Genomic DNA, 541,142 nt, shown 5'->3' with positions numbered 1-541,142 from the left:
AAAAAGTGTTTTTTTTTTCTTTGTCAGAAATTTATTTATTTTTTTATATGCAATAAATTTCAATTGAATTTACTGAGTGATTTTACTAAGTACAAGAGAGAGAAATAGCAGATAAGTGCAAGATACTTTTATTTTATTTTTCAACTTAACAGATGCAAAAGATAAACTTCAAATTTTCCACTCATCATAGTTTGCTGATATTCTCTCTCTCTACACTCCTCCTTTCATTTATGTAGATATTCCTCATTTATTTTGATTGGTTTCTAGAAAATAGGATGTTAACTTGCGAGTTATTAAAGAGATCTAATTTGTGCCATCAACAACCAGACTAATACTACTAAATATGTGAAATTGAACAATGATACTTTGCTATTTTTCTTTAATTTAATTAAATAGAGAAATACCTGAAAATATGAGACAAATGACTGATAAATATAATCTCATTTATTACAGTTATTAGTTATACTAGATGATGAAACAAGTGTAAAATATAAATGTCTTATATATAATAGCCATTTTCTGTCAGTTGGGTTGTTTTGAACTAACAAGTGTAAAATATACATGTCTTACATATAATAACCAGTTTCTGTTAGTTGGGTTGTTTTGAACTGCAGCCACAGCAACTAAAGCTTTGAGGCTAGTGTGCTATATCTGTTAATTGCATGTGTTCTTCTGACTGGAAGACGCTCACATTTCCCGAAGGGAAAACTCTACCAACTCGCCCTCAGTATGAAGGTTCTTCACATCCTAGATGAATTCAAAACCAGGTTTTTCTACCAAAAAGCATTGTCAATACTAACTGAACTATTGAGGCTCTGTTGCTTTAATTATTGGGAGAGAGAAAAAAAGTGAATAACACTTACAAGCAAATAAGTATTGCATCTTCCCTTTGAATGTTTAGTACTTGTGTGCCTAAGCAAATAGTTCTGTTCTGATAACTTTAGTTTTTTAGGCCTGCCACTTAACGTGAAATGAAACATCAACTCAGATTTAAAAGTTTAAAACACATTTTACTTAATTTTTAAAACTTATATACAATCAATGCCTAACATTGATAATCATAATCTCATTAAATGACACCCTACATAAATAAGAATACACAACTTTCAGCTGAAGTCATTTAATTACAACATCTAAACAGTATAAATATGCAAAAATAATAAGTAGAGTGACTAGTCACTTGCAAGAAATCCTTTTGCTGTCAACATGTGCCCAATTGTAGTTGACCATTAGATTTATTTTCTTATAAGTAAAAAAAACAAATTGTTTAACCAAAACAAGTGGTTTAAACACAAAATGTTGTAGCACAAAATTTGATCTTAAATTATCACAACTACAGTCTGAGGAGTGTGATTTTGATAATATTTTAAAATATACAGTTTATCTGCAAGTTCATTTTTTCATGAACATAACATTTCGTAAATATCGATGAAAGCATTTTGAAGATGGTTGCATTTTTAATTTTGAAGTAAAAGCTAATTTACTTTCCAAAGAACTTTTCTACCTACATTTTTCAAAAATAAAAAATAATGAAATATATATTATTATTATTCAACACAAACAAATATAATTAAACAGCCATTTCAAAATGCATAAACAGCTTCTACAAATAACTAGCTGGTCAGGAATTCAGTTTATTCTATTTTAGTGACTTCGATATCTAAATGTTTCAAGAGCCAGCAATTTTGTATCAGCAAAATTTACAACAAATAATCTTCAAGAAATTTCTGTCATGTGACACCTCCAGGGGGGGTCCAAAGACTCATCAAAGACCTACTCTACAATCTCTACCAACTACAACGACATCTACTGCCCACCACCACTAGCATGTCCACAGACAATCACAAACATCCATGCCCACGGCGGGATTCGAACCGCAGCCTTTTGGCTGGGGAGCTGATATGCTAAACACTCAACCAACCAGGCCAGCCTTTATAAGAAGTAATAACCTTATTTTCAAATGCTGACATGATTTCACTGTTGTACCTTCTGCTTAAGTTATTTGATCATTAGTTTAAACCTTATAACTATCAGAGGTGCACACATTCCCAGAGAAGTATCGAGTGGTGGAGACGGAAGAGTTGTAGAGTAGGTACCTACCCTCGACGAGTCTTTGGAGGTGTTACGTAATAATAATGAAGTCTTGGCTCTGTTCAACACTCCTTCTCTCCAAAAAAAAACTCCTGTATAAACTGTAACATTTCAAGCAAATAAGCATTAGCAGTTAAAGTAAAAATTGGAAAATGTTATCTTTCTATTATACATTTGTCCAGTTAATTGAATAAGCATTATTTGCATATAATGCTTTTTAGTATCCCAAAACTGAGTCTTTTGTTTTTTCTAATGGTTATTTTTTTTAAATATAAAAATACATTTTTCTTTTTCACTCGCAATGATTTACATTCAACATTCATCTTATATTTTTCAGTCAAATACACAAGGTACTAAATGAAAGAATAGTTTTTTCAGTTTGCTAGTTCTTGAAGATCTTTCTTACACAGATCTACATGGACTTCTGAATAAACAGGGTTATTCAAAAGTCCATGAAATGGCCACTAATAAATTACACAACAGATACTATATTTTATTACAATGAAATAAAGATAAACTGCATCCCCCCATATGCTCAATGTGTCTACTTTTGCTTATTTCCTGATGCAGCAGACATCGAGGCGTTAATCCATTTCTTCCCACATGCATGTGAGTATGTCATGGTCCATCAGTGCCACAGTGATATGGTTGTGAAATTTCATGAGATTAGCAGGGAGTGGAGGCACAAAGAAGTGTCCTTCATGAATCCCCACAAGAAAAAAGCCACATGGGATTTAACCTGATGTCTGGGATTGCCACTGCAGTGGGTACCTTCACACTTCAATGTGGTAATGAGCCAGATAGCTGCCTGGTTGATAGATGTAATCATCACTGTCTTCAAGCTGTGGCATCAGCCAGTTCTCGAACATGTCCATGTGCCTCATCCCTGTGACAGTACACTGGGCTCTGCAAAGAAAAATCACCCATACACTTTCACCTTCGAAATTGTGCAAAAGACCTTTGATGAGTCTCGCACATGCTCAATAACTGTGCTGGGATTTTTGTTCCTCTAGATTCGCACATGGAGCCAATTCACCTTCCCACATGCATGAAAAGTTGCTTTGTCACAAAAGATGAGCAACTTTGCAAAACCATCAATTTCAACCCCCTCCTATAAGTCCTTGTAGAAATTAAGATGCACTTCTTTGTCATTAACGCTGAGAGCCTGATGCAACTAAAGCTTAAAGGGTTTAACCTTCAGTCTCTTATGGAGAATTCACCACACGATTGTAAGACACTAATTTATAAACTTGCACATGTAGTGGACTTCCATGGACTGTGTGCATAGGCTTCTCTAACGTGATGCACAGTTTCTTCAGTTAGTCCTGGACATCCCAGCTGAGGAGCAGTACACAGGCAGCCTTCATCCCAGAATTTCTCATACCACTTCTTGATATTGATGTACACAGGTGGTTCCTTCTGGAATTCTGCTCAAAATCGTCGCACTGTCCCAACACCCATGGTTCTTGCATATTCTAACACAAAATGACTTCTCATGCTTACTCAAAGCGATCTGGTCTACTATTGCCTCCTTGTGACAAACCACACCAACTATGCATGGGAGGTTTCCTGAAACATACTCAGCCTAAAACTTACCACTATCAGTGGAGAATGTTTAAAATGTTTCACAGACTTCTAAATAACCCTGTATATGTGTGTGTGTATATATATATATATATAGGGTAATATGTATTAGTATTCCAATGTTGTAGCAAGTTCTTTGGCGACTTTAGAAATGACATAACAGTAGAAATATGCAAAAACCACTAAGTGAAAAGCTGATGTTTTTTTGTTTTTTTTTTAAGTACATGAGACCAGTGATTTTTGATTTCAGTGTTACACAAGTTTATTATTGTGAAATTGCATGTCAATTAAAAATATATTGCTTGTCATTTAGACACTGTGGTTGCATTTTTTTTTTTTTTTTTTTTTTAGTAAATGAAAATATATGAAACACTTCGTTATAAATTTATTAATGTATCATCACATAAAAAAAAGTACTATATACATGCATATAGTACTGGGCTCTGCAAAGAAAAATGGCCCATACACTTTCACCTTCGAAATTGTGCAAAAGACCTTTGGTGAGTTTCGCACATGCTCAATAACTGTGTTGGGATTTTCGTTTCTCTAGATCAGCGCTTCCCAAACTGTGAGCCGCGGCCCCCTTGGGGGCCGTAGGTTTTGCTGAGGGGGGCCGTGAAATAATGAAAACAAATTTAAAATGTTTTAAGACTAAGTAGATTTTTCTTATATTAAACAAAACGTATTTAACTTTTATTTTTATTTTTTATGTTTTAATGGAAAAATTCACACATTGGTGTTGGTTCACAAACTTTGCTTCCTGCGTATTTCAGCGCTTTAGGAATATTAGTAAATGTATGCTTATTCATATAAGTTTCATTTCAAAGCAGTGGTTAATTGTATTTACTTTGAATGCTCTCCGGGGAAGCTCCAAATCTTCCTGTCCCTTTCATCACGCGCTCGGAATCAGGGACTGTTGATATTGACTTTATATACATATCAAAACTCGTTTTATATTATCACTGTCATCCGAGCTAGTTTTCTGTTACCAATAAAAGTTTCGCATATACTTCACACATGAAAAAAGCTTAAACAAGTTCATGTGGGGGGAGATAGTAACTCGCTTGCAGTAGTAAACAACACGCCTTCCCTAACAGCCACTATACTGCAGAGGCAATAAAACAAGTACTTTTATTATGCCAGTGAATAAGGCATGAGCAGTCTGTGTAATATATTTCTCAGCAAATTGTGCAATTAGAGACAACTGGGATAAAAACACACTAATTAATGAATCACGTGTCCCCTCATACAGAAACTATACTATATAGACTGAAACAAAACCATATGCTGTATGGGCAAACACACTAACTAAAAACTATTGTTATTAATTAGATGTGTGTGAGTTCGATTTCCCAAGGCAGCAATAAAATTCAACCGAACGTGATAAAATTCGTAAAAATGTTAAAACTAAGTAATATACTGTATATATATAATGAATGTTATGGCAGTTTCACATGTGGAATTCGGTTGAAGAAAGTTAGCATTTCAACTCAATTTCGCGCGATGGAAAGATAAAAGCTATGCTTTTATCTTTCGGTCGCGCGATCTTTTGTTAATACCGCACCAATCATATCCACATTTTAATAACCTGCCTTTGCTGTCTGTTTCGCGTTAGGCTTAATTACTGTAAAGGGAGAAAAGTCAAAAAAGAGAAAAATGTTCCTGGTCCGGGGATTCCCTTATTCAGGTGATATTCACTCATTTCATGTTGTTAGTCTGTGGTGTGGTGTGCCAGTATCGGTAAGTGGTGTTATTATTATTTGATCTATTCTACGTTAAAAATTTAACCCTGAGATGGATAAGTGGCTGATAAAAAAAAAAAAAAAAATCCAGCAAACAATCAGAAGAAGCAGAAACAGACTAAAAAAAAAAAGGACAGTATTTCATATTTTACCAGAACAGTCCGCGTCGTCTTCAGCATCAAAGGTAAGATGCAAAAAATGTCGCCTGAAAAAATTCGAAAATACGATCCTTCTTATTTGAAATATGGGTTTGTACCATCATATAATAATCCAAACAAACCTATGTGTGTAATCTGCTGTAAACAGTTATCAAATGATTGCATGCGACCCGGAAAACTTTGTCGCAATTTAGATACTGTCCATGGGGAATATAAGAGTAAGACAATTGAGTTTTTTCAAAGAAAGGCTGAAGAATTTAAACGACAAACTAAATGTTTTTCAAAGCATGCTAAACTGAATGACAAATTAGTAAAAGTATCTTTCGAAATTGCTTTGTTAATTGCAAAAACAAAGAAACCTCACAATTGGTGAAGACCTCGTCTTACCAGCAGCAATAAAAATTTGCGAAACTATTATCTATGGTTCCGAAATATCAGAACCTTTAAAAAAAATTCCGGTGTCTAATAACACAATTAAAAGAAGAATAGATTGCATTGCCGATAATATCATGTCTACATTAATTTCAAGAATCAAACAAAGTAATGCATTTGCCATTCAGCTTGATGAATCTACGGATAATACAAGGGACGCTAATTTAATGGTTTTTGTTAGATACCTCTATAATTTTCAAATTCATGAAGATCTACTGTTTTGTAGAAATCTTTCCGGTACAACCAAATTAAAAGATATATTTGAAAAAGTGAATAATTTTTTTAAAGAATATGAACTTGATTTGCACTGATGGTGCCTCAGCTATGACGGGGAGAATTTCAGGTTTTGTAGCAAAAGTAAAAAAGTTTATCCGAATGCAAGACATGTTCATTGCCTTATCCATAGAGAAAACTTAGTATTTCGACAAATGGAAGAATCGCTGAGTAAAGTGTTATCAGAAGTTTCTACTGTAGTTAATTATATAAAAAGTAATGCTACTAATTCAAGACTGTTTCGTATTTTATGCCAAGAGATGGATTCTAATTACGACACGCTTTTATATCACACAGAAGTAAGGTGGTTGTCCCGCGGAAAAGTTCTAAAACGAGTTTTAATATTGAAAGATGAACTACGAATTTTTCTTCTTGATAAGAATCCCATGTTAGCATCTCATTTTTGTGATTAAAATTGGTTGTGTTTCATTTCTTATCTGTCGGATTTTTTCCAAAAAGTTAATGAATTGAATCTTTCTCTGCAAGGAAAAAGCACCAATATATTAACACTAAACATTAAATTGCAAGCATTTCAAAGTAAACTTTCTGCGTGGTTAAAAAGTTTTAAGGATAATAAAAGGGAAATGTTTACTTCTCTTCATAAATATGTTAAAGAAAATAATATTTTACTATCAACAGAAAATAAAAGGATAATAATTAACCACCTCACAAATTCTATGTTTTTTTTTTTTTTTGAAAAATATTTTCCTAATTTGAATGAAGATAAAGAATATGATTGGATAAGAACACCATTTGCTCCTTCTCTACAATTTAGCAATCTTCCATGGTCATCCCAAGAAGAACTAATTGATATGAGAGCAGATTCAACCCTCGAATCAGAATTTCTTAACAGTGATTTATCCGAATTTTGGATTCGACGACAAAAAGAATGTTCTTCATTAGCAAAAGCAGCCTTAAATATGTTAATTCCTTTCGCATCTACATACCTTTGTGAAACAGCATTTTCATCGTTATTGGTAATTAAAAATAAACATAGATCCTGCTTATCAATGGAAGAATTGGAAAGAAATCTAAGAACAGCCATTTCAAATATTTCACCTGATATTGGTGTAGCATTATTGAAACACATCCATCACATTAAATTGTTATTAAACTTCTTTTATGTTTTTAATTCTTTCTTTATTACTAATCGTGTTACGTTTCATGTGCTTGTGTACAATATGCAAATATACAATCTATCTATATAAAAATCTGAGATAATGTGCCATGTCAAATGTGTATGCAAGATGCTAAAAATGTAATATTTGCATTTGATTTTTGCAATATTCGCTGCATATATTTTTGGATATAAATTATAAATTAGTATTGAATATAAATATAATATATGTCTCAATTACGATTTTTTTTTCGATGGGGGGGGGCGTGAAATATTTTAATTTTTATAAAGGGGGCCCTGACATCCAGAAGTTTGGGAAGCACTGCTCTAGATCAGTGATTCTCAACCACTGCGCCGCGAGATTTTTTAAGTGTGCCGCCACTGCGAATACCCATAGATAAGCGGCGTCAGACAAGTGGTTCAATCAGTTCAACCTTCCTAGCGGGGACTGTCTGAACCAATGCGCATGGCTATTATAGTTCTGGCTACTGACTAACAAAGCTACATATTAGTTTAGTCTACTAGTCGCCCGCTTGATGTGTGCATATGGTTAGTTACAACTTATATATTTGTTTTCGTACGTGCAATACCACAATATTGTGTAGTCAAACTTAATTAAAACTGATTCAATGGCATACAATATGTCGTTTTTAATAATTTTTTGACAAAATTATTTTTATTTTCAATAAACCCCCTAAAATGGATTAAAAAAAAAAAAAAAAGCTTATCGACGATAATGATGATGCTAGCGATCATGCTAACGAGCCCAGTACAAGTAAAGATGTTTCCTCCGCCAAAAAATGTAATGTTCATCGTAAGTATAATGATGACTTCTTAAAATTTGGATTTACATCTACAATGGAAAATGATAAAACTGTTCCCGAGTGTGTGGTATGTGGTTGTAAATTATCAAACAGTGCTATCTGATATGGTTCCGAGCAAGCTTCAACGTCATCTGCTCACTAATCATCCTTCGCTAGCATCAAAAGACAAAGCCTACTTTCAAAATTCATTATCTGCAAGATCCAAACAATTAAAGATTTTTAAAAAGCAAATTAGTGTGTCTGAAAAAGCTCAGATAGCTTCTTATGAAGTGGCTGAATTAATTGCTCTCAAATTAAAATCTCATAATTTGGCTGAAGAAATTATTATTATTATTATTCCTGATACCTCCAAGGAGTCCGAAGATATATTACTTTCTATAATAAAATAACAGTGGAGTTGGATAAAGGAAATCCTTACTCAGTGATACTGCTTGACTTTGCAAAGGCTTTTGACAGGATTCCATATGGAACTCTGTTACATAAATTAGAGCAAATGGGTATGGATCCGAAGATGGTAATTTGGATTAAAGGATGGCTAGTGGACAGATATCAAAGAGTGGTTTACGGAGGAGCTGAGTCCAGGAAAAGGCAAGTGACTAGTAGTGTACCTCAGGGCTCAGTTCTTGGTCCTCTATTGTTTAATTTGTACATCAATGATATTGGAAAGACCTTGAATGGAAATATCCACTTGTTTGCTGATGCAAAATTGGGAAGAGCGATAATCAATTCAAATGATGTGGATATTTTACAGGATGACTTAAATAGGCTGATGGTATGGACTGAGGTAAATGGCTGTCAGTTCAACGTGGCTAAGTGTAAGGTGATGCACTTCGGGAGGATGACATCGCATGCTGTTTACTATATTAACGGAACTGAACTGCAGGAAGTTGAGACAAGAGACTTGGGAGTTATTGTGGACAGAGAACTTAAGTTTAAAGGGCATATTGCAAAGATTGCCAAAACATCACATCAAATTACATGGTTGTTGAGGAACGCACTAACAAGCAGGGATAGGGAAGTTATTGTTCCACTCAATAAGGCATTAATAAGGCCGCATTTGGACTATTGTGCACAGATTTGGTCGCCAGGATTTCTTGGTGATGCGGAAGTGGTAGAGAGGATTCAGAGGCGGGTTACAAAGATTGTTGCAGGTCTGTGGGCTCCAAAAACTAGCTGATAGACGTAGGAGAAGAGATATGATATAGAGGTATTTAAATTGTTAAAGGGATTTTACAGGATTGATTCTGATGATACTCTTAAGACCAGTGCAGGATGTGAGAGAACGAGGGGCCATCCCTGGAGATGGTGTAAGAGTGTGGTTAACAAGGGTGTTAGGACTAGATTTTTTACCTGAGGGTTGTGAATGCTTCAACTGTGAATGAATTTAAGGAGAGGTATTGTGTAAATAATGGTTAGTGTGTCAATGTCGGGTCTCCCGCGATGAGTCTTTTGATTCCATGGAGACACCGTTAAAATAATAATATTAGTTACCCATTGTTTTTTGCATCGGGAACCACTCATTACCAAACAATTACCATCAGAATTGAAAGTAGTGCTGGAACAGTGTGTTAAAATGTTGTAATAGGTTTCAGTATGATAAGAACACAGATGGTTAAGAAAATAACTATTAACTTAAAAGCTAATATTTCGCTGGTATTATATCCAGCATCTTCAGAGCACACAACACAAAGTTTGTTACAAATGCCAGACAACGCGTATAAATGTGTTAAAATGATTAATTATATAAAATCAAGACCATTAAAAAGTCGCCTTTTTAGTCAATTATGCCAGGCTACGGAGTCTAAATACGAATCATTGTTACTACACACGGAAGTCAGGTGGTTATCCAGAGGGAAAGTTTTGTCTCGCGTGCTTGAATTAAAAAACGAGATAAAGATATTTTTTGAACAAGATAATAATTTTGTTGGATGACAAAATGTGGTGTGCTAAGCTGGCTTACTTATCTGATATTTTTGTTATTTTTAATAACATAAATACGAGTTTGCAAGAACCGAAAGAAAATATTTTAAACTCAACCGATAAATTGTTGGGATTTCAAAAAAAAAATTACTTTATGGAAGAATAAAGCACAAGAAGGTAGTTCAGAAAAGTTTGAGTCAGTTCCAAAAGATTGTTATGAAATAATTCATAAAATAGTTATTGATCATTTGACAATACTAGAGCAAAAAATTGTTCATTACTTGCCAAATTTAGAAATAAAAAAAATTTGATTGGATTCGGAATCCATTTGTGATAAACGACACATCGGTGTATGAACTAACTTTGAAAGAAGAACTGATTTCTGTGTGTAATAACCGAGATTTAATTTCAAAACATTCAGAAGAATCAATTCGTTCTGGATTAATCTTAGATACGATTATCCAACAATATTACAAAAAGCTTTAAGTGTGTTATTACAATTTTCCACATCTTATTTGTGCGAATTCGGATTTTCGGCTTTGACCGATATAAAAACGAAAAAAAATCCAGACTTTTAAATATGGATCACGAAATGAGAGTAGCATTATCATTTATACGCCCAAATATAAATGAAGCTATCGAAAAAAAAAAAAAACATGCTCAAATTTCGCATTAAATGTAATTTATCATTAAATAAACATTTTGTTTACTTTGTAATGCAATTCCATTTTATGTTTTATTGCAAATTATTATTGTATGCTATTTTTACAAAATATATTATAGGTACATGAATTAATTAACCAAGTAAAATTCTTTTAAATTTATCTTATTGTTAGTGTGCCGCCAAATTTTAAAATTATTAAAAGTGTACCGTGACGGGGAAAAAAAGGTTGAGAATCACTGCTCTAGATGAATAACCTTAATGGAAGGTTATTCATCAATATATATATCTTGGGCATCACAGGAACGCTCAGATCGTGATCCTTTAAGGACTCTCCTGATAACCGCATATTTTACTTTGAAAAATTTGCTCTTCAGTTAATATGATTGACATTTTAATGCACTGGATTAAAAATATTCTCTTTAAATTTTCTAAGTAATCCCTCCTTCATTGAGATAAGACAGTAGAACCTTAAAAAATAAACTGTTCGAAAGACTTTCCCATAAAATTTCTTTTACATTTATTCAGTGTCGTATGGAAAAAGAAAATTATGGCTGGGAAGTAGCAATAATAATCCCTATATTTAAGAAAGGAGATAACCATAAATGTGAAAACCATAGAGGGATTTCACTTTTAAGCATTCCAGGAAAATTGTATGCCTGTATTTAGAAGAGAAGCTTAGGAACTAAAAAGAGGATACACTAGAAGAAATGCAATATGGCTTTCGGAAAAACAGAAGCACACAGGATCTTATCTTCAGTGTTAGACAAATATCAGAGAAAACATTGGAATATGGAAAAGAACTACATGCATATTTTATAGATTTCAAAAAGGCCTTTGACCGAGTTCCCAGACACTTAATATGGCAAACATTAAAGAAAAACAAGATAACTTAATAGCAGCAATACAAAGCCTCTACAAAAGTAATAGAAATTATGTAAGAACCTGTAATAACAAATCAAAAGAATTTGAAAGAAATGTAGAAGTGAGGCAAGGCTGTATCCTCAGCCCTCTTCTTTTCATTATAGTAATGGATGAAATTTTAAAGGCATGCCAAACAAAAACAAAAAGTTCCACCTAGTATACAGGAAACTGAAAGATACCAGGATTTCACACATGGCTTTTGCAGATGATGTAGTGATTCTAGCAAATACAGCTGAAGATTTGCAGTACAACATGAACATTTGGTATGAAGAAACAAAGAAAAGGAATATGGCCATGAATAAAACTAAAACAATGATCATATCTAGAAATCAATCAAAACACGCAATAAAAATAGAGAATCATCAACTGGAACAAGTTCATCCCTTTAAATACTTGGGATCATATATACAAGATGGTAGACTAGACACAGAAATTAACAACAGGTTAACTGGGGGAACAAAGCTATTCTATGCAATGAAATGCCCATAGGTAAGAAAGAAGTTACCCTAAATACCAAAATGGGTGTACCGTTCAGTGTATGTACCACCATTAACACATAGTTGCAAGTCTTGGTGTTTAACAACAGGAAACACAAATAAACTACAAACAATTGAAATGAAATATCTTAGAGAAGTGGCACAAAAAACAAGACTAGACCAAATAAGAAATCAAACTATAAGAAACAGCCCCCAAGTTGCACCTCTGAACCAATTCATAACACAAACCCAAATGAGGTGGTTTGGACCTTTTAATCAAATGGAAGGAAGAATAGCAAAAACTGTATATTAAAGCCAGAAATTGGAAAAAAAGAAATATAGGCAGTCCCAGGAAAGGTTGCCAAAAGAAGAGAATTGGAAAGAAGCAAAAGAACTAGCTTTGGACAGGATGGCATGGAAATCTCTTTGGCAAAATCTCAACACTTAAAAGCACAAGAGATCATAGACAAAGAAGAAGAAAGAATTCCAAAAGTGACAACAGGCATAGATGAAATATTTAAATGCTTGCTGGTATTCTCTATTCTTATTTAGATTAACTTTGTTTACCTTGCATCTTTATCCTTGAAAATTCTTCTTTATTAACATGTATTTTTAAGGTGGATCCCACCCACAAAAGGTTGTAAATCTATGTTACATTAGTGCCATGAGTGGGGTAAGATTTTTTTTTTTTTTTTGTGTGTGTGTGTATAAACAAAACAAAAATAATATAAATTAAGTTACTGATTTCAAAAACTATCACCATAAGAAGTAATAGCAACCCTATAAATATCCATCACCTCTTTGATATTGGACAACTGGAAGCTCCACAAATATTAAAATTATTCCCCAAGTTTCAGCCAATAAAAAAAAATTACTAGTGATGCAACATAGCATACATATTAGAGAATTCTGCCATAGTTTTCACTTTTCATCTCATTTCCTTTCCTCAGGAGAGTTCTTTTCTTAGTGCTGAAGATTTTAGATTGAAATGGCTCACATACCATAATTGTAAGATATCATTTTTATTTTTCATCCTTTTCTAATGTTTTAAATTATTTCTTCATGTATTCTTAACCTTTATATTTGAATATTTTAAAGCTTATCATTTTTAATTCATTTCTAACTTTTATGGTTGTTCAGTTCCCTTCAGTGTTTATAATATCTTTTTGATATACTGTCTCGGTTAAATTATCAGGTTTACGAAGTATTGTGGTTCCACCCTAAGTATAATTTCAAGGTATCTGTTGTTGATTTATTGTAACTTAATACAATTTTCATAGTTTTAATCACTAAATTACAGATATTAGCTGGCGAGTTCAAAACTTAGAGGCATTCCTAATGTTATTATTATTATTGTTCCGGGAAACTCCAAGGAGTCGACAGACTCATCGAGGGAGGCCCTAACATCATGTCAAGAACAACTATTCAACATTCACACAGTATCTATCATACCTTGCCTTGAACTCATTCATGGTCGTAGCACCCACAACAGACTCTGGAAGCTTATTCCACTCATTTACCACTCTCCAAGTAAAGAACCTAGCTCTAACACCCTTGTCAACCACGCTCTTGCCCAGCTTCCATGCATGGCCCCTAGTCCTCCCACCACCAGTCATATTTTCAAAAATATCTTCTGGATCAATCTTATAAAAACCCTTCAGTAATTTGAATGTCTCAATCATATCACCCCTCCTTCGCCTATCGTCCAATTTCTGCAACCCACAAATCTTCAACCTATTCTCATAAGGTTCATTCCACAGACCTGCTATCATCTTGGTCACTCGTCTCTGGACCCTCTCCACTTCCTCCCCATCACGAAGAAACCCTGGTGCCCATAGCTGGGCACAGAAGTCCAGATGGGGTCTTATCAAGGCTCGATACAGAGGAACAACAACTTGTTCGTCTCTGCATGTTAAAGTATTTTTCAGAAGCCAAGTGATTTGGTGAGCTGTTTTAGTTACTTTTGCAATGTGCCCCCTAAACTTCAACTCCCTATCCACCAACACTCCCAAATCCCTGGCCTCATCAATCTCCTGGAGTATGATTCCACCAATGCGATATACTGCTGCTATTCTTTTCACCCCAAAGTGCATAACCTTACACTTTGCCACATTAAATTGACATCCATTTTTCCTAGCCCAGTCCTCCAAACTATCCAAATCATCCTGTAAAATTTTGACATCTTGTGCACTCACAATTGCTCTACCCAACTTTGCATCATCAGCAAACAAGTGAACACTTCCTCTCAGATCCTTTCCAATATCATTGATGAACAAATTGAAAAGCAGTGGTCCAAGAACAGAGCCCTGTGGCACTCCACTAGTCACAAGACGTCTTTTAGACTCCACTCCTGAATAAACCACTCTTTGATATCTCTCCTTCAACCACCCTCTTATCCATCTCACCAACCCTATATCTATACCCATCTGCTCCAGTTTACTGATTAGGGTTCCATGTGGTATCCTATCAAAGGCCTTGGCAAGGTCCAGTAGTATCACTGTAAACCCATTACCCCTATCCTTCATAGTAGCTTGTGAACACCCTCAAGGGGTGTTCACAAGCTACTATGAAGGCACTACATGATTAAGATTACATAATTAATAATCTCCTGTCAACAATTTTCCTCCAAATTAGTCTATTACTGGTCAGCACTATTATTGTTGTATTTAACATTTCATTCTTGTGAATCAATCCACCTAGTGTTCTTCTGGATCTTTTTACTGCCATCTTGGCATCAAACATCTGTTTTTCTAACCTTTCATCTCCCATTCTATTTAAGTGACCATACCACCTTAGATTAGCCCTATTCACACATTCTTGAATGCAAACAATGTCAGGTTCCTTCCTAATGTCATTTTTAATTTAATGATTCTGTCACTGATGCATCTGTTCAGGCCCCTAATTTTTCTAAGAACTCTCATGCCTGTGGGCTCTAATCTTTGATCAAGTGCTTTATTTCTAACCCAACTCTCATATCCATAACTGCTAGTTTAGTGCTTTGGCTAATTTCTCTCTTATTCCATATAAATTTATTTAACTGGCTCCCCATCATACAGTTTTGCTTATTCTGTTGTCTATTTCCAGATTTAATTTGTTATCTTCACTAAAAACTATGTCTAAATAGCTGAAAAGTTTTAATTATTCTATATATATATATACAGGGTGTTCGGGATAAATTTGACATATTTATAATTAATTATATTTTTCCGTAAGTTACATGTATTAACACACACTTCTCTTCATTTAAAAGTTTGGACCCTTCTTCATTCATATACAAGATGTCAGAAAGGATGGATAGCTGGAACCCACCTGAATCATGGAAGAGAATAACTTGTATCATGATGATTCGTGCCCGCCATCAAAATAAGGATATTACGACTGCTGCCCAATGCTCCCTGAATACAGTAAAAACAATCAGGCATGAACTAGAGACTTGCAATGGTGACTACGAGGATGTAGCAAGAAGAAAGATCCCTAGCAGACGATCTGATTGCGTTCGTACAGCAGAATTCCTCGCAAATCTGCAGGAACAGGTGTTGAAGAACCCTGGCATTGGAATTCGGGCTTTGTTCGTAGAGTTGCTAACTGTAGTCAAGCCCTGGATAACAAGGGTAGCCAATGGTAGGCCGTATGTATGGCAGCAGGATTCGGCCCCTTGCCACACCTCTGGGAAAAGTCAAAAATGGTTGTCTGAAAATTTCTACGACTTCACCAGTCCAAATGTTTGGCCTCCAAACTCCCCAGACCTTAACCCCATGGATTATTTTGTATGGGGCGCAGTTGAAAAAGACACCAATCGCACTTCCAGTAATACAAAAGCCCAGTTAATGGATAAAATTAAAACAGTTTTTGCGGCCCTTCCCAGGGAGACTGTAGCATCAGCTTGTTCGAGGTTCCGAAGCAGAATTGAAGCTGTGATCGATGCTAATGGTGGTTATTTTGAGTAAATCTTGTTGATAGTATTGTAATTAACTCTGCCTGTAATGTTTTTTTGTCAATTCATTAAATTTAATAGATACAAAGAAGATTTTCTTTTTCCTTACGAAACTGTCAAATTTATCCCGAACACCCTGTATATAGGCTCTCCATTCAGAATTCAGCTGAAGTTTTCTATATTCCTGCTTATTTTCATAGTTTGATCATTTCATAGCTGATTTTAATGTCAGATTTGTTATAGTTCTATTCAATTTAGTTAGAGAATCCTGGAGACTTGCACTGGATGTGTTTAGGAGTATAGCAACATCTGTATCCTTGTCTTGCATCAAACCATCTTCCTGTATTCCTTTCAATTCTAACTGCTGACTTACAACTTATATATAGACTACATTGCCCTGAATGTTCCATTTACCCCATATAACTGTAATACTGTATTTTGAAAAGCTTTCCCTAGGCACCTTGTCATATGCCTTTTCCAGATCTACAAAACTTAAGCACATATCCTTGTCATATTACCATTATTTCTCAACTATTTGTTGTAAAGTGAAAATCTGATCTTGACAATCTTTATTTGGTCTTATTCCAGCTTCCACAATTTTTCTCTGCTTCTTGAAGCACTTGCATAAATCTTATCTGGAACACTTAATAGAGAAATTCCTTCTCACATTCAGCTTTATTCCATTTTCTCTAGATGGGAATGATGAGAGTTCTAATCTCATCATCTGGAATTTGACCTTCTAACCAGGTCCTCTGAATGCAGTGTAACACTGCAAAACTTTTATATCTCTACATTTAAGCATTTCTGGTTGAATATCATCTACTCCAGCTGCCTTTCCTACATTTTAAGTTTTTGATGGTTTTTCTACCTTGAGTATTGATATGAGCTTCTCAACTTTTTTATGCATACTCTTCTTTTCAATGTGATATTCACTCGTCTTACTTAAAACTGATGGCCATTTCCAATTAAAAATCCTCTGTACACTCTTGTATCCTGAACCAGCATGAAGATATCGCTATCAACAATAACAATCAGTGAGGCTTTTCTTATTCCTTGTGTCTTCCCTCCACATGAACTTGTGCACATCTTTTTGTTGGAACAGTGTGTAAGTAACGACTACTCCATATCCTGAGCAGAAATCCAGCAGATACTTACCATTATTATTAGTCTTTCCCCTTTTCTCCAATTTTCCTAAAACATGTCTGTCTGTTGGGATTTACTTCCTGGTCTGCTTTTTAGATCTCCAACAAGTACCCACTTTTTACATTTTCTTTGTTAGCTGCCTGTTCTAGTAACTCGAAAAATTCCTCCTCTTCTTCCTTAGGAGACCCTTGTCTGGGACCATAGATACAAATAAGTTTCATTGTCCATTTTCCCCATTTCGAAGTTTGTCCACATAACTTGAAATTGCATTCTAATCATTATTACCAAATATAACATCCTATATGTAGTAAGATCTCACCTGTTTTTGTCTTCTTTGTTCCAGTGTTGCCAATTATGTGCTATTTTGTCTTGATTAGTAAATAGAGGAGCTTCACGAAAAAACTTCAGTAATAATATCATTTAAAACAACTAAGTTACATAACTGTAGCATTGCCACAATACCAGTTAAACAATTTATGAACACACACAAATTGTTTAAAACATTGATTAAAAGTACAGTGGTATCTCGCTAATCCGAACTAATAAAAACTGTGCTCGTTCGGACTAGCAGATTTCCCCCCAAAGAGACAACAATAACTAGCGTCTAAGACAAAAATAATGAGATTCTAATGGTACATCAACTTAATTCTGTAAATAAATGAAGTATCTGATAGAAAAAAAGCTACTAAAACTTAAAAAATAATTTAGTACACAAGCTTATTTTAGTAAAAAATTTACGAGAGCTGTTCAATAAGTAATAAAACTAATTTTACTGTCGCGAAACCACTCATCACAATATTAATTTCTGTGGAATAAAGAAACGTTGCTGTCTGTATCAAAAGAGGTTGATAGATGCCGTATATGGGCTGATGTGCCCATATACGGCATTGTGTTTAGTCACGTGCCAGAGTGTCATGTGGCTAAACGCAAGCTTGTTTCGGTGCGCCTACAAGCCGCGACCAGTCGTCGAAATGGAAGCGTCCTTGGAACAGCATTATGCCATTAAATTTTGTGCGCGTTTGCAAAAATCGGCATCGGACACTTTTAACATGATACACAAAGCTTTCCACGATGAAGCAATGTCGAGGGCAAGTGTTTTTCGCTGGCATAAAACTTTTAAGGAAGGAAGGCAAAATGTGGAAGATCTTCAACGTCCATCACAGAGACAATGATCAACACAGCAGCGATTATCATCAAGGAGGATCGCAGAATTACAGTACGCCAGCTGCATGTTGTCCTGAATATTTCTGTGAGAAGTGTTCACTCAATCATGGCTGAACATTTGGGACTGAAACGTATTTGCACCCGATGGATTCCCAAACTCTTGACACCGGAGCAAATGCAGCATCGAGTGGATGTGTGCACAGAATGGAAAGAAAGAAAGACTGGAACAAGAAGGCGACAACTTCTTAAAGCGCATCATTACAGCAGATGAAGCTTGGTTGTATCACTATGACCCTACAATGAAACAACAATGCAGTGAATGGAAGCATCTGTCTTTGCATACCCCCGAAGAAAGCAAAAACTGTAAAATTGGCTGGTAAAGTTATGACCATAATGTTTTTTGACTACGAAGGCATTGTTTACCGACACGCTGTAGAACCCGGGAATACCGTAAACGGCTCATACTATGCAGATGTTTTACGGACAATGGTACAGCACGTCAAAAGGAAGCATCCATTGCTGAAGAATGGCTTCTTATTGCACCACGATAATGCAAGGCACATATTGCTGTTGTGTAGTGGACATTTTGCAGAAGAACAACACAGATATCCTACCACACCTTCCATACAGACCTGATCTCGGAAACAGCTCAAGAAACAACTAAGAGGCCACCATTTCGAAAGCAACAAAGCATGTGTAAAAGCTGCGGAGGCGGTTTTGAAAGAACTATCAAAAAAAGGACTTTCACACGTGTTTAAGAAGTGGATGCAACGTTGGGATAAATGCATCGCGTCTCACGGTAGTTACTTCGAAAAAGACCGTGTAAATGATAACGATTAAAGGTAATCTATTTTCTGTATAAATATAGTCATAACTTATTAACAGCCTACATAGTTTGTATGTACCTCTATTGTTGAGGATTCTGATTTAATAAAATTGCATAGTTCAGTACATAATTGGGGTAAAAAATGTCACTTCCTTGTACACAACACAAAAAAATTTCACAGAATAACACAAAAAAAGTTTTTTATTTCTTTGCAAAAAAAGTCACTGATTTTCTTTAGCTTCTTGGAAGCTAAACTTTTCAAATGCGTCTTCTCGGAGCTGCATTAGTTAATTATCACCAAATTATGCACGTTTTGAATTTCCTCTTTTTGTGTATCACCGTAGTTATACTGTATTGTAATAATAAGAAATAAATAATAGTTAAAATAATACTTTTTAAATAAAAATAATAGCACACAAAATAATATGTAATAAAACTTTTTTTTCTTTCAAAACATAGTTCGAATTACTGGAGGGTTCGGACTAAGGAGGTTTGGATTAGCGAGATACCACTGTAACTCTATTTTGGAGTCTGTATACAGTCATCGCAGTATTTAATTTGCACTTTTATTATTGTTATCTCTTTGAGAATGCCTGAGCTTCCTTGAACTATAATCTTCCTTGCCCCCCCCCCCTCAGACAAGTTTGATTTCGAATTTGTCTCTGTTTCAAAATTTATAGAGTTCATTTTTTCCCCCTTTTACTTCTTAATTAATTGCTAGTTTATATATATATATATATATATTTTTTTTTTCTCTCTCTCTCTCTCGGAAATATTGATGTCCTATTCTGAACTACAAAAATATCTGTACAAAATGTTAATTGAATGATGTGAAACAGAATGAAGTGAGACAGGTTCTTGATTATTGCAGCTGCTTTTTTCTGAAGAGTTGAGAGCTGTATTTTGTGGTCATAAGTATTTGCAGTTGGTGTAAAGGTAATAGATGTTCAAGAAGTATTGAACACCCATAGCAAACCTTTCTGTTTTTCTATGGGTGTTCAGTACTTCTTGAACATCTATTACCCTCACACCAACTGTAAAACATTTGTTCTTTGAATAATAAGGTTATACAACTAATATTTACACAAAGAAAAGCTACAGGTTAAAATTCTCTATGAGAAATGCCTTATCCATAAATCTGAGTATCATTGAAAGCGAGAGAAAAGAAATTCAATATCTATAATTATTTTATACCAAGTAGACAACAAAAGTTTTCTTTTTCATCAGAAAAAAAAAAAGCTTTCCAAGTAATCAAGAACGTATGAAAATACAAATCTTTTGTACTGCATTTCCAAGGGCTCATATATTAATGTTATTAAAAATTTCATGGAAGTCAAACATCCATGAAATTATGTACAGACTTCCAAGTTTGTCTTTCAAGTAGTGCAATACCAGGACAGCTCATGCTGAAATTTTGCATTTTCATAAGCTCTATCACTTTCAGAACTTGCAAAAATTTACAAAGGAAAGTTTCTTGCTAGTTTGGTATAGAATAACGGTAATAAATATTTTAATTCTTCCTTACTTGAAGCTTTTTAGTCACCTTTTGCTTCATTTGTACAAGAGAAAATAGTTTTTTGCAAGAAATCAGACAGAATGAAGTTTTACTAGAGCTAAAGTTAATATGGATATACCTCTACCAAACTTTGTCACTCAGTATTTAATACTGAAGAGGAAGATGTTCTATAAGTTATTTGCCTAAGAAAGAAGTGCAGCGTATAGTCCACAGCAAAACTGTGGATTGATATGTGATAGGAGAGTAAGTGACAAACAGAACCTTGTTTTACTTTATTTACTGCAAAGTTTACATCCATCCACTATCTCATACAGTACAAAATAAAAAATTGGCAGCATGGTTGCCAAAAGCACTTAAGATTTGTTTGCTAAGCCAAATCTCAAATGCTTTTGAAATATGAAGTGATTGCGGTGGAACAGGAGAGGTATGAAAAAAAGTTGGTAGTCTGTGCAATCTGTGCAATACAGATTCTTAAATATGTAGTTGACTTACTACAATAAACATCATTTATATAGCACTCATTTTTACTGAAAAACTCCTGTTCAAAGCCATATTGGCATAATGTTATTCTAAAGAAAACTATTTACTGCTCCTCTTTCAATTAACAGCATCTCACTTTCTGTAATAGTGAATTTTAATCTTCTGAACATAAATTATTTCATCTAAAATTTTATTAAGAAAAAGTTATTACCACCCAAAGAAATGACCTTTTTTACATGCAAAATGCAGCCGAATAACAACACAAAAAAATTTAGGGTGATCATGTTGATCACCCTAACTCTTATTCACCCTAACAACTAATTCTTATTTTTTCCCTATGCACTTGGTTTAATCCTTTATCCAAGTGTAAGCAAACAAAGTTTGCACCTGAAGGACTGGGGCAACTCGTAAAGGTGGTATGACTTCACATAACTTGCTTTAGTATTCCATAATGCAAAGCACATCTCCTTATGGATGTGTATAATGCTATGCATTATGGGAAGGGTCACTACCCAGACCAGTTTCGACCTTTATTGAGGTCTCATCATTTGGAGCCAGAGGTGATACCAAGGTTCAAGTAATGCAGAAGTTGTGTTTATATACGAGTTGCCAAAAGGTATCTCACCTTATTATTATAATACTCTGGAGAGAGAGAGAGAGTAAGTTGTTGCAAGTTTTTCCACTTGGTTATACTATAAATTAAAGATACCAAGAAATTATATATTTGGTTTAATCCTTTATTCAAGTGTAAGCAAACTTTTCCTCTGAATTATTTATAGTCAATGGGATAAAGGGCAAGCAAGTGGATTCAGAAGAGAAAAAAATACTGTAGAGACCAAATATTTTCACTGAGTTTAGTTGACCTCGGAAAGGGTTTTGCTTCAGTCGACAGGCATAATTTGTGGAAGACACTAAGAGTAATAACGAGGCTTGTGTTAAAGTTGATAAAGCATATAATGAATGGTTTAAAATAATGAGAATAAGATAGGGTGTGTCTTGTTACCTTTTCTATTTAGTATTGTAATTAATTTATCATGAGTAAAAAATACAAGAAATGAATGAACAAATCTGTATACAGATTGACAGTTCAGTTAACCAATCAATGGCATTATTTGGGAGTAAGTGCAAGTTCCTAAGGCCACCAGGAAAGTAGTGACTGTGAAACTCCCCACAGATATAGTAATTGGACACAGCAAACTTGTGTGGTATAAATCTGTTTAGCTGGCTCCAGAGATGCCAAGGTAGATTAAATCCAGTCAGTTTGACAGCTTGATCTGTGATCAGGTACTTGTTTATAGCTCATTCCAGAGCTACAAACTGGATGGTCTCTAGGACCGGGTCCTCTCACTAGTCCTGGGGACCATCATCTGGAATTTCCACAAGCCAGATGGAAGATAAAATGGCAAGCTGGAAGTAGATATCTTGATTTATAGGAAGGTTGATGTTATTTCTGATTTATTTTTTGATGGTAGCTTCTTCTCTTCTGAAGCATGGAGAAGTGATGTGAGAAAGAATAGGCAACCATGGGAGAGAAGTATACCTTAAGATACCAGAGATGGTTCTCATTTTTATGTTAAGCCGTATGTGTGTGTGTCTACAAGAGTTGTGTGGTGCCTTTGGCTCTGAACTGACAAGCAGTACTCTGCTACTAGGAAGACCAGAGCCAGGGCTGCTGTTCTAAGAGTCAAAGTATTACAACCCCAAGTTATGCCTGTGAGCTTGTTTATGTTGTTGTTGTTCCTGGCAGATATCTTTTAATTTAGTTTTTTTCCAAATGTTGCCAGTGTGTGAGATTGCGATGAAATATGACAAGAAGGTAGCAGGGAGCTTTCATGTATTAAAGTCCTGATGCAGAATTTTATTTGTAGTGTTCTATGAGCCTTGTGATTATTTAGGTCACCATCGAAGCCAGGGATCTTCAACCTTTCAGCCAGTGTAGGACACATTAAAAATTTCAATGAAGCCCGCAGGTCACTAAGCTATACTGCAGTATTTAGAATTGTAAGATGCTTTCCAGATTCACAAGGAATGCTGTGCATTTGATACTTTACATAAAATCCTATAAAAATAAACAAACTCAGCTTTAAGAACGTAGGTAGGAGTTGGGTTCATGATAAGTAAATACAATCAATACTTGAAAAAAGATAATGTAATGAAGAAAACATTCATTTTTTAAAATGTCAATGGGAAACTTGGCAATGCTTTCCTCGACCAGCTTGTCGATGTTGGCATCAATGTTGGAATGATAAATGCACGTAAACACGAGAAAGATATTTAATTAACCAAATATTTCGGTCTGGAAATAGCAGACCATCTTCAGTGGTATTACAAGAACAGTTTTAAAAAATACTAGCTAGAATACTAACAATAGATCGTTAAAAATAGAACACGCTGTGTGATGTTATATCACTAAGTATTAAGTATAAAACGGAACATTTTGAAGTAGAGACATGATTGAAAAAAAAAAAAAAAATTAATGAGTAATCTTGATTAGACTTTCCCAGATTTTTGATATAGATATACAGTCATTACGATTCAGGATGGGACGATGGGGTAAGGCCTCCACGCTTTCCTTGAACAAACGTTCGAACCTATAACGGGATCTATGTAAGAGGCGAGTCCTGGACCAGATGCTGTGGTCAGTTTCAATCCTGTGTTGAGCCAATCCAGACTTTTCGGGTTTGTTGTGAAAAATGGAGGATTGATGTTCTTGGATTCTTTTTTCAAGAGAATGTCCAGTCTGTCTAAAATAGGAAAGATCACAGTTGCAAGGAATTTGATAAACTCCAGGAAGAGATAAAGTTGAGCATTTGTCTTTAGGAGAAGGAAAATGAGAAGACAATTTGTTAATAGGTGAATATGTAGTTGTTAAATCATATTTCTTTAAAATTCTTGCGATAGGTTCTGAAATACCGGAGATATAAGGAATAAGCACTCGACGTATTGAAACTTTGTTTTGTGGAGGATTATAAGAATTGAGAAGATGTTGAGTACTTTTTTCAGAAAAGCCATTGAGTTTCATGTGTTGTTGGATAGTACAAAGTTCTTTCTGTAGATAATCAAAAGTAGAACAATTAGTTTTGGCTCTTCTGATGAGGCATTTTATAATTCCTGTTTTTTGACAAGGATGATGGGCTGATTCTTTAAGAATATAACGACCTGTGAACTGTTCTTGTAATACCACTGAAGATGGTCTGCTATTTCCAGACCAAAATATTTGGTTAATTAAATATCTTTCTTGTGTATCTTTCTTGTGTTTATGTGCATTTATCATTCAGTCTTATGTCACAAGTATCCTTAAAACAGCAAAATCAATGTTGGAAGTCGCTATGCGCAGAGTATTCTCGAGGTGTTGGTCTGTAATCTGAGTTCTTGTCTTGGACTTCGCATGCTTCATTCTGGAGAAGAACTGTTCACATAAGTATGTGCTTCCTAACAAAGTGCACATCTTCAAAGCATGCCGGTGAAGATTAGGGAATGCATCCTCAGAAATGTAGTCTTTGTAAAATGTAAGCAAGGGCACATTGAATAATTTTTCTCTCAAAGAAGAATTGTTTTGGAGTTCAAGCAGCTCCATTTGTACTGAGCCTGGCATTTTTGCAGCATTGACACTGAATGGCACTGAAAATAAATCTAAAGAAGACTGTTGGTTAGGAAAATCATTAAATCTCTCTTCAAACTCACTTCACAACATGGCTAATTTTGTAGCGTATTCATCAAGAGACGAACAGTTGGACTCAGTGAGAAGCTGAAAATGAGAAGTCTTTTTTTGCAAGTTGTGCCCAAAGTTTGAGCTTGGCCACAAAAGCTTTGATTATCAAACAGAGTGTGCATCAATTGAGCTTTGGATTGTAGCCACATATTTAGGTCATTCATATACAACGTCTGTCGTCCACTTCGGATCACTGAATTCCGCAATCGGCTTCCCCTTTGTTTGCATGGACTGCTGTACTTCGCTCCTTAAGTCAAAGACTCTTTTAAGAACCTTCCCTCTGCTCAACCAACGGACATCGCTATAATAAACCACATCGCAGTAATCCGCTTCACACTCTTGGAATTGACGATGATTCAATCCTCTTGCCCTAATAATGTTAACTACAGTCACAATAACTTTCATGGCATTCTCAAATCCAATAGTTTTCACGCACAAATTCTCCTGGCGGATTAAACAGTGGTAATGGATGCAATCTTTTCCTTCTAGTTCCGGTTCTTTCCATAGCAGTGCAACAAACCCTTCATTCTTTCCCACCATTGCAGGGGCACCATCAGTTACCACACCCTCGAGGTTGGTTAAGCTGAGGTCAAAATGCTGGATTGTTTTCTTGGCAGCTTCAAGAATATTGGTGCCTTTCATCATTCATTTCATAGGTACGAGTGCCAGCAGTTCTGTCCAGTGAATTGTTGATCAATGCCACTGACAAAGATAGCCAGTTGTGCTGTATCCTTCACGTTTGTGCTCTCATCTAAAGCAGTGCTTCTCAAACTTCTGAATCCCAAGGCCCCCTTTGGAAAAATTAAAATATTTCACCCCCCCCCCTTGAAAAATAATCGTAGTATAGACATTATAATATTTATTGTATTTATATTCAATCAAAATATACACAACAAATATTGCAAAAATCAAATGCAAATATTAGATTTTTAGCATCTTACATATACATTTGACATGGCACATTATCTCATATTTTTATAAAAATAGATATATTGTTTTGCACATTTGCAGTACAAGCACATGAAACGTAAAACGATTAGTAATAAAGAAAGAATTAAAAACATAAAAGGTTTAATAACAATTTAATGTGATGGATGTGTTTCAATACTGCTACACAAAAAGTCAATATCAGGTGAAATATTTGAAACTGCAATTCTTAGATTTCTGCTTTGAAATGAAACTTATATGAATAAGCATATATTTACTAATATTCATTAAGCGCCAAAATACGCAGGAAGCAAAATTTGTGAACCAACACCAATGTGTAATTTTTTTTCCATTAAAATATAAAAAATAACAAAAAAGAAATAAAAATTAAATAAGTTTCTTTTAAGATAATAAAAAAAATCTACTTAGTCTTAAAACATTTTAAATTTGTTTTCATTATTTTACAGGGGCCCCTCAACAAAACCTATGGCCCCGAGTTTGGGAAGCGCTGATCTAAAACAAGTGAATATGACGTAAACTCAGATGACCGTTTTTTTTTTTAAAGTTCCTTCAATGCAAGTTCTTCGACACGTCATGCTAATTACCCCAGACAAACTCGATTTTTTAAACACTCCCTTATTATTTGGGCACAGAATTTCCCAAGCAGTGATGAGACACTCTTTCACAAACTTGCTGTCCAAGAAGGCTTTTGATTTTTAGCAAGTTTTTCAGCTATTACATAACTTACTTTGACCCACGCTTCGCTCTCTTCCCTCTGCCTTTTAAACGTACCCTGCTGGCATTTTAAATCAATTTGGAGACGGTTCACTTTGTCCGTACGAAACTGCCCTTGAAGGTGATCGAAATTGGAAACATGCTTTGTATCATAGTATCAATTTATATTGTATTCTTTTGATACTGACTCATGACAAATTAAACACACTGGCTTATTGTCGATCAGCACAAAAAAAAGTACAAATTGGTCCACTTTTCATTAAAAACCTGACAAGAATCACTTGATTTATGCTTTTTACTCGTAGATGCCATAGTGATGGAAGGTGAACCCAAAAAATGATCCAAAATGGCCGTGTAATGGTTATTATTCACTGAATATGTCTCACACTAATGAAAAGTCTGGCAATATAAAACCACAATAGGCTATGGCTGACACGACGAATCTGCGTGCGCTTATGAATATCACTGTTCACAACTGGCTGACTGTGGATGAGATCCTCTTGTATTTATATGAAAATAACAAAGTATCGAGAACCTTCGAGATGTATCTGGAAGACACTAGCCAGCGCACTCGAACGAACTACTGCTTCAGCCATCTACCTGCAACGTTAATACTAGTACTTAAGTACCACTTGGCACTGGTAGATGGCTGAAGAAGCATGTCTATTTAATATTTATTTTTATAGGATTTTATGTAAAGTATCAAATCGACAGCGTTCCTTGCGAATCTGGAAAGCATCTTACAATTCTAAATACCGCAGTATAGCTTAGTGGCCCACGGGCTTCATTGAAATTTAATTTAATCGCATTTTAATGTTAAGTAGTTATTTTTTCAAAATAGTCGGCAGGCCATGGCAAAGAGCTCCGCAGGCCATGCGTTGAAGACCCCTGATCTAAGCCATACCTTAGAAGGTATTGGCTTGGGTGGCAATTGCTATGTAGTCAGCATAAACAAACTTTTGACTGGTTGTTGAAGGAATGTCACTTGTGTATAAGTTGAATAGAGCTGGGATGAGGACAGATCCATGGCAGTCCATCCTGTAAGATATATGCTTATATGTTCTGCAACATTTGCCAGGTCAGTGCAAATGTTAGGATCAGTTCCAAAAACAATAATTCAGCTAAGGATGAATTATTGTTTTCAGTCTTGATCCTAATACACTGAATACATAACCAAAACAGTTCTTACAGCATGAAAACTGGTATTCAATTCTGCTTTAAATTCCCTTATCTTATCCACGGTTCATCAAGAAATACTAAAATAATAATAATAATTTAGAGCTTTCTCCACCTTTGCAACAAGTTGCCTGGTGTTGTACTTCCTTACCCCAGTGCTGAAGATACTTTCAGGTACAAACTTTGTTTGCTCACACTTGGATAAAGGATTAAACTAAACTTATTATAGTCTAACCAAGTGAAAAATAAACTCTCACCTCTCAAGAAATACTAAGTTGGTATAATCATAACTGGCTTTCATCAAAATCACCTTTCTTTTCTGTTTTATGCTAAAGTTCAAAACATTTTCAAATAAATTATCACCACATTCAAAACCGACTTTGAAAGGACAACCATGCTTCATAGTCTTTTGCTTGACCCTGCTTCCTCTTTTAAACCTGGGTGGTTCTGTTTATTTTTACTCATGTGTGTGTGTGTGGTGGGGAGAGGAGAATACCCTGACTTTTTACTTTACTCCAGTTTCTTATAGTGATAATCTTGGTTCTCAATGTGCAATGTTCAATTGATACCTTTGATTTTTCAATAGTGAGAGATGAGAAGAATCTTATCTAAACTAGATGTCAAAGTCTACTGGTCCTGATAACATTTCCCCAATTGCTCTCCTGTCCTATTCTTCCTTTTTTTTTTTTTTCTTGTTCCATTTGTATCTATCCTTTATCTCAAAAACCAGCTCAACCCACTGCCAGCTGTCCTTCAGCTCAAATAAATGCAGTTCAACTGCAGTTTAAGAAGGAAGACAAATTTGTACCATCCAGTTTCTCTCATTTCAATTCTTTCCTGTAGTAACTGAGAAAACCATTAACATTTAAAACTTCTATACCACCTGGAAACCTCTAAACAAATAAATTATCTCCAATATGGATTTGGTCACTGTGTCAATCAACAGAGATCTTGCTTATTTCACCCACTGTTTGTTCAACGGTGGGTGAAATAATAAATGTCATGGAAAAGTTTATAGACTCAAGTGTTTACTCTCCTCATATCTAAAACATCTGCCTGTATGATAAGAACCTACTTAATAGTAGTGGTTTGGTATCCACAAATTCAATATACAATTTTGCTGATGACAGGCTTTCTGATTTCATAAACCTTGCAGTATACAAATCCAAACTACCAAAATATCTTTCTACATCTCTAAATATGGGATTATCATTACAAAATTTTAGGAAATAAACTATTTTTTAAGCTAGCTTGTATCTTGATTAACTTTTCCTTATGACTATGTAAAGATTTTATGTTATATATTATAAAACTTCCTGCATTTACTTTTCTCATTTTAAGCCACTGTAGGACTATCATATTCTTTCATTCTTTGAGGGTTTTGTTCCTGAGAATAAAGCTTTTTTTTTTTTTTTAACAAACATGTAATATCTTGTCTGCAGGATAGTGAAAAGAGCACATTTGAGGCTATTTAGTGTGATATTGAGACTAGCAGAACAAAATATACAGTTGGGTGCTGCTATAGACCAGGTGATGGAATATATGGTGGAGATAATATGCATAAGCAAATAGACACAATGAGTGGAAGGAGGGTAATTATGTGGATTTCAACTATGATTGGAAGGAGGAGAGGACACATAAGAGGAAGAAATTGGATTTTATGCAGTTATTAACAGATAACTACCTGAGACAGCATGTAATGGAATATAGCTAGGGGGTTCGAGAGTGCTTGACCTAGTAATTGCATCTGAGAATTTGACTGTATTTAATATGACCACATTGCCACCAACTGGTGAGAGTGATCATAAGGTCTTGACCTGGGAGGTGGCTAAATGTGTGGAATTTTTAATCAAGACACAGTACATGTGGAATTACTGGGCCGGTAAGTATGACAAGCTTACGAGATTGCTTGGTTCAGTGCCATGGCATGTAAAACTGCAAGGGCTGGAGGTTGATAGTGCATGGGAAGTGGTAAAGGAGTGTTTGAAGGAGGTAATGGCTGATTGTATACCTAGAGTCCGAACAGTAAATCAAGTAGGGATTAAATGGATGAATAACACCATTAAGCTTGAGCTGCAAAAAAAAAAAAGAAACAACTGTGGAGGAAATTTAAGGAGAAAGGTGACCTGCAGGCAGATGAACAGTATAAAGCATAGGCCAGAAGGGTAACAAGTGTGGTAAAAAAAGCAAAAGCAAATTATAAAAGGAAATTAGCCAATCAAGCTAAAGAGAATCTCGAACAGTTTTTTCAATATGCTGCAAGTAAAAGAAAAAATGTATACAGCAGAATGATTTTAAGGAATGCTAATGATAGGGGGATAACTGAATCAGTTGATATAGTGGAATTACTGAGTGAGCACTTTGCAAGAGTATATCATCCAGGTGGCGATATTGCAGGAACCAATAGCTTATACGGGAATTGAGGTGAATAGTATATTACAAAACCTTAATGAATACATCTGTGGGATTGGATGGTATACCAGCTTGGGTCTTACGTGAAGCGGCTAAAGAATTGTCAGTGCCCTTGACCATCTTTAATTTGAGTCTCGGGTCTGGGTTAGTCCCGAGGGGGTGGAAAAAGGGGAAAATAGTGCCACTGTATAAAGGAGGTTCCAAGACTGCTGTTGAAAATTATAGACCGATCAGCATATCAGGAGTCATTGTCAAGGTTTTGGAGAAAGTAGTCAAGAGAAAAATACAGACATGGACAGATAAAAATGGGATACTGTATGGGGGACAGCATGGTTTTGTGAAGGGTAGATCATGCCTCAGTAACTTGCTCACGTTTTATAACACAGTGACGGATGAACTGGATAAGGGTAATGGTTTACAGTGATACTGCTGGACCTTGCTAAGGCCTTTGACAGGCTACCACATGGAATTCTAATCAGCAAACTGCAGCATATGGGATGGATATAGGGTTGGTGAGATGGATAGGAGGGTGGTTGATGGAGAGATATCAGAGAGTAGTTTATTCAGGAGTAGAGTCCAAAAGATGGCCTTGCGACTAGTGGTGTGACACAGGGTTCTGTTCTTGGACCACTACTTTTTAATTTGTTCATTTGTTTGCTGATGATGCAAAGTTGGGTAGAGCAATAGTGAATGCACATGATATCAAAATTTTGCAGGATTTGGATAGATTGGAGGACTGGGCTAAGGAGAATGGATGTCAATTTAATGTGGCAAAGTGTAAGGTTTTGCATTTTGGGGTGAAAAGATTAGCAGCAGTATACCACATTGGTAGAACTGTACTCCAGGAGATTGACAAGGCCACGGATTTGGGAGTGTTGGTGGATAGGGAGTTGAAGTTTAGGAGGCACATTACAAAAGTGGCTAAATCAGCTCATCAAATCACTTGGTTACTGAAGAATACTTTGACAAGCAAGTTATTGTTCCCCCCTGTATCGAGTCTTGATAAGACCCCCATCTTGACTACTGTGCCCAGATCTGGGCACCAGGGTTTCTTCTTCATGGGGAGGAGGTGGAGAGGATCCAGAGGCGAGTGACAAAGATGATAGCAGGTCTATGGAATGAACCTTATGAGAACAGGTTGAAGATTTGTGGGTTGCAGAAATTGGTTGATAGGTGGGAAAAGGGGTGATATGATTGAGACATTCAAATTATTGAAGGGTTTCTATAAGATTAATTCAGGGGATATTTTTCATGACAGGACTGGTGGTGGGAGGACTAGGGGGCCATCCATGGAAACTGGGCAAGAGTGTGGTTAGCAAAGGTGTTAGATTTAGGTTTTTTATTTGGAGAGTGGTGAATGAGTGGAATAAGCTGCCAGAGTCTGTCGTGGGTGCCGTGACTGTGAATGAGTTCAAGGTAAAGTATGATAGATACTGTGTGGATGTTGAATAGTTGTTCTTGACATGATGTTTAGGGCCTCCTTCGATGAGTCTAAGGACTCCTTGGAGTTGCCCATAATAATAATAAGCAACTCAGCTGATGCGTTTTATTCTCTTACAGGGAAAAAAAATGAATTCCCTTACAGGGAATGTAATGTTGTATGCCATTACAAGAAGTGTGAAATTATCAATGTGTTCATGTTATGGAAATTATTAAGTGAACTTACTTTTAGCATTTAAAGGGTAAGTCCATTTTAGCCCCATCTAGCTTTTGGAGACTGAGTTTGCAGTTCAATCTCCACTGACTTGAAGGCATAGAATTGTTTCTAACTGAATGCTGGCCAAGAACAAATAACTCCAGAGTTGCAAATTTCAATCTAGAAGTTAGAATCCCAAGATAATGGAAATTACTCTGAAAATCTTATATACACTAAAATATTATTTTAACCCAGAAATTTTTAATAAATCAGAGTGAGATTTTATTTAATAATAAAAATCAAAGGGAGATTCTTATAATAGCTTTTGTAACTCCTCACTATATTTCAAATATATTTTGCAGAGTTCTTGGTTCATAGAAAATCTTATTCATATAGGTTTCTTGAAATAAGATGTACAACTTTCTGAAACAACAACAATAAAAATAAATCAATCAAATTTTACTGTGTGTTAGAAAGGAGAAAGAAGTCATAATTCTCAAAATGACTTCATTTGTTACATGATACTGTTGGCCAAAAACTTAAATTAATTCTGACTATAAACATAATCTCAAATATACCTGTATGTTGTTTGTAATTAGCACAGACATGATAGTAATTCTGTGCATTAAAGAGTTTTCAAACAGGACTGTGGTGAAGCTGCAGCATCTAACTTAAAAAAAAAACACTTAGTTTTAATAGCATGATTGTTTACTTTTATATTATATTCATGTTTAGTTTTTTACAAAGATATAAATCTGAAATGTTGTATACATCATTTCTCATGGTTGAAGATTATTCTATACACATTGAATATGTGTATGGAATACTGAATAACTTGAATGTGTGAAAATTCAGTTTCAATTAGCTTTTCCTTCTTGTAGAAAAAGAAACACAGAAGAAAAGTCCTTAGTTGCATATCCATTGTTAACCATCATACGAAACAGCTGGTGAGCAATAGATCCTAAAGGTGTTGGAGAGGTAGTACGAGTAGCAGCTGTCTGGGCTAGTCCTAAATCCTGAAAATTTTATATATAAAAAAAAAAAAATGAGCTATATGCAATTACATAAAATGTCTGGATAAGCTACTATTCATATTAACCATGAACAACAGAACAATTACCTAATTAACTCACTATCTTCAAAGAGAAAGAAGCATACAATGAGAATAGATGTTAAAGTACAGCTTTTTTTTCTTTCTTTTTTTTTGGGGGGGGGGGTTCCAATCAACTCAACAAAATAGATGGTAGCTTTAACTACAGCTGGGAAAACAAAGACCATTACATTTCATAAATAAATTATATTCTTCTTATCTTTTACCCAAGTGTGATGAAATATCTTCACAATTCAGTTATCTCTACACAGAGGCAGCTGAATAAAACATTGTTACTTAAAATATCGTTTTCTTATAGATCAGGAGTCAGGTCGTGACTATTAAATACTATAGTCAAATGATTATTACTCTTGTAATTAGGGCTAAAATATGATCTGCAGTAACTCTAGTCCTGAATTCAGTTTCAATTAGCTTAACAAATCTGAATTACTAAATCAGTCAACCAAAAAAAAAATGACAGCTTTAATGGAAAATGTTCAGAAGATACCCCCCCCCCTCTCGAGAGCAGAAGATGTCTCTATAGACTGCATCATTCAATTTTGACCAAACTTGGAATATGATTTTTGCTAAATTTTCAGGGAAACTTCAGCAATAATGAAATGGAGAGGGTAAGAACATTATCTCTGTCAATATCCCTCTAACCAATTCTAAGCACTAAGAAGCTTACCATATTTGCCAGCCTGGTTTACAAAGTGGATAGCATCTGACTTTACAGAGGTACTCGTAGTTGTAGAGTGTAGTGATGTAGTTCACTTGTCATAGGCTGAATTCCTCCTGTGGTATGGGTATTTGTGAACATATTTGGGTGGGTGTATTACCATCATCTAGTGGTTAGACAACCATCTTGTTTATGTGAAGGCCTGGACTGGCTTGAAAGTTTAGTCTCTTTGAGAACAGTTTCCAGTTATCTATGCTCTTAGCACCTACAGTATAACAGTTTTATAAGTTTAAAACCTACTACATATGCAACTGTCAAAATATAAAGAATGTGTAAAGATACTTCTTCAAGGCATGGAAAGTGCATTTTAATTTTATGGTATTATACATGCACTACACTAGAAGTCATCGATATAAACAAAATGTCAAATCAACACTGTTCTTTCCTTGATAATAACTGCTTTAATGTATACTGGAAGACTTTTTGCTAATTAGTGGGTGTTTCACGCAACAAGTAGCTTCAACTAATGAAGCATGGGTATCTTAACCATACCTTAATACTGAAAAGTAACCCCACAGAACTTATTAAATATGCTCGAAAATATATTGCCCACAGTCTTGACTGCAGCAATAAATAAGCTAATGACATTTTTCTTGAAAGCAAATGATAGAAAACAGACACACATAATTTAGAGTTTGATTAATGAAGAAAACTAGAACTACTCTCAAAACCAATTAAAACCAATGAACTGACCAAGTTCATTGGTTTTAACTTTGCAATGAAAGTAGCAAAAATTATAACATTTCTTCATTTTACAAAATTTAAATGCTAAAAGTAAATTCACTTAATAATTTCCATAACATGAACACATTGATAATTTGACATTTCTGCTTTCCAAGTCATGGGTTAGAATCCCACAATGGTCATGCATATTTTTGAATGTCTTTGAGTGAGAGATGAACACTTTCTCTATAAATAATATAATAACTGTCACTATCATCCAAGCAAATGCATTGCTAAGAATAAGTATTTAGGACATTTGTATTAAAATTCAGATATCTTTTTAAAAAGAAATGTAGCACATTGTATTCACATGATTCTTAATGTTGTATGCCATTACAAGAAGTGTCAAATTATCAATGTGTTCATGTTATGGAAATTATTAAGTGAATTTACTTTTAGCATTTAAATTTTGTAAAATGAAGAAATGTTATAATTTTTGCTACTTTCATTGCAAAGTTAAAACCAATGAACTTGGTCAGTTCCTCCTGTAATAGTCCTGTCTCCTGAAACTGTGTTTATAGTACTGAGACAACACTTTGTGACACATTAATTCAATATGCTATCTTTTCCTGCAACTGCCCTGCCTCAAATCATCTAAACAATAATGACTTGCCATCCTGAAAGTACTGGAAATATGGTTAACCAATAGAGCAAGCCAAAAAATAGAGTGAAATGATGTAGTTGCAATCTGTGCTTTTATAGCATGAGTAATTTGCAATGTGTGCAGTCCTATGGAGTGGTAGATAAATTTCTACTAGTATTGCTGCTTGTATAGTTAAGTCATATTGATTTTATTTTATACAGTAATACTCTGCCTTTACTAAGATCTGCTTGTATGACACTTTTCATTTATGACCCACACTAACTCATTCAATGGGTTTAGTGACATGATGCTGTTGTGAATGAAACGAATCGACGTGTAGCATTGTTACTCACTAAAACATCTGTGTTCTGGTGTTTGCTGTAAATTACTAACTGTTTATAACTATTATTTTATTTTATTGTTAACAATGGCAGATAAAATTTAAAGCAAGAGTGTTGTTGTTTCCAGTGAAAACGAGAAAAGTAAACATGTTACATTAGATGCTAAGAATTAAATTATTAATAAATTTAGTGGCCATGATGTATTGAACATAGAGGCTGCAGGCTACTGCTGTTACAGTTGTTAAAAACAAAGATAAAGTTCTAAGTGAAGTGAAAAGTGCTACGTTAGTTAAAAACTACAATTATCCATAAATTAAATCTGACAAAATTATTACTGAAATAGGAAAGTTTTTAATAATGCAGACTGATGACAAAACTGGTTGGTATGTTTCCTTAAGCCAAGCTATTCAAAATAACTTTTTTATTTGCATATGGATGTAAAAATTTTTTTTAGCAACTTGGATTTAAAGGGAGTAATTACAGATAATGTACCTGACAGGATTACAAGCACAAAAAGAAAGTATTAAAAATAAATAAATGAATTAAAAACTAACGATTAACACACTGACTCCATCAATAACTGGGAAAGAGCAAGAAAAGCAGAATATACATAGGAATTTACTTTATCTAAAAATTGAAGCAATTCTGTTTTGGAGCTAGGCTATATTGCCAACACAAGCATCATAAGCAAGAACACCATAACCAGGGCTTGAAAAAGGTGCTTGTCTGCTCATTAATTTTTTTTTTTTCTATTGTTTCATTTAATCTGTATTAAGATGTGCATGAAATGATGATCAAAACTTTTATTAATGAAGTAAAATTATTTATGTGAGTAATTCATTTAAAAATATATGTGAGTAATTCATTTAAAAATATATGTGAGTAATTAATTTAAAAATATTTTGAAAATAAAATTTCACATGACTGTATCCAAAACAGCATTGCATTAGTCATGGGGTTGTTTGTGATGCTCAAAATAACGATTACAACTCACATTATGTAATGCTGTAATTTTAATTAATTTTTTTTAAATAATTTCTGTTCTTATAAGTGAAACTGATGATACTCTTTTATCCATCTCTTTTTAAATATAGTTATATCTAATTGCATATAAAAGAATGATTTCATTTTTTATTTTCTTTTGGTACTCAAAACATTCACCACTGGATTTGTGATTTTTCTTTCATTATTATTTGTCATCAATGTTAGTTTCACATTAGATAATCTTCATTTCTTTATCATTTTAATTTTTCTTCCCACTGTATCATACATGATTTCTTCTAAATCATAGGTGGTAGATTTTCATCAACAGTGCAAAGACCATCACTCTGCTTATTAGAGACGACATGATTTGCAAAATATTGTGCAGGTAATCCTCGTACAATGCGGGCTACAAATTGTAGTAACCCTTTATCTTTTCATATATTTTTCAACACTTGACTTTAAAATCAAATTTTATCTTTGTTAAATTTGTGTCTACCCATATCGCGCATGTAGTTATAAGCAACAATTTTATATTAGGGAAATTTAGCACGCATGTATGTCAACTGTTTACCATATAAAGTGTTTATTGTTGAAAATCGTCTTCGTTTTCTGCCAGGAAAGCGCATTAAAAATCATAAGTGTATTAATCTCAAGCTGAGCACTTTATTTTTTGGTGCGTTACATACAATACGTAATGCTTTTTTTTTTATGCAAAAAAAATTATTTTTAGAGTAATGGCCACTTAGTGTGCCTTTGCGATATATGCGTTTGTTAATAGGGATAAACCCTCCACTGTAAACTGCGAAGGTAACAATTGAACAAAACTGAACACACATTTGGTTTCGATCAGCACATGAGACTCAACCTTCACGAACTTCTTCGTGAAGTTTGAGTTCCAGTCTCTTCAATAGTGAATTAATTGATGGGGAAATAGATTTAAATGAGGAGGAAGTGGTACAATTAATAGATGACGTTGAACCAAATGGCGGGGAAAGTTCTGCCGAAGATTCTGATTGTGATGAATCCATTAAAGAATTCAGTTTAAGAAATTAGCAGGATTGAACTTGGCAAGAAAGTTATTTTATGGATAATGATCTCTCAATGGAGTGCTCCGGAAAATTCACAAGACAATTGGATATTTGTTTAGCTCCGTATTATGAACTTAATAAAAAAAATTGCAGCACAGTGGTAAGCAAGGTCTTATTACTGACTTCTTGATAACTAAACCAGCTGAAGTATGCAATGAGAATTATACTAATGATTCCAAGAGATTTCAAGTGATGACAACGTCCGGCCACTCGTAAATAAAGAACATCTATATTTACGTTATTGCCTAAAACATTTATGTATTATGTGCAATTTATAATTTTATTCTATGTATTTGTTATATAATTTATATGTTTTCTTAACTTACATGAATTACCTGAATTAAATAAAAATATATTTTTGCTGGAAATGTCATTGTTTATATAATCTTAAAAAAAAATGATTTCAGAACCTAACTTTTCTATGTGATATAAGTCTCGCATAATGTGATTTATATAACACGCCATTTTTGTGGAACCTAACATCCACGTTATATGAGGGTTACCTGTATTTGTTTTGCATTTGTTTTCTAGAGTAGAGAACTGGATAATCTAATCCAGTTCTCTACTCTAGAAAGAGAACTGGATTATCTAATCCAGTTCTCTTAGCTCCCCTGCAGATTAAATGTACAACAGGATTACAGCTGTTCATGTCTCGCATAACGTGATTTATATAACACGCCATTTATGTGGAACCTAACATCCACGTTACATGAGGGTTACCTGTATTTGTTTTCTAGAGTAGAGAACTGGATAATCTAATCCAGTTCTCTTAGCTCACCTGCAGATTAAATGTACAACAGGAATACAGCTTTTCATGGATGGGATTCACATATAAAATGAATGGCAATATGTAAAAAAGAAATACATTATGTGTGTCTCTCATTTATGTCAGTAACATTAAGCATTTCATCTGTAGCAATCTTATGCAGCTATCAAAGTCATTTAGTCTTCTTTAAATTCATACATGTAAAAATGACTACTTTGATCACCTGCTCTAAGAATGAATCTCACCACGTTTCCTTGATTATATTATAAATAAAAAAATAAATCAGCTAACACCTTTTATTCCCTAATAGGGAGTAGGCGAGGCATTTATACCCTATCTAGTTTTGGAGACTGAGTGGGCAGTTCAATCTCTACCAGTAGCCAATCAGAGATAGCTGGCCCATGTCTATCACTAATTATAGGTGGCTACTGAGACCAGCAAACAAGTGCTGCCATCTCTTGGTGCCTAACCCTAACAGGATATGTTATTGTCTAAAATAATGTGGGTGCTATGATCGATTTTCTTGAGTTCTGGGAGGAAAAACCCGCTTGTCTGTGCCAGAGATTGACTAACTCGGGAACCGGTCGAAGATAGGCTTAGAAAAAGTTCCTCCAGTCAGTGACTAGACTAGAACCTAGGTCTAACTTCGAGCAGCCAAGCACAGAGGACACAAGCGCCACTTCCACTGAGCTACACAGGCCCTATATTATATATTACAATTATGAAAATATTTCTTGGCAAAAACTCACTTATCATTAAAACATTATTTATAAAATTATAAGGTTGCAAAGTTATGAATATCGTTTCCACACAGGCAACCTACTTTTTCAATGGAAATGTAGCCTATACTGCTGTTTCTCCAAACACACTGCAGAGCTGTCAGTATATGCCACTGAAGAAAAGCATATATAGAAGCTATAACTACTGGAAAATTGTTAATCTAGAACAGTGTCCAACATTATACATAAAAGGGGAAAAAAAAAAAATATATATATATATATATATACACAGTAATACCCCAATTAATCTCAGGATGTATTCCTAGAAGACAAAGTGGTAAACGGGGTCATTTTAACACATAGTAAATAGGGATAGGGGAACACGCAACCAAGAATAAACAAGTTTTACATACGTGCACAGAAATACAAAGTTTATTTTTATGCTGTCAAAGGTTCTAGGCTCTTCTGAAATTCTTGATTTTTTTTAGTGATGAAGTTGTCTAGTGTCATTTGTCGTTTTTTTTTCTCTCATTAAGCAATTATCGGTAGCAAGAGATCACATCCAAAACACCTAGTCTTGCTTTTGTACTTCTTTCAAAATCTGGATCATTCACTACAAACTGATAAACAATTTCGGTTATCGTCACCAAATTTTTATTGAGGAAATCTGTAACAAGTTCTTTGGATTCTTCGTTCTGCCTGTTCTTGAAGGTCGTTGTTGGTAAGGTCAATAAAAACTACACAATGTACGGAGAAAACAAATGCATGGGACAAACATAGATTTAGGGGAATTACAGCACTACGATGAATCGTCACCTTTCGCTGGTTGTTTTGGAATAATCGTATTATATACGAATCAAGGGAAATACAGTGATAAATTGAATCAGCATAAATTTAGCATATTTTTAGGCTTCGAGTAAAACCGCATTATATCGAATCATGAAATATTTAGCACTTTTTTTTTTAGAGCTCGAAAAAAAAACGCGTTATATCGAATCAGGGTAGCTTTAAACGGAGTCTTACCATATACATACACTATGTTGCCAAAAGTGTCTGGACAGCAAATGTTTGTATTTCCCATCACTACTATAATGATGTCAACACAATGTTGGGCCTCCTTTCGCTGCTGTTACAGCCATTATTCTTTGGAATAGGCTCCCACTAAGTTCTGGTAAACCGCTTCTGGAATTTGTTTCCATTCCACCTGTAGTGTGGCGAACAGCTGATAAGCGTTAGTTGGGAGAATGGGTCTGGCATGCAACCTTTGCTGCAGTTCATCCCAAAAATGTTTGATAGGGTTGAGCTTAGGCTGGTCAGTTTAGTTCTTCCACCTCCATGTCTTCACACTATGGAGGTAGGGGCTCTTGCTTTGTGAGCAGGTGCATTATCGTGCTGATACAATTCGAAACCGTTGCCGCAGTGCAGGAAGAATAGAACTGTCCAAAATGTCATGGTAGGCATCAGCATTTAATAATCCAGACAAAGAAAGCAATGGGTTCAGTCCAAACCAGGAAAAACAGCCATGGACCATTACGGTACTGCCTCCAAATTTCACTGTGAATACAAGACATTCTTATATCATTCACTAGGTATTGCCAAGTCCCAACACATCCATCAGATTGCCAGATCACGTACTGTGATTCATCGCTCCACAGGACCCTCTACCATAATCCACAGTCTAATGGTAGTGGTGCTTGCACTATTCAGAATTACACCAAGCAATGGTAAGTGTAATGAAGGGCTTGTGAGCATAACCATGAAACCCAAGAGCACCTCCTGGCAGATAGTTCTGTTACTGGCATCCATTCCAGAGCTCATGCAGGTCATTTAGAGTGGCTGACTGATATATTTACTATGACAACACGCTTGAGGATTTTGCCAGTTCTGATTTGTCAGTTTCTTGGGCCTACTAGTTTTTTTTTTTTGGGGGGGGGGGGGATTTGGTGGTTCCATCACATTTCCATTTCATGATAACCTCATTGACAAGAAACCAGGGCATATGCAGGTAGAAATCTCTCTAACCAAATGACCGAACTTGTGGGCTACGACTATCATACCACATACCATGTTCAAACAGACAACTCTTTTCATCACTCATCCTGACATCAAAGAATATCTACACTGCTAATGTCCATTTGCCTATGCTTATAGAGTTGCAGATGTATATCTGTGTCATATGGGCAAGGAAGCATATAGCTATGGGTGTCTAAACACGTTTCATAACATAGTATATGTGACATCTAAAGTAATAATAATATCTCATCTCATCATCTCCCCTTCCTTTTATCCTCTTTTACCTTGTGGTGTCGAGGGTTCGTTAATCATTGGACTACAAACCGTTAACAGGATAAGGTGGTCAGCCCTACGCCCTAATAATAATAATATTATTATGTGACACCTCCAAGAAGTCCAAAGACTCATCGAGGGAGGGCACCTACTCTACAACTCTGTCTCCCCAAGTACAGTAAACCGCATCATCTACACCGATGCCATCTACTGCCCACCACCATCACCAGTTTCAGCAGACAATCACAGACATCTGGGCCAAGATTCGAACTCACAGACTTTTGGCTAGAGAGCAGATATGCTAACCACTTGGCCAACCAGGCCACAAGCATTGTGGGCAATGCTGTTGGGGCATGGTCTTTTATGTCATTATCATTGTGTCAAGTGTTGTGTCCTAAATACAATACACAAATACAATTTTAACCATACATAAAACTTAATCACTAACTATCAACTCACATAGAACAGACTAACTGGATACTGGTTGTCTACCTACTTACTATGCTCCAAACAGCAAAGGGTTGGTATCAGCATCTTCTTCTTCTTCTTCCTTTCCAGTAATAGCATGTGTTATGATCCAAGCTTCTAAACTATATGTCAGGATAGGTCTTGCTATTGAATTATGGATTCTTATTCTTGTTTTCTTGCTTATTAAATTTGGATTAAATAGCTGATTAATAGTTTTGTTATTCCTAAGTAATTGGTTAATTTATGCTGCATATCTTTATGGTATCAGCATTAAATACAAATACTGATAAGTACTTTTTTTTAATTTAAATTTCATCATCATGTGTATCAAGGATATAGGCCTAGCATGGCCTGTTCCGGCCTTAGAAGTTATCGTTGAATCGTTTAAGAGGATGTCCTGGTTTTCTTTTTCCTAGTGGCTTGTTTTGGTAATCTTTCTGTTTTCATTCTTTGAACGTGTTCCATCCATTTATGTTTATATTTTTAATTTTTTTCTATTACTGGTTCTTGGTTTAATTCTTTCATAATTACTTTATTTCTTTTGTGATCAAATAGGGTATACTTTGCAGTTTTTCTCATAAACATAATTTCTGCTGTTATTAATCTTTGTTTGTTTTTTTGTTTCTGTCCAGATTTCGCTTCCATACATTAAGACTGGTAGGGCTAATGTATTGTATACTTTTAGCCTGGTTTGTTTTTGAACTAGGTTTGGTTTAAATATAGAGTTAATTATACCTGTTATTTTTAAAGATTTTGCAATTTTTATGTTTATATCTTTTTCATTTTCATATGTGATCATACATCCTAGATAGTTAAATGAATTCACCTGTTCTAAGATTTTGTTATCTATTACTATTTTAGTTCTTGCTGGATCTTGTCCTTCAAAGGCCTTACTTTTTGATTTTTGTGTTGATATTATCATACAATAATCTTTGGCTATCTCATTTAGATCTAAAATAGCTTTCTGTAAGTTATCTTCAGAATTTGTAATTATTATTTGGTCGTCGGCAAAGAGGAGAGTGTTTAAGTTTACTGTAGGAGAAAGTTTAATTTCTTGATGTAAATTTTTATTCCATTTTATTATTATTTCATTTAAGTAGATATTAAAAAGAGTTGCTGAGAGGGGACATCCCTGTGGGACCCCTTGGTTTCTCTCTCTCATATATGATAGCTCGTGATTTAATCTTATTTGTATTTGATTATTTTCATATATACTTGTGATAGCTTTTAGGATATTATTTGTTATTTGTCTTTCTTTTAATATGTTAAATAATATGTTTCTTTTAACTTTGTCAAATGCTTTTTCAAAGTCAATAAATGCAATATGTGTTTTAGGCAAAAGGCTGGGTCTATACATGATCGTCCTTTTCTAAATCCATTCTGTACTTCTAAAATAAAGTTTTTGGAATATTTCATTAGTTTGCTATTTAAGATTCTGCTATATATTTTGTAACAGGAATTTAGTATATTGATACCTCTATAGTTTTAGGGTCATCTCTATTACTTTTTTTTTTTAAAGATAGATATCACAATTGCTTTTTTCCATTCTATTGGGGGTGGGGGTACCAGTTGAATAAATTTTATTTAAAAATAATAAGAGTCTTTCTTTGAATCTTGTTCCTGCATATTTATATAGTTCTGAACTAGCTTATCTTCTCTAGGTGATTTTCCGTTTCTTGTTTCTTTCAGGCTGATTTCTAATTTTCTTTAGTTATTTCTGTTTCATTTTCGTTAATTGTTTGCCGGTTGTCTTTTTTAAAATATTTGTCTGTCCACAATTCTGTGTAGTAATTTAGAAATTCTTCTAATTTCAATTCGGTGTTTAATTTTATGTTTTCTTTTTTATCTGCATTTAAGTGTTTCAAAATCTTATATACATTGGGTCTTATTTTATATAAATCATGTTCTAAATTAGAAACAAATTTGTTCCATGATTCTCTATGTCTTTTTCTGACTTCTCTTTTAGCTATGGCTCTTATTCTTTTATATTCTATTTCATCTTCTAATCTTTTACTGCTTAATCATTTGTGATAGGCTTCTTTTTTCTTTTTGATTATTCAAAATTTGTATTTAAATTTATGAATAAAATTTATATTTTACTGGTGGGCTGCAAAAATGTTTCATTCCATATAAAAGTCTGCATGTTTCAGTTAATCTGGACATTATTCTATATATGAATACTGTCTCACGAGGAAAGTTATGTTATATATTTGTGCCAGGAATGACCAGACGTAAACATCAGTCTGAGAAGAGAAATATCTAATCTTGTCTGATGATTTCTAAATTATCAAGAGTGAAGGTAAGGTGAATTAAGATTCTTCTTGCATGAAAAAAAAAAAAAGGGAGGGGGGGTAGGACTGTGTTTTGGTAGCACTGAAGGTGACAAGGTTATCCTCACTCCACCAGAGAATAGCATGAAGATCAGTGTTTAGGGTAGTCATAAAAGTTCTTGAAGCTTGGACTGGATTATTACTCACTAAGAGAAGTTAATAAATTATGTACAGCAGAAAGTGAGCAAGTGACAGAGTTCTGGTGTACCCCTGTATTGGTGGAAAAAAATCAGGGGGGAGGTAGAGACATCCAATTCTGAAAAAGTCAAGGGCAACCAACTGCATAGGTTCACCAAAAACCTTTCCATGTACCAGCTATGCAACATACAAACATCCATCCACCCACACCACAAAAACAATAACTTATAATGCACTCATACATGAAATTAATCCGTTAACATACAAAGACGTCTGTGACACTTCTTTTGTTTGCTGCACCAAAATTGATTTTGACATATCGCAGACGTTATGAAGTTCGCATCAATTTCAAACGAATTTAGGGTGTTAGGCAGTGAATATATATGCATATAAACTCTATTCACTAGTTAGTTTGTTTTGCAATTTATTATCATCCCTGATATGTCTGCAAATATTTATAATATGTTAGCCGAAAGTGATATTGAAAGCAGAGAGGACAGTTTGGATAAAAACAGCGAGACAAATTTATACCATCAAAGTGTTGGCATTTTTGCTTGTCAAGTGACAATAGCGACAGTAGCAGTGAAAGTTCGGTTTGAGGCAATGTTCGTAAACGTTTGAGACCGATATCGTCTAGTAGTGATGATTCCGATGTAACAGAAAATGAATGGAATTGGCAAGAAAAGGAAAATATTCCTATTATAAAACCATTTACGGAAATTCCCGGCATCAATGCAATTGCTTTGCTAAGATTTGGTGCAAATCCGACACCTCTTTCTGTTTTGAAACAAATACTTTGTGATGATGATTTCTTTGACATGATAGTTGCAGAAACTAAAAGATATGCGGCTCAAGCAATAAACGAGGAAATTACTAAAAAGATTGAAGAATGGTATCCAATAACAAGTGACAAATTGCAGGCATATTTTGCATTATGTATAATTATGTCACAGGTAAAAAAATCTAATATAGACATATATTGGTCAAAGAGAGCTGTGGTCGAGACACCCATATATTCAAAAATTATGCCTCGTAAACACTTCTTAGTTATATCTCATTTTCTCCATTTCGTGGATAATGAAACAATAAAGAAAGACGACAAAATATGTAAAGTGCAAAATATAGTCGACTACCTGAATAATAAGTTTCAGCAATTATATACACCAGATAAAAATGTAGTAATTGACGAATCCCTTATGAAATATAGAGGTCGACTAAATTATGTACAGTTCATTACTAGTAAATGAGCACGATTTGGGATAAAATTTTACAAGCTATGTGAATCAGACTCTGGATATTGCTCAAAGTTCAAAATTTATACAGGAAAGGATAAAATTCCAAGAAGCAATACACCTGCATCTCAAAATGTCATTATGGAGTTGGCCGAACCTTATTTTAGGAAAAGGATATATGTTATTCTTAGATAACTGGTATTCATCACCAGAATTATTTTATTTCTTGAGAAAAAATAGTACAAATGTTGTGGGGACAGTTAGAAAAAATTGCAAGAATATGCCTAAGAAATTGACGACATATAAAATAAAAAAGGCGAATCAAAAACTTTATCTTGTCGAGGAATTCTGTCATTACGTTGCCACGATAAGAAGGATGTTTACATGATAAGCACAAAGCATTCAAAAAAAGAAATGGTAGATACAGGAAAAGTAATAAAACCTAAATGTGTTCTTGAACACAACTGCGGAATGGGCGGTGTCGATAGGCAAGACCAACTACTTGCTTGTTTTTGAATTATGCGAAAATGCATCAAAAGTTACAAGAAAATATTTCTCTATTTGATGGATATCGCTATTTACAATGCTTATGATTTTTTTATTCCAAACTACTCAATACATCAAAACTAACAATAGTCAATTTCTGTTTAAACGTAGCAGAAGATATGTTGTCAAATATATCTTTACCTAATTATAGTACCCATGGATACCCATCGCAAAAGGACTGCCAATTAGACTGCAGACAAAAAATTGGGCACATTTCCCTGAACATATACCCCCTACTGATAAAAAGCAACATCCAGCAAAGAGATGCCATGTACATGTCAAGCATAATGTAAGAAGTGAGACTACATGGCAATGTAAAAAATGTTTGATACCGTTACATTTACCTAAGTGCTTCGAAAAGTATCATACCTTGCAAAATTATTAATATTCTTTATAAGGTAACAATTAACGAAATAAACCACATGAATTAAATAAATAGTAGTTTTATCTGTTCCAACTTTAAAAATAATTTATATGTCAAAGGGTTAACAACATAGACTAGCTGATGTTTATCTCTAGCACATCCCTGGCACAAATACATAACATAATTTCCTCCTTCCCACCTGCCACAATGAAATAAACAGCTAAAGATTATTTTCATTGTAGCAAGTTGGAAGTAATGATATGTGCATGAAGATGCCTAGAAGTTTGTAATAAAGGCATTCCAGTGCTGGAAGATTAATATGGAGAAGGGAAATATTCCAGCACTCTATAAATCTGCCTAGGGTATATGAATACACAGTTGTCAGTGATTTGTATAACTAGGGACAACTATATTCATTTATAAAATCAAGCTCAAATTTTAGAACTATCAAGAATTATATATATATAAAAAACAAACTAACCTTAGTCATTAGTGCTGTTCCAAAACCGCCTTGATAATTATTGCTAGCTGGTACGTTTTCAAGTACTCCAGGAACAGGATTATATACTTCACTAGACCAGCAACGACCCGAGCTACTATTCAAGATTTTGTTTAGTAGTTTGGGTTCTAGGCCAAGCCTTTAAAATTAAACATAAGTTATATCAAGTCTTGCTAACATTAAAGTAAGAAACTATCAATTTAACATGTTTCAAAATACCATCACACAGAATTTTTTAATATATATATATATTAAAATGGTTACTATTTAAAAAATATCAACAAACAATTATCCCACCATCAACGTAGAGACACAGGACGACTCCAAAGGTTATATCTCCTTGCCACATATCAGCACACTATCTAAAAAACTGAGTAGAACTTAAAAGAAATTTAACATACAAACGTGCTTCTCGACTCTTCCAAAAATAAGATCAAGTTTCAGCAACCACAAACAATCTCACAACTTTCTACAATTCCCATGTGTATACAAAGTCACATGTGAGTGCGGAAAACCTTACTATGGCCAAACGGAGAAATCTATCCTCCTACATCTCGAGGAACACCAGAGAGACATTGCTTACAAGAGAACCAGAGCTACTGCCCTATCAGGCCATGTCCTGTTTTCAATAAACATGAACAACGAAAGCCACCAACACGAAGTAAATTGGACAACAACTTCAAACCTACACATTTGCCATGATGAGGTAGAACGCCGCATTGTCGAGTCAAAAGAAATCACCTTGGATACTTTTCATATGAACAATAATCTCAGCTATAATTGGCCTGACTCTTTCAGCTCTACTATCAGATACTGGAGATCGCATAGTTCCACACACGCACAAGTGTACAACAATAGAACTTTAACACGGACTATAGCTCAAGTTCATAATAACTGTAATTTACAGTCGAATATTATAGCTTTAGAGTATCTCAATGTTTTTTTCAGTGTCTTTTAATAGCTTTCTATGTTCTTAACGCCTGATGAAGTCAATCCCAATGAAACATGTTGCGTTTTCAAATAAATCTCAATTTGTTATAATTCTCGGATTTTTAGTCAGTTTATATAAAAATGAACATATCCAACCTCCAAGTTAATAGTAGTAGTCATATATATATATATATAAATAAAAGCATACATGTATGGCAATCTAACTTTTGATTCTGTTAATTACAGATGATAGAAAGAAGCATATAAGCCATGTGTGTTGTGTCGAAAACTATTCAGAATACTTCAGCACCTGAGTAAAATAGGCAAACATTGCAAAATTAATTAATTTTACTAGTTGCACTTTACTAAGTAATATCCAAAAAAAAATAAACCTACTTTATTAAATAAGAAACAAACTGAAGTTTTATTAATGGCCTGCCAAATAAAGAATCAGATGCAAAAATATCTGAACTCGTCAGCAAGGAAGGTTTTAGCAGGATACCATATTTCAAATGTATTACATAATAACCAAGGATTTATTAATGGAGATACTGATCAAAGGATTTTGATATATCAATTTATTGCATCAAAGACAGAAAAAAATAGGATATAATAAAATATTCAGAAAAAATCTGTTGTGTGATATAGGCTCAATGTACTGAAGCTGCTAACAGTAAAGTTGCTACGATACTAATTTGAACCCATGTTTGCCACTGATTTGTATTACATGCTGTAAGGATATATCTATTACATGTTATATTCATCTGACACACTGTCTAGGGAAAGGTGACTGACTAATCCAAAAAGTTGAATTAAAAAGAAATAAAATTTCTTACCAACTCAGACTTAATTTATGAGTAGTTAATTACAAGAAGTTATAGTATTAACTATTATTATCATGAGGTACTGAATTGTCCTGAAATACTTTGTGGTGCAAGCTGGGCAATGCCTTCGGCAGTTAAATTTTCACGACTAATAGGAACCGAAAATCATCTTTTTTTTTACCTCCCAGCTAATAAGTGGAAAATGAAAGGAAAGTATAACAAGAAGAAACGAAGTAGACCTTTTCGAAAAAGTTCCAAAACTGACCAAATAATAAAGGAAACCAAATTCACCTTACAGATCCTGCAAATTAATGCAGAGTGTGCCTCCTGAGCCAAAAGTGAACTACTTGGAAAAATCTGCAGGACAAATAACATCAATGTAATTTCTGCCCAGGAACTACATATCAACAAAGATGATGAGATTACCACAAGAGCTAATATCACTGGCTACAGCCTGTCATCAATATATGGTTCTGCCATATCTACGTGTGAGAAAACATAGTATTTTGTAGTTTTTCTATCTTCTTCTAATCATAATAACATCAAGGATCATCACAATAAAGGTAGCTGGCACAACCATAGTGTCAGTTTATAAACCACCAAAACAAATTTGATCTATCCCAGCTCTTCCTGCTCACCATCATTCAGCAGTCTACATAGATTTTAACAGTCAGCATCACTCCTGGGGCTATGGTAGAAATGATATCAATGGCAGAATGGGCCATAAGCTTCAGGCTATCACTGGCATTTGATGCAAAAGATTCTGGGACTTTTAAATCAGGTAAAAAAGACTCAAATCCTGACCTCTGCTTTGTCATTTGCAACACCGAGGATGATCCCTTACCCACTGATAGGAAATTACTTGAAAACTTTCCACAATCTCAACATAGACCTGTTATAGTCACTATAGGAACACAAATACTGATTATACAATCTGTGGAAAAACCAAGATGGAATTTTTGCAAAGCTAACTGGAAACAGTACTCTAAACAAATTGAAAATTTGAATCTAACATCCATTGAGTTCAACTTGGCATTGAAAATTACAAACTTTTGTAGGAGTACTGATAGGTACTGCAAAACAATGTATACCAAGAGGTTTCAAGAGACAGAACACCCCATGCTGGTCTCCTGAAACTGAGGAACTATTCAAAAAATATAAATATCCAGATCCTGAAATTGGAAAAAGAATTTTAGAAATGCTTAATGAACAACAATGGCAATGCTGGAAAACCACAACCAAAAATTTAGACTTCACCCACTCTAGCTGCAAATTCGAAAATTCAGAACTGCATCAGCAAAAAGTCATGCAGATCACTCCTATAGCCATAGCAACTAGAATCCAGCAAACAAACATCTAACAAAGTAAAGATTAGGGCAGCCTATTCTAAAGAAATTAGAACCAAATATATCCATGTTTATAGAAGTGTCAAACAAAATAACTAACTCTCAATGCCATTCTACCTCTACCATGGGATCCTTAGGGTCTCATGGCAGTCCCCAAGCCTGGATAAAGGAGGAGAGTAGGTCAGATGAATGTCAATGCCCTGACTATAAAGAAAAAACACGATTGTTATCTGATGCCTATACAATTAACAGTTAAAACATGCCAGCTTAGATGTCACCCGGATGAACAAGGCTCACAATACCAATCGAGCGATCGGAGTTGGATCAAAAGTCGGATACTGAAAGGAAACAAACTGAAACCAACAGAACTATTACCAATAAGGACATGGAATGTGGGGACACTATGAATGTCAGGAAACTAGAATTACTTCACAAGAAAATAAAGAGATATCGATGTGATATACTAGGACTGGCGGAGATGCAATGGACATCATCAGGAGAGATAAATGGATGCAAAGTCATATGGTCAGGGCATGACACCAAGCAAGAAGCAGGAGTTGGCTTCCTTTTAACAAAAAAGCTAGAGGAACTGTTAGGCTACAAACCAGTCAGTGAACGAATCATGGTAGCAAGATTTCAAGCAAAACCATTTAACATATCAATAGTGTGGATATATGCACCTACATTTTGACAGAACAGATGAGGATATTGATTTATTTTACTATGATCTGACAGAGACAATAGAAACAATACCAAAGAAAGATGTACTAATTATTAAAGGAGACCGGAATGCCCAAGTTGGAATAGAAAATGATGGTTGGTAAAGTGTCATGGGAAAATATGGTTTTTGCAGAAAGACACAAACGAGGTGAGAAAATTTTGCTGTGGACCACAAGATGGTCTGTAACACAAGATTCCAGCAAAACGAATGGACGTGGCAATCAAATGATGGGAAAAAACCAAGAACATGATTGACATGATTACAATTAAAAGAAGATGGATAACATCGGTACAGCAGTGTCAAACTGAATCTATATCCACTAGGAGTGGATATAGATTCAGATCATAGCTTAGTGATTGCAAACATCAAGTTGAAATTAAAAAGAAAATATAAATCCCATCATCAGAAACGAAGAGATATAGCAAGGATAAGTGAAGCAGAAATAGGAAGAAGGTACAGAACAGTGCTAGAGGAGAAACTAAAAAGTATGGATTAAGAAAAAATTTTAAATCTAACCTTGAAAGGAGTAATTAAGGTAATAGAAGATGCAGTTGAAGAAACAGTACCAGAAAAAGAGAAGATCAAGAAGTGGATTAGACAGGAAACACTATAGTTAGTACAGGAGAAGAGAATGTTGAAGATAAGAAGGGATACATCAGAACATAGAGAAGCAATATAGAAGTAAATGTAATGAGGTGAAAAAAGAAGTCAGAATGGATAAGATGAAATGGTTAGAAGTTCAGTGCAATAATACAGAACAGCACTATAGAGAACACAAAACTAGGGATGTGTACAAAATGATTAGAACCATTAATAGAAGGTGGCAACCAAAACAGATCACAGTTAAAAATGAAAAAGGCAAAGTACTGATGAAAAAAGATAAAATTGTACAATGATGGACAAGATACTGTAGTGAGCTATATAAAGAAAAACTAGATTTAGATGGAGTTGAGAAACAGATGAAGAATTGAAGCAGATATCACCACCAGGTAATGAGTATGACATGAACATGTAAAGAGGAGAGGTAGATAAAAAGAAATAAGACGGCTAAAACACAAGAGTTCTGGTACTGATAACATCACTGGAAAAATTATTAAATATGATGGAAAAAGTATGGTTACAGAAATGCACCAACTATGTAATATAGTATGGAAGGAAGGGAAAATACCAGAGGAGTGGGTGAAATTGATATTAGTGACATTATACAAGAAAGGAAATAAGCTAGAATGTAAAAATTATAGAACAATTGCTTTGACAAAGTCACCTTGACAAGGTGATGATGATATTGACAGAAAGATTGAGAACACAATTGAAAGCATACCTTGCAGATGAGCAAGCAGTATTTAGGAAAGATAGAAGTGCAATTCAACAGATTTTGACAAATGCAGTTAATAGCAGAGAAAGCTAGGAGAAAAAGTAAAAACATATATACTTGCTTTGTTGATTTTCAGAAGGCATTTGACAGTATCGACCAAAAAGGGACATTAGCAATGACAGAATCCTATGGAATTGACAGAAAACTAATATCTATATTAAAAGATGTTTATAAGAATGCAGTGGCAGCAGTTAAAATAGGTGAGGATTTGGGGAAATGGTTTAGAACAACCAGAGGTACTAGACAGGGAGACCCAATATCACCAAGCATTTTCATCACACATTTAGAAAGAGCAATGGACAAAATGAAGGAAGATGCAAAAGGAATATCAGCACACAGGATGAGAATTAACAATCTGAGATTTGCAGATGACATTTTCATTATTGAAGAAGATGAAAGAGAACTACAAAAAAACATTGAAACCGTTAAATGAGGAAGGGAAGAGATTTGGACTTATGAACTTGGAAAAAACAAAGACAATAGTATTTGGTGAGAAGAACATGAAACAAATGATACAAGTGGATGGAAATGAAGTAGAAAATGGAGAACAGTTCATATATTTGGAAAGTAAAATGACATGTGACTTGGACTGTAAAAAAGAAATAAAAATCAGGATTGTAAAGGGAAGAACAAATCTGAAGGCCATGGATAACATCTAGAAAAGAAAAGTGATCAGCCTGCAAATGAAATTAAGGGTAATAGAAACATACGTCTTTAGCAGTGTACTATATGGATCTGAAACGTGGGTAAGAAATAAGGAAAGAATTTTGGCATTTGAAAGAACTTGTTACAGGAAGATTCTAAGAATAGGATGGGTACAGAAAAAAATCACAAATGAAGAGCTCTTTTGGAAGATACAACCAAAGGAGAATTTAATGCAGATTATATAATAGAGGCTACAATTATTTGGACACATCTGCAGAACGAGCAAGGATCAGAAGATAAAGACATTCATGTTTGGTATTATGGATTGGTACTGTGCTCAATTCCGACCTTGAAGTTCTGTACATCTATTACACCAAATAGAGTCTTTGCCCAAATCCCCTCTAAGAGTGAAGTTTGCACATTTCACTTGAGCAATTGTCAAGCTGATAAGCAGTTGAAGGTTTCATTTAGATGGGAAACTTTGAAGCACAACCCCAACCCAAAATATCTCGGAGTCACCTTAGATCACCTTAGATGAAGTTAAAGAAGATACTGGAGTGTGCCTGTAAATTCTGAAAGACATATGATCAGGGAAAGATCTGAACGGAGAGTGTATGTTCGTGGGATCATCAGGAGTCGAAAACGACTCGTTGGAACATAACACACACACGGTCACTTTAAACAGAATAGGAGAGGAAAGATTAGCAAAACAAGTGTTCTTTGCCTGGCAGGACTCAGAGGAAGATCTAGGTGGACTGATACAGTAAAAAAACTGCCTTAGAAAAGACAGAAATATAAGATTGGATAATATTGGAGCCCTGATGACAGATAACAGATTGTGATGAAAACTGTTGACAAGAAGTTGGTAATGATGGAACTTTTTCATGCAGTACTGTCATAATGTCCTGTATACCTCCCCCCCCCCCCCCCCCAGAACATGACAGGAATTTGATGATCGTGATTTAAAAAAAAAAAATTATGCTGCATAAAAGTTTCAGAATAATATATTCATGCTATACTGACCTCATTCCAAGATTCATAGTTTCAGCAATTCCAATCATAGATATAGCCAAGGCCATGTTATTGCATATTTTGGCTGCTTGACCTGTTCCAACATCACCACAATGAATCACATTTTGACCTAAGCACAGTAATAATTCTCTAGCTGCCTGAAATTCTTGTTGTTTTCCTCCTACCATAAATGTTAGTGTACCAGCTTTGGCAGCAGCAACACCTATTTAAGAAATGTGGATACCTATTAAGAAAAGAGAACACTACACCAAATCATAAAATATACAGAATTAACATTATATTATGAAAAAAAATGAATTATAAAATGTAAAATAAAAAATAAATTAACTCACCAGTAAGATATTAAAATATTTAGGCAATTGTTTTATAGAAAATATTATCAAAAATTTAGTATTTGAAAATGTACACTGTATGGAATTATACAGGAAATTATTTCTTATAAATGCATACTTTAGATACAATAATTCATTACTTAATATGATAAATGCATTTCAGCTACATAATGCAAAAATTTGCAAATATGCAATTTCTTCCTAAGAAGAAGTCTTGACTATGCATAATGAAAGGATGCATACAAGGCCATTGCTGCTAGAGGGTGGAAGGTGCTACACATAGTGATTTTTGTTTTATTGTGTGTTGCACTGCAAGTTATGGAACCAGTGAGTAAAACAATAGCAGGTGATATCAACATGCATGATTTTGTTCACCGCAGCATGTGCAAAATATATGTACTCCACAGAACAAAAGATTTATGGAAGGAGAACAAAACAAAACTGGTGAACAGGTTTGTTACATGTGTGAAGAGAGTGAATGCCAGCACTGTGAGGAGAGTAAGAAGAATGATGGCAGTGAGATGAAAGACGAAATGTGCAAAAATTCACTGGTGAGGTTGATATTACAAGTGGTATGAGTGACTCCAAGAATGAAATGGTGAAAATGAGTAAATGACCAAATTATAATGGAAAAGATGGTGCACTTATGTGGAGTTTTTCTGAGAACAACACGCGAGATTCTGTGGTTGGAGAAACAACAGTCACAGACTGTTGAGAATAAGGATCAAATTTTGTATGATGATTCACTAACAAGATGAGTGCTTGAGGAGACTGTGACAAAATCATGTTTTCCTAGTGCCAAAATTAAGGATGTCAGTGATACTGTAAGGATGCAGAGAGTGAAAGTGAAAAGAGATGTTTATTTTGGCTGTTAAAAATGATTTAGTAGGTGACAAGTATGGTATGCAAGAAGATATGAAAGAGTTGCTAGTACATGTGAAAAAGAAGAGTGAGAAAGTAAAAGTTGTGAGTGTCTGTTGCCACAGTATGATAGAGGCAAGCTGTGATGGGGAAGCTATGATTGTGAATGAGTCAGTGAGCGGATTATGCAGGAGGAATGGTGTGGAGTAAGTTTGATGGGAGGAAGGATTTATATTATAAGGCTTGCATTTTAATGGATTTGGGATCAGGAGTCTTGAGAAAGTGTTTTTCAGTGAGAGTTTGGTAGTGCAGAGTCAGGGAAATTAGAATGTTTGGTGGTGGGGGATGCAAGTGAGAGTGGGTCCAGGCAACCTAGAGGTTAGTAAGTGGGAGAGTGATCACATGATGCTGAATGTGGCTCCCCAGGTTCTTTACTTTAGTGGGCTATGCAAAATAAGGTGCAAGGGAGGATGTAGGATGAAAGGAGTATTAAAATTTATACATACTAATATCAGAAGTATTCAGAATTAGGGCAAGGAGTTTTTGGCATTAGTGAAACTTAGTTGACTGAGGACGATAATAGTCATAGGAATAGAATGCACAGGATATAGTATTTTCAGAGAGGACAGAAGGAACAGGATAGAGAGAGAGAGAGAGAGAGAGAGAGAGAGAGGGGTTTTGTTAATGATAGCAGAAGAATTGCAGCCATAAAGAAGTAGGGGTACATCAGAAGGATCGGGATACAAAGGGCAGTTCACTTGAAGCTATCTCGTGTGAGATGGAGGCCAACAGGACAAAATATGTAATTAGTTGCTGCTATAATGAAGAATGTAGATGAATGCATTGACAAATTAGCACAATGAGTGCAGGTCAAGTAATTATTGTGAGTGATTCCCACTATGGGAATAGTGTAACCAAGTGAAAAATAAACTTTCAACATCTTTCTCCAAATCCAGAGTAATTTAATAAAAAGGTGGCACACCTTTTGGCAACTCCTATTGGTAAAGATGACCTCGCCATTGCTTCTGCCTGGTATCTCCACTTCTGGGCCTGTCTCCCACTGAAGAGACCTCAATAAAGGTCGAAACTAGTCTGGGTAGTGGCCCTTCCCTTAATGCATAACATTATACATATCCGCAAGGAGATGTGTTTTGCATTATGGGAGATACTGAGATAGGAGTGATGTTAGCTTGGTCCACCTTTGCTACGAGTTGCCTGGTGTTGTACTACCTTACCCCAGTCCTGTAGATATTTTCAGGTGCAAACTTTGTTTGCTCACACTTGGATCAAGGATTAAACTAAATTTATTATGGGGACATAGTTGGAAGGAGAAATGGTCACAGGGGGAGAAAATGGAATTTATACAGCTGCTGAGAGATAATTCACAAGCTATTTATTGACCTCAACCAGCCCTTTTTCTGTTCGCTGTGCCTTCCTTCTGTAAAACAGCTCCTGAACTTATAAACTAGTCGAAACCCTCAGACACCTCGATACTATGTATGAAAATTTTTCCTAATCCAAATGCTGGAAGCTAAGCTAGAACTAAGTGACAATCAGCACTGCAATGCAAGTGCACCTTGCCTGCTAATGAATGATGCAATCTAATCGCATCAATGGTACATGACTCGATCAAGGCCGAAAACAAAAAATTCAATACCGTTATTTTGAACTTATCGCAGAAAATGGTAAATCACTAAAAGAACACATCAGTTACTAGCAGAATGCAACCTTGAGTCTAGAAATATCGTCAGGTGCCCATCATTTCCAGCCCATAAAAAAAGAAAGGAACAAATTTTCCATGCCTCGTAAAAGTGACTTGTGACACACCAACGAGCAGCTTTAAATTAATAACAGCAATTAACAAATTCAAGGACACTTGCCCCCAATCATGCATATGTGCTTGATCTGACCTAACATTCGCCAAAAGAGAATAAGAACGTCATCTTCAAAAACAACTCAAAGAAAAGTGGCATAATGGAGAAAACAATTGGATCACAGACTATAAACAAGTTAAATTAGTGCTAAAATCAAGTGATGCCACGTAGCTACCATGGAGAGAAGTATGCAGCCACTGCATAGGAAATGTGCAAGACTTGCAGTCAAATATATGCCCCACACAACCTTGCATATCCACTTCACTAATATTCATGGCCTCAACTCCAACCTTAATAGTGTCCACTACCATCTTCAGTCTACCAAACCTCACCTACTCTTTATTGGCAGAAACTCAAATCTCGCTCCCCCCCATTTCCCAGCACTGTTCATTTCAACCTTCCAAACTACACACTAACTCCTTTCGACCCAAGGGTGGCATCTATGCATATATATGCTCTGACATACCTTGCAAGAATGTACCCAACCTAGAATTGCCCAACTTTGACCTTTTTTGGTTGAAAATATCCCTTCCTGACTCAAATTCATTTGCTGTCTCTATTGCTCTCCTAATGTCATCAACCACTATGAACTCTTTAATATCCTCTCCTTAAAAACTGATTTTCTCCCATTTTCCCAACAGTGAAATTATCCTTCTAGGAGATTTTAATGTCCACAACACCAACTGGTTTTCCTCCTCCAGTTGTACAGATCTTGCAAGCAGAGATGCTGAAACATTTGCCATCACTAACCTCGTCCTCACCAACGACCCCTCCAAATATACAGTGAATGTAGTGGGGACCCTAGGTAATTCTGACTACAATTTAGTACTCATCTCCTCCCCGCACGCAACAACGCTTTTACAGCCACTCCCATACAAGAGTAGTTTGGTATTATAATAATGCCAAGTGGGACAGCCTCTGTGACTTCTATGCCTTATTCCCATGGTTGGACTATTCAACCCAACTCAAACATGCACCAAACATATCACCAAAGTAATCTTCACTGGTATGGAAACATACATACCCCACACTATTCTGAACTGCCGTCCCATAACTAAACCCTGGTTCTCCAAAAGATGTGCCAAGGCTGTACAAATGAAAAATCAAGCATACCATAACTAGTGCACATCAAGAACTCTATCCTCCTTTAGTGCTTATACTCAAGCCCAACACAGACGCAAGAAAACTCTAAATGGAATGCTTTCAAAACAGAGTTTGAAAGAGCATAAAGCAGGAAACGTGCAGCCTGTCCAAATGGCAGCAGAACCTTCTGGTCTCTTGCCAAAGCAATTGGTCATAACTTTTGCCCAACACTATTCCCACCCCTATCATACTCAGATGGCTCTATTGCATCATCACCCACAAAAAAAGCCAATCTTCTGGCTTCACACTTTGCTTCCAATGCATGCATAATTGATGGTAAATGTCCCCCAACCATTCTAGATGCCCAACATACAATGCACACTTTATATCGTTTTGAAAGAAAGAGATCAGAAAAATATTATCCAAATTAAACACGAAGAAAGTCTTCTGTCCCCGATGACATTCCTTCAATTGTCCTGAAGGCTTGTGCACCAGAAATGACTCTGGTAACTCTGCCTGTATACTCTCTTACTCCACTGGTTTGTATCCCACAACCTGGAAATTGGCCTATATTCAACCCATTCCCAAGAAGGGTGACAAATCACTGTCATCTAACTATCACCCTATCTCACTCACCTCAGTCCTGTCTAAAGTAATGGAGAAAATCATTAATTCCTAACTCCTACACTACCCTGAAGGCACCCAGCTAATAAACAACAACTAGTATGGATTCTGTTGCTGCTGATCAACAGGAGATCTATTCACGTATATCACCCATCTCTGGACAAATGCCATGGAGAAGTTTGGTGAATCTCAGGTGGTTGCACTTGCTATCTCCAAAGCTTTTGACTGGGTCTGGTGCAAAGGCTTACTAAGCAAACTACCATCATTCAATCTGTCTCAGGACTTCTGCAGTTGAACATCCATACAGCTTTCTGTCTGGATGCACACTATGGGTGATGGTGGATGGTTCCTTATCCTCTCACCATTCAACTAATACCAGGGTTCCACAAGGTTCTGTTCTCTCACCAACTCTCTTCCTTCTATATATCAATGACCTATAACCCTTGGGTTGACCTCCAACCCAATACACAGTTTTGCAGATGAGAGCACATTGCACTCCTCCCTTTCATTTGATGAACCTTCCTCTATACAACTCACCTCAACCTACACAACATCAACCACCACTGCCCTCAATTCTGATCTCCAAACCATCCTCCAATGGGTTCAGATAACCTCATCAATTTCAATGCTAGTAAAACCCAGTTTTGTATTTCTCACTAAAAAGAACCATGTTCTCCCAGTATTATTTTTGACACTCAAAGTTTCAGACAAGATGAAATTTCTCTTCTTAGAATTGCCCTGATATCAAGCCTCTCTCACAACCATTGCATTCTCAACTTCTAAAACACTAAGATTTTCTTTCGCTCAAGATGTTACTGATGTTAACCTTATGCAAATCACAAATCTGCCTAGCTATTGAATACTGCTTTCACATTTGGAGTGGTATCTCTCTAAGAGCTCCCTCAATATGCATGACTCAATACAAAGGAGAGCAATTAGATTGATTACTGATCCATCTCTTACCAACTAGCTCCTCTCACTTTCACACAGACATTTGGGTTCTGCAATATGTGTATTCTATAAATATTTCCATGGCAAATGTTAATTTGAAATAGCACCAATAATTTCCCAACTTAGTACTAAGCCCATTGGAATACATGTAGCTGCTACTCAGCAATCCGTTCAACAATGCACCGTGAAACCCACAGAACAAAGTTTCTTTTCCTCCTCCTTCATCCCTACTACTGTTGTATTGTGGAACATTCTTCCCCCTGATGAGTTTCCCAAGAAATACAATATGTAGGCTTTTAAATCAAATATAAACAAGTTCCTCCTTTTCCAACCCATTACTCATATACGGTACTAATGTACTATAGGTTGATCAATCAACCTCTTGTGTATGGACTCAACATAAAAAAAATTATCTGAGATAGCATGTAATGGAGAGACATGAGGTTTGAGAGTGCTGGATGTGATCATGTAGTCTTCACTTAAGAGATTGAAAGACATGCAACATTTTCTGTTAAGAAGGATATATGTGGAACTACAAAGCTGTGATTATGACAAGCTGAGGAGTCAACTTTCAGTAGTGCTATGGCATAAGAATTTGGAGAAGAAGTCATAGGAGGTGGTCAAGAAGCATTTGAAGAAAGCAGTATCACACCGTATACCTAGTCAGGAGAATAAATCAGGTATAATATGCCCACAGATACGAGACCCTTCGACACTTCTGCGCATGTCAAAAGAAGGAGAATCCATTCAGATAATAGGGTAATCAATCTGTATTGTGGGATGAATGTTTATTATTACACGTCGGAAAATTAACTTCTCTTTTATGATTATTGTAGTTTTTAAAGTGGTAACTATTTTGCTTGTATAACAATTGGCAAATTTTACGTATAAAGCACGTGATTTCACATGTTGGTGACCAATTCATATACATCGCCAACGAGAGTTCTCGCTTCTGTGGTCGGACTATAGGAGTTAGATGGATGAATAATATCATTAAGAAGTTGCAGACAAGGAAAAAGTTGTGGAGGAAATACAAAGAAAAAGGTGATCAGCATGGCCACGAGCAGTACAAGGTACAGGCAAGAAGGGTATGTATGACCTGTATGGTAAGGAAGACCAAAGCTAATTATGAGAGAAAGCTAGCTGATGAGGCCAAAAGAAATCCTAAAGAATTCTTTTGCTATGTGGCATGTACAAAAAGAAATGACTATGGAAGAATAACTTTAAAAAGTGCTGATGGTGGAGAGGTAACAGAAGCAAATCAAATCAAATCAAATGGGGCAAAAAAAATGATACAGGTGAGGTGCGAGTTCAACTGGCTGAATCTGTGACAGCCTGACTTGGCATTAGCAGGGTGCTTGACTCCATCGTTAATCCTATGGCTGAAATTACTAGAGGTCATAACTGGCTAGAGCATAGCCAAGTACATCTCCAACTGAATGCCTTTAGGGTTGAGATGTGGAATGATGATTGAATGCCTCTAAGTCAGAATCCTGTCTAGCCATTGCAACAATAGCATTCATGTCTCGTGCAATGAAAGGCAGAGCTAGTCAGAGTTGCATTCGTACTGTTATGGTGTGATATCACTCTGGTGATGCTACTAGAATGGAAGCATCAAGGCAGCCGCTGAGACTACGTGGCTGCTGCTTCCTACCCCACACCATTCAGGTGTGGAGTGCAGGCACCAAATCATCCGTAGATGACTATGTACTGAGTGTAGTACTTAGAAGAGTAGTCACCATACTGCGATCTATTTTCAGATTTTCAAGGAAGGTAAATGAGTCGTGTCACTTGCTATTCAAAGGTTTTCTAGGAACACTGGCAAATTTGATTTTCAAACCAAAACTTTGCCATGCTAAAAACAGGCAGGAACATTTTTTGGGGTATATACCTCCTATGTAAGCAATATTTTGCCACCTCTCAAAGTTTCGTGAGTTGTGAATGCCAAGAAATGTATTCCCACAAGCTCTCTGGTTAACTCATGAAACTTTCATAGTTTCTACGTTCAGTTTTGAAATAATGATGGATCTAATATCCACTTCACTTATGTAATTCAGAATAATAGAAAATCCTATTTGATCTGCAACATGTTTACATGAACAGGCCATCTAATTAAGTGTACATCATTACTTAGCTTTTTATCAACAGATTAATTGTTGATAGGTAGCCAGGTAGTACTCAATATTGTGTGATTTTACATTTCAGTCTTCTACAGATGAATAACAATGTATGCAATATACCTGAAGATATACATGTAAAATCAAGATTTTACACATGCAAGACAGGGATGCATGTTACTGTCTTGTTATTCATAGCTCCATTGTCAATCATCCATACAGATGATTAATAATGGAGATAATGAATACCAGTAGAGATAATGCATCCTTGTCTTACATGTGATTTTACGGCAATATACTGTTCTGTATAATGTCCATTTACTATATATTTTGAAAAGAAATTTTCAGTACCAAAAGAAAAGCTTTTCTTTTGGTACTGATATGCCTTTTCCATTAAAATCCATTACAAATAAATACAGGTCTGTGTTATATTCCCATGATTTCTTGACTGACCTAATCTCTTCTGGTCTTGACAATCCCTATTCAGCTGGTTCTACCCCAAGTTTCTCTTCCATAATTTTTCTCAGCTTCTTGTCAAATATACTTGTATTAGTGTACCAAGAACACTGCAGAAAAATTCCTTTGTAATTCTCATTGTTTTATTTCCCTTTTTTTACTAATTATATGAAGAGCCAAAGGCTTCAATTCGGCAATATAACTTATTTAAGTTAAGGGATATTACATTACATCCCATATTGTTTCTTAGCTGAATAAGAAACTCAAAGAGTTTCTTATTCAGCTAAAAAACTCAAAACTAAGTTTGTAGTGAACAGAACTTGCATCCCTTCTATGAGAATTGCCAAGAGGTGTCTTAATAAATTACTAATTATATGAAGAGCCAAAGGCTTCAATTCAGCGACATAACTTATTTAAGTTAAGGGATATTACATCCCATATTGTTTCTTAGCCAAATAAGAAACTCAAAGAGTTTCATGCTGAATATAGAAACTATATAAAGTTCGGCAATTCCAAGCGTAAGCAAATACCTGGATACTGCAGCAACTGACCCTTTAGGTAGTGCAAGCTGAGGCAACTCATATCAAAGGTGGAGCAAGCTCTGATCACTATTCTTGATATTTACCCATAATGTGAACTTAGAAGTTCACATTATGGGTAAATATCAATACTCAGAAATTACTTATAAATTACAAATACTTAGAAGTTCACATTATGGGTAACTTAGAAATTCACATTATGGGTAAATATCAAGAATAGTGATCAGAGCTTTCTCCACCTTTGATATGAGTTGCCTCAGCTTGCACTACCCTAAAGGGTCAGTTGCTGCAGCATCCAGGTATTTGCTTACGCTTGGAATCGCCGAACTTTATATAGTTTCTATATTCGGCATTAAACTCTTTGAGTTTCTTATTCGGCTAAGAAACAATATGGGATGTAATATCCCTTAACTTTAATAAGTTATGTCGCTGAATTGAAGCCTTTGGCTTTTCATATAATTAGTAATTTATTAAGACACCTCTTGGCAATTCTCATAGAAGGGATGTAAGTTCTGTTCACTACAAACTTAGTATTATTATTATTAACTAGGTCTACCTACTCACTGATGAGACCTCAATAAAGGTTGAAATGGGTCTGGGTAGTAACCTTCTCTCATAATGTAGAACAGTAATATAGCTCCTAGGAGCTAAGTTCACATTATGGGTAAATATCAAGAATAGTGACTGGATCTTGCTCCACCTTTGATAGAGTTGCCTCAGCTTGCACTACCTAAAGGGTCAGTTGCTGCAGTATCCAGGTATTTGTTTACCCTTGGAATCGCCGAAACTTTATATAGTTTCTATATTCGGCATGAAACTCTTTGAGTTTCTTATTCGGCTAAGAAACAATATGGGATGTAATTTCCCTTTTTTTTTTTTTTTTTTTATAGATGAGTACAATGAGAGCTCTACTCCAATCACTTGAAATCCTGGCCTTCTAAATTATGCAGTGTAGCAACTATAAAATTTTTATACATCCGATCTCCTGCAGCTGCTTTTTCATTTCAGGTTTGCGATGGCTTTCTCAACTGAATATTCAATTCTATTTTCTATAAAATAATGATATGTACTATTGATTGCATTTCTCTTTAACATTTTTTACCACTGTTCTGTCACTGCTTATTTCATTTAACCATTCCATTTCTACGATGTTTTTTTTTAAATTCTATTGTAAACCTATTATACATTTGTGCCATGAATGGGCTAAGGATTTTTTTTTTTTTTTCAGTTTTATATATTTTTAGTATTTTTATTTCTTTTTTACACAGTCCAGAAACTGCTCTAGAAACCAGTTTTAACTTTTTTAAACCACTTCAGGACTCCAATAAGCAGGATGGTAGTTCCACACTTATGATGATATTCATGTTTGCCACAATAAAGCTGGTGCTACACTAAAGAAATATTAGTTGTAAAATTATTAACATATTTATAGAAATTAAAGATGGAAACTCAAATTTATGTGGAAGTAATTTTAATAGATTTTCACCTAAGTACCAAAGGCATCCAGCACATTAAAAATGAACATAAAATAAAATGCAATAAAAGAATTAATTTTAAAAGTACCACTATAGCACATAAGTAAGACAGCCGATATCAGTAAATTCCTAATTAAAAATAAAATAAATAAAACTAAACATGAACATTAAAGTAGATTAGTTGTAGAGTGGTTATACAAAGAGTGCTGTGAGGCCTTTCTACACTAACTGAACAGAACAGATCTGATGGCTTTCTAATTATCCCCTTTATGGGAAATATTATGTATCAATCATAAGATTGATACATAATATTCATTTCTGATTATTATCTTATTAATTTTATTTATTTTTTTAAATTAAGAATTTAAAAATCACAGAATGTATAGTAATCATAATCATAGTCTAGAAGAAACACATTTCATATGCACCAAATTCTTTATTTCGAAGAAACTCAGCATTGTCTTGACATTTGTGAAACAAGATTATCTATTCATATATCTTGGATTAATTCAATGGTGTTTCTCTGAATGCTTGTTGTAACATTCCTGTGGCTGCCTCCCTTAGTTTTGCAGCAGTACTAAATGCATAATTCTTCTTTAACACAGCAATTTCACAACATGATGGAGAGGAATAATATATTTACACTTTAGATTAGCTCACTCACTCATGAGTCAAGATTGCACCCTTTTTCAGTAGGCAGAATCAGGATATGTTGCCAAATAGCTTATATAGTTGTCACTTTCATACTTTTAATAGTTTCTTTATGAAGCATAATACTTGGGATCTTTTTGATAGACCCTGTATACAAAGCAGGACAGAACAAATTTTATCAACCTTTAAGCTCATCTCTCTCTCTCTCTCTCATACACTCACACATTTATTACAAGCAAAGTTAGTAATTGGTGATTTTTTATTTTTTATTTTGTAGCAGGTTCAGCTGTTCCACTAACTTTCATCAAAACACCATTAACTTTCATCAGAACGTTTGCAAGATGTTTTTCATCAAAAAACATCTTGCAAACATTCACATGCACCTTATTAGCTCCCATAATAAATTGCATATTACCAGTTTATAAAACTTTTGTAATGTTGAAATGTAATGCGGCATTTGTGTTATCCTTGCAATATAATGCACGTGAACTATAACACAGGTTTTTTTTTTGTTATTATTGAGTATAATAACAAAAAAATTATAATGTATTATAATGTATCACAAAAAATATGCAAGATTTCTAAGAAAAGTTTGCATTTCTCTCGTTAACTTGAATAGGAATCACTCTTATTACAATATAAGTTGTTTTTTATCACAAAATGCATATGAAGAACTATGTTTCTTAATAAATACCATGTAAGCAACTATATATCCAATTCACAGCAGTAATTCCACTAATGTGCTTTGACAAAGTGGAAGTCAGTAAAATATGAAACAGTTGTTTCCTCTAAACAAAAAATAGTAAATTGGGGTAATTGTTAAACACAAAATGTTTGTTTCTCAATTTAAATGTAAATGGTTATCCCAAATAAATGAAGGCAAATAAGTTTACCTTCAGTAATGTAAACCTTTCAAAAAACTTAACACGATAGATATATATACACGCTGTATTTTTCTGTGTAAAACGATACTTTTTTCTAAAATTTTTAGACCAAAAATTGGGGGTTGTCTTATACACGGAGGGGACCAGTTGAGAGACCCGTGGTTGCTGTGGAGAAACTGCCAGTACCTTGTCTCCATGAACAGGCTCCCGCCAATCACTAGCCTTTGTTAACTCTGTCGATTGACATCATTAGTGGCTGGTTCTGAATAAACCAATCAGAACTCTGAAAGCAGTTGTATGTCTATGCTTTCAGACATATCAGACATAAAATAAAAAAACAAAGAAAATGATATGCCCGGAACTGAGAGTGATGCAATATTTCTTAGTATGTATCTTAAAAATATTACCTAATTACTAAATATACTATGAATATTTAAAAAAATATCAAATGTGTTCTGTTTTATGTTTAAAATATTGATTTCTTAATTTTGGGTTCGAAAAAGTAGGGTTCATCTTATACACGAAAAAATACAATGATATGCATATATATGCATATATATATATGCATATCATTGCATATATCAAATGTGTTCTGTTTTATGTTTAAAATATTGATTTCTTAATTTTGGGTTCGAAAAAGTAGGGTTCATCTTATACACGAAAAAATACAATGATATGCATATATATGCATATATATATATGCATATCATTGCATATAGCCTATGCAATAATATGCACAGTTGGTGTGTATGTACTGCAAGATCAAAATTATTTAATAGTAATGGAATAGAGCCTACCTCCAGAAACTGGTGCATCAAGAAAAACTGCTCCTTTTTCATCTGCCAAAGCAGCCATATCTTTTGAAACAGCAGGATCAATGGTACTGCTGTCTATCAGCAATGTTCCAGGTTTGACCTTCCTGAATATTGAAATATAAAGCATTAAAATGTTCCATTTAAAATTATAGATAAAAGCAAACAATTTAATACTGCTTCAGGATTTACTATTTTAAAAACATAATGTGAAAAGAATTTTGCAAAAAATCATTTGTTCATTATGCAATAAATTATTAGTAACAAATCTTGAAAATTAAGGCCTATTATTTTTGAAGAAATTATAATATATACTGAATATTAATTACAAAAGCTTTAATTAATACTTCTGATATTTTGACAAAATCAAATTACCATCATCGAGGAACACAGAATAATGATATGTGCATGCAGGAACTAACACTGGGTAAATGTCCCAATGAAAGTTCTCTTAGACCTTATCCAAGTTATATTTCCTCCTAATATCTCAGTCCTATTTCAGTTCACCATGAACTCTGGCTATTTTTTGGCAAGGGATATTCTATAAACAAAAAGAGGGGACAGCCATGGGTTCCCTGCTTCCCCCCCCCTCCCTTCAGCCAACTACTTCATGGCCAAGACCACATTAAGCCTAATGGGGGGGGGGTGCCATTTAGGACTCTTGGCCCAACTGCCCTTCCTCAGCTTCATTTACCTAGTGTTAGTATCTGCATGCACATATCATTGTTTTATGTTCCCGGAAACCCAAACTATCCACACAATCTCTATCATATCTCTCCTTTAACCCAGGAATAAAGGGATTATTGTTCCCCTATATGAGGCTTTAATAAGGCCACATCTGGACTGCTCTGCACACAGATCTGGACTCCCAGATTCCATGGGGATGAAGTGGTGGAGAGGATACAAAGGCAAGTGACAAAAATTGTGACAGATCTGTGGAATGCTCCTATGAGAATATACTGATGGCCTGTAGGCGTCAAAAATTAGCTGATAGGCAAAAAAAAAGAGGAGACATGCTAGAAGCATTTAAGTTATTAAAAGCATTTTGTAGGGTTGACAGTGAAGACTTTTTTTCAGTACATGGAAAGAAGGGAGAGAACATGGGTCACCAGTTGTGTAAGAGTGTGGTTAGCAAAGGTGTTAGGACTAGATTTTTCACTTGGAGGGTAATGAATAGGTGGAATGGGTTGCCAGAGGCGGTGTGGGTGCTTCATCAATGCATGATTTTAGGCAGAGATATGAATTGTGTGAATGATGGCTAGTGTGTGAATAATGGATCTCCCACGATGAATCTTCAGACTCCATGGAGATACCTGTATAACAATAATATAACAGAGGCGAGAAGTGGCTTGAAAAAGCCACTTCAAGCCTCCACTAAGCAGAATGGTTTATGCACAGATAGACTTCATCTCCCACATAAAAACAATCACAAACATCCATGGCCCGTGGTAGGACTCAAAGAGAATCAGGCTAGCAATAAAATTAACAAAAACATAATAATATATTATTGGATACTTATATATGAGAAATATGACTTACTATCAAGCCAGCTCCAGTATAGGCTTACCTTCCCACTGATAAATAATCATAAGCTGAGAAATTGACTTTTTGGTAATGTAGGGTAATGTATATATATGCTAATATGTGCAAAATCACAAACCAATCATTACCTCAGGAATGGTAGTTAAAATACTTCAAGAAGTTAGTCATATGAGTATGACTAACTGGAATGAGTAGATGGGAATATGATACTCTATGGAAGTAGGTGTTGGCATAGTAATTTACTCACGTGTTTATAATAAAGTGACTGTGAAGTTAGACAAAGGAAATGACTATACCATGATACCACAGACTTGGTCAAGGCATTTGACAGAATACGACACAAATTCTATTATATAAAATGAAGAAATGAGGATGGATAAGAAGCTGGTGGCACAAATAATAGAATGTCTGATGGATAGACATCAAAGAATAGCACATGACAGAGGCAAACTCAAGAGAAGGTGGGTGTTTAACAGTATGTCATAAGGCAATGACATTTAACTTGTACATTACTGACACAGGAAATGATTTGAAGGGAAGTATTCAGTTGTTTGCTGACGATGCAAAACTGAGCAACAGTTAATAAAAGTAATGCAGCAATCATGGAGGATGATTTAAATAGACTGACAATATGGGCAAGGATAACTGTTGCCAGTTTAAAATAACAATGAGTAGTGTTATGTGCTTTGGGATGAAAAGATTATAAGGCATGTACTAAACTGATGGAAATAGACTGCAGGAAACAAAGCTAGAGATCTGGTAATCACTACCAGATCTCTAGACAATAAGTTAAAGTTCAGAGTGCACACTGCAAAAGTGGTCAATAATTAAACTTGCCATAATTTTCATGAGCTAATCCTGGGTGCTTGTCAAGCATGGCAAGTAGAGGGAGCCAGCATTTTTATAAATGCCAAATAATGAGTATAAAACAACACAAAAGTATAAATGAAACCAAGCTGTATTTTCTGGTGTGTAATTAAACAAAACAAAAAGGGATAAAGTGACAAAAATTGTTATGAATTTGGTTTTACAATCCATGAAGTGATAGGCAGAAGTTTTTTTTCTTAGCAGGCACAGAGCAAATGAAGCTGATTTATTATGTCACAACTTAATGATAGAAGTGGTGGAGAGAACCCAGAGGTAGATAAGTGCCTAACGATGAGAAATCTACAGAATGATCCTTATGAGGACAGACTAAAGGTTATGAACTACAAAAAAAATTGGTTGACAGGCAGAAAAGAGGAGTATGATTCATTTAAGTTACTGAATGGATTTTATAGGACTGATGCAGACAAGAGAGCAAGCATGGATGTGAGGAATATATTTATTGCTTGGAAGGCAAATGAATAAAATTGGTTGCCAGATCAGTATCATTTGGCAAGGATTAAAATAACATGCAATACTAGATGACTGAGATGAATTCAATGTCTATTTCAATGTCATACAGCCATACTGTAGTCATACAGTCATATTGTGTTTCTTACTATAAACATCATGTTCAATATTCCCTCATATAATCTATTAATATTATTACTCTGGCACCATTACAAATTACAAATAGGACTTTCACACATGGACTTTTGTTTCACCTTGATTTTTCAAATATTATAAGTTTATTTGTAGTAGATCTGTAACTTTATTTTCTTTTTCCTATGTTATAGGTAAACCATAATTTTTTATTTAAAAAATACAACTAAAAAGATAAAATGATTATTTATTATAGAATATATGAAATCAAACAGAAGAAACAAGTTTGCTCTTGTAGCCAAGAGAAAACTAAACTATATTTAATCAAGCACATTCTTGCATAGGAACTGATTTCAATTGGCCATACTAAACAAAATGAAATGTAATTACTTTTGTGAAGAAAATTTGGGATCTTGGGTGTTTTAAAACCAGACCAGTCTAGGATATATAACAAATCTATCAGAAAAGATCAGATTACCTGATTGTTGAAGAACAAACTGACAAATAAAGATAAGGAATTATATTTTCTCATAAAGCTTGGATACAGTCGTATATGGACTAGACTAAACTACTGTGCACAGATTTGTTTGACTGGTTTCCCAGGTGATAAAGAAGTGGTGGAGAGAACCCAGAGGTAGATAAGTGACTAACGATGAGAAATCTACAGAATGATCTGTATGAGGACACACTAAGGGTTATGAATTACAAAAAAATCTGTTGACAGGCAGAAAAGAGGAGCTATGATAGGAACATATAAGTTACTGAATGGGTTTTATAGGATTGATGCAGACGAGGGAGCGAGCATGGATGTGAGGAATACATTTATCGCTTGGAAGGCAAATGAGTAAAATTGGTTGTCAGAGTTGATCATGAGCTATGTCAGTGAATGAGTTCATGGAGAACCATAATAGGCTGTGTGTGAATATTCTGTGAATATAATACCTATCACGGGTATTGTGTGAATAATAGTGTATGGGGCACGATGAATGTACCAGAGTAATAATATTAATAATAATAATAAATATGATACTAGAGTACAAGGGTGGTCTAAAAAGTTCTTGGCCTAACAATCATAAAAACAAATTTATAATTTCAAAATTATCTTTATTTTTCAACATAATCTCCCTTAAGACTAATACATTTATTCCAGCGATGTTCCAGTGCCATTATCCCATACCTGTAGTGGTTCTCAGTAAGATCTGAAAAATACCCCTCTACAGCTGCAACCACCTCTTGATTCTAAGAAAAACGCTGACCAGCGAGGAAGAGTTTTAATTTTGGGAAGAGATAGAAGTCAGTGGAAGCCAAATCTGGAGAATAGTAGGGTGGATGTTCCAACAATTCATAGTGCAGATCCCTTAATTTTCCCATTGCCAAAACACCTTTGTGGACAGGTGCATTGTCCTGATGAAAGATGATTTTTTTCTTCTGCAAACCAGGTCTTTTCTCACGAATTTTTTTCATCTAGTCTGTTAAAAGATCGGAATAATATTCCCCATTATTATTTTACCCTTTTCAAGATAATTAATAAACAAAATGCCTTTAGCATTGTCTCTGTCTTCTTTGGCGTTAAACAACTGGCTTCCGTCCACTGTTTGGATTCTGATTGTTGAAGAACAAATGTAATAGTGAATCCAAGTCTCATCCATAGTAATAAATCGAAGCACAAAATCAGTTATATTCTTGTTAAAACGCTCCAAACACTGTTCAGAGATTTTCCGTTTTTGATCTGCTGTGAGCAAGTGTGGCACCCATCTTGTGCAAAGCTTTTCCATTTGCAATTCTTCATGCAAAATATATCACGTTTTTTTCAAATGCCTATAGTCTCAGCAATTTCATGCACTTTGACTTGCCTGTCATCCAATAACATATCGTGCACTTGATCAATGATTACTATTGTTGTTACACTTTTTGGACATCCTTCACATGGATCATCTTCAAAGCTTGTACAGCTACATTTAAACTCGACAGCCCATTTCTTAATTGTCGAAAACAAAGGAGAAGGGTGTCCATAAACTTTTATGAACTTAGAATGAATTTCTTTTGCATTAAACCTTCTTTTACAAAGAATTTTATAACCACACGATACTCAATTTTAACCATTTCAAGGGATACAGACAACACTTTCGCTTCAGACAGCTGTATAAAAAAATTACTTGATAGAATGACTTGCAATTCCTGAATTTCTGATTAATAGCAGGCCAAATACTATAAAATGGCTCTGTGAATTCTTTTTTGATATATTATTGACTGACCTACTACCTGGCCAGTTTAAGAAGTCAAAACTAGTTGCTATTCTTAAACCTGAAAAACCACCCCAGGAGGCAAAAAGTTACAGATCTATTGCTTTATTGAGTTGCACCTATAAAATGTTAGAATGCCTTCTGTACAACAGATTGTCCATACTAATCATGTAACATGTCCCGATTGAACAAGCTGGTTTTAGAGAAAAACGTAGTTGCTGTGATCCAGTGCTCACTTTAATATCATACATAGAAGCTGGATTTCAGAAGCAAGAAAAAACATCAGCTGTCTTCTTGGACCTAACAGCAGCCTATGATACAGTATGGTGTGAAGGTCTTATATACAAATTTCTTAGCATTGTCCCATGTAAACGAACCGCACACTTAATTTCCTCCATGCTCACTGAACGTTTCTTTCAAGTTATATTAGGAAATAAAATGTCCCGACAACAAAAACTTAATAATGGTCTTCCACAAGGGTCAGTATTGGCACCCTTACTTTATAACCTATACACATGACTTGTCTGCTACCATCTCACGCAAGTTCTGTTATGCTGATGACACTGTAACTGCCATTCGACAAGAACATTAGTCAGGCTAAAGAGGTACTTACAAAAGATCTCAAAACAATAGGTGAATATTACAAAAAATGGAGGCTCCAGCTCAATCCAGAGAAAACAGAAGTATCACGCTTTCACCTTAATAATCACATGGCAGATGTCACTTTACATATCTTCTTTAAAGGATGTTTACTACGACACAATAAGTTTCCAAAGTACTTGAGCATGACCATGGACTGCACGCTCTCTTACAAGCAACACCTAACAAACGTTTCTGCTACATTAAGAACCCATAACAACATTATACAAAAACTAATAGGCATGACATGGGGAACGACAGCCGATAATCTGCGGATTACAGCTCTTGGTCTAGTTTTCTCTGTTGCCAAATATTGCTCACCAGTGTGGTTAAATAGCACACATGTTAAACTTATTGATAACCAACTAAATAATACAATGAGACTGATTTCTGGAACAATTAAATCAACGCCCACACACTGGCTTCCAGCTCTTAGCAACATTGTTCCACCGAATCTGCGCAGGACTAAGGCTCTCTTATGGGAATATAAGAAAATCTTGGAGAATAGAGCCCTACCAATACACTTAGATCTCCCAGACTTAAGTCTGGGAGATTGAGATCAAGACATCCACCACTACAATTAGCCCAACTACTACTACAATCTAACTTTGACCTGAAGCAAAAGTGGCAAGAACAGTGGGAGAACCAGACAGATGACATCACAAAATTTTCTGTCAAAGAATTACAAGAAGGTTCTGATGCTTGCTCACACCTCCCACGAAAATTCTGGACTCAGCTTAATAGAATACGAACTGGTCATGGTGTATGTGTGGACTTGCTTTTTAAATGGGGTAAATGACCATCCCCGCATTGTGATTGTGGAGCTCAAAGACAAACTGTGGACCATATTGTGACTCAGTGTTATCTCGGAGCATATTCAGGAGACAAATTGAACTTTTTTAAGTGCTACCCCTCCCATTGAGTGAGTCCCTTGGTGGCAGAACGGGGAATGCTCATCATAGTTTACTATGAAGGGTAGGAGGGAAATAAAATCCTCCCGCAGACCAACAGGATAGCACTTCACTCATAGGCCAGTCTGGGGGCCTTAAAGGTGGCAGACTCGGGTGCTGAAAGTTAATCCCCTACACACCTTAAAATTTCTCCCATTAAAAGAAATAACAAAGAGATAGCCAAACTGCCTAAATGGTTAATGACAAAGCAAGATATGAAAAAAGATACGGAACATGGAACATTAAAAGTCTACAAGAAAAATAAAACGAATTAATAGATGAATTTAAAAAATCAAGATTGGATCTGCTAGCAGTCACAGAAACAAAAAAGAAAGGTCAAGGTTGCCAGAAAATGAAAGATGGACATATACTTTTCTATTCAGGGGTAAATCCAAGAGAATGGGGAAAACAAGGGGTAGCTTGCATAATTAAACCAGATCTCAAAGAATATATTACTAAATGGCAACTAATAAATGAAAGGTTGTTGACAATCACTATAGATTTTAAATCAGATAATCAAGTATTCACTGTGATTGTTGCATATTGTTGTGTACTGAATAAACCAGGAAAAAAGAATTACTATTTAATTTATTCAGGAACAACTCTCTCTGAAAATAGGCAGAGAATGTGGTGTGTTGGCTATAAACTGGAAATGTATATATATGTATATAACACTAAGATAGGAGTAAGAAATTATATAACAAATGAAAGAAAATTGTAAGACCTAACCTGTTATGTATAAGGGTCTGATAGTGAAATTATTTAATGTATTGAATTAATTTAAGAACCCCATTTTATGTGTCATGAGATACCAAAATCTGTAAGTCAGAGTCCAAGGGTCACCTTTTGACCATCCAGTGTTACGTGTACTGGGGGGAGAATTATGAAAAAGAGAAACTAGAGCGCTTTCTAAGAAAACACACCAAAAACAGGTGCGATGTAGTGGAAGGAGCTGGACGCTGTGACGAAAAACCCACGTGACCGTGTTGGTGGGCATCGCGAGATATGAGAAACGCCAGGAAGAGCATGAAAACAAAAAGGTCGAGCAAACCCCAATCGAGGCTTTTTTTTTTTGGTTCCTGTTTCCTGACCTCTCGGACGTTGGTCCAGTCCGCACCTACGGAGAAGTTCCGGGCTGGCCGTGGAAGGTATGAGTCGTCTGCCGCAGCATATGGAATAGGGCTAGCTATTTCCTTGGACTAGGATAGCTATGCCACATCATGCGACGGAAAAACCAAGTAGATGCCTGGCTAGGCTCCTGAGCCATATCGCCCTTCCAGCTGAGAATCTGGCCGTACAGTTGTCGAAGGTGACCAGACGAGCAGCAGACTGAGAAGAAGCCTTGATGCACAGACAAGGCAGAAGAAAGGAACGAGTATCATTTCAAAGATGGTAATGTAGACTCTTGTATTATATATTCACGGTTAAGGAATTGTGTGTTTTCCAAAGAACATTTTGTGTAGTGGACTTATTATATGGAACTTTAGGAACTGCCTCCAACTTGTCATAGACCCATCTTTGTTTGAGAACTGTCTGCCTAGAAGGGCTCTATTTAATTTGTATGAATTAATTGTGTTGTGTTAAGTGATATAACTGGGGACCACGTGAGTGTAGAATGTGTGATAACTTGTGATGAGATAATGTTAGGTTACAGAGGTGGTTCAAGTAAATTTGTTCATGTATTTCATTAGTAGTAATGAACCAGAGATCTTACTAAAATTTGATTCAGATTACCTAGAAATAAGACTTTCATGTATCATTTCTTTAATTAATAAATGTGTTTCTTAGTACCTGCCTGATCTGGTTTAGTATGTGAATTCAAACAGCCACTCATAAAATTATTATCGAACTTAGCGGGAAGAACCCACGTGTATAATTTAACAAAGCGGACCACGACTGCATGCAAGAATATGGTGAACAGAAGTTAGAAATTTACTATAGTTTAGTTACTGTGTATCACTCTGAGAGAGCCATCCTGGATAAGAGTCTCATCTATCCTTGGTATTGGCTGGCGTAGTTAAAAAATAAATTTGTCAATGCTTATCAGGTGGACTGTCTCATAAGATATGTTTAATGGCCACCTCTCATTCTAGGACAAAGCCCTAATCATTAATTATCCTACACGTGATTAAACTTAAGAGCGGCCAAAGATTTTGTTTGTTTAGAAAGGGGAAAGGTTTAAGAGAACGAGTTAAATGTAGACTAACCTTAAAGGCTAAAAGGGACAAAATATAGAAATAGAGGATATAACAATATGGCCCAAATGATAATGCTAATAAAGAAATTAAAGATGAATTCTTTGAACTCTCACAAAAAAACAATTGAAGAAGTTCAACGGCATATTATACTACTAGGAGACCTTAATGGCTGGGTAAGGAATCAAGTAGATGAGGAAACGAAACAAGTGTTGGGACCACAAGGAGAAATAACCCGGAATAATAACGGAGAAAGAATAATAAATCTTTGCCTTACAAATAATTTAGTAATAGCGAATACTATGCTCAAGCATAAAGAAATCCATAAGTTTACCAGGGAAGAGCCCAGTAGAAACGGAATATTTATAATTGACTATGGCATCATAAGCAGATCGTACTGGAAGTATACGAAAAATGCAAGAGTCTATAGAGCTCCTGAAATAGACAGTGACCACTACTTATTAGTATTGGAAACAATCCATAAAATAAAAGTTGAAAAATGTAGAAAAAGTAGCAAGGAAATAAATGTTAAGATAAAGAACTACAAACTAAGGAAAGAAGAAACAGCCATTGAGTATAAAAGTAAAATAGAAGAGAAGATGAAAGAAATAGAAAAAGAGATATATGAAGACCAAGATGTAGAAAGCGTATGGTACAGGTTCTTCTAGAAACAAGCAAAGAAATTTGTGGTGTATCCTTAAATAATAAACAGAAGAAACATAAAACACCCTGGTGGACTGAAGAACTAAAAGAAGAAATTAAAAAGAAAAAGCAATTGTGGAAGAGATATATAAAATCAAAGCCACAGGTTGATATAGAAGCATACAACAACCAAAGAAATAAAGTTAAAACCTTAGTGAAAGAAGAGAAAAGAAAATGCTGGGAAGACTTCTGACATACTTTAGAAAAATATTTTAAAGGAAACCAAAAACTCTTCTATAATGTTTTAAGAAGAATGAGGTCAGAGAAAGAATGCCCCATAAAGTTTATCAAAAATAAGGATGGAAAGTTATTCAGAATTCCGAAGACATTATGGAAAGATGGAAACAGTACTTCCAAGAATTGTTGGAAGATGCAGGACATGGAAAAAATAGAACCCTAAGAGCAGGACATGCAAGCAAAACAGAAGATCAAAGTGAGGAAATTCATGCAAATGAACTATTAGCAGCAATAAATAAAATAAAACTGGCCAAATCAGCAGGTCATGACCAAATAACACCAGAAATGGTAAACAATTTAGGAACGAAAGCCATTAAATTTCTTTTACACCTATTCAATATCCTATGGAAAAAGAAAATCATTCCCAAAGACTGGAAAATAGCAATAATAATCCCTACATTTAAGAAAGGAGACAACCATAAATGTGAAAACCACAGAGGAATTTCGCTTTAAGACGTTCCAGGAAAATTGTATGCCCATAGAAGAGAGGCTCAGGAACCAAATAGAGGATACGCTGTACGAAATGCAATATGGCTTTTGAAAAAATAGAAGCATGCAGGATCTTATCTTCAGTGTTAGACAAATATCAGAGAAAACATTGGAATATGGAAAAGAACTACATGCATGTTTTATAGATTTCGAAAAGGCCTTTGACCGAGTTCCCAGACACTTAATATGGCAAACATTAAAGAAAAACAAGATAACTTAATAGCAGCCATACAAAGTCTCTACAAAAGTAACAGAAATTATATAAGAACCTGTAATAATAGATCAAAAGAATTTGAAACAAATGTAGAAGTGAGACAAGGCTGTATCCTCAGCCCTCCTCTCTTCATCATAGTAATGGATGAAATTTTAAAGGCATGCCAAACAAAAACAAAAAAATTCCACCTAGGATACAGGAAACTGAAAGAAATCAGGATTTCACACATGGCTTTTGCAGATGATGTGATTCTAGCAAATAGAGCTGAAGATCTGCAGTACAACATCAACATTTGGTATGAAGAAACAAAGAAAAGGAATATGACCATAAATATAAATAAACCTAAAACAATGATGATATCTAGAAACCAACCAAAACACACAATAAAAATAGAGAACCATCAACTGTAACAAGTCCACTCCTTTAAATACTTGGGATTATATATATACAAGAAGATGGTAGACTAGACACAGAAATTAACAGCAGGATAACCAGGGTAACAAAGCTATTCTATGCAACGAAAGGCCCACTCCTAGATAAGAAAGAAGTCACCCAGAATACCAAAATGGCAGTATACCATTCGGTGTTTCTACCAACATTAACATACAATTGCGAATCTTGGTGTTTAACAACAGGAAACACAAACTACAAACAACTGAAATGAAATATCTTAGGAAAGTGGCACAAAAAACAAGACTAGACCAAATAAGTAATCAAACTATAAGAGACAGCCTTCAAGTTGCACCTCTGAACCAATTCATAATACAAGCACAAAATGAGGTGGTTTGGGCATCTTAATTGAATGGAAGAAGGAAGAATAGCAAAAACTGTATACAAAAGCCAGAAAATAGGAAAAAGAAACATAGGCAGACTCAGAAAAGGTTGGCAAAAGGAAATTAAAGAAAAATTGAAAAGAAGGGAATTGACTGGAAAGAAGCAAAAAAACAAGCCTTGGACAGGACGGCATAGAAATCTCTTTGGCAAAATCTCGACGCTTAAAAGCACAAGAGATCATAGACAAAGAAGAAGTGCTACACCCGAAGCTATGAACTATTTGACCAATATTGATGTAACCTTTTAATTTTATTGGTTTTTTTTAAAATGACTTTTAATTTTATATGTTTTTAAAGTGACGGTGTATTGTACTGCATGTTTTGTTATTCATGCCATATCAATAAATAAATAAATAGATAAAAAGAATATCTTATCAAGATACTGCCAGCCTTTTTTTCCAGGCTTATTTGCTCTCCAACCTGTGAGCATGAATGTTTGTGAATGTCTTTAGGTGGCAGATTAATTTCATTCTCTAGTGTGAAGTCAATACTAAAGCCTATAGTGGCTTTTATTTTTAAAAATAAAATAACTCTAAAAATAAAAAACTACTTTTTGAAACAATTCGAAGATGCTATATTTTCATCCATTCATCCTCAACCATCTCTTTGGTATCGTTATGTCGATGATGTTTTTGCTATTTGGTCACATACTGAAGATGAGCTTTCAACTTTTCTACAACAGATAAATAGCCTTCACCCACATATTCAATTCACGATGGAAAAAGAAAATTCTGGTACTTTGCCATTTTTGGACATCCTCCTTACTCGAACTTCTTCTGGTACACATCTCAAAAATTTGGCATTCTTAAATCTCTAATTAATAGAGCACAAACTTTGCTCTTCTCCAGTAATCTTACAACAAGAACTTTCCATCATTAAAAAGTTAATGGAATCGAATAATTACCACCCTAATCAAATCCAACAGATAATTGAATCTTATGTTCCAATACCTAAGGTTTCTTCAACAGTCCGCAGAGTTCCAATCCCTTACATTCCAGGAATCTCAGAACCTATAGGTAGAATTTTGAAAAAGTACCAATTGATTCCGACATATGTTCCTATCAACAAAATTTCCTCCTTATGGCCTTCTACAAAAGATAAACTGTTATCTTTATCTTTGGCTGATGTTTACCAAATACCATGTGAATGCGATGTTTCTTATTTTGGACAAACTGGCCGTTCTGTGGAAAAAAGAATTAAAGAACATCAATATTATATTGAATACAACAAACCTCAGAGGTCTTGTCTAGCACAACACAGTATTAACACTACTCATAATATCCAGTGGGATAAAGCTATTCTCCTCCATAAATGCAGGTTCAAATATGAACGCCTTTTTAAAGAAAGTTGTGAAGCTATTTTACACCAACCGAATTTAAATTGAAATGATTGTCTCTCTCTATCGAAGATCTGGGAGACTTTTATTTTATGTAATCAATAAAGAAATCAATTATCTTAAATATTAATTAATTATTATTTTCTATCATGTTCTAGCACGTGGCAACAACTGTATTTTAATAGGTGATCCACCGAATGTTCGTTACTTGTATTCCATTCCTATAAATGTTTCTGCGACATTAAGATGTACTATGAGTTTTAGATGAAATATTTGTACCTTATTAATTAAAAAGTTATTACTGTGATCTTACGTGTTCTTTTAATAACTATAGTGGTTTGAAAAGTTCTATGTTTGGTCTCTAGAGCTCTTTCCAGATTATATTAATTCATTCATGGTGCTAACATGCATACAGCCTTATACAGGTGGGATTCAGATTTTAAAAAAAGTATAGCATATTATCTATCTGAGAAGAAAACTTTCCAAATTGCTAAGGCTAAAAAAGCAAAAAGTCTGGTCAGATTTGACATATGACCATGCCACTCGAAAATCATAAGATTCATATATGTGATATGCATAAATAATGCCATACACCTTTTTTTGCATCTTGTAATCTAATTGATTTCAGTGCTGTTCTAACAAACAGTTAGGACAATGAGTTAGAATAAGTGGGATTTATTGTCTTGCAATTTAATATAAATAAGATTCTTATATATTAATGATTTTATTATGACTTCAGTTTTTATAAGCAGTTGTTTCTACTTCTCACATTGCTTGTGATTATGAGTTCTGTGGTAATACAGATATGATTACAGTTGTCCACACGTCATAAAAAATTAAGTCTCAATTCATATGCAAAATCCCCTGTGAGTGGAGATCTTTTGAAATGACATAAGATTTTTTTTTTCAAAGATAAGGCATTTTAACAGTGAACAAGTCCATGGAATGGTCGACTGATGTGATGTATAGTTAAACTGAATTTCTTTTCTCTTATAAACTAAGTTGCTATAGCGCTTACCCATAGGTACAATGTATTTTTCGGTCTTTATTCATCCTTTTCAAATGGAAGAGTCACATTTGCAATAAAGTCTAGCAATGTACTTATCATTATTTGCACCTGTTGCAAATCCTTATGAGGATATCTGAGGAAACAACATTATCTTGGCCAATCTACCTTCTGTCTGGTGATATCCTGATGTGTTCATCATTTAAAAATGTAGTCAATGAGAACAGAATTTTCTCCTCTTCAACACATCACCAAAAGATCAACTTTAACATCAATGCTGAGATCTGTGATCCTGTTGATCCAGAGGTCCTTATTCAATGCATTCAAACCATCCAACTATATCTGGTAAGATCCCACATCTGCCACCTGGAGGGGGGGGGACACCCTCTAATGGTTTCAGGGTGCTATGAGATATGAATTTTTTCTGATAGTTTTTTGTACATTTGTCCTGAAGATAGCAAAATAAACATACAGCAAAAATGCATCAACCTGCATTAATTTGTTACTTATGAGGATAAATACTCCAAATATTAAAAATTTTAATGAATTAGGAAATTAAATTAATTTAATCATTAATCTTCTTTGCATTACCTCAAGGGCTCACTTTAGTGAGTACGGGCATGGCAAACCCGAGGTACCAGATGCTGGACCATGCCTTACTTCATGTAATATACATCTGTTATATTATTCTGTAGACTGGTCCCTCCGCTTGCTTTCTCCTCTCCTTCCCCCGATGCTATTAGAGTATTCGAGGGCTAGGGGGTGAGTCTTTCCTATCTTGCTAAGTCATTTCGTCTTATGCAGCCACCGAAGGAGGCAAGCTAGCCTCAATAGGTGCCGGTCCCAAGCCCGGATAAATGGTAAGGGTTGATGTCAGGAAGGGCATCCGGTCGTAAAACTTCAATGCCAGCTCAAACTATGATATGAGTCAAAGAGAAAATGATATAAGGGCTAGGGCGTACCCCTTAAGCGATGCACAGTCACATCGCCCTACAGCTGCGAGAAGTGGACAAGGGCTACCGCATCAAGGGCGGGTGCGGTTAAAGAAGCGAGCCCAGCAGATGGAGAGAATGTTGGAAGCATGACTGGAAGGGGAAGAGAGGTGGCAGACATGATGAGGAAGAGGAAGTTGAACATTTTATATGTGCAGGAGACAAGGTGGAAGGGGGAAAGGCAAAGGAACTGGGAGATGGATATAAATTGTTCTACTCTGGAGCGAATAACGAGGGAAGAAATGGTGTAGGAATTGTGGTGTGTGGCAGAATGAAGAGCGAAGTGCTGGAAGTGGGTAGAAGGAACGACAGGATCATGCGAATGAAATTGGGTCTTGGAGAAGAGCGGGTGGTCGTATTATGTGTATATGCCGCACAAATTGGTTGTACTGCAGAGGAGAAAGATGAGTTCTGGAACGCGTTAGATGAAGAAATGAGGGAACTGGAAGAAAATGAGATGGTGATTGTCGGAGGAGACTCGAACAGACACATAGAATAGAGACTGTGAAAGGGTGCATGGTGACCATGGAGTGGGAATGATGAATCAGGAAGGAGAGAGGGTTGTGGACTTTGCAAGTAGCGTTTGATCTGGCAATTGTGAACTTGTTTTTCTACAAGAGGGAAGAACATTTGATAACATTTAGGAGTGGTAACAACAGTTCACAAATTGACTACATTTTGACTAGAAGAAAACATCTTAAGGTTGTGACAAATTGTAAAGTAATTCCAACAGATCAAGTAGCACAGCAACACCGACTGCTGTGCGCAGACTTTGAAATAAGATCGAAGATAAAAACCTCTGGATGCCATGGGATGAAGACAATTAAGTCTTCATCCCATGGCAAAGGGGAGAGCGTGAGGAATCGTTTTAGGGAGAGGGTGTTAGAGAGGATTCTGAATGGACTGGAAAGTGTACAAGATTGGTGGAAACATAATTCAAAAGTAATCCTGAGCTGTGTAATTGAGGTGCTTGATGAGACATCTGGAAAGATTAGAGAGCAGAAGGAGGGTTGGTGGTGGAATAATAATGTACAAGTGGCAGTGACAGCTAAAAGGAAGGCAAAGCAGAAGTGGGATGAGTCAAGAGTGGAAGAGGACAGAGAGGTGTACAGACAGAGAAAGCAAGAAGCCAAGGGAGTTGCGGCACAGGCAAAGGCCATGGCATATCAAGATCTGTATGATCAATTAGAAACAAAGGAAGGACAGAGGAAAAATTTACCAACTAGTGAAATGTAGAAATAAAGCAGCAAAGGACATCTTACATGTGAGGAAGATCAAAGACGCTGAAGGAAGAGAGGGATGTGAACATAAGAAACAGATGGAAAATATACTTCGAGGGACTTTTGAATGAGGAAAATGCAAGGACTCACAGAGAAGATGAGCAGGCTTCTGAGGGGAGGGTGCAGAACATCAGTAGAGCAGAAGTGACGGAGGCCATGAAGAGGATGAGGAATGGAAAATCAGTGGGCCCCTGCAGAATTCCAGTGGAGGCATGGAAGGCACTGGGGGAAGAGGGAATTGACCTGCTGTGGGACCTGTTCATGAAAGTTTGCCAACAGGAAAATATACCCGAGGAATGGAGGGAGAGTACTCTTGTCCCCATCTACAAGGGTAAAGGGGATGCACAAGACTGTAAAAATTACAGAGGAATAAAGCTGATGTCCCACACAATGAAAATCCTAGAAAGGGTTCTTGATGGTAGATTGAGGAAGGAGGTGGAGATTGCAAAGGAACAATTTGGCTTCATGCCTGGTAGATCAACAACAGATGCTATCTTTGGGTTACGGCAGATGATGGAAAAGTATTGAGAGAAATAAAGGGAGCTACATCTGGCATTTATTGATCTGGAGAAAGCATACAATAGAGTGCCAAAGCAAGAAGTCTGGAGGTGTCTGAGGGAGAAGAAGGTTCCGAGAAATACATCAGGTTGGTGCGGGAAATGTACAGAAATGTGAAGACAAGTGTTCGGACCTGTCTGGGACAGACAGAAAGTTTTCAAGTAACAGTTGGCTTGCATCGAGGGTCAGCATTAAGTCCGTTTCTGTTTAATATTGTGATGGAGGTGGTAACAGAGGAGGTGAGAGAAGATGCGCCTTGGACAATGTTGTATGCAGATGACATCTTGCTGTGTGCAGATTCAAGAGAGAAGCGGGAACTAAACTGGAAAGATGGAAAAAAGTACTGGAAGAGAGAGGTATGAGACTGAGCAGAAGTAAGACAGAGTATATGTGTTGCACAGTGGGTGGCGGACAGGAGACAGATCTGGAGCTGGAAGGAAATGTCATCAGGAAGGTGAGACTTTAGATACTTAGGTTCAACAGTGGAAGAAGATGGAGGAGCTGAGAAGGAAGTGGAATGCAACATACAAGCGGGTTGGAGGAACTGGAGGGAGATGGCTGAAGTGTTATTGCAATTTTAAGTTGCATTGATTTATTAATACTTTAGTTGTGAAAATAAAATGAAAAAATATATGAAAATGTTCCACAGATGGGGGATGTCAAAAATGTTCCTAAAGTGGAGACAAATCTACATGAAATTTGGAAATGACTGCAACATTTCAGCATTGGGAGTTTGGATGTTGTTTTTTTTTGACCAAACATTTCTTAATTTTTAACTAATTCTCTTGAATTGGTATAACTAGAAACTGAAATGGGGACTAAAAGAGAGGTAATTTAGTAACAGAGATCCCCATAAACATGAACATGCTCTTCAATCCCTTTTGCATTTTGAAGCTTTAAAATAATCTCTATAAATTAAATAAATTAAAAATTGATGGAAATGTAAAAAGGACAGAAAATATCATTTGAAAGGTGGTAATTTTTATGCCAATTTTACTTCAGGAGTACCCTTTGTATAATATCATTGGAAAAGCCAATGACATCATACAAGGGGTACTAAAGAAAAACAGGCAAAATAGCCATAAAAATTAATATTAAATTTAAAAGAGTAGCATGGAAAATTTTCCAGAAATAGCATTTATTAAAGATCATTTTTATCTGTTCTAGTTTATCAATATAAAATCTTTTAATTATACTTTGTTTGACATTGTTATACACAAAATGAAAGAAAAAAGTTTTACAATTATCACAATAATTATTTATAAAAAATAATTATATAAATACAAACATACTCTAAAATGCCATTTTTTCCAGCATAAACTTCTGTTACATGGGGACTTGATGGTAACATTGTGATTATCCTATCACATTTTTCTGCTACTTCTGCTGGATGCATAGCAGGTAATGCTCCTCTGTCAGAGAGTGCTGCCATTGCTTCTGGATAGACATCATATACAATTAAGCAGTAGCCATTATCTGCAAGATTCTTGGCCATATGGGAACCCATATTGCCTAAACCAATAAATCCAACAGGAACTTGTGATGTTTTTCTTCCAGTTGATACTAAAGAAAAATAAAATACATTAAAAGAATATGGGAAAAATCTGCCAAATATACAAATTTAAAGCTAAGATTGCTTTGACCTAAAATCACTGACTCAAAATATGCACCTCTGTTTATTTAACTTTATAATTTGTTGTCACAAAGGTTATACTTTGGAGATTTCAGATTAAAAAAAAAAAAAGCATTTGTAAAAATTAATTATTTTTTATTATTATTATTATGCTACTCCCATGGAGTCAAACTGATCAAGGGAGGACCAAAACATCATGCCAAGCACTATCCAACATTTGCAGAGTATCTATCATGCTTTGTTCTGAACTCTCACAGTCATGGCACCCACAATGGAATTTGGCAACACATTTTCCACTCATTCACCATTCTCCAAGCAAAAAATCTAGTCCTTACACCCCTTAACTACATTTTTGCTCAGTTTACAAGGATGGTCCCTAGTTCTTCCACCACCACCAGGTGTTTTCTGAAAAATTTTCTCTGTATTAATCCTGTAAAAATCCTACAGTAATTTGTATGTCTCAATATATCACCCCTCTTCCACCTGTCAACCAACTTGTATAACCCACAAATTGTCAACCTGTCCTCATAAGGTTGTTCATTCCATAGAACTGCTACCATTTTGGTCACTCACCTCTGGATCCTCCTCCTCTTCTTCACCAAGAAACCCAGGCAATCAGATCTGCATACAGTAATCAAGATGAGGTCTGACAAGGCTTTATAACAACCTGCTTGTCAGGTTATTCTTCAGTAACCACGTAACTCAATGAACTGCTTTAGCCACTTTTGCAATATGCCCTATGAACTTTAACTCCTTATCCACTACTATCTCCTAATTGCTGGCTTCATCAATTTCCTGGAGTACAGCTCCATCAATGTAGTACACACAAGAGGTAACTTTTCACCCCACTTAATTAATTAATAAATTACACTTTGCCACATTAAACTGGCATCCATTCTCCTTTGCTCAAACTGCCAGCCTATCCAAATCTTCCTGCAGAATTTTAACATCATATTTATTCATTATTGCTCTACTCAATTTTACATTGACAGACAATCGAATAGTTCCTCTCAGATCCTTTTCTTTATTGTTAATATAGAAATTAAATTGGCCCAAGAACGGAGTCCTGTGGCATACCACTAGTCACAGGCCTTCTACTAGACTCTACACCTGAATAAACTACTCTCTGATGTCTCTCCATCAACCACCCACTTATCCACTTCAATATTATGTTCATCCCCATGTGCTGCAATTTATTGATTAGAATTCCATGTGGAATCCTGTCAAAAGCCTTTGCAAAGTCCAGCAGTATCACAGTAAACCTTTATCCAACTCAGCTGTCACTGCATTATAAAACGTAAGCAAGTTACTGAGGCACAACCTACCCTTCACAAAACCATATTTCACCCCCTATATAGTATCCCATTTCTTTCTATCCATTCCTGTATTTTGCTCATGACCAACTTCTCCAGTACTTTGACTACAACTCCTGATATGCTGATCAGCCAGTAATTTGGTACATCAGTCTTGAAGCCTCCATTATGCAGTGAAATTATTCTCCCCTCTTTCCATCCCCTTGGGAATAACCCAGAGCCGAGACTCAGATTAAATAATGTGGTCAAAGGTACTGGCCAATTCCCTAGCACCTTCTTGTAAAACCCAGCTGTATTCACATCAAGGTTCTGTAATATGCTATGCACCTCCAGTTCATTTACCTTAGTTTCAATATAAACCTTTTCTCTATCAACCACTCTCTTATCTATTTCACCAACTTTACGTCCATCCCCATGTGCTTGAGGGGAGGATATGGTATATCCCTCCTGCAATATCTCCACCTGGTTGATATACTCTCAAAGTGTTCACTTAGAAATTTTACTATTTCACCTGATTCAGTTACCTCCTTACCATCAGCATTCATTAAAATCATTCTGCCACAAACATTCTTCCTTTTACTTGCCACATACAAAAAGAAATCTTTAGGATTATCTTTGGCCTATACTGTTAATTTTCTTTCATGCTCTACTTTTGCTTTTCTTACCCTTTCATTCCATAGAAACTGCTACCATTTTGGAGGTAACAAGCCAGAAGGGTAACCACACTGGTTACCCTTCTGGCTTGTGCTTTGTGCTGTTTGTGTACCTGCTGGTCACCTTTCTCCTTGAATTTGCTCCACAAATTTATCTTTTTTTGTAGCTCCAGCTTAATGATGGTATTCATCCACATAACTCCTACTTGATTTATTCTCCTGACTCTAGGTATGTTGTCTACTATTACATCTCTCAAACACTCCTTTACGACTTCCCATGCACAATCAACATACATCCAGCCCTTGCAGTTTCACATGCTATAGAACTGAGCCAAGCAATCTCCTTACCAGCACTAATTCCACAACCACCCCCCCCTCTCCCACCTCTTAACTGAAAATTCCACACAGTCAGCCACTTTCCAGATCATACTGCTTATGGATAAATTCTCTGATGCAATTACTAAATCGAGCACTCTTAAGCCCCTAGTATATTCCAACACATGCTGCCTCAGATAATCATACCTTAGTAACTGCATAAATTCTGTTTCCTTCTTTCCATGTATCCTTTCCTCCTTTCTATCTATGTTCTCATAGCTGAAGTTCCACAAAATAATTAATTACCTGTCCTCCACTCATTGGGCTTATTTGCTGATGCATACTATCCCCATCATCCTTTACATCTCTTTGTCTATAGAAGCAACCAATTGTATATTTTGTTCTGCAGGCCACTATCTCACACCAAATGGCTTTGCATGTGCTATTTTCACTGGCCTGCAGTTGGACTACTCTCCTTGATTGGAGTTCATTGGCAATGAACACTAATACTCCTCTCCAAATTCTTTTCTCTCTATCTCCTTGAACACACTATACCCTTCACATTCTATCCCACTAATTATATCATCTTTTGTCAGCCATGTATGTCTCACCAATGCCAGTAACTTTTGGCCAGGATGAACCAACCAATGCCAAAAACTCCTAGTATTAATGTACATAATGTGCAATAGCCCCTTAGGCCTACTGCTGTTCTTTGGAACATTCTGAAAATCAACTGCCTCACTGGTGTCTGTTTACTCGCTCAACAGCTTCCTATAAAATGAAGGGAATTTTTAATGATTTCTTTTGGCCTAAAAGCTCTGGTTGCTCTGATTTTGCACATCCACTTTCAATTCATTCAACAACATTTTTTCCAGACTCTGGACACCAAATCCATTCAGATGCAAACCATCCTTCTGACGCCATGGTTTTGTTTGAAAGGCAAAGTCCTTTTGCCTAACACATTCCACATCACTCTTCCTGCACAACCAACGACTCATTTGCCATTATAGCTTTCCTTCTCAGCCTCTACTCTGTCATTAAGGAAACATACATAACGCAGTATGTGAGGATACCAAGCTTTCAGGCCAAAGTAAATATAAGTTTCCTTCATTGTGTGGTGAAGAAAAATTACAGAAGGATATAATGATTGATGGTAATGGCAATAAACTGACCACTTTAGAGGATGCAGTGAAATTATTTAATGAAAACTTTGTCAGGATATTTTAATAATGATAATATTGATGTGGCAAGTCCAGAAGAGGAACTAAATGAACTAAAAACAGATGAACAAGAGATGCAACATTTTCATTAAACTACTACTTGATTTATGAGAACCATGCAAAAGCAAAAGTCCAAAAAAGGAGTGTAAAGAAGATCAAATGCTGTTGTTACAAGTTAGAGGATAAAGATCTCCTATTATAGATCAGCCTGTATTTTTTCAGTGGTGGGCAATGCATTTTTTTTTTTTTATGCGATTCTGACCCACGCGAAATGTTGTAACCCTATGGTACATTAGTACCGTGGGTGGGCTAAAGACTTCTCTATTTTGTATTAATTTTATATTTTTTGTATTTTTACTTTATTTTTTACATAATCTGGAAATCCTAATCTAGAGACCAAACATGGAACTTTTTTCATGCTACTTCAAAGTAAGGCAGTGATCTCACACCAAACAATGATGGTTCAAGAGCAGATACACTAACCATCTGAGCCAACCAGGCTGGTTAATGTAATAAAGATGGTCAGGACAAGAATATGAGTCAAGGCCTGCTATAGAAAAGGTCTTGCTTTACCAATTTGCTTCCATTTTATGATAGGAACAAATGCACTGGATAAGAAAAATCATATACAGTATTTATAGGCCTTGTGAAAGCATTTGACAAATTGCAATGCAATGAGTTAAGAAAAATGGGGATAGATAATAGATCAGTGAAATGAATGATTGGCTGTCTAATAGTTATTACCCAATAAATTTAGTTTAATCCTTTATCCAAGTGTGAGCAAACAAAGTTTGCACCTGAAAGTATCTTCAGGACTGGGGTAAGGTGGTACAACACCAGGGCAACTCGTTGCAAAGGTGGAGCAAGCTACCAACACTCCTGTCTCAGTATCTCCTATAATGCGAAACATCTCCTTGCGGATATGTCTAATGTTATGCATTAAGGGAAGGGCCACTACCCAGACTAGTTTCGACCTTTATTGAGGTCTCTTCAGTGGGAGCCAGGTCCAAGCTGAGATAGGTAGAGATGACCTGCAAATGCTTCTGCCCAGTATCTCAGCTTGGGCCTGGCTCCCACTGAAGAGACCTCAATAAAGGTCGAAACTAGTCTGGGTAGTGGCCCTTCCCTTAATGCATGACATTAGACATATCCGCAAGGAGATGTTTCGCATTATAGGAGATACTGAGACAGGAGTGTTGGTATCTTGCTCCACCTTTGCAACGAGTTGCCCTGGTGTTGTACCACCTTACCCCAGTCCTGAAGATACTTTCAGGTGCAAACTTTGTTTGCTCACACTTGGATAAAGGATTAAACTAAATTTATTATACTCTAACCAAGTGAAAAATAAACTTTCAGTTATTACCCAAGTTATGTTTAAGGAGTAGTTTCCCAGAAAATAAGGCAACAAGTGGTGCTATAGGGCTCTTAGTTATTACTGTCTAATTCACTTGCTAATGTTATTACTGTTTGAAGGGAATTCAGTGGTTTGTTGATAACAGAAAATTAAATTATACAAATGAATGGAGTTACTGTTTTAATGTTGTTAATACATTCTACATTTGGATGTGCAGAAGTGTAATGTGTTCTAAGTAATGACATGAGAATGACAACTAGTAGAAACCTACAGTTCAGGGGACATATTACAAGAATCAAACATCCCACATATGCATCACGGTCACAACATCAAAAATGCATTGTAACCATGATGAGAACACACTGAAAAACAGAGACAAGAATGCTGTTGTCCATTGTATAAGATCTTGATCAGACTACACTTGGATGAATGTTCATAAATATGGTCACCTGGTTTCTAATGATGAACAACCTCTAGAAAGGGTTCAAAGAAAAGTAACAAAGCCAGAATCAGTATTGGGGATAGATAATTGGTTGAGATGATGATTTAAGAGAATATAAATGGCAGAACTTGGCAGAAAAATGGCAGAAAAAAAAACATCCCAAACTGAGCAAAGTGCCAATCAATGTAATTATACATCAATAATTGTCAGTTTGACAATAAGAAAGACTCACTAATCACCTGCACTTTGATTCTGGATGTAGCTGTTTTTCCAACAACAACTTATGGATGAGAGACTTGGAACCTAAAGAAGTCTGATAGGAAAATAATAGCTGCTTTTGAAATGTGGTGTTACAGATGGCTGTTAAGGACATCATATACTGAAAGGCAGACAAATGGATGGGTGCTAGAAAGGATTGGAAGAACTTTAAGGCTTCTGTAGAAATGGAAAAAATGGTATAGACAGACATCCGATGAAATGAATTGGGCAGTTAGAAGAGAGACATTAGAGTGGTTAGAGGAACAGTGCAAGGATATCAATAAATACTGTGAGGTAATATAGAACAAGAGAAGTATACAAGATGATCAGAAACATCAACAAGAAATGGAGTCCAAAAAAGCAAAGAACTATAAAAGATGAAAGGGTGAAATCTCAATGAAAAGAGCAGAAACAGGAGAGGACTATTACTCAGAGCTATATGAGACACAGGGAAATGTCCCTGTGTCTCAAATGGACAAGACTATTACTCAGAGCTATATGAGACACAGGGAAATGTCCAGCAATCTAGTCACCGGACATCATCTAATGCTGCATGGTCACTCAGTTGCTTGGTGATGTGATACACCAGTCCTCACCAGGTGGTCCTGTTGTATGCTTTTTTGGAGGCTACAACTCTCTGAACATCCGTCACTCCAGACACCATCCATCTTATTGATGGTCTATCCCTTCCTCTTTTTCTAGGAACTTTACCTTCTATTACTGTTTTGAGAGGTCCTCCCCTTCAATCCTTTCCATGTGTTCAAATGTGTTAACAATTTTCAGAACAGATAGGTCTCTTTCAAACTCCATCAGTTCCCTCCTCGCAACCATTTCACCCAGACACAGTTGCACTGACATAAGTCCAATTTATACCTGCTGCAAACACGTGACTCATTACATGACACAGTGCACCTTGTCCATGGAGGGTGTTCGTTGACTTCTTTCCAAAGAGTGTACAGGTATCTTTATCGAGTGTCATTGTGGGAGATCCATTATTCACAAAATATATATCATACCGCTCCTTAAATTCATTCACTGACAAAGCGCTCACGACCTCATCTGATGACCTATTTCACTTACTCACCACCCTCCAAGCAAAAAATCTTGGCCTAACACCCTTGCTAACCCTGTTCTTGCACAATTTCCATGGGTGACCCTTTGTTCTCTCCCTTCCTGCCATGTAGTAGAAAAAAATAGTCTTCAGTGTCAATCTTATAAAACCCATTTAATAACTTATATGCTTCTATCATGTCTCCTATTTTTTTTTATCACCTCACACTTGGCAACATTAAACTGGCAGTCATTTACCTTTGCTCATACTGGCTAGTCAATTTAAGTCTTTCTAGAGGACCTCTGCATCATCTTCATTTATCATTGCTCTTCCTAGTTCAGCATCATCAGCAAACAACTGAATAGACCTATAACAATCTTTGTCACTCGTCTCTGGATTCTCTCCAACATTTCTCTCTCTAAAGAATCTGGATGTTGAGATCTGGTTCTTTCACATGATAACATTTTCAGACCAGTGGTGAAACGAATAAAAAAGACTGGCTCATGTGTTCTTGCTGTTGAAGATAGGCATGTGGGTTCAAAAACACCAAAAAATAAAAGCAACTATTTTTTATACAATTTGGGGGAGTATTCTGATCATTTAGTTTTGAGGTGTTGGAATTTCATTTGTGAAGTATCTGAGATAGGGGAAATTATGAAGCCTGATGTTTAGACTGTTTGGGCAGAAACTGCTTGGCTGAGGTTTCCATGGAAAGTTCAAGTGCATGATAAGTCCATGTCCTAATAACAATCAATTTTTGAAATATGATTTTTCTTGATTGGCATAGGTCAATAGTTCAGAGGGGCGTTTTGCTTTTATTTTTTGATGTTTTTGTTTGCTATTGTGATGACTGGGGAATTATGCATTTGAAATAGTGTTTGGGAGCAAACACACAAAAAAGGCCCTTTGTTGTGAAGTCAACACAAGTGGTGTCACATCCATCATGAAAAACAGTTCATAGATTGTATGGTTATAATAGTAGCGAGATTCAGGTAGGATTAGGAGGGGAAAAAACTGTTCATTATGCAGTTCTCCATAAACATCAAGTTATGTTTATGGAGAAGATTTGAATAATCAGTATTTATAATAAATGTGTTTAAGGTTTTGATTTTTGTTATGTATTTTTTTAAATAGAGTCGACACCAAATGCAATTTATTTGTGTAGCCAATATTTCATTATGGTGACAGACAAAATAAAAATTTGTTCCACTGTAAGGAAGCTATGATGATTCACTGCAGGAGTGAGATGATATACAGAGTTGGTTAGTGATTTACATACATCATTGGGCATGTTTCCCTGCAATTTGTACAACTTTATGAATTCAATACAAAGTTGTACAAATTGCAGGGATTAGTGATTAGTGAGTCACTGTCAAACTGACAATTGTTGATGTATGAGTCAGCAACAGTTGCAATGATTAGCACTTTGCTTGATTTGGAATGGTTCTTGTTTTCTGTCCCTCTTTCCATATACTCTGAATAATCCCTTCTGTATTAACGTGGTAAAATAATTTCATACCCTGGAGAAAATCCTGAAGTTATATTCCACTCTTGACAATGAAATTCAAGCAGTTTAGATTTCTTGCTTCGATAGTCAAATCTCAAATAGGACCATTTAAATCCTCCTCATCAAGCTGATGATGTTTCTGATATTCATCTGATAATGCCAGATTTGATTTTTGATTAGTCTTAACATTCATCTTGTGTAACTTTTAATGTAGAATAATTATGAATTCTTATAAAGTAATCAAATTCCTGATTTGTACCCTCAAGGGGGGGGGGCTACAGGATATTATGATAGTATTACATGAAAGAGTTACACAATTACTAACTTCCGATCAACAATTTCCTCTAAATTAATCTGTTATCTGTCAGGATTATCAGATCTTATATTTCTGTCTTCTAAGGAACTTTTTACTGTATCAATACACCTACATCTTGGTCTTCCTCTGAGTCTTTTTCCCTCCAACCTGGCAAAGAACACTTCCTTTGCTCATGTTTCCTCTCCCATTCTATTTAAGTGATCATACCATCTGAGATTAGCTCTGTTAACACATTCCTGAATGCTAACAACAGCAAGTTCTTTCCTAATATCCTCATTTCAAATACAATACTCTCATTGATGCCATCTATTCACTCCCCAGCTGATTTACAACTCTCATATATGCAGTATCCAGTCTTTGATCGTTTTATTTTTAACCTAGCTATCATATCCATAATTTATTTGAACACTGTCTTATATACAGACAATTTAGTGTTTTCACTCATTTCTTTCTTATTCCATATAAATTTATACAGTTGACTTCCTACCATACCAGCTTTATTAGTTCTGTTGTCTATTTCCATTAATTTACCATCTTCACTAAAAATTGTGCCTAAATAGCTGAAATGTTTTACTGTTCTATAGGTTCACCATTCAGGATACAGTCGATGTTTTCAATGTTTCTGCCTATTTTCATACCAAATTTATTACAGCAGATATTCAATTTAGTCAAGGAATCTTGCAGACCAGTACTGGATTTATTCAGAAGCATAGCATCTGCATAAAGTAAAGAGCTAAGATTAACATCTCCAATTTTGAAATAATATTTAATACCACTTTCCTTCATAATGTTATCCATATAGATAATGAATAACAGCAGAGATAATGTGCAGCCTTGATGCACATCTGATTTAACATCAAACCATCTTCCTGTAACTCTTTCAACTCTAACAGCTGATTTACAGCGCTCAAATATTGATATAACATCCCATTTACACCATATAACTGAACTGCAGTGTTTTGAAAGCGGATCTACAAAACTTAAAAATACAAATCCTTGTTATATTCCCAAAATTTCCAGCTATTTGTTTTAAAGTGAAAATCTGATCCTGACAACCTATACTTGGTCTGAATCCAACTTGTTCTTTACCAAGCTTTCTTTCCACAAATTTACTTAGCCATTTCTCAAGTGTAGTTATATAAATCTTACTAAGTACACTAAGTAAAGAAATACCTCCATAATTCTCATATTCAATTTATTTCCCTTTTTATAGATGGGTACTATGAGCTCTACTCCAATCATCTGGAACTTGATCCTCTGACCAGTCTTCTGAATTATGTGGTGAAGTCACTGTAAAACTTTTATGCCTCCATATTTGAGTATTTCTGGTTGAATTTCATCTATTCCAGCTGGTTTCCACATTTTAGGTTTCTGATGGCTTTCTCCACTTCTAGTACTGTTATGTGTTCCTGATTACATTCCTAATGAATGTTTTCTACCAGTGTTTGTTTCATTCAGCAATAGTTCAAAGTAATTACTCCAGACATATAGAATATCTTTATCTTCACTTTTTATGTTACCTTTATCACATCTGATTTCTTTTACAGTACTTTCTCCATTTCTAAGCTTTTTCAATAGCATCCAGAATATTTTGCCACCTTCCTGATATTTATTTTTCATGTTCTTACTAAAGTCATCCCATAACTTCATTTAGCTAGTTTTACCCAGTGCTTTGCGTTCTTATATTTTTCTCTGTATTCTCTAAGAGCACAAGCTGACTTAGGAACTTTTGATATGCTTTCTTCATTTTCCTGACTGCCCATTTAACTTCCTGAATCCATCAGTTCTGATTTTTCAGTCCTTACAAACAAGACTCTCTGGCTGAATCAAGTGTTTTCTTCAGTGCTTGTCTAAATCTAAGGTTTGGTTCTTGTGTTCAACCTCTTTCATCTTTTCTTGAATAATGTTGGTGTATATGAGTCTGTTGTTCACCTCTGAAAGCTGCTCAGCTTTGAATGGTTTTAAAACTTTTAAAATACTCTTCTTCTCAATATGTGGTTTAATTTTTATCTTGCACAAAACTAAATGGTGATCACTTCCTATTTCAAATCCTTTGTATATTTTGTGTCCTGAACCAGTGAGGAAACATCAACAATAACATAGTCAATGATACTTTTTTTATTTCTTTCATCTTCTCTTCATGTGAATTTGAGCACATTTTTATGTTGGAACATAGTGTTAATAAAACCAATCCAAGTCCTGAATAGAAATCCAGTAAGTACTTACCATTATTATCAGCTTTGCTCTTTTCTCTGTATTTTCCTAGAGCATTTCTATATGGTAATTATTTCCTACTCTGCTGTATAGATTTCCAACAAGAACCAAGTTTGTTTTTTTTTTCATTGTGTCAGTTGCCTTATGTAATGCCTCAAAAAATGCCTCCATTTCTTCCTTATTAGAACCTTTTGTGGACCATAGGAACAAATATGTCTCATTGTCTGGTTCCCGATTCTGATATTTGTCCGCATCAATCTACTTGATATTACCTGCCATTCGAGGAGATGATCCTAATATTTGGCATTGAATACTATAGCTGCTCCTTCTGTTTTCTGATTGTTATTGCCAGAATATAACATTTTGTATTTGTTGTTTGGAAGCGCTCACCCGTTTTTTGTCTTCTTTGTTGTGGTCATTCCTATTATGTTGATCTGGTACTAATCCAATGGAACTGCTAGTTCCATTTCTTTCCATTGATGCTTTTCATGCTGATAGTACCAATCCAGAACTCTGATGTTGAGTTTGGATGTGTTGCAGAATTTGTATCATGTTTACATTTACAAAAAGGTACCAGTGCTCCTTCTGTTTTCTGATTGTTATTGCTGGAATATAACATTTTGTATTTGTTGCTTGGAAGAGCTCACCTGTTTTTTGTCTTCTTTGTTGTGGTCATTCCTATTATGTTGATCTGGTACTAATCCAATGGAACTGCTAGTTCTATTTCTTTCCATTGATGCTTTTCATGCTGATAGTACCAATCCAGAACTCTGATGTTGAGTTTGGATGTGTTGCAGGATTTGTATCATGTTTACATTTACAAAAAGGTACCAGTGCAAAAATAATCATAAATAATTATTATTATTTATGATTATTTTTATTATTATTTGATATGTCAAATAATAATAATAATAATTATTATTATTATTATTATTTGAGGCCTCCAAGGAGTCCAAGGACTCATCGAGGGAGGACACCTGCTCTACAACTCCATTTCCACCACTAACCGACTGCAACTACACCAATGCCATCTATCGCCAACCACCACTGGTATTTCCACAGACAATCACAAACATCCATGCCCACAGCGGGATTCAAACCCGCAGCCTTTTGGCTGGAGAGCAGATACGCTAACCACTCGGCCAACCAGGCCAGAAAATAATAATAATAATATAATATAATAATGTTGTATAATGAAAAACTATTTGCCTTCATAACAATTTAGCACTGATGTTTTTGGCATATGTGTAACAGAAAATTTTGGTTTTCCTAATGGTATTCGGAGAAAATAATATTCAGTGAGAGAATGGAAATGCAAAATAATCGAAACTAGGTGTAATAGGAGCAGGGGAGAAATACAAGTGAGCAAGTGAAGTCATCATTGAGATGAGCATGAAAAATGGAAGGATCAAAGAATTCTGAATGCTGTTATTCTCAGGTCTCATATCTGAATGGAAGAGTTTGACTTCAACAAAAATTATATGCATTAGTGAGACTTGGTAGACAGAGAAGGACAGAGAGAGAGAGAGAAAGACTATGTGAGAAGCATGCTGATGTTGAGTGAAGATTGCAACCAACCTTTCAGAAGGAAGGCAGTGTAATGGGAGGCAGCATATTTAAAGCTATCTGGTGTACAACAGAAGCTAACAGGATAAAATATATGGTCCCTTTTGGACACATGCTATGGCAATATTTGGTGAAATTCAGGTAGTTGCTTTGGTTATTTCCAAGGCATTTGATTGTGTCTGGAATTGAAGCCTTCTCAACAAGCTACCATCGGATAATCTCCCTCCAGTGTGAATGGACTGCCAACTCCTCTGGTTGTTCAATGTCCATACTCTTCCTTCAATATATCAATGACATCTTTTCCCTAACTTCAAACTCTATTCATAGTTTTGCTGATGACAATACTCTACTTCTCTTCATTTGAAAAACCTGGTAGTACTCCGATGATTCAAGCTTTAAGATATTCCATAACCAAGGTCTTAAAAGACTCCTAACTCTTCTCAAGCATGATGAACATAATCTAGTGAATTTCAAAGCCATCAAAACATGGTACAGTCTTATTACCCACAAGAAACCTACTTCGCTTCTTACTTTTGATAATGTACAGATTTCCAATCAAGATCACTTTTTCCTTCTTGGGCTGGCTTTCCAATCCCCGGTATAAAGATTTTATATTCACAGCCTTCTCAGAGCTCAAAGCTTAGTATCTTTTTTTTTTTTGTTGTTCAAAGCATTACTTCTTTCCTACTCAACTCTTAACACTATAAATCCCAAATCTAGCTCACTTTTGAATATTGTTATGATATCTGGGTGGTGCCTAAAACCTCAGTAAGAAATAAAAATTCAATACAATAAAACTGCAAATATATTGAAGCCTTCACCAATGAGTATAACCTCCAGTTTTTCAAGAAACTCATCAGCTGATTCCTTCTGTCATGTTAACCACTTGCTCATACATGACACTGTTACTACTGGTCTTGTGATCTCTTGTGCGTGAGATCAATATATGTAAATATATTTTCAAGAATAATTTCAGCTTTTCAAGAAACTTGTTAAAAGAATATTTCTTTCTCTTTGATCACTTGTCCACACATGACACTGCTGTTGGGATGTAGGTCTTGTGCTCTTTGCAGAGTTAACAGGAAAAAAAATATACATTTATATATTTATTCATAGAGCAATACCTCAAATAATGTGGTTAATGCATGTCAAAAATATTCAGTACTAACTGAAACTGCACCAAATAGAACATCATTCATATACAGGTTTCAGTGTAATGCATTCTGAACAGACAATTACTGTACTGGTGCAAAAAAACATTTAGACAGATCCTTAAGGGGTATTATTTGTTATAGCGAACAATTTATGCTTTTTAACCTTTATTTGGAATATATGATATACTTAGCCTTGGAAAACAGTTGTATTGGAATTACAGTTGGTGCAAAAAAAATAAAAATTATCTCAAATTCACTGATGACATTGACCTAATGACAGAGAATGAAAACATCAGTTACAAGAATTAGCAGGCAGTTTCTAAGGGACATTTAGTGATTACGGATTAAAGATCAGCAGTCACAAATCAAAAACGATATCTTCAGGCAATAAACCTATGAAAATTTCAGTTAATGATGGAAGTGGAATGATTCACCTACTTAGAAAGCATACAACAAAGAGATAGCTGGTCTAAACACAACATTAAAGCATGCATTGCTAAAGCAAATTTTTCCCTTCAGAGGTTAGAGCCACTTTGGAAGGACAATAAAATACAGCTAACTATAAGACTCGATCTCATTGATCCACTTGTTAACTCTGTCTTACTATATGGATGTGAGCATTGGACTTTGATAAAAGAAAATGAGAAAAGCTACTGGCCTTCCAGATAAAGAACTACAGAAAACTTTTTAAAATATTATACACAGTATACATAACAAATGAATAGGTTAGAAGAGAAATCCCCCTCCATTGCTAGAACCAAGAAAACATCATTGCTAACATATATCAGAAACAGCTCCAGTGGCTGGGCGATGCAGCTAGATAAGATAGCTTACCTAAAATAGCAGTAGAAGGCTTAACTTCTGGTAAAAAGCACCAGGACTATCTAGAATCACCTGGATAGATAATATTAGAAAATGGAATAATTCTTCATTCTCCACCTTGTTAAAAAGATCCCAAGATAGAAAGGTCTGGAGAGAGTATGTTAGGACTGTCACCTTTATAGTGCCCCAAAGGTCTACTGACTATGACAATTTTGTTTTTGTTCTATTATTAGCCATTTGTTTCTTAAATCCTTCCAACTTTTATTTTATTTCCTTTTATCCCTCATAATTGCATATAAAGGGGGTAATAAGTTGTACATAAAAAAGTTTGTAAAGTGGCCACATCTTTGCTGCTTAAATCCTGTACTGCAGCTAAATATGTGAATGCAATAAATATTATTATTATTATCCAAGCCCCCATGGAGTCACACTCATCTAGGAGGTCCTTTTGTCATACACATATCTCATCATATTGTGCCTTAAACTTAAAAACATTCAAATTCTCTGCAGACACCATGCTCTCAGGCAATGCATTCTAATCATTCACAACTCTCCATGCAAAAAAAATTGCTTCTTACTCCCTTGCTCCCACCCTCCATAAGGAGGGTAGAATCCGTATAAACAGATTCCAGGGTTGACCTCTTTCTCCCCACCCCAATCTCCCACCATTTTATGAAAAATCTCTTGAACGTTAATCCCCTAACAATCCCTTACCAACTTGTACATCTCCCTATGATATCACCCCTCTCTTCCTATCCACCAGACTATGCAAATTGCACTGTCACAACCTTTCTTCATATTCAACATCCCAGAGATCAGAAACTATTTTGGTCAATCACCTCTGGACCTTCTCCACATCTTTTCATCCTTTTGAAAAACAGGTGACCAAATCTGTGCACAGTAGTTCATACGTGGCTAATCAGAGTCTTATTCAATGGAACCAGAATCTCCTTATTTATACAAGTCAGTGTCCTCTGCATCATTGCCAGAATTTGTTGTCTTCACAATTTTGGCAGTATGTCCTCTAAATTTTAGATCTTTATGCACCATCACCCCAAGATCTCTTATTTACTCCACTTCCAACAATATATTTTCACTAAGAGTAAATTCTACAACCTATCTTTGTTTCCCAAATTTTAAAACCTTACATTTTGCAGCATTGAACTGGCATCACCCACTCATATAACCATTCACTCAATCTATTCCAGTCCTTTTGTAAGGCCATATACTCTACTCCTCATAGTTCATCCCAACTTTGCATCATCTGCAAACAACTGCATATCCCCATTCAAATCTTCCCCAATATCATTAGCATACAGGTTAAACAGCAATGACCATAAAACAGACCCCTGAGGCACACCACTAGTGACGTTCCTCTTCTGGGATACTGCTCCCTCGTACACAACTTGTTGATACCTATCGGACAGCCAATCTCCAAATCCAATGCACTAGTCTAATATCCAACCCTATTCGATCTAGTTTGACTATAAACTTATCATACAGTAATCTATCAAAAGCCTTTGCAAAGTCACTACTGTGTATCCATCTCCCATGTCCAATGATGCTGTCACCTTATTGTAATAAGTAAGTAAATTACTAAAACATGACCTCCCTTTAGCAAATCCGTGCTGTCAATCAAAGATAATATGATTGTTGTCAATCCGATTCTGGATCCTGATTCTCACCAGCCTTTTCAACAGATTGGCCTATAATTTGATGTTTGAATTCTCTCATCTCCTTTATGAAGTGGTACAATCTTACCTTCCTTCCACTCCTTTGGAACTTGACCAAATGTAAGACTCATATTAAACAAATATGTCAAGGCAGGTGTCAACTCCCTGGTACATTCCTTCATAGCCATATACTATCAAGTTCCACAGCCTTATTAATATCAAGTTTGCTTAATCCCCCCCCCATATACCTCTTCCTCCTCATCATCCAGTGCTCGCAAACTCTGCATGATGTCACATTCACAAGGATGAAAGACCTTTATGAACTGCTAATTAAAAATCTCAACTATATCCTCTTCGGCAGTTATATTATTTATACAATTTTCTACAATCTATGCCATCTTTTTTTTGGTGCTACATATCGAAAGAACTTCCTAGGATTTTTTTATTATTATTTTTTTTTTTTTGCTTCATTAGCTAACTGCTGCTCATACTGAACTTTTGCTACCTTTACCAACCGAGTCACCCTCCTTGCCTATATTTCTTTGTATTCCTCATGGAAGTGATTATTACCACTCCACTTATGTTGCCTCCATAATGCCTTTTTTCTCTGTAATGCATGCTTAATCTCTTCATTCATCCATTTCACACCTACCTTATTTAACCTTCTGACCTTTGGAATACATTTAGACATTGCCTCTACTAGATTGTTCTTGAATATCACTCAAGCAGCAATGATCTTCTTTCCACCCAACTCCTCTTCAAGGCTACATTTGCAAACTGTTTCCTGAGCTTCTCATAATCACCAGCCTTGTAGTATCATATATACCCTGCATATACATAAATATGATTAAGAAAATTTGAGAACTATTTGTAACACTGAGAAACTGAACATATTTTTTTTTGTAACACTTGAAGATGTGTTCCACCATTTTGTAATCAATATAATTACCAATGAAATTATAGTAAGTATACTGAAAATCAATTTATACTAATTACAAACCACATGATAATGAAATTGCCCTGTTTGAAACTGCATTTTTTTTTATATTTATTTATATTATATTATGCAAGATACTGCTGTATTTATGTGTGTAAAATGTATATTTAAGATAGAACGATGCATACTATCAATATCATGTTGATGGTTTAGCTCAGGACAAATAATTATTATTATGGGGCATTTTAAGTATTGTGACAGATTTGGTTTCATTCCTATACAAGGAGGATGGAAATAGAATATAGGAACTACCGAGCGATAGTTAACAGCAGCAAAATGTAACAGATGAAACCCAAAGTTTGAAGATGCTGGATCTAGTGATATCAGAGGATTTGCCCATAGTCGAGGTATTCTCTTCTCCAAATGCAGGAAAGTGATTGTGCACTCCTGACTTGGAATAACTAAGCCTGTGGAATTTTTAGTGAAGAAGGAACAGCCCCAGTGGCATGCTATTATAAACTGCAAGGGCAAGATCTTAGCAGTACACAGGAAATGGTTAAGAGGTATTTGGAGAAAAAAGTATCATCCTACACACCCAGTCAGGAGGATAAATTAAATGGATGCATAGTATCATTAAAGACCATTAATAGCAAGTAAAGTGCAATACACAATTTCTACCTGTCAAATATCAACCCCAATAAGCATGAGGTGATTTCACTTAATTCCCATGAAACCTGAAGAAGCCAATGCCATTTCTGGCTTCCAGTAAACAGGGAGGTTGTGTTTCACTGATTCATGAAAGACACTGACCACCTAGTGGAGCTAGTTAACATCTCCTTGAAGATATCCTTTTAAAACAGAAATATTTATGGAATTGTCTAGCGATCCTTTTGTGGAAAAACACTATGAGAAGGGAGGGTTGAACATTCCACAGGGGGGAGGGTGTAGTGCACCTCACCTGCCTACCAAAAGTGTCTGCCAAATTCAACAATTATTCCTACTATAAAAGGATATTTTTCATGTTGGAGATACCAATTAGATCTACTAGGTGATCAGTGACCTTCATGAAGTGAAACACCATCTCCCTGTTTAGTGGAGGCCTGAAGTGGCCAATGCCATGTTTAGTCTCTAGAGTAGGAGGTTCCAGATTTATTTTTCCCTCATTATTATATTGGTATCTCCAGAGTCAGAAGAATCATCACATGATTATTATACAATTCATTACACACACCTATCATACATTTCCTTTAACTTATTCACTGTCAAGGTATTATTATTAATATTATTATCGACACCCGATTTCCACGGAGTCAGAAACTCATCGTGGGAGGTACTCACTATTGCATACAATGCTCATCCAATCGCATCTTAAACTGATTCAATGTGTCCACATCCACAACACACTCAGGCAATGCATTCCACTCATTAACCACCCTCCATGCAAAGAACCTGCTTCTCACTCCTTGCTTTACAGTTTCCAGCAATTGTTCTACTTCCCTCTCCAATTCTATGAAAAATCTCTTCCATGTCTAACTGATAACAACCCCTGACCAGTTTATATATCTCAATCATATCCCCCCCCCTCTTCCTCCTATTCACGAGGCTCTGCAACTTACATTCTCTTAATCTGTCCTTGTACTCCACATTCCAAAGACTACTGACTACCTTTTGAATCTTCTCTGTACCCTTTCCAACATATCCTCGTCACCATGAAAACCTCTACTTTCTCATCTCCTCTACTTCTGTAGAGGAGATGAGAAAGTTTCCCCACCAAGTGTATACTTGGCATCCCATCGTTGCTTACCAAGTGTCAAAACCTTACACTTGGCAACATTGAACTGACAGTTCTACTTACCTGCCCATTCATGCAATCTATTCAAGTCCTCTTGTAAGGCATTAACATCAGCCTGACTGTACATTGCTCTCCCCAGTTTTGCATCATCTGCAAACAGCTGGATATCACTAGTTAAACCCAATCCAATATCATTAACATACAAGTTGAACAACAATGGTCCCAAAACTGACCACTGGTGACCTTTCTATTTTGAGATACTGCACCCCCATATAAATCTTTCTGGTACTTATCTGACAGCCAGTCACTGATCCAATACAGAAGTCTGTTATCCAATCCCATCTCTTTCAATTTAATAAGAGCTTGTCATGTGGCAGTCTATCAAAGCCTTTGCAAAATCCAAGTACACCACTGTATATGCATTGCCTCTGTCCAAGGTATTTGTCACCTTGTTATAGTACATAAGTTAGTGAAACATGATCTCCCCTTAACAAATCCATGCCAATAACCACAGAGAATACTGCTGTTATCAACCCATTTCTGTATCCTACTCCTCAACAATCTCTCCAGGACCTTCACCACAACTCCAGATATACAGACCGGTCTATAATGTGAAGCTACAGCCTTATCACCACTTTTATGTAGTGGAACAATTTTTCCCTCCTTCCACTCCCTTGGAACCTGTGCTGTTACAAAACTCTTGTTAAACAGGCATGCCAATGCTACTGCTAGTTCCCTGGAACATTCTCTTAAGATGCATGGTGATATTTCATCAAATCTTATCGCCTTTTTGACATCAAGATTATTTATTTCCTCAAATACGTCCTGCTCACTCACAATTAAGCTATACTCTCCTATGTCCTCTACACTTAAGTTCCTCATGATTCCACCCTGATCAGGATGAAACACACTTATAAATTGATCACTGAATACCTCAACAATGTCTTCTGCAGCAGTTACCATTCTACCACTTTCATCCCTTAACTTCATCTTTCCATGATCATTCTTCCTTCTACTTGCCACATATCTAAAAAAACTCTCTAGGGTTTTTCTTAGTCTGATTTGCCAATTTCTGCTCATGCTCTACTTTTGTTTTCCTTACTAACTAAGTCACTCTCCTGGCTTGTTCTTTATATTCTTCATGTATTTGAAATATGCAAATACATCAGGTATTTGCAATTACTTCTGACAATCCATTCTTCTCATTCACTACTCTACAAGAAAAAATCATCTGCACACCCTTACACTTATACCACTTCCAGAGAGACCCCCCCCCCTCTCTATTCATCATGCTTTGAAAAATTAATTTTGTCAATCTTATAGTATCCTTTCAATAATTTATAAGATTCTATCACATCCCATTTTCTGCATATCAACTGAACTTTGCAACCCATATGCTTTCAACTATCCTCATAGAAAGCAATCCATAGACCTGTCACCAGTTTGGTCACCCATCTCTGAATCCTCATGATCCCAGAGAAAGAGGTGACCAAATCTATGCAGAGTAGTCACAGCCTTATAAAGAGGAGTAATAACTTCCCCAACAAGTAAAGATTTTTCAACAGTCAAATAACCCTTTGCAAACTTTTGCAATGTGCTCTCTGAACTTCAACTCTCTGTCCGCCATTATCCTCAAGTCTCTGAGAAGACTTGGGAGGGGGAAAATGGTGGACTTATCAATTTCCAACCATTCAGTACCATCAATGTCATACACAATATGTAATCTCTTCAACCAGACGTGCATAACCTTACATTTTGCAACATTAAATTGACAACCAATATCGTTCACCACCAATTTATTTAAATCATCCTGAAGGATATGAACATCACCTTTATCAACTATTGTCTTTCCCAGTTTTGCATCATCAGCAAACAATTGAATATTTCCCCACTTTTAAATCATTCTCTATATCATTAACATAAAAATTAAAGAACAGTAGCCCTAGTGCCCTGAAGCACTCCACTAGTCATCCTCATTTTCCTAGATTCCACTTCACCATATACTGCTGTGTGTCAGCCACCCTCTGTCCCCCATCAATGCCACCAAATTCATTTCATTCCCATTTGCTCCAACTTTTGTAATAGTTTTCCAGGCAGTATTCTGTCAAATGCCTTTGTTAATGATAATGGCTATACCATGTCAAATGGCTATACCATTTGACATGGTATAGCCATTATCATTATCTAATTCTGCTGTTATTCTTATAAAATGTGAGTAAATTACTAAGGCAGGAATTTCCTTTTAAAAAGCCATACTGCCAACCATAGAGTATCATATTTTCATCTGCCTATTGTTGGATTTTACCTTTAACCAACACTCTTCAGATATTAATTGGTCTGTAATTTGCTACTTTTGTCTTGGAGCCACCTTTATGTAATGGAATTATCATACCCCTCTTTCCACTCCCTTGGAATCTTGCCAGGGCAAAGACTGAGATTACACAACTTCATTGGAGTCACTGGCAATTCTCTTGCACATTTGCATAGCACATGGCCTGACATGCCATATAGCTATGGGACTCAACATACCGAGTATCTCATGTTTCTCTACCTCGATTCTATCATCAGTTTCTGTCACATTATTAACTGATCTCCACCTGAATAATACACTCTTGAGAGGTCATCACTCAGCAACTTAACTATTTCTTCTGCTTCTGTCACCCTTCCTGCCATCAACACTGATCAAAGTTATCTGTCCATAATCTTGCTTCCTCTTACTTGCTACATAGCAAAAAAAAAATCTTTTGGATTTACTTTGGCCTGCTTAGTTGGTTTTCTCTCAATCTGATTTGGCTTTTCTTACCATACTAGTAACCCTTTCTGCTTGCACTCTATACTGCTTGTATGTTGATCACCTTTTATTTATATTCCTTCCATTTTTTTTTTTTTTGAAGTTCTTGCTTTATATCACTGCTCATTCACTTAATCTCCACTTTGTTTAACCTCCTAACCATGGGTATGCAGTCTGATATTGCTGCTCTCAAACAATCTCTGATCACTTCCTGTGCACTACTGGCATTGTTTCTTTGTAGCTTCTTAAGCTATAGCACTGCTCCAAGCTGCCTCCCAAGGTCATAAATACTATAGAAGTTCAAGTAGTAAGGGAAGCTTTATAGTCCAATATAAACCTTTTCTTGACAGAGAATTTCAAATTCCACATATCTAGCAACTGCCCAGAAAAAGACAATATGGGTCATTTTCCCTGATTAGAATTCGTGTGTAGAGGCTTAAGTGCTGTGAGGAGATCATGTTGGAGGCTTACTGGATTTTTTACAACAATCAAAAAGAATTAAAATAGAATTTAATACTTCCTATATTTCGTCCTAGTCATTAGGACATCTATGGGAATTACAAAAACAATTAACGTAACATGCACACACAAATCTTACAATACTAAGCCCAACCACGTGGGTGACACTAAAGTCCTATCTAGGTGGAGCGCCCTCTAAGGGCAGTAGTAGGTGGCCTGGAATGTAAGATGGGACCTCTGGTGATGAGTGTTTCCCAAATCTTCCGAAGCTTAATGCAACCGTATTTATTAAGATTTGGTTGGTTTCTGAGAGCTGCTGCTGCTTCTAAGAAAAGTCTCTCTTTCTTGAATTTGCTGTGGTGGAGCATGGTGGTTTTCTTCCATGATACTCTGTGGGTGGTGTTCAAAACATGGTCAGCCAAGCCTGAATGGCCATAGTTGTGTTTGGACACCACCCACAGAGTATCATGGAAGAAAACCACCATGCTCCACCACAGCAAATTCAAGAAAGAGAGACTTTTCTTAGAAGCAGCAGCAGCAGCTCTCAGAAACCAACCAAATCTTAATAAATACGGTTGCATTAAGCTTCTGAAGATTTAGGAAACACTCATCACCAGAGGTCCCACTTTACATTCCAGGCCACCTACTACCGCCCTTAGAGGGCGCTCCACCTAGATAGGACTTTAGTGTCACCCACGTGGTTGGGCTTAGTATTGTAAGATTTGTGTGTGCATGTTACGTTAAATGTTTTTGTAATCCCTGTAGATGTCCTAGTGACTAGGACGAAATATAGGAAGTATTAAATTCTATTTTAATTCTTTTTGAGTGTTGTAAAAAATCCATTAAGCCTCCAACATAATTCCCTGATTAGAGCAGAGTGTCCACCTTAGGTATGGATAGATCTAGTGTAAGACAGAATATTTTTGTGTTTACTTTTCATGTGTCTATTTAGGTTGATGAATTTTTTTTTTCTGAAGGGGGCCACAAGCTAGAGATGACAGTGCATGCTTTTGCACATGTTTTCAATTAATGACTTTTTTTGGTTGATAGCTGCTTTTGTTTCCATAAGGATGGTCATGTGTTAGTTTCATTCATTTTAAAGATCATATTAGTTTTTGATAGATGCAAGCCAGAGGTATTTGTTTTTGGTATGCGTTTTTATACTTCTTGCTATTAATGTTCATGTTAAGATTCCTCTTGATGTCAAGGGTACTGCTGGTATTTCTCAGTTGGAAGTTTTCCTTACTCTTTGGCTATTTCTGTTATGTTTACACTCTGAATTCTCTTGACACTTGACATGTCTCAGAACCAAAAAAAGTATCTTGAAGTGTTTTCTGCATTAGTTATTTTTTCTGTCTTTCAGTGAGATGTTACAGGTGTCATTTGCTCATTTGTGTTTGATTTGCATTATTATTATGTATTTTGTTTTATTATGTGACACCTCCAAGTGTCACATAATAATAATAACCCAAGGAGTCTAGGGATTGAGTGCTGAAGGGCACTCCATTCTATATAACCCACTGTCTACACTACTCATTCCTCTATCCATGACATCTACCCCCCCATGAAGATATATGGAGGATCTACAATCCTCCATTCTCCATTAATTGTTTCTGTATCTATAAATTTTGTGTGTGTACTCTGACCAATCTATCTGTACACATGGTGCTAAAACAAGTCTCCAGGAGAGAAAGCCCAATCTCAGTATGAGATCAACTAATTCACCTTCAACTGGAACAGCCCACAAGGATTTCTCTTATACCAATGAGAATCAAACTCGGGTTTTTCATCATTATTCAAACTGCACTACAGTAGTACTATTATTGTTATGTATTTTGTATGATGTGTTGTGTGGCATTTTTGATGTCATAATTTGTTTTAAGCTTGATACCATTTTCTTATCTGCATCGGGTTTCCCGTGCTCCACAATGCACTACCATGCAAGTAATGCCATCGTTAGTTATCAGAAAGCAGTGCATTTTGTATACCTATACCAATAATCCCATCTAGAACACAAAGAGCCTTCATCATAGCTTTTCAACTGCAGGCAAGTTAGCCACTCATAAAAGTAGCATGATTCCCCCCCCCCCCCCGCCACACACACACACACCAGGAAACTTGTGTTTTTCATCCATGAAACAGGCAAGGAGATCAGAAGAACACAGACAACTGACAGTCATAATACACCAGGAATGTTAATTCTCTGACAGGATTAACATTCCTGTCAGAGAATCACATAAGTTTCGAAGATACTTGGTTGTGACAAGGAATTTAAACTATCATGCAAGGAGAAAATGAAAAGTTTTTCTATAGCTGATTTTCTATATAATTTCTCCTAGGACGGTAGTATGCAGAGGTCGTGCTCCAAGAGTAATACACGACTAATATAACTATGGGAAACAGAAACGCTGATATACGTAAATACAGACAGATAATAATTATTATTTTAATAATAATTATTATCTGTCTGTATTATTATTATTATTCATGACACCTCCAAGGAGTCTGAAGATCATCGTGGGAGGACACCTACTGTACAACTCTCTGTCTCCACTGCTACACAGAACCTCTACTACCAATCACCTACATCAATGCCATCTACTGCCCACAACCACCACCACCCACAGCTAGTATTTTTTTGTCTGTAAATTGCGTGTGTTCTGAAGGGCTGATTTGTCTGTATGCGGGATGAAAAACCATGCTACCTCCATATGAGATCGGCTAACTCGCCTTCAACTGAAAAAGTCCATATAAAGATTCCTCCCATCATGACGAGAATTGAACTTGGGCCTTTTCTAATCGAAGGGCACAACGTACTGTCGTCGTTGTGAGCATAAAGTGAATATACTAAGTAAAATATGAAAAAATATATAGGTATTTTTCTGGGAAAACTCCCATGTTATTCCTCTTAAAAACTATTATTTTTACTATTTTGCCTGCTTTTGTTTAGGAGTGCCCCTTTTTTTAATGTCATTAGCTTTTTACTCAAGAATTCTTAGGGCATTGCAGGTGTATTTTAGAGACAAATATATGTAGCACATACATATACCTTTTCTTAGTATGCACATACCTTTTCTTAGATGTTGTTGCCTGTCTTCTTTCTGCGGTGTGCATACTTCTGCTGTTATGGTGTTGAAGGGGGGGGGTAGGCAATGTGGGAGAATTAATTTCAAGAAACCCGGGTTTTTTATATAATATATACATGAAATGTGGAACTATTATTCATTAAGTACCATGGGTAAACTGGGTTGGATAACCTGGAAATCCTGCCATAAAGACCAACCACCTAAAGATATTCAGACATTCATGCACATTGAAATTTAAACAATAGCCTATTAGTTGAAAAATTGAGACTCTGTCCACTTAACTCAGTCTATGAATGAGGAGGGAAGGAAGTGAATGATTTCTACAAGAATTTGGCAGTAACAGTATCCAAAAGGGAGACGCAAAACTGTTTAAGAATGATTAAAAACTAATCTTATCTTATTCAATCATGATTCAAAGATTATGCTAAATATAGTGAAGCATAGAACCAAATAAAAAACAATGTTATTTAGATGAATGTCAGTTTAGATACCATCTAAACTGACTTCTTTCAGGGTTGGAAGAGAACTGGAGAAGCAGTTCTAGCCTTAAGCACTATAATAGATGGAAGGGAAGTAAATAAATCTACATACATTGTCTTTATAATTTTGGAGAAAAACGGCATTTGATAACATATAATGAAACAAGCTTTTTTCTTTACTGAAAAAATAATGTAATTAACTGTAGGGAGAGAAAACTAATAAATAAATTGTATGCCAATCAGAAAATGAAGCACCTGCAGAAATAAAGGAAGGTGTTAAGACACAGCTGTACACTATCACCCTTTCTGCTTTTGTCTGTAGATAGAGAATGGAAGTAAAAGAAAGGAAGAGGGAGTAAATGTATGTTGAGTACATATACATATGATATGTATATTTATTTATTATGTATATTATTATTATATGTATAATACATTTTGCTGGTGACATAGCTTTATTAGCTGAGAATGAGTAGGATGAAAACAGGTAATACTGAGGATGAAAAATGTATTACTTGAATATGGACTCAGTATGAATTGCAGCATAAATCAAAATAATTGTGAAAAGATCAGAACCAAAGATGTAAGGTCTAAGTTAGAAATATAAAGAATTGCTATGGTAGAAAGAAATATTAAAGAAAGTATGCATTGATTAGTACAGAGATATAAGGAAATTATTTGTGTGGAGTGTATTCTTATATGGTTGTGAGATTTGAACTGTTACAGCAGAAGACCGGAAAAAAATTGAAGCATTTGAAATGTGCTATTGGCGGGTATTACACTAGGAGTAAATTGAAGAGGAAAAATAAATAAAGAAATCTTGCATGAAATAAAAGAGCCAAGTATTGAAGAAAATAATTATATGAAAGAAAATGAAATTCCTAAAGACATATGGAGACACAGGTAAACGGTAGTAAATATAGCAGAAGGGAATATAACAGGGGAAAAATATTTTCTTTCTTTCTTCTTTTTTTTTAAATAACTTCTTTCAGTTTATTAAAGTTTATTAAGGAAAAGGGAAAAAGGGAAGATAGGCCTGGTGGACTGGACTTGCTATAGCAACAAGGACTCTCCTTTCAAACGATGATGATGATCAATTATGAGAACGTGCAATTTGTTGTACCAATTAAATATATAAATTCTCTTCAATTATTAGTTTTTTTTTTCTTTTTATGAACAGATCTCTTTATAACCTTCCTTTTCCACCTCCATAAATGTGCAATAATGCATGTTTGTATACTACAGGATCACATTAATTCACTTCATTCAAATGTAATGTAATCATACAAACATATAAATTGTTTTATTTATTGATTATTTATATATTCTTAAATGTAATGAAATGGCTGTCAGTTTAATGTTAGTAAGTGTAAAGTTATGCACTTTGGCGTGATTAGAGTTCCAGCAGCATATCATATTAGCAGGGTTATACTACGAGAAACTGAAGAGGCAAGGGATCTTGGTGTATTGGTGGATAAGAATTTAAAGTTCAAAGGTCACATAGCAAAAGTTTCAAATACACCTCAGAGGATAATTGCTATGTTGAAGCGAACCTTGACATGTAAGTATAATGAAGTAATTTTGCCTCTTTATAAGGCTTTGATAAGACCACACCTGGATTATCGTGCACAGATTTGGTCTCCCAGGTTCCAAGGGGATAAAGAAGCTGTGGAAAGGGTGCAAAGAAGAGTTACAAAGATTATATTCGGATTATGGGATTTAGATTATGAGGGCAAATTGTGAGTATGTGGATTGCAGACTCTGGTTAACAGAAGAAAGAGGGATGATATGATAGAGGTCTATAAACTTTTGAATGGGTGTTATAGCATTTCAAATGATGAAATTTTTCATTATATGGAAGGCAAGGAGAGAACATAGGGGCATCCATGGAAGTTAAGGTTGTTTTCAGTCAAGAAAGGAGTAAGAGCTAGGTTTTTCTCCCAGAGAGCAGTGAGTGAGTGGAATAATTTACCCTTAGGAGTAGTGAGTGATAATTTACCCAGAGAGCAGTGAGTGAGTGGAATAATTTACCCTTAGGAATAGTGAGTGCATCTAGTGTAAATGAATTTATGGGAAAGTATGATAGCTGGGTTAGGTAATTTACGGCCTCCTAAGGCTCATCGAGGTCTCAGATAATAATATATTATTTTCGAGGGTGGGAGGAGCGTTTTTTTTGTAGGGTGGGAAAAAGATGAAAAAGGGGGATGAAAATATAATCTGTTTTTTAGGGGAAGGGTTTATGAGAAAAGGGGGATGCGGATAAAATAGAACATCTGGTGTAAAAGTATATGATATGCCGTATTTTTGTGCTTACTTTCCTTTTTTTTTTTCTTTCGTATACAGTACTTATACTTCTCCTCCTAGCATAAAAGATTATGAAAAATCAGGGCTACAGAAAAACTTTTCATTTTCCATGTTAGGTTCAAAACTATATGAATGAACATACAAACTAAACGATTATGAAATAAAATATAAAACTACTGCGTGTGACATTAAGCATACTAGTCACATGGCTTCATAGACTATACACGCTTTACTAACGGTACTGAAACTGCAAACTAATATTAACTACCCCTTAATACCACATTTTTACAGAACTTATTCTCTACTTATTTCATACCTGAAAAGCATTTTGAAGATGCAAACTGTACAAAAAGCTGCTTACAACTTTTTCGGAAACAATTTGAAATCGACGGCACCGTTTTCGCTAAACTCGCCATATTGATAAGAGCGCCCCCTCACACATTGTGTAAAAAATGCAAATATTTTAAACGTAACATTTCAAATTAGTATTATAAAAACAAAGATATAAAAAGAAAGAAAGAAAGAAACATGAGTGTGGAAAAAAGTACCATACATAAGTTATCCAAACTCATATTTCGTTTTTATTCTGCTATAACAACACATTTTTCGTCAGATAAGATACTACAAATGAATACACAAAGTCTGGACAATCGCGTCCCAAAGTAAAATGTAATATAGTAGTAAATAATTAAATAAACAAAATCCCTTAACGCATTTTATCTGGGAAAAAAAGGAACAAGAAAGCTCCTTTAATCTAAACTATACCCTCCGTAGCTCGGTCCGTTGACACGAAACTCTTGGTTGGAAAGCCCGAGTTCGAATCCCGTCTGGTAGGTGAAGAACCTTTATCACGACTTTTCAACTGAATGCGAGTTAGTCGATCTCATGCAGCAGTAGAAGGGTTTCCCCTCCAGGAAACTCGAGTTTCTCATACAGCTAAAGGTAGAACAGCTAGGAGAACAACACAATTTACCCAAAAAAAAATATAAATTTAGGAATAAGACTTCTCCCTTGTACTAAAATTATTATTATTATTCCTGATACCTCCAAGGAGTCCGAAGACTCATCGCGGGAGGACATCTTCAACTGTCTCACACCTTACCTCTACTACGAATCAACGCCATCTACCGCCCACCTCCAACACCACCACAACTAGTAATTTTTGTCTGTAAATTGCGTGTGTTCTGAAGGGCCGATTTGTATGTATGCGGGATGAAAAACCCGAGTTTCCGGGAGAAAAAACCCTGCTACCTCCGTATGAGATCGGCTAACTCACCATCGATTGAAATCGACCAAATAAAGATTCCTCCCGTCGCGACGAGAATCGAACTTAGGCCTATTCCAATCGAAGGGCGCAATGTACCGTCGTTCTTCCAATTGCGCTACGGAGGAATAAAATTATCGTTACAAAAGTCAGTCTGGAAGATTTTGGGCCATAAGGGCCTGAAGGAACCATGTATTACTATTAGTCCTAACTTTTGGACACTGATAGGCTGTAGGTCTAGTCCCAACTGTTATTACTTACAGGTAGTTTGGTTCGTGGATACCGATGATGTTTTAAGTTACGATAGTATGGCAGACAGCTGCTGCTGTAATGTTATGATCCTACCCGAAACTATGACTGTAGTATCTGAATTAGCATCATCTGAATTGATATAGTCAATTTTTCTAAGTTACGATGTTTAAAAGCAGGAGTTTCAGGCAGAAAAACATTATACTTGCCAGCAAAACCGGTTGAAAAAAAATATATAATATATGTAGCTATTCTATATATATATATATATATATATAAAGATAAGTCGAAATTTTAAACGTTTTTATGTCACGTTTTTTGTCTTCATTGTTTCGAAACGTCAAACAATGTGTTTGCCTTCATGAGACAAACACATTGTCGTCACATTGTTCTTTCACGTCTCGAGTCATCAGAATTGAAGGAGAAGAACCGGCTTACCAGCCCAGAACTCGGGGGTTTGGGCGCGGTAGGCGCCAGGGGGAAAGAGTCTTCCTGTGTATATATATACTGCATATCAGTGGCGGCCCGTACATAAGCACTGCGACACTCAGCACCCCCAAGGAAAAAATGAAAAAAATAAATTTTGTTTGTGTTTATAAATAATAACAATGCTTACAACACTATATAAATGCAATACAACATGTTAAAGGTTATACCTTATGTTTCGACATTGATTGAATAGTTAATAATTGGAATTGTTCGATTAACGCTTTAGATTACGAAACAAATACAAAGCGATCTAACGCAGCGTTCATATTATCACATTGAACTAATTACAGCCAGACTGGCCGATATTCGTTTGCGCTTCTCATTGCACGTAACTAGTGAATCGGATACTGCTCTTTGGGCAGAGTACAGTGTATAGTATGCTTGTGTGCGTTATTTCTGTGAGATACGAAAGGGTGAACTATTTTTTGCAAATCATATTTTATTTTGTTAAAATAACATATAATTATAAAATAACATATAATTATTTATTTGTGATAGATACAAGACTGAATAATGACGAGTGTGAATGTTGAAAATATGAAAAGAATTATATTTTTTCAATTATGAAAAAATATAACTTCGGGTGGTTCAATTCAATTTCGGGTGGTTACACGAAACAAATACACTGCGATCTAACGCAGTGCGAGAATGATCGCGCCAATTGCAGGTAGACTCGCGATATTCGTTTACACTTGACACTGCTTTTTGGGCAGTGTATCGTATGCTTGCGCTCGTTATTTCTGTGAGATACGAAACTTTTATTATTGGTGTTTGTTCGTGGTGATGGCGAAATATTTTTAATAAAATATTTCACCCGTTTCATGTAATGTTATATAAAATATTTAACATTGCATGTTAAATATTTCAATAAAATATTTAATATGTAAATTTATTTATTACTAAATTGGTTACTGATTAGGGAAAAAAAGAATTTTTTTTATTTTATTTTGTATATGCAGCACCTCCACTTAAAATTTTCACCGGCCGCCACTGCTGTATATATGCAGGGTGTCTCAAAAAATATATACACACTTTGAATGATCACAAAGTTGGTATTTATTATAATACAGTTAACTTTCACATTATAAAGTACACTACATAAATATACTTTTCATCCCTCAATGTCTGTATTCAAAACTGATGACCGTCCTGGTCCAGGCAACGCTAATAACGTGCAGCAATGGAATTGCAAAACACTGAGAATCATTTCGTCTTGTAGCTGGGCGCATGCTCTTTCGATTGCTGCTTTAAAGTCGTCGACTATTGCCAGTTTTGAAGTGTAAACTTTATCCTTGATAAATCCCATAAGAAGAAGTCTATTGGCGTGAGGTCTGATGAACAAAGGGGTATTCTACAGAACCTCTTCTTCCAATCCATCTGTTGGGTAGAGTTTCATCAAGATAGGTCCTCACATCTCGATGGTAGTGTGAGGGTGCCCCATCTTGTTGAAAATAAAAGTCCTCATACCAAAGTCCTCTTGAATATGGCAAGACAGCTTCATGAAACAAATTCAAGTACTGTAATTGGCACCAGTTATAATACCACTGAAAAAGAATGGTCCAATTAATCCGTAAGTTGAATAGGCAGCACTACACCATCACTCCATAAATTTACATGATGTTCTTCCATAACATGCGGATTCTCAGGTGCCCAGTAAGTGCAACTGTGCCGGTTAATTGACCCATTTAATTTAAATGTGGCTTCATCACTCTACACAAATCGTCTTGGAAATTGTGCGTCCTCTTCACACTTTTCAAAGTAGTACCACTCATAAAACTGCATCCTCCTATCCGGATCATCTTCGTTGAGAGCATGTACTTTTCTTGGAATGTAACTTTTCCAATAACTGCGCTTCAACATACGATGGACACATGATTTAGATACTCCTATCTCACGAGACGCTTGTCGCACAGATTTTCTTGAACTTTGACAATACATATCAATCAACCTTTCTTCTGTTGCGGGCCTCGTAGCTGTTTGTGGTCTTCCTGAACGTTGCTTATATGGACATTTTGAACAGTTCTATCTTCTTCAAATATATCTCTAATTCGAGTGATAGTAAGTCTCGTAGGTGGATCTCGTTGAAATTCTCTTCTAAACTGTCTTTGCACTTCCACTACGTTCAGTAGCATTTTAGGATAAATTTTCTTTCCTCAAAGCTTAGTCTGGTTTCAGCCATTATTTCAAATCCGTTAAACCTGCAAAATAACGAAAATTAAGTGAGTTATCAGCTGTTGAAGTGTGTATATATTTTTTTGAGACACCCTATATATGTTAGTTAAAGATTATAAAGATTACAAGTCATTTCATAAGCTAGGTTTTAATCCTTTTTTCCAAGTAAGCAAACAGACAAGTAAGTCAAGTTTGCGCATGAACATAATTCAAGTCTGAGGCAACTCGTGGTAAAGGTGGTGTAAGCGCCGATCACTTTCCTTAGTATTTTCCCCTAATGCAAAGCATATCCCCTTGCGGAGATGTATGATGCTATGCATTAAAGGCAAAAACTTTCTACATACAAAAACTTTCTACATACTTTCTACATAAAACTGAAGATCTGGGATGATACAATCAAAGAAATAATTAAAAAGAAAAAAGAAGCCTATCACAAATGGTTAAGCAGTAAAAGATTAGAAGATGAAATATAATATAAAAGAATAAGAGCCATAGCTAAAAGAGAAGTCAGAAAAAGACATAGAGAATCATGGAATAAATTTGTTTCTAATTTAGAACATGATTTATATAAAATAAGACCCAATGTATATAAGATTTTGAAACATCTAAATGCAGATACCAAAGAAAACATAAAATTAAACACCGAATTGAAATTAGAAGAATTTCTAAATTACTACACAGAACTGCAGACAGACAAATATTTTAAAAAAGACAACTGGCAAACAATTAACGAAAATGAAAAGGAAATAACTGAAGAAGAATTAGAAATCAGCCTGAAAGAAACAAGAAACGGAAAATCACCTGGAGAAGATAAGCTAGGTTCAGAACTATATAAATACGCAGGAACAAGATTCAAAGGAAGACTCTTATTATTTTTAAATAAAATTTACTCAACTGGTATCCCCCCCAAATAGAATGTAAAAAAAAGCAATTTTGATTCCTATCTTTAAGAAAGGTAATAGAGATGACCCTAAAAACTATAGAGGTATCAGTATAGTAAATTCCTGTTACAAAATATATGGCAGAATCTTAAATAACAAACTAATGAAGTATTCCGAAAACTTTATTCTAGAGGTACAGAATGGATTTAGAAAAGGACGATCATGTATAGACCCAGCCTTTTGCCTAAAATTAATAGTAGAGAAAAGAAGAGAATATAATTTGGAAACACATATTGCATTTATTGACTTTGAAAAAGCATTTGACAAAGTTAAAAGAAACATATTATTTAACATATTAAAAGAAAGACAAATACCAAATAATATCCTAAAAGCTATCACAAGTATATATGAAAATAATCAAATACAAATAAGATTAAATCACGAGCTATCATATACGAGAGAGATAAACCAAGGGGTCCGACAGGGATGTCCCCTCTCAGCAACTCATTTTAATATCTACTTAAATGAAATAATAATAAAATGGAATAAAAATTTACATCAAGGAATTAAACTTTCTCCTACAGTAAACTTAAACACTCTCCTCTTTGCCGACGACCAAATAATAATTACAAATTCTGAAGATAACTTACAGAAAGCTATTTTAAATCTAAATGAGATATCCAAAGATTATGGTATGATAATATCAACAGAAAAATCAAAAACTATGGCCTTTAAAGGACAAGATCCAGCAAGAACTAAAATAGTAATAAATAACAAGATCTTAGAACAGGTGAATTCATTTAACTACCTAGGATGTATGATCACATATGAAAATGAAAAAGATATAAAGTTAAAAATTGCAAAATATTTAAAAATAAGGTGTAATTAACTCTATATTTAAACCAAACCTAGTTCAAAAACAAACCAGGCTAAAAGTACACACTACATTAGCCTTACCGGTCTTAGTGTATGGGAGCGAAATCTGGACAATAAAACAAAAAGACAAACAAAGATTAACAACAGCAGAAATGAAGTTTATGAGAAAAACTGCAAAGTATACCCTATTTGATCACAAAAGAAACGAAGATATTATGAAAGAATTAAACCAAGAACCAGTAATAGAAAAAATTAAAAAATATAAACATAAATGGATGGAACACGTTCAAAGAATGAAAACAGAAAGATTACCAAAACAAGCCTTAAAGTACAAGCCATTAGGAAAAAGAAAACCAGGACGTCCTCTTAAACGATTCAACGATGACTTCTAAGGCCGGAACAGGCCATGCTAGGCCTAAATCCTTGATACGTATGATAATGATGATATCATCGTTGAATATATATATTTTTTTAAATAGATTTAATGACTTAAATAAACCGAGATAACTTATAAAGATTTTAATGAGAATAATACAACTAGTTTCGGCTTATAACAGCCTTCATCAGGTATTCATAAAGGAAGACACAATTGAGACCTTTGCTAAGAATATTTTGAATATTAAAGCGCCTCCGTAGCGCAATTGGAAGAACGACGGTACATTGCGCCCTTCGATTGGAATAGGCCTAAGTTCGATTCTCGTCGCGACGGGAGGAATCTTTATCTGGTCGATTTCAATCGAAGGTGAGTTAGCCGATCTCATACGGAGGTAGCAGGGTTTTTTCTCCCGGAAACTCGGGTTTTTCATCCCGCATACATACAAATCGGCCCTTCAGAACACACGCAATTTACAGACAAAAATTACTAGTTGTGGTGGTGTTGGAGGTGGGCGGCAGATGGCGTTGATAGAGATGATTCGTAGTAGAGGTTAGGTGCAGAGACAGTTGTAGATGTCCTCCCACGATGAGTCTTCGGACTCCTTGGAGGTATCAGGAATAATAATAATAATAATAATAATAATAATAATATCCGTTTCCGCATCCCGCATTTAAAGGAATTTTAAAAAAACATTGAAGAAAACAGGACTGAAAATAAACAGGTTATTATTCCTCAAACGTTGTAACTTCCATACAATTTTCCTAATTTCATCTCTTTTCAAGAAAAGATAACAACGGAACGCGCTAAAAGAATTTATCGTAAAGCTAAGATGAATCTCCTCAGCGAAAGAATTTCAGACGCAAAACGTTGTTTAGCTTTTTTGTTCAGCACTAAAAGATCTTTAACTGAAAAACTTGAAGAAATTATGGATAATGATAACTTACATGATTTTATCATTAACAGTGAAGCACAAGCCACGCGAATACAAAACAATAATAAGTACTGTATACTCTTATCAGGAAATTTAATAATCTAAAAAGGATACAAAACAGATCTGGTCGTATTAATTCTGAAAAAGTTGTAGTGAACCTTCTCATATTTTAACTGATGCGAAAACGGATATTCTTAGCAAAGGTCTCAATTTCATTCCCACACCAAAATTTATCCCTAAAGAATCTCTTCTTACAAAAATAGAAAAGGCAAGTTCACTCATTCCTAATAATTTGACGAAATTTCTTCGTATTGAATCGATTTTCATTATCAATAATGCTAAACCTCCAACAGATAATATTTCTCTGGTTGAAAGACAAGCCCTAAAAATCTTAAAAAGAACAGTAACATTATTATTATTTTACCTGCAGATAAAGGTAATTCCACGGTCATCCTCAACTCTGAAGATTACCACAACAAAATGCTTCAATTACTTGAAGATAATTCGACATATTCAATTCTTCAGGAAGATCCTACAAGAGAATTACAAAACCACACAAACAACTTGTTAAAGACTACGAGTGAACTTTCTCATAATGTTCGCCTCTCTTTACGCTCTCTACATCCTCTTATCCCACACATCTATGGAGCTCCCAAGATACATAAAGAAAACATCCCTCTTCGCCCAATTGTGGAAGGAATTGATTCACCTACGTATAAACTTTCCAAATATCTAGCAAAGTACCTCAAGTGTTTCTCCAATAAATCTTCATCTTTCATCAAAAACACCACAGATTTTGCTTCTCATCTAAAAGATATTCCCATTAATGAAAATGACATTCTAGCAAGTTTTGACATTATATCTTTATTTACTAACGTTCCTACAGACGAGGTACTTACATTACTAAAGGACAAATTATCCAAAAAAATGTTTGCTTTATTAAAACATTGCATTCATTCTGGTTACTTCAGATATCAGGACTCCATTTACCAACAAAAACAAGGCCTGGCAATGGGCAATCCTTTGTCCCCAGTTCTAGCTAACATCTTCCTTGAAGATTTTGAAACGAAAGCCATATCTTCCTTCTCATTTAAACCAAAAGTTTGGAAACGATATGTTGATGATATTTTTATTATTTGGAATCACGGGCATACCTCTCTCATAGATTTTCTTCATCATCTTAACGTCCAACATCCTAATATAAAATTTACTGCTGATCTAGAAAATAATAACTCTTTACCTTTCCTGGATGTCATGCTTACACGATGCTCTGAAAGATTAAAAATCTCTATATCCAGAAAACCTACTCATACCAATAGATATCTGCATTATCTTTTTCATCATTTTCCACCACAAAAACTTGGAACTATATCTACCTTAGGACACAGAGCACGCTCTCTCTTGAATGAACCAGATGAACTACAAAAAGAAATAAATCATCTCTCTCTTGTCTTTAAACAAAATGGATACTCTGAAAAAACTATTAAGAAATTTCTTCTGGATCCTCCTAGGCAGTGCACAACAGAAACTATTAATTTTAAAGGTAGCATCTCCATCCCATAGATTAGCACAGTCTCTAACAAATTAGCTAAAGTCCTTAAAAAATACGACATCAGGACGTTCTTCACCACACTTCCTAAAATCCGTTCTCTAATCAGCCATCCAAAGCCTACTCATCTCAACCTAAAATATCCAGGTGTATATAAATTATGGTGCGATTGCAATATCCCTTATTTTGGACAAACTAACAAATCTATTGAACAACGTATAGAAGAGCATAATAGAGACATCTCTTACAAAAGATCACATGCAGCTGTGTTATCCAGTCATGTTCTTTTTTCATACAATCCTAATGATGATCAACAAAGCCACTCCGTTTGCTGGGATAGATCAGAAAATATTTTTCGCTGTGATGATGAGTTTGAGAGAAAAATTGTAGAATCAAGGGAAATCCTGCTGAATCCTGTCCACTTAAACAACAATTTGAGTTATAACATCCCAGATAGCCATGCTGCAGTTATTCAATATTGGCGTTCACGTGAGCCTGCACGCACACTTTCAATAAACAATGGCACGCCTGTTATAACAACTTGAAAAAATACAACGTTTTTTATGTATCAATTATGTGTGGCAATTTTTACCTGTAATTTCCAGTTTTTTAGATACTTCAATGTTTATTACTATTCTCTTCCTTTATGAATACCTGATGAAGGCTGTTATAAGCCTAAACTAGTTGTATTATTCTCATTAAAATCTTTATAAGTTATCTCGGTTTTTAAAATCATTAAATCTATATATATATATATATATATATATATATATATATATATATATATACCTTCAGAGATGCTATGCATTTCAGAATTCTTTGAATTTTATGTCAAAGCAGTTTTTTTTTCTGTGAACGACATTTCTTCTTTCTGCTATACTAAAGGATGACTTTCGTTGGTTGTATGAGCTTATTCGCAATTTGTTTTTTCTCTTCTTTTCCACTTTTTTAATGTGCTCTGACACGCAACATTCTGACATGTTGACATGTTGGACATGACGGGATGATCTCTGCAGATCATCCTATTTGCCCAACATACCATATGCCGCTCGCACAATGCATTTTATAAACGATGTTAATAAAATGCTGGGGGACAGAGGGGGAGGGAAGTCCGCCTCGGGAGGCACTTTGAACCTTTTTGAACTTTTGCAGATAATTCTAAAATACAGTCGCGAGAACTCATTTCCAAATATTGTAATACTACTGCGAGTTTTCCTCACAACTGCTGTAAGTGTTGTTAGTTGTGAGAGGAGTTTTTCTAAATAAAATTAAGAATTACCTACATTGGCTAAACGGCCTCGCCTACTCCCTCTACGGGAATAAAAAGGTGTTAGCTGAATTTTTTTTTTTTTTACTGTGAAATATACTTCGCCAATGTCATCGACGATTTTGCTAACAGAAAAGCAAGAAAAATAACATTTTAGAATCTTGAAATTAAAGTTTTACTTCAAAAACAAACATAGTGTTTTAATTTATTTCCCTATACGTCGTTTTGACTTTTTGTAGTAATTTTGGTGTGTATTGAGAGGGGCGGCAAACTCAGTGATCGTCCCTGGCGGCAAAAGTCCTAGCTACACCACTGCGCCGATATGAAATATTAAAATCTAAAATTGTTATAAAATCACCTAATCCATCTCTTAAAAGTTTTTTAAGGAGTGGATGAGGTGGATTAGAAGGATGTAAAATTCTTGAGAACTTGAATGGGTTGGGATGAAAGCTACTTTTATATCATGTTATCGATGTATTATTTTTAGAAATTTTATTTGTTACCTGCTGAAATATGGAAGGATACCACATATGTGTACTTTTGCATATGTGCCGTTACCTTGGAGTGAGGAAGAGGTACGAGATATTGTTTGCTGCTTTATACATATATCCATTTTTAGATAAGACTTTTAAGTTCTTGATTTCTCTGCTCTATATTTGATGGAGATGTACTATGCTCTGTCGCTCGGCGTTTTTATTATACCCTTCTTTTGTGCGGGGTAGTGGTTGTAGTCAGAAGTAGCAAGGTGGTATTTTTTCTGTAGACTAAATGAATGAGACTGTTCTCTTCTGAGACCTTTAGGAATGAAAATTATTGAGTTCTCTTATTTTCAAGTGCAGGAGTGAAATTTATGCGTTGATATGACTTTTCGAGTTGTATATGAATTCTTCTATTTGTTTCACTGAACCTGGCAAGATGATGAATATGTTATACGTGTTATAAGTGTATAACGTGTTATACACTTTGTTTTCGTTGGTCTATTTTCAAATGACTTCATAAATGGCTAAGTTTGTCCTCTTCTTAGCTATAGTTCTCAAAAGAAACAAGCTCATTCATTCGCTACACACAGAAAGCCAACCCATAGTAGGGTTTTTTCCATCAATTTGATTGTTTTAATTTTTGTTTCACTTTTAATAACAGTAATTTCTCTAGATATTCTATAATAACATAGAAACACAAAATTCTTAAGCTATTATTACATTATTGATAATTATATCAAATTATTATATAAATAAATGAATTTATATCTACTTATATCAGTTCATAAGCTTATAGTTGGCATGGTAATTAAGATGCCACAGTTTTGTTTTCAATGAAGAAATATAGAATTTTTCTTTGTCACAGACACAGATATGCAATAGACTTTTTTCATCTCCTTCCTCCATGCTGTGTCATAACTTAAAAATAAATAAATAAAAATAAAAAAAACTCTTGTGCACTACATGACATTTTTAATTAAAACTTTCAGGAAATAAATTTATTTATATTTTCATTAATTTTATTGTGTTTAGAAGTTTTTTTTTTTTTAAAGATTACTAATTTTAAAAACTTCCTACTTTATTATGATATATCATTTTAGGTATAAACCCCTCCCATATCATAAGTATATCCACTTCCTCATCTCCCTCCATTCAATGTGTTTAACATCATTTATGCGTCAGAACAGAATAGAATCGAATTAGTAATTCTATCATATTCTGCTATATTTAATTTTAGGAAATAAAATTAAGCGTTAATTAGGATTCAATAAGAACTGGGTCCCTATCTCCTTTGTACTAATCTCGTGTGAACAAGGCCTTGAGTGTATTTACGAGAAGAGCAGAGACATCGTTTTAATCTTTGACAACGTGGAGATGCCATCTAAAATAACTCTACCCATTGAGAAGGACACTTTTAAATATTGCTAGTTACAAAGCAATCAAAAGACATGGCATGATCTCAGTCAATATATTGCAATGAGTCACTGACTTCTCTAATTACAATAATCATTTGGGTCAAATGACTCTGTTTCCTTTGTATTTGTATTTGGCCAAATCATTTTGTTTATTATGCAGTTTATGCTCCCTAAGGATTTCATCCTAAGTATAGTATTTCATCCTAAGGATCGTATAAGGAACAGCTTCATTCACAAATATCTGTGCAAGTGGCATAACCAACCGTTTTCTAACAAATTTGGAATTCTTTCTTATTTTACTTAAGGGACCCTTGTCGATTTTCGCACATTCGAACCAAAGTGGACATTGAGTGAATGAAGTGGAAGAAAGCAAAATAAAATGGCACAGAAACCCTTCAGGTTAACATTCAGCCGATTTTAACCCGAAATATATTCCTGGACTTTTTTTTTTTTTACTATTATTTATTTTTTATGTGATTACCACACACGATAGGTTTCTATAGTACATTCATCTAACAGTGGATGGATTAAGAATTTTTTCTATTTATTTATTTATTTTTAAATAGTCCAACAACTCTTCTCTAGAGACCAAACATTGAACCTTTCAAGCTCCAATAAACGGTGTGGTAGTCTCTCACCAGGCGATGAAATTCATCTCCCACCTAAAGACATTCACAAACATCCATGCCCACGGAGGGATTCGAACCAGCAGCTTATTGAATGGAAAGCTAACCACTCGGCCAAATTTTTATAACAACAATAACAACAACAATAATAATAATGGACTTCTTCTTCTACTACGCGTTATTCCCGCTTCCCATGCAGGGTCCGCGTGTTACTTTTAGATGCGACTTCTTGTTAGTACTACTCCCAACCGACCCGTCGCCTGGTCTGCCGCTGGGGGATATATTTTTGACTGTAGAGGCGTATGTTCATGGGGCCGGTTTGCCTGTTTGCCGGATGAAAAACGCCAAAAACGGAAAAAACCCTACTGACTGCGCCCAAAACCGGCTAACTTGGCTATGCCTGAGGAAGATCCTCAAATTCCTCACGTCTACAACGGGAATCGAACCTGGGACACTCCTTCCCCAGGCATATGGTTGCGAAGCGCAAAGCCACTAGGCTAACCGCGCGGGTAACAATAATAATAATGGACGATATCTCATTAAAAAAAATCATATATATATATAAAAAAAAAGAGCTACATACTGAGTACCATGAAGTTGACTGTAATTCAGAAGTGGGTTGGCTTCTTAGCTCATATTACTCTTTTACTTGTTAAACATGTCAATTCTCATTTGGAACTGAAATAATGCCATAAAAACAACACAACATGCCACCACCAATAGAAATAATGTCGGCAAAGTAACAACTTCTAAATGACAGCCAACCTCTTACTTTTTCAATATTTTGTTCACGTTTTTATTATACAGTAGTAGATTTTTTTTAATGAGATTACACTGTTACAGCAGATGTGTTTGCCAAATAAAGAATAGGCATTTTATTTAGCACCATAGTTCCACAACAGTTTGTAATCTATGAAGAAAACGAATGAACAAAATGTGGTCTTGTTCGTACTGAAAGAATGCAGAGGCAACTTTCTATGACCGCTTGGCAACAAGACATAAAAATAAGGGTTAGAAAGCAGGTCTGTTTGTTTCAAAATAGCGTCCATTACTTAATGATTTCATGTTGTAATTTATGAAGCATGCATAAAAAACACGAAATTCATAGCCCGTTATGAGTTAGGAGAATGCAGCATTGTTTCCATGATTACAATAAGTAGGCTTACTAATTTAAAATAACGAACAGTACATTTATTTATTTTAACAAAAATGGAACCATGCTATTGAAATCTGTATTATTTTGTGTTATTATTTCATTCTTGAAAATCCTGTCAAAGTGGAGCAATGACGAGTAATTTCTTTCTCAATGTCGGACTGTCTAATTAAATATTGTGTACAGTGATAATTTATTACACAATTAACAATTGTTGATAAGAAAAGTTAAGAATATGAAGTCAGAGATTGTATTCAGTAAGTGTAAAACTTTGCCAAAATTCAAGAATAATTCCTTTCCACATGCATCACTGGTGCAGTGAAAAGCGCAGACTGGTATTCATGTAAAGTGGTAATTATTAATGTCCTTTTTAAAACAAAACTCAAAACTGTGTAATAAATTTCCCTTAAAATCTTAAATATTAACTTTTATCAGAGTAATTCATTTGTTCTTGGTTCGTCTACTCTTCCACGTAGATGGAACGAACAGCACAGATATGACCGAACTCTTCGCTGCTATCAGATAGAAGTTATGATACGCGCCCAGATGGACAGAACAGAAAAGAGTCATTAAAAAAATGAATCTAAGAGGTGCTTATACATTTGGAAAAATACGCCTAAACGAGAAAATGAACTAATTACATATTCCTGAAAAATTATTCTTCATTAAATATTTTTAAAATTTGTCAATATTCTAGGTATACTGTGATTTTCACAGTATACCTAGAATATCGAACAGTATACCTCCAGAATATATTTACAAAAGCGTTCACCACTAAACAGTTTCTCATTTTTAATGAGTAAATATATTAATTTTATTTTATATTCAGTTCTCTAAAGAAGGTTGTGGATGGCCTTTAGCCGCCTCGGTAGATTTTTCCACAGTTGTTATTTAGTATGCGGAGATTACATCCAATTGAAAGTACTGAAAGCTTCTTAGCCAATAGGAAGAGAGAAGAGGCGGAAACACAAGTGAACACGAAACTTTCTGTTGGACGCTGATGACAGTATTATCTTGCAGTGCTGTGGTGTCTAACTTTTCAGGATGGAGGTTGGATTTAGTAAAAAGTGACCTTAGGCGATGTCATCTATTATCCAAAAGTGGAGGAAATGAGCAGTATCTGGATAAGACTAGGAGGGAAAATGCCCACACGAATTATAGACGAAAAATATATGCTTGGATTCATTGCAACGTATTTCAATAATATATATCTAAATTTAGCCATCAGTAAATAGAAATGTGTAATTTTTAAACAAGCACTTTGGTCTTCATTGTCGTCATCTTTGCTATTCAGGCGATGTAGTCCATTTTTGTAAATTTTGGTTCATTAAGTTCTATACAGTACTACTGTGTTTCGAAAAATACACATATCTATACAATGCTTAGGGTACTGCATTTTGTCAACATTTTTTACACAGTTGTTATTTAGTATGCGGAGATTTTGTATCCATTTGAGAAAAACTTTGTTTTCGAATATATTTCGATGTAAATTAGAACTAAAAACTAAAATAATTTAATCCACTCACATAAAAACATAATTTTAATTTTTTAACTTTTTGATTACTTTGTGATAGTTAATTATTTTATTCGTTGTATACAACTGCTAATATTGTAACCTAAATAATTTATAAAGTGTTGACGATTTCAATTATTTTCTTTTTTGATTATCTCAAATCATAGTTTATCACAGGGGTCGGAGGCCTTTTCAGACACGCAAGGTCACCTTCAACTTTTATTTTTAATAATCGGGCCTCAAGCGTTTAATTAAGCGAAAATAGTGAGTAAAAAAAAAAAAAAAACTTGTTATCAATTTTTATTATTTCAATCTTATCCCCACTCATGTTGGATGTTATCCTTGTTTGATGTTATCCCCACTCATAATGACTCGCACTAAGTTTCCCGGCGATATCACGAAGTATAGGTATAAAATTATTTTTAATTTATTATTCATATTATAGCACGTATTATTTAAATAATTCAACATACGGGCCACATGCCATATAAGTATGGTCAACCTTTTATGGGTCGCCAAAAATGCATGTTTGGGCCGAGTGCGGGCCGCCAGTTGCCGACTCCTGGTTTATCAGATCAAAAATAAGAACAACATAATCATAATGATTATGTTGTTCTTATTTTTAAAATTAAACTTCTTTAGTTTAAACCCGATAAATTATTATAGCAAAGTAAGTCAACAGAAACTACATTTGCGGGATTTGCTCATAGCTTTATTATACTAAATCCCACAAATGTAGCTTCTGTTAACCGCAATTTGATTTCAATAAGCAAAGTAAATCATTTTATAAATCTTAAAATAAACAAATCTGCCAGAAAAAGAAAAAAAAATCATTTTGAGGATGAGAGATAGATTGTAGAAAGTTTTTACCTTGGGTATAATATATGTTAAAGATACCAAGCTATTTTAAACCTGGTTTCACTCCATTTCCCAAGTAAGCAAACAGACAAATAAGTCAAGTTTGCGCCTGCACGTAATACAAGTCTAAGTGACCCGTAAAGTAGCAAGTCGAGGTAATTCGTGGTCAAGTCGGAATAAGCTCTGATCACTATTCTTAACCCCTTAACGTACCAATTAAAAATCGGAAAGCGGTCGTTTTTCTGCCAGTTTTTTGGGCGAGGGTGATTTGCTGGATCAAATTCATCATTATTTGAAAAACAATGATGAATTAGTGCAAACGCAAACGAAATAGCCGATACACGCCGTTGGCAACTTTTCTCGGCTGAAAGGAAATAGGCACAAGATTGTCTAGCGTCTATATTCGATTGTATTTATATGTGAAACCAAAATTCAAAATCAGTTTTGGTGCAACATACAAAGACGTGTCACAGACGTCTTTGTATGTTGCATCTTTTGTTTGTATGCGTCTTTGTATAAGCACTATTAAGAATAATGATCAGAGCTTATTTCGACTTTACCACGAGTTGCCTCGATTTGTACTACTTTACGGGTCACTTAGACTTGCATTACGTGCAGGCGCAAACTTGACTTATTTGTCTGTTTGCTTACTTGGGAAATGGAGTAAAAACCAGGTTTAAAAGAGCTTGGTATCTTTAACAAAAATCATTTTATTACTGCAGACACAGATGGAATGAAACCAAGTCTATAAACCTAAATTTTATAATAATATGGAGTTAATCCTATCTTCATAGAATTATATAACACTGGTCAATTCCTCTTCGGATGCAAAACGAGTATAAACTTCCTGGAATCGAAATCCTACTTGATTTTCTGCTGTGCTGAAATTTGATTGAACTGAAGTATCAATCCAATTGCTGTGCAAGTCGATCGATATTTCAGTTCATTAGAGATTTTGGATTGTCAACTTTTTTAACTGGTTTGGTTTCACTAGTTGAATTATAATTACTCCTAAGGCAATCAAGGCTAGGATATTATGTGTTAACTGTGTGTTCTTCGGCTGTTTTTGAATAGAAGAAAAGCACGCCAGCCGCTGAAAAAGTCTCCCTTTAGTGGTTACTCAAATCTTAAGCAGATTCTTCGAATCTAGGGCTTTTCTAATGTGGAGCAAATGTGATTTTTTTTTTATTTTGCCTATCACCAGAGTTGTTTACAGATCAGTTTGGGATAGAAATCACTCCCCGCGGCTCATGAATGTAATGATGATTAAAATACGTGCACTGAAGTTGTCTGGTGTGTTCCATATAAGGCACGGAGTTTATCCTATTCAATATTATTATTATTATTATTACATGACACCTCCAGGGAGTCCAAAGACTCATCGAGGGAGGTGCCCCTACTCCACAACTCTCTGTCTCCATCACTCAATCCAACTACAACGAACAGCTCTACTTTCATCATCTACACCAACACCATCTACCACCGGCCACCACGACGAGTATTTCCACAGACAATCACAAACATGCATGGCCACGGGGGGATTCGAACCCGCAGCCTTTTGGCTGGAAAGCGGATACGCTAACCACTCGGTCAACCAAGCCGGCGGTGAGTATCGGTGAGTATATTGCGGTGAGCAAACTTAACAGAAACCAGGGAATGATTTTATATGATATTTGGAAGTCACTTATTAGATCTTTCCACACATCAGACTAACTTTTCTGCCAACTGAACAATGAATGCCTCGTGCCAGCTTCCACTCTCCACGTGTTTGTTTGTATGTTTTTTCAACTTTTAGCATAAACTTTAGAATGCATAAATTGCACTTTTTTTTTTTTTATCTTTATACTGAATACTGTGATATAACCAGACTAAATTCCAGTAACAGTTAGAGAGAGAGAGAGAGAGAGAGATGTCCTCTATAGCCATTGCCTCCTCCCCCTCCTACAATGGGTTAGTCTCTTTATGTCAGAAGGATGCGAGTTCGAATTCTATCTACGACGCGAGGAACTTTATCCAGTTTAACACTTTCATTGCCAAGCTGAAAATTGGAATTTCGTGTGGTGGCCAAATTTTTTTTATTTTTATTTTTATTTAGTTAGCGACGTCCACGTGATAACGCGTGATCGGCCACTCGGTGAGAACTCTCATCGCGCGATATCGCGTGATTGGCAATGAACGTGTTAACACTTTCATTGCCAAGCTGAAAATTAGAATTTCGTGTGGTAGCCAAATTTTTTTTAATTTTTTATTTAGTTAGCGACGGCCACGCGATAACGCGTGATCGACCGCCCTGTGAGAGCTCGCATCACGCGATATCGCGTGCTTGGCAATGAACATGTTAAAGAAAGTTGGCAAGTCTCGTATGGAGTTGACAGGATTTTCCCTTCCTCCGGAAACTCAGATTTTTCATCCCGAAAAACATGCAAGAGTGACTGAAAATCTATACTCAACAGACGTGATACTTGATAGCTTTTATTGCGTCACCCATGATGCCAAACTACTAACACAACCCCCACCCCAACACACACACACACACACACACACAAAACAACACAAGCCAGGTAGTGAATACGCAGTCTACAGTCATAATTACTTACTGGAGGTACAACATGACACGTACGTAGCCTCAATACCGACTGTAATAGTTATTCTTTATATCGAAATAATTATGGCAAAATTATAATAGCACGGTATAAATATACCCCCGTGTACTCTACAGTCACGCATGCAACAAACCGTTGCTGATGATATTTCCATTTTGCGAATCAGTTCAGTTCTAGCCGCATTATAGTATTTGAGTTTCCTGTGTATGCGTTTTAAGACATTAACATTTAATAATAGTAGTCTGTCTATTTTTTCTTTTTCTTATTTTATGTATTATATAAAATAAAAATTAACTACACATTTATTATTCCCACCCCCGCTCTGATTTTTGCTTTCCTCCCCTTCTTATGAATGTGAACTGAGCTTTGTTTATGCCTAACGATTGTTTATGGAACAGGTTTGAAAGAAGCGAAGCTTTGTGTAACGTCGATTTGTTTTCTTTTTTACAGTCAGTAATTAAACTTATGTGAAAGCCTGATATTTGGTGTAGAATTTTGTGTTTCGTTAGGCTGTGGATTTACCAATTCATCAAGCGTCTACTGATGTCAGATTTGAAAATAATAAATTATCAGGTATTTAAATATTGGTTTCTGTAATAGTTTTGAAATGCCCTATAAACATGCTGTGAGGAATATATCAGTAATAATTAAGGGATGAGATATATTTCATGGATAGTTACGTTTTATAAATACTATTAAACCAGAAAAAGTACAATGCTTAGGATTATATAACCTCTCGGATATTTCACGGAGTTTAAAAATGAACGCGAGTAAATTAAACATCACGAATGATCTAAACAAACTAGCTTGTTTAGATTATTTGTGATATGTAATAATTCCTTATTTTATACTAAAATCTCATCATTCCATCCTACCATAGGTCTAGCTCGTCTCCGATATCCGGTTCTGGGTGTTCATTCTGTTGTTGTTCATCATTTGTCAACACATTCTCATCACATGTCCTACCCAGCGCTATTTATTTTCTTTTATTATTATTTCAATATCCATTACCTTGTTTTATTTCTTTATCCAGTTATTATTCTTAATATCGAAACGTTACTTCCAGACTGGCTCTTTCCATGTTTCGTTGTGTCAGTATTATTGACACGTCAGGCTTAAGATGGTTACATTTCATGGATAGTTAAGGTTTTATAAATACTATTAAACTACAGAAAACGTATGACGTTCGAGTAAACGCTAAATAAATACCTTTTTAAAATTATATTACTGTATTTTCTTACAAGGCTTCATTGCATTCCATTCGAACGTTCAATCGCGCTTGAATCTCACTGTAGACAAGGATTTGATTGGAATTTTCATTCAAGTCCGAGTTAACCAATTTTGAACGCAGGGAACGAAGATCTGTCTTTCGCAAACTCAGCTTTCTTTTTTCCTGCAAGAAGCCACAACGTTCCAAAATGTAGGTTGAAAAGCATTGTTGAATGAGGTGACAAGTTTGGTGAGTCTCTGTGAAAGTGGCGATGATAATTATAGGTGCTATTGATAATAATTATTAGTTACAGTAGTCAGTGCCGTAACGAGGTCAGTGGCGAAAGAGGCGCCCGCCACGGGCGCAAAACGTAAAAAATAAAAATAAATAAATAGATATAAAAGTCTGCTATTTTATATTGTATTTTTAAATTTCGGCAATACGCCGCTTTAGAGACACAAATTCTGCAGCACACTGCAACTCATTTTGATGGGGTTAATAGTAAGTATTTAACATATTGCATTTAGTAAATTGTAACTTGTTACATTTAATTTTTCAAAATTTTTGTCATTTTTGGGTTAGGGGGGGTGCAAGTTAGACACTTGCCACAGGCGCTTCATACCTCGTTACTGTACTGACAGTAGTATCCAAAACTCAGATCCCTGGCGTTTGCAACTAACTTTTATTTATTTATTTTATTTTATTTTTTTCAGACATAATATTTCGTTGTTTTACAGGGTAGTTCAAAAAGTCTTCATACATAGAGGAATAATGTTTTTTTTTAAAGGTAAAATGTCTTTGTCTTTTAAGCGTATAAAGATCATTCTCATGTCGTATCAGGAAGCTGTCCCAAGGTTCCAATCGAATTTAACAGCTGACATGACAAGCACATCACCCACGACACCTTGCCAAAGTTATTGAGAAGTTCAGAAAGACAGCGTTTGCTGTTTGCAAACTGGCAGCGTGTGCAAAGAAAAAGCACACGACGGTTGTCTGCAGAAAGCAGTGTCAACCAGTCGAATATCGTCCGCATCACCAAAAGTATAAGTGGCATCCATACAAAATATTGCAGCATATCGGTGAAGACGACCCGAATAGGCGAATGGGCAGCATATAAATTGGACGGTGGCGCAAACTTCTCATCTGGGATCTTGCTTACTGATGAAGCCAATTTGTGCGTTAATGGAGAAGTTAATTGCCAAAACCTGCTTTATTGGACTTGATACCATCTCACACGGGATCAATCCCTCAAAGATGTAGGGTTCGAGAAAACTGATGGTGTGGCGCTGTACATTAGAAAACAAAATTGTCGCACCTGTTTTCTTGACTCAAATCTGAATGCTGCAAGACACGATCATGGCTTCCCTGCTAAACGAGGACGAAGAATTTACAGCAAGAGCGTCACCACTCTATTACTGCATCTGCGTGCACCGATGGTTAGAACAGGAGTTTCTTGGTTCCTGGATTGGTCGCTGTAGTTCCATGGAGTGGCCATCAATGTCTCCAGATCTAATATAAACCTTTTATTGAACTCAGAAAGGTAGTTGCCTAGAACACGTGGTGACGCACGTGACCAAGTATTTTGCATATACGCTGCCAAGTGACGTTTACATATATCTGCATAAAGATTTCTAATTCAGTGGCCGGTATGTGTATCTGCCCAGTAATTTTCAAAATTTGAAGATTTAAAAAAGATTTCTACCTTCTTGAGAATGAAAAGGCGTTAGAGATTTTCGTTATTTATTTATTTATTATTTTGCCTGCCTGATTGGTCAGATGGACAACCTCTCTGCTTCCCAGCATACAAACTGCTGGGCAGATGTTTGCGAATGTCTTCAGGTGGTAGATAAATTTCAATACTTAGTAGATGAATTTTATTGACCACCGGCCGAAAAAAAACTCAGGCTATGAGATCAGTGTATTATGTCCGTAAATTGTATGTAATATTCTGGCCGGTTTGCCTGTTTAGCAAGATGAATAACAAACGTGTTACAGGTCATGGATGATGACGTCAATCTTCCGGTAGCGAAAACTGAAATTACCAAAAATTATGAACTTTTCATCCAAAAAAATTAGTATCGTCATGAGAAAAAAAACTACCTGACATTTCTCTACTAAAGAGAAATAAACCTCATATAATTCCGGAAAAGTTTCAAGATATAACGATTCGGGGAAACATTTAAAATATCAGAGCATATGTAAGCCTCGTTCGTACAAAATTTAATAGCTGGTCAGACTTTCCATCAGCACATTTTAATTATCTTGTTAAAGTTAATTTAACATGAAGTGTTAAATTAACTTTTTTTTTTTTTTTTTGCATGAAGTGCTTACTGGATTTACTGCATGAAGTGCTGATAAAATACGTGGATTACTCGTTGTTTAGTATCGAAGGGAGACAGTTGGTAGTGCAGTGGAAAGTGATACTTGTTCAAATGTATAAAAATGCAATTCTTGATTTATTTATTTATTTATTTTCGAATTTTACAGGATCATTGATTAAGGTCAATTAGAGAGGAATGTCGATGATGGCATGCATTCGTGAAAATAAAATAAAATTATATATTTTCTGCTTATAAAAGTTCTGGCGATGCAAAAGAATTTAACAAACAATGAAGACTGGGGGGGGGGGTATTAGAAATGTGTGGCTACATGAATGTAGCAATATTTTCGAGGAATATATTGAAATAATATTTTTCCTTAAACCTTCGAGGATGCGCAGGTCGAGTTTGAGGAGAAATATTACTCGAAATCAGTGGGTCTAAAGCTTTTTTGGTCATTCTCCAAAATTTGATTCCAACCAGCTTTATAACATAATATTAAAGTAAACCAAAGTATGAAAAAGACGACTAAAAGCTTTCTGTTGTATAAGGAAGTTGACGTTCAAGTGCTTACGATCTTCTTCTACGCGTTATTCCCGCTTCCTATGCAGGGTCCGCGTGTTACTTTAGATGCGACTTCTTGTTAGTACTACTCCCAACCGACCCGTCGCCTGGTGCTGGGGGGATATATTTTTGACTGTAGAGGCGTATGTTCACGGGGCCGGTTTGCCGGATGAAAAACGCCAGATAAACTGGCGGAAAAAACCCTACTGACCGCGCCCAAAAACGGCTAACTTGGCTATGCCTGAGGAAGATCCTCAAATTCCTCACGTCTACAACGGGAATCGAACCTGGGACACTCCTTCCCCAGGCATATGGTTGCGAAGCGCAAAGCCACTAGGCTAACTGCGCGGTCGTTCAAGTGCTTACAATAATTTTTAAAAATGCCGTATCGATGGTCACACGTTGCTATAGCAACGATTACTTCATCGAATAGCTTTTAATGCTACATAGATAATACTTGCTGTATATTATCCAAATTGACGACATCCAAGATGACAAGTCGTGCGGGAAAAAAAAAAACAGTGAGACTGAATTCAAATAAGTTTACATATCGACAAGGAAAATATTTTCTTACTAATTTCTTTCAAAATAATTTCCGTGGAACCTAATATATTTTAGCGTACTCCTACAATCTTTCCAAAGATTGTAAATTCATCTGCTGTGAAGGTATTTAGTTCTGCCATCACATTCTTCTGAATGTTATAAACAATGGGGGTGAATAAGAAGGCTAGTTAAGCACTGCAACCTGCTTGTGAACCAGAAATGTCTACACATTGACCGCAGTGTGAGCCGGCGCATTGTCATGCAACAGCCTCCAAATAAACTACAATATCCGCCAAATCTGGCCACACTTTCTTGATTCTCGCCATCAAATGTTTCAGTATCTCGGAGTGATAATTGCTGCGGGTAATAGTTCTTTCTTTTGGAAAGAATTTCTTATAGATTAGAATTAGGATTATAGATTAAAATATAATTCCTTCGAGAATCATATGTTACAGCCTCCCTGCCATGTTTAAATTTCTGATGGATGAATTATAATTATTCTTGTTGTTTATTATATTCACTTAACGCGATTTCGCTTAGCACGCATTAATTGATGGATTAATACGAGGCTTTTCTGTATTATTCTGGCTGGTCTGCCTGTTTTGCAAGATGAATAACAAACGTGGTACGTGGTATATGGATGATGACCATCATCTTGTGTGACCATTCCATTCTATCACTTATGATAGAATCTCATATTATAAGTTGTTTGTAACATTTCATTTGTTTTAGTGGGATCTTTCCACAGCTTGATATTCATGTATTGTTGCATTGTAGAGTTTCTGACAGTGATTAGATACGACGCAGAAAGAACGTCCATTAATAAATAAATAAACAGCAACTTAGCCAACTAGTTTGAGTTGACGGGATTACCCAGATCGCATTTCTCTATCGCCTGTCTTGAATCGATACTCGAGTTATATATATATAAACATACCAGCCACTGAATTAGTAAATTTTATTTCATACCGTGTTAGTCCTAATTACAGCACATTTTGCGGTTTGTCACAGATCCTACAAGATGTTGGATTGCATCTACGTCTACAAGATACCAGGCGTCCACCAGGTAGTCCTTTAACTGACTCCGATTTCACGGGAGAGGACTTTGCTCCCTGATCTGATTTTCTAACATATCCCAGATTCAGATCCAGGCTTTGTGGTGGCCAAGGAAGATGGTGGAAATCGCTGTCATGCTCGCAAAAGAATGAAACAACGGTCACCTGCTGGATAAAAAGTCAAAAATGCAGGATGTACTCGATCGTCAGCAATGTTCAGATATTCTTTGTAGGACACCCGACCTTCCAACAAAATCAGGGCGGGGGAGGGGCTCATTCTGTACCAGCAGAACATGTCCCACACCATGATAGCACCTCCAGAATCTTGAGTTGCGTTTAAAAGGCAAGCTGAGATCATTGCTTCATGGTGCTCCCACCAAACTCTCTGCCACAGAACACTCCAGAACAAAGTGGTCCATGACTCATCGGACCAGCTTTCTTTTTTACAGTCGTCCAATGTCCAAACGCGGTGTTCCTGATACTACTCTAGATGAATTTTCCTGTTCTTCATAGAAATCAGTGGTTTTCGTATAGGCATGCGACTGACAATACCGATCCTCTTCAATTATGCACCCTGTGCCTAATTTGGTGAGATGGGTTGAGAACAGCCTTCGTTAAATGCATCGGTCAATTGCTGCACACAGGAAGTTCTGTTTATCCATACAAGCCTTCCCAGAGGACGGCGATCTCGTTCCTGACAGATTTACGACTACAGTTACGCCTCTTATGTAAGAAATGAGAGTTATTTTAACACTGATTAAACACCGGGATATCTCACTTTTTCAGAAAGCAGCTCTGCTGCTGTTTTCAGAATTGTGTCTTCAGACAGGCACCAAAAATAAGTCCTTTATCGAACTCCGAAAGATCGTTTGTTTTTCCCCATTGGGATCAATACTACTGACGATTACTGACAAGCAGGATTCTTAAATAGTTGCACGTGACCAAGTATTTTGTAAATACGCTGTTTCTAATAAAGGTTTCTAATTCAGTGGTACATTTGCTGGTATACGTGAAGTTGCACATGTTAGTTCTGCAGTATTATTCATTTTGGTTATTAATCACAAAAGGGATATCTGGAGGTGGTCAATCCACAAGAAATGCATGACGAATAATGATGCAGATTAAGAGAAATTGAGGCAGGGATATTGACAATGGTAGCGTTGAACTAGTTGGTGAACGTTAATGGAAACACCGATGAATAATCATTATAGTTTTGGTGTTTTGATAATCTCTTATCGTATGTGCAATATAACCAGTTATTTGACGATATAGCCTCCGTAGCTCAGTTGGTTTAGACGTTTCGCTTTAGTTGTTAAGATATGGGTTGGAACCCCCCGCCACCTCTACGAACCGAAGATCCTCTATCGGAGCCTTTCAGTTGAAAGTAAGTTAGCCAGTCTCATACGTTGGTGGGAATCCCCCCCCCCCCCCACGGAAACACGTGTATTCCAAACCGGCCTATGGCAGAATACGGGACTATCCCATTTCATTGGATCTCGTTTCAAAGCCCTGTATGACACAATGTGGATCTAAGTGTAAAACAGAACAAAATTTGATAATAAAATAAGAGAATTAATTCCATTGTTAATCCATTAAAATAAGGGACTCGGGATAGAATTATTATTAAATATTTTGTTGTTTGCACTTCTCCACTGTTTCACACAAATTCCTGACGGTAGGCAGTTGTTTCTCTAGTCTGTGTTTAAATTATTGGTCCCGTATCCATCTTTTTCCAAATTATTACTGTGGGTTGGATAAGGATGATCTCTGTCCAGTTCGAGCAGGCCATCTGTTAAACTCATATATTTTGATAAATGTAATTAATATTTTTATTTTATCTACTTATATTAATTAATCATTCTTCTTCTTTCACTACGCGTTATTCCCGCTTCCTATGCAGGTGTTACTTAGATGCGACTACATGTTAGTACCACTCCCAACCGACCTGTCGCCTGGTCTGCTGCTGGGGGGATATATTTTTTTGGCTGTGGAGGCATATGTTCACGGGGCCGGTTTGCCTGCTTGCGGGATGAAAAACGCCAGATAAATTGGTGGAAAAAACCTTACTGCCCGTGCCCAAGACCGGCTAACTTGGCTATACCTGAGGAAGATTCTCAAGTTCCTCGCGTCTTCGACGGGAATCGAACCTAGGACACTCCTTCCCGAGGCATATGGTTGCGAAGCGCAAAGCTGCTAGGCTGACCGCGCGGACAATTACTGATTAATCATTAAATACTATAATTTTTATATCAATAAAAGAGAATTGCTCAATGTGTACAATATCGAATTATTTGAACCTGTTCGTTTCCCTCTGGCACTGTCATGCTTGATATTAAAGGATCATCCATAAATAGAGGAAGGGGTTGTAAGAACATTGTGCGTTAGGAAAAAATGTTTCCTGTCGTTTTTGAATTATTTCACATTAATTTTTTTTTTTTTTCGAATACAATCTCTGATCGCGTGAATATGTACAGATACAATAACCAATCTAGCCGTTTCCTTTGTGTGTAAAATGCTAATAGTAAAAATAATAATAGTAATAAACATTAAACTAATATTAGTAATAATATTTCGTATAATTCATAATAATAATAATACGATTTGGATGAAATTTTATTCTAATTTAGATGAAAATGAATTAAGAAATTATATCTCATCAATACAATGTGCGGATGTTAAAATAAGTGCATGTATTAATATATTAAAATAATAAAAAACTCCTCCCCAGCGGGGAATCGAACCCCGGTCTCCCGCGTGACAGGCGGAGATACTGACCACCATACTACCGACGGTCTCGCTTCAGCGCTACACTCTAGATCGCTGGAAAACATGTCTTTCTTCTACAAATCTACGGATCAAGCATTTTTACAGAAATAAATATTTATTTATTTCTGTAGAAATAATTTTAAAATAATCATTTAATTTAATAATAGTACTAATAATTTTAATAAAATAAATAAAATATAAATATAATATTTTATTTCATATAATAATAAAACTAGTATAATATTTACTTTTCATAATAATTGTGATTCATAAGTCGAAAGCATTAGACGTTGGATACATGATTTTTGGGGAAATATTTGATAGTTTATGACAATGGGGATGATTTCTAAAAATATGGTAAACAATTACATCGGCAAAGTGGATACTCGTTCCAACATGATTTCAAAGTCGAATTTGTAGAAACTATGAAAGTTTCGTAAGTTGACCTGAGAGCTTTTGAGAATATAATCCTCGGCATCCTCTAAGGGATTCAAAATTCATAGCACATCAATACAACGTACGAGTGCTAAAATAAGTAATTATATTCATATAAAAAAAAATTCCTCCCCGGCGAGGAATCGAACCCTGGTCTCCCGCGCGACAGGCAGGGATGCTAACCACTTATATTTTATTCATACGAAAGCATCTAGGTACACTCAAAATAAATATATATACAACTATTTACAATATATACATTTTTACATAGAATGCTTATTCTAATTGGCATTTTGATTTACATTTCTTGACATTTTAACAATATGTATATCATCTACAATATATTTTTCCTTTTTTTTTTTTTTACATGATAATCTGCTCAGTGTCTACTTCTTCCTAAAGTCCTTTTACATCAGCTGAGCATTTTTTTTTTCAGTGTATTATAACTTACATACTGATTTAGTTCTATATTATGAACTTATATTAACATTTAAATTGTTATTTCAAAAATCATATTTGATTCTATATATAGTTGCATTCAGGTATGTTTTGGTAGTATACTCCCTCTAACCCAATAATACATATTGGGTTTGTGCTACATTATTATCTTGTGTTAGGAGATCCTTCTTCTTAGACCTCTTTAAGGTTTGTTTTAACATATACAAATCTGGATTATACATTATGAACTAATCTGAAAATTTAAATGCTATTTCCATATACCATATTTATACACATATATACATATACACATACATATATATATAACTACTTTACATATAATACATATTCTATATACATAATTATTTTACCTATAATGTATATTCTATACATATAATTTCATTCAAACATGTTTTGGCAGTATATCATTAACTGAGTTACACATAGATACAATACACAATATTGTACACATAGATATACATGTAATTTTCAATATATTATATGTTGCATTAAAAACTATAATATTGTTAACATATCTTATGTGAGAATTACTATTAACATATATTCATTTTTCTATTCCTTATATAAATATAAATACATTTTTGGCACTATATCATACAATACATCCTAGATTAGTACAATATTATTATTAACATTAGTACAATATTATTAACTTATCTTAGGATAAGTTGCTGTGGATATATACAATGTTTACTTCCCTTTATACAAATAAGTATACATGACTACACAATACCTGTACAATTATATATCTATCTCAATGCCTTTAAGGCCCACAACCCTCCAAGCATGCTTGGATTTCGTAACCGAAATACGAGGATAGAATGGTCACCCCTATGCCTCGAGGTATTCCTGGCTGTATCTCTGTGTGTGTTCACGGGGCCGGTTTGCCTGCTTGCGGGATGAAAAACCCCAGATAAACTGGCGGAAAGAACCCTGCTGTCCACACCCGGCTAACTTGGCTATGGCTGAGGAAAATCCTTCAGCTCCTCACGTCGTCGATGGGAATCGAACCTAGGACACTCCTTCCCTAGTCATATGGTTGCGAAGCGCAAAGCCACTAGGCTAACTCCGCGGACACAATTATATATACACATGTTATATGTTTAGTTTTTAGTTTTCTATTCCATGTTTTTTTTTTCAGAGTTAGTTGTATGAGCTTGTTTTCATGTTTTTTCTTTATAGTGGGCCTTTTATTTCCATGATTTTTATGTTTCTTCATGTTCTTCAGAGATAAGGCCTATCTTCCGCCATTGGTGTTTTGTTATTTTTTCCCCCTGTTTATTATGTCTGTTATGATTTCATTTAGTTGTTTGTTGAGTTTTTTGAGTATATCTGGGCCTGTATCTCTTCCATAAATTCTGTCACATCTGTATGTCCAGATGGAGTACATTGTTGTTATAATTATAATTGATTCTGTTGTTGTTATGTTTCCGTCCTTTAGCCAGAATACTGTGTATTCTGTGACCGGTTCTTTGTGTTTTATGAATTTCTGAACAGTGTTCAATATTGGAGAGGTATGGGGGCAGTATAACATAATGTGATATAGTGTTTCTGGTTCAGGGCAGAAGTAGCATTTGGCAGGGCCTTGAAGTGGAATACCTTTTGTATGTGCACCATATTCTGGTGGGTAGGCAAGCGTGGTGAACTTTGTAATAAAATGTTTTTAATTTTGGGTTTATAGGTAATCTGCTTGCCTTTTTAAGTACATTGGATAATTTAATTTTATCTTTTTCAAATTCTCGGTGTTGGGGTGGTGGTATAACTGCTCGTGTGAGAGTGATTTGTGCAATTTTTGGTATCATTTTGAGGAAATCTTTTATTGCTATATGATTATTAATGAATTTGTACCCTTCCACAACTTCAGTGAACATTTTTAGTATTTTGCAATTCGATTGCGGCAGGGAACAAATTATTTGGTGGGACGTTTTCTTTGTATGTAGTGCATTATATATGCACTCCATGCTTTGTGTTCCGAGTAAGCTCTCTCTGTGATTTTTGCTCTTGCACTTAGAGTTTTTAAATGTACGTTTACTAAACCAAGTCCTCCAGCTTCTATATCATGAAATATTGTACGCCTTCGTATAGGTTCATATTTCGAACCCCAAATAAATTTTGCCCATTCTCTGTGAATTTTGTCTACTTCATTGCCATTGTAATTTATGTTGGTTACAAGGTACCATATTTTTGATAGTAAGAATTGGTTACTACCGAGGAACTAACTTTAAGTTTAAACTCTAGATCACTAGAATGCAGAATACAGAGCTTAAGAAACTATCACAGTTTCTACAAACATTCGGCTTTGAAATAATGTTTTGTCTAGTATCCACTTTGACAATGTAATTTTACATCACCGAAATTAAGCCTTTTGGCTTTCTTTAGTAATTAATGGTAAACAATGTTACGTAAGTTATAAACACATTAGTCAACATGTACTAATCAATAAGACATTTCTTAGCTACCTCTGTGCGATTTCTACGTGAACTTCTTCCTTTCCAGGCTTATAGGCCAAATGGTCCCTTTCGGTGTCTCAATTTCATCTTTTTAAGGGTCTTCTTCTGCATAGGGTACCTTTTGGATGGTAATTTAGAATTTGTTTAGGTATGCTGCTTCTATTCATTCTCAGCACGTGTTCTTTCCATTTTTTACGTGAACTTATTAACATTTATATGCTGAATGAAACATAGTCCGTGGCCTGAACATAAATCGGCAAGCTTGCAATTATTATCTTTCCCTTTTCTCCAAAATTTCCAACAACGTTTCATAACTGTTGTTTTGTGTAATTTGTGTAAAAAAAATGCTTTTTTTGCGTAATTTTTGAATTTTTGAGAGTATTATAAATTACATGTCGCAGTTTTTTTATTTTTTTTTAAACGGAGATATTATAGTCCTAAGCATCGTCTACTAGAACGTGTCACCGATAGCACAAAACTAGTGAAAGATAGCAATTTTTCTCTGGTTCACCCGCTAGTCGATACTTCGAGAGTGTGAAGGGATTCCGCTTTAAGTGTCCTCAATATTTTTTTTTTTCAAAAAACAAAGAAATATGTGTGCATTACTTTCCTCAAAACACTAAAGAATGGATTGAATTTTGTTTGCTTTAGGTGGCGCTCTGTCCTGAGTATAAAAAACGAATATCACCCAGTTTTAAAATATCAACTGCATTGTCAGACTCTGCAACATGAGAAGCAAAAGTAAACGAAGGATCCGATGACACGCTCACACACTAGTCCACTAACCTTTTCTTCTCTTCTGCAATTTCCCTACCCCTTAGCAGTGTCCTTCGTAGCAATCAGTATTTCCTATAGAACAGCATTGCAGATAAAAACAGGGAGTACAGAAATCAAATTTTACTGCTACGAATTGTTATAGAATTTTTTATTTTATATGTATATCTATATGTATATGTATATTGTTTTGGTACGGCCGTTGTTCTAGTTCATAATAAATCGACGTGTTCGTAAGTAACGCTTTTGGATCCCCCCTCCCCATTTGTGACAAATTTACTCTTATAATCCTCTACGCGACTACCATTATTTTAATATCTTGGGTGTGTAAAACTTTAATATATTATTTTGGTTTAATTGTATTTAATAATAAATTTATAATAATAAATGAATAATAATAAATATATAATAATAATAAATGTGGACTCTAAGGGCTTGTCCATAAATTATGTAACATCCTTCAAATTGCTATAGTGATTAATAATAATTATTTACTTTTACCTCTGTGACCACATATCGATGAATACAGCATTCAGGAAAGTGAACATCAAGCTCATTTTATGGTTCATTAAAGCTGAAAGTTATCCTGGCAATGCCATTCAACGTTATTTTCCTTATAACAATAATTATCATAATTTTTTAACCTCTTCTTGCAGCAATGTGGGATTAGGTTTAGAAAAACGGATGCAGCCTTTATGAATTCAATGAAATATTTTCTACACGTTTTCTGTGTTCACTGAATTTCAAAAGAGTTAATTGCTTGCCAGTTACGAAAGTTACGTAGATTAGGAATATCAACTTCGTCTTTCTCTTACATGTTATGTGTGAATGGATAGTCCTATCACAATAACATTGTGATAGTCCTATCACATGTTATGTGTGAATGTCCTATCACAATCAAGTAACTTAGCTTCACACAAACCTAAGTAATGATATCAAAGGTGCTAATCTCCGTTGTATATTATTTGAGTATTCTCTGATGTCTGGAAAGGGAAAAGAACCTGGTTTCGAATCTGCCGTGATTTTTTTTTTTTTTTTTTTCAGGTAATTTAAGAACTCCTAGAGTATATCATGATCATAACCCCACGAAAAAATAAATAAACAAAAGCATCATTAATGTATCGTTTCCATAATATTGACATAATTGGCACAATGTTTCAAGAGTGACAACTTTTTTTCCAGTAATGTTATTGCTACTTCGATGGGCACATTTTTTTGATAATTATCATCATTATTATATTATAATTACACTTTCATTTCTTCAATGCTAAGCTGATGAAAAAATGTATTTCAAAACACAAATTTTATGATTTTCATTATTTGTCGGTTTTTTAACTGCAACAGTTAATTGCTGGATCATAACATTTGTGTATTTATAAAACACTTTTATATGATGATTCACATTTGCTAATACAATTTCAGTGAATCTGTTTACTTAGAGTTGTACTGCTCGTTTTTAAAGGCAAAATAGTTTTTATAATCAATAATCAGATGTTAAAAAATTATAATTTGATTACCGATATTGGATTTCACGAAGCTTAAATAAAAAAAAGTTTTACTTGAATAGTATCTTGCTTTATTCTTTGTAGTGTGATTTTGTGGATTTTTTAAAGACTAAATTTTTTAACAACAACGTGCGTTGGCTGTTTTTTTATTTACAGTATTTTTTAAGCGCAATTTTGATATCACTTAAATATTTTTTTGGTAATCTTAAATTCTAACTACTACTTTATAAGGGATAATTACTGATAAACTCATTAACTGTTGCTGTCCTATTGGCCAGCAAGAAGAAATGCAATACCAAACTAAGCTGATGGAATACTGCCTTATCATTAGCCACTTCACACGAAATAAAGTCGTAAAATATCCCTTCCGGTTTGGTGTCAGTTGCACGGAAATGAATGTGTTCTGTTCTCCCACCTTGTCTCTTTTATGATGTCGTTGGCACATGCTTTCAGTTCTACTAAATGGCCTTGTGAGAGGGAAAGAAGCCGCGGCACCTGAAGGCATCGTGTTAATTGCACTGGAGTGCAGCATGTGTCTCTTAGGGAGTCGTAGATACCGTCCCTGGCGAAAAGTGCAGCATCCGAGTCCACTTTTCTAGCTTGAACTACGTTCTACCGGAAGAGCGAATTGCTCTACACGACAATTACTTAATCAAATAGCTGGTGCCTCTATAAATCATTCGACTCTCCGTCTTGAAGACTCGCTTACCGTCCATTACAATGCCGCTTTGAAATAAGACGTTTTGTGACCTTATTTGGCCAGTTGTCTTCATGTTGTCTTTGAGAAAGTGCCGCTTGCCTTCTGATGGTCGCATTTGTACTATTTTGAACATGATTTTTACGAACTTAACCTTATAGATAAGTAGGAACAAAGAGCAAGTTCATAGCCGTTTCCATTTTATTTCAGAATCCCACCCACAAAAGTCTGTTTAGACTGCAGTACATTAGCTTTAGTACCGTGGCTAATCTAAGCGTTTGATAATCTTGAAGTCTTGCTCAGAGACTAAACACGAAACGCTTTACAAGCCAGTGGTGTAGCTAGAGCTTTTCCCGCCAGGGGCGATCCCTTCAAAAATGTTTATTTTTGAAGTAAAACTTTAATTTCAACATTCTAGAATGTTATTTTTCTTGCTTTTCTGTTAGCAAAATCGTTGATGACATTGGCGAAGTCTATTTCATAGTAATGTAAGTAGTAATAAAGTAATTATTGATCAATTTTATTTAGAAAGACTCCTCTCACAACTAGCAATACTTGCAGTAATTGTGAGGAAAATTCGCAGTAGTATTACAATATTTGGAAATGAGTTCTCGCGACTGTATTTTAGAATTAACTGCAAAAGTTCAAATAGGTTCAAAGTGTCTCCCGGGGCGGACCTACGCTCTCCCCTAGCTACGCCTCTGTTACAAGCCACTTCAGTAAGCAGAGAGTGGGACCACATTGGCCGATGAAAATACAATCTAAATTTTATTTTTATAATAATGATTTTATTTAATTATTTAAATAATGATTGTGATGTAGTATTCAGAGTCCATTTAAAATATAAAATAATAAAATTAATCTAATTCTATTAAAGCAAGAGATTTTGTTTTTTAAAAGTATTTTTTAATACGAGCAAATATCTGAGAAATCTTGGCTAGCTTTTCAAATACTGTATTTTCGATTCCTAATGAACTATGCAATCGATTCTTTCTTAATCGGACACATTGTTTTACTGAACCAACACCAATTCGAAACACTCTGTCCTTAATATCAGAGAATGACTCGAGAATGAAGCACAGTTACCAGGACAACGCAGTATTTGCTCTTCGGTTGGAAACGCCTAGGTTCGAATCCCTATAAAGACTTGTCCAATGAAGATAAGTTAGTCGTTCACATTCGGAGGTGATTTTTTTTTAGTCTCCCACAACACGCGAATTAAGAGAAAATATATGGGCCTCATAGGGTTCATGGTTCTTGGTTCTTGATTCATGGATTCTTGGTTCATGGGTCTTGGTTCTTGATTCATGGATTCAGCATCTCGATCTTAAGATCGAGATGCTGAATCCATGTTTAAGATTAAAAATAATAATCATAATAATTTGGACTTCAAAATGATTTTTTTTTTTTTTCCAAAAATGCCATAGATTTCTGGAGCCAAGATGCCTTTTCTAAATACGGTGTGTGTGTGTTCTGTTCATTTGTTAATAATGATGATATTTATCTGTAGATCTTTTCTTAGCTAAAAATGACAGTAATTAAAATGTTAATAATTTCAAGAAAATGCTATTATCCGAAATACTTGTCTACTATTAGAAAAGCGCCTGACAATTAATTGATAACATTTCCTAAAAGGAGTGATAAAAGAAATAATCAATCCAGCCATCAATTTGAAATCTTTCTCATCACAAGTTTTCAAATTGGGACACACGAGTCTTGGTGAACATTTTTCCTCATAATCGAAAAACAATTATTATTATAAAATAAATTTAAAAACTACATATTTTCAGTGAAAAAATATTTTTATGTTTATTTACTAATAATAGTGTTATTAGTACATTACTAATAAAACAGTTATCAAAAGTTTATTATTTTCGGGTTTTTTTTCGTTTACCCCCATAAATTATAAATTGATATTAATGGGGTTAAGGATCCGAAATATATTTAAATTCAAAATCAGAGTTTGTCGTACTCTAAGGGTATGCTGTCCATAGATATGTGTGTTTTCAAGGGACCAGTTTACTGCTTGCGGGAAGAAGAATCCGAGTGAACAGGGAAAAAAAAAAAAAAAACTCTGCCACCTTTCTATGAATGAAATCTGGTAGATCACATTTACTTAAAAAAAAAAAACCTCCTACAAAAGCTCTTCACTCCTAGACGAGATTGGAGTAGAGGTGCTTCTAGCGAAAATACACCTTCGCTACCGACTGGGCTACGGTGGCCCTAATAGGAACAAACGAAGGGTTTGCCATTTTTAGGTCTCTGTCTGCTCGCTGATCAAAACCAACTGTTCAAAATATCTATCAGGCCAACGAAATCCAATCTAAGCAGTAATAAAAAGGGTGTAAACCAAAGTAACTTTGATACCGAATGTTTCTTATAAGCGCTCTGGAAAAATTTGAAACTTTTAAGTTTCTTTCTATATCTACTCTATAATATAAAATGATAAGCTTTTTTTGTAACATTTTTGTGTCACGTTTTTTGTCAAGTTATTTGAAACGTTTTGAAACTCAGGGGCTACCCTGAGTGTCGAGTCATCAGAATTCAAGGAGAACCGGCCTACCAGCCCGGAACTCTGGGGTTTGGGCGCCATAGGCGCCGGGACCCCCTTTCGAGTTTTCAAAATTCGAGTCATCGGAATTCAAGGAGAACCGGCCTACCAGTCCGGAACTCGGGGGGGGGGGTAGGTGTCAGGGGGGGATCCCCTAGTTTGACTATAAAATATGGATGGATCCACAATATCCTCCATTTTAATAACTTAAAGTTTATTTTTAAATGTGTATATCACCAAAGATTTAATGTAGCGTATATATTTTTGGAGGTTTAATGGGATAATATGATTAGCACGTAATTTATCGCTAGAAACAATTATTTTTCCAACGTATTCAACAACAACGTAATTCATTGACAATTGTGCTGATATATTAGTCAGTAAATGACTAAAATACATATACTGACTACTGTGCCACCTGGTATATACGTATATCGTATTGCCATAGAAACTTAAAAGAACGTCACATTTTCCTTAGCCAATCAAATAAATGTGATTATTTATTATATAGAAAGATGAGTAAAGACGTTAAAGTATTATATTTGTAATTTTTTTATAGTATAATTGTTGCGTTTTTGCTTGCTCTGTCTTAGTATTCGATTTATTGAATTTATTTTTTGTTAAAATATATAAAGAAGAACGAAAACAACAACAATATTGTTCTGATCCCTCGTGTGTTTCCATATTTGCCTATTATCCATTGTGTCTACAGAATTTTGCATTTATACAAATCTTTTGCTTTACTTTCCTTCCTGAAAGGCACGTTGGAATCTCTGCCCACTGGGGGTATATGTGTAAACCGGCTTACATTTCCTTCCCTAATCTCATGAGTGATGACTCCTGGCTGTTCGACTTCAGTACTATTTACTCAAGTTCCTCTGCTGATGGATTGGGGTATTAGGCGACGGCATTCAGATAATAAGCAGCACTCTTTTAGTTGACCCAAGTGTCTTGTTTACAGCGGAAACACAGAGCATAAAGAAAATTCGTTCGTATAAAATGACTGCTAACATGTGCCCGAGGATTGATAGTAGCCATTCTATGAATAAATCTAAAATATTTGCTTACTGAATAAATTTGTGTACGTATTTTTCTCTCCTTTTCCCTCAGCTTATTTGCATTAAGGGGGTCAAATTTTAATCATAGCATTAACAACCGAGGATTTTTTGTTATTGTATTATTAACCTTGGGCAAAAGTGTCAACCTGCCTAAATAAAATGTTCGTTTTTAATATTTAAATTAGGAATCTAAAGATATTCAAGTTACAAGAAAGGAAATTCAGTGCATGAATATTTCAAAAATAAATAAATAAATAAATTATTCAATTGTAAATTTGAAAGAAATAAGAGGGCACTTGCAATGGGTTCTATCGGGTTCGGAAGATTGAAAAAAAAAAAAAAAGAATTCGGAATCCGAACTTAATTTTAGGCGCGTGGTGACGAGTTCTTTGGATATATATATAAATTTACAGGGCACTGTTATTTGAATTACGACCGAATAAACAAAAGGCAGTGTGACCAATGTATCTGCCATGTTCACTTTCGTATTAGGCTAAATGGACTGTACCAAGTTAGTTGGCTTGTTACAAACCTGATTACTTCTTCTGATAGGGCGATTAAGAGCCTACTTGTATTGTCTGCTTTCTCTATAAATTGTGTGTTCTTCTGCCCGGTTTGACTGTTTTGTGGGATGAAACACCTGAGTTTCCTGAAGGAAAAAAACATTACGTCCATATGACTACTTGAAAAGCCCTGATAAAGATAAAATTTTATGCAATTTATTCTTCATAATGTGTCATATGTTTTAGCCTTTTGGAGTTCTGTTAAAAGTTCAAGAACCAATTCTCAGTGGCAGTTCTAGAAAGGATGATATAGAGCAATCGCCCTTTCGTCCCCTTTGAAAGGGACCTTCGTAGATAGGTTTTTGGCGCCATTGGCAAATTCTTAGCTACTCACCTCTTTTAGTGTGACAGTTTTGATAACCGATAAAATATCTTGTCGTTGACGCCCTTCTGACACCAGCGCCCTTGGAAACTGTTCAAATACCATAGCGTTCCTACGCCACTGCTCTAAGTGTATTTATGTTTATTAATTGCGTGTGTCGCTATGCCAGTTTGCTCATTTTGCAAGATGAAAAACTCATCGTTTTCGGGAGGAAAAACCCCTCTACCACCCTGCGATATCGTAAAACTTGTCTTCTAATGCAAAAAAAAAAAAAAACTTATAAACGTTTTTTTGCATTTTACACGAGATTCGAACCCAGCTCTTTTCATCCAGGATCCAAGGGCACCTTTATTACGGAATGAGCTACGGAGGCTCTTTTAAAGGAGACGATAGGGTGGTTGTCCCATATATCCTCCCTCTAGATCTGTCACTACCAATTGGCTCATGATCCTTTAACAGGACTCCAAAATGTTAAAACATATAACACATTATGAAGAATAAATGAGATCAAATTTAATTTGTACAGAACAGTTGTTACTATAAATTGATGATAATACCTGATACAGCCTTTCTGAGTAGGGTAACTTGATCATTGATATTATCTTCTTTTGCTCAAGAAAAGAAAAAGCGCAATACATCACTAGATTACGAAGTATTTAGAATTTCCTCTTTAATTTATTCTAATTTATAATGTTATTAGAATAATTTAAAAAGATCCTTTGATTAGTGCCTCTCAAGGATAATAAACTTATAACTTAGTAAGTTATATGAAGTTAAAACTATCTGAAAATAGAAATAACACCAACTATTGCACTGACTTGAGTTTCAATAGTTTTAAGAATTTCAAAGAGAATAGGTTAGCTCAAATTAAAATATAATTTTATTCTAGTATTAGTATAATAATTTAGACTGAGATATCTAATGATTGCCTATATTTTGTAAAGTTAGAAGGTTATATATTATAACCACTTAACAGTATAAATTGTGATCTAACCTCTTATAAGCCTCTCTATAACAGGTTAACTATTATACATCATATCTAGAATAAAAGATGATTATACCGCTCCCCTCAAAACACAACACCTAGTTCTCAAATTTTGCGACGCTGAAATTATCCACCCGCGATACATATCTTACATAAACTTTTCTAAGAAGCTACTTGAAGGTTATCGTTAAGTGCTCTGCCACAACTTGCACTGACCTGATAAAAAAAGTTCATGTTTATGCTTGTTGCGTCGGAGTCCTGTAGCTCAACTACCGTTGTCAGTGGTTTCGTGTGGCAAAGATGATAAATGCAGTACTTAAAATAAGATGAATGTAAAGTAACAGTTTATAAAATGATAATAAAGAGATGTTCATTAAGAAAAAAAAAACATAGTAAATAATGATAAAAAAAAATAAAAACACTATTCACAAATATATATATATATTTTTTAAAAATCATTAGGCTAAATGGACTGTATTCCTCGTAGCCTGATTTTCAGCTTACCACTTATTTTAGAGTGGATATTTTCGCATTTTATTCCACTTGTCCAAAGAGAGTGGAGATGTTATACATGAAAATTGCGTATCTTGGTGTAATTGTTATAGCAATATTTTCATGCTTTCTAGAGCAGGGGTTCTCAACCTTTTCCAGTGGCGTACCACTATATTTAATTCAAGATTTTAGATGTATCAGTAAGGCAGTGGCTCACGTACCACCAGTGGTACGCGTACCATAGGTTGAGAATCCCTGCTCTAGAGGATTCCAATGACAGAGCACCACTTATCTCAAAAATTAAAGATAGCAGCGCTATGAAGAACTTGTTTCCATAGCAACTGTACCTATGAAGAATTTTGAAAGTTTGGGAATTAAATGCTGGCCGAATTGTTTAGCATCTCTCTCTCGTTTTGAATTGAAAACAGCAAACCTATTTTCTGAAACAAAGAGAGATAGCCAGAAACCTGTATGGTTGTTGTTACAACGAGCTGCATGGTGTCGCTTCAAATTCTAAATATTCAAGAAATTTACTTTCGTAGTTGCAGATATCGTCTTGAGGTCACCTCCATTCCTCAAGTGCTAGTTTTGATGGGAAAAGAACGTGTTTGTAATAAAGGAGACATTATCCACGTTTCACTCATCCCTTTGCCCCCCTAATCTGCATCGTAATCTTAGCTCTATTGTTAGTGATTGAGTCGTAAATCATCCGGTTCGGTGTCAGTCCGGCCTACCTCACGGGCTAAACTTATGCCAACAGCAGGCAGATAAGTCCAAGTTTTCCCCAGTTGTCACCTGCGCTGTGGGTGTACAGGAGCCTTTGTGCGCACAACAAGTGTGATTGGTTACATTGCTAATGACGAAAATCATCTGTCATTCTACCTGTCATAGTCAGAACCTACGGAATGTCACATCTATCACAGATGCCATTACCCTTGGAGCCGCGTGGGAAATGACCTCCCTAATTGAAAGTATATTATAGGAAGGCAATTGTTGCTGGTGCCGTAGCTGCAGCTTTAGCGAACTCCCCAGTTTGTAAACTATCCCTTGAATGACCACTGCCACCGCCATAAAATACGGAAAGAAAGTCGGATAGCTGTTTCCGGTGGCTATTGTGCAGTTGACCTCCGTCGGTAGAGTGTATCTCGCCGCATCTGACAGGGAGTTTTCTAGCTGGGGGCCATGAAGTGATTGATTTGTTGCAGGGGGTAGGTACGGAACATTCCTATTTTTAGAACACTACTTTTCTCATCTGCTTCACTTGTTATTTCCCCCCCCCTCAACACGGTCTAACTCCTACCCCTTAACTACCATAGCTTGGATCTGGGTTAGATGTTGAATTGTCTCCATTGTTAGACCAGCTTTTCCACTGAAAAGAAAGATGCTTTTGAAACCAACACTGACTTTTGGTATGAATACCCATCATTCATTCATTTGTTACTCAGGAAAGTGATGAAAAGTTTCCCGTATGGCACGTGTTACAATATTAAAATTAAAAAAAAAAAAATTATCCTCAGGCCTGGTTTTTCGTTTCCCACAACTAATTCGTGGAAAGGATGTGACATCACTCTCACGTGACCTATTATTTCTCATAAAACGTCGTTGTGTTCCTGAAACAAAAAATTACATGTTATGAGCTATTAATGAAATGTACATAACAAGACTAAAGTGTTCTGTTCTTTTGATTACTCGACTACTGAAAAAAATATTTGTTTATACGCCACTATTTGCCATTTTTTTATTTGATGCAAAGCGTGGCAATTCTGTTCAAGCATATGTCGCCATTGGTAGGCTTTTTACGTGAAAAAAAATCCAAACAAATTTAACTTCCAAAATCTAAAATTACATTTAGATTTTGGAAGTTAGAAAATTAAATAGAAAAAATAAAAACACCCCCATATGCTCCAACTAGGAACTGCTGGCTTAGAGTACATATGTAAAGTGAGGCCAATGAAGCCAGACATTATAATAAAAAAAAATAAAATAAAAAATCTATTCAGATATAGTATCAGATCTAGAGTAAGAGGCCCAGTTATTCTTCCCCCCCGGGCAAAAAATCAGAGCTAAATAATACTGTGAGTTTTTAATTAGATAAAAAATATAGACTATTTATATGTTGTTGTTGTTTTAAATTATGATATAAAGTAAAATTCAAGTGTTATTAGTAAATTGAACCAAATTATATTAATAAAATAAATGTAAAAAAAAAAAAGCTAGTTATTTCTTATTCTGTTTCTAATATCATAATCTCCCTTATCAAAAGTAATTTTTTTGCCTAGAATCGTTTTTTTTTTTTTTTTTTTACATGATATTCAGATTACCATAGATATTCCCACCATAGAACTATGCAATCGAAAGATATTTGCCTCCGAGTTTTAGACGCTTTGATGGGATCCAAAGATTTCAGTATCTTTAGATATTGCAAATAAGGTTTTGCAACGTCTCCACTGCATTTTACCGAAGCATTTGATTTCAGTATTATTATTATTATGTAAATGAATACAGCAGAGAGATTCCTTAGCTCAGTCGCTATCGACTATGCCTTCGGTGGGAAAGATCTAGGTAGAATGCTGTCTGGGAAGCAAAGAACCTTTATCACGGCTTTTCAAATGAGGGTGAGTTAGCAGATCTCATACCAAGGTAAGAGGGGTTTTCATCCCACAATCTGGCCAGAACATATGCAAATTACAAACATAGCAGATCGGATTAACCTTCCTATCGGAAGCAATAATCTAAGTAGATTTCTAAGAAGCCAAGTTACTTGACTGTGACAGTCCGTTGAGCCCAACACTAATGGAAGATGGAATGGAATAGGATGAATAGATGAATATACCAAAGTTGCAAAGATAAAGATAACAAACATTATCCATTAAAACATATTTCGCTTTAACCAACATTAAAGGATTGAAGAACAGCATAATATTTTTTACAAGTAACCAGCAATTCTACGGGTCTTACTTGCCACAAGCATACGATAGCGATAAATGGGAATTTTGGGCCATTCTTCCTGTGGGCATGTAATGAGGTCCTGAACTGTTGTGAGTGGACTTCCTTTGACCTCACTTTGAACTCCAGTTCATCCCACAGATGTTAAGTAGAGTTGAGATCAGGGCTCTGTAGAGGCCAGTCAAGCGTGGTAACGTTCATGTCCACAAACCACGCGGTTACAGCAGCCTTATGACACCGTACGTTGTCTTGCTAAAGAAATAATGGTCTGTTCGTATCACAAAGTAGGAAGCATTGCATTGTCCAGAATGTTCAGATACCTCTCGGAGTTCAATGTTCGCGGCACCACAAACAGATGCCCGAGGCTAAATCAGGAAAAACACGACTCTACTATCATACCGCCTGCTCCGAATTTCATAGTTGGGTTATGCACTCTTCACCGGGCATCCGCCACACTCACATCTGTCCGTCTGCTCGGTATAGGGTGTAGCTTGATTCGTCTCTCCATAACACAGATTTCCAAGCTTCCACGTCCCACTGTACACGCTCTTTGTCCCACTGAAGACGACGCTGCACGTTGGTTCGGGTAATATGGGGCTTGCATATCACGATCCTACCATGGAAACCGATGTTACGAATCTCGGTTCTGAATGTTTTTGTGCAGATTCGTGTTTCGATCGTAAATCAGAGCTAATATCGTAAATCAGAGCTCTGGTAGCACCCTACAGTTGCGTTCGGTGAGTGTGGTGAGTCGTCCACTGCGGGTAGCACTTGCAGTTGACTCCCTGAGCGTCCATCCCAGTATGGTATCACTGATTGTTGATCTGAGAAAACCCAATTCGTCAAGAATTTCAGCTGGACACAGATGAAACACAGACTTGAGAGCATCATATTCTTCCAACGGCTACAAACAAGTGACTGGTTACATGGTACGATGCACTTTGCTCATGGAATGTCCTTTGACTTCTTTCCAAGCAGTGTACTTTGTGATCCAAGAATGGAGTACCCATATTGACTCCCGCTTTCTATATTAACATTTAAGGTTCATCACAAGTCTGTTGTACTGTTATATTTTAACGCATTCTGCAGTAATAAAATTATACTATACATCGACGAGTTATTTACTTTCATGGAGATAACTGACGGAAGTAATTGCGAAATGCTAGTTTTTTAAAAATACGTTAAAAAGTAGTTTACTTCAGTTTAAAATCTTAATATTTGGATAATTTAGATTGCTTTTGTTAATTACAAAAAAAAAAAGTCACAATAATTTTCACGCACTTTTTCTGGTTATACCTACGTGGGTGGAAGGAGAATCGTTGGAAAACTCTGTCTATAGAATAACACACGCTGTGCTGCAAAGAATAATTTAATTTTAATTTATAAAAAAATATTGACTTATTATTTGTCCAAATTTATGCAAAAACAGAGTAATATGCAAATTACGAACAGTGGCTTGCATGCTATTTTTAAAGTCCTGTGAAGCCCTGAAGGAAATGATTCTTGAAACCATAGTGCCCAAAGAAAGGCCATTACAAGTTCGTTTACAGTCGCCAACTAGATGAATTTTTTTTTTTTCGAAACCTTTCTTCGACCGATTCCCAAGTTAGTTGATCTTTGGCATGGGCAAGCAGGTTTTTCTTTTTCTTTCTTTCTTTTTTTTTCCCCTCCAAGAAACTTGAATATTTAATCTCGAATTTTTTAAACTCAAGAAAATCGATCATACAACTCACGGCGTGTCAGACATAATATACAGTGTAAGGATTGGGGATCACGAGATGGTGGTAGCTGTCTGTACTTTCCTCCCTGGATACCTGTTAAAATCATTAGCCTTGGCCCAGCTATCTGTAACGAGTAAGTCTGGAGAGTGGCTGCCCACCTGTCTTCAATCTTCAAAAGTTAGTTAGGATATTGCTCGTAATGTCTTCGAGTTTCTGTTCATGTCTATCCTGTACATACAGTAAAAGGGTTGAGCTAACATCCTCCCGTTTCATCTGTTTTCCTTTGGTCTACACTAATGACTACTGTTCCTATTATAATACCAACGACTTTATAACATCAAAATAGTTAATTAAATACTTTTCTCAATATCAGTTACCATAGAAAATCTAGTTTTCCTGTCCCCTCACTTGTTCAGAGAACATGAAGGGAAAACATTCCCTTCGTTTCTTTCTTTCAAGGCTTTAGATTCGAATCCTGCTACTAGATGTCTCCGAATATCTTTAGATGGAAGATAATTTTCATTGCCGGGTGTGAGACTGTCAACCTTATTGGAGGCTTATTGTGTACTGTGTCCACCTAGTGTACTAAATGTGCTGTTTCACCTTTTGAGGGCTGGATTATTATAAAAGATAAATAAAATAACAAAATTATTCTTTCAGTCGTTACAGAATAGCTGTAACAGCAAACTGATGTTTTCGATGTTGACGTTATTGGAAAATAGGTTGAAAGTAGGTTGGAGGTTGAGCGATGACGTCACGCAACATTGCCTTGAGGTGAATTCTTTGTAAACATCTTTCCGAAATAGATGGTGAAAGATTTCCAACTATTGTCCACAAGGCTATTTCAATAATACTTAATAAAATCAACGGGATAAATTACCCTGCAAACAGAAGATTTCCAAATCTCGCTAACTGATGTTCCTCCTATAGCAGGAAAGAATCTTAAGTAATGATGGAGTTCCAATCAAGAAGTAAAGTGAAGAGGATGGCAACGAATGGATAAATTTACAGTGCACGTGACATAAGATTGATTCCGTGAAGGATCAGTATCAGAAATTTAACTGTAATCTATTAATTTATCCATTCGTTGCTATCCTCTTCACTTCACTTCTTGATTGGAACTCCATCATTACTTAAGATTCTTTCCTGCTATAGGAGGAACATCAGTTAGCGAGATTTGGAATTTTTCTTCTTGCAGGGTAATTTATCCCGTCACACACTCTCTGGTTGTTTGTGCATTCTGTTGTTCATTGAAAAAGGTTCCGCGTGGTCGCTGGAAATTTGTTTAGTTCAAGTTCGGAAGAAGTATTTCAACGCTGATGCTGACTCATCTGAATGGGTAACTCGAAGTGAACCTTCGATTTTTTAAGATGCAAACACGTCAGCGATGCTACTTGAATATAAACCTGATTTTGCAGCCGTAGTACCAAGCGAAAATCTTATGCTTTCAAAATCTGCATCTGGAAAGTGCTGCTATTAATATGAAATCGGTTCAAGGAAGCAAGGTACAATTGTGCGGCATCGATGTCAAAACAAGCAGACTCATCACAGTGCCTTTGAAAGGCAAAGAACAATGCTGTTATTTATTTATTTTATATTAAAAAAAAAATCCGCTAACACCTTTTATTCCCCTTGTTGGGAGGTAGACGAGACCACTTTTTAGTCCTATCTAACTCTTGGAGACCGCGTGAACAGTTCATTCTCCAATGGTAGCCAGTCAGAGATGATGGCTAGTCCAAGACTATCCAGAGATAAATTAAAGATGCCAAGAAATTATATTCATAATTTAATCCTTTCTCTAAATGTAAGCTAAAATGTTTGCGCGAAGTATCTTCATGATGATTTGCTGCTCCATCAAACCATATTTATTCCTGCAATACTCTCTCTCTCTCTCTCTGACACATCATTTTTTTTTTAATTATGCCACCATAAATTCACTTATTCAAGTTTAAAATTTATAGGATCGTGCTATTCTCTACCCAGCAACTTATAGGACACACATATCACAAATGATAATTATTAATTATTCGTTTATCATTAATGAAAATGTTTCTACTCACACTTATTCCTTCCTATTCTCACGTCTTATAAAGGATGGTTCACATATTTTCATCTTTGAGTATTTCAAATATACCAACCAAATATAGCATTCTCCTTCACTGTTGTTTCCTAATAAATCTTAAAACTAACAGATTGTTCCCCCACTCTACGCAGAAGTATTCAAGTTATCCTGCAATTAATTGCATTGGACCAATTAAGATGAGTGCTGATGCCCTATACCCTCTCAAAACTTTCATACATCGATAAAATGCAATCACACGGTCATGGCCGTCCGCAGGGGGGGGGGGGAGACGGGTCACTTCCCCCGGAATCGATTAAAAAATTCCACAAATTATAATCGTAAAATTGATTGAGATATGTAATCTTACGCCCTCGACCCTGGGAACGCTTTGTCTGTCTTAAAATTGTATTATGGGTTGGCCTGTTGCTGGGTAGCCATAAAAACAGGAAGACGTATTTTATTGCAGCATAAAACACGTCTTCCTGTTTTTGGTTCATCTTTTTCTGATTTGTGAACAGTGACCAGTTAGTTTGCTCTCTCTGTCTAGTGAGTTACAGAGTGAAGTGTAAATTTAGAGTGAAACAAATTTAAACAAAAAAATGCATTTTTAAAAGGTAAGTGTATGTAATTTAATATTATTTTATTTGTTAGTTTTATGATTTTTTTGCTTTTAAACTGAAATAATTTAATTTAGGATTAATTAATTAGTTGATTTTTAATGAAATATGCTGGTCAATTTTTTAATATATGAAATCGTGCTAAAAACTATTAATTCTCAATACCTTTTTTCCCTAAGAATTAAAGATCATTAAAATCGATGCAAAATGAAAATAATGTATTTATAGTTTACATCAACAAATAATTACATCAAAAAAAAGCTAAAAGACGTTTATTGATGTAATTATTTAATTAAATCATTAATTATAAAAATTTATTGATGTAATTATATGTCTCCAAGCTTCTTTGTACTTCCCATAATGCTTAGCATATACAAATCTGAAAGAGTGAGTGGTTTGCATTATGGGATACAAAGGCAGCTGATGTAAAGTCAATAGCCTGTATATGCAAGTGGCCATTCGTGAAGATACTTCACGCACAAACATTTTAGCTTACACTTGGAGAAATTATTAAATCAAGAATATAATTTCTTGGGATCTTTAATTTATAGTATAACCAAATGGGAAAAAAAAACATTAAACAACTCTCTAGAGGTGTCTGGCCCAAGAGACGTAAAACAAGTGCCGTTGTCTCGTGTACCCTAACCCTAACACAATATGTTATTGTCTGAAATACTGTCAGTTTTACAATCGATTTTCTTGAGATTGCTGGGCAAAAAACCTGTCTCTGGGAGAAAACTTGTCTTAACAGAGATCAACAAACTTGGGAACCGGCCGAAGAAAGGTTTAGAAAAAGTTCCTCTAGTTGACTACTAGAAATGAACTTAAGTCTTTCTTTGGGAGGCCTAGCGATGTAGATGCAAACGTCTCTTCCACTGAGACCATTTTATTAAATCAACAATAAATATATACATCATAGTAAACAATATTTACAGTATATACAGATGCTTTTACCTTGAGGGGTCACACTATTCGTTACAACTACTCAGTTTTGAAATGACATATCATAGTCATTAATTTCATGTAATTCTGTAGTCCTACAAACCATTATGGTTTATCTATAAGATCATTCCTACTTTCGTTTGCTCAGTTGTGGTATTTTCTTTATATTTTTCTTATTAAATATGTGATATACTGTATTAGAATTACTTTAGTAATACTAAATTAGAAATACTATATATTTACATAATTACATAAGACACGTCCACTGAACTATGCAGGCTATTATTATTATTATTTATTTATTATTTATTTATTTTTATAGTTGTTGTTGAGTTGTTAATTCTGTTAAGTACTTATTGTAAGGTTCCTTTCCTTTTTTTATTGGAAAAACACAGTAGTCTGCAGGTGATGATATTTATTTTAAATTACTAATAAAATAAAACAGTTAAAGATATAAATTGTGAAAGCTCTCAACGTGCTTAGAAACCTTTGTCAACATTTGTCTGTGTTCAATATTCTTTAATTTTGACACTGGTTAAACTGAAAGGATAGTTTCTGCACATTACCGATTTGAAGCTGCAGAATATTGACATAGTTGGAAGAACAACGGTACATTGCACCCTTCGATTGGAATAGGCCTAACTTCGATTCTCGTCGCGACGGGAGGAATCTTTATCTGGATGATTTCAATTGAAGGTGAGTTAGCCGATCTCATACGGAGGTAGCAGGGTTTTTCTCCTGGAAACTCGGGTTTTTTATCCCGCATACAGACAAATCAGCCCTTCAGAACACACGCAATTTACAGACAAAAAATACCAGCTGTGGTAGTGGTGGAGGTGGGCGGTAGATGGCGTTGATGGAGATGATTCGTAGTAGAGGTTCCGTGTAGTGGTTGACAGTTGTAGGTGTCCTCCTGCAATGAGTCTTCGAACTCCTTGGAGGCGTCACGAATAATAATAATAATATCAATCTCTCTCTCTCTCTCTCTCGTGTTTTTCTGATCCCATTTAGTCAAGAGCAGTGATGAACAGGGTCGGGGATATATTATTAGTGTGGTATCCTCTTTGATTAGGCTGTTAATCCCCCCAGTAGTAGTAGTAGTCCAGGCACTTTGAACAAGATCAAGATAAGATAAGGAATCATGACGTGATTGGTTGTTCATTTGATGACGTTTTTGTGGCCGTGACGTCATGAGATTGGAATGTTTGGAATTTCCCTTGAGGCATATGTGTGTAACATCACGTTTGTTTTGTTCGCATATGGAATTATGGGTGATGATTAGAGATAAGGAATCGTGTCGTGATTGGTGGTGCACTTCTGACAAGATCAAGATAAGATAAGGAATCGTGACATGGGTGTGTGTTTTTATGAGATGTAGATAAGTGACGTCATTTGTTAGTTGTAAATACATGACGTTATTGTTTGAATGGAAAAGGGAGATATATTAGTGGATAAGGAATCGTGTTGTGATTGGTGGGACACTTCTGACAAGATGAAGATCAAGATAAGATAAGGAATCGTGACGTGAATGTTTGTTGTTATCAGATGAAGATAAGTGACGTCATTTGTTAGTTGTAAATAAGTGACGTTATTGTTTTGAATGGAAAGAATGATATTAGTGGATAAGGAGTCGTGTCGTGATTGGTGGGACACTTCTGACAAGATCAAGATCAAGATAAGATAAGGAATCATGACGTGGATGTTTGTTATTATAGATTTTGGAATGTTTGGAATTTCGCTGGGGCCCTCGTCTGTCAGTGACATCACATGGTGTATTTGGTTCGTTTTTTGTCTTGTGGGTGATATTTAGAGATCAGAATCGTGACGTTATGTGTTTGGAAATTTCTGGGGGACATATATCTCTCTGTGATATCCCATGGAGTTTTGGTTTGGCTATGGAATTGTGGGCGATGTTTTTGAGATAAGTTATCTTGGAATTTTCCCAGGGTGACACATTCGTCATTGTCGTCATGCTTTGTGCTTGGTTGTCTATAGATGGGTGTACTAATTTTCCAATACATTTTGGGGTATTTCTTTCCTGTTAAAGGGTGGGAATTCTTAGAGTAGAGTAGAGTCGTGATGGCGGTAGTGTTTCGAGCTTTCTGAATAATTTATTTATATGCTAATGTCACTCAAAGATACAGTTTTTTTTTTCTTCTACAGATGGCATGCAATCTTCCAATACATTTTGGGGTATTTCTTTCCTGTGAAAAGGTTGGAATTCTTAGAGTAGAGTTGTGATGGCGGCAATGATTAGTTTTTTCTGAATAATTTAATTATATGCTGGTGTCCCTCGAACACAGCCACACACACACACACACACTAGGCATGAAAAGTCGCTAATGTATCCATGTTGATACTGTATGATTATTCTTATGAAAAAAATAACTATTTAGTATTAGAATTACGTTTACCAAAGTATGCGAGCAGTGATTATTGAAATTATAATTATCAGTTATGTTTAAGTTAAAAAAAATTAACTTACATTTCTTTCCCGAATGGGAACATCTTGGTACTATATATAGATTTTCTGAATATTCCAAATTGTTGATTTTTAACATATATTCACAGCACAGAACACAAACACAAGTCTGAAAATTCGTGTTTTAACCAGAATAACTGAGTAAAATAAATAAATAAATTGTGTGTGAGTTATTTTCCCACACTGTTAATTTTAATTAGACTTGTTTGTAGATAACTGTGTGACTCATATCCGGTCGGTCAGTCATCGTTCAGAGATTGGGAACATTAGGTAGACATTTGTAAAATAAATTATCATCGCGGTTTCTTCAAAGGTAAAATTTTTCCCAGGGTTGTGTATTAGTCATGCTTTCTGATGTGACTAATGTTTACACTAGTGTTTGGTAGCAAAGGTTTGCAATTGACCTCATGTGATGATGAGAATTAAGTTATTCGAATCACTTTCTTTCATAGACGTATCGTTTCTTCAAAGGTAAATTTTCCCTGGATTATGTATTACTCATGGTTTCTGTTGATACAGGTTTCTGTTGTTTCAAGGTGATACAGGAATTGATTACACTACTTTTGGGTAGCAAAGGTTTGCAATTTGACCTCGTGTGATCGATGAGAACTAAGTTATTCAATGTCACATGTTGTCGTTGTTGGTTTTCCATTGGTGCTGATTTTTTATAAATAGACTAATGGGGTCGCTGGTTCCATTTGTCTTTCTAGTATTTGTAATATTTATATGCATTCAGAAGTTTGTAGTTCCAAAATGAGTTTTTCTGGAGAAAAGGTAAGTTAATTTTATGTCATTTTTATAGTAATGTCATTTGAAAATTTAACATTAGTTGAATTTTTAGTGACTACATTAGCGACTTTTGTCTATAAAGTTATAAGGTGGTTTTTGCAATGGAAAATTAAAAAGCATGTTCATGATTTTCAATCTGTTTTGTGTTAAGTGAAATCCTATAAGTCACTATATTATATATATATATTTTTTTGATTGGGAAAAGATATTGAGCGTGGTAATTTAGTAATATTGTGTTAGTGAAACCATCGTGTAGTGTTGAAATTGCAAAAAACATTATGAGAGTAACATTTCATGAAAATACTTCAAAATGTTTCGTGTTTAGGGAAATGTCCATAAGGCATTTTTTATTTATTTATTTATTTTTGCTTGTTAAGATTTTTGGGAAAAAGTTTGAGGGCTGATGTTTAGTAAAATAGTGTTAGTAAAAACATCATGATGTAGTGTCAAAACTGCAAAATCACCTTATGATTTTTTATTTCTAAACAATATTTCTGAAATCTAGAAAGTAATTTTTTTTAATAGCGATCATCCGTCATTCGTTTTGTTGATGGTGACAGGAATATTTTTAATCATCACCCCATTTTTGTAGAGGTCGATTTGACAGGAGAAAATGAATAAAGCACAGGAAGTGGTGTTAATCCTCATGTAACAATCGATGGTGTGGCTGGAGGAAATCGCGACCTCCCCCCCAAAAAAAAATGTATATAATTTACATTTAATTTTCTGGATGTGAAACTAAAGTCTCTACTTCTACTATTAACCCCTCACTCTACAGGGATTTTTATACTGTTTCGGTGGGCCGCTCACAGTTCTCTATCAAATATGAAACTCATCAAATGGAGTACCAAGTTAGATTTCGTGATCTTGAACTCCTCCCACCAGAATATTTTTTTGAAATATTTCGAGATATGCTTAATGAGATCATTCAACGTTTATCGAGTTTAGGAACTTTTTCTCACGTTCGGTTTGGCGTTAGTGCATCCAGTTTAGAAAGCAACATTAACTTACCGTTCATGTTGCTTTCTGAACTAACTATCCAAAGGATAGTTGATGCTTTTTTATGCTGTCGCCCAATCTAAATGTGAGTTTCTTTTGGCAAATGAACTTTCTATAGATGTCATACTTATCAATATAAGTAACAATGGTGGTGGTGGTAGGAAAACCAATGTAAAAAGAAGAACGCTGCTTAGCCTGGATGAATTTGTGAAAATAAAAAAAAGCTATTGTGGAAATTACCAACAAAGACAATCTTTGCATGGCCTGAGCACTTGTTCTGGGTGTTTCTGCACACACTAATGATGCCCAAACATACAGACAAGTGCAGTTAGATTGTCAAAAGTTACAAACAAAGAGGGCTTTAACTCTCCACAAAATTGCAGGGGTTCCACTTATTTCTTGTGGTATTCCAGAAGCAGATCTCTTTCAAAAGCATTTAACTCCGGAATACCAAATTGTAATTTTTTCAGCAGATGCTGATTTTTCTGTGGTGTTTCAGGGTCCAAATGCTAAGAAGCAAATCTGTCTTTTATATCACTCATCTCATTATGATTTTGTGCATAGTGTGCCAGCTCTGTTTGGGAATAGCTATTATTGCCCCACTTGCCTAAAAACATTCAAGAAGTCAATCGAATTGCAAATGCATAGATACAAAAATGTGTGCATCCGCTGTCACACAAACGCCAGTCATAGCATGCAGGACCTTTTGTGCAAGTCATGCAATAGATTTTTCTATGGCAACGAATGTCTGAATTTGCACATACAAAATAATATTGTTGCAGACAGTGTTTGGCTACTTTCTCTACAGATAACAGCCATGTTTGTCCACCTGAAAATTTCTGCTGCCAATGCAAATTAGTTCATCCAAAACAGATGTGTTTTGTGCAAAAATGGGAGGTCTCAAATAAGCAAGTTTCTATGATTTTTTTGACACAGAAACTATAGCTAAAAATCATCGTCATGTTCCAATATTATGTATAGCTGATTTCAGTAGTCACGAACGCGAGTTCTGGGGTGAAAACTGTGTGGATCAGTTTCTATGTGAGTTGTTTTCTGTCAGAATATCATGAAATGGGAACAAGATGACAGGATCCTTCGGAATGTCAAACCAAAATACGAAAATGTCTGTGTGATTTCACACAATTTTCGTGGATTTGATGAGTACTTTATTTTGGAATATCTTTTTTCAAAAAATTTCCAACCCCATGTAGTGTTTAATGGATTGAAGATACTTGCTATCTATTATGACCCATTAAACATCATATTTCTTGACAGTTTTTCCTACATTAGTGTCACTTTTAGGAAACTACCAGCCATGTTCGATCTCCCAGAAGTTCGTAAGGGTTTCTTTCCTCATAGGTTTCACACATCCTATTCTCTGGATTATCGTGGAGTCATCCGAAAAATCTTATTTCCAGCCGGAATTTATGAACAAAGAAACTCGTACAGAGTTTGAGACTTGGTACGAAAATTGGCTAGACACTGGATACTGTCTGAAAGCGGAACTTTTAGCTTATATGAAAGATGGCGTGCATGTTTTGCGTGACAGTTGCAACACTTTTCGCACTATCTTCATACAGCTCACCCAGATTGATCCCTTTCTCCATGACATTACAATTGCAGGAGTATGTTTGAGAGTATTTCTCCAAAACTTTTTGAAACCTAACACTTTGGCCATACTTTCTGCTCAGGGTTACATAGGGGCAAACGTGCAAAGTCGAAAGGCTTTGGCTTGGCTAAAATGGCAAGAACAACAGAACAACATAACTATACGACATGCACGTTCTGTGGGGGGAGAAGTCCGCATCTGACCTTATTTTGTCGATGGGAAATGTGGAAGCTTATTATATGAATATTACGGTTGCTTCTTCCATGATTGTCAAAAATGCTACAGACCAAGTACATTCCAACCATACAGAAACACAGACATGAAAACTATTTTCATAGCAAAGGATTCGACGTTATCTCAATTTGGGAATGCCAATTTAATGCAGAAATTTCTGAAAACACAGCCTTGAAAAACTTTATTGCTGCTCTTAATATTCCAGATCCCATTTTACCTTGTAGTGCTCTGCATGGTGGTAGAACCGACTGCTACAAAATGTATCGCAAAATTCAGTCAGAAGGGGAAGTTATTCGCTATTTGGACCTCAATAGCCTTTATCCATGGGTAATGAAATACCAGGTATTTCCTATGGCATCCCGAAGTTATTCTCGATAATTTCGACTATTCTTCTGGGGTATACTTTATTTGCCATGCAAAAGTGGAAGCACCTACTGATCTCTTTTTACCGGTTTTGCTGATCACAGTTAATGAAAAATTAATCTTCCCCCATAACAACAAGTATTGAAGAAGTAGGTTATGTGAATAATATAAAACAACAGGAATGGATGACAGATGAGATTCTTTCTCTTATTGATACAAGAAGAATGTATAAAAACAAAGACCTAGCCAGGTATACAGAAACACATAACATCATCAAGAAAAAAATAACAGAAGCCAAGGAAAATTGGATGAAAAATTTATGTACTGAAATTGAACTGCTTCAGAAACAACCTGATAATTTCAATCTGTATAAGAAAATCAACGAAATTTCCGGAAAACTGAGGAAAAAGCAAATAGTGTCTCTAAGAGACGAAAATGGAAAAATAGTTCTAGAAGAAGAGAATAAAGCACAGATTTGGATAAAATATGTAACAAAACTTTTCAATGATACTAGACAGAAGCCTATAAATATAAAAGATAACATTCAAGGACCAGCAATCATGAAATGCGAAATAGAGAATGCTATACAAACAAGTAAAACAGGAAAAGCCAGTGGACCAGATGGTGTGCAAACAGAATTTTTAAAATTAATCGAACCAGATAACATCAAACTTCTTGAAAAACTATTTAATAAAATATATGAAAGTGATGAATTTACATCAGATTGGCTCAAATCTACATTTATCACTGTCCCAAAGAAACCCAAAGCGAATTCCTGTGGTGACTTCAGACTTATTAGTCTAATGAGCCAAACATTAAAAATATTTTTGAAAGTAATTCAGAATCGCATTTATAGAAAAAGTGAAGAAACTCTAAGTGAAACACAATTCGGCTTTCGGAATGGTTTTGGTACTAGAGAGGCCCTTTTCTATACCCAAATATTGATACAAATGCATAGAAAAACAGAAATCTGTCTTTATGTGTTTCATAGATTTTGAAAAAGCATTCGACAAAGTCAGACACACCAACTTAATAGAAATCCTTCAACAAATAAGGCTAGACGAACAAGACATAAGACTAATAACAAATCTGTATTGGAATCAGTCAGCTACCGTTCAATTAGACAACATTACCACCAGTGATATTAACATCAAAAGAGGAGTGAGACAACGATGTGTGCTCTCACCACTCCTGTTCAACATATATGCAGAGGTAATCTTTAAAAAAGCATTGGAAGAATGTCCAGAGGGAATCACAATAAATGGAAAGATTGTTAACAACCTACGATATGCAGATGACACCGTGCTAATTGCAGATAACATTATGGATCTCCAAAAACTCGTTGACAGAGTATACATAGAAAGCCAGAATGGGAATAAATATAAACATCAACAAGACAAAATACATGATCATCAGCAAACATTCAGCCTCATCAATGAAACTGACACTCAATGGGAAAAATATTGATCAAGTGTCAAGATATAAATATCTTGGTTGCTGGCTTAACGAACGGTGGGATCCAAAAATAGATATAAAGACAAGGATTGAAGTTGCACTGCAGTCCTTCATGAAAATGAGAACACTATTCTGCAATAAAGACCTAAACATGGAAGTCAGATGCGAATGCTGAAATGCTACGTGTGGTCTATTCTGCTCTATGGAGTTGAAACATGGACATTGAAGGCGACAACCATCAAGAAAATCGAAGCCTTTGAGATGTGGCTATACAGAAGAATGCTAAAGATATCATGGACAGAAAAAATTACCAATGAAGATGTCTTAAAATCCATTGGCAAAGCTAAACATCTTGTACAAATAATCAAGAAACGAAAAACATCATATCTTGGACACATCATGAGAAACAGCAAATACCAACTTCTACAAACTATTTTGGTAGGAAGAATTGATGGCAAAGGAACTAGAGGAAGAAAAAGAATATCATGGTTTGACAACTTCAAGACGTGGACAGGAAAGAGCAGTGCACAACTGCTCAGATTAGCACAAGAGCGCAGTTTGTTCGCCAAGATGGTCGCTGACCTTCGATAGAAGATAGCACAATAAGAAGAAGAATCTTCCCCCTGTGTGGAAAGTGTGCTTCCGAAATGGCCCCATTGTGCTCTCATACGGACAGATCATTTACATGTTATTGGTGCACTCCAGAATTAGATTTAGCACGTGCTCGCGGTTATAAAGTTATAGAATTTTACGAGGTGTGACATTTTTCTCAAAAATTTAAAGGTGAAGAAAACTTCTTTGCTCACTACATTGATACTTTTCTGAAGCTGAAACAGGAAGCATCTGGATGGCCTGAAGATCAAAACCGACAGTCTTATCTGGATGAGTTTTTTCTAAGGGAAGGTGTTATGTTAAATAGTGAACACATTAGTAAAAACCCTGGTAAACGTTCACTTGCTAAGCTTTGTTTGAATTCTGTATGGGGAATGCTTGGCATGAGAATGTTAAGAACTCAGACCCAGGTGATTTCCTCTTATGAAGACCTCGTAGAACCTTTTTTAGATAACAGTAAAGTTATCCAAGATGCCAGGTTAGTTTCAGAAGAGCAGATGATGGTTGCCTACTCTCCTGTTGAAGAGTAGGCTGTCATCTCCTCATTTGTAGCTGCCTACGGTAGGATAAAGTTATATGAGGTCATGGAACCTTTGCAAAGACGGCTTTTATACACAGATACTGATTCTGTCCTTTTCAGTGAAAAACCGGGAAATTACTCACCGTCCACTGGTGAGTGGATGGTGATTACTCACCTTGGGGAGCTAGGCGACGAACTCGACGGTGACTTTATAGTTGAGTTTGTTACCACAGGCCCCAAATCTTATTCCTACAGAACGCGGGGGGGTAAGATTGTGACCAAATGCAAAGGCATTACTTTAAATTCTCGCGCGGCCGCTGATATTAATCTGGAATCTATGATAGCAGCAGTAAGGGGTGAGCCACAAAACATCCAAATTCCTATACCATTTCTGTCCATAGAGACAAATGGAGCTGTCAACTCAAAACGACCTCTGTAACAAAAAGATTTGGATACACTTTTGCGAAACGCATAGTGTCAACAGACACATGCACTTTTCCCTATGGGTATTCTAAAGGATAATTCCTTACACTCACATACCCCATAAGCAAAAGATGCCATCTATGGGACAGAAAACTAACTAAACAACATTCTACTTGGTAGGTAAAAATCCATGATTGTTTTCCAACGCGCTAATTTGCAGTGTCACCCTTCTCTTGTACAGTTTTCACATCAATGTTATTGTTACTATTATTTCACAATAGCTTTTTTTTTTCTTTCTTAGAATTTAAAAAGAAAAAATTCGTCTTGGCATGATTACATGGTGACTGTGATAAAAAAAAAAAAAATCTTGACGGGGAGATTTTTTGATCTTAAAATCAAGTACCTATTTGTTTTTACATGATCTCTGATTATATAAAAATAATCACAGTCTAATTATATTATTTTCGATATGTTCATATCCATTTACATGCATTATTTCCGGAGCTACTCAGTCAGGAAAAACAACATTCGTGTTGTATCTCATAAAACATTGTAATCAACTAATCAAACCATCACCGGAGCGAATCGTTTACTGTTACAGTGAAAGACAGGATAAATTAAAAAAATTTACCAACATAGAATTCGTGAATGGTTTGAAGTTACCTGCATTTGATTGTAATGTGAGAAATTTACTCATAATCGATGATTTGGTTCACCAGGCTAAGGACAGCACGGAAATAGCTGATGTTTTCATAAAAGGTTCACATCACCGTAACCTAAGTGTCATTCTACTGACACAAAATTTGTTTTGTAAAGGTACACATTTTTGCAGATTTCTCTCAATAGCCATTATGTTATTACTTTTAAAAATCCCCGAGACTCTTTACAGTTTTCTCATTTAGCTTCCCAAGTATTTCCAGGACAAACGAACGTTTCAGTTCATATTTTTAAAGATGCAACATGGGAACCCCACTCATATTTAGTTTTAGACTTTAGACAGGAAACACCTGATATTTTACGCTTAAGGTCACGGATTTTGCCAGTAGAAGAACCCGATACAGTGTTTATCCCTGAATGGCTGATAGACTCAAACGCTATGAATATCTCATCGAGTACTTATCTCATTCCTCTCCCAAACAAGCAAATGATGCTTTAAAACACTGCACTTCCAGCCAAATCACCACACTCTGTGAAATCTGCAAAAATGTTTTATGTGGAAATATTCCACTAAAAACACCCAGAAGTCACGCCTACGAAGGGAAAAAATTATAAGAGCACTAAGTAACAAATCTCTTCCCTTCATTACCAGAAGAAAACTGGTTTTACAGCACGGGAAAGCACTGTTCCCATTATTAGGCAGTATCATTGGTCCTTTATTGAGTTCACTTATTAGAAATTGCATATGTTTAAAAAATTTATGCTACTCCAATCACCAGAGGAGCGTGAATTGTACATACTCGATGATGAAATGAGTGCCATTTTAGCACGTTCATTGCCAATCACGCGATATCGCGCGATGCGAGTTCTCACCAAACGGCGATCACGCGTTATTGCGTGGACGTCGCTAACTAAATAAAAAAAATATAAAAAATTTGGCCACCACACGAAATTCCAGTTTTCAGCTTGGCAATGAAAGTGTTAAAAATAAGAAATAAACATGCAGATGAAAAAGTAAAAGCATATTTAAATATTCTGCAAAAGTATTTAGGTTTGAAAAACCAATTGGCTCACACAGAAGGAACATGGAACAGGAACATAGACTGCCACGTCCAGAACCTTCACTGAACAAACCGAATACCCAGAACCATTCCCATCAACCATCAACGTCAGCCAGTCCCAGTGAGGAAAATGCTTCCACTCCAATCCCTGCTTGCAAGAGAGCTCGAAGAAGGAGTACCAAATTCGTGTTTTTTTCTCCCTGAAAGCTGCGTGGGAATAAGAAACTGGTGTGGAAAAATGGTAAGCGAAAAAACGATTTTTGTTTTAAATATTTTTTTTTTCAGTAAATGATCTGTAACAGCATACAGTAAGTTACTACAATATCATTTAACCACAAATCCTTAGAATAACATTTGCTAATAATATTTTGCATAGAAAGACCACGACATCTCAATATTAAAAAATACACACAATGCAAACCACACGCGACAGATTCCTTATCTTGTACAGCTACAGAATTATAATGCCATTTATTAGTGTTGATATTCAGAAAGTTAACAATATCGTTTTCGGGTGGACGACCGAAGCTATCGAAAAAATCACCGCGTTTGTCTTTAATATAGATAGCTTGCCAATGTTGTCCTGTCAACCAGGTCGGATCTATGTTCACGACGAACATCGACTGTTGTTTTCTGATCGAATGTTGTGGCAATTCATCAGGAGCACAAACTCCTAAACCCACTTTTCTTGTGGTGAGTTCTAACTCTAGTATGCTTACTAATTGTTCAGTGTTCATAGCCCAGTAACACAGAATGATCCTTTGTTACGGATAACGTACACTCAAATTCTGCAGAAAGAACCACTGTGATGTTTTCAGAAAGAGGTTGAGCAAATTTGACTTCGAGTCGCACACTTCCTCTTCTTAATAGGCTGACATGGGGGGCAACGGCATTTTGATCTGGCGATAAGTCAAATCCATAGAGAACGTTTCTCTTTACGTATTCCTCATAAGAAATGTCATTACCACAATCTCTGTCCTATTTGCCTAGCGACGTGAACAGTGACATGTAACATCTGCTGTAATGCCTTTCTTTGAAGTTCGGAGTCAAAGGTTGCCAGGGATACTGAATACCGTCAGCTGTCACTACAAGAAAATTCAGATTAAAATGATGAAAATTAATGGATTTCTGTTGAAAGTGCCATCAAATCCATCACTAGCGACCAGTCCAATAATTAATCTAGATGGTATTTCACCTAGATACAGATTGTCTCGTGTGGCTTCTGACATACCCTTGGGAATCGAAAAATAAGACACTTGCACACGATTGATGGGATATATCATGTTTGACTTGTCTAACACAGACAGGTGAGCCAGTTGAATCTTTGAATTTATTTTGACTTTGCGGACAAAAAGTGTAGCCTCTTCAATTTGCACTTTAGCCTTAGAATCAGCATTTGCAGTCAGTAAACAAAATTCGGGAGAACTGCGAACCATACGAACAGTAACGTTGTTGATCAAGTACCGGTCTTGATGCCTGATGTCAGCGTTTATTCGCCCAAGCATCTCGACACTTTTCGATTGGTTAATTCGAGCTTGTCGTCTACGCATCCCACATTCACTTTTGGTAAACATATCACTAACATTAGCCACATCATCTTTAACAAATAGTTCATTTGTCAGTTGTTAGATCCTGAATGGACGAAATTTTAAGAAACTATTCATTCAGAATCTAACATAAGAATTTGGCTAACCCAGATAATACCTGGTTAACAGCACACAGTTCTGAATTTATGTTGCATAGGAAGTTGTGTAATAACATGTAAATCGCACTAGAAAAATCTTGTAGTTGAAAACTAAACTGAAGGATTATCGGATTAATGAATTTGTAATAAGGAAATAGTATTATAATCTTGTTCCATTAAGCTTTCTTAATCTTAATAAGTCGCCAAAGAAGTTAAGAGTACGAGTGCAAAGGTCGAGTTACATACGCATGTATCGGCTGTAATGCCGCAAGCTACAATGCACTAGGAAGATGACGCAAGCGGGATTCCCTAGAATACAGCACCTAACGGCAGCTAGGACTTTGAGGATCATCTTGAGGGCATGAAAACTAAGGGTCGTGTGGAAAAGAAGGGATGAAATATAAGGCAATGCGCGATAATGCAAGGCTTTTTTCTGGTTGTTCCGTACTTCACCTCGAAGATTCCTGACTAGTGGACGGAGAAGGGACGAGCGAGAGGGTCCCATGATGCCGGATAGCGGACAGGCGCACTGAGTATGCTGAACAAGATTCCATGACGAGCAGCATGCGAATCGTAGGCCTACGCAGCAATTATGCCAGTCGCCGGATGTCCCTTTCAAGTAAGAGCAGAGACAACACTGTATCGAGGCAGTGAGATGTTCGAGTCCGGAAGAATGTAAAACGGACGATGTAGTCATAAGCCTAATGCAAAAACGACCGATCGAAGGAGGACCCGAATAACACGTGGCCATTAACAGACCTTCGGAAAAAGATTGGGTAACGTAAAGACCTTTACTGTATGTTTGAATGAGACAGAATTTAATGTTAAATTATAGTAAATGGACAATTCACAATTCTATAATAAGAATTTGTGATCTGAGATAGAGTATTTCTGCTGAACAAAGGAATGTCAGGAGTGAAATTTTAGCTGCATGTGACTGAGATTATATGTGAATTTGTAATTTTGTAGATGATCTATACCAGAATAGTACCAGGTTGTGAATGTCTTTAAATATAGCATGCAATAAGAGTTTGATTTAGAATAACATAGTTAGCTAGTTTTAATGTTTTATAGTTTGTGTGTGATTAGCATTTTGATCTTTGAGTGTTTTGTTAATTTAGCATTGAGTAACTAACTTAGCAAGAGATGTTGAAAAGCTTAGTATTCTATTCCAATTATAGCTGTAAAGTGTAACTTGTTCCAATAAACATGTTTGTTGTATATGCCTGACTCATGCCTGATTTCGAGAATTCAAATTACCACTTGCAAAAATTTAGAACCATAGCGGGAGGGAACTTAATGTAAGTATTTTGAGTAATAGATTATTGGCCACGATTGCAATTAGTACCAGTATCTATTTAGTGTATATTAGAATGAATGCCAATTAACCTAGGAATATTCCCTGAATTTGAGTAAGCTCATATTATAGGACTCTGGCTGGCGCAGCAATAAAAAAATAAATTTGCCAGTGTCTGAAAAGGAAGCATTCCTGGGTGGGGTTGAGTAAGGCACACATAAAGAGGTGTATAAAAGAGGAGTTTGTAAGACAAAATAAAATAAGTTAAGATTAGATAATAAGAATAAAGATAAAATATATAACAACGAACAAACGGCATAATTAACACAGTTGACTGTTTTTAGCATCTCTGTCATAATTTAGCAGGTTTTCAATATAAGCCCTATAAGGATACGTGTCTGATGCCACATTCACTAGTTTATCTTGGAGAAAAAAGTCAATTTTACTGAACAGGGAATGGAAAAAATTATTCACAACAACTGAAGAATCTTCGATAGGTTTACCATCATCGTCAGTGATGCGCACACGAACGCGTAGGTATGATCACAGGACCTCCACTGTCAGTACTGGATATTGGTTGGCAGGTGACATAAGAACTTCTTTCCACACACATGTTGACACGAGGGTGGGAAAAAAGATCTAACTCTGACATCATATCCTCAGCAAAAGATGTCATCTCACTTGCGCTTTTTAGTATTTTTTTTTTTCTTCTTGCTTCCTTGACCTCTCTGAAGTAATCGGCTCTGAGCCTTTTCAGCAATGGTTTTCCCAGCTTCTGATGCTCTGTTTATAAAGGCTCGACATACAGGTACTCCTATCATATGCTGACCGGCTTTTAAGGCTTGACGGCCGACAAATTGAGCTGCAGGTTTTAAAAGTGCACTTAGAAAGGAGAAGGCACTTCTGAAAATGCTACCTAATCCGTACCCACGCTGTATTGGGGGCCCCGTAAACATTTGAGCCCCACCTGCCTGCAATGTGTAATATATGAGATAATCAGTCATCCTTCACTTATCGGAACCGTAATTTAACTATTGCCTTGCCGCCACGAATTTCAATGCTAATTGACTGAAATGTTTGTTTTCGTAACGGATAATAATCAGGTTGAGCAAAAACGAAGGAACACTTGGTGCTGCACTGAATAACTCATAACAATGGTGCACATGTATCACCAACTATCTGTTCTTGGATTAAATCAGAATAAACAAAATATCTGGCTACACCCCTCTTTATATCAACTGGATATTTCCCTGTGATTGTACCTTTCAGTTTAACACCAATCTGATTAAAACCCAGTAGAAGGCCCGAACCCGAGGCCTCCTTGGGAAACAGCAGGTTGTAATCTTTTGGGACTGTCAGAGAAATGGTGTTGTTTGGGTTCTTTTTTCCAGTAATCACAGAACTCACATCAAACACTGCTTGAAGAAGTTCAGAGGGTGAATTGTAACTCCCATGGGGAATCTTGTACACTTTGTAAAATCCTTCTTTAGACTTTTCGAAAACTTTATTTCCTGTGATGTTGTTGTTGTCGATAGTGTTGACTCCTCTTCCAACTACACGTATCATATGAAACTCATCGTAACCGGAATCGATGTTATTAAATTCTCCCGGAAGATGAATTTCGGCAAGAGCAACTTCCCATTTACCTTTAAGTCTGATCTCGTGTGGTAATTCCACTTGAAATTTCGTTTGCGTGTTTGTAGGAAACATTTTCATACTGGGAAGGGTTAAGTAAAACATCTTCGCTACGAACCCAAGAATTATACGATGAGGGATAACCGAGCCACTTAACAAAATACTGAAGCTTTCCTTTCTGTTTGCGGTGTTTAAGTACTTGTTCGATTAGATACACGTCTTCCGGAAGTTCATTGGGTATATCAGCCTTTTGCAGTTGAGGTTCATAGAAAGTTCCTTCCACTATCTCTCCGTCCCAACTACGAACTCTATATACTACAGGGTTTCTATTAATAACCTGAGCAATAGTGAACAATTCTCGTGTCCAGTTACCCTAATACCCTTTTTTAAATGCGTGGGTATCATCACTTAAAACCACACTATCATCTACTTGAAATTTTGGTTTGGTAATCTCCTCTTGGGTTCCGTGTACAAATATTTCCAAACACGATCCTCGTTGTGAAGGTTAACTTGCGAAGGAGCCAGGAGCCATACCGATAGTGCGATGTGGTGTGAGGTTATAATTATGTACAAGGGTCGGCAAAACTTTCGTATAACTTTTACTTTTAGTATACGTCATCCATTTGTAGATATTTGTTTTCAATATTCTGATAAATCTTTCTGCAATGGGTGCTTTCATTTCACTCCTGGTCGTGTAGAAATGAATATTATTATAGTTCTTAAACAATGCACGAACTTTCTTGTTGCAAAACTCTTTTCCTTGATCAGTGTTTAGGTAACATGGTACTTCCTCTTTAAAAATAGACTCGAAAGCATTAACAACAGCGTCTGCTGATTTCTTCTTCAGGGTTCAAATCCACGCAAATCGGGAAAAACAATCAATGCATACAAGAAGGAAGCACACACTCCATTTTCTTTTGCATGGGATGACATATCTGCCAAATCACATTGAAAAGTGTGTAAAAGTGTCGGGACTTTGATTTGATTGCGTTTAAACTTTCTTCTAATGGGTTTATGTCTCACATAAGCAGGCTGTGTGGCTAACCAACTTTTCACGATTTCTTGTGGCAAATTTGTATGGTTCTGTAAAGCTTTGATACTTCCAAAACTAACTACTGTATTAGGATTATAGTAATCTGCTAACTTTTCCATTACTATCAATGATTTTTTTTTTCTTTGCAGGTGAAAATCAAGAACCATCGCAAAAGTGGCAGATACTTGCTTTTATAGCAGAACTGCTAATATTAGTGTACGTGGAAATTGCCATAATCATCTGGGAAGCAGTATCAAAATCAGGCAATCAAACATGCCTCATCAAAGAAATGTTACGACAAGAAAAACACCATATGCATTGGTGATATCTGTAAATTCATATTTCTGCATATTGCATTGTAAATAATATCTGTGAAATAAATATGTAAACTTAAAAGAATAAACAGTGTCGTTGATGTGTTATGTATGTTTAAGTAAGATCACTATTGAAATCGCCGTGAATTCACACACGATTTGTTTATTTATTGAACTTTACGATCTTAATTTAGACAAATCAAAATATTCGGATGAATTATGAATAAAATATGAATTTGAATTAGAATATGAATATAGAAGAAAATACGGATGAGCTATGGGGGGGAAAAAGTGTGTTTGAGGGACATCAGTATATAATTAAATTATTCAGAAAAACCTAATCACTACCGCCATCACGACTCTACTCTAAGAATTCCCACCCTTTAACAGGAAAGAAATACCCCAAAATGTATTGGAAAATTAGTACACCCATCTATAGACAATCGAGCACAAAACATAACGACCATGACGGATGTGTGTCACCCTAGGAAAATTCCAAGATATCTTATCTCAAAAACATCGTTCACAATTCCATAGCCAAACCAAAACACCATGTGATATCACAGAGAGACATACAGTATGTTCCCCAGAAATTTCCAAACACACAAAGTCATGATTCTGATCTCTAAATATCACCCACAAGGCAAAAAACGAACCAAATACACCACGTGATGTTGCTGACAGACGAGGGCCCCAGTGAAATTCCAAACATTCCAAAATCTATAATAACAAACATCCACGTCACGATTCCTTATTTTATCTTGATCTTGATCTTGTCAGAAGTATCCCACCAATCACGACAAAATTCCTTATCCACTAATATATCTCCCTTTTCCATTCAAACAATAACGTCACTTATTTACAACTAACAAATGACGTCACTTATCTGCATCTCATAACAACACCCACCCACGACACGATTCCTCATCTCTAATCATCACCCATAATTCCATACGCGAACAAAACAAGCAACGTGACGTCACACACACGCACATGCCTCCAGGGATATTCTAAACATTCCAATCGCATGACGTCACGCCCACAATGACGTCATCAAATAAACAACCAATAACGTCACGATTCCTTATCTTATCTTATCTTGATCTTGTTCAAAGCGCCTGGACTACTATTCCCCCCCCCCACACACACACGCAACAGTGTCTTCATAGTAGCCATGGTGATAACACGTAAGTAACTCAACTTCTTCAGACTCACATCATACACCACATAATACCGGCCACTGAATTAAAAAAAAATTCGTAGAAATCAGTGCTATTCATATAGGCATCCGATGCCAATACCGATCCTCTTCATTTCCCTGCTCCTATTTCGGTGAGATGTGGATCGAGAACAACCTGCATTGAATGCTTCGGTAAATGCAGGAAGTTCTGTTTGTCCTTACAAGCCTTCTCAGACAATGGCAATCTCGCTTCTGACAGACTATCTTAGGACAAGCAATGTCGGTTATTTTTCCACTGATTAAACAGGATATCTCACCTTTTGAGAAAGCAGTTAGCTCTGCTGTTTTCAAAATCGTGGCTCCCGCAAGACGGGCACCCACAATAAGCCCTTTATCGAACTCCGAAAGATCCGTTTGTTTTTCCCATTGTGAACACTATTGATGATTACTGACCAGCAGCATTTGTAAATAGTTGCACGTGGTGATGCACTTGACCAAGTATTTTGCATATACGCTCTGTAAGTGACTTTTACGTGCATCTGCGTAAAGGTTTCTAATTCAGTGGCCGGTATGTGTACAAGTGAGGAGGATTTGGACGAACGTTTTCTTTGAAGGTGAGCAGGGGCGCACCAAGGGTATTTGCTGCTCTTGTGCAAACTTTTATCGGCGGCCCCTTAAAAAAATAACTAAAGGAAATTGCATATAGCATTTACTACAATAAATAAAATAACAATTTATGCAAACCAAAAGTTACATGTCTTATTTATTAAAAACACAGAATACATAGTTTTGTATATTATTTTTAACATTTTTTCAAAAACAAACAAAAAGAGAACAAATATTATTTCTTAATATAAACAAAGATTAATTGCGCATGCCTTTATGTAAAATTTCCTTGACGTGATTTTTTTTATAGCAAATTCATTTATTATAACCTCCATATCTAAATTAGTAGCAATTTGATGTTCTATTCTAACAAGACTTAAATTGTTGAGTCTATCCTGTGTCATTGTACTGTGGAGATGACTTTTTATAATTTTCAGCTTTGAAAAGGATCTTTCGCCAGTTGCAACAGTCACAGGTATTGTTAAATAAATTCTTAGTGTTATTGACAAATTGGGGAAAACACTAAGAAGATCACATACTCAAGTACCGAATATATAATGAGTATATTGATATGAATATATATAAATACCGTATATATTCATATATTCATATATATATGAATATATTGAGTACTTGATATATATATATAAGAATATATACTCAAGTACCAAAAATGCGTTCTTATTCGGATTAAGATAGATTAAAATATTTTCTATTTCCTCGCATAAAACCAAGGAGTTTATATCAGAATCTTTACCATCTGTCAATTTTATCTCAAAATCTTTACAATATTTTAACTTTTCTTTTTTCTCCATTGGTTTTAATAAATAAATGTCATTTAAAAATTCAAAAACATCATTATGTTCTTTCAATAATGTAAATCTTTCATCAAGTTTTGAAATAGCTATATCAATTATTACTAAATAAAAATTGACTTTGAAATTTTGTTCTTGCGATTCAATAACTTCATCTTCACTTTCATACGAGAATAATCTTTTTGTTTTCCGAGGTCTGACTATTGGCATACAAGGAACAATTGGATCACAATCCACTGTATTTGCAATTTCGGTTACTTCCCCTAATGTATTTTTGAATGCCTCATCTGTTCTACAATCCTTTAAATAATTTTTTAGGTTTATCAACATTTTCATTATTGTAGACTGACGTCCGGTTTTTGCATCAAATTACTTATGACATTAATTTTCGATAAGATTTGGTGCCATATAACAAGAGAACATATGAATTTGAAAGATTTAATTATTAATAATAATGATTCAGCTTCGTTCCTTATGTCGCTATCTCTTGATTTATCTTGATTTAAAATGTATAAAGCATCGTATATTTTTTCTAAATTATACCTTCAAGTTTTTTACAGCGTCTATGCGGCTTGACCATCTCGTATCACAAACTTTTTTAACATTAAAACTTGGGCATTCCTCTTTTAAAATTTTCCGACGATAGGCTGATTTAGAAAAAAAAAAATATATATATATATTTCCTGAATTAATGAAAAAAATTTTGCTATTTTACGCGGAACACTTGCAGCATCATTTACAACTAGACTAAGCGTATGAGCGGCACATGGTACGTAAAACGCTCTCGGATTCATATCTAATATTCTCTTTTGGAGACCCTGATTTTTGCCCTTCATGTTTGCCCCGTTATCATATGCTTGAGCACGTAAATCGTAAAGATTTATATTTTCTGATTGCAAGAAATCTACAACAAAATTTGTTAAACCTTCGCCTGTTGAGTTAGTTAGTAATTGAATAAAATAGAAATCTCTGATTTCCATTTTCTTGTTGTTATTATGGAGGAAAACAAATCTTACAACAATACTTACCGTAATTGATTTTCGTGAGATGCGTCTGGAGTGATGTCTAAAATGATAGCGTAATATTTATTTAATTTTAGCATTTTAACAGTATTAGATTTTATTTTTTCTCCTATTATTGAAATTATTTCATTTTGCATTTTTTCGCCTAAATAATGTGGCATTTTGTTCTTATCGGTTTGTATTCGACTTATATGATCTGCTATTACATTATCGAATTTTGCTACAGTTTCTATTAATTTTAAAAAATTACCGTTGCTATCTTCAAAAAGTTTATTACTGTTACCTTTGAAAGCTAAATTTTGTCTTGCTAAAAATTGAACTGTATAAATAATCCTTTCTATTACTCATTTTCAACGATTTTTTTTTTCTAGTTTTATTAATTGCTCATTTATTTACCGCATCTATTGTATTATTATTTATAAATGACTTTTGTAAATCGATCCATGACTTATAACATTTGATATGTGCTTCAATTTTTTCATGGCGCTCTAATGTTCTCGATAAATGTTGCCAATCGCAATAACCAATTGCATCATTGAACGCATTCATTTTATCGTTAAAAAGTTTACAAGGAAAACAATATACTGAATTTTTGCATTTAGAATACAATAACCAATTTATGTGTATCTTTTCGTTATTACTTCATCGTTTATAGTAATAATCTGCTGAAAAAGATTTTTTTTCTTCATCTTTTGGAAAATCAATATCATATATTTGCTTTGGTCCAACATCTATTAGAATCATTTTGAGATTATCTGTTATTTTTAAAGGCCACTTTCCTGGATCATCAAAATCATGCTCAAGGATAGAATTCGTAAGAGAGTTTTCAGTTGTTATACTTGTATTGCACACGCTTTTGTCACCTGTTTCTTCCGGTGAACCGAGTGAGCTGTTGAGAGTTTCAGAAGTGAAAGATGAATTTTCTAAGCATAGTTTTTTTAGCAGCTATAGAATCTTCAGTTAAATGTATGGCAGAAGAAGAAGAATCTTCAAAATTTCCTCAAGCAACTGAATATTTGTCTGTACATGAAGATGTAGATGCAAAATAATTGAAAATAGGAGTCGTAAATTTTTTTTACATTTTCTTCTTTCTGTGCTCTTCGTTTTCTATATTCTGCTCCAGAAAATCTTTTTCTTCCGTCTGACATCTAAAAGTAAGGGTTATTAATATTATATTAGTCAAATTTTACGATATAGGATATACCAAGAAATGAATATTATTACCATTAATGATTATACTGCATTGTATAATCCAAATTAGATATTAGCTACGTAAAATAAATATTTGATATTTGCTTCTTGCCGCCCTATCAATGTTGCCACCCGGGTGCGGTGCATTGTTTGCACCCTCTGGTTGGCGCGGCCCTGAAGGTGAGTTCTTTGATCCTATACAAAAGTTAAAGTTTTCTTCATGGAACTCGGTGTCTTACCTATATGAAAGAAAGTAAGAGTATAGTTAAACATACACACATGTGCTTGTCTCATAGCGTTTGTTGTCTTAGTGTAATCATGAAGAATAGTTCATTCAAGATACAGCATATTGGATTGGACATGCTATACGCAGATATCGCCGGACAAGTCTCATGGTATGTACCTTTTTATGACAGTTTCGAACATTCTTTGAACCAATCCTAATCCTTTCCTGAAGAATAAAGTGTGCTTCTCGCCAAATAATGAGCAGCCATCGTGGGAAGTCTATCGTAAGCTCAAAATTAGGGTGTGTAAAAGTACTTGAGATCGGATATTATGTGCGTAATTTTATACATTCCAGATTGGCGCAGATCGAAGACAGGTGGGAAGGAAGAGAGGAGATCGACACTTTGCGAGTGTGAAGTGTGCGAAATTTTAAATTAACCATCAAGGGAATGTGCAGAACTAACTATGCACTTTAATTGCATATAATAAGAGTCCACAATAGAGACCGTCTCTAAAGTGTGGAGAGCAGGGAAACTAATGCTACTGAATTAAAAAGTATTCATGTTAGTCGCTGCAAACGTATTGGCAGTTTGTGTATCAGATGTGATGGTTAAGATGTTAGAAAGGTGTTTAAGTTAAGGGATATTACATCCCATATAGTTTCTTTTGGCTCTTCATTTATCTAATAATGTTAGAAAGGTGTTTAAAAATAGAATACCTTCTTATAAGAGATTTGGTTTTAAGATAATTACATTTTGTGATAGGATGAAAATCGCACTGGATGAATAGGAAAGATTTTCTTTTTTTTATTTTATGGAATTACACTAATTCATCCATCAGTTAGCGTAAATTGGGGGGGGGGGATTACAGTATAAGGTATATTAGAGGATAAAATAATCAAAGTTAATAAAAATCAATTGCTTAAATTTTTATTTAATTTCTAAACATTTGATTGAACTACTTTTTACAACAAAGTTAAGTAACGATGTTTGAATCGTGCTCGACGTTTTCATCTTCTCATGCAATTTGCTGGCAATCGCTTTATCAAGATTTCGGCGGACTTCGAAGCTTCGTTCCATATTAGGATCAACATCAAACAAAATTTCCTTAGCGTGTTCAATGTGATTGAAAACTAGTCCAAGTTCTTTTTTGCGTTCTCTTCTTGTTCGCACTCCTTATCTTCTTCATATGAATGCTGTTCTTCTAGTTGAAGGAGATCATTCTCGCTTAACTGTTCTGAATGGGAATCGAGCAAGTTTCTCACATCTCCATTATTCAGTTCATTAAATCCAAGTTCTTTTCCAATTATGCTGATTTCTTCAATTATGTTAGATTTTAGATTTTGCGCACGATAAACTAACATAGGCTTGAGTTTAAAGCCTCTGCACTGCCTCCTAATAAAAGCGTAAAAATAAAAATAAAAGACGACCTTTAGATACTTTGTATCCTGGTTGAGATGCTTCAGTTTTAAGTAGGACAATTTTTGTCCGCATACACTTCCAAAAGAGACGACCAATTTCGTGGACTTGAATATTTGCGGATCGTTATAATCACCCTCCTGGATTATGCTTTGCACTTTTTCAAGAAACTTGGCTGCAGAATATTTTTATCAGCACTAGTAAATTCTCCAGTTATTTTTACGTTATGCAGTCCAGTTCGATTTTTAAAACGGTCAAACGATTAATATAATTACGGCTATTATAGTCTGTATTATAGGAGTGTCCCTAATTTTAAAACATTGGCTAACATTACTCAAAAAAGGGGTGTGTGTATATATATATATATATATTTTTTTTTTTTTTTTTTTTTTAGGGCATGATGGGTGAGTATAGAAGGCAATTATGGCAGAATAAAAGAGGTGGAAAAACTTTTGTACATACCTTGTTTTTGGTTCTATGATGCCTTCCAATTCCAAGATTCTGCAGAAGGTTGTTTATAAACGAGGGGGAAGGAACATGGGGGTGTGTTTTGACGCGGGAAATAAGTTTGGAAACCCGGGTTACTATTAATAATATATATATAAATATATATATATATATTATTTTGTTTAAGGCCGCATTTTTGTGGGGGCGGAGAAACGAAGGTGAAGGGTATCTTTATGTGGAAACTGGGACAGGGGTTAACAGGGTGTAGACCGTTTCGGTCGTGTCTGACCGTCATCAGAACCTTGTCGGAATGAGTGTAGGTCAAACGATCCTAAACTCGCAGTAAAGCTTTCACATTCCTCTTGAAATTTGATCTCTTTAATGAGGTAAAAATATTGAGAGGTTTTGCCAGAATATTCCCTGTACTAAGAGGTATTCTTTTTTTGTTTATAATCCTCAATCAACAGTGATAGAAGACGCTCCATCTCGATCATTAAATGACTTCTATTTTGGGTGATCTGCATGCTTAAAGAAGCAGTAGCAACTTTTCCTTGTTCTTTGTATTCTTTGCTCTTATTTAATATAGTCCGAACTGTATCCCAGGTCTCGCACAATCATTGTATTACAAGCGCAACTTTCATGTCTCTTAATGACTTCCAGCTTTTCCACTCGCTGCAGATTGGCGACCAAAATTTTGCGTAACGTAAAATTTCGGATAACGTAAAAAAAACGCGTTAACTGATTAATCACTCACTTAAGGCGGGAAATAGTATCATTTCACTCAATCGTGCTAATCGATTATCGCGCATATCGAATTTGCGTTAAGCGAGGTCTTCCTGTACTCAGAAATGCGCTGGGTCTTGATGAGTACGGAGATGCATGATGATAATGCTTTCAGATAAGGCTAAAAATAAAGATAAGGATAATAATAATAATGCCATTATAAATGGCATTATTATTAATAACTCAATATTATACTATATTGAGTAGCAAAATTACCATTTTGGTACTCATTACTGTAATCGGATAACATCTTGTCACCTGAATATCTGAATAATAAGAAAATGTTTAAGAAAGCAGACCAAGAATGTCTCTGAATTGAGGATTGTTGAGTACGAGGCAGACTGGGTGATGTGCTCTGCAGGACATGGCTGACATGAGAAGAAGGAGGCAGATGAGTGGGCGCTGGTGAGAGGACTCTGTCAGACAGGTGGAGGTGATATGCGTAGGAAAATTATTTGCGAAAAAACGAGCGGGGCCGCTCCTGAAGAATGAATAAAGGTCACATGAGTACGAAAGTGAAAATGAGATCTTTTTCATGAAAAGTAGTGCATGAGTAGTATATTATAAGGGGGGGAAGAGAAGATGACGATGTTTTAGAATCATGCTGCTATATTGTGTAGGGATTTGTAGAGTTTTCCCTTGATAAGTCGTGATTTACATGGAGGCCTGGAAATAACTGTTGTTAAAATACTACCGCTGAATGGTGGCGCACACACAAGTACCTAATCTGCATGACAAAAACATGGGTAAATACGAGGTAGAACACACACTCTCTCTCTCTCTCTCTCTCTCTCTCTCTATATATATATATATATATATATATATTATATATATATATATATATATATATATATATATATATATATATATATATATATATATATATATATATATATATATTGTGTGTGTGTGTGATTTTATATATATATTGATCCATGTATAATAGCTACACGCAAGTAAATGCACGCAATTTTTATGTACTGTATTTGCAATCATTGACAGATAGCCAACATGTGTCCGAATAATGACATAGTTAGGTCTAAGATCTAACTATGCAATTATATGTAAAATAATTACCATATATGTGTATTACATATAGTCTACGTATTATAGAATAATACGTAGACTAAGATATATGGAACTGTCTTAAGTTTATTGGTTCATTTTGTTTTTATTGCTGGAGAGTCAGGGGAAGCGGTGTACGGGAGTTTTTTTTTTTTTTCTTGAAAATGAATGATTTCCACTTGTTTAATAGAATTTGGGTATGCGTTCGTCTTCTATAGCAAAATAATAGGTACATAAATCAGTTGTTTCTTTTGGAATTTTTGTGAAGGAGGGCATTCTAAAATTGGGGCGCCGTAGCAACTACGGCTATAAAGCTGGTATATTGTGGTGTGTGTGTGTGTGTGTGTGTGTATGTGTGTGTGTCGCAAGCTAGCGATGAGTTCATTTAGATTTTATGTAATTTATTAGTTTGAAATTCGAGAAGAAAATAATTTTAAAATCAGTTCTTTGAACGGCATTAAGAGTGTTATTGTAGAATTAATTAACGAACGGAAGGCAGTTTATTTTGCTGCTTTTATTCGTTTGGAAGCACCGATTTATCATATATATATATATATATATATATATATATGTGTGTGTGTGTGTGTGTGTGTGTGGAGCGTTTCACATTGCTACCGTCTCCTTCCACTTTAATATAGCAGGAATAACATTTTCCTCACCGCAAAAAAAAAAAAAAAACCCTCAAAAGAAACAGCCGGTCTAATCACCATATGAAAAACGTGTGGCCAAAATTAGAGCCAGTGTAGATCATATAATTTCAGAAGCCTGGGATCTATGGCTTCAGTGAGTCCTAGCAATAAACAAGAAATGAATCAAAAGTAAGGATTTTCCTTCCCCCATTTACCTCCCATACAGAACTCGTCCAGAGTATAATAGAAAGAATTATACCAGCCCTCTCTCTATATATATGTGTGTTTGTGTGTGTGTGTGTGTGTGTGACTCTTCTTTCCTTTCTCTTTCATTCCATCCAACTTTGAACAGCCTCCTCACTCTGTCTTTTTCAAAGACTACAACCTTCAGCTGTTCAAGAAGCAGGTCCGCAGATTCCTTCTTTATTCTTAACGTTTTGCCTAGAGACATCGGTAATGTGCAATCGTAAGTTTGTACAACTTTCGGTATGTGGGTTTGAGACTCGTTGATAATGTTTTAATCTTAATGCTAATGTTTTGCAAACTTTATAATATGCGGATTTTTTTATCACTTGAAAACATAACGTATCCAATAAAACGTATTGATAATTACATATCCCTACCTCCCCTCCACTTCTCAGGACTTCAAGGTTTTTATTATTATTATTCACCCTCGTTAAGATGGCTTGAAACATGCATGAAATGGATCGCGAGGCCCTGTGAAGATCGTCTAAGGCCCTGTGAAGATCGTCTAAGGCCCAGAAGCAGATAAAAAGGCTTACTCAGCGCTATTAGACAAACTTCACATGCTCTTTCATGCTTCAAGGCTGTTATTATACGAGTGATGTTATTACACGCTTAAATCGTATACTTGCAATGATCCAGTTTTTCTCTCACGATATCTCCATTTGAAGGAGGGAATTGCCCAAAATCGGTCATTTGTGTGGCTTCTAAGCGCACACGGCGCCACGAGAAATGCTAAACCGAAATAGCGAAAGATATTTTCTCCTAACTCTTCCAAGATACAATGACCCCTCAGTTTGCCTCACCGCTGGTGTAATTAGGTGCTCTTTTATACTTTCCCCCTCTCCTCCCCCCCTTCGTAAGCTTCCTACTAAGTCTTTTAGTGCAGACACTTAGGTAAATACTTGACGTCTATTGACAACGTTAACTTGCCGCACGAGCCTTCCGGACTGCCCGCTGTGTCGTATTCCCTCACTCTTGGAGCAACGCTATCAGCTCAAGTCAAACACTGGGATTATGGATTTAAGGGATTTGTTTTCAGTGAAGCATATTATCCCATTACGTCCATACCCGGTGAGCGGAACTCCCTCTGTAGTCGGCTCGTGTTTGTCTATCGGTAAAGAGCAGGTGTGTTAGACACTGGCAGCAGCTCACGTGCCATACGCGCGCGTTTTCTCTTCCCCCCTCTCTTTACCCCCCTCGCTTCAGTGATTAGCGCTGTTTATTTTGCTTTATTTTTCTCCTCCTTCTCTCGTCTGGAAATCGAAGCCGGCCTAGTGGGCTCGCGCTGATAAAGATGTAGTCAACGGCCAATACTGTCTATACGGTTACGTAACTACTATTCGTGCAGTTTTTTTACTAAAGGAGGAGGGAAAAAAACTCTCTCTCTCATCTCTGCACTCTTAGTTAGAGGCTATACTATTTTTGTATAAAAATTCAGTAGGAAAGATCAAAATCAGCAAATTAAATTTATAAAAAAAATGAAAAAAATGTGATGATCAAATGTGTGAAAAAGATTATTTGGATCATCACAATCTCTCGATTAATATTCCGCCAAAATAAAAAAAAAATCTATATGTTCATATTCTTATTCCCTTTGTTGATTTTCGTGAGCAAGTATGAACCTAGTCTTTATCTTCCAGACAACTTAAGTGCACGCAAGAATGACGTAAAATTTGCTCTTCTGTTGGGAAGATCTGGGTTCGAATCTTGTCAGGGACACGAGAACCCATTACAGGGATCTTCAAGATGATGATTGTTGGGCTTATGGGGCTGAGGTGGATTGTTTGTAATCACGTCAACAAATGCTATGATGCGTTATTAAGTTTGCTAATTGCGTGTCTTCTGATTATTATTTTTTTTTTCATTTTTTCAAGGATAAAAAATCCGATAGGGAGGTTTTCCCCTCCAAATAATCCGATGCTTCATCTTACCAAACAGACAAGCTGGCATAAGTGGCATAAAACAGTTTTAAAATATATAATTTGCATCAATCTTAGTTTCCCTAAATATTTCTATTCTTTTATGTCGTTAAAGGTTTCATCGTCTTTTAAGTTGTGTTCATAGTTATTACTAGATCATCCGAAAAGGACGGGCTCTCTCTCAACAAGAAAGCCTACCCGCCACACACACACACACACACGCACACACGAATGCCTCCGTAGCACACCTTGGAGCGATGATGACCTATGGGTGGAAAGACTTGGGTTTCATCCCCTATTGTAGAGATGGAGAGATAGGAATAACAGAAAGAACGCGATACGTGGAGAATTATTGTTCATATTAATTCCAATCCCGAATTTCATTTAATATTTGTATGTCGACGAAGTAGTGGTCGTATTAGATCGTCTAGTCACCGATAACAAGTCGCCACTCTACAGCTTTATACCATTTCGATTTTAAGGTTTAAGTTTCGCCCATCAGTGAGGTTGTCTTGCGGCCTAAGCCTCTTTAAATCTTAAATCCTGATGATTCGCATTATTATTGGGAAAAGTACAAGAAAGTCCGCACAATAGGTTGACAACTAAAGAAACACACAGAAGAAATCACCACAATAAAATAAATATAACAACCACACTTTAGAAACATTTGTGAACTGCTTGTTTGATAGATGCTGTAAATCATACAGTAGATGAATTTCATCGCCCAGTGAGAGACCGCCGCCCTGCTATTGGAGGTCTGAAGTGGCACAAAAAATTTTAATGTTTGGTCTCTAAAGTAGAGTGTACGTACAAGGTAAAAAATAAATAAAATATAAATAAATAATAAATAAAAATAAATTAATAACACTAGAAACAAAACCTTAGCCCACCCACGGCACTAATGTACACTAGGTTTACAACCTTTCACGGGTGGGAATCACATAAAAAAATCAGATCATTTAGTTGGTATTTCCAATGTAGTTAATTATTTTTATTATAGAATACTTAATAATATGAACGTATAACAAGATAATGATGTTATAATTAAGATAAAATTAATATAAATTATAAAATCATCTACCAATTCATTTAGTGAATATATTCAGTGTTATTATTTATTTATTTTTATTTTTTGGGAGATCGACTGAGTCCTTGACTGTTTATCCCTTCATCTGATTGAAGAAAATGTATGGATGGAGTGTTATTGAGCTCAAAGCTCTAGTCATGGCTGAGTAACGGCAACAGCCGTTACTCAGTTAAAACTTCATTGGCATTGCCATCCGTTACCCTGGATCTGCTCAACCATCTGTTATTAGTTATTCTAGAATAAGAATAATTAATAATTTTATTATATAAATAGTTTTTTACTGTAAGGTTGCAAATCTATATAGTACATAGTACTATGGGTGAGTTGATAGGCGAAAGATTTTTAAAATTTCTGTATTTTAATTTTTATCATTTTTTATATTTTTAATTTGGTCCAGAAACCCTGCTCTAGAGACAACATGGAACCTTTTTAAGACACATCAGACCTCCAATAAGCAGGGCGACGGTCTGGCAACACCGATGGAATTCATCTAATTAATTGCATATAATATGAATATATAATACTAATAATATTCATATATAATATAATTAATAACATCACAACAATTCTGCTGAGATAATTCACATATCTCATATCCATTTAATTTTTTTTTATTATCATTATTATTATTTATAAGTATGTTTACTGATTGCAAGACAGAAGTACATTTTACTGTTTTCAGGTATGTGATTTCAAAGAACTGTTACTGTTAACTTATTATTTTGGATCTACAAGAATTCGTGTTCTTGTCTATATATTTCTTGAAATTGATCGTAAAGATACTAAAATAAATAAATGCCTGAAATAAAATAAATAAATATTGATGTCTTGTAAAATGAAATAAGAATATTTCATTTATGAATTAATACTGACAAAGACCAGTCTTAATTCGTTTGATTAAAATATACACAGAGGCAAAAAAAAAAAAGAGAGGGAGAGAGAGAGAGAGAATTCTATACCAATACATTTCGCTATTATCATGGTTCGTTATATTTATTACAATTATGTCTTTTTTAAAAAAAATTATTTATGTAGATTTTCATGAATTACAGTTGTTATGAGGTTAATAGAGAGTTCAAAAATTTCGATCTTTGTTGAAAATTTCAGTATTTTTTGGTAAAGGATGCCTGTACTTATAAATACTAAAAATAACCCAACAAACAAACAAACAAATAAAAAAAAAAGCCATGATAAAAACAGTTTGCTATATTTACCACTAGAGGGCAGCAGAAGTTGGGGCGGAGTTCTACGGAGTTCTGTAGCTTTCGTTGGGCGCATATATTTACCTTTGTCCAATCCCTATTTTGTCATATTGAAGTACGTCCTGATTATAATAAATGGTATGCGATTCTACTATCTCAGTAATGTTTCAACAAAAAATAATACCAAAAAAAAACAGAAAGAAAGAAGGGATTGACTATAATGTTATTAGAAATACAAAGAAAGGTAAACAGACTTTGTTTCACAAATAATCATCATTTTATCGATATGCAGTGATCGAAAAAAAACTTTTAATGTTATATTTTATAGATTTAAAATAATAAGTATTTATTTGAACTCTAGAATGAATAGAAAGAGCTATTCTTGATGTTTTTGCAGCTCTTACGTGTTGAAAAATTGCCAAGCATTTTTTTTTTCTTGTTTCAGTATCGGTGAAGAGTTCAATAAAAAAAAAAAAAAAAAAAAAATTTAAATAATAATAATAATAATAATTTTAGATATCCTTGTAGCAAACATGAAAGTTATTATACGTCATATACATATTTTTTATTATACTTTTTTTTTTATCATTCTGATACGCTTATAATAAGAAATGCAGCTTGTTTAGAAAAATATACTGCAGGAAAAAAAGAATGGAAAATCAAACTGTTGAAGATTTGGACATAAGAATAGGATGAACAAATATAAAGAATAAAATAGAACGATCAGTCGAAAAACAAACATATTGTACTTGATTAATCGTGATAGAGTGTGGAGATAGGTCATAGGTCATTATTCCAGTTTATTAAGATTTATAAATAAATACTAAAAAAAATACAAAAAAGGATTATATTTGAAGAAAACTTATCAGCACCTAAAACAAATTGAAATAAAAACCGGATTAAATTTTCCATTTATATAGTTTTCGATGTCATTGTAGGCTAATGTGCATCGGATACTTTGATGAAATATATTCCTTTTTTTTTTTTTTTTTTTTTTTTTGTTTAGAGATCGACTTTTTTGGATTTCTGAATCAGTTCCTACAGAGAATCGTATACATCTTCTGTCCAAAAAGAAACCGAACTCTTGATAGAAAATAAAATAGGCCAATTATAATTATTCAAATCGTTTATTTCAATCAATATACTCTCCCTCAGCTGCGATACAGCGTTTGGCACGGTCAATTAATTCGTTAAATGAGTTTTTTTAAATCGGTTTTTGGGATACTGTTGAGGATTGTGGTTGCTGCCGCTTGAACGTTTTCAATTGTGTCGTATTATCGCTTTCCTTTCATCGGCAAATGAAGTCGGGGGAAGAGAAAGAAGTCACAGGGTGCTAAATCAGGTGAATACGGCGAGTGATCCAACACACAAACTTGGTTTTTTCTCAAAAACTGTCTCACAATGTTCGAAGGATGAGATGGTGCATTATCGTGCAAAAGTGACCAGCTGCCTGCACCACGATATTCATGCCGTACGCGACGAATTCTCGCTATCAATCGCTTCAAAACTTCGAGATAAAACTCACCATTTACCGTTTGGCCAGTCGGAACGAATTCTTTGTGGATTCCAATGCCCTTGGAATCGTAGAAACAAATCAGCATTTTCTTTACTTTTGACTTCTCCAAGCGACTTTTTTTTTTTTTTTCGGATGCCCCTCTTCTGCTGGTCTCCACTCTGGCACTTTGTTTCGGGCTCATACTCAAAACAACACGTTTCGTCACCAGTAAGGATCGTTTCAAGGAAGTTTGAGTCCTTACGAGGGGTTTTAATGATGTCCTTGCAGTGTTCAATTCGATACATTTTTTGGTCGTCGGTCAACTTGTGGGGAACAAATCGCGAATTCAATTTACGAAGGCTCAAACTTTCGGTTAGAAAATGTTCTGCACAGTTGATTTCAGAATCCCCAGTTCATCTTCAATCAATCCCACGGGCGATTTCGGGTTTTCTTTGATGAAATCACGCCTTTTTTGGATGTTAACTTCGCTCAGTCCAGTTTTTGGACGGCCCGGCTTTTCGTCTTCCTCAAGCGTCTCACGACCACTTTAAAATCGCTTATACCACTCGTAAACTTGAGTACGGGATAAGCATTCATCACCGTATGCTTTTTGAAGCATTTGATACGTTTCGGTAAAACTTTTACCAAGTTGAACACAAAAATCAATCGCAGCTCTCTGTTTGAAACTCATTTTCCGACCGTTCGTCTAAACACACTGTCCCTCTTGGCACTATAACTCGGCTTCTAATGAAACAAATGTCATAAACAGTTGACACAACAGTAATGAAGGTTGCCGCTTTCGACAACAAAAAGATACAACAGGTGGCGCCACTAGTTTCTTCTATTTTCGAAAAGTTCGGTTTCTTTTAGGACAGAGGGTGTATATTATCTTAAATAGATGAATAGATATAATTGCATATAATAAAGAATAGTATGTAGAAAAGAAAAAATTCATACGAAACACAACAATCGGAGTTTGGAAATGACCACATGATAATATGTTGCGGTGTCTGTTGGCGGTTATGTAACCTGGTAAGCATACTTCAACTCTTATTGAACCATGTAACGAATTTTATACTGCATTTTGAATATTGGTGAGTAATGAATATAGACTAATGAATACTCCATGATGAAAGCAACAATGAGAGTTGACGTTGAATGGCATCAAAATACAGCTGAAGCGATATTGCTCGAGGAATGTCTCAAATCCATTAGGATTAGCTGAGATCACTTCAGAATTGTATATCATCCTTGTGTGGAGGTAATTTAAAGAATTAGTTTTCAATTCTTGTTATTGAGCAACGTTTGCCAATTTCTATTTAGACATGACTGATATTTAGACAACGTTCAAGCAGCTGACCGATATTTCGATAAATATGGACAATTTTTTTTGCTTAAATACCGAGTTTCTTGTGTTAATTCTAACTTCTTTCTAAATCCATGTCCAGAGATTTGTCCAGGTGGGCAAGAAGAGAATGCTATTGACGGAATCTGGTTATTTATTTATTTTTATATTTTCAAATGCAGAAGATTGCTCAACATGGGGAGAAAGAATTAATGCCGTTCGCGATAATTTTTCGCAATTTGGAGCGAAGTGGTCCTATATTTCCTGAAACCAGTTTATGGAGCCCTTCATTTATCATTCAGTATTCGTTCCTGATAAGGCAATATTCTTATATTACCGCAGTTATTTTACCGAATCCATTTTGAAGAAATCACATGGTTCAATTACGTACAATTATTATTTGTATATTAAATTGAAAATCGTCAATTATTTCTTTCGACATACAAATCTACTTGCATGATTCACTTAGTAGAAGAAGCAAGCATACGGTTAGGTTAGGAGAGAGGGGGGGGGGTCAAACACAAATTTTTGAACAGACGCATGAAAGATGCGTTTAAGGCTTAGCGAGTAACCACAACAATACCAATAAAATAATCGTTTACTAAACTTTAAATCTTTTGTTACAGTAAAAGGAAATAAAATAATGGAGTATTATGGTTGCTAGAACACACGTCATTACAGATATAATGAAGTACTCTCGTATTTTTCTTTATTTTGACTTCATATAAACAAACAACTAACCAACCAATTAACCAGGGGGCTACAAGAATCCCACAACACTCCATTGTTTCTCTAGCGTGGATGTTGGCAGAAGAGGTGTCGTGTTTGGGATGCCTTAGCAGTCAGTGCAGTGTCGCTACCTGACCGGGAAAATGAAACTCACATTTAAGAATTCTTCTTGTTCATTTTTTCGAATTACCCTCGCATGAACATTATTATTGCCTAAATAGGTGAAGCGGTAATGATAAATGGTATCTGAAATAACTTCTCAAAGGGATTTCACACTTTTGACATCATCACCAACAAATGCAATGTTGGGCAATATATTTGTCGACGCATATCGTATTTACTCGAATATATCTCGCACCCCTGATTTTACTTTATAAAAAAAGAAATTAAAAAGTTTAAACTTTAAGAAATAGATAATGAATGTTGTTATGGCAGTTTCAGATATTTTGGAATTCGGTTTGAAAAGAATCAGCATTTCAACTCAACAATTGTTGGTTTGTCTTTGTCGTTGAGTCGCGCGATCTTTTGTTAATACCCCACCAGTCATATGCATAGAGATGGAAGCAACCAGTAGAGGAATGTGGGAGTGATGGCATGGATTTCTTCTCGATCTTGAATTGCATGGAGGCGGATTAAGATTAAGAGACCATCATTAATACTGTTATGCAACTGGATTTTACGAGCTTGGGATATGATTTCGCCAGAAATAATTCCCAAGAGTGTTTTTTTTTTTGTTTTGTTTTTGTTTTTTAAACCGGCATATCTAATCTGATCCCTGGATGGGAGCGAAGATGATGCTATTTGGGTACATGATTGTTTGTTTTAAATTAATCCGATCGTAAATAACGTTTATAATTAAATTTTATAACTAATGTGGGCAATTATAAATTATAAAAAATACTGAGAATTTAATTATAAATGGCGATTTAGTTTTTACTTGAAAAACTAGTTTCCGAAACTCTCCGCATATATCTCGCACCACGACTTTTTACCTTTAATTTTGGGGTAAAAAGTGCGAGTTATATTCGAGTAAATACGGTAAATAAGGATTTTGTGTGTTTTATTTTTATTTTCTCAAATTCCAGAGGAAGAAGCTACCCTCCCTCAGAACACCCATGTATGGAACTATGCTGAGGGGTGTTTATTCTGTCTGTTGTAGTCACCCACTTTACTCCTCATTCCCCATCAGTTTAAATAGAAAAGTCGTGCTGAGCGAACACTTCCAGGTCCTATGATATCATTGGTAGGATCAGAACCGGTGTCCGAGTAAGAATCTCAATGACACGTACTCGATGACATTTTCGCCATTGTACTGTGGAGAGACTGGAGCTGACAGATCATACTTGTCCAGCCCGGAACTCCCAGGAGTACCTTGTCTCTGCACGGGGTCATGGCTGTCACGACAGTTGACACTATCTACGCGACAGGCCTGGAAGTTCAGAATCGGACGTCTCCTTAGCCCACCCGGGAGTTGTCGCTCCTAGTTCTACCGGCGTCTAGATGATAAGAATTTGGCAACAAACAGCGTCTTAGCGGCTCCACGTGCCTTCAAAAAAAAAAAAAAGAAAAAAAAAAAGATAATTTTCGAAAATAGAGAAGCTGGTAACGATTTTAGTGAAGCAATGCCAGCAATCGAGGACCACGTGATCGCGCATGACTGTTTACTATACACCAAAATTTTCAAGTAGTTACGCATTTATCTTCGGGTATCATAAACAAGTTTAGGAAAACTAGATAAATATTGGTCAGTAAGCAAAAAAAAAAAAAAAATAGCCTCTGGAGAATGAGGGCGCTAAAACATCATCATATTCATTTTTTTTTTTTTTTTCGTTCGAAAATAGGCGAGCGCAGCTTATTCAGTTAATATACTAGAATGCTGAGTTAAACTTACTGTTGTTATGGAAACAGTACGTCACATTCGTCTGTTTAGTCAATCGAAACTTTATTATTATTATAGAGAGAGATATGGAAAAGCTTTTGATTTGTGAGAAGAAACTTGTCCCATTTTTTCTACTAAGGAGGCGGGGGATATTATGGGATTTTCATTTAATAAGATGAAATAATGTTGTCTTTTTTATTTATTTAAGAAATTTTCAGAATTAATATGCATATTGTCCTTCGGCTGTCATGATAAGCACAGAAATGCTAGTGCTGCTAACTGGTGTTAGAAATGTGCATTAATTTATATATTTTAGATGCTACTACATTTGGTGAACCTCTTTCACCTTATCAAATTGTACTTACTCTGATTATTAGTATTTCCATTTCTTATTTTATTGTTGCTTTTCTTATAAAGCAGTTCCCAAGCGGTCTTTTTCTTTTTTTTTTCTTCTTTTTTTGACAAGTGCTAGGTTAGGGAAATATTATACTATATCAATAATAACTAAAAATAAAAATAATATTAATGATAAAATCTCCCGTCGATTTTCATGGCATTTCTTTTCCTAAACATTTCATGAACCGTTCAAAGGCTATTTTTACACAATATGCTGCTGTGACAAATCCAATTTTAGTAAATTGTTTTTCAGAATTTTAAATTGGACAGTAATTTAATAAGCACTGTCAACCGTTTATTCCCTTGGGTCTTTATCGGAGTCCTACGTCAGCTAAAACGGTCTTTCCTCCTTCTTTCATCTTGCTTAATTATGTCAATCGTGATGGCAGCAGTTGACTTCATTTGTTTTTGCACGATCTTTAACTAAGTGTAGCTGTTGTATAAAGTCATTGGTAGGGTTATCGTATTTTTTTGAATATTTCCATCAGAATATTATGAAACAGGATAGATTCATGCTCCCTCTACCGTGTTTTTCCAATGAAAAAAAAATTATTAATATTATTATACAGGCACCTAAATGGAGTTCATGGACTCGTCCCAGAAGGTCCACTAAAAAAAAATAATAATAAAATAAAAAAAAATTAATCAACAATTATCAGTACCTGTACAATATCTGTCATATTCTGCTTTGAAATCATTCGCTGACAAAGCAGCCACACTGATTCTGGCAATCTATTCCACTCATTCACCACTCTCGAAGCGAAAAATTTACTCCTCACGCCCTTACTAACCACACTCTTACTCAATTTACATGGATGACCTCTAGTTTTCTTCACATGAATGTACTGAATATTTCGTCCATATCATTTCTATAAACCACACTAAACAACTTTCATGTCTCTATCGTAATCCCCCCCCCTTTATCCGCAGATCATCCGGATTCTTTAACCACAAATCTTCAATCTCTCCACATATGGAGCATCACATATATATACATTATTGCAATATATTATTATTATTATCATTATTATACAATATTGCAAAACATGATAAATGAATATATTATTATATATTCAGTAATATATTAATGAACATATAACAAAGATTATATAACAAGAATGAATGTATAATAATTTTATTATTATTATTTGACACCTCCAGGAAGTCCAAAGACTCATCGAGGGAGAACACCTAATCTACAACTCTCCGTCTCCACCAACCGCAACTACCTTCATCATCTATACCAACGCCATCTACCGCCGACCACCACTACTTTCACAGACAATCACAAACATTCATGCCCAAGGCGGGATTCGAACCCGCAGCCTTTTGGCTGGAGAGCGGATACGCTAACCACTCGGTCAACCAGGCCGACTTCAAAAACTCCTTCCCAGGGGAATCGAACCACGGTCTCCCGTGTGACAGGCGGGGATACTGACCACTTTACTACCGAGGAACTCTGTAGTATATTTCATATATTAATGAATTTTTACATAATTCGAAACTCTGGTCTAGCATAGAACTTTTTGTGGGGCGATGGTCTCATACTGGGTGATGAACTTCTCCTAATTAAAGACATTCGCAAACATTATGCATCGATGCCGAAAGTGGGATTCAAATCCGCAACCTGTTGGTTGGAGAGTAAATACGCTAGCCACTCAGCCAGCCATTCCAACAATAAAATAATAATACGAAACGATCTCCTCTAAATATTATTTTATTTATAAATGAAAAATATTTTTATAAATTTAAAAATATTAAAATATGATCCATTTATATTAATGTAAATACTGAGGAGCGATAAAATGTGCATATGATTAATTGCTTGCAACACTTTTGGTGACAAAACGTTGATTATAAGTTAAATGTGTATAGGAAGCATGCATCACTCTTTTAACCGTAACTTTCACTACTTCCTCCACCTCTCATCATCGCCGAGGTTGAATGCATCCTCAGGTCGTGCTACATAATGGGCGATGTTCCTAATCCTAATTAGTAATTATTCCTATAGTCGAGTTTGCTAAGTAGGGGTTTAAATCTACGTTTCTTCCGTGAGCAAAAACTATTGCCTGCGAAACTTGATTAACTCTGAAATCGACTGAAAAAATTCCCTTAATTTTGCTTACACATTTTTTGAATCATAGTAACATCAAGTTTCTTTCTAATATCTCCATTTTTAATATGATTTTGTCATTGGTGCATTCTGGTCAGGTCACGTTCCTAAATTCGTTCAGTACGCAGATCTGTAGTCTCCAGTATTCGATAAATTTGTTTATTCTATTATCTATTTTCATATTTTAATTTGCTATTTGCACTAAAAAGTATGCATAAATTGTTACTATATTTTGAGTTATGAAATAAGTTCGCCATTGTGACTCAAATTGATGTTTCTGTGTCGGTCCCTATTTTCATAGTTTTTATCTTTTATAGCCGAATTTTATTTCGAATATTTTAGACGCAATTATTCAGTTTACTCTTGCATAAAACTATAGTGGATTTATTTAGAAATCCTGCATCATCTTCAATAAAGTAAAGAGTTGAGTTTAATATCTCCAATTTTGATGTTTTAAAGCTACTTTCCTTCTTAATTTGATCCATATGTAATCAATAATAGTGACGATAGCATTGATTCTCACCTTTCATCTGATTTAAATCATCTTCCTTTAGGTATGGTTGTTCATACTTACATATTGTTCTGCATAATTTTCTATTTAATCACATAATTGTAGTTTTGAAGCTATTCGCTCACTTTATGATATGCCTTTTCATTCTAAGTCAGAAAAAAGATCTTAAAGAACTTGATCTTTTTCTTAAAGTAAAAATTCCTGTTCTTCTCCTAGTTTCTCTTCAATAAATTATCTTAGCCTGTTCTCAAGTATACGTCCATAAATCTTACCTGAACTTCACACACAACTCTGTAATTTTCACATATATATTTTTTTTTAATTGAATTTTGCTCATATCATTGCCAAGACCCCTCCCTCATTTTTGAATCATATGTCCCAATATGACTGGAGAAGGGTTTTTTTTCAATGAAAAGAAAATCTGTTGAGTTTCATTTGCAGCTACTCACCAATTACAATATCTACACTTGTTGATGGTCGTGGTTATTACTGTCGCTTGAACGTTTTCAATGGTGTCGTATCGCTTTCCTTTCATCGGCAAATGAAGTCGGGGGAAGAGAAAGAAGTCACAGGGTGCTAAATCAGGTGAATACGGCGAGTGATCCAACACAAAAATTTGTTTGTGCTCAAAACTGTCTCACAATGTTTGAACGATGAGATGGTACATCATCGTGCAAAAGTGACCAGCTGCCTGTATCACGATATTCATGCCGTACGCGACGGATTTTCGCATCAATCGCTTCAAAACGTCGAGATAAAACTCACCATTGACCGTTTGGCCAGATGGAACGAATTCTTTGTGGATAATGCCCTTGGAATCGTAGAAACAAATCAGCATTTTCTTTACTTTTGACTTCTCCAAGCGACTTTTTTATTCGGATGCCCTCTTCTGGTTGTCTCCACTCAGCACTCTGGCACTTTGTTTCGGGCTCACTCAAAACATCACGTTTCGTCACCAGTAACGATCCTTTCAAGGAAGTTTGAGTCCTTAAGAGAGGTTTTAATGAGATCCTTGCAGTGTTCAATTCGATACATTTTGGTCGTCGGTCAACTTGTGGGGAACAAATCGCGAATTCAATTTACGAAGGCCCAAACTCTCGGTCAAAATGTTGTGCTCAGCTGATTTTTGAATCCTCAATTCTCTTCAATCAATTTCACTGACGATTTCGGGTTTTCTTTGATGAAATCACACACTTTTTGGATGTTAACTTCGCTCAGTCCAGTTTTTGGACGGCCCAGGTTTTCGTCGTCCTTAAGCGTCTCACGACCACTTCGAAATCGCTTAAACCACTCGTGAACTTGAGTACGAGATAAACATTCATCACCTTATGCTTTTTGAAGCATTTGATGCGTTTCGATAAAATAAAACTTTTTCCAAGTTTTACCGAAACGCATTCTTCGAACATAAAAAAAATATTTTCTACATTTAATATTTTAAAAGGTGTATTTGCATATATATTATTTTCTTGCAAATACATCATAACAAAGGATATATCTCAACTACATATTTTTTATTTTTGTATAGCTCTGTTTTTATAAATAAATCTTTCAAAAGAATTAATATGAACTTTCCATAATTTCCACTAACTACAAACTCTCCTGCAGTTATGTATATGTTTATGCATACGTATTGGACAGTGTTTAAATGCCTCGAGATATAAATCGAAAGATCCGGTAACATGAAACAAAACTGAACAAACAAGAATAATAATAATAAAAAAAAAAGGACTTTCATTCGGAAGGTTCTATTTATTACCCATATTTAAATATTTATACGTAGTTTATTCATTAATTGATTAGAATGATTCATCATCGTATAGTTTACGATGATAAAAATCACGATAACAATTATGTTCAAATATAACAATTAATTATTCTAATGGTGATATTATAATTCTTATATCATTATGTTTGCATAAACCGGTTCCGAGAGTTATTTTCAAAGATTCTCCTGGAATGAACAGACTTGTTATTTCTTATCGATAATTATAAGTGTTGCAGGGGACTTTGTGTGTGTGTGTGTGTGTGTGTGTGTGTGTGTGTGTGTGTGTGTGTGTGTGTGTGTGTGTGTGTGTGTGTGTGTGTGTGTGTGTGTGTGTGTGTGTGTGTGTGTGTGTGTGTAAAGAAACAAAAAAAACCTAATTCTTTGTTATTAAGCAGTAGCCAGCATATTTAGATATTCTGTAATTAGGAGAATTAATTTCGCGATTACTTCAGAGTGGGATGTATATTATGCACTTGTATTACCCTAATGTACTTTTAATGTAAACAATGTCTGCTATCGTTGATTTTGATCAATCCCCATCTTTTATATCATTCATTACACTCTCCATAATTTATATTGTAGATCAATAATTAAGATTTGCGCGGGCACACTTGTCTAAAATCATTAATTGCTTGCTGACTCTCATTTTCGAGACAGTTGATCTTAGCAATTCAGGAAAATTTCATTCAGTTATTCTCTGTCTTTAATAGCACGAAGATCCTTTTTACCTCCTCACAAGTCTGCGAATCCTATCCTATCAGTGGTCCTAACGGGCACTTAAGCGGCCACGACCTTTCCAAGCATTCTTGCAACCGCAATTCGAGGATAAGGTGGTTAGCCCTATGCCTCCCTGTGTGTTCTGTGTTCACGGGGCCAGTTTGCCTATTCTGGGGGTCGAGAAACCCGAGTTTCCGGATGAAAGAACTCCCTACCTCCGTATGAGACCAACTAACTCACCTCTAATCGAAAGAGACCAGATGTAGGTTCTTCACGTCACTGACGGAAATCGAACCCAGGTCTTTCCGACCAAAGGGCTTCGTCTATACCGACTGAACTACGGAGGCTATTACCAAGTCTGCGAATAAAATATAAAATTTTATGAGTTTTGTATTATAATTCAGGCTCGTTAATATTACACGATATCCTTGATGCTAAAAGTGCTAACTGTAATATCCACTGATATTATCAGCGTATAAAGAAGCATACAACGCGAAAACTATCAATCTGACAAAATCAGGACTACTTAGAACACACATCCCCGTTATAAGCATAAGGATATATATCCCTCAGCAATGAAATTTATTAGAAGGTGATGCATTGATTTCTTTTGGTCTTCCATTCTTGGGAAATTCAATAGAGTGCAAGGCGGCCCTCGCAACGCCTTATATATGCTCATGAACTCTCTCTTGGGCTCTTTGATTTGACCTACTAAGTCGTCGAGTGTTGGAATTAGCTTCGTGGGGTCGAATTTCGATTTTAAGACCTGTCGGTTATTAAACCCATGATACAACATTTTGTGAGTATAATGATTCAAAGCTCACGAACCAACTTTTCTCTCCATCTAGACATGTTTCTGCTAACTCAAACAAGAGTCAATCTTCCCCCTCCCCATTCTCTCAACCTCTTCGCAGGCGACACATCTGCGCTCGAAGCCTCTCTGTCTTCTGTGTCGTCAATAAGAACGCCCAATAGGGTCTTTGGTTTTAGCGGGTGCACACGAGTACGGCAAAGCAGCGTCTTTAACATGATGCATAAAGTCAAACAAAGACGACAGGGATTTTGTGAACTTGTGGACAAGAGGCAGTGACCAAACAAGGCTCATTATACACTTTGTACCTTCTACTTTGTAGCCCAGATTCTCCTTCGGTTCGTCATTAGCATAATTAGCAGCTAACCGCAGCCAAGTAGCTGGAAGGGCTTAGCCATATAAAAGTTACACAATTGAGTAATTACCCTTTTCTGTTAGCCGAAACAGCCTCGCTGTGACAGTGATAAATGTCTTGTTAAGGTGTAAAAGAAGTGTTCGTGCCGTTCGTGCTGGCCACATCATGAAGATAGAAGCGATATTGTCTTGTACGAAAGCGGCAGGAGGTCAATTTGACCCCACAGTTTCTTAGACCTTCATTCCCACTTGCAGTATAAGGGAAAGAGAGGCAACGATGCACAAAGAGAGAGAGAGAGAGAGGGATGGAGGAGGGGGGGATAACGAATGAATTTGCTGTCGTCGAGGATAAAGACTAAGCGATGCCATCTTTAAAAGGTAAATTACAGCATTTAAATTTACTATTAACTGCTTACAACTGAACTAGTCATTTTTTTCTGTCCCTTCGGTATTGTTTATAGATGTAGACGCTACTGTAGACACCGACTGCTACCTGCTGGTACGGGGGGGGGGAAGGAAAGGGATGTGTTGACTTAATCTCATACACGACACTATAACAAGCTTAATAAATGACTGGCTGTAGGCTACTGATGTCAAGAAAGTTTAGCCAATCTGATAAATACGAGATTACACGAAGAGGCAAATATGCTGTGGCGAATATTTAGAAACTCCTGGGAAAGTGATTAAATACATTGAATCATGCTTTTACTGATAATTACGTGTAGCTGATTAAGGCGTAATTTAATTATGTCGGGAAAAAATTGATGTAAAAAATCATGGTTGCTAATTCATTCTGGCAGACACTTTGGCCTTTTTTACTTTCATCTTTTTTTTTTTTTAAAAATAATTAATGAATCATTAAAAAAACGTTTCATCTTTTCTGAAATAAGTCTTGAAGGGACCCCTTAAAAAGGATATTCAAAATTAAAAGATAAAAGGTTCAATTTTCTTTTGAATTATTAGCAGGATATGTTTTCAGGAAAGTGTAGGTATTTCATTAGCCTAAAGTGAACTTGAATTCCTCTCCACAGGGCGAGGGAAAAAAAAAAGAAAGAAACTGCCGAAAAGCAGTTTTATGGATCATATAATCCATAAAATCAACCTTACTGAACTAAACCTTCCCAATTAATATGACAAAATGCAAAGAAAATAACCAAAACCTTGTTTTAAAAAGTTCGAAGTTTAAACAAGAACTTCTAGGATTTAAACGAAGCTTGGTTCTTCTCAAGTGGAGAACCATGGGAGTCCTGCTTCATCTGGAGCAGGACTCCCGAATAGATACGTACACTAAGAAATAAAACTGAATCTTCACTATTATAAACGTGGTATCTTTATATAACTTATACTCTCTATTTTTTTTTTCAATCTGTACGGTATAAATTATGAATTATGATAATAATTCATAACAGACTGCGTGTTTTATATACCTGTTAGATTTACTTTCGCCTGGAAGGAGGGCATATTTGAGTTGCGATTTATAAAATTCCTCAGAGCTCAGAAATCTTCACGAATTCGTTGAAAACTTGTTGGAAGCAACAAGTGATCAAGTGATTGTAGATCAAGTAAGATCTACATTAAAAAGACTCCCTCAGTCTTTTTAATTAAGAACTATGAGGCATTTTGGAAATAAAAAAAAAGTATGGAATAGAGCAGTTTTCTTATTTCCCTGTATGTGAAATCTGCGAGTTTACGATTAGACCAATTTTGAAGCTAAAAATCAGAACAAGGCAATAAATATTGAGATTTTCTTTAGAATGTACATCTCCTATGTACGAAATGTTGGAAGCCTATAGTGTATTAGTGCCGTGGGTGGGCTAAGAATTATTTTAAATTACTTTTAAGCACTTCAGAGCTCCAGTAAACGGTGGGTTTCACACCAAGAGATGAAATTCATCTCCCATCTAAAGACAATTGCATCTATTTCCAGAGAAATTCGAACCAGTAGCATAGAAAGCGAGGATGCTAACCACTCGGCCAACCAGGCCAACACATTTAAAAAAAAATAAATAAAATAAATAAATGTTACTCCCACTCACGAAAAGTTGTAAGTCTATACTACATTAGTATCATGAGTAGACTAAGGTTTTTTTTTTATTAATTTTAGATTTTATTTGTATTTTTATTGATTTTTTTTACATAAGAGACTCTGCTTTAGAGACCAAATTTGGAACTTTTTTCAAGCCACTTCAGACCTCCAGTAAGAAGGACGTTGGTTTCACACCGGGTGATGAAATTCATCTCCCACCTAAAGCCAGTCATAAACATCGTGTTCTTGGTGGGATTTGAATCTTCAGCATGTTAGTTGGAAAGTGGATAATACTCTTACCACTTGTTCAACCAACCGGCAATCATTAGACTTTCAGTGGAATAGAAGTATATGCGATATATCCATTGCATATACTTCTATATGCGATGTATAGAATTCTGTGCAATAACAATAAGGTTACTGTTATTACGAAGATGTTCATTTCACATTAAATTATCAACCAACGAACCAACATTGCCAATGCGAAATATAGGGCTACCGAAGAAGAGAAAGGGACGCGTGTGTGTGTATGGGGGGAGGGGGGATGCACACTCCTAAGAGGTAGTTCAACATCCACACATGCAGCTTTTCTTCATGCATCATTCAAAAAACTCAAGAACATCTGAACCTTTAGGGAGTTTGATTTTTATGCACGAAACACAGTTTTATTTGTAATCGTGGCTTAAAAAAACTGAGAATATCTATCGTATGCTAAATCGAAACGTCTCTCATGATCTCGGGTTGTCATCCCGGGATGTCAGCGTCTTGTAACCGGACTCTTCCTTAGTCCTCACTTCAAAGAACCGTAAATCGATACACTGCTGAGTCACATACTTCATGAGATTTTGCTGTTGGGTCTCTCTTTCTTTTGCCGTTGGGTCTCTCTTTCTTTTGCCACACGCACACACATACACACACTCATACTGAGTCCTAGCACAAGCAGAAATTTAGTATATTATATATATATACTAAATTTAGTAGTATGTATTCTCAAATCGTCTACTCGACTCTCCCCCCCCCCCCCCCCAAGATTAAATCTTGAGCGCTCGGCTCTCTCCAAGATTAAATCCTGAGTGCGCCACTGTTCAGAACATAATAGTATAATAATAAAGGCGTTTCATGAATTACATTATTCACAAAGTTCAACTTCAGTAATTATCGAATTTCGAACAAAGTCAACAGTTCGCTAATAATTTCAAAATCAGGAGTAGAATTTAGTAAAAATGCACTGGAATGATTTTGTTTATCGATTATAAACCGGATCTAATGAATTAACCTTCCTACAGTATACAAAACTGAGAAATTAAGCTATGATGATGTTAAATTAACACATATTGGATTTATTTAATTAACTTGGACATGAAAGTAAATAACACTATAAAACTAATTTTGAAACTATCTATGTTATTAATATTTGATATTAAAAGGATGACAACAATATACAGTATAAGTTTCTATGGTTATGCAAAATCTGCTGTCTTTAGAGCATCGTGTGTTTGCACAGAATGGCTAGAAATTGTTAGTGAAGTAGCGAATCAACATTACCTAATTTTTGTAAATTACTACTAAATTCAATGTATTAATAATATGAGATATCGTTAAAAAAATAAATAAATAAACAACTCAGAAGATATCACTACAATGTGGTCCTCCTATATTTGGAAAAGATCTGTGCAATATAGGAGTGTTTTTTTTTTTTTTTTGAAGCCATTGTTGTAGCTAATCATAAAGTATGATTATTATGCTAGGACCACGGTTCAAATCTCTCATGGGTATAATAACACAAAGAGCATTTATAAGCACTCTCCAACTGAAAGTCATTAAGCCATGTCAATAAAGAGGTAACAATATTTTTTTTCTCCCGCAATCTCGAATTTTTACATCGCAAAAGAGGCAAACTGTCACAGAAACTGACAATTAACAAACATAATACTTTGAGTTGAAAACATTCAACTCAGAAGGCTCCACAATCTTTATTTACTGATAATAAAGATTGTGGACACTCTACCCTTTGGTGTCTCTCATATTAATGCAATGAAGTTTTTGATTTGCAATGGAAAAAAGTAGTCAAGGTATTTATTTTTGCAAAACTGTTAATTAGTTCGGTCTACAAACTAAACCTTTCACGTTACAAGTCGATGACATTGCAGTTACTGTTATATATGTTGTAGAATGATTATTCTTTTTAAATTCTTTATTTTATACATTTCAGAAATGTTTTTTTTTCTTTTTTCGAACTGCTGTCTTACGATCCATTAGGCGGCTTAAAACCACAAAGTTTAACTTTCTTCTGAACCCACTTGACGAATGGGTACCTCCAATAGTTTTGTGCTGTCAGCTGCGCAAATGACTGTAAATGGAGAAACTACACTTACTTAAGTCATCAAAAGCCTATAAACTACATCATTATACTTTAATTAAGAAAAAAATAAGATAAAATAGCAGTATTTCGAAAATCTTAGGACATATTGAGTTTTTGTTATCGTGGTAGCCATCCCACATAAGAACATCAGTGGTTGCAGGTTTACTTTAGTACAGCTTAAGTATAAAGAAGCAATTAACCCACTTTCTGCTATAGAAAGTAGAATTGAAAATGCCTTTTAACTAGAATCGAGATTTCGTGCGGTTTTTGGGACCCGGTTCAGTTAAGTTTACCGAGAACTTTATAATATTCATTGAAAAGAATTATTTCAATAAATATTATAAAGTTCTCGGTTCATTTACTTTACTGAATAGATCATATTTCTCAGACGGTATGAGATGTGTAATAGTGACGTCACACAAAACCAGTCTTAACGTTACTCCAAACTTGACAAAGAATACTCAAGAAGTAAATGGCGGCACGTCTGCAGGCAACAAACAGGAAATAAAAATAACCTAGTTGTATAAAACGGTTACTAATGTATTGCCTATCAGAAGAAATTTTATTAGATTTAATATGCGGATGATAGCCTATAATGGGAAAACGATAGGATGTTGTGCTCTAGTGTAGTTCCATACATCCCTGGAGGGATGTACGGAACTGCACTAGAGAACACCTCAGTTTCATACTATGAAAAACTATCAGGTATTGGTAAATATTGTGGCAATCTACGTTACTAATATTGTAGTAGACAGAATTATTGTGTGTGAATCGGAATTGAATTTATTTTGAAACAATCAGTCATGAACCCATCTATCTCTAAGCTGTATAATGAGTTACTCTACTCTTAAGTGCTTTATTTCTTCCATCTAAAGATAATTCTTTTTGTGAGATTCTCAAGGAAATAAAATATTTGTTTCATTTCCATTGTATGAAAAACTCAGCAGTAAAAAAATTAGTTTTTTTCTGTTTTTTTGTAGGATATTAACTAACTCAACTTGTTTATCTTAGTTATTTCAGAAAAGTAAAGGAAATGGTCGCTAAGAAAGGAATTACTTTTCTTTTGTTTTTTCATTTTGTGGTAAAACGTCAATAACAATTTGACAAAAGTAAGAAAGAGGGGAAAAAGTCTTAGAAAAACATCTTAATACATAATGGATAGTAAGTATTTATTCATCTCATACATCATCTATTGTCACGGTTTTGTTTTGTACTTTTCGTCAACTTCTGAACCTCCCTTCCCCCTAAACAGTACATAAAAGTGGCCTCCCTGAAGTAGCGACAGGATCGTGCAATTGACAGAAATGTGCAAAACATGATGTAAGAAGAAATTGGCGTGTTTCGGTGTATTTAGAAGAATAGACCAATAATGCGTAGTGTTTAAGACGGCCTATGTTACGGGTCTCATTGACAGAACCCAATCCCAAAAGGTCGCCTAAAGCTGATTACGCATCACCTATAAATACAGATTAATGACTTTAAGGGCAGCTTGTTAGTTGAGGGGATAGGATTTTGGTACATTAGCCACTTCTCTTAGAAGCTAGCGCTGTAAACAAATGTTGAAAATGTGTGGTTTTATAAATGTTGTTTGTACACAATGTTTTCCGTGTGTTTTATAGATTAGAAGCATGATGATCTAGGAGAGAAGCTTCACAACTACTGAAGAAAGTCATCTAATTTAGAATCAAATATAAAAAACTTGAGAATTATTAATTATTTCCAGGAAGTCAAACAGAAACCGGTGTGGATGTATGTGATTGGGCATGTATATCTGAATGAAAATCGACATAGGATTTTTTTTTTTTTAAGTTTTATTTGAATGCCAGTTACACGAAGTGAACAATTTAATCAGACGGCTTTCAGGTTACCTGAATTTGTTTTCTCGATGTGCTTGAATAATTTCTAGAATTCGACAGGCCTTTCCTATTCGCAAAGTTTCTGCATTCAAATATGAGCTTGCAATAAACGAGTGAATGCACATCGGAACCGAGATGAAAAAAGAAATCTGGTGGCAATAAATTCGTCTATGGGGGAGGGAACTCGAACCCACACTGCAAGCGTTATTGTTATGACTGTTCCATTGAAGAGATGAATTGAAATTCATTAATAAATTCTCTGTGATAGAATCCATGCAAGGATCTGCTGAAACACATTTCCGTGTAGGTGTATGCATCAATAGCAATGTTTACAAAAAAGTTTTGAGTACCTAAAATTATCAAAAACTGCTTAAGAAATCTTTGCATTATCGGCGTGTAACTCTAAGAATGTGGTATCTTATTGGTCTTTTTTTCTCTGAAGAAAAAGATTCTCCGTGACAGCTGGAATAACTTACGTTTCTTAGTTTGAAAGATCTGGGTTAAAATCCGGTCTGGGAGGGCGAGAAACATTTGGATGTGGTAACCGAGACTGAGTTGACTCACCTCAGACGGTTGGTAGTGATTTTCTTTTCTTTTCTTTTTTTTTCCTTCTGAAGCCTCAAGTTTTTTCGTTATGCCTCAAGACACGCAAAGTAAGGGGGAGCTGAAAACTAGTAATTTGCACCCTTTCAATTCATTTAGCGAATTATTTTTGGCTGCAAATACTGTAAATACATGATTAATAAAGATTGGAAAGTAACCTTACAAAAAAACCAGTCTGGATACAATAGACTAGGATTAATCAAGGCGATAAATGGGATTGAACTACATTTCATCCCTTTCTGTTCATTAAGATAGCTCGTGCGGCAGTTGTGGATACCGAATGCAGCTCAGCCTGGCAACGGCCGGGTTCTCGTCTATCTTATATTCGGATACCGCAGTTCCAAAGTCAACTTTGCTATTATATTTTTCTAGTCAGTTGGTCCTCCATTAAATGGAACCAAGTGGGGTGCATGTGTACCATACGTCCCTATGGCAATAGACTGAGCAGTGCTTTTGACGTTTGATTTTCTTGGGGGGAAAAGCCATCCATTATTCCATTTGTTCATCCACCTCTCAACTGCATAAAGTAACATTTTCTGGCCAGCCTCGGTAACCATGCTAACAGTCCCATTGGGAGAACTGTCATCTTCGTTTCCAACTCGGCCGTTCACACAGAAGGGAGGGTTTAATGCAATCTTTCTTGAAACGAAAATGTTCGGGAGCCACCAGCGAATTCCTTTCAAGGGTGCGTTTACGCCACACTTGCCTGCTGATGGATTGAGACGTACGTCTAGCTACAACGTTCAGTCACGGAGAGCATCTTGTAGTCTCTGCCGCTGGGAAGCGGAGAATATCGGATACAACAGGGTTGGATAAAGAGGAGAGGCGATTTCTCTTTTATAATGCTTCTTTTTTTTTTTTTTTTTTCGTTCTCTTTTTTTTTGGGAGGAACAGGAGTAGAAAAAAATTCTGTTAAAGTATAAACAAATAAATAAATAAGATATATGTAATGGGTATGTGGACGAAGGGATGTTAATACCTCAGGTCGTGAACACGAAAAAAAAAAAAGGCTTTCTTTAAAATAACAACTTTGTTGTGGTCAGAAAGGATGCTTCCTAACCCTGATAAAAACATACGTTCCAATCCATGAATTGGTTCTTCGGAGACTGCTCCACCTCTTCCACAAGCAAACATATTTGAACACAGCAGTCACTGCGCTCAGAAACTTTTTATTAAACAAATTGTTCAAAATTTCCAGCGAAAACGAAGCGATATTCTATAAGATATGCTAAAAATAGAAGCGATTTCGCAAAAAAAAAGAAGACAAGTTTGACAAAAATAAAGATTATCCTTAACTATTGTTGCAACTTTTTGGACTTGCATATCTTCGGGAAGGTTTACAGACCTTCTCCCTTCAAGTCGCACCGTTTAATAATAATAAATATATATATATATATATATATATATATATATATATATATATATATATATATATATACATCATCTATTTTAATTTCCGCATTTTTGTGACGTCATTTATTCCTACTACCATCCTTCGTAGCGTAGTCGGAATGACACATGCTCTCTGTTTAGAGCGGTTTAGTTTCAAATATCGTTGATTAAATTTAGAAAGAAAAAAAAAGCAAGCTAGCTTATGGTTTATAATAAACCATTCTGTCTGAGTAGGTGAGTGATGATGACATGGCAAATACATAAAAAGTAACTAAATCCTGTAACGTCTTTTATTCCTCAAATGGGGAGAGTGAGCTTTTGTCCTAACTCACCTTTTTCATTGACAAAATTAGCAAAAGAAATTATAGTGACGTCATTCCTGATTGATTAAAAGTTTGAATATGTATTATTTTAATCACTCGAGTTTATCTTTCTTATAACAGAGATAATATTCAGCATTATCATTTCCATGGGCGGCTCGTGCACAGGCACTGCGGAACTGCAGCAACCCCAACTTTTCTCGATATATAAATATATATATTTGTTTATTTATTTATATTTGCTTGTAATATTTAATTTTATCATCAACAATCCTATACAGTTCTCTTATTTTATATAAAAAATAATAAAAATCCATCTTGTAGCACTTAGAAGGGCGAAGGACGCTAGCAGCACTGTGTTTACCACAGTGTCATATTGCTAGTATTTGCTACGCGCGCAACCATATGCACGTCATAGTGAGATGTGAGCTATTAGCGAAATGCGGCACTGTCCGTCGCGCAGTTCCACTGTTGTTTATAAGCAATTTGCGCCAGTGGTAGAGTGTTCGTAGTGCTTATCGTGTTTACTCCATCTCTTTAAATATTTGGACATTACAATTAAAGACATAACATTTGTTATAATTTTTATTTTAGAACATTATTGGGGTTATGATAATGGATTTTATTTTTAAGTAATTTTGCATTATATAAAACTGTATAATTTTGTCGATAAAAAAACAATATTTTTGCATGTTTAATTTTTTTTTAATTTTTACCATAATTTTGATATTTTATCCAAACATGTATATACTGTGTGTATACATGTGTATATTTACAGTGTGTATGTATATTTCGAAAGTTGCAGCACCCCCACGATTTCAAGCCACGAGCCGACACTGATCGTTTCACTATCCAGTATGTTTTGCCTGTTTCCAATACAAGTGTACGCTTGCGCGCAATCGAACTATGTCGCAACAATTAAACAATGAGTAACTAACAACCGGAAAGAGCAAAAGACAGGAAGCGGTAGAAATAACCATTATGTAGCGGATATGCTTGGCATTCGGTGCTTCATATTTCCAGTGGGGCCTTTATTAATTCACTTTATAGTTTTAACCGATGTTAGAAACCACGGGAGAGAGTGATGACAGCGTTAATTAGATGACTAAGAGCACCCCGACAGTGCTCAAACTAATAATAATTATAGCATGAAAACTGATAGGGCAGTTAATACATTAAACATTAATGGCCAGTTGGTAGAGATCATCAAGGGCGGTTATTATGGAGATTTTGATAGAGGCCGTATTAAGGGGTGGAATGCTTAGAAGCAGAATGTTCACAGATCCGTGATATTAACTTCCACAATACCTCTGTGGTATTAGCGTCATTAGTAAAGAAGTTGCACGTAAAGGATAAATCAAGCAAGTAATTCGATATTATCGGCCTGATAATGAACAGCAAACAGGTACTAATAAGTCAAACAGTCCGCTGCAGTTGGAAGTTTTCGCGTCAGCTACAGATGGATAAATTTCTGACGGACAATTTGACAGGTTAGGCCGCGAAACTGTTCTTGGTGTTATCACCTTTACAAACCGTGTAATGTTGGTTCAGTGATAAAATTGTGTGTTAATTGAGGGGGCTCAGGATTATTTTATTTATCTGGCATTTTCAGTGTGTATCCGGGGTAGCCAGGATTACATGAGATAACCCAAGCCACAGAGTGACTTGAATGCATGGCGTCGATGCATGGTCCATTCTTAAAACATGGGACTTCCGCGGTATTTTGACAATTATGGGAATATATTTTATTTGAAATCAATGAACATGATTCACCAGCTTTAAAAAACTCTTTGGAAGTTGTCATTCAGCACAGAAATTTGTCTGCTTGGCTGGCGAAATGTTTAGTACATTCTCTCTCCAATCAACAGGCTGTGGGTTCGTATCTCACCCTGGTCACCGATTCTAATCAGTGTCTCAGGATGTTAAATGAAGCTTCATCGAGTGGTGTGAGATCACAACCCTGTTTATTATAGGGGGTGGCTCGAAAAAGTTCGATGTTTGGTCCCTTAACCTATCTACGGTACTGTTCAGCCCGTTGAAATTAATACACTTTACGAACTAATGAATGTAAAAGAGTTTGGTAAATTGAAAACCAGATGAATATGAAGAAAGCTTTTTCATCTCTCTCTCTCTCTCTCTCTGTGGCTTATTATTAAGTAAAAACTTTACTTTTGGCGTGGGTATTCTAATGAATTAGGAACACACACACACACACACGCACGCACGCAAAAGAGAAAAAAGAAAAAATATCTGAAACTAAATATTAGATAATCTCCATACAATTGGAAATGTGCCGGTCATAGTACGAAGAATAACATTAAAAAAAAATTTAATTTCGTTTGAAGTTCGAAAATTGAAAACTTCAGTTTTCGTTAACTATAGTGGGTTAGAAAAACCATAATTACAGAATCACAAAACAAGAAACGCAGACTAAACAAACAAACAAACGCACCATGGTTACGTTTTTCAGAAAAAGGAAGGATGTTTAGCTGCAATCGTATAAAATTCTATTGCTGTTCACATTATCAAAAACCATACATTGATTTTATGGCAATTTTACATTATAAAATACAGTTGTTGTTTTAATTGCAAGTTTTATATTAAGGAAAGACTTTATATTAAGAACCAACTTTCGTGCCGGAAGTCCATTATATGAAAATAGAGGTAGGGATACACTGTTATTACAAGATATATAAATGAGCTTTATTTTTTTAATGGAACCAGTACCCGTTTTTTATCCGCATTGAATAGCGACAATCAATCAAGATAAGCTTGGTTACAATTGCATAAGTGACCAATAAACAGTACTGAAAATAAACGGACAATTTCTTAAGTCGCAAAAGAAAAAAAAAAGTACTTTTTATGATGTCTTTGGTGATTTGCTTACTTGTTAAGTAATTACAGCATTTTAATAAAATTGTATATTCGAGTCTCCCAAAAACGTTCAGGTTTCAAGGTTTATCCTAAAGAACATTTTTCACTGCAAAAATCTAATATTTAGTTTTTAATTTTTCAGAAATTGAATATTCAAAATATAGTACTTATTTATAAAAAAAAACATGATAAATCATATATTTATATTGCAAATAACTTTTTAAAATCTGAATTAGGAGGAAGATAAATAAATAAATATATATATATATATATATATATATATCATTTGCAGTAACGAGCTGTAACCAATGAAGTTTTAACTGAGGCTCGGCTATTGCCGTCACCCAGCCATGATTAGAGCTTTTAGCTCAATAACATTCCATCCACACAGATTTTCTTCAATCAGATGAAGGGATAAAGAGTCAAGGACTCAGTTCATCTCCCCCCCCCCCACACACACACACACAAAAAAAAATAAAATAAAATCTGCATATATATATATTTAAAATTTTTTTTTTTCTGAGAGAATATGATACTGACATTCCTGGTGACTAAAAATGGAAGTAATATTATTCATGTATAGTATTATACTTTATAATATATTATTATACAATATATTATTATATATAATATACTATTATATATTATGCTTTATTATTATGTTATTGTATATATTACTTTGTTATTATTATATTATATTACATTATATTATATATATATATATATATATATTATATTATATTATATTACATATGCGGTGTAAGAGAATTAATTTGAGAAAGAAAAAATATTTCGGTGGTAGAGAGGTTAATGTTATGAGTTCAGTAAACATGACCTGCGAAACGATCCTACCATTTACCTTGTTAATGAGCCATATTGGGGTCACTCCTTCGGATCTTCCATCACACATGACGGCCGGGCTCTCTACTTATCTGGACTGCTGTAACGGATAATAATTAGTTTGGTATGACGTACTCATTGCCCTACATGGGTCGTAGGAAGGTCATGGTTACTCGTTCGTCGTCTTTGACGGAAAATCTGCAGGTCGCTTGCTAACCTTATATTATTGGTAACCGAAAACACTCCGTCTAGATGAGCGTCTCCCGTATGTAACTGATTATTAAAGTATGGGGTTAGGGCACTACGAGAAGTTAATAGGACTATAGATCAGAGTGTGGTCGTGGAAAGTTGGAACGGAGGTCAGTAGGTGTGGAAAACGATGCCTGGCTTGCTGCACGTGTATAGGCTGTGGAAAAGCTACCAATGCTTATATTTTTATATTAAAAAAAAAATGGGAAGGATTTAGGGCTTCCTTTATAATTAGTTTTATAATTTCTATAGAGCTTTGCCCTTTATGTTAATCAACAATTTATTTTATTAAACAATGAGAAATGCATAACAATACAGTTTAAACTGAATTACATTCTTCAATGGCAATAACGCTATTATACCATTAACAGTCTTGCAAAGTAATGACTATATTAATCCAAGACTTAACTATCGTAGGGATAGATGTATTCTTGTTTCTAGAATTATCGAATTCTTGGAATTCGATAATTCATAGAGTTCATACTATTGCCACTGTTAGATGCACATTACTGATGCAAATATTAGTATAAAAATATTAGTTATATCTCGTGAACAAGCGTAATAGTACAGTCCCATTGCAAACACCTGATAGGCATACTATCAGGTGTTTGCAATGGGTTACATGCAAAAATGCATATACACTGCGAAAAGTGAACCATAAGATCACCTATCTGACATTAGCCCTTAGTGAGTGAATTTTTTGGCTTGGATAAATAGCCTAACTCTTTCAATTCTAAAACTATATGTCTGCTATCAAATTGTTTTACTGAGACTCATTTTTTATTGTTTTAAATATCTGTATGCATCTTTTGATATAATGCAACTATCGTAATTACAACAATGTGGCAGCATTGTTGAGATGCGATTAACATAATTTTTATATGGTTAAAGATTGCCTAAATAAACCTAATACCAAAGGAACTTGACAAAACAAATGAAGCACTTTGGCATCGCATGATAATCATCATCATTGTTGTTTATATTACTTCTAAACCACAGTTTTGTTGCTTATTACGCACGCATGAACTGAGGTTGCTGAATTCTCAGCGTTATTATTCTCGGCCTAAGCTAAGTTATGCGGGAAATGCAGCCAGCAAATGTTTTCCACAAAACGACTTAACATAACGTGTGTGTGTTTCATTAATCCCAAGCAACCAGCTTCTGTCCTGAAAGCGTACAAACGCAAATTTACTTAGCAGACAGTCCCCTCTAGGGGTGTTGCAGAGTTCGTGTAAACTTCCGTTTAGCTAACCAGTAAGTCTCACGTGGTTTCAGAATTGCCTTATAGTGCGGCATAGAAACCAGCAGCCAGCTGGAGATGTATGATTAATGATGTTTGTCCCCACCACGTCATTACAGGGTGTGGGAAGGCGGTGCAGCTAAACTGCCGGGACTTAACGTCTTCTCTACAACGCTCATTAATTTATTTATAAAATATTAATCTTCAGGATGTGTGAAGTAGGTGATATTAGTCGGTCGGTAATCCTTGTCAGAGGGATTGGCCCATTAAAAACGAATAATAAAAAAAGCACTGCTAATGGTTCCTGAAACACGTCGAGGTGTTTACTTAATAATAAGCACGTGCCTTGCTCACGTGTCTGCTGTTAATTGTGCGGCTTTCATTGTTCGCTTGGCTTCTAACATACTCCAAGACTCCAGTCGGATTCTTTCTTACTTATTACCGACATTAGTTGTTTGTTTGGATGGAGTTTTTCTTGTGGGAGAGGATACATTTCTTTTAATCGCTTCGACTCTTTCAAGATTACACGTTAACTTTAATTAAAGAAAGAAAGAAATATAATAAATATTATTTAATCTTGTTAAGTTAAATTCTATCGACTTATTTTAGTTCTTTCGGATTGATTTCTAATTTATAGCAGCTTTTTTCTCGGTAACAGCGATACCCTTTAGTGGGAAACACCCGGGTTCGAATCCCGTCTAGGACTGGGAGGGCCTTTCAACTAAAAGTGAGTTAGCCATTCTTATAATACGGAGTTGAAATCTGGCATTCCTCCATTTGAAACAGAAGTTGCCCTTTTTTTATTTAATTTATTTTTTCTTATGAAGAAGAAACTTGAAATGAATGGCGAATGATACATTTACCTGAATCTCAACTGAATTGAGGAGTTTTGCATTAAGTACAGTAGTGTCATCTGGCGGTCGGTTCCGCAAATCAAATAATGTTAGTTGTTATAGTTCGTTTATATAGGAGATAATACTGTATTTGTCAGTTAAATCCGTAAATAATTACTTATTAGTAAAAAATAATGTTTCGTTTGCCTGCAACAGAAGACATTTTTCTGACATAATTCGCTTTTTGTTAACAATGAAATTAAAAAAATTAAGTCAAGTGACACGTGATAAACTAAACGCGGCTTAAACTAAGAATGGAGACAAGCCTTAAATAACTTCAAAATAATTAAATTTGCAAAACAATCTTTAGATTTTATGCTGATCTTTTAATAGGAGAGTGGCGTGACATTCTGACATGACCCAGAATTGAATTAAGTTCTAAAATCTGATCAAAGAACTTAATTCATTCTAATATAGAATAGTAGTAATCTGTAGTTAACTATTGATTTAAATAAATTTAGATTGGAGTGGTTAATGCAACCACTTGGAAAGAATAATCTCCAAAAATCCGCATTCTACCGATCGTAAACTAACCACTTTATTCAACTATTGTCGTGAACGCCTTCCAAGCTCCGTCTTTGATATACGAGACTTAAATTCGATGGATTACAACGGGATAAGATTGCGCTAACCATCTCAATGCTAATTACTAAATCCAGTTACCGATGCATCCATTACCGTATAAACGGTGCCTTTATAAATAGAAAATGATGTTAGATCGCATTTCTTAAAAGCGTTCCGTCTGTTGCACTTGTACTGATTGGAAGCTTGCCTCACCATGGAACTTTGTAGACGTCACCTAGTGTCAACAACAAACTGTCGGAGTGTTGCTGCAGAGTTGATGTCTGGTTTTTGCAGCCGCTCTCCTGTCGTTGGGAGATAGATGAGCGCGGCAACTGGCCGATGTACTGGAGAGAAAGAGAGAGAGAGAGAGTACCGTATTCCTAGAACGACATCACTGAGTGGCAGGATAAAAAGTGGGTAGATATGTGGGGGAGGGGGGGAATCATGGGAATGATTAATGGCCTTGTGTGTCTCAGTCGCTACTTGCACGGAAGCTGCGGCCATATGATGTATGGCTATCCTTTTCAGCTAGACGAAATGGACGTAAACAGTGTTAGACGACTGTGTAAAGGGACGTGGCCCGTGCGTACGGTCGTAGCCCCACACACGTTCGGCGCTGGTCGCTCTCGCTTGCCGAGAATTGTGGCAATAAATTTTCCTCCGCTGACACCGGACACGAGGCTCCAATTTGCTGCGGCAACAATGCACACCATCAGAAGCGTAGCTGTCTTACACCTCCCTTTCTCCTCTATATCGAGTCGATGATTAGTGTAATCCTTCTTGTATGAAGTGGTCTCTCGGCACGTCAAGGCTCCGAGGCTCGAGCGTCTTAAGCATCCTTTTTGCCTTGCAAGAAACACACACACACACACACACACACACAGAGTAGATAGTGCATCGCAACTCTGCGATAGTCTATAAGCATAAAAAAAAAAATAAAATAAACGGCAAGGGGAGGGAGGGAAGTTTGTAGATAAAACAGCAAAGTTCTTTACGACTGCCTCAGGATAGATCATGAAGCAACCAACGAGACGGCGGCGAGCAGATGGGGGAAAGAAAAAAAAAGAAAGAAAAAGGGGGAGAAAAGTTGAACGGAGAAGGTTGCTGCACTCTTGTATGCGCGCATTTCTGTCCGGAGGGCGAAAGCCAGCCTGTAGCAGCAGCAAGAGATGCATCACACGCATCGACCATTATAGACCCCGAAAGTCCTGACAGGGTTTGGCGAAGTAGTCAACACAAGACAGCGGGGCAATTACTAGGCCCGCGAGAAACCTAATGGCTACGCCTGGGAAAGTAAAAATGCACGGAGATTAATCATTCTTTGACAGTCCTCTAATCTGGACCGGTCAAACTTGGAGAGAGAAATAATATCCTGACTTGGCTCCGCTGTTCGCCGTCAAGAGGGGGAGGGGAGAAACAGAGTCCTTCCAGGCCCAACCCTCACCCACGAACAAAGGGAGGAGTCAACACAGAGCCTCAACTGCCTGATCCAACCCCCGTTTTTCAGATCCCTACAACTTCTTTGCCCCATGTTTCTTCTCCCCCCCTTCACTATTCTCCCATTCCCTTCCTTGGCGTTGTATATGTACATAAATGTCGGTAGGCCAACGTGTTTTGTATGGAGAATAGGGTGGGGGGTTAGCCGTCAGTTGAATAACAAGTACGAGCACAAAGACGTAGCTCTGTTATTAACATTTACCCCCTTAATAACGCTAACTTGAGGTTATTTCAAATTTTCCTTTCAGCAACTGTCCAACCTGCCATTTCCAGCTACGAACAAAGCCTCTCTCTCTTATTATTTTTTTTTTATTTGCTTTCTTAAGGAGGTTGTATTCAAGTCTGTAATATGTTTGAAGACAAAGAGCTTTTCTTGCAGCCATTTTAGCGCATGACCTTAATAAGATTTTCCGTCGATTATTCTCCTGTTAGAACAGTGAAACGCGGACATTCATGAATTCGGTTTCAAAGTGGCTCTATGAAGAATATTGAACAAATCCTTGTTGAAGCGATTGAACGAAAGCGGTTGAAGCGATTTGCTCAATATGGTATTGTAAAAGGGGATGGGGGGGGGGCTATGATCATGCACTTTATTGCTTGAATTATACAAACGGAATAGTTCAAACCATGTAGTCCATGTCCACACACAGCACCAGATGCGTTTTTATTTTATTTATTTATTTATTTTTTTTGTGATGTAAGATCCGCCCTGATGAATATCACGGCTTTTTTAATCTTTAGATGAAGATGATCTTTGAGAGAAAGAACGGGGTAGCGCAAAGGCGTCTTTGTTACCTCTGAACAATATAAACAGGTTTCTTTTCGTTACGAAAATAGTGGGCGTTGCACTTAGAAATAACTCCCATTAAACAAGTTTTACTTATCTTTTTTGTTGTTGTTATTATACTGTACTCCAACATTGCATGTGTTACTTTCATAAATGTTCAGAGGAGTTAATCGCATATTAAAAAAAGAGAGAGAAGAAAGAAACGTGTCAAATCAGAACACTGCAAACAAATATGAACTGAAGTATATTCTTTTTTATTCGTTTAATAATATACTGAATAGCGTATATGAGTTTAGTCCAAACCAAATTATTAATTTCCATTATTTTAGTGATTAATTATGCCAATAGTTCAGAAGCTTCCAATTTATAGGCTGATAGTTTCTCAATTGACTACCAAATAAATCTGTGCATGCTGCATTCGCGCTTAGATGCAATCTACTTAACCGTATGTAAATCGAATGCACGTGGCTACCATTCGAATTTGAATTAGCAGCTGCTAATTATGTTTCAACAATATGAAGCCAGCGATTGTTAATTGTTATGTGTCTACAAGCAGGTACGCGGATGCAACAATGAAGCAGCTGCTTCGATCTATCGTTTGGACAACTGTTGAATAGAAGTGTCCGTAGATGCAAATACGTACGCGAAATCAGAGAAATTAGTGGTGAGAAATGGAAAATTTCGGATAAATAAATAGGGTTAAACCGGTGAATTGTTGATTAAATAATATAATGTTTTTGGATACAATTTAAGGTTCGGCAAATGCGAAGAAATATAGCAAAATTAGCTTGATAAATCATTATTTTTGCTATTTTGATTTTTTTTTTTTTTTGACAGGAATTTTAGGGATAAACATCAGTTCTTCTATGATATAGCGGGAAATAACGGCGATCTCCTTCGTACGATGCGAACACAGACGTTGACCACATAACGTCTCACAAAAGATCATCGCATTGGGTATGACGTAACGGTGATAAACGAGTCATTGAAATAAGCAGTCCTTTTGAGGATAGAGGGTGTTTCGATGTGATCATGTGACACCTGACGTCACAAGTTTTGGCAACAGAGAGATGTGCTCTAGGGTACAAAAGAATGGTTCCTTGTGTCCTATTTACGTAACACGTAACCCTAGTGAGCCTCAACAGCGATTGTCTTGAACGGGGTTTTTGTGCGCACGTGGAGAAAAATTAGTAAACTACTATTTAGATTTTTTCTTTTCTCTCTATCTTTTAAATAGATTTTCATTCATACAAAACTGGAGAATGTATGCAATAATTAGTGTCCGTAATGATATGATTAATATTGAGGTCAACATGCAACGACTGTCAACCAACAACAGTGTCATGATGTAACGTTCTGACCCTATTTACGACTTTTCATTCACGATTTCGAAACTCGAACCACATTCTAAAAGTAACTGAAAGCTTTAATCAAATATTATAACAATGTTAATCATATTATTGCTTTCTTCTAATTAAGTTTAATTAATCCCCAAAATCCCTTTTTACAAAGGTGTTAAAGGCTTCATCATGCGATCTCGAACCAAATCGTTATTTACGAACAAATAATATAGATCAAGTTCTTTTCGTCAGGAATATTAGAATCTGTTAAATGCCTTCCATCGGTTCCTTATCTTCACTATTGGCTTAGTTCAGAGAGACTCCTCTTCTTATTTTTAGACAGGCCGAGCTTTCCCTTCCCTCGTGGGTTCCATTCCAGAGCTCCATGATTGGGGGTCTGGAATGGAACCCACAATTGGATATACACTTGATTAAGTGTATGTGCACTTAACTGATTTAATATGTGCGTTAAATATTTTTTTTATTCTTGTATCTGTACGAATATTGTTCATTTTCTGTGATCTTGCTTCTTGAATCCTCATTATCAACATCTCTGTCTGCTCCTTCATCTACCAATAACACACATACCGAAGTATGTAAAATTTGACATCATCCAGACTTTTATTTATTTTTCATGATATTTCTCTGTCATTTCTGTCTGTTCTTAAAACATGCTATAGCACCTGTATAAATAATAAAGGGGTCGCAGACATCCTTGTCATACTCTGGATACAGTTTGGAAAGCCTGTGACAAATACATCACCTGACACTGGAATTTTTTACGACCTTTCTTTATGAGGTTTATTATTTTCCCTGGAATTCCTTTATTTTGAATCTCTAGTAATGGACTCGAAAGTTTTTATAATTTACAAACAACATAAATATAACGAATAAATGAATCCATTGGTTCGTTTATAATTCTCTAACTTCACACTAGCACATTAAGAAAAGGTGTTAGTGTGAAGAAAAGGTGTCATCACAAACAAAATAAATAAAGCTAACATATATAAACTATTCTTGAAAAAACAATCTTACAAAAATTTTTGCTAATGAGGATAAAATTAGAATATCAATAATGTGAATATTCCAAGTTGATTTATATAGCGTATCTCAGGATGTTCATGAGAACATTCAAAATCATGGGCTCACACACTGAACTCTGTATCTGTAGTTACTCTGAAATATTTATTATTATTATTATTATTATTATTATTATTATTATTATTATTTTATATTAGCTAATTAGGTTAGGAGAACTGGGAAAGGGATGCAAGGAAGATGGATTCCTTGCTATAGGGTCAATGAAAAGAATATTATACTCGTTGAGAATGAACTGCAATGCAGTTGTCACTTTATTTGTCGTATTACGGTATAGGATCCGCTATTGGCAGATTTTTAAGTTAGATTATTGTTGTAAGGGTTTTGTCTATTTAAGTTATCCATTGTATTAATTGAATTTGATTATATTATATTATTTATTTATTTTGAAAAGAATGCAGACGATTGACTTTCAAAATCGCAACAATCACTCGCTCCAGCTGTATTGTTCAAAATGTAAGCCCGTAACGAAGATCAACAATAGAAATTTTGTAATGATTACATTTGATTCAACAATTAATTTTGAACGGTATTAGGGCGATCGATTAAAGTTTGGTGGTAGGAAAGAAACTGGAAAAATAGCGTCTTCAGAATTTTATTCAGGAAGCGTAATTTTCTAGATATTTGGAAAGATATTTTCAGTCTGGACAAAATTATTCATTTGATTTTTGAAGCGCGATTGGCTATTAATGAAGTTTCGACGTAAACTTTAATTTAAAAAAATATTAAATTGGTAATATTAGCACGACAAGGGATGTAGATGAGCTACTATGCACATTTCATCAAGATGAATATTCACTTTGTCGTTATTGTATCAGTGTGGCTGATAGGCCTCAATCGTGGCATCAGAGCAAAGCAACAAATGCTGTCAACTCAGAACAGCTAATTATTTGATATTCATGCATTCCTTTGTTCATATTCAATGTTTTCGCTGCGTGAATCAATTCTTGGTTTCTGTTCTGAATATAATCAAGAATATATTTAAATTAAAAATAGCAAGATTTTTCAGGCCAACTTAACTCGAAATGGCTAAATAATCTTATTTTTTCCTCAATGAGTTTTTTAACATAAAGAATTAAATAAAAAATAAATAAAAAAAAAACACGTCAAATTTGTAGTCGCCCAATGCTAAGTTACAATGTTTGAGCATCGGAAATTAGAATCTGAAAAGTTTTTCCTAATTGAAAAACCATTTGATCAATTTAACTTCGCAGATGACACAGAAAGACGCACAAATAAAAATTCTGAAAACTTTTTTGTATCTATTATAATAAATAAAAACTTATATTGCTTGCTTTGATATTTTAATGTGTGGTTGATTTTTAATCATATTAAGTTTCACACCTTTTATATATATATATATATACACTCAGCCAGACCCTTGGAGGGTAATGGATGGCAATTCTGTAGCCAATGAAGTTCTAACTGAGGCTCGGCTATTGCTGTTATCCTCCTGCCATGATCAGAGCTTTAATAGCTCAATAACACCTTATCCCTACACTGTCCTCTACAGATAACGGGGAAGATGACAAGCATTCTTGCTTCACCCCTTTAAGCCAGTCCTTATAAGGATAACTAAATAAGTATTTTTAAGAAGTTTAAATGTGTATGTTGATAACGAGAAGAACTCACCCAGGGTAACGGATGGTAATACTGTAGCCAATGAATTTTTTTTTTTTTTTCACTGAGGCTCAGTTATTGCCGTTACTTAGCCATGACTAGAGCTTTTAGCTCAATAATACCCCATCCAACATTTTCTTAAATCAGATGAAGAGTCCAGGACTCGAATCTATCTCCCCCCCCCCCAAAAAAAAAAGTGTTATAACTGTAAAATCCGTATACAGTCAGCTGTTATCTTCGAATAAATAACGATAATTTAATTTAGCAACAACATTGGTGACTTTCGAGCGAATTACAAGAGCAAGAGTTGTAGAAAGAAGTTAATAAAAGTATGTAAGATCATATTTAACAAATAAAAAAAAAGTAACAAGTAAAAAGTATAACAAATAAACTAACTGCTGAATTTGTCCAAAAGAAAAAAGTTTGTTAAAAACTTTTCGCTTATACTTATAGATATGAGCTTTACAAACACGTATAGCTAGTAAGTAATAGATAACAGTAAACAATAATGATAATTTGCCAGCATACATTTTTATACAAACTTTGCATGTTATACCATATTTTCCCTAGATTTAGTGGAATACAAGTATCTATGCACACTATTTCTTGTAATGGTATCATACTTGACGTCATTTCCATATATATATATATATATATATATATATATATTTTTTTTTAAACTTTTTTTAAGACAAGGAAAGTCTCATTTGCTCATTATTTTTATGTTGTAATTATTTTAATAATAGCCGTTATCAAAATAAAGATCATTTTTGTTTTAATTTAGACCTAAACGTCTGAAAGCATTTGATACAATTTAGTCACAAAATATTTAGAGAATCAAATAACATCAAACAATAGGCACCAACAAGCTTTTTATTCTGTTTTTGATAATCACCGACTTTGTTTTTAAATGAATTTTTATTATTTTTTAATTGCTACTTATCATTCTGTTACACGGTTCCGTTGCAAGTGTACCATTCTTTATAAAGAGATTTTGTGTAAGTCGGTGAAAAGATTGGCTGTTGGTAGGGACGGGAGAGAGAGAGAGATAGGGGGGGAGAGGGAAATCAACCCTACCTTCCTTCAAGGTCTAAGACTAGCAGGCTAAGTAACTCAGTTCATTTCAGCATGTCATTCGGTACCTGCCTACTCGGTCCCTGCATGGATATAATTATCTGTACAAGATAAAGGTAATTGCTTTGATGGTCAGCATAAATAATAAAAAAAAAACCTAGATCAGGTGTCCGCGCCTTAAACTAACCAGGTAAGACACACCTCCGTTCTGCAACATAAACCAAAGTGGGTTTACACCCACCCACCAAGCATGACACGTGTTTGTAATGAAAACCTATTTGAACTTTTTTGTTAAGGAACTGTGGCGACATAAACATTTAAGCCACTGTTCATCCCTCGCAAATGGGTTGGTATCAGCGGAACATGTTCAGAGTTATAATCAAATGTGTCCTATAAACGTCAGTATACACCGAGAGATCCTATCTTCAACTTGTTGAAATAAATAAATAAATAAAAAATACATTGCACTCAACACCCTTTAACATATGGGAACATAATGTACGTAACAGTATTCCTTATAGTCTAGTTAATTACTAATTTTAATTTATTTAAATGTCAATGCAGTTTGAGGATTTTCTTGAATAAGATTAAATACTATTAAATATCCCATACAATAATTATGTACCCCTACCCTACCCAATTAGGTTTTTCGATACCAATAAGTGTAGCAATACATACGCTGTGGTATGGATGAACAAATGCAAAGAGTAAAGCCGAATGAACAGTCGGAAATAAAGATACTAAACTTTAACTATCTTGTATCTTTCCACCAATCACTGAACGTGATTCGTGGAAAGTGCTGGCGAGAAAAAAAAAAAAAAGTTACACTGGTCCACAGAACAATATTCATAAATGTTAGCCATCTACATTTAGATGATATCTCAGATTATTTCAACACGATTCTGGAAAATATCCAAAATTATAAACGACATCCAAGGAAAGGCTTTCGAAAATGCAAAAAAACATTAAAAAAATAAAAATAAAAATAAAATGAAAATAAAAAAAACCTCGGTTTCAACACTTATCAGATCAAATGATTACTCGGGAAAAACTTTTCTCCAACAAAGAAAGTAGCGTAGGCGATAAGACAAAAAATATTGCTTAAGATGTTCAAGGCCGTGTTAGTAAGTCACTCCATTTCTTCTGTATTTACAACCTAGGCTGATGTCTTGAAAACTTTAGTTTTCTTAATATTTCTTACTTAAAACATGTCAAGAAGAGATCGAGCTGTTGAACACTGTATTTAGAGAAAAATGCACACTTTGAGATTCTAATCTTACTCCTTGAAGCGATCCATCTTTTCACATCATTGCTGTCATCAGCAAACTGCACCCTAAAGCTGGTTTTCCTTTTACAACTTGTGATGTTGAGGTGCACGTGCATATTATGAAGATCCGCTACTAATGGTGGTGTTCATGTTTATGGGAAGGTAGGGGGAAGGTTTAAAGGGAAGAGGATTGAACTTCAAAAACGGCTAACTCAATATATTCGTTATTTTTGATTAGAAAGGCGACTTTTTTTTTTTTTTTTTTAAATTTGAGTTAAGGCTGTTGATTTCTCTAGAGAATTGAACACAGTTTTATCATCGCGTCCTAATCATCAAACAGACACTCTGTTTATCCGAACAACCCTCATTCGCCGAAGTTTACTTTGCCATGCTTGTATGCTATCTGCAACAATGATGATCAAAGTTATTTTGGTAAGCCAGTCTTCTTACAAGGAACTGTGTACGCCACAATCGATGCAGTAACAATAAAAGAGTAGCTGCTTGTCAGATAATGAAAGCTATCTGGAGCTGCAAGGATAAAAGAAGAGATTTTGTTGCCTCGTTACATACATTTAATGATACCAAAAACGAAAAACTCCTTCATAGGCAGACTCTCAATCAACATCACAACTCGTAGTAACAATAAGAGTAGGTACTTGGCAGATAATGAAAGCTAGCTGGAGCTATTTATCTATTATTAGTCATATAATAAATAGTTATAAACTATTTATCTAATATTAATTTTAAATAATAAAAAGACTTCTTTTTTAATAAAACTTACTTTCGAATTAAAATAATTTTCTAAATTCTTCAAATATATTTCATACACCTTATTAAATAAAATATAAAAATATATAAAAGATTTGTCGAATAGATGTTATTCTTGATTGACACCGGATTTTGTTTCGAATGAATCAATCGACCGTGAGATGCGGTGATTGATTCATTCAATCCAATACCCTTGGAGGGTAATGGATGGCAATGCTGTAGCCAGTGAAGTTCTAACTGAGGCTCGGCTATTGCTGTTACCCTCCTGCCATGATCAGAGATTGAATAGCTCAATAACACCTTATCCCTACACTGTCCTCTACAGATAACGGGGAAGATGAAAAGCATTCTTGCTTCGCCCCTTTAAGCCAGTCCTTATAAGGACTATAAGGATAAGGTTATTCTTGATGGAGAAGGAGAATCGACCGTGAGATGCAGTGATTAATACCCTTGGAGGGTAATGGATGGCAATGCTGTAACCCACCTGCCATGATCAGAGCTTTAATAGCTCAATAACACCTTATCCCTACACTGTCGTCTACAGATAACGGGAAGATTAAAAGCATTCTTGCTTCCCCCCTTTAAGCCAGTCCTTATAAGGACTAAGTTATTCTTGATGATAATCGCAAATATAAATTGGTGCTAATAGATAACTGAAAAAACCGACACAAATGAAGTAAATAATCGTGAGGTTTATTGTTCTGAAAATTCGGCAACAGATTTTATGGCACAAAGTGTATTTATCCACTTACAACAAGTGATGATAGAAAAATACATGTGAAAGGTAGGCAGGAACGGTTGGGGGGGGGGAAGAATGGTGTCTTTTCTTTTCTTTTATTTTTCCATCTTCGGATCTTGAACAGAAATACCACCAGGCTTTAAATAATAACTCCATTTTCTGTATGCACTGAATAAAAGTTCGGGTGGTGTGGTCGAGTTCAGAACAAGTGATCGGAACACAACACAATATAGAGGCAATCAGAATAAAAACATTTAGAATATACTGTACATCTCTGCAGTTTGTAGAAAAATGTCATTTCTCCACAGATTCGAATAATTTAAATGATAACAAATATTTGAGATGGCAAACAAGAAAGTTTGTACTTTCACAATGCTATACTTCAATTATTTTAATGCTGTTATCTTATAAGCAGGATGAGATACTTTAAAAGGCGTTCTACGAGATAGTTTCTTGCAATTATTTTGCACTAAAATACATAAAAATTAATAAAAGTTTCCAGTAATATTTATTTTTATTTCAAATATTTTCATTTAAATTGATAATTAAAGGTAAAACATATTTTTCTTTAAAAAACTAATACACCCTTTTTTTCCCCAAATCCTGGAAAATAAGTAATTACCTATTTTCTAAATTGCTTGATATCACATGTTTTAAGTTATCATTAAAAACAACGAAAGATAAGACTATACAATTCTGTAAAGATTTATATTTAAACACAAGTAGTTATAATAGCTGCAAAAAGAATACTTTAGGGTTTTATTCGATGATAACGCTCAGAAGTACTCCATCTGCATTTTATCGTATTAAATTTCTGTTACAGAAAATGTAATGATATATTTATTTAGGTGATATATATATATATATATTTTTTTTTTAAGTAGAGAAAATATCTTTCTAAGTAGAATACTGCTAAAATACAAATTTGTTTTCTAAATAAAATTATTTAAAAACTAAATCATCAGTTGTTTATTTAAGTATAGAGTGTTTAAACGTATTTCTTTATTTTCTGTAATACTTAACACGAAAAGCGAAAATGCCTGGCTGCATTTGTAAATTTAGGAACTCGAGGCATTTCGCTATTCGTTTGATTTTATTTTTTTGGAAATACAACAGTAAAATACCCAAACATTCATGTTTAAACTACCCCACAATGAAAACAGGAACATCGTTTAAGATGAATATTTATCTACAAGCATAGTTCATCTCTGATTTTAAGTATATTCACAAACAAATCAGAAAAAAATATTCAGTGCGTTAAAACTGCGCATGCCTGTTTAAGTAATACGTAACAATATACGTATTCTCAGTTGTTATTGAGACCAATTGGGTAAAGCGCGACCGGTGTCCTTTTGTTTAACCAATAAATTAGTTTACAATTCGAGTATTTAATCAGTAATTCGTATTAAAACCAAGTATGTAACGGCAACTTATGTTTTCATTATGCTTATGTTGTCTGCCATCTCAAAACACAATACATAGATTACAAACGCATTATATACATGAACAACACTGATAAAACTGTACATAATTCGGTTGCATGACTTTTTTGTGACCAGGGCTCTGGATATGGTCTTAACGCGTCACGGCTGCGTTTTTTCTCACTGTCATGCTTAGGAAAGCTACCTAGCAACATATTTTGGCAGCGATCAGGAGAGAAAGAGAGAAAGAAAAAAAAAGTGTCCTCTCACGAGAAAAATTACTGGCTGGAGTCTGAAGACGTGAGGGCACTTGACCCCGTCGTTGCAGCGGGTGCAGAACTAGGAGCTGGCGTCGTAGTGCCGTTGTCGGTCGAAGACTCTGCCGGAATAAGTCCTTCTTTCATTCTCTTTTTTTGCTTCATCCGCCTATTTTGAAACCAAATCTTTACCTGTGTTTCGTTGAGCTGAAGTGCCGTAGCAATTTCGATCCTCCTCGCTCTGGTAAGGTACTTGTTAAAATGAAATTCTTTTTCGAGTTCGGTCAGCTGTTTGGTTGTGAAGTTGGTCCTTCCTGATCCCGGTCCGGATGCGGCGTTGGCATCTCCGCTTGAAAAGCCGTAGTCGATCTTGTTTCCTGCGAAAAAAACAAAAGAAACATATTCAGAAGACATTTTAGAAAAAACATTTCAACTTAAATATATAAACACATTTTTTGTTTAAAATTAATTTAAAAAAATTTGTGCTTATTTCACACACACAAAACTTATTTCACATACACACACACACACACACACACACACATATATATATATATATATATATATATATATATATATATATATATATATATATATATATATATATATATATATATATATATATATATATATATATATATGTGTGTGTGTGTGTGTGTGTGTGTTTGGCTTTCCGAGATATTGATTAAATGGTTGGACAAGTGGATAACCTCTTTGCTCCCCGGCCAACATACTGGGACTTTAAATCCCAGGATAAGCATGGGCGTTTACAAATGTGTTTGGTAGAATGGATTTCATTGTCCGGTGTGAGACTACCCACCACCACCGTACTTACCTGGTGGCTTGAAGAAGCTGCTCGAAAAAGTTCCATGATGGTCTGCAGAGTAGGGCTGATGGATTATCTACTCCTTTGTCTACACATAGTAATATGCAATTGGTTTACAACCTTTCTTAGGTGGACTGGGATACATGAAAAAACGTAGGCTTATTGGATTGTTTTTCTTCTTCTTCTTCTTCTTCTTTTTTTTTTTTTTTTTTTTTTCATTTTCTTCTCGCATTCCAAAAATGATGACGTTTTGTCCAATATATTCAAATAACTTTTCGAGCTTTGCAGTAACCTGGATCCAAGAAAAGACAGCCAACGCTGGAGCATTATTAGAATCCTAGACAACAATATCAAAGAAGAGAACCAACAGAAAACAAACTATCATAAATGCTGGGAAACAAGCTATTACAGATCAATAAATTGAAAACACACTGGCAAAAACCTATTCAAACAACTCTAAACTTTATTATAACAGAGAGGACAAAGCCCGCAATAAACTCACAGGTAAAATACTAAACAAGCAAGAACATACCAAACTAATGATATCTTCTCCGAAGAATTTACACTAAGTGAACTAAATTCATCAATCGAGAAAACTGCACCTAATAAATATCCTGGTAATGATCTTATCTTTGGTCATATGGTCAAACACGTTGGCAAAAACATCAAAGAATAATTTCTGGACATTCTCAATACCTCTTGGCGAACGGGCAAACTTCCAAAAAAATGGAAAAAAATCAGTTATTGTACCCATCCTGAAACTTGACAAAAATGCTGCAGACTGTCAAAGCTATAGACCTATCGTATTGACTAGCATACTCTGTAAAATTATCTCTGTAAAAATACTCTAAAAGAATCATACACTCCAGGCTCATGCACTGGCTGACAAAAAATAAGAAAATTAACTACTACTAAACTGCCTATAGAGTCCGTCATTCGACAACAGGTCAATTATTCCAATTCTGCCAAACAATAATAGACTCATTTCAGGAAAAACCAACAAAAAAGACAACTGCCATATTCCTTTATATGACTGCTGCTTTCGATCGTGTTTGGATCAAAAAATTAATACAAACAATACATGATATTGGAATTAGAGGAAACGCTTTAATCTGGATTGCTGATTTCATTAGAGGAAGAAAGATCAAGGTTAAAATCAATGCAGCAATATCAAGAGAGCGGAAAACCTGGGCTGGTGTTCCCCAGGGCTCAGTACTCAGTCCCTTACTATTCCTTCTATATGTCAATAACATTCATCCCTATCTTACAGAAGATACCAAAGTAACTTGCTATGCAGATGATATAGCCATCTGGCACACTAATGCTAAAATAAAATAATCAGAGGAGATTCTAAACAAATCCATGAGAGGATTAGAAAAATGGTCAGATGAACTTAAGCTCAAAATCAACCCTTACAAAACAAAACTAAGCACCTTTAGTACAGACAGGAAAAACAGATATTCCTATAATCCCAAAGTCATGATCAACAACAAGCTAATTGAAAAAGTCACAAATCCAAAATACTTTGGTATTACGCTTGATCAGGAATTACATTTTACACAACGCATCTCTAAGACTTCCAACAGAGCTATAAAAAAATTAAATATACTGAAAAGGCTTTGTGGAACAAATTGGGGCGCAAAGCCAAAAATCCTCAAAACTACTTACGCTACACTAATAAGGCCAATAATGGAATATGCAGCACCTATCTGGTCACCTTTGGCCTCATCGGTAAAGGAAAAATTACACAAAATACAAGCAAAAGCATCCAAGATTATTATTGGTGAAGTCTCATCCACTAACAACATCAGAACCCAACAGGAATGTGGACTCGACTGCTGGAGGACAGACGAAAATTTGCCACCAAAAATTCATAAATTATAATTCAATATGATGGTCTTGATCAGCTAAATGCCACATAAACAAAGAACCTCTATTTTCTAGTCCTTTACCTCCAAATATCTCCATAAATCTGAACCTTACCAAACTCTGTACAAAAAAAGAATCAAAAGAAATGCTCAAAGAAAAAGGCCTAAATACTATCAACCTTTTTTCATCCTCCAAACAGGTTATTTGTTATACCGATGGATCGCCAGACACCAATATGATTAATGGAGGCGCTGGTGTTCTCCTTCTACTCCCGAAAAGTGATTCAATAAAAATTGGATCTGGGAGAATTGCTTCCAATTTTACCAGCAAACTTTACGCAATAAATAAAGCACTCGAAGCCTACTTAAAATTATCATCATCTCAACAATCTAAGGGAATGATAATTTACAGTGACTCAAGATCAGCTATGGAGGCAATCAAAAATGGCAATACCAAACTTACACAAGACACCCATGAACTCTTAAATCAGCTAAAGTGTTTAGGAAAAAGTTGCATTTTACAATGGATTCCTGCTCATGTAGGCATTGATTATAATGAAACAGCTGATAAATTAGCAAAAGAGGCCAGAGAACTCAACCAAGAAACTCACATGATAACTCTTGTTGATGCTAACGCACTAGCAAAAGCTAAACTAATTCCACTGAAATCAGTGATACAACATCAAATTCCCAAAACCAATGCTGACAGAAAGACCTTCATCACGATAGCAAGACTACGAACAGGACATTCTAGAGGAATGAAGATCAATACAGATGATACGAGAACATACAGAAACTGCAACATCTGCCCCAATACTGAATTGATACCCACTCACATCTTTGCCTGTTCACAATTACAGCAGCTTTGCAAGAAATAGATCCTAATCCTGAACAACAGCTCTATACAAACAAAATCATCGACATAGCCGAAGCAGTTCATGGATCACATGGAAACATCTAAGACTCTTCAAAGGACAAGACAACAACAACAACGCTTCATAAATGCCATGACTGGAAACTCCAAAAAGTTCTCAATGTTACTCATTCCATTGGCTAAACAAACGATTATATTTCAAGTTTTTCTCATATTCAATATCCCTCACATACTTTATCGAGAATTTAATTGTCTTATGTTCACAAGTTGGCCTGACATTACACCTACACATGGAAAGCGCCTTTCCTATTAATAGTGTAAGAGCGTGTCATCGGCCTGTGGATATTTCGAAGCTTGTTAGTGGTCTTATCTCGGATAAGAGACTGGAACCCAGAATACCATAAAATATATCGGTGTTAAAATGGAACGATTCCATGGTGTGATATCTTACTCGGATTGGCGTGGATTCAAATTCCGTAAACGAAGAATTTTTTTCTTCAAAACTTTTTTAAACTGAGGTCCAGTTCCCTAATGGCAGAATTGCCCATTGAAAATTCCATTAAAATTCTGCAAACAAGTAAATGATGTTAGAAGCAAGACAGCTGTTGTTAACCACAGTTCGGTAACATTTCATAATAGTAAACAAGTGGGTTTCTTTGTAATTAAATCCAATCGTTGGTAGGCCAAATTTACTTGGCTGTTGAATATTATTAACTTAAAAGCAAACTCATTTATCTACATCAACAAATCTGTAATTTGAAAACGTCTTATCCATTCTGCAATCTGACAATCGTATCCCCACCCTCAGGATTCATCTTCGAACAAGGTAATGAAACAATGAGAGATTCGTAACAATAAATGGCGCAGAATTCTTAAGCCAACTAACACTCGAGACCCTGCTGCTCAAAAAGCAACCCATCTGTGTAAAAGTACAGATTAATTTTTCTGTAGTTGCACCAATAATTTCAACCACTAGGAAACTATTCTTAAAAAACAACAACATCCTAAACGCCTCAAATCTTAAAATAATTCACAACTTCAGCGCCAACGACGGGAATTTTTTTTTTTTTTTTACCTAAGATAAAATATAACTCAGGAGCGTTTTTAAATCGACACCCTTTCGGTCTGGCGCGTAGGTCAATGCTCTACTTGCTCATCCCTAGGATCGACCACGTTCAGTTATTCATGCAGTATCAAGTCGACCAACGTTATCGCGTAGACAGACTCGGTTGTTGAGCCTTACGTTCTGGCTCTTCCTTGACATCTTACTTTTATATTTCCAATTATAACTAAATAATCAATCCCAAAATAACTACGAGGAAACTTATAAAGCCCACCCGTTTATCAAAGCGTTTTTAACATCCGTTGTATCGTTGTAAAATTCGTTGCTCCTCCACCCGTGGGTGTTAATATACCCTAATTATCCCACATCGCCTCTCCTCTTCCTCCTCCTCCCAGACATTCACAAGTGTCTGCACTTAGATTAACCTAAGTCTCTTTTTTTTTTCTTTTTTTTTTTGTCTCCTTTCACTTACACCTACTCACGACATCAATTCTCGTCTGCCCCCTTTACACTCACCCCCCCCCAACCGACTGTCTCTCTGTTGCTTTCTCCAAATAAGCACATTAAGCGAGGAGTCGAAACCTTTTACTTCTAAACTGCAATAAATCTTTTAGCCTCGTTTTCTTCCGCTGCCGTTCTCCGACGACAGATGTATTGACCGATTCCGTAGTAATGAGTGTCGTACGCGGTTGCCGACAATGTAGTAGACGTCAGTTTGCGACGATGAAATGTTGTAGCGCGGTGGTTTTAAAATTAGCAAAACAAAGGCAAGTTTGGAATGAACTCTGTTTTACCCATGCTGACGCCTCTGGCAGTACAGATAATTGAAGGAAGAATAATGACATCGTTCAATTGATTTGTCCATCATGGTCCATTATTCACCGCTATCGAGACACACGAAAGATGGTTTCTTGAAAGCTATTGAAATTCTCAGCTTCTCTAAGCAATGCATTTAAGAATGGTTGAGACATACGAAGTCAGAATGATAAAAGGAAGAATTCCGCGATTGAAGACCGTTTAATGGATCACAATTAAACCAGATTAATTTCGTTCAATTCACATTATTAATTGGTTTCTTTATTTCATTTCTTTCCCTATAAAAATAATACAGCTTTGTAAGATTTATAAAAACAAGTTCAACAAATCACCCTTCCCCATTTTCATTCTTGAGTTCGCCAAGTTGGACTTTGAATAACTCAATAACTTTGAATACAATTAGTTACGTATTTTAGAATATTAAATCTGTGACAAAATTTTTAGCTAAGAGTAAGAACGTCTAGAGATGGGTTTGAACTAAAAAAAATTAGTATAATTGACGGGAAGTCTTTTAAATATTGAAATCCCCACCGCTCCTTCAAGTTGTGTTTAAGGAACGCTTATAGTATTAAAAACATGGTATTATAACAATATTTTATCCGATTTTGTAGAAAGAACCAATCACACGAACTGCAAGAACACTTCTCATCAATGAATGTCCAGAAACGTACAGTTATTCGGAGTTTATTGGATTCTCTTCATCGAAATACATTTCTCTTCCCATTCCCGTCTCAAAGATATTCCCCAGCATTGCAAAGAAAATAAATCACATACTCCTTTTCAAAACAAGTAACCGACAGATAAATTAACAAGGCCAGCAATTCACAGATGACTAATATTAATTGTGAATGATGTTTGAGCACCTCCATTCACACTTTATGTTAGCTGTTGGTTCGTGCTTTGATTTATGACGTAACCGACACAATGGGATAAATATGGAGCAATTTAACTGGCATGGAAGAATATTGGAAAAGCATTTCGCTAACATGTACTTATCAGAAAGTGCGCTCAATCGCTTATGTTGGGGCTTCTGTGACAAATCTGTGCTTTTTCACAGATGTCTGTGGTGAAGTGTTATCGTACACAAAAAAGTAATGGACTTTGCTACTGAAGTAAATAGCCGGCTCCTCAGTGGCGTGGTTGTTAAAAACCATTGTGCTATTGTTGACTAGGCGCGAGTTTGGTGTTGTTTGTTACCAGATTATTGTGTGAATCTAAACAAGCTTAGATATTAAATGGTGACTTAAATGACAAAAGTACACGATTTTCTTAGTATATACTCAATTTTTCTTTTAAAGTTGAATGTGCCTTTTCCATTTTTTATATCGATTTACTCATATGAATCTCATCCATTCCATGATTCAAATCCCAGCCACTTCAAATAAGCAAGGTGGTTGGTGGTCTCACACCCCTAATAAAGTTCATCTCTCGCCTAGACATTCACAAACCTCTCTGACGATCTTCAACTGAGGGCCAATTAGAAATTATCTTCAATTTCTGTTTTATTTTATTTTTTGTTTTCTTCTTACTTATAGTATTGTGTTTATGCTCAAGTAGGTTTTTATTTTAAGTTTCAAAAATATGAAATAAAAGACAAACCATCTTTTCCATTATTTCTATGCTATTGGCTACTTCCTTCCAATTATCATATATATAACAATTTTTGACAACCGAAGATTACTGCGCCACGAATGTGTGTCCAGTGGTCAAACAATTATTCACATTTTCCAGTAACCTTGACTACTGGATTGTTCCTCCAGAAAATCTCAGGTCAGTTCAACGCACTACTGCTACGATATTTATATATTCCGAGCAGGGTCGCTTGCCGCGATTTCGTGCACCCTGTTGCAACTACAATGATGAAAAGGACATTCGTCTGAGAACTGCACTGCTCTCCAGAACTAACACAAAGGTGATCAATCATTTGCTGACCCCAGTAGATTCGTTCCACTACATTTCCTTCATTCTGCAAAGATCTTCTCCCGCTACAATGCTCATGGAGATCTAGCTTTTGAGGTGTCCGACGACCTCTTTGATGCACCCCAACGTCCTCTTGCCTCTTCTGTACTGAGAGGTTTAACCAACCTGTGGCTATAAATGTTGTCTGCTAACAACAGTATTAAGCTACTGACAGTGTAACAATGTTGAATATTATTACGTCAGTGATATTAGCAATGTATGACGTAATAATAGTTGTCTTGCAGCTGCAATATATTTCAGCTGAATAATAATATATGACGGAAGGAAGAAGTGCTTAATGCTGTCTGCTTACAGATTACAAAAAAAAAAAAAAAAAAAACCTACTAATTTTCATAATTATTTCGTATATGTTACAATGTATATGTAGATAATCAAAATGCATATATAGATACAATTTTAATGTTTTTATAATGAAATCACGGCACCCCCCCCCCGCCCCAAATAACTTTCCGCTTACTATCATAACAGTTTTGTTTGTTTGATGAAACCTTTTAAGCGGTCGCATTCAATCCCCATCGTGGTTGACTGTGGCCACTCCCTCCTGTTGGAAATCCGAACCTTCGGCAACGGCCTAACCCTGGTCATCTGTTATCCGACCCAATGAACGCTTATTCCGCGTTCATGGACGATTTCCGTCGCCTGGATGACGTGACCCTTAACGAGCGCCAGGAGATCTGACGAGAAATCATCTCACTCCCTAAGGAGACACGAACGACCGAACACGGCCGCACGTTTACGGGGAGGGCCAACCGGCTGCAGACACGTGACCGAAGCGTTCCAATCCATGAGTCAGTTAATTTTGCTGTCACCGCTAGCTGTCAGAGACCGCAAGGCCAAATGTTCATAGGAAATAATTAAAAGAAAATTAAAAACGAAGGTAGATAGCCTTTAATAGAATAATGGTTGGCTCAAACTACCGTACCGAAGCGTGAATTAATTGGGTGCACACGAAGGAATTCAAAAATTGTCGAACCAATAAAAATCACCGAAGACTGGAATGTGAAATCTGAAAATGAACTTAATTATAATTCCCAAATAATTCAATTAAAAAAAAAAAAAAACGAATATAAAAACTAATTTTCCTTATCTAGTAGAAGAAAAACTCGACTTAAGATTTAATGGAGTAATTATTTTTTTAAAAAAAATATGTTTTTAAATTCAGTGTCACTATTCTAATCATTTTCTTTTCAATTGAGAAACGGATGGGATGAAAAATGATCAACGAACATATGGATACGGTGAATGATGCAACATAGAGGAACTTCACATACCCAACAATGAGCTATTGATCGAACGGGTGAAGTATTGGAGTCACAAGAGTGCAGAGTAGCACGCAGTCTGCTTCGTCAACATCTTCAGAGAGACAGTGGTTGTTGATTGTAGTTGTTGACTGTGACATGGATGTATATTAGTCAAATAGGAGTTCAGTTTATTTCACTTTCGTATCTCTTTATACCTTAATGAAGTAGTTTCAATACTCAACATGGTTGTATACCTTAATGAAGTAGTTTCAATACTCTACGTAACAAAAACAGAGAGAGAGAGAGAGAGAATTAATTTTATAGAGGATAATCTAGACACAGGAAGAATTGATATCAGATCTTCCTGTATCGTTCTAACGAAAGGTATAATTTTCTTGTCCTTGATAAACTATATTTGAGGAAACTTTCCTCCAGAGCCATGTCACCGCGTTATATGGTGTTATAACGACATCATATTACCAACATTTGTAAGTATCTCCCATTAAATTTTTACATTTAGATCACCTGACCTACAAAAAAGTGGAATTTAGAGTAAAATCATTCAAAACATTTGCCGCGAATATTTTTTAATAAATAAATAATGTACCAATATTTCCACTAGGATGTGAAAATATTGGTACAAAGATTTTGCAAACCTTAGCAAAAGAAAATAAACTTGTTGAATAGATATTTTTAAGATAATCAGATAAATTAGCATGTAAAGAATGTAATAAAGGATGTTTATTGTTCAAATTAAATAATGAGATAAGAAAAATAAACAAAAAATAAAGTGGAATAGTCAAAATAATTAGAACATGATGAAGAAGCTAAGAAGTAATTTAAATCCAAAAGAAATAAAAATAAATGAAAGTATAAAATTAACAAGCATCAGATTAGATAAACGTAAAATCTGTTTACGTGATACGTACGTACAGGTGCGCACATACAAATTAAGTACTGCTATTATTAGGTGGCTCCTTCAAGAAGTCCAAAGACTCACTGCGGGAGGGCACTCTAACTTCACACCATCTACACTATTTAATTCTCCCTCTACGCACTCAAAGCCACTATCCACCATCTAAACTGTACCATTTACAGTTTCAGTAATAGTATATTTGTCTGTAAAAGTGGCGCACTCAGGATTTAATCTTGGAGGGGACCGAGCACTCAAGATTTAATCTTGGGGGGGGGGGGAGTTGAGTAGACGATTTGAGAATACACACCACGCATTGCATGCGAGCTATGAGTGAGCATCTGCATTGATCGCCAATACATGATACCCGTGATCTCCTCTGGCCCGGCTCGGTCAAACGAAGTAGCGCCCGAGCATTACTTCGTTCGCCTTGCGTTCACAGCGGCCAGGATTCCCGAGAGCTATAGGGTCATCTTATGTGACCGCTAATTCATAAGTAGCAGAGAAATAGAAGACACGATACGACACAATATAAATTAAAAAAAAAAAAAAAAAGAATTTTAATTAGGAAAAGATTTTTGGAAATTTTTCTAGTATTTTTTTTCTTTTTTGGGGGGAGGGGGGGGGGGGCAGGTCCCCTTGACCCCCACCCTGGGTCAAGGGGAACTGCGTGTGTACTCGAGCCGATTTGCTTGTGGGATGAAAAATACAAGTGTCCGAAAAAAAAAAAAAAAAAAAAAACGTGCTACTTTTCTCTCACCTTCAGTTTGATATATACAGGGTGTTCGGGATAAATTTGACAGTTTCGTAAGGAAAAAGAAAATCTTCTTTGTATCTATTAAATTTAATGAATTGACAAAAAAACATTACAGGCAGAGTTAATTACAATACTATCAACAAGATTTACTCAAAATAACCACCATTAGCATCGATCACAGCTTCAATTCTGCTTCGGAACCTCGAACAAGCTGATGCTACAGTCTCCCTGGGAAGGGCCGCAAAAACTGTTTTAATTTTATCCATTAACTGGGCTTTTGTATTACTGGAAGTGCGATTGGTGTCTTTTTCAACTGCGCCCCATACAAAATAATCCATGGTGTTAAGGTCTGGGGAGTTTGGAGGCCAAACATTTGGACTGGTGAAGTCGTAGAAATTTTCAGACAACCATTTTTGACTTTTCCCAGAGGTGTGGCAAGGGGCCGAATCCTGCTGCCATACATACGGCCTACCATTGGCTACCCTTGTTATCCAGGGCTTGACTACAGTTAGCAACTCCACGAACAAAGCCCGAATTCCAATGCCAGGGTTCTTCAACACCTGTTCCTGCAGATTTGCGAGGAATTCTGCTGTACGAACGCATTCAGATCGTCTGCTAGGGATCTTTCTTCTTGCTACATCCTCGTAGTCACCATTGCAAGTCTCTAGTTCATGCCTGATTGTTTTTACTGTATTCAGGGAGCATTGGGCAGCAGTCGTAATATCCTTATTTTGATGGCGGGCACGAATCATCATGATACAAGTTATTCTCTTCCATGATTCAGGTGGGTTCCAGCTATCCATCCTTTCTGACATCTTGTATATGAATGAAGAAGGGTCCAAACTTTTAAATGAAGAGAAGTGTGTATTAATACATGTAACTTACGGAAAAATATAATTAATTATAAATATGTCAAATTTATCCCGAACACCCTGTCTATATATATATATAAATATTCCTTTCGTCATAAGGAATAGCTCTATTTTATTTAACTTAATGGGGGAGGGGGGGGTATAGAAGTAAAGATGTCAAAATTCGGAATAAAATTTTTTAAAATGAAAAATTGAGATTTTATTTTAAATAAAAAATAAGAATAAGGATGAAATATGACTGAACAATTTAGTAAGATAAAATATTTAGGAACAGAACTACGTCATTGCACTAAACGAAATACAAAAACAAGCAGTGAAGGCTAGTAGCATATCTGGATATTAAACAAAAAAAAATAGTTATGAGAATGAAAAGATTAGAAAAATCTGTAAAAATACGAATAATTAATTATTTGAATTGGAAGGAAGAATGGAAAAATCATAAAGTGTAACTTTTAGTTCAATAGCGAAATTTCAGTTGTTTACTGTGCAACAGAAAAATGCAGAGCTAAACAAAAGTTGTATATATATATATATATATCAGCTTTAATATTTTGCTGAATTTACACTTGTTCTTAGAATTTATTTATTTCTCTATGTTCATAATATGTTTATTTCTTAAAGAAGCCAAGATAATATTCGTGGAAATATGTTAAGCCTCGTTAAAGAAGGAAAATTTATTACCTTATTACAACCAAAATAATTCGAAACACCTGGAACTAATTTAGTCTCAACTTTCGCAATGTGTTTAAGAGCAGTGTTGCTATTTCCCGCTACGGTTTTAAAAATAAATAAAACAGCCAGGTGTCCAGGAAGAAACAGAACATTTATTTTTTTGAACAGGAAGCCTTGCGTAATGTTTTGTGAAAACATGCTGAACTTTGTAGCTTCTCTAAATAGCAACAGTTTGTTTATTCTAAGTTAGAGCAACATATTTTACTGTTTTTTTTTCTTTATTTTGTACCAACATGTAAAACCGGAAGTATACACAAGCACAGAATAATGTAAAACACAGATTACAAAATTAGTACAGTTAACGAAAAAACGAAATACATTGTAAATAAAATTAGTTTGTTTGTAATTCTGTTAAGTTTAAAAATAACTTGCTTAGGTGATAAATGTAGAATATTATAGATCCTGCTATATTTTATAGCTGAATATTAAAAATTTTAAAACAATTTTGGTTTCATATTTTAGTAATGTATCCGGTTATTTAGGTACAGTATTACAAATCTGGTGTTGAGATTATATTTACGTACTTTCATGGTAATTCAAGATTTCGTATATTCATTTTGAAAATATTAGCGAACTCGGATTTTTTTTATTTTATTATTTTTTTTTTTCACTGTTTATACGAAGCACTCAATTTAGCAGCAAGTTTCTGGCAAACTGAGTCTTTAGCGCTTAACTTCAAGCTGTGTTGTTAACTGCGTTACTAACTGACAGATATTAACAGTTCAGGTATCTTTTTTAAAATGAAAGTAATTTTTTAATTATGTTCATTAATTATGCAAATTTATTAAATTTCGAGATATTTACTTTCATTCACCTGTCTTTTATTCCGGAGAATGCTTGCTAATCATTCTTCAAAATTTATTAAACTAATTTATAAATTATCTTATTTTTAATTTTAAAACTTCATTTTTAAGATACTTTAAGTGATTTATTCGGATTTTCCAATTAAGAAAAAGGGAAAAAAAACTGAGTTTAAGTGTGCAATTTTCAGTGCGACTGTTTTTGAAGTAACAATGAAAAAGACACAAGATTAGCGATTCATTTGAACGCCTTTAGAACGCAGTCGCAAAGATAACGTGACATCAACTTGTGATTAGCAATTCCTTTTATATTGGCGCATTTTATCTGAAGGTGAGTTAGCCAGTCTCAAGCGGTGGTGGTAAAGTTTTTACTCCAGCAAACTCGGGTTTTCATCACACAATAAAAACCAGCACACACTCAACTAGACAACAACACACTGATCGCATGAAAAGATCAGATAAATAATAAATACAATAACAGTGATATTTGTAAACTGGCTGCTGTTTAATTTCAGAATGCGATTCCGTAACAATTTTTCTATTAAAATGTTCCATACAAAGAATAACAGTAATGTTTATTGCTAATAATCATTGATTGGGCATAGTTCTAATTCATTTTGTTGTTCCTGACTTATTTTGAATGTGTTAGTTTGGGAATGAGTTACTGGTGGGTGTTCAAAGGAAGGTTTATGTTGCTGCATTGAGATGGCTGTCACAAAGAGGCGGACTTGTTCGGAATCCCATGAGTACATTGTAAGGAGGGATGGACCTTAAAAAGAATGATGAAGGGTCTCTTTGATTTCGTACGGCTGACCTAAGTAACGAGAGACCTACTGGAATGCTGTTCAGACCGAGATGAGCTTAAAATGGCTGTCTAGTTACCTAGACAAATGATGTATGAGAAGGCCTTTAACCTACGTAATAGTAGGTTTTTTTTTTCTCAAGGGGAGGGGGGGTTGTACGCCGTTTTGTTTGTGTTGTGAATTAGCTAATGTATGTAATACAACTTAATTTGCATTCTCATAAGCCGGATTAAAGTAGTACTGGTGTTCCTCGTGAGTGAGACCATTGGCCGAAATGAGGGTTCGTTCACATGTTCTACCCATTGCTGTTTTACACCTTTTGGGTGGGTGTGTTTTAGTATTGAAGCAGGGGTCACATCTTTCATGTTGAGCAGGTTGTCAGACCAATATTCTTTTTTTTTTAAAGCAGATGAGGGAGTGAATCATTAAAAACCTTGATAGAATTTTAATATAAAATAACACAAAATTAAAAAAAAAAAAAAGGCAAAGTTTTGATAGAAGTCCAACAAATGATTACTCAGAATAAACGTGTTTGAAAGCCACCTAAACATAATTTAGGTTGGTAAATTGTAATTTAAGCTTAATGGTTGCAATTTGTGACAGGACCAATGAGTGGAGTCTAATAGATTGGACAACGTCCTTTCCCCCCCATGTGCACAAAAGGGGGGAAAGTCAACCAATTCGTTAATCATCCCGAAAATTTGATCCAGAGTCAGTCAATAAATGATATTCAGTTATTCTCTTCAGCTCGATATTCTTCGTGATATTTTACGTTTTTACGTGATATTTTACGTGATATTTAACGTAAGATGATCAAGGCATTCGTCAACAGTATCTTACACCGGGAGATGAAAATCATCTACTGTTTAAAGGCATCTGCAAATTTTCATGCCACAAATGGATTCGGACGAACAGCCAATAGAGGTCGGAAAGTGGAGGTGCTAATGAAGAATTAATTATTTTGTAATTAATGCAAAATTTTATGTTGCTATAAACTATAAAATGATTTTCAATGGTTTTATCACTTTTTATTCGCTTTCAGTGCAGCTAATTCGCACACTTGCATTCTGTGAAATATGAGGGATTTCAATGTAAAGAAAGTTAACGTTTTTTTTTAAATTATTATTGATTTAACTGCTATTTCCATCGTTCTCTCTAGCTATTCCCCCCCCCCTCTAATTATCAGAGTACAGAGTTTTCTCTATGAGAAAACTTTGGTAAACATGCATTTGAAGAGGAGATTCTTATTCAGGAAGGAATTTTGTTACTTAAAGAAGAATATGAAAAAAACGATGATTGTAATGCAGTGTTAGATTCTTAAAAACACATTATATTGACCTTTTCCAGAAACACATAGTAGCGAACAAATTAATCCGAACAAGCCGAATTTTCATCAAGTTTTTGGTTTGGTTTTTATTTCAGTTCACAATAGTTGGTTTTAGTTCAATATTTTGGTTGAGTGTTGCATGTTTTGACTTTTTCTACGATGTTTATTAACTGCGTTTTTAATAGTGTAAACAAGTTGACATTAATAGTGTTTAATTCAGTTTGTGTAGCTATCAAAAAGAAAGCGTTCAAAATGTATTCTTTCTCAGCACACATCCACGACTCAAAGACGAGTCGTTGATACGCCAGCGAGTGTGGTGTTGGTTTAGGTATTGTTAATGCGATATTAAAGAGGCTTAGGGAGAGAGAGGTAACTTTTCTTCTGACAGAAAAGGAAAACTACACTTACTCAAGATCGTTTACTAGTTAGGAAAGCAAAATTAATCCAAGATCGTCTGCTGTAGATTTAAATAGAGACTTGGCAGTTAGTAAGATTAATGTTTCTGACAAGACAGTCCATCGAAGATTGTTGGAAACAGGGAGGGTTGCCCACAGACCAAAAAAGAAACAACTGTTGACGAAGGCTATGCAGGAAAGGGGACTCCAGTGGGTAAAAATATGCAAAGATTGGACTGTTAAGAAGTGAAAGAAGGTCATATTCTCAGATGAGAGCTATTTCTTTGTCCAAGGAGATCGAATACCCTATGTTCGCAAATCAGTGGCTGAGAAGACTTCTCCCCTCCACCTCCAACAAACTTCTAAACAACACTCAGCTAAAAAGATGTTCTGGGGTTGTTTCACACATGACGGCCTAGAATCACTTGTGTCTATTGAGGGTATGATGAAAAGCGGCCAATAGATGAAACTATTGGAGAAAAGAGTGGTCCCATAGATTCAGAAAGGCAAAAAAACTCATCTTCCAACAGTATCTTGCTGCATGCCACACTTCAAAAAAAAAAAAAAAAATGAAAGAGTTCCTCAAAAATCACAACATCCAACTGCTTCGGAGGTCAGGTAACTCTCCTGACATTAACCCAATAGAAAATTTGTGGACCATAGTAAAAAGGAGACTTGGAAAATTATATTGATACAAAGGATAACTTAATACAATCCATTATAAATACAAGATTTTGAGATACAGAAATAAGAAAAATGGTTTCGTGTTTGTAGCGTCCATGGCTAAGAGAATTAATGAACTTATTAGGAACAGTGGAGCACATATTTTTGGGGGAATTCTTTAACCTTTTTTGAAGTGTGACATGGAGCAAGATCTTGTTGGAAGATGAATTCTTTGTCTTTCTGGATGTGTGGGACCACGCTTTTCTCCAACTTATTAGGAACAGAGGAGCACATATATTTTTTGAGGAACTCTTTGTTAATATGTTACTATGCTAATAATAACATACGTTATCTTTATTTACGCATAGCTGAAATATGAAGCAATGATATTAAAAAGTTCAAAAGCTGTACTATTAAAAATACTATTATTAGCAAAACTCGTTTGTTGGTTTATAACTTTTTTCTTATATTTTGCAACAATTATATTTAATATATAAATTTATATTTAATTTATAATTACTCTGCAAAATCAATGCGTAGATTGGATCATTTTTTATTTATTTATTAACTGATTGCAATGTTCTATGAGAGCTTACCATAATTGCAGCATTGATTTCAGTTCGAAATTGCAAGTTGCTTGCATATCTCTTTGATCAAATAATGTTGTTGCATCATACCATTATGATCAAGTATTATAAGACATTAAATTATGCCCTCGTCATTTGTTTATTTTGCGCATGCGTTACATATGTATGTAGGATGTAATCAGTTGGATCATCTGAAGGTGATGAAATGTTTGAAAGGAAAATCATACACTTATTTTTCTCCTCATTATTACATAAGAATGCCAATAACAGTTCATTGCTTGTTCTGACGTTGGATGGCATCGTGAGAACAAATCGGAACTGAAATTTCCCACAAATTCTAAACAACTTGTTAGACGAAACCTGTAAGTTTTTATGCACAAAAATGATCATGTAATGGATAATTTTATGTTACACAATTGCGATATGATAATGATCGTATCTTTAAACCGAGAAATTAATTGTAAAACATAAAATTAATTTTTATTTTTGTTTAAATGAAATACGCGAGTTCATAACATTGTTTAATGTAGGAAGGTTTATCATAGGAAAGTGTCCTCTCTCCACCTTACCCAAGAATTATATAAAGAATTATAGTAGATTGGATAACGTATTGGGTTTCCTTACTTATATTTGACTGTGTTTAGCAATGAATCCTTTAGGAGAGAGTAGAGCCAAAGGAATTTATTCATTGAGATTAAAATTTCTTGTAATAAGTCTACATTTGTTTACTTGAAGCAGATACATTCACAAAACAGTACAATTTGGAGAATTGTTGTTATCGGCCAGAGGACATACTCAGTCTACCATAGCGAGCATATCGTTATGGTATTCCTGAATGACGACAGGTTCATTCATAGCTCCACCCTGAAAACACTCATGGCTTCATTTAAAGGGAACCCACAGGACACCAGGGGTAAGAAAGAAGATGGTTAAGGAGGATTTCTGATAGGGGATACCCCTGCTAAATGTTCGGTCAGCTCATCATGGTTAAATTACCCAATCTACATAACTTACATCAGCTACTACATGCGTACTGGATTTTTTACCTGAATCCTGATGATACCCAACTAGCTAGAAACCGCCAGAAACTCCAAAGTATGCGAAATGACCTGAAACAATGATTGAATAATGGGATGTGATACCACTCATTATCACAATAATTGAATTCATAGGCGTTTTTGCAGTTTATTTATTGTCATTTGCAACATTGTATCGAATCATTTTGTCTAATTTTGTTGGTGGTTCGATCGAAACCAAAAATTCAGTATGACTCGACAAATTTTAGTAATAATCCAAAATACCTAATTTCGTTAAAATCTGTCCAACTAGAGAAGAGTTTTATATGCCTAAGCGGAAGCAAAAATGCAAGTGAAAATGCAGTCTACCTTTGGAATGTTATCGTTTAAGTAGTCAATACCAAGGCAACTCGTTCCGAAGATCGAAAAGTAAGTCATCATAATGCCATAAGGCATTATGATTATCAATTTCAAAAACTTCAAGTTTTCTTACTTGGATTGGAAAGACCCGAGTTTGAATCATATCTAGTAAGATTCGAACTCTGGTCTACTACCGGAAAAACTCATTTTTCCGGTAGTAGATTTTCCATCTGTTAAGTAGGCAAATAGGCCAGTGAAGAATAAATTCAAGATCCCTTCTCTTTAATTGTATAGATTTCCCAGTAGATACAACACTCGTAAGCATTGGCATTCTTCCAAATAAATATTTTAACGTACATTTAAATGATTACTGTAAACAATAAATACACTCGACCACTGATGCCTTTCAGTGTTGTGTGTGGGCAGTACACGTTGAGACCAAATGTTTACATGCAACCAAACATAAAGAGAACCGATTAATACATTTTGTCGTAAAATAGAAAAAAAAAATCAAAGATTTCTGAACTCATTATTTGGCAAGTATTTCTTCTTTCAGTACATACAGGGAAAAAGAATCAATTTCTATTGCACTTAGTTCGGGAAGACCTTATAAACAATGATTCATCGGTTGGTCGTTAGTTGCCATAGAGACAGACCATGTTGACTCGGTAACTAGCGTGTTCTGTTATACACTGTTACCGATAGGCAAGCAGCTTGCAGTATATATAAGATAGTTGTATTATCCAAAATTTATTAATGTGTGATAATTCGCCGATGTCACAACATGCGCAGCCAAAAAACTAAAGAAACGGAGATATTTATTGAATTATTATAAATTCATCTGTCCAGGATAACATTTCCAGACCACTCCCGTGTTCTATATACGGTGTCTATTCCGCCTCTAATAGTTATGCGGTTGAATATTGAAACTTACGGAGGGCGGGGTGTGAATGCAGTCACGCACTTACTATCAATGAGAAGCATGTAACTGTTGGGCGATATAATAAGAGGCTAGGGGCAAATTACTTTTGTGCGAGTGACTGTTGCTGGGAGACACTATTTAAATCATTCTGGGCGAAATGTCTCATTTAATAATATAAAGTGCGCAAATGTTTTAAATCGACAAAGCTGGTAAGAAATCAAAACCGCAAAGTAATTAGGAGACAAACTGAATATTAGGAAATAACCGGAAGTCGTCACCTTTGCAACAACCAACTAGTTACCATGACAAAGTAAAAAGTCAACAATGGTCATTTGGCTTCATTGTTATATTTTATTTCGTTGCATAATAGAACACCTGCGCAGTCGCAGATGGATAATAGAGAGCTGGACTACCAGCATACAATAGGCTTTTAAACTTTTACCATTAATATAACTGACTATGAGCATTTTCCAGATTTAGTTTTAATTAAAGATATCTACTCATATATCCTAGTATTCATTTACATACAGTAACAGATAGTATTCTAATTGATTATTATACTTGACAAGACACTATATTCTTGGTTTCATCTTATTTTTCTCTTCGTTATTAATTTGTTGTATTATATACATTCATGAATCAATGATAATGCACAAGGTTATCAGTGATATATTATATGAATAATAACGTGTGGGATGACATTAATATTAAGGTTTTTTTTTTTTTTTTTTTTTCCCTATTAGATACAGATTTCAGTTCATACTCTGTATCTTATGAGCACTGGCTCGAGGCACGTGCGTTAAAGTTATCCCGACGTTTAGTCAAGCACAGCATTCAATTTATTTGATGAAACAGCTTTCTCAGATGATTAAAAACAACAACAAAAAATTCTGTAAAATCACAAAATCCCATAATATTTTGAAAGGAAATATTGCAAACAAAATAATTGGAATTGTTTCATTTATATCGAAAAGTCTTCAAATATATTTGTTGTTCACGGTATCAAACTGTGAAATCAATTAAGCAGTTTGAACCGAGCCCTCGAATTTAATATTGGAAACGATGTATCTGACGTGTAGGTAATTGCTTATCCACCAAGGGATTTGCAGTTGGTTGAAAATGCATTAAAATCAGTTCATGGTTAGAAAATAAACTAAATAAAAAATTAAAATATTGCAACCGTAAACGAGCATTAATTTATTTCAGACATTTCTGTTTTTCTATTAGCTCTTAATAAATTTCTATACACAGATTAATGACTCTATTGTAAGTAATCATCTTGACCACAATTAGTCTGTCTGGAATATGCGAATCATTTAAATAATGATTGTGTTTTATAGGTCGTTATGGCAACACCTTAACAATATAGTAGTTGTTGATTTCGTAATCAAATATACGCATGGTTGACAATGAACAGTTACGTCACAATGAAATAAGCTCCATTAATGTTTCGATATGATCTTATTGTTGAAAATGAGGAATATACTGTACCCGAATGTTGGAATATTCCAAACAATGTTTTTTGGCATATAATAATAATAAAAACACCGTTATAATATTCACGAAAGGAGCTAAAGCCATTAATAGCGATAGTATTTCGAACTTTTTAACAATAACTTTTTTGTGTGCGTACAAAAACAACTCCATTTCTTCAATCACGAAAATAAAATCAATTTGTAATCGAGTGAGCAACGAATCTCTCTGTAAAAGTGAAAAATCACTTATTGTTTTGTCCTCACCAAGGCCACCATCCCACATTGTTCCGATAACATTTAACCCAGTGTATAGAACAAAGACCCGAGAGCACACTCACTTCAATTTAATTGTGTCATTTATCACGAAGTGCTCGAGACAATGTCTGAGTTCGCATGCACCACGGCGTTTGTGCTCACCCTCAACTGCTGTTAATGAAATGGAATATAGTCTTTCAGAAGTGCCAAACAAGTAGGTTACCATCCAAACAGAGCGTAACTTGGCATTTTGTGTATGCCTTCAGGCTATTATCTAATAGCAATTACACTTTTTGGTGGCCCAAATAGCTCAAACTTCTTATACTGGATAGTTTCGCCACTTTTTATTGTTGAGCGGAGAAAGGGGGGGGGGGGAGAGTGAACCAACCTAATTTTCTAAGAACAAAGCGTGTTGAATGGCGTTTAAGCAATAGGTAGTGTTGGTGTTACGAAACGATAAGTGTTTTGCGATTAGGGACTTCGAGATTCATTGTCGATTAAGGTGAAAGGTGAAACACGGAGAAATTAGCCAGCAGTCGACGAATAATGTGAACGACGTGTCTCTAGTTTCGCTGTCGAAAACATCAAGTGTATGAAAAACCTAATTTGGGTCTTTCGGTAGTTATTTCCTCCCTCCCCCCTTACCCTGTCTATTCCCCCCCTTCTACTTCAGGAAGATGCCGATAATTATTTCCGTTTAGGTTCCTAAATTAGAGCTGTCCGACTTCAGGTGACGGTGGAATGGGCGGATCGTAAGTTGGCAGTTCACTGGCGGGTCGGATTGCAGCTTACCAATCCACTCGCGAAGGGACTGTAAATGAGGCAATCTGCAATTCTATTCACCGCAAGTGAACAGAATTTAGATGATTTAGAGAACTTGTGGCTGTGCAACAATTGGAAGCATTTCGCATACGTAATAATTAAAACAATTTTTATAAAGTTGAACAATTTAATAATTATATTGTTTAGTTTTGTATAATTAAAATACTTTATATAATGAGAAAGAAAAGTGAGAAGAGATACCAAAATACGTGAAAAAATGGTCGGAATAACGATTTCAACTGAACACATAATTACGAACATACTGCAGAAGAAAGAACAGAAACACTTCAGTTTCTTATATTCTTAAATGATTATCTTCGAAACTCTTAAATCTACAGAGATAGTAAAATGAAATAAAAAATATATAAAAAAATTGCGATACAACCATAAAACAAGTGGATAAACTGGCCCAAAATGGGCAAGCAATGGATAAACTTCTCAAAATAGTAAAGAATGAATAGTACAAACTGCATAGTCCAGCTAAATGGAAATTCGATGGGGGTGGGTGGAAACCATTGTTACCTTTGTCAAGCCATGTATATCAACAGCAACATCAAAGAACTAAAAAGAAGGCAAAGAGAAGCTTGAATTTGCTAAAACTCATATGAACTCGTCTATATTTACGAAATCAAGATCCTTTGATAGGAAAGACCATCGTAAAAGACATCGAATGTCTTTTACGATGTCAAGAACCTGTACGAGGACTTTGTAACTATAGTAAGTAGGTAGATCTTTCATCTCGCAAAATCTCCGCCTACTGTTACTTATAACTGACTTATTGTAACTCCTTCCCCAAGGTGCGACTCATCCTTCATGGTTGTAATAATTTATATTATTTAGGCCCAATATTCAATCACATATACTGTCTAGGCATTCATTACACATTTATAATGATTTAAAAAACTGTATTATTATATACATGTTAAAGTGATATTGTAAAGCACTTAACTTTAAGTGTTTTAATATTTTAAAACACTCAAGAAGAGTGTTGACGATGAGATGAACCATGCTGTATTCCAAGAGCAAAAGATAGTGGAGAAATATCTCGGATTACAAACTAGAAAATATCAAAATTAGAGACAGATCATAAACTAGAGAAAGATTTATACTGGATAAAGTGGGAGTAATGCTATAAAGGAAGAGGAGGGGGGGGGGGGACAAGCGTGTTGAAAGTTTAAAGCATGACCCGCAAAATGGTTTTCTGAAAATAGAAAGTCCATGATGATCCACGGATGGCATTTATCGCAGAAACAAGCACAGAATGCCTGAAGCGAGAATCTTCTCTTCCGACTGCATCTTTTAATGTATGATTCTTCCAGATAATCTGCAGGCTTATTTTTGACATTAATCAGATTTGTGAAAGAGTGCAGAATTTATATCAGTGTTTATGATTTTAACTGCACGCATTGGTACTGATTTATTACAGTATTTACTCATTTTTAGATTTCTAAAGTTAGTTTAGCTTCGTTGATCTGTATGCATATTAATCCTGACCCATTTTTTGAAGTTCAGTATTTGGGATCTTCACTAAACGTTGTTGGCCGTGTCGGATTTCGTTATAACGAGATCCTTTTTATTGACGAAATAATTGCATATCAAAAAGTAAGAACTCATTTGGGCCGATGAATTTTAATGGCATTTGATGTTGAGGATCTCGACTAAAATCTCTCAAATGATCACAGTTTCGGTTTCCGTGTTGTCATCTTTAACATTTTTGTGCATTTGCTATCGTGACAGTTGAACGTAAAAAAAAAAAAAGTTTTTGGTAATATAAGTAGACATAATTTGGTTTTGCCGAATTTTTGCATTCAAATAGTCCTCTCGAAATGGGTTGGGTTGGTAATTTGGCATTACGGGCAGAAGGAACTAAAGCCTACGAGACAAGTGTGTGTGTGTGTGTGTGTGTGTGTGTGTGTGTGTGTGTGTGTGTGTGTGTGTGTTCTCCGATCGATTTGCCTGTTTTTTATGATGAAAAATCGTTTGAAAAACTTTTCAATCCTCCGAATGACACCAATTAACTCAAGACACTTTTAGCTGAAAAAGCCAATTGAAACAATTTGATTGCGAGTTAAATCCCAAATTTTGTTGTTGTTAATTTTAGGATATAAATTCCACCAAGACTGTACGGAATTATAATCAGTTCGAATCATTTTGATAATTTTTTATTAATAAGAATGCTTCAATTAAAACCAAAACTAAAAATGGAAATTAGGACGTATATAAATAAGATTTCCATATGAAAATCATATGCGTATATATTTGCTTTTCATGTATAATAAATGACGTCACTAAACAAGAATATTATTAAAAAATACTTTTTTTCTGATTGTCTTGAATCGTTACTAATTCCTTCCTCTCTTTTTTGCTATTGTTGTCCAAGTATTGTTTACAAATATTCATAAGTTATACCATGACAATAATAGAAAAAGCCAGTTAGATGTTGGTGATTGTTTTCAGGTGAAAGATGATTTTCATTGTCCGGTGTGAGACCCCTATCCCATTTATTGGCCTTAAGCAGCTTGAAAGATTTCATGTTCAGTCTATAGAGGAGGGTTTTGGAACTTTATACAAATAAATAAAAAGAATGTATTATAGGTTTAAAACCTTTCATGGGTAGGAGACATAAAAAAATTTCCCAAGCAATTTCTGCATCCGTGTGTTCACCTAACACAGTCAGATGGTTAAATATTAACAATATTTGCCAACTTGAGCATCTAGTCTAAAACCAATTTTCTATGCTTTTAACAGCGACATTTCATATTTCTTTTCAATTTATATTATCTTTTACACAAAAATTGCAAATCGCTTTTCTTATGTTCCTCTTTCCATGTATGTCGTTCTGCCTTAAAGGGGGGGGGGCTGAATTCTTTCTTTTTCAGCTTTGTGCAAATCACAGACAACAAATAAAACACAGCATGTTAAGTCAGTCCCTCGGATTTCGTTTGCTTCGGATAATGGGGACTACCCACTGTAACCGGATCCTTTATTTACAATGCATTGCCATGGCAGCAGGAGAATTAAAGAGGTCAAACATTCCCCTCCTTGTTAAAGGTGAGTGAAATATTTCAGACCTTTGGGCTGTCTTTCTCCAGGACTGTCTTAACTTAATTCTGATATTTCTCCTCAAGAAATAGCATTTCTTCCCGTCTCTATCTGGAAACTTAATGATGCATACATAAAGCATATTTGTGAGATTTTATTTGAATTTTGACGTCCGTTGATAATGTGTTATTGCCGTCAGTATCATAAAATAGCCTTGTTGAAACGGTGAAAAAATTGTTCAAAAATTACCCCCTTACATTAACTGTTTTACATTATTTAATTTATATAATACCTGCGATTATGAAAATTTTCACAGTTAACTTACCGATTTTCACATTATTAAGTGACAGAACATTTTTAATACCCAGACTGAAACCCCAGAATCACTTAATTTGTAGAAAAATAATCGGTCTGATTATTTATACAAAATTTCTCAGTTTGAAAATCTGAACACGTTTTATTCAAAAATCACTTCATAAAATTTAGCATAGAATCTCTTATTCGATCATTTTTCAATCACGCAATTTTGGTTATTAGAACACACTGTGCCTGTCCTTCGAAGAAATTAAAAAATGACGTAATGAGATAGATAACTACCTAGTTTTACGTAATCTTGAAAAGAAAAAAACATCTGAGTATTCCACTCCCTGTTTATAATAAAAATGAGGTATTCTGAAATATTTCAATTTTCTTTTGAATAACTAAACAACAACCCAAGGTGAGTTGGGGTGACAGATTTTTCCTTCTAGAAACTCGGATCATGCGTAAAAGAGACAAACCTGCCAGTGAACACGTAGTCGAACTCAATAGTCTCCTGGATTTGATCAACTGAACGTAATCCTAGAACAACACCTCCCCTCTCCGATAAAATGAATCAGTAGTTCTTTTGTTGGGGGTTCACGGAAATACCGTAATGCATCTTTGTAAAGATGACTGTTTTTCATTAAGGGGTGGTCACAGCATGCGCGGATCCGTTTCTGAAATAATCTAAAATTTTGTTTCCATTCCGGTGCTATTAATTAAAAGGCATGCTTGTCTTATTTTAAATACCACCAGTAAAATCTATCTTCTGGTGCAACTACAGGTCTTTATATGACTAGGCTGGATTTCCCAGTTAGGCAGTTACCTAAGGACAGCAGTGCTCCGGTATTACAAACAATAAAGTGGCATACCGGAAAACGTAAATAGAACTGAAAATTACGTATAAGAAAATCAAAAACACAATGGCAGTAATATTACATTTAAAAAAAAAAATTAAATTATACACCAAAACTGGAAATACGTAAAAAGTACAATGATATTTGATCTCAAGACGATTCTCACGTGTAAAACAAACAAAAAATAAACTTCCTGTCGATACTTGCACCAGACCTACAGGATAGGACTTAAGGGGAGGGGAGGGGGGGATAAAATCCTGGTTTTATTAAGAGAAAGAACTTCACATTGCACGTTCTCTAATTATAGAGTAGCAACTGCCATTACAAGCGGTAGCCCGTTTTTTAGTGCTTTTTTAAAGCTTCTGGATGTGACCAATGAAGCGAGACTTGCTATTAAGTAGTCAAAAATACTTCCCGAGCGACTTGTTCTTCCGTGATTTTGATGTTATCGAAGTTTACCGCGAGATTTTGTTTTATCGTTTTTAATTTTGTCTCTCATTACATCTTCATGTGTTGTAGATTGGGAGATCGAAAAATATTTTATTATAGCTGTTTAAACATTTTTACCATCTCGTGGGGGAGGGAGATACTTTTCCCGAGATGCACCAGGACAGATGTATATTATATGAGAATAAAACGGTATTATGTCATCCAACAATATTATGAGACTGGCAAGTTGTGATCGGAGCTTACCATAGATGAGAACAAGATAAGATGGTCTCAAGTAAGCTTTCATAAGAGAAATGCGTGGAACGGAACTAAGCATAAAGCTATTATATTCACGATGCGTTTGTGACAGCGCGCGAGGGTAGAAACAAGTGGGAATACCAATAAACTGAGTCACAAATATACCCATCGTTTGTGTATCCTCACTGTTAATGAGAACAGAGTAGGCAAACAGGATGATGTACTCTCGTGGAATTTATTGTCCAATATGCATGATAAGCTGGTTTGTATATACAAGATCGAAAAATATGGTTTCTAAGATACCTTGATAAAAAAAATAATAATAATAATAAATTTAATTGCACTTGAATTGGAAAATTGTAGTTGTTGATTTGATTTCGTTCTCAAATGCATGGTTGACAATAAGCAGTTACGTCACAATGAAATAAACTGCATAAATGTTTCGACATGATCTTATTGTTGACAATGAGGTAGAGGCAGTTACGTCACAATGAGAAAAAAATTGAGAAAAATTCGACATACACCGCGGATAAACACTTTATATAAATTCACATTTCGCCCTTTCGTGCACTTAATACTAATCCCACGGCTTTCTTAGAGGGTGAGTGACACGAATATAAATAGTCGGTTATCTACAAACTGCATGGAGTCATTAAAATATTGGCTGCTATCAGTTTCATCTTGTTTCTTCCTTGTATTATGAGCAGATATGAATACCTTCGCGAGTATACTAACAATTAGAGATGGGAGAGGGGGGGGGGGTAGAATTCTTGCAGCGCTAAAACGTTAATTAGAAATTCAAGGTTGTTACCCGAATAGCACGTTTATGGATCGAGTTACATTTAAAAGCAAACAAATATATGGATTCTTTGTGTGGATACATTCATCAGATCTATTTTAGGATATCTTTTCATATAAGTATTCATGCACCGTTTTAACTGCACGTGCACATGTAGAAAGAAGTCAAGACAGGAATAATAGTGTGGTCAGCTCATCAAAAATTGAAGATGCTCTTTATTGGTCTTTTATGAATGAAAATGACCACGAAAAAAACACCAAGAGATGAATGAAAGAGTAAGAGGTGAAAAGAGGATTCTAAATGTGAATTATTAGTGACGTGCAAAGACTGAGAAATAAGAATCAAAAATTGTTGCATAAACCTCATATTTCGGATGCTAAGAAAATAAGGCTGTCATAGTTGGAGTAACGCAATGAGAAAGCTCGTGTTGTCCTCTAAATCTGACTTGTCGTCGTCTTCTGAATCTGAATTTTTTTTTTATTATCTTTTATTTTTATTATTATTACGAATCTGAATATCTGTTATATTTTATTTCATATTCCTCTTTCATTTTATTTATTTCATGTTATCGTTTGAAATGCTTCATTCTCTATAGAGGAAATAGACAAAACAATGGACTTGACCTGTATTATACAGATAAATAATAGTTTTCATAATATCTGTATGCTGATCGAACTAGAAAATAAAATAAATATAGCAGTTATTTCGGGCATCTTAAGTGACTGCTTTTTAAGTAGCCATTTTCTAATTATATATATTTTTTTTAGTTTGTTTATTAAGAAAGAAAACCGAAAACAACTAATCTCATGGATGCATACGAAACTTCATCTGTTTGTTCGTAGCTATGCGGATTATTCTTAAGTACGGCAACTGTTCGTAAAATTGGAGGTTTTAACATTGCGTAGGCTCTTCCATCATGCCAGAGTTAAATTCAGGCCAAAATAATCTAAAATTTTATCAGTTTATCAAAATTACCTGCATTTTATGACAAACACAAAGAAAACGCAGTTTCTCCCAAAAGATGGAAGGAAATGTCTTCATTTTACAAGCGGGAGGACTCGTAGTTTCTTTCTGGTAGTTACGTAAGTAGCATCTAAGAGAACTGAAAAAAGCAGTGAAGACTTATTTGTTATGCAAAACCATAGCTGGGGAGAGATGCTTAAGGTGATTTTCAACGAAAAGTTACCTTTCAACATTGCACAGTTTGTGCGTTATGGCATGCACTCTCCAAACTGGTAACTACATCCGGGAAGCTTGCTTTATGAGAAGAGATAAACAGACGAGGGCAGGGGTAACAGAGGATGCGATTCTCGGGTTACCTGTTTTGTGACTACAATGAGGCACCTTTCTGCAACCGCAACTTTACATCAGTTTAAATAACAATGTCTTTGAAATTGATATGGCTATATAAAATGGCACCGAATACCTTCTTATTACAAAGTTGGCTTAAATTTGTAGAAAAAACGTATTTCGAATCATTGTTTGATTTTTGATTATTGGAAATAATGGTGATATGGATTTAGCAAAATTAAAGTTAAATATGTTACTAAAATATAGAACCAAAAAGCTTTAATTTGGCATATATCAGTAGTTAACATGGAGGATATTATGGATCCATAAATACTTTATAGCCAAATATAGAAAGAAACTTAAATATGTTAACTTTTGATTGTCATTCGAGTCAGCTATATCTCCATTAAGACTATACGCCTAACTAATTATAATGATGTTTTATCAAGTTTCTCTTAGTGCATTTACATTAAAGAGAATATTAGATTGATATATCAGTAAAAAATTAAGAAATAATAATTTATTTTAATAATAAATTAATAACAATAATAATAATAATTGTTTATTTAAAAGCCTAAGGCTAAAAATCATAAGAAAAATGTAATGAATCGTTTCTACTTTCACACACCAATAAAATTATTCTATAATTATTATAGTTAATAAAATTATATAAGTAATGAAATTTTTTTGTAATATTCTGTTTATTTTTCAGTTTATTATTCTTTATTTAGCCATACTTGTTCAGTATTTTTTAATTTATATTACGTAGAATTTTTTTGCTACATCCTATTTGTTTTTTAGTTTATTATTCTTTATTTAGCCATACTTGTTCAGTATTTTTTTTTATATATTTATTTAGCATCATTTGCTTTGTATTTATCAAAGCATACGTAATATTAAGCAATGCTTACATAACACCACTCGGAAGAAGCCGTTTGACATATGCATATCAAATTTATGTGCAGATCGTTACACAAACTCCTTATCTAATAAATAGATTGAAAACACTGTAAAATCCGTTTTCAAGATGAACCGTCTTCTAGTTAAGACTGTTTCTTAAAGTTGTTTCGTCTGTCACAGCCGTCTACATCAGAATGAAGATAAAGTCTTCTGTGTCATGTGTCAAGTCTTTTATTACTGCGTTTATTTCTAGCCAAACGATGATTAACGATCTACAGAACAGCGGTGTGTACAGTTTCTATTGAACTTGGGATTTCATCCTCATTGATAACAACCTCTAGGAACAGGAGATGCGGTGATGGAGAAAGGGACACTTTTATTACTAGTCTTCAGAATTATTTTAATAGTTATTTTTACATCACTATCCATATACAAACATAATAAGTAGCAAACGTTGAATTACTTCAACTTCTGGAAATACATTGAATTACGTTTGTTACTGGCGAAAAATTATTATTTTTTAATCACTTTATTGTCAAATATAATATTCTATAAAATTAATTGGAAAATCTTGCCAATAAAACGTTCTTTTTTCTGTAATTTTATTAATAATTTCACACCAAATAAATTAAATTATTAATTAATGTCAACAATATAATTCCTGAATCTCCCCGTGTGGTTGCTGGGTTAAGAATAGCCCGCAAATCCATGCGTGTCATAAGAGGCGACTAAATGGATGCAGAGTTTCGAGAGTTTTGCTCTCTCAGGTTTCTTCCGGAATTTCGCTCCCGGTGAGTGGGGGGGGCTTAGATTTCGGGAGGTTTTTCCTGGGAGTGCATATGCATATTTTGAGTCTCCGCTGAGGGGCTTTGTCGGTGAATGCTTTTCCCTGGAATATGAGCGGTTCTGCTGGGTGGTGGTGGGGGGGGGGTGCCCTATCACCGAGTGGAGCCAACGCTGAGTCGGACGGTCTTTCGGCCACTATGAGTGGTCTAGGGATTGGCTTTACTTAAGTATCACCAATGCAAATCCAAGCATGTCGTAAGAGGCGATTAATTGGACGCTGAGATTCGAGAGTTTGAGTTCGCTCTCTTAAGGTATTTGTCTTAAGGGAGCAATTTGAGTCTCCGGGGGAAGTATTTTCCGGCACGGCCCAGTGAGGGGCTTTGTCGGTGAATGCTTTTCTTCGGAATATGAGCGGTTCTGTTCGGTGGTAGTGGTGGGTGGAAGGCCATCATTGAGTGAAGCCAACGCTGAGATGGACGATCTTTCGGACACTATTGAGTGGTCTAGGGATCGTCTTAATTTTTAGAGATTGGCTTTACTTACGTATCACCATTGTAGCCCATGCATGTCGTACGAGGCGATTAAAATGGGACGCAGAGTTTCGCTCTCTTAGGTTTCTTCTGGAATCTTGCTCTCGATAAGGGGGGGGGGTTTGCCCTGTGATAGCATTTTGAGTCTCCTGGGAGGGTGTCCTCCGGCACAGCCCGCTGAGGGGCTTTGTCGGTGGATACTTTTCCCTGGAATATGAGCGGTTCTGCTCAGTAGTGGCGGGGGGGGGGGTCACTGAGTGGAACCAACGCTGAGTTGGACGATCTTTCGGCCGCTCGTAGGGAGTGGCCCGGGGGGATCGTCTTAATTTTTAGAGAGGGCTTTACTTACATACTAGCCCATGCATATCGTACGAGGCGACTAAAATGGGCACCTATGTCAATGCTGTAGCCAATGAAGTTTTAACTGAGGCTCGGCTTGCCGTTACCCAGCCATGATCAGAGCTTATTCCTGAATCTCAGATGTTAATAAATCTGTGATATACGCATTTTATTTTGTCAAGTACTTTAAAGTCTATCAACGAAAGATAAGATTAATTTGCCTGACAAGTTACAAAATAGTGGATCAGATGGGATGGATGCTTACGTATTGAAGAATTGAACTTTAACTTTTAGCTTATGACACTGAAACAACCAACAACTTTAAATTCAATTGCTGTGATAATGAATGACATTACTATACAAGAATGTTACTGCGCCATACATCATTCTGCATCGTTTTATACATGATTTACACATGTTCTCAATCATTTCCATGTATTAAACATTAACAGGTGGGGAGAGTAAATTTCAAGTTAAACCAAAATGTTGCTCAGGACATATCCCGTTTTGAAAGGGTGCTAAGCCAGATACATTTATTATCTGTTTTTCGTACATTTTATATATAGCTGAATATCAGTGTGTTGCTGCATAGGACTTCGAGATTAAAATGGTCTCACAGCAAAGTACTATGTAATAAATTAGTCTTGCAGCAAAGTACTTATGATAAAATGATTCTGCAACAGGATGCGCTGAGATAAAAAGTCCTTAAGATAAAGAAAAAAGCTTAAAATAAAAGGATTGAAATATATTGCTGTAGAACTGTGTGTGGAGATTCCTCATTCATTAAAGTACCAGTGCAACATCATTTCTTAGTTCTTGAGAATTCAATGGAAGCAAGCACCCCAAAACTTCTTCCCTAAAAAGTACTCTTGTTATTCAGTCAAATAAGTGAATATTTTAAATAATTCCTTAAAGAAACAAAAGTACCATGCACATATTAATACAGTAACATCGCTATTATAATGCTAATAAGTTTCGTCTCTCATCCCGGTCTTCCATCCGATAGATGGATATCTACGGTCGTAATGTATTATAGGTAGGAACACCTTCTTGTGTTTCAGATTCCCATTTATATATAAACCACAGTATTTCAGTTCTGCCGTTAAAATCACTTCCAGCTCGGGACAAACACTGTTCGTCGTTGTTAGCATCGCCAACACTAAAATGTGCATTCAGGGAACAATCGTAGATCCACGAGACACTGGACAAAGGTTTAAATGATGACAACACCTTACGAAGACTGATGACTAATGAAAAATATCCGGGGTAAAATTGTAGTGAAGTTAAAGAGCATACAATTTACTTAATTTCCTTCAAAGTGCGAAATCTTGAATGTATGTTGAGACTTTCACTGTTCAATATATCTCTGTTAAGCCTGTTTGGGAATAGCCTGTAGCTACTGTCAGTTGTATATCTATCCCTCTTGTAACTTTATCCTTCGGGGTAAAATAGAAGTCAGGGAAGAGAAAGAGGTCAACAGGGGTTAAACCTGGTGAATAAAGGATAAGGGATCACATGTATAGTGTACTTGGCTAAGAATTTCTGAACAGTTAGGACAGAGTGATGTGGCAGATTATTATGACACCGAAACCAGGTGCTGGAAGAACCTTTGCGAGACATTTCCAAATAACTGCATCTACAAGAAGTTGGAGAATGGTCGAGTGCGATTCATGGTCTTGGAGGTTCCTGATGTATTAAGATTCATCGCCGAAAATGTCAAAGGCGCATCATCCAATATGACTCTGAGAGAGTCACTAATACTTATAATTTAATAAAACAAAACTTTTGAGATTCCAACTAAATACATTAAGTGACAACAATAGACAAACGCCTTATAATCCGAATCTTGACAATGCGATAAATTCAATGTTTGGGATTACTCTGATAAAACTTTCACCAACGTTGGGTTACTATTACAAAATATAGTTTTCTACCATCATCAAAATCTCGTAGATCCAACCAGGACATCATATCATTCAATTATACGTTAACGTTGTCATCCCCGTGACCTTTCAATGCACAACCATTCCCCCCCCCCCCCTTTTTTTATGGAAAGAAAAAAAAATGTCATATTCATGCGAGACCAACTTAGATTGCCTTTTATTTGATTTCAGTGACGTGCTTACATTTTTACACCCAGAATAAATATATACGTTCAAAATATAGGAGCCAGTAAGGAATCATTCTTTCTTTGGACTTATTGCTGTTATTATTATTATTATACAATTGTTAATCATAGTTCAACAATGGAGGGATATTATAGCGCCTAAAAGAATTAATATTTATTAGAAAATCGCTTGGAACATTGCGGAAATAACAGTTCTTTGCTTTTCAAGTGAAAAGGAAGTTGTAGTTTGCATATACTGAAGTTAAAGTTCCGCTCCAGTTCTCATGTTAGGTTCACTTGAACCATTGAATGATTTTCTTTGCATTTAATGGGGGGGGGGGAGTTCTACCGTTCTTTGAAGAGCTGGCAGTGAGGAGCAAAAGCTGTAAGTCACGCATTCTGAGTAGATAAAAAAGAGAGAGAGAGAAAATAAAAATACTGATGCATTTTTCTCCCAACACCAAATGTGGGTGGAGTGCATCAAAATGGAAGCTTGGCGAAAAATTAGTGTAAATATTGAATAAAGTAGTGAAGTAGATATTTAAAGAAAATCTGTGGACAGTTATTGCTGAAATATATAGGGAAACAACGAAGGTGAAGCGAATTTAATGGTACTTAAATGGCTGAAAACTGAAATGGTACAATGCGAATATGACATAAGTAAACGCATTCCATGTCTTCGTTAATGCAGATCACTTATTTAAGTGACTTGTCAAAGATGACGTAACTGCTTGTATTTACTTAGTTGACTGAAACCAACTTAGAATTTAAATGCAAACCGATTAAAAAGGAATATAAGTTATGATGACTGACACGAACATTTTAATTTGAAGGACGTTTTCGAAACATGAGATTATGATAAAATAAAAAGCTTGGATCGATTAATTTAAAAATGCAGGAACAGTCCTTAATATTAGTATTATGGATTTGTGAGATAGAATTTGACTTGAATTACAGGCGAAGCATCTAAGGCTATGAGGCATATGTCACAAGGGAAAATCCAAAGACCACCAGATAAGACCTGATAACTCACTTTCAGTTGTAAAGTCCTTTTATAAAAGGTTTGGGATTCAAAATCAGTTCTTTCCAAATGAAAGAGAAATAATACAACGTTGAACTACGGAAGCCTCTCTGAGCTTTCATAAATGACTCGATTTTCTAAAAATTGCTCAAAATATTTGTTTAATAGAAAAGACGGTTTCAATGTTCCACAGCGTATCAATATCCTTTTTGTTTCCTAAAAACTATAACTTTCGAAGTGCTTATTGTACTCTAGGTAGAGTCCAAAACTATTAAATATATTCGGTAATAAATGCTTCATTATTATTAATGAGTCCATTTACTCTCTCTCTCTCTCTCTTTTATAACGATTCATAAGATCGCATTCCGCCCTCGTGGTTCGAACTGTTGTTTTAAAAGTTTTCGTTCAAACAGTTCGAGCCACGCGTTCGGAACTATTCGCTAAATTTCGGAATCATTCGTATCTTAAATTGTGATGGCTCTCAGCGATTGTTTCTCCACCCCGTGCATGCATCTATGCATGTTTAATCGTATTTGTGTCTCAAATAGTGACGGATGTACACGTTATACTTTAGCAGTTCTGTTGTTGGTTGTTATCAAATCTTGAAGTGCAATCTAATAATAATTAGCATTAAAACATTTTAACTAATATTAATTTCTTTTGTATTTCAGTACTTCAATAAGGACGTGAAAGTGATTGAGGTAACTGGGAGAAAGAAGGTGATGCATCAGTATCACATGAAAGTAATGAAAATAACGAGGGTGGGCCATTAATTTATTATAACGCGATTGTTAAAAAAAATATCTTTATAATTATTCTTGTGAGAGAGATTTTTTTCACGATTTTATTAATTTTTTAATTCTTTGAATTTTTGATTCATTTGTACTTAATTCAGAAATCCTGCTTGAGAGACCAAACATGGGACTTTTTCAAGCCTCCAACAAGCAGGGTGGTGGTATCATACAGTACAGTTAAATTCACTACCACCTAAAGAGAATCACAAACATCCTTGGCAGGATTCGAACCCATATTGGTTGGAGCACGTTACGCTAACCGGGTTCGCAAATTTTATCGTAATCATAATTGTATTGTATCTCAGAAACAATTCGACCTAAATGTCCATTTGATAGCATAAATAGAAATTTTTTTTCGAAAGGGATTCTTTTTGCTAATATTCTTATCTTCGAACTCAGGAAGTGACGATGTCTTAGATTAGTTCATAGTTTGAAAATTTCAAAACTAAAAGAAAATAAAACTTAAAAGAGACAAAAGTATTTAATGTAGAATGTTGAATGAAACCTAAGTATTGTTTTAATTTTTAAAAAAAAAATGGCATCCTATACTTAGTTGCAAATATAATGGATTTAGCATTGGTAATTATAATCATTAAAAATGAACATATTTTTAGATTGGCTTCATAACAATGCTTAATAACATTAAGTATTATTGCTATAAGCATTTATGCGACTCAGAAGACCAGAAATACTATCAGATTTCGACATGAGGTGTATGAAGATTCTCTCGGATTGCTTCTCATGTTTACTTTAAGACATTTGTATAACTAATTAGTGATTATTTTATTCGGGAAAACGTTTTAATTGGACTCCATGTTAAATAAAAAAACTATGTTGAATTAATAACTTAATTTTAACAAATGATTACAGTATGAATTATCAAATTTTGAATTATCAAAATATTACATATATCAGAAAGTGGTATACAGTGGGTGTGAATCTGCCAGATTTAAGGTGGCCAATGGTGTACCTCAGGATTCAGTCTTTGGGCCATTATTGTTCAATCTATACATTAATGACATCAGGAAGGATCCAACATGTGCAATTGTTTGCCGATGATGCGAAGATAGAAAGGCAATCAGGGATGCTACTGATATCCAGCATCTACAAAATGATTTGAATAAACTGGAAATTTGGGCAACGAAAATAGCTATCAGTTGAATGTTAGTAAGTGTAAAGTTATGCACTTTGGAGTGGTTCAGTAAAGTTATGCATTTGGAGTGCCGCTGGAGAGTTCCAGCGCATATTATATTAGCTGGGTTATGCTACAAGAAACTGAAAAGGCCAGGGATCTTGGCATATTGGTGGATAGGAATTTGAAGTTCAAAGGTCACATAGCAAAAGTTGTAAATACAACTCAGAGGATAATTGCGATCTTGAAGCGAACCGTGACATGTAAGGATAAGGAAGTAAATTTGCCTCTTTACAAGGCTTTGATAAGACCACACCTGGATTATTGTGTGCAGATTTGGTCTCCCGAGTTCCAAGGGATAAAGAAGCTGTGGAAAGGGTGCAAAGAAGAGTTACAGATTATATCTGGATTATGGGATTTAGATTATGAGGACAGATTGAGAGTATGTGGATTGCAGACTCTGGTTAACAGGAGAAAGAGGGGTGATATGATAGGTCTATAAACTTTTCCATGGGATATCATAGGATATCATCTGATGAAAGTTTTCGTTATATGGAAGGTGGAGAGAGAACACGGGGGGGGGAATCCATGGGAGTTAAGTTTGTACGCAGTCAAGAAAGGGGTAAAAACTAGTTTTTTCTCCCAGAGAACAGTGAGTGAGTGGAATAATTTGCCCTTAAGGATAGCGAGTGCATCTAGTGTGAATGAATTTAAGGGAAGGTATGATAGCTGATTTATAGCCTCCCTCGATGAGTCCTTGTCTCCCTGGAGGTCTCAGATAATAATAATGATAATAAATACTTTAAATACAATGAGTTAAATACGTACTCCATTTTTTTTAGAGTAAATAATCTTATTTCTTATCCTGTACTTGAAATATATATATGACTTTTTAATAAATAAATATTAATTTCTTCAGCCAGTTTAATTTACTTCCCTAAATTTCATTTAATCAATATATTCCTTATAAACAGTAAATTTTTTTATCCACCCAATGTTTTTAATAATCTTTTAGAAACATTAAAGATCTCATGTATTTGTTTCTATTTGGTGACAACGAAGTACTATGTTGTCTTATGGCTAAGCATATGTTCCGGTTACGAACGATTCCATGCTGAACTACAAAGCTGGAAAATTATGACAAATTCGTGATACCGAATTATGTTTGGCCTCATGGGACCGAACATAATTCGGTATCACGAATTCAGTATCAACCCCCCCCCCTTTCAGTACACGGGCTATGAGATATGCGTTCGACTGCACATTAATAAAAGAGCAACGTGTAGAGTCTATGGTATTATCTGTAGCAATGGTGTTGACGTTGGAAGAAAAGACGTTTATTGTTGAGCATTATTTTCGTTCACACGGAGTTGGTAGAGCAAATGATCCAAGCCTACGACATGTTTGTAGTTTCCGTAGGCGTGCCCCAAGCAATAGTGTTATCACCGGCTTAATCGAGAGGTTCCGACGTACCGGGTGTGTTCTGCCGCAATATAAGGGGCATTCGGGGGAACCACGAACTTTTAACAGAAATGAGAATCACGGGCGTGTGCTGGAGCAAGTCTCCGAAACGCAGTCATCGCCGAACAGCGGTAAAATTTGAGACACTGAGGCGGTTACTACAGAGAATCTTGAAGGAGCTGGGCCTTTTCGTACGTCATTCAGGTGGGTCAGTGTTTAACAGCTACAGATTACGCTGCACGGCGGGAACACGGTGCACGCGTGCTGTCCAGTGTCTATGAAGGTGCGTTCCTTCCTCCATAATGTCTGGTTCTCGGACGAAGTGCATTTCCATATAAGCGGTCATGTAAACAGACGAACCTATCTACAGGTTTCTTGGTTTCTCGAGACCTGAATTTGACCAAGAGAAACTTCTTCAAAGCGAAAAGGTCTCTGCATGGTGTGTGGTTTCCAGCCATAGCATAATTGGGCCCTACTTCTTTGAAGAGGGTGGTGTAACAGTGACCTTAAATAGCGAACGCTACATCAAGAATGTGTTAGTTCCGTTCAACCAGGATTTGCATAGGATGTGTCGTGCAAGAAACATTCCTATAGGACGGAGCCCTGTCACACATCACGTGGTTCCAGAGCCTATTTATCAGAACACTTCCCCGGGATGGTCATTTCGAGGTTCACAGAATTCCCGTACCCTTCACGTTCTTTTGATCTCACACCACTTGATGCCTTCGTTTGGGGTATGCCGAAGGAATGGGTATTCCACCATGACCCGCCTTCAAACCTTGAACTAAGGGATAAAATTACACGATATGTCCAACGATGTCCCAACCCTTGTTCTCCAAGATGACAGAGAAACCTTCGCGTGTACTACGAAACCTGTCTTGAAAGACAAGATGCTCATTTTGAGCATGTTATCTACGTCGTTAATGCTTTATTCGACGAAGAATCCACCGATAGTTGTGGATGTACACATAATCATGTGTAAGCATATATTTCTTTGTTATAAACGCGTTTACTCCATAGCATACGAGTGGGGTCTGCAGAGTTCTGATAAACACCGAGAACAAAAACGATGTTAAAGCAACTGATACAACCACAAGAAAGAACATACGAGGATACAAGAACATAGGTTACCTTCATAGTTCTGCTAGTAGTTCTTTCTTGTGATTTATCAGTTGCTTTAACATCATTTTTGTTCTTGGTGTTTATCAGAACTTTCCAGATCCCCCCCCCACACCTCGTATATCGTTGTTGAGCACTTTTTTTTTTTTTTTTTTGCCATACTGTATTTCAAAATTGTTTTCTTTCAGTCTGCGTTGCATAATCACGTAATTTTAAAACAATCCTTTGGAACGTGAGATTGTTTTAGTGTGGAATACAAAGCAACTGTTATTGGAGTTTGTCTTAAAAATGAACTTTTTTTGAAAGACATTATCAATAAGCCAAAGAAAACAATTTCATTAGTATTCCCATTGGAGTTATAACATAAACAAAGATAATGAGCAAGGCATGATACGATCTTTAAAATAATCAGTTTGAAAAGACAATAATTATCCACAGAACAACAGAAGAAAATTAAAAGAATAATAGAATTCGCAGAATATAAAGATGACATATATTCTTATATATGTCATCTTATATTCAATATATGACTTATATAGAATATAAGATATAATATAAGACGAGTTTGATTGGGCTACTAGATCATTCCCTGTACATTCTGGTAAACCAACCAGCACTAGCTTATGTTAAGTCAATATGCTGGTTATAAATTCTGAAGGTGCATTTTCAGTGCTTATTCTTGAGCACTGACCAACTGGCACGCTTCTTTAACAATCCTTGTTAGAGAGAGCACAATCATCCACCCAATGAAAACGTCTCTATCATATAGTGCAACAAAACTGGCGATGCGCAGAATTTCATTTCGCTCTTTTCCTAAAAAGTAAATCTCAAGAGAAAACATCAGAGGAAGGGGGGGGGGGGAGTAGTGAGCGCAGATTCATAAAATAAGCAAGTTTTTACATTTTCTGGAAACATGCAATCTAATCTAATATTTATGATTTCGTTAAATTTAAGAAAACTGTTTTCACTAGAAGATCGACCACTCTCCCAGAAGATCAAAAATTTTCACCATTCCTAACACTATATTAAGACAACTCTGAACTGCTTCTTATTCCTATGAATTCGCATGAAGGTAGTCACCATATCACAGCAGCAGCAGATGATCCTTTTTATAAGCCCGCAATGTAGTACAAGTTACAACTGTGATAAAGCACTGCTGCTGCAACAGATGGTCTACAAGTAGTATTTTCTGAGCCTCTGTAGCTCATCTGGTATAGACGAAGTGATTTGGTTGGAAAGACTCGGATTCGTATCCCATCTATGCCGAGAGAAACCTTCATTGGGTGTTTTCAATCAAAACCGACTAACTCACATCAAGTTAATAAATTTTACATTCGCATACAATTCAGCATTGAATCATTGCTACATAGAAATGTATGACACTCGGGACCAAGCGATTTTTTTTTTTTTTTTTAATGTGTCTCTTGAGATTGAGCGAATCAGGAAAATAAATTCATGAACAATTAGTCCAATTCTTCCTATAAAAACGAACTATTGATTGATTTTCGTCTTATTATTATTGCTGAGGGATCGTGTTTTTGGAGTTAAGAAGCCCATGCCGATAGAGTGTGTTTCAGAAATTATGATAAGAGAGGAATTAAGGTCTCGTTATGCATCTATTAAAATTAGGAAGGGAATGAGAGAGAGAGAGAGGACACGCACCCTGAAATATGAGAAATGTGCGGGGTGAATTCATTAGATGTCAGGCTGGATTGAACAACTTTGTTTAATCCCCCCCCCTCTTTATTTCTCACCTGACAATCTACGAGTTACCTCCCTTCTAAAGAAAGACCTGGTTCAATCCAGAAAGGCTGATTTGCAGAATAAACTATATTAAGCCTTTTTTCAGCCTTAGGTAAGCCAAACTTAAACAGAGTTGGCGATTTCCGCCCCCCCCCCTTCTTACCTCGAGTTTTCATATATTTCTCTAAAGATGCAAACCAACCATGAATACACAATATTTCACCGGCAATGAAGATGAAAGGCTTTAGCAAGAACAACACAAATGTATTCGTTGTTTCCGGCAGTCATATACAATATCTTCTTTACTCAAAATATATTAGTACAGTTTATTCGTGCTTTCATTTATTTATAATGTCTTCTTAAATGCTGTTTTCTAAATTACGATCTAATAAGTTTTAGAAACTTAATTAGATCATAATTGGAAATTATTCTTATAATTCTTAGAGAATTATTAGAATAAGTTCTGATCTCGTCTAGAAAGCAAGAACCGTTATAAGTGAAGATGATTTTAGTCAGTCTCATACGTCATACGATAGTGGTACAGATTTTTCTCTTATAAACTTGAGTTTTTCTTCCCGAACCAAAAAAAAAAAAAAAAACATTATCGTCCAGAAGAACAAACAATAAACAAACGTAAATACATTTCATAGTCTTAGTTACCTTGGCTGTAATTCAAAGCAAACCTATTCCAACTCACCTGACTGGTGACAAAAGCTATCTGTTATTCCTGCATTAGTATTAAAATATTTCCTATTGAAATTATAAGTCCAGTGGGAAGAAACTGTGCTGTTTAACTGAGAAAACCTGGATTCGAACCATGTGTAGGATACGAATAATATTACCGTAACGACTCTTCGTATGACGGTGAATCAGCGGATATTATAAAACGGTGATGGTGTTCTCTTAACGAAAATGAACTATTTTGTCCTTCGAAAATGAAACAAATCTACCGGAGAACACACGCAAATTACAAACTTGATACACACGGTTGGTATTAACAAATGAAGAATATCTGCATATGTAGGAATGAGCTTGTTTCTATAGATACAGAAGCACCTGAAGATCCTCATTTATCGGAGCAAAATATTTATGCAATTTTAGCGGTAGTAATGCATTAACAGGAGATTAAATTAGGATGTATTGGAGAGAGAGGGGGGGGGAGGCTGCCATTAATTAGAAGATTGTCAGAGTAATCGAAGAATCCATTATAGACAATACCCATCGTAATTCACACAATCTCTCTAGTGCGATGTGTTGTTCCAGCATTAACTACAGTACATTATCTACTTGTTTCATGGAGCCTAATAAAAATTAAACGTTATTTTTTTTTTTTACCTCACTGAAGTAATGTAAGAACGCTCAGCATTTTTTAAACCTTCATACCTTTTTCGCTGTCGTTGTTTGACTATGATAAATAGCACCTTATGTCTGTATCATGATCCCATAATTGATCAAGTTGCTCCAGCTAGTCAATTAAAATTTAATTTGTTGTTATACGTTAATTTGAATTTTTTTTTTTTTTTGGAAAAAAATAACATCATCCTTTCGCACAAATACCGATCTAAATTATCTTCGCTCGCTCACAAAAAAAGAACAGAGGGGTAAGAGATGGAGAAGCGGTGTAAGTGTGTGTTTATTCAGAGAAAGAGACCAGATGCGTTCTCGCAATAGAATGAGTCATTTGTCCTAAAACATTCGGGTGCAAGCTACGAGAAAACATCCCCGGAGTTTCGCATCAGGTTCAAACTAACGTTGAATACCTCTCAGAGAGAGAGAGAGAGAGAGAGAGAGACTGCCTCGCTTTTCTACTGTGAATACAGGCACCTTCCCGTCTTCTCACATATGCCATATGAGCCTATTAATCATCCTGATTACTTTAAGCGAAATACTTAGACAAGCAACGACATGATGTGAACCCAAATAATTAATCACAGTCTCGCACTTCGCCGCCGCTAGTACGGCTGGGCTGTTTCGCAGTAATATCATTTAACTGCTCAGCTGGCTGTCATCGGTTATTCTCCAACGAGGGAGGAAGAGTACCGCTAAAGTTTTACGGCATTTTCACCTTAATAAATCGAATGGTAACTTCATCAACACTTAAAAGATCCCTTTGTTTTCTTCGGGTTTGTTGTCGTGGATTTAAATCAGAATTAGCCTGCTGAGACGTGATGGTAACTTCCTTGATAGAGTAGCTGCTTGTCTGCTTGTCTCTGCCCCTCTTTATAAGAAAATTAATCTTTTTGATAGGAAATAAAGTTTTCTTCCCTTCCCTGGCACTCTTTTTTTATGCTCATATAAATTGAAGTGGGATTTGGTAACAGAGCCACCTGTTGTATTTTTGAGAAACTAATTATCTATGTTTACAACTCGGGATTATTTAGAACCCCATCCTTTTCCCTAACAATCTTGTTCTACTTTCCTCTTTCATCTATCCCAAATAATACATCTAAGAAAGGAGAGAGAGAGAGAGAGAGAGAGAGAGACTTGTTATTTCAGACAAATGATTAATTTTCTTATAAAGACCGAGGGCGTGTTTTGGCTAACTGTGATGTTGTTAGCATTATTAATGGAGAAACGGTTCAAGTCCAATTTTCTCCCCACTTTTCTCCTCATCTGGAAGAAATTCATTGAAAAATTTTCTGTCGCCATGTGAAACGCGTGTAAAATCAAACGTGTCAAATGGGCGTAACTTGGTAACCTAATATGAATTAATGTTTGCGGTCATTTCCTAACAGTTTGAGAGATTTTAAAATTGAACATTTTATGCAGAATTATTTATTGTTATGAAGCAAAACGTTTTGCATACTGTTTCAAGATATTTATTATGTCTTTAATTAACTCGAATAAATTAAAATAATTCTCACCAGGCTGAAAGGATGGGAATGACGATCAACAAAAAAAAAAAAAAAAAAGATGAACAGATGGGTTTTATATTTATGGTTTGTATGAATGTTTACGTTCCGGTGCCATTACCCTCTGACTTGAGCACTGTTGGCACATTACCAGGATGTTAGAATAACCCAAATGCAGTTTGTTGTGGATGAGATTCAATGCAAATTATACTCCTCACTGTATTTATTAGAATTTTTGTGGAATCCACATTATCAATCAGCAGTTGTGAATCTCATAAAAATAGAAATGACATGCAACACACACCATCCACCATACAAAGATTTTGGACATCTTTGAATCGTAAAATAAAAAGGTGTTTTGTTAATTCTAATAATATATTTTAAATTTGAAAAATAAACTTAAAATTTTATTAATTTAAGTTTATATATAAAATTAAGTTTAATTCTATAGAATTTTCTGGAAATTATCTTTTATAATTCCAAGATTAAAGTTCGATTTGTTAAATTACATTATGCATATGATATCTCTTTCTTAATTTGAAGGGGTGTAATTTAATTCAGCTCAAATCGCGTTTCAGTTAATCCATTGTTTAAAAAATATGAAAATAATAATTTCTTAACAATACACCGTAAAATATGTCAACAATATTTCCAATATAAATAGGATTACATTGAATTCGATTCTTCTACGTTGGAATTTCGCTTTCTTCCTTAATTTCGAATTATTTAATCAAAACTGAGTCCCTTGCATTTCAGTAAAGAGATTTCTCGTATACGAAAGTAATTTATTGCTTCAGTATTATTCAGGTAGCACAGGCGGATCTTTTATGAAATAATATTCTTAAATTTTCCTCAATAAAATTTCTAAACTTCGAGTACGATTTCATTCTCCCAAAAGAATGAAATAAAGTAAAAAAATAAATAAAAATAAGCTCATTTAGGAGAGAGGAATTAAATTTCTTCCATCGTCCCTGATTGTATCAAGTTATGTATCCTAGTCATAAGTTGCATTTGTTAGTATGCAATGTTAGCCTTCAACTAATATTAATGAACAGATAGTTTAATAAAAAATAGTCCATAAAATTAATATATCTGATCTCTTGAATTATATTTTCAAAGGTGATCAGTACCCTTCCTCTATCCCTCCCCCCTCTTTTCACTGGCCTTTGACTTTCACTCTGGATAATGCATTGTTGTTGAGATGTCTTATCTTAAGATATCTTATTCAGCAGTCGAGGCATCCAAGGTCTGAATCATCATCAATTTTATCATAAAATGATGAAAACTTAATTGAGCCGGATGATAGGAAAGTGTATCTAAAGGTTAGGAGAAATAAATAAATTGTTTTGAATGAATTTTAAGGGTAGTTAAAAAAAAAAAAAAAGACAAATTCTTTTTCATAAAACATTAACTTGCAAAATAAGTGAACATTAAAAAATAATTTATAGTCCTTATAAGGACTGGCTTAAAGGGGCGAAGCAAGAATGCTTTTCATCTTCCCCGTTATCTGTAGAGGACAGTATAGGGATAAGGTGTTATTGAGCAATTAAAGCTCTGATCATGGCAAGAGGGTAACAGCAATAGCCGAGCCTCAGTTAGAACTTCATTGGCTACAGCATTGCCATCCATTACCCTCCAAGGGCATTGGATTGAATGAATCCTTATATCAAAATAATTTATAAGCTGATGCAGCCATTATTAAATATACATATCATTAGCCTTAAAAGGTATCTTAATTTAATGTTAGTATGTGTTTCATATAAAGTGTTTCAGGTAAAAATAATTAGATGCCTAATATTCTTATAATTGTTCCTTCATTACTTTATTTATCTGTTTATTGTTAATAAAATTCGTTTTAGGCTACAGTGAAACACTTTGTTCCTAAAACAATGTCAATAGAGTGTATTTAACTGGTAAATTATTTTATTCATTTTTTTAAATCTTGAATTTCTCCTGTGAGAGAGTAATAATATAATTTTGAAACTTAAGATGTTATCAGCAAATATTCCCCTTTCCATCGGCTATAGCATCCCTATTATTTATTTTTATTGGAAGCGCAATATCAGTATCACTGCGATAAGTTTACTCAGTAACAAGGAAGGAAAACAATTTCCACTGCATGTCACGCGATATGTTGTTCGCAATAAATGAAAAAAAAAAAAAAAAGAAGAAAACTTGTTTAACAGGAGAATAGTTTTGTATTTCAACAATGTTTCGTCCACCAATTTTTGTATTATTAATTTTATTAAGTATTCAGTAACTAAGTAATTTGCAAATAAATAAATAATATAATTCTTATGTTAAATTAATATAAAACATATAAATTTCTTTTGATTTTTACAGAATAATTATAAATTTATATTTGACACCTTTTGGTTTTTAAAATCTCTTTCTTTAAATAGTAATGTGCTAGCGATTTGTGAATATTGTATTGTAGGTGAACAATCCAAAGAATATCAATTTCAGGTTAAGATAGAAGTAAATAGATGAGATTGGAAGAATCGTAAACAATAGGATTAATAACTGCAAAGATACCACACAATGAGTGTAGTAAAGTGATGAAAATATTCTCCAATTATTTTTTTTATCGAATAACAAAAAATTATTTACTCGTGGTTTAAGAAAACAGCTTGTCTAATCTTCAGAAGTAGGTCGATGAAGACTTGTTAAGTGAGAGAGACATGTCAACTCCTCGTACCACTTTTACAAGTATTTTCGCCATAGTGTTCCGTAGCAGACAAAGCCGGCGAAGGAAAGAAAAAAATAAATAAATAAAAAAAGTGAACGCTTTCTCGTAGCGTCATTGTCCGTGTTAAAGCCAGCCATTATCACCCCCAGCTTGAGCATATAACCTCTTTGAAGCTATCGCGGAATAAAAATGGCTGAAGAGGGCAATAAATTACTGCCAGGAGAGCTTGTTTGGGTAATTACCGGATTACAGGTTGGCCGCCTGCGGTTTTTCGCGACAATTATTGCTTTCCGAGACTATTTGTCATTGGCTCGAGGGTTCCTTTAAGGTTCGTGCTTCGCTTTCACACCTTTCTTAGATGGAGTTAATCGTTTCTACTCTCATTCTCATCCCCTCATTTTCCTCCCACCCTTACTTGCTTCTTGGTACTTTGGTTTAATTGTGGTAACAAACACGCTATTGACACCGTGCGTTAATTTGCTTTACGACACCATTTAACCCACGCTGTTACCATAGAGACACTTTTTTCTTTTCTTTTTTGTATTGTTGAATTATTCACTTCAGTAACAGTGGCAAGCAACAGGTTTGAACGCCAACAATATTACAATTTTTACTCCTTTATTGAAATTCAACAATACTTAATATGCTATTATTAGCTTCTTCGATGTGTCATTTTTTTATTAATATGTTTTTAAAATGTATACACAAACTTTGTTCGAAGAAATGAATGTTATGACGTGCTAATCGGGTATCGCTACTCGAGGTCAATAAAAAACTAATTGCATTCTTTGCAATATATTGCGACTCCTTTCTAGCCAGATATTTTCTTTGTTACGTCATTATATTTGAATTAACTATAGTTATACGATTATAATTAAATTCTGTCGGTTGCATATGTTGCGACAATGTTACGTAACATGCTAAAGCTTAAATTAAAAGTTGATTAAGAAAAAAGCGTACATCATAACGCTTCATTATTTTAAATGTACTTCATAACTGTATAATAAATGTATATCATGATGTTTACGTACTACCTAGGAAGGTTTATTATTTAACCATGTTGACTACAGTAGAGATTAGCAATACTTAAAAGTGAATTACAGTATTTTAATAGAGCAGAACAAAACTACCTGCTAATTTGAACATTTAATTGAGATTCGGGGAATATTATTATACTATTAATATCGTGAATGAACTTTTTAAAAAAAATAATAATAAATATGATGATAATACCAGACGAGGTAGAAAGCCACTGACCTTTTTAACTGAGGAAATCTTAAGTTGTTAACATTGCTAAACGATTGCCTTTTTTAAGTATAAAAATATTTTAACAAAAATAAATAAAGTCTGACTTCTAATATGTCATTTTTCGTAATCCATCTTCATCGCAATTTGGATACCTTATACGGTAGGATAGTAATTATGGACTGAACTACGTTTAGATTTTATCTCCAATACCAGTTGCTTCGCCATATGTGGCCTAATTAAGGATCCAACTATAATTGCTCTAATGTTAGGAATATACTAAGTAAGGCTTAACATCTGTGGCTGAGGAAAGTTCGGAATTTTTTTTTTAAAGATTTATTTGAAAGGTGATGCTAATTAATAGACGTACTTAAAAGATGGTCGGAAGCGAGAAATTTATCATTCTCAGAATTTCTGTAAAGGCTTATTAGCATTTTCTCATTATTGGTGCTTTTAAAAAATAACGTAAGAAATAATGGTATTGTGAACACATTGAATTTATGACAATATCAGGAACTATACAGTTCCTGATATTCTTATAAATTTTAATATTGTTATTGTTATGCATTATTGTTATGGTGTAACAATGAGATTATGGTTGGCATTTTTATATTGTTGACTGATTGAATGTATTATTGCCTATCCTTTGGACTTGTACCAGCTGGATAATCTCCTGTTGATGAGCTCTAATAGGCGATAAACATAACAACAATTCTTTCTGTGGTTGACTGCATACGTTCTTTTTTATTCTTCATCTTTCTTTTTTCATATTCAATTAAACACTGCAAGACAATCTGAGGACTGTAAAGATCTTGTGTAAAAGTTGTTCCTAATGAAGCTGTGAACAGTTCCTGTGTTGATACGATATAAATGATATTATATTGTACTGCATGATATATTGTACTAGTCTCTGTGTTATAATACTATACAATATAAAGTTTTAATAGTTTAGAGCTGTAATCACAATTACAACTTTAATGCCCTTAAGGTGATTTCACCGTCTGGTGTAAGCCACCCCGAAAAAAAAATATTCATTATTAATGTTTATTTTGTTAAATCAGAACATGCAATTTTATTATTTAATATTCAGTTCGGTTTAATTTTTTTTTCCCCAGTAATCTACTGACCATTGACTTGGCCAATAGTCAAGAGCTATCGGAGGACTAAAGCGTCATCAATAAAAATTATTTATGAGGTACTATGGTTACATCATTATTCAACAGGGCTAATTGAATTTCGACTCGGACTAGCAAATCTCTTCCATGATAGAATAAAGATTGCAATGATCCTTTAAATTGCGATACATTGAATATTAGAAAGAAAAAAATGAACCAGCTATTGTAATCAGAAGGAAAAGAAACTAATGTAAATCACCGATCCTGCGGAGCCTGGTGGGCCCTGAGAAAAGTAGAGTGTTTACGAGATTGCAATAAACAATTGAAATATCTTACAAGCACGTTCTTAAAGAGACAAAATTAGTTAGGAATCTCTCGGAACAATAAGGAAAAATTATCAAATGCAAAGTGCGATAAATTTATGGAAGTATTGTCCTACACTGACCTACGAGTTCCCTGATCCCTCTCTCTTATATGTAAATCAAAATAGTTGCACATATTTGTCTCATCGAATTTCTTCACAATTATGAGAAACAACAGAGATTTCTCCCCAAAGGTCCCGCTTTTGTTTCGAAAGCCACTGAAAGGAGGGTGTACTTACCAGGTTTTGGAACGCTGCGTTTGACTTGCATCCATTTGTAAGTGGGAACCGGAGCAGGTTGTGCTACTGCCATTCTCGGCCTGTTGACAGTCGGAGAATACTGGTAACCACCATTCACTTGGCAGCTGTCCCGCAGAGAGGGGTCATATGCGTCGTAACCGTAGCCATTTCTTCTGGACAAACCCAAGGAGTCTAGGTAAGGATACGCCGACGTAGAGACACCAAATCCGGGAACTACACGAGCACTTTCTGCACCCAGCCCAATCCCTTGGTGGTCCGCAGACTGGTGAACGTTGTGACTGTTGATGTCGTGGTGATAATCCAGATTTCGGTAGTAGGTTCCGTGCGGTGGTCTGGGGGCCATGTCAGGAACGGGACCGTACGTGTGGTGAAGGGTGGCTGTGTTTCCCGGGTGGGGATGACGTTGCTGGTGTCCGTACCCTGGCTGGTCAAGGTTGGTGTAACTGAGCCCGTTACTTTCGTTAATGATCTGGTGACTCCCATTCGTATCTCCGTGCACCGGGGGTGTTCTCGGGTCCGGAGCTCCGGCGTACGAACTGACTAGGCTACCGCTGAAGTAGTGGTTTCCGGCCCCCGACAGTGGGTCGGCCGATTGCTGGTAGTACACCTGAGCCGCTAGGTCGGCACTGTAAGGCTGGGTAGTGTAGGACGTGGTCTCCCCGTTTCGGCACATGGTGGTGTACACGGCATTAGAATTCATAATCTTTCAGCGTCCTCACTAGCCGTGCTTTTTAAAGGCGATCCGCAAATTAGCTGTCGCACCAGGAGATAAATCAGAAAATAAACGGTCGCTAAATCATCGGGAGCAGTTGACAGAAATATGGGAGTTAAATGAACCACGTGATTCCGGTCGACCAATGGCGCTACTGGCGGGCCCTCCAGCTGCCGAGCATTAGTCCGTGATAGATCGAGTGACAACTTTTCTTCAAATTACTTTTCTCTTTTATACCAGTGGTGGCAGCGGGTATTCGCTGTGCACGTTCTCGCGGAGGTGCTGCCGAACTCTTCGCATTTCCCCGATGACGACAGATTGCCTCACGAGCACGCTGCCACGGCAGTACAACAACAACGTCATCATTGTAAGCCTCGTTCCGGGCAGACTGATGTTCCAGGCGAGCTCGAGTGAAGTCTCATCTCAAGTAGGTTAAAGGTGGTGTCATCTGCTTAGTGCATCCTAAGGAAGTTCGTAACTTGCTTGGAGACACGGTAAGACTTTCTTTTCACTTCGGGGATCCTCCTTCCTTACGATATTCAGGGAGTCGAATCCTCTTCCCCTTTTCCACTTTTCGCGTTCAAGTGAAACTTTACAGCGTGCTAGACTTTCGAGCCTGCACGAGGCGCTGTTGCTGGTTGTGTTGAGAACATGGCTGTGACCGCACTTTCCTCAGTAGTCGCTCGATAGATCGCCCAGACGCTAACCTCCGTGACGGAACCAGTGACTTGATACCTGATTGATTAACACTGTTGGACATCGCATAGACGGACCGTTTTATCGGCAGCCACCGAACCAGGGTGGGGTTACTGGGGGAGGGGATGGAGGGGGGTAGATGGAAGGCTAACGATCACTCTATGGGATCTACCCTTCAGGAAACTAAATTACGGAAGGGGTCGGGGTTGTCACAGCGTCCAGTCGTCCAGCGTTTTGTCGGTTCGTCTATGGGGAAGTTTTCCCCCCAGAGTTTCAAACGATTCTGGTGAGAGCCCCCTTGCAGCTGAGTACACCTATCAGTTGTGTTTCAGGTGAGCATATTAACAACGTGGAAACGGCTCCGGGCGAGTTGTCTGTCTCGTGGCAGGCAGTCCGATAAGTGTGCAGGTGGGCCGTAGCGTGCACAGTTACTGACTCCATGTGTTCGACGTTGTGTGTATCGGGAAAAGGGAAACGTTAGGCTTAGGGTCCCACCGTCATAGCCTCTCTCTCTCTCTCTCTCTCTCTCCCGATCGATGTTTGCGTGCGTGAAACTCCCTACTTGTGGCTCTTTCGTGCTGTTGTTTCCCGTCTACTGATGAATTTTAACAGGGACGTTTTTTGGGCCCCGTCGTTAAGCGATATCGACTCCTGCGTTTCAATCCCTTAGTGGAACGAACGAACATTGTTGCTACACGCAGTGTACGTTAGCGTCTGTTTTTGCACGTGAGAGATTAAAAGTTTTCTCAGGAAAGTACGTGCAAGTGTTGGCAAGGAAATACCCGCGAAGTCTTCACGAACAAGAGGAAACGTTTAGGTTGAAATTAAGTACCAGGAATAAGTTATCGATAAGCTTTAACCGTTTCAATGGATAGCTTATAATTGTTAGAAGGCTTAATAGAGAACAACAAGAGCGGTGCTTTAGAGGAACGAGACAGTGAACTATGCGATATCAAGACGTAGGAGAAACCGACTGAGATTAAAATATTCCAGAAACTGCAAAAGTTTCGATAGTTTCAACCATACCGATTCACTGTTCGATACAGAAGGAAAGAAAAACTCATTATATTGAAGCAGTGTAAGGAAAAATCATGTTCTCTAAAAACAATGCATTTTAAGTAGAAATTAAGGTAGAAAATAAAAGAATACATAAAACACTGTGAAAAATTAAAAAACAATAAGAAAAAAAAAGTATAATTGAAGGTGTAACTATTAGTATAAGATAGTCCAAAGGATTATCATGTAACACCATCTAAATTTTATGATATAAGATTGTAAATTAAAGATCATACGTTGTTATTAATGAGAACTGTGAAATATGCACAAAATGCAATGTGAGTGAAAACACTCAGAATTCAAAATGCAGATAAATTTGGGGTGCTTCAGTGAGATAAGATGACGAAATATTGCATAACAGTTATGCGAGAAGCAACAAAACGAGTTAAAAACAGCCAACTTGGTATCAAAAGCTATTAAACGATTTTCTTAAAATTATATTCTACTGTCAACTATAAAACGTGATAGTTATTATAATGCAGAGCTCCCCAAGAATCTTTCTTACATGGTTATCCAAATACAGTTCTGTTTTTGAGCGATCAAAGGCTACATGATAGCCATTGGAGATCAAGTTGTCTCCCCGGGAACTCTTCAGGAAATCCCGCTTTATAAGAAGACCGGCGAAAAATGTCACACCTGCCAATAGCAGTCAGCATTCATCGATCACATAATATCGAGATGTTGAGAATCGTGACGGCAGATACTCCTTCCGCAGAGTAAACTTATTCGGTGTCGCATCCATCTAAGGGACTATTTGCAAACTGTTACGTAAAAATAATGCTATAATAATAATAATAATAATAATAAACTGTCTTTTGTAAGCAAAAGAATATTACACTCTTAATCGACATCTTTATCATTTCGAGTCATTAGGAAAAGCACAAGACATTTAAAAAAAAATTAAAAAAATAGTTCTTATTGGAGAATTGGACAGCAGAGTAGGAAAATGGATTGTATACTCAAATATGCAAATACTATTTGAGAAAAATGGAGTATAAAGATAAGAACCAGATCTTAAGACTTGGCTCTTATTTTCATATTCTTACTCCTTCATACTAGCAACATATTGGAAGAAACTAGTAAGTGACTCAGCCTGGGAAGTACGCGATTAAATCGAGTACAAAGAGAGAAAGAACTTTTTTTTCACTGGGAGAAAAAAGTCACAAAAACAAAAGTCAAAAGTGATAAATATTCAATTGACTTCCTATCATACCAGCTTTGCTAATCCTGTTGTCTATTTCCATGTTTAAATTGCCATCTTAATTATTCCTAATTAGCTGAAATGTTTTACTTGTTTTATAGGCTCAAAATTCAGGATGCAGTTTTCAAATAGGCAGAAATATTGAAAACCTCAACTGTATCCTGAATGGAGAACAAATAAAACATTTCAGCTATTTAGGCATAATTTTTTCATAAAGATGGCTATTTAAACATGGAAATAGACAATAGGATTAGCAAGGCTGGTATGCTAGAAAGTTGAATTGAATAAATTTAAATGGATTAAGAGAGAAATTAGTCAAATCACTAAACTAGTTGTATACAAGACAGTGTGGAAGCCAATTTTAAGTTGTGGATCTGAAGGCTGGGTTAGAAGTAAAGCACGTGATCAAAGACTAGAGACCACAGATATGAGAGTTCCTGAGAAACATTAGGGGCGTGAACAGATGGCATTAATCGCAATATCGAATTAAAAATAATATTAGGAAAGAACTTGACATTGCTAGCATTCAGGAATGTATTAGCAGAGCTAATCTGAGGTTGTATGGTCATTTAAACAGAATGGGAGAAAAAAGATTGGCAAAACAAGTGTTCTTTGCCAGAATGGCAGGTAAAAAGATCCAGAGGAAGTCCAAGATCTAGGTGGATAGTTACAGTAAGAAGTGCCTTAGAAGATATAAAGCCTGATAATATTGAAGTCGTTACAGATAACAGATTAATTTGGGGGAAAATTGTTAGTAATGATGTAAGTTTTTCATATAATACTATCGAAATATGCTGTACATGCCAGGAATTTCATTATAAATATCATAACAAGTACAAACTATTTTAGAAGCTAATAAGAAAGGCTTAGAAATGGTGGAAGAAGTGCCACAAAAGAATCAAAGATCATAAAGAGGATATGAAAGATATTGTATTTTGTATGTATATTACATATCCTGGTAATATAATACTTAGTCCATCTACGGTACCTTTCGTTGATAAGATTCACATAAAAATTAGTTTGACGTGTTATTAAATGAAGTAGTTTGAAACAGAAGCAAAAGCAAAAATATTCAAGAAGAAGGCAATTAGGATAGCAATATTTCAGGCAAAAAAAGCAATCAGAAATATGTCAAAGCAGCTCGATTAGATGATATTTGACCACACGACGTAGCTAGAAAGTCGAGTTCCACATGACTGGATTAGAAGTTTTATTTTTATACCAATTTATAAAGAGGGAAATCAAAATGAATGCAAGAATTATAGAAAAATTTCCTTTCTTGGTGTTCCGAAAAAGATTTATGCAAACATCCATGCGAAAAGATTACGACATAGTTGGCTAATTGAAGAAAATGATTAGTTGAGTGAAAAATTGGAGAACAACATGCTGAGTGGCCAAATAGAGCTTCCAACTGAGCTTGTTGTTACCTTATGTCAAATAATCGAGAATCCTAGGAGTATAATACGACTCTCTATTAAAAAAAAAAAAAAGAAGAAGAAGAAAAAGCATGCTATAAGATGTTAGGGGGGAAGAGACTGTTCAAAACTCTAAATATGTATTTTATGGTGTAAATGAGTTGTTTATAAACAGCTCTACATATTTATACTTAGTTGCAAATTGGCACTTCATACAGATTATATTTAATCTATATGTACAACTAATCACATCATCAAAGATGATATTATACTCTTAAATAAATCTGCTACAAGTCTTTAAGATTCTTCAGCCAGAACAAATAAATACTGCAATAGAAAGCGAAAAACTAGAAAGATAGACAGGGAAACAGAAACTTTCGACTGCATTCTGAATAGTAAATCTACAGACTACCAGTTGCACATGAAAAGCTATTTAGGCACGATTTTAGTGAAGATAACAAATAAAATGTGGAAACAGATAATAGAAGAAGTAGCTCTGGTACAGCTGGGAGCCAGTGGAATAAATTTCTATGGAATAAGAGAGAAATTAGACAAACCACTCACTACCATACCAAAGACAGTGTTCAATATCAATTTAAGTTATAGATCTCAAAGTTAGAGATTGAAAATGAAGGACAAAATTGAAGATAGAGACCCCAGATATCAAAGTTCTTTGATATCTGGGGTCGCAGATAATGAAGTGTATATTAGGAATTTAGTTCTGTTGGTAGTGATGATGGCAGTATCTTTAATTGTAAGTATAACCTATAACCTTCTGTTCGACTGTAGTTATTCTGTCGTTCGTTATGCTGTTGTCATGGCATTACAGACTATCCCCCCCCTCATGTTTCGGAATCTTTTGACATTGCTCTAATAAGATCTATTGCTTCAGCACATCACTTATGTGCTGGAGTAATAGATTGGCTCACTATATTTATATCTTATACCATGGATTATTTCATATTAGAGTTAAACACAATATTTATCAATAATGAAACTGATTTTTTAAAGGAAAAAGATGAACATATTAATCGGTTACTGAAATTAAAAATGTTAACCCTTCGTGGTTCATCTAAATTTATACCCGATCCCTTATCCCTTAGTTGACACTAACTGTAGATCCAATTAACATTTTTAGGCATCACTTTGGGGAAGTGGAGTTTGTTTTCTCCCTTTTCATATAGTAATGCAGGGAAGTTTTTCTATCATTCTGATATATCAGAATACATTTAGGATGATTTATTACTGGAATCATGTGCGAAAAACTGTAAAAAATGACAAATGCTGTGTGTGTGTGTGTGTGTGTGTGTGTGTGTGTGTGTGTGTGTGTGTGTGTGTGTGTGTGTGTGTGTGCGCGCGCGCAGTTAATGATCTAATAGGCTAATAAACTAATTACAAGTGAGAGAGGGGATGAGAAGAAAAAAATTACGTTCTGAAGAAAGCTAATTTTGAAAATTAACCAAAAAATAGCGAAAGACTAATCTCGATAATTACAAAACATCAAAGCAATTCGTGCAGAGTCCTTTCATTTTTTTTTAAAACCTTTTTATGATTTGGCTATAGTCGTTTGTCCAATTAATGTTTTTCAAAATGTCATAAGCTCTAATCGCAGGTGAATTAGTTTAATTTAACAAATGACTATCGTATATTATTATGACTTTAATTTTTCTTAGGTTATTTTAAATTTAAAAATATTCTATTTCGTAATCAGTGGTGCTTGACGTTACTGTTAATGCAAGGATAAATATATCATTGGTATGGAATTCCACGAAAAATTTTTAAGTTGATAAATCGTCCACTAAATAGGATATCCTATAGCTCATTAATCCTATTAAACAGATTAAGAAAAACTGTCTATAGAGTGAGGAAAACCGAGATCAAATTGGACTTTTTCAAGCCAAATTAAAACTAATGTGAAAAGTTGTGCCTCCACATCAGAGGATAAAAATCATTTCAGCCGGAAGATTTATATTCGAACTCACAGCATCTTCATGTGCCCATCAAGGATAAATATATCATTGGTATGGAATTCCACGAAAAATTTTTAAGTTGATAAATCGTCCACTAAATAGGATATCCTATAGCTCATTAATCCTATTAAACAGATTAAGAAAAACTGTCTATAGAGTGAGGAAAACCGAGATCAAATTGGACTTTTTCAAGCCAAATTAAAACTAATGTGAAAAGTTGTGCCTCCACATCAGAGGATAAAAATCATTTCAGCCGGAAGATTTATATTCGAACTCACAGCATCTTCATGTGCCCATCGGACTGGTAGACATCTGAATTCAAATCAGAAGTGTCATGTAAATTTTGTAGATATTATTACTCTCAAGTTTTATAGATTGTGATCTAATTCTGAATTTTGGTTAGAATGCAGAAGCATTGTTTTGCTTCAAACTAGCATAGTGATGAATGGATCTGCCTGGTTGACCAAGTTGATAGCATCGCCATCCATTTGACTAACAGGCTGTGGGTTTGAATCTTACGGCAGGCACCGATATTTTGTGAATGCCTTTAGATGGTAGGTGAATTTCGTCTCCCCGCGTAAGGCCACCATCCTGCTTATTACAGGTCTGAAGCGCCTTGGAAAGGTACAGTGTTTCGTTTATATCCGACGACCTCTTACGTACTAAAATACTACTGATCTGCTTGCAAATTTTCTTATATGGGATCCTCACTAAAAAAAAAAAAAGCATATATTAGAAATAACTCTTATACTAGATTGGCTGTTTGGAAAGTATGCTGTACGTTTTTTGATTGGGTATGCTGGTTGAATTAAAATTAAGCAACCAGTGGACGAGTGAATAATTCCATAAGTTATCTACAATATGAATACATTCACAAACATGCATGCCACTATAGGATTCGAATCCGTGGCCTATTTATTGGTTGGAGAACGAAGACACCATCCTCGTAGTAAAAAACGAGGCCCGTCATGTTGGTTTAATTTCAGATCAGGAGATCTTGAAGTGTGACCAGCTTTACAATAGTACAGAAATGCTACGATAGCAATGAAATTTGCACAAGCAATGCAACTTAGTTGACTCATAAACTTAAAAGGGCTTATTGTATGTTACCTTTCAACTATCAAACTCTCCCAACATCTTTGTTAGTTTCTGAATTGTTGATCCTGTTCAGTACCCCTGCAAATCAATTCAAACTACGTGATTAGTATGTTATTTTCGACTACCAAAGCCACTAGTTAACGTAGCGAAACTAGTTGGTTACTAGTTGTATCGAATTCCGACTAATAAAATCAATTCAATTCAAACTACATTTTTATTTCGATGCTTTTGCTTTAAAGTAAAGATGTTTATGCTTAAAGTAGACCGACTTTCTTCTTTATTACTTAAAAACAAAAAGAATTAGGGGTATTTCGTAGAAAATTATTAACTAAAGAAATCTCTTAAACGCTTCCATGGGTTCTTGAATTTTCTGAAGTTCCTAAAGTTTAATTAACCGGTCTCAGATGGAAGGAAAAGATCCCCACCTCCCCCAAAGCTTGGTGTTTTCTTTATACAAATCAGCAATTAACAGAAAATGCATTTATCTCATAGCTTTAGTTACTTTGCTTAAACTCTCAGCAAAACAACAAACTACCAATAGAACAAAATCACTGAAAAATTAACAATTAACCGTCTGGGGTTTTGAGCAGAAAGTTTAGGTTACAAATGAGTGCTTGCATTTGATTACCTTTTTATTTTGTCGCCATCGCTACATCATATATAGAATTCACTTTTGTACTGCAGTACTTCAAAGATTAGGATACAAAACGCCTCCTTAGGCATTGGGTAACAACGATGCCCTTTGGTTGTTGAAATATATGGATTCCAATTCGTATATTTCTGCTGAACTGTTGAACATGATATTTCGGAGATTAAAAGGGTTTGAACAATATTTCATTGTCTGGAATTAGTATTCTCATCTCATAGCAACTAAAGCCACGAAGAGAAAGTGTTATGTATGTCATTTGCGTGTTCTTTTAGGCTATTTTTTTCTGTTTGGAGGAGAAAAACTTCTGCTGATTCAACAGAGAAACAAATTTTTAGCTCTTCGAACCCAGATTTAAAATTTTTCTGTTAATAAATATTTTCATTTGATTCATGACGTGTTCATACGTCTGGAAATGAAGGGACATAAGATTTCTTATCCTGTTTACAATATTAAAACAATTATATATATAAAAAATGTCCTATGTGAGTTGTGACTTCTGTGTACGAACTTGATCCATCCATATATTTATCCAGGAAGACTCATTAAAGTTTCCATTGTCTCTATATTAGTCAGAAAGGCTACCGGATGTGAAAGAACTGTTCTGCAGTATAATCATTTGTCAGTCAGTTACATTTCGTCACGGTAGAACTTTTATTTTTACTTTATTTTTTTACCATCTGTTGCTGACTTTTAGTTTAGTTCACGATTTTCGTCACATGTTGTAAGACTGCCTCCCCCCTTACTTAGAGTCCTCTGGTGGCCTTAAAAAGTTCCATGTTTGGTCTCTAAAAAAGAATTATTCAACGCTTATCCTATTCACAGAAATATGCTACAAACTCGTCTAACATTCGTAGATATGACTGACATAAAAAAGTTTCAACTTAGAACAGAAATACTCATCGATTTATTAGTGTGAAACAAATATGGAATAATTTTAGAAACAAGTCAGTCAGAATTAGTCGTCATATTTCTAGCCATGTAGAAGAAAAATTTGTAAAAATTGTAGTTCTGCATGTCTACTGACTGAGAATTGTATTTGTGAGAATTAAATGTCTTTATTTTTTAAATCTAGCTATTCTTTTTTATTTTCAAGTAATTAAATCTCTTGAAACCTCTTTATAATATAAAAATAAATAAAATATTTATTGAAAATAAATATATTTTCAATAAAATAAAATAAAATACTTTATTGTAGATTTTTATTATTGAAATGTGAATCCCACAGCATAACAGGATTCACGCTAATTATTGCTGTATAATATTTTAATTTCTTGAAGCAAGTTAATTATCTGAAGATAATTAAATTGCATTTCTATTGAATTTGCATACTCTTTAACGCCATTTTAACCAAACAAGATAATTTAGAGCCAAGAAAAATTATTCGGTCTGGTGTATCAGAAAAATAAGGCGAGTCCTCTTAGTAATATGACTTAGATAAACTAACTACCAAAAAGCAATATTTTTACTAGAAAGGCGACACATTTTCACTCCATACTACGGCACACGCAATTCTGTCATTAATTCCATGTTGTACTGTTTCTCATGGAATTCTTTCACAAGAAGGCTTAACGTTTCTATGTTGAAGTTTAGCAAGTAATAATATTACTAGACGTTTAATAGAGACATGCTCGTCAGACAGTATAATTTTTCAAGTAACGTGTTCACACATGTAAGAGAAAACTAAATGTAATTTGTTACTTCTCTATGTTTCGCTCAATGTCGCGAGCTTCTTTCACGGAGAAGGCAGAAAATTTAATTGTTAACAATATTTAAATTCTGAATACAAGGACGAGTCATACAGCATGCGTATAATATCACGTGCCTCGGGTGCAGCTGCACAGTAGGAGGAAATTATTAGAGTTCAGAGACGCGTGGAAATATATGCATTCATTTAAAAATGATAAATCAATAAAGAGATACGCATGTGGTCCGTCCGATTAAGATTAGGACCTAGGGCTTCACACGATTCGAATCAGCTCAGAAGTTGTCATCTTTCTTACCGCCTATCAGAGATGCATTATCACCTTTATCGTTGCTGTTAATTGTTTATAATTTTTAAATCAGTTAATTAATTATACATCTATTCCCACGTCTCTGAACTCTCATAGTTTCCTCCTACTGTGCAGCTGTGCCCGAGACACGTGATATTATACTCATGCATATTATATTATACTCGTTCTTGTGTTCATAATTTAAATATTGTTACCAATTTTTCTACTTGCTCCCTGAAACAAGCTCGTGACATTGAGCGAAATATATAGGAGTAATAACTTCTATTTAGTTTTCTCTTACATGTGTGAAGCCGTTATTTAAAAAAATATACTTAGTGATAATATTATTCATTGGAATTTCATGCCTTAATGAGATCGCTTGCAGTTTAGATTCAATTTAGGTCTTCAAGCACAATATATATGCTTATTGGAAGAATGGCAGCAGAGCCCGATGCCAAGTAGTATCCCTTTTGTTGCTATATAAGAAAGCGTGTTAATTTTTTATTTTAAAATATTCCCAGTAATATGATATAATTCTATCTTCCACAGAATATCCACTCCCAGTCTTTTATCTTAACAATAATAATAATTTGGTCTCATTTTCCTTAATATATTAGGACTCATGTGTGTTACAGTAAGTAGCTGAGTTCTTATAACCTAATTGATAAGAAAATATCTTATATCAACCTTTTGTGTTTTGAATGACTTATTTATGCGAATAATTTATTGAATGTTGATACTTGAATAAACCCGCAAACCTTAAGTAGCTTCCTTGTAGTTTGCGGGTCCACTGCTGACAGCGGAATCCTTTAAGTGGATGTTGAAGTATCAGTCAATTGGAATGCGAGGTTTCTAAGAGGTGAAACCTTGTCCGTGCTCCCTCCCTTGCAACAAGGTTTTAGCCTATGTAAAAGGCTGGAAATTGACAAATCATATAATGTAATTGACTTTCAGAATGGCTTAGTTGTTATTGGGGGGGGAAAGTCGAGATAACAGCAAGAATTATGGAAATTGTCGGATTGTGGAAGATTGTCATAACAAAATGTATTAAAATTTTCCACAGAAATCCGCCTGTGGCAATAGTTCTAACAGATATAAGATACCAGAGTACCTACTTGGAGTAAAATTGATGTTCAAATGGTAGTTCCATTTGAACATTATCTTGTTTGTTGTCCTTTATAAGTGGTTGATACTTGAACTTATGCGAAAATCAATCTATATGGGAATCATGCGCAGTAAATAAGAATGTCAACGGTTTGATAATCACCAACAAAAATCGCGCTGGATTAATAAAATCATTAGTTTGCAGAGTGACATGGAGGAAAGAAAAGAAATGAACAGATAGTCTTAGAGTAATCTTGGAAAGACATTCTGGAACCTATCCAAAGAAGAATCATTTTCATAATATAGCATAAATTACTATAACACACACACACACACACACACACATACACACACACACACACACACACATACACATACACACACAGAAAGAGAAAGAGAGATTTGAAAATTTTGAAAAACTGAATACGAGCCTGAAAAACATATTTAAAAATTACAAAAAACAAATGTCAATTTTAATAATTTGTTTTCTGAGGTTAGTGACTTAAGTATCTTATCATAACGCGAACAAAAAAGGGGCTCTTTGCGTTATTATTAAGCACGCAAAATGTTTTTTTCCCTACAAGTTTTCCTTTACATTGAATTTAATTAAAACTGGTGTGTGTTAGCCTTCAGCGTGCAATGGAATTTTCCGCCAAGTTTCAGATGAACGTAAATAGAAATAATTATATTAATTTAGCATTTCTGTTTCGGTGTGTTGAGGGGGTTTTTTCAATTAATTACAAGGTGTGTTTCGCCACCTAACCTTTGGTTTCAATCTAGCAGAGTGCCATCCCACCAGAGACCCGCACGTCTATAACACACACATACACACACACATTTTTTTTTTTTTTTAAATTCTGTGGACACTGTGGGAGTAAATTATACAGCTAACTACCTTTCGTTCTAGATACGAACTTGCTTCTGTTTTTGTGTTTTTAAATTACAGAGAACAGAAATAATATATATAAAAAAGTTTTCATACTAAAGTCATGCAGTATTAGACTATAGAGTGGGAGTGCCTAAGGTGAAAGTGGCCGAAAGCAAATTTCACTAATTAGGTGTAAAATTCAACGTCACTCAAGTTAGGTTTATTCATTTCTTTATCAAATAATTTTTTAAAAAGTAGCATGGAAAGTCTTATAAAGATTCAAAGAAAAAAGATTAGTCACAACGTTTTTCTTCTATTATTTTATACATCGTTGGGCTTTTCAGAACAGAGAGGAACTTTGCAGGTCTCGAGACCGTGAATTTTAGCTTCGTGACCTTACTGCGATTTAAGAAAAAAATAAAAAGTAAAGTACATTTGAAGTGTAGGTCACATCTACTTAAAAATGGTCTACTGGGCAAAAGTTGAAATATCCGAGTGGCGTCTCCATCTTCCTTTCCCCTTATTCCAAAGTTAGTTATAACAAAGTTAGGTCTCTTACGTTGTAACTGGATTAACCATTCACATGCTTCGTTTATTTTATATTTCATACAAGGATGACGTTTTCTTTACTAATTTCTGTTGTCTGTTCAATAATATTTTCTATGACGTCAGCAAGACTTGGGTGTTTGGTGGGATTATAAAACCCACCAAACACCAGACCAATGTTTGGTGGGTTTAGGATAAAAAGCCTCTACGATAAACGATAAAAACGATATCTACCTCTCTTTCTGTCTGATCACGCGATCAGACAGAAAGAGAGGTAGATATCGTGGATACTCATGTATTGTTGAATAAAAATGTGATATTGTGATCTGTTATTGAGCCGGTCAAAGTCAATCGGAAAATCACTCTTCGACCAGCACGTTCGAATCCCATTGCGGACGGGAATATTTATGAATGCCTTTAAGTCGTAGGCGAATTTTAACGCCCGCTGTGAGACCATCACTTTATTGGGATCCTAAAGTGACTTGAAAAAAAAAATCCATTTAATTTCTTGAAGCAAGTTAATTATTTGAAGATAATTAAATTGTATTTCTATTGGATTTGCATACTCTTTAACGCCATTTTAACCGAACAAGATAATTTAGAGCTAAGAAAAATTTAGAGGCTAAAAAATATTTAATATAATATAAAATTAAATAACATTATTTAATATAAAATTAATCAAAATGAAACAACTGATTAAATTATATTTACACTGCTAGAATATCAGACAGCGAAAGCCTAACCTATCACCCGCTATATATTTTAGTAATCTGATTTTTATTAATGTGTTGTTGTACTGTGAGAAATAACACGCATAGTCTTGGAATTCACGTAAAATATTTAATATAAATATTGATCGAAATGTAAATTCTAATTTAACAACGCCAAAACTCTCTCTCTCTCTTTCTCTCTCTCATTCACTATTAAATTAAAATTAAAACAAACGCATGTCTTCTGCACGTACAGATTGTTTTGCCCAGTTGAAGCAAGTGACGCGGCCAAGCTGTGGCGTTGAGGAGTGGCTTTTTTGGGCCAATAGTATACAAAGGTACACCGCAGCTGCGATTACTTGGGTTTGCCTTACGACAGCCAGCACCCTCTTCCTATTGGGTTCTTCGGCAAGCCAAAAACCAATTTCATACTCGGACTGGACCCACTGGATTCGAGTAAAGCAATGAGCTTTACTCGAATTTACTCTGCCTTGTTGTAAATATTTTGGTATATTCCTTCTTTGTAAGAATAATTCAAGTGATATTTTTTCATCGCTTCATGTTTTCGATGAGGATGGATTGTTGTATGAGAGGAGGACTCAAATAGTGGGTTTGATTGTGAGCACGACTGAACACTGTATTAAGGAGGTAAAAGGGACTGCATGAAATTGGCGGATACGTCAGGAATTCTTAAATTATGTCTTTTAAGGAGACTTGTTCTGTTCCCCTATGCAATATTGTCATTTTTTTAAGGAAAAACGTTTCGTGTCAAGAATAATATGAAGTTTTATATATAATAATAGAATAATATGAAGTGTAATATGAAATTTTGATTTAAAATTTTTCAAATCATTTTATTTCTGTAATTTTTGGTATTTAGAAACATTTAAACACAATGAAAAATTGTATGAATTTTAAGTTTTCAAAATTAAAAATTCTAAAATTGCACAGAAATTGTGATATTTTAAAATATCCCCCTGCCCTTCACGTATGTGTAACTCTGCCAATTGCAGCGATGCGCGGTCATCGAAAAAAAAAAAAAAATCCATTCCAATCCTTACCTTGATAAGGGTTTTTCAACCTTTCATAAAATCTCTTTTTCTTTCGTTCTTTCACGGAAATTCGGGTATTTAAAAATCCTTAATTTAAAGCAGACCAAACAGAGAGAGAGAGAGAGAGAACACGTACAAGACATTAATGCTTCGGCCACATAATGGTAGTTACCTCTTTATAGCATTCCTCATCACATCGTGTCACGTTTTCCATTACTTTCCCTTCAGAATATAACATCCTTTAAGGCTATTCCGGTTTCAAGAAAACTTTCTCTGGGATATTAAAAATAAAAAAGAAATTAAAAAAACGAAATAAAAAGTTTACATTTATTAATATTATTATCAGAGACCTCCAGCGAGTCATACAGAGACCAGACTAGCTGTCATTCCTTTTTTTTTTTTTTTAAACTCATCCACACTACATTTATCCCTTTCTTAACCGCAAACAAACTTAACTTCCACAGATGCACCCTTATCCTTCCCCCCCTACCTTCCATAGAACTTAAAAGTTTACCCACCGATATCCTGTAACGCCCTCTCAAAAGTTTACACATCTCCATCAAATCACCTCTTTTTCTTCTGTCTGCCAGTGACTGCAGTCTGCATATTCTCAGTCTATTTTCATAGTCTACACTCCATAATTCCAATATCATTATTGTCAACTCTTCTTCGCACCTTTTCAAAAGCTATTTTATCCCCTCAGAACCCAGACGAAAAAATCTGCGCACAGTAGTCCAAGTGCAATTATATCAAAGTCTTGTAAAGAGACAAAATGACTTTGTCAATGTTTGTTTCAGCATCGCGATTATGTTCTGAGTTGAATTTGCAGTTTTTGCTATGTGACCATTCAACCTCAACTTCCTGTCCACATAACTGCAGGATCCCTAGTCTTATCATTTTACACTTATCATCATTCAATTGAGAACTATTATCAACCACAGTTCTAGTCTCAAATTATTCTTAAGTTGTTTATTCTTAAGTTGTATATATATATATATATATATATATATATATATCAGTAGCATCCTGATCATCCCTGATTGCCTTGCCAATGCATTATCAACATTGGCAGGACAGTCAGAGAGGATTACCCTGCCAATCATGTTGATTGTTGATGACGCATTGACAGGGATGCATCATCAACATCAAGAGCCTTTTACCAATTTGGCTGAACATTGAATAACTAACTCTTATTTAGAAGTATTGGTCAAGTGGTAATAAACTATTTGATAACCAACTAGTTTCGCCAGCTATTGCTGTCGGCATCTTCAGGGTACAAATAAGGTAGGCAAAGTAAATTACAAACTAGATGTTAACTGACAATTCTAATTCATTAACAAAATAGTACTGAGCGTGAAACAATACACGTGTCGCGGATACATGATTTACTTGTTGAGAAACATTTTGTAGTTGGCGCTGAAGTTCATGTCATGTGGGTTTAGTGATCTGATTAAGGTCTTCCATATATCAGGTGGGATTAAACCTTGATTCCTGTTGAGTTTTTTTGTGGAACGGGCGAATATAGCTGCTTCTTTGAAGATTCTGTAACGGTAGTTTTCTTCTATATAAGGCATATAACTTTTATTCCATTCAATAATATGGTTGGTTGTAGAGCAGTGGAAAGAAAGGTCAGATATATCTTGTCTGTTATTTCTTACATAACCGATATGTTCCCTTTGTCTCATTTCGAAGCTTCAAGACGTCTGACCAATGTAACTGTGATCACAGAACAAGGAGTGTTCTAAACTAAATGTTGAGAGTTTTTAATATAAGTATCTGAGTTATGGATGTGTTGTTGTAGAATTTTGGCTAGATGTTTAGACAGTAAATAAGTTGGAGAATTAAGACTTATTAAAAACTCTCAACATTTTATTGAAAAATTAAAGAACGTCCCTATCTCTGAAGATGATATACTTGCTAGCCTTGATGTTACTTCCCTATTTACCAACATTCCAGTAGTTGAAGTCATCAACATCTAGACAATTTGTTCCCACAAGACATCACTTCGTTGTTTAGTCACTGTTTAACTTCTAACTATTTCGTATGGAAGAAAACCATTTACAAACAATTAACCGGATTGGCCATGGGTAGTCCCCTCTTGTGCTGACCTATTTATGGAAGATCTTGAAACTAAAATCTTATCTCAGATTAACCCAAAACCTACAGCATGGTTTAGATATGTAGATGACATCTTTATTATATGGAACCACAAAAATGAAGAGCTATTGGATTACCTAAACAAAATCAATTCGTTCCGCCATACTATCAAATTCACACTAGAACTTGAAAAGGACAAACAACTACCATTCCTGGACATCATAATAAAGAAACAAGAAAATAACAATCTCAACTTATCTGTTTATAGAAAACCTACAAATACTGGACGGACGTTATCTACACTTCAGCTCATCACACCACATCTCCCAAAAACTTAGCAGTATTCATATACTAAAGAAAAGAGCTATACAGTTTACTACGGACCAAAATGATCTACAAGAAGAATTGACTACAATATCCAACGACCTATCCTTAAATGGCTACCCTAGAAGAATCATCAACAAAATTCTCTTCTCTGACATACCACAAAGACAACGTGATATCACCCAATATATCACCACTATAACTATTCCATACGTTGTTACCATTTCCAAAAAACTGGCTCTCCTCCTAAAACCACACAGTATTAGAGTGACATTCAAGCCAATTGAAACTATTCAGAAATTTCTAAGATCACCGAAAGACTTCCATCCTTTCTACAAGTATGCTGGAGTTTAGAACATTCCTTGTTCTGTGATCACAGTTACATTGGTCAGACGTCTAGAAGCTTTGAAATGAGACAAAGGGAACACATCGGTTATGTAAGAAATAACAGACAAGATATATCTGGCCTTTCTTTCCACTGTTCCACAACCAACCATTATTGAATGGAATAAGAGCTATATGCATTATATAGAAGAAAACTACCGTTACAGAATCTTCAAAGAAGCAGCTACATTCGCCCGTTCCACAAAAAAACTCAACAGGAATCAAGATTTAATCCTACCTGATATATGGAAGGCCTTAATCAGATCACTAAACCCACATGAAATGAACTTCAGCGCCAACTACAAAATGTTTCTCAACAAGTAAATCATGTATCCGCGACACGTGTATTGTTTCACGCTCAGTACTATTTTGTTAATGAATTAAAATTGTCAGTTAACATCTAGTTTGTAATTTACTTTGCCTACCTTATTTGTACCCTGAAGATGCCGACAGCAATAGCCGGTGAAACTAGTTGATTATTAAATAGTTTATTAACACTTGACCAATACTTGTAAATAAGAGTTAGTTATTCATTAATCTGGTCAAGAATTAACAATTTCAAATGGCTGAACATTGCTTTAGAATATCCCACCTGTCTCGATTGCTGTGCTGATATTCCGTCTGTCCCTATTGTCGAATTCTTATCCAGGTAATGCAATAGCTCTAGAACCTCCTCCTCATGCACTTTTATCTCTTCGTTCAATGTAGTGGTAGGGGTTACAGGCAAATGCATCGAAAAACAGTTAATCGAAAGACAATTCATCGAAAAAGCAATTCGCCGAACGACAATTTAACGAATGGCAATTCGTCGAAAAAACAATTCATCGAAAATTTTTCGATGAATTCTTTCATAATTCATGGAAAAGTCATTTTTCTTGCAAACTATTGTTTAGAAATCTTCAGTAACAATGCGGAATGTTACTTATAATACAGACAACATATTTAAGTGGTCATTGAAACATAATAATTATTTTCTTGCATTTTAGAGCATTTAATGTAAGTGTACATCCTGCTTCATTGTACAGTTAGCGATTTATCTGTAGAGAAGACAGGAGTACCACATGCACTTATCTCCCGAATAACCTCGAAAACATGTAATTGCAGTTAATAAGAGGAGGGATAGGCAAAGAAATTCGTTCTACCAAATTTTGTCACAATAAGTCTAGTCGATTGAAATTAAAAATTTCATTAAATTTCATCCAGCCAGAGCGAAATTGCTAATATCATTTAGGAACTTCTTTACGGAAATGTCATGATAAAAGTGATCCATTATGAACTAAAACTGAACCGTGCATTCAGCTTATTGTTCTGAAAACATCTGCGAATTCTGCTAAGTCTGTGAGTTATTGTATACATAATTTCGACATTTTTCTTTGTCGCCCCGAATATAGTTGAACTGAAAACTGGAAGGGTTCGACATTTTTTTGTAAAAGTTTCAAATGCGGAATCCAAATAAAATTTTTTCATTAATAAATGTAATAAATAAATAAATTTACTGAACGTAAGTTAGTAGGCCTAATACTGAGATGACTAGGCTTTTCCTCCTGGAAATAGGCAAATTGGACAAGAAAAACAATAAGAATCGATATTGTTCTGTAATTATTCCTTAGTAAAGCAGCATTGCTCTACCAACAATCATTATATTGAGGAGGATGAGGGAAAATAGTATTAATCATTAATATTACTACTACTACTACTAATAATAAATTGATTCTTTGATGTAAATATTTTTGACAATATAATAATAAAATATACGGGAATTCAGAGTAAAAATATTGGAAAACTTGAAAAAAATTCATTCCTGAAGATTTTTCAATCACGTTTCACTTATTTACTCCTATTTCTGTTATTCCTCAACGACAGGAGTGCCACATGCACTTATCTCCCGAATAACCTCGAAAGCAAGTAATTGCAGTTAATAAGGGGAGGAATAGGCTAAGAATACTGAAGAGTATATGTGTGGGTATATTTCTGGGTTTTGAGGAGGTGATCGGTGCAGATTGTTAAAAAATAAATAAAAGGTTAAAATATTCTCTAGGAAAGGAAAATAATGAAATAGGAATGATGAATAAAGAGTCTTAAAAACAAACCTGTAAACCTTTTAGAAGCATACTCATCTGGTGTTATATTTAGATGAGCAGCGGTTGGAAGTCTTATTCGACTTTTGAAGGATGCCAGTGGTCGGCAGATCACAGTTAGAAAACACAGTGCTAAAGGAAATTGGAATTGGGTTGAGTTGTTTTGAAATCCCTGCGTGTTTTTCCAATTCGGTTCGCTTGTTTTTCGGCAAAAAAAAACCAAGTTTCAGAGAGGAAAACCTTCCATCCTCGTATGAGACAGGCTAACTCACCTTCAGGTTAAACGCCCTGATAAAGGCGCTTGACATCTTTGATAAACGTAGGATGCTGAAATCCTTTTCAGCAGTTTCATTAAAGGAGCTGTAGAATTTTTCTCTTCTCGGTTTCTGCAGTTTTGTAGAAAATAAGTTTAGGATGGAGGACTTTTTTTTATACATTCACGCCAAGTTTTTTTGTAGTCTTCCATTTTTCAGAGATGAGATGTTTCTTAAAGTTGATTTTTCTGATTTGGAATTTTCGAGTTGGTTCGAAAAAATGGCTCAACGATGCGATCATGCAGGATCTCATTGTTGAGCCATTTTTTCCATGAGGAGACGATTACGAGAGTGGCATACCTAAATATGCTAGAGAAATTTGTGTTTCCCCAGATTGAGAATGTGTAGGGCCTCATTTTCCAACATCTACTCCACATTATGGCGACTGCGCATATCCCACTGCTTGTGGCCACCGCGCAGTCCCGATTTGATTCCGATGGATTTCTCCTTTTGCGTATATTTATATTTGTGTATAAATAATTAAGTAAAAGTGTTTTTTTTTTAATGGGAAGGGGCAGAAAAATATGCTACTCCACGTGGCGACAAAATTTCTAGGGCCAGCCCTGGGGCCAGTCCTGGTGAATATGGTGTTTGAGGTAGATATTGAAATCCCAAGTCGTATATTGTCTGTTGGATTTCATAAGCCGGTGCATTGTTCTGCAAAAGCAACACACCTCTGCTTAGTTTCTCGAACCGATTTTCCTTCAGTACCTGCTTCAATTCCTTCAGAGCTGCTGTAACAGTTTCACCTTTCTTGAGGTAAGGTAAGGATTACACCATCCATATCCTAAAAGACAATGGCAAGAACTTTCCCTGCTGACTTTGGTTCGAAACTTCTTTGGCCATGGAGAACCTTTGTGTCTCCACTCCATTGACTGTTGTTTGTTCTCTGGGTTATAGTGACGAAGCCATGTTTCATCAACGGTTGGAATATGAGCTAAAAAATTTCACGAGGATGAAATCCCTTTATGAAATGTTCTTTTAACATCTCAACTATACCCGCCTCAGTGGATATCATTCACCGCAACCAGTATGCCCTGCCAAAAAATCGCTTTCCGAACGAAGTAGGATAAATAGTAGTTATAAATAGTAGGATAATAAAAAGATATATACCTCTCAAAATAATCCAAAACAAACCAAAAAAAAAAAAAATTGCACACACATCTCCGCCCCCACACGACTTATAATTCATTTTTCGGTGAACTGTATTTTCGATGAATTGTTGTTTTTCGATCAATTGCGTTTCGATTAACTGCTCATCGGTGAATTGCTTTTTCGATGAATTGTTGTTCGATGAATTGCCTTCGATGAATTGTCTTTCGGTAAACTGTTTTTCGATGAACTCTCCGGATACCAGTGGTAGTACTGCACATTATATTACATACACCAGGTTGATAGATCTTAGCAAAATGAACACTCAATATTTGAACAATCACATCGGCTTCTGACATAAAAGTACCATCTGTATTCAGTAAATGTACTCTTCGGCATTCATTCTTTTCTTTTACTTGCAACAAAACGATAATTTTTATTGGAGGGTTGTCTTTAGGCTGTATAGCCAATTATTTCTTTTCGTACTTGATTTAGCTCTCCTTACATTACACCTAACTTTTCTGGCCCCTGCGTTTTATATATTTCATAACTTTTCTCATCTTTATTCTTAAATTATTTCTTCCACATTTCTTTTTTCTTATGATCTCTTACTTAATATGGTTGCATCCATTTCATTCCCGCCCTATTTGTTCGTCGAGCTCTGGGGGACACATTCAGATACCACATCATTTAAGCATCTTTTCAAAGCTTCCCATGCGCTGTTGATATTTTTAACTGTTAACATGGGATCGAATACGGTATTCAATCTAGTTTATCATAACTTTTAGCTTTGTAGTTCAGTCTATAACGTGTTCTAATCGGAACATCCACATGCTTTGCTACTTCATAGGTCAAGTACGGCATTATCACTGTCACCAGCGGATGGCAAAATAGTCGCATCCTTAATTCTGAGATCCTCTTTTGAAGCTACGATCAAAATTAATATTCGTTGTCTCAACTTCCTTCTTTCACAAGCTAGTTGAGAAAGTTGTCTTGCACTAGCTCAATAAAATTTCCATCACATTTATTATGACCTTTCCTTCTACCAGATGAATGTACGGATAATTTAAGTCACCCGAAATAATCACTCGTTGTACTCATCAGAGCAATCGCCCCCTAGCAACTGAACTGCTAGGTGTGTACCATCACCCTCACCAGATATTTCATTTTGTTAACCTCCACATGACACCGGATAGCCTCAAACTTACCGCTACACGGAGTCTTATTATTGTTTTCATGAGTTTCTATCCTAACTGGACTCGCACCATCTGATACCATTAGCAGTACCTCCCATCCTCTCCTATCTCTCCTTCCCTTCCTAAAATTGCTGTATCCTTTACACTCGATCCTGGTCACAACATCTGATTCTGATAGCCAGATTTCACTAACTAATGCCAAAAATTTTAGGTCAAAACATATTCACCATGGCAACGAACTCTGTTCCTGATGCTTCTGGTATTTATGGATAGACATAATAATTTAACAATATAACAAGTTAACGCTAGATTCTTTATGTTCGAACCTAAATCGTACAGATCCACAAGTTCACCAGATTCCTCACCATGCTCATTGACATTCATAAGATTGATGAAGTAAAATGCAATTTCCTTAATAATATTTACGAAAAATAGCATATTATACATTGAATCGGACAGCGCTAGCATGCAAACATTTCATATTAATGAGTTTTTTCTTTAAATTAAAGATACCAAGAAATTATATACTTGGTTTAATCCTTTATTCAAGTGTAAACAATCAAAGTTTACGCCTAAAGTATTTTCAGGACTGGAGCAACTCGTAGTAAAGGTGGTATGATTTCTCATCACTTACCTTAGTATCCCATAATGCAAAGCACATCTCCTTGCGAACATGTATAATGCCATGCATTATGGGAAGGGCCACTACCCAGACCGGTTTCGACCTTTACTGAGGTCTCATCAGTAGAGCCAGACCCACTTAGTGGGACACTAAGGCAAGTGATGTGAAGTCATACCACCTTTGCCACGAGTTGCCCCAGTCCTGAAAATACTTCAGGCGCAAACTTTGTTTGCTTATACTTGGATAAAGGATTAAACCAAGTATATAATTTCTTGGTATATTTAATTTATAGTATAACCAAGCGGAAAAACTTTCAACAACTAACTATCTCTAATCCAGGGTTTTTTTCTTTTTATTTCCATTTTTAATGTTACAATTTTCTTGAGGCTTGTAATGTATAGGAGGTACATAAACTTTGCTTACCAAAAACGTATTAAGGAAACTGCAGGAATACGTTATTAATATATTTTGGTGGTCTTTATTCAGCATCTAATTACATTCATTTGACTGTAATGAGATGATCTTTTAAGATCTGCTGAACACTTGCTAAACATACGAGAAAGTATCCAAGGCTTAATTCCAGTCATTCTTATAGCGAAGGCAAACATCCTTTGTAATACAATATACATAAGTGGGTTATGCGTGCTTATGAAGATACTTGAGATAATTTACGAAACAGTTGTTGTTGTCACGACACTAAACACTCACAATTAGATGAATGCGTGCATGAACAGCAAATTGCAGCAACATTCGACTGTTTCCCTGTGACCAAGAATAAGTATTTTAGATTATAAGAAGTCTGTTCAAAAGTTATCATTGTTTGCTATCTCTATCACAGTTAATTCGATCATTTCGAACTAAATTGTATATTTTCCCGACTGTTTTATTTTTTCTCAATTTACTGAAGAGAGTTCAAAGTGCGAATCATCTTCGCTCTTCCTTTTTTAAATCAACGGAACCATTCAAAGATTTGGGTATATTCCATAGCAACTTCTATATGCTTTGCCCCAGTAAATTGTGTTTCTGGAGTCAAGACTCACTTTGCTTATTTTATAAAACAAAATTTTAACGCATATGCACTGCTTCATACTTTCAGGCATCGCATCACAAACGAAAAACAAAACGCACTTCACTTTATTGAATCTCGATAGCTGATTAACGTTTCAAGTCTAGTTTGGGGAGAAAGGACAAGCAAATTCTAGCGAAGGCAATAGAGATATAAAGGGTACCGGGATTGAGAAGCATGTAATTAGGTTTTTTAACATTGCTTGTTTATAAACGTAAGAAAGTATGTAATAAATCCATAATTTATTTTAATTTTTCATTGAGAGCATTTATGTCAAAAATATGTGTAATAATTAAAAAAACATATAGATAAGTTTATTTATTTATTGGTATTTAAGTAAAAATCCACAATATTACTTTACTTTGATTTCTTAAGACGAGGAAACCCTTCTTATCAGATATTATGTCTGTTAATGTTGCTAAATGCAAGATTGTAAACCCGTCACATGCATTCGGTGTGGTAAGGGTTAAATAATGCGGAAGTCCTGATCTGGAAACCAAACAGGCAAATGTTTTGAAGCCACTTTTGTTCTCCACTAAGTCAGGGACTCTCTCGCTGTGATAAAAGTCAAATAAAGGCATTCATAAGCGGGAGTCGAATCGCAGCGTATTGGCTGTGGAGAGTGGCGATATTATCCACTCGGTCAACTAGCCAGATATGCATAATTAAAAATAGCCAGCCCTCGAGTGACTGCTCTTTCCCCTCATCCTTTTGTGACAGTAGCATTGCAAACTCGCTATTCTGTTAATGTAACAAAAATTACCCGAAAAATCACATTACTGAGTTATTCGATTAAGCTTTTTTTATATGCGTAGACCTAAAATCAGTTTTAAGTCCTGTGCTTACTTGTTCGTAAAGTTCGGTCACTGGTTGGTGTGACATACCAAAGAGAACAGGATGTAACTTTAAGAAAGAATTCTGAATTTTGGTTTACATTTAAAGTTAAGGGACCTGCTTGCATAACAGAAATTATAAAATATGGTTCGAAATAGCCACAACTGTTATACTATTCGGTGTGCATTTGTGTAAGAATAAACATCGAGTTAACCACCTTATTCGTACAGTTAAGGTTATTGAACCTGAATCACAATCTGCATAACAGAGTGGTCCGGTTACATGAAAGATTGAGCGTTGCCATCTTCCTATTTATCATCCATTCTAGACATCGTGTGGAGAGAAAAATGATGCGCATTAGGAACAGAAAGTGCCGCAACCTCGTTTTTTAAGGGGGTCACGAACCTCTTGACTACAAAAAAAAAAAAAAAAAAGAAAAGAAATCAGTGATAATTGTATTAAAACGAAGCAAATATTTAGTTGTGAGATAGTATTTTTTCTTTTATTTTTAAATGCGGTTTCACAGGCATTTTTTACAAATGATGTTGCAGTTTCTCCAAGGCACTCTTGTGCAGGTCTGTTGTTCTGCATTCCTTCAGTCTTGGAAACTTGGCTTTTCCTTTAACCACTGTCACCCACGATGTTGGTGTTGACAAGAATGAAACTATTGGGTTGTCATTCGCTCGTGCTCCTAAACCGACCGCAGAATGAAGTTCGAAGTGCATGTTAAAGGCAACAGACACTCAGTGACAAACAACTCAAGATTATCCTTAATGAATTCGTGAGATAACAGCGTAGAGGAAGAACTGCAGTCACGCTAGCTTTACTCTCCCTGGAAGAAAATCTTCGTAATACTAGTTGAATGTCTTAGCCAAGATGCAGCCGCTGTAAATCAAGAAACGATTTGCCTTACCGCAATGTTTTAAAGGAGACGATAGCATTGTATAACAGGGCGGTTCGAGGGAATGAGAATATCTTGATTATGACAGCTGCAGTTAGAGGTTTCCCACAACACTTCAAGATAATGGAAAGAAGAGAATGATTGTGCGAGCCAAGGAAAGTTGAGAGATGAGCGCTCTTATCTTTTTTAAATGTAAATCAAAACTCCAAGAGTAGCAGTTTATAAGCGAATATAAAGATGCTTTAAATTCAGATTAAATAAATATTTTAATCGTGTTGCCTTATTCGAGAATAAAATAATATCTACAATAAGGATATTTTCTGTTCATTTGGGATAAATTATAAACACTTAAGGAGTTACCACCACCTTCTTTGCCACGAGTTATTTAGCATTGCGTTTATAAGACGTGATATCGAAAGGATCAAATTTTTCCTATTTTATTGGTGCTATTTAGGGTTTTATCAACAACATCAGTAATAAAATGAGATAATATCCTTTTATTACTGATTTTATCAGTGAAAATCTTTACTTAGATTTATTTGCAGCTTTAGTTTTAACCACAACATCAGGGCTACCTTAGTCTGTAGTTTGAATTCATGTAAAGCTGTTCTGGAATTATCAAAAAATAAATAAATAAAAATCTATACTAATTCTATCGGGTTTCTTGTTGTCAAAGTTTCTTCTGGATAATAGACACACATAAATGCTGAAGATGTTAAAACCAGTGTCAACTACGACATACAAACAAAGGTAAGAATAAAACAATTAAATGGTCAAACAATATACACATAATACCATCATTTAATTCAGGTGAAGTATTGTTGCGATGAAAATCATAATTTTCCCTCACATGCTAACTTCGCGGAGTTCATCAAAGAGAACCAAATCGAATTCATATAATTTTTTTTTTAAAAATTTAGTTTTTTTAATAATAATTTTAAAAATTTAAAAACTGGATTTAAATGATTTAGAAATATACACATTTATGTGTTTTAATAAAATGGTGGTCGTGAACATTTAACCGAAAGAAAAGACAGACACAGAGCGATCTAATATAGCTTACTTGTTCTTAAAATGCAATGATCATTCTATCAATGCAAACACACGAAAGTAGAAACATCTTAAGCGACTTAAAAGAGCCATGAACAGTTATTAATGGCCGACATAAACAAAACCTCTAAAAGCAAATAGAAATATTGTTTTGTTATCATTTTCTGATTGTTCTCTGACATATTTCACTAAGAAATGCCAGTTGTTGAGCTGATGTCATCTCAGCTCATTCTCCCCCCCCCCCTCCCCCCGTACCACCACACCCCGTGACCTGGCTACTGTATTCGGTGTAGCCTAGGTTCGGTAAGCTAGCCGCTCGCCACAAGGCAGACCATATGATCGATAAAGGGAGCCATCGATCAGTTCGTCTTCGTGAAAACTTAACTCTGTGTATGTGTGTGTGTGTGTGTGTGTGTGTGTGCAAGAGCATTATGGGCGTGTAGGGTGACGGACTCTATAAAGGCTACTGGTTACAGGTTGCGCTGTTAAAGCAAAACTTTAAGTGAGCTGTATGCCACATTAAGGTACGTATGCAACCCCCCCCCCCTCTCCTCCGCCCGTGTTTATCTTTATAGTGTATTTATTGCTCTCCCACAGCTCCCAGTAACGAAAGGTTATGATGATGTGTTCCTGGTAAACTCGAGCGTGTTTATCAATTTTTCTGCAGACACTTTCTCTATGGGAAAGATGAAGGAAGAAAGAAAAAAAAACAGAAAAAAAAAAGGCACACGCTAACGGAGGAAGTTGTTTTCATTAATCATTCTTACTCGGAGAACCGGTGGATCGATGGTCTTCAACAGATTTATCATGTTCCCTCACCAACTTCGCCTCGCTGCGGAGTCAATACCCAGCTCGTGACAGAATCGAATGTCACGTGCCCGGTGTAAATATTAGCGGCAGGTTTGTTCTTCTAATGGCCTAACAAGATTTCTGACCACACACACAACTATTAACTTTAACTCGTTAGTGCTGTCAGAGACAATACACACACACGGAAACGCGGCATCTTCCCATTTGTGTTAACAGGTGGGAGATTTAATACTGATGTCGTAGATGACAGAAATTAATAAAGATTTTACAATATACAACGCGAATCGTAAGATATCTTTTTAATGGATGAGTTCGGGGTTAAATGTACAATCTGTACAGTGTATTAGCTGTTCGGAAATTAACCTATTCAGATATAGTCATTATATGCTGTATTTTAGAGTTCAGGTGTAAGCCATGTTCTTTCATTCATCAAACAACAATTCTTTGGTTGTACGTACCATTTATTACGTATTTCGTATCACATCATTTATCATACAGTTGAATCCGGATGTCCCTTTTTTATATTAATACCACCCACGGAATATTATAAACCTATATTACAGGTATTGTTGTAGGTGAGCTACCAACAAATAATTCGGTAACGCTGATTTAGAGACCAAACTTGTTTTCTTTTGTTTATTTTCAACTTAAGGTCAGCTAACTGTTCTCATACGGAGGTGGCAGGCTGGTACGTACGACCAAAAAAACCCGGAAAGTCGGGTTTTGTGATCGTACGTACCAGCCAGAACAACACACACACAAGTAACAGACATCACCGCCTTTATTGCATCAGTCATAATTCTAAATAGTCCAATAGCTGGGGGGGAGGGAATGCCTAGCATCCTATTCCTAAGGTGGAACCATAACAGAAATATGGAGAATAGCGCAGCCAAAGAGAGAGAGAGAGAGAGTAAGAAAGAGCGAAGTAGTTGTGAAAGAAGAGCTATCATTCCCACTCGCCTGTGGTTAATCCGATACTGCAGCCTACTTCTGTCTGTCACCATAAATCGGAATCGATCAATAGTTGGGAAGCCAGCAACATGAGAAGTGTTCCTCAAATCCGAAGCCCCTCACAGCTGTAGAGGAACAGGAAATTTCCATACAGTCTTTTCCGTTCTTTCTCTCTTTGTTTATTTCTTACGATGGCTTTTCTTTCCCCTATTATTTCTTGTAATAGCTTCTTTGTGTTTCCCAACTGTGAAGTATTGATGGTTTACTCTTGCTAAACGTTCATATTCTGGTGGCCTCTAATAGGCGTAGCATATTGACTGACGTCTTCTCCGAGTATGTTGTCTTTTTTTTTTTTAGACGTGTTTTAGAATCTATCTTGTTTTACCAGAATAAAGAAAATATGACGACTCTTTGTTTCATAGATGGCACCTTTATACGTGGATTTAATACTTAAATAGCTCGATTAAATACTTAAATGTATACTTAAACCTTTTTTTGTTTTTCTTGTTTATAATTTCTAAATATATATTTAAAATAATAAATAATTTTTTTTATTTATAGCTTACTATAAATACTATAATGTAATAACACCTTTTAGAAAAATATATAATGTGATTTATTAGACTCACCGTGAGATGCGGTGATTAATACCCAGGGAGGGTAATGGATGGCAATGCTGTAGCCAATGAAGTTCTAACTGAGGCTCGGCTATTGCTGTTACCCTCCTGCCATGATCAGAGCTTTAATAGCTCAATAACACCTTATCCCTACGCTGTCCTCTACAGATAATGGGGAAGATGAAAAGCATTCTTGCTTCGCCCCTTTAAGCCAGTCCTTATAAGAAAATATCAGCTATGACTAGATTAAATTTTCGTACAATTTGTGTACAATCAATAAAGAAAGATTTCATTTCGATACACTATCATGTAGAATTATGTATTAAAGAAGAACAAATAACCCTTAAAAACAAATAAAGTTCCCATTAATGAAGCATATATTATGAATTAAATACTAAATCCCTACATAATCTAGCCCAGTGGATTATCTATTATTTACTCCTGGACTTTTGTCCCCAGAAGTAGAATATTTGCCGTAAGTTAACACTAAAATCGATCACCTTATAACCCTTAAAAACAAAGAAAGTTCAAATTAACGAAGCACATGTAATGAATTAAATACTAAATCCCTACATAATCTAGCCCAGTGTATTATCTATTATTTACTCCTGGACTTTTGTCCCCAGAAGTAGAATATTTGCCGTAAGTTAACACTAAAATCGATCATCCTATTGAGATTCAAGTGAGTGTAAGGAACCTTTTTAAAATGGATATCACAGATAGGTAAAGAATATTAAAGGTCACTTAAGGATAATGTTTCGGGGAAGGGGGGGAAAGAACAGATAAGTAAACGCTAGCTGTATAAGCTTTCCCCACCTATGAATAGAAAGAGCTGTTATTCTGAATACTAAAAATAACAAATTACATAAATGCGTCAAGTAGACAACAATAGGCAAAACAAATACCATCATAATAAATTTAATATTGCCAACCAGTCTGGTTTTCTCCAACGGAAGCCTATTAATTATGTATAGAGTGGGAGGGGGGGGGGTCCTTTCTACTTTGCCATGAGTAGAAAAAAAATTGTTATTCTTTTATATTTAAAATGACGAAGATAAAGTCCATTTATTTATGTTTTTATTAAACTGTAACTAACTATACATACTATAATATAATAACACCTTTTAGAAAAATGTATAACACAATTTTATTAAACTCACTAGTCTTACTAGTGAGTGAGAGAGTGGAGAACAGTAGGAAGAAGAGTCCTTTTTAGGACTTCCAAGGTAGCGGATAGCAATGCTGTAACCAATGAAGCTTTAACTGAGGCTCGGCTATTGCCGTTACCCAGCCATGACTAGAGCTCTTTAGCTCAATAACATCTCATCCACACAGGTTTACTTCATTCAGATGACGGGATAAAGAGTCAAGGACTCAGTCCATCGCCCAGTTCTTATTAGAACTATTAGAATTAGTGAGTGAGATGCGGTGATTGATTCGTTTAATCCAATACCCTTGGAGGATAATGGATGGCAATGTTGTAGCCAATGAAGTTCTAACTGAGGCTCGGCTATTGCTGTTACCCTCCTGCCATGATCAGAGCTTTAATAGCTCAATAACACCTTATCCCTACACTGTCCTCTACAGATAACGGGGAATATGAAAAGCATTCTTGCTTCGCCCCTTTAAGCCAGTGCTTATATAAGGACTAAAGACTGTAAAAGACTAGTGGGAATACTGGATCGATGAAAAAGTCCTTTTTAGGACTTCCAGGGTAACAAATGGTAATGCTGATCCAATGAAGTTTAACTGAGGTTCGGCTTTTGCTGTTACCCTGCTGAGTTTCGAGAGTTCTTTCTCTTAGGGTTTTTGCCTTAAGGGAGCAATTTGAGTCTCCGGGGAAAGTGTTCTCCGGCACGGCCCGCTGAGGGGTTCTTGTCGGTGAAATATTTCTTCGGAATGAGCGGTTCTGCTCGGTGGTCGAGTTTCACTGAGTGGAACCAACGCGGAGATTTGGACGGTCTTTCGCCCACGAATGAATGGCCTAGAGATCGTCTGATTTTTTGAGATTTTACCCCTTTACTTAAACAACAGGGTAACAAATGGCAATATGCTGTAGCCAATGAAGTTTTAACTGAGGTTCGGCTGTTGCCGTTACCCTGCCATGACTAGAGCTTTTAGCTCAATAACACCCCATCCACACAGATTTTCTTCATTCAGATGACAGGATAAAGAGTCGAAGACTCAGCCCATCGCCCAGTTCTTTTAAGAGCTAGTGGGAATACCATTAGGTATACCAGACAGTATGTAAAAAATTTGGTTGAAGACCTTCGAAGACTAACATTTTATGCCTATGTTTTGAAGAAGACGATTGTAAAACGATGAATGCTACTATAATTTGAATTATTTCAGCAATTTTTCATTAAAATACGCGTGCATTTAAAGATTTTATTTTTATCCCCAGTAAAGAGTATAAACGAATATTCTTTACCATGGATATTTTGAAACGACTGATTATCCGAGTTGAAGCATTATCCAGAGGACTGTTTACAAAGGATATACTATAATAGATCAGCATCTGAAATTCTCCGATGAATGAAGGTGTAAAACTTTATCTTAAGCTGCTCTGAAAATGGAAAAGTTAACTTAGACAAAATCTATCGGCAATTTAACATAAAATTTATGCTAAATTGACGCTTAGTGAATATAATATGAATATAATTTATGCTAAATTATATTCATATATTAATGGAGGAAAAGACAATCATAACCTACGTTAATAATCTTTCATTGTAAGTTATTTTTAGAGGAGATTAAATTGTGTTTTAATAAATAGCTTTTTTGAGAATCGATCAATTTAGTTGTACTTAATTTTTTATTAACAGACTATCCTTTTAACCATTCACTGCTCTTTCAGTAAAATTAGGACTTCATTAAGATATCTTCAAAACTGCTTGTGGATCTGCGATAAGCAGGTAGTGTCACTCTGGCTGATGACGGTCATCTGCCACTTAAATCTACCAAATACTTCTCGTCTAATGTGTGCTTTCGTTTCCACTGATACGACTGTGCTGTTATTAATCTTCCATTCGCATTTCTTTTTTATATTTTAAACGGGAACAAGTTTTTCATTATATTCTGTTATACTTCTTTCAACAGTTTTTGGGATAATTCTTTTAACAGTTCTTGGGGAAATCCCATTCTTTAGTTCATCAAAAAAAAAATGCACTCCTTCTTCAAATACACAACAGGAAGTGAAATTATTTTTGTCTTTCTCTTGGCAATTCTAGTGGATTTTCTAGTTTTTTTTTTCCCCGAAACCTGTCGGACTCGGTACAAGATGTCGCAAATTCCTATTCAGGTCAAGGTGGGCATGAATATCACCTGATATGCGAAAAAAATGAGTGAAAAGTATCTTTAAAACGTGTATTTATTAGGTGAGGTACTTGAAACAGATACTTTGACTGCTTTTTTTTTTATTGTTAGATTGTTTACTTTAAAACCTGTACGCTAGATGATTGATTATAGGAACCTGTAAGAAATGATTCGTCATTAAATCATCGGTTATCACAGTTGAACCTGAAAGACTTTTCCATTTAATGATTTGTAACGTGAAATATAACGATCTGTTAAATGCGAAAAATAAATCGTGGAAATTATTAATATCATTTTTTTGTCTATTTTAATCTAATAACCTGTCACTGATATTAATATTTAGTTAATTTGCTTCAATTATTTTATTTTTATTGACTTTTTCACTACCACTAGACAGGCAGGAATGTGACGCACTATTTTATTATTTATTTCTTGTAACAGTGATTTTTGTACAGGTGGTCCAGTATTTCAGATGACCAATAATAAAAAGATAGTAAAAGATTCATTTGTTTCTTTATACTCTGTTGCTTGAATTAATTTATAACATATTATTCAAAACTATATGCTTATCGCGACACTAAAATCTTATTTATTTCTTTTTTTTTCCCCCAATAAAAATACTGTTTGTTAGATCAATTGGACTAGAGCACAGAGAAACTTTCAAATTACAAAGATAGGTAGAGTGCACACAAATGATATAGGCGCACGTACGCATACTCCACTGTTGCCACGGAAACGTGCATATTATATGACACTGTCTTACTCGACAAACAAACAAAAGTAATTTATTATGTAGCTTACTTTTCATGGTTTGAATTATGTAAATGAACTAGGGCTATAGAGAATATTCATTAGCGTAATTCTCTCCCATCTTTTGGTGCCTCCCCCCCATAAAAAAACCCAGTGTGAAACCTATACAGATTCTATAGACAATAGAAAATGTTAGATTATTTACAATTAACAGCCCATATACATATATGCGATCCTAAAAATACATTCATTTATTTAAACTACATTTATGGATAATACAAGATATGAAGAATTATTTTCCAGAAAATTTAGAATATTGCGTCTACCCACTTGCTAACATTATTTACTTAGCAAATATGTTTGATAAGCAAATATAATGTGTACTACATAAATATGGTCGAAAATAAATAGTAAATACAACCTCCCCTTCAAAAAAAAAAAAAGAGCTTTACTCACATCTTTTTCCATATCTTCTGCTCCTCTAGATTCTAGATTTAGCTCCGTGTAATGTTCTTTTTTCGCATCCTGCAACTAGGATAAAAAAAAAAAAAAACTCAGATACAGAAGTCATTTTGTTAGTTTTGTTTTTGAAGCTGTCAGCATAAATTCAGTGGTGGCCATCTTAAAGGATCTGCTTTTGTGTTTTTGAAAGAGTCCATTTTAGTTGTTTTACATAACTAAAGGACTGACAACAGCCCATGGATAAACACTACACACGATGGTGATTATTAAAAAAAAAACAAAAAAAACCCATATTTTTTTATATATTAACGTGCAACCCTGTACTAAGCCTTTATGAAAAAAACTGAATATATTATATTGCATAGTATATACTATCGTTTATTTTTATTTATTTATTTAAGAATGCAAGAATGCTTTTCATATTCCCCGTTATCTGTAGAAGAAAATGTATGAATGGGGTAACCAAGCCTCAGTTAAAACTTCATTGGCTACAGTATTGCCATCCATTACTCTCCCTCGGTACCCATTTTAGTCGCCTCGTACGACATGCATGGGCTGGTATGTAAGTAAAGCCCTTTCTTAAAATTAAGCGATCTCCCGGACCACTCCCTACGAGTGGTCGAAAGATCGTTCAACTCAGCGTTGGTTCCACTCAGCGACGCCCCCCCCCCCACCACCATTGAGCAGAACCGCTCATGTTCCAGGGAAAAGCATTCACCGACAAGGCGGGGCACCCCACCCCGAAATCTAAGCCCCCCCTCACCGGGAGCAAAATTCCAGAAGAAACCCAAGAGAGCGAAACTTTCGAAACTGCATTCCATTTTAGTCACCTCTTACGACATGCATGGGCTACAGTGGGACTGTTCTTACCCCGGCCTCCAACGATGTATATACTATCATGTTTATACAATACTATTTATATACAGTGCAAGAATACAGAAAAAATAAGATATATCACTATACAAAGAATAAAATAATGAATTTTTGAATTTTAGAGTTTTTTTATCTTTTCACCTCATAGATTTTTTATTAAATTTTTGTTTAATAATAAATATATTTTAATAAAAATGTTGTTTGTTTTATATTTATAAAAACTTTATAAAAACTACTTTACGGTAGCTCGCTATGCATTCGTTCGTTTGTTTCAGAATTTTCACTAATATACCGCATAATATGTCCATCCTAAATACTGTTTACCATTTCTTATCTTCAGTGATTATCTTACAAAATAGAAGGACAGAAGACATTTTGAAATAATTACATTATCATATCAATTCCCCATCACTCAATCCCATTCCCGTCTTACTGCCTGCTGGGTAAGCCAAAGAGATGAATCGGTTTACATAACACTGCTCTAAACCAACTGCTGAGTGATTTCATAAACCACACCTATAGAAATCTCACTTTTCACTGCACCCTTACGCAGTGATGACTGGCATGCCCTTACTTCAGGGAGAGACGATCCCTTGTCACCCATCACGCCCACAACCGTTTTTCTTTTATCAGCTCTATTCTTGAGTGTAAGATTGCACGCGGATATAATAAACTGACGTATAGTGTAACTTTTCCGTTTATTGACTTACCATTCATGGACCTCTTAATAAAACAGAATCATCAAGAATGAGCTTGGCTTTCTAAAGATGGCCATAGACCAATTTGTTCATCTTTTGATGTATCAAAAGTTAGAAGCTAAACTATAAATATTAAAGAACCGTATATTACGTGTCCAGTTCATTTAATCTCCAATATACCCAACTACATGACATCACGAGCCATCACTATAACAACTTACTTTTTAATAAACGCTTAGGTTCACTCCATACATTCTATCAAATCACAAGCTGCTAGATGACGTCATGGAAAACACATCGTGAAGCTTTTGGATTGGCCATCTCCTTATTAGTTGGAATCGTCTAGAAGCAGCTAAATTAGGTTTGTTCATATTGTTTATTAAAATAACATTAGGCTTTAGTGTGGTTGGTTGAAATTCAGAAGATCTTCTTCTTTTTCTTTACGCATTAGATGTAATATCTGTTGCGACAAAGACTTCATCTTCTTTAATGGTATCTTTTAGTCTTTTTCTAGGTCTTCCTGTTCTTCTCTTGTTCTTTGGTTTCAAACTATAGACTTGTTTTATTATTCTATCTTCACTTCGTTTCACATTTGTTTTCTTATATCTGTCTTTTTTATTTTATCTAGTCTCGTTTTATTTACTATTTTTCTTAATATATTCATTTCACCTGTGTTTAACATTTGTCTCGTTTTTCTAGTGTCTGGTCTTGTTTCTGCATTGTATGTCATAATAGGTCTGATTACTGCTTCATAAATTCTGGTTTTTGTCTCTACTCTAAGATGTTTTGTCTCTACTCCATTCATTTTTCCATTGTTTCGTTCAAGCATCCTGATATTCTTGCAGCTTTTGCAACTTGTTATCTGACTTCTAGACGTGGCCTTCCTTCCCAGTTCCAAATAGTTGAAATTCGTTATTTTTTCAATAACAGTACCTTCCAATTCTAATTTGCATCTTTGTGGTTCTTGTAATATTGTCATACATTTTGTTTTAGTTTTTGATATCGTCATATTATGTAATTGACCCTCCGTAGCTCAGTCGGTATAGACGAAGCCCTTTCCTCTGACTCCCGTCCATGACGTGAGGAAGAACCTTTATCTGGTCTCTTTTGACTAAAGGTGAGTTAGCCGGTCTCATACGGAGGTAGAGGGTTTTTTCACCCGGAAGCTCTGGTTTTTCGTCCCTCAAAACAGGCAAACCGGCCCCTTGAACACACGCCGATCTACAGTCATAAAATACATACTTAATCCTCGCTAAGAGGGCTCAACCAGTCCTAAGGGGCTGTCGAGGAACGGGGAGAACTCCACACGAATAAATAAATAAATTTATATAATTTTGCTGCTTTATTAAATGCATATAGTAATATTTGTAACTGAGTTTCATTTTCTGCAATTAATATTACATCGATAATATTACATAGATTTGCAAAAAGCAGTACAGCAGACATCAAGTCAAGATCTCCTAATTGTAATGGGGGACTTAAACGCAAAAGTAGGCAAAGACTGGGACACCTGGCCAAGAGTAATCGGAAAGTTCGGGTATGGAGAAAGCAATGATCGTGGCGAAAGACTACTAAACTTCTGCTCAAATAATAGACTAACAATAACCAACACTCTCTTTAAACAACCAAAACCCCAAAGAAAATGGACATGGATATCATCAGACAGACAAACCAAGAATATGATAGACTATATTATTGTAAACCAAAGATGGAAATCAGGTATCCTAAACTGCAGATCCTTCTCTGCAGAATGTGGATCAGACCATAAGCTAATATTAGCAAACCTAAGAATAAAGTTAAAATCTGAAAGCACTTTTAGAGTTAAAAGGAGACTAAATGTACAAAAACTACAAGATAACAATATTCTAAGAAAATATCAACTAGAACTAGATAAAAACCTGAAGGAACTACCAAAACAGAATATAAACACCGAATTAAAGGAAATAATATTAAAATCGGCAGAAAATACAATAGGTTACACAGAAGAGAAAATAAAAAGGATTGGATCTCGAATGAAGTAAAAAGGTTAAGCGATCAAAGGAAAAACATGAAACTAAAACAGAATTATAATAGAAATGAATATAATAGATTAACCATAGAAATTAGAGAAAACTAGTTAAAAGAGACAAGAATAACTGGTTAGAAGAAAAATGCAAAATGGCAGAAAAGTTATCAAAAGAAAATAACCTTCATGGATTATATAAACAAAGAGACCAAATTAGCAAGACAAGGACAACAAAAATGAATATGATCAAAAACAAAGAGGGACAACTAATTGGAAGTAAAACAAAAAGAATGGCGAGATGGGAAGAATACTTTAGAGATTTATATAATAAAAACAGCTCCCAGGATATTATTATTCCAGCCATTGAAATGGAAGAGGAAACAGATATCTTTACCAAAGAAATAATAGCACACAGCATAGAAAAACTTAAAACTAGGACAGCACCTGATATTGATCAGATACACGCAGAATATTTAAAAGCAGGAAAGGAACAACTTCTGGAACCATTAAAAACATTATTTGACAGGATCTACAAAAATGAAGTAATACCTACTGATTGGACGAAATCAGTCATAACTCCTATATATAAAAAAGGAGATAAAACAGAATGCAATAATTACAGAGGCATTAGCCTCCTCAGTATTCCAAGTATGGTTTTTACGAAAGTACTCCAAAAACAAATTAAGCCATATATGGAACTAGCACTAGGAGAAGAACAAGCAGGTTTCAGACCAGTACGAAGCACAATTGATCAACTGTTCACCTTAAGACAGCTAATAGAAAAGACACTAGAGTACAACCAAAGTTGCTACATAAATTTCATAGACTTTCGTCAGGCATTTGATTCAATCTGTAGAAGAGAACTATGGAAGAATTTGGAATTCCCAACAAAACCTTAAGAATAATAAAGAATCTGTATGAGAAATCTGAAAGTGCAGTACGAATGGAGGACACCTTAACCAACTGGTTCCACACAGAGAGCGGAGTAAGACAGGGATGCAATCTGTCACCAGACCTGTTCAATTTTGCAGTGTAAGAAGCAACCATAAGGCCTTAAAAAATGAAGACTCCGGAATCAAAATATATGGGAAAAATGTAACAAATTTAAAATTTGCAGACGCCATTGCATTATTTGCAAGCACAGAAGAAAATATACAGCGAATTTCTGATAAAATAAAGGAGGAGTGTATAAAATTTGGATTAATCATAAATATAGACAAAACAAAAATTATACAAACTGGAAAAAGAAGCACCAATCTGAAAATTGAAATTGATAGTAAGAATCTAGGGCAGGTAGAAAACTTCACCTACCTTGGAGGAGTTATTGAGTACAATGGTGAAATTACAAAAGATATAAACAGACGAATCAGTCATGCATCCCAAACTTTTGGACGACTTAATAAAATATTAAAGGCAAGAGACATCAAAGAAGCAACAAAAGTAAGAATCTATGAAACAATGGTCCTCCCAATACTCCTCTATGGAAGTGAATGCTGGAATCTCAAAAAGGCTGAAGAGAAAAAATTATTAGTTACTGAAATGGGTTGGCTAAGAAGATTACTTGGACTATCTCTGCTGGATCGACTAAGAAACGAAAACATAAGGAAACGACTAAAACTAGAAATAACAATAATAGACAAAATCTAAGAAAGAAAACTGCGATGGTTTGGCCATGCGACCAGAATGGGAAAGATAGACTACCTGCTAAAGCCCTGGATACAATGATAGAAGGTAAACAATCCAAAGAGCGGCCCAGAATTAGATGGATAGACAAAATAAAAGAGGACCTGAAAACCAAATCACAAAAAGCGACACCAAACTGGACAGAATTGTTCGGACAGAAGTGGAAAGAGTTCATTCGGCCTCATCGCCATCCACATAGATGATGGAAGATAGAAGAAGAAGAAGAATATTACATCATCTGGATAACATATAGTTCTTATTATTCTATTATTTATTTTCACTTGTGTATTTTGTATTTTATTAACTTTTTGTATTATTTCATCAAGAAGATGCAGTTAGGAAATTGATTGTGATGTATAATGACGACTTCCTGTTACAGGCTGACATCTCGGAAATATGTAAGCAGCCATTTTTATTTAAATTTATTTGGTGGAGCATTGCTTCACGATTCTTTAAGAAAACCACACCTCCTTCATTCAACTATTACTTCGTAGCGATAGCGTTATGTAAACTGAAACCTAATAAAACTTTAAGCACCGCTTTCCAGGAGGGACCAGAGTACAACAAGAAGTTATTAGTTATTTTACGAGAAACTTGTACAATAAGATTTTTAAGTTCTTTTATGAGGACCTCCTTATTAAATAAACTACGTCCGTACCATGCTACTGCACTCAGAATGACCTTCCTAAGGCGCATTCCAGTTTATCGTTTGATTAGTCATGCTTTCATCACGTGCTATATTAAAGAATAATACGATTTATAAACGTATTAAAAATAAATGTTGTTTTTATAGTTTACTTAAGCTTCTTCATGCTGCGCAATCTGTTGAAAGTGTTATTTAATAATATAATTTTTAAATTTACCATTTTATTAAACATGAAAAAGAAGGTTGGTCCAAGCTTTATTTTTTTAATTAAAATTAAATAATCTACATCATTATTAATGGCAATCTTTTGTTATGGAAATTGTCGAATTAGCTAGGCAGCACATTGTTGCCAATTGACAATAGGTTTATATGTAGTCATGACAACTGTAACATATTTAACAACTAAAATTATTCGGTTGGTTCAAGTACGCACAATAGTACATTATTATCAGTATATAAATGATAGAATGTGAAAGTTGACAGCTTCGTGGGGGGTATTTGAAAAATAACAATTAGAATGTTGGGTTGCCTTGAAGTTGTCGTCTCGGAAGTGAATGTATCGCTAGTACAGTTACAAAAGAAAAAAAAAGTTGATATTTGAGTTCTTCCTTTTTTTTTTTTTTTCATTCTTATAACGGAAAAGTATTTTTTTAATATTAGGGTAAAAGTAACTCTCAGGTAGAACAAAGTATACCTAAGATGCAGCTTCTTTTTTTTTTTTTTTGGTGTTTTTGTTCTGTGCAAGAAAGTGGTTGTAGAATTTTGTCTTGTCAATGTAAGTAAAGGAGGGAGAACGAAGAAAGCGGCATGGACACTTAGGAACCGAGGGAGGAAAGCTTGCTTGATTGATGACTTCCTGCCAATCTTGCGCCCAGGTGTGAGTACAGCATCTTAATGACTTTGGATGGCTGTCTTTTTCTAGTTTATGAGATCTTAGCAGTGTATTGTGTACAATCTCGCAAAAATCATCCCAAATAACACATCACGAAGAAACGAAGAGTTTAATAATAGAAAGCATGCCAACACGAAACTAAATCCATACCATGAACATTTTATCCCAAATCTAGTGATGGTTTTATGGTTGTGATTTTTTTTTTTCAGCGTTTAATAAAGTATTAAGGTATTAATGGACTTAAGACGAATAATTTAATAGAAATTCTAGAGCGCCAATTTTGCTTTATTTCTGTATATTTCCTTTAACAGTACTAAATAGTATCCACATTAACAAAAAATGGTTGAAACCTTTGAATAATTTTTTTCTATTTTTAAGTTACAAAATATGCAACTTTGTAGAACGTTATAATTACGTGCTTTATTTTATAAATCATTGCCCTCTATTTTCTTCATTAGTTACATTTTCTAATCACGAATATTGACAAACTTTAGTGCCTATGCTTGCAGTTAAAGGACATCACGTGACCTTAAAGTGGAATGACCCAGATTTGAGTATTTGTCAACGTAACGTGGGTTAATCACTCTCATTGAGGGGTAGCATTGTCTTTCATTCAGGAAAACAGACAAAAACTGAATAAAAATCCATGCAAATAAAAAACTGGATTAAAAACCACCCGGCCAGCCAGGCTGGCTGAGTGGTTAGCGTATCCGCTCCCCAGCCAAAAGGCTGCGGGTTCGAATCCCGCCGTGGGCATGGAGGTTTGTGATTGTCTGTGGATATACCAGTGGTGGTGGTGGGCGATAGATGGCGTTGGTGTAATTACGGTCAGTTGGTGGATTGTGAGTGGTGAAGACAGAGTTGTAGAGCAGGTGCCCTCCCTCGATGAGTCTTTGAACTCCTTGGAGGTGACTAATAATAAAAATAATAATACATCCCTTATCATGCATGGCCCCCCCAGTTGCTTCTTCGTAACTTTAGTAACCAACAATAACAGGTAGCATATCGCATCTGTGATTTATTTTATTATTTATGAGCATTTTTACCCGCCAGTTAATACCACACATTCAAATTTATGAACTAAATTACAATATGTTGTTAACTAGAAATACTTTTGAGTTTACGAAGGAGTCTGTTTGAATCTCTTTATTTTCCATAAATATTTCTAAATATGATGTAGAATCTTAACCAAGATATCGAAATACTCTTTCATACACGAAAGCCAGTAGAAACATCATGTAACGACAAAAGGTAGCTAACGGAAATGATATTAATATAATTCTTCAGGAGACTAGTTAGTAATGAGATCATATTCTATTGGACCCATTTATGGATGAGGTTGAGTAGTGGAGACGGAGAACGGAGAGTTGTAGAATAGGTGTCCTCTCTCGATGAGTCTTAGGACTCCCTGGAAGTGTAAAATGATAATAATAATCCCTGGAGGTCCGCATGTGTTGAGCACTTCCAACGATTCTACCTGGATTTCGTCTGTCATACCAAAACGACGCCCTTTCATCAGAAGGAATTTCATTTTGGGGAAAACAGGAAAAATCGCAGGTGGGCAAGGTGAAGCGAATAATGGAAGGGGGAAAGGCTGTCGTGTTTTAGGAAGCCAAGAAATGTCGAATGCGAGTGATGTGCGGGAAGATGCGTTGAATGCCCGTATGATAGACAAACATCATGGATAGTTCGCCTACGATCTGAAAAGATAGCCTCGCGTACTTTCGCGATGTTTCCTAGGGTTGTGCTTTGTCGACAGTCGTCTAGAACGCTCATCGTAGTTGACAGACTTTCGTCCGTCCTTGAAGCGTGTGTACCATAAAAAAAAAGTTTTGCTTTAGCTCATAGCATTATCAACCAAACGCTTCCATCATTCGGTGGGTTTCTGCAGTATTTTTTTATTTTTATTTTTATTTTTTTTTTGAGGTTGAAGCAAACTTTGATGCAGATTATTTTCTCCTTAAAATTTGCCATTTCAGTAGAAGAAAAAAATTGCTGGACAACTAAAACAGAATGTTACAAAAGCGCACCTAACTCAAGAACGTAGTCTCTCTCTCTCTCTCTCTCTCTCTCTCTCTCTCTCTCTCTCTCTCTCTCTCTCTGCTTCCCGGCTATTGGCACACTGATTCACAAAAGACACTGCTTGGCCTTCTGCTGCTATAAGGGGGCCGTACTACAACTGCGTCGCGCACGGTATTCAAATTCCCCGAGCTTTTGCGAGGCAAAAGCTCGGGGAATTTGAATAGCATAGGTCCTTCACTACGTACGAACGTATTTTAATACTTTGAAATCCAAAATGCAACGAGCATTAAAATAAAAGGGGTTAAAAGAAACAAAGTGATAATTTTGTCGTAATTGTTTGGGAACTCTTTTCTAATTCCATTTTTAATATTGCAATCAGATGTGTTGCTAGCAATGATTCAAATATGGATGGCTGCTTTATTTACCAAAACTGTGTTTTATATTTGCGTATTCCAACATGCACATTTGAATCAAAATTCACTCTGGTCGATACATTTAATAAGAATCTGAAATACGAAATTTAATCACGTGATTGTGAATATAATTGTCTACTGACGGATGAGAACAGGAATGCTACGCATTATACCGAAACATCTAAAACATACAATGGTACGCACTCAAAAAAAAATTAAAATTATGTCAGTAATTTGATGACAGTATACAAAACTGCCATTAGGAAACTATTTTTTTATGATTTTTTATTATAATTTCTTTACTTGTTTTTATATGACTGTATTATAATATGAATATTTACAATTTTTCTCCATTTTACACAAGAACAGCTACACTTCCGTATAAAAAAAAAATAGAATAATCAAAGAAAATGTGTTGAATGATTTGCAATTCTAATTTATTGCACAGAAAATAATTATTACTAAATATGAATTAGTCATCTAAATCTACGTACTTTGTAGATTATATAACCATAAAAATATAATATAAATTATAAGAAAACTGTTATTTGAAAACATCCACAAAATGAGAATAATTTTTAATATTTCTAATATTTCGTGGTTCGAAATATTAGAATATTCCACGATTGGTTTTGAGGAAAGAATAGAAATAGCATATTTCAGTACCTGCCGTACGGACTCGTATGTGAGGAATCGTTTGCAAGTGGATTTCAGTTAATCATTTGCTGAACATGGGTCGAAAGTGACATATCGGAAGCTAAGTTTCGTAGGGTGTCTCTACACAAAGAAGGCCAAACTCAACAGCGTATTAAGGAATTGAAATGTTCTCAAGCTAGCGTGAGTAGAGTATTGAGACAGTATTCTAATAACCGGAGTTTTCAAAATAATCGCAATAGCGGTCAAAAGGTAATAACTACGTCAAGAGATGAGAGGAGATTGAAGAATAATCGCTTCCGAAGTGTAAGGTAGTTTCAGAGGAGATGGAAAGAGCCAGGTGCGAATGTGTCTCAATCTATGACGTTGAGACGACTTCACAAATTGGGTTTTAAATCACGTGTGCCTGAGACGAAGCCGCTTATGACTTCCAAGCAAAAGGCAGCTAGAGTGCGATGGTGTGTGCGAAGACTGTTGTGGGGTAAAGAAGACTGGAAAAAGGTACTTTTTTTAGCGATGAAAATATGTTTTGTGTGTCCCGTAATCAAGTGTTTGGCGTCTTAAGCAAGAAGCATTTGATAAAGAATGCATGAAACGTTTGGTGAAATTTGCAACCGCTGTCATGGTATGGGCTTGTATGACCCTAGCGGGTAGGCTGTGTATTGTATACGAAAGAGTCAATTCCAAAGTGTACCAAGAAATTATTGAGCACTTTATGTTATGTTAGTTGGATAATTTATGTGATGGTGATTTCCTTTTTCAACAAGATTCAGCTTCTTGTCACACTTCCAAGACCACTACTAGATGGCTCAAAGAAAAGGCAAATTAATGTAATTCCTCCTCCTTCTTCTTCCTTACATGGATTTTAGGCCAGGTGGCCTGTTCCGGTCTCATGCTCTCTTTCTTGGTCTTCCGATTCTTCTTTTTTCACTCATTAATCTGTATAATATTTATCTGTATAATGATATATCCAGCTGTTTTTTTTTTTTTTTTTTGAGAAACTTCTTCTGTTTGAATTCATTTTTTATCTTTCCTTTTTATGGTCCATGTTTCGCTTCCGTATAGTAGAGTTAGTTTTGACAAGACATTATATAGTCTAATTCTAGTGTGTTTTTGTACTATGGGTGGCTTGAATATATTATTTATTATGCCATTTACTTTGACAAAGTTTGATATTTTAGTGTATGTCTTTTTCTTCTTCGTATGATAAATCACATCCCAAGTATCTGAAAGTATTTACTTGTTCTAATATTTTATTATTTATCACTATATTTACTTATTATTGGGTTTTCTCCTTTGAATGCCATTATTTTTGTTTTTACTTTAGATATTGTCATAGTATATTGTTTTGAGATATCATTTAATGATTTTAATGATCTTTGTAAATCATCTTCTGATGTAGCTAATACTGTTTGATCATCTGCAAATAGTAGGGTATCTCTTCATTTGTGGGGTTTTTTATATACCAAATGGGTCATACTGTTTCCAGATTGTTATAATTTTATTTATATATATATATAGAAAAGCAGAGGTGAGAGGGTGCATCCTTGTCGTACTCCTCTTGATATATCTTTCCATTCTGAGATGTATTCTAATTTAACTGCTATTTTATTTCCTGTATATATTTCTTGAATGGATTGTAGAAGTTGGCTTGGTATATGTAAATCGGTTAATATTTTAAACTATTTTTGTCTACTAATTTTGTCAAAAGCTTTTTCGTAATCAGTAAAGGCCACGTATGTTTCTTTTTGAAATTCTCTTCTCTTTTCTATTAATAATTTTAAAGTAAAAATTGGATCTATGCAAGATCGGACTTTTCGGAAACCATTTTGTTCTTCTAGTAGTTGGTCCTTTACAAATACTGCTTAGTTTCTCTTTTAATATTCCTGCGTATATTTTATATCGTGTATTCCAGCAGATTAATTCTTTTATAGTTACTGCAATCTTCTTTATTTCCTTTTTTATAGATTGGAATAACCAATAATTTTTCTCCAAGAGTTAGGAGTTTTTCCAGACATCCAAACCATATTAAAAATTTTCAGAAGTCTTTCTTTAAATTCACTTGCATTTTTGTATAGTTCTATATTTATATTGTCTTCTCCTGGTGTTTTCCTATTTTTCATCTTCTTTATTGTATTTTTCAGTCCTACCCATTTTTCTAAATCTATTGTTTGTATTTTTATCTTTTCTTTTATTTCTTTATTCATGTATTTTATTACTTTATAGGTTTTGGGTTCTGGCTTAAATATATCCTTTTCTTTTCTAGTTCTGTAATTCCTTGGCCGACATACTCACCCGATTTAAATCCCATTGAGAAATTGTGAGGAATTATGAAAAAACGTCTTCAAGAAGTTGCCGCAAGAGACAAAAATGAACTTCTTTCTAGTCTGCAGACCAGGTGGGCATGTTTTGATTAAAAAAAAAACAAACAAACTGTACCGCTAGTAAATAATATGTCCAACCGTGTATCAACGGTCATAAAGGTTAAGGAGGATGAAACAAAGTACTAACTATCATGTTGTTTCCCTTTGACTATAATTTTTGTGCATTTATTTTCGCATTCTTCAAATAGTTTGAACCACGTTAAAAATTATTCTAATTTTGTGAATTTTCAAATAGCAATTTTCTTATAATTTATATTACATTTTTATGTGTTAACATTTATATAAAGCCTTCGTAGCTCAGTCAATATAGACGAAGTCCTTTGGTCGGAAACACCTGGGTTCGATTCCCGTGAGTGATGTGAGGAACCTTTATCGGGTCTCTTTCGACGAAAGGTGAGTTAGCCGGTCTCATACGGTGGTAGGATTTTCGTCCTCGGAACAGGCAACCCCCCCCCCCCCGTGAACACACACGGATTACAGTTATGAATACGTCCCGGCCATATGCCGGTCCCGTGCCCGGATAAAATTGGGGATGGGGTTGGGGAAAGCAATGGTGAACTACCCTGTAAAAATCTCACCAGGAACACTATGTGGGCAAAATGCTTACAAAGTCACCTACGGTCGGAAACGACCGAAAAGGAAACACCGCACCACACCACATGGTTACATAATCTACAAAGTGCGTAGATTTAGATGATGCTCATTCATAATAAATATTTTCTATGCAATAAATTAGAATTGCAAATCATTCAACACATTTTCTGTAATTATTCTATTTTTTTTTTATTCGAAGGTGTATTTCTGTACATCTGTAATAATCTGACTGCCTCCCCTATCATTTTTTTGCAATGAGGTTTATAACTTTCACTGACATTTTAAATTTAATCTGACTGAAAGTAACGAAGTATGTAATTATTGTTACATGAGAGATTAACGTTTTTTCTTTCTTTTTTTAAATTCGTTTGGATGGCGATATATTCGTTATTTTTAAAACTTTTATGTACGTTAAAGAAACGGTATTCAATACTGGTTTTGTTTTAACTGACCGAGTCTCAACGGCATTTAAGACATGAAGGGATGTCTAAATTTCTCACTGTGCCCCTAAAAAAATTCAACTTTCTTAAAAAAAAAATGCCTATTAAGATTCCTCACCTCCGTAGTACACAAGAGAGACACCTTTGTTGGATTGAAAATGCCTAAATTGTTTAAATACACTGGTGTCCCAAAATCTAAGGTCAAACACTATTACTGAAGATTACAATCACCATTACAAGCTCATTCGTCTAAATACAAATTTAGACGAATGAGCTTGTGGCAAGTGATGATTTCGAGTAGAAAGCGGGTACACAATCATATTTTCGAATCGCGCGCAAAGGGGTCACGTGGTAGCACTAGCAACAAAATAAAAGACTGTGCTAAGCGAATTGTGTTTGAAGGAAGCTCGTTTCGTGAAGGAATAAAGTTGCAAACTTGGATGTCTTTTAATATCTCAAAGACATCACTAGATGATTTCACGCGGGGAAGAATTATTGAAAAAGCTTGAAAAAGGCCACGGAATTACTGATGTTGCTAGAATCTCACATAATGTTGTATCCAGGCGTTTTAACTATTTTTAACAAAAATAGTTAAAACGCTAAAAGACTGTGCTATTCGCTTAGCACAGTCTTTTAGCGTTTCAAACCAATGGAATGAGTTCCCGACGTTTGCTAAGAGGTCGCCCTCACTCTACCATGGAGCACGAAGACAGATTTTTGGTTATAGCAGCAAAACGCAATCAACGCTATACAGCAGGGCAGCTTGAATATAAATGAATCTAAATGCTTGTTAATCTTTTAACGTAGCCTGACCTCTTGCGGGGGAAAAATAAAAATAAATAAATAAATAAAATAAGAAAAAATTAAAATACAAATAAATTAAAAACGAAACTACATTAAACATTTCTAAAGTCCTTTCGTACTGTGATTTTCTTCAGGGCTTGTTCTGGTTGATATAAGGGTTGCAGATGGGTCCTCCACATTCTTGGAATGATTAATCCATAATTTTTGTTCTGGTTTGGATAATGTTTTAGCATTTCACAGATTTCTTTGAATTTGCTCTCAAACCAGGTTTTGGTGCGGTGTAGGGACTTGGTGCCTTTCCAGTCAATTCTATGGTATGTTTGGAGTGCGTGGTCTGATAGGCCTGTTTTTCCATAATGAAGGTATTGAATGTGTCGTTTGTGTTCGTCTTTTCTGATGATAGTGGGTCCTGTTTCCCCCCCCCCCTATGTTACAGGTACATTGGATTTTGTATACCCGGTGGGCCAAGTATGGAAGACGATCTTTGGAAGAACTAAGTAAATTTCTTAATTTTGTCTGGGGTTTGAAGGTAGTCATCACATTGATGTGTTGTCTCCACAACACTTCAATTCTTCACTATGAATTCCATATTGAAATGTCTCTCCGCATAGTTTTCTGTAAACACTGTACATTAATTCCTTAACTAGGTGCTTAGGAAATTTGTAACTTTTGCCAAAAACGTATTGCAATTTAATTTGTACGAAATTTATTACACATTTTTATGTAATAGAATTTATTAACATGGTGGTAATAAATTTACGTCCACATTTAGCTGTAGTCAGGAATTTTTTTTTCATATACAGGTAAAAATGTAGGTGGCCCTTAACTTTTGGATACTAATGATGATTTTAATCAGGCCTTATCCTAGAACAAAATGTCTTCTGGTACCAGAAGACAAATTAGATAATCGTAGTTCTTTTAAATATAAATATATAAACCATTTCAAATCACTGTACTCTTTTTTTTTTTTCCTCCTTTATAATTCGTCTTCAAAAGTAAATTTAGATGGAATTATTGAACACCGAATCAAAGAATAAAAAAAGGACGATGGAAATGAAGATATTGCTTTCAGGGAAAAAAAAAAAGTAAACATGATTTTTTTTTTGTAATTTGACACTTACCTGCATTTTGAATGGGAACTATACAATTATTTATTAATACCGTGAGTGGGTTAAGGGGAGATAATATGGAAATCCAACTGTTGAAATTAAATATGAAATACGAATCAAGCTGTTGTAGGGCTTTGTAAAGAGAGCAGTGGTTTCACACGGATGATGAAAAATCATCTACTATCTAACGATATGATAAAATCGTTATGTGTATCAAATCAATGCAATGAACAATTTGTGTATATATATATACACTCTGATAATGAAACAAGAAAATATTATGAAAGATTCAATGATTCGAAGAAAATCTTTGTTTCTTCTCCACCCACCCCCCTGCCATCTTTATTTATTGCATTAGACCTAATGGGAAGCATCCATAGCTCAGTTGGTATAAACGAGGTTTTGGTTTGAAAGACCTGGGTTTGGATCCCGTTTACAACGTGAGAACCTTTATCAGGTGTTTTCATTCAAATGGTGAGTTAACCGGTCTCATACGGAGGGGGAAGGGTTTTATCCGGAAACTCGAAGTTTTGTCCCTCAGAACAGGCACACGAAACTTTTGAACACCTAGAACTACAGGCAGAAATACTTGCCCTTAGGGAAAGCAGCAGAGGAGTGAAGTGCCAGCTACGTTAATTCGCCGTGACCCTGAGACCTAATCAGGGGCTCTCTCGTCCTATGGGTTGAAGATGAAGAAGGCCCAATGCCCTATTACAGTCTTAATTTTATAAATCTAATAATGAGAGGTGCTGTTAATTCTATCTGCCGTGTGTGTGTTTGTGTGCGTGCATGCGTTGTATAGCAGCTGGAAGGAAAAAAACAAACAAAAACATTTTTCGAAAGCAAATAAAGGAATGAATATTCCTTGCATTTTTTTGTATTATTGAAATACAAACCATATAAACTCAAGGAGCTATACGTAGTATGCTGAAAAGTTGTGATAATCACCATGAAGGAATTCAGGTAAAACAATGCAACTTACACATTATTCTCCACGAAGTGTCACACTTGTTACAACGATGCTGCATCATTTGCAATCTTCTGAGGAAAAAAATCTTTCGCTTGTTGCACAAACCAGTCCACAGCTGCAGATATGACTTCATCATCTATGGTAAATTTGATCCTTTCAAGTGTTTCCTTAAATTTGGGAATAGGAAATAGTCAGATGAAACAGGTCTGGCGAATGACCTGCTCAATTTCCCGCGGCGTTTTTCCTTCAGTACATCCTTCAGTTCTTTCAGAGCTGTTGAATAAACTGCTGCTGCTGTAACAGCTTCACTTTTGTTTGAGGTACTTGGTAAGGATTACACCATCCTTATCCCAAAAGACAATGACAAGAACCTTCCCTGCTGACTTGAGGGTTCGGAACTTCTTTGGCCGTGGAGACCCTTTGTGTCTCCACTCCACTGACTGTTGTTTGGTCCCTGGGTCATATTGATGAAGCTATGTTTCATCAACAATCATCATCATCATCATCAAATTCCTGCCATGTACCATCAAGGGGTGTACAGGATATGACAGTACTACATGAAAAAAATTACATCATTACTAACTTCTACAATCACACGAGCCAAACGATTTTCAGCTGACTTCTTAAAATGACCCAAATCCCTTGAGATTACAGCACATACTCTCTCTTTTGGTCGGCATTGAAACATTTTGCGACCCACCTCGCTGAGAGCTTCTACATGTCCAGATGTTGGTGGATAATGAGCCCAACTCGTTCCCTTGATATCCCTAGTCTTTGCATGTTTTTGGCTGGTAGTATTCATCTATCATCAAGGATCATGGCATGCACTTCATCGATGTTTTCAGGTGTGATCGCCGCGGAGGGTCTTCCTGACGTGGGAAGGGGGTACCAGTTTTAAAATTGGCCGTCTATCTGGCAACTGTATGATATACTGGGGCACAGTCTCCTAAAGTCTCACACAAAGCTTGGTGAATCTCAGTTACGGACTTTTCTTGCAGCACGAAAAACTTGATTACGGCTCGCACCTCTGTGTAAACTCTGAGGTGCGAGCTTACACTGATATAACTTGTAGTTATACCAGTTTCTTTAATATCATTTTTTTTCTAGGTGTTTACCAGAACTCCCCCACCCTCGCACATGCTTGTCTAAAAAAGGATTTAACAAACATTCATGCCTTACGTGGGATTCGGAAGCAAGCAACTAACTATGAACTCGTTTTCAAACTCCGGTCTTTCTAACCAAATGGTGAGGTTGCTTTTCCAGATTGCGATGCGGAGAGACGACTAAAATTATTGTTGCGAATCGAGTGTAGAAGAAAGCAGCGTTAAGTTTAGCCAATGCACACCAGGGCGTGCAACATTCACCTCATTAAATTTTAAACAACCCTTCCTCCTTTTTTTTATCAGAATAATTACATCTGATGTGTAATATTTCCAAAATGCAAAAATAAATGCATATAAGAACGTAATCATTTCAGTGAATTGCACGAGATTAGCTAACTCACATGTATCGGCAAAGCCTTTACAAGGTTCGAACCCAGACTTTTCCAGTCGAAAACCAAATCAGGCGCCTTCCTAGCTACTGTCTTTCGGAGGAGTTGCCACAAATTTTTTTAGTGGTAAGAATTGAATATTCTTCATTATTTACTGAATTTTATATCATTGAGATTATAAGACTGATCAGATACTATTTTTGGTATTCAAAAAGAACGACAAAACCAGTGAGACTGCTCTTGGATGTGTTAGCAATAATTAGCATTTTTGCTAACGATCTAAAAAAAAAAAGAAGTATCAAATTCTTCTCAGGAGAGGCCGTCTGTTATCACGAGTGATGGGTCGCCCTACACAGGTGACTCAAGGAACCCCGAGAGATCCGGTATGGATGTTGTGATGGATTCTAACCTCGGACACCCAGCGCATAGCTTGAAAGTGGAAGACAGCTGGACGAACTGGTTTGTGTTTTTATTTCTCATCCCCCCCCCCGTTTACTCAACGTCGTGCACTTGGGGGGGGGGGCAAACGGAGAAGGGGATCGGGTTATGTGGAATCAGGATGGCTAGTCGGGAGAACACAAGTGACTATTATAGCTCCTACTGCGTCACGCAATGTTGGCCGGCAGTTCCGGGCGGTTCGGTACACGTTGATCGATAAGGGCAATTAACGAGCGACCTTGAAACACGCTAGCATGTTTTTTGGAACATCTGGCACGATAAAATACCTTCCAGAGACATCCCAAGGGTGTCTTGGACTCAGTTTTGAATTTTTCTTGCTTCTTCCCTGTTTTTGGCAATTTTTTTCTTTGCTGCTTTTTTCCCTTTTTTTTTTCCTATTTGTGTTCCCCCCCCCCCTCTTCCCAAGTGTTGTTGATTGATATCTCATTATCCAAGAGGTGTCAGGAGGGTTAGCAAAAAGTCTCTTTTTCTCTCTTACCTACGTATTTGCGCTAATGAAGGGCTGTTCTCTTTCTTACGTTGTTGGTTCTTTTTCCTTGCTACTTTTTTTTTGTATCTTCTTGTGTGCTGGTTGACCCTCAGCTGCAAATAGAAGAATGATTCTACTACCAAAAGAATATTATCAACAGTGCTCAAAATGGATCAGTTCTGCATACCTTTTCCAAATTAACATTTACTGTTGCTGACTACGAAATTTTATGGCGAAATTTTATGGCGTCATGACCGTCTTTCACACGCTCACTTGGATTCCAGTTTTTATTACTGTTATTCAAGTGTTAACTGTTAACGAAACGTGAGTAATCTGTTCTGATCTGGTCATGTTTATATTGCCTTCTTAATTTAATTGTTGTTATTAAAGGCCATAAAGAGCAAACTATTCGTGAAATTCTGCATAATACTTGGCATACGGAGTTAAATGAAATACTTATGAGTAATTACGAAATAATTAGAACATATAAATTATAAAAATGATTCACACCAAACAGAAAATGCAGCTGTTTAACTCTGAGACTTCTGAAGTGAAAATAAAAAGAGGAGTTAGACAAGGTTGTATCCTTTCACCAAATCTGTTTAATATTTATAGTGAGACAGTGATGAAAAAGATTGAAAAACAAAAACCAGGAATTAGTATCAATGGTATAAAGTACAACAATCTTAGATATGCTGATGATACCATTCTAATAGTAGAAAACTGAAACAAATTAATCAAATTACTGCAGCTATTAATTGAAGAAGGTAAAGAATTTGGATTAGATATAAATGCAAAAAAAACAACCAAATTTATGAAAATCTCAAAAGAAAACAGATCCAAGCCAGAAATATTCATAAACAATATGAAAATTGAACATATTCGTAGGTCAAGTAGGTCCCTAATTGAACAATTAGGGACCTACTTGAGATACTGCAGATGGAAAGCAAGATAAAGAAATAAAAATAAGAACAGCCATACCTAAAGATGCATTCTGGAAAAATAAAGATCTGCTCAGAAGTTCTGTGAGTATCGAGACAAAGAAAAGAATGTTAAGAACATTAGTGTGGCCAATTTTCACATATGGAAGTGAGACCTGGGTATTCAAGAAGAGAGTAAGGCAACAGAAAATGGCATTTGAAATATGGTGCTATAGGAGAGCTCTGAAAATCTCATGGAGAGAACACGTGACAAATACAGATGTCCTACAGAGAATGAGAACACAGAGATCTTTATTACAGGAAATGATCCAGAGAAAGATGAGATTGGAAGGATTTGTACTGAGAGGCTCAGCAGCACAGAGGATACTAATAGTTTTAGAAGGAAAGATTATGGGAAAAGGATCAAGAGGCAAAAAACGAAGGACATGGCTTTAAGATATAAGATCATGGCTATGCAGAAACAAAAAGGAAAGCCACCAGCAGAGAGAACTGGAAGGACATGGTGCTGCACCCTCTCACTGAGGAAGCTACATGAAAAAGAAGAAGAATTACGAAATTAAAAGACTTATGCTATCCAATATAAAGACAATTTTGGACACCTTTCGTAAAACGTACATGAAATCTTGCATTTTATAAACGAAACATAAAAAAAACAGGAATTAATCCTATAAATAAATGCATATTACATAAATTGTTATTGTTTAATATACCTATATCGTTTGGCAGCTGAAGTACTTATTGTTGCGTTCAATTCTTGAAAATAAACTCACGCAGAAGATAACTCCTTTTTTATTTATTTGTCATTTGGCATATTAAGTATTCATTAAAGAGACGCGATCTGTTGGCTATGAAAAACAGGCAACAATACTTATATGTATTGTTGGATGTTTTTTGTAGCCAACAATACATAAGTTGGATGTCTATATCATTACGTTCAGTGATAAATATATTTATGACGCATTTATTGCTGACCATTAGCTGTAAAGCATCATAGTACAAGTCACTTCTTAATATAATCTCTTTTTAAATGAATTTCTTTTCATAATTCCCACGCTATTTTTTTTTTTTTTCGCTTAAATTTCTACCACGACTAAACGGAATACGTAATATTGCAACAGAATAAATTCTTACGGTTGACGTAACACAGACATGAATCCGAAATGATGATGATGTAATTCGAGGTAGCGCAATTACGATAAGGTTAATAACCTGATTTACACAACCAGTCACTTGCTCAATCCTCCTTGAAGTCAACCAGAGAACGAAGTGAATTTTGAATAAAATAGCGACCGTCTGCTTTTAAATGAGCTCGATTTATTTTAATTAGGAATTTTTGACACCGCATGCAATTGTGCTTGACATATGACGCCAAAGCTCGAATTAAATTAAATTTAAATTAAATAAATAAAATTTAATTGAAAAAAAGTGTGTTTAAATGGTTATGTAACTCTTAACTTGATTGCTCGTTTACGAAGTCATCTTACTGTGAAATAAAAGTTAATTTTCCTTAGGCACACAGATGTAGTTCCACTTTTAAAACACCATCTAAGTGGTCTACATGGAACCGTACATGGATAAGTTTTCTCTTGTCAAACGCTCACGGCATTTCCTGTGCCGTGAAACAAAGAACTTCTGAGCTAGCACGCTATTGCCAGTACGCCAGAGGCACCGCCTTGTATGTCAATCACACCTGGTCTTTCCCTGGCTGCATTCTGGGTCATACTATAATGTCACCCGGTAATAATTTTGTGAAGACTTTGCTAGCGCATTTATAACCGTTGCTTTTATAGACTCGCAGGTGTAGCTCGATTTGCCTGCCAATATTTAGAAACTCGGTTGGATATTATTGGTCTCCAGGAACCTCTGACATCTCGTTGTTTCCACAATAGCCTTGAAGAAATGGAAATAGTTGATTGTCTCCATATTCGTTGCACCGTTTGATAATTTGGAGTTATTATGTAGGTTTAACAATAATAACAACGGTAGATTCAACTGAAAGCCAACTATTGCATTGTTAACGTTTGGCGTTGCCATCTATTCATATTAATCGGTTTTTGTTTACATCATTTAAAAATATTAACATGCACTGAAGATATTTGATTTGCAATTCCCATAACACTGATTAATATCAGTGTTATGGGAATTGTTACGTAAAACTGCAGAAAATATTTTTAACTGAAGTGAGAATTTGAAAAATTTTCTTACTGTGTGTTTTGAGTAAGATTTATGCAATGCATACTTCAGAAAATACTAAGAAAAATTGTTAAAGGGAAACTTGGAGAAGACATAAGCTGAGTTCGGGTCAAAAAGAGATTGTCAGGATCAGATTTTCACTTTAAGACAAATAGTGGAGAAATCTTGGGAATATTGTGGGAAAATTATGACCGAGGAGTGTGTTGGGTTGTGTGCAATGGTGTCCGTTTGTTGGCCTGAGATGGACATCGGCAATGCATGGAAAGCATTTAAAGGATTGCAATATCAGAATGAGTCCCTAGAATTCGAAGAATAAATATTGTAGGAGTGAAATATATGTGCAATCTTATTAAGCAAGAGATTCTTAAGAATGATCACCACCACTGTCATCATCAAATTCCTGATATGTACTTGAAGTGGGGGGGGGAGGCGGATACAGGATCACTATGATAGTACTACATGAAAAACTTACATCATTACTAATTTCCAATCCACAATTTTCCTCCAAATCAATCTGTTATCTGTCAAGATTCCAACATTATCAGATCTTATATTTCTATCCTCTGAGGCACTTTTTACTGTTCTTACTCTGGGTCTTTTTCCTGCCAACCTGGCAGAGAACACTTGTTTTGCTAATCTTTCCTCTCCCATTCTGTTTAAGTGACCATACCACCTGAGATTAGCTCTGCTAGCACATTCCTGAATACTAACAATATTAATTCCTTCCTAACACCCACATTTTTTTAAATTACAATTCTGCCATTGATGCCATGTGTTCACGCCTATAATCTTTCTCAGGACTCTCATATCTGCAGTCTCTAGTCTTTGGTCAAGTGTTTTACTTCTGACTCAGCTCTCAGATCCATAAGTTAAAACTGGTTTGAACACTGTCTTGTACACAGCTAATTTAGTGTTTTGACTAATTTCTCTCTTAATCCGTTTAAATTTATTTAGTTGATTTCCTACCATACCATATTTACTAATGTTGTCCATTTCCATATTTAAATTGGCATCTTCACTAAAAATCGTGCCTAAGTAGTGTAATGTGAAATGTTTTACTTGTTCTATACGCGTTCTCCATTGAGAGTACAGCTGAAATTTTTTTAGGTTTCGCCTATTTTCATAGCTCTCTCTCTCTCTCTCTCTCTCTCTCTCTCTGTCTGGTGATATTCATACTATTCTTAACTAACTCATTACAGCAGTTATTCAGTTTAATTTGGGAATCCTGGTGACTTGTATCGGATTTATTTAAGGGTATAACATTATCTGCATAAATTAAAAAGCCCAGTTAAGCATGTATAATTTTGATACCAATCATAACGCCACTTTCCTTCATGATGCGATCCATTATAAATGATGAATAAGGAGTGAGATAATATACATCCTTGTCTCACAACTGATTTAACGCCAAACTAATTGTAAAGAGGCAAAATGTCTTCCTTTACATGAGAAGGTTCGTTTCAGCACTGCAATTATCCTTCCAATTGTATTACGCATAGGGTAATTTCATATGGCAAATACAACAGAGCAAATCATCTTTAACATAGTAGATAGAAAGTTGAAGTTAAAAGACTATCTTTGCTATATACCCCTTAAACTTAAACTTCTTATTTGCTAAAACTTCAAGATCCCTATCTAGATCCATTTATTCTTGCGTGATGAGATATCCAATGTCATATTATATTGGTGGGATCATGATTTGAATAGGCTAGAATTGTGGGCATGTGCAAATGGCTATTACCTGGTAAATGCAAAGCTAATAGCCATTTGCACATGCTCACAATTCCAGCCTATTCAAATCATTCTGTAAATAACATTTCGCATTCCTGAATACTCTACCTATCTTTGCATCATCAGCAAATAGTTGTATGTCGCCTCTCAAATCCTTCCAAATGTCATTATTGCAAAGAATGAATAAGAGTGGATCAAGGCTGATCCTTATGGTACAACACTCACCTTCAATCTTGCAAAATCACACCCTCATATACCACTTTTTGATATCTGTCAGTCAGTCCGCCATCCTCTTATTCATGTCAATATTTTATAACCCAATCCCATATTCTCCAATTTAAGCAACAGACTTACGTAGTATATGTGTAGTATATATATGTAGTATTAGTATATATCAAATGCTTTGGCAAAGTCTAAAAGTATCGTAGGATATCAAACTCACGGTAACATTATTGTAAATAAATAAATAATAATAATAATAAAAAAAAAACACGATCTTCCGTAGTAAATCCATACTGTTCATAGCAAAGTAGTGATTCTCTGTCAATCCACTTCTGTATGCAATCTCGTACCAACTTTTTTCAAAATCATCATCATCATCATCACCACACTGACAGGTCGCAATTAGATCAGTCTTCATCATCCTTGTGCAATCGAATTATCATAAATTCTTCCCACTCCTGAAAAATCTTTCCTGTGCTTATACTCTAATTATACAACCAGGTCTTTGAGGTTGAGAAGAATTCTTTTCGGCTGTCTTTAGCTGCTACAGAAGTTTTATTTTCATACGCAGACTTAGCTTTCCGTACAATAGTTCTAACTCTTCTGGCCTGTTCCTTATAATTTTCATAACTAACGTCATCCCTAAACACACGATATTCCTTCCTACACACAGATTAGAAATGAAGGAAATACAGTTTTGATTTGAAGTTAAATCAGTTGTGAGACAAAGATGTACATTATCTTATTCTTAATCATCATTTAAAATGGATCGCATTATGAAGGAAAGCGACGTTAGGCTTGATATCAAACTTACATATGCTTAGCTGAACTCTGTGCTTGATACAGGTGACGTTATACTCCTAAATAAATCCAGTGTTTTATGAAAAAGGGAATCACGAGGATTCCCTTTTTCCTTTCAGTCATTTCCGACCGTAGGTGACTTTTGCCTACAAAGTATTCCTGGTGAGATTTTTTTTACAGGGTAGTTCATCATTGCTCACCCACTTTTATCCGAGCTCGGGACTGGTATATGGCTGGAACGTATTCATGACTGCAATCCATGTGTGCTCACGGGGCCAGTTTGCCTGTTCTGGGGGACGAGAAACCCGAGTTTCAGGGTGAAAAAACCCTATACATCCTATTGAGACCGGCTAACTCACCTTTCGTCGAAAGAGATCAGAAAACGGTTCCTCACGTCACTGACGGGAATCGAACTCAGGTCTTTCCCCACCACAGGGCTTCGTCTATACTGACTGAGCTACGGAGGCTCCCATCATCATCAACAACCATGGGTCCAGTGCCCGTAGGTGTCTGCTGCCATCTTGATATAATTATTCCATTGCATTCTATTTTGTGCAAGATGACTCAGTTCGTGTATAGAGTTTCCGCACCATTTGACGATATCATCGCCCCATTTTCTGTTTGGTCTTCCTCTTTTGTTTTCTCCTCCAATCATTCCAAACAGCAACGTTTTTAATTTTCTCTCATCATTCATTCTACATATATGGCCAAATAGACGTAGTTTCCTTTTGATTATTTTCTGGATCAGGTTTTCTTTTGGTTGTATTCGTCTGTAGATTTCCTCATTGTTCACTTTCTGTATCCAGCTTATTCTCAAGATCTTTCTATAGCACTTCCTCTCAAATGCCAATATCCTCCTTTCAGATTCTCTCAGGAATACCAAGACCTCACATCCATAGAGCATGCTGCTGAAGATACAGGTTTATACAATGCGCAGTTTAGTTTGCATCTTTATAGCTCGGCTCTTTCGTATTTTATCCATGGCTTTTAAAATAGTTGTTGCTCTGGCTATTCCAATTTTTATCTCTTTTTTGGGGTCCAAGTCATGCGTCATGTGGCATCTAAGATATGTGAAGTGTTCCACATTTTCCAATTGAAATCTGTCTATCGTAACTCTGTTCCGTAACTCCTGTTGTCCGAATAGCATTGTTTTAGTTTTTTCCAAAGTTAAGTTGACATTTAATCCGCGTCTTTTTCCTTCTGTGTATAATGTTTGCAATGTCTGTTCCAGCCTTGCTGCGTCTTCTTCAATCAGGACGATGTCATCTGCAAAGCAGAGGTAGTTTACTCTCATGCCATTTATTGAAATGCCTCCACCTTCTTCTTTAATCTTATCTAGTGTTCTTCCCAGATGTGTGATGAAGATGATTGGTGATATTGGGTCCCCTTGTCTTGTACCTTGACTTGTGGCAAACCAATCTCCAATCTCACCTGCTATTCTGATTTTTGCTTGTGCTTGGCTGTTTATATCTTTCAGCAGGCGGATCAATTTATTGTCCACACCATAGGATTCCAAGACAGCCCATGTTATATTTTGGTCAATATAATTATCAAATTCTTTTTGGAAGTCCACGAAACAGCAATATATCTTTTTGTTCTTTCTTCGAGTTTTCTCTGCTATTAGTCTTAGTGCGAGTATTTGTTGCATGTACTTCGATCTTGTCGAAATCCGGCTTGCTCATCCAGAAGATGTGCCTCCATATGCCCCTTCAGGCGTTCTGTTAGTATTTTCATCAGCACTTTGCAAGATGACTCATTAATGCAATAGTTCTGTAATTGGTGCATTCTAAAGCACTGCCTTTCTTATGAGGAACAACCAAGACCGATTTTTTCCACTCTTCGGGGGCATACCCTGATCTCCATATTTCATTACACAGCTTATGCATTTCTTTTACAACTGATTCTCCCCCATATTTTAGCATCTCGCTTTTTATGTTGTCATCTCCAGGACTCTTGTTGTTCTTGAGATGTTTTATAGCCTTATTCACCTCCTCTTCCAAGATGTAGTTTTCAAAGATCTCTGCTGGTGGAGAGATTGCTTTTAGTTCTTTGATTTTGATTTACTTCTGTTGCGGTATCATTTAGTTGATTTTTATATAGTTCGCTGCAATATCTTGTCCATCTGTGTATGATTTCTGTCTTGTCCATCAATACTTTACCATTTTCATCCTTGACTGCTACTGATCTTGTTTGCCACCTCCTATTGAGGCTCCCAAGATTCCCTAAATTATGAATATCACTAATGAAAAGAGGAAACCTATGAAAATAGGCGGGTCATAAAAAAAAAAGAGGAATAGGTGGATTGATAAAGTAAGAGCCCTCGAGTACTGAAATATATGATCCGATAACGTTGTAGTCTTGACACTCTCTACATCCCTGCAGGTGTATACAGAATATTATGATATCAAGCTGTATCAGGAATTTGATGATAATTATGATATATATATTTTTCAAAATAAAATTTGTTTTAAATAAAAATGCATTATATTTTAATATGTTTGAAATATTTAAAATTTTTGAATGTTTTTTTTTTAAAATATGCATGTTGATATTAAATATATTTTTAAATGAAATTTGTCTTATTTTTACACGAATTGCTTTTTTTTTTTTTTGAAAAGTAGTTATCAGTAAATTGACTACATTATTATGAATAGAAAAATGATTAGGCCAAAAAAATCTTATAAATAACATGAAAACGACTTATATTTTGAAAAGCTATATAAGCAGTACGTTTTTAATTTTCATGTTTAAGTACTCGTCTGATATAATTTTAATACAACGGTTTGAAGCACTGGTAGTAAATGATTGCCAAATATATACTCTGTGTATGAATGTTGATCCATTAACGAAAGATTACATAACTGGCGCAAGCACAGTATCTCCTCCATTCAGTTCCATTTTAAGTTTTACTTTGCCATCAAGTTTCAGCCAACTCATCCCTCCCCCCACTCACCGTCTCTTTGGTGTTTACTGTGGCTTTCCTTTCATATCTGGAAAACACCATTCCGATATTTTGTCCATTTTTGGATGTTCGTTCTTGCAGTATGACCTGTCCATTGCCATTCAGATCTTTTAAGGTCTGTTATAATGTCTTTCTCAGGGGCTCACATTGGTGAGAACGGGCATGGCTACCGAGATACCTAAGCAAGACCTGATCTTACTTCGTACAATATACACTTGGTATGTCATATCTGGAGACTGGTCTTCTACTCTTCTTTCCCTCTACTGTCTCTTACTTCTTACTCCCCCCCCCCTATTGCTATTAGAACAATTCGAGGGCAAGGGGGTGACTTTTTCCTCTCAACCTGTAGTTTCCACTATCTGCTAAAAAAGGCAAGCATAGTTGTCTTAAGATGGCAGCCCCACCACTACGATACCTATCGTCATGCTAGTCACTTGACACAGGGAAACACATATTACTTTCAAGTCTCAACGAAATTCAAACCGGACAGAAAACATGGGAAACGACCGCAAACTGGAAAAAATTAAGAAACTTTGGGAAAAGAAAATCGTGGTGAAATATGCTACACGGAACATTAGAAGAAGAATTAGATAAAATTTTAAATGAGAAAATATAGAAATTGCAGTTCTTACAGAAACAAAAAAGAAACTTAAAGAAACAAAAGAAACAGTTAACTACAATATCATATATAGTGGAGTGGACAAACAAATGCATGCAAAAGCTGATGTAATGATTTGGATCCATAAATCAATTAAAACAATAATAACTCATTATACATACTGGAATGAAAGAATATTAGAAGTGCGATTAAAATTAAATAAAGAAAATATAACAGTTGTTGGAGTGTATGCCCCTGAAGAAGGAAAAGAAGAAGAAAATGATTACTTTTACAAAGAGTTACAAGGAATATATGAAAAATTAAATAAGACAGACCATATATTTATAGCCGGAGATCTTAATGCCAGAATAGGAATGAAAAAAATTAACAATAACATACAAAAATTTGGAGAACCAACAGTAAACAAAAATGGAAAGTGACTCATTGATTATACAATATATAATAATTTAAAAATAATGAATACATTTTACAAACATAAAAATATACGTGGTGTGCAAGAGGACAAAAATCAATAATAGACTACTTTATAGCAAATTAAAAAGCAGAAAGCAGCAAACCTCTTCCTAGACGTTCAAGTTAGAAGAGGGCTAGAAATTGATACAGATTTAGTACAGGCAAAATTAAGATTTCCACCAAACTGGCTACAAAAATACAAAAAATAAACAAACTAGAGAATCAAAATCGAATTACAAAGTAAGACTACTAAATGATTCAAGTATAAGAAATTTATACCAACAGAGGATAAATAACTACTTAGAAAAAATACCAGAAAATGAAAGAATGGAATAATATAAAAGAAATTATCTCATCAGCAGCACATGAAAGTCTAGGAACACAGAAAAAATATCATAAAAATAAAAAATTACAAATATGGGACAATGAAATAAAAACAATAATTGAAAATAAAAAACTGGCTTTTAAAAGATGGTTAAGTAGCAAAAAACAAGAAGATGAAATTGAATATAAAAAAAGACGAGCAATAGCCAAAAGAAAACCAGAAAGAGACACAGAGAAAGCTGGGAAAAATTTGTATCATATCTAGAAAATGACATATACAAAATAAGACCCAGTGCGTACAAAATACTAAAACACATGAATGCATATAATAATATTTGCAAATATAAATTGTGAAATAGATGTAAAAGAATTCTTGGATTACTTTACAGATCTTTGGACGGATAATACTGGCATCAAAAATAATTACACCAGAAACTTACAAAATATCTTAAATGATATGATAACAATGAAAGAATTAAAGGACCACCTAAATAAAATAAAAAATGGCAAATCAGCAGGAGAAGATGAGATAAATTCCGAACTGTATAAATTTGCTGGAAAAAAATTTCATTAAAGATTACTACAATTTTTAAATAAAATATATACAAATGGACAAATACCAATAGAATGGAATACAAGCATAGTAATACCTATATTTAAAAAAGGGGATAAAACAAAACCTGCTAACTGCAGAGGTTAGCAGGTTTATTGCATACATGCTATAGCAGAATACTTAATGAACAACTAAAAATATACAGTGAAAAAATATTATTAGAATGTCAAAATGGATTTAGAAAATCAATGGAAGAAAAACTAAACAATTATAAACAAAAATGGATTGAACTTGTAAACCGAATGGCCAACATCCGACATCCTAAACAAATACTAAAATATAAGCCAATTGGAAAGAGAAGGCAGGGTAGACCTCAAAAGAGGATATTGGATGGATAATGAGACCGGAACAGACCAATATGGTCGATACCCGTAATTAGTGTTATGATGATCATCCTAGTCTGCACTCTGATTCAAGTATCATGCTTTCTATTTAGAATGGTAATACTGAGTAATGATCTTTCCATTTTCTTCTGAGTTGTCAGAAGAAAATGGAAATTGTTGGTCAATTTTTTAGTCGACGTCCACTTTTCACATCCATATGCCATGACCGTAAGTATACAACTGCCGAATATTTTTCTTTTAAGGCGGATTTTGATGTTTCCTTTGAGTGCTTTACAGTGATTTCCAAAGGCTATCCAACCAAGTTGAATTCTACGCGTAATTTCTTCTTCACAGTCTTCCTCCACTGTGATCTGTTGTCCTAAGTAAACGTACTCTTATCAATTTCCTGGTGCTTCATTTGTATCTGCTCTTTGGTGATGTATTTATGACACATTATTTTTGTTAGTCTTTGTTTATATTTCATCCTTTCTGTTTATTTTGTGCATTCAATTCATTGAGCATTTGTTCAAGTTCTGCAGAGTTTCCTAAAAGAACAATGTCATCAGCAAATCGCAGGTGATTGAGTTCTTTTTCATTTACCATAATTCCTCTATTTTTCCAATGCAGATTTTTAAAAATATCTTTTAAGACTACTGTAAAATATTTAGGCGAAATGACATCTCCCTATCTAACTCTTTTTTTTTAATACAAAATTTCATATCTGTTCCTGATTTTAAAGATGCAGTTGAATTTTTATACACATGGCTAAGAATATCAATGTATTTTCATTTCTTGGATTTTTAAGAGCTTCTTAAATGGCTAATGTTTAGATTGAATTAAATGCCTTTTCAATGCCATACCTAAAGGGTTTTTTTTTTTTTTTGTATTCATTTGTCATTTCAGTTTCAATGATTTGTCTTATTATATACATAGTGTATATGATAATTTTTTTTTTCTGAATTGCTGCATTTTGATAAATAAATTTAACATATACTGTATATATATATGTGTGTGTGTGTAGAAAGTATTTTACCTTGGGTATAATATAAAGATACCAAGCTATTTTAAACCTGGTTTTACTCCATTTCCCAAGTAAGCAAACAGACAAACAAGTCAAGTTTGCGCCTGCAAGTGTTGCAAGTCTAGCTGATCCCACACGTAGTGCAAGACCAAGGCAACTCATGGTAAAAATAGAATAAGCTCTGATCACTAATCTTAATATTTACCCTTAATGCAAAGCCCATCTCCTGGAGGAGATGTATGATGCTTTGTATTAAAGGCAAGGGGCCACTACCCAGAACGGTTTCGACCTTTATTGAGGTAGTGGCCACTTGCCTTTAATGCATAGCATCATACATCTCCTCCAGGAGATGTGCTTTGCATTAAGGGTAAATATTAAGATTAGTGATCAGAGCTTATTCTACTTTTACCATGAGTTGCCTTGGTCTTGCACTACGTGCAGGGTCAGCTAGACTTGCAACACTTGCAGGCGCAAACTTGACTTGTTTGTCTGTTTGCTTACTTGGGAAATGGAGTAAAACCAGGTTTAAAATAGCTTGGTATCTTTAACACACACACACACACACACACACACACACACACACACACACACACACACACACACACACACACACACACACACACACACACACACACATATATGTTGAATTCTGCTTGTTGTGGAGGCGGCAAAAATCTAGTTCGGTTCGTATTCTTTTGCTAATGATTTTTAGTAAAAGTAAAAAATGCTGTATGTTGAACACTGAATAAGGCCCTAATTTTTAATATCTTCTGTCCTCGTTTTTAAAAACTATAATAAGAAGAGTATTCCTCCAACTCTTTCGTATTTTCTTCTGTCTTGGTACGATGTGTAAATTTTACTTACCATAGCCATGACTGGTTCACCACCTGCTTTCAGAACGTCTATAAGTAACTCATCTTCCTCTTCCGTTTGGGATATTGAATTTTTGTTTTCGTAATTTTGGTTGAAGTGTTGGGAGTCATCATATAGTTTGTCATAGAAGGATTCTCCTCTTCTTCTTATGACCTATTCTTCGTTTTTAATTAGTATTCCATTTTCATCTTTAAGGGCTATTAATTTATTTCTATGGAAATTTATTTCTTCTCACTCCCTTTAGGTTCATATTGTTTTCTATTCTAATTCTGATTTTCTAAAGTTTCTAATTTCTTTGTCATCCTTTTCCCTATTGTTTTACGTAGCTCCGAGAATTCTATTCTGCTTCCCTTGTCTAGATTTTTTTTTTTTTTCATTTTTCTTTCTTTCTGAGGAGGTTTAGAGTTTCTTCAGACAATTTTCTTTCGTCCTTCTTTTGGTTGATTCCGCCAATCTCTCTGGCATTATTCAGTAGAGTCTCGATTATTATTTGATAGTTTTTATCCAAGTTTTCATTCATATCAATATTCTAAAGTTTTTCTTCAATTTCTTTCTGGAAAAACTCCTTCCCCCCCTCCCTCCAGATTTTGTAAATTGATAGAGGGTGTTTACTTTTGATCAGTTTCTGTCTTTCGCATCTTTTGTTGATTTTTGACCTTACTAATCTGTTGTCACTTGTACTGAAACTATTTATTACATCTGTGTCTTGGACAATATATTTTCTGGTGGTTAAAATGTAATCTATTTCATTAAGCACCTCTCTTTTGTTCATTTGAACTTTGTCTTGTCCATTTTTAATTTGAAAAGGCGTTCCTGATGTGGAGACCTCTGCTTTCAACAAATTCTAACAATCTTTCTCCATTTTGGAGAAAGATTGCTAGAATTCTGGTCCAGTCCATATTTTCTACTTGCTACTAGATGTGCATCTCTTAGACCTACTTTACCATTCAAGTCTCCCATCAAGATTGTAATGAATGTGTCATTGCTATTTAACTATTTGGTCAAGTGTTTCATAAAATGCATCTATTTCTTCCTGTGTGTGTGGTCTGAGGTTGGCGCATAAATTTGTATAATTCTTCATTTATAACGTATATTTATTTTAAGGGAGTTCTGTAATCCTGTTTGTGACGTATTTTATTTCTTTTATTTGATCATTTATGGAGCGGTTAATTATTGTTGTCACCATAACAAGATGTCCATTCTTTAGATCGATACTATTTTCACTAAGTTCCCGAGTTACTCTCAATCGAATGATGTCCCACTTTATCTTTTCCACTTCCAATAGTAATTCTTCTAGTTTTGCTTATCCTAGTAATGACTCCAGTTGCACATACACTGGTTATCTAAAGCCTACGGACGAACTACATTTTTACCTGTATATGAAAACATTTTCATGACAACAGCCAAATGTGGACATACATTTCTTGGCAGAATGCTAATAAATTATATTACACAAAAATGTGTCATAAATTTTGTACAAATTAAATTGCAATATGTTTTTGGCAAACGTTACAAATTTCCTAAGGACGTAGTTGAGGACTTATTGTACAATGCTTACAGAACACTATGCGGAGAGACATTTCAGTAGGGAACATGTCTATCCACCCCGAACTGCAATGCAGCTCTCACAACGTCGTACCATGCTAAGCACCAAGTGATTCAGGAATTCTCGAGGGGAATTTCGAGCAGCAATGCATCTCCCTATCGCGTCCCAAATATGTTCTATGGGGGGGGGGGGTGCGATCTAGGGAGCGTGTTGACCACTCGATTCGATTAATACCCTGGGTTTCCAGAAGTATCTCCACAATCGAACATGACGCTGAAGAACTTCGTTGTAATATTATTCCCAGTCAGTTCCTCTTTCCAGCACTTGTAGCTCGGTGCGTCCATTAAGTAGAATGCCTCTCTACACCATGATCCCAGCACCACCGTATCTATTTCTTCCAAGAGCATTCTCACGATGGTAAGTCATACCAATTTCACACCAGATCAAATATCGTCTAGAATCGGAGGAAAGAGTAAAAAAACTCTCACCTGTAAAGAATACATTAGTCCATTGGTGTCCCGTCCAATTTTTATGGATATAACACCACTGAAAACGTGCTCTACGATGAGCTGTGGATAAAGGGACGCAGACTACAGGCCTTCGGGCGTATAAGCTTACTTATCGTAGATGTCTTGCCCCAGTTTGTCGAGATATCAACGTACCTGTGTTTGAATGGAGCCAACTTGCAAACTGACCTGCTGTGGTGCGTTGATTACGTTTTGCTGTTTAAATTTGTCTTCATACTGCGTGGTAGAGCGAGGGCGACCTCTTAGCAACCTTCTGGAACGCACTTCATTGGTTTGAAACGTTGCAGAACCTGGATACAACGCTCGGTGAGATTCCAAACAAGATCAGTAATTCTGCGACCTTCTTCAAGCTTTTCAATAATTCTTCCCAGCGTGAAAATTATCTAGTGATGTCTTTGAGACATTACAAGACATCCAAGTTTACAATTTCTTCCTTTACGAAAAGAGGCTTCCTTGAAACGCAATTCGCTTAACACAGTCTTTTATCCCGTTGCTAGTGCTACCACGTGAACCCCTTTGCGGGCTATTCGAAATTTTAAACGCGTACCCGATTTCTACTCAAAATCGTCAGTTATACAAATTGCCACAAGCTCATTCATCTAAATTTGTGGTTGTAATCTTCATTAACAGAGTTCGTCCTTAGATCTTGGACACCACTGTATAATTTTCTGTTATTAGTTCCATTAGACTTTATATTCTTTGTCTACGTGTATTGCGTAGGTTTGCCATCAAGAGCAGACCTCAATAAATGGTTTGTCTTATACAATGAAAGCTCTTTCCGAAATAGACTTATGAATAATTTTCAATAAGTATGTCTTATTATTTAAAAGATGTATTTATTAAAACCACTTTTAATCAATATAATATTAAAATATTATTAATATAAAACTATATATTATTTTTAATAAACATGTTTATTTTTAGTATTAATATTGTTAGTAAGTAACTTTTATAAGAGAGCAAACCTCGCACTTCTTTAGTTAATTTTTAGATTTGTGTTACTGGTGTAACTTGATAGCTCATGGTTGAACTAATTTTTATCATAATTTCAGTGTTTGGTGTCTTTTTTTTCCAGCAATTTCATTTGCACGAGCAAAATTCGGGATTTTACGTTTGTAATGCAATCATCCTGTTCTTGCAATAGAACATACAAAAAATTCTATCTCCCAGTAAAGCTTTCTTTAGACTATTTTTCATATGCGTAGATTGTCACACCATTTGTTAGCTCATATATTGAAACGTAAATAACTTAATATAAGTGTATGGATTTGTAGTGCGGCGGTAGATCCCCGTGGGATTGCCAGAATAAAAATAGCACCGATATAACCCATGCTATGTCATACGAGGCGACTAAAATGGTTATCCAGGGAGGGTAGTGGATGGCAATGCTGTAGCCAATGAAGTTCTAACTGAGGCTCGGCTATTGCTGTTACCCTCCTGCCGTGATCAGAGCTTTATATAGCTCAATAACACCTTATCCCTACACTGTACTCTACAGATAACGGGGAAGATGAAAAGCATTCTTGCTTCGCCCATCTAGCCAGTCCTTTTAAGAATGGATTTGTATTTCCTATATAAGGTTTCCAATAAAGTGGATTTACTGTGAATAAAGGGGAAAGTATTAATTACAAAATTATTTTCTCATCTGCTAAAAAAAGATAAATACTGTTTCCATTCAAAAATTTCATCTGTTTTAGGAACGTTTTAATCATGACGAAATTTTTTTTATTATTTATTTGATTTATGGCACGTTCACATGCGCTTATTGTTAGCCACAACAATGGAAAATACTTAGGTCTAAAAGTATTGTTGAAAGATCAACAATAACATCACAATAAAATAAACGCTTACATCCTTCGAAACCAGAATGCCAGACGTTAAGAAAGTACATCGCTTTTCAATAGCTGTTATCGAATGTCGGTCTGATAGAATTATAGTTTTACCATCGCGCTTTCTACCCTTACGCAGGTCGAAATAGATGATGACTGCCACTTTTCTTGAACAGTAAACCGTGACGCCTTGAAGAAATAAGCCATCAAATTGCCTTAGCCACGTATTTTCATCGTGTAACCCTACTTATTATAAGTAGCTTCATCGGTGCGTATCTTCTTAAAGTTTCTGAATAGAATGAATTATTTGAGCTACAAAAATAGCAATTTATCTTAAACAGTCTTCTATTCTAACACGCTTGAGTACCTTTACAATGAATTAAAGGCATTATCATTAAGGCTAAGCTTACTGACTTATGAAATTATCCTGTCTTCACTTCTGTTTATTTTCTTTATAACTGTGTTTGATCTTGTCACATCAGAACAGTCTGAGATAATTCTTATCAGTATTATTTAAAAAAAAAGTCAAAATTCGTTGCCATATTTAAGTTGATTACGTTAATTAATAGCCGCATCAAAAAATAGATGGCGCTGGCGGTCAGAAAGTATTGACATGCCAGCTTTTGGAGGTGAGATGTCATTCCGGTCCTTTATCTTAAATACCACTCTTAGTTTCTCGGTGGTCGCACATATTATCTGGGTGGAGACGTTTGAGGAGGCGTGGCAGCAGATGATCTCATTGTCAAATGTTGCTGCAGGTGGTAGTCTTATCTGCAGTCATTTTTTTGTGCTTATGTCGGGTGGAGATACACCATTGTTCTAGGAATCGGGACTGGCATAACAAGAAGTGGTGTGCGTGTTATTGTAATTCTGAATGACTCTTACACAACTGTAAGTCAGGTGGAAGGGGAGACCTGCGCAATAACAGGTACTGAAAGTAGAGGAAAAATACATGAAGAGAATCGGTAAGGGAAAAAAAAAATTAGATGCACAATAAAAGCTGATTTCAGTCAGTTTTTATATCATTTGCTAAAAGTTAAAATACAGTTTTGTTTCCAATCTTCCTAAGAATTTCAAGCTTAATCACCAGAGTAAAAAAGAAAAAATATATAATTGTAAAAGTTCAGAATTGAGTTTGTAACACATTATTTAATGCGTTATAATATATTTATGTTATATTTACTGTATTAATAATTAATATATTATTTTTATTTGACTTGAATTGCATCTACACATTATACCAAAAACTAATGATAAAAATCCCTAGTCCATCCACGGTAAAAATACATTATAGGTTTGCAGCCTTTAGTGGGCGGGAGTCACATTAATAATAATAAAAAAAAAGCAATGAAGGTGGTAAGAGAACAGTATATTATTGTTTCTAAATTACGGTTTCATAATGGTGGGAGGAAAAAAACATTCCAGTTCTTCTATAATAATGAATTACTTAATATTAAATTTAAAATAATAAAGTGTTTGTAAACTATATTGCAATGTAATAAGCAAAATTCAGATTTAGTTCAAAGACGATTTTTATTGCGTATTTGGATACACACCATCTTGATTTTTAAACACAAAAATAATATATACCATCTTTGGGCTTCGTTATTATTATTAGCGGTGATGATAATGAACATCTTGGAGGGTAATGGATGGCAATGCTGTAGCCAATGAAGTTCTAACTGAGGCTCGGCCATTGCTGTTACCTTCTTGCCATGATCAGAGCTTTAATAGCTCAATAACACTTTATCCCTACACTGTCCTGTACAGATAACGAGGAAGATGAAAAGCATTCTTGCTTCGCCCTTTTAAGCCAGTCCTTATAAGGATAAGTTATTATTAGTAAATATTCTATTTGCTAATAATGAGACATATTTAATTTAATTTAATTTGCTAATAATAACAGCCTGTTTCTAATGTTCTTACTAAAACTCAGAGCTTAAGCAATCGACTTGAATCTTGTATTTTCCAGGTAGGGAAAGCAGCAGTGACAAGAGCATACTAGTTTTCTACAGTTGCATGTTGAGCTCATTAAAGCAAATAATGATATCGGTTTAATAAGCCAACTTAATTAGCCATTCTAGACGTAAAGTATGCTGGGAAGAGTCATGACTCCGAAGAACATTAATATTCAGCGTGTAGTCTGCTATGTTTGCAAACTTAGAGATTATACAGCGATTCCATTTCGTGCTACTCAGTATACAGCAAACAACGAGCTGATAATAGTTCCTATTAATAAAGTTAACGACTTTTACTGGTTCGTCAGTTGTAGTTGCATTATTTTTGGAGCGAATACACGCTGCTTTTGGAAACATATCCTATAAAACCTTACATTATTTTCTTTTTTTTTTTTTAAATTTCCCCTTGTTTTAAGGTTATTGTTTATGTTATGACGTCAGTATATTTTGTCCTTTAAATCGCTTGTGTTTTTCTAGCCAGTTTGACTGTCTCCAGGTTGAAAAAAATCTTTCCACAGTCGAAAATCCTGTTATACAAGTTTTTTTTTTTTTGCGTCCTAGACGGGATTTGAATCCAGGTCTTTACCAACAAAGTGAGGGTCATGCTTCTGTAGATCTTGTCGGTAATGAGATGATGAGTTTGGTGCAGATCTATAATCAGATGACATTAATAGCTTATCGATGATTATGACAACAGACATTATTATTAAGTTTTTATCTCTCTCTTAGATCTTAATCCTATATAGTATTGTTTTCAACTAAGAAAACGTGTATTATTGTGTTGAGAGACCTCTTCCGGTAGTACAGAAATGGATCAACTTAAAGCACTTTTGAGTGTTTTAAATTTAGCTATCTTTGAAAAGAATCTGTAGTTTTTCTATTGGCTTTCATTCTTATTGACGTGTTGATAAATATTTGGGTAATTGAATCGGAGTTTTATTCACAATTAAAAAAAGTATTTTAACATTTTAATGGGATTTAAAAAAAAAATGTTTATTGTGAATTTTAGTTTCAAAATTTTTCAAGAATGCCAGTGTAGATTTTTCTAGGTCTTTTTACGGCTGGTTTCCTAGTTAGTCAATCACAGGCAAATAGGGTTTCAATCCCCAGAATCTCTGGTTTCTATTCCTCCATCTAATAAAAAAAAAAGTAGAACTCGCACTGTATCAAACAACAATGGCAGTGTTACAGTTTATAATCACAAGATGGCAGTTGTATTCAAGTTGTACTCAAGAGCAACAGTGTCTGTTGCTCTTGAGTCACTCAGAATCATCGGCAGTATGAACTCAACTATTGGTGATGACTAAAGTGATGGATTCCTACTCGTTTGCAAAAGTTAAGACTAAAAGAGCTTCGACGATCTCCTTTTGTGAATAAAATGCATTAGAATTTTATATTTCTTTATTTTACAAGATTTTCTAAATTTGAATTTTTGCTAATTTATTTATGCTATTGTATTTATTTATATTTTTGTAGCAGTTTCTTTGAGATCTTATTGTATTGGATATTATCTTTCTTGAATTTTAATCCTGTCTACTATTAATTCAAAAACTGAAGGATAAAAAGGCGACATATTTATTTTTCATTTAGAAGGATCGCAAGAAATTGAATCACTTCAGCTGTTTTTATGGACATTTTTGAATATCATCAGGAGGTTAAATGAATCTTTTGTTGTTCTTAAATGGAGATGAAGAAGAAAAAAAATTGTGTTGGGAAATCCTAGTCACGATTGCTTAGTGGGAGGTCCTTATTAAGTTGGAGATGGGGACAACGTATAGCAAAAAGGTACCCAGTCTGGTCAAACCTGTTGTCGAGAGTATAATTAATCCATCACGCTCAATGGGGAATGAGGAGGGGACCCCCAAGTGATACAAACACATCCGAAATCACAGCTTATCACAAGCAGTTAGCTTTAAATACAGGTAATTATAAAGCGATAAATAAAAGGGTTGGTGCGCATCTTCCGTCACAATCAAATAAACGAATAAAAACATTCCGTACCTTCGAAAAGAATCGGACGAGTCTTATTTCACGCATCCATTTCCTGTATAAGACTATCTGTTTGCGAAATCTCTTAACCTGTCAACCCTTTCGCTTCTAGAATAGCAACAAGTGCCAAAGGCATTCCATTTTTGCCGCTCTCCCCCTTCTCTCGGTCTCTTTCCCCCCTTAAATGCTCTCTTTTGTACTTATTGTCACTTCTTCGAAGACCACAGGGAGATTCGAGGCTGGTGTAGGTAAGCTAAACGCTAGACCACAGCCAGAGTCTCTCAGCGGGGTAAGCCGAGCGGAAGGGTTAGTAAAGATATATCAGTTTATCACTGTCAGCCTTCCGGCTGCGTCATTCACTGGCCAAAGAATGCCACTGTAAATCCACAGCGGCTGCAACCACAGATCTCCCATCCTCTGAAGTATGAACGGCATCCCATCCAAGCTACTCATTAAAGGATAGTGATTTAACAGGAAGGGGGAAATCTCGTACGTAAGATGGGAGAAGAAAAAATCGAACACCGATAAATAATGGAGGATAATGTTGAAGACTAATTAGCAGGGTAGCACAGACGAGCTTCTAAGAGATAAACCTGAGACGGTGGGGAGCTACAACATTTTATTAATCACTGCTCGACGTAGATTAAGGGGAATGCTTCGTATCTTAAGCAATATCGTGTACGTATTGATCAATAAACAGTGGAATGACTTTTATATCTCTGAGTGGTGAAAGAAATTGCGGAAATATTGAATTAAGATTACACTCTAAAGTAGTAAGGATCCTTAATTGAAACCATGTGTGCCCCTCCCACTAGCAACGCATCTCGGACTTATTGTTGACTATCCATTGTTTACGATAATATAATTGCAAATTATTTTTCAGAAAATAAAATTATAATTGATTGCAACAATCAATTAGATAACAATTTAATCTATCCTGTACGTTGCGTGTATTTTGTCCAATTTTTGCACTCGAACCTGGCAACGATGGTAGATTAAACAATGTATTTTGTTTGTTTATTGGTGTTTTGTTTGTTGTATTTATTGGTTGACTAGGTTACGCATTGTCAGTTTCTGTTTCAATTTCGAAACTTAATCACGTCCAGGTACTGTTGTTCAGAATAGTCGATTGTTAAATTGAATACTACCTGATGTATTCAGTACTATCGGATAGCTTGCAGAGCTACAAATAAATTACCAACACTCAGAATTGACGTTAGCAAATCAGAGTCCAGCATTAACCTAGCAAGTAGAAACTAAAATTGAGATAACTTAGCTGTCAAATGTTTTGTCAGTTTGGCTCCTTTTTTTGTTCCCAAAACAGCCAAACCAACCTTTGGAATGCACAGTTAAGAAAAGAAGCTGATAGTTACTTAATTATTTCAACAATACAGTAAGCACAGTCATGAAAAAAAAAATAATAAAACAGTGAGTCTAATATCTTTTATTAACCTTGAAAAAAAAAGTACATTTAGACAATAACGATCTGGCACAGCTAAAAGTTTTTCTGATGGTTTTCTAGTTTCCCTACTGCTCGCGTGATATCTAGTACCCCCCCCCCCCTTTTTTTTTTTTTGCCGCACTGGTTTAATTAGCAAAATTTATTTCCATACAACTAATAGATAAAAGTGTTATCTATTAATGGTTCCGAGACAGCACGCACACATAACGCTCGCACAGGCGTTCGTCTAGTGACCCTGGTGTTAATGAGTTCATTAAAGAATTGTATGGCAAGTCAGTTTAATGGTGGTTACCCTAACCTTCAGAGAAGGTAAGCTTAACTTTAGCACATCATTTCCCTTTCTCGTTCTCTCAACATTTCCCACTGTGTAATCTCCATTTAAATATCTCTGACTAATGGAAGCATTCCGTGATTTCCCGCTAATCCACGGCCAAGGTTTAAAACGCAAACATAGACAAATTACCGCCATATTTTACACATCCCATTAAGCACTGAGACATGACTCCGCGCTAACGACGCATGCGTGCACCGCTACCATTTCTGACAAGGTCAAGAGAGGGAGATGATCTAGAGATGAAGCCAGCCAGATGATTGGCTCGAAGTTATTTACGTGTGTTTGAACGTGACGTAGGCCAAACAGTGGCGTCTCACGAAGTGGTAGAAGACGGTGCACGAGCAGACAAGATCAAGGAGGAGGGCGTCACTGTAAAAATTTTTCTAAATAAAATACATGACATTTGCGATCCCTTAACATGTTTTAATATTTAATTTATTATATTTTTTATATTCCATAATACTTTCAGTACTCTTTTGTAGTTGATTATAAGATGAAAAAGATAAAAAAAAAAAACGAACTCTCAATTTAGTCTGTAATGTTATATTTATATCCACAATCGTCTTTGCTGTTGATCACCCTTTCATGGTGAGATGCTTCCGGTGTGACATCACTATATACAACATCATTCAGTTAATAAGTCTGTTCAAAGATGTCATTCGATTCATTGCGTCTGCTTTCACTGATTGAAACATCTTGGTGACAAACATTTTCGTTCGGAATGTCGTTGGGGGGGCGGGGGACATGGTTGGGCGCTGCTTGTCTGTTCTGTCGTTAGCAAAGTCATTACACCAAACCCAAACCTGTTTCTATGACATAACGTTTACTCCGTCCACTTCACCTGGTTGGTGATGAATTTTTGTCTGAGCAGTACCTTTAATATGCAGAAATCGGAAGTCACTGCTCATCTCTACGTATGACGCTGTTTCCGGTTGTTCTGCCATTTTGCAACTGATGATTTAGTCACATGACGACTGTTGCGGATATGGTCCTATGAAGAAATAGTCTTTCCTAGCCTGTTATAATTTGTTTAATATATATATATATATATATATATATATATATATATATATCATTATAAAAGATTGCATTTTGTTTATTTGTTTGCATTAATTACAACTTCGTTCTCTCTTTGAATCTCCCGTTCAGCACCTCCACCATATGTTCGCTGTGGACTATATTAACATGGAAAAATATATATTCAAAAAAATCCCTTCCTAAGATCGGCCAACTTAATTTAGCTAGAAAAAAATGCATAAAAATTTTTGCTAAACAAATCTGCCAAATAATGTGTTATTTGGATAAATAAACAATGCTTCGTAGCACGTTTTCTCTTTCAGACATCCTGAAAAGTCTCCTAAAATAATGCATTTTGAAAATTATGGAGACAACTACCGTGTTTGAATAAAACTTTAGTTTAATATAACTAAAATCTACAATTTATTTTATTATTTTTTTTATTTATTTTTTTATTTATTTGTTTTTTTTCACCAGAGGTCAGGCCAACAATTGTGGTAGCGGTTGGTCAATGTCTTTAACGAACCAGTTTGATTGTAGTATAGCTTGTTCCTGTGTATATTTGTACGCTCCAGAAGATGACCTTGACATAAAGGTCGAAACGTCGAATTGTAGATTTTAGTTATATTAAACTAAAGTTTTATTCAAACACGGTAGTTCTCTCCATAATTTTCAAAATGCATTCAGATCACCGTGCAAGCCTAAAAGAAAGGTCTCCTAAAATAACTTAGACCGTCTTAAAAAAGATTTCTTGACTTAATTGTACTTCTGTTATTTACTAGAAGCACAATATTATTATTATTTATTTACTGTTATTTACTATTTTTGTTATTCATCATAGTATTTGGAATAAAATGGAAATGTTTATTTTATTTAAATAGTGTAAAACCATTATTTTTGCGCAAAACCTAACAATTAATTTTATTCATTTTTTTAAAAAAAACAATAGAATAAAAAAAAAAAGCGGTGTTGATTTTAAAACGCAGATTCCGCAAAAAAATTTCCAAAATTTTGTTTAATAATAATAATAGCAGCAACAATAATAATAAATCACACATAATAAATAATAATTAGAATCAGAAGTGTAGTTGATAAAAAACATAACTTAGAAAAATATGTATTCCGTTATAAATCGATGTATATATGGCGGTGAACAATGATTAAACCATTACCTAATTCTGATTATTTTAACTAAATATTCTCAGTTAAATTTTGCACGCATTGGAATTAACATATCCTGCTCGAGTAGTGCTGCTTCAACAATCTTCAACAAACGACTGCAAAAAAAAAAAAAAAAGCATTGACTCAAACCTCTTTAATAGCATTTTAAGAATGAATATCTTATGTCAATGATAATTTAAGATTTGGCAGACGCACTTTAAGAATGCCATGAATATATCAATAATTTAGCGGAGGCTTTCATATCATTGACTCTTAACTGATAATCAACATTCAACAAGTGGGTTCGCATTTCAGATTCTTAACTTAAACAGGGAGGGGAATCATTTATGTTTCCGAAAGTAATTTTTTCGCTATCATCGAAACTGATGCCGAAACAGTTGTTAATTACCACTTGGGCCTCGAGGTTAACGTTCTAAACAAGACAACGCAGATCAATTAAGATTATAATTGAAAAGTATCTGCTTGTGGGCACTTTTCGGCCAACTCAATGCTACTAGTATTGCGGTTTTTTATTTTATTTTTTTATAAAAGAAAATTGTGGTTAAAGTTTAGTGTAATAAATTATGACAAATCGACAAAAGTAGACTCGATAAGACGTTCCTGTCTTAACTGCCTCAGTTTTCTAAGAAAAAAAAAAAAAAACTGTACTTAGAAGTTGGTGCGAAGGAAAACACCGCGTGATCCGTCATCTTTCCCAGAGTTTATTAATAAGTTTGATTAAAGGAGAGAGAGGGAGGCCAATTACCTGGCCTGCCAACTCATCCTCTTTCGTAACAACATTCAAGAAGAAAAATATCCGAACAGATCAAAACTCTCGCGCAGATAATGCACCCCGATAAGAACTTCTTGGAGAGTCGCCTGTGTCAAGCCGTCAGGGTTGATATTCTCCTAAAGTCTGCGACACAACGTAGATAACTTCTGTAATGTTATGTAAATGGCGTAGCCGAACCGAAAGCCCAGCATTAAACAGGGGTGTGGTTGGCTACAGGAAAAATGTCGATACGAGGCTCCCTAGAGTTTACTTCGCAGTGGTTTACACTCGCCGGTTCTACCGGGATTTTTATGTTTTCGTAGCACCTCCGGTATATATTCGCATGTAAGAAACAAGGAACGTCTTATTACACCGAAGGCAACGATCGATTTGGTTCTTTGGAATTTAAACTATTCGAAATATAACTGAGTGTCTTTTGACCTTTTTCATTAAATAAGTAGCTTCAATGCTGTAAAAAGGGGAAAAGTGATGATAATTTATTATTATTATGATAGTGTAGTTCTAATTTTACATATGCTGCATGCTAAGATTTTGTTTGTAATATGCATATTACAAACAAATTGTGGTATTTAAAAATAATTCAATATGTTGAGATAAATCTATTTTTTAATATGTGCAATTCTACAACAGCTATGTCATGCCAGTAAACCTTTAGTGCAGTGGGAATAAAAGTGTCCCTTCTTAGATGCTTTTCTCAAGTGAAATTACCTACTCGATTTATTTTCTGCACACATTCGATCGAAATAAAAGAGAAACCATAAGAAGACGAAATGATTATACTCACAGAATGCAATCTCAGCGAGCACAAGGAATTACGAGCTTTTATTATTAAATAATAAAAGCTCGTAATTCCTGTACTCGCTGAGATTGCATTATGAGCTTATCCTTATAAGGACTGGCTTAAAGGGACGAAGCAAGAATGCTTTTCATCTTCCCCGTTATCTGTAGAGGACACTGTAGGGATAATGTGTTATTGAGCTATTAAAGCTCTGATCATGGCAAGAGGGTAACAGCAATAGCCGAGCCTCAGTTAGAACTTCATTGGCTACAGCATTGCCATCCATTACTCTCCAAGGATATTACTTCAATTCTTCATCTTCCTTACCACCGCATTATGAGCTTTTATCCTTATAAGGACTGGCTTAAAGGGGCGAAGCAATATTGCTTTTCATATTCCCCGTTGTCTGTAGAGGACAGTGTAAGGAGAAGGTGTTATTGAGCTATAAAGCTCTGATCATGGCAAGAGGGTAACAGCAATAGCAGAGCCTCAGTTAGAACTTCATTGGCTACAGCATTGCCATCCATTACCCTCCAAGGGTACCAATTTTAGTCGCCTCGTACGACATGCATTAGCTACATTGGTGCTATTCTTATCCCGGCAACCACACGGGTAGTTATGAGCTTTAATAAAGGTTTAATAATTTATTTGTATTATATTTAAAATTTTAAAAGGTGTAGGAAGCCTTTTGCTCAAACACAGCTTTTTTGTAATGTTTTAAATTGCTTTGAAGTTTCAAATATATGTATATATTTCAAATAACTTTAAATTAAAAAAAAAAAAAAAAAGTGAACACTTCAAATTTGGATTTCATAAAATTTTCCCCAAACCGAGTTATTGTTTGAAATCCCTTTGAATTAAGGTTTAGAGACTTAATACCTTCCAAAAATTCTCTTATTCTGTAGATACAATGAAACTGTTGAGCATGAATGTAATGCTATTATAAACCAAATTTCTACTTTTACCCAATAGGCAATTTCAAACAGATGATATTTCAAAACATCGTCCTTACAAATTAGCAGACTTTGTAAGAATGAAATAGAATACTTCATATCTTTTAATTTTTCAGAAATAACCTCTGCGTTCTTATCCTACATCCCCCCCCCCCCCAATATAATCGGTGTCGCCAGAGCTTGAAAGGTGATTTTCGAAATTTAAAATTTCAAAGAATGATTTGTAATTCAATAGCGAAAGACGTTTCTGTTGGCGCCATCTAAGATGAAACTAAGCTCCAATGAATATTTAAAGACCCTAATACAAGTTTCTACAAGATTTAAATAAAGAAAGAAAAACAAAGGAAATTCGATAGTTTAATTAATTGGAATTATTGCTTTATAAAGTTTTTTAATGAAATATTTATTCATCGTCTTTTTTTTAATTACTGAATATTCTTTAAAAAATGTAGTATAAAAATTGTTTCTGGTTTTAAATTTATTTCTGTAATTTATTACTTCTGCTCCTTATTATCATTATAATTATTATTATCAAAATAATAATGATAATAAGGGGGATTTTAAATTTAAACCTATGGATAGTGCCGTTAATGTTGCGAGAGGCTGGAAATTGGTCAATAGTGTTTTGTGTTTTTTTTTCTCAAAAAAAAAAAAAAAAAAAACCAGACAAACCGCCCTGAGAACATAAAGATGAAAGTTTGTTACTTTATCAGTTCATTGAAACTAAGATCATCAACAAATTGCTCGGTCTTCATATCATGGGAAGAATGTAGGGCATCTTCACACCGAAATTTTTATTTTAAGGGTACGTAATTTGCTTATATTTAATTTTATCTTTTATTCGAATTTAAGCTTATACTACGGGAATGATATAAAGATGGGAAAATCTTCATTCCCACTCTTTTATATATATATATATATATATATATATATTATTTTTTTATCGATTTAACTCATTCATTCCAATTGTCTTTTGTTGTTTTCAGAAATCTTATTCTTAAAAGTGATACTTAACATTATTTTATTTATTCATTTATTTTTTTTAAAAAAAAGAAAATTTCTTAGGGAAAAATATGAATCACCACCCGAAAATGCGAGTCATGAGAGGTGGTTTTTAATATTTTTATTAATACAGAAATGTTTGCTAAGAATTCGTTCTTAACTGACAGAAGAAGTAATTCTTTAAGAATATATCAGATAAAAAACTGTTTATTTAAGAAAGGAAAAACGCTCACAAAATAAATAATAATTAAGTAGAATCCGAGCCCTTTTTTTTAGTATTTAATTCATCTTCAGAATAATCACTAAAAATAGAACCCGTGAACGAAAGAGAGAGATGAAAACATCGCTTCAGTAACAATATCCATTCTTCCTTCGACCTTTGACCTTTATCAAAGTATCCGTCACTTCCTTTCCAAATGAATTGATAGAATTGCGAAATTATTGCTTAGCAAGGTGTGGTCTTTGCCACTTGTAATTTGCTTCGTTACCTAGCCTGCGATAAGATAGCGTAGGACGAACACTTTACGCACGACACGCGCTTAATACAGCAGCTGTCAGCCTGCATGTAAGTACGGATGGAGTACTTCGCAGTCTCATTCAAAATTTAAGCGTTACTTTACCCCAAAAAGCTGAAGAACCTTTCATCCTGTCACTTCTGGAACTTTTAGGTTTATCCACCCTGTGAAAATAAAGACTGTACCCGTTAAAGGTTTTCCTCTCCGTATATATATATATATATATATATATATATATATATATATACATACGAATCACGTGGTTTTTAATGGTAGGTGTTACTGAACGCGTAAAGCGCGCCCACAAACTTCCAAGAAAGAACAACAACACGGTTATTCCGGGCGTGTGTGAATATTTAAAATTTTTGTTCGCCTATAGCATGTTGATTTATGGCCGCCAGACATGCAATGATCAGACTCACGTAACGGTCGACTTTGCCGAGTGGAAAATGTGACACGTTTCGTAGCTGAGTGACGGATTGTTCTCAGCTGCAAGTAGGACTGGCTACGCTGGACATGAATTTTATATTGCCCACCCCTCCTCTCTATTTATATGGCCCCGGTATTGTTGCTACAGGTCTGGATAGCGAAGAGGGGGGGGAAGAAAGAGGTAGGGAAGAAGGGGGGGTTGCAGATGGGAAAGAGGAACGCTAGTGTCTGTCTTTACACCCGGAGCAATAACAAGCCCACATGATGAATCGCTATCTCTCGTGCAAGTAGACTGCACCAGGGTATCAAAGCGTGGTAACGTAACTAGCACTAGGGAATAGAGATGAGAGAGAAAAACCAAGTCTTGTAAAGTAAAGAATTTGTCAGCCTACAAGATTGCTTTCAAATTGGTGAGTACAGGAAAGCATATTCCAATTTGCTGCTAAATTTCCGCGTCATAAAAGACGTCTTTGAATGCGAGACGAGTGTCAAGTTAACTTAAGTTGTTGATGATAATGCAATGGAGGGAGAGGAACAGGAGACACATCGGTCACGGGTAATGTGGGTGACAGAGAGAAGGATATATTAAATATTCACGCCCTCGTATTGTTCCACAAGTCCACGGTGAAATTGATTATTGTGCGATGCCCCTAGGAGGACTGGACACTTCTGTTTCGGTAAGAAATATTTATCACCTGCAAGGACATCGTCCTGTTGTATTAGCGCTTAGCAGACGTCTCTGAATTATAAATACAATCTTGACAGCCCGTTGTTTTCTACTGGGCTTTAGCCTCTTCAAAAACTTGTGCATCTTTAAGCTTCTTGTGTATAGGTGGCGCTTTTCAACCTGGACGTAACGTCCGACTAAATTCGCCATGTTGTTTACTAGCTATTGGGAGTTGATACGATCCGAACAAGTGTTTAACTCAGAGTTTTATTTATTTATTTTTTTTTTAATCCGACACGTTATTATTACAGTCCCAAACACAAACGAATGCTGATAAAAATAAAATAAATGGACTTTTTTGAATTTTAAATAAACTACAACTTCGAAATGTTGTTAACCTATAGTACATTTCGACTGTGGATGGGGCAAGCATTTTTTCCCCAATCTTAATTCATTTTTTGTATAATTTTTGTATTGTTTATTTAGTTTTTCACACGCTCCTGGAAACGCTCATCTAGAGACCAAACATGGGAACTTTTTTCAGTCACTTCTGGCGTCCAAAAATCGGGGAAGGTGGTCTTACAACGGGCGGTGAAGTTCATCTACGCCCATACCGGGAGTCGATCCCTCCAAGTGTTGGTTGGACAGCGGATATGCTAACCACTCGAAAAACCAGGGCGATATACTGATGAATTGATATACAGATTTAAAACGAGTCATTAATAATCTCTCTCTCTCTCTCTCTCTCTCTCTCTCTCTCTCTCTCTCTCTCTCTCTCTCATAAATATATTGTTAAACAGTTTTAACAATATGTTTAGCAAATCAAATAAACGACTTTTTATGAATTTAATTTATTCTTTTTTAAATTGCCGAACATGTTTATTTTTAACATGTTTATTGCAGTTATTCCTCAAACATTTTCATGAGCGCAGAATTAATAAATTCTGAAGCGATATCTTGAAAATCTTTATCAAGGTTCGGTAATACAATACTGAGCATATAGAATAACTCGGGCGAAGAACAGGTTTACAAACATATTTCTAACAAAAACAAAGAAACAAAATGAGTTACAGTGCATATCGACGCATTTAGGATGAAAACTAATACATGTAATAGATGCTTCCTCAATGATCCAGTTTTGCGACCAGCAGAATTTAAATCTGAAGGCTCAGCTAGCCAGAACGGATTGGTTAAACCTGCATAATGTTGTAAACTGTTCTGCTATTCATTTCTAATACAGTTCATTGTTCGTCTGGTTGTTGCGGCTGTTTGAAATTACGATGTTTGAAATCAAACTAAAGCTAATTAAATTATATTTAAGAAATTGTTCAACAATGATATATTTCAACAATTATATATTCAACAAAAAAATTCTAGAGATCGTCTACTAAACAATGTATTTAGTCTAAACTTGATTTATGATTATTGTTGCAATTATGCATACGAAAATTGCCCAATTCTGCAGATTATGAAATCGAGTATCGGATTGATCACTCTCCGGGCAGTGAAGTTCTTTTGATAAAGAGACCTTCACTGCCACTGTAGTCAACAGTGATTATGACAGGCTATAATTAAAACTGTGACAGATGCTTTAAGTCATTCGCAGATTAATTTCCATGCATCATATCATGCAGATTTAAGATATGTTTAGATCATTTGCCTACTTTATATTCTTGCTGCAAATTTGCGCATTTTTCAAATCTAATGTGAAACATGTATGGAATAAAATATGCTTTAAATGTATTGAGAAATTTTTTCACTAACGAAGTTTAATAATTTAGGATATGCCATCTGTGCATTTAGTATGAATTAAGATACTTGTGTGGTGTTGTTATTGTAAAGAATTACATTTAAAGCTTTTGTGTGGAGTAAGGATTGCCACGCAGCTATCCACTTTCATCCAATATTACAATTATGTTAATATTTTTAACTATTAATAGAATGAAAAATAAATCTTAAAAAATCACATATACGAGTATCAAACAGTATCACTTTATTTTTATTTGTTTTATTCGAAGATGAACCTTAACCTCCTGTACTTTATTTTCTGAAATTGTTTATTTTAATTTAAAAATAAGTTCAAAAATATCTTTTTTGAACTTATCTTTGAGATCTGGAAAGTTTTAGCTACAGTAATACACCAGTGAACCTTTTTGCTGAAAAAAAGTGCGTTAAATTCTTTCTCCTGACTTCTTAATCAAGTAAATGAAATCCCTGAGACGAATAGGATTCTTAGCTGCGAGTGTCGGTCCAAAGATCTGTGCAAAATCCTTTAGTATGCCTAAATGTGTCACTAAATAATTAACTCGCAGTGTGTGGTACACGCTCAGTTTCAGACCTGTAAGGGTGACTTGCATTCGTTTATATTGACATCACATCTCGAGGAGGGAGCTTCCGTAGGTCAGTCGGTATTGAAGATACCTTTCGGTCGAAAAAACCCGGTTTCGAATTCCGACTAGGATGCGAACAGTCATTCCTCCCGGACGTTTGAGTTTTTCATTCGGCCCTGACAGGAGAATTCACGCAGCTTACTGACAGAGCAGATAAATTAACTGTCCTATTATAATCAACCAAGCACTTTCTATTATGTCAGATCACTTGGCCGTAATATAGTACATTAATATAGTACATAGTAAATATAGTACATTTAGTACCGGTGGGCTATGGGTTAGATTAGCGTTTCCCAGATTTTTCCTACGCCGGAAACACTTCACAAATCCTGAAGTTTTCACGGAACACCTTGGTTATTTTGTAATGTATTAATAATTAATTATGGCATAATCCTAAAGAGTATTAGTACACTTATGTACACGGTGTGACATGTTGACAAATATAAAATTACATTTAAATCAGTTATCAATCACTGGATTAATGAAATCTTGTAGCATATTGTAGTTTCCTCAGGCCAACATCATTAAATTAATCCTGAAGGTTATTTTCTTGATCATAAATTAGTAAATAATAATATTTTTTGGTTTACCGATAAAGTGTTGATCAATTTTATTAACTGAACCAACTAGTTTCGCCACACTTATCTGTTGGCATCTTCAGGGCACTTACATATAGGTTTAAACAATCTCACAATTATGCGTAACTGCAAAACTGACAAGAATAATTACAAATAAAATAGTATCGAACGTGAGTGAAACACGTATCGCGTGTACAAGATCAGCTAGCTGTTGCTGAGGAACTTTCTGTAGTTTGTATTAAAGTTCATTTCTTCCGTTTTTAAGGTTCTGATTAGGGTTTTCCATATCTCTGGGAGTATTAGGCCTTGATTTCTGATAAGGTTGACCGTAGAACGGGCGACTGTGGCTGCCTCTTTGAAAATTCTTGAATGGTAATCTTCCTCTATGTAAGGGGAACAGCTTTTGTCCCACTCGATGACATGGTTAGTTGTAGAGAAATGAGACGATAGGCCAGAAATGTCCTGTCTGTTGTTTTTGACATAGCCAATGTGCTCCTTTTTCCTGATTTCGAGGCTTCTCGAAGTCTGTCCGATGTAACTAGAGCCACATGAGCATGGAATATTATAAACTCCAGCATATTTGTAGAAAGGATGGTTGTCTTTTGGAGATCTTAGTAGTTTACTAATAGATTCTATTGGTTCGAATGTTACGCGTATTTTATGTTGTTTGAGGAGATTGGCGAGCTTGTTGGAGATGCCACTTACAAACGGAATTGCAATCGTTTTTATATATTGAATATCTTCTTGTTCTCTTTGTGGTGGTTCAGAGAAAAGGATTTTATTGACTAGTCTTCTTGGATATCCGTTCAAGTACAAATTGTTGGAAATAAATTTTATCTCATCTTGAAGGGTCTTGTTGTCCGTTGTGATGCGAATCGCTCTTTTCTTTAACATGTGTACAATGCTGAGTTTATGTGAGATGTTGTGAGAGGAGTTGAAATGTAGGTAGCGACCTGTATTGGTCGGTTTTCTGTACACCGATAGATTTATACTGCCGTCAATTTGTTTTTTGATTAAGATGTCTAAAAACGGTAGTTGTTTTTCTCTTTCAAGTTCCAGAGTGAATTTAATAGAATGATGGAAGGCATTGATCTTTTTGAGAAAATCATATATGTCATCTTTGTTATTGTTCCATACGATGAAGATATCGTCCATATATCTAAACCAAATTTTAGGTTTAGGAAAAATTTTGCGATAAGATTTTGTTTTCTAAGTGTTCCATAAAGAGGTCAGCACATGAAGGTGAGAGTGGGCTCCCCATTGCCAAGCCTGTTAATTGTTAATAGATCTTATTTTTCCAAGAAAAGTAGTTGGAGTTTAGGCAGTGAGCAAACAATGAGGTTATATCTTGTGGGAACAAGGTACTTAAGATGTCAATGACCTCTACTACAGGAACGTTTGTAAAGAGAGAGGTGACATCTAAGCTGGCTAGAAGATCATTATCCGATATCTTGATGTTTTTTTTTATTATCATTAAATTAATTTGTGCTGATTTTCACTGATATATCCCATTCTGATCACCAAAAATTTATAATAATATTATAAGTACTTACGAGTGAATGCAGACTTTTAATCCTGTGTGCTGGTAGTTTTCTCCTCCTTTTGTAACATCCTGAGGATCGCTTTGTAGGCTGGAGGTGGATGAATCACTATCTGTTGCATCACAAACACCTTCAATAAGAGATTTAATACCAAATTAATACTTAATACTAAAATTAAACAAAGTCCCTTGTCTCTTATTCAATTTCAGCGGAAAATTTTTCTTTATACTTCCTTGCTGATTGGTCACTAATATTTGCAACACAGATGTTATTTCGTTCAGTTTTGAGAACAGAGGATACGCCGCCCATTGTTGTAATCGACTTGCGGACAATTTTTATGACCAGTCATAAACAGCAGTATTCCCTTTCCCGAATTACTTCTATGTTTAAAAATACACGGCTTGGTCACTGACATCACGGAACACTTATTCACTTTCCGCGGAACACAATTTGGGAAACCCTTGGTTAGATAATCCTGAAACCTTGCTCTAGAAGACCAAACTTAGAATTTTTCCAAGTTAGTTTAGGCCTGCAATAAAACAGGATGTGGTCTCATAGTAGACGATGAACTACATACTCGCCAACCAGGCGGGCCTTCTTTTTCTTATTTAAATATTATTTTCTATACCCTAGCATGAGATTTCTTCTTTTCTGTATCGAAATTCGACACATTTAGTTATTAAGATGAGGGCAACGTTTCTGAGTTCATCATTCATCACTATTGCTAAACTACCGGAAAGACATGATTTTTTTTTTTGAGCCTAGTCCCGAATGAGTCGATGTTTGGTTCAGGCAAGTAGGTTTTTCTTAGTTCGGGAAATCTACTCTAAAGATCAAATATGGGACTTTTTTGAAGTTACTTCAGGCCTCCAGTAAGCATTGCGGTGGTCTCATACTTGGCGACGAAATTCACCTCCCAGAAAGAATGTGAGAATAAGAAGAAGCATTTTAACTTCTGGCTAGATTATTTTTGACGCTTTGGTGGCATTATTGAAAAAAAAAGGGGGGGGGGAATCAAGAAGCTCTGATCACCCTTTATAAAGAGATAGCTTCAACTAATTCCTTATATATTCGTCAAGGTCAAAAGGTACATCATAAGAGAGAGAAAGGGGTAATAGTAATGTTGGTATTACATGTCATCATCATCATTATTATTATTTTTTTCTTTAAAAGCCTGGCAACTCAAAATTTAAGGACGCGTGTTCAGTTAACGATTATCGCATCAAAACTAGATCCACTATCTGGAGTCTATTACTTGGCACCTCTTCCTTAATTCCATCCATAATTAAGCGATGTTGGCTGCTGTAATCAGCACTAAAGAAGCACATTATCTCTGTTGAAGCGAGTATGCAACTCAAGAAACACGCAATAAGGAAATTAGATGTTAACTAGTTCATTTAATTCTGTATGATGATGATTTGGTATATTAAATACGCAAATGGATAACGAGTCCGTCGTCTAGCTTACAGAATTGATTTGTTTGTTACAAACGCATACGCCATTATATTTCTATTGACAACAATAGATTATTGTATATATGATCCTGTGTTCCTAAGATGGATGTGACGTTATTGTTACCTTGGCAACGCATACGTAATGCTTGCATATACAAGGTGGAAGAGTATGTTATGCATACCGTTTATTTTATTTGCATTGTGCAAAAAAACTGAAGTTAAAGGCATACTTTTTTTATTTCAAACCTTAAACCTTTTTTTTTTAATTTCAAATCTTTTATTTTTATACCTTTTTAGTAGTTATATTATGTTATTGACAGGAAATTATATTCTTGTTTTGATATTTTCCGATAATCTGGTTTCCTGTAGCTTCACTCGGAATTTATGATCGCTAAGTTAGCATTTAGTCAGTTTGACAGCACTAGTGGGAATTTGGCCTCCATGACTTTGAAAAGAAGATCATGGTGCTATATTTTGTCGAATGTTTTGGCAACATCCAGGAAAATTGCACGTGTATACTGCTCTCAGGCATCTTACGATGATGTGCTTCACGACTCTGAGAACTTGTTTGATGGACTGGTTCTCCCGGAATCCAAATTGCTCATCGAGTACCACATATACCAAACTCTACAGAGTCAAAATTTGCCATAATTTAAAATGAAGATTATCTTTTCCATAAAATATTATATAGTCCTTATAAGGACTGGCTGAAAGGGGCGAAGCAAGAATGCTTTTCATCTTCCCCGTTATCTGTAGAGGACAGTGTAGGGATAAGGTGTTATTGAGCTATTAAAGCTCTGATCATGGCAGGAGGGTAACAGCAATATCCGAGCCTCAGTTAGAACTTCATTGGCTACAGTATTGTCATCCATTATCCTCCAAGGGTATTATTAATTACCGACTATGTAAGTAAAGGTGAAATCTCAAAAAATCGGACGATCTCTAGTCCACTCCATAGTGGGCGAAAGACCGTCCATATCTCAGCGTTCGTTCCACTCAGTGACGGGCTCCCCGACCACCGAGCAGAACCGCTCAAATTCCGAAGAAAATAATTCACCGACAAAGCCCCTCAGCGGGCCGTGCCGGAGAACACTCTCCCCGGAGACTCAAAGTGCTCCCTTAAGGCAAAAACCTTAAGAGAGCGAACTCAAAAACTCATCGCCCAAGGGGTAACAGCAACAGCCGGACCTCAGTTAAACTTCATTGGTATAGCATTGCATTGTTGCCATCCATTACCTCCAAGGGCATTAATGAATCATTCACCGACTATGTAAGTAAAGGTGAAATCTCAAAAAATCTGACGATCTCTAGGCCACTCCATAGTGGGCGAAAGACCGTCCATATCTCAGCGTTGGTTCCACTCAGTGACGGGCTCCCCGACCACTGAGCAGAACCGCTCAAATTCCGAGGAAAATTATTCACCGACAAAGCCCCTCAGCGGGCCGTGCCGGAGAACATTTTCCCCGGAGACTCAAAGTGCTCCCTTAGGGCAAAACCTAAGAGAGCGAACTCATTAACCCAGGATAACAGCAACAGCCGAACCTCAGTTAAACTTCATTGGTTCAGCATTGCCATCCGTTACCCTATATGGGCATCTCATATAAAATCAATCACCGTATGTGTAAGTAAAGGTGATAATCTCAAAAATATCGGACGATCTCTAGGCCACTCATTCGTGGGCGAAAGACCGTCCAAATCTCAGCGTTGGTTCTACTCAGTGAAACTCGAGTACCGAGCAGAACCGCTCACATTCCGAGGAAAATAATTCACCGGCAAGTACCCCTCAGCGTGCCGTGCCGGAGAACACTTTCCCCGAAGACTCAAAGTGCTCCCTTAGGGCAAAACCTAAGAGAGCGAACTCATTTACCCAGGATAACAGCAACAGCCGAACCTCAGTTAAACTTCATTGGTTCAGCATTGCCATCCGTTACCCTATATGGGCATCTCATATAAAATCAATCACCGTAATGTGTAAGTAAAGGTGATATCTCAAAAATATCGGACGATCTCTAGGCCACTCATTCGTGGGCGAAAGACCGTCCAAATCTCAGCGTTGGTTCTACTCAGTGAAACTCGAGTACCGAGCAGAACCGCTCAAATTCCGAGGAAAATAATTCACCGACAAAGCCCCTCAGCGGGCCGTGCCGGAGAACACCTTCCCCGGAGACTCAAAGTGCTCCCTTAAGGCAAAAACCTTAAGAGAGCGAACTCAAAAACTCATCGCCCAAGGGGGTAAGAGCAACAGCCGAACCTCAGTTAAACTTCATGGGTACAGCTTTGCGTTGCTATCCATCACCCCCAAGGGTATTAATGAATCAATCACCGACTATGTAAGTAAAGGTGAAATCTCAAAAATACGGACGATCTCTAGGCCACTCCATAGTGGGCGAAAGACCGTCCTAATCTCAGCGTTGGTTCCACTCAGTGACGGGCTCCCCGACCACTGAGCAGAACCGCTCAAATTCCGAGGAAAATAATTCACCGACAAAGCCCCTCAGCGGGCCGTGCCGGAGAACACCTTCCCCGGAGACTCAAAGTGCTCCCTTAAGGCAAAAACCTTAAGAGAGCGAACTCAAAAACTCATCGCCCAAGTGGGTAAGAGCAACAGCCGAACCTCAGTTAAACTTCATTGGTACAGCTTTGCGTTGCTATCCATCACCCCCAAGGGCATTAATGAATCAATCACCGTATGTGTAAGTAAAGGTGATATCTCAAAAATATCGGACGATCTCTAGGCCACTCATTCGTGGGCGAAAGACCGTCCAAATCTCAGCGTTGGTTCTACTCAGTGAAACTCGATTACCGAGCAGAACCGCTCACATTCCGAGGAAAATAATTCACCGGCAAGTACCCCTCAGCGGGCCGTGCCAGAGAACACTTTCCCCGGAGACTCAAAGTGCTCCCTCAGGGCAAAACCTAAGAGAGCGAACTCATTTACCCAGGATAACAGCAACAGCCGAACCTCAGTTAAACTTCATTGGTTCAGCATTGCCATCCGTTACCCTATATGGGCATCTCATATGAAATCAAGGACCGCATCTCACGGTCGATTAACAATAACGCTGACCCTATAAAATATTATATCGGATCGATGCAAAATATATGTATTTTCTTTATATAAATAATTAAAGGCCTATAAACTTATTTTTTAAAATTGTTTGGAAAAAAAAGATAAGTTTAGGAAATTTTTTATTTAGTTATAAACTATATTATATTTGACAAAAAGTTATATACTTATTTTAATCTCTACCCAAGTATAAGCAAACTGATTGTGGAGTCAACAGATTTTATATATAAGTATACATAAGTCTATACTTCGCTCACTCATGATAATAATGAGATTTTCGAGTAGCAGATTTTTTTGAGGGGAGGGGGAAACAGTAAGCGGATATTTTGTATGAATATCAACCTCCTAGCGTACTGTATGCGAACCAAACAGCGTAACATTATATTCGCGCATGCGCATTGGCTGATAATTCTTACTTGGGGGATTATTTGTGACCAGGTATTGTTCTTCACGGTAACGATGTGGCCAAGCAAGACAACCCCCGTATCAAGGCTCGCATTATACAAGTATGGTCCGATGAGCATATCTGAGCATTCCGTGTGCTCCCTCAACTGCCTAATTCTCCTGATTTAAATCCCGTCGAACATTTGTAGGATCGTGGAGAACTTATCATCCACTGGTCGACGCCAGTGCTTCGTTCGGTTGCTGACCTTCGGGACATCATTCTGTCTAGTTGGTACAGAATACTTCAAAATATCTTCAGTCATGTAGTAGAGCCAATCCCAAGATTGACGTAAGGGGTTATCTGGACCAATGGAGACCTAGCATGCTGCTATGCAGGTGGTCATAATATTTTGGCTCAGGAATGTATTTCTTTCAAAAGTAAGCTAGTAAAAACATGCTCAGTATTTAGATCTACCTTCTTTATTGGTTTGCTGTAATTATGAGATTATATGGGCCTACAGTCATGATCATACAGAAAAGCCTCTGCTGTCCACTGACTTTTTGAAGGACTATTGGTATGGTTTTCTCTTTCTTCTTCCTCTTTTTCTAGTCCACAGGCCATACGGATCAGGAATCATTTCACACAGAACTCTTTCAGCTAGGACAAATAATTATGGACAAACACTTCATTTCTGTAAAAAAAAAAAAAAAGATTCTTTGCGCTACATCCGAATTTGTGAAATGATCAATATCTCATTTCGAATGCATCCTTTTTTTATTTTTTTTAAAGAAGGTTCAAGTTTCACATTCATATACGATTACTGATTTATAGTTTTTTGGAGCGCTGCTGTTGATTTTGTAATTTTTGTTTTAATATTCCACTTGATCTTTATTTAAAATATTGACCAAGTATTTGTAATGAATAAATTCTTTTATAATTTACTTTGAAGTAGGATTTTTTTCCGCTTTTGATACAGCTCTTCCTTGGTCAGAAACTCAGATGTTTCTGACCAAAATTATGGCACATTATTTTATTATATTCTATGCATTTTTCTCCAATTATATGGAGCGTGAACGTATATGGGTTATTGTACTCCTGTTCTTCCTAAATCTAGCCTAAAAGTCCGTTTTACCAGTAAGCTACCGTAAACGATAGCTTATTGGTAAAATGGACATCTTACTCGAGGATGAAAAACATACCACAACACTTTTCAACCTTTCTTTCTGTCTTGCTTAATTTATAATCAGCAGGAGTTTCTCTTTGTCGATGCAAACGAATCTCGAAAATAGAGAAGGACGAATCTTCCATTAACTGATATTGACCACACTTACAGAGCGTTCTCTCAAACTCAAGTCTCGATATTGTTTCATAATTTCTCTGGAATGCGATGAGTGAATTAGAATAAAATGACTTTAAGTTGAGCGCATGCGTAATTAACATATTTATGTTTCTTGTTTTCATATGGCCTTTCATGAGTAACTAACTTGACTTCAGATAAACCTAATTAATGGTCACAAATAGGGAGATTAATCCTATCTATCAATATGTCAGTTGCATGTGTTCTCTCGGAAGTTTGATGGAAGAAAACCCGTTTCATGGAGGCAAAAAAGGGATGTGGTGTATTATACAGGGTTCTGCTATTGTTAGTAAACGACATTCATCATGTTTCACACACACACACACACATAATATGCTTTTCGGTGGTATACTAGAAGGGCAACTCATAGCAAAGGTGGCCCAAGCTCCATAAAATTTCAAATTTCAAACTAATGCAATATTTATTTGCTTAAATTGATGTAGAGTACTTAGAGTTTTAAAAGATTACTGGATATGATATAATTTGTTATATATAATATTACATATAATATATAATATTATATATAATCTTAAATCAAATAATATACTACATTAAATTTTTTTAAAGTTTTATATTATTTTATAACATTTTAAGTTTTAAAGAAATTGACTAATGCACCTTTGTTTTATTAATATATGATGTTTTATATATTTTAGAAAAGCTCATGTGGAAAGCGTAGGGCATTGTTTACTATGCTATTATTGATGATGTTGTCTCTCTCGCTTCATGACTAGAGCTTAGTGAATTAATTCACACAATCATTCCTTCGGAAATAATAAGGTTATTATTTTTATTATTATGTTTGATTTAAGGTCATTTTTGTTGCTTTTTTGAAGCATATTCACAGGTAAACTTGAAAACATTTACATTAATCATCTCAGTAATTGGCATACGGAAAAAGGGTTGTGTAGAATGTGAATTTCTATCTGTTTAAAATCAAGGCATTCTCTCGCCATTACGTCAAAGTGAAACAATGTCAGCAGTGGTTTTCGCTATTACGAATATTGTTACTAGGCTTAATAATGATAAAATGTAAATAGAATCAGAATCATATATTGGCAGTTTAAAACATTATGTTTATTGATTAAATAATGTTGCTCTCAGTTCGTTTCTACTTCCCGAGGTGGACTTATTAATAAAGGCCCACAGATTTACTTATTTGTATAACAACGGGAGTTATACCGGTTAACTGCGGAGTGATGAAAGGCGTTCTTCGTAATGATCTTTCAAGAAGCAACCTTCCATTGTTATCGTCAAAGGTAGGCAGATAGTACGCAGTCTGAAAATTCATTAATCAAACCTCTTTGAATTTAAACGCCTTTCTACCTCTTATAACTTAATAAATAGGCTTTCAAAGATCATTCGGCTATAAAGACCCACCTTCTTTCCAGGCCTGTTTGAGCATCCGAAAAAGATTAATTTAACCCTATTTGGCTTCGTGCTATAATCTGTAGGTAGCTTGTGTGAAAACGATTAAAACTAATCATCCTCCTCCCACTGCCTCCTTAAATGAAAATTATGGCACGTTTCTTGCTGTAGTGACAGCCAAAGTGTGAAGTACATCACATGAAATTCTCTGGAAACCATTTATTTTGCGTCAAAAAGGAATGGCACACTACGTGAAATGCTTATAATAGAAGATTTATTACTCTTCCGTCACATTTACCAACACACCGCGTAACGGGATTTCGATTTATAAATCTTTTGCACGACACAGAAAAAGAAAGCCAAGTTGCGACTAAGGATAGACTGCCACCTATCGGCGAAAAGTTGAACTATTCCCGTTATTTTTCCCCAAAGAGTAAAAAAATATTTGCGAGATCAAAATGGGGCATTTAATCTAATGTAAATGTTTATAATTTTTAGAATATAAATCTGCATTTTGTAGATATATATATATATAGCATTTGATTTATTTTTCGTATTGTAAATAACCATCTAGAGTTGTGTGCATTTATAGAAATTATATATTTTAATTTAAGTTCACTAGTTTAAATTTTAAATCAACTTAAACAATATTAAGTGAATATTAACGATTTACTTATTATTTTTATTAGTCTTTTATAAAGTAATAAAAAATAAAATTCTTCGATTTATTTTTTAAAATTATATTGGCCAATATTTATTAGGTAATCAGATATACTAATTTTTATTTTTTTTAACATATTGATTTACAGTGATTCAAATTAGTTAAAAAGTAAATCAGATAGCGATCATAAAATCTTATAAAAATCTTTTTAAGATCAGTTTTAAAGTCATTTGTTGTAAAGATCGTTTCAATGATCATTTTAAAGTGCTTTGTTATTTATTTATAGAATATTTTTACTATTATGTAAATTATATAAAGTTAGGGAAGTCGCATGCGTTTACTTGTATAATTAAGGAATTTAAAACGATAAGTAATTAATTTATACATTTTGGGACAAATATTTATAGTACGGCATAGTTACAACAGCATTATTAAAGACACAGAATACAAACATCCTTCTACGCTTCTTAGTTCGGATTAAATCATTGTACCGTGCTAAGATGACCAAATTAAGAAACCGTAAGACGGTATCGACTTATGTAGAAGTCAATCACGTCTTTTCATTTCTTTCACCACCTCAGAATGTCACGGCTTGATCCCTTTTACGTTTTTCTTCTCATGTTTTTAGCTTATCTACTAATTAGCTGCATCATGTAAATTAACTGTCGACACTGTCAGGAGCGCCCCCAAGCGGAAGTGAACAAGTTTGCATAAACTCCTTCGTTCACAAGCCGTAACCTTAATTAGGTGAACCTGGAGAAAGAGGTGATGGTTTCTAAAGACTGTCTGACTCGCCAGATGATGGATCACCTCGGTAGGAACTCATTGAAATGAAGCATTACACGTGGAACGTCGACTGCAAATCCCGCAAAGTGTCACTGTAATACCAGGACAACACGGTTACTTTCCACTACGGCTACACTCTCTCTCTGGTAACGGACACTAGGTTATTTACATATCTCCCATGTCGAGCCTGCTGTGGGCTTGCTAACATCCCCAAAAGTTACCTTCTAACATACAAGATTGATTGCATAATTATAGTCTCAACTGGTGCACACGACACCCTTTTTCTTTACTATTGTTGGCATGACAGCAAAGCTTAACCAACCTGAAAATGCACTGCATCCGCCATGGCGAAGGATCACTTGCCCTTTAAGAATACTATGTTTATTAATAATATATTTATTTCCCCTCTTTCCTAATCTATTTCGGTAAGGGCTGTTCTCGCATCGCAAAGGGGTTGGGGAACAGTTCTACTTAGATGTCGGTAACTTATCTTAGATGAAGACAGACAGAGAATTTCTTGTTACTTTCAAGTTGTCTTCAGAGCATTCCACGCTGAATAAACTAGACTTTTTAGCTTAGTTTCTATTTCAATTATTCAAACATTATCAAGTTTCTATCCTATGACACTTTACTTAACCGTCTCTTTTAAAATTGTAGTCAATCTTGTCTTGCTGAGTGATGAAGTTAGGTTGGAGATAATTCTAAAATGTGTCTGTTGTAAATAAATGGAGTAATATAGCAAAGAGAAGTTAATTCACTTATTATTATAAATGAGCTTGCTACTGCTACGTATATGTAACCTAAGAATATCATGGATCACTAAAAGGTACAAGAAATCAAACTTTTTGATTCCTAAGTATAACTTACAACAGGTTTATTCGACTTACACACAAAAAAATACAATTAAGATGGTTTTTTTTTCTTTTTTGCTAGATGGGCGAAGCAAGAATGCTTTCATATTCCCCGTTATCTGTGGAGGACAATGTAAGGATAGGGTGTTATTGAACTATGAGCTCTGATCATAGCAGGAGATTAACAGCAGTAGCCGAACCTCAGTCAGAACTTCATTGGCTACAGCATTGTCATCCATTACCCTCCCTGGGCACCCATTTTAGTCGCCTCGCATGAAATGCATTGGAGCTATTCTTATCCCGGCCACCACACGGGGACAATTAAAAGCGTTCTTTTAATTGTCTGGGATTACAACTTTAACTAAAGTCCTAAAAAGGACTGGGAGATGGACTGAGTCTTAACTCTTTATCCTGCCATCTGAATGGAGAAAATCTGTGTGAGTGGGGTGTTATTGAGCTAAAAGCTCTAGTCATGGTTGGGTAACGGCAATAGCCGAGCCTCAGTTGAAACTTCATTGGCTACAGCATTGCCATTTGTTACCCTGGAAGTCCTAAAAAGGACTTTTCTTTTCCAATTAAGATGTCCTTAAAAGGACTGGCTTAAAAGGGCGAAGCAAGAATGCTTTTCGTCTTCCCCGTTATCTGAAGAGGACAGTGTAGGGATAAGGTGCTATTGAGCTATTAAAGCTCTGATCATGGCAGGAGGGTAACAGCAATAGCCGATCCTCAGTTAGAACTTCATTGGCTATAGCATCGCCATCAATTACCCTCCCTGAATACCCATTTTAGTCGCCTCGTACGACATGCATGAGCTACATTGGTGCTATTCTTATCCCGGTAACCACACGGGGAGCAATTAAGATATATATATATAATACACATCTTAATTGCTTTCCGCCGGGATAAGATGTGTGCGAACATTTAATAATTATATTATTCTTATTTGTTTTTTTTTACTTAATTTTTATTTTTAATTTAAATTAATTTTATTTTAATATTTATTTAGTTTTATTTATCTATTTAAAGTTTTATTTTAAATTTTTTATATATTTTTATTCTGTTTTCTTTACTGTACACCGAAATCAATAAAAACAAGCGCCATCAATTGCTAGCACTGCGCACAACAATATAATGGTTGAAAGCAGTATTATATTGTTATGCGCAGTATTGTTCTATAGCTTGCATTCTAAAAATGCCATTTTCAGAATGGAAGCACAATTGACGTAAGTGTCGGTTGTCTGTTATTTATTGCTAGCAGTTATCAGTAATGTAAGTAATAGTATTAAGCGCTATTTATTTTTCCATACAACGGTTCATCCGGGAAGCATTTTTTACAGGGGATTTTTTCTTTTTTTGCAATTTTTTTTTTGTTTTGAAATGTGCTCATGAAATCATTCGTATTTCATAAAGTACTTCGTCAGCACATTTTTTGTTTCTTTTTATGAAATAAAATATACATTAATTTAAATAGGACGAAAATTAAGAAACTATTCTTCCTTACAGTTTTTCACTACATAATTAGGCTACCAGGAAGGGACAGATGTTGATTTGACAGACACAGAAAGATACACGCCAAAACACAGCACATTTTTTAAGCCCAAACTAGAACCAATTATGGCGATAAGGACTCCATCTGGAGTGTATCATTATGCAGCCATAGGATGACGGATTGTTGCGTTGTTGGAAAAACAGATGTCGTGCTGTAATTAAAGCTGATTTTGTATCTGTAGAAAAGAGAGCATCTGTTTTATACATAACTACATCTCGTAACACACAGTCCAAAATATGAAGAATTCACGTCAATAAATATAAATTAAATTATTAATAATTTTTCTTCGAAAGAATATTTTTTACATTAAATTAAAATGCTGGTGTACTATTATAAGGCATAATTATTTCATAAATATACTAAATATATTTATAAATTTTCTTTAGTTTTATTAAAATTTAAAGAAGTCACTTTATTCTATAGCGAACTTTGGCTTATATTGACCTGTGTATGTGACAAAGGAAGTCGATTTATACATTGTCATTAACCAACAAGCAGGCCTCATGAAGGCAACGTGTTAATTTAGAAGCATTTTCAACTTCAACTAACAGCCCATTAATTACTCCCGTATAGTGTTTACTTCCCACATTCACCACCTTACTGGTAATTCACAAAATACGTGATTTTCGCATACATTTATCTAGTTTGCATCCGAATAGCAAAATGAAAGAAAAAAAAAGGAAGAAAAGTAGGCTTATCTATGCGAGTTTGGTCTCATTATTAGTCTCATGAATGCAGCCTTCATTGCCAATCGCCGTGCGCTATAAACTAGGCTGTGTTCTCTATATGATAAATGTTCCCTGTGACGAACACCTATGATTAATGGATTTGCCTTATTCCAGTTTGGTTGGATGTCAAGTAAAAGTATATTACGAGGCATCGACACGTGAATATTAGATAACATTAGTGCTGCTCCCTGGTGGCAAATCATCATCCGTGGCTAATTTATTTGCTGGTCGATGATTAAACTGCACGTCGTTAAAGTGAAGGTTTAAACTGTTTGGATGCAAAATGTGTTTATTTCTGTACGATTCATCACTTTATAATCCTTTTTAGAAACCCTTTATAGTATATCATGTTCCGCTTGATTGTAGAAGAGAGTTTGATTTAAGCGTTTAAAGTTCTACCAGTAAAGCTTATTACAAAAAGAGGCTTCTATGACATCTTATTTGTGTACAAAATTTTCTTTTTCTTTTTATTTCTTTCTTCTACTTTGAACACAGTTTTTTTTAAAGTCTTCGTATACATTTTTTTCTTCATTATTCTACAACTTTTTCTTCTCTTGGAGTGCAACTTTTTCTTTGTGTACAACTTTTTTCTACTTATTTGTATACGGAGTTTTCTTTTTCTGTCGGTTTGCTTCATCTTTGTGTGCATCTATTCTTATTGTTCTTTGTGTACACCTTTATGTGCATCTACTCTTCTTTTATACTTGGTGTACGCCTTTATGTGTACATCTACTCTTTTATTCTTTATGTGCATCTATTCTTATTGTTTTCTTTGTGTACACCTTTATGTGCATCTACTCTTATTTTTATGTGCATATATTATTGTTCTTTGTATACGCCTTTATGTGCATCTACTCTTCTTTTATACTTGGTGTACACCTTTATGTGTATCTACTCTATTATTCTTTATGTGCATTTATTCTTATTGTTCTTTATGTGCATCTAAACTTCTTTTATTCTTTGTGTACATATATTTATCTTCTTCTTTTGTATGCATCTCTTTTATATGCATCAGTTCCTATTCTTTGCATGCATCTCTTTTTTTTTTTCTTTATGCTATCTATTCTTCTTCTTCTTGTTGTTCTTTGTGTACAACACACACACACACACACACACACACGGAAAGAGAGAGAGAGCGCTACTAAAGTTTCGATATCCCAAAATGCCCGAAATGATATTTTTTTCTACTGTCATTTCCTAGTTGTATTCTTCACTGTATTCAAAAGAGATTAACTTGACTTTCTCTTCTTCCAATACAACGCAACTTTTATATTAGCATCTTTGTTGCAAGACTCACTATTCACTCTGCACATTAGCAATCTTCCTATAAAGAGTTGAATTTTTCTTCGTCATCCTTGTCCAATAAACACTTTATACTCTATTATGGCTTGACAGGTTTAGGTTTTTATCTGTTAAAATATATTTGTTATCAGAACTAAGTTTATAGTTGCCTGTCGCATTTCGTGTTTATCAAATTTGCTGTCACGGTTTGTCTCACAGATGGCGATTATTCACACGTCTTCTATCCCCCCAAGTACAGGGAAGCAACACAAGAAGATTGCTCTAAGAAAGCAATGTGTGCTTTGAGCTATAAATGATTATCGTTAATCCTTAGGCCTCGTATTGCTTGATACGTCTCAAATAGGACAGCTATAAAGTCTGCGAATTATTTCTAAATGTTGCTGCGGTTTCGTATTTTGTTATCGGCAAATTTTATTAACGAGACACACAAGAAATAGATAACATTAATCTGTGAAGAAGAAGATGATGATAAGGGAAGATAGGAACATCTGATGAGCGACTATCCGTTAGATTTCAGGCACTTGATGGTTGCTTGAGTCCATGTATGTGCGTGCACTTTAAGTTATCATTAACGACACGTTTATTCTTACGTACTGGATAGCTAAGAACGATTCGTCTATAAACTGCATAATGCTGTTTTCCTAGTTGTATATCCCAACTGACCCCGTCAAAAAAAAAAAATAAAATAAAAAATTCACATGTAATCCCACTTAGATGGATTCAGAAATCCATCTATAAATAGCTAAATTCTTCTTTATAATTTCTTGTCTGAGCTTGGCGTAAAGCCAATTGCTAGCCAGTAACTTGGTTTTGAATTTGCACTAATTCGAAGAATGAAGCGAGAATCCGTTTTTATCTGATAAAATAGAGCCTCCGCAGCTCAGTCGGCATAGACGAAGCCCTTTGGTCCGAAAGGCCTGGATTCGATTTCCATCCACGTGAGGAACCTTTACCTGGTTCTTTCGGCTAAAGGTGAGTTAGCCTGTAAAATCTGATAAAATAGATTTTTAACAGATTGAACTTCGAAAGTGATGAATCCTAGGGTAACAATAGTTGAAATCCCCCCCCCCCCACACACACACAAATAGAGGAAAACATTGCGACTTTTTGATATGATAAAAAAGGAAATCAGTTTATGAGGTAAATTAGATCCAAGATTATTTTGGACGTCTCTCATAACATGCTTTGGACCGAGCATGCTTAAAATCTATTAAGTTTGATGTGGTGGGATATCTACAAAATATACCACACACTTTGTGTCGATTTTTTTTTTTTTTTCTGGCTGCAGGGAACTATTAGGTGGATGATGAATTTCATCACCGGTGTGAGCTCACAATCCCTGCTTATTAGAAGCCTCAATTAGCTTGAAAAAAAAGAAATTCCATGTTTAATCTATAAGAGAGCAGAGTTTCCGGACTATACAAAAAATGAAATAAATAAATAAAAGAATATAAAATTTTAAGCCTTCGATTGGTATTAATGTACTATAGATTCACAACCTTTCATGGTTGGGAATCACGTTTCTGGATCTGCTACTAGAAGCGAAATATGGGCATCGGAACATGCTCGTTGTCTGCATTAATCATTGCCGCTTTTTTTTTTTTTTTTTTCCCATTACGTTGTATCTACTGTATTACCTTTCGCGTTATTTCTTGTCTCTCTCTATAAGAAGTTCTGATTGGTGCAATCACAACGCACGATAAGGTTTCCAAACATTGGAAGAAACTGTGTGCATTACCCTCTAAGTTCTTATAATCAGGGATCGTTTTTGCACATTCACTGTTGTTATTCTCTTTCTATTCGGCAATTAACGCAATTAATGATTCCCTTTCTAACCTTTCACCCGAAAAACAAATTTAAAATCTCTTTTATTCCTCTGTAATTCTCGCATTCCTAATTAATGACTTTTAGCCTTCAGTGGTTAAAAGTTAAAAAAAAAAAAAAATCGCGAACTTTGCTCATTCGGAAATGGGTGAATGAATGAATAATATATTTTAAAAAGTTCCCCCTTCCTCTCCTTTGTTTCGTAAAATAATCTCCCTAACACGTGCGAACGTGCTGGCTCTTCGTAGGAGCGTCTTACAAATCCTGTGGCGCGATCAACAAGGCTATTGCAGAGCGATAAAACCACTGCCGTCCGAGCAGCTTGTACTTGTAAAGGAATAAAAGGATGACGGATTGCAGCCACAAGACTTCCCTGCTCCCAGCTCGTCTCTTAGTGGCAGGAGGTCCGAAATATTGCACCGATAACTGCTATCAAGGGCCACACTAGTTGTTTCCGCTTGTGCCCAGGCCGACCCACAAGATATAAATTTTCGGAAGGCTCGTGGGATGATAAACGTGCTGAGCGTGCCGGGAAGACTGGCCGCTTGCTTCTACTGTTTGCTCACGTCATCGAGGGCCCATTCTTCACTCGGAGCACGTGGCTACTCCATATTTTACTTCCACGTGCCTTTCTTGTTTGGCAGCTCCAACTTGTACTGGAAATAAAAAAAAAAAAAAAGAAAGAAAGAAGAAAACACGCGCAAAGAGAGCGTTCGACGTTGTTTAAACAACGATGTCTCGTGCCAACTGGATTTGTTCAGATTGTTGGGGGTATCTGGAAGTTGTGCGAAACGAAAGAAAGCAAACTCGTGACACGTCTTTTAGTAGCGATGTCGTTTGGGGCCGAACACTCGTGCTTGCAGTGTGTGTGTGTGTTTTAATGACACTTGTTCTGCAGCAAATACGCTAATTATAAGTATCCCACGTTTCTTTTTAACTTTGTTTCTTGATCCGTAGAATAGATTTATCGATTTATTTCATCTTTAACCAATCTGTGATAGTAATTGTACTATAGTGTAGATAATACTTGCAATCTTTCGCGTTTAGAATTATTAGAAAACATTGGTGAAATTAATTTGAATCATCTACACACTCATGTGTTATCAATTTTGCAACCTCTGGAGTGTAATGTCGATATGCCATAGTTTGTATAACAAATCAACATTATAGACCAGTGTTCTGGGACTGCATATAACAGGTTTTCGAACCTTTATTTTGAAATACTAAAATCGTATTCCAATTTGAAAAAAATACAGTATATCCAGAAAATGACTATACCTATAAAGATCATAATGAAAAGAAAAAGGTGTGTTTTATAAAACTCATTAATTTTTCAAAATATTTTCTAAATAACTAGAACAGCTTTTAAATTCTATGTTTAATTTCCATTTTAAAAGAAATGTTTAATTTTATGCATCAATAAATTGCTATTTCATTTTACTTTATGATCGTTCCCAAATCCATCGTGGCGCCATCTTACGTCGGGTAAGCTAGTACGATCAGTGAAGAATAACGAACAATAATATGCCATGATTCATTAAAAAAAAAAGTTGAAGATGTTTAATCTCCATCGAGAAACAGGACAATTTATAAGCTTTATACTAGTTCGAAATCACAAGTTTGAACTATAGTTTAAATGAAGCAGATTTTTATTAAAGGAATTTTTCCATCAGGTGGTGCATTATCAATATTATTTGTTCATTATTACACATTAGTGATATTTAATAAAAAAAATGACTTCATTTATGCACTTTAATTAACTTGAATTAGCCTAATTAGTCATTGATTAACATCATAAAAAAGAAAGGGTGTTATGAGTAAAAATGTGTAGCTAGGAATTGTAAGAAAATAAAATTATTTATTGATTGTATTTTTAATGATTTTTTGTTTTGTTTGTTTATTTTATAGAATTTACCAGAAAACGAGAGAGAGGGGAGGAGTTGGGTGAGTTGTTTGGAATTCCTGCTGAAATAACTTAAGCTATAAGGCCATAGTGTGTCTGAAAATTGAACCTGATCTTTTGGCGGTTTTGCCTATTTTGTGGGGTGAAAAACCCACGTTTTAGGAAAGGGGAGACTACTTCATTCTCTGGATGAGACAGACCAACTCACTTTCACTCGAAAAGTTCTTAGAAAGGTTCTTTATGTCTTAGATTGCACTTAATGTTAAAAATTCTGATTGTATTTCCCCCCCCACACAGACACACTTCATTAGCCCCCTTCTGTTTTGTTTTATTTGTGTTGTTATTTATTAGTCTTAATCTATTGCCGTTGATAGTTTCTTCGCTTTCCAAGTAGCATGGTATCAAGTTGAATTCACAAACATCTACTGTGGCATTGATCATTGATTACGTGGCATTTATTAATTTTATATATAATCTAATATTTTATTAAGAATTTAGCAATAAGTCAGTGCTCTAAATACATGAAATTATCTTTTCGATTTATAATTATGGAGGAATTTAGCAATGCATGACGTAGCCAGTTAAGCATTCCATGTTCCCTGAACATACGTATAGAATTTCGAGGGTTGCTAGTCTCCGCTGGCCAACTCCTACCACCCCGCTCTGATACGTCTCTCTTTCTAAGCAGTTAAAAGCCATGTTCACAATCCATAAAATTAGCAAATGTATAACTGAATTGTTTAACTTACTGATATGTATATATATCGTTTACTTTTTTTAAATATTTAATTTAGTGACTGTTTTTAATTTATTTATATTTATCAGTTTGCTTTTAAGTAGCATTTAAAATATTATTTTCATTTTTCATAATTTAACTATTCGCTATGATAGTCTCGTGTATTTATATACGAGGGGGAGCTGAAAAGTTCTGATAAACACCTAGAACAAAAATGATATTAAAGCAACTGATATAACCACAAGAAAGGACATATCTTAAAACCCTTTAACCCCATGTTTCATCAAATTGTAATAATTTGTTCTTTTTCTTTTAGGATATATAAAGACGTCATTTCCTTCATAGTGATTATCACAACTTTTCAGCACACACTCGTATAGTTTTTTAATATAAAATGTTTATTTATATTTTTCATCGTTTATTTAATCATTGTCATTAATATTTATGATAATGAATTGCATAAATTAAAGTAATATTAATCATTACTTCACCGTAAACGTATAATAAGCAATTTAATATTCGTATTAATGCAGTCAGTAAATTGGATATTTTATATTTTTGATCCTTTCATTAAAATATAGAACAAAAAAAAAAGTCTTTAAACAAGAAATATTTTAAATCCATTCATTAGGTTTCCGTATTAACGATTGCAAATTCTATTTCTTTCCACACCTTGTTAAAATAAAGTGAATTACAATAACAAGAAAACAATGAATTGTTTGGTTGATTTATTAATCCTCGCACGCGCGCGTTCTTACATAACAATACTTTGCTGGCTGACTGACAAGGACTTCACAAACGACAACCAGATGGAGTTGTAAGCACCTTGCCACCGAGAACAGAAGAATGTCTGTAGGTTAATGACTTGCCCTCGACCAGCCTCAGCGTCCTCACTGGCGCCTATCACTTCATTAAGTCTGGAGTGATAGGACTGCGTGGATTTTTTTTTTTTTTTTTTTTTTTTTTTTCCCTCTTGCTTAAATACTTTTCTGTGGAGTCTGCGATAAATGTGCAGCACTGATAAACTTATTCAGAAAGTCGAGAAAAAGTTGAAGATAAAAGTGCACAAGTATCGGAGGTTAAATGTGTGATTGGATCTAACTTGCTACCCAACTAGGAATCGGCTTTTGTAACTACAACATTTCATGGCAGAAAGGTGTAATCCGAACGAGGGAATAAACTAAGAGACGCATCATAAGGACAGGATGCTATAAAAACGGGATGTGACAAAGTTACGGATCTTAACGGAGTTTACTGTCGGCATAAAAATATACGTTTGCATCTGACTGCGAATTATTGCAGTTGTAAAATTAATGAGTCGCAATTTCTCCTTACATTTTTCTCATTTTTCTTTCATTTAATTTCATTTCACTCTTTCCATCGTTTTTTTTTTTTTAGTTTTTATATTCATTCACCTGCTGGTTATGCGCACATATTTTCTTTTTTCCGTTATGAACTTTGACCTCTCAACCCGCTGTGAACTATTAAGTTTCATGGATATTATATCTAGATCAGGATATCAAACAAAAGTAAAAAATGGATCCGATCTACTAAGAAATTTCGAGTCTATTCCCCCCCCCCTGAAAAAATATTTCGATCCTTTATCACAAAATAAAATAAAACTTTCCCCTTTCCCAAGCTTGCTGGGCCTCCTTCCAAATGGCTTTGCTGACTTCTGTCATCCTGACATTGGCGATCTCAAAATTATTCTTAAAAAAAATTCATCGTCGTATGTTAGTTTTTCATACCTTCTTATATCTAAAGAAATTGTCTCCAGGTTATCTTCAATAAAATATTCCTGATTCCACGACCCCACAACCCATGTCTGTTTAATGCTCTCCGTTAAACGACTAACTCAGCTACAAAAAAAAAAAAAAAGTATTTGACGCCGTATACATTTATGCTTTCTCAGACCATCCCCCCCTACCAGTCTGACGTCGTTAATCCATTCCGACGTTATTAATATTGAACACCGTCAGCCATGATTGTTCATAATTCAATTTGCCATTAAAGAGTATCTATTGTGCGTCCCAAACGTGATTTTAACGTTGACTCTGATTACTGTTATTTGAGGCACCTCTGTAGCTGTACACCCGGTTAATCACTATTGATGACTTCCAAGGCAGAGATATCAGTTAATGCGTAGTCTTATTGGCCTTTTTCTATTTATCTCTTTTTCCCCCCTCTCTTTACAGGTCCAAGCTACGTGAAGACAAGGGAAGAAAATGTATCTACAATCCTGACAGCTAGTTGGTATTCTTTTTTTTTTTTTTTGCAAACATCAATGCCAAAGAGACTCGAATATGTTTAAAGAAATGAACAATCACATGCAACAGTGGAGGAGAGGTAAACTGGTCTGGATAGCAGCGCCGCCAGTGGGAAAACGTTGAAACTGTTATTGACGTCCGTGAATGCTTGATGCTGATTCTTGCTTTGTGATATTGTTATGTAAACGCTGGAGTTTGTTATTAAAAATTCACTAAATATAAGCAGCATTCCTAAGTTTCACTATAAGTTTGATTGTACGTATATAATGGTCATCAATGTAGGCTGTATTACTCCAAATTCTTGGTTGTTTGGCAGATGTGACCAAGTCGCTTGCTAATGCGTAATAAACAATAATAAAAAATAAAAAAACATTTATAAAAAGTAAAGTAAAATTTGATTTCCGATAAAAAAAAATAACTGCACAGAATTTAAAATTTTTTTGTTCGATTAAAAGTTAATTTTTTGAAAAAAATAATTTGAAACCTTTCAATTTTTTAAATACACTAATTTAAATTATATTCCGCTATTTCATTGATTATAAAGGTACATTTCGTACATTGGAGGAGATGCGGTGATTAATACCCTTGGAGGGTAATGGATGGCAATGCTGTAGCCAATGAAGTTCTAACTGAGGCTCGGCTATTGCTGTTTCCCTCCTGCCATGATCAGAGCTTTAATAGCTGAATAACACCTTATGCCTACACTGTCCTCTACAGATAACGGGGAAGATGAAAAGCATTCTTGCTTCGCCCCTTTAAGCCAAGTATATATATATATATATATATATATCTTTATAATTATATAAGGACAGTGATTATAAAAGATAATTAATATAATTATCTTTATCCAGTTGAAGACATAGACAGGAACTTATTTAAATATTTTCTTCACTTTTGTAGTTTATGATTACCTTCATTCTGTGAAGCTAACTATGATAAAGCCTTCGAGGAACCATGTACACCGATTATTATGATCTTTTCTTATACACATGCTCAAAACGGAAGATTTACACAATTGTGGGTGTGTCGCATATTATCTCAAATCAAACCCATTAATTGTTAATTTATATATTCATTTATGTTTAAAACTATAATCGCTAACGATTGCACGAAAATATTTTTTAATATCGAAGCTATTTGTGTTTTGTGGATTTATGTTATGTATTCCTTTCACACCCCTACACAACAATACGCCGGCATTCTAATACACAATTAAATTCTACGTAGGCAGAGTTACTTCACACATGGTTCAATGTTTAAAACAATTTCGTTGTGCAACATGACTCCTTCTGGAATAGTGTTATTACGATGTGAGCATATTTTCATTGTTTTGTTATTAAAATCCCAGTAATGACTAAAGTTGCATCTGAGCGAGTTAAATACATGTATTGTTAATTATGTATTTTTTTGATTGAATGCCTACCATTGTAAGCAAATTTAAGAAACAATGAAATACCTTGCTGACAATAAATATACCCGTATGATATTTTAATCAGGTAGGTGTCTTCTATTACTTAAAAATAATTTATTTTTTATTCAATATAATAAAAATGTTTGATATATATTTCGTTTTTTTATAAACTTGAAATATAATAAATAACAAAATATGTAGATAGAGATAAGTTTACACTCATTTTTATTATAAATCACTAATAATTACTTGCACAATTTTTAAAGCTTGTTAAACATGTATATCCATGACAGTGGTTGTTGAGTTTTTGCTTATGATTTATTTCAACAGACTTCTAACCCATGCAAACGAAGGCTTTCACAATTGTTTTATTTTAACATAGCAACGTATTGTTAAACAATCCATTAACTAAGTTTCGTTTGTCATCAACTTCTAAAGTTATTTAATAAGAATAATTTCTCAAAAGGTGTTAAGAATAAAACTTCTTAATACTCTATAGATTATTTTGGCTCATTGCTTTAATAGGCATAACAGGAGTGTGATTTTTATCCGGCTTACAAACTAAGGGATATTAAGTGAGAGTTTACAGAAATTTTTCATTTCGTTCTTCGATGCAAACGCCAGAATTATCAATGAATGAAGTCTTCACTTTTTCTTGATTTTCGACTCCCCTATCGTAAGTGTGGATTTAAATTGCATATCCTTTGTCTGCGTTCGTAATTCTTTGAAAGAATATATTGGTTTGTCTGAGCACGATAGTTTACAAGTATCCAATCCCCCATACATACATACACACCAAAACATATCATAAATGTTGCAGCTTTATCTGGCTATAGACTGTAAGCATTTATCGTTCAAGCATGAACAGACTAAAGAGGAGATGGGAAAAAATGTTGTATAGATTACCACTGTATTCATGCATTTATACACATGTCAATAGTCAAACTACAGAGAGAGTGGGAACATTAAAAAAAAAAGTCTTACAGAAGTGATATCTGTTTTATAGTTTCGTCTGCTAAAAGGAGTGGCACTGAAAATCGTTACTTTTATCTCCTACACGTACTTAATAATAAAGCCCAGCCTTCCAAACAAAGCTTCCTTCATCAATATCTGCTACGCAAACTGTTTAAGTTCTAAGAAAGACAGAGCTGTCAATATCTTCTTGCCTTTTGTGCCAGTAGTATCAAAGATCACTGATAACGAGGTGCCACAGACACACACCGAGATGTAAGGCGATATTATTTCTTCTGGCTCCGATAAACGTCTTTCTTCCATACTATTGTATTCCATTAACTCTTCTTTATTTTAATTTTTTTTTTTTTTCCTTTCTTGCCTACGCCAGAAGCCTTCGGTAAATAAGGAGATTATATTGGCTTACTCCTTAACTGATTCTAAATAAACCGATACGGCAATAAAACAGAACGAGTGAAGGCATGGGAGTAAAAATGATAGGGATTCGCCGATAAAGGAGAAGGTACGAACTAGAAGGGCTCGTACAATATGTTGTGAGTGCAATCAGTGTGAATATCGCCGAGAACAGGAAACAGTGGGAGGTGGAGAGAAATAAACGGGAGAAACCTAATGAAAAAAAAAAAAAAATTGTTCGCTCATCTCCCCGTTAACGGACGATATCAAACGTAAATTATGTGTCGTACGTAGTTATTACATTGTCCAAATAAATGTATATCGAACAGATAAAACATGAATTACGATTTTGCAAACAGGACGAATTCGATGCGAGAGAGTTTTTCTGTGAGTATCCTGGGGGGAGGGGGGGGGCGTTATTAGTTGAGAAGTGGAAGTGTACATTGATGTGTAGATTGTGCACTTCCTGGGTGACAGATCCCTTTTCTGCTAGTAATAATACCCGGCGGACAATCGTCGCAAAGGGAGATGAGATTTGTTTGTTGATGAGAAGTTCGATTACATCGTCTTTTCTTTTCGATGTTTCAAGAAATCCTTCTTTGATTACGAATGTAAGTGGGAAATGAAAAAAAAAAAAATGATCTCCACCTTGGATGTGACCATAAAATTTTCCTTCGTTGCATTTTTCTAGGCTCTAGTAAAGAAGAAACTGCTTAAACAGTATTGCAACCATAACCGTAACCTTGATGTGCTGTGACCAAACAGAATTCCAGTGTTTGAATTTCCATTAAAAAGCTACAGTGAAAAGGTGTCTTTAACTAATAAGAATTTAGATTTATCCACTTACATGTTATAGTTTATCTGAATCGTTTTTCATCCAGTGAAATCCGCTTTGTATTTCTTTTGGCCTGTTTTCAGTATGATAGCAGTGCACGTGACAGAACTTGAATAGAATCCTCCCAGCTAATCATAGATTCTGCGGATTTGTTTGGTGTCTAGGAGTATCCAACTTGGGAATGCGTTCAAGATAGTGTTGGATGGATGGATGGTCACAATCGCTGCAAATATTTATGCTCACGTGATGCTTTGATTGACTTACAATTAATTTCGGTTTGGATGGAAAAAGGCAACTTAAGAATATTCAAACGTACTCGAGCAAGTTCGAATGTTTCGTTATAAGGACAGGTTGTTTTAAAATTAATAAGTGTTTAGAATAAGATCTTCCGCAAATAAAGGAAAAAAAAATCTCATTTTAAAGAAATATACTTCTGCACAATTTTGATCACCAACATAGAAGATGGAAAAGTAAACCTGCTTCTAATCATTGTCTTTCATCTTCATCTTCAATTTTTCATCTTCGGCAAGTAATGGGGAATGAATGTAAAGTAAAGGAATGGGTAATGTTTATATATTGGGAGACATGTGCTAATCAGGAGAGAAACCACAGATGTAATCTGAGAAATTCTGAGGTCTAATAGATCTTATCAACTTCGCTTTGAAAAGCCATCACTTCCCTCCTCTTAATCGCAGCTTTGGTGACTCCTTGTAGAATAAAAGAATTTTCATTTTATATTTTATTATTTAAAAACAAACATTTTTTGTGGATTAGTTAATTTCTAATATTAATCCAACCCTGATTATAAAACTACTTAACGATCACAGTTTCTAACCCAAGCTTTACAACCAAACATGTCATTTTTGCAAATCACTTCAGGAATCAGGACAATGGTTTCACATTCACACGGTGGTGGATGATTACAGGCCGGTGGTCGAACCTCTGGCCTGTAATTGGGAGAATAAGACGCTATCCTGTTCCTATGTTAAACCCAAAATTAATTTTCTGCTAAACCTCATGAGCCAGGATCATCATCAAAAAAAAAGAAAAAAAAAGTATCTTAAGTGCTGTAAGAGTTGTCATTGGTGTTTAAAGAAATGCAGTAACACTGAGTCATTGGTGCAGTCGCTGTTTGTTGGGAAGGCATAGGCCTGAGTATCGAGTCAAGGAACTTTGTCTTAGATTATAATGATCTAAGATATGCAAATAATTTAAACCGAGGCTGAATTAGCAGATTTTTTTTTTACTCATTCTCTTTTGCCTTACTTTATATATTTTTTTATTTCTCTATATTCCTCCGAGTGTCACTACCACTTTCATTCCATCAGTCTTATGATTAATATTTCCGTTGGCACTTTCAGTACTAACTAATCTAAATGTTTTTAGCCTTCAATTTTCCCAAGAGAAAATATTTCGATTTGATGTTTACAAATTTAATGAAACTTCCGTTCAGTGACAATCACGTGATTAGATCATATAATTTTCCAATGCTGTATTGAGACATACTTCGAAATTACTAATTATACTATTAATTATATTAATTAAAATTAACCACTATAACACGGGTATTACTGATTGTTTTGTTTTTTTAGACTTTGTTACTGTGGTTTTAGCAGGAGCTATGGGAAGAACAACAATCAAGTAACAAATGCAATCTGTTGGAAATTAAAAATCAACCATGCATATACTAATCCATTGTATTATATATTGAATAGAATAGCTATTTGAATCAAACATTCAAATTATCCTAATGATCAGTATCATAGACAATATACACACCCAATCGAACACTAGAACAACTGATTAATCCCACATTAACAAACATTAGCTGCAATATTGAAAATAAAGAAAAAAAAACAATGATTTATGTGGTTGCAAAGTTGTCAATGTTCAGATTAAACAGCCACGTCTCGTTAGACTAAATAAAAACTCCATTCTGATAACTGCGCACAGTACTGTAGGAGAAACACGCACACACACAGAGAGTGCTGTTAAAAGTGATCTGCTGATAAGGTCAACTGTTGATAACGATGTACAGCATCCATTGTTTACCTTTTCGCCCTGAAGAGCGTGTGACATGGATTAATAACATTAAAGCTACAAGCAACATTGCCTGTATCTCTCTTTAGCACCAATAAAAATCAAGTTCGGGTTTGTTAGAACGTATTAACTTTGGAGGAGCCACTCTGGAAGCTCTTCAAGTGAGATAGGATATTTCTAGTGAGCCAGAAATAATTAAAGTTGGAATATTACAACGCGTTCTGAACAGCGCTAAAGAGAATCGACCACAGATTTTTATTGTGACGTGAAAGTCGAGTCGGAATTAATCTTTTAGCGCCTCAGAAATAAAGCGAATCGACCACTGATTTGCCTTATTACGACAGTCGAGTCATAGTAAGCTTTTCGTAGCTCAATATTTGCATTGTTACGTCAGAGGCGAGTTAGAGTTAATCTTTTGGTACCTAAGAATTAAAGAGACTCGACTACTGATTTGCATTGTTACGTCAAATTCGACTCAGTTAATCTTTTGATACTCAGAATTCCAACTTTTGGAATTCTATTAAGATAATTTTTTTTTCTTTTGGAAACTAGGATGCACGAAGCAATTTAAGGAGCTGTCGATTCTGCAACAAATATGAAGAGTATGTAAACCAGTTTTTTTTTCCTTTTTTTTTTTTTCTTAATGCATTATGATGCATCATTCAAACGTTCTCTTTTTCGTAGTATAATCTCATAGAAAAATAATCTAATTACAAGGCTAGTCTTCCATAGTCAAAACTCGTGTAATAAACCATAAGAAGTAACAAAAAAAATTAAGAAAACTTTGCAGAGTAACAAAACTGCCATTATTCACACTTGGTTTTATGTAGGAGGGTTGCATTTTTGAAAAAGTTTCTTTTCTGCATTGTCAGCAATATTATTTCTGTCTTTCTTTCCCTGGGCCAATTATTAAAAAAATCATAGTGCTAAGACGCCTCTAAAAATAATGACAGGCTTAATGTTTTGCTAGCAAAGACTGGGCGATAAAAAGACGGCAGACAGGAAAACAAAGGACGGCACTTGTCTCGGGCTTAATGTGTGTGCAGTCTTACTTCCGTTTGCAGTCTGTCTTGAGCGCGTGACAAATGAAAGTACGCTTGAGAGGTGATGAGCGCAGAAGACACAGGTAACGAGACGAAGTCTCCTTTTGTTGTCATTCAAAGCGCACATTTGTTAACCGGCGTTCGTTAGCTGTAAACTTCCAACAATGGCATCTCGTGCTGGCTCGTGGAGTGACACTACTTAACTTTATGATGATGACGACGTTAACAACCACGAGGAAGAAGTGGAGACTGTAAACAGTTCTTCTAAAACCTAAAGAAATAATTCTTCATTATGAAACATTATCGTCTTACGTGATACATGCAAACGAAGGACCATAATATGAGGGAATTAGATTAAATGACATTCGAGATAACAAGGGAAACTACAAAAACTTGTAAAACAATATCCTAATATGACAGCCGCCCGATGGGGGGGAGGGAAGACATGTTAAGTCTTCATATAAAACCATTGCCTGGTGGGAAAAAAATTAATCTTCATAGAATACTTATTACACTTTTCAGACATCACTCCCTAATGAAAGAGAGATGGATGGAATGAATGCAGGAAGGATATTGTCGGTTAGTTGAACGGGGGGGGGGAAGAATGTACTAGAGATAAAAACTAAGACTCGGGGGTGGGGAGGGGGAAGAAATTTTGGATTCATAATTGCATAAATTAATACAGTGTAGGGTAGGTTTATCCATTTCTGAATATTAAGAACAAGCAAGAAGTCAAGATAAATGACAAGTGCAATAGAGTTTAGTTGGCGAGTGCAGATGACCTTATGACCTTGGATTGTGTTAAGTTGGATTTTTCCAATGTCTTCATTGTATGGTTAACCTCAGAACTGGTTTTGAACCCACATGTAATAATAAAATCATTTATGGCTTCCGGCTATTACAGGGATGGTTGCATTCAGTATTTTCTGGTACATTGACTTCATCGTATCCCTTGTGCGTCTGTTACTTCTTGAGAAAAAAATAATTCTAACATTTCCCCAAATAAATGGTGAAGACTACTTCCACGTACTTGCTTTCATGGATAGAATGTCAGCATTGATTGCTGACTGTGCAAAATTCGTTCATGGATACGTAACATATCAATGCTCCTTTATAATAGCAGCGTTTCTTAGAAGGGGGGGGGGGGCATTTTAAGCACCAAATCTAAAGAATAGTGCTTTGAGAATATGGTGATCTAAATTAGAACAGGAATGGAATATAAATTTACAGCAGGGAAAAATAATTAAAAGTCAGTAGAGAGACAGTAAACAAAAAAGAAAATATATTCTTATATAGATTTCTGACCCCTTTGATACGTGCATAAATAATTACGAACTAGAAACGCAAGATTGTTCTGGTGTTTCCACGGGGATTGCTTGTCATTATCTAATCTGCAAATTGGACCCCAATCCAAGCAAAAGATAGTTCTGTCTCTTTACGAAACCACAGAACATTACTTAAGTCCAGTTGTCTGGAGACAGCAGATTATTTTTGACGAATTTGCAATCAATTCATAAAAACAAACGCCTACAAGAAATCAAACGAGCCACATTATATATGGTCCGATTGGTTAGCTTATCCACTCTCTAACCAACCATCGGCAGGTTCGAATCCTGCCGTGGATGTGGTTTGAATAATATTATGTGTTTCAGTGAAAGAGCAACTTCAACGGCAAGTGTGAACCCTCATGAAAAGTTTCATGTTTGATCTCTGGATTATGTAAAAATATAACTAAAAATACAAAATATATAAAATTACTAAAATAAAAAATCCTTAGCTCACCCAAGCAAGTACTGTTAAGTTTATAACCTTTCTTGGGTGGGAATAAATGAAACAGGGTTGTTACAGGAAAAAATATTTCTCAACACAATTTCGTCAAAATGACTCCGTTTTAACAACAGAGAGTTTACTACTCGATTCGGGTAACATTTAATTATTACGTTGCATCATCTTCATATCCAGTGCACAAAATATCCAATGATATGCCCACAGAAAACTATCAATATCAAGACTATCAACTATCAAAAAGAAACGCACAACAGTTGTGGAATTCTGATTGTATATTAAACAACTTGTTTCATATTATGGAACTATGCGGATATTAAATCGAACTGTGCAGTCTAACCTGAAATTAAAACCGGAGAATACGTTTTTAGTAAGGAACTCCCATGTCAAATTTCATCAAAAACGGTCAAGATGTTGAAGGGAGAAATTTTCTTAAACAGTTTATGCAAAATACTTGGTCACGTGTTCTAGGCCACTATTTAAGATTGCTGCTAGTCAGCAATCGTCAATAGTGTTGATCATAATGCGAAATACAAATGATCTTTCGAAGTTCGATAAACAGCTTATTTTAGGTGCGCATCTGGCAGGAGCCACCATTTCGAAAACAGCAGAGCTAACTGGTTTCTCAAAAGGTGAGACATCCCAGGTGTTTAATCAATGGGAAAATAATCCACATTGCTTGTTTAAGACAGTCTGTCAGGAACGACATCGCCGTCGTGTAAGGCTTGTGTGGACAAACAGAACTTTTTGAGTGCAGCAATTGACCGAATCATTCAATGAAGGGTGTTCCCAACCCATATCTCACCTAACTATGTGCAAGGAATTGAAGAAGATCGGTATTGGCAGTCGCATGCTTATACGTAAAATAAAATTTTCTAATTCAGTGGCCGGTATGTGTATGTATATATACCGTGTGTGTGTGTGTGTGTGTGTGTGTGTTTGTTTGTTTATATATATACATAACAAGAAAGGTTTAAATCCTACTTAAGAAAAATTGAAAAACTGTCTCATATTAATATTCTGGGTGGAGTATACTAATAAGTAGACTTGTGGCACACTATTGGGTGTGTTTTTCCCTCAAACTAATGGTTGGTGAGGTAGCGATGTTACATTGCTAGAGAATTATAAAAAAATAGGGGGTTTCCATGCCTAACTTGTCCAATAGTATTCCTTGTCTATAGATATGTGTGTATATGGGGCCGGTTTTCCTGCTTTGAGGGATGAAAAAAAATCCATAATTTCCGAAGAAAAACCCTTATGAACGTTCCTTGCATCACAGACAGGAATCGAGTCCAGGTCTTTCCACTGAGATAACAAAGCTCTGCTGGCTACCACTAAAAACGTTCATGCCCACACCTTGTGGTTGAGAAATCGCAGACACCATCCCTCTGCCAACCAGGAGCGTTGTTAATATCTTTTTATAATGTAATCAGGAGATGTTATTTTCCAGGATCACCCCTTTCTTTCGGAATTTCGAGCTTTTCATCCTGCAAAACATACAAACCAGCCAGTGAACACACTTTTCATATTAGTTGCTTTTACGCAGTTTAAAGAACTAATCTGGCTTCTGTTTTCATGTTCTGGAGATAGTACCAACGAAGTCTATGAAGGAACAGTGCATTATTGTGCATTCTTTGGCTGGTTAGCCTGTGTTGCTGAACGAAAATATCCGAGTTGTCGGAGGAAAACGCCTGCCTTCCGTTATAAGGTCGCTGACTCAAACTCCCATTGAGTGGCCCTTATAAAGATTTTGCAAGTCTTAGACTAGATTCGAATCCAGTCGACTGAGTTTTCTCCTCAGGATATAAAGTGTAGTAAGATTTTTTTTGCTGTGCTTCTGCGAAGGACTAACGTTTTCTTTGTGAAAAGGATAATAAATAGTTTGGTTCTTATCCATTTGGTGAACTTTTGATTTCTGGAACACATTAATACCGTGTATCATTAACTCATAAAACATTCATTTGCTAATATTGAACTTAAATAAATAAATGAAACTCACGAATGTTATGAAAGATATGCTGACAGTCGTGTGGACATGATTAAGATCTTTTTTTTTTTTTTTGAAATTCGTGACGTCAAAAAAAAAAAAAAAACTTGATTGATCTACAAAAGAAATGAGTGTGAATATTTGCGGGCAACCAAAAGTGCTTTCACGAAGTTATCGTTTTAATCATTTCGTTACAAAAACTGAACACATTATTTCAATCAAAAACGTTTCATTCTTTCTTTCCAAATATTGTTAAGCGATTAATAACGTTTTTGGGAAAGATTTCGACCTGATAAAGGAACCGCAGAAACTGTATTAAGATACGACAAGGTCGTAACATCACATTGACGGATCACTGGTTGGCGTTATCAGATGTGACGCCTCACAAGTCGATATACATGTGGATCTCGTCTTACGTATTAGACCCCCTAGGGAGTCTTACAATCAAAGTAAGGAGAAACCAAATTATTTTATTTACCCAATTTTTGTTAATGACAAAGGCAATTAATCCAACCTCAATAGTTTCTGTGAATGCATGCATTCTGTGAATGGTTCACTTTTTTTTTTAAACGAAAGAAAAACTTTGACCCTATCGTATTAGAACTCTTAACTCACCTTCCGAGCCTCCGTAGCTCAGTCAGTATAGTCGAAGCCCTGTGGGCGGAAAAACCTAGGATCGATTTCCGTCAGTGACGTGAGGAACCTTTATCTGGTCTCTTTCGACGAAAGGTGAGTTAGCCGGTCTCATACGAGGTAGGGGGGATTTTCACCCGGAAACTCGGGTTTTTCGTCCTCCAGAAGAGGCAAACGCCCTGTGAACACACATGGATTACAGTCATGAATACATCTCAGCCATATGCCGGTTCAGAATTGGGGGGAGGGGGGGGGTGGAGTAAGTGGAGTGGTGGTGAACTACCCTGTTAAAATATATATATATATATATATAATTAGAAATACTTTGTGGGCAATGCCTACGGTCGGAAATGACTGAAAAGGAAAATCAGCTCACCTTCTAAAAAGCTCAAAATATTCTCGCATCCTAGGCTGGAACAGAACACGGGTTTTTCTAACCAAAGGCGTTATAGTTATCTACTGCGCTAAAGGAACGTTACAAATGCAGATGATACGTACAAATTTATCATTCACGAACATTTGAACTCTCATTTTAGCAATAATATTAGTAAATGTCATGAACTTATACGTGGTGCAAAAAAAAAGACAAGCTATCTTAATTAATGTAAAAAAATTCTCTCAAGAGCAGCTAATTTTTAAATGAAAAGTAAATTATCCTAGATCAGCGATATTAATTATTGAATAAATAGATTCATAGTCAGCAAAACAGATTGTGTTTGATTCAGATGTAGCAGATCTTCTAATGGGAAAATGTTGGAAATTCCTATTCTCTTGCAACAATTTCCTCTTCCTCATTCGCTGGCCTATTCTCTTATAAGATTTTGGCTGTCGGAAAATTCGAAGTTTTTCATAACGCAGAACCTACAAATTGACCTGAAAATAAGTCCCACTAAGTGAATAATACATAGCAAAGGCTAGTTATAATCAGGTTGCAAAACAGATAAACCTTTGATCGTAGTAGTCATAATGATGACTATTCCTAATCGGAAGTAGTCATCATTATGACTACTCCCTGAAATGAAATGTACTCATAATATATTATGACTACATTTTCGGAGAGCTGATGTCGCGGATATATATATATATAGAAATGAATGAGCGAATATACATCTCTGTAGCCATCACCTTGGACCGAAAGCTGATTTCCTAGTCGACATCAATGTTTGGATACAAATCATGGAAAAGCTTGGAGAAACGCAAATGATTCCCCTCTTACACTTCTGATCAATCTTTCTTTCAGTTCCCTTTACAATCTTCCTTTCTAATCTTTCACTATGTCTTGGTAGATCGCTTCCTTATCTCAGATTTCACCATCAATATTGAACTACCCCAGGGTCTATAAGTTCATCCACTCCCTCTTATACATTTGTAGTCTTATCTTAGTGACCACAAATCCTATCCATACTCCGTACTTTTGCTTCTATTCATAAATCATGTAGTGCACAATCATTGCAAGCTTCAAGATCTTCCTTGCAATTTACGGCTTCTCTCCCACAATTTAAATCTTTTGGATACTGCTTCGTATACAAAGATGAGAAGACAGGGTCGAAAACCAAATATGCTTCAAATATGAGAATGAGGACACTAACTGCTATCATCGTACGATTGCATACTCGCAGAATATGTAATCGTACGGTGGACAATGATATTGATTATATCCCTACATCATCAACAGATTCTTCGTCTACTGATGGCTTAAAGAATACTGTTGATGATGGAAAAAAAGTAATTTTTCTTTATCTTATGAGTTTTTTTTTTATCCTCCATCTACCTTATCTTTACTCCATAAATAGCCGTAATATCTTTGATGTCATTATTCCATCTTGTGCTCATCTATCTTGTCTTCCTTGTTCAATTCTGAGTGTCTACAAATATCTAAATATTCTTAGTTATTTGTTATTTCTTCTTTGCGTATCATAAAAACGATTGAGAAACTTGTTGTTCTTATCTTTAGACTTTTCTAAGGAGATCGTTATACGCTAACTTGAGCAGAAATCTGCCTTTTGTGAATTCAGACAATTTGGGAACATCTTCTCGATCCATTTTCGGAAGATTTTTCCTGTTTGTTGAACACTTCCAGTTTCACGTCATCGATAGCTAAGTAAAGAAAGAGCTTAAACTGGTACATGTGTTGCGCCACCTCTTTTCACGAGAAAAATTAACATAATTCTGTGTAAGAGAGCTGTAAATTTAGGATTATTTTACAAAATACTGTGCATATCTTTTTGGATACTTAAGCCGAGAAAGTTTGCAAAGGGTCGAGCAAAGTAACTGCAAATTCTTCGAGGAAGATTGTTGAATATTTCTTCAGGTTCTGAAGGTTAAGGAATCTGAATTATCTAAGGTTGTTTATAGTTTCTAATTTGGATCATATTAGGATGGAGGTTTTCCTTCTTTATAGCCTTGACACATTTCCATCTGCCTTTGTTGTTCGAAAACAACCTCACACCTCCAGCTAATGACATAAAATCTCATTAGCTAAAATATTCTATCATTGATATAACAACGATTTGACTTCATTTAAAGGACTATTTCCGCGGTGTACCTCTTACACGTCTTAGTAAAATGTTTTGATTTTAACGTTAAAATCTCTGGTGACATCTTTCGAAGCCACAAATGTAATATGTTATATTCAGACAATAACAATCATGAGGAAAAGCTTTTAAATATGAGGATAAGCTTCTTGAATTAAAACTAATTATCTCAGCAAAACCTTGATCGCAACATTCAATATTTTGCCACTGATTCAGAACACGGAAGTATGCAAAGGATTTAAATAGGAATTTGAATTTGATCACCATTTAGTTTAGAGGAGGATAAAATTGAATTTCATATTGAAAAGAAGAGTTCGTAAGAAAGTTTTAAAACGAATCAAAGTTGAACAGCTTTCAGATGTGAACTGTAGACTCAAATACACAAACATCATTCAAGAAAAAATGAAAGGTTGAAAACAGGAACCAAACCTTGGAGATTCAGTGGCAAACCCTGAAAAAAAACATCGATTCAGGTAGAGATGCATGTGGGGAGGTTGTCTGTAAGAATAGAAAAATCAGAACTCCATGGTGGACTCAGAAAGTTGAAGAGGCGGCCGAGAAAGAGAAGAGCGCATATCAAAAGTTATCAAATATGTCAGCATATCAAATAAGTCAGCTTGTGGTCTTAGAGAATACAGAGAAAAAGGTAAGAAATCGAAGGGCTGGGTAAAGCTAACTAAACAAAAGTCGTGGGAAGACTTTGGTAAAAAAAAAAACATAGAAAATAAATAATCAGGAAGGTGGTAAAATATTCTGGAGGCTTTTGAAAAAGCTTAGAAATGGAGAACAAAGTGCTGTGAAAGGAATTAGAGATGACAAAGGCGACATGAAAACTGAAGATAAAGTTCTTATAGTAATTACTTTGAAAGACTGCTGAATGAGACAAACAGTGGCAGCCTGATGGTAAAGAGAGAGCACTCAGCAGGAGTGCAGTCAGGAATACATATCAGTACTTGAAGTAGAAAAACACATTAAAAATTTGAAATGTGGAAAGACAGTTGGAACAGATGATATTCGACTAGAAATGCTCACATATGGAAGTATAAATGTACAGTACACTGCATAATTCAAAGGGTCGCGAGAATTACAGAGGTATTTCCCTACTGAGTGTTCCTGTTAAGATTTATACTCAAGAAATGGCTCAGAAGGATTGTGGACGGAAAGCTTTAAGAAGAACAAACTGGATTCAGACCAAACAGCGGTTGTCAGGATTAAATTTTTGCTATAAGAAAAATAGTTGAGAAATCTTGAGAATATAACAAGGATTTGTATTTAAGTTTCGTAGGTCTGGAAAAGGCATGTGACAAGGTGCCAAGAGGAAAGCTCTTCAAAATGCTACAGTTGTGTGGTATCAATGGGACATTATATTGAGCAGTACAAAGTCTCTAAGCTGTAAGTCAGCAGTTAAAATTAAAGGAGGCATAGGAAGACTGTTTGATGTTAAATCAGGAGTGTGACATAGGTGCACATCATCTCCGCTGTTATTATCTATGCGGATCACATTATGAAGGAAAGTGGTATCAAAATGTTAATCTTAGCTCTTTTCTTGATGCAGATGATGTCATACTTCTGAATAAATCCAGCACAAGTCTGTAAGATTCCCGGACAACTGTTGTAATAAATTTGGTAAGAAAATCAGCAGTAACAAGACAAAGACAATGAAAAATAGACAGAAACATTGAAAATATCAACTGTATCCTCAATGGAGAACCTATAGAACAAATAAAAAGTTTCAACAATCTAGGCGTAATTTTTAGTGAAGATGGTAATTAAGTATGGAAATAGACAACAGAATGAACAAAGCTGGTGTGGTAGGAAGTCAAATGAATACATTTATATGCAATAAGAGGAAAAGTAGCCAAAGCAACAAATTAGCTGTATACAAGACAGTGTTGTTTAAATCAATTTAACTTATGGATCTGAGAACTGGGTTAGAAATAAAACACTTGACCAAAGACTAGAGACCACAGATATGAGAGTCCTGAGAAAGATTAGGGGTGTGAACAGATAGCATGAATGTCAGAATCATATTAAAATTAAAAATGCGGATATTAGAAAGAACTTGTCGTTGTTAGCAGAGATAATCTCAGTCCATTTAAATAGAACGAGTGAGGAAAGGTTGCCAAAAAAGATGCGTGATGCCAAACATGACTGGAAAAACTTGATCCGTCTAGATCATGATCTTCCGAAGGGAAGACAAAGATCTAGACGGATTGATAGAGTAAATATTTAAGACTAATATAATATTGAAGTCTTGACAGATAAATTTATTTGGAGGAAAATTGTTGATAAGAAGTCAGTAATGATGTAACTTTCTCATGGCTTGAGGGTATATATCAGGGATTTGATGATGATGAAGAAGAATAGAACATTTGGGAAGTAATTTAAATAATAAAGTTATAACAGTGAAGAAGGTTAAAAAATAATTTGAAAGGAAAATGAACAGACCAGCATAATCAATTTCTAGAAATAGTCCTGATAGGATAGCTAAGTCGGAATTATACAAACGTGCAGAAATAAGATTTAGAAAGGATATGTTTTTTCCCCTGTCTTTCTCTCTTTTGTAATAAAAGCATTCAACAGGAAACCCATCGGAAGAATGAAAAAGAGTGATAGTAATTCACATACTCGTATATACTCTACTTTACACCACTACACACATTTAACTGCGTATCCTACTACTAATCCCTCAATCACGGCACTCGCCGTCTCCAGTACTTAATTATCCAACTACACAACGCCATCTACCGCTCACCATCAAATATAATAGTTTTGTCTACAAATCGACGTGCTTTAATAGCTGATTTGCCTGTATGTGGGATGAAAAGACCCTCCTGCGTATCGGATCGGTTAACCCACCTTCAATTGAAAAAGTCATATAAAGAATCCTCTCGTCACGACGATGATCGAACTGAGTTCTTTCCCAATCGAAAGGCACAATGTTCCGTTGTTCTTCCATTTGCGCTAAGGAGGCACTTAAATCCACTCGTCCTAAGGAGATGCGATTAAAATTTTACAATATATTAGCTATTCTACGCTAGTTTATGGAAATGAAATTTGGACAAAATAAAACAAACAAATCCCTAACAATTTTCATTCCCAAAAGGAAGTAGGAGAGAGGCTGTTTAGCACTAACTTTTGAAAACTGTGGCAGCATTAACCTTATCACAGATAACTAGTCAAAGGCCACAAGTGATTTTAATAGGCATTCAGGAGGAAAGTATCGTAGACAAATGCCACTATCTAGCTTTTCCCCATATTTGAAACAATCTGCGTTTTGCTGTCGATTTCTTTGAGTTGTGCGATTCAAAACCCGAATTCTTGTGAGAAAAATCCTATTCCTGTCCTAGAGATCGACTAACTCAGAAACCTGTCGAAGAAAAGATTAGGAAAGCTCTGTAGCCGACGACTAAATTAACTTATGTCTTTCTTCTGGAAGTTTAATACGGATGCATCCATTTCCATAGAGTTAAAAATGCCTCTTAAAGTTGGACAATAAAAGGTGAACAGCGATTAAGGGCAATTGAAATGAAATTTATAAGAAAAGCAGCAAAAATATCCTTGTATAAAATATAAAATAAGAAAATGAAGAAATTAAACTAACAACCGGTAATAAAGAAATGTAATCACAGTTAGATGAGCAGTTTAAAAGAATGCATATAAAAAAATTGCCAAACAAGACCACAATATAAACCGCGAGACCGAAACAGACCACTTATAAATCTTTATTGTCTAAGCAATTTGCTTTTATCTTTCTGTGGTTTTGATTTTTAACGTGATATGACAGATATTTGTATTAATAAACTGCATGTATCTGTAAAATGGATTGTAGATTAGACCACCTGAATCTAATTAACTTGCGTTACTGAAAGTTGGGACATCGTGGGTTCGATTTCATTGCCCGTCCTGCATGCACTGCAATTTCTGCTAAGCTCCAAGTTTTCTTCCGAAACAATCTTCCCCTCTGTATTGATAATTAAAGCTTCGTAAAAGCCGTAAATTCACGCAGTTATTAACACAAATATTAAATAAATTCCCGTATTTTTGAATCCTATTAAGACATTAAAAGAGAAGTGCAATTTTATTGGCTGCCAGTGTACACACGTCAATAGTTCTTTCTATCAAGAGCTAAAAGAAAAAGAAAAGCCGAATTAAAGTCTGTTAGATGAGACATTTATAGTAAAATATAGCCAAAAAATGCAACAATTATCCAAAAAATGACTTTTAATTAGGGGTGACTTCTTTATCACAAAACTTTCTTAAGCAGGTGAGGTTCGTTTCCCATCAGAGACTAATATAATTAATGGGGGATTCTTTTTAATATGCACTCCTCAATATCTCACTATCCGTAGGGAAATTTTTCAGTTTCAAATAACTTTTCCTTCTAGTCGGCCATCCTTAATGCGTTTTCTAATTTTAATCTTCGGCTACGACGACGGAACGTTGCAGGCCCGACTACATTAGAAGAACATTAGCCAGCTAAGCAGCAGGTTAGGAGTTTGAGGCAATATCAGTGTCCCTGGCGATACAGTCTTATCCGTCAGCGTCTTGTATATTTTAACCATTAGTGTCGCTATTTCAGGCTTTTCCTCTCGGTGTCTATGCGTGCGCGTGCCCCCACTCACGGACATACCGAGCAGTGGTATGATCTTCAACCTACTATTGAATCGGTAATGAAAAAAAAAAAAAAAAATTCACCTTCATAATTTCACAACTGTGTGTGAGAGAGAGAGGTTGTGAAGAGTTACAGCGAAGAAAATACGGCTAGATTTCGTCGCATTTATCATTCTGATTTATATTAAATATGATGAATTTATATCGATTAATCAATACATCAAACAAAATTTTCTATTGTTCTATTCTGTTCGATTGCACGAGGTGTGGCTATTAAACAACGAGACTGGTTGCAAAAATGTGGTTTATTATTACAATTGTACAACTTAATTGTTATCCCCTTCAACATACTCCCCTCTTCCTCCATCTATACACCGTTACATACGATTTTCCATTGTTGGAAACAGTGCTGCAAGTCATCAGGTGTTATCTGCTTCAGTAGCGCTGCCGTTTTCTCCTTCACCTCATCCACTGATTGAAAAGGAGACTTGCAGGAGAAGATCATCACATGTGATGAGACGTGGAATTTTCAGTACGATCCAGAAACAAAGAGACCATCGATGCACTGGAAAATTCCCACGTGACCGAGAATGAAAAAAGCAAAAATGAACAAGTGAAAACTGAAGGCAATGCTGATCTTTTTTTATATATATATATCAATGGCGTGGTAATGGTTGAATGGTACCAGAGGGTCAGACAGTTAACTAACATTATTACCTTGAGATTCTGGTCAAGCTGAGAGAAAGAGTGAGGAAGACGAGACCCGATCTGTGAAAGAACATCGCTTGGATCCTCCATCAGGACAACACTCCAGTCCACAATGCATTGTCTGTAAAGCAGTATCTGCTGATAAGGTTCCCAGTGTTGGACCATCCACCTTACTCGCCCGACTTAGCTCCATGCGACTTTTACCTTTTTCCAAACTTGAAATCCGCATTGAAGGGCACCCATTTTCAGTCAGCGGATGAGGTAAAGGAGAAAACGGCAGAGCTACTGAAGCAGATAACACCAGATGACTTGCAGCACTGCTTCCAACAATGGAAAATTCGTATGCAACGGGGTATAGATAGGGGAGGGGAGTATGTTGAAGGGGATAACAATTAAGTTGTACAATTGTAATAACAAACTACATTTTTGCAACTAGTCTCGTTATTTAATAGCCACACCTCGTATAATCTAAAAATTAGTATTTTCGCTTCACTAATTTATTCTCTTTTGGTTAATGTCTATTCCAAATATACACTGATTGGCCAGTTTATTGGGACTTCAAGCACTGCTAAAAAAACATTTTAGCTGATCCATCCAGACTCGATCACAGACCGCAGTCACCTCAGTTGGACAGCGCGGAGGATTCAATTTGACAACCTTATGCTTCTGGATGGGTTCCTGCGCGATCTCTGCTTTGCGACACGACAGTTGACCATTTGAATGCTACGGTGCAGATAAATATTGTTGCTGACCAAAAACCGAAAAGTACGAAAGTATATATATATATATATATATATATGGGTGTCAAGAATATCCATCTGGGCAGCATTCAAATGTCGCTCCACATGTACCAGAAAAATTTCCATGTGAAAAAAAAAAACCTTCAATGACATTAACATATCCAGGATCACGATGGATCTGTTGATTCTTGCTATTGTTACCATGTCTTCCCCGGTGGTCAGCATGGAATAACTTGAATCAAGATTAGATGATTTTTTCCACTCAGTTTTCTGCTGTACCAGTGATTTCCTATTTTTAGCTGATGTGAGTTTTTTGAGCTGTAATCAGGCAGATTGTGGTTCATCCGTTATCCTCACGATTCTTGTAACTCTCTCAAATCAACGAAGATTCTTCTTCGACATGACTGCTATCAACTGGTTGGGGGAACATTCTCAGCAGTCCGTGTATCGTTCGATGTTTGTTCATCTACTTTATACAGAGATTCAGCAGCAATGGGGTTATTAAGGAAAGGGCGACTCAATGTATGCCTTTATTCGTTATCAATACAGTAAAAGTCTAATGCATCAACACTGGCATAGCTATGATTTTTGGGATCCTTGCACTTAGTTTCCAATGTTTCGAATTGGAGAATTTTTGTTGGAATCCCTCCGATTCTTGGTCAACCAACGCTAATTTCGTCCCTCCTTCATTTCAATGTTTTGCCGTATTAACAAGTAGTGCTATAACAGACGTCCTTCACTTTTTAAATAATGCAGTCATAACAATATCATTAAATATTGTTGGGTTATAATGGAAGCAGTGATTGTTTTAGAAATTGTTTGATTACAATGGCTTAGTCAATATTGTTGTTTTGAATCAGCATCGATAATTTGTCACCATGATTACAAGTAGCCATTTTTTTATACGATTGACAATAATTATCCGTGGGAAATTATAATATAACGCAATAATCTATGAATAAAACTGTTTAACATGAACTGCAGCTCAAATAATTGATTGACACCTTCTACATGAAAGAAAGAATTGTATTACTCCAGAGACACTTTTTAATCAAACTGCAATCATTGACGTTCATTAAATTGCAGGCTATTTATTTTTGATCAGGAAATGAAACATTGCCTGTCTACAACGAGTATTCATTATTCACATCTTATTATACACATTACACATCTTCTTGCGATGCTGTTTTCTTTTTCTTTCTCCTGTTCTCAACTACCAAATATTTTCTCAGTCATTCATCTAAAATATCGAATCATCAAAAAATAGCGAATAAAAAATAAAATCTTCAACGATTTATTTGTTCTTATAACATTCCATTGCTGAGAAGAATGTAGCGTGGAGAAATATTTATTATCAAAGCTAAATATAATTTGATTTAGCCTTGATCACTGCCTAAATGTTTGATTTAGGCAGTGAGTTTGAATATTTGAACTTTGAAATACGCGAATAAGTAGTCGGAAATCATAATGAAAAATATAACTTTACAGATAATGTAATACTTTATAAAAATAGTCACTGTTGTTTTTTTGATCACCTCCCCCAACATCAATAAGTAGAAGAAAAGAGAAATAATGCTGAAGTAAACTGAGTAATCATTTAGTGCAGTTGTATTTGTTGACGTCTAGTTAAAACAGCCACACATTCAAAAAATATTGTTCTGTTGGCCGAGTGGTTAGCGTATCCACTCTCCAGCCAGGAGGTGCGGGTTTGAATCCCGCGATAGGCATGGATGTTTGTGATTGTCTTCCACCTTCATACATTCATTCTCCCAATACGGACTGGGTCACCATGAAAGTAGTAGACCCAAACCTCCCTCAGTGGAGAGGCCACCCTGCAGTGTGTAGAAAAATAGGCTGTTCATCATCAGGCAGGTTCACGCTAATTAGCAGGTTTCACAACATTATCTTCGAATATATTTAAGATATACAAATGAGATCGGTCACTTTAGAAGTGCTCCAGGAAGAGACCAGCATACTCAAATTCAATGAAGCTATTTTTTCCCCTCTAGAAATAGTCCCGATATGAGGGTGATTCGGACTCATATGGATCCATCAACACATACAAAGTCATTTAAAATACGCATGAAGTCCAGTAAATGCACCTTTTAAAGCGATTCTAGATATCCAGGAGTAAATATTTTTCAACAAAAAAAAATTATTCAGTGGATATCTAGTAAAAAAAATAACTATTCTCAGGATGAAGTAACTTAGTATCGATTTTTTTAAGTGGAGGGGTTTTCAAATTGATAAAATCAAGGTTAATATGTTATCCCGTGACGGAATTGTCAGTACAGATGACGAACGTACCCCCCCCCCATCTCGAATTCATATGGTCACCTATTAGAGAATGATTGATGATGACGTAGAGAGACCTTTTATTAATAGCGAATTATTATTTTAATGCAGAGACCTCATAAAATTATAGGGTTGATTACCACCTGCTTTTATCAAACATAGCGGTAAACACCGAGGTATATAATTTATGGGAGGGGGGGTGTACAGGAAGTACGGAGCTATCTCTGTCCAATAGCAGCTGAGATGCTCCTGAAAAAAAAAAGGCTTGAAATAATTTTTACTAGTAGATCGACTTGATTTGTTAAGAAAATAGAAACAAAAAGTAATTGAGTTCTACAAGTTATTTTATTAAATAACTGCTTTATATTTTCAAATCAGATTTTGGAAGAGGGATGAGGCACATCCGAATGAATATACAGAAGGAACTGAGTGAAAATATAAAAGAAGGCTGTTGTGAGGATAAATTAAGAAATGCTGGCACAAAGAGGTGCTTCAAGGATAGTTATCAATCTTAAGTTTCCTTCTACTTTCCTCTTGTCGGAAGAATCTGATTGTGTATGTGCAAATACGAAACCTATTTTGGTGTCACTTGCAGCCAACTTAGAATGGTTTAAATAAAACGTTGGGAATTATCAATATTAAGAGAATTAACAGATTCAGAACAACTTAGATATTCTCTGAATTCGATTCCTTTTGCTTAATTTATATTTAACATCATTGCCTTTTCCTTTTTTGGACCTTAATCTTAACCTTTCTTAAGATACCTAAATGATTTTTATGGTCTCGAATTAAAATGATATTAGTAGCATTTCAGTCTTCCGCATGGATGTGTGATATTCAAACAGTCTATAAAATCTCTAAAGGGAACATCTTACGCTACCAGTGGGAGGGTACACTAAACGTTTGTTACAAGTCTTGTGTTGGCCTTCTCTGATTTCGATTGATGGAATTTTTCAGTTTATGGAGGGTGGGGAAAGGACGAGAGGGCATCCTTGGAAGCTGAGAATGAAGGCCGCCAAGAAGGGTGTGAGGGCTAAATTTTTCTCTCAGAGGGTAGTGCGTGATTGGAATGGATTGCCTTTGGCTGTTGTGAGTGCAAGCAGTGTGAATGAATTCAAGAATAAGTTTGATAGCTGGTGTGTGTAGTATGTGGCCTCCATCAATGAGTCTCTGATCCCTGGAGGGTCTCCCTTAATAATAATTTTTTTTATGCTAAAATATTTATACATACAATAAACATCTTGCGTGACATTGCACCTTATAATTTTACAGAATTCAGCACTAAGTGCTGCAATTCCTACATTGGATTTCAATTAAAATTTTTAATAATACTTTTTTGCCTTTATATTATATATTATGTATTTACAACACATGTTCTTCTAATATTAACAATGAAGATTATACAGAATTTTTGTATAATTTTTTATTTTGTATTTTATTTTTTTTTTAAGTTTGAGAAAGAGTGATTATACAAACAAATTTCTGCATTTGCTTATAAGGATTACTTGTAGATGAGTGAGGCAAGTTAATCCCACCTACTTCGAAACTTGGCTTAGCTTTTATGAAGAGAGTGGGATTTAGCCTTCGCTATTTGTGTTGTTGCTACTGTTTATGTATGGGATGTAGGCATTGGATGCTAGTGATTTGTGATGTGTATGTTAGTGCTAATGGTTTCTTAACTTTGTTAGTATATTTTCCAGAGTTCGTTTTTTAATGTTCTGTAGTTACGTGTTTTAACTTTCTTGGTAGGTTGTTGAATTGCGTGGGTATCTGATGTGATCTCACAAAAGAACCGTATGAGTTGTTGAAGGGTGTGGGGAAGTAGAGAGTTGCTGTAGGTCGTGTTATACGATATGTGTCTCTGTTGTTTCGATAGGAGATGTTGAAGTAATTCCTTGTTAATGTCATGTAGTGTTTCAGGTTTTTAATGCTCAGAATTCTGTGTATCGCCATGTGCTTGTCGGATATTGGTTGTTGCGTGTAAGGTGTCCACATCACTGTTGACACGATTTTCCTGTGTAGTGTTTCTAATTTTGTTAGGTGGCTGTTTGATGTATTTGCATAGACTGTTATTCCGTATCTGAGTAGGGATCCGCAGATACCGTGATATAGGAGTTTTTTTATGTTGGGTGGAATAATGTCTTTAACTTGGAAGAGTTTTGCTGCGATGATCCAAAGTTTGGTGTGTAGGTATTCTATATGTTTTATCCATTTAAGGTGGGAATCTATATAGAGACCGAGGTATTTTGCGTGTGTTACAGGTTTGATTTCGGAACATTGGCAGGTATTTTTGTTGTTAATGCAGCGGTATGTATGACAATGTATCGATAGTGATGCGGGACGTATGATTCTTGGGTTGTGTATTATCAACATCTGTGTTTTGGTGCCGTTGATCAGAATTGCGTTTTGGTGGAAGTATGTTGTGATTTCGTTTAGGTCTTGTTGTGCTTTGCAGAGAGCTGTGTTAATGTCTGTGTGGATTGCTAGTAATGCAGTGTCATCTGCGTATTGAAATATTTGACTTGTTATGGACATGTTATGAACATCGTTAATATATATGTTGAATAGAGTGGGTGATAATATGGCACCTTGAGGTACACCGTGTTTTACTTGTATACTCCGACTGTGACATGTACCTATTTTTGTTACTTGTGTTCTGTTTGAGAGGTAGTTCTTGAACCATGTATGCAGTGTTCCTCTTATACCTACTGAGTATAGTTTGTTGAGTAGTATGTTATGTTGAAGTGTGTCAAATGCTTTGGTTAAGTCCAGCAGTATAAGGACAGCATACTTATTTTTGTCGAGAGCTTTGTTTATTGTGTCGGCGATGTCTTCTATTAAAGTAATGGTGCTTTTGGTTTTCTGAAAGCCATATTGGTTTTGTGAGATGATGTTGTACTTCTGTAAATAGTTCTGTAGTCTGGTGTGTGTTATTTTTTCTAGAATTTTTGAGATGACTGGTAGCGTAGCTATTGGTCTGTAGTTTTGAGTATCGTTTCTTTTGCTGTGTTTGTATATTGGCGTAATTACTGCAGTTTTTAGTTGTTGTGGAATAATGCCTGTGTCGAATATTATGTTCACGAGTTTCAAAAGATTGGATTTATTTGTTCAAAGTGTGTTATAAGGTCTGTGAGTCTTATTTTGTCTATTCCTGGAGTGGTCTTTGGTTTTAGTTGTAGGATTGCTGCTTTCAGTTCCTGTTTTGTTATGGGTGGAAAATACATCGTTTGTTGTTGACTTTGTGTCGGTAATTTTTTGTTGATCGTTGGTAGCTTGTCTTTTTTGAGTTGTATAATGTTGTTTGTGAAAGCATAGTTGAATGAGTCTGCTAGTTCCTCTTGGTTTGTGTCCTGACCAAAATCTTGTGCTGAAGTTTTCTTTTTTCGGGTTACTAATTCGTTGAGTGTAGCCCATGTTTGCTTAATGTTGTCATTATATTCCATGAATTTTTGGAAGTAGTAGCGTCTTTTTGCCCTACGAATTTTTGTTGTTAGTTTATTTCGTGTGTTTTTGTATAAGGTTTGTAAATGTGTATTACTGGGTGACTTTTTAAGTTTTTTCCATAGATTTTCTTTTACAGTAATAGTATTTAGTATGTCGTCATTTATCCATGGATTGCTGTCTGTTTGTCGCCTCGTTTGTGTAGGTTTTGTTACTTTTTTGTATATTTCTGTGAACTTTAGTTGAAAATTCTCGTATAATGTTACAGGATCGTTTATTGCAGGCGTAAACTTCTGTGGCTAATTGGTTCAAAAGACATATTTCGGTGATTACACCACATTTTTTTATTATTCAGTTATATAAAACACTGAAATAATAGTTCCCGACAAGTTTCGTAAATCGTAGGATTTACATCTTCAGGAGTAAATAGTATAACTTAAAGTTTAAACAAGAGAATTAATAAATACAAATCATAACCGTCTGGATATTCATAAAACTCAAATAACAGAATGCAGATATAAAACGTTATTGACGTTGAACAATACTGGACGATGTCACGTGTTCTTGTTCTCGTTCATACAGTCCGAGTTCAGATTGAGGTAGATTTTTTATTAGAGCTGACCACACTTGATGGAGAATTAAACCTTGATTTTTATTGCATTGGGTTGAGTTTTTTAGCATATTAGTAGCTTCTTTAAATCTGAAGATGTAAATCCTACGATTTACGAAACTTGTCGGGAACTATTATTTCAGTGTTTTATATAACTGAATAATAAAAAAATGTGGTGTAATTACCGAAATATGTCTTTAGGATCGTTTATTTTAAGTAGGGAATTCCAGTCTGTATTTTTTACTTGGTTATCGACAATGCTCTTTAGTATGATCGAGTTTTGTCGACTTTTGTGGTGGTGGTGGGGGGGGGGGGACGTAATAAAACGAAGTTGAGACAAAGTAGTGATCGGCAATTTTTACGTTAATTACTGATGATGTATATGTATGGATGGGAGCCCGTATGTTGATATGATTAATGCATGATTGTGTTAGTGAGTTACTGAGTATTTCTTCTCTTGTTGGGGAGTTAATGGTAGGGTTTATGATGTACTGACTTAGTATATCAAGATATGTGTTAGTGGTTGAAGAAGCGTGGTCAAGAGTATTTATGTTAATGCCTCCTATTAGGATGAGCCTGTGTGTTGTACGCGGTTCGATGCCGCTTAGCCATGTTTCTAACTCGTGAAGAAAACTGAGTGGATTATTATCTGGGGGTCTGTATATTGTGTTTATTGTGTATTTGATACTATTGTGGTTATTTGTGATTTCCAAAATTAGTGTTTCCGCATGTTCGAAGTGAGTTTGTTTTTCTGTCACATTGTATTTTTCTTTGATAAATGCCACAATTCCACCTCCTCTTTTGTTTGGTCTACATAAGTTGTAGGTTTGATAATTATTTATGTTGTATGTGTAAATTTCTGTGACGTTTATTGCAACTTCGGTCAGTATTAGCGCATCTATGTTTTTATCATGGTATAATTGAGCTGTGTTATCAATGTAAGCCAATGTTTTTTTATACTTCTTATGTTTGTGTGTACGATAGTGAAGTTGGTGTTGGTGGAAATGTTGTCTGACCATTTCTTCAAAGAGTCAAAGACCTTGAAGTTTATGTTGTCTGACTGGATATGTTCACCTATGTTTCAGATCTCCATTATATAGTTTTTAAATGAGTTCTAATCTTATTCTTAAGGATGTGAAAAGTTAGTGTTTTATATTGGTAGGCTGTGTAAGTCGGATTCACTTGTAATTATGTATACTCGAGTGTTTTCATTCTTTCTCAAAAATATCTGGGAATAATAATAATAATAATAAATAATAGGAGGTGACTAGGATATTGCCGCCCACGAATGGTTGGACACCTGTAGTGTATGATGCAATAATAATACATTGTGTTTTTTAAAATATTTCTTAAAATATAGAAAAAAATTATAAATATTGACATGGTTAGTAGGCAGAAGTTTTTATAATTAGAATGTGGAAGTCCTCTCGAAGCTAACTCGTCTTGTGTTGGCCTTCTCTGCCCAGGAAATCATTTCATAGAACATCACGTTACTTATTAGATGACTTGCTGTTCTGAAGTTACAAAACGTAAACAAATGGAAGCGTGAGACAAATTTGAATTCCGTCATTTCTTAGCCTGCATAGTATTGGTGACGTACACCAATACTTTATGAACCGAGAGTTCCCCAGAATGGATTGTTCAAAAAGGCAGAAATTTCGAAATAGTGCTGTAGAAAGCTCCAATTATCGTAGAATATAACTTACTTGCTAGGTTTTTTCATCCCGTTTTCGGATTCTCCATTATTGGAATTCTGTAATCAGAAAGATGATGAGTTTGATTTTGCTAGTGATTGGGGGATGAAAATGCACAAATGCGACTTCCTCTACCGTCGACAGGGGAACCGGTAGGGCCATACTAATAGGAAACCAAATACATCTTATTAGAGGGCAGTAATAAAAGTAGTGATTAACTATTTTAAGCTGTCCACATATGGAACAAGTTGGGCTGTCTGTCTGAAATTGACTATATTTTATCCACTTTATTGGAAAGTTCCCGTGTGCTACCCTCCAGGACAGGTCTTGCCTGGAAGGGTAGCAGCGAAATTTGTAGAGGCTACTTGAAACAATTCCTATATCCATATTCAAGTTAGGTGATTATGAAATTTGAATATTTTTGAGTACAGCTGTTTGGATTTTAAAGATAACAGATTTATTCCTTTGGATGATGTTTGTCTAATGAGATGACATGTAGTCTGATAGATCGGGGATAATTTCTGCACGAGTTCCTTTGTTTGTGGTTATTATACCGAAGTGAGAAAGAGAATATCCTAGAAAGTACTTGACTAGATGGTTGCTAAGATGAGTAGAGATAAGAATTTTCTTAATCATTGTAATAGTGTTAGTAAAAAGGGATATCTGAGCACTGGAAATCAAATCCGTCTTGTGAGAAAAAGATGTTGAATTTCCCCCTTTTGTTCGCGCCGATTCGATTCCAAAACAACCAAAACTTGAACGACTTGCATTTCTATCGAGGATGGATCGAAACTTACTTAGTTCTTAAAAGAACTGGGAGATGGACTGAGTCCTTGACTCTTTATCCCGTCATCTGAATGAAGAAAATCTGTGTGGATGGAGTGTTATTGAGCTAAAAGCTCTAGTCATGGCTGGGTAACGGCAATAGCCGAGCGTCAGTTAAAACTTCATTGGCTACAGCATTGCCATTTGTTACCCTGGAAGTCCTAAAAAGGACTTTTCTTCACATCTCCTCATACCATCGAAACTTAATGAGAAGATCGAAACTTATTGGGAAGAAATTCTTACTACTGTATAAAATTTATGTAATAGAGAGAGAAGGGTGTACAGATTTAAATACATATATTCACTTTAAATAAATAATAATAATAGACACTGAAGTAATATTATATATATATCTATAAAAATACATCTTAAATTTTAAAATATGATTAAAATTAACAATTAACGATTTGCATTATGATCGAAATCAAAAATACGAATGATAACATAAATGAGTCATAAACCTGCATTAAAACAAAGATAAAATAAACACTGCATATCTACACAAAGGAAATATATGAATAAAAAAAATCAAAAATCTGATAAGTAATATGTGTTCTTAGTAGCATACTTTTAGGTGGAGAAAAAAAAAGTCTGACTTGTTTGCAAGTTTTTCCAAAGACTGTTGCTTTTACGTTTAAGCAATTAATAAAGATGAAAACAATTCTCTCTCTCTCCAAGTACTTGTACTTTTTATTAATTTGTTTAGTTTAGAACCAGACGTACTGCTGGTTCGGGATGACTGCAATCCGAACCCAAACAATGAAAGGTAAACGACATTTGGGCCAAAATTATCTCCCTAATCTGTAGATCGGGCAGAAGAAAAGTGATTCCGGGAGTGCCCACCGCACTTTTTCAAGAGAAATGACTATGATTTCGTCTGGAATGTTTGTCAGACTCCCGAGAGTACAATAAGGAGGTCTTTAGAAAGGGGAAAATCACAGAGGCGAAGAGCCTGGTCATTTCTAGAACCATTTCTGCCCCAAGAAACTGGGGACCTATTACTATCAACACCTAATGGGATTCGGCCAAGTGAGCTTGGGAATTTTATTATCTTAGCGGAGTGAATACAGACTTATGGGGTGGATAAGTGAACGACTATTTCTCTTATTTTACGCGGTGTTTTAACATACTTTACTTGCAAGCAGATAGCTGTGAAAACTGCCTGCTTCTTCTGATATACACTGCATATAATTATCTCCATTTATCCTTTGGCAGGTTGATTATTCTCAGCGAAATGATTTTTTCTCATTCATCTTAGTAGCACTTTAAATTTAACATTATATCTTATATACTTTGCATGGTTTTGATGTGAAAACAATTTGATGTAGGAAATAATCGATAGACATCTTTTTATGATAGTCCATTCCTATGTATAAAAGATTGAAACAGTAGGCAGTGATTTGCTGGAATTGGAGGAATCAATCGACCGTGAGATGCGGTGATTGATTCATTCAATCCAATATCCTTGGAGGGTAATGGATGGCAATGCTGTAGCCAATGAAGTTCTAACTGAGGCTCGACTATTGCTGTTACCCTCCTGCCATGATCAGAGCTTTAATAGCTCAATAACACCTTATTCCTACAGTGTCCTCTACAGATAACGGGGAATATGAAAAGCATTCTTGCTTCGCCCCTTTAAGCCAGTCCTTATAAGGAGTGATTTGCTGTAGCTAATGAAGTTCTAACTGAGGCTCGGCAATTGCTGTTATCCCCTGGGTCGCAGAGATTCGAGAGTTTGAGTTCGCTCTCTTAAGGTTTTTGCCTTAAGGGAGCAATTTGAGTCTCCGGGGAAAGTGTTCTCCGGCACGGCCCAGTGAGGGGCTTGTCGGTGAATGCTTTTCTTCGGAATATGAGCGGTTCTGCTCGGCGGTGGTGGGTGGAAGGCCATCACTGAGTGGAGCCAACGCTGAGATGGAACGGTCTTTCGCCCACGATTGAGTGGCCTAGGGATCGTCCGAATTTTTAGAGATGGCTTTACTTTAACATGTGGCTATTGCTGTTACCCTCCTGCCATGATCAGAGCTTTATTTATATAGCTGTAAGTTAGACTAATTTATTTATATAGCTGTCGGTTAGGCTAAATTAAATATATAAAATTTGGTCGGATCAATAATTCATTAAATTCCTTGGGTCTCCATGATTCAGTGTTTGCTTTGGAGCTGACTTAGTCATTCTTAGCACAAAGTGACGATTCTTTCTTACCAAGATATTAATTTTCTCATAAAAATCGGACAACTGACAAACGTAAGGGACAACAATCACAAATATAATTTGCATTTAAAGCTTTCTATATATTAGAAAATTACCCATAAGAGACAAATCAGCTTCCTGCTCATCACCTTCTTTCTGTAAAGTGAACGGAAGGGGAGAGATAAGAAACTTAACGTGCAAGTCACGCGTTCATGTTTAGTTTCAGATGTCATCCTTATGAAATACGATTTTACAGTCAGGTGTACCTTAATTAGCCATTATCAATGTGCTCATTACAATTTGTTAAACACATTTGCTTTGACAAATCTTTGTTTGTTGTTGTTTGTTTTTCTATTAGGAGTCAGTTTACGTATGTGCAAACGACTTCATTAGGTGACCGTCCAGGTATACACACGCTGATAACCTGGCTGTTCTAGTCGAAAACAATTGAATATAATTATTTTCTTTAATTAGCCCTCCGTTCCCACACCTGTCTGTTTGGCTTGCCTTTGTGTGACTGCACCGTTTCTCCAGATAAAGAACACAAGCCCCATTCCTTGCACATTATTTGGGCTCCTACAAAGGCACGTGGATGCGCGCATGTGTGTTTTAATTAAACTACAGACACACAATACAATGAGTGAAACAAAGCCCATCCAAAATATCTCTTTCCTTTCCTTCCTAAACATGTCAGCTAATTCCAAAGGAGGGAGTCGCTCCTAACACTCAGCATGCAGCCAGAGATAAGGTGGCGGAGGAAACGGGCGAATGTCACCTGCAACAATAGCAAACGCTGCTGTCACACTGCTACTAGTTCGTCACGTATCCGCGGGCTGCGGTGGTGGCAGCACGAGCCTCTGGCGCCAAGCCGCAGCTGCCGAGAGATGACAGCGGATGTCAAGGCGAGAGGCTGCCGGTGATTGATGGACGTCTCCTAGCTCTCTCTCGGGCCCACAGACACCGATAACGCATTTGCATGGCGTGTGTGTGTGTGTGTGTGTGTGTGTGTGTGTGTGTGTGTGTGTGTGTGTGTGTGTGTGTGTGTGTGTGTGTGTGTGTGTGTGTGTGTGTGTGTGTGTGTCCTGCTTGCACTGTCCGAGAGAAACCTGCTAACGACAGACTTGATCCAGGCTTACATCTGAAGGGAAATACGAGGACGTTTTTGAAACGCGAGCACGTCTTTCTTTCGTCCCTTCTTTCTGTCTGTCTATTCACCAACACGTGCGTTTACAAGTAAATGTTTGTCTCCCGTAGACAACAGCCAAATTCTTGTTCTAAATCGATGTGTTGGAACCCATATGTATTTTGGTAATTCCTCTTATATACATGTTCATAAGCTGCCAGTTAATTGCCGATTTAGAAAAAAAATATTTAAAAAACATTTTGGGATATTTTTATGGTATTATCATTTCACAATTTTTTCTCTTCTTTTAATTGATTTAAATATATATACTTTTACTGGTTTCACATTTCTTTTATAAATTGAGAAAATATTTTCTTGCTTAATTTATGAAAAATAAACTTGATAATCGAAAACAAACGCAATTGAAAATCAATACTTATCTAATTTGTTTTAGTGATTATCTTTTTGTCCATTTCTTGTGCAAAGTTTTTGTCCATTAAGAATTTAATTAATACAACTGCGATGGATATTTATCTTTCTTGAAATAAATTTGAATACAAAATGAAGATTCTGTGAGGTATTCTTTCCAGTTTGGGTCTGCAACCAATAATACCAAACAGCTGAGTTGGCATTTAATTAATCTCTTAGCAACAGCAGTAATTATTAAGAACTCGTCCTAGATCGGGTCTTTTAAATAGTACAAACCAAGCTAGCATGAATACTTTATAAGGTCCTAAAGGCTTTTCTTAATAATTATATATATTTAATAGATTATTTCTAATTATTTTACAATAATAAATCCAGTTATATTCTGTTCACGATTTTCAATGGTAAATTTTAGTCCAGATACTGGAATCCGTCCGAACTCCAGTTGATACTCAAACATCAGGTCCATCCTTCATTGAAGTGGACTCACGGAGTAGAAGCAACTAACAATAATCATTTCCATCAAAGTAATGTTTTTTGAGACTTTGCAAGGCTGTTGATAAGAAGCCTAAATTTCTACTCCCTATAGTGCACTACGTTTCTATTCCGTTCTTATCAGGTCTCTGCCGTAAGATGGGAGAGAGAGAGAGAGAGAGAGAGTAATGATTATTATGATTGACTTACTAGTACCGTTGTAGCACAGGTTCAACTCTAAGATGACGACCAAGTCATTACCGGAATTTTTATTATCTTCAAGGAAAAAATACAGCAACGGTGACATTTCTCAGCATAATGAGAATGACAGTAGTTACAGAGAATGGTGATAATTTTTTTTTGTTCATCTTTAAAAAAAAAAAAAGTTCCTGTTATTCCAATCAATATGGTGCGCGATTTCTTATAAGTCCCTTCAAATAACTCGCACAGGAATGTTCTTGATATTTCGTTGTTCTTAAACATAAACCAGTTAAAAATAACGATTTTTTCTGTCTCTGGTGCTTCTGTAGATGGTTGATGCTTGATGGCGTTCTTCTATCTATATAATCTACGTCAGTGTTCAAAGTTTGTATGACAGTTTGTAAAAGTTTCGGAATTTCACGTAACTTGTATATTTCGAAACTATATAATTCCCCCCTCTCCCCATATTAAATTGAATTAATTATAACGGAACTGGGTAGTTTTGCTTCCATACGTATTTTCACTTCTTAAATTATCATTTATTTCTCCTGCAGAGACACAACAAGAAATAACTGATGAATGAATTCAGAAAAAAAAACTTTATCTGATTTTAATTTTTAAACAAGTAATACTTTTAAATGTATATAAAATAAGAATAGCCACCGGTATGTTAAAATTTATCTAAATAAAAATTAAAAAATTATAAATATAATAAAATGTTACAAACCATTTTTTTTTCTCATAGTTGTCATTTAAAATATGGTTGATTATATATATATATATATGCATATTTTGTGTCTTTGAATAATGTGCTTTTAATGAAAGTGAAGATAATATAACTGAAAATAATAACATAACATAATTTGAGATAAAAGTAATGTTTATAACAAGAATATATTACCGAATAAACAATACTAAAATAGATAAAATACAAATGTTATTTTTAAATGATTATTCATAGTCTTAATTTCCGGGAGGAGCTTACTCTGAATGATATTCATATTTTTTGTTTTGTTTTGTTTAGCGGTCTATTCAAAGACAGCATGGTCGACATATTTGGGCAGCAATTGTAGATCATTATGACTTTAGCGCTCAAAATATTTTCCATTTGCTTTCTATTTTTTCCAATTCTAGCTACGGTAATTTTTTAAGGTTTTTATTTATTTATTTTATTTTATCAGATATATTTACTACTAGAATTTACTCATCGTATTCATTTATTATTAGTAGTAATAAATAGTATACTTATTACAAGAAAGAAATATATTTATTGTTAGAAGAAATCCTTCTCTCAATATCTTCTTTGCATAATTTTCTATTTCTTTCATTCTTTCCACTTTAGTTTTTTTTTTTTTTTTTTCATATAACAGCCAAGTTTTTGACTATTCCAATTTGCTCAGTATTTGTTTTAGGCTCGTCCTTGTTTCGTTATTTAAGGTCATTAGGTCACTTTTATCGTACGAAAGTTAAGTATACGAATAATTGTGTTGGACTCATGGTGTTTTTCATCTACGTTCATGAAACACTTCATTCTTTTTCATTTATGGGTTCGATTCCCGTCACATAAGAACTAATTGGTCTTATACCGAGATCGGTATGAGACCATTTACTTTCTTGTGATCTAAAAACTAATGACTAATGAATAATCTAAAGATTCCTTGCAATGGTAGTCTCCTAGATGGTAAGTCTATTTTTATTTTATTTTATTTTTTATTAATACTCAGTCCGGAGGTACTTCCTTGGAGAGCACGCAGGCTTCACGGTTCTCTTCGATTTTTTACTATAATGAAAACATAATAAATTAGTATTTGCTGTACTCAACTTGTCTACCAAACGTGGAAATAGAGAGCGTATATAAAATTAATATATTAATTAATTAATATATTTGTTTACTTTATTATTTTTCCCATAAACAAAACCAGTATTTCGCTTCAGATTATTAAGTAGATGTTTTGAGCCTTCGGCATGCAAATCGAATCCTGGATTGAGTTGTGACCACCTTAATCACTTTATTTGTTTCAATTCATTCAGAAAACAATTAAAAGAAACGTACTGCTGATAAATTACTCTTCTATGGCTTTCTTTCAATCTAGGTAGGTAGACGGTTTGAAATACTGTCAGTAGTTTCGTTATGAAAAATAGCACAACTGTAGAAAAACAGACACTAATGGATCTTCAAAACTCTATTGGATAAGCAATAAAAATGTTTTAAAACAAATTCTTTCGATGTTTTCCATTTTTAGGAATGCTTGTTTCATCTTCAGTAGCCTCGCTATTGGACAGCAATTCTTTCATCTTTTCAACATTCATCGTAATAGTTATGAATGAATTCTTTTGGGAGGATTTCAAAATATGTTATTCTACATAAATGCATATGATCATGTCTAAAAGATGGCAGTCAATTTCTGTGTCTATCACAGGGTGTTAGGTCTGACGTTCAGTGCTCGAACGTCAGACATCAGAGTCGCTGTCGTAATACCGGGATTAACCCTCATTCCCATTCAACCATGAAGGTAATGGGTTTTGAACTAATGAAATGGCGCTTCTGTTTGGGAAAAACATCGAGGACATCCTTCTGCACTATCTCTTTTGTTGTTAATCCGTTGTGACAAGTGAACTGAACACATATCAAGGAAATATCTCACTTATTTCGAAATAAGGGCTTGTTTTTGTCAATAAATTTACGCCGAAGTTGTCGAGACTAGTTAATTACCATATGCGAAAGGGAGACAAGCGAGAAAATAAGAACAAAAAAAGGGAAGAAGCAATCTGGTCTTTGTTTGAAAGTGAACCACACCGCTAACAGATCTTGTTAGATTTTTTTCTTTCCTTTCATTCACTGACTAATTCCATTATCTTCCTGCACGACAAGAAGCATATGCTATAGAGGTTCAACCAGCTGCATGCGCGCGTGCATTGTCTTTACCTAATGACCAAATAATTTGACAGATTTATGTATACCGCAGATAACAGCACAATCGATTGGGACTGGCTGAGGCTTAAATATTTTCACATGACCAAGCTACTGGAACAGACTGCTACAGACCAAACCTTCGCACTCTACAGATATGGACTTCTGATAAGATTTTTTTTTTAACGTTTCCTCTTACTGGTTCTGATATTAATTCACCAAAGTGGGAATTCTTATAATTCTTTTTTTTTTCCCCTTTGCTTTCCGTACATTTGATGTTACTTCAGTGTGGAGCTGGATTAGATACTGAATACAAACGCATCTATTTCTATTTATTATTTCACAGTTACTTGTCATTGAAATAAATCAGATACTTTTACATTGACTCTGATCATAACCGTAAAATCAGCTTTGATTTGTAAAGGATTTTTTTTTTTTTAATCTTTATAGTTTCTTCTCCTTCCTGTTTTAAAACTAACTCCCAAGAGTAAGAATATAATTTATTCTCTCCTATACGATGATGTACTGACATTTATCTCTTTCTCGTTTCTCTGAACCGCTTGATGAGATTCCAGTACGGATGGTTTGAAATGCAGACTGTTAAGTTACACGCTTGAAGAAATCTGTGGGAATTCGACTCGCCATGTCTTTATGACGTGGCATTGTACATCTTGCAAATCTTGCAGTTTGAAAGAGGGAACTAAAAGACGCATTGGAACAGAGATAGATGCCACATTTAAAATATTCGATCCTCCAGTATTAAAATAATCAAATTGAATAATTTTATTAGCATTTCTAGCCCTTCGGCTTATGCTTAGGGCTCGAAAATTGTGAGTGCAAACATCACTCCCATTTAAGATAAACGAAAACCTAAAAGTGTTTTAATATAAAGACAAAGCATCCCATATATGTTGAACGAACGTTCCTATACGGGGGAAATATACGAGCGTTTGAAATATGTTCTATTTTTTCTCTCTGTTAGAAAAATCTATACGTGACGCTGATAGCAAATTAATTAATAGCTAGGCGTGCATTTCAATTAAGGCAATTGCTAAAGAAATATGTTGGATATTATTTAATTTCCACTTTTTTTTATAACAAATGATATATCCCTATCTTTTCCTTCATATATATTTTGCAAAAGTTCTTTACGAACTCAAAAATTTAACCTAGGCTGACTGGATGAGCTCTGCACAAATTAATTACCTCATTTTGTGCTTCCTTTGCAACATTGCAAAGGAAGCACAAAATGTACAGTAATTTTTTTCCAAACATTTGCTTTCCTCATGATTTGTTCAGAATATATCACGAGAATCTAAAATAAAGTAATTCGGTTAAACTACCTTCTTTTGATAAAGAGAGCGATACGCGCCGTCTTAAGATCACCCAAAGTAAATATCATGTCCGTTAGGAGACGGCATAGTATCGATAACTTGCCAGAGAGGTTCTCCAATGAACGTAGAAGTGCCTCTAAAGGTATCATTGAACTTGCATACCTTCACAATACGATTTGCTACTTCTTGCAATTATTAAAATTCTGTTAATGTTAGCAGAAATTAAACCAAAGTTTAGTAATGTAACATTTTGAGAAAACAAAAGTTGAATACTAAGATCCTATGTAAGAAAATGCAAGGTACTTATTTCTTTCTTGATTACAGTCGGAAACAGCATCTTTAAATTAAGTCATTTACGGAGATCTAGAGTGCCTATTTCTTCTTAAGTATTAACAGAATAAAGTACATAATTTACGAAATCTACCTGTAAATAAGAAATGATATGAAAACCACGAAGATGAGCGCAGGCTCGAATCAAAAATCACGTGGTTAGCAGATTCTGTATTCATTGCTCGTGTTTATCTTTTATAATTATAAATTCCAATAATAGATTAGTGGATCATTCTTAACAATAAATTGCCTTTGTGATTGTTAGAACGTAGATCAGGAATTTCCAAACAGTGGAGTTATGGAAGCATTACACATGTGTTGCTTTCGCTAAATAATGAAATATATTTTAAATAATTTCTCATCCTCAAGTTACTTTCATTTTTCATAAATTATTATTTGGCTTTTTATAGTATCAGAGTATTAAGTAACTGGCGTACTCTGCAAATCCATCAATGAATTTTTATTGCCTATTAATTATTCGACCAATGAGGCTAATTACTATTAAATTAATTTGTAAATAAAATGTAAACCGAAACATCTCCAATATATATATTTTTTTAATATATATATTGAAAAATTATACTCACACCAATAAAATTTTATTTTAGCTTTTAAATAATAGGTTTCTATTGTATACCAATCTTGGAAGGTAGGAGAGGTTGAATATTAATATTGCCATCAATATTAATATTAATATTGATGGCAATGCTGTAGCCAATGAAGTTCTAACCGAGGATCGGCTATTACTGTTACCCTCCTGCCATGATCAGAGCTTTAATAGCTGAATAACACCTTATGCCTACACTATCCTCTACAGATAACGGGGAAGATGAAAAGCATTCTTGCTTCGCCCCTTTAAGCCAGTTCTTATAAGGATAAGAACAGTCTTTGAAGGTCAATTGTAGTTGACTTGTTTGTAGTTGTTGATTGGTTAATAACTTGATTTGGTGAAGAACTCTCCAAAATTAATTACTTGAATAAGTTGGTGTGAAAGAGAATCAGATGCCCAAATATTCAGCAAGTTGATCACATCGACCTCTAAGATAGTATATATCTTTATAATATAATATTCATAGATAAGAGTATTATGAAAAGATACACTAAAACCAACAATCATTGATCACACATGATTTCCCCCCCCCCTTCATACTTTCTGTAATTGAAAATTGAAAAACGCTTTGGCTCTGGAATATATTTTGAGAAATGCAGTTGTTCGTGAGTTCACGTTAGTTAGTTAACCTTTCACTTTGAAGTGCTTGGCTAATGTTTTATTATTACTATACCTTCTACATTTGTTAAACTGGTTAACGCGAGTTCAGGTTAAATTTTAAGATACCATACGAGTGCAGCGCGTTATGTCGTTTCATTGCGTATATTCTTCTGGGCAATTTGTCTGCTTGGTGAAACGAACATATAAAAAGGCAATGTAAAAAATTAACTGAAATATTTTATTTTTAATGCAAGAATATAGAAACATTTTGCTCTAAAATCAGGCGCCTCCATTTAAAACTAACTCGAATTACATCAAGTAAAGCATGTAATCAGATGGTGATATTGTCTGCTTGCTGTTGGTTGAAACAACACAATAGAATAAAATTGTATTGTGGCCGTTACATAATACTTGATGTTATTTCCCTATAAAATTCATCATTCCTTTGATATTTTAACTTTCTCTGTTACATTTGTTTGGCATTGTCAACGTAGTTTTTAACCGTGCTGTGTCGTTGTCTGATGAAGGAAACATGTGACTTGAGAACACCCCGCAAGTGAAATCAAGCCAGGAATCCACTTTCGCAGACCTAACTAACCACAAAATGGAACTGAAGTGAGTTTCCCCTTTTCGTACGTGGTTTTAATTACCACGCGCTACCCTAAACAACAGCAGAGAGATTTTACATACACGCACACAAGAATGTATTCTTTGAGCCTCTGAAAAGAATTTCCGCTTCCTTTTTGACTTTACTGCGTACACACGCACGCACACAAGCACAGAGGGAACCAAAGAGGAAAGCAAAAGACACACGTGGAAACCTCGCCGGTAATTTCAACGGGATCCCTTCCGTAACGCCGCTCGAGATGTGTTAATTCACTCCCTCTTATTACGAGGCTTAATTGGCACCGCAAGGGAGATGGGTTGTGTAATTACGGGCCGCAACATAGCAGCGGGTCTGCTCTTGTCTTGAGTACTGCTCACTTCCTGCTCAGGTGCTTGAAGCTAACGTCGGGTTCGGCATAGTAATTAGCCCATATCGCGGGTAAGTGGCTTTCTCTATTTGTAACTGCCTAATGTGTTCTAGCAAGACTGGGAAAGGACAATTCCATGCTGCAAAATATCTTTTTTCCCTTTGCACGGAATAGCGACTTCACCCGTATAAATACCGCTATAAGCGAAATATGTGAAATTATAACTTTCCACATAAAATAATAGAAATTCTGGGAACTTTTAAAAATATATAATTCGGTTTGTTGAATGCGTTCTATAAGCAGAAATTAATTTACTGCGCATGAACGATAAATGAAAATAATTCTTATTCGCTAGTGGCAATGAATAGTACAACAATGACTTGATTTTTTTTCCAAAGATATAGCATTTCAGTCAGTCTTTGAACAATGCATATAATGTAGTCGTTTATTATTATTTTTAAATGTTTTAGGTTAATTCTTGACTATCTTCTGCACTAGTAAAAATGTAATGTGCTTATGAAAGAAGCAAAATAATATACCAAGTCAAAATTCAACTTAAAGAATGGAGAGTCCGAACAATGAAATTAAGTCACTTTGGAATAGTTGCATCTTATTATTGAAGCCATATTTTGTATTATCGCAATTCTATAAGAATTGTTTTTCTATTTTTTTATTAATTCTGGTTTTTTGTATTTTATTATTATTATTATTATTATTATTTAAGATCTAATTTTTACATTGTTCGGAAACTCTGCTCTACAGACCAAACATGGAACTTTTACAAGCCACTTCAGGCTTCCAATAAGCAGGGAGGTGGTCTTACACCAATTAATGAAATTCATCTCCAACCTAAAGACAATCACAAATATCCATACTCCATGGGGTTGGCTACATTATAGAATATAGTGGAAAAATATACTAGGACCGAAAAAAACTTTATTAATTATATATCCGCATAATATATTATGGTGCTTTATTTTTGTAATAAAATCAGTACGATATATTCATCCTGATTTATTTAATAAATTCCATCGGTAATTAGTAGCATTTCGCTAACCCACTATCGCTCTTCACCGCATAGATGTGATGTCTAGTAGCTTATCAACATAACATTTCATTTCTTAGTCCAGTTTCTTAAAAAAAAAAAAAAAAAAAAAAAAAAAACCACTCTTTTAGTTCTAAAGACACGGTGATAGGTTACGATCTTTGTACAGCTGCTAAGAATGGAAAAATTTTAACCTCTACCATCTTCAGCCGACCGAGGTCCACTATAATAGTAATAATAGCAGTTTTTATTCTAATTATTTTTTTGTTGTTGTTCCTTGCTTTAATTCAGGATACATGGCACCGTACTAGAGAGAAACACCTATGATAATTTGCTCCCACCACAAATTCAGATCTTGCACGTGTCAGAATTAAACAAATGATCTCGAATATGTTTCCGGGTTATTGTGTGTTACTGAACTTTACTGAAAAAAAAAAAAAACGACTTTATTTTGCTACTGAAAAATGTGCTTTGTTTAAAGATTTGCGAATTGATTGTTCAACGAAGGCCGAGAAGTGTTCTTTGTTGAGGAGTACATAAGTTAGCCAGGAATACGTGTCGAAGGAAAAACGCCAGTCTCACTACTAACAGGATTAGCACAAAAAGCGTACAAGAATGGGCGGTCGTGCGCTCATGTCTTGAACACCTCTTCACCTCGTTCAGACATGGCTAGAGTCAACGTCTGTCATCGTCTCTCTTTCTCTCTTCCATCCCTCCCCCACTCGCCATCTCTCTTTCTCTCTATTTTGTTCATTCAGTCGCTTACTTTGTGTCTCGCTTCTTTTTCCTTTTTTTTATATTTTTCTTTTTTAGCTGACGACATCGGTAGCTACAGTTAATTGAAATCCAATAAGGAATAAATGAGCTTCAACCTTGTTTTCTCAAGCGGGCAGAAGATAGAGAGAGAGAGAGAGACGATTTCTCTTCAACAAAAGGCTTTAATAAAGACAACTGCTTTTAGTAAGAGGTCTTCAGGATTCAGCTGGGGAACGTTACAACGGTTACCGTACACTAAGTCTCAAGTTTGCTAAAATCTTAACGAGTTTAAAAGCTGTCTGTGTTCGTCTATTAAGCCCGTTTATCTAGTTAACTCGGTACACGCAGTCTGCAGTAGGAACCTGGAGGGATAGAGGTCGGGGGGGGGGGGTAGCAGAACTAGGAGTGCGTGCACATTCGTGATTGTGTGGTGACTTCGAAGAGAAAAAAAAACAGAGAACTAAGGAAAGAAAATAAAGCAAAAGTTTGTAACCGGAAACTAATACCAGTTGTAGTTCCGCTTATATTTTTTTAAATGAAATATATTTGGCATTCTCCTGTCAAAATCAGAAAGCTGGAGTACCCGGAAATATTTCGCACCCAATTTCGTCAGTTGCATCTATTTTTTTACGTATTCAACACGAATATTTGTATTACGACATCTACCAATAATCTACAAAAGCAAAGCTAATTGTGATTTTTTAAAACAGAACTTCGGACAAAATAACCTAAATATAGTCAGATTCCCCCCCCCCCCCCGTCATCGGCCTCTACTTTGCAATTCAATCTGACTCGACTCCCCCTCCCCCACATCCATCTAAACGAAAGAAAAAGTGTGCACTGAATTTACATAATTGACCACCGCTGATATTCTTATAACTTTATAACGAATCGGTGCATTTGCATCCATTAAGTTTCTCTAAAAATGCCTTTCATGACCGACCGTCATTTATACAAAGAGTCTCCGTAGCTCAGTTGGTATAGACGAAGCCCTTTGGTCTGAAAGACCTGAGCTCGATTCCCGTCCGTGATGTGAGGAACCTTTATCTGGTCTCTTTCGACGAAAGGTGAGTTAGCCGGTCTCTATAGAGGTAGGGGGTTTATCCATCCGGAAACTTCTGGTTTTTCGTCCCGCTGAACAAGCAAACCGGACTCCCGTGAACACACACGGATCTACAGTAATAAATACTTAACCCCCCACGAGGAGGCTCAACTCGCCCCAATAGGGACGGGGAGGAAACTCCATACGAATAAATAAATCAATAAATTTATACAAAGTGGGTATAAGTCCTGGGCGTAAGTAGGTCTGCTCAACAAAAAGTGCCATCCTGTGGTTTGCTTTCCAGTGGGTCGCCAGTTCCTTTCTGATTGCTTATTACGTGTCCAGGTAGATAGTGACAAATTTCTCCACTAATACTGGGGTACCCTATGGGGATATGAGTGCGAATTTCACATTCTTTCTCCGATATATAAATGACCTGCTCTCGCTGACATCAGATCCTATCCACAGCTATGCTGATGACTCTAACAATTACGAAAAAAAACCTTCGTGTTCCTTGTATACCATTTTTTTAAAAATGATAATAGTAGTTTTAGATGAAAATATATTTACTAGAATGACTTAGTTGAAACGTTTCCATCTCTGCGAGGTGCATGTCGATTTATCAGTGTTTATATTACGACCTGACTTAGAGTTGATTTAGACCAATAGACCAATGGAGCTCATTTCCTTACACTGTGAAAAATGCTCCTACTTGAAACCGAAGACTCAACAGAGAAAAATCACCGTGTCGCATGTTTTCGATATGAACGTGTTCACAGAGATTATAGGAGATAACGCATTTAACGTAATCTTTTCTGATTATTGTTTTAGCTGCTGATGGTGTACGTTAATGATAATAGATTAGAGTTAACACTTCCAGAAGCCTGTTATTATAGGCTGCCAATATTAGTCATCAATCAATTCTTGAGGTGTAATACAATCGATGCAGCTGCGATCAGCTGTGGCTGATGATGTGATTAGGGGAAAAAGGGGGGGGGAGAAAAGAAAGAAAGGTGACGTTGAAAATAAATCCAAGAAACAATACTGAACTCCTTCAGTTGGTGTTCAAATCTTTCACATCTACAGAGGAAATCTACAACAAGAGTAAGTGCGTCCATCCTGAACATTGGTGCAAAACTTGTCATGATTAGATAGTACACCATTGAGATATTGTTGTTTGAGTGACAAATAACGATAGACGTTATTTACCAATGCGGTGTGGATGGAGTTAAGACATTGTGATGTTTCTCCTGGTATCGACCAAGATCCCTTATTACTTCCAAGAAAAATGAGCACAAATTATGTTTGTTGATGTTCAGTGATCCAGTTGAATGTCAACAAAACAAAGCAACCATCATCCTGTAAAGACTGTGGTGGTGTAGCTTAAAGGAATGAGGAGTGATCCCAAGGCATTGCTGATATGAAGACAACACAGTATTTTTGGTCCTTGGTTGAATTAAGAAATCAAATAAGGCCAAGACCGTTCAACATGTTTACCTTCACTAGAGGTAAAGGGGAAAGTATTTCGTTTGTTGTAATTCAAGGGAAAGTCTGCATTTGTAATCGCGATCATGAGACAACAATGTATTCAGATTCGTGAACATACATGGTATGTATGTCATATAATGTTTCTTTTTTTTTTTAATAAAAGGTATTTTTTAACCACATTTTTGGCAGAATTATCAATGGCATATTTTTGTGTAGACTATTATAATTCAATGGATGTGTCCTTTGATTGGAAAGACCTGGGTTCGAATTCCACGTAGGAGCGAAGAACCTTCATTGACTTTTAGCTACGATGTTAGATAGTCTCATTGGGTTGTGTTTCATCCGGCAGTTAACAGACATAATGAACTGGCATCATAGCCTTAGTTGTTTTGGCCGTAAATCCAGAACAACTAACCGATCAGTGGATGTCTACATTGTATCTTCTAACGTTGAAGGGGAAAAAAAATTAATATCTTGAAATAAAACCGGAAAACATCCACACACTCTACCTAAATCTATCTCACTTAGTGATGGCTGTAAAAAAAAAAAAAAAGTAATATACATTCTTCCCACTTAGATGAGTTTGAACCTAGGTCTTCTCCCCCCCCTCCCCAAATTCCAAATACCACAGGAAAAAATGCCTGTTTTAGAGTTTTAGAAATAAATCTGTTAATTTGTTTGTTCATATACTCTTATAATAACTCGACTTGGCTTTGAATGGACTGATTTTAATGAAATTTGGAACTAGAAATCTCTACTAAATTTCGAGTTATTCAAATTGTGGTTTAAATCAGATTAAGTTAGTGGTAAAGTTAGAATAAACAATTCTAAATGACACACATTGAGCGTTACAATGAACAGAGAATAAACGGATTCAATTGGATTATAATTAATTACGAATCATTTCCATACTTTTTTTTTTTTCTATCAGAAGTCGTTTTGGAAACCAACATTTAATTTATTGCACGTATTTACATCAAAAAGGTGCTTTTAAAGCTAACTTGAGCTAATCGCCGTAGTTTAATTAAATATTCTTATCCTAAGCAGTCCTAACCGGTTATGATATGACCCTAGTGAATATTTTCCGACATACCTGTAATACCAATTGGATATTGAGAGGATGAGCTGTGCTTCTTGCGTAGATTAGGTGCATCGTCTGCACCCCTGCTATCACTTCGCTAAATAAACGCTTGGAAATCAATAAGTAAGGCTGAATGATGTCATTGCTTGCATTTTCATGCATAACCGCCCAAGTCCTGAGAAAGAGGGGGGGGAAAAAGAAAGCTGTTAACAGTTCCTGTAGGCAGAAGAAAGAAAGGCTTTAAAAATTCATATTTGAGTGAAGTTTTTTTTCCCCTTTTTTATTCTTGCATTGAATTCCGGTTCTCTGGAGAGCTGGAATTTCATTTCGCTCACTGCATTTTAATGCTTGTTCAACCTTTTGGATATTGATTTTTTTTTCTCTTTGTCGTTAACGGTTAGCTGCTCTCTCTCTCTCTTCCATTCCCTATTAATTCCTCAGTTGGAGGGAGAGAGAGACTGAAGGGTAAAGCAATGTTTAGTGCAAATCGTTTGCTAAAATAATGAACGAATGTTACGTACTGTCTCTTGATATTAATACGAACGACGTGTTTGCGGATGCAAATCCAACATGCCGATCGTGTTAATTGTTGGTGTTGCAGAGAGACTGCGCACACGAAACACCGATCTTTACTGTTTATGGATTGTCATTTGCATTCTCTTCCATCTTTCCCCACTTTTTTGTAGGGATTGGAACCCGATGCTAATCTAAAATTAAAATATCAATTAAACGGTTCCTTTGATTATATTGTGAGAAAGTCCAGGAGTGCAAAGTCCAGTATTCCCGCGTGCATAGCTTGAGAAATAACATATACAATGATTTAAAAAAATGAGGGGGGGGGAGAGACTTTAGTAAATTCAATAGCCAACTGCAAGTTAATTGGTAATTGTAATTTTTCAATGATAGGTAGGATAAAAATTTTATATCATTATACATTAAAAAAAATAATGTACACAGAAAAACCTGTTCTACCTTCAGGATAATTCAACTCTATCTATTCTTATTAATTTATTTTACAATTTTTTTCACCAAAAATCATTTTCAACAATATGTATTCAGAGATCTTCAAAATACAGTATTAAAAAATAAATCAACTGCATTATACTAAAAAATAAAAGTATTAAGAAGTATTATTTAAAAAGAAAAAAAAAGAAATAATTTTCATTAAGAACCTTTTATTATTTTTAATATAGTTCATTTAAGATTAAAATTGTAAACCTAATAATGATGTCATTTATTATGACGTCATCTGCAAAGTTAATATGATATATATAGCAATTCTTAATAAAATAAGATCATAAAATAAGCGATAATAGTTACATATGTTCACTTGGGTTGGTGACGTAATGAATGTTTAAGAGAATTTATATCGATAACCAACTCATTATTAGCCATGAGGAGAGCATGCTTTAATTACATGCCGCTTTGTTGTCGTTTGACATACGGATTATGATGTAGTATTGAATATATGATAACCATTAATTATATACATTTCATCAAGCTTTTAGCTTAATAATGATTATTAACCAGATTGTTAGTATGCTTTTTTAATTATGACGATCAATTACCTGTATAATATGTGCTACGTCACATCCTATCACAAGTTGTATAGTGCGTGCACTCTTATCAACTGATAGGCGGACTGCGATAAGATCCTCGAGTTTTTGCTCGATGACAGCACAGGTGGTGGATTTTCCTGATTATCCCTTCTCCAGGAGACTGGATTACAGTTTGAGTTGCTTTGTTAATCTAATATAATCTAGCCTGCTTGGTTTTAACATTCATAACCAAGGGAAATCTAGACTTATTACAAGTTTACTTTGATCGATTTTATATTACCATTCGACTAACCCATCATAATAATGCACTAGAAATTTTCAATTTTCTGGGTGGGATTGGCACGAAAGGCGTGGATCAGTAAACAACACCACCCTCACATCACTATAGTAATACAAATTTATTAATTAGCGATACGAGACAATCCACAATTGTATTTATTTCATTAGATAAAAACAGAAATCATTCAGTGAAATAAAAAGAATATGCGGTTTCGATTTTTATGAGTGACACTCACGAAAAGTCACAACATAGCACATATTGTGGATCATCTCTTGGATGAGATTAAGTTCTTTTTTTTTTTTTTTTTTTTGGAGAGGGAGAAGAGGTAGGTTTTCCTTCAAGTACCTTCTCTCTATAGTCAGCAACTGAACAGCTCCATCATATTTGCTTTTACAACGATGTGAGAAACCAAACCAAACCATTCTGATGAGATGATATTAAATGTCATGCACTTGACATTTAATATCTTTTGTAAAGGTGCTTGTAAAAGCAACTGCAAGCGAGGAACTCGCATTGCATCAATACTGGAAATTTAATTTTTCTGCTTCTAAACCCATATTATACACATAACGAAAGAAGCATATTTACGTCTTTTAAAAATACAATTTTTTATTCTAGTTTTGGATATATGTCTTCATTTCAAACTAGCATTCTGTAAGAGCAGTAGGATCGTCCCTACCTTATTTTGAAAATCAACACGTGATGTCACTTTAAGCTTTGAATCAGAAGCCCTGTTTTAAAAATCACACTCCCTTTCGGACGTGTATGACTTCTGCATTACTTCAATGGTATCTCTCCCGGGTCTGGCTCCCACTGATGAGACCTCAATAAAGGTCGAAACCGGTCTGGGTAGTGGCCCTTACTATTATGCATTGCATTATACACGTCAGAAATGGGGGAGTGCTTTGCATTATGGGATATATACTAAGGCAAACGATATGAAGTCATTAGCCTCTATATATAAATAGCTCAGAGGTGAATATATTTCACGCGCGAAACTTTGTTTTGCTTCCTTGGGAAAAGGATTTTTCCCAAGGAAGCAAACGTATATCTTTAACGTATGATAAACAACCAAAGGTAAACAACTTTCTACATATACATATATAATGGTGCTAAAAGTTTCAAATGTGTCCAATCTTTTCCAATACGAGATGATTTAGCCAGATGCATTCCGATAAACTGTATTATTAGTTAATCAGTCCATCCTTTGCAGCATTTCACTCTAGAGCCTTATCTTTTAACTAAACACGGAATCTTAAAGCATTCCGTATTCAATTAAATCAGTGTCTTTGTCCTTCTATTTTATTTCATTGTTTTAATAGCAATTCCATCCGCGAAAGGTTGAGAATCTGTTATTATTCTAATAGGGTCTAGGGTCAGATAAGTGAAACAGGAATAAACCCTGCTCCTGAGCAGGGCTGTTCCTATTTTTAGACCTGTAATAAATAAGCGATCTCGCACCGGTACTGCAAACCATGTATCTAATCATAACATCTATAATTTCTGTTAGATTTCTTATGTAGAAGATGTTATTATTCGTTTAAAATATTTTCGTGTTATAACACGACATATCATTGCTTTTTTGGAGACTATTATCAGTTTTAATTTAGTAGTTATTGTCCTGCAATCTGTCTGGATTCCATTAGCTTATACCTGAAGAATGCGATCCTTGAGTGGATTTCTTTTATTCAATCTATTTTAAAAGCAGAAAATATGACGTGTTTTGCAGCCGTAGTTGCATTTTCCATTAATTTCAGTTTTGAAATATTTATTTTTCGTCCTATCTTTCGTTTTATTTTCATACAAAATAAAAACTCAGCTTACGTATTCCTGTTTCACACACAGGATTTCTTTTAACGTTCTTTAGATCAAAGGACTCAATGATGAGCAAAGAGATGAACAAACTCTTTAGAACAAAGAGCTCAATGATGCATAAATTCAATAGTATACGGAATCTTTTCATGGCTCCGTCGAGAGAACATTGGATAAAATGTTGGATTAATGTTGGAAAGGATGAAATGTTCCATAATGCATTTATAAAACAAATAATGGAATCATACAAAGAAAGTGAACATCAGTTTTTTTTTCTTAGTATCAATAAATTATAAGAATTTACTCGATTGTTTTTACTGAAATATAATGCGAACGAATTTGTTACTTGAATTAATTATATACATCAAATATAAGATATTTGGTGATGAAATAAGAGTAAATATTTATATTGAAATTAATCTCCGCTGTTTCCTAGCTCAGTGGAAAGATGACACGTGATTGCTTTTCTTTTTTTAAAGAAGGACATTTTAAACTGATGGTACGTTAACCGGTCTTATTGGAAAGTGAAGGTTTTTACCACCGGATAACTCGGGACATGAATCCCGAAATGGATGAAAATCACGCCTGCGAACATTCAAAGACAGTCACAGTATCGGACTGTGCATCAGGGATCAAGATCCAAGGGTTGCAAAGTAGAACCTGAATTTAGAGATGAGAAATATCTTGTTAAACGGAACTTTTTTGCGGGGAAGGGAAGAACCAGTGGCAGCAGCACAAGTACGATTAATATTCGCTCCTTAAAATATACAATGAATTAATATCTTAGCGCGGCTCCGTGATGATTTCCGCTTGTCTGATATTCTGATCTGCAGATCTTGCTGTGAGAAGTTAAAAGGATTATTAATTTGAGTTGAGTTTTAGCACCGTCTTCAACGTTGAGATATGTTTGCGGTGGGACTCAGAATAGACTTGGATAGTACAGCTTCATAATGTGAAATCATCATTCCCTACTCTGGATGTTGCAGGTTTTCTTCTGATTCCTAATATCTTGGCTTCTTTTTGTATGTGTAAATATGGAGACGTCAAATGCTGTTTGAAATTGAAACCCAAGTGTCGAAAATTGAAATAACTGACCTACTTTGTGTGAGAACCGAACTACAAAGAACAGATGTCTCGCTGAACATATACTATTGGTCTGTTGTCATTCTAGGAACTCCACATGTTTACTGTTAGTCTTCTGTTTATGAAAATATCTAATAATATCGTTCTGCTGGCCCTAATGCGAATGGCTGTTTAGACATCCTAAACTGATGACGTCTAAGTATTTCTGCTTAGTACTTTATCTTTACCGCAATCTGCGATTCTCCACTGTGATATGGGGGTTGTGGTATCTATCTCTAACGGAGGGAGGAGTTACTGACTCAGAGGTGAAAGAGCAGCTTCTTATTTTGTCCCTGTAAGTATTGAAATCTTTTGACTTAATCTTATTTGCAAATGTCTTTAAAGTCACTACAAGAGTAAAGGAAACATTAAGAAAACTGTTGACGTGATCAGTCATATTTCGATTTTACAAGATCGTTCTTTGCCATTTCAAAAAAAAAAAAAATAATAATAATAATATCGCATGTGTAATTTGTTGTTATTCTACACGAGCATTCTCCATGTATAATTCGCTACGAACTGAAATTCTTGACATTAGAAGACAGTATAATCGATTCTTAAAATTAAAAATATAAAGCTTTAATTTATAAATTAAATTAAATATAATAAATAAATATGAAAAATAATTCATTCATAGAATTTTATTAAATAATTTTACTATTATAAACACCTTTATTTATAATACACCTTTTATTTATTACTATAACTTTTATATTTAAAACAATATCTATCCAACTATGATAGTGGATTATACTGTAGCCAATGAAGTTCTAACTGAGGTTCGGCTATTACTGTCACCCTCCTGCCATGATCAGAGCTTTAATAGCTCAATAACATCTTATCCCTACACAATCCTCTACAGATAACGGGGAAGATGAAAAACATTCTTGCTTCGTCCCTTTAAGCCAGTCCTTATAAGGACTATGAGAGTGACTGAGAGGAGAGAATCGACTGTGAGATGCGGAGATTAATACACTTGGAGGGTAACAGATGGCACTGCTGAACCAATGAAGTTTAACTGAGGCTCGGCTGTTGCTGTTACCCCCTGGGACGCAGACATTCGAGAGTTTGAGTTCGCTCTCTTAAGGTTTTTGCCTTAAGGGAGCAATTTGAGTCTTAGGGAAAATTGTTCTCCGGCAGGGCCCGATGAAGGGCTTTGTCGGTGAATGCTTTTCTTCAGAATATGAGCGGTGATGGTGTGTGGGTGGAAGGCCATCACTGAGTGGAGTCAACGCTGAGATGGACGGTCTTTCGTCCACGATTGAGTGGCCTAGGGATCGTCCGAATTTTTAGAGACGGCTTTACCTTTAAATATGGCAATGCTGTAGCCAATGAAGTTCTAATTGAGGCTGGGCTATTGCCGTTACCTTCTTGCCATGATTAGAGCTTTAATAGCTCAATAAAACCTTATCCCTACACTGTTCTCTACAGATAACGGGGTATATGAAAAGCATTCTTGCTTCGCCTCTTTAAGCCAGTCCTTTTAAGGACTATGAGAGTGACTGCAAAGCCACCATAGGGAATTTCTGCCTTTTGTAATGTCTCTGTTACTCATACTGAGGATAGCGTAGTCAATCGAATTACGCATGTCGACAAACATGCAGATATCGAATTCTTATAGGTTTAACTACTTGATTTTATGGGTGTCAGGGTGAAGTTATGTATTTTTGGCTTCTGTAGGAGTACTCCCGTCAAAATTTCAGAAATGGGAGTCAAGGAGATATGATAGAGACATACAAGCTAGTAAGGGGGTTCTTATAGATACCCTGGAAATTTTGCAGCTCATGGCAAGTGGGGAGAACTCGCAGTCATCCCTGGAAGCTGAGGAAGGGTGTGAGGTTCTTTTCATGGCGTGTAGTAAATGAATGCAATACGCCGCCAGTAGACACTGTGTGCATCTTCGTCGAATGTTTTTAAGGATATGATAGGTAGACACCAAGGAATTATCTCTTCCACGTTCTTTCTTCGATGAGTCCCCGACTTCCCGGAGGTGCTTATATATAATAATGATATGTATAACATTAACATAAAATGCAAAAGTGTTGGTAATGTTGGCAATATGATAAATTTTTTGTAAACTAATATTTTGTGTTAATTTATTTTGACATCATTCATCAAAGCATAACTAATTACGAAAATTATGAACCCAATCTTTTTAATAACCTATATTAGACAATGCCTATTAGAACAATACAGCAATAGGAAGTAATGAAAACAAGTATCATGTAATTGAATAGTTGTGCTTTGCAACAATTCGGTTGGAAAAGCATTCTAACAATGACGTATGCGTCATTGTTTAAATTTGTATTGTTGCAAGAAATTGTTTGACAGAAGTGCGAAACAAAATAATTAGTTTAATAATTTTTGTTTTTCGAGCTTAACATATTTTATAGATGCGATTTAATCGTATTAACAGTGACGTGAGAAAGAACAAAATATTCCTCTTGTATTAATTATGAAGACCGGGAAATAAATCGTCTCATTTGTAAAATGCCAAACACGTTACAAATCCTTTTAGAGCAAAGAATGGAATAAAATATTGATATTTGAAAACTTTACGACATCGGAAACTTCCCTCAGGAGAAATATGTAAATTGAACGCTTTCCATGTAACATCACAGCATCAGAAACTTTGCCGCAATTATACGGAGAATTGCACGTGGTCACGACAGTAATAATTTAATGTTTTCATCATTTTACAGCAAATCTTCTTTCAGGCGGTGACATTGTAGTCACGAGAGGCAAAAAAACCCATTAATCGGGTTGTTAGAGGTGGATCTTTTGCGCTGGGAGTTTAATCTGATAAATGACGCTGACTTAAGGTTAACGAAATTGTTGTAATGACTTTTTAAAAGGAGTAAGAGAAACCACCTCTGATGCGTAGTCAGATCATAGAAAGATGATAAATTCAGTCTTAGGAAACTATAAATAAACACAAGCTGTGCTACATAATGGTCAACGAATCGCCTGGGTTTGTAGTTCATTATGAAAAAAAAGTCCTGAAAAAACGTGGAATGTTTGTATTGTGAGTTTTTTTTTTTTTTTTTTTTTTCAGAACCATCGTAATTAATTGTTTGGGATGTTTTTCAGATGTGTCTGCGCATAAATAAAAGGACTATTAACTCATTCTTGCACCCATGAGAGATCTTTTTTTTTTTTAGTTGCAAAAAACATTGAATAAATTGTTATTCATTCCAAGCTAATTAATTTTTAAATTAAATAAAATAGAAAAAAAACTAACCGCAAATAAGTACAACTTATTTTGTGTGTGTCACGTAATTAACGTATGAAATTATTTTAAACAGTTAATTGTACAGTCTCTTGTTGGAATATCTAAAAGAAATTTTAGGAAAGAAAAAAAAAAAAGTCCAGTTGTCACTAAAATACTGACTTGGTTGTTTTCCTATTCCATATTTCATTTCCAGAAACCACCAATAGGCGTTTACAGACGTTTAATTGAATTATTTCAATTATATCAGCATGTTTTGGACAGATGCTTCAAGTTTTTCTGTATAAAAATTTGAGAGTTCGTTTTTGTCATGAAATTTATTCTCAACGCACCAACAAAAGTGAAAAAAGTAAATAAATAAAACTAACTGCGCCTTCCGAGGTCTCAAAAACTGAACCTTTAATTTAACAAAGAGATATAATTATTCAAAATCTGGAGAGATGCTGTTTGATTTGTAACAATATTGTGCGTTGAAATACTAGCTTGTCTACAGAGTTATACGTATGTTGTTAACAATGTAATTTGTGGTCTCATACATCCGACGTTTTCTTGGGTAATATTTTTATATTTTTAATACCTGCGTGTGCAAATTTTATAAGTTAATACTGGTACTGAAACGCCCATAGGCGTTATCACCGAAGATCCCAGCTATAAGAAGAATGGGGATGCGCTTCGGTAATTGCGATGATGACTTAATCTGATTGAGCGTCGGTAAAGGAAGCATTTCTTGAGTGTATTCACATTCCTTAAGGATAACTTGTCCACTTGACTATTTCCCACATTCTTGTATTTATGCGTTCACCAAGGGGGTAGGGGGGGGGCTCAAGCAATATAAGTATGCCGTATACAAGTATGGCTTGTTTCGTTGCCATTAATTCATTATGGAGGAGAGTTGGATCCTTGAAGGTACAAGGATCCAACATAAACTGCTAGAAAACCATCTGAACTTTTTCTATTATGATTCTTAGGAGCAACGAATTTGCTTTTGCTCCACAGTGCAGGCAAGCGTCAACAATCAGAAATACAACAATCAGTCATCAGATGTCATCACTAGAAAATGAATTGAAGTCACGTGGTTTAAACCTATCGACTGCAAAATTGGTATCAGTTATTACGTGTAGACTTTTCCATAGTGCAGCCTTCGTTGTTACAATTTCTGAGGATGGCAACAGCGCGAGTATCTGTATATTAAGACAGTCACTTGAGTTGTTCCTCCATCGTTCTATCCGTTCGGACTTGGGGGCTAATAGCATACGGACTTTTCAGCTAAAAGTGAGTTATAATACGGTGGTAGCAGAGTTTTCAACCTGCTAAAACAGAAAAATTGGCTTGAAATTTAGACGCAGTTAACAGATAGAGGATAGTCGCTTCGGCCGTAATTCATCATTTGTTGCAAATAAAGCAAATTTATTATTTCTGAATATGTAAAGATTTAGTAACATTGCTCACCTAGTTGTTGGCCACATCATCATTGAGAAAACCAAAATATTTTAAAATAACATGATACTCTATGTCTATGTAGCACTTCGTGACCGAAGTGCTACATAGACATAGAGTATCATGTTATAGTGAGGGAAAAACTATCATATAAAGACATTCCATATGAGCTTATATATATGGAAGATGTGGAAAAAGATTAGGAGACGGAATAATTACCGATTAAGGCTAACTTCAACGTCTTGGAGCAGAAGCATTAGTTGTAATGTAATTATATTTAAAATTAGCGATTAAAATGATTAAACAATGAGAAGAAAAGAGACTAACAACAATAATCTTTGGTTATACCAAACGAATTACTGTGGCGCAGGTTTTTAATAACGCATTATTTTCTTGATTTTTTTTTACAAAGTCACAAACGGGTATTTACAACTACGGTAGTACAGACAACGGTGACAACAGGATTTGTACACCACTTAATCTAAGCCAACAAGAGAATAAATTCTTCGTTCATCACACATTGACTGTCTATTTACACTCGGGTCAACACTGGAGCTGCCAACAATATAATTACCTCTTGCTTTCTCCATTTAGTCACATGACTCCGGCGACAATTGAATCAGGTTTAATTGTCATTTGAACATTAGTTGATCATTCATTGTTGAACAACATCACTAACAATACATAGCATTTATAATCAACTTGAACAAGTACATTCAATAATCATGAATTTCATTATTAACAGAAATAAATTTAACTGAATTTTATATTAACTTTTGGTTAATTTAAATAAACAATATAATCTATTATACAGTTTAATTTATAACTATATTATTAAAATGTTTTGATAAATATTAAGTTTAAACATTATACACCATTTTTTATCTAACTACAGACACACTTAAGGAAACTAAATTTATATTCCATTAGTTGATTTACTTAGTTCGTTAGATTATGTAGCTAATCTAGATTAACTAACTAACACTGTTGTTCCTCAGTCAAGTGTTGGAAATCGAACTAAACAAAGTTGGCTTTTCTTAGCACTATCGTCATATTCTTCATGTACTGTAGAGTTACACATTGATCGGTTATTGTATGCAAGAGTTTTGAAACAATAATATACGTTGAAATCCCGGTTAATAAGCAATTAAAATAGTTAAATATAAATGAATAGTATGAGACCAAATCGTGTGAATGACTAAGCAGGAATCAGAATGCCAAAGGCATTTCGAACAGCTAAATGACTTCTACACTTTGTAGCTACTGATATGCATTTGTAGACAGTCATCTTTATGCCTTAGTCATTCGTGTTAGGGCAGATGATTGATTACTCTCCGATGTGAATATTATTAAAGCAGTGTAGTCTAATTATAACAATCAACAAAAAAAGAATGAACTTTCAACAATTACACATGTTGAAATAAACAATAATTAAAAAAGAAAGTAAACGTTTGGTTGCTAGGTAACAGTATTTGGCAGCTCCAGAGATGACGTATACAAAGCCATTTAATATGAAGAGAAGCAGTTCTCTTATACCGTTTTGCAGTCTGGTTTTTTAACGAAGTGTGATCATCAGCTTGAAACATAATGTTGCACATAAGAGTATTGCTAGGCCTAGGGCCAGAAAGGGGAAAATACAAAGCATCATTCGTGGTATTATCGACAATCACTTTCACTGGCATGAAAAGATCATCCAATTATAGCCAAGTTGCGTGTTTGGCTGAAGTTCCGTAGTTTTCTGGGCAAAGCTGCTTTGGTGGAAGATGTAGAACTCCACCTTTCTCTCTGGATGGGAGGGGCGGGTTTTCTGGCGAACACAGATGAAATTACAGCTGGTGCTCGCAGTAATTACTCTCACTGTGTCTACTGCCGGGTGTTCTATCACGTGTATACACACACTCACACACAGATGCGCGCGCGCACGCACACACACACACACACACAAAGAGACTGACAGAGAGAAAGAGAGAGAGAGACAGATAGGATGTGTTTATAGAGGGAGCTTATAAAGCATTAGGGAGGGAAGTTATACTTCCACTGAAAAGTTACTTAACAGCATTTGGCATTTCATAAGTTTCTAATGGATGAGTTGCAAGACTGAAAGTAAGATTATATCCAATGACATGAAAAGTTTTGATGAAGAGCCACTTAAGAGGTCTCTCAAGTATCTTCTCGCTTCCATAATCTGTCTTTCGTGTCGTGCTCGCATGAATCTTTAATTCTTTGGCTACGCAACCATTTGTCGCGAGTAGTTTTTGGTTGCGATGATAAAGGGAGGAAAGAGCGTTGGATAAACCACGTGGCACATTCTTGTCTTACTTCTCTCAAGTTCACTTGGGGAGAAATTTACAAAGTTATTTTACACAAGGATATGATTTCTGTCATTAGGAGTCTAATGCACTTTTCTTCTATCTCCGTCCGCGAATTAAGATGGAGCTTTGACTGCTTCTAAGTAAATATGCGCTCCGTCTGTTGAGGGGAGGTGGGATGTCTAATCGTAGTTTTGCATGGTGAAACTAGTCGAACACACACACACACACACACATCGCTGACATCATTTTTAGAACTTTATTGTTCGAAAGGTGTTTGTTGTTGATCTACACTACAAGACAGGAGGTGCGTAACTTCCTGTTGGCTCTACCTACACTTCCGGTTGGCCGTCGAATCAACTCAGCTGATAGTACTCGGGAGAGGAAAACTCGCTGGCCAAAGTGAGGAAGTTGAACTCGCTCGTGCCGCATGCGTTGTTGGTGTTGGAGTAGTTGTCGTTTGAGTCGTAGTAGTTGTAGTTCATGTCTGTCTCCACCGAGCACTGTCCGTTGTACTGGTCTGATGACTGACCGTAGTTGGGAATGTGGGCCGTGTCGCCTACGGAACCGTTCATGTCGTAGTAATTTGTGGTGGATGTGAAGTTCTGCTTCGGTACGGTGGCGCTGTAGTCGGGCACCCTATTGCTGCTGCTGTTGCTCAAGTCGTAGTAGACTGTCTGCGAATTGTCCTCGTAACCGTCCGTGCGGTAATTGTTGTTGTAACAATAGTTCTCGTTGCCGATGTTGTTCGGCACGTATTGGTCGCCTCCATTCATGGTGCTTGCGTCCTGCTCGTATCCGTAACCTCGAGTAGCGGTTCCGTAGTCAGGCGTGGCTCCCCTGTAGTCTTGCATGTAATGATGTGACTGAGTAGGGGAGAGCGGTTGGTTTGTGAGCGGCTCCATACCCCCGCTGTACGAATACGACCGCGACATGGGTTGCATGGAGGACCTCTGTTGCACAGACGGTCCGGCCATTGACATACTGTTGCCGCTCATCTGAGTCACGTGGTCCTGTACTGGGTTCACGTGCTGTGTCGGACACACAGACGCTGTGGGTTGGCCGCAACCGTTGCTGGGATGCTGGTTGCGGGCGAGTTGGTCATGGGAAGGTCCAGACGGCGGGTAGTAGAGAGGAGACTGCGAGTGGGGAGTGCTGGTCGTGTAAGTATGCGACATATTCATGGAGTAGCCGTTCTCCATTGGCTGCGGGGATGAGTGCATGGCGGGTGGCGGAGGTGTCCGATAGCAGTACGATGGGACCATGGTGGGTGATGCACCGCGTGTACTTGGCTGACCGTACCCAGTTACCCCGACGCTACCGTCAGGAATGTAGGGTCCGGAATAGCTCCTCGGACGATGACAGTTGGATGACGAAGACATGTGACTTGGAGGATTGATGGTGACGTAGTTGCTGCTGGGACTGCCCGGAGCACCGTTGTTGGGACTAGGGGAACAGTTGAGATGGTTGCAGACGGGACTGCAGTAAGGTCCGCTGTCGATGGGACACAGTTCGGGCATCTTTCTGTTCGTGGGTGTGAGAGAGCATGCGTTGCGAGTGGAAGATGAAGTCGATGGGCCGATATGTCCGTTGGTGATGCCAGTGCACATCCGGGTAGTTTTGTCGTCAGCGCTGGCTAGAGTTGTCGATATGAGTGACCTGTCACTGTTCGTAGATAGCGGGACGCCTGTGTCACCTTTGGGAGATTTGAGGTCACCGGGAGAATGACTCTTTCTTCCGTGCGATGCTGCAACTGGCGATACGTCTGCGTTGGTGGCAGCTGCTCCCGACAGAGAAGAGGGAGAATGGTGATGCTGCTGAGATACAGACTGTTCCGAATCCGAAGAATTCAGGCCGACAATACTTTCAGACGTAGCCGGTGAGGAAGGCTGCCGGCAGCAGCCGTCAGCCGACGTGTCACTTCCGCTGTTAGACGACGATTTTACGCGTTCCTTGCTTCGTGAAGGCTGCTCCGGACTTCCCACGGATGACGACGTCTCCGTCGCTGACCTGTCGTCGGCGTTCGAGTCCTTGTTCTCCGTTTCGCCTCCGTTGACAGTAGGCGTTCCTCTGCTGCCGCTGCTTGACTCACTACCGTCACCATTGCTTCCGGAACCGTTCTTCTCGTCCCCGTTTTTGCTCATCATTGTCTGCCGCTTGTGCTTCATGCGTCTGTTCTGGAACCACACTTTGACTTGGCGTTCAGTCAAGTCGAGAGACGCGGCGATCTCGATCCTTCGGGGTCTGCATAAATACTTGTTGAAGTGGAACTCCTTTTCTAGTTCCAGTAGCTGAGTGTTGGTGTACGCAGTTCGCAGCCTGCGAGGCATCCCATTGTCGGTATTCTCTGAAAAAAGAAAAGAAAGAGAGAAAACACAACAATAAATAACACATCAAAACGTAAATCAATCAACACATAAATTCAGTAAGTTCAGCTCAATCAACTCCTTTATTGCTATTTTGAGTAATTAACAATTAAACCTAATGCGGTGCTTCATTAAGGAGAAAGTCCCAATCTCTGCAGGGGCCACTTAATGTTATTTCAATTCGAAGTGGGCCCAAGTACAGAAAAATGCAACTTGCACATAAATCAAGGGTCTTATTAATACTAATTAATAAAGTAAATATACTTATAAAGCGATTTGGAGGAAACCGAATGGGGGAAATGCTCCGAAACAGATTAAGTGGTCTATCTGAAATCAGTTTTGCGATTTCAGTATTCATACGGGTGAATATTATTTTAATCAAACCATCAGTCGAAATAGATGGGATAAGTAGAAATGAAAAATCTACTGGTTTCCAGATACGGATTAAAACTTGAATATTTTTAGGATAAATGTGGGGGGGGGGGGAAAAGACTGATATATTTTCGGGATATTTTTAAGAACTTAGTTCGATTTTTCACCAATAACATTTATTAAATTAATATTAATATTCTAAAACATGTACATAATAAGATTCGTTTTTTTTGCAGATTTACAATGATAATCACAATAATAATAAATAAAAAAACTTGCATCTAAAAATACATTATTTTGAATTAAAAATGCAATTACTGAATATTATTAGTTGTATTAAACAAAATATATCTAGGAAAATAGTAATGTAAATAAAGAACGGGTTAGAGAGAATCAGCTGTTGAGAACAGTCCTAGAAATATTTATTTGATCTCTTATCATATCACATTTCAAATTTAATTTTTATTATGGAGTCTCTTTTAGGAAGATCGTTACTTTAAACTGAAATGACGCGCGGATACTGAATGTTTGTAATCTATTATTCATCTAATACTGCAGTATTATTCTAGACGAGATTGTAATTATGGCCAACAACGACTCCAAATACACTGGAAACCTGCCATACAGAGAAATGGATTATTACAGACACCAGTTAATACGTATTTGAGTGGTGTTAACCCTCCGGTTAACTTCGATTTACATGCCCACTTTAATGACATTAACAGATTAGTTTTGGAACTTGTGGCAGTTCCTACTCTCCCTCATTATCCTAAAGCCAGTTTGTTGAGAATCGGAACGGCATTAGTCAGAAAACTGCGGAATCAGAAGTTTAGGCGAGTACTAAGTGAAGCCTACGATCCCAGTACAGATTATTGTATACAAGTAGGAACCCCCTAACGTAATCACTTCATACGGAGACCTCCCCTGGCTTCAGTCGTAGTCTCCTATTACGGAAGTAACGTCCGCTGTGTTAATCCTCCTCACCAAATAAGCTCATCTCACAACAGTGGCTGATGTTTCGCAAAACGAGACCTCTTAATTCCGGACTGGGCGTTCTTGATGCCACAAGTTCTTGAATCATCCGATTCCGGAATGGTTCTGGAAATCATGTTTTATAATACTAATGCTGGTTTTAGAATTTTCTTGAATTCATGTTAATTTAGTTCTTAAAATCATGTTAATGTCTTCTTGAACTCATGTTAATTTGATTCTTGAAATCTTGTTAATGTGGTTCTTGAACGTTCTTAAAATTATGTTGATGTGGTTCTTGAATGGTTCTTAAAATCATACTAATGTGGTTCTTGAACGTTCTTAAAATTATGTTAATGTGGTTCTTAAAATCATGCTAATGTGGTTCTTGAACGATTCTTAAAATTATGTTAATATGGTTCTTGAATGGTTCTTGAAATCATGTTAATGTGGTTATTAAATTAATGTTTCTTGAAATGGTGTTAATTTGGTTTTACGTGGATTCGGAAGTCGCGTTGAATGGCTCTTGAAATCATGAAAGTCATATGAACATCTTGTTCTGGAGTGGTTCTTGCAACCATTCCATAACGAGATATTCCATTTCAGAGCCTTCGGATCTTTTCCTGAATTTTTAGAATATAATTTTTGCAATTATTTATAAGCAACAATGTGATTTACAACTTCCAATTATTCATCATTTGTCTACATTTGACACTTATTTATAATAAAATGTTCATAAAACTGTTGTTTTCATTTCGTAATTTTCTATTTAACCTCACTAAGTACGCACATGGAAGTCATTAAAAGTCAAGCATACACCTCTTTCACTTCTCCTGTGCTTCTCCGAAGCAATCATTCTTCATCGCTAGTTCCCCAAGAAAACAAGCTTTCAAAAATGCAAGCGCTTCTTGATCTTCAGACACTCTTACTACCAACGCCATCTAGCGAGGCTAATTGATATTTTTGTAGAAAGGTTGTGCAGATTTATTTTCGTAAAGTAGGAAATAACACAGATTAATTGCTGTAGCTCTTCTGATTCTCGCTAACAGACTTGACTCTTTACCAAGATAAAGGATTACACTTTAGTTATCTATTGTTGACATTTCACTTATCATTATTGTGATTTTTCCCTCCATTTCGATAGTAGTTCAACCACTTAACCATGAGATGTAATGAAATTTATATTCTTTATTTGAAAGATAGTACGGTAAACATATAATCATACCTCAGTTAGAGTCATTCTTTTATTAATTATTTATTCTTTTTACCTTCGTTTTTTATTTTATTAATTAGCACATTACCGTGGACAAAACGTACTTGCAAATGAAGGCTTAAATTCTTAGGTATCATGATAATTGTTCTATTAGGAATTTATCATCATTGTTGTCAATTGCAACAATTGATCGTAGTGCATTATTGTATTAATTGTTGTCACACTATCAGCATTATTATAAAAAATATGTATTGTTAACTATAGTCTGATCAATAATCAACTGCAGATAATTCATATTGAATATAATTTCGGAATTAATTGTTTTCAACAAACAAAAGCACCACGAATTAGTCACAGAAAGAACCAAAACATTTCCGAAAGAAGAAAAATAAAAGTTCAAAGCTAAACGGGAAGTTTTCTTAAAGTTTTCTTAGTAGCTGTATAAGAAGATCTCCCAAAAGGGAGCGTCCTAGTTAGTAAGTAAAGGAAAGGAAAATGCATTCTCTACAGGAAAGCACTGAAAGCAAAAAAATCCTTTGGGATTTTTTTGATTGGCAGAGGGCTTTCCTGTAGATTGCTGTAGATTTAACAAGAAATTTTCTGTCTCTCTCTCAAAAAAAAAATAGATAAATAAAACACTGCAGCACAAATAGCACGAGCGTGTGCAGAGTCTACTTTACATTGGTTACTTATAAAGGAAGTTAAGCGTTATGCAAGTCGACATAAAGGAAATATGCGAATAAAGAATATGAAATGAGTTTAAACATGGTATTCAAACTGTAAAACAGCCTTAAAATAAAATTTAATGTTTGGAGATTTTAGCACGACAGTGTTTTTCGTTGGTCATGCTAGATTCATACGAAAAAAAATAAATTTTTCGTATGAAAAATAGCAGTAGCTATTTTTCAGCCTAAGCGGAGTTCCTCATTCTCAGATGAAGGGGTTAGATTTTTCCTGGAAGCTCAGATATTTTTATATGGGAAGTACTAGTAATTAATTTACAGCTTCTCAAGAATCAGATGAATCATTTGTTTTAGAGCTAATACTTCAGAGTTGAACAGCACTTCAAAAAATTGCACTTTGCCGTCATCTCTCCAATAAGAGAGTTAATCATTGGAGTGGGGTGTGTTGCGGTGCATTGTTGAATACTATTGTTAGTAAGAATAATAATTGAAAACCCCAAGGTCTTAAGAAAAAATAGAGCAATTTGCATATATTAACTATAAGAACAACTGTGGCTGCATGGGTGTTAGGTATAACGCAGCATTTATCCAGTTTTTTTTTTTCATAAGAAAAAATACATTTTTTTTCATATCTGCAGTAGTTGTATTAGGAGTAGCTATTTTCATCCGCAGCAGACTTCCTCATTCTTAGAAGAATGAGCAGTTCCGCTAAAGAACAAATATATTAATATTTTTTAATGTATTTATTCTTTTCATCCTCAAATTATTCAAAATACGTTGAAATGAAAGTGATTATTTTTCCAGCATTTTCAGTACTTGGAACTTTAAACCACGATGTTCATAAATGAATAATCCTACTTGGTAAATTCCAGCACATTTAGTGGGAACTCAGTAGGACGTTGAAGGTCACGTGATTGCTTAGAATCCAAAGTCGCAACTAGACATATATTAATATATTATCTTACATAGCAAAAGGGAGAAATTTGAAGGGGATGAAAGTGAAGGGGGGGACGGTTGAAAGCAGTGGCTGCTTTCTGATCGAAGATTTAAAGAAAAAAAAAAATACTCTCGGTACAAATTCCTCTTTTGGTCACGTGGTTGGTGTTAAGCTCATTTGGAATGTAAATGAAGCGGAGTGTAATTTCCCGCCGCCGACTAATTTATGCGGCTGTCAGGAACAGGTGTCATTTATCGATAGCGTCCAGAGAAGAAAAGTTAAACCGAACCCATTTTGTCTTCTGATCCTGTTATCGTCAAAGCCAGAATCTCTTTCTCTCTCTCTCTCTCTTTCTCTCTCTCTCCAACAGTCTTCGGGGAATTTTATTGCATTTTTTCTTTTTCATTTTCTTTCTTTCTTTGCAAAGGAAACAAATATAACGGTAATGTAATTGTAGGGATGGTGAGAAAATCCAGTTTGGCACCACTTGCAATATCTTTACGAATATCGCGATTGTTTTCGTACTTTAGTAGCGGTTGGTTCCATTCCGAATGATTGTTTCGGGTTTTCGTTTTTTCTTATCTTTTTTTTTTTTTTTTTAATTTCGATCCCACCTATTTAGAGATTTAATCTGTCACTTAAGATAGAAAAAGAAAGAAATTCGTCTTGAGTGGAATGCTTATAAGATTCAGAGGGTCAAGCTAACATTGTTAAGAAATTGCCTTTTAGGCAATACTTTCGTTGAGCTTCGAAGGCATTTTGAGTATTTGAATTTAATTCTACGTTAATTTTCAGTCGACTAATGCATTACAGGACGAAATATCAGTAGGGAAAAACTTGAGTTGACGATCGATTTAAATTTACAAACTGCAGATGTTGAAACTTCTTCAGCGATGAAATATAAAGAACCCTCTTGTCTTCACTAATTAAAATGCTTTAAAGAAGGAAATGGTTTAAAAATTAACGTAAAATTCTGTTTATTTATTTATTTACTCATGTAAACTAAATATGCATCTTTCCACAAAAAAAAAAAAAAAAAAAAAAAAACTTCCATCTCCTTAGAACAATTTATGAAATTTTTCATTTTGGAGTATATTGTGAATTCATTTGAATTATTTTGCTTAAATACAACCAAGTATGTCCAGTCTGCCAATAGTATGTTCAGTAGTCCTCTGATATCTTTGTTATCTCCGCATGAAACTGGCTAACTTACCTTTAGTTGAAAAGCTCATATACAAGTCCGGATACTTTGACGGAATCAGACAGCAGACTCTCTCTGTAATCCAGAGGCACATGTCTTTCCTTCAAATGCCCACGAGATACTGTGAATTCAGAAATATGCAATACTTTGATTGTAGTGTTACCTTGACAACAACAGAGCCTATTGTTATATGTTCGTATGGCAACAATAGCTTCTATGAAACAATGAAAGCTGAACTTGTTTGCCATGAAAACGGCACCATCTTAGTGCGTGTTTCTCATAAGCAAAATCTATTGCTATGATCGTCAAGAAACCAGAACCATTTATTATACATATTTAGAATTTGTTTTTATTTTATATTTTTTATATACTTTTTTTAGATTCTTTAATATTTTAGAAAATATTAGTAAGTCGTGAAGAATATATTGGACCACGAATAAAGAGATACAGTTATTTAAGGAAAAATAATAACATTAGCTGTTAGAACGATAGAGGAAATAATGAGAATAATACTCGTGAGATGGCGATATTCAGTAATTAAAATTATTTATAGAAATACGTACCGCCTGCTTTGATGCGGAAGGTTTTTGGGTACAATAATTCCCTAAAATAGACGGCCTAAATATGGAGTGTTGTGGAACCAGACAACGAACGAGACATATAGAACGAAACAGTAAACAAAGAGAAATGCGATAGCCTATAAATAATAAAACAAGTATAAAATGGTATTAGAATAGACGTGTAGTTACAATAGATATTAATGAGTTATGTTAGCAATGGCTACCGCTAGATGGGAAAAAAAGATCAGATTTCAGCTTGTTAGCAACAATGTATAAGCAACAATTAGATCGTTTTGTACGTCGTAACTCATAACGTTTATGTCAAGCTTGGATGTTTTGTGTGTTCTAAATTAACAATCAAATATGGAAGTGATTCATTGCGCAGGCTCAGCGGATCACCTCCATAATCGTTCGTATTTTTAATACAGCACAGGTAACTACTATTCATAGCTCGATCATTTTGCATCTTCACTGTGTGCAATTAGTATTTGCCACATGTAATAGAAGACAGCGGATATTTTTACGCATGCGAAAAGAAGTCCTAAAATATGTCAGTTTTTGCATTTACGTAGTGACTACACCTCAAAATTGCAAATTTTACGAACAAATTTTTTCAATTTAATTATCAGAGAGTCTTTTTTATGTCTTGCATCCTTTCGAAGACCTTTTCTTTTTTCCCCACTATTTTCGTCTCCAGACATGACAGAAGACATCTGAGGGAGGGTTTTGTTCTTGCCAACAAATACCAGACGTATCTATCCCAAGCCCGGTGACCTAAGAAAGCCGTAAAAGAGGAACACTGCTACTGTCTACACCAAGTCTCTTGTTGTAGGCTTCGAATGACAGAAAGTAAGAGAAGTTCGCTTCTTATCTGGATTTCTCCATTCTTTTTTCCCCTCTTTCTTAAAGGCTGTCGTCCCCCCCCCCGTCTCATTTGCTCCGTTTTCTCAAGTTAAACATGGGAAACTTTGTTGCAGTCTTTACGTTTGTATTTAACTGTAAAAGGGACATCGTGGGTAAGGGATCTGACAGCCAAGGAAGGATGGAAGTGTCGGTGATAGATGCCCTGGGAAGTGTTCCAGCACTTGGCGGAGAAGGCAAAATTTAGAGAGGCCAAAAGAATTCAGACTGGCGTGTGTTTTAAGTGCTCCAAGCAACTGTGAGTTCCCTTCTCAGCATATCCCGAATTCACTCTCTGCTGTTGTTTATCTCTCTACAAAAACACAAACATTCTGTGGGGCTCTGACACGTATTACTTATGAAAATATACTTAAGAGTCTAAGTGGAACTCCACGCTGTGTCCTTAACAGCTCCTGATTTAGGATACCGTAAAGTGGAACCTAGAAATAGAATACGCTGATCTGTGAGTTAGAGAGATTAGATTAAAGATAAGAAAAATATGGGACCTATCCTGAGAGGCATCTCATCATTGGACGGTTGACTTTGTAACAGAATAAGTTTACAGAGGAATGAGGAACAAAGAATTATTCTGTATGTGCTCGCGCGCGTTTGTGTAATTGTATTTTTTTAGAATTGTGTTTTTGTATGTTGTTTAGAGAATGCTGGGGGGCCATAACAGTGTTTGAAGATTTCTTATTGTAATTAAGGAAACTTCCGCTAATACAAATTATCATCGAAGCTTTTACTTAAAACCATATTCTAAATCTATAAAAATCGACCCTTATTCTTTCCATAAGGTTCTAATCTTAGAGGCATGTAGAATACATGCCTCTAATTATTGTTATATCATCAATAACAACAGATAAGCATTCCTTTTAAAACAATTAAAATAGCTAAGTAATTGGTATCCAGAAAGTCATTGTTGATCTGATCTGATCATTATTGGATACGATGTATTGTTAACTGATGCGTCATCTCTTGTTTGTTTCAAGAAATCCATACAATAATCGATTGTTAAATCTGACTTAAATATATCACCGCAGCCTCGAATAAATTATAATAAATTGATTGATATTCCTCTTTTGGATTAATTAATTATAGATGTCTTTTCTTCTGTTTGGTTTGACGTAAATTATGGAGGCGATGATGACAGCATATCACGTGTATTAGATGTGTGTGTTCTACGGTTGGTTTGTCTGTTTGGTCGGAGTAAAATCCACTTGTCTTTTTCGGAAGGAAAATGTCTTGTGCTTCTGCATGAGACTAACTCTTGTCATTTGAAAACCTCTTAGAAAATTGTCTTGCCTCCTGCACAGAATTTGAACTTAGTTTCAACGTGCATTCTGACTGTGCTACTGATGCGATGATAATGTATACTAGGAACGATTTTTTTGAAATGTGGAAAATAAAGGAAAAGGTGTGTGCGCGTGAGACACCTTTTATTGCAGTCAAAGATCCAAATATTATAATTAAAATGGTGTCGTCGAGTAAACAGCATCGGAACGCCCTTCCGTAAATGCGTATATTAGGCGCTTGCTTTTCCGAAAAACAGTAATAGTGCATCTCCCTTTTGAAGCACTATTACTGTAATGAAGTTTTGTCATAGGTCGTTGTTTCTTGCTCGTGTCTTCACATCTACATATTCAGAGGACTCCAGGATAGCAGCACAAGAGAAAAATACTTTAACAACCTGAATAATTCATTTGACACACTCTTAGTTTCTTCCTTATTACATAAAGATGAGTCTTTTTCTCCGTTATCTAGAAACTGCAGATCATTTATTGTGATCCCCTTTTTCAATGGACTCATCATATGCATTTTGCTATTATTTTAAAATACATTGTAGACATTCTGGAATACATAATTGCATTACAGTATCGATCCATATATTTATTCCGTGTAGTTACATAATCAAGACTCTCATTCTGTTTCTATTCTGTTTTAGAATATTTCATCATAAAATTTTCGATTTTTTTTTTTACAGAACTACCAAATCTTGCAGTTCTATATGAAATATTTTTTCCCTACTCGGAAAAACATGGATTAATATTCTAAGTGACACTTTTATGGTTGCTTATGAATACGTGCGCATGCTCTGTAGCCGATTATGAAAAGTCGGAGGTAATATCTACTCCCCGGATGTCACATAAAGGATCATGAAAAGGGGGAGGTAGAGGAGAAAGATCAGGAGTGTACGGTCTACTTTGCTTTGTCGAATGGCGCTGTGGGAAGCAAGTTATTTATTGGAATGGTTTGACAGTTTAACATCAAAATGATAACCCCAATGTGACTCGGAGCTATGGCCGTATGTATGCAATTACCTTGAAGGCGGCACCTAGCGGTAAGGGTCAAGTGGGGTCTTTTCATATCGGGAGGGTGAATTCAACAAAAAATATGAAAAGAATGCAGTATTTTTATAATACAGGATTCATGTCTGTATGACGTAAGAATGAAGTGAGTCCTTTAAAAAAAATCCCTTTGAACAGAACACATCTTCTGTTACAGTCCTCTCTCGTGATTTGCTATTATGCTCACTGAGTATTGTTACGTAATCATGCCTGTCACACAACACTTGATTCACTCCATACTGTGTTTCGTCACGCTGTCCCACGTGATTGATTAGGCGCTTGTAAACATGTGTAGTGATTAACATATGTATAGCATACAGTACAAGAAGGGGGATACGAGAGGAAGTAAAGTAGATCAAGACAAGCTAATAACAAAAGATTCTTTATTCTCTTTTGTATAGTTACCCATCGAAATTTTGAAGTTCCACTTGAAGTTGTACATTGGTTAATTAAAATCTCATGGTAAGATCTTTTCTTTCTTTTTTTATTTCTTTAAAGATGCGGAAGACTTCAAAATTGCTCAGAAAAGTTAGTTCCTTAAAGGCTCAAGGTAACTGATAAAATACGAATAGCATTGACGATGTAGATTATTATTTACTTGTTCTATTAATTAATATATTAATATATTATCCAAAAATATCCAGTGTGAATTAAATCACAAAAAACTACTATCAGATATTGATCTGTTATTGCATTCTTTGTCGGTTTCCCTGTATTTCGTTCCTTAAAAAACACTCACCTTATATACACAGTTGGACTGTTAGAAAAAGAACGAAAAATTCATACATAAAAAACTTATGTAAAATTTCTGAGAAATTTGCCGTTTCTTTCTATGTATATATGCATGCACCTATAGATTTGCCTACAAATAGAAGCACTGCAGAGAAGACAAAGATAGATGTATGGATTTGTAACCGTTATTCATCTTCTTCAGATGGTTGTGAAGCTATCGCGTCAGTGTACCGCCAAGACATGTTTCAATACCTATTCCCCAACATGGCATTAGTCGGATGCTATGACCATTTGTAATTTCCTATATTCTGAATGGCTTGCTAAATAATCCATTAAAGTTTTGTAAATCAAACACCAAATCCGCCCACGAAAATTTAAATTAAAACTTTAGTTTTAGGATGCATTTAAGCACATGTGTTTGTATGTGAAGATGATATAAGGCATGTTATTACTCTTTCTTTTGATAAATTTCTTCATTTTCTTTTCCTTACCGAGAAGTAGATACATTAATAGGTTTAAGTTACACTTTTCTCATTTTAGTTTCCCAATTATCGTGAAACCTTTTGGTAGTTAGTGAAGCGTTGCAAGTCGTTTGGCCTAAGTAGTAGTAGCAACCTCCTAAGTTCTACCGGTTAATTAATACTCAACATTACAAGAAAGATTAAGCGATATTTCAGTTTAATAATGAGAACCGTGTATCACATTGCTCTTCTTTCTGGGAATTTACTCGTCAAACAGCAATGACTACAGAACGAAAAGTAAAATAATATATTTTTAATGAATCAGACATTTAGACTTGAAAAATTAAGCAAATCATTCTAAGATTTCAGAATTATTCATTTCCTACTTAACCAAACTGCTATCAGAAAAGAGCACGTTATCGAAGAGTAAAACATGGTATGCAGTTAAGTGAAATATGTTAAGTAAACAGATGACTTACATAAAAATGCAAAATTCAACAATAGATCTGAAATTTAACAGCGAGGAATGTAAAATGTAAAATACAACAATAGGCCTGTAATTAACAGCGAGGAATGTAAAATACAACAATAGGCCTGTAATTAACAGCGAGGAATGTAAAATACAATAATAGGTGTGCAATTATTAACAGAGAGGAATGTAAAATACAATAATAGGTTTGAAATGAACATCCAATAACACGAAATCCAAAAATTGCTCTGAAATGTCCAAAGAATGAAATCCAAGAATGTAAAATAAAACAATGTTTGAAATTAACGTCTACGATTCTATTTCCTAACTACTATCAGGTATACGATATCATCTGACATTACTATCTCCAAAAGTGAAAAATAAACACATTTGCTGATATTAACGTCTCCCAGAATGTAAAATAAAACAATACGCATGAAATTCATCTTCGACAATGTAAAAAAATTCAACCTGGCGTCCACAAATGAACACGAAAGAATGTAAAATTTAACATTAAGCATGAAATAACTACCCTTCCCGAAAACTGTCAAAATTCAACTATAGATATTGAAATTAACACAAATCCTTGGTATTTCGGAGTAAATAATATTCACCATTGGGAACTGAATGTAATTTCTTCACGTTTGATACATCTGTAGACAGCGCTATGGTGTGCACACTGACCATTCATAATGTTTGACGTTCGACTAAAGCAAGATATTTCAAGGAGGAACACTGCTTGACCGAATACGTCATTGATGTGATCTAAACTCTAATGGTTATAATCAGTAATTTTACTTATACGAGGAAGTTGATAATGCCCTCTTTATTAAAATTTTCATGATAATGAAATTCAGTTTCATTATCATGAGCCAAATCAAAATACATCGTTGCCTACTTGTGTGCATGTTATCGTATGTACATACTTAAAAACGCTGCTCTGTTTTAAAATAAACATTCCTACTCTAGATTCATAAAATTGACAAATAATCACAGACCCTCGCGTTCAAGAGGCTTCTTAATACGGACCAATAAAAAATTATTATTCCTTCTTCCCATTTCGCAATATTCTTGAAAGTGGCCTATGGGAACAAAGGAGAACGTTGTTGAGTATTTGTTTATAGGCTCTTGTAACACACACTCAAACGTAATGCGAAAAGGGAAGCTCACACATGCGAATAGAAGCTGCACAGAAGTTTATGATCTACAAGACCCAAACATTACCGTCATTGTTGCACAACACACTTTAATAGAAGTGCTCTCTCGTCTATAGTTTCGAGCAGAGTTATACAATCATCAAGGAAACATTCCAGATCACTTCATAGCACTTTGATAACACATAAGCAAGACTTTTCTATTCCCCATTGGTGCTATGCATCATTTCCTTTCCTCCTATGATCTCTTTAATAATTTTAACCTAACCTCAAAATCTGAAGTCTTATATCCAACACTTCTGTCTTCACAAATGGCTATCTCGTATATTATGATCAAACAGTGTTTCAAATAAAATTATGTCCATTTATCTAACCTACTGTGCACTCATTAACCAAGAACATGAATTTTTCTTTAAGCTGCTTCACCATATTAGTAACTTCGGAGTATTATGGTGAAACCAATGGATCCAATCTTGTACTTTAATAATATACACATAATGACGTAATAATTAAAACTTTTTTTTTCAAAAACAGCTGCTTTTTATTGATGCACGGGTGACAGTAATTATGTGATGACAAAAATATTGTCGACGTCGCCTCTCATCCGTTTCTACGTTATGCTGTACTTCACTAATCCACGCCACCACAGTAGCAAGTATCGTCCAGTTATTCGTAGCTGAATTTTCATGCAACTCTCATAAAGTGTATCTGATTGGATTGTAATTATTATTATTTTCCGACTTCTTAGAAGTGGGGAAAACAATTTCCCACTTTTAAAGGCCCAATTTCTAAACAGAGGTTTGTGGAAGTTACATGAAATAAATACATATACGTTAATGTACAATCGGAATTCGTATGAAAGTTAAGGAAGGTAAGATCAATTAGACCGACAGTGTCTCTCAAGACATGAGTGAAGATCAGTAAACGAATTTTTAAAAGTATACTCATTTATTAGATAATTAAGGTCGAATTTAAAGTCTAAAGATTTTCCAAATCTTTAGGCCAGTGGATTTTAGAGTACGGTTCGGTTTTGTTCCTGTATAAACTGCAACAGTGGGATTACGAGGCGCTGGGCTTGCTATTTTCTACTCGTGATAAATATATAAATAAACATATGACATATATTAATGTGCCGAATTTTTGTATAGATGTAGATTGGACGGAGGAAGGAGAACAACGAAGCTTAGTGGCAAATATATAATTGCCTCAGCTTTGATTGAAAACAAGAAATGTGATGGCTTAGTGCTGCTCCCTGTGGGCAGTTGTTTGCACAATGAACGTCGCAAAAATATGCTTTAGTTGTCAGCCTGCTTTGCTGAGTGAAGAGCTTATCTGCTGTCTCCAACCAAGGTCTGTGACTTTCAATTCTATTCCTTTGGTGTTTGTAAATGTCATTAGGTGGTAGATGAACTTCATCGTATGTTTGATCTCTAGGACACAGTTTCCGGTTACCCTACCCGTTGCACTAAATACACAATGGGTTTACACCCTATCATGATCTGAATTTAAAAGGAGGGGGCGGATAAACGGTCATACATATCGATGCAACGAGAGGTAAGTTGGCTCTCATACGTATAACATTACAAGCCTGGAAAGTTTATATGTAGGCAAATATATTAATTATCGCATTTTTGGCATTTCACTAACATCAAGTAATTGGCTGGACAAACAAAAAGTGGTGTATGCCATAAACATTTTAACTGCCGACACGACTTCGGTCTCCATCTCTCTCTCTAGATGATCCTATGGCATATAAGAGAGCATTTCTTATATGCCAGAATTTCGGCCCCTTATTCTGCACTGCTTTATTCTAGTACGCATTAAAATGGTTTTCGACACTGCCTATGCTGAATAGGAGTGATCTTTTATGGCTTCTTAAATTGTATGCCGAATATTGGCTAGGTCCATTGAAACAAGTTGTAATCGGAAAAGAATGCCGAATCAGTAATTGATTAGTGCCCGGGGCTATCTATCCTAATAAAAACTGTACACGTAAAGTTTCGCAAGTGTAAGTGAGTGTTTTCTCTGCCTGGTTCGTGTGTTTTACGGGAGAATGAACTAAATTTTTCAACACCATGAGACTGAACAACCAACCAGGATGGTTTATCTGCATTGTGAGAAAAAAAAAAAAAACAGCAACGTGCTTCCGTATGAGACAGGCTCTAATCATCTTTAGTTGAAAAACATTACAATGGTTCTTATCTTAGATGTAAAAAAACTTATAGCAACATTTAAGGTTCGACTAAGACCGAATTATTCTTATTCGACTAAGTTCGAATAAGAACTTTTCAATCCAGGGTCTTTCCAACCAAAGGCCATCTTAGATACCAACTGAACTATAGATGCTCCTCGAATTCAGGATATTTTCAAACCTTGAGAAAAAAGGCATCAAAATATGTGAACACTCAAAAAGGTGTAACACTCCCAATTCTCTCGACCGCTGTTTTAAACTAAATTACGTAGGCTGTTCAATAAGTAATAAGACTATATTTATACAGAAAACAGATTACCTTTAATCGTCATCATTTACATGGTCTTTTTCGAAGTAACTACTGTGAGACGCGATGCATTTGTCCCAACGTTGCGTCCACTTCTTAAACACATGTGAGAGTCCGTTTTTTGAGAGTTCTTTCAAAACCGCCTCCACAGCTTTTACACATGCTTTGTTGCTTTCGAAATGGCGGCCTCTTAGTGGTTTCTTGAGCTGAGAAAACAGCCAGAAATCGCACGGTGCGAGATCAGGACTGTATGGAGGGTGTGGTAGGATATCTGTGTTATTCTTCTGCAAAACGTCCACTACACAACCAGCAATGTGTGGCCTTGCATTATCGTGGTGCAATAAGAAGCCATTCTTCAGCAATGGACGCTTCCTTTTCACGTGCTTGATGATAATCGCTGCTGTGTTGATCATTGTCTCTGTGATGAACGTTGAAGGTCTTCCCTCACGTTCAAGATCTTCCACATTTTGCCTTCCTTCCTTAAAAGTTTTATGCCAACGAAAAACACTTGCTCTCGACATTGCTTCATCGTGGAAAGCTTCGCGTATCATGTTAAAAGTGTCCGATGCCGATTTTTGCAAACGCACACAAAATTTAATCGCATAACGCTGTTCCAAGGACGCTTCCATTTCGAAGACTGGTCGCACCTCGTAGGCGCGCCGATGAGCACTTGCGTTTAGTCACGTGACACTCTGGCACATCAGCCCGTATACGCCATCTATCCACCTCTTTTGTTAATACAGACAGCAACATTTCTTTATTCCACAGAAATTAATATTGTGATGAGTGGTTTCGCTACAGTAAAATTAGTCTTATTATTTATTGAACAGCCCACGTACATAAAATTATCCTTAATACGGTGCATAGTATTTTAATATAGACTATATAAAATTCTGATTAAAGGCATTCACGCATTAACTTTATGATAATTTAGACTTAAGATTGCGGCCACGAGGCATAAAATTCCAAGACATCGGACTTCTGTGAGAGTATTTCTGCTTTATATCATGTTAGTAAAAGGAGGAAATGTTAGGCAATGGAAGATGACTTACCGGGCATGTATTCATTACCAGCTAGCAGCCTTTCTGCTTTTAGCTCATTCTTACACTCTCTCCTACCTTGAAAAAAGAAAAAAAGAAAACAAATGATCACGCACAGAATTCAAGATTCAAGCTTAAAGTGACATTGCATTCTCTCTTTCTCTTTTCTTACCTTCTCATTCATTCATCCTTTTAACTGAAGAGCGATTAAAAAGTTTGGTGCTAAGTTTAATATGAAAATGTTGCTAAAATGTTTAAATACACTGCCGGGAAAGAAGTCAGCGGACACCCTATTGGCAAGGTGCCTCGTACCATATAAACGAATCACGTGTTTGTAACTTGTATAAATTGGAGGAATAGGATGGTCTCAGGTTAGTGCAACGGTGCTCGGATGAAATGGCCGCGAGAAGGGAACTGAAGGAGTTTGAAAGAAGCGTTGTGATAGGATGCCATGTTGCACGGTTATTTGTTTGACAAATGGGGCCACTCCAGGTCAACAGCGATTCCATATTGAGATGGAAGCGCAGGGAGTCAAGTGCTGTCCGCAATGGATGACCCACCGCACGTGGCTGTAGGGTGCTAAGAAGGATAATATGTAAAAACTGCCGTTCGTCGGCCGACATTGAATGCAGAGTTCTGGGCTTCGACTGGAACAGCAATCCGTACAAAAACATTCAGAACCGAGGCTCACAACATGGGTTTCCGTTGTAGGACCACAATATGCAAACCCCACGTTATCCGATCCAACATGCAGCGTCGTCGTCAGTGGCGCAAAGAGAACGCACAGTGGATGGGGAAGCTTTGAAAACTGTATTATGGAGCGACGAATCACGCTACAGCCTCTATCGAGCGGGTGGACGGGTGTGGGGGTGGCGGATGCCCGGTGAACGTCTCTTACCAGAGTGCGTAACCGCAACTATGAAATTAGGAGACCGCGGTACAGTAGTATGGTCCTGTTTTTCATGGTTTGGCCTCTGTTTGTGGTACCACGAACGCTGAACTCCGAGAGGCATCTGAACGTTCTGAACAATGCAATGCTGCCTACTTTGTATCGTCTCTACGGAGCTGACGATTGTCTCTTTCAGCAAGTAATTAATCGTGTTATAAGGCAGTTTTATAACTGCATGGATTCTGGACATCAACGTCACCACACTTGACTGGCCTCCAGATACCTGATGTCCACATCATATTGAACATCTGTAAGATGAACTGGTGCGTCTGGTGAGGTCAAGAGACGTCCACTCTACAACAGTCGACGACCTCATTACATGCCTACGAAAAGAACGGTGTAAAATTCCCATTGATTGCTATTGTATGCCCCGTAGGATTGCTGTAATCATCGCAGCGAAAGGAGATCCTACATCTTATTAAGGTGGACGCCATGGCTGTTTGTTCCACATATTATGGTGTCCGTTGACTTCTTTTCAAGCAGTGTATGCATTGCTAATATATTTGAAATTCTAAATTAGTTAATATCCAGTAGATTTGAAATAATACAAAAATATTCATTGTTGCCTTTTTAACAATACGCTAACGTAAAGTGAAAATCAATTGGAAATGCAAGCAACAATAAACATTGAACATTTGTCAAATCAGTTGTTCATTTAATGATTAATAGTTGGTCTTCAGAGACACATTATATCTTTTTAAAATACCGTTTTAAAAGACATATTCTACAGCAGCAATACGAAGCTAAGAAACTTAAAACAAAAATATATATGGAATAAAAGTTTTACTGTTTTCCATGCATTCCAATTTATTACAATATTTCATACTGTGATTCGACTAAATATTGCATGATTAGTTATTTTTCTTAGCAAACTGAGGGTTTTTTGATAATTTTAAACTGTCTTTTTTAATCATTTCACATTTGACATCAAAAGTTAATGTAAATAATACTGTTATTAATAGCATTTGTATCATAGTATATTTACTATTAAGTAATGATTTTAAAACGAAAATAATGTACTTTTTCGATTATTTTGTTACTACAATCTGGTTCAGGCAAGGCTATTTCGTCTCGTAATGCTGAAAACGATAAATCATGACTCTATTTCAGTAACACAAATTATCAATATAAAGATCACGGAAACCAACTGTGATCATTTGAGGCAGTCTATAAATCTCACAAATGGGATCATATGCTTTTTATACTTCTTACGATAAAATCGAGCATTTCAGCCTTCATGTTGTATCAATCATGAATTTCCTGTTAATCTGATATATGGCATTTTTTACTCTGTTCCATACTGTAACTAAAAGCCATCAAATTATATTAATACAGTTAATGTAAATTGGTCACAGTAGGACGTCAATTTTAGGCTTATTGCTATGAGTGGATTGACCATACTCGTGACATAGAACGTACGTCAAGGATCACGTATGTGCTACTGGAGTAGACACATTTAGAAAAACAAATTAATGGTTTGTGAGTTCATAGGAGGCTCAGATTTTTACAGTGATGTTATGTTTCTATGTACTGGAAGAAATGGTTATGCAAGAAAAATAGAAAAGAGGATAATGACACGTTAAGCCTAAACACTGATAAAATTGAAGAAATTAAAAACTTGTTCGATGCTACGAGAATAAATTGGTATTAATTTTCTACTTCCAAATATAAGATTAGTAAGAATCGCTAAGAATCCATCCTTACTACTACTTCGGTTACTATGCATTCTGACTTCTAAAAAATAAAGAAAAAATATCTCACTTTTGCCAGCAATTCATTTAAAACCTAAAGTTGTTGCATAGCGCGATTTAGTGGTGAAAAAAAATGCCATTTTTCCACCTTAACGTTTGCCAGCTGTTCATTTGAAACCGAAATGAAGAAGGTGAAACTGTGAAAGATTCTGTAGAGGAAGAAATTGCGGTAAATACTGCACGTAAGTTGAATTCTTGATTCTTAGCCAGTCATCCATTTGCAAAAGTTCAACGTAGGTCTAAAAAAAAGTTCATTAACGGAAACAGCCTAAAACGTTCATTTTCTTAGCATGAATGTTGTTTGTTATGTATCTTTATGAGGAGAAGAATTAAATACTTTAATTTTAATTAAGAAATGAATTGTGCTGAAAATTTATGCATCCCAAAAGAGATGCATGCACATGAAATCATGAATGTAATAAACATTGATTTTTTTTTTTTTTACATCATACGGTTTTTATATATTGAAGAGGAACTGATTACCCAGTTTAAGAAGGGATAAGTTAGGTTAGGATAAGGGATTAGGGGCATAAAACGATTCGGTGAATAGAAATGGTATTTCTATTCACCGAATTCGTGCTTAAAAAGGCTAAAGGTTAACCAAAATGTGGTAATTTTTGTTAATTGCTTGCCTTTTTAACAGAATATAGTAATTCTGGTTTCTGTAATGTCTCATAGAAAATATAAGGATTGGCTATTCCGTAACATTATTAACTCAGCGATATTTGTATTACAAGAATATCAATTAGTGCCAAAATCACGATACAAATCATTCTAACGATATTCAAGCATCAAACTAACAGTCCAGTGTTTGAGGAATAAGTTGTTGTTTGTAATCCCAGTATTGGATTGTAATCGAAGATACCTTAATACTAAAAGTCATTATTAAAGAAGGAAGACGGAGAAACTGCATATAAATGTTATTAGAATTACTTGGATAACACTGGAAATGTCCACTTGAACGCACTTTCATGAATTATTATTAATCAGATGAACTGTCTTAGCTTATGTTTTTATCGTAATTGTTACCCGACACTAGATCGATTTCTATGGTGTGACTTAAAAGTACCATTAACATGCACAGAATTTAATCTTTATAAATTGAAGACGATCTTATTGGAGACGTATAAACAGGTTTAAAATAATGCTTAGTCTTCAGTTCTCGATTCAAGACCTACCATTCATCTGCTTTCTAATGAACATTTTCTATAGGTTACCAGCCCAACCTTTTGAGGATCGGATTCATAAAAGTATTAAGATGAAAAAAAAATTAGTTAATTTTCCATTTTTATCTCTATATTTATAGTCCAATCGTTTCTTTCATGGCAAATGTAGTTCATTATGTACTGCCACACAACAACCCATTGTAGGCCTGATTAGAGTGATCTTAAGGTGATGATGATTTTCACTACTCGGTGTGACTACTGCCAACCATTTCTTTCATATTGTGTCGTTTACTTTAATGTTGAAGACTTTAATGTTGATGGGATGCAATTCTGCATATAACAACTTTTTTTCCCTATCAAAGTTGATTCTTTTTTCTTGTTCATTGTTTAACGACCCCCCCACCCCTGAAAAAAAAAACAATGTTAATCTCCAAGGTTTGATCATGGTGGAGAAAATATTTCAACTAAATATAAAATCGCTTTGGAGGAAAAAAAAAGCTCAATAAAGCGAAGTTCCATTTTTTTAAAAAAGATTTATCCCTACCGATCTGTGTTTAACTCTGTAGTCCTCCTTCTACGATAATTCCGAACTTGTTCACCAAGTTCGCTTTCATCAGAGCCGGCATTTTAATTTTATAGTCAGTGCGAGAAAATGAAACTGCAGACTAGGCTTTATCGGAAAATGTGAAGCGGACATTTTTTTTGTCTTTCAGTAAAACAGAACTTAAAATAGAAAACGTTAAGATCCAGCTGTGGAATTTTATTTTTAAAAATATGATGAAAAAACCGAACACTTTTTTTTTTACCTTCGCCTTTTTAGTGCAGTCTTAAAATTCAAGAAAGCTGCAGAAGTCGGTGTTCTGCTGCTAATAGCTCAGTGGAAATTGTGAAGAGATGACATAAAAATAAAGGAATGTTCTTTTATCTTTTTTTTTTTTTTTTTTTTTTTTTTTACACTGAAACAAATCCATTCGATATCTACACACTCGGAGCTTACCGGGAAAACTGTTATAAGTTAAAGAAAAATGTATCCTTTATTAGCTCTCCGAGGATAAGTGGGAAATTTTTAAAAAACATTTCAGAAAATATTTTCAGGGATATTGTGAAACTAAAAATTAAATGTAAAACAAATATTTGTGCATTAAAAATGAATATTCACACGACACATATTCATAATTCTGCATGTCGTAATTATAACACGACATTATATATACATAAACTTTCATATTGTTCTTTGCGTGTAGCGACTCAGTTCTCCTGTTGTGTCATGTTGAAATGTGCTAACAACAGCACAGAATTTCAGATGAACAACTTATACGCATTCAGTTGATTGGTAAAACAGGCCACGAGATAAGACTAAATAGTCTATTGTTGTGAGAAACGCACCTTGAAGATGAAACCTCGCGAATGTATTGGAATAAGACTCGGCGGTTGTATTAAAAGAGAAAAAAAAACTATCCAATCGTATGAAGCCTTTTTTGTTTGTCATACAACCACGCATATTACTTGTAATATATTAAGGTTATGTTTTAGTTTATGACTTTTTTTGTCTAGAGATATTACCAGTTTAACCCGATGAATAATGCATAGGCAAATCATGACTGACATACGATAAATAATGTCTGAATAGCAGCAGAAATGAGCAAACAGGTCGTGTGGGGGAGGTGTTTCTTCCAATTGTTTTTCAATGGTAAACTGCCAATGGACAACATGAATAATGAATCTCTTAGGGAAGAAACTTGCTGTCAAAATACTTAAAACGCGAATTCAATACCGGATATGCTTATAGGGGTTATGATGGGGGAGAACTTTTATAATGTAGTTTCATTCGTATACTCCAATAATTGATGATCTGTTAAGCATAAGTGATGGTTTTAGCATTTGACGCGAGTGGTTAACTGGACACATCATGGTCTGTATACAGAAAATTTGAATCTGAAGTCATCAACCTGTTTTTTTATTTTAATTTATCTAATGTTTTGTGTTAAAAACAAAAGTAAAATAAATTACTATAATTACTTACAATAAGCTTTCGAGAATTTTATTTTTAGAATCAATGGATTTGTACACCTGTTATATATGACCATATTTTTCGTATATATAAAACATTTTTAATGTTTACAAGTTAAGGAGGGGGGAAAGGATGGGGCCCCGACGAGGGGGTTATCCTGGAGGTGAATGTGCAGTGCTGTAGCCAATGAAGTCCTAACTGAGGCTCGGCTATTGCTGTTACCCTCCTGCCATAATCAGAGTTTTATTAGCTTATTTACAAGTTAAGAGCTTATTATACTTTAAACTGGGCTTTATTGCACTTAACTTAGCATTTACAAATTAATTGTACTGCATTTTATCATGTCTATCATATTATTAACACACACACACACACACACAGATGACAAATTAAATCCCTGTTGATTTGTATTAACATGTAATTGTTATTGACAAAATACAGTACAGCAATACAACTATCTCGATGCATGTGTTCTCATGCTTTGACCAACTGAATTCATCAATTATTGCACCAGTAAATGCAAGGAATATTGCATTTACTGGTCAGCCACCTTGGTTAGGTATTTGATGTATGAAAACATTTTGCTAACAAAGTAGCTACGGTTCTGGTAGTGCGATTGGGTAATAGTCCTTTATAACGAAAATGTCTATCATTACTTAGTAATGTCTGTCCTTCACGTGTATATCACTGGAAAAAAACATAACCACAATTAAATAAAGAATACTTTTGTTGGCTGAAGAAAAATACCTTTTATTATGAATTTCTTTTTTTTTTCTTCTTTTTTTTTTTTGGAATGATACATTCCAAAAACTTACAATGGAAACGGGGACAAGGACTTCGTCTAAACATCGTATCACAAAGGCGGCATGACCCACGACATGACTAAACAGTTATTACGGAGATCTCGCAAGTTCCCGCCCCGCTTTTGGATAACAATACTTATCAGGTAACGGCGAACATCAAAACCCGAAATGCTGTTATGATTTATGCCGTTGAAAGCCTTCCTAAAAGGACTTTGGTTCGGGAGTAATACAAGAGGCGGAATTAAAATATACTAAGACGGGGAACTGCAAATCATAAGGAGATTCGCCCGTAAATTAATACTTTTAGTATTAATTTACGAGTTAATTTGTTAGAATTGATTTTTCAATTCTCAGTCGAACCTTCCTAGATCAGTTGGTATCGACGGAAATACTGGGTCTGAACCGGTCTAGAATAAGAGTGAAAAATAGTGCTGTTCACTAAAGATGGTAAGGTGGTTGTAAGATGGAGTAAACACTTTGGTCATTTTAAATGTAGAAAGCCGAAGGTGGAACGGACAAGAATTTATAAAGCGAATCTTTTGATAGATGGTAACAAATCTGGAAAATGAGTAGCGAAGAAGCCTTTCGATTGGAAAGACTGAAAATCCGTTTAGGAGCGACAAACCTTTATGACAAATTCAAGTTTACTGGTGCGGTGAGAGTTTAGTTCTTGAAATCTGGTTTTGCCTACTAGAAGGCAGACAAACCAGCCATAAAACGCATGCGCTGACGAACAATAGAAGAACAGAGACGATTAACTGTCTTATCATATTTCAGTTAGTCACGAGAAGAAAGGGCTTTGAGCGTGTACACGCGCACGCGCGCGCGTACACATACTGGTTGTCGTAAAGAAGTGGGTATTTAGCCTTAAATGAAGATTAAGAAGATGATGATGATTGTATTCATTTATAGAAATAATTTAATGTATATTAATTATGCATATAAATTGATAGTAAATGAATACGACCATCTCTGGTTATAAAATACCATGATAGTTGTCTTAAAGTGACAGTCCTAGCACACAAACTCAGAAATAATTCAGAACAGTCTTTAAGAACTTTATTAATCTTGAGTATATTGTTTGAAATGTGTGTTCTACACATAATGGGAATCGTAAGCTCATGCTGTGGCCGCACCTTTTCAGAAATGTTATTTTTAGAATAGTCGACGGAAGTTCCATTTGTTCGTAGTTAACAAGTGTTGAAAGTCAGTGACTTATTGGAGAAGGCAAATATTAAAACACCATAATAATGGAAACCGATAATTGCTCTGGAAATTTCTATGGGGGATGTCTTTTTTATAAGAATAAGTTTTTTTATGGAGAAGAAAGTTTCTTGCTGATAATCATTTTAATGTGGGTCGAAGTTTTTTTTTTTTCGCTATTTAAAATCGTGACATGGAAGTTAAGAAATCTATGATTTAACACAAAACCCATAGGTGGAGTGTTTTTTGGACTGCATACTTCAGGCGAACATTCAAGACCATTTGTATTTGTGAATGATATTTCACAGATATAAACTACGACAAAATTCAGATTAATTTTTCACAATACCTAACGATGTTACAAAAAAAAGCTATCAATAAAGAACGAAGCATAATTTTATAAGTTAAGGAGCAGAAAACGCGATGCGGTCAGCACGACCACACCAGGAACTAATGCGCGCACCCACGAACACAAATAAACAAACACGTCGCTGCTGTACTTTCAAAATTACAACACAGTCACAGAAATTATGTTTTCATCACGGAAAGCTACAAAAACCGGCTATAAGAACTCACAGTTAACAGACAAAATACGCTAATTACGGTTATCTGAAGTTACGGCAAGTCTTCTATTAATTGCGTGTGTTCGTTTAGCTTGCTTACTCGTTTTGCGGGATGAAGAACTGGAGTTTTCTGGAGGGAATGCGATTCCAACTGCATAGGAGAGCGGATAACTCGCTGTAGTAGAAAAACTATTGATCTTCATCACTTCCTAAACGGGATTTGAACTCAAGGCTTTCATAACTGTTACTGCCAAAGCAAGTAAGGCAGTAACCAAACCCATACAAACCTTATCTTACTTTGACTTGTCCTTTTTGTGTATCTTGAACACGGTGGAAGTGGATTCTACGCGTATACTTTTCAATCCATAGCACACTACACCGACATGGTCACGGTGACAAATTCTTTTAAGTATTCATTTCAGTTCGTATGGTGATTCAATGGCCGTGAGTCCCCTTTTACGGGGAGGTACTGCACCACCTCAATCCTCCCTATTTTTATCCGGGCTCGGAACCTGCATAGCTAACAATTCAGGCCTATGGCTGGAGCGATCGTCTTGGGTATTCTTGACTGTATCCGTGTGTGTGTTCACGGGGCCGGTTTGCCTGCTTACGGGATGAAAAACCCGTAAGTCTTGGGCGTTTTCCACGCCCAAGACCAGCTAACTTGGGTATGGCTGAGGAAGGTCCTTAAGCTCCTCACATCGTCGACGGGAATCGAACCCAGGACACTCCTTCCCTGGCATATGGTTGCGAAGCGCAAAGCCACTAGGCTGACCTCGCGGACTTTTAAGTATCATGTGCTAAGTATGATTGTTTTCGATGGTACATTTTAGGCTTCTTTCTGTTTTTGGAAAATAGGATAAGTAAGAGTCATTTTCAGAATGTCTTTGAGAGAAATACTAAGTATAGGTTTCAGTTATCTCGTGTTATCATTCCAACCTAACTTATTTCATTATAAGAATGATTTTATGATACTAGAAATTTACAAAGCATACGACAGCACTTGAGTTTGCAATTAGAACACGCATTTAATGGCATAATCGTATTAAAAATGGAGACACTACGAAAGAACTTTGTTAGCATATTCGGCATTGTGTAAACAGAGCTATTCTGTTCAAAATAGCTATAACAGAAAAATAATCTATTTTTTCCAGTAGTAATTTTCATCTATGATTTATCCAATGATGATAAATGCAATTCCCATTGGATTTATCATTTTAAATACATTTTTTTGAAACTGCGCATATCTTTCTGTTCAATCGGAATCGTGTATTCAAGATATTAACCCAAGTCGTTATTCTTAATAAATAACATTTTAATCAATTATTTTTTACCTTTAATTATTAATAATATTACTATTAATGCAATATTCACTTTTAATTTTCATTTTTGTCCGATGTTTTATTTGTAGTTTAGACGTGGCAATGACTGTCAGATCACAACTAAATTTCTCATTCAAGTGAATGTCTTAGAAACACCAATAAGGTCTAAAGTGTTATTGATACGTGTTTGTTTTCTTACTTATAACTATTAAATTTCCATCACACGCAACAGCTTTCACAGTGCCAAAAATCTAAACACACATAGCATATAAGTAGCAACTACTTGACTGTATAATAGGCCTTCATAAAGGGTTAACATGGAAAAGCTTTTCAATATACCATTTTTATCGCATCACTGTCTTCTTTACATGCTCATGCTTAACATTCAGAGAGAGAGAGAGAATACCGAAGTCTGTTCAGGGAGAGAATTTATTTACACGTAATATCTCTGCTAAAATTAATCGACTAGCTTATCCTGACGCCACCTAGTGCCATTAAAATACTCGCTTAGGTCTCCTGCAACGAATAGGAGATGATGAAGGGTAATAGGGTGTACCACACTAATGTTCTTGGGGTGTCACTTTAACTCTGAGAGCTAACCTTTTATGACATCATTAAAACAGTAGCTTGTTTGCCGATTTTGGTTTAAGCAACGTCTTCTGGGAAATTTAAAGAAATTGAGGCTATGAACTTGGAAATCTGAAGTACTTTTTTTTGTCAGGTTCATTTAGGATTCGTTAATGTATACAGATGTAGAAGATAAATAGACAACAGTCAGAGAGTTTGAAGAAATTACTTTCTTTCCATGACTTGGATCAATACAAATCAGCATTTTAACACGAGTTCTATAAATATTTTTTTGTGAATCCCACCCATTGAAGGTTGGAAAACCACAATACAGTAATTAAATAAGTAGTAAGAGTTAGATAAGTTGGGAATCCTGGTCTCGGAGAACCAAACATGGTATCTTTTTTCAAGTTGTCTGAGGTCTCCAATAAGTGGGATCATAGTCTGCGCGAGATGAAGAAATTCAACTAGCTGGAATGTATTTTTAGACAGGTTGCTAACCGGAATGTGTATTTTTAGGCAGGTTGCTAACCGGAATGTGTATTTTTAGGCAGGTTCTTAACGAGAATGTATTTTTTAGGCAGGTTCTTAACGAGAATGTATTTTTTAAGCAGTTTCTTAACGAGAATGTATTTTTTAGGCAGGTTCTTAACGAGAATGTATTTTTTAAGCAGTTTCTTAACGAGAATGTATTTTTAGACAGGTTGCTAACCGGAATGTGTATTTTTAGGCAGGTTCTTAACGAGAATGAATTTTTTGGCAGGTTGCTAACCGGAATGTGTATTTTTTGGCAGGTTGCTAACCGGAATGTGTATTTTTAGGCAGGTTCTTAACGAGAATGTAGTTTTAGGCAGGTTCTTTAAAAATTTAAATACTTTTAAGGCAGTTTTTAAAACTCGAATGCATTTTTTACTCTAAGTAGGGAAGATAATTTAGTGAGTGTTGCTTATTTTAATTCAAATGCGAGAAAGAAAATTGTGTGTGTGCTTTTGCTCTTGCACACTCATTATTTGAACTCGCAATGCATACTGGTAATAGACTACCGCTAATTGAAAAAATATATGCAAGCCGAAAGTCTTTAACTGATTTTATTTTATAATCTTCTGTATAACCCACAGTACAAATGTTTGCAAGTGGAGACTGCTAAATTTAAAATCTGCTATTCATCAGAGTCTGGATTCCTTATCCTACTAAAAACATTTGTGTGAACACTCCAAGAAATATGAATTTATCTTTTCGCGTATAATCTTATTACAGAAATGTAACTTTACTTTTTTTTTTACGTTACCATATTTTGGCTGATTTTTTTTACTCATGGGAACGTGGCTTGCATTCCGCTCTTATAATTTCTGATTTTTATCCGTTGATTAAATTAGCTGTTCTCTAGTGGGTAGCGTTTTTTTCATCTGTTTAAGCAGAGACAACAACCATCGACGGGAATGCGCATATGCGGGTTGCCCAGTTCCCCGGAGAATTCTAAAAACGAAGGACATTAAGCAAATAAGATCAAAACGAAATAGGAAAAAGACAATGAAGCTGCCCTGGTTGAATGAAACAACCTTTTAGTTTTATGAAACATTTGTAGCTATGACAGTGGTTACAGCAAATAAGACACAAGATGTCGTCAGTTAGCAGGGTTTTTGGTGTGTTGCATTCTAAAGGTTACCAAAGGAAATAAATGTATAATAAATAAATAAATGTCATGAATGAAAAAAACTCTCGAGATGCAGATTTGAAAAAGAATATAAGGAACAGAAATTAAGTGATGTGAAGGGTTGGTAAAAAAATTAAAACATTAAAGATAAGCAAAGATAAATGAAGTAGAACATTACGTCAATGACAATTTGGATATGGAGGAAGCGTTTTCTAATTAATAAATATTTGAGCGTTCTTCCTGGATATTTTCTTTATATTTTCTTTCGTCAATTCATTCTAAGAAGGCCTTGAAGTCTGATTTGGAGTCCAAAACTGAACTTTTCTTCATGTTATCCTGGAAATGACTGTTGGAAATATTCTTGATCTCTTTTTATGACGTCCACTCTCCCCCCCCCCTCAACTATTCGAGAAAATAAAGACGTCAATCATCTTCGGAGAAGTGTTATTAATGGCGCTTATTACTATTACTCTTAATTAGGGTACATAAAAAATAAGGAAGACTTTTCCTTCCACCTTTACGTTGTGATTGGCTGGATTAATTCCAAGGCCAATCAGATTTTATGAGTCTTAGTGGCCCCCTGAATCTTTCATGTGATATCTATTATTAACTATGTGTGTGTTTCCGAGCAGGTTTATTTGTTTCGATAAAAACATCTTAAAAGACCACCTCTTCTCTTTTATGGGACTCCATCTCGGTATTTGCAATCACTCTGTGTGTGTTCTAAAACCGTAATATGGAAGCTTTTGGCCTTTGGAACTAAGCTTTCTTTTTTAGCATAATTCTGAACATAATCAAAAATAAGAAAATATATTTGTTATGAGCATAAGCAGAAATTATGATTAGAAATATATGCCACGGGTTTCCTTATCAAACGGTATTCTTGCATGGATCACTTCGGATACAATTGATGATAGCAGTTTGTTGTGTCCAGTTACCAATCAAAATAACTCGCAAACCACGTCTCCTACCGTAATATAACTTTTGGAATGCATTACTTGATAATATGAGATTCAAATTATGAAATATGTAATCTTCCACAGATGCTGAAGAATAAATGCAGGAAGAGCAATCCTAACAGTGACTGAAATCCACGACGAAGCAGTGGAAATATCAGTTCAAATTTTATAAGACAATAGAAGTACAGAACTGTTGCACATAGTTTGGAAATACCTATATCACAGGTTTCATGATTGGAAAAAAGTGTGTGTGTGTGTGTGTGTGTGTGTGTGTGTGTGTGTGTGTGTGTGTGTGTGTGTGTGTGTGTGTGTGTGTGTGTGTGTGTGTGTGTGTGTGTGTGTTTAACAGGAATGAAGATCTTCTGAGCATGGCTTAGTTGTAGCTTAATCTGTCAGGAATGTTTAATATACACCCTTAATTTCGACTTAATAACGTAGCATATTTACTAGCAGAGGGCTGAAAAGTTGTGATAAACACCTAGAAAACAAAAATAGACCAATTTGTGCAGCAAGGGAAAGACTTTTTTCTCAGAGGATTGCAGATGATGCTGCAGCGTTGTAACAAGTGTATAACACTTCGTGAGGCATATGTAGAATAATGTGTAAGTTACATGGTTCTACCTCAGTTCCTTCATGGTGATTATCACAACTTTTCAGCCTCGTATCTTAATGAATGGGATGAATACGAAAGAGAGAGAGGTGCAATCATATATTGCTATATGGTAATAATACCGCTTTAAAAGCACAAAATAATGCTGATTGCGGTTTTTTGGTACTAAGGAAGACGAAAGATCAGAACAAATTTCCTGAAAGAGAAAATAATTAGTAATTTGAAGCATATTAACTAGTTTAAAGGAAAAGCACTTGAATACGTAGATGAATAGTAACTGCTTGAAGAGATGACTAATGTCGTTGGTTTGTAGAGTTTTTTTTAAAAGAGGAAACTAGAGAAATTACCAGAAGAAGAAAGTATTGAACATTTGCATGGAAAGTACTGCACCAACCAGGTTAAAACCTGGTTAAAAAGCTAATGCAGCGCTAATTGAAAATATTCGATCTTTTTGACAAAAAGCAACTTGTGAGTTTTATGGACCAAGACGTTTCCCAGAAGAAGAAACGCCTTTTTAAAGATGTCAAGATCTAAATCAAAGGTTGTGAAGTCATTGAAAACTTACTGAAAAATGCTCCACAGAGTGTGAAAAGAGATGGGAGATTCTGATAGGCTTCTAGATTAGTGTAAGTTGAAAAACAGTTTCAACCAATCTCTCAATGAGCGAAGGAAAAATCACGCATCAAGCATGCGAAAGACTCGTTCGCAGAATTGGACGTCCGTGTAATCTCATCCCCGTCCAGTCGTTTAGAATGACCGCAGGAGTGATTCATACATGATTGTTAGCGTATGCATACAGGTGATGAAATACTGATACGTTTTTAGGAGACCCCCTAGATATACGAGAACAGATCTGACACGTTCTAACCCACATTATTCGGCCTGTGTTAACTGCAACACAGCCAACAGATAACATCAGCTTTATCAATGACAGACGTCGGTGACTTTTCCAAAAACATAATCGCTGCTGTTCGATAAGGTGGTGTGTAATTATTCAAAAAATTGACAATCGCTGTTGTGTATTGATGTAGTGTTCGTATTTGGAGTAGGATAGCATGAACTGACACGGCAGTCTGGTGTGGCAGTTCCGACATGTGTTGTAGGATTTGTCGCTTCAGACGTGAATGAGAAGAGTCAGTAAGAATAAAGAATACTGAGGAATGATTCAGTAAATCCGCATATCCTAAATGCCTGAGGTAACGTAATACAACTAGCGGAATTTCAAGTAAATATGGAATATTAAGTCATTTTTTCTACGCTCTAGTTCTGTGCGCTTCTTGATTCTCTGAGGAACTGTAGAATCCAACTCTGGTTTTAAACTCACTTAAGATCATCATTATAGGCACATTTTGTGAAGAGCACAGTAAAGCCTAAAAAGTGATAATAATAGGTTCGGATTCAACGGTGAGATGTAGCTAGTTTGTTTCGAATTAAATTCGTTGGAAGAGCCTGGGAAAAAAAGTTTCTAAAGGATTCAAATCCTGGTCTCTACAAGCAACAGCGTCGTTGTCGAATTTCAAGGGTGCTTATTGTAGCGGGTTGGCTTTAAAGGTTTACTCAACAAAGATAGAATGTTAGGCAGGGCTTTAAAAACAGATTCGTAGACAAACCTCTTTGTATGCCTTTGTGACTCAATCGAAAGGACTCGTTAACTTCATGATTTCCATCCAGGAATTCTAACGACTTCGATAATATAAAGAAAAGGATGTGGAAATGAAAGAACAAAAAGGGTCTAAAACTGCTGTTTTTGATCTTCAGAATCTCGTGAATATCTTTGCGGTATTTTTGGCCTATTTTTAATTACATTGAATGCATTCCTGATCACTCAGGACGGAATTAGATTGAAATCTTATTAATCTAAGAACAAGCTATAGTTAGAAAGAGATTGTACTTGATGTGTGACTATTTTTATACACAAAATAAACCCTCTGTCGTCTTTTATTCACCGAAAGGAGTAAATAGAACTTTGTTCGTAACAAATAACGTTTGGAAATCGGTAGACAACAGATTTCCAACCTTCAAAACAGACTAAGTTAGGAAACAGGCTGAAAACAGATTCTTCCTCGACTTTGCCGATATAATCATACCTACAAAGGTCTTCTTGCACTTTAGTAGAACTGCCGTAGATTCGTCGGTATTGATAATGTCCTTCGAATGAAAGACCTATGTTCGAGTCCGTCTAGAAGCGAATTATCTTCATTTGAAAACTGACGGTTAATTAGCCAATCTCATAAGGAGATGGCACCATTTTTTATCCAATTTAATAGACACAGACTGGCTTGAGGGGCTTCAGCCATTACTCGAAATAGTCCAAACAGTCCTTACGTTTTAGTATTATGGAAACGTTACTATAAGCGCCTATATTTATGGTTTTTTTTTGTATATTTTAATGTGTATGAATAATTATTTATTGCATAGAAGGCTGACTCGTTTTGTGTCTTTTTGTTATAACTCAAACTAAGAACTTGCAGTCTTAATTTGTTTTTGACGTAAAAATCAAACAAGTTGGCCATCCTGTCAAACATCCAGAACTCCGAAGATGCCCGGGTTAGAGAACGACTACTGGATTCAGTAACATTTTATAATCGACAACGTTTATTGATCAGAAAATACACGCTGTTGGCAAACATAGCAGACTTGAGATAAGGTGAATCCTAGTTTAAATTATTTTTAGAAAATGAATTAGCTCTGTGGTAACAGTGAGATGAACGCACAGACGTGTAGTTGTTATGTTTCGGTTTGTTAATGGGGGTGAACAAATTTAAGATTCAAAAGATGCCAATTCTGTATATAAATCTTCATCTTTCAATACGTATTTTTCCTTGTTCATTGCTTTTCTATTCATTATTTGTCCTTTTTCTTATTTTTCTCTTCTGTTTTCTTCATTCTATCTTTCTGGGTTCACTTCTCTTTTCTTTTTTTCATGTTTTCGCTCTCAACACAGACGCAAAAAGATTCAGATAATCCCTACGATTCTCTCTATGTGAGAATCCCATAAAAATCAACATTAACAGAACTATCAAAAGATAAGTTGCCGAATCAATAAAGAATCTTGCTCTGAGGTAAAAATTGACGAAAAACAAAAGGAAAAATAGCATCGATTTTAAGAGATGAAATGAAACGTGGCGAAAGACAACCCAAGTGGAAATAATTGCGGTGTTACAGACAATAGCAAAACCCATTCAGGAAAAGAGATACGAAATATTTCCAGAAGTTGCGTGGTTATAAATGGCTTCAGAACCACTACCAAGTGATGACAGTGTTTACATGTACCAAGTTGTTTTCTAAAAGACTGTAATAGTAATTTGAATAATATTTATTTTTTTTATTACCCATGTATATAGACACGCCACTGCAATTGCACCACCTGCTAAATTTGAAAGGCCCAGACGTTTTTATGACCATCTTACTCCCATCTGTCCGGTTTTATACAAACAGTTGAATGGTTAAGATAAACTTCTAGCAGACGAAGACAAAACACTTTTATTTTTATTTTTTTCTTTCGTTTTAAAGATCGTAAAAATGGAGATTCGTCATTTACTTCTTTCCTTTTAGACTAGGGGGTCTGGTTACATATCCAGCCACTGATGACCAAGCAGAGAAGGAAGATGTAATTATAGCTTTCCACTGACAGTTGAAAGCATTTCATTTTCGCCAAGATTTATTGAAGGAAAACTGGAAATATTTGTCTGCGGACTGTGGTTGCTTGCAATACGACAGACGAACAATAAGAGAACCTACAATTATTAGCTAGTCCTTTGGATAATCACAGTGCTGCTGTAATGGGAAGATTTTCAAAATGAAACTTTGCTTTTGTATGCTAGTCGGGTAGTAAAAGAAGTGCATTCACTTGCATTTTCATCTGTTTTTTATGTCTACCAAGTTTGTTTGGTTATCTTGTCTAACTTACTACTCATCTAAGTAGCCTCTTATGATAGCTTAATAAATCCTTTTGTTCGGATGATATATTCTGAGATACTTTATGTTGCTACTGCGGGGAGATTGAGACTTTGCAGTTTCAGTAAGAAATAGTAATAGTAATTTGAATAATATTTATTGCAAATAAATAATATTTACTACAAATGCAAAAGTAAATATTGATAAGAGATATGAGCTAATAGCAAAAAAGAAAATGAATGAATGTGAGAGGAAAAGTTTTTTTAATCCAACTTCTATTGAGCTGCAAAATAAATTAACCAGAAAGATCAAAGACAACTCAGAAAATTAAAATCCTCCTGATGTAACTCAAAAAAAAAAAGGTTGGAAGCACTCTTGTTTATCAACTACACAGGCTCTGTAGAATGTAGTACATGATATCAGCGTAGATTGCGTATTTGTTGCTCTATGAAGGCACCAAACTAAGACATACAGTCCTTGTATGTGCATATCACCTTTGGTAAGAAGATTCTTACCAAATGTCAAGAAATTGAGGATTATAACTAGAGACCTTTCTTTTTTGGTTATCTAAATGGCAAACGCCTATTTTCTGGGCAGAATAATGCATGTCTTTACAAGGCATTTTGTATAATAAAGAAAATACAGGCGAAGAGGCATCTGAATACTATAGTTAACAAAAGAGGTAACTGAACACTATAACTTACAGGAGAGGAAGCATCTGAATATTCTAGCTTACAGGAGAAGTAACTAAACACTATAACTTACAGGAGAAGAAGCAAGTGGACACTATAACTTACAGGAAAAGCATCTGAATATTCCAGCTAACAGGAGAACAGGCAACTAAACACTGTAGCTTACAGGAGAAGAAGCAACTGGACACTATAGCTTACAGGAGAGGCATCTGCGTACTTTGGCTTACAGGAGAGGAGGCAACTGAACACAGGAGAAGAATCATCTGAATACTCTACCTTACAGGAGAAGCAACTGAACACAGGAGAAGAATCATCTGAATACTCTACCTTACAGGAGAAGCAACTGAACACTATCGCTTACAGGAGAAGAAGCATCTGAATACTATAACTTACAAGAGAAGAGTCTTCACAGTATTACAGCTTAGAGGAGAAGCATCTTATTACTGCAGCTTAAAAGGAGGAGGATACCAGTACTACAGCTTAAGCCTAACATATGTTCGTGTCGAGCTGTAGAATTGCAAATAGTCACTTTATTTATGCAAGTTGTTTGCTATTGGATTAGACAAGGCCACGATACGGAATATAGGTACCTCTTCACTAACTTAGAACAACCGTTGATCATAATATCGACAAGAAGCCTCTTGGCAACGATTCAGCTGAGTAGAAAACGTCTTGAGTATGTGACCCGATTCTTTGGATATACACGCACGTGGTCCAAATACGGTTGTAAGATCTTGACAGAAAGATTTTAAAACCCATTTACGTAGCTATTATTTATGAATTGTTTATAATTCATGTATGATGACCTTAAGGTTAAAAATTAAATAAATGTTGATCAGTACTATCTTACATGAACTTTCAGTAAATACAAATCAGCTAACTGATTATAAATTGGAAACTTGGTGACTTTTTCATAACAGAATTAGTATATTAAAATTATGCCTACTACATGAATATTAAACTGATTCAGAACTCTCAGGATTCCCTACAGTTTTCATAAGCTGAACTAGTGGTGTTTTGCATGAAGCCATTTCAAAGGAAATGAAAACATAACGACTAGTTTTTTTTTTTTTTTTGGAACAGTTCCAACTAAAAAAATGAAATGGAAGATCTTGTTCCAAAAGTGATCTCGGTAATATGCTACAAGGTTGCACATTTGAAAATATTGTGCAGTATTGGATTACTAGGTTAAATATTATAGCATCCAGTACTCCTTCCACAGTAAGGAGTATTTGCATCTTTTACTTTGGGCAGCCTAATAATAATGGTTCTGTAAATATCCTTGGAGACTTCTGAGAAGGAGTATTCTAGGAAGGAAGAGGAAAAATATGTCTAATAGACGTCAAAGCATGTCATTTAGGTCACATAAGTACTGGTAGGTTTGTATAGGAAACGATTGTTGGACATCTAATGGCTACATGAATAGTGGGTTGAGGAACAGAGCAGTTTGACTTCACAGCAAGGCAAACAGTGCGTTGATAGAAACATTATAGTGATTGGAAACGACTTCTTTTTTTAACGTAAATTGCAGAGAGAAAAAGAAAGAACGTATAAAAAGTTACGTGGATTGATCGATGAACAAGAAGGGAAAAATAGGATACTTCTGACGTATTGGCTTTATATAAGAAAATAGTAAGATGTTGATGTTAGCGCCTGTCACTAGAGAAAACAAAATTTCAATCAAGTTCAAAATAATTTTGCCATTTTCTCAGTTATATTGAGGAAGGATTTATAATTAATGGTTTGGTTTAAAATTTATTTTGTGAGCGGTGGTAAATGCGCTATGCGATCTAAATATTTTTCTTTCATGGCTATTGGCTGCTTCTAAGCAATAAAAATTGCTTCGGGTAGTTGTGAGCTATCGTCATGATTTGAATTAATGTACGTATCAATTTTTTAAAAGTTTTTTAAAGAGATTTTTAAGGGGTAAGAACTTAAGTTCTTAACATTGAAGAAACGGGTGTTGTAGTTTTTTTTTTTCACTCCATCCACAAGTTTTTCAATCTGTTTTTGTCCCGTTAGTTTTCAGTCCTTTCAACTCCCAGTTTTCGCCACGTAACCTTCCTGGTTAACCTTACTTCGGTGACGGGTTGTTGTACAAATGTGAGTGTCTGATATACCAATCGATTCCCTATCATAGAACTCACGTGGACAAACTGTGAATATATTCTTACGACTTCTGTCTGGCCCAGACCTTTTCGTACGACATTTCTCCTATGTGCCGCAACTTTCTATGCAAACAGAAGTGATAACGTATTTCCATAGCAACCACGCGACTTTTATGATTCTCTAACCCCTGGAGGTTACTTCAGTATATAAACGCTGGCGCCAGCGTCAGTCATATATGAGGAATAAATGCGTTGGCTCGAAGAACCCGAGTCTTTTCAGAAACCACATAACTCTCAAGTTTCAAGTAGAGCTGTCATGGTTGTATTTCAATCACAGTACTCTTCGAACTCTTGCGCGGCACCCGTTTTCTTTTACTTCTTAGGAATATTCTATTTAATAAGTGTTCGCCACACACGGTTGAATTTAATCTTCTCTCCCTCTTCCCCCACCCCGAGAAACAGAAAAATAAATATCTATGGATTTGAGATAATTTGATTCGAAGCTTCCTTAACTGGAAATCAGAATTATGCAAACCGATAAATGAGCGTTTTCACTCGAAAAAAATAAACAAATATTTGCTTGTTTCAAAACTTATCACCCTGTGCATGTTTTAGCGAATAACTGCTAAAAGGGAAACCGAAGAATCAAGTGGGCCGATGAACTGGACGAGGTTATATATATGAACAAGAATGGAGGCGCGTGATAGGAGTTGAATAGTTAGATGCGCACACATTTCGAAAAGGATGATGAGAAACACAGACGACTTGAACAGGATGATAAAAACGGACGATTTCAACCGGATATTGAGATACGGAAATATTATGAACGGGGTGATGAGAAACATACCGGCTACTGAATTAGAAACTTTTTGCACATATATAAACGTCACTCACGTAGTGTATATGCGAAATACTTGATCATGTGCATCACCACGTGCAACTATTTAAAAATGCTACTGGTCAGTAGTCGTCGATAGTGTTGGTCACAAAAACCAAAAGATCTTTCAGAGTTCGATAAAGTGCTTATTGTGGGTTCCCGTCTGACTGGAGCCACGATTTTGAAAATAACAGAGCTAATGGGTTTCTCAAAAGGTGAGATATCACGGTTGTTTAATCAGTGGAAAAATAACCGACGTAATTGTGGTTCTACGACAGTCTGTCAGAAACGAACTCGCCATCGTATCAAAGGCTTGTGCCAACAAACAGAACTGAATTTTATGAGTGTAGGAATTGACTGAAGAAGCATTTAATGGTGTTCCCGACCCATATCTCACCGAACTATGCGCAGGGAAGTGAAGAGGATCGGTATTGGCAGTCGCCTGCCTATACGTAAAATAAAAGTTCCTAATTCTGATCGGTATGTGCACATTGTGAACCGGATGATGAGACATGCAGACAATTTGAACCCAATATTCGGGTATTGTAAATTTGATGGTGAGGTTTACAGGGAATCTGCATGATGCACCTCTCATTTTTTCCCCTTTTCGTTCCTGATCTTTGCTTGAATTGATGTGCGAAGCGAGCAAATTTCTTTTGTTTCATTTCAATATTTATAGCAATACACACGGCAGATAATTCAATCCCGACTATATGTTGATACAAACATCAAATGTCTCGGTGCATTGATTTGATTTCATCGACACCATCAACGACAGAACTTTGCAAAATAGAACAAGTTGCCGAAAACACCCACATAATCAGATAATGTTAAATGCACTTACCTGGGGTCTAATGTCCTTTCTGATCTACAACCATCACACCGATAAGTAATCGCAACACTGCTGAAGTGTGTGTGCGTGCGTGCGTGCATGCACGTGCTCCCATGTCATTCTGTTCCCCTAACGTGCATTTCTGAGAGTATGATTTCGTAGAGACGGAAGCTCTAAGATCTGCTCTACATATATGCAGATAGGATGCAAGTGAGTTTCATAAGTGCTACGAATAAGATTTTTCTTTCTCTCTTTGTGCTCACGTCTTATTATAATTCTGCGTATAGCTGGGACATGTGACGTGAGTTAGTAGTAGAAACAAACAAACCATCAAAGCACCATTAACAGCACTGGGAACCTTTCACAAAGACTACATGTGGATACTAAGAAAATCATTAAAATCTCTATGGAAACGTTAATACAGTTTAAAAGAGAGGAAATGGATTGCTTACTTATTTTCTTGTGAAAATCGCTTCTATCAATCCCCCTTCCCAAGTTCGTGAACTCGTGTCTACACCTTGTTCCTGTTTTGTAGACACTACCTAATTTCCTATTGAGAAAACTCCGAACTTTTTATCCTATCCGCAGTGTGCTTCCCACTTAATTTTTCACAGATGGAGCACAGATGTATTCTTTGGGCAGTTGGTTAAATTTTCACGCAGATGAGATTTGTTTCTTTTGAAATCAGCAGAATGTTGCAGCGTCATGTGCCCTTTCGATTACTTGATGCGTTCTCTCATCCGGTTCGGATCTGCTGCAGCAGTAGAAGGGATGCAGTTTTTTCTGGCTATGAATTAAAGGAAAGCGCGTGGTAAATTTACTCAAATGAAAATCGTGACTTCTTTACCGAATTGACCATTCACTCTCACAATGCAAGGATCTCTTTTTCATGTACTGCAAGAAGCAAACAACGCCCCGTAGTTCTGTCGATAGTGACGACGCCCTTCTTTAGGAAAGACACAGGTTCGAATCCGGTCTTAGTATGAAAGGAATTAATAAGGGTCTTTCAGCAGAAGATACCATACATCCTCAGTGAAAGTCGTCAGGATTTCCCTGCTGTAATCTCGAGTTTTTCATGCAGCATAAGAGACAAACCGACCAAAGAACGCAAATTTAACAGACATTCGCCTCGGCTTCAATTACGAAGTAGTAACCTTAACAATCAGCCAAAGTAGATGCACACTCTGATCGCCTCTACATGTCGCACATTTTCTTTTTTTTACTTCTTTTATCGTATTTATCTAAAAATAGCAATTATTTTCGTTGCATTCGACTATTTAATATGCATTATTACCTTATGATCGATAGATGGTTTTAGAGTGTTCTGAGTAAAATTCTTTGAACTTATTAATGACCCCGAAGAGTTAGATCCCCTCCTGTAATGAATAATAATTAATATTATTCATTATTTTTTAATGAAGAAAATTTGGTTAAGAAGCAAACTCTGATATCAAGGATGTATACGTAATAGCTTATGTTTTATTCATGATACGCAAATGAAAGAGGTTAATCCAGACCACTACAGTAAGAAGCAGTAGAAGATGCTGAACTTAGCATTCACGAATCTTTGCTTCCTGCCAGCTGCTATACACTTAACACCTAATGTCCAATCCCATTTTACGGATACGGCATGACTTTTGCTCTGAACTACTTTTAACTAAAATGGTAATCATTTCCTTGATCCTACAGTGGATTACTTGGCATAGTTTTGTGTATCCTCAAGAAAGCGGGCGTGTTGATTCAGTTTCATTATTGGATTGTGCGCAATCATCAGCGGCACTCTTGGTTATGAATATTGCTAACAGCGTAACGCGGAAAACATTTTTTAATTTTAGTTTGGATAACCTGATTAATCTGGCCTAAATCGTAACTTGCAGGATTTTTCCTAGAGGAAACTTTTTCTCTTTAAAATAGACAAACCAACTTTAGAACACACTGAATATATAGATGAGTGAAGTCATTACGCAACTTTTGTAAGGAAACAACAAAAACGTTATTAGGTTTTGTAGATCTAGAAGATCATATTATTATTAGTTTAAAAAGCTTAATGAACATCCTCTGATGAAACAATTGCACGTGAAAAGATCGCTGCTGTAAGGTGCCGTACGTATGATTACATTTTGTTATGCGGTGTTTTAATGATGAATCTCCAAGTATTCTAAGTAATAATTAACGAAACCTTGATTTCTAGGTCTTGATTTCATTCCTCAATAGCGAATCAAGCATTGCTTTTATAATCACTAATCTGTCCTCAATGGACTACTCTACTGGATACTTGGCTGAGAGGTTTCCCGCAGGGGGAGGGGAAGTGGTTGCGTTATCCTAGTATAGGAATTGTACTCATGGACCAGTAATGGGGTCCTATCATCCACAGTGAACACACATTAGCACTAATCCTTACCTGTCAATTGTTTCGACCAGGTGTTGTCCTACATGGTGAAAATGTAGCGCGATGGATCTGAACTCATCATTCCAATCATTCCGTGTGCTCTTCTAGACCAGTGGTCTCCAAAGTGTGGTACGCGTACCCCAGGGGTGCGTGAGTGAGTTGGGGGGTAAGTCAAAAAAAGTTTTATATTGATAAGAAAAAAATTAAGGAATTAATTAAAGATAAAGAATATTACTTTCTTTCATCAATTAAACATATATCTAATATAGACAAAGACGTTATAAAGATCCTGTAAACTTAAATTTGCGAGTAGCGCATATTGGGCGACTTTGCACACATCATGTCAGCTGTCATGTTTTTTAAAACTAGAGAGTAAATAAATCTCTTACTTTTTATCATTGCCATTGTTTGTAGAGAATCCTAGTGTTGACAAGCCCAACTACAGAAGGAAAATTGCTTAGTTATCCTGCTATCTACAGATGACCCCACAGTTGTATTAATTATTTGACTATGAGTAGTAAGTTTAACGATTTTTTAGTATTATTGTTTCTGCGCAATTCCAACGCCTTTTTGTGCTTACTTTTACGTTTACACTAGAAATAGTGAATTAATATTATCAAAATTGCTTACATTTTTTAAAAGTGTTTGATATTATCAATAGTAAATGAATTATATTTAAATTTTACAAATTAACCCTCACGAAATGGATAAATGGTTAAAACAATTTCCTCCAAAGAAACCGCGAATTGAAAATAATTATGATAGTTCTTCTACATCAGACGAACAACAAGGAAAAGATAGGATTGATTCTTCTATTCAAACAAGTTCGTTATCAGTCAAATTAAGTGATAAAAACATTAATCTGAAACTTAACAAAACCTTGCCCAAGAAAGTTCGAAATTATCAAGAAGACTACTTGAAATGGGGATTTACATCGACGATAGTCAACAATGAACCTCGTCCTACATGTGTATTGTGTCATGAGACGCTATGTAATGGAAGTATGAAACCATCATTATTAGTAAGACACTTAAAAACTAAACATCCTGAACATGAACACAAATCGTTACAATTCTTTGAACGAGGTTTGAAGACATGTAATTCTCAATCCAACAACTTAAACAAATTCACTAAAAGTAACGATAAATATTTGGAGGGATCTCTTGAGGTTGCATTCTCAATTGCAAAAGACCAAAAGCCACACACCATTGGGGAAACCGCCATAAAAATAGTAGAAATAATCCATGGAAAAGAATATGCAGATAAACTAAAATGTATTCCCTTATCAGCAAATACTATTGGTAGACGTATAGAAATCATTGCAGATAATTTAAAGAAGCGACGTATCGCAGTATCAGAAGCCACCAAACCAGAATTTCAAGAAATTATGAAAGAAATGCAAGAACATTGTTCACATTAAATATTGTAATAAATATGTTTGTAAGCTGTTAATAATAAAAATAATGCGTAAAAATATCTAGCATTTTTAATTATTATATGATGATACAAGGCATATTTCCTCTTTATAATACTTATTACAATAGATTTTTGCTCAGTCAATTGGGGATACGCGCTGTTTATTTTTTCTGTCTTGGGGTATGCGATCAAAAAAGTTTGGAGACCACTGTTCTAGACGACTAATATCCTTATTTGAATCCCATGGAACATTCATGGGATCAAGTAGAACTCGACATCAGCTAGTCGACTCCAGGCCTCGTTCGACCTCAGGGAGGTTATTCTGCTTAGCTGGTCCAGAATAGCTCAGGACATCTTCCGTGCTCTAGTGAAGTCAGAGCCAAGACGGGTGTGTGCAAGCGGTTAACTCAGCTAGAGGGGCCCAACATGTTACTCCGTAGGTGGTTATAATGTTTCGGCTCATGTGTATAAGTTGCTGTCCTTAATATCATAAAGGAATTCTTAATAAAGAGGTACACACGAAGAGATCTTCATTCAAGAATTTCTACGCTGATCATATTTGCTAAAGGATAAATAAAAAAACCTTTACGGAGTTATAACATTAAATAAATTATTCTTTCGGAAAGCTTTGGAACTCTGAACCACTCGTGATTCAAATACGGTTTAAAAGTGAATTTTGCAGTTTATTGTTTTCTTGATTCCGGTATAGGATGCACTATTAAAAAAAATTACACTTAAGTATATGTATTAAGTATAGTCATTTGTAAATTGCGTGTATTAGTTTTTGCTTGCTTTCTTTCTCGGGGTGGGGGGAGGGGATCAGAGAAATCGCTGAAAAAACACCCGCTGCTGAGAACTAAGAAGCAAGTTTTCGAATATTTTGTAAATGCAATAGCAGAACTAAACGTTTTACACCGTGTTTAGTGTTATTGCAGTAACTACGCAATAGATTCAGGAAGATTACAAATGAGTCATGCGCACTCGACAAATCACAATGACTACTGCAGATTATTCCCTGTAATTATATTTACACAATAACATACGTCACACTTTATGGTTATAGGTTTATACAGAAGAAATCATGGACTGTCATTTTCCTTGGAACATATTAGTATCGTATGTTGATAATTTTGTTTAGTGATATCTCGAAAAACAGTATTTAGGGGTGCGGACCAATGACACTCGGTCGAATATAGACCTTTTAGGTTCTGATAAAAAGCAAAAAACGTTATCGGTGGATCAAAAGCAACTGATCAGCAGTCATAGTGGATCAGATCTTACTTTTGAATCTGTAACGAGATGCTCTTTAGTCAGTGATTGTGGTTCTGCAGAACTGATTGAGACTGCAGAACTCGATGTTGTGTCATCTAGGTTTAGCTTCCTTAAAGTGGCTTATTTTTATTACTCATATTATTATTATCGTCCGCGCGGTTGGCCTAGTGGCTTTGCGCTTCGCAACCATATGCCTGGGGAAGGAGTGTCCTGGGTTCGATTCCCGTCGTAGACACGAGGAACTTGAGGATCTTCCTCAAGCAAAGCCAAGTTAGCCGGTCTTGGGCGTGAAGAGCAGGGTATTTTCCGCCAGTTTATCTGGGGTTTTTCATCCTGCAAGCAGGCAAACCGGACCCGTGAACCCACAGGCTACGGTCATAGAAATACGGCAACGAAGGCAACGTGAAACCACCTTGCGTCACTATCTCCCTAGTGATCAGCTGCAACCCTCTCAAAGAGAGGAAGCTACGAGATCAGATTATTATTATTATCCTGAATATGAACTTTAAAGTGGTGTGTTTAAATAATCAAAATTAATATTATTTCATGCGCTCACGTTGTTACAAAACTTATTCGGACTGCTCCTTTTTTATTATTCCGAATTAGTGACGAACCAGGTGACAAGCAAGATATTAAATGTTAAGCTAGTGAAATCAGTTAACTGCAATACTGTAAAATCCGACATAGTTTACCGACTTACGATAAAAGTGTTGTCATCATAAGCTGTTTTATTAGCCATCATCATCATCATCAGGCTAGACAATGCCGAAAAAGAGTTGCTACTTACTATTGAATGTATCCGTGAATTTTCTGCGTTTAAGGGTGGATATAGCTTTTGAAGTTTGTGTTGGAATATTGAACATTGTGTACACAACGATCGTCATCCGGACGACGTTCGGATTCAACTTTCGTGGCTACAACTCGGAGTGATTGTATATGAGACTTCTTAGAAATCTGGGCGGGAATGACGATCACAGTTTTTCAAATCAGGCTGGCGTGTTTGGTTGCCAGAAGTAAGTTATCCCATCTATTAAGTGCAGTGCTAGCAGAGTTAGGATGTTATATAACTCTGACAACCAACGTCAGATATTCTGGACAATTCTGTGTTGCCTACACTGTGACAGTTCTATAAAAACGATCCAGATGGTTATCAGGACGATGATGCACCCTACAATAGCTGTGCATCATTGTTAGAGGAAATACGGTACAATGGTTTCAATCTGAAGCTAGTGCTCATCTTTGGGAAGAGTTAGATTGCGATATTGTGTTTCTTTTTCACTTTTGTTAGTGATGGTTTGCTATTTCAAACCATCACTAACAAAATACGCAAGGTGGGTGTGATACTGTTTCAAAGCGGAAAGCATTTCTAAAGCAATATGACATTTAATACAGCAAACCTGCGACATGTGGGATATTTGAGAGGAAATGGTATATGAGAATAAAACTGGAAACTATTCACCAACCTTCGTGTTGAAAGACTTGTTTAATTATCACGTGTTAAACAGGTCTTGCAACAGGGAGATTAAGGAAGAGTTTCCAGTTCTACGAAAAATGCAAAGTGGAACACACACTGTATACTCGTGCTATTTCTACTTCTATGACCATCTAATCAGCTCTGGATTGTCAGATAATAGAGATGATTAGTTAATTCTTCTTTGATTAGTGCTTCCCGATGTAGTGCTTTAATCGATGACCGCTTATAGATTAGATGCCCTTTAATTTATCTATCATATACTGTAGATTCTACTTAGTGGGAATAGAGCCACTAAGTAGAATCTACAGTATATGATAGATAAATTAAAGTATTTAGCTTTCAGTATTTATATAATCCTCTTTTCTGCTATTGGATTATATAAATATTGACAGCTAAGTACTCAGATCCGCACGTTTCTTTCATAACTTGGGTTCTTATATCCTTCCACGGAATGAGGGGTATGAAGAGGACAATAACATTATTTCTGGGGTCATTATCGACGAACAAAAGAAAGGAAATCGAAGTATTCAGTGACTGTAACTTAATATGGGGAAGTAGAATACTAAGACATAACCAATTAAGAATAATCGAAGGAAATGAAGTTTTTTTTTTTTTTACTGTCTCTCTTACAAGGAAATTGGGGAGGAAGCAGCAGAATTGTGTACAAGCAAATTTTGTCAAACTTTACTTCCCTGTTGGACAAAATTCAGTTGATTCCCTATTTGAAAGTTGTCTTTTGTTCCTCTTTTCGTTACTTCTCCATTTTTTAACCTTCAGTCAATTATTAACTCGTGAAATATTTATCATTGGAATAGGGGACGATCCCATTTAGAAAAAAAAAATACGAAGACATCTTTCAAATGAATTGTGAAAAGGGTTCCGCCTACACGAGAATCTTTGCAGGAAGTAAATAATAACTTCTAGGACAAATCTTGAAGGGATTCTATAAATTTCACGGTTTAAATTAAGAGCAAATCTCGCCTCACTTTTCTCTTTCACACATAAGGGATACGAAAAAAATGAAAAAAAAAATGCTTCGGCTAGATTTGAACAGGGTTTAAGTAATAAATGACTGTCTCTCCGCTGTTTGCAACGACAAAAGCGTTCCAGAAATTCAGTTAGATCGTCCATCCCTACTTGTATCCTGCCTTGTACATTATAAATTGCCACTAGCGTAGCCTAGTTCTTTACTCTGTAACCCAAATATCTACAGACCTTCTGTGTGTACTTATCCGCGTCTCCAGCTGTCATTATTCTTTATAGCTGACCGTCTTTTTTGTTGTGCTAAATTCTATAAATATGACAGCTCAAGTTTTTGTATGACTTCATCGGTCATTTGTTTTACTCAAAGCATGAACTTCTTGCAGCACGCGCAAATGTGTATTTCAACGAAGTGTTCAGTGCTGAGACATTTTTGAAAAAATTTTTTCAAAAATTATTGCTTAAAAAAGATCATCGCTGATAGTGCTCAGAGTTATTAGAGCGCTTATAAAGAATATTATTTCGTTTTTTTTTTTTTTTTTTTTTTTCCAGGAGGTTAAGTGTTAGTAGTTTTTCTTCGAGATCTTTCCCATATATTTTTCTCTGCCCATTCTCCTTAGAGGGGGGGGGGGGAAATCATCGTCCTGGTCAGCTTAGGGTTATGATAGCGCTTCTACAACTTGCAACTTCGCAAGACAGTGTTATATTATCTTCAGAATATTACCTACTTAAGTCATCCATCATGAGAATTATCAAAAACTTGCAATATTGAATGAAGCACTTTCCTAATACAGCAATAAACATTGATATTGATGTTATATTAGAACACTCCTGATATTGACTAAATGCTTCATTGTCGTGACGCGTATTGTTACGAAACAATTATTGAAACTAATGACTGTTTTCTCATTGTTAAAATATATGGGAAAGATCTCGAAGAAAAACTACTTGTTCGGAGTTACAACCGATGCAACTTTTTGGTAATTTACTATCTGTTGTTGTTATTCATATTAGCGTGAATTCTTTTTAATAAATCTCGAGCGTTTGATGTTTCTATTAAAACCGGTAAGTATATATTTTAGCGAAAATATTTAAATCAAATCGTTGATTTAAATATCGCGCTACCATAGACGGAATAAGTTTAGCTTTTAAAGGGTCCGAAAACACAAGCTGTATTGCACTCTGAGTTGCATCGGTTGTAACTCCGAACAATTCAACCCATCCGATTGTAGAATTATCAGATAAAAACGGTATCTAAAGCATAGCAGAATTTAAATCTTTGATTATCTATGTCTAAGTTATATTCCAGGCATTCTCACTTCGAATTTTTAGTCTTGTGAGGTCCATCTCTAGGATGTGTTTGTACAGTAGCACGTGACTAACAATCACACGGATTTGTTCTCTAGTCAGACATCACGTTTGCATTATAAAAGTTGAAGATGTGAGTTCCGCTATAAGCTAAGAGTTTGAATATGTATTAGTGTTGTTCAAAAACAAAATACGTTATGGCCGTTTTCAGGCTTGGTCTACTATTACGGTATTTCTGGGTTCGAATCCCGTCTCGGAATTGCGAATAATCCTTATAAAGGCTTTTTTGAAACCGAAGGTAAGTAAACCGGTTTCATACGAATGTGGGACAAGTTTTTGAACCAAAAATAAGTATACCAGCTAGTGACACTCGGTTCACTTATAGTACGAGCTCGTCTACTGGCGTCATAGCCCTACTTACCTTGGTATTAATTCTAAACAGCCCAACACTTATTCCCATATAAACATACTTCACAGAGACCAGTGCAACACTGACAATCATATCACATTTCTCTTACTGCTGTATAGTTGCAGTTCCACTGCCTTATTTTAGGCGTACTGTAAAGATTGTGCGTCGTATATAGAATTAAAAGTACTGATAAACTTATCTGCTATGAGAATAAAACAAAGAGAAAAAAAATAAAGTAATTGCATAAGTGGGTTTATGAAGTGAACTTGGCAACAGTTTACTGTCGATGCAGTTAGAAGAAACAGTGAGAATCTGGGTGACATTTACTTGCCTAATAAAGATTTAGATGACACGGTTGTATAATTCAGGGAATGATTGTCTGCGTGAAAGAAAGAGGACACAAAAAACGAGTAAATTAGATAACTGAATTGTGCTTTTGCAAGAGCGGATAGCACACGTTGTGTGTGGTGAGTGGAGGAAATAATCCAATTACAGAGCACAGAAAACATAGCGGAATCTGAAGCAGTAATGAAACTTCTAAACGAAAGAGAGAGAGAGAAAGTCAATTTATTCGTGGTATAACTATACATATGGAAAGCTAAAAATCGAGTAGAGTAATTTTGTGTTTAAATATCGAATATTACTCTGGTTATTGTTGCAAAATCATTGTTTCTGAAGCAACAATGGAAATTTATTAATTAGAAATATTTAAAATTACTAGAAGAATGGGATATATTTAACACGTTTTTTGCTGCAAAACTAAAACTTCAAATTCATCTTCGAAGTCTGATATAGAGTCTATCTTTAAATGTCTTGAAAACTAGGATCTTTAAAAAAAAGAAATCTTAGTTGATCTTTAAGATCTCGCCCCGCTCTCCTCGTGATTCTTAGACTGCAGTTTAATATAATATGCTCGTAAAATAGTTATATTTCCAAGAAATATAAAATAAACTGTACGTTATTTTTTTTTATGGCTATCTCAACGTTATATGATTTGATGTAACTCAGATTTCGGCAAATTCCTTAAAAACTCCTTTCAAAAATGAATCACGTTTCTGAGTAGGGTGGGATGGTCAGAGAAGGGCTTTCTGACACTTAATTCTGAGAATAAGCCTTGCTAAAAGTTCGTCATCATGTCTGAGAACGTGTTTGCTGAAATCGGAAAGAAAAAAAATGTTTTCCTGTAGAAATCAAAGCCTGAGGAAATAATAAGCGGGCGACCACGTCTCGTGGAGATTCGCACACGCGCCCACGAAATGTGTTCAACAAATGACTTTGATCTTTTAGAAAGTTAACAATCTTCGAAGAACAGATTTGATTTACCGACCTGATGGGGATTCATCTTCTTGCGACAGAAAACTTTTGCACTTTGAGAAAGGGATGCTCCGTGTACGGCTTACGTACCATAATTATGGCATTAATACAATGGCCAAAAACCTTATTTAATTTTATCGGATAATTAATTTTTTACTGATAACACGGTTCCGTATCTGATTTCAAAGTCTCCAAATGATCCCGACATCCCACTGAAAACCTTCAAATGCACACTTTACTCTTATAGTTTTACTTAACTAACATTGCGGTTGTGTGCATACGTACTGTGGTTCTTTTAACGACATTAATTTGATTTAGAAATACACAATACACTCGTTCTACCACAACTTAATCCTAACTCAAGATCCCTCTCAGGCAATAGCTCCCAACTAAAGTCGCGAACCCACTTAGTCTGATTCGATCATTGTGTTTACATTAAAACGAATAGCAATTAAAAGAATTGCAGTAATAGTGGGAATTAGTAAGAATAAAATTTGTATGCATACATTTTTTATAGCTCTATAAACATAGCTATAAAAATTGGAACCAGGAAAAGGAAATATTATGGACTGGCAACCGTATCCTTTGATGACGCTATTAAAGTGTAGCACTTGAAATACTTGTTGCAGGAGTTGATATAATGGGGGAAGAAAAAAGTTGATTTAGTGAACAAAAACTGCAGTTTGACTGCATCTCTTCAAATAACAACTTAGACTTTATTTATCCCTTTATAGTGAAGAGTCTCTTCATTGCCTTCAAGAGGCAAGTGGAGGCAAAGTATGAAGTAAGCGGTCAATGAGCTACCAAAACTTTGAGCAACTTGAAATCTTGTTAATTATAAAACCTCCTCTATTTGGTCTTCATTCTGTTTAATACCAACTCATACTGAAGAAATAACGCCTGAAAAACCAATCTGTCTTTGGAATGTTTCTTATAATTCTCAATATGTCAATTGTGATTGTTTTGAATACTACGATTGACTCAGACTGTGTATTCTTTGTATTGCATCTGTTAATTGCGCATTTTTTGGCCTGTTTTGCTGGATGAAACTCACAAGTTTCTGAAGAAAAAAAACCCCGTTATCTCCGAATGAGAATGTAACTCACCTTCAGCTGAAAAGTCCTATAATGGTTCTTTGCATCCCTGGAGGGGATTAGAACCCAGGTCTTTCTAATCAAAGGGTATGGTTAGAACCATGGAGGACCGATCTGGCAGTTATGCCCGTACTTTGCAGCTTATAAGAATCTTATTATTGGACAATCTGTTTGAAAAGATAAAAAAATCGAAGTGACGTATGTAGACAATAAAATTTTTGCTCTTGATTCTACACTTGGGTTTGGAGAAATATCGTTTCCCCTCAGATATAGGATTCATACGTTGAATCTTCATCTTCTAATCTTCATCTTCAGATACAGTCAAATCTATATCTTCAGATACGGTTGAATCTGCGTCTTCGGAGACAAGGCAGACTTTCAGATCTCTCCCCCCCCCCCGAAGATGCGAGAATGGGTTTTCGCATTCATGGAATTAAAGATTACTGAATTAATGTACAAAAGAGACCTAATTGTGATGTCTGCACACTCATTGCAAAGAGACGCGAATTTCAGATACAATATCCACGTGGAAATCAGTGTACTAACTTATGTTTGTGAATTAAAGACAAACAGGAGTTTCGCTGGTATATACGTAGCCCGATGCAATCAGTGCACTACTTTCACGCGGAATACACGGTTATGACATATGACGTCATCCAGCGTTGTTACAAATTATCTCCTCTTGTCAGACGCCACTCCGTCATGTCTCTGTTGACTTCCTTGTGATACTTCGTAGCCATCACGTGGCTGCACTCACTAATGATAGGCCACCCTCTATTACACGATATGACTGAGTTCACATTTCCCTGACACACACAAACAAACCAGTCCCTTAATTATGTGTTGCTTCCAAACCCAGAAAAAAAAAGAAAGAATTGAAAGAAAAAAAAGACAGACAAATGCTTGCTGAAGGACAACCTTTTTAATGGTTCAAAAATCCATGGGTTTGTAGCTGGCTGTTTGCCACAACAACAACACACAAAACATGCATCGTTTTGTAGCACAGACATCCTCATTTCGATGGATATTTTTCTCTGAAATTTCCTTGTAGTCTTGAGACAAAAGTTTTTTGAATATCGCAAAAGTAACCGACGGATCTCGTTTAATCCGCTTTTCCCAAGACACTTCAACAATCTAAAGTTATTACCTGAACACTTCCTTTTTTGAAATTGGCAAAATAGACTTTGCCTGATGGCAATAAAAAGTAGCGGATGAAATGCCAGATTTTATATTTTTCAATTAGGATAAGAATGCAAGCCCACAAAATAAAAAGATAATTGGAAACTTGATTACTGAATTATGAATAGTCTTCTTCTTTATCAGTAAATATCCCTACAACAGCAAATCACTATATTCTGCTCAAAAGATCGCGAGGATAGAGAGAGAGAGATCTGACACATTCGTTTTTGTCTATTCTTTGTCTTATACCATTTTCTACAATGACTGTTTGGCCGCGTGGTCATCGTGGGTTCGAATTCCATTGTTTGTTTGAAAAAGTATTGTTGACCGAGATTGAATAGTTCCTGCAGTTTATAAGGCTTGTTTTTTCTTTTTTATATGTACAAGGACACCTGATTACGACACCATTGCACTCTTTGTAGACACACAAAGCAGGACTGTGGTCTACATGTGAAGGGAATATCGCTGAAATCAAAGGAACTGAAGGTCATTTTGTAATACGTATTTTGTGAGCTAGACATTTTTGTTTTGACCTTTTCGAAGTTCTACATTACTTTTGTTGGACGTTTCTTGACGGATACATTCTCGAGTTCATTCTGTCTATCTGAATTACATTAAATTTAAATAGACACAATAAGAGAAAACCTTGGACTAAAAAATGTATGTTAAGCAGAATGCTACGCCACTGTTCAGGGAGAATTCGAGACGGGGACGGAAGTGTTGTATAATAATAATAATAAAAAATCCAAATTCATTAATATCTGACATTATAACTGCTGATGTTGGTTTCTCATTAATTTTGGATTCGATACACTATTATAGTGTATCGGTCCGACAAAATAACGCTGAAGTAATCGCAAGCAACTAGGCAACCGAATATCCAAGAAGAAAACCGATTTCACAATCCCCGAACAAGCATTAAGAGCCGAATCCTGGCAGTCTGAAACATATTGATTGCTATCGGTGTCAATTTCTGTCAATTGTTATATCTGGCCACGTAAATTACCCTTGATGATGTCTCTAGTCATGACAAAGGCATTATTGATAGCATCGCTGATGTAAGCTCACTAATTTATGCATTCGATCTGTTTGTATCTGGATACGTGTCCTTGGATAGCGCTCATCGTAAGAATATCATTTCTACAATTATTTTGGTGGTGGTTCGAAACCACAGTTTTCAATGAATAGTTCGCGGAAGTCTAAACTTGTCTGTTCTATTATTTTGCTTCCTATTCGAAATCAGCATTGTAGTCGATAAGTCTAAAACCCTTTGCCATCTGAAGATATTAAATTTCAACAATAATCTTAAGAAATTTCTAAAATATTCGCCGGTAGTTAAATTGCCCATGTACTCTGTTCTTCGCCAAATTCGATAATTATAGATTCTTCAAGAGGTAAATATCAATTAGTCCTTGTAGCGTGTAGGAACATCGAACAACAGCTGGACCAACAGATTACTGAGCGCTTTTAGCAGGGAGCCAAACTAATCAAGCAATTTACAGATGGTAGAAGAGTAACAGCCCATTGTCTAACAGATCAAATTCGCTCTTATGTAAGAATGCTTAGATGAAGAATAATAACTTGAGTTATGAATTGGCAAATGGTCTACCAAAATACGCTTGTTAACAGTATGGGTTACCTTCCTTTCAACAATGATAACCATTTCCACAGCAACAATGAAAGTAAAATGTAAAGTTAGCTCCAAGTAGCGGAAAATATAACAATGATTTGCCTTTCTTTTAACACTGATAGCCATTTCCATAGCAACCTTATTGCTACAGCGTAAGCATAAATGTAGTTTGTTGCTTATGATGCAAACAAAAAAGTGATTTTTGCAACAGACATTTACTGCGTTTTCACTTTGAGCATATTTTTATCTTCATTGTTTTTACTTGATGACTACAAGTAACGGCTAAGTCTTCAAGCCGTAAGGATTAAAAAAATCCTTGAAATACCGTAAGAATTTGCTGCAAAAATGGATATAGTGCCAAGAAACAGTCTGAATAAAGAGTAAAGAACCATGTCAAGTGTCGGCAAGCGACGGCACTTCCACCTGTCACATTCTAAGGAAAAGCGGCTTGCCAAATATAGGTCTCCAGCCAGACCGACAACGGAAGGTGGCGGGTTTCCTTACATACGTAGTAGGACTGCCTGCCACGAGTTCTACTTCTACCCCCCCCCCTCTGCTTCTCCCTTCCCTGTTCACACTGGCTGTGTCAGCAGTCTTGTTTTATTTTTTTTTTAATATTATTTATTTCAATTTGTTTGCAGACTTGGAACTCCCCCCCCCCCCTCCAGAAAACATTCGCGAGTAGAAGCCCGTTAGAGGAATAAATATGAGCAAGTAAATATGGCACCTCCATGTGCTTCGAGAAAAACAATTTGTCAGTGTCACATTTAGGACTTTGGACCATGACTTGAGAGAGCTGTGGGCAGCAACTGCCTATTTGGTATTCTGTACAGAGTGGAAAAAAATAACGCATATTCTACACACGTAGCGTAGATAGAAATATTAACGCCATCTACCCTTTCGAAATTACTAAAATCTACATAACCAACTTTATAGGAAAGGTTGACGATTGCCTTTCATACTGTAATTTCGATTTATTTGTTCAATATTGCCGCATATAGAACACCCCATGCTATTTTTGTTTTGAAAAAAGAAAAAAAGCAATACCAGTTAGATACCTAAGCAATCACACGGCTTTTGGACTCGATAATCACAAAGCAATCTAAACATGATTATCAAAGCAGATATTTTTCTTTTAAGAGTCGATTTTAATACGAAAATGATGCTTACTAGCGAGAAACTCTGACGTTTAGAAAATTAAATATATTCTTGCTATTAATACTAACTCATTGATTATATTTTTTCCTTTGAAACTGTCCCCAAATTATCATCGTACTCTTAGATTAATATAGTAAACATGTCAAAGGATTACAGTTTTCTCCTCTCGGAAACTCAGGTTTTTTATTCCAAGAAATAGGCAAACCAGCCGAAGAACACATGCAGTTAATAGGCCTTAATATACTGATGTCGCACACTTAATTGCTTTGAATAATCCTAGCTCCTACTCCCTCCGTCGATTATCACTTATTATTTAGAATAAGTTACATTCATTTGAAGGTATCTTCATGGCATCTGTGAGTAGCCTAGTTATGGTTAAATTTGGACTCGAAATTAGCTAAAAACATGAAGGTTATTAAAAAATGCACTTACACTGTATGAATCGCGACAATCTAACCAAGATCATTCATAGATTTCTATTATCAGACCCTATGGATGTAATTCATATTAAAATAACTTGAAGTACTTTAGAACTAAATCCACATTGCACAAAACTTTCATTTTACTGCATCTAATGGAAGCACTAAGCTCACTGATATGCCACAGAAGTCTTATAGATATGTTTTTCGCTCCGATTTCTCATCTTCAAAATTACAATCACTTATTTCGATTACAATATATAACACTATCCACAGTATCCTTCTAAATTAAGCATTTCACAGGCGAAATGTAATAGTAGTCATTGTTGCGTATCCAATAAGGACATCAATATAGAAATCGAAGCCTATTGTTAAGATGAAATAGTTGAATAAATACATTGTCGTCTGTATATTTATTTGTTGCGTTCTGTAATATTGTTTACGCAATAAAGCTGAGTTGAAATGTATTTTTGCTTTGATAGACTAAACAGTCTAAAATAAACGGTATTTTCTATTTATTTTACGAGCAGTCATTTAAATTCATTCTCAATTCATTGAAATAAGGCTGATTTCGAATTCCTATAATCATCACTGCATCGTAAAGGAAATCAAACCCTTCCGATAAGCTTAACGGAAAATCTATTGCATAGATTACTTGGATAAAAACTTATCGTCGAAACAAAGATGTTTAAAAGACAAATCATCACTTGGATTCACAACATAATAATGTCGGATGTTTGGTTTAGTAGTCTTTATTCAGCACAGAAGGTTACTAACAACCAATGTGTCATCATCCCAATTTTTTTCTTTCTTTTTTCCCTGACGCAAATCGATATCTTACTCCTCTTTCATTTCTACCCTCTTCTGCTCCTGAATTTATCATTCGAGGGGGGGGTGCTTTCGCTTCTCTCACTTTCTGGAATCGGAGATAGGCTATCTTGCTTTGTCTCCACACTGTAGACAGATACTCAGCCGAAGAGTGCGGCTATCTCACTTATTCCCTCTTATTGTTTTTCATTAACTAAACCTTCTGTTTCACTATCGTATCATTTTGGTGTCAGTGAATTATTGTATTACGCAGAACACTGTCAAAGGTTGGTTTAGGCATAATACTGTGAAATCTTTTTTTTTTTAATTATATAATTTATTTACTGCATTTGTCTTCCAAATTGCAGAAACTAATACTGTGTTCTATCTATTATTTTCGTATCAGTAAACTACGCCATAGGGATAGTGTTGGGGGAGGGAGAAGAGATAAATTAAGAATTTATCAATTGGTGAGATGGTTTACGACAAATGCTCTCACTTCCACAAGGAGAAATGTTTAAGTTGGCATTACTTGTGGTATTCTGAAATAGCTTAAGTCATATTTTACCCTCTCTCTCAGATATTGTGCAAGAGTTCATTCCGTACAATATCTTACCTAATACTGAAACTGGATGCTACAGAACTTGAGTTTGAATGAAGATTTTAATAAGTAATAGGGAGAACAGATGATCGCCTGTGGTACTATCGGCAATTACAGATGTGTCATAAAGATCATGATCTTCAGAATTTGGGGATAGAACGTGGACTCGAAACAATAGAAAGAAAGAGAGTCTACAAAAAATATTGATGGAATCTATTAAAACCAACTACCATTGTGGCTCAGTTTGGTTTGAATTGTTATAAAGCGATACAAAGAATTAAATTGACAGACAGTTCGAGATTCGCAGAATTATTTTCCATTGATAGAATGTTAGTGGAAGTGATAATGAACTGCTGCCGAACTATTCTACTAAGAGAACGAATGAAAAAATGGTAACTTCATTCCAAACCTTTTATTGTCCCAACTGTAATCAAATTTTGGGAATAATTAATTATTAGATCCGTTGCGTATTTCCTCTACTAAGGATCTCTACTGTAAGGATCAAGCATATTTCTAAGCCACTTTGTACCTCCGATAAGCGACGTTAGTCTCATACCATACGATGGAAATACTTTACCTAAATGTGCGTTTAAGAGACGAAACATGGGACATTTTTAGGCGTCTCTCAAGTCGGATGATTAAAATCTTCTATCACCTAAATACGCTCACAAACTATCCAAGCAACGGTAGGGTTCAAATTCACAACCAAATGGTAAGAGAAGGGACACAATAACCATGTCGACATGTGTCACCTAAGATTTAAATATTATTTTTATCTTTCAAAAATACTAGAATAGATCAAATCTTTAGTAAGAATAGGCTGAACCAGTTAACAAGGTGAGCACTACGTTTTACTCTAGACACAAGATTATATTCTGTCTTCCTGTTTGAGACAAATGCCTAACATTTTGATTCTCTCAGCTCATAATAACAAGTATTACAACTGTATTCGTGTTATGTTTTGTATTCTTGATTGATTTTTTTTTAAATTCTGAATGGGAGAACTTTATTATTGATGATGATGAAGAGCGTTACATCTGCTTATGCGTGTTTTTTTTTTTTTTTTTTGGTAATATCCGTTAGTGATTTGTCCAAACTGTTTTCTTTTATAAAAGATATAATTCGTCATTCTTTTTCTCATCTGCTTATATTAGTTTTTCTTTTCTTAGATTTCGAAACTTCCGATGGAAATAATAAGCTAATAAGGGCAGATTCCAATTAAGAATTTCCAGGAAATTATATACACAAGAGTTCATAGGTGATTTTTCAAGAACAGTCAAATATCATCAATTGGGTGGTCACACGTTCTACTTTTCATGTTGAATATCAAACTCCTTATAAATAATAACAATAAGCGCATATTACTTCAATATGAAATTGTCTTTTGGCATTATCACCTAGTTTATGACGTCACAAAGAGTATGAAAGCAGTGGTCAATAATGATTCAACAATTGAATTTTGAGTCTCTTTTGGCATTTCAAATTCTTTCTTACCAGAATAGCTTTATAAAATTTGATAATTAACAGGTACGATTTTATACACGCATAACAAAAAGTTTGTCACCTAAACACGAATCTAGATTTTTTGACTCTGTCCGTTTCTTGTCGTACTAAAAATGAAGATATCTGTCAGATCCATCAGTTGTTTAATTGTAAATGGGCGGGTTATCATTCAACCAAGAACAGACCACGAATTCAAATGGATGCATTGCATCAGACGACTTCTCACAAATCGTATTCTCCAAGGTAGTCACAAGACCATCTCACGAGTTCAATAGAATTATAAAATTCCCTGATTACGATAAAAGATTGGGATTTGAAAAGTATCCCTACTGAGAGAAATGAAAATCATAATACAGTTATCATTCTCCCATTAGAAAAGACGGAGTTGGTTGTGACATGCAACACATTACGCTTATTACAATTATTCAAATCCAAATGCATCAACCGCATTATTCCACATCTAATCACCATTAATATTCCATTACCTTAATAATTTGGCCCTACGACCATTCGTCGAGGTAGCGAAGATTAATGTAAGCTATAGTGTGACAACAGCTCACAAAACATTACCACAATTAATTGTGTGGCCTTATGGTGGTCGTGCATTGAAACAATTTTGAAATAAAGAGCAATAAAAATATAAAAGAAAATACATCTGTTCTTGGCTACCATTGCAATGGAAGTTGCTTATGTCATTAAAAATAAATGACGAATCCAAATAAGTATTGTAAAAAATGCAAAAGTGTAAAGAAAGAGCATGTGTGTGTGGGGGGGAGATAGGTGGGTAGGTTTGGAATACTTCCCATTATTCCGGTCACTACTAATTGGTCATATCGTTACATGGAGAATCATTTTAGTCTACTGAGTAAGCTGCACTTTTCATCTATTTGGTGGGATGCTCGTTCTGTAGAGGTAAAATGCAGGATGTCTGTTAATTATAATACTTCACAGAATATGCTCAGAATTGATTGTTAATTAAGATAGTTTTCTGCCCCCAATTTCTTTAATATCAAACTTAAAAAATTTTTTTTCGTTTTTTTTTTTTTTGGAAAGTTGTTTAGTGGGTTCTTGTGGATAAATATAGTGTTAACAGTTGGGAGGCCAACGTTGATGTTCCGCTAGTAAACAGCGCTAGTCAATAGGGAAAGTCCTGTCGACAACATTTGTGACCTTCCAGCCTCCTTTTACTCCTGCCATATTAGTCATGCGAAGCCAAGCGCGAAGGGGCCAGTCTAGTAATCGGCAGGCTAAAACCTCCTGCATCCAAGGCCCGGCTCCGTTAGTCGTTCTTCGCTATTAGGAACACACGCGCACACACACACACACACACACACACACACCGTCGGCGGGAGTCCCTCCGACCAATCAGACCCACGACAACGGGGAGAGTAGGAGTACAGAAAGCACGCGTTTCCTCCTTTTTACTCCAGGGGCTTTTGCTATGTATGTTGCACGGGGGGGGAGGTGGTATTGCACGCAGGAATTTGTCTCTGAGGGACCATTCCTTGCAACCGCGATGTCTTCACTGCGACCTCCAGGCTGCTATTAAATATTCAAGAGCTACGATTTTAACTAATTAAGTTGTTAACTGCGGGCACGGAGATAGAGGTTAGACATGGACGAACAAAAGGGGGGGAAAGGAAAGGAGAGTGGGGGGAATTGAGGAAGACGCTACAAATTGATTCCTCTTCGGTGATAGCCAAGGAGCGATAGGCAAGGAAGCCATTCACTCCACCAAAATGAGCCATTGACGGCAGACCCGGCGTGACTCCGGGTGCAGAGGTCATGATTGATGACCGACACACGGGCCACTCGGCATGATTGATACCCGTGCCTGCTTGCTGCTACTTGGCAAGTGGACGAAGCACGGGAGCTTGTCGCCAATGATTGCCCGCCAAATCAAACTTACAAATTGAATACGTGGCCGCTCTGAATAAAACATGGGCTTCTATAACGCGATGTGACAGGTCTGATGGGTACACTTCCCCCGACACGACATCATAAGGTTGGACGGAAACAAGTGACCTCTCTGTCAACGCCATACAAACAGGAAAAAGGGGGGGGGGAGGTTTAAAACACCTCACTTTACTAAAAAAGATTATTTAAAAAAAAACACACACAGATGAACTTAATCCCTTACCTTGGTGTTGTTTACGCGTCGTTTTCTTCTCTTTCATCCACGGATATTCTGCGACGGCGACGCTGATCCCGTTACCCGACCCAGGGTGCTTGGCTGGCGGCGAAGGCGAAGGCGCTGTGGCGGCGCACGCGACAGGAGGAGCGGAGTGCAGCTGATTCACGTTTTCCAGTTGGCAGAGAGTAGGAGGTGGCATGACCGGGCTGTTGATTGATGACCCCCTGTGAAACGTTTCATTGATATGAGGTAGGGCTGTCATAAATTCTGCCATAGACGGCTGACTGTTGATAAACCCGCTCTCGCAGCCGGTCTCCATGCTGAGAAAATCCTCACAGAAATCCCAACATCACCGGTTGAAAATTTTGTCCGTAAATTTCAGGAGCTGCTCCTTTCCACCGCTAGCATTCAGCCAGCATTGAGGCGCATTTCTGGATTGATAACGAAATCTGACCATTTCTGTTGTGTCATGTGATCGCGGGAACCAATGGCAGCCGTCACTCAGGCTGTGAATAGGAGCGCCGCGAGCAGCGTCTTTGAGCGTCCCGCCATGCGCGTGCACAGCCTCCAGCGAAATCTCTGATGTTATTTTGCGAATACTGTGACGTAAAGGAAAAGAAGAAGAAAGAAAGAGAGAGAGAGAGAGAAAAAAAAAAAAAAAGGACTCCGATTACCGAAGATGCTGAGAAAAGAAAAAAAATAAAATAAACGGATCCACGACTGTTTGTCATGCAACACTAGTGTGTGTTTCACATTCCTATCCGAGGGATGGGCAATTAGGGACAATAAAAATTGTTTTCTCTCGTGTCAGCAGAAATTAATGATGAACAACAAATCAGCGGCCCGAGAGTGGTGACGCCCGACATCATCCCGCTGTTCGTCATTAAGTGAGTTTCTCTCTGCCTCTTTGCAGTTCAAACGATTCGGGACGAACCTCGTTTCGAATTAGGTTTGACTATTTTTTTTTTTTTCGCGATGTTTGTGAGTCGTCGTGTTCGTCACGAACCCGAGGGTAGCGAAATGACCCAGCAGGCAGAGACAACTTACGGAGACTCCGGGGTTTTCGCTCGTGTGCCGCCATGACTGCGCAACGTGACGAGACCGTGCACGCCTTCAGAGACGCGATTGCTACCATACTTTCAGCACACGATGTTTCTGCCTGTCTGTCAAGTCATCGGCCAAAAGTTGACTCCTTTTAACAACCCCGCTGAGTTTCGGCGGACGCGTTTTTTCTTTTCTTTGCGGGCTGCCCATCGGGGAACATTTAAGGGAGAGAGTCCTGTGGGTAGCACGGGTCACTTAGGCTTAAAAGTTTCGCGAGGGTTGGATATTTCTTAACATTAAATTAAATCAGTTAGGGGCCCTTGCCCGTCATTGAACTGTTTCCACTCGGTATGGGGTCAAAAGATTCGGACTCGTGCTTGCCACCATTTGGTAGTGAAAAGGTAAGTCTTCCCCCCATTTCCTCTAACTCCATCCTCCTTAATGCAATCGAATGATTAAGAATCATTTACTTTTATTGCCTAAAATTTAACCTTTATATTCGGAAAACCCTAAGATACGAAATGTTTGTGCTATTTTTTTTTTTCTGCTTTCCGAATACTTCGTCAAAAAAAAAAAAAAAATGGCAAGAATAGTCGTGGTTATATCCTATTCCAGCAATTGTGACGTTTTATCTCCAACAATACTTCCAACAATTGCGTGTCTGATCATATTTTATTCCAGCAATATCTTCCACCGGTCCTTTTCATTTGATTGTTGTTCTTATAACTCTCTACTATTTCTGACGATCCTTTCACTCCTCAATTGTTTAGTGAAAGCGCTCGTGAAATGATTATTACGTCTTTTATAATGGAATGGTGTTTACGTGAAAAAGATCAGACAGCCATTTAAAGTTTAAACTAATAATTTGAAATAAAGAATTCTTATATTTAGATAAACTCAAGTGTAAAAATAACAAAAACTAGAACAAAAAGAAAACAGTCGGAGGAAATACATCATCAAAACAGGATTACATTTCTAGAAGTAATCGTCACTCCGAACAAATGGGTAATTCAAACCGACCTGCTTCAAAAATGCATGTTTGTAGTTCGAGATATTTACTGAAGAGATCACTATTATTTCATTATAGTTCGATACATTGTTTACTGGAGATTTATTATTTCCATTGTTTGAAGTAGTTTAATTCAACAATTAGCAATTTAATATTATTAATTTTTTCCATAATTTATTTTATCAGTGACTTATGTTCATTCAAAGTCAGTAAAATAAACCACATGAGAGATAATGTTGCTCAGATATCGTAGCAAAAGATAGAAATTGAATCCTCATCTTGGTTTTTAGGCTGTGTGATGCGGATCTAGCTTGTGACCAAGAAATGAATAGATAGCACCGGGAATAAAGGGATGAATAATTAAATAATTAATCTTATTAGACAAGATGCGAAGTGTATGAGTGCATTACGACGGAGGGTAGTACTTCACTCTTGTTTTTCTTTAAAAGAAGAAATTAACTAAGATCAAAAGCGTTCTATGTAATAAATGAATATTCGGGAGTATAAGCACAGAATATTTCAAAACCAGAAACGAAAACTTCATACTTAATCACATTATAAGACCCTCGATGGACCCTTGAGTTGTATAGTAGCTCACAGCGACAAAAAAAAAAAAAAACCTCAGTATAACGTATAAAATTTCATCTCTGACCTATTTCATAACCTCCATGTATGTTCTACAAAATAGAATGAATACTTAAACGCATTTTTTCCCCCTTTTCTTAGTTTTTTTTTTCTTTTCAACACATTTTTTGTCACTAAATACAACTTAGTGGACACCGTCCGAGGACGGATCGATTTTACATTTAGTGGTGAATAGTTGAGACGTCCTACGTTCTATGTGTGTGTGTGTGCGCGCGCGTGTGGATATATGTGTTGCTTTCTGGGTGTTTTATTCTGACCCGCAGCCGATAACAGTACTGCCGTCCAAATCACCTTGCATCTAACCCGCGGGGTGTCGAAGGGGAAATAGCAAGTACTTCGTGGGAGTCCATTCGCCACACTTATTGCCCAGACCGCTCTATTGGTAGAAACAAATAGCCAAGTGTCGTAGCGATAGCGTCTCTCTGCCGTCCACGATTGACGTGTGTGTGTGACGCCGTAGACCAGGTACTTCATTATCTGTGGGAAATATACAAACACCTCGGAAAGTACAGAAAGCAGTTACAGAGACAGCTGTTTGTATCAATAAAACAACAGTTTATTCCATGGTGAATTAAAAAAAAAAAACAGTGGATGTAGTGAGGTCAAGAAAGTGCGGCTTAGTTGTGCAACAATCACAGTTATTACGAAGAAGATATAGTCGTTTTCATTTTTGTGCAAAAAATTAAATTATATCTTTTAATATATAATATATCTGCTGCCATAGAAATGTCCGCTTTGACTATGTGTGTGTGTGTATTATATATTACGTTGGTACGATCAGTATTGTTGACTCTTTCAACAATACTGAAAAAGAGAAACCAAGAGTATCCCGTGTCGAGATTTTTGTAAATAAATTATATTGTTAGCAAGAAATCTTGCAAAATGATTCTCTCGTTGTTTGTATAGAGCGTCTCACAATTTGCTGTGCAAACTACCAAAATTATTACGCATATGTAATAAGGGAATATCCATAATATTTGAAGACAGATACCAGCTAGTGGTATTTTTTCGTGAGAAATATCATAAAACATTCTCCAAATGTAACATTAGCTTGTTTTAGTGTAGCAACCATTTATACTTGATCGGAACAAATTTTTAATAGCAATAGCATAGATATATTTATAAGGATTCTATATTGTGTATATTAATTGTTGGCAGAAACAACAATAAAGAACCGATCGTTTTTAAATACAAGAGTTTGTTCTTCATTGTTGCTGACAATGAAGCCAACAATGTTGTGCATATTAATTACTGGCGCGAACAGCAACAATGAAGAGCAGATCTTTATTGAATATAGGAGTCTGTTTCAATAATAAAGTATCCATTATTACAATGAAACATGTATTTAATAAACATTTGTTTTTCATTGTTTCTGCTAACAATTAATATGCACAACACAGGGTCTCTAACTGCATTGTGCCAGTTAATCTCATTTATTGATACTGTTCTGATATGATTACATCCAAGCTCTTGGGGATAAGTTAAAAACCACAGACAAAAGGTTACACAAAACAGCAGATATCAAAGGTCGAGAGAGAGCTACACAACTCGGAGATTTTTGAATAGACATTTCATGATTACCTTAGAAATCGCAGAAATTTAGACAGTATAACTCGATTTTTAATTCGCAAGGTAGGCAATTCATTGAATATAGCAATGAGAATAGTTTACTTCTACATTAAAAAAATATATAATTCCCCTGTACGGTGTTTTGTTATAGTACAGCAAAGTTTTTTCCCTACATTTTCTTTTAACCTTTGGGTACTTCAATGCAGGCGGTTTGTCAAAAGCACAGCATTCTCTTTCACTTACGCGCCGAAAAAAAAAAAAAAAAAAAGAAAGAAAAGAAAAACGTTCTGTCCCTCACATACTTGGATATGAAGCAGGTGCTGATTTAGTCGGTCCCTCGTATTTTTTCACCTGCGTCCTGAGCATCCCTGCCTAAATGTTATACTGCCAGTCGACATACTTAGAGACAGAAGGACGTCGCTTTTTAACCACACCCTTGCCTTCACTCGGGGTCATCACAAAAAGACAAAAGAAAACAGTTGATTTCATCCACCCGCTTCACCTCGTGACTTTAACTTCCTCCCCCCCCCTATCCCTTCCCCCTTCTCTTTAGTGACCGAGTTTGTGCCTCCACGTGCGTGTCAGAGACACGACAAGGGTGGAAAAAGAGGACGTTGGGATGCTCTTAAAACTCTTTTCAGTTGTAGTACCAGCTGCTTTTGAAAGTTATGACCATGATTAATTTCTGGAGTTTTTTTGCCCTTTAATTCTAATGCCCATCCTACCTCACACCCATTCTATCTTCGAATGTCGTTAAAATTCTTCGTTCGAAGCGTAGTTGAAGTTCCAAGTGAAGGTGGTCTCCCCCTCTCTCCAGTAGGTCTTTGAATAGAGTTTATAATACGCTTGCCTCATTCATTCAATATGCCTAAGTCCTATTCACAATAAAATGTTCTAAAAATAGTCGAGGCTACTTACAATTACTTCGGAAACATCGGTCTTTCCAAAAAATATAAAATTTCAAACAATCATTTTATTATTTTAATTTATTTTATTATACCTATTATGCATTCTTAAAAAACTGGCAATTTCTTAATTTTTATCCTATTTAACTAAATTATTTTTGCAAAAAAAATAAGATTCAATACGACACCTTTTATATTAATAGATTTATATTCTTGAAATGATTATAACGGTAGAGCAAATAGTCGAAAGACCAATGCTGTAGCCAATGAAAGTTTAAATAATCGAAAAAGTAGCATTTGATATTAATTCAGAAATCTTTGTACACTTTTAAGTAAATGATGGATATGAACTTCTTGGCCAATTCTACATGCGATTAGTAGCTAAAGAATTTCTTAGAAAAATATTTCGTCATCGGGTAATTTTACTGTGTGGCGTTCCATCACTCAAAAGGCTCCCAGTTACTAAACAGAATAAATCCTGTAGCATGTCAGTTTTTGGTGACAGGTCGCAGCTCATATGTCAACAGCACTTAAACACACTTCCGAGCTGACAACTTTCATAATCCACTATAATGTATGACTTGCGCCCTCTGGCTACTGAGGTGGAAAGATTATGCCACAACACTTCCATAATTATAAATACATATTTAATGGATAGTCCATCCAGGCCTGTGTGTATTGAATGTGTATGCATAAGCAGAGAACGTTAAACTTGAAAAGCAGCGGGAAAATATCACTGTCACCCTAAAGTTTTCAACACTATGTGCGCGAGATGATGCAAATGCACATCGCGTGAGATTCTGGAATGACAGATCCATGAAACACATGACACGCAGCCACAGTTTCAAAAGAATCGCGTTACTGTTAGAATAATAGGCGATGTGAGCAAGAATAAGTGAAATTTGTTATTCATATGAAGCTGTATAAACACATGGGATTACTGAAGATTTTAATAAATCAAATAAAACTACTTCGAACTATAATTTTTCAATATTTTATCGATTAAATCAAAATAGAATTTTGATTGCATAATTATTGATATGTTTGTATTCTTTAATTAGCGAATAAGTAGAAAAAACTATCTCTGTACCTATGAGTTAATTGCTAATTGAGCTTACTAATTGTTTGTGTGTTCACAGGCTTGTTTGTCTGTTTGGGGGAAAAAAATTCTTCCACCTCCGTAACTCGTAATAAAGTACCGTTTGTTCATTCCTAAAGCTGACAAACTAGCCGGGGAACTCACTTGAATACGATATATTAGTCTCATGATTGCTTAGTCCGTAATCCTAAGCAAATTCTTGTAAGGTTTCTGCATTCGAGACGGGATTCGGATTTAAGTCCGCGTAGTACGTGAAGTAGAAAAATAGTAGATGTGCCGTATCGTAGTATTATAGGGAATAAATCAACAAGTATTGAATGCTAATATAGCGGCATTAAGGGTGCATACTATCCAGGGTTCGATCCCTTGTTGGGAAGGAGAAGAAGTGATGGTGTGTGGATAAGGTAAAGGGGAACGCGTGTATTTTTCGACTGTTTATGTATTCTCCATCCATTTTACCGATTGGGAAGAATCCGAGTCTGGGAATGAGGACCCCCCCCCCCCCCTCCATCTTTATACGAGTGTGAGAATAAACTTAAAATTAGCTTCTGTAATACTTTACCTTCAGGAAAATATAATCATCGCTTGTATATGATAAGACACTCAACTTTGACTTTATATCCGGGTATTATGCGATGGTTTCGAAATTTACTAAGCGATTGGCATCCTCAAAGAAGCGGAAATCCTACGGCAAGTTTGTTATTAAGTAGAAGCGAATATTTGGTTTTATTTACGATTCAAAAGAAATTTGAAATCGAAATCAAATTTGGTTGTACCGAATAAAAATCAGCCTCCGCGTTGATTTTAAGAAGAATAACAAACTTCGATCGACTCTTACTGTTTATTGATACTCTTAGAATGAGGAGAAAGACAAAAATAAATAAATAAAAAAAGAAAAAAAATATTGTATGAGAAAAAAAATGAGTTTTTTACCACCTAGCTTGAGCACCTGTGACGTCTGCAAACTCTCGAACTCAGTGTGTGTTAGTTGTCTGCGACAACTAATGAAAGATCCATCGAGCCAGTACGGACCGTAGGGTGGTCATTTGGGATCGACTGGGCGCCTTTCTAAAGTAATGTCAGACAGACAAATCATTCTTTCATTTAGGTGAGGATGAGGTTGAGACAGTACAGACAAACTTGACATTGTCTTCAGCTGCTGCTGACACTGGTCATCGGAGGCGAAGGTCTTCGTAAAGATGGTCACGACCCTCGGCAAATTGCCTAATCCATCTTGTCACGGTGTGGGAAGGATACGACCGCATTACTTTCGTTTCTCCAATTGGACTTCACTGGAACAGGTCACGGATATGGCTGGCTCGCGTTTGGCGCCCGATAAAAATATGTGTGTAGTGATAGGCGGGAGCACGAGCTTCAGCGTGAAGTTAATTGATAATAATGTGGATTATAAGGAATGCGGAAGCTGAAAAAAATAGTGGAAAGTAGGCAGCAATGTCTGCTTTCTACTGTTAAACTGTTAGTCATGAAAGGCCGTTACTTTAATCATTACTAGAGCATCATGGGAAATAATGTGATGGTAGCAGATGTATATGGAATAGAAACCGTGGTAAAACAAATAAATATTTTAATTTATTTCTCGCAATTTAATTATTCAGTTTCAAACGCTGCTATCAAAATTTAGGCCAAATAAGTTAACCGCTTCTGTAATTGGACTATTCTAAGTTGGTCACCTCTTTGTCACTATAATTAGCATCCTTTTAAGTTGATTACAGCTGACCAACTCTGTTCTGTTTCGATTGGAGTATGCAGGAAGATGCAATGGATATGTGTGTGGATGGTAATTGGCTCTTAGTGTCGTCCGTCACACTCTGTAACTTGGACATTCCGCCTTATCATACCAAGGTTATGAAAGCTTTGCTGTGCTGCTTTTTCAAACAGGTCATCCGAAGGTCATCTTGCATAATCATCTGCAAGATGACCTCTCAGATAGTGTTTTGATAGCAGAAAAAAACATTGTCGGTATTCAACCTGAATGTTGCATAATCGCATTGCATCACCTGCATACCAGGAAGTAATTTTCTCTTTTGCACCTCCTCACACTTAAGAGGACGACATGGCATTTGTCCTCCTGTTGAAAACGAAAAAAAAATATTGTATGAGAAAAAAAAATGAGTTTTTTACCACCTAGCTTGAGCTTGGTGGTAAAAAACCATGAGTTGGAATCGTCTACGATGCACGGAACATATATACAGGCGTTTTAAACGAAAGGTTAGTTAGACGATCTCATACACAAATGAGATGTCTACTCCCAGAAATTAGTCCAACTTGCCGAAGAACACACTTAAGTTTTCGGACAAAAGTATAATGTGCTCATTACTGTAGTTGCCTTTTCGGTAATTATAACGAATCCTAAGCCAAAGGATATTGTTTAACCAATTGATTTTACGTAATAAATCTGCAAATGAAGGTGTGCTATTTGTTCGTAGATTACACAGTTCGTGAAATGGGACGTATATTGTTATTTACAATGGCTTCCAAAACTGGCTTTCTTGATGCGTAAATAGTAACCCTTCCGGTGCTAACTGCCTATCGTATCTCAACACTAATGAGGAAATACGTCACTGTTTTTTTTATTTATTTATTTTTTTTATGTTGTTGTTTTTACGTAATCAAACCACTTTTAGTGACTCTATTATTACATAAGTATTATCAAAATATAAATGCAAAAAAATAAATAACTCACAAACAGGAATATATATTCCCTATTCATTTTTAGCAGATTCCTGTTTTAGATTCTCGTTGATATCACTTACTCGCCTTGAATGCTAATTAAATGATTCCATTTTGCGGGTTTCCTTGTCACGAAACGGCTATAAAACAGTTTTGTTTTTCTAACAAAACGCCAGCTGATTACTTGTCTTGATAGCACGTACGCATTTATCCGATATTTAAACCACACGAGTACAGGAAAGAGAATAAAGAAAAGGTGAGAAATACAAAAAAAAAAAAGAAAAAGAAAAAAAAGAAATAATAAAATAAAAAAAAATAAGCCAAGAAAACTCCGAAGAAACTTTGTTCTCCCCCCTCCTAATTCCGCCGAAAGCCCCGCAGCTAACTTCTAACAGGCCAACTTCAGTAGCTCGCTTCTGGCTGGTGTCTCCGATTTTGTCGACAACTTTCATCCTCGCCGCTCACCACAGATCTTTTGGTCGTCAGTCAAGGTGCATCGTGACTTCCGGTTACCATAGTGACAGACTGTGTGCGTGCATGGAGTTCCGCGTGCAGCTAACATGATTTCGTTTCCTCCCCCTTTCTAACCTCCCCCACTTTTTTTTTTCTTTTTTTTTCCCCGACGATGTCGCGTGTTCTACAACCATTTTCACCACTTCCATTAGAAAGACCGGTGTTAGTATTCATGTTCCTCAGTGTCACTTACTATAGACGTAGTCCCTTCACAACCCACCTTCAAAACCCTCCCTTTCTCTTCATTCCACTTCCTTCCCCCCCATTACCAAAACTTGAGCACTAAACGATCAAAAAAAGAAATAAAATAGTACGAAATACTTTTTTCCTCTTCTCGGAATCGCTTTTTTTTATTTTGTTTTTAAGGTGTGCAAACATTCTTAGTCCATTTATAGCATTTTGGTTAAAGTTAAAGCGGTCGTTATCTATTCTTGATGCAACGAGCGCATTATTAAATTGAACTGTAAAAACAGTACACAAATCTGAGCAAACACGAAGGATTTAATAGATCGAATTTTAGCTGCTTCAATAACAGCTTACCTCAATTACTTGGGGTAACACTTTTATATTAATGATTATTAATTACATTACATTTATTCTGGTGATTCTTCCCGTTAGCAGATGACAATTTTATCCTCCTCTGCTAACTGATGAGCAGAGAGGCATAAAAGAATCAATGGTGCAAAAAAAAAAAATCTGAGCAGAGGAAAAAAATATTGACAGTAAATAACTAAAATAAGCAATCGCACAAACAGTGGCGAAAAAGCTGAATATAAACTTAAAATCTAATAGAGATGAAACATTTGCGTCAAACTGTCTCTCCGATATATATATTTGCATGCTTTACGCCCAAAATTTTAAACTATCCATGGGATGGTTCAACTACTAATAACTTTATTGCAATCATCCATTCTGTGATAAGGTTTATGGTTAACTTCAGAGAATTTTGCTGTAGAAGTCTGGCTTTTTTAATTCTTTCTCTCTCTCTCTCTCTCTCTCTCTCTCTCTCTCTCTCTTACAGAGTTATTTAATAGCCAAAGCTGTAAAACAAAGTATAGCTCATTAATAGAGTAATATCTTTGGATATGTCTACAATCTTAGCCTGCAATCTTACTTAATAATTTTTCTTAAAATTTGCAGAATTGGCAGAAAAAATGTATTTGAATCACGCGGGGTTTTCTTCTGAAGACGCAAGTCAAGATCTTCAGTAGATCTCAACTGACGAAAGTTCACGGACAAACACCTCCTCTACTGACGAAGATGAAATGCCATATCGAAACGACATCCGAGTCATTTAGCTAGTGCTGAATGTTTTGATGTATTCATTACAAGCTGTCATATTTTGTAGCAAAGTGCAGCCTTCTTCCCATAAGGTCATGTATGTCAGTTATATCATTATTTTAGAGTCTCTATAGCCGTTGTGGAAGAGTTTATTTGATTTTCTTAAGTGCTATAATATATACTGCTGGAGAACTTAATCTTTTTGGTATATTCAGATTACGGTGGTTTATCTATTGCTCTAAAGTATATGCAGCCTCTGGCCTATTCATCCTCTTCAAAATGCAGTGCGCAAGCGGTAATATATTGCTTCTTTTATTGCATAAAGAGCAGGAAGCAAAAATTCCCCCAGTAGAAACTAACATATGATCGCAGAAACTTGACTGTACAGCTCTTTCCGAACTTCAAACCACAAGCGGCCCTACTGATGTTAGCAAAGTCCCAGACGAAGATTTGATTTATAACTTTACAGTAGAGAATCTACAAGGGAGACCCTCCCTGCTTTATTTCCCTACTTGTCGGTTCTAGACTCCCGGGAGTTCTCCTCATGGTTGTGCCGGCCGCTCGTGGCTAGCGTGACTGCCGGTTTCCGATTTTACCATTTTGTTTTCCCCCTAGGTCGTTGTGTCTAGGGACTCGGAGCGTTCCTAGAAACAAGTGTAAATGTGCTCATGATACCTACTGTTAGCTCTACGGACGACGAAAACGGAAGTGTGGAGATGATTTATTGGTGAAGCTACTTTGGGAGAGTCCAGATCTTTAAGGGCTATTCCACTATTACTAAAGGAGGGAGAATATATTTTCGTACGACAAAGTCCCGTCTAATATTCGGGACTGACATACCCTATATTCGTGTACGGTTTAAAGCCTTGTATAGGCTAATCTCGGTTTAATATACAGCTAACCATTCATTGCAGGATATCAATGTCTAATTTATGTTCAAATGAAGAACATGCGCCCCTTCCCCTCGGTTTCAACGACATGGGCTCGAATTCACAGTAGGAGGCGAGAACCGTCTAAAAGGGCTTAAAGCAGTGTTTCTCAACGTGTTTGGGATCATGCCCCACCTCAACGTCTCAAAGATCTTGATGGCGCCCCCCCCCCTTGCATAATAGTCAGCCAAGTTCTGAAAAAGTATAATATAAATATGTATAAACATGTACATGTACATTTTCTAATTGCCCCACGTTCAGAAAAACTGGCTTAAGGTAATTCATATATAGCTGTTTACTACATATGATACACTGAAGATGTAGCTAACGGTTGCTATTGAAAATCATATGGGAAAGAGAGGGATGAGGTTTTAATCTTACGTTCAAATTATAAACCAATTCTCCTTTTAGTTTCATTAGATAGTACATTTCTAGACTGCATTCACATTAGAAAAAAAGAAGAAAGATTCCTTCATCTTTGACTTTGATTTTATAGGCTAGGCTATTATCTTCCATGATTGGTCTGCAATTTCATAATAATACCGCGTGTAACTATTACGTTTTTTCTTCACCACCCTTATAGTAGTCCATTTATTCACACCTGAATACTTCTTATTGGAACAAAAAAATTACTAGTCTGTTTTACAGGCGATGTGATCCTCTATGACAGCCTGCTTGCCTGAGTCGTCAAGCGGTTTATAATTTCTCTGCCCATTCGATAAACATAAGGGATTCGGAAATCTACTTTGACTTCGTGGAACATTTTTTTGAAAGAATTTATAGAAACCAGCGCTATTGAGTTTCTAACTCAGCGGCTGATGAATGAAGAAAGAAAGGACCTGACCTAGTCCAAATTACGTGATATCCAGTTTAGTGAGGATTTATTGTAGTTGAAGATACCGTTAACAACTTCGTTCTAAATAACTGATGGATGTTTAATGAGAAAAGTATGCTTTGAAATTAGCTTCATAAGGATAATTATGAGGATTATTCATAAGGATAATTTGCATATTATGGTATTGAACTCTAAATTTAGTATCGACGTTATTGACAGTTAATAATAATAGTCCGGGATAACTACAAACCTTTTGAGGCTCACAGACTACCCAGATAAGCTTTCATAATCTTACGATAAATTAGTTACTCTTATGTCTAATTATTATGATTTCTATATGCAAATTACGTGTATTCTTCTGGCCAGTTTGCTCGGAGATAAAAAAAAAAAAAACTTAAAAATCCGTATTATTGAAACGTCACCTTAAATTGAAATACCCTAATAAATGTCGTGGGTATTCAAACACAGGTCTTTCCAATTAAAGGGTATCATCGAAACAGACTAAACTACGATCGGTCGACAGTTATTAACATATATATTAATGTCAAAAGTTATGGGATACCTCCATTTTCCGCGAATACTGCATAGCAGGGGCAAATCACATAGCAGAGCAAGTGAAGAGGATGCACGCTGAATCACTGTAGTTATGTACAATAGCGAAACGAAGGGGTGGGTTAGAGTTAATCGACATCTTTTGAAGATGTATTTTTATATACGATCAAACTATTCTTTATTTCGTGAGATTGCAAGCCGTCTGAAGCATCTGTGATCAGTTGTGGCTGACGTCATTAAAATATGTAAACATGACGCAAGAGACAAACAAACAAAAAATACAGAGGTTTAGACTAGCCAGCGCCCAATTTTCATGCTTCGAGTTACACTGTCGATTAAGACGAAACTTCCGATATAATTCGCTTGAGATATTACAAACATGTATTAATATATTGAACATTTACTTTAAACACAAATCAGCTTGACAACAGAATGCTGTTCAATTTAGCGTATGGTTTTGCAATGTGTATTGAAATCTTATTTCGTATAATGATACAATCAATGTGAGTTGAAGGGATGCATTCAGGGACTATGTTAACATCAAAATATATCAAATATTTTAAATTGCAAAGATAATCAAGGTGATGTAGTGTATATAGTTCGTTTGGAACGGTTTGTAATCGGGCTTTTTGTTATTGGTCTTAGGAAAAGGATTAAGATGTCATTTATTGGATGCTTCTGACTTCCATAACGACAATATTATTCTTGTTTATGCTTGAAGGTACAATTCATTACACGTTGATCACTGAACAGGGGGTGGGGGACAATGCATCGAAAATCTATCCCCCTATTTCCTTTGAGAAACAGATAAAGAGAGGATGCATACACTTACTCATAGAGTTTATCCTGTACGAGATTCATCAGATATACCGTGAATTGTACGAGTATATACGGTGTTGGATATTTGAGTAAGCAGTCGATATATCACATGTCACAAAGAAGCATTTCTGTTCGTCTTTCTTTTACAATAAGGAAGGAGATAGAAAAGAAGAAATCAGAAAGAACGATAGGAACACTGGAAACAAACGAATGACAAAGTTCCACAACAAAGACGAGAAATGAACGGCTGTAAATGGTGCTTTGTCATTACTATCGACAAGGGACACCAAGAGGAACAGCACACGAAGGGAGGGGGGGGGGGAAAGAGAATGCGAGGGAGGAGAATGGGGGAAGGGAATGGACTGGACAGGTGACGCCAGGACGACTGCGTCGGAGACGAACAGCCTCGTACTTGAAGAGTGATTCACATAACGTAATTAGTGTTTAGGATGACATTACCTGATGTAAAGGGTCAGCCCCAATGTTAAATCTCAATTATTGGTGTGACGTAATGTTTATTACCTGTGTGTGTGTGTATGTAGTAGTGTGCCAGAGCCCGCGCGCGACTGGTTCCATAATTTTCTAGATAAGCAAGCATTCGAGACAAAGACATATGACGTATCCTTTGAAATGGTAGCGATGATTAAATGGGATAAAGAAGACACACATTAAGAACTTGATCACCATGAATAACCTATTTCCAATCCCAGTGAATAACTTATTCTAATTTGAATAAGCTATTAAGCTATTTCCAATCCTAGTCTCCTCTCCTCTCCTTTTGTATTATTTTTTCTTTATAATTTGATTACTTTAGTGTAAAGAACTCAAAATATATTCGACTGCGATTTGGAGCATCTAAAACTGAAACACAATTCAGTGAACTGTACTCAGGCAAGACCTACTCGATTTCTTGTCTTTTACTTAAACTCCTGCATGACCACAGATGGAAGAACAAGTGTCCTTGGAATAGATGTGGTAGTTTCGTTGATTATTTTATGAATGGGACGGACGGAACGAGAGCTGATATAAGCGAAGCTTTGCAAACCAGATGCGCATGCTGTAGTGTCAATGTAATGAAGAGTTAATAATGAAGAGTTAACAGTGGAAAGTGAGTTATATTTTGTAGTTTTATGAATCCAAACCTATGACTGTTGTTCAGAAACAGTTCCAGTAAATTCTTGTGAAACCATCGTCTATATCTTCCATTTATTCTTGGTGTAAGAAGCTAAAGGAGAAAGTTTGTAAATCACACATAAAAATCACCCAAGTCTTCTTCAGTTATCCGAACAAACCAGGAATTAAAAAAAAAATTAATAATTTAAAATGTAAAGAACTTTTGATATTTGTCGATCACATTTTCGCTACCTTTAAATAAATGGTAATTAAATCATGATAACCTAAGTCGGATTAAAACATGGAAAAGAAAGAAATATTCCGATTAGTTTGTACTATCTTTACTAATAAATGTATTTTCTTATGAAGTGGATAATTCTATAAGCGATTATAAAAGATACAGTAAAATAAAATGAAAGATAGTAAAGAGAATACTAACAAATCGATTTTTCGCAATCTTTTCCGTTTTTCAAACTCTTTTTTCTTTTTACAATAGACATCCGTTTTTCACAATCTTTTTTTTTTTTTTACAATAGATGTCCGTTTTTGACCATCTCAGTCCTTCTCCTTAAACTACATAATTAAAATAATTCCACCACCAGAATTTGTTCAGCTTAATGCACTTATTTAATTCAACAGTTGGTGAATTCTGCCTTCGGGATCTTCGTGACTCGCTTTATGCACCGGATCGGAAATAGACGTGAGAAAATACATACGTCACCTGCCAGGTAGGAATGCAATTAACACAGTGCATGGAATGTGAAGTTCATGCCACGCGCACAACCTCCACACTGACATAACGACATAAATGGTTACCTGTAAACCGCACTAAGACAAGGTGCTGATTAGGAATTAAAACAGTGTTCTTCGTCGTGACATCACGTGAATTTAAATGCGGTCATATAAATAATTAAGTACTCTGCAACTCTCGATTTTTTTTTTTCTTTTATCCGTCGACACTTAAAAACCGGTAAATTCTCTTCTTAGCTTAAATGGCAATTAGTGATTTAAAATAACATCAGTTAATTAGTGTTTAGGATTAATGGTACGTGATGTGGAAGATTGTCCTGCAGGTCAGCTATTACCGAGTTAATTATTTCAACGAAGGGTAGCTTATTTCATTAAAGATGGAGATTTAAATTTGTTTACATGCCCATCCCCCACTAATTTTAACACTCAGGCGTGTCTTGGAAAGTTCTTTTCCTCTTGAGTATCCAACAATTCAGATGAAATTTAAGTCATTGATATTTCGATATTGTAAGAATGGATAATGAGTCTATAGTTCGGTTGCAATCCTCTACTTCGTTTGGGAAGACTCAGGTTCGAATCCTATTGGTGATATGGCAGAAGTTTCTATAAAATATGGATTATCCAGTCTCACGGTGGAGTTGATTGAGTTTTCTCTATTACTTAACCCTTCTTAGGAGGGTTTCCGTCCTTTACTAACCGAGATATTGAGTTAAAAACAAAGTCAGACTTCACCCTCTCCTCAATATCTTAGTCATTTAATTTCTTATTCTGAATTTGCACTAGAAATTGGTCATTCGGGATTTCGAGTACTTCGAAGCAGTTATTCCAGTGCCGTAAATAAGTGAACAAAGAGGCTTGTGTTATTCGTTTCTTGTAGGTATTCTACTTACCTGGATAAGAATTCACATCTGAACTTTCAAGATTTTGTTCGGTGCAGAGTGAAATATTTTTGTTATAAACACGATTTTTGTCCATCTCTAACACATACAATCAGCATCTCGGTTCATCCTAAAATAAACAAATTAATAATCACAGTAAAGTACAGTAATCCAAATGACATGAAAACTGGACATTATATCAGAGGACATCAGTAGCAGAACATCAACTCTTAGGCTGGCTGTGTTTTCTTATGTTGATAGCTTTTGTATTAAAGGGATCGTCGACGAAGGGAAGTCTTCTAAAGGTTGGATAGTTACCATTCGGGGTATCTCAACGTTCGGTTTTGATAATGTTAAGCTAGACAGATTGCTGAACTTTTCATATTTTTACGGGATATTCTTAAAATATTAGAAGAGGAAGTCTAAAAATTAATGTGCATATGATTCTGAGCAATTCAAAATCTTATTGCTAAGAGCAATATGAGCAACTAACAAAGTTCAGTAGAATGTGGATTGAATGTGCAATAGATTGAGGAAGACTCTGATCTGGATGATATTGGATTATGCTCACTGCTTTACGCACCCGTTTTTTATCAAAAGAATCGAAGATATTCAGAGTTATCCTTTCCAGAGTGTGGAAAGGCTTTTTGCTAACTTGAGACGGAAATGTTTGTTGTAAGTTAGTTCAGGAATATATGAGAAAGAGAAGAGATTTGTTGCACTTAGTTGAAGTAGACTCCCAGAAGGCAAAGTTGAAAATATGTAGAATGATTATAAAAGCAATCGATTAAGAAAGTTATGTACTGGCTGGATGATGGGGCTCATATCGCTGGTGAACACGTCATGAAGCATTGGTGTAGAAATGTGTCCGCAAAGAACTTGAAGAACCTTTATATAGAACTTTTTTTATCTGAAGAGTAAGTAGGCTGGCGTCCGATAGCTTTTTTGGAAGAAAAAAGTAAGCTTTTACATAGAAGTAGATTCCTTATAGAGCGCTTATATAAAGATAGTTGCAAGACTTTTCTTAACCGACCGAACTTAAACATATATGATGGCCTTTTGTTACCCCATTTATGGGAAATATTATTATATCAGTTTTATGTAAATTCCAGATTATTATAATATTGTATTTTTTACTTAATAATTGGAAATTTTAATGACAGTTTGTTGTCCTGTTAACACGTATTTTCTTGACCACGAAAACTATGGAAATGACTTCTATTGGGATTTATTGATCAAGTATATTTTGGAAACAAATATGTTATACCAACTAGTTTCACCACCTGAGGCTGTTGGCATCTTCAGGGTACATAACTGATATAAGGCGCTTTAAACTAAAAACTGTTACAAACTACAAATCGACCGATTCCAATTATATTTGACAAAACACAACGCGTACAATACATGCATAGCGCGTGCATGATCCCACTTGCTGTTATTTAGGAAAGTTCTATAATTAGCACTATAATTCAGTTCTTTTTTGCTTAGAGATCTAACAAGGGTTTTACAGATATCGGGCAAAATTAATCCTTGGTTCATCCTTAATTAATCCTGTTAAGGTTTTGTACAGAACGGGCAACTGTTGTAGCTTCTTTAATAATTCGGGAGCGGAAATCCTCTTCCATGTAAGGAATGGAGCTTTTGTCCCACTCTATGATATGGTTAGTTCTTGAGAAATGAAAGGATAAACCCGATTTTCCTTCTCTGTTATTGTTGACGTCTCCGATGTGTTCCCTTTGTGTAATCTCAAAGCTTCTTGAAGTCTGGTCGATATAATTTCAACCGCACGAGCAGGGTATGTTGTAAACTCCGGCATATTTGAAGAAAGGATGGCTATCTTTTGGAGACCTTAAGAGTTGCCTAATCGTTTCTGTAGGTTTGAAAGTCACTCTTATTCTATGGGGTTTGAGGAGTCTTGAAACCTTATTAGAAACTGTCCCCACGTATGGAATGACGATGGCAGAAATATACTGTGTGTCGTCTCGTTGTCTTTGTGGGGGGTCAGAGAAAAGAGTCTTGTGGACGAGTCTCCGAGGGTAGCCATTCATGGTGAGGTTGTTAGATATCAGTGATAATTCATCTTGGGGATCTTGTTGATCTGTTTTAATGCGGAAGGCTCGCTTTCTTACCAAGTGTACAATGCCAAGTTTCTGAGAAATGTGGTGGGAGCCACATTTCTCCAAAATGTGGCTCCTGCACAAAAAGGAAAACCACACAAAAAGGACCTGTTAGACAATCAAACAGCTCCTTTTTATGTGGTTTATTATGATTTATTGCGTCCCATGGTGAACTGGCCTACAGACCTAAAACGAAGACTGAAGTCTATGCATCCACTAACACCAAGACTATATGGAGCTTCAAAAGTACACAAAGATGGAATACCATTACGCCCTATTGTAGACGGTACCAACTCGCCCACCTATCTGTTATCGAAACATCTTGCAAGCCTCCTCAAACAACACATCAATAATTCGGACGCTTACATACGAAATTCGCAACATTTCGTCGAGAAATTTATCAGCATAAAAAGCTATCAACATTTTAGGAAGTTTGTTTCCGCAAGATATCACTTCCCAGTTCCGTCATTGTTTAACATCAAACTTTTTCTTATGGAATAAAATCATATATCAGCAATTGACTGGCCTTGCAATGGGTAGCCCTCTCTCACCATCTTGTGCTGATCATTTTATGGAAGATCTTGAAAGTAAAATTTTATCTCGAGTAGACCCTAAACCCACAATATGGTGGAGATACGTGGACGATATCTTTATCGTTTGGAACCACACAAAAAAGGACCTGTTTGGTTTTCTAAACAAGATCAACTCTTTACACCATACAATTAAATTGACTCTAGATCTTGAAAAAGATAATCAATTATCATTTCTGGACAGCCTTATCAAGAAGCAAACGAATGGTCGTCTCAGCCTCTTAGTTTACCGAAAAACCCACAAATACAGGACGTTATTTGCACTTTAGCTCCTCCCACCACATTTCTCAGAAACTTAGCATTGTACACTTGGTAAGAAAGCGAGCCTTCCGCATTACGACAGATCAACAAGATCTCCAAGATGAATTATCACAGATATCTAACAACCTCACCATGAATGGCTACCCTCGGAGACTCGTCCACAAGACACTTTTCTCTGATCCCCCCCCCCCACCACAAAGACAACAAGATGATGTACGTTATATTTCTACCATCGTCATTCCATACGTGGGGACAGTTTCTAATAAGGTTGCAAGACTCCTCATAGAATAAGAGTGAATTTTAAACCTACAGGAACGATTAGGCAACTCTTAAGATCTCCAAAAGATGGCCATCCTTTCTTCAAATATGCCGGAGTTTACAACATACCCTGCTCGTGCGGTTGAAATTATATCGGCCAGATTTCAAGAAGCTTTGAGATTAGACAAAGGAACACATCGGAGATGTCAACATAACAGAGAAGAAAAATTGGGTCTATCTTTTCATTTCTCAAGAACTAACCATATTATAGAGTGGGATAAAAGCTCCATTCCTTACATGGAAGAGGATTTCCGCTCCCGAATTATTAAAGAAGCTACAACAGTTGCCCGTTCTGTATAAAACCTTAACAGGATTAATTAAGGATGAACCAAGGATTAATTTTGCCCGATATCTGTAAAACCCTTGTTAGATCTCTAAGCAAAAAAGAACTGAATTATAGTGCCAATTATAGAACGTTCCTAAATAACAACAAGTGGGATCATGCACGCGCTATGCATGTATTGTACGCGTTGTGTTTTGTCAAATATAATTGGAATCGGTTGATTTGTAGTTTGTAACAGTTTTTAGTTTTAAGCGCCTTACATCAGTTATGTACCCTGAAGATGCCAACAGCCTCAGTTGATGAAACTAGTTGGTATAACTTAGTTGTTTCCAAAATATACTTGATCAATAAATCCCAATAGAAGTCATTTCCACAGTTTGTTGTCCCATTAGCGCTATAGTGGCGCTTTTTGAAAACGATTCTTTAATTATAATTTCATATTGTGCTCCACTTTCAATGTACTGAGGGTTTCTCTGATGCGTACGCGAAAATTTTACAGCTAATAAATTTATTTCACGTTAGCTCAAATTACTGTGTTTGAGTTTTCTAAGCCGATAGCCTCGAATTCCAAAATCTGTGAATGCCTTTAAATTTTATTGCCTGGTGTGAGATAATCACCCTGCTTATTGCGGAGGCTTGAAGCGGTTTTAAAAAGTACCAACTTATTTGGTACTTTTTAAATATCCATAGCAGAGTTTCAGTTGTGTAACCCTAAATTAGTCCAATCACACTACTAAAGGAATGGTAGGTTTACAATGTTTCGTGGATGGCCGAAATAATTATTATAATTCTGTCATCTGCTAAAAATGTAATTTTTTCCCTCATTTCACACACACACACACACACACACACACACACACACACACACACACACACACACACACACACACACACACACACACACACACCCGCGCGCGCGCTTGATTGAAATATCTAATTTTACTATCTAAGCAAAAGTTTTAAACAGGATACATTCCAGCATGGTTCACCCTATAGTAGCCATCATATCGAAGTTGCACAACTATAGGGTGAAAAACCTATAGTTGTTAACATCCATGCAGAAGTTGACATTCACCGATAACGATTCCATCTCTTACTGAATTTTGAGCTGGATGATTGTGTGAAGCTGCATGAATTCAACACATCTGGTATTACGCCATAAATTAATGTTGTTTTCACTAATGTGAAGAAAGGTGAACGTGAGATCGTAGCTTGTAGCAAATGCGAATGTTATATATTGGTACAATTGTTTTTCCCGTGAGAAACTTTGATTTGAAATATCAGTGAACACATTTTTTATGCATTACACTAACCACTTCTCAGGTTCCATCTGTAAAGACTTTAAAAAGCCTTTCGCCTCATAAGGAGAGATTTTTAAAGCCTTTTCAGTTTTTTTTTTTTTTAGACAGAAAACCCTCATAGGGTATGTATGTTTGTAAAAACTGCGCTGGACGAGCGCTGGCTGATATAGTTCCTCTCATTTAAAAAGGAATGTCTTTTAAACAAAAAAAAAGTTCGAAGATCATATGCAACCGACAGAAGGTAGTATTACATGAAAATACCTTCACGCCAACGAGGCTTGATCCTGTTTTTTGAGTGTCCTCAGCTGAATGTCTACACTTCAGACGCAGTATGTAATTTGGCATCTGATTTGTTTTTAAAATTCCTGTTATAAATTTAAAGGTACTTATGATTTTTAACGGGGGAATTTTCTTTCCAAAATGACATTGTCATCTAGGAAGAGGGTGGGGCGATCATTATTCCTTCAAAGTTTATAATAAATTGGAATCTGCGATTTGGCCTGTAAGAAGTTAGGAGGTTGTACGTTGTTTTCAGCAGATCCTAAAGAATACGATAAGGCGTTGCATTACCTGAAAAATCAGTGTTATCTAAGTGTGAAGTAGAAGATACCAACTTTTTCTCTGCACTGAGAGATTCTCATCAACAGTATTTAAGTCAACGATACTTAATTTCGCCTGCACCCGAGTCGAAAACTGATCGGTTCTTTTATTAGTGATTACGGGAAGGAACTGTAAGATAATCTACGTGAAGAAATCCTTTCAATTCACTGCCACAAAACAAATTACCGAAGTGGCAACAAAACTCCATTTGCATTCCACGCAAAATGGCCGAGATGCATAATATTATCTAGCGAAATAGAATACGATATTCGCCTCTGGTGTGCGAATTACTTTCTTTTTTTTTTCAATTGTGCCTTCACTGAATAACATAAAAGTTCTGGTGTCGGTGTACTCTTGTGAAAGTTAAAGACGAATACGAGGTAAACAAGTAGTTTTAGTAAGAGTTCTTGTTTCTTTCTCAGTCCTCTTAAATACATTACTTTTCCATTTGCACTCCTGACCTCTAATGAATCTTAATGACAGGAAACTAAATGAATGAATCGAGGAAACCCTTAAGGATATCTTCCCTTATAGTTCGCGGCAAGAATTGATAGATCGATCAACTGGATTCCTTCGCTTCATGTGGAATGCACACCATGCTCACATTAGGTTGGTGCTCATAGAGCATAGAGTGTTGACTGGAATAAAATTTGCACAATCTATAATGTAATATTAGTCGGTTGTAATGGACGAAAAAATACCGGTATAAAGAATTCTTGTTACAGGCAATGAAATAGCTGTAATGATAAATGTTATCTCCCCCCAACACACACACACACACACACACACACACACACAAAAAAAAATCGAAGAATAAAGTATGCAGTTTATTTCCTATTTCTATTTATGCAGTAATGAATTTTGGTGCATGTGTATATTCTATACTGAAGCAGATTATCTTAATATATATGAACATGAACGTTTTTTATGTGAATATCACTCACGAAAGGCTTGTAAAGCTAGTATATTAATATTACCTGTGGAAGGGTTAAGGATGAGATAGATAATCATAAATATTAATGACGCCAAATGGCATTCGAGCCCTTGTTACCCAATAGACGAAACGGGCTAGCTTCGAAATACTAATTCAACCGATGGTAGAGCATGATGAACAAATGCAAAGAGTAAAACTGAAAGAATATCCTTAATTAAATATACTGTTATTAATTTATTCAATACGATTATTCATATGATCAAGAGACGATTTTGGAATAAAAATTAATTCAATTTCATGTTAAAGTTAATTCTAAGTTGCCCGGCGTTGCAGTTTGCACCAAAATCTACTAAGTCAGTTTTGGGAGGACAAATGGCAGCTTAATCCTCTACTTTCTTGCGTGGATAGTCATCTCCACTTCCGTTGTAATACCGTAGGAGTCAGGGTTCTTATTAAGGGTTCTTATCATCCCTTCTTATTGTAGGATGACCATCACTCTATAGATAGTTGTATCTCCATTTCTTATTCTTCGATATCTTAAAATTCTCTCATAAACTAAAATTTTTCAAACTTATGTTATATACATGAAGACGAGTCCTCTAATTTTTGACGTTCTTTTTTAATCCCATCCCCCATTTGCCCATTAAACCGTTGCTTCCTGTTATGGAAACAACAATATAGTTGTTTGTAATTGTTACAATTACCCGACAACAATTTACCTCTTTAACAATTGGACTATACTCGACCATTTGTGAAGGCTTAACAACAATTAACTATTCGCTCTGCTCGTTCCAGTGAGAACGTTTTTCATATAAAAAAAAAGTGCGGTTGTAAGTGGTGTTGCTAATAAAACACTATTCTTGGTGGAACTGAGGGATAAAAAATAAAATAAAATAAAAATAAAAAAGAGACTGTATGCTGAAAAAGACTTTATTGGATTAATGGGCTGGTGACAGAAAAGAAGATGGAACAAAAGACGGAAGTAGAGAGAGAGAGAGAGAGAGAGAGAGAGAGAGAGAGAGAGTTCCATAGAAAAGAGTAAAGACATCAAATTACTCAGACTGTCGGTGACGTTATTCAGACTTAGATCGAGATGAAAAGGATTCCTCAAATTAGCGAAATGTTCCGTATCGTTGATTTATGGGACAGTTTGCAGTGACACTTGATTATGGCGAGGGGAAAAAATAGAATAAGGAACTTAAATGATGAAAGCTCACACCAGTTATTTTAGCAGCCTCTTAAAGGTTAGTCTTCAAAATAAATAGTCGCTGTTACCAGCAATATTTTAACTATCAGATAATTATAACGAAGATAATTTTTGTAATAATTTAGCTAAATTTTATTGGTAATATAGGAAGGATAAAACTGTTTTCTTTGTAGGAATTTTGCTTTCTCTACACGTGTTCATTTCTGAATGGACAATACCAGATTTATATGTAAGGGTCATTATAAGGGACAACCCTTGATCATCCTGCGCATCGTAGTGCAGTCGGTAACAACGATGCTCTTTAGATGGAGAGAACTGAATTTGATTCTTGTGTTATTAACTTGTATTCAAAATGAAATAATTTTGCGGGGAGAACAGTTCCACACAAGATAATAGATGATTTTTATCTCCCCGTGTGATACCACTAGCTTCCTTATTTGAAAGATGGAAATGGCTTGAAAATAAATTATATTTGGTTTCTTCATTAGCAGAGCTGTTTTATTGTCTAATATGTGGGAATAAATACGCTAAACATTGGATTTGTATGAAAAAAAAAGTACGTCTTTTGTTTGATATTCATGACATGCCGAACTTCTAGTCGTAATTATTTGGAAAAGATGTTTATGCAACATGAATACAAAGCTACGAGAGGAACGTTATAGCAGTAGATTGCTCACACTTTGATGGTGCAATCATCAAAGGGGGGGGGGGGAAGGATAGCCCTTTCACTGAAAGCTCTTGGTTCGAATCCCGCTTAGATCGCGAGTAAAGAAAAGGCAATAAACGGGTTTTTAGAACTAAAGATAACATTGCCAGTTTCATTTGTTTCTCGTGATAACTCGATTCCTCCCCCTCCCCCCACAAACATACAAACCCCCGTTAGCTTAGTATAATCGTAGGTATGAGACTGCCAGTGTAAGGTAGCCAAATCCCTGAACAAAGCCTTTTTTTTTTCTTTAATAGGTTATACTGGCTGGGTTATTCATACTGAGTTAGCAGAAGTAACGTTTATGTCCGGATACTCCGAATTTTTCCTTAGAAACATACTAAACAATTTCAAAATCGCAATTTATATTTTCTGATGAATGGAAAAAATCCTACTCATCCTCCCACTCATCTTCGAACATCTTAGGTTCCCCAGAATGAGCCAACTCTTCTTCATCCCTGAGCGTTCTGATGGAACATTGTAATCCATTGTAATCTTTATTCCCCCTCCCCCCATTTTCTTTATTTAATTCCCGGGTGTATCGTAACATCGGGGATCTGTAGTAGAAGGCACACCTAAATGCTACTTCATTTCTTAAAGTACCGAAATCTATCTGGGTGTCTACTTCTCTCGTGCTGTTTTGTCGTTATATTTAATTTTTGTTCATATTTATCAACTGCAGGATAATTATCTTCGTTAGATAATGGCAGCAGATATTCAAGGAAAAATAACCTCGTTGCTGGATATTTAAATTACTGCAATAATGACGTTTAAAACTAAACTAATCCAATCCTTGGAATAAAAGGTTTTTGATGTTTATAGCTGATATCAGACGGAACCGTACAGTACGCGTTAATTTTCATTATCTTCTCTTTTAACGTATCCACAGGGAGCAAAGGTACTTACTCAGTGAAACGCGTCAATAGAAATTAAAGTAATATTAAATTAAATCATTATCTCTTTCACCTTCTCTCTCTCTCTCTCTCTCTCTCTCTGCGCTATGTGTGTGTGTGTGTGTGTGGTGCGCGCGTGTTATTTCCCCAAATATCGGTTCACTTCCTTTTGAATTTGTTGAAGTTATCAATGCCATCTGTAGAAAGTGATAAACTTAATGAAGGCAGTCTCTTTTGATGTTCCCCAAAATGGCCGTTCAATTAACAATAACAACGAATTGGCTCGACTGGCCATTGTCGGATTTCCAATGGTGATGAGATAAACAAACATTTTTCCTTCTCATTTCCCCTATTAATTAATTTCGTTAATGTCTAACTCTTGTTTTATTTTAAAACTTCTGATGATGCAAACTCACTCGAAAAGTTTGATGGTTATTATCGAAACCAGATAGAACGAGAAGTTGAATGGTTTCATTTTCTGTGATACATCTCGATATTTTCCTATGAGTTAAAATGGTAGATAATTGGAAATGAAAATAAAAAAGTGTATTTGCATAAAGGTCTATATTTAGCACAGGTCAAAAATATATGTATCTTCGTACATGGAAACATTATTTATAAAAATTGATAATCGATTTTGGCGATACCCGCATCATTCGAATGCCTACTATAATAGAGTAAGTTTCTATATTTTAAATTACATTTAGTCAGTTTATAATGAAAGAAGGATCCTGTTAATTCCTATGGTCTTAACCAAATTTCCACCAATAGTATACCAATTTACTTTTAACTTCGTCTTAGTTAAAATTCATCTGGTAAAGATTTTCACTGTAGTAATAAATCTAACTTATGATGCAGAGCAAATTGCTCTTCAAATCTCCGTAATACGAGATTTTCAATCCTTGATTTGGAACCAATAATTGGAAGGAGGAACTAGTTTATCTTATAGCTCACCCGTCTTCTAAACTCTTGAAGTCTAGTTGGTTGTTTGTCGGATTGATGCTAGAGCAAGCGGCTACGAGCTGTTTATGATTAGTCCACGTACTGAACATTGATTTGTTGGCGATGATGAGGACGTTAAGTAAGAAAAATTCCAGTTATTACGGAATAAAAGCGTAAATCGCACCTTTATAGTATTCAGTAGGAATCAGCGAAGTATTTATGTTCCTGCACGTTACCGTGAAATCATAATAAACCCGTCGTTGCACGGAAGAATAATCGGGAAATATTGGAATTGTCATCCCCCTTAATATACAAACCAGCCTGGGAACACACCGACAATATTAATACTCACTTTGGCATTATCTAAACTTTTCACGCAATTTTTCATTAGCTTAAACGTATAGGAAGTTTCGTATTTATTAATCCTATAAAAATAATGTAGGGATGTAATTTTGCTCGAGGATAATATTTGCCTCTCTAGTTTTGCTTCCATATATTCGTTCAACAAAATTTAATCTTGCAAATATTTATTCCATTATTTTATTTATTTTTTATATTAGGCAGGCAGAGTTTAACTTAGGGTATTTAACTGTGCGCACCTCTGCTATCAAGTGATGCCAAAGCTGTCTTAGTTCTTTTCGCTGGAGCAGATCTTTAGCGAACAGCCACCCCAGCTGTTGCATCTCTCCGATAATTTTTAATACTTTTAAACTTCATCAAGACAGTGTACCGTTTAAAATAAAACTCAACGTTTAAACAGCGAGAAACATTAACGACAATCTAAACTTAGTACACTGAAAAAGGCCAAAAAGTATAACTCAGATTTAATCTTTTGTAATCCAAGTATCTACTGTGTGTTCTCCAACACAGACGTGTAGTATATTTATATACAAAGACATCGCTTTTATCCGCCCCCCCCCCCATGATCTCTGTTAACCTGGGGTCAGAGTAGAGTAGATACGTGCCTAGCCTGGAAGATGAAGGCGACGGACTCGGATGCCATACTATCACCTAGCCTCCTAATCCTCACCAGATGGCGTGGCCAGTTTAAAAGCCATAAACCACTGACAGAGAATGTAGGATTAAGATAAATACCTCATATTCTTCCATAAGTCGGCCATAAATTTTTGTGATGGCTTACATCCGATAACGCGTGCCCACAAATGGCTACAGGGGAAATGGTTTACTGCTTTGCGTGTGACATGCTATTGCGTTTTGGTGGGATGATGGGTATATAGCTTATTTGTAACCCCGCTTATCCATCAGCACTGACTGGATGTTATCAAGTGTATTTACAGGGGGTTAAAGTCGGTGAATGTTAAATGTATGGATTGTTTATATCATCGGGTGTTACTGCAATTGGATAATGTCACTACCAGTTATTTTTGGCTGAGAAATTCTATTTCTCGATGTTTTTCTAGCGTTTTCGATCCGATGCCGATATAAAAAAAAATTATTGTCGTATAGATGAAGAGACAAATGGCATGCTGTGAAATAATGTCACTGCGAGTGTGATGATAAAAATGAAGAGCAAAATGCGTTTTTCTTTCTTTTTTTTTCTTTCTTTCCTCTAAACTGCTACAATTGATCAAAATAGAAGCGAGGAGAATCAGGGGGAAACTAAAAACGTAAATTGTTTTTTTGCAAGCAGTTGCTATTATTTTTTACTAAGTAGCCAATACCGATCAACAAAACTATTGTTTTTAATAATTAAAATATCATTTCATTTTGAATTGTTAACAATGCAAATGAAATTTCATTTCGTTTGCATTGTTAACTGCAACTACTATAAATAATTTACATATTTAACAATGAGAAAATATAAAAATTCGTCGTGTTCAATTATTTAACATTTAGTTTTTATTTATACAATTTGATCATTATTTTTGTTTCGTTAGTTGATTCAAATAAGCTTCAGAAATTATATTTTAATTGATTTTTCTTGAATGTTAGCAATTGTAACATTATATGAATGTTGAATGTTAGCAATTGTAACTGTATAATCACTTAAAAGCGAATAAAAGTGTGGAAATTATGTATTAGCATGAAACATTAGTTTACATCAGTCTAATACGTAGATTAAGCGATGTAGTTGATCTATTTTTAAGATTAAATTAAACACGGAAATGTGGACACTTGGGAGAAAATGGAGTGACAGAAAGGATCTAGAGAAGGAATGCTTCTCTCTCTGATCGAATTGCTTGCGAAGAGGATGGCTGAACTGTTAAAATAGAGTTCCGAAAACGTTTGGGTTGTCCTCGTGCATAAGAATCCGTCTTGAACTATTCATGTCTAGCAGATATAAATTCTTCAGCCGGTTTTCAGTGAAGAATTACAGTCTCATTCTTATTCATTTTGCTGTGTCGCTATTGTTCGTTTTCTAATAAAGGTAGTTTCACAAAATTCTTTTCAATGCATCAGCAATCATCCCCCATAACTGCAGACTTCATTTTGATAACAAATAGGAAACTATTCCCTTGTTAGATTAAGCAGAAGTCGTTTGAACAACGCTTCAAAGAGATCCTAATAAAATGTGAACGATGTGCATAAGCGGAGGTTAATGTTCCGTAAAACACTACACAAACGTGACCTCATAACACATTGGTAGAAAGTTTACAAGCGATTGATGAAGTTACACTTAAGATTTCCGAAGTGATGATATTGTGTCTGTTTAAAGGCACGCGCTGGTTGTTTGTTCTGCGTATTTAAAATATTTCCGGAGAAATCTGGAAGATTTCCAGATAAATGGTTGCACATTGCAGTTTCTACCATGTTTTGAAGTGGATAGTGCTTTGGCATTTTTTTTTTTTAAATTCAAATGTAAGTAACTTGGTTCCATCTTCCTTCTCAAGAGTTTTAGTAGCGTATTTTCGTGAATGACCCGACATTTGTCTCGCCATTGGAAAGACGGGAGTTCGAATCTCTCCCATGACATAATAAATCTTCATGAGAGCTTTTCAAGTGAAGTTGAGTTAGCCGGTCTCATACGTAGATGGCAAGATTTTCATCCTGGAAGGCAGTCAAGTCCTAATTGCTTCCGCTGTAATTATAACCAATAACTTTATTCTTACTATTCACACTTCATTATTCTTTATTACTTCTCGTCCTCCCATTTTTTCAATTTTTCTCCTCCTCCTCATTATTTATTACTTCTCTTCTTCCTCCTCTTTATTTACTACCTCTTCCTGATCGTCCATTCCTTCTCATCTTCCTGATCATCATCCATTCCTTCTCATCTTCCTCATTATTTATTATTACTTCTCTGCTCTTCTTTCATCCTTCTTAGTCATCACTGTTCATTCCTCCTCGTCTAATTATATTCTTATAGTGTTCATTCCTTTTTGTCTTCCTCCTCATATTAGATTCCTGATCTTCGTATTCACTGTTTATTTTTTATCTTCTTCTTTTTTAGTGATTATTTTTCTCTTTCTTTCTCCCAGTTTTAAATTTTTTATCGGTTATTTTTTACTCATTTCATTTTTCTTTCTTCCTCCTAATTCTGTTTTTTTTTCCCTTTGTTTTTCTTTTCTTTATCCTGATTACAGTTCACGCTCATTTCAACCTTCCGCTTGAACATTCGGTCGAATGTATAAAAAAAGCGATTTTTTTTGGCTTCTCGTCTTCGATTAGCTATTCGGTCAAATTTGTAATTAATTTTATATCTCTTTATTAACGTAATCATCAAACACGAACACGATTAAATCCCACTCGGGATAATCCATTAGAGCGCCAAAAATACAAATTTAAACTTATAATCTGTTCAAAATACTTTCCGAAAAGCTCCACGTGTGGAAATTCGCACTTAAACGAAGCTCATTTCCTGTTCCCCGTAACCACAAGATAACCGGAAGTATGTGATCATCCCTCCCGAAATCCGTAAAACATTAAAGATCCGCTTAATGCTGGAGGCTGCGATGTTCCAATTCGCTTTCCGTAAACGGCATCAAAGTGTTTGATGAAGTATCAAAAAGTGCTCCGGGTTCACCTCCGTGAAACATTAAATTAATTCAGCATCACCTACGATGCTGCTGCCGTAATTTACTCCGGCAAGGCGAAGCTACATATCGCCCCGGCATCACCTGCTCCTGGCAGTGTGTAAGGTTAAGCCTGAAAGCTAAGACAAATTTCCTAGATAATCCATTTTCGCTGATGCGATAGTTATTTCATTCCCTAAAAGTGCTCTATTATCTAGGTAATTGAAAACAACGCATTTTCTACTTTTCCTCTTCTTTTCTTCCGAAATTTCTCGGGTGCAAGTTTATTCTTTGACATCAGCTATTCAGAGCATGACAACTACACGCACTGAACTTTTGCACTCACGTAAAAAGAGAATCCTCGGATGCTTAATAGCTTCGAAAAGGGAGATTTTGTCTTCGAACTTTGCTGTCTTCATTTGCAGGTTTGTACGAATGCGACGATTCTCAACTACACTTTTCAAATGATTTATAATGAACAGGTTAGAAAAAACTGAATAATCACACGCTTCTTTCTCAATGCAGACAGGTTATCTATATGAAAGGAGATCATATATGTAAAAATCATAATTCACCAGAGGTAACATGCAATTTCTTGAAGATGTTGATAGTGTGGCGTCTTCTCTTGTGGAAGATGATGATAACGTGGTATCATGTTCTCTGGATGATAATTATGTTGATTGTGTAACGTCAGCGCCTCTGGATAATGATGATAGTGATGATGATCAATGATGATGAAAAGATTCACAGACAACAACATATTCTTTCATTTTGTACTATTTTGGAGTTGGATGTGCTAGTCTGAATGATATCAAATATTTTATCAGCTGGCGAAGATGGAATAAACTCTCTGTTAACGTAGCTATAATAACATTAATATATAAAGGACAAATATAATATTTAATACTATATTTGTCCTTTAGAATAGAATTCTACAACAATAGAATTCTGTTGTCGTAAATCTATAATTAGATAGAATAATCTCTGCAAAGAGATGTTGGACATTGTTATTAGAATTCAACAATAGCGCTCAAGATAAAATGGTAAAAGATCCCGGATGATCATGTTATTTATCTAATTGGTTTACGATGCACAAAAATGCAATTTAATAACTCCCAGAATTATTCTCCATCGTTCTTGTTTCAGACAGCAATGAAATGAGGGGAGGACAAACTAGCATATTTATTTGACAGTTATTCATTTCGCATCTTCATAAAATTTTATCCTATTCTCTTCATGGAAACCAAATCGACTTTTATTGGATGCGAACGTATTTCAAATGATTCTAAACGTCAACATTATAAATTATTACAGAATATGGTAAATTTTGAATGCTTTTGTCTGATATTATATTGACTCAATTCCAATTGATACAACTGGTATCAGTTTTAAGGTTACTCTTCGAAACGCCCCATTCAAACAGTGTACAATTAGTAGTTTCAACACATTTTAAGTAATAAGATAAAAGTACCAATGGAAACTTACCATTAAAATTAACATTTTCAACGAACCGGAAGTTGCGTTTCTTGGCATCCGGTTATAGTGTTTGATGTTTGACCAAATATGTTTTTATCCTAACGCCTATTTAGCATCATCTGACGTTATTGTTGATCGAATTCGTGAAAGTTAAAGTTTACTTTATACTAATAACTTAATAGAGGGTAAAAAAACAAGGTGAACAAAAGAAAATACTATTTATTTTCTCTGCTTTACTTCTTTCTACATTCCCCTCCTTAAGTAGTTTTTACAACAATAGACTTGAACCTCACGTAATGTTGAAGAAATAGCACTTGTGTAAATTGTTCATTATGATTTGCTGAAAGATACTAAGGCCTTTTACATTTAGGGAACCGCTAAGAAAATTACCAATATAATCAGGAAACGATCGAAGCTAATATCTACCAGCACCAAACTCCTATTACGATCATGGTTTATCACAACCTCCACTTCCCCCCACTCTCTGAAATTGCCTTTATCTCATTACATACATGTTAATCACAGCAATTTTCTTCTCAGGCCTCACAAGGCCCACGAAAATGACAGTTTGCCTTAATGCTAGAGGCACGAATAATTATTGCCCTCACGCGGAGTAAGGCGGTGTGATCTGATACTGTAAGATGTGTTGTTGGCCCTTAAGGGTAGTCGAGCTGGATTCATTATAAAATCGCGTTTATTTAAAAATATCTTTGTGTTTTTTTAATCTTTGAATGATGTTTTGGGTTTCATTTTTAAGCTCTTCATTTCAAAACTCCAAAGAGGTACCAAATCACAATTTCTTTGGACTTTTTTTTTCTTCTCTCCTCTTTAAAAGGTGAAGATGATAAATGTCGGAAGAAAATGATGGAATCAAGGGATAAAAAAATTCTTAAAATGGAACTGTGATCAATGGTTAATGAACAATGCAACTAAAATCAGAAACTTTGATTGTTTAGTTCACCCTCTACAAAGCTGAGTTTTTGTTTTATTTTGATTGTTGAGTTGTTCTGCAGAACTGTCTTTGGTTCTATTTTGATTGTTTGTTCCCCTCCTCTGTAAACTGGAGTTTTATTTTGATTCTTTAGATTTTCTCCTCTGCAAAACGGAGTTTTAATTATTTATTTCCTCTTCTTTCCTCCAGAAGGTTAGGAGGAAGAGAAACTAAATTTTCCTCCTGCTCCTCTTCCTCCAAAAATGTTTCATACTGAAGGATGCACGCTGTGATGCCAGAAGAAACGAATTATGATGTCGCCCTTGCTGAAAGGATGAAGACGGCTTTCGTGCGTGCTGTAATGGTAAGTCCTTAATAGAACGACGGATTTTTTCTCCTCCTTCTTTTGCCAGCTGACTACCTGGACTCTGAGATACCTTAACAAGCCAATAGCTGCAAATTAAATCACAGAGAGAGAGAGAGAGAGAGAGAGAGGATCGTCAGATCGGCGGCACGCGCAAAAGCCCGGTAGCACATACAAGATCTGTCATGTAGCGGACAGCATGTCATTAAGCGCCCGCTTTGTTGACAGGGTGTGTGCGGACGTTCGTAAAAGACTGGACGGAGGCGTACAGTCGGTGCCGATCAACAGCGGATAATTAAAATGATCGATCTGTTGCGTGAAGAAATTGTGCCTCCCCCCCTGCGAAACAAAGAACTCCAGCATGTAAAAAAAATACTGTTCGTGTGTGGGGAAGGGGTGTAGGCGTGCCGTTTCACACGTTGTTGGTTTTGTCAAGCGGAAAGAACTTGCGTGTTACTTAAGAAGCCTACGCTGGTATTCTTTGTGGGAGGGGAGGGCGACCACAAGTTTTAACGTTCTGTTTTGTCCCCTTTTTTCTTTACTATTTTTTTATTCGATACTGTCACAACTAAAGCGATGTCAGATAGATGGTGTCCGTGTGGGAAGGGCAGCCTGTCATTCTGGTTGATATGACATTTATGAAACCGACAGCTACAATATTCGTACGAGGCCAGTTACTTAAAAATGTCCCAAGATAAGATAAATGATTTGCGCTAACCACGCCACCTACATACAACACTATAAGTAACTTTGAAACATTGCACTACCAATGAACTGAAAGTCGAATACGCTACTCCGTGTAACTTAAAAAAAAAAAAAAGAAGAAGAAGGATAGCCTTTAGGGCTCTTTCAATCATTATTAGAACTATTTCTCCTCTTATATAGCCTACGTGATAATTTAGCTTTTGAAAACTGACTATATGACGTCACCAGGAATACATTGTTGCCTTATCTATACGACTACATTATTGCTATTGTGTGATATCAATACGGTTATTTTAAACAATGAATTCTGTACTTTTCTTCGAAGCTATGAATAGTTTTAGCTAAATCTGAACTTGATCATTTGTCGATTGTGTGCTATAAAGTAAAAATCGCGAAAAAAATAATACAAATAAGGAAACTGAAGAATACTCGACTCCATTGTGTTGATTCTGTTTGTCATACCAGTGTGTTAAATAGAAATCTGCCTCAAGAAAGTAAGTGGGTGTATAAATACTTACCTTTTATGTAAGTTTGATTTTTTTTTTTTCTTAGCCGCTATTTTGCAGTAGTCATCACTACATCCTTACTTTTCCAGACTGAAATTCCTTATTAAATTGAGATTAACCGACTTTTTTTCTCTCTCTCTTTCTCTCTCTCGACATAATTCTCACCGCATTTGTTCAAGGAAACAAAACATAATTTCCTTCACTGACTGTGCGATCTGACTAAAAAAAAAAAAAAAATTAAAAAAAAAAGAGTAGCCGTGTTTTCTGCAGTCGATTATAACGATCTGACGACGTTTCCTAGATCGACCTCGGCAGAAACATAAAAACGTTCATCCCCCCTCCCCTCACAAAGGAAAAAAAAGCGAAAGAAAATCGTATTTGCGTTGCACATACATAAGTTTATTCAAAATTAAAATTCAAACTCGGTTCATCAAAACATCCAACCTTTATAAAAGGATGGGGGGGGGGATGGGAGAGAACTTGTGGGGGGGGTAATAATTTTTGAGACGCTACGCCAGTCAGGTATCAGCGAGCCACATCTTCCCCGTTATTTCTGCGTGAGGTGAACGTGGAGAGGATGAAGAAGGGGGAAAATGTGTGTGTGTGTGAGGGGGGGGGGGTAGACAACGAATACGTCGTTTGTGAAAATTAATGAAACACTGTTCGCTTTATCCGCTTCGGTGATGTTTCTTTTCTCCCTCATTTCACGCGGCTGGAACTGAGGGCCGTACATAGCTCGCTCTAGTGGAAACCCGTTTTTGTGTGTCTCTATGTGATAATGGCTTGAACGCGCTGAAGAGTTCCATCTCAGCGCTTTGCAGATACCAGTGCCGCTCCTCAGCATCTGGGAAGTTTTGCATTGATAATCGGCAAGAAAGTTCAGAATAGCATCAGTTCGGACAGAAACGTGTGCGAAGGAAGAAAAAGATGGGGGGAAAGTAGGATGGAAATGAGGGGAAAGAAAAAAAAAACGGCATACAGTTTTAATGTGTCGACCAAAGTCTACTTCAGCGCGAATGTATGAAGCACAATGCAAATATTATAAAAGATGGAGATATCACATCCCATCGCTTACGCTACATCTCATGTTAGCTAAGTTCTTAATGTAAATGGTTTTTTCTCCCTTCTCCCGATTCTGCTTTTACTTCGTTCTTTGTTTTCTTATGGCAAAAGACGTCGGGGACTCTAAGTAGCTATTAAGTTTTCGGTAGAAGGGAAACACTTGTAATTGTGTGCTAGAAAGAAAATGAGTTATGTGGCTATGTTAAGCTGTAACAAACTTCACGTAGTGGTGAGAGAAAGATAAAAACAATAGAACCAGATTGTCTTGCATTTTAAACAGAAGCATGTTATGTTGTTTCAAACATCCAAGTACTTCTATGTTTTTTTTGACGAAATTTTATCCATTCTAATACTCCATTCTAATACTCAAGGTGTTTCTTGAAGTCCCTTTTTTTTTAATATCATTTATTTCGGCGACGAGTATTCATTTGAAATTCAGTATATCAATTAAAAGATGATAAAAAATAAAAGGTGAATACTATAGATTACATTATTTATAAGTAATAATTGATAAGTTTATAAATTATACATTTATAGTGTTTAAAAAAACTAACTTTTAAAGTTAGTTAGCGACATTCCTACCTCACAACATACGATTGACCGTCGAATTTCAGAAATAAACGTGGATTTATTATTCACCTTAATTAAGAAAGCTTTTGATGTTGCCCTTAAAAATGTTCCAAAAAGTAAATTAGTAAGTGTGGGATGTGGCTCTTAACAATTTCTGGTAGATATCTATGGCTTTTGCTGCAAAATCTCTGGCCACCCCTGTTATATAGTACCGAAAAATTACATTCACCCCTCACACACTATATATATATATATATAACTTCTAGTTTATCAAAACAAGTAAAGCATATTAACGTCAATTGACGATTAATATATAATAATAATTTGTAATCAAAAGACTGTAAGCAACGTTACCAAAATTAATACAAATGGTAACTTGATTTGCGTCTTTTTTCGATGTGTAATACAAATAATGGTATATTCGTAAATCTTAAATGCTTTCTTAAATATTAAAAATAGAAAATGAAGCAATTATTTAAAATAATATATATATATATAAATAAATTATATCACTGCTTTATTTAAACAAGAGAAAAACCAAACGGTTACTCCCA

General features: G+C 35.6%; 3 protein-coding genes and 1 long non-coding RNA gene across 7 annotated transcripts; 1 reads left to right on the top strand and 3 right to left on the bottom strand.

Moving 5' to 3' along the window:
• Window positions 1-32,553: 32,553 nt before the first annotated feature.
• LOC150099018 (3-hydroxyisobutyrate dehydrogenase, mitochondrial) lies at window positions 32,554-112,735 on the bottom strand. The gene is made up of 6 exons (XM_090405078.1): window positions 112,627-112,735; window positions 84,267-84,537; window positions 66,277-66,398; window positions 53,624-53,834; window positions 46,742-46,898; window positions 32,554-32,879 (listed from the first exon to the last, which is right to left on the bottom strand). Exons 1-6 carry the CDS (start codon window positions 112,724-112,726, stop codon window positions 32,721-32,723), a joined length of 1,020 nt encoding a protein of 339 aa, XP_090261204.1. The 5' UTR covers window positions 112,727-112,735; the 3' UTR covers window positions 32,554-32,720.
• Window positions 112,736-131,450: 18,715 nt separating this feature from the next.
• LOC150099016 (uncharacterized) lies at window positions 131,451-386,517 on the top strand. Of its 3 annotated transcripts, none has more exons than XR_016549508.1 (4): window positions 131,451-131,584; window positions 325,131-325,262; window positions 383,371-383,406; window positions 386,297-386,517. It is a non-coding gene; the product is annotated as an uncharacterized LOC150099016 (long non-coding RNA). The 3 variants fall into 3 exon arrangements; XR_016549509.1 differs by lacking the exon at window positions 383,371-383,406 and adding an exon at window positions 373,050-373,173; XR_016549510.1 differs by lacking the exons at window positions 325,131-325,262; window positions 383,371-383,406 and adding an exon at window positions 373,050-373,173 and having other exon boundaries at window positions 131,479-131,584.
• Window positions 229,631-279,747, bottom strand: LOC150099017 (homeobox protein Hox-A1-like). Of its 2 annotated transcripts, none has more exons than XM_090405187.1 (2): window positions 279,027-279,747; window positions 229,631-230,627 (listed from the first exon to the last, which is right to left on the bottom strand). In XM_090405187.1, the coding sequence occupies exons 1-2, from the start codon at window positions 279,745-279,747 to the stop codon at window positions 230,272-230,274; spliced, it is 1,077 nt and encodes a 358-aa protein (XP_090261313.1). In that variant the 3' UTR covers window positions 229,631-230,271. The 2 variants fall into 2 exon arrangements, 1 of the variants encoding a protein (XP_090261313.1); XR_016549507.1 differs by lacking the exon at window positions 279,027-279,747 and adding an exon at window positions 242,142-242,226 and having other exon boundaries at window positions 230,490-230,627.
• Window positions 386,518-442,043: 55,526 nt separating the features above from the next.
• LOC150099015 (uncharacterized) lies at window positions 442,044-504,489 on the bottom strand. The gene is made up of 3 exons (XM_090405051.1): window positions 504,223-504,489; window positions 461,177-461,242; window positions 442,044-445,608 (listed from the first exon to the last, which is right to left on the bottom strand). The coding sequence occupies exons 1-3, from the start codon at window positions 504,476-504,478 to the stop codon at window positions 443,618-443,620; spliced, it is 2,313 nt and encodes a 770-aa protein (XP_090261177.1). The 5' UTR covers window positions 504,479-504,489; the 3' UTR covers window positions 442,044-443,617.
• Window positions 504,490-541,142: the final 36,653 nt, after the last annotated feature.

This window comes from Typopeltis vanoorti, chromosome 15, assembly GCF_054136105.1.
Source record: "Typopeltis vanoorti isolate ZY-2024b chromosome 15, IOZ_Tvanoo_1.0, whole genome shotgun sequence".
NCBI lineage: Eukaryota > Metazoa > Arthropoda > Arachnida > Uropygi > Thelyphonidae > Typopeltis > Typopeltis vanoorti.
This window is presented reverse-complemented; position numbering and strand designations above follow the sequence as displayed.

What these genes read in the sequence shown, in the direction of transcription:
- LOC150099015 (XM_090405051.1), bottom strand. Translation starts at nt 504,478, where the DNA reads ATGACAGCCCTACCTCATATCAATGAAACGTTTCACAGGGGGTCATCA. An exon ending in GACGCGTAAACAACACCAAG is followed by an intron (nt 461,243 to 504,222) that starts GTAAGGGATTAA and finishes TCTTTTTTCAAG; the next exon opens with GTAGGAGAGAGTGTAAGAAT. An exon ending in TGGTAATGAATACATGCCCG is followed by an intron (nt 445,609 to 461,176) that starts GTAAGTCATCTT and finishes TTCTTTTTTCAG; the next exon opens with AGAATACCGACAATGGGATG.
- LOC150099018 (XM_090405078.1), bottom strand. Translation starts at nt 112,726, where the DNA reads ATGGCGAGTTTAGCGAAAACGGTGCCGTCGATTTCAAATTGTTTCCGA. An exon ending in GGAAAAAATGGCATTTTAGA is followed by an intron (nt 66,399 to 84,266) that starts GTATGTTTGTAT and finishes TTCAATATTCAG; the next exon opens with GAAGGTCAAACCTGGAACAT. An exon ending in ACTATGAATCTTGGAATGAG is followed by an intron (nt 46,899 to 53,623) that starts GTCAGTATAGCA and finishes TTAATTTTAAAG; the next exon opens with GCTTGGCCTAGAACCCAAAC.
- LOC150099017 (XM_090405187.1), bottom strand. Translation starts at nt 279,747, where the DNA reads ATGAATTCTAATGCCGTGTACACCACCATGTGCCGAAACGGGGAGACC. An exon ending in ACGCAGCGTTCCAAAACCTG is followed by an intron (nt 230,628 to 279,026) that starts GTAAGTACACCC and finishes TTTTTTTCGCAG; the next exon opens with GAAACAAGATCGACTACGGC.